This window comes from Lissotriton helveticus, chromosome 4_1 (assembly GCF_964261635.1).
Source record: "Lissotriton helveticus chromosome 4_1, aLisHel1.1, whole genome shotgun sequence".
Classification (NCBI taxonomy): Eukaryota; Metazoa; Chordata; class Amphibia; order Caudata; family Salamandridae; genus Lissotriton; species Lissotriton helveticus.
This window is the reverse complement of record NC_136063.1, coordinates 1766882975-1767459690: the sequence shown is the minus strand read 5'-3', so window position 1 is coordinate 1767459690 and position 576716 is coordinate 1766882975. Positions and strand designations below refer to the sequence as shown.

At 43.0% G+C, this 576716-nt stretch overlaps 1 protein-coding gene across 1 annotated transcript; it reads right to left on the bottom strand.

The window, feature by feature from the left end:
• Positions 1 to 109824: 109824 nt before the first annotated feature.
• Positions 109825 to 529850, bottom strand: LOC144827679 (protocadherin-11 X-linked-like). The gene is made up of 5 exons (XM_078685909.1): positions 528956 to 529850; positions 309286 to 309871; positions 156933 to 159419; positions 121035 to 121124; positions 109825 to 110269 (listed from the first exon to the last, which is right to left on the bottom strand). Exons 2-4 carry the CDS (start codon positions 309823 to 309825, stop codon positions 121053 to 121055), a joined length of 3099 nt encoding a protein of 1032 aa, XP_078542035.1. The 5' UTR covers positions 309826 to 309871; positions 528956 to 529850; the 3' UTR covers positions 109825 to 110269; positions 121035 to 121052.
• Between the last annotated feature and the right edge of the window lie 46866 nt (positions 529851 to 576716).

The window sequence follows — 576716 nt, the reverse complement described above, 5'->3', positions numbered from 1 at the left end:
TTTTTCTTGCCTCCCTAACCTTAGTTTGACAACTAGGTTTAGCATTCAGTGCATTACGTAGGGCACTATTTGCAGCAGAGCAGTTGTTATCGAACCACTTAGGGTCCATATTAGTTTTACCATTAGGGACAGTTAAAAGTGTTTTTATAACTAAGCACAGATTAGTAAAATCTGAGATCACCCTTTGGTGATTCCCATCAGCAGTGGTGCAAGAATCTATTACATTTTGATGTTTGGTAGTAAAATGGTTAATTATATTACCACAATCCACTTTCCTCCATTTCAATCTTAAATTATTTGTAGTGGGCGTTATATCTCTGGCCCCCGCAGTGGTTTTAAATACTGGCGGGGGCCCTAGTCTTATATTCGCAACCAGTGCATTATCATCCCCGAATGCAGTCTCAATGATCTTAGCCATCGTTAGACTGTCAATAATTTCGGGTGACATAAAAATATAATCTATAGTTGAGGAATAATCTCTACCTCTGAATGTGGGGACATAGTTATCATTAGGAGTTGGGCTTGCATCCATGATGTTAACTAACATGTGTTCACGGGTAAGCAAGTCCAATTCTTGCCCCCTTTTGTCTGCTGGATCGTTACGAATATTAGCCCCTAGTCTATCTAGATTAGGGATTTTAGCATTGAAATCCCCAGCTAGAATAATCCTTTTTCTTATAACATTTTCTAAGGGTTCAGTTAAACTTCTCAAGATTTTGGCTAATTCAATAAAATTAGTATTTGGGATTGAATAGAAATCATTATTATAAAAATTAATAATATAAAGGGGGACCTTTCTTTTATATTCGATAATCTGAATATTAGGGCTTTTAGTTGGTATTACCTTAATATTCCCACCTGCAGTAATCCTAATGCCAGTTAACAATCCGCCCATCGGTCTACCAAAATCAGGTTTGCCCGCAGTTACACTATTACAGTGAAAGCCCTCAATGTGCAGGTTAGTAGTGGCCCATGTTTCCTGGAGCATAATTATGTCTATGTTAGACAGAGTCTCTAACCAATTTAGCTCAGACAATCTTGGCTCCAAGCCGGCCACATTCCAACTAAGGATCGCTAGATCAGAATTAGGCTTAGTTGGTATGTTAAGTATATTAGTACTGGCATCTACGGTGCTTTCAGCAGTTACAAATCTTTCTGGCGGGGTTTCCCTTACGGGTGACATGCTATCTATACCCTCACTCTTACTTGGCATTGTTATTTCCTTTTTGTCATTACTAATCCTCGTAGGTGGGGGGCTAGGAGTCTAATCGACATTAAGCAGCTGATTATTTCTGCTATTGTGCTTGTTGTGACCACCCTGTTCTTCATATGGGTTGATGGTTGGTATCAGTCAGTCGACCATCTCTAAGCCGCTATATCTGTTGTAAGTAGGAAGCCCCATGAAATTATCCATTGGGCCGGCATCTCTTCCCGTATTCCCTCCCCAGTTACCCAGGTTCCCTCCCCAACTTCCCCATTCTTCACCCCAGTCTTGGTAGCCTGATCTACTCCAGTTTCTATCATTGCCCGGCCACACACAACTCCTGGGGGGATAGAAAAAAGAGAGTTGCTTTGTTTCTATATGTTTATAGGAGCCCTGTGTATTCCAAGAACATATGTAGTCTACAGTACGAGGATCCTCAAAGTTAATTATAACACAGTCGCCCTGGATAGTTTTACGCTCTTTTCCAATCCAAGGTACTCTACGGACTGTTAGAATCCTAGTAGTGTAGTGTTGGGGTAACGGTCGGTTGGCATTAAGCCAATGTTGTACTTTATTTTTTAAAGACCAATTAGTTTCAGTAATATGATCGGTTACCTCTGGGACCCCAGTCATTACTACTACCAATGAGCTTGCCTCTGGAGGCAGGTGAACCGTACGTCTATGCTCTTTTTCTCCCTTCATGTGGTCCTTATCCAGGGGCAGGGGTGTTGACTTTGTTTGACTCTCTGTTTGTTTAGTGGGTTGGGGAGGTACGGAATCATTTGTCGATTTCACTTGATTTTTATTTACTTGGGCTGTTGGAGTCCTAGTTGTTGCTGCAGTAGTACTCAACAGTTGTGCTATGGTCTTCTTGGGCCCTGGGCCTACGGTATTGTTATTTCCAGTTTTGGTCCCACCTGCTAAAGAGGGCTCAGAGTTAAGTGTGTTTGTTGCAATCTTAGGGGTAATTTTTGATGGGGCGTGCAACCCAGCTAGTTTTTCAATAGTTGAAAGTCTGGTCTCTATTGGGGCAAAATAAGATCTAAAAAGTTCCCCAATTTTTACTAGGAGCGTGCCGGTTGCCTCACAACAATTATGTGTATCCCTCCCTACTACAAGTGTCTCTGTGCTTCCTAATTCCAGAACCTCAGTAGTCTCAACAGTGGTTATTCTGCTATTCCCATTTGGTGTTTGGCAATTTTTTACTTTGCTGCATTTTTTAGATGGTGCATTTATCTCCTTAACCAATGCCGCTTTATCTGGTTTCTTTTGCTTTGGTATTGCACCCTCTCTCTTGCCACGTAACTGTGTATTCCCTACTTCGTCTGGCGTGTGATTAATAAGTAAATTCGGTGATTTTTCTAAAGCCAGACTCAGTTGGGAGTCTGATAAAAGTTGTGATGCAGACAAGTCAACTATATTTGGCAAACTGAATCTTTCTAATCTAACATCATTTGCAGCACCTAAATCCTGGGATTGTACAGGGGTTCTTGCTAGTGCGAGGAGTCCCAAGGATGAGCGCCTAGCTATTTCTAGGTCTTGGGATACTCTATGTTCAAGGAGGACTATGCTCTGATCTATAGTTTCATTCACCCTTGTTATGAAGTTATCCAATGGCCCAATTTTCTGGCCTCCTCCCGCCGCAGTTTTACTACTGCTTCCCCTTGTGGACATGTTATCAACTAGTTCCTTATAAGTACAGTGAGAATGTACAAAACGTCAAGTCTCAAAAGCGGAAACAGTACAAATAACAGGGAACAAAAGAACCAAGAGAGGGGGCCCGGTCCGGTCACAAACGGTCTCTAACGGGCACAAGCGGGCCCGCCATTGGCCCGGGCTTCGCCCGGTGCTCCCGCGCAGCATGGAAATGAGTTTGTGATATAGGTGGGAGAAAGTGACCAGGAGGCGGGGCAGTCAGGGGGCGCAGACCAGATGTCAAAGGTCAAGCAGGGACTCCTGGGAATGCGAGTCCCTGCAGCGCTCTACCCCTGATTCCCTCACACCTCTCTCTCTTCAAGCAGAGCAGCAAATCAACAAGGCGATGGCCCCGGGGGGCGTCACATGCCGCGCATCGGCACCCGCGAAGCGGGTGCGGCAAGATGTGGCGAAGGGGCGCCCGTCCAGGAGACAGAGAACAGCAGCGTCCCAGGTACAGTTCCCCACAGATAGGTGCAGGCGTCCAGGCATCCAAGATTCAAGGTTCCCGCCAGTGCGTGGGAGGCCGATTTGTTTTAAAAGGTCTGCCGTCCAGGAGGCGGGGCAGTCAGGGGGCGCAGACCAGATGTCAAAGGTCAAGCAGGGACTCCTGGGAATGCGAGTCCCTGCAGCGCTCCACCCCTGATTCCCTCACACCTCTCTCTCCTCAAGCAGAGCAGCAAATCAACAAGGCGATGGCCCCGGGCAGCGTCACACGCCGCGCAGCGGCACCCGCGAAGCGGGTGCGGCAAGATGTGGTGAAGGGGCTCCCGTCCAGGAGACAGAGAACAGCAGCGTCCCAGGTACAGTTCCCCACAGATAGGTGCAGGCGTCCAGGCGTCCAAGATTCAAGGTTCCCGCCAGTGCGTGGGAGGCCGATTTGTTTTAAAGGGTCTGCTGTCCAGGAGGTGGGGCAGTCAGGGGGCGCAGACCAGATGTCAAAGGTCAAGCAGGGACTCCTGGGAATACGAGTCCCTGCAGCGCTCCACCCCTGATTCCCTCACACCTCTCTCTCCTCAAGCAGAGCAGCAAATCAACAAGGCGATGGCCCCGGGCGGCGTCACACGCCGCGCAGCGGCACCCGCGAAGCGGGTGCGGCAAGATGTGGCGAAGGGGCTCCTGTCCAGGAGACAGAGAACAGCAGCGTCCCAGGTACAGTTCCCCACAGATAGGTGCAGGCGTCCAGGCATCCAAGATTCCAGGATTCAATGTATGAAGCACATAATATATATATAAAAAAATAACTGCAAACATTTCAGACACATGAGGTTTTACAACTTTACACACACTCTTACTAACAAATACCCCAGCCCAATGCTCTTTAATTAGAATCTCCCAATATATGTTTTTGATTTGAATAATGAGATCTTTTTTTTAAAAAGTCTTGCTATTCCACCTTCTCACAGTCTTTCCAGATTGGTTTTGTCGTGTATTTCTATAGGTTCTGAATCAGTCCCCCTATTCCTGACCCTATTCTGGTTAAACTAACTATCAAGTTAACTAACAGTCAGCCCATGAGGCAAGAAAACCCCCATGATGCAGATACCGTTATCTGACGCAGTCACACTCCGGCACAGGAACGTGTTATCTGATTAGGTCATAACGCTTGAGATCTAATTAGACAAGCGACATTCCTCCAGCCCCTGATAAGGCATACGACGTTCTCATAACAAATCAAACCTATGACAACCTGGAAAATCCGTGCGGCCATTGTTTTGATTTCACAGAGAACTTTAGTAAAGAATGTGCTAACGAGCAAGTCGTATGACATCTTTATTGACGTATCTATGTCCATCCTTACGTCAATCTCGGCACCTTTAAGGTATAAATATTGCCGACCTTGCCCTATGCAAACACACGCGTGGTGACAAGACGGAGCAGCCATACTTGCCGAAGCCGAGAGCAGAAGCAGACCCCGCTGGCAGCAGCCCCGCCTTCCTGACGCGCTGAGAGACGCGCTGCTATCTCAAGCCGAGAGACCCAGCACCGGCGCTTCTGGGCAGCCCTCGCAGGCAGCCTGGAATATCGAGAGCAGAGAAAGAGATACCATTCCTCATTCATCCTAACTTCCAGGTACAGAACTGAATAACCCCTCACAGAGAATTCTTTAGTTATTCACTTGGCAAAAACAAACTTAACTTAAACTGTAACTTTCTATTCCCGCCCACGCATTAGACTTAGGTCAGGTACACGGGTAGGCGTATTTAGAAACACCAGTTGAGTACGTTTAGTCAAATGTATATGTGTATGTAAATATATTTTAATCATTTTAAATATCATATGGCTCAGAAACCATATCAATGTTTTTACAGTATTATTTTATACTATTGCTTTTAATGTATGCACTTTACTTAACTATAAGTATTGCAATAATATCGATCCATTTCTCTTGTACGAGAAAAGAGACTGATCAATAAATAACACCTTTTTATTGAACACGCCCGTCTCTTCCTTTTCTCTACATTCTGATGAGACTAAGAATGCACGTACTGACTGAGTAAAATAATTGCCTTGTGCTCACACGACTCTCGAGATTGACTCTTGATTAGGGGAGAGCAAAGTTGTCATGTTCTATGGTTGTCAGAAACTAAATCCCTTCTTGTCTAATCAGGGAAGTTAATCCTTCCTTGAACATTCGAGAAAGTTTCTAGCGAACTCTGAGCTTAGCTGGCAAACCCAAAAATTAAGTCTAGTATCGACAGTAGTAGACCTAGTTAACGTCTGGCCTAGGCCTTTACTGCTGTAGGTACTATTCCAATGCGCAGAGCCTATTGGGAAAATAGGAGCTACACTACATGGCGCCCAACGCGTTTGGAAAGGGCGATAAAACTAACGTAAGACATTTAGAGTAACTCAGTCGTGCTTTCTCACTCAGACCCCTTTTCCCAAATACTCCAAAGACGTCTGGAGTGGGTGAAAGGTAATATCCTCCAAAACCTCGCAGGAGGGAACTCCTATGTATGGTTCTTGGTATAGTCAACGTTGAAGGATACACCGTTCCAAAATATTGTGCATCTAATCTTTGTTCCATAAGAAACCTGATCTGCAAACAAAAGACATAAGCTTCCTGTCGGTAAAATGGCAGAGAGTGATGATGAAAGAGAGGCAGTTAGATTAGCAACTGAACTCGCAGATGCTGATGCTACCATGCAAGCAGCAGACGCGGATATAATACTCATTCCGGTCATCAAAAGGAGATCTATAACCTTAAAACTTATAGAAAATGGACTGACACCTAGAGGTGGCACAGTCATATTCGTAATCGAGGCACACGAATATCGGCAGACAGAGGTATACTATTCATGGATACATTTTCCAGCAGCAAATGCTGTAACAAAGTACTTCCACTATTACAAAGTAGAGGAACCTCCTGAAACGTACACTCCTTTCGAGGAGGTGGAAGTACCACTCAAATTCCAAAGAGCATTTGCTCTTATTTGATGGCGCCCTAAAACATAATAATCACATTACAAGGCTCGGTCCTTTAGGAAGACCAGGAGCAACGTGGCCGGTCTTAGCCGGATACACACCACATCCAGACATCGAAAGAATGCCTGCAGCAGAGCTATTAATACAGCTAAAACAACTACTAAAAATTCATAGACAATTAGTTCAGTATGTAATGCGGACTTCAACAATTCAGCCTGCGATTAAACTTCCACAGCTGACCCCTCACCAGGGGAACACAAATAAAATCACACCACAGAACATCTAATCCTGCCTAGGTAAAGTTCCAGCTAAACGGGAACAAATACCATTCTGGTTGGCACAGAAAATCACCCAAATAGAGGCGGTGTTTCCTGACACCACCCCGCTGGAAAAACACAGGATTCTGACTATATGTCTCCCAATGGGAATCGCACCACACATTGAGGACTGTGACACTTGGGGTACAGTCTTTGCTTCCATCTACACAAAAACGCACGGTGTTCCATCCATTTCGGTAATACCAGATGTGCTAAAACAAATTCAAGATGAATACGGTCCAGAACCAGCTTTAACTCTTGGTATGAAATTACTGAAAGACTTCAAGCAGGTCTCGGCTATATTATTAGCCAACATAAAAGGTGAAGCAGCAAACGTGGCGATCCGCCAGAGGTTAAAAGAGACAGATATAGCAGACCAACCAGCTGAAATTGCCAGAATCATAGAAAAATCCTATGAAGAACTAGGCAGAGATAGTCTAGGTGGAATACCAGTAAAACCGCAACTGACTACAAGTCCAGAAAAAATATTTTTTAATAATAATTCACCAAAAAAGAACTGGGATGGAAATAAACAATCCAATCCTAAAGAAAAGAAATTCCAGTCCAGAGGAAGGTCTCCGAGGCGAAGAGAGAAATCTCCAAACCAAAGACAGAGGTCACCACAGAGTGACCCCTCTGGGAATAGATATAACCTTAGAAATAGGGATAATATTAAAAAACCTGATAGATATAAAGACATTGATACACGTCCCTCTCAATCTTTTCAGAATTCCTCGCAGAAATCGGAAAGAAGAGGACGATCAGAAGAGCACGCCAAGTCCAAAGACAAGGAACCTGCTCAGCTAAAAAAGAAATTACAATTTCCAAAAAAGAAGGTAGCCAGTATCAAGGTAGTTAACAATGCCGAGAATACTGAGGACACAACTGAAAAACGGAGAGTGGGCTCAGACAATGCTAGACAGCGCAGCAGAGGTGAGCATAGCTCGCAAAGTCCTTATGAATCATCTGGAGACAGTGGACACGAATGAATACCTTCAAGTGGAAACTGCAGACACCAGAGTTAGCAAGCCCCACAAGATATACGAGATAACATTACATATAGAGGGAGATAAGACTAGGAAAATAAGGGGACTATTTTGGGATAACCTCTCCAAAGGCTATGACATCCTTCTAGCTGAAAAAGACTGGCCACCAGAGTTTGTCAGGGAGTGCCCTCATGGCGAAGAAGTAATTATGCCTGCCTTCTCGAATCAAATACCGATTCATAAAAAATACACACTTGCTAGAAAGTGGGCAGTGGCCTTAGCACCTGCTTTATATAAAAATCATGTAGGATGGGATGAGGATTCTCCTCCTCACAAAATCCAGTTAAAATCACAACCAACTGCACAAAGGCAGTACCCAATTAAGCAAAAGCTAAAAAACAAGTAAATGAAATACTAGATCAGCTAGAATACCAGGGGGTGATTGAAACTTGCACCTCACAAATGAACAATCCTTTGTTTCCGGTCTCCAAACCAGACAATTCGTACCGTCTAGTTTTGGATTACCGACACCTTAACACATGTTGCAAAACCTTTGCAGTGCAAAACTCACACAGTGCTGCACTAATGAATAACATAGTGCGCAAAAAATACAAAACTACCTTGGACATTTCCAATGGATTCTTTTGTCAAAACATAGCACCGGAGAGCAGATATTTAACTGCATTCTCAGTAAATGGCACTCAAAAACAATTCTGTCGGTTAGCCCAGGGGTACAAGAACAGCCCGGGGGTATTCTCAGCGAGAGTAACAGAATTACTACAACTATATGATGATGAAGCATTATCTTATGTTGATGACATTTACCTAACAGATGATGACTTGGAGACTCACTTGAAAAGAGTGAACACCATAATACTTGGGTTCGCTGCAGAGGGTTACAAATTCAACTTCAAAAAGTCCAGAATTGCCCATCTGACGGTCCTATTCTTAGGATATGAGTTATCAAGTGAAGGTATAAGCCTGGCAGACAATTTCCTAGAGAAATGTGCCGTAATCCAAGCTCCTAAAACACTAAAAAACCTACAGTCAATTCTAGGCTTCCTAAATTTCGGAAGAACATACATTGCAAATTACGCAGAAAGGGTCAAACCCCTTTATGATCTAATTAAACCACACTTTAAAAGATCCAGTTGGACTCAAACACACACAGAAATTTTGAGATCCTTACAAACAGACATGCTAATTAAAACAAAATTAGAAACACGTGATAACACACGCAATCTTGTGATTCGAGTCATCCCAGGGAGATGCGGATTCACATACCTGACTTCTAATGAAGGAGAAAAGGTACCAATTGCATTCAAATCACACTTGTACACAGAAGCTGAACAGAAATTCAGTAATACAGAAAAAATCATTCGTGCAGTTCAAACCGCAATAGCTAGAGAAAAAGACATAGCTGACGGTAGACATATAACAGTCAGAACAGCAGAATCAGCCTTTGAAGCATTAACAACACCGTGTAATTTACCAACAACAACATTGAATCCGGAATGGATACAATGGGTGAATTCAATCACAACGGACAAAATATACTACTACTTTGATCCAGAACTAGAAGAATTAAAAAATCTAAAATATGAAAAGACGTATCCTCTGCCAATCGACATTCTGCCTCTACGACATTACGCCTGTGTAATCTATACAGACGGACATGCTCAACCCTCCGTTTGGGGAGAACATGCATACAACCCCACATGTGAGATTACAAAAGAAGTGTGGCGCGGAGGTAAACTAAGACCTCTATTAACGAAATCACACTCAGTAGAAACTAATTCAGAACTACAAACTGAAATAATAGCTTTGAAAATGGCGCTAGATAATGCGGATCGCGAATTCCCGACGCTTATAGTGTCAGATTCATATTACTGCGTCAAAGCATATAACAAGGATTTGCAGACATGGATTCAGAACGGTTACAAAGATGACACAGATGCACCAATAAAGCAGAGACTGCTCTGGGAACAAGTAGCTCTTTTGAAAAAAGAACTACCAAAGACTCACGTGACTCACTCACTGAGTCATCAACGTGATGGCGTTCACGTTGTAGGGAATTCATTGGCTGAAACAGCCGCAGCGGCAGCCACTAAATCGGCTCCCGTAGATCGAAAAAAGCGTACATTAAAATACATTGATGGTGAAACAATGCTGGCGGTGAAAATGTCATCAAAAGGCGACTGCTCAGCGTTACCGATCAACTATCCACTCAATTATACATACATAATCGATGCAAACTCCGTCCCTTTTGCTCGAATCCCTGGAGTGGGGGATAGAGTGATTCCAAACATGGACAGGAGAAACTTGTTAATCGCAGACGCACACATGGGCGAGGGTCACAGACACCTTAAATTAAAAGATTCTCTGGAAGAATTACAATCACGGTACTGGTGGCCAGGCATGAGCCTGCACTACACCATGTTTGTAAAAAACTGCCCAAACTGCAACAGAGATCGCAGTGGGGAGAGAAGCAGTTTAATACCTCGTCGTATCAAGGCAGATAATATTACCAGCAAAAAGAATGGCTTGCGATTAACATATACAGGCTAGTTTCCACTTATAATGTAGATCACCAGCACTCGGCTGACGTCCGGACTATTATACAAGATTTGTGAGTCTAAATGGCATATACGCTAAGAGCATGCTACGTTCGACCATTGTTTTCACTCAGGCAATCCAGCCTGGGGGGGAAACATGGCCAAATGAGCACAGCCCAGCGGGAATCTTCTCACTTCCTTCCTGAGGGTACGGGATGGTGTAAAGAAAAAACCAAGGCAGAAAGCAATCTATAATGGAAAGGATATTAGGTTCGGGAGCTGGGGGGGTCAAACATCTAATAAGTGTCCAACGTAGTCTAAATAACTTGCCAAGAAATTCTCTGAAGGGATTCAGTCCGTACGAATTATTATTTGGAACTAGGATGTTGATCTCTGACCTTGATAGTCAGACTTCAGTGGTAATAGAAAAAACCTTTGATGTCAAAGACGTTTGGCTATTTTGCAGGACTTAAACAAAACAAGAAAAGACCTGAGCAACATACAGTTGAAACAACAGCCAACAACCACTGAAGAATCACCACCTGTCCCAGCAAGACCTGTCTGGATTCCAAAAGTCGGGGATCTAGTCAGGGAGAAGATCGCGGTAAAGAAGGAATTTGGGCCTTCTTACAGAAAAGCAGTTCCTGTCTTGTCTGTCAACGGGACAAGATCAGTTGTACTACCGCCACTTGCTGGAAAAAAGGAGAACCGAGTTGTATCCATCGACCTGGTAAAACCACAACATGTGGCCGATAACAAACAGTAGGCCAAGTGGACTCCCAATAAGTAGCAGAACACCAAGGTTTGCTACCAGCACAGAGGTCCTATCAAAAAGGCTCATCACATTCGAAACGCCTGCAGAAGAACAAGAAGGACTATGCAACAATGCAATAGAACTAAGACCTCTGAAAACCCAAATAAAGACATTTAGCAGAGACACACCAATCTATACTGAAGTACCAAGTGAAAATGCAAGGAACAAAAATCCTGAAGCAATTGGAACAATTGACAGAACTGCATCCGGGTACTTCATCAACTTCGATGATTCCTCTGACGGCTTCAGTGAATCAAAGACACAGCCATCATCAAAATCCTTTAAAGACAAAGCTAAGGAACTTTTGAAACATCTGAAAGAAACATATCTGGTTTCTCCATGGATTGAATTTTGGGTGGGTTTTGGTGCATTTATCCTCATACTGTGGCTCATCATGGTATTTACTTTGGGACGCTTCATTGAGGGAAAATATGCTAAAATGGACACAGCAAGTCAGAACATCAACTTGGTCCTCAAACCACACACATCTTCACACGTCGAGAAAAGAGAACTTTCTTCAGAACTTTCTTCAGCCAACTTCACAGCCAATCCGATACCTGGTGGGGTAGCCTGGGACAACACTGACTATGAAATTTATGGTCCGGTCGAGATCCTGAAATATCCACACCAAATCAAGATCTCTTTGAGTGACTTTGCAAAACCAAACTCATTTGCTGATGATTGGGACTTCGAGAGTATTAACAAAATGATGTCTGACTTAGTAATGTCTGCTAAATTTACAAAACATGATTATTTGCAAGGTTCTACAAATTATGATAGTATGTTTTGCTATAACCATTATGGTAACCATTTTTTGCATAAATCTGCACAACCTAGAAATGTTTTAAATTATAATCAATGGGAACATTGCGCTACACCTCCAAAAGGGAGCTCTAGAACCGTGTATGACAAATATTCATATTTTTCAGGTTTTAACATAAGTAATGCTGAAACATTTTATTTTAAATTGTCAAACAAGACAGGGATGAAAACCATGATAACCAACACAAAATTGATATATTCAGATTCATTCTTTGAAAAAATGAATACATTTGGATTTGATTATTGGGACAAAAATGTTGATTTGAAAAGTGTTTGGGGTACAAAAGAATGGCAAGTACAGGGTTTAGAAGCTTTGTTTAGAGCCTGCATGATCCCAGAACAAATGATATTTTTAAATGACACTGTTCAACAAACCACCTGTCTTGGCTTAGCCAAAATCAAAGATTTAAATAATCCGTCTATTCCAAAGCCAACAATGTTTAGCAATAACTCTGATACAGATGAAGAGATAGACGTAAACCATATATTAAACAAAAACAGAACACATCCTGATTGGAAACAATGGTTGATCTGGCCCACAGATACAAATAACTGTCAAGATAGATTCCTGAATAAAACACAGGGTTTTAAAATGACCAGGCCAGACCCTAGATATCCCCAAAGACATCACCCAGGGATAATAACAACCTACAGTGTGGGCAAATTATGCCTTCAATGGCTACAGACTTCCACACTGCCTGAAATTAAGCAACACCTAACTTTACTTACTGATGGTGCTGACTTGCGTGATTTCATGATGGGACCACGCAAACAGCGTCAAAAGCGTTTCATAGCAGCCTCTGTATATGCAGCATACAATGAGGCCTGGAAGGTTACTCAAATTGAAACAGCAGAAAGAATACGGGAAATTGACCGTATCAATTTGGAAAAATCACTTTCTGTAGTGGACAATGGGTTAATGACTCTGTCCTCCAGAATTTTTTCATTGGACAGCATTGTGTCTTCAGCAATCGATATATTATCGCAAGACTTACTGTTATTACAACATGGTCAGTCACAATTGCGTTCCATTGTACAGCTTGGCTGGACGTTACAAAATCTGCGTTCAGGCTATGTGCCTTGGCGTTTAATCAACACAACGTCACTATTCCAAATCTTTAACCTTACTGATAGACAAATCGGTATGGCGCAAAAGGGTGCTGATTATACAATCTTGAGCATTGAAAAACTAGAAAGATTACCAATGACAATGTCAGAACGACCTGTCAGTGAATGGATAATACACGGAATCATAAATATTCCAATCTCAACCTTCAGGTTTCAATACTGCCAAAAATATATACAGGCTGGCATGTACGAGAAATTGGGAAAGGGGTACCTTAAAACAACTTGGAACCTGCCCTATTCACATGCATGTGTCAGTAATAAAGGACAGAAAGTGTTTCTTAGTGGCAACAATTGTGCTATGTCACTAAGCGGCACGCTTCTGTGTAACGGAATTAGTTTGCATGGAGCCTGTGAAGGGAATTCATACAACCTTTCATGTCACCAGCAAGGCGCACCTGCAACTGAAATAGAACCATTCTTTCAAAGACTCTATAATGGGAGTTACATTCTTATTGTAGACCGCAGATGTTGCAGTCTTATGCCCGGGACTCCTTATCTAGTAACTACAACGGCGAAGGTCAAGTGCTGTGGACGCTCTTTATTCCCCAGCTCCTTTCCAGACAGGGAGGCAAGGGCATGGCCCAGTTTGAAAATTACTTCTATTCGAATAGACACTTTAAGCAGAATGAAAACAGTGCTTCTTCAGACGCCTACAAGGCTCACGTCATCAAAAGAAACGTATGATCTACAAGTCGCAAGGACGACTGCAGAGATACATACATTATTATCAACTAATTCCCCCGTACATTTCGCGGAAATCCTAAGCGAAATCTTAAATATTTCTGATACCACTGGGGTCTCAAAGGTATTTAAGACAGTATTTTCGATGGCATTAACACCATTCAAAGCCATACTGGGTATTTTTCCAGATTTCGTCCATTCGATTTTTGGCGGACTTCCCCTGATCCTGGGACTAATTGCAGGAATCCTATTCCTAGTCCTTATTTTTCGTTATGGCAACCCATGTCACAGATCAAACTCTCGCGACAATGGAAGATACGATCCTAGCCATTGGATACCGGGACCGGATATCAAAAATCCTGGGACTCTCCCGGCTTAGAGACCTGAACATGACTTGGTTTCTATCATTTCGACCAATGTGGCAAAGGTGTGTTTTACCTGTACTAAGGTGTCTGCTATGCGGAGAAGAATGCGTGTTAGACACCTGTCTGACGCTACAATCGGATGCGCCGGTGGATGCAGATACACTGTTGGTTCCTACCAACGTTCACGCTTTGTGCTGCCCTCAAAAGCTGCCAATCCTGATGACGGCATTCCTGGAATCTTCACCACTGCGATTGAAGAGTAGTGAAGTTCAAGATGAAAGCAGCATCGAACAGGTACGACCTTCTGTCAGCAATGCGAATCAGAATGTCAATGGAGACAATCATGCGCACGAATGCATGGTTACACCTATTTCCGACTTAGTGGAACTTTCCCATGAAGCTGTTGACAGTTTTTTCGAAAGCCTGAATGATATGATGTTCTCTCCAGAACAGAAATAGAGACTTTTGAGTAAACTCGCACACGGCGTTCCCTGAATTCGGCCTTCAACTTTAAAAATAAAGTCACATGAACAATTTCACTCCAGTTCACGGACAGCAATTTTTTCAGCATGCCCCTTAAAATATTTTTCTACATATTTTTTCCCGGGACACTGATCTTCTGCTTAAAGTAAGAAACTATTCCTAGAGAACTAAAATTTCTATTTTTAGATACTTTATAGACTTTAGCTGCCCACTGGTAGGTTCACAAATATTTTATTATGTGATGAAATGGTCTCGGACTTCCTTTCTGTATAGCCATATTAAGAGCCATTTCATGTGTATTTCTCATATACCGATAAGCAATAATGCATAAAAATGCGTGTTTACTTTTGCATTTAATTCATAGCTTAAGTGCATACAATATATATGACTGCAATTTTTCAGTATATTTGAAAATTTCGAAATGCATTTATGTATTTTGGGGTGGTAAGGTATACACTATACTCTATAGTATGTTGTACTATGTTATACTATGCATAGATTAGTAGATATGACCATAGTTAGCGTGGAGTGGGTGTCGTGTATTTCTATAGGTTCTGAATCAGTCCCCCTATTCCTGACCCTATTCTGGTTAAACTAACTATCAAGTTAACTAACAGTCAGCCCATGAGGCAAGAAAACCCCCATGATGCAGATACCGTTATCTGACGCAGTCACACTCCGGCACAGGAACGTGTTATCTGATTAGGTCATAACGCTTGAGATCTAATTAGACAAGCGACATTCCTCCAGCCCCTGATAAGGCATACGACGTTCTCATAACAAATCAAACCTATGACAACCTGGAAAATCCGTGCGGCCATTGTTTTGATTTCACAGTGAACTTTAGTAAAGAATGTGCTAACGAGCAAGTCGTATGACATCTTTATTGACGTATCTATGTCCATCCTTACGTCAATCTCGGCACCTTTAAGGTATAAATATTGCCGACCTTGCCCTATGCAAACACACGCGTGGTGACAAGACGGAGCAGCCATACTTGCCGAAGCCGAGAGCAGAAGCAGACCCCGCTGGCAGCAGCCCCGCCTTCCTGACGCGCTGAGAGACGCGCTGCTATCTCAAGCCGAGAGACCCAGCACTGGCGCTTCTGGGCAGCCCTCGCAGGCAGCCTGGAATATCGAGATCAGAGAAAGAGATACCATTCCTCATTCATCCTAACTTCCAGGTACAGAACTGAATAACCCCTCACAGAGAATTCTTTAGTTATTCACTTGGCAAAAACAAACTTAACTTAAACTGTAACTTTCTATTCCCGCCCACGCATTAGACTTAGGTCAGGTACACGGGGTAGGCGTATTTAGAAACACCAGTTGAGTACGTTTAGTCAAATGTATATGTATATGTAAATATATTTTAATCATTTTAAACATCATATGGCTCAGAAACCATATCAATGTTTTTACAGTATTATTTTATACTATTGCTTTTAATGTATGCACTTTACTTAACTATAAGTATTGCAATAATATCGATCCATTTCTCTTGTACGAGAAAAGAGACTGATCAATAAATAACACCTTTTTATTGAACACGCCCGTCTCTTCCTTTTCTCTACATTCTGATGAGACTAAGAATGCACGTACTGACTGAGTAAAATAATTGCCTTGTGCTCACACGACTCTCGAGATTGACTCTTGATTAGGGGAGAGCAAAGTTGTCATGTTCTATGGTTGTCAGAAACTAAATCCCTTCTTGTCTAATCAGGGAAGTTAATCCTTCCTTGAACATTCGAGAAAGTTTCTAGCGAACTCTGAGCTTAGCTGGCAAACCCAAAAATTAAGTCTAGTATCGACAGTAGTAGACCTAGTTAACGTCTGGCCTAGGCCTTTACTGCTGTAGGTACTATTCCAATGCGCAGAGCCTATTGGGAAAATAGGAGCTACACTACAGTTTGTTATGCCAATCTCATCTCTGTCCTATCATGGGCTGGAAAAACATATCCTTCATTCTTTGAATTTTGAAAGCCCAAACATCATTTCAAATGAATGAGAATAACTGGCTGTTTTGAGCTGTGTTTAATAATAACATTTTCATTTATACAGTGCCTGGTTATACCCAATGGTGTGTCACTGTGCTAGGATCCAGTTCCTCGAAAAGAGAACAGAGAGCAGCTAAGAAAACCAAAAAAGAAAACATAAATAGAGGCCCCAGGGAAAGACTTAGATTAGGGTTGGAAAAGCCAGGTTTTTAGACCTTTACGGCAGATACGCTCAGGTGGCTCGGCTCTCAGGGTAAATTGTAGGGAGTTCCACTTTTTAGCTGCCAGATATCCAAAGGAAGGTGGCCACCAATCTGGCCCTTTGGACTCTAGGCACTCTGACCAGATGTGCTCCTGTCAGCCTCAAATTGCGAACAGGAATATGTGCCGTTATCACGGGGTGAAGATAACTAGGACCTCTTCTCCACAAAATTCTGTGACAGTAGTACATTGCTTTGTAGGTGATCTTTTTATCCACTGGCAACCAGTGGAGGGTATCCAGGGCCCTGGCAGAAGAGGCTCTTCTGGGAAGGTTTAGGACCAATCGTGCAGCCACATTCTGAATGTGTTGCAGTTTATCCAGGCATTTGTATGCAGCTCCTAAGTATAGCCCTCTGGGCTGTGACTAGAGCATGTATGAGAGTTTTCCTGGCCGATACAGGTAGTACGTCTAGGGTCTTTCATAAGACTTTAAGAGTCCCAAAGCATGTTCCAACAATCTTCTTGATTTGATTGTCAAAGGAGAGTTTAAGGTCAAGCCAGACCCCCAGATTTTAGTTTCATCCATGGGGGACAGGGTTGGGCCCAAGGTCTGGGGCCACCATGCCAAGTACCAGATACCAGATAGGGGGGGGGGGGCTTTCCCCACTATCAGTACCTCTGTCTTTCTGCCGTTCAATTAAAGGCAGTTGTTAGACATCCAGGTGGCAAGCTCTCCTAGACAAGAGGAAAACTGTTTGGCCGCTACCTCTGAGTCTTGGGTTAGGGTGACAATCAGTTGCATTTCGTCTGCATAAGATACTTTGGTCACTTTGTATTTATCTACAATTCCTGCCAAGGGGCCAATTCTCAGATTGAAAAGGGTGGAGCTCAGTAATGAGCCCTGTGAGACCCCTTGTATAAGCGAGATACTTTGGGAAGTATGCAGGTGATGCCAACTTGGAAGTTACGGGCAAGGAGAAAGGAAGTCAGCCAATTCAAAGCCAAACCCCCAATCCCACAGAGCCTTAGTCTCTGATGGAGCATTTTATGAGAGACAGTGTCGAAGGCTGCACTAAGGTCAAGCAGGACCAGTGCAGCAGTATGGCCCTCATCGGCACTCTTCTGCAGGGTTTCCGTAGCGAGAACTAATGCAATTTTTGTGGAATGGGTGGCTCAGTAGCCCGATTGTTGTTGAGATTGATGAAATTCACCAATTGAGTATTCACTACTTTCCCTGCAATTTTGGCGAAGTAGGGCAGGAGAGAAATAGAGAGTAGGTTGTCTAGCAGACCCTGGTCGGCGGAAGGTGTTTTCTTCAATGGGAGGACTATTGCTCGTTTCTACTTAAGTGGAACTTTGCGGCAGCTAAAGGATAGATCTAAGAGTTGTTGTGCACAGGGCAGATTGACATCTAACCCTTGAATCAGGATTTTAGTAACATCGGTGGGTGTAACAAGTGGTTATTAGATATCTTATATTCAGTCTATCACTATTCACCCTCGGTGATGGAGACATCATTAAACACATATTACTGTATAAGTCACTTAGAGGTTCACAAGAGGCAGCCAACGGTTGCCTACTTTAATTACACTATAAACAAATTGGCGTGGGTGTTTTTGACATTTTTTCTTTTTCTCTTTCTTACACTGTGGGTTTTGGATCTTTTCTCCAGTTTTCTGTTTCCTAAGGACTTTGAGTTCATAACACACTCCTTTGGCCATTGTGGGGCCATTTCACAATATGGTCTTATGGATTGCGATTCTCACCAACTTTGTTTTTAAATAAGCTGTGTAAGTGGAAATTCTATTGCAACCAACAAATACAAATATTGGTATTTCATTATCATCTTCAATAACTTTACTTCGGTCACCGTGGTCCATAAAAGTGAAGATAAAATACATACATTGCACGAAGAATGAATAAAACAATAAATAGCATATTTACAGATAGGAGTCAAGCATCTAAAATCGAATTAAACATTTAGTAGTTATCGAGATGTACATTTATTACAATATTGTATTTACAAATAGTCTTTACGTCACTTTACTCCGTCTATGCCACATACCGATTAAGAACCGCGAAACAGAAAAAACAATTGGGGGGTGGGTGTCATATTTTAAGACCCTGCGTGCTTGTGCACATTGACTAAAACCTAAATTTCTGCAAAGTGGTGTCAGCCAGCATTTCTTTATGGCCTGATAGGCAGGGCAAAAAAAAAAGGACATGGAGTTCATCCTCTAGGTTATATTTACATGCCGGGCACACGGAGTACTCTATATTGTCCCATTTGCTGGTAAATGCCCTGAGCGGGAGACTGCCAATCCTAAATTAAATATAAAGTTTACTCGCCAATGGGGGGTAGATTAGATCCAGAAAGTCCTCCTTTTTAGGTTCCATTTTTACTTGGAGGAACTCTGCTGTAAGCCTTCCCACTGTAGTGCACCTATGAAGAAATAATAGGTTATGGTGCCTAAAGTGATGGATCAACTCTGCCCTATATAACCCTGGGCAAGTTACTTCAGGATTATCCCGAAGCTCGAGTAAGCCGATCTTGGTACTAACTGCCTTGATATGTGAGAGCCACGGAATTTTCTTAATTCTCAACGTAGCCCAGACCTCCAGGAATTCTTTTTTGTAGGAGACTAATTCGGGCATTGACCATAGTCTTCTCCAATACATCAGAGGCCGTAGTGCTACTTCCTCCTCTGTAGGGGCACAAGGGGAGTGCTCGCTGGTAGACCCAATAGATTCCTCATAAAGGTATGTTCTACTTTCATGAGGCTGGATGCACTTTAGTGTCCCCATAGTTCCGCCCCATACATAGAAGCCATTCTGGCCTGGAGTTTATAGATTTCTCTGACCGGGGCCGCTGGCTTGATTTCAGATATTCTGTGCACATACCCCTGGGCAAGTTACTTCAGGATTATCCCGAAGCTCGAGTAAGCCGATCTTGGTACTAACTGCCTTGATAAGTGAGAGCCACGGAATTTTCTTAATTCTCAACGTAGCCCGGACCTCCAGGAATTCTTTTTTGTAGGAGACTAATTCGGGCACTGACCATAGTCTTCTCCAATACATCAAAGGCCGTAGTGCTACTTCCTCCTCTGTAGGGGCACAAGGGGAGTGCTCGCTGGTAGACCCAATAGATTCCTCATAAAGGTATGTTCTACTTTCATGAGGCTGGATGCACTTTAGTGTCCCCATAGTTCCGCCCCATACATAGAAGCCATTCTGGCCTGGAGTTTATAGATTTCTCTGACCGGGGCCGCTGGCTTGATTTCAGATATTCTGTGCACTTTTGCACTTTCCCCCGCCACTTGAGATAACCTAAGAGCCGCCTTTGCTGACTGGATGCCCCAGTCAAGATGTTCTGTCAGAGTGATTCCTAGGTACTCAAAAGTCTTAACTCGCTCCAAAGGAGTTCCATTCAAAAGTGGATTTGGACGAGTCTATTAAAAATCATAAATGTAGTCTTGTCTAAGTTTATTTCTAAACCTCTCAATGCACAGAATGCAGCAAAACCATCCAGGGTTCGTTTGATACCGATGATGTTTTGGACAACAACAGAGTGTCGTCCGCAAACATCAACGCGGGCACCGGACTTGAAACTAACCCGGGGGCATCATTATCATTTACTCCAAGCAGGTGGTCTAAAAGCCCATTTATGTAAAGACAGAATAAGGTGGGGGCAGGATGCACCCTTGGCGCACACCCTTTTTCACTGGGAAGCGGGCCGACAGTTCTCCGTGCTTCCTACACCTGACTTGAGTATAATTGTCACTATCGAGTCTAATTAGCATATCCAATAAATAAGTTGGTAGGCCCAGATCAAATAATACACTCCACAGCTTATCCCTCGGCACTAGATCGAATGCAGCCCGCAGGTCGACAAAGATGAGGTAGAGGCTGCCACACTCCACACTCACCGTTTTCCAAAAGAATACCTGGAGTCTAAATATCTGATCAAGGGTCGAAGTACCCAGCCTAAACCCAGCCTGAAAGATACTCAACATCTCATTTTCCTCTATCCACCCCTGGTCTAAGATGATCCTTCCCATCAGTTTTTGTGTGATGTCTATCAAACTGATAGGCCTATAGTTAGACGGCAAAAGGGGACAACCTTTTTTGTGGATGGGGACTATCTCCACTCCATGCCAGGTATCTGGCGGATCCATGCCCTTTAACATTGCGTTAAAAAGAACACCCAAATATGGAGCCCAAATTTTCGGTTCAGAACGAAATAGATCCCCTGGAAGCTTATCCAGGCCGGGGGCCTTGTTGGGTAAGAGTTTGACTATTGCGGCTTCAACCTCTCTTGGCGTAATGTCCCAGGACCCCTCCAGTCGATACTCATGGAGGGGTCCTGGGATAAGGAACAAGGGCCCTCTTCACCGGAATATGCATAGAGAGCTCCAAAGTGGGCTTCCCAGACGGCAGCTGCAATGTTCGGTCCGAAAGCTGTTCTGCCCTCTTTTGCCCCAGAGCTCACAATCGCCTAAAACGATTTAGAGTCCCTGCACGAGAGCGCTATTCTTAGATCTTCTCATCTATTTACTTCCCAATATTTCTTTTCCCTTTTAATAACCTGATTATGCTTAAGCCGGCATTGCTTAATTCTTGGCTTATCCTTTGCTTTTATTGCGGTTAGCAGGTCTTTTTTTGCTCTCCGACAATTAGCATTATACCAGGGGTGAGTTGCGACTGGACTTGCCTTCTTACTTCCTTCGGGATAGAACACATCAAACAGTTTAGCAGCCAACTGTTTATGAATTTCCAGCGGCCTATTCAAAGAATCTTGGTAGGTGTCCTGATCCCCAGTCTCTCCCATATCTATCAACTGTGGCAAAGCCTGTTGATATATACCTGCAAATTTAATTGGGGAGCCCTGTAAGTATGACCATTTAACTCTCCGCCTGTTGTTAGTTAGCAGGAGGGGCTGTTGTACAGCGTTGGGCTCGGGAGCGGGATTTGACAGCCCAAAACTTCCTGGTTTCAATGTCAAAACCAGGGCGTTGTGGTCACTGTCTTTCCTCGGGTAAACACTGAAATCCAGGGCCTTATCCAGTGCCTAAATTCAACCAGTATGTAATCAATAAGGGAATTTTTCCCTTCTCTATTGAAGGTTGATAGACCAGGTCTGTCTGATTTTGTCCTCCTGTTGCAAGCCCTCAGAGATGATGAGAGGGTAAAAGAGTTTATTTGGAGAACTAGCGGCGTCCATGCTCTAACAGGTGCTATCTGTGGTTCTGGGATGCGCCAATACTGATCCTCATCGGCTAATCCATCTAAGCCCGCGCTGCTAAGAGGCTCAAATTGGCAGTTAAAATCACCACCTACTATTAGGACAACTACTGGGTCAAGGGTCGTGCGTCAATAGTTCCAGATTCTTGCCCACTCTGCATAGGCCTCGAGTAGATATTAAGTAGGGCAATTTGTGTGGAATCTGGGAGCGTTAAAAGAACACATTGGATATCAGGTGAGTTAGTTGATATGTGAACTGCTTTAGCACCTAAGTGTGTACCCACCCAGGTGCTTAAACCCCCCGATGGTCTACCCCTGCCCGCTGTTGTAGCCAGTATATTAAAGGTGGCAAAACCGCCCATCACGGTCTCTTCCAGCGCCCACGTCTCCTGCATTAAGCAGAGATTGCACTTTTCCACAAACAGACCCCGGTCAGTGGAAGATAATTTCGTTTTGATCCCTGCCAAGTTCCAGGAGAGGATTTTTAATGTTGCCACACGTTGCCCTAGCCCTTTTTGCACCAGGTACCCTCGGGCAACTGGTTCCCTCAACATGTGGGGCTTCACCAGATTCTTCCCCTCTAACGCAAATTGGCCGCTTACCCCCTTGAATTCTTTCCTGGGCCCTTCCCTTTAGCAACTTAGTTAAAACACAACCGACATCCACCTGTGTCACAGGGGATAAAGCTCGACGGAGTGCGGCCACGTAGTCACTCCCCGTAACCTGCTCCTCATTTGCCCTGGTTGCCACCCTAACACCTACACCCTCTTGTTGAATATTTGTAGGGATGTGCGAATCATTTACATCGACTTTGACATTAAATCCTACTCTAGCTACTCGCGAGCCCTTGCAATCAATCATTGGAAGTGTGGGCAGTCGGCTCCCAAGCCGTCAATCTATTTGATCTAGGATGCTGAATCTATTGCTTTGAGGAAAAATGGCAAGTATAGGGGTAAATGTGTTTACTCCCTTCCAGTATGCCACCCCTGCATGGTCTCTACTGCGAAGCATATCCTGAGCCCCCCAAAACTGTCCACCTCTGTTACTACTGGGATCAGACGGAGGAGCAGGGTAAAAGTAGGATAGGTGTAGGTATTGAATTTGTGTTTCAGACCGTGCTGGAACCCAGTTGCAAATATATTCCACAGCACGGCTGTTCCTGAAATGAATAATTACACAATCTCCCGCAAAGGTTTTTTGCTGTGGCCCCTCCCGTAGATTTATTTAAGTTCTCGTAGATTTATTTAAGTTCCCGTAGATTTATTTAAGTATAACACGGACCTGTGGGCCCCAATATTGACTAGGGTGTTTAGGGCAAGAATGGAGAAGGGCCTGTTGGTCTCCTGGACTAAATCCATCATGGTCCCCATATTTAAAAAAGGAGACCGGCAAGAGGTATCCTGCTATCGCCCGATCTCACTGCTGTATTTGCTAGGCAAGGTGGTGGGGAGAGTAGTGCTTGAGCGTCTACAGCAGTGGGCTGACAATGGTGGGATCCTCTCTGACCTTCAATTCGCGTTCCGGGAGGGTTTTGGGACAACCGAGCAAGCCCTGAATTTATCAATGCTGATGGGTAAATACCTCTGTGCAAAGCAGGGCAGGTTATACATGGTTTATGTTGACCAGTCCGCTGCTTTTGATTGCGTTTCACATGCGAAATTGTGGTCCGTCTTGCTATCAATGGGTGTCGATGTCCCTCTGATTGATTTAATGAGGGAATTATATTCGAATGCCTCTGCGAGGGTACGTTGTGGCGTAAAAGGCGAGCTGTCCGCTTCTTTCAGAGTAGAGCGTGGAGAGCAGGGTTGCGTCTTGGCCCCCTTTCTCTTTTCACTCTACACAAATGGTTTGGAGGTGGCAATGTTGAGAGGGGGCCAAGATCTACCGCAAGTAAGAAATCGCCCGGTCCCCGCTCTGCTCTACGCGGACGATGCTGTGATACTGGCTCGCACCCCACGCAAATTACAGAAGGCCCTGGACAGGTATGCTGATTTCATGGGGAGCCTAGATTTACGCATAAATATAAAAAAGACTTATGTTATGGCAGCAGGTACAGGGAAAAAAGGGATTAAAGATATATTTCTTAGCAAAGAAAAACTCGAAAGTACTGGCCAATACCCCTATCTGGGCATTATAATTGATGATAGAACGAATTGGAAACCCGCAGTTGAGGCCAGGAAGCATCATCTAATGCGAGCAATTGTTGCACTTATAAACTTTTCTCAGAAGCTGGGAAAAAGGCCACCCACAGAATTGCTACATATCTATAGAGCTAAATGCCAGGCAATAGCATTGTATGGGGCTGGAGTGTGGGGGTATGCCAACATTAGTCCCCCTACAAGTGGCAGAGAACACCTTTTTAAGATTTCTATTAGTGGCACCTAAATGTGTTTCCACGTTTGCATGTCATACGGAATTGGGGATCCCGTATTTGGTGGATTTAGCAAAAATTCAACCACTTTTACTTTTGGCGCCGAATCTGGTCATCAAGGGAAAACTCACTTACTAAGCAAATATTGGCAGACTGTATGTCACTAGATCGCTCACTCAAAATCAGTTGGCTTAGGTATGTGAAAAATCTTTTGACTGATCTGGGATTGGGGAACTGTTACACCACTCATAATACGATCTGTGAAATATCTAGGAAGGAACTGAAAGTAAGGGCCCTGGGCCATTTAGAAGAGCTGCGCATGGCCAAGGAAGTAACGAAAGCTTCCGTTCAACACTCACTGGCGGTCCAGACTACCCTTTCAATTCAGCCATATCTATCATATGATCTGACGCAATTTGAGCGTTTCCTTTTGATAAGATTTAGGTTTAACATCTTTCACCGATTGGTGGTTTTTCCAGGGCAAAATAGCTGGGATCGAACTCTCCCATCCTGTCCATGTGATGAAACTTCAGAGCAGACAACCATTCACACTGTTCTCTTTTGTAAGTTTTATGATGGTCATCGTAAGCTTTGGCTGCTACCGTTGCTAAAATTATTGGGTCTTAGAAGATGTCGCCCAGCCATGCTGCGATTGCAGTTTCTAGAGACTGAATGGACTTGTAAATATACTGTCAAATTTCCGAAATGTATTTTTAAACATAGAGTAAACCTTTGACAAGTCCCATCTCTCTGAAAATTAATGAATTTTAAAAAGTAAGAATGTTGATATATTAGCTAGCATGGTGAGGGATCCCCAATGGTACTTATGGATATCGTGCTTAAATGAACTGTAACATTTTTATTTTTAATTATGTGTAATGTTTTTATCTGTGATATTACTTTTATGGTTTTTTATGCATTTTAAAAACCGAATAAAGAATATTTTGAGCTTGTAATTTTGAGCCTTGGCCCCACCCAATCCATTCGTCTCGCGAACAATATTTTGCCAGAAACCTGTGGGAGAAGTGGCCTATTGTGGTTAAGCCACTGCATGCATTTATTTTTGAGCTCAGTATCAACCTCCTTTTTTCCCTGGGTCAAGGCTGGGACCCCTGCAAGCACCACCACATATGGTAATGACTCTAAAGGAAGATCTATACGTGGTAGAACTTTTATTGATTCTTCCTGCGGCGTATTTCTGCTTGGTCGAGGTTGTTGATTCTCAGACCCACTCCCCCCCCCGGTCACCCCCTTCTAATCAATTCATTATTATTAATTACGACAGTATCCCTTGATCGGAATAGGGGGTCAATAGGTGCTGCCCCCTAAAGAGATGGATCAGGTATATTATTACTAACAGACAGGGCATGTTGGTAATCATCTCAATTCTGTGGCAACCTATCATGGTTTCCATTCGCCCCGGTGTCCTGTAAACCAGCCTGTACCTGGGCAGATTCATACAATGATTCTAGGTGAAAAAGTCTGTGTTCTATCATAGTGAGTCTTTAATAGATAAGGAGACAAGTCTCTGTAAAGATAAGTTCCAATTTGGCCCAAAAGACGGCTCCCAGCTCAGTAGGACAGACATCACTGAAACTCATTGTAGGTATAGCCGCTTGTACAGTGAGCAGACTTGCAACTGGACTGTTTGGAGTTCTTGTACTTAGTCCTTCCCCCTCGTTGTTCCGATTTTGGATTTTCGCTTTCCTATTTTTCAAAGGGGCGCCCCCACGCTTCCTTTTAGGGACCAAATCTACTGCAGGATTTGTGGCCCCCAATTTGGAACTATGTTTAGATTGTGTTTTTGCCCTGGGAGTTGACAATCCTGAATGTTCGTGATAGGGGTCAGATGTACTTTGGATGGCTGGGGCAGCGTCCGTAATATCAGAGGATATGTGCGAATCTTGTGTGTCTTGTAGGAAATTACTCCCCTCGCCATTAGCTCTTATCATGGTAGATTCAGGCCCTTGTTGATGATTGGGCGACGCTTTGTGTACCAGCATACCCATAGATGACCGTTTGTCAAAGGCAGACTCCAACAATAGCCTTCTTTCAGTCAATTCGATTTCGCGGGCCCACACGGATGATGCCCTCGTGAGGAATTGGTCCAAAGTGCCCACTATTGACCCACCATTGATGGACTTCCTCCCCTTCCCTGCCTTAGTGGTAGTCATGACAGTAGTGGGAAGGAAGAAAGCTTCTACAGTACTTGCTTGTAGGAGTTATAGCGTATTGATTCTCAATCTATCAAGCTGGCAGTATGGATATTCATGCACTGACCTTAATTTGCAGATGGAAAGGGGGGAGCCCCGTCCCGTCTTCGACCGGTCTCTAACGGGCTCAAACGGGCCCGCCCTTGGCCCGGGCTTCGCCTGGCACGCGTCCGCGAAGCGGGAGCGGTGAGGTTTTTTATTCTGTCCAGATGGGGGAGTGCCGAGTAGCCCCCTGGGACAGCGAGTCCAGAAACACCAGCAATGGAAGGTAGGTCTGCTCCGATATTGCACCAGACGCTGCGGCTATTGGTATTTACTTTTCCAGCCTTAAGAAAGTCTAGGAGTAGACGAAATAAGTGTTGGCAAAGGTAACATTTTATACTGGGAGAAACATAAAGAATAAAACCAACAAGTGTAACATCAAAACGTTGGAGTCTTCTTTTTAACGCTTCTTTCGTTTTCGTGATTTTTTAGAATTTTGGACCAAGATATTATTGCCCCTTGCTGAAACATTGTTTAAATAATGAATGTGTATTACAACAATAACTTATAATGGTTGAACTTATCCGGTACATGTTGGATGAATAGAATTGTCTAAAGGGAGTGCTGAATGAAGCAATATGTTTATATATATAAATTCTGGCCTATGCACTGTAGCAGTATTTCTACGCTAATGGTAGTATCCAAGGTATGCTCCCCATTGCCTAGCTATGGTAAATTGTTGATCATTGAATAGCATTGGTAATTCTTGCCAAGTTGGAGGAATCCATGGGATGATGTCGATACCTACCATTGTAAAATGCTGGTGATGGCACAGTGGTGCTAACTCTTCACAATGTGTTGACATTCTTGGGATGATACAAATAATGGGTAACAGGATAAATTAGCTTAGCACTTGCTACTCATATCACTGGTAACCCAACTAGTATTGTATCCATATGACAATAGAATAAATATGATCTGAGAATAAGAGCTCCTCAGGAAAAATAGTCCATAGTTGTTGATCTGTTTATCAGTTTTTATTAAATTAAGAACATCAATTTACATACACAAAACGTAGTTGATCCCATAAACACAAGTGATTTCCACTATTGTACCACCATAGCTAACACGTGTTTCACAAAACTATTTCTTCTTCAGGGCTGTTAAATAAAAAATACCAGATAATTTTACTTATTATATCATTGAAAAAATAGAAACACACTGGAGTGGTGTAAAGCAAGGCTATCCAGTGCAATCTCTCCAGGTCCAGCCCCATTCTTTTCAACACTTCCATCAAGTAAGGCCAGCCTAGGGTGCCAAATGCCTTCTCAATATTGCTATAGTGGGGCTTAGGGGCTGCAGACTTCAAGAGCCACGCCAATACCCACCCCGCTCTGTCCATTTTTTTGTTCTCTTCCACCCTATCCCTGATTGGCCCACAGAAGATCAATGGCAATCTCCAAAGGTATCCAAATTGGGCTCCAGAGAGTTTTTTTACATCCTTGATGGCACACAGCAATTCATCAAAGTGCTTTCCATGTGCGATCAGCAGGGTGCTGCCCTATAATCTCTCTATTGGGTTGGATGGAGGGCACGTGGGGCTCATCTCCTCCATCAGTGCTGCATTTGGCGTGGTTCTGCTTCACCATGATTATGCCTGAAAGCGATGCACAGTACATACTAGAAGGACCCAACTAGATTCAGCTGCACAGAGCATTTCTCTACCATGTTTAGGTCCAATGTACTAAGAGCCATAGATCCAAGCCACCTCAGTTTTCAAATTCATGTGCTGCCTGTTCAGAAAACCTGATGGGTAAGCAGCCGGTGGAGGGTCCCTGTCACGATTCCCTAACTGTTAGGGCAATTGTAAGAGGAAGTGTTAGGGCCTAACACTTCCTCTTACAATTGCTCAGCCATCCCCCTTATTGTACATCTGTCTTAATTCGTAGGGACCCCAGTACTCCAGATCATACCTAGCACATGCTGGTGCCTAATTGGCACTTACTGCTGGGTGAACCGAGCCTGTCACTCCAGGAAGTCCAGTTTATGGCCTGTTGAGACATGAAAGTTGGATGTGGTCTGGACAACATCCATAGCAAATTGTCAGTGCGTGGAATGTACACCAGGCAGCCATCCTCCTCACTGCCTTATATTATAGCCTCTCCAGAAGGCAGGGCACAGCAGGCACTGCAAAAGAAAGAGTGCACTCTGCCTCAGCGTGTACTATATAGTTTCCAGCATGCGCTCCTCCTGTTGAAGGACTCACAGTTTTCCTGGATGTTGTGCGATTCACAGGGTAAAAGACCGCAGCAAGGTGCTTGCCGCTAATGCTGTCACAGACCTGTAGAATCCAGTAAGCACCACAACACAGATGCAGACACTTGGTGGTGAGACAGGCTGCTGCTTTGAACACTTGTAGGCTGCTGTCCCTTCCTGGCTTGCTTTGCACAGCAAAACAACCCAGTCAGAGGTCAGTGTCTGTGGGGCTGCTCCAAGTGGGTCTGCGTTACACTTGAGTCACCCACAATGCAAGGAGGGAGATTTCAGAATAGTGCTGGGCTGGTTCGAGAAAAGGGAGCTCGTTCACTCTGCCTCCACTCTGGTCGATATCTTGCCCATGTCCCCTTATTGTAATTGAAAACAATACACATTTTCAAATTATCATGTTCAAATAAATTAAGTAAATTTCATTAGTTTCAATATCTATGTTTCCTTATGTTGCAACTAAATATTCTTTATCATTTTCAAATTTTTTGGAAACATAGCTAAGAGATCTGCCTGAAAAAGTTCTCTGAGAATGAGGAGCTCAGTAAAACCTCAATATTATTAGGGAAGAATGGGGTGCCAGGGCCCACAAAATGGTGCTAGATATAAGCAATTACTGCCCTTTAATCATCTGGTTGTAGTTGAACTCCTTAACAGTCACAAGTCAGCCTTCTGGGAATGATTGGCTAAAAAGCATCTACCTCTCCTGCTCTGCCAGTTATAGTTTTCTGCATCTTGGGTGTGCACTTATAATTACTGGAAAGGTAGCATTTCTGCATATCTCTGCACAATCTGAGCTACAGCATTTTAAAACCGACTGACATTACACTGATTCTAATATATTTTTAGCAAAAATGATTAACTGCTTTTTGGTGAGTTTTATTTAACAAAACAGATTTTTCGATTATTATTCTTATTTTTTGTGTGCATGTATGAGCAAGACACCAAGGATTTAAGCAGCTTATGTGTGTGTGTGTGTGGGGGGGGCTAATGGTGTGACTATGTAATATGAGGAATGAAATCAATCAAACAATCAATCAATCATGCCATTTGTATAGTGCACTACTCACCCGGGAGGGTCTCAAGGCGCTTGGAGCTGGAACGTGATCCTCTTGTCGACGGGGAGCCAGTGCAGGTTCCTCAGGTGGCTGGAGAAGTGGCTGCGTCGGGGGACATCCAGGATGAGTCGGGCGGAGGCGTTCTGGATGCGCTGGAGTCTTTTCTGTAGCTTGGCTGTGGTTCCGGCGTAGAGGGCGTTTCCGTAGTCCAGTCGGCTGGTGACGAGTGCCTGGGTGACAGTCTTCCTGGTCTCGGTCGGGATCCAGCGGAAGATCTTGCAAAGCATACGCAGGGTGTTGAAGCACGATGAGGAGACGGCGTTGACTTGTCTGGTCATTGAGAGGGAGGGGTCCAGGATGAAGCCCAGGTTCCGTGTGTGGTCGGTTGGCTTGGGTGCGGGGCCCGGGCCTGGGGGCCACCAGGAGTAGTCCCAGGCAGAGGGCGAAGATCCCAGGATGAGGACTTCCGTCTTGTCCGAGTTCAGTTTCAGGCGGCTGTCCTTCATCCACTCGGCGACGTCTTTCATCCCTTCGTGTAGGCAGGTTCTGGCGGTGTCGGGGTCCCTGGTGAGGGAGAGGATCAGCTGGGTGTCGTCGGCGTAAGAGATGATGTTGAGGTTGTGCTGGCGTGCGATGGCTGCGAGAGGTTTCATGTAGATGTTGAAGAGGGTGGGGCTGAGTGAAGATCCTTGCGGGACGCCGCAGATGACTTCGGTGGCCTCGGAGCGAAACGGGGGGAGGCGGACTCTTTGTGTTCTTCCGGCGAGGAACGAGATGATCCACTCCAGTGCCTTCTCTTGGATACCGATGTTGCTGAGGCGCTGGACTAGGGTGCGGTGGCAGACCGTGTCGAACGCAGCGGAGAGGTCCAGGAGGATGAGGGCCACTGTTTCCCCCTTGTCGAGCAGGGTCCGGATGTCGTCGGTGGCTGCGATGAGGGCGGTCTCGGTGCTGTGGTTGGCTCTGAAGCCGGACTGCGAGGGGTCGAGGGATCCGTTCGTCTCGAGGAAAGCGGTCAGCTGTCTGTTGACGATCTTCTCAATGACTTTAGCAGGAAAAGGGAGGAGCGAGATGGGGCGGAAGTTTTTGAGATCGGTGGGGTCCGCTGTAGGTTTCTTCAGGAGGGCGCTGATCTCGGCGTGCTTCCAGCTCTGCGGGAAGGTGGCGGTGTTGAAGGAGGCGTTGATGATGTTCCGGAGTTGGGGTGCGATGGTGGAGTCGGCCTTGTTGAAGACGTGGTGTGGGCAGGGGTCGGTCGGTGATCCGGAGTGGATGGTGTTCATCGTGCGGGCTGTGTCTTCGGTGGTCACCGTGGTCCAGGTGCGAAGGGTGGCGGTGGGGGGCGTTGGTTCGACGGTTGGGTGCGTGGGTGGGGCACCGAAGCTGTTGTGGATGTCGGCGATCTTGCAGTGGAAGAACGAGGCGAGGGAGTCGCAGAGGTCTTGTGACGGAGTGATGTCGTTGGTGCCGGTGCTGGGGTTGGAGAACTCCTTGACGATAGTGAAGAGCTCTTTGCTGTCGTGGGCGTTGTGGTCCAGTCGTTCCTTCAGGGATTTCTTCTTGGTGGTGCGGATGAGCTGGTGGTGCTTGCGGGTAGCGTGTTTGAGGGCGGTCATGTTGTCGGTGGTCCGGTCGAGGAGCCAGGCTTTCTCGAGGGTGCGGCAGGTCTTCTTGGAGTCCTTGAGGTCGTCGGTGAACCAGGATGCCTTCTTGCTTCTGGGTCTGCTGGGAGGGTTCTTTAGTGGCGCGAGGTCGTCGGCGCAGGCGGTCAGCCACTGTGTGAAGTTGCGGGCTGCTTCGTTGGGGTCCGTTGTGTTGGCGGGTGGGCTCTGGCTGAGGGAGGTGGTGAGCTGGTCTGCGGTGATCTTGCTCCAATTCCTGTGAGGTACCTGTTGCGGGTGGTGGTGGGTCGTGGATCTTTTGAAGCTGAAGTGGACACAGCTGTGGTTGGTCCAGTGGAGTCCGGTGGCGTGGCTGAAGGGATACATTAAAAGAAAATTGCAAGATACCTTTAAGTTCTATGACCTTGTGAAGGTACTCCGCAGTGACTTGCAGCAATATTATCACGTACAGCAGGGGGTACTTTATCTCTTATGTATTCTGTAGTTTACTTTAGATATGTCAACGCATGCTGATACATTTCCAACTATAAACAGCCCATGCTTTTAATGTTCTTGTGAAAGTAATAAGAATGTCTAAGGAGGTGAAATAGCACTGGTCTATCTCTTCGATTATTTGGCACTGGTCACCCCAAGTGTCTTTAAGCGACATAAATTAACCCTTGCACTGCTCAGTTTATGTGCCACCGCCCCTCATTTCTAATTTTTTTTTGTTTTATTACACTATTTATTCTCTCCCCCAATTTTGTGCATGCACCATTATCTTTTTTCTGCCTATTTTCTTTTAGTGTTCACCTTTTATGCATATGCTCTATATCATGGATTTTCAGCCTGAATGTGTATTTAGCTGACTGTAACCCTTCCTGCTTCAAATTTAAATGCATGTGATGCTATTATTTAGACCAAAGGCCTGGAGATTGAATCACAATTCCTTCACTGATCAGAAGACCAAATTAGGTTGAGCAATTGAAACCTCCTGTATATGCTTTAGTATATACTTCCCTTGTGGGTTTAAAGCCATTTCTTTTGTTTGGTTAAGTGTCCTTTAAACATCATTGCTTGCTAGTGGTCACTCCTAACTTTTTGTCCCTCCTTTTTTCCTTTTCATACCTCCCAGAGAACAGGGACTAAGTACTGTATAATTACGTTTGGTTCCTTATGTGTTCTTTGGAAGACTATCTTTATTGCTTGTGATACACTGTGGGTGTGTTTTCAGCTTCTGCACCCCTATTAGCTTCCTTTTTCATTTGCACAGCATTGTTACTTGTAAGCAGGCCTCTAAATCTTAATCTTATCTGGTTACATTTGCAAAGCTTTGAAATCCCGAGTACAAATTCCATAAATCTTTTGAAAGGAAAGCACTCTAGACATGACTCAAGAGTGGACTGAGAGGCCCTAGAGCTTATGTTACAGACTGAGGCGTGCCATTAGAACTTGTTTTTTATTGCAGATCTTTATTGCTCGCTGACTCTGGCCACCAACGTGGCAACTATTTATTTCCTTTTTTGATTGTGCCAACGTTCTAAAAGATGAAATGAAAGAGACGCACAGCTGCCCTCTACTGCACCAGGCATATTGTTATTATGTCAAGGGAGCATCTCCCTCGTCAGACAGATTGTTGCAACTGTCAAGGGAACCCCACTTACACAAGTTGAACTAAATAGTAAAGACTGCTTTAGACAGGTATGTGACTCTGGACACAGCAATGCTGCTATGTAGTGCTGCTGTGCGTAGGAATGGATGTCCTACGCTCAATCTGTTTAATATGGCCACCACCGCTCGTTCTATATCTTCCCTCTCCTCCTGCCCAATTAGAAGACCCTCTTCTAGTGACACTGACGCAGCCGGAGTTTCCCCTTTAAGTGGTCCGATACTTTTGGTGTCTCCTCACAGGCAGGGTGCATGAGAGTAGCTTAAGAGGCAGTGGAAAGGGAGAGGAATACGGATTAATAGGAGTACTAAATGAGAAAACCACAATATTTTGTAAAATAAATTTTTTTAGGGCTTTCAAAAAAGAGATGAGAGTGAGTGTGTGTGTGTTTTGTCAGTGCATGTATTCAAAAATCACAGGTGAAATCCGACAGACACCTCACCATACCTGACTGAAAGCACCTGTACCCAACTATTCCTCTGAAAATACATTTATTAGGGGGACATAACACCCCAAACATCCCCCTGAAGCTATGCACCTGGTCTGCCTAGTCATGGTAGTGCTGTGTATATCTTGCAGCACAATTGACCAACTCAGTGGTACACATTTTCTTTACCTCAGAAATAATAAAATATATTTACTGCATAGTGCCCACAATTTTGCAGCATATGCATTGATCTACTGAGCTATCGAGTCGATTTAGTACCCATGCATTAATCCAGTCCATCAGTTTCATGCTAGACTGAATTTTCTTTTTCTTCCTCTCACAGGTTTTGGTACTTTACACGAAGATGAGTTTGTATTTTTAAAGAAACCGTACAATATATTTTATGACTGACAACATCTAATTCCATTAAAATGTTTCCCGACACCCCGTCATGCATAACACTCTGGCCGCAGTTCTGTGGCACTCCTTCGGTATTTTTTACTTGAAAGAGGCCTCTGGTCAGCTGTCGTTTCAGTGTCCATGATGTCACCAGATGGGAGGCCTAACCCCCTGCACTTCGCACAGAAATCACAAAACAGTAAAAGCTGAGAACTTTTTTTATTTAAAAGAAAAAAACCAATAACATCCCAGGCGTTTCTCCCCAATCAGAGTTTTTCCATAAAACATTTGCAAAAAGTGAAAGAGAGGCCGCGGGTAGGTATCCACGCAAACCAAGTCCATTATTAATGAAACTGTGAAGTTTTGTTAAAATTTTCCTTAGTAAGTAGTTGCACAGAAAAATGCATTAATTCCAGGAAATGTGTCCTGCTTCACCTCGTATTCAGTATATGAAATAAAACAAACCTGCCAGCATTAATATCTGTATGCTGGAAAGGTTTCATTGTGACATATTTCATGGAAATGAAGTGTGCATGAGGAGAAACACGTTCTATTGTCTCTAACACCATCATTACGGTGCAGATGTATATACACCAAGGGCTTATTCACAAGCCCCTTGAGCCACTGGTACATCACTGTTTCCCCATGCTAAAAGTGATGCTGAATTTATTATTGCTGGCTTATATGCTGTGGACACTTTGCCCCTGCTGATAAGTGTCAAAGTGCAAATGCCCCCTGTACAAATTGTTGTTATGATTGGTTATACATGATTGGCATACTTGATTTATTGATAAGTCTTTAGTAACGTGCACTGAGCGTGCTAGGGCCTGTAAATCAAATGCTACTAGTGAGCTTGCAGCACTGATGGTTCCCCCCACATGAGTAGCCCTGTAAAAGTATCTCATATCTGCCACTGCAGTGTCTGTACGCGCAGTTTAAAACAGCAATGTCAACCTGGCAAATGCACCCCCACCTGAGGCACTCCTCAGGTAGGTCAAAGGTATCCCCATGGTCAGGCTGCAGTGTATGTGAGAGGCAGAAAACCTGTACTAGTGTGTGTGATAGTGAAATACTGTGTATTTCATTTTTTCTCTATTGAAAGGCGAACTGTCCCATGAGCTAACACAGGAGTTGCTTTGTAACATCCTACAGGTATAACATTCCATTAGGACAAGACAGAGAAATGGATTTTAGGCTCTCTGAACTCAGAATTGAATAATACATCTTTTAGTGAAAATGGTTTTTTAATTGTGTGCTTAAAAATGTCACTTTTAGAAAGCAGGCGTTTTCTTTTTCAAACATTCTGTCTGCCTCTCCTGTTTTGTGGAATGACTGTCTGGTTTTGGATTGACAGGAGCTGGAGATGTGCATTCACTGTAGACAGTCACAAGGGAGGATGAGGTGTGGGTTTCCTTTCCTTGGTGACGCGTAGCTGGGCTGAATAGACCTTAGCTGCATTTAGATTGGTGATAGGAGTTTTACTGGCTCCTGACTAGGCTGTGTCTCCTTTGCACAATGCTGTCTCCGCCCCCTGTGGGCATTCTGCACCAGAGAGCACAGAACTGGTTTGAACAGGACTCAGACACCCTAGCTAAAAATAGAACAAAGAGAAACTGGAGTATAAGTAGACTGATCGGTTTTAGGTTTAAACCTATAATAATTGATAAAAACCCACCAGGAGGGAAATAGCCCTCACCAGTGTAAACATATACGCTGAATAAAACCTGCACGGCCACAAACTAAATGCCATTCAAAGAAAGAAAAAGGAGCGTGAAAGAGTCATTTTTATTTCTTGCTGAAGGGGCCAATACAATGTAACTTTGTTATATAAGGTAGCAGTAAGAAATACTGGGCTAACTTTATTCTGCTTGAGTTTTGTTGTTTAGGGATGTCACTAAAATATTGTTTCTTCTTCCTTTTTTCAGTTTTGTGGTCTATGTTATAAAGATACAAGGGTTAGAAGCATATTTTAGGTGTTTATTTATTGTATAAACTGTAGATAATCAGGAAATATCAAAATTATATTTGATGTTTTGGCCACATTTGATTTTTTGACTGATAGGAAAAATGTATGTTTCATAAGAACCTTTCCCAATATGTTACATCATATTTACCCACAGAGAATGGATAAAAATCCTTTATACATCAGCCTCCTTTTCTAGTGAGTCAGTAGTGATAGTGGGCGAATTGCCAAACACCCCAGGCGTTAAACATTCAATGCAAGGTATAGTGACAGGTATATGTGAAAAGAGTACAGTCACAAAACATCTGGTATTCTGGTGAAAACATGACACCAGAGTTTGGAAAACATGGAAAGCAGGGTCACTTGGAATGCTGCTGCAAAAAGATCTCACCAAGTTCAACAAAGATTGTAGTCATTATGTTTGCAGTTCCAGAGATTCAGCTATATAAAAAAGTTGTGTGATGACTTGTCAAAATCCTTGCCACTTGTTAGATGGTATGCTGAAAGCATCTTTACAATCTTCAGAGTCAATGAAAAATGCTATTGATGAATGCTCTAAAATCCATGTGGCAACCGTTTACAGAACTTTTGGTCAGTGATTATGCCAAAGGCAAGAAATATGAGGATCTTTGGTCAAATATTTATAGTTATTTGAAAAAAGTACACTCAACTGCATTCTTAGATTGTTACAGGAAAGCATGACTGCTGTAGTAGACATGATAACACTCTTGTCTATCAATGGTTCAGCATAACTGGTGTAGATGTTAAACATCTCCTTGGGAGTAGGCTAGGCGACACTTTTAGTGACTTTGGCACTGCAGCATATTCCATGTTAGTGTGCTTGCCACTTGTTAAGCAAAGAAATGTTGAGGAGCAATTCAGGAACTTTTATTTTACAAAGTATGAGAAATAGCCCTTCACCAACCATGGCATTTGAAGTCAATGAAGCCTAACTGTGGTACTCTGCACAAGTTATAGATCCAATCTGCAAAGGGAAATTTTCTCTGGAGTTTCAAAAGTGATGCTTCGTTTTTGACTGCTTCAATAACTCTGAGGGCAAATGCGCCCAGTTTAACACATATCTTGCAGAACCTGTCGCAGAGAATCACAATCTTTTGGTGCACAAGTATTGGCATGGACAGCTACTTCAGTGGCCAGAGTTAGCAAATTGTATACTGCCTATTTTGGCATTGCCTGTTTCAAGTGCTAATGTTGAGAGGGCCTTTTCACAGATTGAAGTATACATGAGAAGGAAAGAGCGAGCGTGCATGACGAGAGACTCACTGAAGAAGTATTGTATGGTGTACTAAGATAAATTTGATTTGTAAAAATGTATTTGGACCTCATTTACACTGTACGTACACTGTCTATATACCACCCACTCTCAGTGCAGAAAGCAAGAAATAATAAAAGCAAAAAGTTCCATAAACACAGGAAAAACTCTGTTTGTGTTGTTTTTAATGACGCGAAAATGTGAAACCACTGATAACCTCTTTGTTTTTAAGTTATTGAAATCACTTGAAAACACTGTAAAAACCCCACCAGAATTTACCAAATATAGAAACTCAAAACAGGAAAGCCTAAGTGTAAGTATTGGACCTTAACCCCTTCGACGCTCATGACGAGCTGGGCTCGTCATGCAGTAGCCTCCTGCTACGCTCATGACGAGCCCAGCTCGTCATGAATGTGCGAGGATCGCGAAACCCCAGCACAGCAGGGGAATTCCCATAGCATCCAAGAGGTTAAACCCCAGAGAATTAGATCACTTCTGGACTCAAGGGGAACCACTGCCAACGAAAAGAGCTGGGGAGCTGTAAGGAGGAGTACAGCCCTTTTGATGTGTGTGCTTAGCTGGTTTGGCCTGCAGTTAGGGCTTCTGCCAAGGAGAGGGCAAAGACTGGAACTTTACTGTGATCCTACTTGAAGAAGAATCCCCAAGGGCCTGTTTGTGCTGACCTCCTGTTCTGAAGTCTCAGGGACACAAAGAGTTCACCTGCAACCTACAGGCTAGCGCCTGGACTCCTCTGTGGGCTCCTCAATTCAAAGGTTTGCCAATTCTTGTTCCTGGGCCCTGTGAATTGTGTGGTTGGTGTTGCAAAGCAAAACAAGTGACTCAGATGCAGTCTGCACTGTCGCCAATGACACTGCACGCACCACTCATAACGTGCACAACGCACTGCCCCACCTGCACCTCAGTTTCGACTCCCTTTGACAAATGCCGATGCCTGCCAACATCTGCAGCTGTTGGTCTTTCTAACACCAGCGGTCGCACCAACACCATCACTGCCAGCGCCGGCATCCTGTTATCGCTGAGTGGATATCAAAATAGAGTGACTTCTCAAACGCTTCGGCGTCGCATTGCCTCACTAGAACCAAGGTCTCACCACTGACGCTGCTTAATTTCCCCTGTCTAGGATTCAATGCCTTGCTCCTCACTGACTCAATGCCTAACCTCCACCATGGTAGAAAGGAACCAGCTTCACCTCAGCACCGATGCATTACCTCCATGATACAGTCTGTTGACTATGTTTCCAATGTACAGTTGTTTGGGTGTCCCTGTGACTCCTTGCCCAGCTCCACGCACCTCGCAGCTGGTGCCATTCTTTGGTTTATGCCCTTCATGATGTTTTAATAGCCTCAGTTAGAGCTATTTGTTTCTACAAGAGATTTTTTTGCAGTAACTGTTTTTAAATGGATATCTTGATACATGTATGTTGGATTTTTGTTTTTTTGGTCTTGTTTAGTGTAAATAAAAATACTTTATTTCTCTAAACTGATGAGGTGTCCATTTGTGGTGTTTTCACTGCGGTACTGTGTGTTTGGGTACAAATACTTTACACATTGTCTTTGGAATAAGCCTGTCTGCTCGTGCCGAGCTACCAAGGGAATGAGCAGGGGTTCTCAAAAGTGTGTAATCCCCTTATCCTGACTAGAAGCAAGGGTCCATACTGGACAAACTCTGACAACTAGAGGCCCCCATTTCTAACAGTCCTCCTACCATTCTGGTGTGTGCCCATGTGGGAAAGTCTTCACCCCAGATAATCTCGAGTGCACTTGCTGATATTCTTCAAGTACCAATCCCTCCATAGAGCCAATCAATGGTCCATCCATGCTACAGCTCTGCCCAGTGCACCAGCTGCTGGGGATTTCCCATATGGCAATCATTCTGGGGTGCTTGGCTCTCCTGTGTCTCATGTAGCTTGCATGTGAAGGTATGTGTTTGTTCAACCAATCTGTAATGTTTATTGTAGGGTGTTCCTCGCACCCATCCCTTTTACACAGTGCGTGCTTCTATCCCCCAACTCAGCTATAGTGTACCAATGTCATGTCTCAGTACAGCAAATCTGTGGAGATAGCCCTTCACCTGACACTCTTTTGCAGATCACCTACAGGTCTGTGTTTGCCATTCCACTCCACATAATTCATCACCAAACCACATATATTAACACAGCAACACAATTACACAACACACCACATACATTCAACTCCTACCACAGAATTCCTCCTCATGCCACAACACTGATTTTTAAACTTGTGTGGTGTAGGATTTTAACTCGGCGCTACTGGCATTGCGCTTGCATTTAATTTACCTTAACTTACTTTGGATATCGTCGCTCCTTAGGCCGGGGAACAGCTAGGCTCACTGGCATTATAATTGTATTTCACCCGCATTCGGCGGGACATAGGCAGCATTAGCGGGTCCGACCGCCATCTTGGGTGGGTTCTGAGGCGAGAGGCACTTCGGGCGCCATCTTGCGTAGGGAAGGGGCTCAGGAGGCGGACTTCCGCATTTTGGTGAGCTTACATAAGCCACCCTGCTGAGGTCAGTGTAGATTTCATTGCTATCGCGCATACTGCTGCTGCGCTTTTTAAACTTGTGTGGTGTAGGATTTTAACTCGGCGCTACTGGCATTGCGCTTGCATTTCATTTACCTTAACTTACTTTGGACATCGTCGCTCATTAGGCCGGGGAACAGCTAGGCTCACTGGCATTATAATTGTATTTCACCCGCATTCGGCGGGACATAGGCAGCATTAGCGGGTCCGACCGCCATCTTGGGTGGGTTCTGAGGCGAGAGGCACTTCGGGCGCCATCTTGCGTAGGGAAGGGGCTCAGGAGGCGGACTTCCGCTCGGCGCTATACATAAAAGGATGGGCACACAGGCGCGCAGCATCCGCGCGCATCGGGCACGACGTAGGCGCGCCGGAGGTGCGCCAGAGGTAAGCCCGTTTGCGCCCGTTCGCGCAACGGGCGCGCTAAGGGCCGCTACCTCTGGCCCCTCGCATCCTCAACGCATAGTCTACTCTCGATCCGACTTATTAGATTGCAGACCAAGTCAAGCGCCCGTTGGTCGGCAGGTTACTACTTCCAAGCCTAGCCCTATCTCATGTGGATTGCTCTCCTTATTGAGTCCACGGGGCTTGATGTTTTATTACGGAAACTTGGACCCGGGAGGACTGCGAGGTCGAGCTGGGCTTGGCCTGTCCTTCAGGTTATAAAATCAACCATACCCCTCGTGTGAAGAACCAGGGTGGTGGGATTGGCTTTATTTTTAGAGAGACGTTAGTTCTCTCCCAGCTCAGGATTAGAGAGGTACCAGGTTTCGAGCTGATGGGGTTTGCCTTTAAAGGCCATGAGAAGACACGCTGCTCAGGGGTCCTGTGCTACCGTCCGCCGGGCAGTGCACCCTCCCTCCCCGACTTCATTGACCTGATCTATGATCTCTCGAATACCCACTCTAAGCTGATAGTTTTAGGAGACTTTAACCTGTGGCTGGGTGGTCCATTGGACAGTGCCTTCTCTACTCTGTGCCAAGCCTGCAACGACATTCAGCTACAACAGCTTGTTCGTTCTGCCACACATCGGAAGGGTCATGCCTTGGATCTTGTATTTGCAGACGCTCAACTAGTGACGTGAATGACATCTTCTGCCAGTGCTGGACGGATCACTCATTGGTTGTCTTCTCCCTTTATGGGGAGGATTGTATCTCGGCGAAGGCTCAGACCAGACAGGCCAAGCTGAGTAGGCCATGGTCCCGCCTGTTAAAATCTTCGCCTTTGCCAAATCTACTATCGGACAATTTTAGTCTGAGTGACTCGGCTGAGGAGAGCTATACTGCCTTTTGTCGATCCATTTCGAACTCCTTGGATAAGGTGGCACCACTCCGCAGGTCTAGGGGTAGACTGAATTGGGCCTGCCCCTGGTATACGGACGACCTGCGGCAGTTAAAACTGAGTTGTAAACGCGCCGAAAGGGCGTGGAGGAAGCAGTATTCCGACTCGTTGAAGGCCATCTTCAAACAGACATTGCAGGAATACAAGGCACAGATCAAGGTGGCTAAGGCGTCCTATTTGGAAGCCACCTTGAATCAGGCTTCCAACAAGTCGCAAGCATTGTTTAAAATTGTTAGGGATTTGACCCACCCTACATGTGCGGCCAATAATGTACCTACGTCGCAGGTCCTATGCGACTCCTTGGCGAATGCCTTCGAAGAGAAGATTGCTAAAATCTTGGAAGGCTTACAGAGTCCAACATCCACGCCCTTTGATTTGGGAGCTCCAGATGGCTCGCCCAGTCGACCCCAGCTGAGTGGTATTGCTCTCAGTCTGGGTGTTCCGGACGAGGCACCTAGTCGACCCCAGTCGAATGGCCGTGCTCTTAGCTTGGGAGTTCCGGTGGTTTCATCCAGTCGACCCCAGCTGAGCGGTCATGTTTTCAGCCTGGGAGCTCCGGACGGCTCGCCCAGTCGACCCCAGCTGAGTGGCACTGCTCTCAGTTTGGGCGTTCCGGACGGTTCGCCCAGTCGAACCCAGCTGAGTGGCACTGCTCTCAGTTTGGGAGCTCCAGACTGCTCGCCCAGTCGACCCCAGCTGAGTGGCACTGCTATCAGTCTGGGAGCTCCGGACGAGTCATCTAGTCGACCCCGAAGGAATGGGCCTGTCTCTGGTCTGGGAGCTCCGGGCACTTCGCCCAGTCGACCCCAGCTGAGTGGACACCCCCTCAGTTTGGGAGCTCCGGACGCTGTGCCCAGTTGACCCCAGCTGAGTCGTTTTCCTACCCCCTCCTTTGAGGAGTTCTGTAGTGTGGCACAAATGGTAACATCTGGTTCTCCTCTTGATCCACTGCCACCAAAATTTTGGAAAATATTTCAAGGCGAACTCTTCCAGCCTCTGTACTCCATCTCCCTCCAGTCGTTTGATACCGCAACGGTTCCGGAGTGTTGGAAACTGGCAGCTGTGTCCCCTCTCCTGAAGAAATCCACCTTGGACCCCGCCTGCTTGTCTAACTACAGACCGATTTCCTTGCTCCCTTACCCTATTAAGATCATGGAGAAGCTAGTGACCCGCTCTCTGTCTGATTTCCTGGAAGAAAACACCTGGTTCGATGAGGTACAGTTTGGTTTTCGCCCAGCACATGGGACGGAAACGGCGCTGGTGACCGTGCTTGACAACTTACGTTCACGGGTCGACAGTGGACGGGCAGCCTTTCTGGTGCTGCTCGACATGTCGGCCGCGTTCGACACGGTCAGCCATCGTACCCTCGTCAGGAGACTGGAAGAGTGCGGGATCACGGCAGGTGCAAGGGACTGGCTGGTCTCTTATTTGAACAATCGGCAGCAGGTGGTGACGTTGCCTCCTTTCAGCTCGGAGGTGCGGAGAGTGGGGCAGGGGGTACTGCAGGGCTCGGCCATCAGCCCGATACTCTTCAATCTTTACCTCCGTCCTCTGGTCCAACTAATTAAATCATTTGGTATCTCCGCATTTAATTATGCGGATGACACCCAGTTGGTCTTTTCGCTGGAAGGAAAGAATGCAATTCCGCTGGAGGCTTTTCACCGATGTATGTCGGCTACAGCAGAGTGGCTCCGGTCCAATTCCTTGCAGTTCAACAGTACAAAGACTGAGGTGTTGTACTGTTCTACGGACTGGATTCCTCGTGAACTTCCGGACTATTTCTGGCCCCCGACCTTTCCCGAGATTGTGTCTGCAGCTGAGTCGGCACGCAACCTGGGGGTGATTTTTGGCCCCAACCTGCAGCTGGATATGTACGTGAATAAGACCACATCCACATGCATGATGCTACTCCGTATGCTGCGTAAAGTTCTGCCCCTTCTCCCCGAGCAGGCCAGGCCCGAAGTAGTGCGTAGCACCATCTTGAGTCGTCTTGACTATTGTAACGCGCTGCTTCTGGAGGCTCCAAAAACATTGCTGGGGAAGTTGCAGCGGGTACAGAATTTGGCCGCCAAGCTGGCTCTTTCTCGGCCCTCTTACAGCTCTCCAACAGCAGCCCTACGAGACCTACACTGGCTGCCAGTGCACCTACAGGTCTGTTACAAGGCTGCATGTTTAGTATTCAGGGCGGTGCATGGACAAGGCCCGGTTCCATTGCAGAACATGTTCACTTGGTACTCCCGGCGCGGTCCTTACGCTCTTCTTCGGATCACTTGTTGGTGATACCGAGATTCCAGAGAGTGAGGATGGGGGGCCGCTCATTTAGTGTCGCGGCGGCCAAGCTCTGGAACTCGCTACCACCGTCCCTAAGAAGCCAAAGGGACTTCCTCCCGTTTAGAAAAGCCCTGAAAACCCACCTCTTCCCCAGGGTTGTCTGAGCAGCGCATGTGGTGATATCGTGATTTCAAGCGCCAGGATGCCCTTGGGGTGACAGGACCGCGCTATAAAAGTATACATACTACTACTACTACTACTGAACAGCACACCACATAATTAAACACACAGCATACCACTCAACAACACAATCCACATTATTCAGTAAACGCATTATCACATAATTACTATCCATATAATCCCACTGGACAGCATGCCACATAATTCAACTCTAAAAAACCACTCCACACCACACAATTCCACCCCACACAATTGCACAACTAACAATTCCAATCCAACCCACGTAGCTCTGCTCCGCACCACATACATCCCCCCAAATCCATAGCACATGGGTAAAAGATATTGTCATTTACAACAGCAATAGCTCTAACTCTTGCAGAAACAAGACCTCTTTGCATTGACTATTCTTGCTTTTTTATAATGTAATTTCTCAGTTCAAGGGCTCTGCAGTGCTCCTTAAAGAGACCCAGGTCATCATGGCAATTGACACACACGAGGCATTCTCAAAACTACTAGAACAGGTTGTCACACAGTCATTTGGTAAGGTTTAGAAACAAATAAACAACTATCTAGAAATTCAAGATCAGTTCTGCAAGGGACCTTCTGAACAGCATGTTTAAATGCCCCAGTCTGAGGTTCAGGATAGCTGTGATGTATGGCACCTTGCAAGGCATATTAAACCATAATATCAGAGTTGATCTTGTTTGGGATCTTCTTAGGTTGTGATTCTTGCATTTCTATCTTCTTTTCAGTGGAAAACAAAGACTTCTTCACTTTTCCACAAATGGATTCATGGATTATTGTCATGATGGGTGGTTCTGCAGCCAAACTAATCAAGTCATGAATGATCCCATTGGTAATCTCACTACAGGATAGACTGCCCACCTTTGCTTTGCAGTAGTTCCAGTGCATGGATTGGGAAATGGGATTATATTGATTTCTTCAAATTATTAAGTATATGGACACGAGAGTGCAACATTTAAATGTAGAAAACTGCTAGAGATAAAGGGTGCCAACACATTGGAAAATTAGACCACAGGAAAGGGACATAACCTCATGAAATGGCTTTGCCTATCTGAATATAGTTTGTGCCCAATAAAAGTATGCAACCAAACTCTATCTAATGTATGTTGCAATGTTCAAACCACATAACTACAGTATTCTGAAACCATAAATAGGTTCACATTTAAAGAAACAAAATATAAATATAGATGAGTGGTAAGCAAAGTGCTTAATTTTGATCTCAACTGATAGTTTACTCCATCACAACAAAAGATCAATATAGAGGAGTGGTAAGCAAAGTGCTTGATTTTGATCTCAACTGATAGTTTACTTCATCACAACGGAATATCACTCCCATAGGATATAATGGGATTATATTTTCAGCTGACAGAATATTTGTCACCGTTGAGATGGAGTAACCCATCCGCCGGATGTAAACCAGGCCCAAAGTGTTGACCTAATTTACTAATAGCAAAGAAGCATACTGCCAGTGCAATAAAATATACTGTGAAAGGGTGAATCATTTACTTCTATGTACATCTTTCTAGTCTGTGGAATGGTATCTATGCAAAATGATTCTATTTGTTTTAGGAAATAGTAGGAGAAAGACTAATTGTACAGTGTAGGTTGCCAATGTGGTTTGAGAATACTCAACCAATTTGGAAACTTCTTAGTAAAATGCACTAATATGTGCATCCATTTCCTTTGTGTAGGTTATAGTTACACATATTTCCACGATTTAGGTGATAGTCAAAAATGCAAAGGTTGCATGAAGTCTGCCTCATAAGCAGCCTCTTAAATTATTCCTTTGATAGGCGATCTCCTGGGATACATATATTACACACATGTACTTTTAATAATGTAATGATATGATTCTAGTTAAGAGGAGAAAGAATTCACTCTCTAGCTCATTTACCAGCATCACTGATTATTCCCAAGAATAATTGTGGGAGAATTCTAGTACTAAATATTTGCTGAGATTTATAATCGATCTCAACAGACAAGTTTGATAGGAAGTGACAGTTATGGTCCATATTCTCTTGTGTCACTATGAACTGTTAAGCCTATGTTACTAAAAGTTGATATATTTAGGTAGTGGGATCCTCATGGTAAAGGATGATATTTAGTTATGTCCCAGTACATATTAGGGCATATTATCTAGGAAGTGAGAGGTGTTAGCCTCTTTGGCCAAATGCCTCTCTTAGCCCCTTCAGAAGCGCCAGGCTGCACCATATTACCAAGGATATGGTGCTGCCTGGCGTTTCCCCCTGCAATGGCGCAAACTTTTACAACTTAGCGCCAATGCAGGCACCCTTGCACCAGAGTGCAAGGGTGTCTGTGAGCAGGGAGGTTTCTTTATGTACAGGAAGGTGCCCCTTCTTGTACATAAACAAACCTAAAATGCCATTTTGGAACTTACATGTGTGCTGCTTCATTCATGCCATTTAAAAAAAAGGTTTGTTTATGTACAGGAAGGGACACCTTCCTCTACATAAACAAACCTTGGCATTTTGCTTTTTCCAAGTGTGCTGCACAAAGCAGCACACATGGAAAATGCAAAAACGAGAAGAAATGAAGCATTTCTCCTCGTTTTGCCATCTTAAAACCAGGATTTTCCTGGCCTTAAGTACAGCGCTGCCACCTATTATTGCCTCTCTTGATAATAGGTGGCAGAGCCGAAGTGTATGGGTGTTGCGATGGAACGTCCACCGCAACACCCACTGCACGCTCCTTTCACACTAATTTTAGCGTGAAAGGGACCCTATTACCAATGCAACATTCAGCCACCTAACGTGGCTTTTAGCCATGTTATGTGGTTTTATGATGCCTTGGTAATAGGGGACCCTATCGCCACCAAAACGTCACAAAAAGTGACTTTGTGGTGGTGATAAGGGCCTGGTAATATGCCCCATTGTTTTCATAAGTAACTGTACATTATTCAGGAAAGTTCAGGAGACTGTAAGTCATTCAGGAAAGTTCAGATGACAGTGGCACCTCAAATGAGAGTGAGACATATGCACTCAGAAAAATATGTGTAAATGAGGGTCATCTGTATTAATCCTTCTTCTATGTATTGCATGTTTTCAGTTGTCGTGAGTTTATTTTAAAATCATTTCTGCTGTGAAGAGTTTATGATACGCAGTTTACTGATCAGAGTGTTTTGGCCTAACCCCTTAGCTGCGGCGGCTATTCCACCGCAGCGCTAAGGGGGAGGCGGGGCCCCGTGGCGCTCCCGTACTCGTGACGGAACCGCTCCGTCACGAGCCTCGGGTGGGCTGTGCTTGTGACGGAACGGTTCCGTCACGGCCCTGCCCGCTCATCAGAACGCTCAGCGCAGGCGCGCAATTTGCGCCGCGCAGGCACCGCGAGCGGGCCGTGATGGAACCGTTCCGTCACCAGCACAGCCCACCCAAGGCTCGTGACGGAACGGTTCCGTCACGAGCATGCAATGGGTTAATGGAGCAGTTTTCTGTTGGTTTCCAATCTCAACAATGTAGCTAATTTCAAATATGTATTTTCTTACTACTATGGTAGACTCGTGCATGGTTATGGAAATGAAACTCATAAATTTAGGGAATGGTGTCAGTATATTGCTGTCCTAATATATTCTGGCAGAAATATTGTGTCCTAAATATTGTTCTAAAAAATATTGCCCTACTGGATTTATTCTTGCAAATGTGCCTTGCAGGTAAGAATTCCTTGATTAGATTCATGATTGCTCAGTCAGCAAATGGGAATTGGGTACCCTACTCTAAGTGGGATTTGGGTCTACTCAATGGTTGTTTATCAGACCACTGCTCATTACTAATACCCAATAGCTGTAAGGACATATCCATTGAGGATTTCTCATAAAATTATTTGTACAAACAGGTATCTATTTGCTAAACAGAAATGAAGAAAAAAAATTACCAGTGCAACAGCATGGCATTTGTCATTAGCGTATGACTGAAGATCTATGCATTTGTGAGAAGTTCATGCATATATATAATCATAAAAGTACCGACATGATAATACATTAAAACAACATAAAAAACAATTATTAATTACAAGCATTAAAAATGAGAGGCTTGAAGAAGGTAAACGTTAAAAGCATAGCCATTCCATATTTCATCCTCCAATGAAACTGACCCGCTTGCATGCTATAAGCACATTAATAAAAAGGCAAAAAACAACAGAAAATGAAAAAGAGCGTCAAGACAACATCTGTCCCTGATGGAGTAGTGTGCAATCATCCTTTGAAATGATTTAAAAGTAGATAGACTATCATCAGCGCAGATCACTTTGCAGGAAGTCACTGAGTGACATATAATATACTGGTAACATAAGGGGCACGTAAAAGGCTGGCTTATGCTTATAGAAACCCTGATTTAGAAGAATTGGGACAAAGCAGGTTACGTAGGGGAAATGATAACATTTGCAGAAAAAAAAGAGATATTCCAAAGTTTGAGGTGAGGATTAATCGCAGGGACATACTTGGAGTCAAATTGACTAGTAGGGAAGCATAGGTAACATCTGATTGTTCCCAAGCAGAATTTTGTTAGAAGTGTCCTTTACCAAACCTTATTTACATATGAGAGATATGGCTCAACACCTAGGGGCAGTTTGGAGACAAACCAACTCTCTACTATTTGGGTTTACTAGCTCCTTAGCCTCTCTGTTAGCCATGGCTCTACTTAGATAGAGTTTCCTGATCTTCCCCAAATTCCCTTTTCAGATGGCTTAGCCATGATAAACAATTCAGGCCTGTCCAAGCGTCTGATGATCTCTTGATGTTTTAGCGCTATTGGATCCTGAGCTCAAAGTCACATACCAGACAATCTTCAATAACTTCTTGGTTAAAGCTTGCTTCATGATTGCTCCAAATGGAGGCTCAGAGAGGAAGTGGAGCAAGTCCAACCAGGTTGGTAATATAGGCAATGCCCAGTTCTTCAAGCTAAAAAAGCTGGGAGCTACATGGGCCAAAACGTAGCATGTGTTTCTTCTCTATCGAAGCTGATACAGTCTTGAAAACCAAATTTTCCGTCCCATACTTTATTAATGGTGGTACTTCAATTTGTAAATTTCCAGCAGGTGGATTATTGGTCTGCAGCTGAATTTTTCAGGTACGTCAAATGGGCCCCAATAGCATGGTTAAAACAAAGACAATGGTTGGAGAGGCAGGGCAGAAAACTATTATGGCATTGAATATTACTCTTAAGTGAGAGAAATCTTTGACCAGGGTATTATGGTTGCCTTTGATGGCATTGACTGTAACTTTACTGCTATGTGAGCCCACATCAATATATTGAGTCTTAGTGAGTCTTAGTGACACAGGTTGTCAATGAATGATACAAAATTCGGAATCACAGTTTGTAAGCTGTATGGGAGAGAATGGGGGACTCAGGGGGAGCATGGCAGGAGCCGGTCTCCCCCTGGGTGTTTTCGCACAATGGAGCAGGCCACATTTCAGGATAGGTACAGGTACTGGAGGGGGCGGGATTTAATGGGAGGTTATTTATAGGGGTGATATTGGACAGAAAGGCACTTGCGACAACTGTGCCTAGGTGTGTGGGAGTTTTTTCAGTTGACATAATTCTCTTAGTCAGGTACTTATGTGTTCAAGATTGGGGTTGCGGTCTTTGGTGGTCTTTTCTATGGCAGGGAATGAAGAAATTGGCAACATAATACGTGTTTTGTGTAAGTCAGGCAGGGAGGACCTATTGCAGCCGGTTGTGCCAGGGGAGGCTTGGGTTAGTTTAGAATGGTCCAAGAGAAGAGCAGCACATGGGGTAGCAGGAGCTGTTGCAGCATGTTTGCCGGCATCTGGCAAAAAAAATAATATGCCTAGTAAGGAAGAAGAGGGGAACATTGTACCTGGCAAGGAGAATGTGCCCGTGTTTCCTCCGGGGGCATTTTTGAAGTTTTCAGCATTGGGTCATTGTTGCATGCAGATGAATGCGCAGCGCAGACATGGCTCACTATCTCTGGCTCTCGCAGGAGTTGTCCCTGCAGGATGCGCGTCATCATGGAAAGGCAGAGCTGCTGGGGCGGAGCCTGCAATGTTGTTACATCGAGGAAAAGGGAAACGGGCTAGAAGTGTGGCCACCAGGGTGCCTGAATCCAGTGTGTTCTTTGAGGCAGGTCCCTCCCCTGTTCGGAGGAGCCCAGATATCATTGTAGCCAGCAGCAGGGTTCTTTCTGATTCACACAGCTGTTTCTAGCATTGCAACTTGGAACTCTCGGCAAAATGTGTGGGTTTGTCATCTTCGCTCGTGGATTATGCTAGCAGCAGTAAAGATGAAGGTCCTGTATTGAAGGAGGTTATACCTGATTCTCCTTCATTAGAAAGGTTGCTGCTCCCACATAGTGGGGAAACTTTTGTTTATACAGAATCTGAGGGCAATGCTGGTGTATCGGTGGCCACAGAGTTGATGGAATTTTCAAATCTGAGTTAAGCTCCAGTATTAGGTGGCAGTATGTGTTATAAGGCATCAGACAAACAACACTTTTACAAACAGAGCCTGCAACATTGTAATGAGTGTGATTTGTGGGTAAAATATATAAACATGCAAGTGGGTAATCAGGGTGAACAGATGAACAAGGGTCATGGTGAGCAGATTCATTTTTCTTCGAGTTTAACAGTTGGCAAGAACCAGTTTGCTGGTTTTGATAAGGCGGATGGTCATCAGTCAGGGCAGTGGGGATGGGTTGAAAATACAGTCATGGATTCTGCAACAGGAAAGGGTGGCAATTTTGGAAAAAGGGGGGACCTGGGCACAGTGGGTCAATCAGGTCAGTGCGGCCTGCAAAAGAAAAAAAGCACTGGCAACAAAAGTGGTTGAATTGGGAGGTACAAGAAGGTTGCCAACACTGCACGAAGTGGCTCTTTTATGTTGGCCCGAAGAAAAAGGAAGACACCAGAGTGGATTCTCCTTCAACAACCGAACAAGTTAAACACATGTCGGCATCTCAATGAAGGTTGTATGATGGTGGTGTGGGTGATGGGGAGTAGCCGTCTGTGAGCGACGCTTATTTTGGTGTGTATGAAGAGCAGTTGAACTATGAGGATGATAGTGAGGAATTAGAGGAGGGTGAGTTGAGAGATGGGGATTGTGGTGAATATGAAAAAGATCACATACAAAGGAATGGGGCTCAAGGGAGTATGTTGGGGCAAACAAGTGTTCTTTCTATTTTGCAGAAGTCAGGATTGGATCCAGCAATTGAACAAGACGAGCAAAAGATCAGACAACAGAATGACGACCCCAAGGAATTTCGTTTGTATATTCTTTATTTCGACAACCAGTGTCATAAAAGCTATGAAACACATTTGTATGAAGAGGAATAAATACAAAGTAGCATATAATACATCGACATTATCAAAATAGTGTAAACAAATGGTCAATATAGATACACTGTTGCACCCTCAAATGAATAAAACAATTATCAAAGGCTACATAAGAACTATGTACAATTCATTCATAAAAGCATAAAAAGTTTGAGCTAAAAACAATTAAAAGATGACAGCATGACAATCCTTCGCAATATGGGCCTCATAATAAATACAGTGTAAGAGCCCCCAAAGCATGTTTAATAAAAGGGGTTTAACCCTTGTTGGGGTGACAGCGGGACAACTCTAATGAAAAGTGCGAGTGCTTAAGTGTAATCTCAGCGAATGGGTAAACAGCCATCAAACGCTGATGCAAATTTGTCGCGACTTTAGGGGGTGTAGTGTTGGGCTGCTTCAAACAAGGCTTTACACCTGATTATCCAGGCATAGCTGGGCAGGCAAACATGACATGTGCAACACTTTCCATCGGGGCTCTGCAGCAGGGACAATCCTCTGATGTCATTTTAGTTGAGTGCCATTTTGCAGTTTTTGTGCCAACAGGGAGCGTGCCAAACCAAAAATGTACAACATCCTGTCCCTCGGGACCTGGATTATATCTAAGTAGGGCTCTAGGCATCTTGTCTGCTTATGCATAAAAATAATTTCCGTCAATCTGCCCACATTAGGTTTGCAGATTACCTGACTATCCACCCATTCCCCATATGACTGTTTAAGCTCCACTTTGCTTGGTGGTTACTGCCTATCCCAATGCCCATGAAAGCCCAGGACTGAGAGTGTTTTCCTAATATTTGAAATCCAAGCAATCCTACGACCAACCACCAGCCCTCATCGAGCATTAAAGGTGAAAGTTAGATATTACGGGGCAATATCACCAAGTCCCTAAAGAACTTATGTTCAGATCTACAGATATCATCAACATTGTCAAACCCCGATAGCTCAGCTCTGTAAAGAGCTGTGCTGACTACTTTGACATTATAAACCATAAGGGCCGGTGCTACTGGCCTACTATGTGAGGAATGATGTTTTTAGATTCTTGCAGCGCTACCTTGTGCCATTTTAAGAATGTGTTGCAGTTAGAGGGAACAATCTCTCTAGTGAAAGTTGTGGTCACTATCAGTGTTGGTGCCTACACTCATGTCTATCAAATCCTCCCAAAGCCTTACATCTAGTAGAATGTAATGAATGCGTGGTGGGCAGCTAGCTCTGTTAAAAGTGTTGGCACCCTGGCTATCTGACGGAGTTCTTCCGTTAGTTGCCCTCAAACCGAACTCTAAGGTGAGGGCATTAAGTTGGAGTGCTAGTTGTGACCATCTTTTAACTGGAGGTAAGTTTACTTGGGGAATGGCCCATTTGTTGTCAAACTGGTCCTCTGTATCCAAGGGCTCAAAGGTACAGTTAAAATCACCTGCCACCACAACGCTAAAATGGAGCGAGCAGCTGGCCTAACATTCTTCTAGTGTTGAAATAATAGGTGAAGGTATGCCCCCTTTGGCCCCCCTTACATAAACATTAAAGAGATCGAGCGTTCCCTTCCCCCGGGCCTCCTGATGGTAAGTCTCAGAATATCTGGACAAGGAAGTGATTTGAAAGTCCAGGGTGATGTTCACCCAACTAATCGGACCTCCAGATGGGTGCCCTCTCCCCAGAGTAGCTGTTGGGGAGCAAAAACAAGCATAACCTACTTATGTAGGGGGGCTAAATTCCAGGTACCTTGGAAGATGCATATGTCAAAGCCCTCGATTAGTTTGTTCCAGTAATGTATTGACAATTTGTTGCTTAGCCAAGCCACATTCCACAATATTATCTTCAGCTGATGGTGCAAAGCTGGCCCAGGTACAATGTTTCCACCGGAGTTTGTTGGCAGGGCAAGGCTTGGATCTAATAGTGAAAAATGTTATGCGCCCCTCACCATCTAGCTGTTGATAGAAGAGCTACTTTGACCCATGTCCCGCCGGGATCCAACTTCCATTTGATCAGATACAATGCATGGGACCGAGATCCTGTGGGGGCTAGCCTTACGATTTACGAGATTGGTGCATGGTCCTGGGTAAAATTGCCGCTCGGCCTGTAGTCCGTTGATGGCCTTCAAAGGAGAGGATCCAACTAAAAGAGTAGATGGTTGCATGGCTGATTGTCTGCTCTGGTTGACGAGTGGAGAATGCCTAAACAGTATAGAAGAATTTTCAGGGAACAGGTGCGACATTTCAGGGCAAGGAGATTTTCCGCCAAGTCTATCATATTCAGGGTGAGCTCGATGCAATCTAATGGTTGAGCTGGAAGAGTACATCTCCGAGCCATGGTAATTTTGTCTCATATTATTGAACGGCGGCCCCTAACATGGCAAATCCAATGGATAGTTTTGTTGGTCAGGGAGTCTTTGCTCTTATGGCTGCTTTTTGAACCAAGCTTAGGGACATTAACCATGAAAAAAAATTGCATGGGGCAAGTGGGGGGTGTCTAAGCTGTTTGGCTGGTGTTGGGCGTTCAGTAAGGTGCTTTGTTGCAAGAATGGAGTGGAGGGTCTAGTGCAGGTTACTGAGTCCTGGATAGCTACTGTTCTATGATGATCACTATGTGCATTGATTTTTTAGTTATTTGGACATTTAGCCATAGGTTGAGGTGGAGTATACTTATAAGTTAATAAAACAGAAGGGTGTAGGATGGAGTCGTGGCCTATGGTACCTCTATCATGGCCGTCTGCCTCCTGTGTTGTGTTGGGTTGTGGGTGGTGTTCTCTCAGAAGGTTAACACGCTGCAAGAAAGGTGGATCCTTTTGTAATATCAATTTAACCAAAGAGGTGAGGCCTTCGATCATGGATCGCATAGTTCCTATTTCTGATCTTAGCATATTTATAAGCTATTGTGTATCCTGGGGTTCTGGGTTGGGCACTGTGCTGAGCCCTACGGTAGGTACTGGAGGTGGCTGGGGCCTATCTTTCCTATAGTCGTCGGACATGTCCGACAAGGGTAAGAACCTGTTTCCACAGGGGATGGCAGGTCCTAGTTGGTGGGTGTCTAAACCAGGGAGGGGAGGTAGGAGGGTGACAGGCCCTCCCAGAATCTAATGATGCCTCCAAAATGGATGTAGAGCCCCCTTTCGGGGGGTTTATGAAACATTGCTGAGATGGTAGTGGCGTGGGATAAGCTAGTGTGTTTAGGTGGTGATTGGCCAGAAGTGTGGTGCGTAGTTGGTTCAAACTCTAGGATACATTCACACTCACTGATAAGAGTGTCTATTCGATCCAGGACGCAGTTGCTTCCTGCGTGTTTAAGTGACTTTCTAGTCTTTTTCCCCTTGTCAGCCCGGCTATTGCCGCCACCTCCACCTCTATTTCCCTCCATAGTTTTCCTCTTTTCCATACTTCTAACCCTCACAGGATTTTGTCTTTGACAGTAAATGGCAATAAACAACAAAGCAACTGGAGCTCAAATGGTAGGCAATTGTCAAAAGCAGACCCTGAGGACCAGTTGGGCATTGTTGGTATACAATCCCAAGAAAGTGCCAGTCAGAGAGGTTTCAGTTTATTCTCTGCATGGGGCCTGCGTGTGGTAAAAACAAAAAGTAAGCACAATACCTCAAGGAAAGGTTCCAGTCCACGACACAAAGCAGAGGGCCCGATGAAAGAGGGGTGTCCCTGCCCTGCCTCTTCCTGGCAATGACGGGTAAGGACGGGCCCGCACCACGGTGGTGAGGCAGCGCTTTTATGTACGATGGAAATGCCTCCTCCTCACCTGCAGCAGCAGTGACGCCTCGATGAGCACCCTGAGACTTGCAGTCCCACCCGGGTGTGTGGCAGATGTGTGGCAGCCCAGGAGGCAGGGGGAAATGGGTGGTGCACCCTGGGATTAGGATCCCACCAGGGTGTTGATGCGGCGAGTAGATGAGCCCAGCTAAGAGACAGGCAGTGTCCTGCGTCCAGCCATTTCAATTTCAAAGGAGATCATCATAATTGCCAAAAGGTAAGGAATCGTGTTGGGCAGTTTGGGAAAAGACAATGTTCAAGCTGTTAAAACAAGATCTAATGTTGTTGGGGAGGGGAAATTGGGCAATGATGTTCGCAAAAAAGAGAAAGGACAGAAAGATGTGGTTATTCAAGAAAAATTCAAAGGTAGTGAACAAGATGAAGGGAAGAGCAATAACCGGGCAAAGAAGGTTGTTAAGGTCACAACAGACAACCAAGAGGATGAGAAAGAAGATAAGAATATTTACAAAAAGCTTCCTTATATGGGTATTGACATGCCTTTGGGTCCCCACTTATCAGAAAAAAAACCAAAAAATTGAATATGGAGACATGAGTTTTTTGATGTTTTTAAAATATTGCATAGAGATATTCAGGCGAAAGAGGGCTCCAAGGTGGAAGAGTGGGAATTAGCCAAATGACCTAGAGTTCCCACAGCTATTGAAAAGTGGCCATCTGCTTTCCTTATCTATGCAAGCATTTATTGTGAATGACATCAAGACATAGCAGTGGCAATGTTTGTATTTAGACCTAATTCGTAAGGCACAAATGCATTTTGGTGGTTATGCCTGGTTAAATTACGATGAAGAGTTTAGAACTCAGATTAGTATATTTAATGATAAATCATGGGGTGACGTCGACTCTGAGCTTTGGTTACAATGGATGTCCTCCTCTCACCCTCCAGCCGAAACTGATACGGCAAGCAGTTTACCTGTCACTTACCGGCCCTTTCAGTATTGTCCTGTCCAGGCTGGGGCTGGTTGGTATGGGAGAGGACAGACACCAGTTTCAGGAGCATGCTGGAACTTTAACAGAGGTTTTTGTAACAGGCAATTCTGCTGCTATAAGAATGAATGCTCGCAATGTGAGGGTAAACATCCACTCACCCAATGTTTTGCAGGTTCACAGTTTGGAGAACAAGGGAGATTGCAGCGAGACCGAGGTCAAACATTTCAAAATTCATCAAAGGGTGCATGCACCAGTTAGAATTGAGGTTTTAGCAAAATGGTTGAATTGTTATCTAGACTCTGAGGCTGCATCTAAACTGTTATGGTGGTTCAAAGATGGTTTTAAAATTGGTTTTCAAGGGGCCAGGCAGAGACGTTGGTCAGACAACATAAAATCGTCTAAAGAGTATCCACAGTAGCTAAACCCAGAATTAAAAGCAGGCAGAATAGCTGGCTCTTTCTTACAGTGTCCTATTAATAATTTGATTGTTTCTCTGCTAGGTGTAGTGCCAAAAAGGCTGTTGGGGAATATCGCCTACTACATCATTTATTGTGGCGAGAAGGTCAGTCAGTAAATTACTTTATTTCCCAATAAGACTCTAGTGTGTCTTATGCATCGGTGGATGATGCCTTAAAATTGGTTCGATCAGCTGGGAAAGGAGTTGAACTGGCAAAAAGCGATATTCACTCTGCATTTAGACTTTTGCCTATACATCCTACTGATTTTGAATTGCTGGGTATGTTTTTCAATAGCGCTTTTTACGTGGATGAGGTTCTCCCCATGGGTTGTTCAGTATCCTGTGCCCTATCTGAGAAATTTAGCACCTTTTTGCAATGGTGTTTTACACAATTTAGTGGTCACAAGCTGATGTGTCATTATCTAGATGGTTTCATGTTCATAGGTGCAAGGAAAACTGATCAATGCAGGAAAGCACTACAAAAATGTCAGGATATGGCTCAAGAGCTTGGTGTACCATTGGCCCCAGACAAAACTGAATTCCAAGCACAAGGTTGACTTTTTTGAGCATTGAGATAGATACGGTTGCAGTGTTAGCCAGGCCACCGGCTAAGAAAGTTCTCGAGATAAGGTCCTTCTTGTTGTCAGCAATTGACCAATGGAAATTGGAACTCAGAATGGTACAAAGTTTATTGGGTGCCTGAATTTTGCATGTCGGGCAAGCAGAACCTTTTGAAGGCATTTGGGCATGTCCATGTCTGTGATTATCTCCCTCATCACAGAATAAGGATATCCATGGCCATTAGGGCAGACCTGCACATTTGGCTGAAGTTTCTTGTGGATTTTAATGGAGTTTCTTTGTACTTTGTCGAGGAAGACATAGTATGGCAGATACAATTGTTTTCTGACGCTTCAGGTACGAACCATTTTGGTTCGTTCTGGGAGGGTTGTTGCTGCACTGAAAGTTGGCCTGAGCAGTGATTACAGCAGGGGTGCAGCTTAGCCTTCCTAGACTTATTCACTTTGATTGTGGCTTTGTTCGTTTGGGTGGAGGAATTCAGAAACAGATTAGTTCTTTTTGATGTGGACAACATGGCTGTTGTTGATTTAATAAATAAACAGAAAGCAACATTTTTGAGAGTCCTGCATCTCCTAAGGGCCTTTATGTTGAAATGATTGCAACTTAATATTGTATTTAAGGCTAGGCACCTTCCTGGTACAAATAACAACATAGCAGACACTTTGTCTCGATTCCATTGGGAGAAGTTTCAAAATTGGGCACCAGGGCAGACATCAACAAGACTCAGATCCCACAGAGTGTTTGGGCATGGGGGATTGAGGATAGTCGAGCTCGTAGAAAAATCAGTAACCTCATCCACCAGAAGAAGTTATCAGCAAGCCTGGAGAGAATTTGTAAGTTATGGTAACATTGATGTTCAATTTGGGAATGTGGGTTTCGTACTTTACTTGACAAACAAAGGCTTATCACACAACTATTGCAGGAAAAATTTGCAGGAATTTCATTTTATGGGCAGTTATCATGTGGTCAGGACCAAGTGGAGGGAGTACGGGTGAGGAAAGTCCTAAAAGGTCTAGGTAGGGAGCAATGTAGCAAAAAACATTAGAGAGAACCAGTGACTTTTGATTTATTAAAGCAACTGTTATTACAGTTGCCTTGGTGCTGCTATGATGATTTTGAATGTTTTAAGTTTAGATTATGCATGCACTGATAATTTTTTGGGGCATTTAGAGCATCAGAGTTGTTGGGTTCAAGAGCTCAAGCGGGAAATCAAAGTGATGAGGTACTTTTGGAACAGCAAATAATACGAATGCGTGTGAGAGCTTCCAAAACAGATCAATTAGGTAGGGGAAAGTGGATATTTTTACACAAGAGTGGGGTGGAGGGTTGTTGCTCAGTGGAGGAATGAAAAAGTTTTCAAAGTTCTGTAGGTTTCAGAGTGGGGGAAATGTTATGCCATTTAAACGTCAAAAAGATTACTATTGTACACCTATCAAGGGTATTGAGTAAGGCTCTCGTCAGACTAGGGAAAGATCCTAGGTTGTTTGGCACTCATTCCTTTCGTATTGGGGCAGCTACAGAGGCTGCAAGATTGGGTTGATCATGGTCAGAAATACGCAAAATTGGGAGATGAAAATCAAAATGCTGTGAAAGATACGTTAGAAAGTAGAGTGAATCTCTATTTTCCTTGTTGCTAATATTTGTTTTTCTATTTAGGTTGTGTTTAGGGTCCATTATCTGGAAAAATTAACACTTGGATATTGGGATATTCCTTCATAAAAAGGGCAGCTCTCTATGCTGAACAACAAATTTACAGCAGATCCCTTGGACTACCAAGTATTTGGCATGAGGTGATATGGAAAGGGAAGAGTGGAATGCGTTGGGGGGGGGAGCTTATTTCATACCTTAGCGGAAATGTGCCCATATAGGGGATGCCCAGGCATGTTAGTCATCCATTTAGGAGAAAATTATTTGGTAAATTCATCAGGTTTGTCATTAATAAAACAAATGAAATTGCACTTGGCCATTGTAAAGAACAACTGGGGTGGCACCTGCCTAATTTGGACCAAATGTATAACTCAGAAGCGTTGGAGATGGGCGAGGAGTCACACAGCAATTGAAAAGGCAAGACGAAAACTCAACAGGGCAATGAGAGTATTCTGTTACACTGGGGGCATTACAGTGCTGTCGCTTGGCAATATAAAAGAATCTGAAGGGCATTTATTTCATGATGATGGTGTTCAATTATCCAAAATGGGGCAAGCTTATTATTTATTGGAACTAAGAGAATTGTTAGCAAAACTATGGAAAGAAAACGTATGGTGCTCCAACATAATGTTATAATGACATTGTAGTTTCAGCAATTTGTGGGGGGGGGGCAGGAAAATTCTTCGGTTTTCCCGGGTAGGGTTGTTTTCTGAGGTGTGGACAGTCTGGAGTGGGCTTATCCATCCCTGCGGGGGGGAGGACAGGACTCAGTGGAGGGAAGAGAAACGATAGGTTTTTCAACAACTGGAGTGCAGTTTGTTTGATGATGCTTGATGACCATGAGGTTGTTATTGAAACTATGTTAAGCTATTTTGGGGAATTTTGAAGGGGTAGCGGTGAACAGTGAGATAATGCAATGTATTTGTCATTTTTGAGTTGTTTACAATGTTGGTTTACATAAAGTTTAAGAAATACACCTGTATTACTAAAGTGACCTTTTTTGCTAAATCAGAAGTTGTGGGTCTGATTATTGTGCGAGGACTTCATTGTCAGCATAGAGTATCGCTGACACAGGTTTAGAGTTTACCATGGGTAGATATTTACAGTTACCAGTGATAAATGAGTTTGAGACATTAATATACAATAAAAACAAAATTAGGGCCAGGACACATCCTAGGTGAACACCTCAGTGAGGAGAGAGAATTGAAGTACATTCCGCATATATGCCGTACCAAACCATAGCAATGACCCAAAGATGCAGTGTTCTAAAAAATGCACAAAGTCTTGTGCATGCCCATTAAATTGAAGGATGAGCCATCATTTGGATTATATCACAAAGTCAAATGCACTGCTCAAATCCATGAAGTCAAGGCAAAGAGACACTTTTTTAGTTATGACATATTGCCCCAAGAATAGACTGAGATTACGAAACTGTTCCTGGGTCCCCTTGCCCTCTGAATCTGTATTGGACCCTGCTTAGGGTCCCAGTCTTTTTAACCCATGCCTCAGCAAGATGACACAGCCTACCACTTTAATGACAGCATCCAGAAGTGAAACTGGCCTGTAGCAATGGGGTCTTGCCTTTTTTAAAATTAGGACAATGCTTCCTCGTTAAGGTTCAACTTACAGTTTTTAAGGGTCTGTTTTTAATGTTGCCTATCTTTAGCTTCATGGTTTTGGTCTCCAGGACATGAGTTTAATGCATCTCCCAGTATTTGGTTGGCCATCTACAGTCCTTGTCAAACCAATTCGGATGGGTGGTATCAACATGTTTGATGGTGCTAGGAAGAAGTGATTTGAAGTAAAGATTTAGGTTTTCAAAGTTCCTAATTCTGATTGAAATTATTCTGCATTAGTAGGTTATTTGAAATCTGGCTGAGGTTCACCCTGACAATAATGACTATCATTGAAGGAATATCTAACCCTACCATCTGAGTCTAACGCCTTTGTTCTTGGAGACCATATTGGTGACACCATTTTATAAGGATGGCTTTTGATTGCTAGCAGAAGGAGTTTCTTTTCAATAGGATTTTGGTCACTATATCTACTAGTGATAGTACCCCCTGTGACTGGCAGGTCAGTCAGATCCCTGGAGAGAATACATAATCAATAATCCTAACTTGGCCCCAGCCTATGAAATAGGAATCTGGGCTGCCATTGTACCCCCAGTTTTGGCCAGATTACAGAGGTTAAGAGATAGCAAATGTCTTATAAGTGCTTATCCTCTATAAGCAGACGATAGTCTGCCTTGCATCTGGATACTGCAGGGTATATCACGGAGAAGAATTTGCAAAGTTTTAAATAAATCCAACTGGGCATTAAAATCACCCTAAGCAACCACTGAAAATCTGCACAGGGTAGGAGTGACTCTACTTCACAGGATTTCAATAGCGTTAAATAGGACCCTAATTTCACAGACCATCTCCGCCACCCAGTTATAAAAAATAATCAAGAAATAATTAAACTACTGGCATAAACAATCCACAGAGTCTGAATCCAGGGATGGTTACATACAATTGAAAATATGTTTAATAACTTGGACACTCAAACAAAATTAACCAGCCATCCCAGTGGTCTTCCCCCAGCAGGGATAGTGGTTGGCATTATGAAGGTTTCATACCTGTCCTAAGTGATGTACCTCACAAGCCACATTTCCTGCAGCATCAGAATATAATACTTGTGATGAAGCTAAGCCAGTTCGGGTTTGACTGCTTAGAGCTCAGACCAGATTAAGTTAATGTTTTCTAGTTGTAACTCAGGCGGCGGTTTCCAAGAACCAGGCATTTCCCTGTTTCCCTTATGCCTGCCTTCATCCCCAGTGTCAATGGATGCCACATAAGCAGTTGCCAGTCAATCCAAGCCTTCTAAGTCAAATAGGGTCCTGAATCTGTTATTGATAGGAACAGATGGTAGAGCAGCTATGTTGGAATGTTCTCCGGTCCTGACAAACTGTGGGCCAGCAAGTTGACTATGAAAGTACCAAAAAGGCAGAACAATCATGCATTTGTTGTCAAGGTTCCAGTTGGCATGTTGTACATAATTTAACATTATAGGACCAGCTAAGGGAGAATTGTGACAACTGATGAACACACAGTCCCCAGCTGATTAGTTGCTTGATGGTCCGAAATGCTGAAGTCTGAATTTTTAACTAGACATTGGGAGGCCTTGTTTTTAAGATTACCCTGGGTTTCATCACTGGCTGAGGGCATATGGGAAACATTAGCCAGATCTACAACATAAAGACTACATTCATGAGGAAAATTTAGATGAATGGGTTTAGAAAAGCTGGTATGGGAGGGCACATTTTCAGAGTTACTGCCAGGGTTCACGCTGGGCGTGTTAGTCTGATGGTGAGCATGGTTCTGAGCAGGCCGGGGTTCTCAAAGGCTGGGTTTCTCCTGCTGTGATAGGCGGGGGAGCCATTGTATTGGTAGATGATAGGCAAAACCTGTAATTTATTCATACTGGTGATGGATTCTGCCCAGGAGACATTAATTGAATCATCTGCCTCATCGCAATCAGGGATTTTGGGGTTATTAGGTCTGGTGGGCTTTTGAACTGCGAGTTCTAAGCTCTAAATTGTTTGCAAAAAGGAAACCAAGCTACAGTAAATCAGGACCTTAAACTTCTCAAAGATCTAATCTTAGTTGGTAACCCTATTTTCCACTGTACAGAGGCAGGAGACTGGACTTGGATTATTGGTGGTGCGTGCCACACTGCCTATGGACTTTGTTGTGTTATTGGCCTTCCTATCCATTTCCCATGGCCTGGGGCAGCCTGTGCTCTTATTTTGGTGCTTCTTTTTAGTGGATGGGCCACCTTTGCAAGTCGACATGGAGTCATGGTCACCTTTATTGGAAACTGGCATCAGGGACTCTGCACTCCCTTCAGCATTGCCATCAGGAAGCCCAGCTGAAGTTGCAGTTACAAGGCTGATGCCGCCTGAGTTGAGGGAGGGATGGGCTGCAGCCAATGGATAAATAGCCATGTTCCCAAGAGAGTTGCTTCTTGGCCAGATTGATTTCTTTTGCAATAACCATAACTGCTCTAGCTAAAAAGCTGTCCAAAGTGGTGCTGAGTATATAGAGGAAGCATTGAGCTTTTCTCCTTATGTTAGTTTTTGTTTCCCGATCCTTATGATTAGGTAAAGTAAGTGTAGCACCCAGTGGGAATGACATTTAGCTAGCAACAAAGTAGTGAAGTATGATGCCTTCGGAGAATAGGTAGTACCAAAGCTCTTCTTGTACTACAGATTCTAGCTAAACTCACCCGTAAAGAGAATAATCCCGGACCGGCCTCTAAGGGGCAATGATGGGCGTTGCGGATCACACTGAGAGTTTTATAGTGCCAACTTCTTAGCTGCAGGCTCAAAGGTGGCAGAGGTGACAGAGGTGTCTGCTGGGGGATGTGGTCTCACTCCAGCAGAGTGCTTTATAGTGCCAACATCAACAGGAGTGCCACATTTATTGCCACAGGCTCAGAGGTGATAGAGGTGTCTGCTGGGGGATGTAGTCCCCCTCCAGCAGCTCAACAACAAGCACATAGGGTAAGTACACTATATAAAACAACTGAAGCATCACAGCTCTATTTCGCAAAATAAGTTTTGCAGACAAGGTAAGCCCTTCTCATACTGCAAGCCGACAAGCGATGATTGTTGTAATGCTACTATTCTTGCATCCACCAGCCACCATGTCTCATGCAGAAAGACAGAATGAAAACACCCGCATATCCTGGTTGATCGTGCAGAGCAGGCCTAGACTAGCAAAACAATTATTTTTTTTTACTCTTTGCCTCTCTTAGGAAGGAGAAATGATGGTGGATTGATCTGTTTTTTTTTTGTGTCAATCTGACTAGAAGAAACTGCATCAGCTCTGATACTAATATTGGAGATTTTCCCTGCAATTTGAACTCTATTGTAGTTAAAGTCCGCCAGACTCAATCTTTGTATGATATATATGTACAAATATCTTCAATGTCCCTATATCTTCAAAGTAAGATTGCTATTAGGAGCACATATGAAAGTGCTGGCACAAAAATGCTTATTTTAAACAATCAACTTACTGTTAATTGGCTTACTTGACTAAATTACAAAAGTACTTAGTCCTGCACTGCCATTCATATACATAGTTAAGAGATTTTATAGCAGAATACATTGACTAATTAGGCCCTATTTGGGGCCTATAAGCCACAGTAAGCTGATGCGTATTTTAAAACCACTATCATATTTCTTTTAAAACATTGAGTTAAGCTTATTTTCTACATCATATTTAGTTGCGGCATATGTTTACAATTTTTATATCCTAAGTGCTGTCTTGGTTGAAAAGTACAATTGTGCTATGAGATAATAATGTCATGTATTTATCAAAAAGGTTGTAGGAATGAAAGTTCAATATCTTTTCTCAAGCCACAAGTTGCAATCCGTAAAGTATTGACTTTCCTGAGATGGTGCCATGGACAAATAGCTTTTGAAAATGAGCCTCTGGGAAATTTCGAGCTAGTGGCTACTCAAATGTTTAGCTTAACAAGTGACAGGAAATATGGTAGTCATTAACCTCTCTAGTTCTGAGGACCTGACCTCAAAGGTATTTATCACCCTACTTTGACACATGCATTCTCGAAGGAGGCTTGATTTAGACTCACTATCTGTAGGGACCTGAAGGGTCTTAGCTAGTTTCTATCACAAGTATATGTGTAATATATGTGGTCTATTTGAAGTGGAAAGTATTTTTTTCCAGAATTTGTTTTAGTTTGGGCGAGTCTTTTTATGTTTAGGATGTTTTTCAGCTTGCACCATTTTACTCAGAACACTCTGGGGATTTATTTAGCTGGATATTCATTCTGAAAGAAATTACGTTTTGCTGCAAATTTGTGTATATTTATTTACTTTACCATTAACTGGATCGGCTTCAACCAAATTGTGGGGTACATTCACGAGAACGTGTGATAACTACTGCAAGATTAGCGTAATGCAACATTCAACATCGCAGCCCATCACGGGAAAATAATCCTGTGTCAACGTGGAATTCAGAACAAGGCAGAAGCATGCAATAGTCACCAGATAACGCGACAAGTGTTCGCATGAAAATCAACCCCACGCCGCAAAAATGTGAAACAAGAACGCCAAAAAAAATGCGATGAGGCCAATCTTGGTACAAAAATCTGAGAAAACCAGCCACAGGCCTGCAAATCCCACGAGTCAGGTGGGAAAATGCACTATAAAAGAAAGAAAGAAAGAAAGAGAGAAAGAAAAAAAATGTGAACTGTGCTGCAACATGGATGCACTCGGACTGAGTGCAGAGAAAAAGCCGAACTCCACAAACCCCATGGAGGTACTGTCCGGAACCCCATGTTCAGGGAAGGGAAAGGACATGAGGAAGATGAAGACGGGGTTCGGTCAGCAGTAAGATCAGATCACCATCACGGAGGTGATAGAACACCTTCAACAACTGTTCGGCGCCTCCACCATCAACAACTGTTCGGCACTGGCAAACCAAATGGAAATATGTCAGGCCATTGTCACCAACGTCAATGCAGTCAGAGCGTTGAAGAGATCACTGGAGGAGGACAAGAGGCGCTTGCATGAAGTGCACAGCCAAACCAATGAGAATCCCTCCGCCAACAGGAAGGCAGCAAGGGCAACTGGAGGTGGGAATCCTGCAACACAGGAGGAGATTGATGAGCTGGAGGAAATGGTGGCCACAGTCAACAGTGTGGAGACGGTGGCAGGAATTGGGGGCCTGGACACAGCACGATACGACCGGACCCAACAGCAACAGGGTGAGTAACGACCAGTGACGGGGGAACGGGGGAAGATGGGCACCATGGCACATGTGCACAATAATGTGTAGCACACGGCGCACCCACAATGATCATGGAACATGTCATGTAGTGTAGTTCCTATTATCCCAATAGGCTCTGCGCATTGGAATAATATCTTCAATAGTATAGACCTAGGGCAGAGGTTAACTAGGTCTTCTACCGACGATATTAGACTTAAAGTTTTGTGTTTGCCAGCTAGCTCAGAGTTCACTAGAAACTTTCTCGAATAGGCAAGGAGGATTTTAACCTCCCTGGATAGACAAGAAGGGATTTAGTTTCTGACAACCATAGAACATGACAACTTTGCTCTCCCCTAATCAAGAGTGTATCTCTAGAGTCGTGTGAAAACAAAAGACAACTTATTTTACTCAGTCAGTTCAGTGCATTCTTAGTTTCACCAGATTGTAGAGAAAAGGAAGAGACAGGCGTGTTCAATAAAGAATGGTGTTTATTGATCAGTCTCTTTTCTCATACAAGAGAAATGAATTGCTATTATTGCAATATTTATAGTTAAGTAAAGTGCATACAGTAAAGACAGAATTATAAAATAATACTGTAAAAGCATTGATATGGTTTCTGAGCCATGTGATACTTTAAAATGGATAAAATAGATACATACATATATACATTTGACTAATCATACTCAACTGGTGCTTCTAACCACGCCTACCCCAGTGTACCTGACCTAAGCCTAATACGTGGGCGGGAGTAGATAAGTAGCAGTTTAAGTTAAGTTTGTTTTGCCAAGGGACTGACTCGAGAATTCTCTGCAAGGGGTTATTCAGTTCTGTACCTGAGATCTAGAATGATGGAGGGCTGGTATCTCTTATCCCAGGTCTTGATATTCCAGCTGCCTGCGATGGCTGCTTGGAAGCGCCGGAGCTGGATTTCTCAGCAGGAGAAAGGCAGCGTCTCGTTCTCAGCGCGTCAGGAAGGGGGGCAGCGCCTGTGGGCTTCGCTCTCTGCTGGGCTCCTCGGCACGTCTCGCTGCTCCAATCTCGTCACCACCGCATGTGTTTGCTTAAGGCAATGTCGGTAATATTTATACCTGAAAGGTGCCGAGATTGACGTAAGGATGGACATATATACGTCAATAAGGATGTCATATGAACGGGCTCGTTCGCACATTCTTTTGCTGAAGTTCTCGGTGAAATCAAAACAATGGCTATGGGAATTTCCCAGGTCGCTGTAGGTTTGATTTGTTTTGAGAACTCCGTATGCCTTATCAGGGGCTGGAGGAATATCGCTTGTCTAATTAGATGGCATGCGTTATGACCTAATCAGATAACGCGCTTCTGTGCCGTGGTGTGGCTTAATCAGATAACGGTTTTTGCACCGTTGGATGGCTGCTAGTTAATTATTAACCAGACCAGGGTCAGGAATAGGGGAATCGATACAGTACCTATAGGAATACATCACACCCACTCCACGTAGACTATGTCCATATTTACAAATCTAGGCATAGTGAAACCAGTAGCGTTTGTGTATACCGTACCACCCCAAAATACATTCATATGTATCCTGAAAAATTGGAACTACGAAATATACGAAACACAATCACATGTACTATCACATGTACTATATGCACAAGCAGTCTAATAATGCTAAACAAATAATGCATATTTTAAATTTATCATGAAAAAATGCAAAAATACACATGAAATGGCTCTTAATACAGAAAAAAAAGTGCGAGACCATTTCATCACAATCATAAAGTTATGTATAATAGTGCTAGAGGATAGCGAATGTCTTGTGACTACCTAAAATAGAAATTTAGTTCTCTAAGAATAATGTCTACTTTAAGCAGAAGATAAGTGTCCCAAAAAATCGTAAATATTTTTGAATTGGGGAAAAAGCTCTTGCAGTCTGAAAAAATGACGAGAATTTTTTTTTTTTTTCATATCGCTTTTTAGAAGTTGAAGGCCAAATTCAGCATGTAGGGAACTCCGAGTGCTAGTTTGCTCAAAGTTATTCCTGCTGCTCTGGTGAAAACATCATATCATTTAGACTGTTGAAAAAACTGTCAACAGCTTCTTGCGTAAGTTCCACTAATTCTGAAAAAGTTGTTACCATGCATTCATGAGCCTGAGCATGATTGCCTCCATTGATGTTTTGATCAGCATAGCTGACTGAAGGTCGTACCTGATCGATGCCGCTTTCATCTTGCACTTCACTATCCCTCAATCGTAGTGGTGAAGTCTCCACGAATGCCGTCATCAGGATTGGTAGCCGCTGGGGACAGCACAATGCATGAGCCGTTACCGGACCCAACAAGGTATCTGCGTCCATTGGCACATCTGATAGTAGTGCCAGACAGGTGTCCAACACGCATTCTTCGCCGCATAGCAAGCACCTTAATACAGGCATAGCACAACTTTGCCACATTGGTATAAATGAAAGAGACCAAGTCATGTTCAGGTCTCTAAGCCGGGATAGTCCAAGGATTTTAGTTACCCGGTCCCGGTAGCCAATGGCTAGGATCATTTCTTCCCTTGTCGCAGGTGTTTTGTCTGTGACATGGTTTGCCATAGCGAAATAACAGGATCAAAAATAGAATACCCGCTACTAGTCCCAAAAGGAGTGGAAGTCCGCCAAAAATGGAATGGACAAAGTGTGGAAAAATACCCAGGATGGCTTTGAATGGAGTTAAAGCACCCGAAAACACTGCTTTAAATACACTGGAGACACCAGTGGTATCAGAAATATTTAAGATTTCGTTCAGTATTTCTGCGAAATGTATGGGGGAATTAGTTGATAATAATGAATGAATCTCTTCTGTTGTCCTTGCAACTTGGAGATCATACGTTTCTTTTGATGACGTAAGCCTGGTCGGCGTCTGTAGGAGCACAGTCTTCATTCTGCTTAAAGTATCTATTCGAATAGAAGCAATTTTCAAATCGGGCCATAACCTTGCCTCCCTGTCTGGAGAATCGTTCGGGAACAATACTCGTTCACAGCACATGACCTTCCTAGTCACGGTTATGAGATAAGGTTTTCCGGGCAGCAAACTACAACATCTGCGATCTACTCCCGTTCGAGAGTCTCCTAAAGAATGGTTCTATTTGTGTTGCAGGTGTGCCTAGCTGGTAACATGAAAGGTTATTTGAAGTCCCTTCACAGGCTCCATGCAAGCTAATACCCTGACACAGAAGTGTACCGCTTAGTGATTTTGCACAATTATTGGCACTGAGAAACACTTTCTGGCCTTTATTACTGACACATTCGTGTGTATAGGGTAAGTTCCATATTGACTTAATGTACCCTTTACCCAACCTTTCATACTGGCCTGCCTGTATATATTTTTGGCAGAATTGAAACTGGAAAGTAGTTATCGGAATATTTATTATTCCATGTATTATCCATTCAATGACAGGTCGTTCTGACATTGTCAATGGTAATCTCTCAAGTCTTTCAATGCTCAGAATTGTATAGTCAGCACCCTTCTGCGCCAAACTGATTTGTTTATCAGTAAGGTTAAAGATATCAAATAATGACGTTGTGTTGATTAAACGCCAAGGCACATAGCCAGAACGCAGATTTTGTAACGTCCAGCCAAGCTGTACAATAGAACGCAATTGGGACTGACCGTGTTGTAACATCAGTAAGTCTTGCGATATTATATCGATTGCTGAAGACACAATGCTGTCCAGAGAATATATTCTGGAGGACAGAGTCATTAACCCATTGTCCACCACAGAAAGTGATTTTTCCAAATTAATACGGTCAATTTCCCGTATTTTTTCTGCTGTCTCAATTTAAGTTACTTTCCAAACTTCGTTATAAGCTGCATATATAGAGGCCGCTATGAAACGTTTTTTGACGCTGTTTGCGTGGTCCCAATATGAAATCACGCAAGTCAGCACCTTCTGTAAGTAAAGTTAGGTGTTGCTTAATTTCAGCCAGTGTGGACGTTTGTAGCCATTGAAGGCAGAGCTTGCCCACGCTGTAGGTGGTTACTATCCCTGGATGTTGTCTTTGGGAATATCTAGGGTCTGGCCTAGTCAATGTGAACCCCTGTTTTTTGTTCAGGAATCTGTCTTGACAGTTATTTGTATCTGTGGGCCAGATCAACCATTTTTTCCATTCACAATGTGTTCTGTTTTGGTTTAATATATGGTTTACGTCTATCTCATCACCTATAGAGCTATTACTGTTCACTGTTGGCTTTGGAATAGACGGTTTGTTCAAATCTTTGATTTTGGCTAAGCCAAGACAGGTAGTTTGTTGAATAGTGTCATTCAAGAATATAATTTGTTCTGGGATCATGCACGCTCTAAACAATGATTCTATACCTTGTACTTGCCAATCTCTTGTACCCCAAATAGTTTTTGCTTCAATATTATTGTTCCAGAAATCAAACCCAAATGTATTCATTTGTTCAAAGAATGAATCGGAATATATCAATTTTGTGTTTGTAAGCATGGTCTTCATACCTATCTTATTTGACAATTTGAAATAAAATGTTTCTGCATTACTCGTGTTAAACCCTGAAAAGTATGAATATTTATCATAAAATGTTTTCGAGCTAGCTTTTAGAGGAGTAGCACAATGTTCCCATTGGTTATAATTTAAAACATTTCTAGGTTGTGCAGATTTATGTAGATAATAGTTACCATAGTGGTTGTAGCAGAACATCTGATCATAATTAGACGAACCCTGCAAATAATCATGTTCTGTAAATTTAGCAGACATCACAAGATCAGACATCATATCATTAATACTTTCAAAGTCCCAATCATCAGCAAATGAGCTTGGTTTTACAAAGTCACTCAATGAGATCTTGAATTGGTGTGGATACTTCAGGATTTCGACCGGACCATAGATTTCATAATCAGTTTTGTCCCATAATACACCACCTGGTATAGGATTGGCTGTGAAGTTCACTGAGGAAAGTTCTCTTTTCTCGATGTGTGAAGATGTGTGTGGTTTAAGGACCAAGTTGATTTTCTGGCTTGCTGTGTCCATTTTAGCATATTTTCCTTCAATGAAATGTCCCAAGCATAGTACCATGATGAGCCAAAGAATGAGGATAAATGCACCTAAGGCCACCCAAAATTCAATCCATGGAGAAATCAGATAGGTTTCTTTCAGCTGTTGAAAAAGTTCCTTAGCTTTGTCTTTAAAAGTTTTTGTTGATGGCTGTTTCTTTGCTTCACTCAGGTCTTCAGATGAATCATCGAAGTTGATGAAGTAGCCGGATGCTGTTCTGTCAATTGTTCCAATTGCTTTTGGATTTTGCTTTGTTTCATTAGCAAAGTCTGCAGTTACATCATCATAGGTTGTTGTTTCTTGATGAAAAGCTTTGATTTGGGTTTTAAGAGGTTCAAGTTCCATTGCTTTGTTGCATAGTCCTTGTTGATTCACTGTAGATTTTCCAAATGTGATCAGTCTTCCAGTTTGAGCCTCTGTATTCGTAGCAAACATTGGTGTTCTGCTACTTCTTGGGAGTCCACTGGGCCTACTATTTGTTATCGGCCACATGATTGTGGTTTAACCAGGTCGATGGATACAACTCGGTTCTCCTTTTTACCAGCAAGGGGCGGTAGTACTACTGATCTTGTCCCGTTGACAGACAAGACAGGAACTGCTTTTCTGTAAGAAGGCCCAAATTCCTTCTTTACCGCGATCTTCTCTCTGACTAGATCCCCGACTTTTGGAATCCAGACAGGCCTTGCTGGGACAGGTGGTTTCTCTTCAGTGGTTGTTGGCTGTTGTTTCAACTTTATGTTGCTCAGGTCTTTTCTTGTTTCATTTAAGTCCTGTAAAATAGCCAAACGATCTTTGATATCAAAGCTTTTGTCTTTAACCACTGAAGTCTGACTATCAAGATCTTGGATCATCATTCTAGTCCCGAACAAAAGTTCGTACGGACTGAACCCTTTCAGAGAATTCCTTGGCAGGTTATTTAGACTACGTTGGACACTTAATAAATGTTTGACCCACCCAGCTCCTGAACCTAATACCTTTGCTGTTATAGATTGCTTTATGTCACGTTTTTTTCTTTCTACGATTCCGTTTCCCTCAGGATGAAATGGACAAGAATACCGCAATGCAATGCCCATGCTGGTCATGGCCTCCTTATAAGCTCGAGAGCTAAATGCAGGACCCTGATCAGAATGTAGCATGCCAATTGCGTATGTGCCGATAAAGACTCGCAAATCTTTTATAACAGTTCTGGCATCAGCCGATCGCTGGGGCACAACCATATGAATCTCGTACATGAATCCACTGCGACCAAGATATATTTATAGTTACCATCCCTTTGTAAGGGACCACAGTGGTCTAGGTAAACACAGGCTAATGGTTTATCTGAGATTAGAAGGTGCGTCTGTGCTGGTCGTTTCACTGTTGATACTTTCATTCTTTGACATATTTCACATTCTAGAACATAGTTGCTTGTTTGTCTTCTCATTTGTGGCCACCAGTATCTCTGTTTTAATAATGACACTGTGGCTGAAACGCCAGCATGTACAGAAGCGAGTCCTTCGTGTGCCGCTATAATGAGTCCTAACCTATGTTCCATGTTTGGAATTGCCCTATCCCCCACTCCAGGGATTCGAGCAAACGGAACATTATTTGCATCAGTTATGTATGAGTACTTTACTGGAAAGCCTTTCGGGAGTGTTTCTATCGCATCTTTTACTGTAGCGCTGACAGCCTGTAATATTTTGCTGTCTATTTTTGTTTTTGACCGGGTGATAGCAGCTACGGAAGCCGTTTGCACTGCTGCCTTCGCTGCTTCGTCAGCCAATGAATTCCCTGCAACGTGAACGCCATCACGTTGATGACTCAGTGTATGTATCACGTGAGTCTTTTGTAGTTCTTTTTGCAAAAGAACTACTTGTTCCCAAAGCATTTTATGTTTGATTGTGCCACCTTTTGCATCTTTAAAACCATTCTGAAACCAGATCTGCAAGTATTCATTGTAAGATTGGACGCAGTAATACGAATCGCACACAATAAGTGTGGGGAATTCTCGATCGGCATTTTCAAGCGCCATCTTGAATGCCAGTAGTTCTGCTCTTTGAGCTGTACAGTCTCCTAGAGATTGCGTTTTAGTGACCACTGGTTTAAATTTTCCTTCGTGCCAGCGACCTTTAACAATCGCGCACGCAGCACTGTATGCTTGCTTACCCCCCACTGCGGGTTGTGCTGATCCGTCTGTATATATTATACAGCCGTAATGTTCTAGAGGCAGAATTTCGGTCGGCGGAGGACATTCGAATTCATATTGGAGAAATTCTTGTGTTTTTAAATTGGGATCAAATTCGTATAACACGTCTGTTGCAGCAAGAGAGTTAGCCCATTGTATCCACCTCGGATGGAGTGCTTTAGCATTCGGAATGCTTGCCTTTGTTACCGCCTCTAGGGCTGGTATAGGTGTCACGATGATTATTCGTTTACCCTGTGCTAGGGCCCGCTCCTTTGCTACAGCAGTCTGTATCTCGATCAGAATTTTTTCCGTTGGGCTAAATTTCATTTCAGCTTTTGTGTACAAGTGTGATTTGTATGCTATTGGTACCTTCTCTCCCTCATTAGAGGTCAGGTATGTGAATCCGCATCTTCCTGGGATGACTCGAATCACAAGGTTGCGTGTATTGTCACGTGTTTGTAATTTTGTTTTAACTAACATATCTGTTTGTAAAGATCTCAAAATCTCTGTGTGTTTTTGAGTCCAATTGATTCTTTTAAAATCTGGTTTTATAAGATCATAGAGAGGTTTAATTCTCTCTGCATAATTTATAATGTAAGTTCTTCCGAAATTTAGGAAGCCTAGAATTGATTGTAAGTTTTTCTGTGTTCTAGGTGCTTGGATTACAGCACATTTCTCTAGGAAATTGTCAGCCAGGCTTTTGCCTTCACTTGATAGTTCATATCCTAAAAACAGGACTGTTAGATGGGCGATCCTTGACTTTTTAAAGTTGAATTTGTAACCCTCTGCTGTGAACCCAAGTATTATGGTGTTCACTCTTTTCAAGTGAGTATCCAAGTCATCATCTGTTAGATAGATGTCGTCGACATAAGATAATGCCTCGTCATCATCTGTTTGTAGTAATTCTGTTACTCTCGCTGAAAATAATCCTGGGCTGTTCTTGAACCCCTGGGGCAAACGACAGAAATTCTTTTGCGTGCCATTTATTGAGAACGCCGTCAAATATCTGCTCTCTGGTGCTATATTTTGACAAAAGAATCCATTAGAAATGTCTAATGTGGTTTTGTATTTTTTGCGCACTATGTTATTCATTAGTGCAGCACTATGCGAGTTTTGTACTGCAAATGTTTTGCAACATGAGTTAAGGTGTCTGTAGTCCAAAACAAGACGATATGAATTGTCTGGCTTGGAGACAGGAAACAAAGGGTTGTTCATTTGTGAGGTGCAAGTTTCAATCACCCCCTGGTATTCAAGTTGATCTAGGATCTCTTTTACCTGTTTTTTAGCTTCTTGCTTAATCGGGTACTGCCTCTGTGCAGTCGGTTGTGATTTTAGCTGGATTTTGTGAGGAGGAGATTCCTCATCCCATCCCACATGATTTTTATATGAGGCAGGGGCTTGAGCTACTGCCCACTTTCTTGCAAGTGTATATTTTTTTATGAATTGGAATATTGTTTGAGAAGGCAGGCATAATTATTTCTTCGCCATGTGGGCACTCCCTGACAAACTCTGGAGGCCAGTCTCGTTCAGCTAGAGGGATGTCATAGCCCTTGGAGAGATTATCCCAAAATGGACCGCTTATTTTTCTAGTCTTATCCCCCTCTATACGCAATGTTATTTCATATATTTTATGAGGTTTGCTAACTCTGGTATCTGCAGTTTCCACCTGAATGTATTCATTCGTGTCCACTGTCTCCAGATGATTCATAAGGACTTTGCGATCTATGCTCACTTCTGCTGCGCTGTCTAGCATTGTCTGAGCCCATTCTCCGTTTTTCAGCTGTGTCCTCAGTATTCTCGGCATTGTTGATTACTTTAATACTGGCTACCTTCTTTTTCGGAAATTGTAATTTTTTATTCAGATGAGCAGGTTCTTTGTCTTTGGACTTGACGTGCTCTTCCCTGTGTTCTGATCGTCCTCTTCTTTCCGATTTCTGCGAGGAAGTCTGAAAAGATTGAGAGGGACGTGTATCAATATCTTGATATCTATCAGGTTTTTTTATATTATCCCTATTTCTAAGGTTGTATTTTTTCACAGAGGGCTCCCTTTGGGAAGACTTGCATCCATGATCAGGAGATCTTTCTCTCCGCCGAGGAGACCTTCCTCTGGACTGGAATCTTTTTTCTTTAGGATTGGATTGCTTATTTCCATCCCAGCTCTTTTTTTGAGTGTTTAAATTGTTTTTTATAAATACCTTTTTAGGACTTTCAACTAGTTGGGGTTTCACTGGTATTCCACCCAAACTATCTCTTCCTAGTTCTTCATAGGATTTTTCTATGATTCTGGCAATTTCAGATGGTTGATCTGCTATATTTGTCTCTTTTAACCTCTGGCGAATCGCCACATTTGCTGCTTCTCCCTTTATGTTGGCTAATAATATTGCCGAGACCTGCTTGAAATCTTTCAGTAGTTTCATACCGAGAGTTAAAGCGGGTTCTGGACCGTATTCATCTTGAATCTGTTTTAGCACATCTGGTATTACTGACATGGATGGTATACCATGTGTTTTTGTGTAAATGGAAGCAAAGACTGTTCCCCAAGTGTCACAGTCCTCCACATGTGGTGCGATTCCCATTGGAAGACAGATAGTCAGAATCCTAAGTTTCTCAACAGGTGTGGTATCTGGAAACACCGCCTCTATTTGAGTGATTTTTTGTGCTAGCCAGAAAGGAATTTGTTCCCGTTTTGCGGGTACTTTACCTAGACAGGACTGTATGTTCTGTGGTGTAATTTTATTTGTGTTCCCCTGGTGAGGGGTCAGCTGTGGAATTTTAATAGCTGGTTGGACTGTTGAAGTCCGCATTACATATTGGACTAATTGTCTGTGTATTTTAATTAGTTGTTTTAGCTGTGCTAAAAGATCTGGTGCAGACATTTCTTCAATGTCTGGATGTGGTGTGTATCCGGCTAGGACCGGCCACGTTGCTCCTGGTCTACCTAGTGGACCGAGCCTGGTGATGTGATTATTATGTTTTAGGGCGCCATGAAACAAGAGCAGGTGCTCTTGGAATTTGAGTGGTATTTCCACCTCCTCGAAAGGAGTGTACTCATTAGGAGGTTCCTCTATTTTGTAATAGTGGAAGTCCTTTGTTACAGCGTTTGCTGCTGGAAAGTTTATCCATGAACAGAATACCTCTGTCTGCCGATATTCGTGTGCCTCAATTACGAATATGACTGTACCACCTCTTGGTGTCAGTCCATTTTCTATACGTTTTAAGGTTATAGATTTTCTTATGTTGACCGGGATGAGTATTATATCCGGGTCATTTTGCAGCAGAGTATTGTCTGCTACTAGGAGTTCAGCTGCTATTCTAACTGTCTCCCTTTCTTCTTCACTTTCTGTCATTTTACTGACAGGAAGGTTATTCTGTTTGTTTGCAGATCAGGTTTCTATGGAAACAAAGATTAGATGCACAATATTTTGGAACAGTGTATCCTTCAACGTTGAATAAACCAAGAACCATACATAGGAGTCTCTTCCTGCGAGGTTTGGCGGATATGACCTTTCACCCACTCCAGACGTCTTTGGAGTATTATGGGAAAAAAGGGGTTCTGTGTGAAAAAGCACGACTGAGTTACTCTAATGTCTTGCGTTAGTTTTATCGCCTATCCAAACGTTGGGCGCCATGTAGTGTAGTTCCTATTATCCCAATAAGCTCTGCGCATTGGAATAATATCTTCAATAGTATAGACCTAGGGCAGAGGTTAACTAGGTCTTCTACCGACGATATTAGACTTAAAGTTTTGTGTTTGCCAGCTAGCTCAGAGTTCACTAGAAACTTTCTCGAATAGGCAAGGAGCATTTTAACTAAGCATGAGCGCAAAATCCGCTCCGATCGCGGATTTTGCGGATTTTCGGTAAATCCGCGATCCGCGAACTCTCGCGAATTTACCGAGAATCCGCAATCCGCGATCGGAGCGGATTTTGCGGTCAAAAGTTCAAACCTAAATAATTTACGATGGCGCCGGCAAGCTGCCAGCGCCATCCTCAAATGGTTACTTAATTAGCTTCGACAGGAAGCTCTAACAGATAAGATAAAGCAGGGGCTCGAGCGCCTGCTTTATTTTATCAGTTGGAGCTTCCTGTTGAAGCTAATTAAGTAACTTTTGCAGGATGGCGCTGGCAGCTTGCCGGCGCCATCGTAAATTAGTTACATGGTGTGTCTTTCTTCGTGAATAAATATGTGCCCTAGTTGAAGCTTAAATTCAGTGACTCATTCATCAGCCCAAAAATAATCACGTGGCTTTCACGTGCGCAATCCCCGTGCTGTTCCTGTGACCAGGGGCTTCTGTCTCTTAATCTGCTGCTCTGATCGGTCTCTGACCTTTTGTATTCACACAAGGGGCATGTGCGCTCGCATGGAAGCCCCGTCCGTTTGGCCCCGCCCACACACTCGAGGTGTGCACCCGCCCGTCTTCCCGCCATTTACCCACTATGATGGACATTTCACTCAAGGGACCCCCCCTGCGCACTTCGGCGCGATTGCATAGTAACACACACTTGGTCGCTGGAACTAGTTGAAGCGCAAATGCAGTGACCCATTCATCAGCCCAAAAAAAATCGTGAGCGTTGGGAGGCTGGGCAGATGTGCCTTCTTCCCAAATATACCATCGGAAATCCGCTGTGATGCTGTCCAGAGGCATTTGCATCTTTGGCTTTCACGTGCGCAATCCCCGTGCTGTGACCAGGGGCGTCTGTCTCTTAATCTGCTGCTCTGATCGGTCTCTGACCTTTTGTATTCACACAAGGGGCATGTGCGCTCGCATGGAAGCCCCGTCCGTTTGGCCCCGCCCACACACTCGAGGAAGCCCCGCCCCCAAATCCGCCAATCCGCAAAATCCGCGGATTTTGCGGATCCACGATCCGTGAATCCGCAAATTCGTGAATCGTGGATCCGCAAAATCCGCCCATGCTTAATTTTAACCTCCCTGGATAGACAAGAAGGGATTTAGTTTCTGACAACCATAGAACATGACAACTTTGCTCTCCCCTAATCAAGAGTGTATCTCTAGAGTCGTGTGAAAACAAAAGACAACTTATTTTACTCAGTCAGTTCAGTGCATTCTTAGTTTCACCAGATTGTAGAGAAAAGGAAGAGACGGGCGTGTTCAATAAAGAATGGTGTTTATTGATCAGTCTCTTTTCTCATACAAGAGAAATGAATCGCTATTATTGCAATACTTATAGTTAAGTAAAGTGCATACAGTAAAGACAGAATTATAAAATAATACTGTAAAAGCATTGATATGGTTTCTGAGCCATATGATACTTTAAAATGGATAAAATAGATACATACATATATACATTTGACTAATCATACTCAACTGGTGCTTCTAACCACGCCTACCCCAGTGTACCTGACCTAAGCCTAATACGTGGGCGGGAGTAGATAAGTAGCAGTTTAAGTTAAGTTTGTTTTGCCAAGGGACTGACTCGAGAATTCTCTGCAAGGGGTTATTCAGTTCTGTACCTGAGATCTAGAATGATGGAGGGCTGGTATCTCTTATCCCAGGTCTTGATATTCCAGCTGCCTGCGATGGCTGATTGGAAGCGCCGGAGCTGGATTTCTCAGCAGGAGAAAGGCAGCGTCTCGTTCTCAGCGCGTCAGGAAGGCGGGGCAGCGCCTGTGGGCTTCGCTCTCTGCTGGGCTCCTCGGCACGTCTCGCTGCTCCAATCTCGTCACCACCGCATGTGTTTGCTTAAGGCAATGTCGGTAATATTTATACCTGAAAGGTGCCGAGATTGACGTAAGGATGGACATATATACGTCAATAAGGATGTCATATGAACGGGCTCGTTCGCACATTCTTTTGCTGAAGTTCTCGGTGAAATCAAAACAATGGCTATGGGAATTTCCCAGGTCGCTGTAGGTTTGATTTGTTTTGAGAACTCCGTATGCCTTATCAGGGGCTGGAGGAATATCGCTTGTCTAATTAGATGGCATGCGTTATGACCTAATCAGATAACGCGCTTCTGTGCCGTGGTGTGGCTTAATCAGATAACGTTTTTTGCACCGTTGGATGGCTGCTAGTTAATTATTAACCAGACCAGGGTCAGGAATAGGGGAATCGATACAGTACCTATAGGAATACATCACAGTCACTGATAGCCTTGGCACACTGCAGCACACATAGAAATGCCAAGTAGGCCCCATCCACGAAGTGCACAAAGGGGCCCCCTTCCATATCGCCAATATCACAACCGACCCATGCACATGTGCTGAATCCAAAAAAGCAGCAGCTCTGTGACCCACAGTGACTATGCAAGTAACACTACAGACCCAATAGCATGACAGCAGCCCAAAATATGAGCTGACCCAGGAAACGACATGGAGGTAGCCCAGTGTGGATCACATCCGTAAAGGAGCAGGTCACAGTCTGACATGTCCACATGCACACACAACCCATGCCTTACAATACACACAGCAGAGGAACAATGCACCAGGCCACAAAATCTGTGAGAGAGCACATATGACCCAAGACAAAAACTAAGCAGGCCCCAAAAAGCACACTATTTAAAGGCTCTGCGCCTCAAAGGGAGAAGATTACACAAAATCAGAGCTGCAGGGACTACTCCCCCAAAATGCAGCACACACATGGCAATCCCAGAACATCAGCAATGACGGCAATGAGGTACAAAGTGCAACACCAACACCATAGGACAAGGCTCACAACAGGTCCCACACATGCATAGTAACTGTCCACTCACATCTGCCATTGCCTGACACTGAGTGATGATAATGCATGGGTACTACCACACATCCGTCATGTAGTCGAAAAACACACTGACTGCTATAAAATAGCCAGTGACAATGTAAATTGGCATGCGGTCTGAAAGTAAACATCTGAAAATCCTCAACATACATGTGAATCTCTGTTAACATGCATCTCCGCTTTCACATTGCAGAGGGACAAACAACACCTCCTGCAGGGCACACCACACTTCACATCATTGATGAAGATGACAACCTGCACGTATGTCAAGACACCCTCCAATGGTTAATGGACAGCCTCTGCACCCCAGGAGCAGGGCAGTCCATCTGCCCCAAGGTGAGCCCACCACCTGCACAAACCTCACAGCAGGAAACATACACCACCCGACTGTCTCCCAGCACCCTGACAAATACATGGAGTTCCAGTGGGGTTGCCAGGTGGAGTTGGCTAAACAGCTGCGGGTGGATTTCAAACTCGTGGCAGCCAAACTCAATGCCATTCGTGGGTGTCTGAGTCCCATCAGGGACCACGTACAGTCCCTATCGGACACCCCCTGTAAGCACCATAATCCACCACAGACCAATGCTGACCTCACTGGGGCCGTGAATCGAATACAAGAACTGACTGGTCAGACAGGCACCAGCGATTACAGCACAGAGTTGGCACAGATGCAGAGGTCAATAGAGACCATGGAGCAGATGCAGGCTGGAAGTATGTTTGCCACGGCTGAACACCAGTGAGTAGTATCTGGGAACTTCCATGCCCTGCAGTACTTCATCTTGCGATTGCTGCCACTGAGCCAGTCCCAGATGACTGCAGCGGGAACATCGACACACACAGCTCCGACCACTGATGTGTCCATGGCACACAGTGAAGCGGCCCTATTACCTTCGCAGTATGTTGTGTCCGTGGCACTCAGTATGCAGCCATCACCCTACCACACACATCGGACACACCGGACACAGGACCTGTATCAGGGGAGTAAGAAGGGGATGGGACTTACTGTGTGAGGAAGGAGGCAGTAACATGCATCACCGCCATATACCCTGTCCCTGCCTGGTTAGGACCTATACATCATGCCCTGGGAAATACCTCCTACTGACCCCCGGAACACTCTGCGGCATTCACCCGGACACACACTCCCATTTCATCACTAATGGCCTATTACACAGAAATCCTGCTGTGGACTGCGCTCTCCCACTTCCTAATCACTTCACAATCCCCAAAGGCCTCTGGTTGGCCCACCACTGGGCTTCCATGTGATGTGTACTTGGATGGCCGGGTACAGCTCCAGCTTTGTCAATCACCTGAATAAAACATTCTAAATCTCACATATGTGTCATTACTATTTTCACTCATGTATGGTAGTATGGCTAGATGTAGGGGCAATGATTGCATATGAAGGTAAACCATGGTAACTGACATCTATGAGCATGTGTCTCCCTGAGACACATGGCAAATTGGATGACTCTGAAGTTGAGTACTAGCTGTGTCCCCATTTCACATCAACAACAATCTCACGACCCCCAATGTAGGCTCCCGTCCATGTGTTGAATAGGGCTGTGTGTAGGAGTGACCAAATTGGTAGCAGGCCAGTAGTGGTGTCCTCCATCACATGTGACAACAGAACTTCACGAACCATACCTACTTACACACATCTGTGTGGACACATTCTGTCATGATATAAGACATTGCTCCACCTGGTCAGAGGTTGGACACCATACTCACATTGATGAAGTCACGTAAGTGCACATGTCCGCCAGCACCTATCCCATAACCATGTCTGGCTCACAGAGGTTTAACTTGCAAAAGGGACACACCCCCACTGCTCATGCGTCAGTCAGTTCCTCCCTGTGTAGGAATGATGCTCATTGTGGCACACAAGTGGATAATCTAATCAACGCACCTCACAGTTAGACACCAGTGGGGTGGCGTAGACTTTAATGGCATGTGCGTGTCAGTACGGAAAAGGCAACAGCCACAACAGGCAGGGACATGCTTAAGACATTTTGTTAGTGATGGGTTTTCGTGTTGGCTAAGGTTTGCACCAAAGCCAGGCCGGAACCACCACTCTAGTCAGGATAAGGGAGTTACACTCCTAAAATAACCCCTGCTCACCCCCAATGTAGCTTGTCACGAGCAGTCAGGCTTATCTGAGAGGCAGTGTGTAAAGCATTTGCACATAACCAACAGTAACACAGTGTAAGCACTACAAACAGACACCACAAGAGTTTAGAAAAATATCCAATATTTTTATATACTCAAGCAAGACCAATTCCTTCCACAGTTCAGTTGCGTTGCAAGATGTCTTGAAAACACAGCTCCTTTATGTCAATAGCTCCGTCCGGGCTATTACAGCGTCGTGAACAAGCAAGTCCAAACAGTTCTGGCTTGCCGCGGCGTCGCAGGTCAGCTGCGGTGTCGGGAAGACCCGCCAACAGTACTTTTCAGAGATGCAAGTCGTCGACGGCATCTCCTCATGCCCGTTCCAGGTCGATCTCCTCTCTGATGGAATCAGGAGCGCTGGCGTTAGCAGGTGTCGGTGCTGCAGTGCAAAGTTCAGCGGTGCGGCGTGCAGTGCCCTCAGGTTGCTATGCGAGCAGCGGCTCGGTGGCAACGTCATATGGCGTGGTCGGTGAGACTAGGGTCACGGTGTGTGATGAAGGCAGTGCTCATCACGGTGCTGGCAGGTAACGGTGCAGCAGCGGCTTCGCTGAAGCGCTGTAGGCAGACTTCCATTGGATACTCGAATGTGCATGTTTGGCAGTGGAACAAGGGCTGGATGCAGGGATTGTAGGCAATCTGCAGCACTGCCAGTGGCACTGCACACAGTAAATGCAGCATACGTGCACGGTAGTGTTCCACATGACAGGGTTTGTGCATGTGCCCGGTATGGCCTGACGTTGCCTTGGTGCATCTCGTGGAACCGGCACTCTTCTGAACTGCAGCAGTTGTGCGGAGGATATGGCACAGCTTTGAGCAATGATTCAAATGTGTGTGCAACATTGAGCTGAATGGGTTGCTGTTTCTGTGAGTGTCAATGGCATCCGATGCGGGGGTCCCTCAGACAGGGGCTTCTGTGTGTGGGGTGTGGATAAGCCAGATAGTTTATTTTGCGCAATGCGTGGTGTGGGAGTCATCCACATCTGCCATGGCATCTCTCTCAGTGTGTTCCAGGCACGTTCTGGACCAATGTCAGAGGTGCAGTTGTCCTCCCGCCTTCTGCATTGGAACAACGGAGCTTTCATTAGGGGTGGGCGGAAGTCGCGGAGAGGCACAGAGATTCAACCAATCTCTGTGACTCTCCGCGTAAGTCCACGGGTGGGCGGCCAACTTCCGTTCCGCCCCCGAATGTGCGGAGATTTGCCTCGTTTCTCCACCTTGTTTGCAAAAGGCGGAAGGGGCTAATCTCCCCACATTCCGTGGGCAAAACGGAGATGTCCGCACATCCCTAGCTTTCATCCCTGATGCTTGTCTGACTACTACTTGCATTTTCGGAATGTGATGTGGCTTTGGCGCTGATATTGGGACACAGCCTTGGGCTCATGGTGTACAGATGGAGATACACACACACATGTTGGCATGTGAGCCAGGTGCCCTGCAAGACCTTGCGCTGCTTGTGCAATCTCACTCCATCTCTCTCCCTCGCTCTCTCCCTCTCTTTCCTCTGTTTGGCGCATGACACAACTTCTTCTGTTGGATTTAGACTTCCATGCTGTGTCCTACGGATTGTCCAGTGAGGACCCGCTAGGACTAATCCGAATGGATGTTTTGGCTTTTGTTTGTATGGTGTTTTGTGTTGGTGATTGCATTGCTATATGACTGATTCTCCATTTTCTGGGCACGCATGCATGTTGATTTTCCTGCTTGTGCGACATCAGGCAAAACATTTGTTTTAGGATTTGTGGTGTTGGTGTGCAGTTTCTTGTTCAGGGGTTGGGGGTGGGCTCAGGGGGGTGTTGCAGGCCTGGGTGTGGTGTTGGTGGGTGTGGTGGCCCTCTTGGGTGTCCGTGCTGCATGTTCAGTTGCTCTGGGGCATCTGTTGTTCATCATGTGGGGTTCTAGGCTGTGCTCTATTTTGTGGTGCAGACTGAGGTCCGACTTTACACCAGGTCAGAGCAGGTGTAATTTCCTGCTGCTAATGCGCCTTATTGCCTGTTTTGTGTTCTTATCGCAGTTGTGTCTGGTCGTTGTGAATGTTGTGGTGTAGTGTTGTTGCGGCTTTTGGCCCAGGAACGCCTACTCTGCATCTCATTAGCGATAGTTGTGGGAGTCCTCTGTGGCAATGTTTTTTGCGGCTGCTATCGCAGGTAAACTGGTGCTGTGGGCTGTTTGTACCAGCTTGTGAGTGGGGGGTAAATTTATCATGACTTTGGCTATGCTAAAGTGCCGTTAATTTGGCGATAGTTCCTTGTGAATATGCCCCTGTGTTGCTTAAACTTAAACTAGAAATAGCACAATTCCTACTGTTATGTTATGTTAATGAGTTGTATACAGCGTGCAGAGAGTGTTGCAGCGCTAAACAGACATAGCGGCACCCACAGGGTTAGGCCTATGAAGATTATTCAATGAGCCATGTCTTTAAGTTTTTCTGAAAAGTTTGGAGATCAAGGGCAGTACATAGCTCAAAAGAAAGTTTGTTCCATGTAACCAAAACAAGATATGAGAAGATCTACCATCTGCTCTGAGCTGACGGATTGCCATTTGAATAAACATGTCTGATTATCAGACCAAACACTTAAACTTTTCTCAAGGAAATAGCTTGCTTATGGGTTTCAACTGAGCAAAATCTTACTATGGTCTTCTGGTATAATGAGACTTTTACCCAATCCTAACAGTCGACTTGCACACCGGTGATATCTTGCTTTCTGAAGCTGTGGCCAGGGGTGCTGGTGTGAGGAGTCTGGCCACTTTGGTGAATTTTGTGTTAACTGGACAATCAGGCCCTTAGGTGATTGGGTTTCTCTGTAAAAACTTCTGCAAATCTTTCCCCTCAGAGGGCACTTTATTGAGGCCTTGTCATGTTTCTACCTCAGTGAATCCTGCTTTAATTGAATTCAGTGTTACCAGAGATAAACAGGGTGTGCCAAGGTAATTTAAGTTCACCCCACATTTCACAACTATGAAAACATTTGTGTCGAGGTTCCCTGATAAATATGTTTGGTACACTACTGCCCTCTGGTGGCCATCTTTGATACAGCTGTTCTTAGGACTGAATTGTGCTATCCATTGCTTCATCTTCAAAGATAAGTCATAAGAAATTCTATTGAAAAGAAATGTTTTCATCACTGCAGTCAAACAGTTTAGCAAAAGCCCATTTTACGAGTCTAGGGGTCCATGGACCGCCTGACTCACGGGGGCACAGCATTGGCTTTCTAGCCACCACCGCACTGGCAGTCCGACCACTGTATCATGAGTTTGGTGGTCGAACTGCCTTTTTACCAACGCAAATACCAGGGAACCACATTACCTGGTGGTGGAGTGCTAGTCAGGTGCTCAGAATATGCTGGCAGTGCTGCCTCAGTGCCGCCATGAACATTTTGACAGCCTCTCAGTCCAATTGCCGCATTAAGATAATGGAGGTCAGACCTCCAGCTGTCGGATGACACACCGCCTACTCTGCCAGGATCTTAGATTCTGATGGCACCACAGATGGAAGGAGCGTCCAGGTATGGCGGCATGGTGGGAACCTTTTCATGGTGGGAACCCCGCCATGAAAAAGTTGTTAGCAAGGGATTGGTGAGCCCCAAAAAGGGACCACAGCCCCTGGAAAAGTGTCCATGGGGGCAAAGACAGTGCACTCGTTCTGTGACACTGTCCTCCATGCACTGTGTGCTATGCACAACATGTTGCATGGCACAAAATGCAAAGACATGCAGGAGGTGCTGCATGGTTTTGGCAGGTGCTGCAGCCCTTTTCCATGGTCACAGCAATCTCCTGATGAGTTTTCGACTAGCAACCGGGCGCTCGCATTATGATACGGCAGACAGACCACCCAACCGGTATCAGAATCAGCCCCATAGTTAGGGAGGTCAAATCTACATGAATACATTTTGGAATGCACCTTTGTGCCTTTTTGATATTTTGAAACTATGTCCAGAAAGTACACTCACACAGTGCCTGGTGTGGACACAGAAAAATGAAAATCAAATATAGTTAAGTAAGAAAAGTTTGGATTCTTATGTGATTCACCACCATGGGCTCCCTTGGTCTGAAGTTACAAACAGGTATGTACTATGAATTGTGTTTTTGTCTTAATCATGTTTATCAGATTTGAATATGCATTCATATGTATGGAAGGGGCCTACATCTAAAAGAACCAGAAAATTGCACATCGAAAATCGGTACCCAGTCATTCACAATTTGTGATCTCTGTTGATCTATATAATGTATCTGTTTGGCAAAATGTTCTGCAAGTATATTTGTCTAGTGGAACTGAGGGCCACTGGTTTTTCAGGAAATATTTTCACCCTATGATTTAGCGCTGCCCATTGAGAGAGAGAGAGGGAGAGAGAGAGAGAGAGAGAGAGAGAGAGATAGAGGGACAGCCAGAGCGAAAGAAAGTGAGTGACTAAGAGAGAATGAGATCGAGAGTGTTCTTGACTTTTATTGGGAGCTTAGCAGTTGTCCGCAACCATGGCAAAGGTGCAACAAAATCAAAGGTTCTACTGTGTTTTTTTAAATTAATTTGGCCTCAAAATAATACTTTCAAGATGATTGTCTTAAAGTGATTACATATATCAGTGTTTATTTTAAAATCGTTTCTTAATGCAAAATGTAAATTCCTATGGCCATGAAATCATGATCTACACCAATTAGTGGGGTTTGGACCGCCTTAACTACTCTTGCTGCTGTTGCTGCTAACCTAATTCTGTCAGTACAACCAGCTTGTTTGAGCACTTCCTGACCTCCTCATGCCTGTAAAGAAGGGAGTGGGAACAGCAGCATTTGGAATGGTTCATGAATATGGAAATAGGAGATTGTCATCAATTCTATATGCACTCGGTAGAGCTTCTTCTCAACTTCTCTGCCTGTGCCATCTCCTTGTTTCTCAGCCTTTTATCAAGCATGCACATGTTACATATTTTATCCTATTTTCTGATCTTTAATTGATATGAAACATTTAATATTCCCTAGAGTTTTTCTACTTGTGTGTTTTGTGTGAGGCGTAATACCATTAGTCTGGTTAACTAACTTTATTCCAGGTGTGCATGACTGATGGTCTTGTGGTCCGCTCTGAATGCAGTCCTTAGCTTTAACATTCATCACATCTGCAGGTTTTCATGTTGCTTTTCTTTAGGCTTTGTGGTTGATTACATTTTAAATACTTGAATGTATTAATAATTTGTTTTTTATTGTTTTCTAAGTTTTTAATTTTGTGATTGATTACATAAATTGTGTTATTGTTATATTTGGAATTTAAAATTGTATTTTCTTTTTAAATCTAATTATTAAGTAAGTTAGATTCTAATTATCATTTGATATTTGAATATTATTTGATTGTTAATCATGTTAATTTATTCATTATTATATAATTGTGGTATCGTTTTATTTCATTTAATACATATTTTATATGCTTATTGCACATGTATTTTAATGTTGTGTAGTTTTTCTGTACGTTAGAAATATAATTATTATATCATATTTTTAATATTAACTGATAATGATGTTTTATTTTTTATTAATATTTAATTATGTAGACTTATTCTATTTATTTTTGTTATAATTTTAAATGTATTTAATGGTAAGTGTTTGTGAAATTTTCATAGTGGAATAATGTATGTTTTAAAATATTATTTGCTTTCTCTGTATTAATTGAAATTTTAAAAACCACTTACCCTACTGTTATTTGCACTGGAGTGAGAATGGCAACTCTAATCCCCACATTTTCTACTTTTGCTCAGACTGGAGGAAGAATAGTAAATGTAAGACCTCCTAAATCCAGCAATTTCCTTACTGTTGCCTAAACAGAAGTGGGAATAGTAAATCTAATCTTTCTGGAATACAACACTATTCCTACCATTGGTGAAATAATAGGATGCATCTTTGTATTTTTTGTTTATATTTAATATTGTTTGATTTCAATGTTTATAATATTTTAGTAAATTTTTTAGGTTTTATTATTTTACTGCTTTATATATTGTGAAATTAAATAATCTTTTTTGTAATTCCTTTGTTTATATTTCTATGTTTTTTTTTATTTGGGTATGTTTTTGTATTGAATTATATATATGTATATATATATATATATATATGAGAGAAACCAGAGTTCCGGTAAATCACCAGTCGCGTTCACGGGTAGGTCGGAGTAGGGCTCCTGGTCACCCACTGTATCCACCAAAGTACTTCATTCATTCAAATAGACGTCTCCGACACTCAGAAGTTGCTGTGCACGTAATTTTAATCAGCAGGAAAACAACGCGTTTCGCTTTGCAGCTTGATCACGTTTACAAGTGGAGACCAAACAATTGTCCTTTTACTCTTTCCGAATAACATAAACAAAGGACTATCACCCATATGTGTAAGAGTAGGTACTGAGTGTGGCGTACATCTTGAAGGAGCCAACATATAATGTAAACAATTCACATAAATGTATTCAAATTCATTTTGACATTGTTGTTCTGTGCCCCAAAATTGTAAACTGTTATTGTATATAAAGTCAATTGCAGTGTACCAAAATATAGGAACATTTACTACATAATTGAAAACAATCCCAGCTTAAATGTTTCGATAGCAGTATGCCAATGCTTTACTTTGAATCGGGATACGAGAGCTGTAAGGTTGTTGTGCTGCATATATAAGTACAATAAAGTTTTCAAAGTATTGATGAGTCATATCAACTGCCTCTCCAATTTGGTTGTTCCGCCCCAGTGGGCTAGGACAGTTCGGATAAGTTCCGCCCAAGTGGGCTGTTGTTGTGACATGTGCCATAATATTCCATACCACGTATGTTTGGATTTGGAATGGAAGCATTGAATCCGCAGGCGCATTCGTAGGTCTGTTGAATAAGAATACTCTGAATTTGGTCTTTACAGAACATATTCATAAGACCACAATTGAATTTCTTGATATTCAGGTTAAAATTCAAGGAGCCACTATGACCACCAGCCTGCGGGCAATAATAGCCTGTTAAATGCTAGAAGTGCACACCCTCGAAACCTTGTAGACAGTATACCCTATGGGGAACTGCTACGAGCAAAGAGAAATTGTAGCACAGATGCTGCTTACGAATTAGAAAAAACTGCAATGTGCCACCGCTTTAAAGAACGGGGCTACAAAAATAAAACCATTGTACAGGCCGGCAAAAGAGCGGATGCTACCATCAGAAATGAGTTACTGAATCCTAATAAAATCAGGGAAGAGGAAACTAAAGTAAGATTTATCACAACTTACTCAGGGCAGGCACATGAGATTAGGAAGATCTTTAACAAACACTGGCATGTTCTCCTGACTGACCATCACTTGAAACCTTACCTGAATCCTAATCCCCAGATCACCTTCAGAAAATGTAGATCACTCAAAGATGATCTTAGCCAAAATATTGTTGTGAGTACAATTGAACCTAAAGACAATCCTGGTTTCAAATGTTGTAGGTCGTGTAAAGCCTGTCGCAACAGTGTGAACTGTAATGAGCTCATAGTTCCCACATCGAGAAGAGTGTTTACGATCAAAAAATCACTCTCATGTCACACAATGTACTGCATGTACGTACTCATCTGTCCGCGTGATAGATGGTATGTCGGCAGCACAACTTTGAAAGCTAAAGAAAGGGTGCTACAGCATCTTAGAGCGATCAAAAATCACAACGCACAATATCCTGTAGCTCGTCATTTCTTTGATCACCATTTCCAAAATGAGAATCTGTTGAGGATGGTGGTCATAGATAAGGTGAATCTGGGAATACGAGGTGGTAACAGGAAACTTGCCTTACGACAACTGGAGTCAAGGTATATTATTGACTTTGAATGCATGACCCCAAATGGATTAAACATTAATGAAGAACTAGCTGTACACCTTGCTTAAAGATGAAATTAACATGAAATGTAATTATGAATATTATCTGCAGTTGGATCTTTGTAGGTCTTTCTTTTAAATATTTTATGTATTTTATCTTGCACAGGTACTTTGATGAATTGGTGTGACTAGGAATTTGGAGTTAATCACAATTAACTGTTGAAGATCAAGTGGCTGCCCATATCGTATAATCGTTTTTGTCTATAAACTGTGTTGCTCGGGAGCTGTTTGTAAGAACGAGCATGTTGGGAGAGAGATGATTTTGCCCACTGGGGCTTGAACTTTTGGAATAAATCCATACATATGTGGTATGGACTATTATGGCACATGTCACAACAACAGCCCACTTGGGCGGAACTTATCCGAACTGTCCTAGCCCACTGGGGTGGAACAACCAAATTGGAGAGGCAGTTAATATGACTCGTCAATACTTTGAAATCTTTATTGTACTTATATATGCAGCACAACAACCTTACAGCTCTCGTATCCCGCTTCAAAGTAAAGCATTGGCATACTGCTATCGAAACATTTAAGCTGGGATTGTTTTCAATTATGTAGTAAATGTTCCTCTATTTTGGTACACTGTAATTGACTTTATGTACAATAACAGTTTACAATTTTGGGGCACAGAACAACAATGTCAAAATGAATTTGAATACAATTATGTGAATTGTTTACATTATATGTTGGCACCTTCAAGATGTCCGCCACACTCAGTACCTACTCTTACACATACGGGTGATAGTCCTTTGTTTATGTTATTCGGAAAGAGTAAAAGGACAATTGTTTGGTCTCCACTTGTAAATGTGATCAAGCTGCAAAGCGAAACGCGTTGTTTTCCTGCTGATTAAAATTACGTGCACAGCAACTTCTGAGTGTCGGAGACGTCTATTTGAATGAATATATATATATACACATATATGTATATATATAGTATATATACATACATATATACACAGACACATATATAAGTGTGTGTTTCAACATATATGCATTTTAAAATACTACATTTAAAATATTGAAATATTTATAGAATTATTATAATGTAAAATAATTAGTTATCATTAATTATGTCATACTATATGTATACTTAAAAAAGGTATATATTTACTGATTTATATGCATATATGGTTGTTTCCTGGGAAAACTGAAAGAGTGGGTTGAATTAAACGCAATTGTCCCGGTAGAACAGGGAGGATTTAAAGATCATTGTTTTGCCTTGTGGGCTGTGGCTAGGAAGTCTGTAGAACACCAGGGGAAAGTATGCTGCTGTTTTGTCGACTTCCGGGCAGCATTCAATCTGGTAGATAGAGAATGCTTATGGGAGACGCTAAAAAGATATAATATCCCCGAGGCCCTGTTAGAGGTTATTCAAGGACTGCATAGCGAAAACTGGGCACAAGTTATTTAAGATACAGCAGGAGGTTTAATCCAAGAAATCAAAATCAATAACGGGTTAAGACAGGGATGTGTAAGGGCTTCTCTTCTATTTTCTATTTTTCTTGCAGATCTACCGAAACTATTAATAACTGAAAGAGGAGCAAGCCCAAAAATGAATGGAAAGCATTTGTCCTGCCTACTATATGCTGATGACGTAGTCATCTTTGACCAAACGGAATTAGGGTTGCAAAGAAAGTTAAATGTTTTTGAGACATATTGTTTATCCAAACACTTAATAGTAAATATGGAGAAAACAAAAATTCTGTGTTTTGGAAAAAATAATAAATATAAATATAGATGGTTCCTGGGTCAGACACAATTGGAAGTTGTTAATGAATATAAATACTTGGGAGTATGGTTCGACAGAGCATTAAACTGGGGTATTGCTGTACAGGCCCAGTAAACAAAAGGCCTGGCAGGAATCTGTGGGTTGAAAAATGTAATAGTAACTATGGAGATATGTCACATAGACCAGTGCTGAAAGCATTTAAGGCTATGATTCCACCTCAGATGCAGTATGGTGCAGAAATGTTGTGCTTGGGGGGAAAATGTTCATGGGATAAGGAGGAAGGGAAATGTCTAAAAACTCTTCTCTCCTTACCCAGCTCTTCAATGTTACAGGCCACTAGGTTAGAAGTAGATTGGCCAGCAAGGAACATACATGTTCAGGTAAATCTGTGTAGATTTTGGAAACAATTGGAATCAGGAGAGGAGGAGAAAGTGGCATGTTGGTGTAGGAGGGAGATCCAACTGAGTGAATTGAAGTGGGCAAAAGCTACCAGAAGTAAACTGTTCTCCATCTGTGAAACTTTAAAAGTAAAAATTGACCCAGAGTCATCATGTATGGATGAACAGAAGAATGTTTTAAAAATCCTGGGAAATGAAAAATCAAGGCAGATTGACATGGATTACTTGAACCAAAAGGAGTCTGTGCATTTTATGCTAAATACCTGGAGTAATGAAAATTGGTATCCTTATCTAGATACTGTACCGAATTATGCGAAAGTTAGAATAGGGATCAATCCCGCCCGCTCAAATGAAAGAATAAAAAATGTATTAATAGATGACTTTGGTTAATGTACATGCTGGCTAGATTTAAATGTTCCAGTGTCCATTTTGTAATGGATTGCCAAAAATTGCCACTCTTTTTAAAATATGGAACAAGCTCAAGGACACAAGCAATTAAGCTCCTTATGGACATGCAGTTCCTTGACATTGTAATTGCCTTGGCAAAGTTTGTACAAGAAGCAAAAAGACTTCTCATGCAATAAGGAAAAGGTAAGGGGAAGGGGTGATCAAGGAGGGATAATCAGAGGCAAATTATTTCATGTATTGAACTTTTAAGTATGTGGTCTTGTCTTATAGTATGTTAATACAAAAACAACCTTTTATGAGAAGATAATGAAATTTGGTGTTAGGTTCTTTTAAGAAAAGAAAAACATTTTATAGTTGTATTTTTACCTGGGTTATGATGATGTATGGCGTTCGACACTGTCAACCACCGGGTTTTAATCCAGCGACCCAGAGACATTGGGGTTGAGGGCACGGCCTTAGCCTGGTTTTCGTCATTTCCAAATCATCGCTCCTTCCAAGTCTGGGAAAACGATACTTCCTCCCCAGTAGTCCCCCTCCAGTGCGGAGTGCCGCAGGGCTCGTCACTCAGCCCGAAATTATTTAATGTCTACATGGCCCCACTGGAGGAGGTAGTCACCCCATTTGGAGTGAAAATCATCAGCTACGCTGACGACACTCAGCTGGTGGTGTCCCTATCACATCCCAATCAAGAACCATCTAACCTCCACGGTTGTCTCTCCAAAATTCAGGGATGGATGAACAACTCAGCACTAAAACTTAACGGGTCTAAGACTGAAATCCTGCTTCTTGGTCAAAGAGGGCTCTCCCTTCCCCCCAATGTCTGGCCCCCCTGTCTGGGGGAACCCCCTGCCCCCAAGACCGAGATCAAGAGCCTGGAAATCTGGCTGGAGGAAGACCTGTCCTTTAAAACCCAGACAAAAAAAACGCGGGCATTTGTTTCGGGCTACTTAGATCAGTCAGAAAAATCTTTCCTCTGCTCCCCACCCTTTCGCGCAAATTGCTGATCCAAGGCCTTATCCTATCAAGGCTGGATTACAGCAACGCCATCTACCTGGGAGCCCCTGAATCCACCTTTAACAAACTGCAAAGAATTCAGAACTCCGCGGCCCGGCTTCTCACCAACACCCCGGCCAGATCCTCAGCTAAACCAGCTCTGAAGCTCCTTCACTGGCTCCCAGTAAGAGAAAGAGTCAAGTTCAAAGCTCTATGCCTGGCTCACAAACTCCTACAGGACAAAGGCCCCCCCATTCTCAAAAACTTTATCACGCCCTACAAAGCCACAAGATCTCTCCGCTCAGATCACGAACACCTCATCACAGTCCACAGAGTGAAAAAGGCCCGCACAGGCAGCCGCCGATTCTCCGTGAATACGGCCAGCCTTTGGAACTCCCTCCCCCGTAAACTAAGGACGGAACCAGATCACCTCCGCTTTAGGAAAATGCTGAAAACGCACCTTTGCCCGTAATACTTCCCTTCTCCCCTGGGCTCACCTCTGTTTCGAGTGTCGTGGTTTCAGCGCTGGGATACTAACGGGTTACTACGTGCTCTACAAAACCCAATTAATAATAATAATTAATAGTATGTAGTTTAATAAACAATTGGTCATAATAAACTTATTTTTGACTTGACTTGGTTGTTTATATAAAAAACACACATATATAGTATCAAACTATTACTGGAATGTATTTACTTTACAGTATATTAATTTTATATAGTATAATATTTAACATTTACTACTTTAAACTGTACATATAGTAGAAAAACATATTTTGCTTTTTTGACTATATTACTTTTCCACAACTTTCTTTTCTGATATTTTTGCTATTTTCATTACAGGGATAGGAACATGATGTTGTATTAAGGGATATATATATATTTTTTTTTTAAAGATCTTTTTATTTGCATGCAAACCAAAAAGAAGCATGGTGGCATTTTGGAACAAGCATGATGATAATAGAAAATACGCACAGAGTGATAAAGTTCCAATTGATCTCTGGAGACCCAATATTTCCATCCTCTTCCCCAACATCTCAAAACCCAGCAAAGATGTTTAATTTAATTTTTAATTTTTTAGTTTTATATAGCGCTGGCTAGACCCGGAGGTATCAGAGCGCCTTACATGAGGAACATTGAGTTACATAACGCAAATTACATCCGGTACAAGTATATAGTAAAACACAGTGAAAACAGAATGTTACAGTACTTCATCGGAGGGATGGGGAGGAAGGACACACAGCGGGGAGACAAGGAGAACCGTGCCCAATGACCGGCTGGGTAGGTGATGGTCGAGGGGTAAAACCAAGGCCGATCTCCTCAATAGCTGTCTAGGAGCTCCAGCAGGCATCAGCCATGTTGCTCCTGACCCCATGCATTTCGATTGTCATTAACAACATGAGCATAAAGGTCCCCCTATACTCATTCCATTTACCCCAAATATTGGTCTATGTATTCAGACAACCTCTGCTTTCATAGATTGTCCTCACTGATTGCATGCACCAGTACATGTCCCGCTCTCTTCCAGTCACTTAATTGTGGTGTTGTGTCAGCTCCCCAGAGTCATGCTATGTTGTGTTTGGCCACCATCTACCCCAGTGTAAACCAGATGCAGTCCTAGGGATTAGATCAGTTTCTCCCCAAATGTTGAGGAGGCACCATTTCGCTGATGGCTCCATTTCACTTACACAACACTATTAAGACAATATATCACTGCAAACCAAAACCTCTGGAGCACTGGACAAGTCCATTGCATATAATAAAACGTGCCCTCTTGCCCACATTTCTTGGGCAGAGTGCCATGTCAGTTTTACCCATTTTCACTAATATTATTGCTGCATAATAACATCTATGGAGGATCCTGAGGCGTATAAAGCAAAATCAGGAGTGTATGGCCACCTCTTGAGGGGAGTCCAAGGCCTCAGTCAATTGATTTTTCTCTAAACCACCCAGGTCTCACACCTAGCCCTCTCACAGTCGGGGTCATGGTGTTGGGGGGATGGTCGTGGTCCTGCCGAATGTTCCCCCACTTCGAGCAAACCAGAGTGAATCCGCAAGACAGCTAATAGACAAATGCCTTCACTGGTTAATAGACAATCTTAAGGGTTCGCAAATGGGGAGTTACTAACTGACCACCAAAATTATCATAGCCAGGAGAGTGGAATGGGTGGGCAGTACAAGAAAATCTTTCACTGGTGACTGTGTGGTTATAAAATTTAACAATGCTTATATAGGCCCTTCCCTTTTAGATAATCTTTATAGATTTTCCCCAAGGAACTCACAGATCATCCCCTTACCACTGGAGCATTTTTATAACCAGGGGTTACAGGTGTTGAAGAATTCCAGTATTTGCAGGTCTGAAAGATAATGAGGGCTCCAATACCAGTTTTGATTTAAGGCTGCAAAACAGATTTACAGCTCTCTCAGATCTGGAGTCATGTGACTGACTAACCCCCCATTCCCCACATCACCAGGAAGAGAATTACTCTGGTTCTCCCAGTTTCTAAGCTACAGGTGAAACCATCAACCCCACTAGTCTTAGAGAGGCCCTCCTTAGTAGTAATTCCAGACTTGAGCAGTCAGGAGAATGACTTGAGTACCTTACTCCTGATGACTACTACAGAGGAAACCAGGACCACCATGGCATCCTGGAGCAGGAATAGCCGCTAAAAGAAGAAATCCTGCTTGTCAAAACCTGTGGCAATCATTGGAGATTATACTCTTCCAGGGGACTTGGGCCGTAGACCCAGTCTTTTTTTGAGGGTTTCGTAGTTTTCATACCCCAGCAATTCCATCGGCATCTGGGAGGGCGAACGAAGGATCATTAACCCTAATCACGAACACCACACCTTTCCAAGCCAGGCAGGTTGGCTCTATCAATAGCCACTTCAAGCTCCTCCAAATCGTTAATAAGAAAGAGGAAACCTTGTTAATTATTCATTAATATAATAATGAGTTTGGGAGAAACATGAAGATAGTCTTTAAACAGACTGCTATATAAGTGGGATTTGGGCATGATAAATGAAGGAAAAGAAGGAAAGTTAGGGAGAACTTTTAGAAGGGGAAACCAAGAGCCCGCCATAAACTTTGTTTTAGCATCGGCTTCGTCAAAAGGGACAGTGGTTCATTAGGGTAAAGAAGGGGAAACCAAGAGTCCGCCATAAACTTTGTTTTAGCATTGGCTTCGTCAAAAGGGACAGTGGTTCATAAGGGTAAAGTTTTCCTGTTACAGTTATCACGCCATCCTATTTATCTATCTAAGAATCCTGTCTAAGGTGAAAGATCACCAGCAGGTAATGGATGGCGTGTCCCTGACCAGGAAAAATGGCTACCAACTTTAATGGTCACAAGCCCATAAGCTAAATTTGGTCCCTGAAACTTTAGCCCAAGCCAAGAAAGAAATTATACTATGTCTGGAAGAGAAGCCACCACCCACATTCCTGGAAACTCAGTTTATTGCCCCCCTGACAAAATTAAAAGTAGCACTTACTCGCTCAAAGGTAAGAACCGTTACTCCAACCACCCTTTGGTTTGATTCAGCATGCTCTTTAGTAAAAAAAAGCCCTCTTTAATGCCTTAAAGACTCTCCCCAGAGATCCCATAATGATACGAGCACAGCGTACTGATTATAAGCAAGTGAGAAGGAAAAGAGAGAAAGACCTCAGGTAGCAGGCGTGGGAAGATCTTGAGCATGCAGCTATCTCGGGTGGCAGTAGGGATTTTGGGAAAACTGTGAATGCCCCTATTTTAAAGATTGTAAAGACCCCTCCCTATATTCACATGTAGAAGAAGATGCATGGGTGGGACTTTTAGAAAATATTTTTTGTTCCACGACCCATTCAACTTCCCCACACCTTGGTCCAGTTGTTCCATCCAAGGGTGGGCAAATCTTCTCATTAGAGGAGGTTAGGAAGAGGCTGGAATTCTGTGCCTCTGGAAAGGCTCGGGACTGACGGTATCCCAATCGATCTCTTCCAGGAGAACTATGACAAGTGGGTCCCTCTACTAACTAATGTTTTTAACTCCATCCAGATAGAGGGTCCCACCCATCCTGGAAGCAGAGCGTAATAGTGCAAATATACAAGAAGGGTGATAGGGGGTCCCCAAAGAATTACCGTCCAATTTCCCTCCTTGCTACTACTGCCAAGCGTATGGGACGGCCCCTACTAGCTAGATTGGAGGACTGGGACGAAAACCATAGCTTCTTCATGAAGGCTCAATATGGTTTCCAGGGGGCGGTGGATCAATGTCTAAACCTTTCTCTATCCATAGGAAAATACACTATGGCAAGAGGTAGGGAGATCTATATGGCCTTTATGGATCTGACCGCAGCCTTTGACTGTGTTTCCCACCAGAGGCTGTGGTCTATGATGGAGGGGATGGGCATTGATCCACCGATAATTAGGTATATCCGTCAGCTGTACGCCAATGCCTCCGCTTGTGTAAGGTATGGCAGGAATGGGGAGTGCACACTATCTTTTGAGATAGAAAAGGGAGTGAGGCAGGGGTGCGTTCTCGCCCGTTTCTTTTTTCCATCTACACAAGCAGGGAAGAGACCGCCATCTCTGCCTCACCATGGTACATGCCCAAATTCGATCATAGCCCCCTTCCGATATTGGTATACGCCGACAACGCAGTATTAATGGCCAGAACAGTGGTAGCCTTACAATCTCTAATTACAGCTTATTAAACATTTATGGCCTCCCTAGATTTAAAAGTAAACAAATCGAAATCCTATATAATTGTAGCAGAAGCAGCCAGAGGAAAGAAACACTCCAACTTCAATTTGGCATCAAAGAAGATCGAGGTGGTTGACTGTTTTTCATATTTAGGAGTCCTTTTCAATAAAAATCACTCTTGGACTAACTTGTTGGCCGCAAGAGCTCAGAGTATGGAAAGGAGCCTCCAAGGCATCAAAAGTTTTGTGAAGAAACTAGGGGTGAATCCCCTTGACACAGTCAAAAATATATACCCCGCAAAAACCAAGGCCCCTTTAAAATATGGGGTGGGAGTCTGGGGTATGGCCAATGTTGAACGTCTCCAGCAGCTGGAAGATAGCTTTTTTTAAAACCGGGTTTCTTTACCCAAACATGCATGTAATTATATCATACATCTAGAACTAGGGCTACCCTATTTGACCGACTGCATCAGATTGGCAACACTTCTATTGTGGATCTCAATCTGGCGGAGGTCCACTGTAGATCTGACCCAATGTATTATTAAGGATTGCTGCAAGTTGAATTATTATAAGAGTATTGGCTGGCTAAACTATGTGGAGACACAACTGATTGCATTAGGGCAAGGCAAAATATTCCAGGGCCCTCAATCCTGTAGAAGGGTTCTGAAGAAAAGAATAACCAAGCTATTCTTGTAGAGAGCAAATAGTGCCCAAAGGGAAAAGAAATACCGTAAAAAATCCTCTAGTGCCTATGACCTAGTCCCATCCAGACCAGGGAAGGTTTTAATTATCTCTAGCCTATTAGTAACACACAGCACAGATTTGACCTTTTACTTTTTCAAATGAACCTGATCCCACTAATGCTAGGCTTCCCGGAAAAGAGGTATTCAGATTTGCCACCTTGCCAATGCAATAATCATTCCGCCCCGTCACACCTCCATCTAACACTATTCTGTTAGTATTATACTGTAGAAAGAAAAAATGTTATCCTCCCAATTTTGAGGTATCACAAATTTAAACAATGTAGGGTGGCCATGTATTTTTTAAAGAACCTACCGGACCCGTTTGTATGTTTTTCCCTAGCTTTTGTTTTTGGGCTTGCATTAGAAAGAGGAAAAAAGGGGGCCGATGTTCAATTAGTAATAATTAAGATAGAAGTGGTTCATTTTTGTAACATGGGCTTGACCTGTTACCAAGAGATTTATACAATTTTTAACTGAATTTTAAGTGGGTTTTTATTTATGAAATGACCTATTATGAATTTGAAAATGTTGACAGACTGGTCTTTTACTTCCTATCCTTTGTATATATGGCTATACCATATGTTTTGCAATTTTTAGAATGAACTATTACTTTTATGACTTGTGTAATGAAGTTCGAATAAAGTTGTGTGATGAGGACACAATATTTTTTGTCAACATTATTTTTTACCATGATATTGTCATTGAGCTCTACCAAGCTAAATTTCCATATTGTGTGTGATGTGGTCTCTGGGTCAATCTGAGATCGCAAATCAATGACTTTCAGTCCCCACTCCTACACTGTCAATTGGGAGAATCAGCTCTTGCTAGGGTCAGAAATTGTCTGTCACTCAATGCTTTTGTAGAGTTTCAAATGTTAACATCATGCAGACTTCAGAATAGTGTATTAAATGGTAAAAGCCTGTCCACGATTAGTGGCAGCTCTCCATTTTTCATGTATTCTTCTGTGGCAAAGCATAAATCCGCTTTGCGAACTATGGTATAATGGATCTTTTGCCCGTAAGTATTAGTGAGGGTTGGCCTGTATGACTTTCATTGCTACTTTGGCTACTCTTTACTCTTTTCTGGAGCCCACATTGGTGAGCACCTGTATTCAAATGCCTATAAAAAGAGAACAAAAAAAAGGTGTGCATTGCCTTAGAAAGGGAAATCAGAACCTGTTACTCAGTGCTATAAATACAATACATGGTATCTGCTGAACTTAACTTCATGTACAGTTGTCTCAGACCCAGTCCAATATTCCTGTGATTGTACTTTTAATCAATATCCATTTCCATTTGACAGACATACTGTTTATGTTATTAATTAAGAAACTGAATTGCTTTTTGCTGTCACTTTGCATCTTTTATACTTGCATACCATATTCCATTTTTTATGTAATTGCTTTGCTTCACTGTTGCACTTCACATTTTAGTGAGATATTATGGGGGCTTTTTTCAATCTCTGGTCTATATTTATACAATATGCACACTGTTTATGTAAAGGACAATCTTTTGGACAACTATGCCTTAAGACCTTAAACAGAAGAGACTTAAATTAGTACAGAGAAATTATTTGAGATAAAATTGCACATAAGTGGCTGAGTTACAGCCTTTGTGGTTTACTAATTTCATTTTGTGATGTGAGAGGTTTCAAACCCATTAACTGAGTAATTATGTGAAGAATTACTAATATGACTATTATTAAGCATTTCATTTAGTTACAGAGTTCTTAATCAGTTTTTAAATTACATCCCTTAGCTTACGAATATCCAACTGGAGGGAAGAGCACAAAATATGAGGGATGGTGGGGTCATTAAAAGTACATACATTTTGCTTTTGAAAAGTAAAATACATTGGGAAAAAATAAATCTGCAGCACTGATATCCGAATATTCCGCAATGCTGGAAGCAGTTTCAAATTCAATGTGACCTATTCATATAACTAATGACAGCATCAACATCAAATAACATGGGAAGGGGGACTTTAGGCAATCAGTAAAGGGGAATTGCCATAAAAGCCCAGTATTAAAAGAATTTAAATTAGCCCAAGAATGAGTTTTGGGACCTTCTGTGTGCAGCAGCCATTACAAATGACGCGCTTCAAAACAGCAATATTTTATTGGGCTTATTTATGGGAAACTAACGCAGCGCTGTGCCGCAAGTTATTTTGCGGCACCATGCTGCATTAGTTTCCAGGCACAGGGATGCGACATATTTACAGCAACAAGTCACATTTCTGTGCCTTTCCCTGCGCTGGTGCACAAATTGACGCCATGCGCTGGCGCTGGCACCCTTGCACCATGGTGCAAGGATGCCCGTGTTGTAGGGAGATTGTTTTAGTGCAAGAAGGGACACCTTCCTGCACAAAAACAATCACTCGAGATGATTTCCTCTTCCAATGTGTGCTAAAGAATGCAGCATGCATTGAAAGAGGAAAACACGAGGAGAAATGAAAACATTTCCCTTGTTGTATCTCGCTATGCCACCCCTGGGGGTGGCATAGAATCCTGACTTATTTCCAGATTTACGTTTGCTCATAAGTCTGGAAATGCGTCAGTGGAAATGGGTGTTGCGTGGGAACACCCACGCAACAACGGTGTCACACTCCTAACACGCAATGTGGTGCGTAAAATGAGGCAAGATTTACGAGCACGCATAAAGCCACGTGAGCTGACTTTACGCGTGCTTGTAAATTTCATGCAGCAGGTTGCGCCGTCGGTGCGTCACACAACAAGTTGTACCGACGCCGCAAAGAGCTCATACATAAGCCCCTTTGTATTTTCCGATGACCACATTATCTCGTACTGGATTGACTGGATGCAGGGATCCTCTCAAGCAAGTAAATCAAAGAAGTCCCAAGTAGGTAGCTCCACGCTACTACTGTATGAAGGAGTGTGTTTGAAAGATCAGCAGATTGCCTAGAGGACAGCCTGCGCATAGCAATACAAAGCATTAGTCAGATCAAAACAGGTTGTTCAGGCTAAACCTAAGGACTCTTTATCATAAAAGCAAAACATTTGTTGAAATTTACTAGGTATTGTAAGTCACAAGGAAAGTGAAACTTTTATTGCTCCTATGTTGTGAAGAGGCAACATATACTTAAACATAATACAAATAGACCCTTCCAAGCATTGAAAGCGTGCTCAGAGAAGCTCCACATTGAGGAAATTCAATATATTTCGTGTGGTGCAAACTAAGGACTGATTGACAAACTGTAACATAGAAACAACATACACATATAAAAGATAGACACCTTTTACTGTATTGATTCAGTGACATGGTAATCCATTAACATGGTGAAAGTGTCATAAATAAATCATTTATTTAATTATAAAAACATTAGAAGATTAAATAATAAAAACTGTATATGTTCCTAAACAGCTGTAATCATACATTTGCGATACAATATATTACAAGACATATTTAATTATCCATAGAATGTGTTCTATTTTACAGATTAAATAGCCAGTTAAACATTTGTACATAGCCAGAGACATCTGCTGCCTGGTGGGGAACTTTAGGTTATAACAGTTGCCATTGCAAACTAGGCTGAGTAGATAACATTTGAGCATTAAACAAACATATTTGGAGGCAGGTCAGTGTGGCACCCTGTTGTGTCTGTGACTCTCAAAAGTCAAATTCGGGCTAATGAATATTTAATTACACTTGAATGTTAGTTTTGCATTTAGGTACAATTCAAATAGTGCTTAGATTGCTTCATCATAAGAGAGGGGATTCAAGTATTATCCTTCAAAAAAATGTCCATTGAAAGTCCTTCATTATAAGAATACAAACATCCATTATCATATTAGTCCTCAACATTTATCTTAAAGGTGGAACACAGTGACACAGAAAATGTATGTATGTCAATTTATGAATGCACAAATAAAGGTATGCATTTGTGAGGTTGTAAACGGTTAGGTTAGCAGCAAGCAGAGACACTCAAGCTGTGTGGCCATGTTTTTACAAATAAGCGTGGGCAGAAGTGTGTAGGGCAGACGTGTGAAACCTAAGTGTGCCTGTATGCATGCAAGGGCTTATGCATTTGTATGCAGGTGGTCCAGAATTGTTATGGTCTCATAATCCCATCCAGGGCTTCTGGCGACATACCAAACCACGGTAACATATTGCAGTGTTTAATTGTCACACGGGTGTAGTTAAAGGGTAGTAAAGTCTCTCTCCATATGAGGCCGTTGAGACTCGTTCGGATCCACAACTTCCTACAGCAGTTACGTATACCATTAAAGTCACTTCATAAAGATGAGTCCCTAGGGGAGCCAGCGCGCGCTGATTCTCAACCTAAAATGAAAAGCATGCTGCATGCCTCCCTTATTGACCAAAACATGGCTCACTACAGCCGGACCTCTCCGACCCCGGCTCATTATATACCCAGCTCGCTCGTGGCTGCTTCATAAAGGGAATAGCCAGAGGTGGTGGTTGCTCAGTTAATTATAAGCTAACCTAATGGGTGTCCTGTGGCCTGTTCAGCCTGTCACCAAAGACCTATGTGCGTAACATGTTCTGGAAGCAACTTTTAATGTATTTTGTCTTTACGTTGTTTATTTCATGGACTCTCTTAGTTTTATTTTAACATCCTGTTTGACTCCACGTGTTACATTTCTTTCTTAAAGGTGGCCGCATATACTCTGGACAATCCCCTTGGTATATTGTACCAGACAGACTCAAAGTTCATAATGTTTAAAACCAATAATTGACAAAGATAGAAATACATTTATGACATCACAACTATACTGTTGTCTCGATTACATTTACCTCATGTTGGTGTTATTATACATGCGAGTAAATCTATTTATGGTATTGAGAATCAGAAAATAGATTTTTCCGATCTAAAATATGTCATCAGTTCACCACGATTATGCATAGATGAGCAAATTGCTTAGTGAACGAGGTCAATGTGCCTCTTTCATGTCATTGTCCTTGGCTTTCCCAAGGGGATAATAGAAATTTTACATGCCAGGGATTTGGTTTATATGTTGTAGTGGAATGTTTGTGCACAGAAGAAATTGCAGGACTCACCAAGTATTGTAAGCTATGTGGACATAAGCTTCAGATGAATATTTTGGGCAACAACACTTAGGCCCTCATTTTGAGAGGCCTGGTGCATTCTGATGTGTATGGTGACTCCTGTCAGAATCATGTGTAATGCAGAAACAACTTCATGAGGAATTCACATTCAACATTTTCTCCAGGATCAGCTGTTGGAATACATCAGGTGAAAAATGAGTGGCAATTACCAAAAGATACAAATATATCGATGTAGAAAGCACCAACATCTGTATGTGATTCCCAATTATTACATGGAAACTCATAATTTGCCATATTTATCACAAGAAATAAATAATAATCCCCACGGTATGGATATTTTGCAAGTAATATACATAATGCAAGAAACACTGGGCAGCACACAAAACGGGTATTAGAAGCAAGTTAGTAACTCAAATCTGACTATGTTGGTGTGGAATTCAAGATACGGCCTCATTCTGGCTTACAGTTGTTTATGTTCATGCTGAAAATCGCTATTTTTAATTTAACTTATCACTAAATCACCTAGGTCCATATTACAGAGAGTGCCTCAGGGGCGCAATGCGCATGTTCAGTTTTTTGCAATTCAGGGGCAGTGTTGAATTAAAGAAAGGTCTACAGATGTTTGTGCATTCCCTGCACTGTCATAAGAGAGCATTCCCTCAATTTTATAGGACGTGGTCCAATGCAAAAGATGGAAAAACGCTGCCTCTGCGTCCTGCACAGTTTTATGGATGCATTTGCAGAGGGGCAATAACGGTGCACCACAAAATGGTGGTGCACAGTCAGCTCACCACCAGAGGGCATCCTCTGGAGAGTGAAAAGGTGGTCCCGCGTACCCCCACCCAGAGATGCCGTTGCAGGCATGTGACAGTCTCTCACTGCACCTGTCTGCAAGGGGATCTCTATCCTCCTTCTGAAAGGTTGACCAGCTGCTTCTATCAAACAGTCCATGTTTCACTAATTGCTACCCCAGGACAGACACACATTTTAGTTTGCTCTCTGATGAGGGGGTAGCGCCTCTTGAGATTTAGGGTCCCTGTTTTACACAGAGACATTGATCCCTATTTGTAATACTGCTCCCAAAGTTCTAAAGGATGAGTTTCTTTGCTGCTACATTTGTAAAAAGAGTCATATTCCAGCATGGAATTTTAAGACAATGTTAATGTGTAACAGCTTTGTAATTTATAAACTGAAACAGTCAGAATTTTACTTCTAAGTTTTATTTTGCGGTGCAAAGTATGAGAGTACCCTTACATTTTAGTGACCACTTACTATGTAGTGTAGTTATTGCTGCTTTATTTCAGAGTGGAAACATTTGTGCAGAGGATTTAATCATTCTCTAGCTAAATACTTTGTCTCTGTTTACTAGAAGCAGTGCGATGCATACAAAATGCTTTTGTTACGGTGTTTGTGTATTTTTTTGTAGGCAGACGTGCTATGATAGTGATGAAACTACCCTAAGCTCTGAGATATGAAGTTCTACCAAACTGCATATGTGCTTCCTGACATCAAAAAAGCTTTAGCTGCTTTTATTAATGTTAGCCTTCTGTTCAATGCCAAATCTCGAGTAAACAGGTGTCCATCACTGTCCCGGTTACTCATCTGCATATGTTAAGAAATGCTTTCTGCATAAATTGAGACTGCAGTTGTATTTAAGTGAAGCAATGCCTATAAGCATATTGGTAAAACACTGTTTACATTGTTTTAATTAGAATGTTTTAATTAGACTTGCCTTGGAACAATAAATATTTGATTTGCAATTAATTGGTTGTGCAGGAAATGAGTTGTGTCTTTTTTCTTTACACATTTTTGTCGTTTATTCATACAGATGTGTTGTTATTAAGCAATATTTTTAAGTTAAGTGTGGGTTTTCTACCTGTTTGTTGTAATAAAGGGATTAAATACTTGTTTACAGTATTTAAATACGTATTTTTGTGAAATGTGTCTTGACTGTGTATTAAAGTCGGTGCTTTTGAAATATGTATGATATATAATGTTTTGTTTAATGAGGAACTGCATATTTAACTGTTTTAAAAAAAAAAGAGGTTTTTGAAGAATTGGAGACGAAAATTGTTAAGAGAACAGATTAGAGATGGGTGGCAAAAGGCACTCAGTATTTGTATTTTATCTAATCAAGCAACATAAAGACATTTACAAGCAATCTCATTGCCACTATCAGTCCAGTGCTTTGGCAATTTTATTTGGCCTTGGCCTTGAGCGACAACATATACAAAAATGGTAACAAATAAAGTAAAAAATTAAAAATAGTTGTAGTGACTTTTAAAATGTTCTTCTGCTGAATTTCAGTAAATAACAGTATATAAATTCATAAAATGGGCAGCCTCTGGATATTATGAGGCTCCCTCATAGATAAAAACTGAAAATGAAGAAATATGAAACTAATGGATGTGGGATTGATGGTAAAAGGGGCTGTTTCACAGGAAAATACTCAATAGAAAACCCCTCACCAATATCATAAAAGACAGAAAGGTGATGTTTGCATAATTTGTTTCCTCAGTTTTAATATAGCTAATCCTGAACATGGAGTTAAGGGGTGGGTATTTTCTGGACAACTTCCCCAGGTGCATAGGGCACTCACACCTTAGTACCCTGTGTGTTGGTCAGTTTCTAAAACCATGAACTTGTGTTGCATGACAGGCCACGATTTCAAAGCTACAGCAGAATGAACAATTAAATGAATGTAAAGAAATAAAATTAGAATCAACATATAAAAACATTTACAAATTGTTAGATCTCATGATAGGTCACCTGCATGGCTAATCATGAGTGCAGTTTGGTTCATACTTTTGATTTTCATTCATCTAATCACATAAAGAATCTACTTGTTAAAAAAGTCACATATTGTGGTAATGTGAATTCATCAGTAAGTTGAAGAGTAACAATCTCCTAAATTGTGAGGAAGGTTTGTTTGTCCATAGAATAAACAGAATTGTGTAATGTTGGATTAGTTGTCAGAATGTATTAATTATCATATAGCTATAGTGTGTCGTTAAATAATTGCCACTTTTCTTAACTAAAAACATTGTATTTGCCATTAGATATATGGAAACATACAGCATAGAATGAGGTGCAATAAGTAATCTACTGAGTATTATTTTGTTATCTTATTTGTTTTGTTGTTTCAATTGCACACTTGAAAAAATGATCATGTCATGAAAAAGCATTGGCATTTTTATTAGGAATAGTTACTTGATTACAAAGGAAGTATTGTCAATAACTCAAATGAAAAGTGAAAACTTGTTTCCATCTTTCTGTTTTTCACTAGTGAATATGGAGCAGTGTAGGCAATATTAGAATCATAAGTTAGTAAACTTTGAAAATAGGCATATGTTCAATTTTGAATCTGATGATATGCAACATTTGTTAGATGTTGATCTGAAGGTACATTGTTTATTGGTTATTTAGAGTCACTCTGTGAATAAGTCAGACAAATTACCTACAGCCATGACAATAAAATAGTATTAATTGCAATTCATTTCTGTTGTTTTCCTCATTATGGATGTTCATGGTTTGCATGTATTAAAATCAATAGTGCAAACAATAAATACTAAGGACTTAATTATGACACTGGCAGTCTTGGAGTGGGGCCGCCACACCGTTGACCAGCTCCAAGACCACAAAAGGCGTACTGACACCGCCCACCAGATTATGACTTTTTTAGTCTCCAGTGGGGGATTCTTTGGCATTCCCACGGTGGTGCCTATGAAAAGAAATATTGCAATGGGAGCGTCAAAGGCTGTTCCTGCTTGGCTTAAACTGGTCAAGTCCCTGCCGTGCAGGAATTGGGCTGCATGCACCCTCTGCATGAACCCCATGGCCCTGAAAAAACTGTGGTGGAGAGGAAACTCGTAATATTCTTGGTGGTGCCTCAGCTGCACCGCCAAGCATATATCGGCCTCAAGACTGCCGCAACACCACCAAGAATCTCTGATCCCTGGCGGTTGGAGCTGTCGCATGGTGGTCTGATCGCCCAACTAGTAACAAGGCGATCGAACTGCTGGTGTAGCGGTGCCCAAACCACCACCGTGGCTATGACCGCTGTAGTCATAATTAGGCTTGGCGAGAATAGCTTTGTTAAAAAAAAATGATTTAATCAAATCCCAATTAAGCAAATCAACTTAAACATGTTTTATTATGTTGCACTCTGACAAGCACATACTAAAATGGTGGCCTTCTTTTACCAATTTGCTAGATATCAGACTACAAATGTTATCTTATTTAGCTAAACTCATTCAGCTGTTTTTGTTTTCTACAGTGAGTGGTGCAGCACAAGCCTCTATTTAAAGTGCTTAGGCCCTGATTATGTGCCAAACCCACTCGCCTTGTGTTCCTACAATCTGTTTTCCTTGGTGCAGGAACAATGCCTTTAATATTACCAGTTGGAAAATTATGTGAGGCTTCACTGCAACAGCAGCCAGGCCTTAGAAGCCAGTCACACCCAACAGGTTGCTCAGGGAAGAAGAAGCATTGCAGTGCTTAACTCTGCAAGAAATATTTTCCCCTACAATCTACCACACTCCTTAATACCTTTCCTCTACTTCCACCGCATTTAGAAGTCCCCACACATTTAATACCCCCTCAGCGTAGGAAGTAAAGTGGGCAATAAAGCATTTGGAAAGTCGGTGCAGTTATTCCATATTCCAAGGCAGTTTAACTCCTAAATTCACATTACTGGTAGGTGGCATTACCACATGTTAACAATAAACACATGTTAAGATTTTTCACCACTCTAGTACTATACAACTAACAATCGATGCCTAAACATTAACCAGTTTTTATTATTGCTGTTAAACAATTGAAGTTACAGAGAAGGTGTGCCTGTTCCGACTCCTCCTGGTTTCTATAGTGGCAAGGAAATAAACCATGCACTATGATTAGTCTGTCCTGCAAGATTAAAACCTGTCTCCAAAGTGGCCAATGCTGCCAACAAAACTACCGTATTTAATAAAACCAGGAGGAAGGGTCACCAACAGTAGTAGGAGGAGGTTTGCAGCTGTTGGTTTCTTATCACCAAATCATCTACAGTCAATGGGTGTGCAGGAACACTATTTTAGGGGCTTCCATACAACTGTCATTAAAACTCACAACTCACATGATGGTAGTGACTTGGCTGATATTGAGGCAATTGCTATCAATATTTAGCAACCATAAGGTTTCGGATGATGATTCGAAAAATAATGTGTGCCTGTAAGTTTATGATAGAGCAGCCAAAACTGGAATTTAAAGTTGCAGTTCCATTTAACTAATTAAGAGCTGTGGCATATTTTGAGAATACGTTTCACCTCTTACATTTATGAAGATTCAAGCAATTTCCTCAGTAGCAAATATAAAGTTTTTCATTTTGAGACAAAATTACCTATTGACAATTTTAAGAAATCTTGTGAAGTTGGATTACACCTGGAAATCTATGACAAAACAGTGTCTATCTACAAACTCCTTCACGGATCCTACCCTTTTGTCTATATAAAGTGCATGAACATTTATGATGCATAAATTGTCTTTCTTTGTGTGAAATAAGCCTTTAATATAGACAGGTTTTTTTCTATTTCCTATATTAGATTTAGGTTGAAGACTCAAACATGTTCTTTTACAAAGAATATGCATCTAGAAGCATTTGTTTTGTGAGTACTATTATACCTTGCCTTGTGCTAGTCAACTATTTGTTCATTGAAAAATATTTTTTCCTACCGATCGAAGAGCAAACCATATTTGTGATATTTGGAATATTTTGGGTTAATCCCTATCATTAGGACCATGGGGATGTTCTCCTTTTTGAATTATGCAAATGCCCCAGATCATCGACAAATTTGTGAATTCTCTAGTCCAACTATGATACATCACCTAGATATGCTACACTATGCTCTCAGTGTTTGTCTAAAATATGATGTTGTATTGTTTAGTGCCTAGGAGAAGCCAGGGAGAGCAGATACAACCCCTGCCTTCTCTTATAGTTCATCCGGTTTTAGTGGATATGAAGGTAGTGGCAGGAACAGGACGTAATTGATGATCCATAACCATTTATACACAGTTTCTTCAACTTGCTCATCCCCTATTCCCTGTGGAAGAAATAAAGGGATATTCAACAGGTAAGTGTGTGACGTGGTTTACACCCTTTGATGTTGCTAAAAGTTAAATACTGTCAGATGTTAAGTGCTAGGAAACCCGTGCTATTTTAGTGAGTGGGAGGGAACTCCGTGCGGAATGGCCACAATATAATATGTATTTGTGTGCACATAGGTGACGTGTAAAAAACATGTCGAATAACCTTTAATACAGAATTAGCCCATCTAGATCGCCTCTCCATTTGAAATGCCTGAGTGCATGTTCAAGGCAAAGCTGAAGATATAGAGTGCCCCATCGTGGAAGAAAAACTATAAAACAACCATTTAAACGTCAGAAATGCTTGATGAAATGGGAACATTCAAAAAAGTTAATTCATGTATTTATGTCGTGGTACTTTAATATTTTGAATGACATTTTCGTACGTAATTAAAATGTGTCAACAATACTATTCTTCTTTTAAATATTAAGAATGCCTTGCTAAATATGTCTACTCAAGAGGTACTATTGCAATCCATAAACACAATTATGACTTACAAGGAGCAACTTGCAATGCATAGACTGAAACAAATTTTACATGATTCCAAATATGAACGTCATTGTATTTTCTTTCTTCTTTGTGAAGTGAGTGAGTTGCAGATTACTTCATGGAACATCGGACGAACCAAAAAGTGCTTGGGACAGGTGAAGCATCTTCATCCGAAGTGGGGCTCAAAAGTTGCTAAATCCTCTTCTGCAACTATTTTTTTTCAAAACAGCGATGAAAATAGATATACCGTTTCTGTTTTAAAATATCTGGCTATGTATGGAGAATGATTCAATGTTCTCAAAATCTTTGAATACATTTTATTGCCACCATATCAGTGTGAAAGGGGTAAAATAGGAATACAAATTTACATCAATCCAAATAAATTATTAAAAAACATAAAACCAAAAAGAGATGATTACAAGCAGTATAAAATCAATATATTTTATAGGAGTTCCCATTTGGGAAGGTAGGAACTGTTCCTTGTTATGTAACATGTTCTTCAACACAGAAGCACAAGTACCAAACGTTCTCTGTCCTTTATTAAAAGAAGAAAAAGCAATCTTGCCCTGGATACCTTACAGGTGGGCATCTTGGATAGTCCAGAATCACTTGCAGACCTCTGTGGCGATCAGATGATTAAAGTCTTCGGCAGTTAGTGTCAGGCGTATGGGATTTCTCGTGCTGTTTCCGTGTTTCCAAGCTTGCTGGCTTTACATCATTGTGTACACAAACGACTTCAGTACATGACATCTGATGCGGTGACGGTCTCAGAGCTGGCAAACAGAGAAACAGCATGAGAAAAGCCCTTTCCTGCATCATTTCTTCAAAACATATATCTATAAAAATACATTTATAGCTATGGCATTTATTATGCGATTAAATGGGTAACATGCACCGCAGTTACAAAATATGTCAATGTGCTTATTAGGTAACCATCAGAGTCATAATTTGCCTTTAGAAATAAAAGCTCATGCAGGGAAATTGTAAGGTGCGACATGGAGATACCTGGAAGCAGTGAATAGTTGAAGAGGATAAATATAGTAAGGACGCTTTTCTGATATGTTATGACATAAATGAGGGAGGGCTGCTAGTTGATACATTGCCAAATATGTGTTATTCTCCCTGACACTTTTCTCAGAAAGATGCACTTGTCACCAATTGTTTGAATAAAATCAGAAGAGGCTGTTGAATGCCAATTAAGTTCCCTGAGAACAATATTAAACAATGGGAGCAAAAGGAGTACAGGCTAAAAGCTTAATTGTGCCACAACAAAATAAAGTAGTCGTGGAAATAAAAGAAGAATCTGCTAAAAGTTTATTAAGATGTAATAGCTTTCTTACTCGAGCCCCATCCTAAGTGTTTGGGCTGGGGACGTGTAAAAGCACTTTTAGAGTCAAAATGAAATCCAAACAGTATTTTGTCTTTTTGACAGCTGTAGATTTTCCAAATGACAAGAACTTTGTGTATTCCGAAGTTGTATCTATACATCAGGTTGTTTTGATATTTATTTGTTCCTCTTTTAAGCCCCACTCCCTTATTTTATATTTTATGATCTCTTCTTTAGGATTGATAGTATCTGGGTGTAAGTAATCCTTATTGATTGTATCTGCGATAAATGTACTCCCTTCTGGTGAGGACCAAAGACACAAAGACGTTATTACCAGGGGTAGCCTGTCCTGTAGCAGCACGCAGCTTGTCATGTGTTTCACAGCAAACTATTCAATTTGAACTATGTCCCCTCGCTAATGCATATAATTCATAATTATATAAAGCTACGCTCTGGGTACTAATGCAGCAAAACGCTGTATAGTTAATGTGACTGAGATAACATTCCTGGAGCTGTAGTGCATAATATGCACACCATTAATGAGGTGAGGGCCGCACTGCTCTGGCATCAGCTGATCAGAAATCGCACAGAGAGGTCTGTGGTTAGGGACTTCAGACTTGCACGAGAGGCTCTTCATTCCTACACTCAAGTGCACATGAGGGACACTCCCTTCTTGGCTTTCTCAGTGACAAAATCCTCTAGCATTTTTTACAATGCATTATTGTTCCATGTGACCATCCTGGGGTGTTAGTGTGGGTGAGATGTGCTGACCTAGCACCTCATGATTTAGGAACTACGGTGCTTCTGACTGAACATAACACTCAACACAATGAATGAATTATGTTGGCCTGAGGTCCTCCCACGAATCTAGCATTATTGATCATTCTTTGAGGGAATGGTACTTGCGCGTTTTTAGGCTGCCCTGCCAACCCTTCTTTTGCTGAGTAACATTGCCGGTGTGTGACAGTGAACTTGATGCCTCCTGATATTACATCTCAGTTAAAATGACAATTTCTGGCGATTGCATGGTATTTATAGTAACTGTGTCACACTGCACTAATAATTATGTCTGCCTTTCGGCAGTGTGCGCTGCTGCGTCCTTAACATATGGGTTTCTTTTCAACGGTGCATTAACTATCATTAACAGACACCTGCTGCCAAGCCTCTAGGCCTTAGTGTTGTGAGAGAGTGTTGTCCCTGTCATGCGTGCCCAGTGCTGTGCAGGTATGCTGCAGTAACCGTTTATTGCACAATGGGTTGCCCTCAATCACACTAATATTCATTAAAAGGCACGAGGCTGCCCTTATTGGTCCAAGAGAAAAACACGAGAATACATGTTCTGGTGCCTTCTCGTTGGACTGTTCTATGTGTATATCAGTCGGACTGTGGACACACACAACCCTGTCCAAATGCCCATAATAGAAGCTATCAACACCTGCTGTTCTTGTGTATCTGATGGGAAGCCAAGTGTGAACCCCTCTGGATGTAGCGAGTGCAGCAATTATTGAACGGGCCATTACTCTCACGCCCAATCATACCTAAACCTGACTCAGAGTCCTCTGGGATAATGAAGAACACGTCTTCCATCAAAGGTGGAAACTTCTATACCAGAAAATGAAATGAAAAGGTTTTAGAAAGGTGTTGCAGAGGTGTGCAGAACTATGGCTCTGGAAGGCAACACATATTGCCACTCAAAGGGCTCGTACTCACACTTACAGTTCAATAGTACGCTTTTTATGTTACTGTTTTCCTCCACCCTTACCTCATTTCTAATTCCTCATTACCTCATCATAAGCCATATGTGTTTATGCAATGAAGAGGGCAATTTATGTTGTGCAGTGCTCAGTTTGGATAGGGTACCTGAATATATATTTATCAGTAATTCAGTGAATAGTTTTTATGGAATGTGCACATTCTTTCTTCTAAATTAACAAAAGCTTAACCAGTCTAATAATGTTAGGATGACATTTTCTCGTTCACATTTATTTTATTTCCTTATTTTGCTGATCAAAGCTCAAGGAATGCAGTCTATTCGAATTAAGGTTGTCGTATTGACATTCAAACTAATGGTGCTTTTATTTTTAGATTAAACATAATACATTTGGATTTGAAAAGGTAGATTCAAAACTGTGGAGGTAAAAATGTCCTGGCTAACATGTAGGTTTATGGACATTTAATACAATTCGATATAAACAAGTTTAATGTTTTACATAACATGTGTGAATTATACACAACACGTATTACCTCCTCGTTCGTCTTCCTCGCTCAGTAATTAGCACATGAGCTTTAGGCTTCCACAGAAACTCCAAGCAAAAAAAAGTCAGCGTACTTGTCGCCCGTCCCTCCAACATGGCCCCTTCTTCCATCCAAGAATGGGATAAATGGAGGCACCATACATCACATAGACCTGTGTTTTCGTTTCTGCACTGCTCCAAATGCTGTTTCCAGTTTTTTAGGTAAGTGGGATCGAGGTCCTGTTTTAGCGGACTTTGGCATCCCTGGGATCGTGGTGTGCTGGGCATGCTGGGGTGGCCTCTTTTTTGTATATTCATAGTTTTCACACTCCCCATGTACTGCTTTAGCAGACTACTGGGGAGTGTGGATCCGGCATTTTTCTGTGCGGGCTGCATACTGTGGAATGCTTGCTGCACACTCTGCTGGCCTTGTCCTGCCTGAGCGTACTTGCAGGTGAGTCATAAATTTTGTCTTGGGTGTTGAGTCTATGGCCATACCACCCTGGAAGACTGCTGAACCCATCTGATCTCAGAAGTTATGCATGGGCAGGCCTAGTTAGTACTTGGATGGCAGACCGCTTATGAATACCCGGTGATGTAGGTTTACTCACCTTTTTCGGACTTCCCTGTTGCTCCCTTTATGCCATGCGGGGTGGGCGCAGTCTGGCCTTGCCTTTCACTCAACGGCCTACTGTCAGAGGCATGTGAGCTTGGCTTGTTGTGGGAGACGTTTCTAGTTTGTGGGAGGCCTTGGGGATCTATTTCTTGTGTGGCAAGTGGTGTGCACGCTTGGAACGTGCTGGGTGCCGCTGTGGTGCATTATGGGAGTGTTTCCCTGACGACCATGGCATTTTTTACATCGATTGTTTGCCAGTTCTGTAGGTGTTTATTCCAGTGCTTACTGCAGTGGTGTGCTGTGCTACATGATGGAGTGGGTGGCAAGTTACTCGGGACATCCCATAACACAGAGGAGGTAGAGCAATTTGAGCCTCTTCCTTCCTTGGCAGTTATTCAGCAGATGATTCAGGCTGCTGTGGCTGAGGCATTCCAGACAGGGAGGCTGTTCCTCCTTCTAAAAATTCGAGGATGGAGCCTGGTATCTCGCATGATTCTGATGGGGAAGAGGATGTGGAGTTGAAGGTTCATTATGTGCAGGGTTCAGACTTACAAGATGTCCCTCAGCATATTCGCTCCAATTTGCTGTTTCTAGAAGCTGGGATGACTGAGGAGGACACATATTTCTTTTCTCAGTAGCTAACATAATCAGACATCAAACATCCAAGCCTCTGCCCACACCCCTGCAGGCGTCCAAAGAACTATGCGATAACTTCACCAGCTTCTTCAGCGACAAGGTCTTAAAAATCTAATTATCTCTAGACACCAACAACTTACACCTCCAGAAGAGCAACGCGGCTATCCCACAGGCCCTTCCATCCGGCTCCTCTCCCCTCCTTTGGCTAAGCTTTCGCCCTGTGCAGGAAACTGAGATAATCTCGTTGATCTCGACCTCCAAACCATCAGCACACATCTCAGACCCCATTCCGCCCTCACTAATCAAAAAAAAATGAAGCTCACCTTAGCACCTATCTGGGGCAAAATCATAAACAGCTCCCTACAAAGCGGAGTGGTCCCCGACTGTCTAAAAATGGGACAAGTCACCCCTCTGCTGAAAAAACCCGGTCTTGACTCAACTGACTTGAACAATTTCAGACCGATATCTAACCTCCCTCTGCTCGCAAAAACACTGGAATGCTCCGTACTCCTGCAATTGACGCATCATCTGGACAACATCAATCTCCTGGACCCCCTCCAATCCGGCTTCAGACAAGGCCGCAGCACAGAAACCGCGATGCTGAACATCATAGACGACATTCACGGTTCTCTTGACGCAAACAAGTGCTGCCTCCTAATACTCCTTGATCTATCCACAGCTTTTGACACGGTGGACCATAAGCTCCTCATCAAGACTCTGCAAGTAAGAGCTGGCCTTGGCGAAGTAGTTCTCGAGTGGTTTTCCTCCTTTCTACATAACCGCTCGCAAATAATAACAACAAGGGTGTCCCCCAAAGATCAGTACTTTCTCCTCAGCTCTTCAACATCTATATGGAACCGCTCGCCAAACTACTCAGGAATGCCAACATCCACTTCCACCTCTACGCGGATGACACGCAGATCTAACTAGAAACCTCTTCTCTTAATGACATCCACAGACTTAATGCTGTCCTAAATGATGTTCAAGATTGGCTGACGAAGAATCACCTGAAACTCAATCCCGACAAGACCGAAACTCTTCTCATCTCAAACAAAGAAGACAACCCTCAAATCATCGAGTGGCTGAAGTCAATCGATGCTCTTAAAGGTACTCTCACGCTAGCTGACTCCGTAAAATCTCTGGGTTTCACCCTAGACCCCAAACTAACCTTGACAAACCACATTAAGAACTCGGCAAAAAGTGCATTCTTTAACCTCAGACTTCTGAACAAAATCAAACCTTTCATTACCAACAAAGACCTTAAACTAGCCACGCAATCTCTAGTCCTATCTAGACTGGACTACGGGAACTCAATCCTAACAGGCATCCCCAAATCGTACATGGCCCCATTAAAAACAACACTGCATGCGGCAGTGAGAATGATCACAGGATGCAAAAAATCTGACCACATCTCCCCAGCACTCAGAGAACTCGAATGGCTCCCGGTGGAAATGCGTAGTACCTTCAGAACAGCCTGCCTGACCCACAAGGCCCTCCATACCGGAAAACCAGAATACTTGGCAAACAAGCTCAAAAAAGCAGGCCAAGCTAGAAATTTGAGAAGCTCTAACTCCCTGCTGCTCATCCTACTAAAAACCAGAAAGAAGAGAACTGCGGACTGCTCCTTTACAGGAAATGCCCCCAAAATATGGACCTCTATCCCCCCGCACATCAGAACCATACCGTCCTATGCGGAATTCAGGATCCAACTCAAATCCTTGTTCCTTATCCGTTCCCTAGGTCGTGGGTAACTAGGATCAGCAAGCATCCTCAGAACTATGTGGTATCTCTGTATCCTATTACCAAGAAGTCCTACTGTATGAACTTTTCCTCCTCCCAAATTGTCTTTCGTTGATCGCCTTTACTTGTTACGTATCTTGTTGTTCACCTTTTCATTCCTTTTACTGTAAAGCGCTCTGCTACCTTCGAGTCTTGTTAGCGCTATAGAAAACTTCTAAATAAATAAATAAAGAAAGAAAGAAAGAGCATGAGTCCTTACGTATTCACTCTTCGGTTCTTAGAGTTTTGGAGATGGAATGGAAAGATATTATTAAACATGGGTTTTCCCAGTTTCTGGGGAAGTGCTATCTTTTGCAGGACTTTGCAGATAGGTTTCCTGCTTCTGTGTAGGTGGATTCATGGATGGCTTGGATGACGTCATAGGGTGCTATTATTTCAGATGATGCTACTCCGGCAGACTCTGTTGATAAGAACGTGGATGCAGCAGTTAAACATACTTTTGCTGCTTTTAATTTTGCTATTATATTTCCTTGATAAAAGACTTCCAGTCTTTGGCTGAGTTGATGGGCCAGGGTGAGGACATTTCTCCCACACTCGCTCTGATGGAGCAGCAGGTGTGGCTCCTTTCTGACATTACTTTTGATTTCTTGGGAGCTGCAGCTCTGCAGCTGGCTCTTCTGTCGCTGCTCGCTGCCAGTTGTGTGTACGTTCTTGTAAAGCGACAGAGGTTCGGAAAGGTTTATTGATGAAGAATCCTTTCTCAAGGGTGAAGTTCTTTTAGCCTCCTCTGGAGGCTATGGTTAAGAAGTCTGCTGAGGATTGCAAACATTTGGCTCTGGATAGGTTGACAGGTCCACACGTTCTTTGGTGCTTGGAGGGCTTTTGGTCTGGCTCGGCAAGGGAGGGCTCACTAGCCCTCTCATGGAAGACGGTGTGGCCGAAGTGCTCCTTCCACTGACAAGTCCCAGTTCCCTGCTTCTTCTTACACTTCCTCCGCTGCTTTCAAACCCTGAATTTATCGCTGTGAGCGGGGTCCAAGTGTGGGGACACCTGTCTCTCTTTGTGAACAAGTGGAGATGTCCCATTTCTGATCAGTGGGTCCTTCAGGTGGTGACAGAGGGGTTTTGCATTGGTTTTTCAGTGAAACCCCGACCATTTTTGGATCACACCTTGTCCCCACAATGGGTTGAGAAGAGAGGATCTCCTGGCAGGGGTTTTGAGTCTCATGGAAAGGATTCTCTGGCTTCTCTCTCATTGCAGGATGCTTATCTTAATGTCCGAGTCCATCGGGAGTCCCAAAGACTTCCACGCTTCTGTGTGTTGGGATGTCATTTTCAGTTCAAGGTATTGCCTTTTGGTCTTTGTTCCTTTCCCTAGGTTTTTACTAAAGTGTTGGCCCCTCTGATTGGACTGTTGCATGGGAGAGGGATTAGGATTTTTCCTTACCTGGATGATGTTTTGATTTGTGCCTCTTCTTTCCCTAGGGCAGAGTGCCATGCGCAGAAGGTTTGCCAAGTACTAGAGGCCCATGGATTTCTGCTGAATCTGAAGAAATCATGCCTTGTTCTGATTCAGGATCTCACTTACATTGGGGCTCACTCCATGACTCTGTTGGGGGAAGGTTTTTCTGCCACAGGCCCTCAAATTGACACGGATGTCGGAGATTTGTGCCTTGTTGTCCATGAACTGTATTCCTGCGAAACATTGGTTTAAAGTGCAGGGCCTGATGTCTGCTTCCTTGATGGTGGTTTCTTGGGCCCGCCTTCATATGTACCCTGCTGTCAACCATATTTTGTCCCATTGGCTCCTGTGTGGTATGAATTTCTGTCAAAGGGTGCTGGTGAATGCCCAGGTCAAGGTGGATCTGGGGAGGTGGTTGAACGAGGCAAACCTCTACCTCGGTCATCCGCTTCTGGGGGTTCCTTCTTGCATGGTGATGACTGATGCCAGTCTGTTGGGCTGGGTTCTACCTTGGGGGACTCTTTGGTCCAGGGCAGGTGGTCCAGGGCCCTGATGTCCTGTTCTTTGAATTACATGGAACTGATGGCGGTTCTTTTGGCCTTTGCAGCTCTTCTGGTGGGGTCACCATGTGCAGGTGTGGACGGACAACCAGGTTGTCATGTCTTACTTGAATCATCCGTGGTGGGGAGGGGTTGCTGAGTGTGGTCCTTCAGTTGTCGCAGATGGGTCATTTGCTATTGGGCGGAGACGATGTTGGGCTCCCTTTCTGCCATTTACCTGCTGGGCAAGGAGAATGTGGTGGCAGACTGTTTCAGCAGGGTGTTTCCCTTCATGGGTTAACTGTTTCTGACCCCATAGGCATTCCTGATGTTGCAGGAGAGGTTTGTGTCTTGGAAGGTGGACTTGTTTGCCTCTCTGGACAATGTCAAACTTCATTGTTTATGCACAATTATGACTTGTCCGGGGGCATAGGGGTGGATGTGGCCTCCGCGTCTGTTGTATGCGTTTCCCCCCCAGTTCCCTTGATTCTACAGAAAATCTAGAGGGACGGGGCTTTGGTGCTTCTGATGGTCCTGGATTGGCAGTGCCACCAATGGTTTCCATTGTTGTTGGATTTGGCGGTGCGTCCAGGTTGGGTGCTTCCGTTTCATCTGTATCCTTTGTTGGTTTCCCAGGTTCCACTCTCAGTGATCCAATCAATGTGTCTTCAGGCTTCGCTCTTGCACAGCAATCTCTTATCCAGAGTGGTGGCTAGCCTCATTCAGCAGTCATAGTATCCTTCTACTTTGAGATCTTCTGCTAAACATTTGGACAATTTTCTGGTTGGTGTCTGTACCAGGGCTGTCTGTTGATGTGTTGAATCCGGCTCATGTTCTGGAGTTTTTTGACAGAGAGTGTTGATATGGGGTTGGCCAGTTCTACTTTCCAGGCCCAATGGGCTGCTATTCGGGCATTCCAAGTTCCCCTTTTTGTTGATGTTGAGCCTCTAGTGGCTCACCTGTTGAGGTCTCAGGCATTTCAGCACCCTAAACCAATGTTGCCTCCCCTTCTGTGGGATTTTTTGTTGGTGTTGAGAGCCTTGCAGGGGGTTCCCTTTGAGCCCAAGGAGTCTGTGGACTTAAAGTCTTTGACCTTGAAGGTGGTATTTTTGCTGAAATTGCTTCTGCCCTATGTGTTGGAGAATTGAGGTCTTTCTTGAGGTCTGCCCTATTTTTGCGGTTTTTGGACAATAGGGTGGTATTGCCTACTTTTGTGCCTAAGGTAGCTACTTTCTTTCATATGGCTGAGGAGGTGGTCCTTCCTGTTTTCTTTCCTGATCCCCAGTGTGAGGAGGAGTATATGTTGCATCTTCTAGATTTGAAGCATGCTCTGTTGATTTATTTGTCATGCACTACTTCTTTCTGTAAAGTGGACAATCTGTTTGTCACTTTCAGTTTGGCTAGACAGGGCTTGAAACCTTCCATTTCTACTCTTAGTCGTTGGCAAAGGAATCTATTCTATTGGCTTATGGTGCCCACAACGGTGCTCTTGCTCAACCTGTTCTGGGGGTTGTCTACTTGATCTGTGGCGGTTTCTAGGGCTGCTTTCAAGGGAGTGACCATAAAGGATATTTGTAAGGTGCCAAGTGGTCTTCTATAAAATACCTTGATGGTACATTACAGATCTCAGCTAATGGGTGGTGCTTTCATTGCGTTTGCCACATCTGTTCTGGGTTCTGTTGATTCTTGAGATTCTGTTTCTACCCAACATGGTGTCATTAAACCTGATGTTGCTGACTTTTGTGCGTTGGCTGTCTTCTGTTATCCATGAAGCCGATTTTGCTTTGGTGTCTGCTCATGTGTTAATTACTGTGGTGAGGAAGGCAGATGAGGAGGTAATGCCCTGGTTACTTACTGGTAATCTTCATTACTCTGAGTCCTAGTATTCCTCACCACAGTATAGTTTTCCATCTCTCCCATCCCTTCTTTGGCGGCTTCATGTCTCTGTGCCTTTCATTGCAGGTCCTTTTATCCCATTGGTGGATGGAGGTGGGGCCATGTTGGATAGTTGGGAGACTAGTAATCTGACTTTCATTTGCTTGGAGTTTCTGTGGGAGCCTAAAGCTCATGTGTTATTTACTGTGGGAAGGAAGACTAGGACTCAGAGTAATGAAGATTACCGATAAGTAACCAGGGCATTAACACTTATCCAACACCCTGTTACACTCTACATAAAACTACCTTTTAACTTCCTTTTTACCTCTTCTTGTTTCTTTATCAAAATCTATAAACCTAACCTTAAACCATCACAGACATTTTGCGTCAACTCAGCTCTCCACACAACGTTAACCTATGACTTTTTTACCAACATTTTATTTTTGTGGACTATTTTTCAGCTTTTTTCACTCCAGTTTTTTTTTTAAATAGAGCATTTTTAATTCATGAATCCTAATATTTAAAAATGTAAGACATTTCATTGTAATCTAAGCTAAGAAATTGATTCCTTATCATACATTTATTTGTATGCATTGAATGATAAAAAATCAACAGTTTTTTGAACATGCATCAATAAGGTCACAATGTATTTGCGTCATACAGAAAACAATAGTACCCATTTAAATGCTAAGAATAGGTATTTTCTCTGAATTGCGAACATATAACAATTTGATCGAAAGAATGCAAGTTCACATTATTCCATATATCTTAAGTTTTTAATTTTTGAAACATAATAATGTTTGGACTGTAGGTAGTTGAACTTTATTAATGACAGGCATTCCATCTTTGCCATTCCTCTATGGCCCTGCTTAACGTTGCTGGATAGAAACCAGCACAAAACTACTTCTGTTTTTGATGGTGTAGAGCAGCTAAGTTAAAGTGTTACTTAAGCCAGAAGTCTGTGGGGATTCGAAGTCTAAATCTTGAAAATAATTAGCTTTCCTTGCTGCCACTGTAAGTCTAGCAAGCATCCATCCCGGAATCAGATCTAATGTTCAGAACAAGAACCGTACGTGCTTGAAACATCCACAGAACAGGGAGGCAACTCACCAAGACAGCAAACAGTGATCAGGACACTGCTGTGGGCTGCCCAACATTAACTGATGCTGCAGTGTCAAGAATCCAGTGAAAGCGTAGGGGCTGGAACAAAGGGGAGAAAGTAAGGTGAAGCGTAACTGGGATCACTAGGATGTCATGAAGGTTCAAAGGCACTATGCGATATAAAAGACAAAGCAAAATAAATAGACTTGCAGTTTAATAACAAACCTTCCAGGTAGTTCAGAAAGGCAGCATTCAGGAACATTGTAAACACCCTGCATAGTTTACAGTGGCTGTAAAATCGATTTGGCCTGACTACTTGATAAGGATGCAATCATCTAAAACATGAACTGTAGTAGAGGATGTGCAGTCACAGAATTCCATCTGTCATAGTCACTTTGAACAAAAGGAATCCGAAGAAAGCAAAGGAAGCAGAAAGGAAAGAGGATGGAATGAAGGAAGGGGTGGTTGTAAGCAAGCATGCTGCTGCTTCAAAAGAGCAAACAATTTACAAGAATGCATCAGTACATAAATAATCATAATGCAATACACCTGTGCAGAGCAAATAAAGTCAAGAGCAAGCTGCTTTAGCTATTCATAAAACAAATTGCATCCTTATCAGTGACAGCACCAGTAGCAACAAATGGTCATTTATTTGCATTGTGAACAACAGTAAATACGTTTTTTACTGTTACGATGGCTTCACAGTTTACTTTTATGACAAGGTTAACAATTTGGAAAGTGTAGTATGTCTTATGCTTAGGGATGGCCTGAAGCAACCACGTTCTGATGTGATTTCTTTTAAGTAACTTTCATAAGTGGTTGGGAATTAATTTACCTGGGAACCAATCACCGATGTACAAACTGCCATGTTTGTTGATGCATGTGGTTCCCAGTGCTATTTTCACATGTTTTTCGTAGGGAAGTTGAAATACCAGTGTACTAGATACATAACTGCCTTTGGTAGCTGTTTGCCCATACCGCTAGATGCATACCAGTCTTTAGTAGCTGTTTCATTTAGCCTTATCGAAGAAGCCTTCTTTGATGATCATGTCTGTAGCACTGTTAGAGCATGGCTATTAATCAGATAGGAAATTTCACGGGCATAGGAGGTTTTGTAATAGAAGTGATGGAGTTATTGCTACTTGTGAGTCATGGTCATCTACAGAACGGACATCAAGTGGAGTGGTACTACACCATGGGTTACTCTTTGCACAATGTGCATAGGCCAGGTTACACAAATTGTCCTACCATCGCAACATGCAATTGCACCCATTTGAACACGTCTGTGGCACTCTGGCATTACATCAGAGCCTAGAGCAAATTATGTGTCCTTTTAGGTAATCCTTGATGCGTAGGTCCAAAGTTAACGCATGAACACTCGTAAGTTGACATCCCCTTATTTGAGTAAATTTGTCTGCAGAAATTGATGAACCCTATTACAAATCGAAACACATAGTCAAAACAACCCGGTAGAGATGAACTGTAAGGATAGGGTATACATTTGATGTTCTGATGGGAGCCATTTTGTGAGGAGGTCGAGGTAGGTGCTAGACACCTCTTGTGATCCGACAAATGGAAGGTTCTTATCACATGTCCCAAGTGCTTAATTTGTAAAAAAAAATAAGTGCTAGGGCCCTCTTTAGGAGGCAACCACAGTTTGCATCACACATTGCCACAGTACTTAAACAACAACTAACCGTCAAACTGAAGTCTGCCAATTGAGACTGTTTGATGCCACCAAAGCTGTAAGAATGGCTTCCGTGGCAGGTATTAGTTGTTTCAAATATTTATTTGATTAACAAACAACAGTTTTTCTGTTCATCTTGTAATTGCACAAACAGCGCCACCATGTGGCAGCTCTCATAGGTAATGGTTCAGGCAATTAAGTGCTGGTGCCTAGCATCAGAAACTACTGGCATGATTAAGCACTGCATTTCCCAGCCACCCTACAAAGTGCATCAAAGGACGCAACATGCTGACACTGACAGTGAGGCAGGAGCTGGACTCTTAGCTTTTGCACACAAGTATCCAAAACTCTTGCCCGAGAAGGGGTATTTTTGAAGTTGCTTCCACCATTTTGTTTTTTTTTGGCCCTTCCTTCAATAGTCGTGGTGAGTCATTATAAAGTGTAGCAAAGGAAGACAAATAACCATTCTCAACATCATAGTATATAAAGGCGGAAAGTACAACATTAACTCCTTTTTTTTTTTTTTTACAGTAAATAGTTTGGCCAAAGAGGCCTTTGTACAGAGTGCAATAGTGTCACCAAGAATTAAATCCTGGATTCTGATGCCATTTATACTCACAGGATTCATCACAAAATAAGGCAAAAAGTAGTTCCCACATCCCAAAAAAAAGTAATAGCTTTTTAGGAAAAACACTTCTACTATAGACTGAATGTTAAAACCCCTTTTAGCATCAAAAGAAGTGAAAACAGGAAGATCAGACTTTCCGAACGTAGGTAGCAAAGTTCATATTTTAGTCAAACTAGATGCCTAGGTCTTTGAATGCATGAACGTGATCTGGGGCCTTTCTTGATACATCATGCTAAAACATTTTGAGCTAAAAATGAAAGATCTCTCCTAAAGATTAGGGTTTTAGTCTTATTTACATTCAGTTTTCGAAATTTCCTAACTATTCAATGAGGGCTAGCACTGAGGTACTCTTTATAATGTCTGACGTCTCTGACGGATGGTGGGAATCTTCAGCAGAAGCTGAGTGTTATTGGTTTTAAAACAGTTCTGAATGAATGAACGATGAATGAATTGGGAATTTCTAAAGGGCAGATTTAGCCCAGGGGCATCAAGGTGCTGAATACAGACCAATATGCAAGCAAACAGATGCCCTGCTCAAACCCACCTCTCAGGGAACAGCCAGGTCTTTAAAGTCTTTCGAAAGATTGAGTGTGATTGTTGTCCCGAAAGATCATCCAGGAGAGAATTCCAAACACTAGCAGCAGCAAGTGAAAAAGCTCTCCCGCCCCATCTCATCCTTTTGAACCTCGGAACCTCAAGGAGATTCTTTTTTGCTGACTTAAGGTTTCTCGAGGGCACATACAGTTGGAATAAGGTCTTGAAGCCTGATGGCGCAGGCCATAGTAGGCGTTGTGAGTGAGGCAGAGGGCCTTAAACATAATTCTGCGATCCACCGGGAGCCAGTGCAATGAAAGAAGAGTAGACGAGACTGAATGATGGTTGGGGAGATCCATCACCAGCCTTGCAGCAGCATTTTGCACTGTCTGCAGCTGGCCTTTGTTGATACGTAAATAAAGGGCCTTGCAGTAGTCCAATCTGGACAATATTAATGCAACCACCACTTTTTTACGTGCATCAAACGAAAGGAACTGAGAGATTTTCCTTATAATCCGGATGAGCCCAAAACAGGTGACCACTGTCCTAGAGACCTGCAGGTTCCAACAACTCCCAAGTTTTTACCATGGGAAACAGGAGTTGGACAGTTGCCCAAGGAGTCAGGCCACCACTCCCTAGACCAGATGTCTGTCCTGTCCTCAAAAATCAGGACCTCCGTCTTCTCGCCATTCAATTTTAGATAGTTTTGAGCCATTCATGACGAGACTGCTTGCATGCAGTTTTTAAAATTGTGCGCGGAGTCCCTGACATTTTGCGTGATTGACACCATTATTTGGGTGTCGTCCGCATTGGACAACACCTCCAGCCCAAACGATTTTACCACCCTTGCAAGCTGGGCCACATAGATATTAAACAAAGTGGGGCTTAAGGAGTAGCCCTGCGGCACTCAGCAAACAAGGGGGGTAGAATCGGAATAGACATTTCCCAGTTTAACTGTTTGAGACAGCTCACACAAAAAAGAGGCAAGCAGGTCCAAAGCCGAGCCCCCCACGCCTATCTCCCTGAGATGCTCCACCAATCTCAGGGGAGACAGGGTATTGAATGCTGCGGTAAGATCAAGTAAAATCAAAAGGGTGGTATGGCCAGCATCCACTGAACTCGTATGTTATCAAAGACCGCAGTGAGGGCAGTCTCCGTGCTATGAGACCTTCAGAATCCATGTTGAGAGCCATCCAAGATCTGATGTTCCCTCAAGTAAGCACTCAGGTGAAAGTTCAAGTGGGATTCTAAGATCTTTGCTGGGACCGGCAAAAGGGAGATGGGACGGGATTTTTTAAAATTTGACTAATCTAATGAGGGCTTTTTTAAGAGTGGCCTAACCACTGCCGCCTTCCAGATCAGAGGATACTGGCCCAGTGAAATGGAAACATTTAAGACTATGGTAAAATGCGGAATAAAAGCCGCCTTAACCATTTTCAGAACTTTTAAGGGACAGGGATCCAAGGGAGACCCCGACTTAACTCCATCAAGTAGGTGCTCAACTGTTTCAGGAGTAAGCTTTGGAAAAACACATAGACTAGCAGATGCCATATTGCTGGGGCAGTCCCTAGGGTAGATTTCAGGCAGGGCATCAGATATCTGATTAAGATTTAAAGTCTCCAGCTGAGCATATATATCAGATATTATAGAACAGAAAAAGGAAGAAAGACTGTCACAAAGCTCCTGGGACGGCTCCACAGAGTCAGAGGCTGTAAGCGTGACCAGGGAGTTAAAGATGTTCAAAAGCTCCTTAGGCAAAGTAAGTTCCTCTGAAATCTTTGTATAATACCTTCCCTTTTCCTCAATAATAGCTGCTTTATATATCTTCAGGGATTGTTTGTGCAGCTCTCTGCTCAAAGGAGACAGATCTCTGTGCCAGAGTCTTTCCTTCCTTCTACACTCCTGTCTCAACTTGCGCAGTCGATCAGAGAACCAGGGTGCTGAGGGCTTTTTCTAGCCAAATAGTGAGGTTTTTGGGGCAAGAGTGTCCATCACTGCTAATATCTTTTTAGAAAGCTTATCTGCAGCTGAATCAGTCCTAAAACAGAAATAACAGAACAAGTGTTCCAAAAGCTGGTAACAGAATGTATTGTGGCAGTGCCTGCCCAATTTGACATGGATCTTGAAGGCTGCTGAGTAGATGAAAAGAGAGTACACCCAAAATCTAGGTCCACTAAGTCAGAAAAAACCTTATTCAGTTAAGTGTGCATCCCACCAACCCAGACCCCAGCTTGCGATCCATCCCCTACCCCAATGCTGTTGAGCTTGATGGTGAGCCACGTTCGGCACTATGTGTCTCCATGATTTAAGTAAAAGATGGTAACAAGGTAACATGTGTCTATAATTTTAAGGCCTCGGTGTCCAACTCCGGTTTAGTTAAAGACTCCAAAACCTGTTTTAACACACTCCAGGACCACGCCCATACAAAGTGAACACACAGAAACGGTTGGTAAAGTCAGGGACCAGGACTTATGCAATAGTAATCAGCAAGGGTCATTGGGTGAACTAAACTTGAATCTGAGCAGAGTTGTACCCACTTTAGCTGCATTTATCAGTGGACAGGAGGTTCTCACTTCAGAATGTATTCCAAAGGCCATGGAGGGGCTGGGATCCTGTCCAGATGGCTGGGAGTGTTTGCTCTCATCACTAATGTAACACACTTTCTTAGCAAAGAAAGCAGACGTCATCACATAAGGCTTTTAAGTGTCTAATATCGCGAGTGCTGCAGGTGAAAGAATGGAAATACTTAACGACAGAGTAAAGTTCCCATGACCTGTTGGTCAAATATGTTAGATCGGTCACAATAAAGATGACTGGCTGCATGTAGACAGGATTTATAGATTTTGAGAAGTTTCTAGAACAAAAACAGTTTCTCCTAAGAATATCCATACACCACTGGATGCTTCAGCATTATGTTATCAAAGTGAGGTATACTAACAAATAGAATAACTTCTATCAAAGAAGGTGGCAAGGCAAGACATGGAAGATGCCATATAGACTACTAAAGGATTTTAATGCAACAATTAGTTTTCAAGCTGTTGCATGACGTTTACAGCCATCCGCTTAGAGCTGTATTCCTTAACAAAGCAGGAGTATGTGTATGCTTCTACACATTTTATATATCCCTCTTGAGAATGAGCATGCTTTATGTACATGATTATTTTAGGGGCATGACAATTCAGCATAAATAAGGAAAGCCACCCGTACGCATTGGACATTCAGTTTGAGTTCAAAGGCAAGATTCAAAATTATCTACTGTACTCTTTAATTTTTTGGATAAGATTGAAGGCTTCTAGATTCTGCACAACATTACATTAGTTGCTGTCAGTAAAGTTTTCGGCATTGGAATTTACATCTTCTAGAAAAAGCAGCAAGACAAATAAACAGGGCAATATGCCAGTGCAATCTGGTAGTTAAAAGCATGTTGAAAAAGAAGAAACATGCACCAAAATGTTTTGTAATGTTGGAGGTCAGAGAGATGATGACATGAAAGAAGCTGACACTGGTGTAAGAAGAGCAGCAGACGCAGCGGAATACTTTATGTTAAACTATACCTTGTTAATAGCCGTCAAGTGTATCAAATAATGGCTATTGAACAGGTTGGAACAAAGTTTGCCTTGCTGAAGATGAAGTAATCAGAGTGAGACAGATAGGGGAATAAGATTTCAAAGATAGAGTTGCAAGGCAGTGTGGAAGAGCAGACGTTGTATGAACACCTGATGTATTGGGGTGAAGTAGTGTAATATGTCAGTGTCTACCGTTGTCAGTGCCAATGGCAGAAAATCATAGGAGAATGAGGGTGATGCAGAAGTAGACCATTTCAGTAGTCGGTGGCAAATGTAGCATGGCTCATTTAATTATGAGCGGGACAGAAATCCAAAAAGTAGAGAGCTAAACAGAATAATGTCAAATAGAAGTAGCCCAGTTCACAGAAATATAAAGGACAGGGGTGATTCAAATACAAGCGACAAAGGATTTTCACCTATTTTGTAGGAAGTTTGCAAGCTATTTTCCTTTACATATTTTACCACAATATCCCCATGTTGTGTACATGCAGCAATATGGGTTGCGATTTAATCTGGAGTGCATGGGGCCCTCAGAGATCCGCACGAACAATGATGTGGTGAGTCCTCATTGGCCTTACAGGGATATGGGTTTCTTGGCTCACATATCAAAGACATGGATGCTGCTGCTTCTGTATAGCAATTACCATATACAACTGTAGTCTGTTTTAATTTGGGTCAAGGAATGGTTCCCACCCAGGTTTACTCTTTTCCCAAATCATGGCAATCGATATGATTTTATATTTGGTTAGAGCACTGGAGGTAAAAAGACCTCTGCGGATGCCCTGTTCTATCAAGTCTCTCTATAGGAGTCTGGAAGCAGGTGGGCGGTGGATGTGGAAAGTTTTGGAGGTAGAGTACAGTTACCTCAATGGTCCCTGAATTTCTAGGAGTGATTGCTGCATTACGCCCGCAGAACGATAGCACATGAACAGTAGACCATAGAGATAGCTTCCAGATTTCTGCGATGCCTTGGGATGTACCATGAGGGGTTTCCAAAAGTCATCATTACAATTGTAAGTGACACCTTCTGCATAAAATGGGCATTTTTTTAAGTAAAACATTACAAGCTTTTGGCAGAAGCAGGGTGAGCATACTATCATCAGCTTGGTTGTGACCAAGGGTGGAAGAGGTGGGAGCTTAGGAGCTTAGCAGGAGGCTAGTGTGAGGGCCTCATCCTCCTTAATTGTAAATTAGGCCATAGTAGTCAGCTACAAAAGCAATGTTAAACTCGAATATGTTTTTTTATTACCAGTGTATAAAGTGTTTGAACAAATTTCGAAAAAAAGTGTTTTCATTACAAGGATCATTATATAATTTCCCTGTGTAAATAAACATGAGAAAAAGATTCTTCCTGCTCTGAAAATGTTAAAAATTATATATTCTTTTAAAGCCAGAAGCTAAAGGAGCCGATATGGTGTTTAGCGTGGTAACTTGACAAGACAGTACACCTACTTAGCACCGGGGTCAATATACCATTTATTTATTTTTCCAAGAAAAAGTTTCATATAAATAAAATAAACGTTATATCAATTTTAGTAAAAATAATAATTATAACAAATAATAATAATAGGGCATACAAATGATACAGGGTATTGTTAATACAGCAACGTTCATAACACAACAGAAGACAGACTTGATAAAAATCTGTATGGAAAATTGTATCAAAAATAAATCTTGATATCACAATCCTCAGTGCTGAATATGATCAAACTTGTGATACAGGAAATACCTGAATGTTTAAAGACATAGTAACGGCATTTACAATATTGCAAGTAAAATAGAAATGAATAGGACATGAAAAATGCAATTGAATGACAATCTTTGTAGTCCATTAAGTAATGGTCTCTCTAATGTCTTCTTTAAAAATGGTGATGTTTCAGCAGCCATTTCAGCTCTGCATCATCCCCATGAAAGAGAAAAGCTGTGAAGTATTGGGCATCGATTTGTGTTTTCACTCCGGTCAAAGGGTTCTTCACAGGATACATGACAGGGCAGAAGGCAGGAGGAGAGGGAATGAGTTAAATACAGCTATCTGCGTATGCCAAGAGCCTTCAATATGTGTTACCTTGCAACTTGTAAAATCTTATTCTTGAGAGCAGTGGTCATTCGGCAAAACATTGTTAAGAAAGGGAAAGCCGTGCTGAATGACACCTCTGTTTCATATCCTGTCTCATTTATAACAGGGATGAATGCGTCAATTGAGTATGCTTTCCACAATAGTCGGTGGCGTAGCTAGTGCTCTGGCCGCCCGTGGCGGTCCCTGCATTAGCCGCCCCACGCCAGCCAGCCACAGTGGAGAGTGGGGTGCTGGCAAGTTTTCTCCGTTTGCGTCCTGCGGCAGACGCATTAAGGAGTGAGGGGGTGCTTGCTATTGCACCCGAGACGGCAGGTAAAGTAGGGGGGAGGCCGCTGCCCCCAAAACTCGTGCCCCTGGGGTGGACCCCCCCTTAGCTAAACCACTTATTAAAGTACATTTCACCACTAGCTGCTAGGGTGTAAGTTGTCAACTAAGGCAAAATGTGATTGAATGTTGCTTTGATTAATACATGTATCACTCCTCATTTTGAGAATGAAAGTGCCACTATTAGCATAAATATCTTAAGGATCAAGAAAGGGCTGGCTTTAGATGAGTAAAGGAATAATATGATTCAGCTTAGGAGAGAGGGTCATGTTTGTAGGTACACACATAGGCATGAATATGGGATTCTTGAGAAAAGTAGGAATAACAAAGAATTGGTTTAGAAGTGAATCAGCATAAGTGAGAGACAGTGGTCAATAGAAGGAGGGATGTTCCTCCGAGCCAATAAATGTGATGTGAAAAGGAGATTTGTAGATAATGTGATTCAATTCCATTAAAACATTATTTATTTCGGCCTCTATGGCCATAAAAGCACCAAGAAAAGAATACAGCACAGTTTATACATATAAATATTGCAATGGATAAAGTGCGCTTGCATTGCAGTATTTAAATGATTCTGAATATGGGTATAAAAAAAGGTATTAATTCAAAATAGATATTTTCTTTTTAAAACATTTTAAAAAGTAGTTAAAAAGCATTAATTTGTTTTATTTGCATTAAAAAGTTAAAATTATCCGATTGACCCTGATTTTATCATGGATGAACGTACACACCACATACAAAATAAATAACGAGTGACTGAATACACTATGGCCAGACTAGTATCGTATTTTAGGAGCCTATAGACCTCCACATAATGCTTTGTCACAAGATTCCGGCATATATGTTGTAACCATCAGTGTCTATCGGCATACATGTTGTAACCATCGGTGTCTATCCTTCTTGTATGCCAGGCAGACAAATAGTACATGTTGATCCATCTCTGGATTGTCTGCACAGACTGGACAGCCCTGAGTCAGAGTGTTTCCCCATTTATTTGTAAACGCATGCAGTGGTAGTACACCGTGCCTAAATTGTAGATACTGTTTTTTGCACGGGGAGGCTGCATGACATGAATAAAAGGTTCTAGCTTATAATGATCTTTGGCCTCTATAAAGGATAGGGTCAGTGTGCCAGTGTTGGCCTTTATCTGGTTAAGTTTAAATTCTCTAAAAATCTTTGACAAGGCCTTCTTGGGAGTTATCGTGCAAGTTGCTTCAGCATTAACCCATAGGTCTCCCATCCTCATAGCAGCCAAGGTGTTTTTAATATAGGACAGCCATGGGATTTTGCAAACTCTCTGTAAATGTAGGACCTCCTTTAGCTCTTCTCTAAAGAACTCAAGTTCCGGAGTACTCCTTATACGTCTCCAATAGAGAAGAGTTCTAAGGCAACTTCCTCTGTAAATGGGCTAACCCCAAGGTCCATACAGAGTGGCGTCAGCGGTGTACTTCTAGGGAGACCTAATAGCTACCTAAGAAAAGAATTCTCATTCTTTGAGAGGGGAAATTTTGTTTTTTAGTGAGTTGATCTCCAAACCCCTACTTGTACAAAATAGATGAAAAATATCCAAGGCCCTCTGTATTCCCATTGGGGACTTGGATAATAAGAGGGTATCATCGGTGAACATCAGAGCCAGAACCCTGTTGTTCGCCAGCCTAGGGGCATCTATGTCCCTCCCAGCATTCAGAGCCCCCACCAGACCATTGATGAATAAGCAAAACTGGGTCAGGGCCAGGACGCATCCTTGTCTTACCCCTCTGTCTATTGGGATGGGGTCAGTAAGCTCACTGTTGAATGAATAAGGTATGAATGAATAAGGTATTCATTGAGCGCACGGTGGCCAAGCGGCTTCCTGGCGCTGAGAGCTCTACTGAACAGAACAGAACAGGGCCGAGGAGGTTAACAGGAGTATGCCTGGGCAAACAAGAAGGTCTTGAGCACTCTACGGAAGTGTGAGAAAATGGGAATTGAGAGCATAGATAGAGGGAGAGAGTTCCAGAACCGGGGGGCAAGAACAGAGAATCTGGTACCACCAGTGCGGGATTTGCGGAAGCGGGGGACAGTGAGGAGGGCAGAAGTAGAAGAACGGAGTGTACGGGCAGGGGTGTGAGTGGAGATCAGGGTATTGATGAACGCCGGAGCAGAGCGATCAACAGCCCGGAAGACTAGGCACCCTAGTTTAAATAAGGATCTCTGCAAAACAGGTAGCCAGTGAAGTGATTTAAGGACAGGAGTGATATGGTGAGTTTTGGGAAAATGAAAAATAAGACGGGCAGCCTGATTTTGGATTGCTTGGAGACGGCGAGTTTCGTAGGCAGGGATGCCCACGAACAAGCTGTTTCCATAATCAAGGCGGGAGGTGATAAGGGCCGAAATGATAATTTTAAGGGAATCCAGGGAAAGAAACCGGGAAATTTTTCGAATCAGACGGAGGGAGAGAAAGCAAGAGGACACTACAGAGCTGACCTGGCCGTGCATTGACAGGTCCTGGCTAACCTTGATGCCCAGCGTTTTAACAGAGGAGACCTGGGTAGGAGGGGGGACCAAAGATGGGGGGCCAGAAGGCAGAGGACCAAGGACTGGATGAGCCACCAGTCAAGACAAGCTCAGTCTTGTCTGGGTTGAGCTTGAGATGATTGGCGCTCATCCATTCGGAAATAAAAACCAGAGTGGAGCGAAAAAATGATAAGGAGTGAGAAGAAGAGGAAAGATCAAAGACGAGCTGGAGGTCATCTGCGTAATTATACACAGAGACCCCCAGATCAAGAAGAGAAACAATGAGGGGACGAATATAAAAGTTAAAAAGAAGAGGAGAGAGGGAGGAACCCTGAGGAACCCCACAAGACACCGGGAGGGGAGAAGCGGAAAAACCAGAGAGGTGAACAGCTTGTGAGCGACCTGTAAGAAAGGACGTGATCCAGGAGAGAGCAGAGCCCCGAATGCCCGCTGCGCCGACACGGTCAAGTAAGATGGTATGATCAACCGTGTCGAACGCAGCGGACAGGTCGAGGAGAACCAGAGCTTGGGGGGAGTTGGTATCGGCCTTGGCTTTCAGCTCATCAAGAACCGCAAGCACCACTGACTCCGTAGAGTGGCCCGAGCGGAAGCCCGCTTGATGGGAAGCGAGGAGATGGTTCTGCTCAACGTAAGAGGAAAGGCAAGAGGTAACATAACTTTCAAGAATGTTGGCAAGATAGGGTAAGAGAGAGATGGGTCTGAAATTAGAGAGGAGAGAAGAATCCAGACCAGGTTTTTTGAGAATAGGAAAGACGATTGCAGATTTAAATGAGGAGGGGACGAAACCAGTTGAGAGAGAAGCGTTAAGAAGAGAAAGAGGAGTGGTAGGGCAAGAGGTAAAGAGAGTTCTCAGCACGCGAGCAGGAGCACAATCGGCTGGAGAGCTGGACTTGATTTTAATAGGCAAAGCAAGGAAAGAGTCCAAGGAAATAGACGGGAAGGAATCGAGGGAAGAATTGGGAACAGGGGGAGCAGGATAATGGGAGGGGATGGATGTGGTAGGAATGTTAGATTTTATTTTAACGATCTTCTCAATAAAGAAGTCGTTTAAGGAGGAGCAGAGGGCCTGGGAAGGAATGAGCTTAGGGCATACACGATCGGAGGTGGCCAAGTTGTTGACCAGAGAAAAAATCTCTTTAGATTTGTTCGCGGACAAGGCGACCTGCTCAGAGAAATACTTGGTCTTGGACGCAAGGATGGCTTTCTTGTTTTTACCATACCTAACTTGAGCGTTGTTGTTTTCCGTGGAGCCATTTCATCTGGTAACAGAAGTATGGGGAGATCATCAAATCTAACAAAATGGACCACAATTTTTCCCTAGGGACCAGGTCGAAGGCCGATTTTAGGGCCACAAAGATCAGATAGAGGGTGCCTCCCTCCAAAAGCACTGTCTTCCAGTTCAGAAGTTGCAGCCTGAGTATCTGATCTATTGTGGACACCTTAGCTCTAAACCTACTTGTTGGGACTGAGTATAGAATGCTCCTCCATCCAGCTTTCCATAGCACTCGTGAGTATATTTTTTGGATGACATCTATGAGGCTTCTTGGATGATAGTTAGCAGGGAGGAGTGGTGAGCCGTTTTTGTAAATTGGATTAATCTCTGCCCATAGCCATGACGGGGGAATCGACATTCCATGTAGGATGGCATTGAACAGGGTTCATAGGTAGGAGGCCCAAATATTAGGTTTGTTACATAAAAGGTCACCCGGGATCTTATCTAGCCCTGGTGCCTTTGAGAGGGGTACTCTTCTCAATGCACCCATTACTTTTATTAGGGCAATTCCAATGACAGCGGAATTATGGGACTGCAGGGAAATGTTATCTGTAGTGCTCAATTGCAGCACTCACATAAGAAAATAAGCATTTTCGAACATATTGTTGATTTTTTGACCTGAAAGGAAATGGATTATACTATAGTCGGCCCAATAACTCTAGGAATCAAATTTATCAACAGGGCCACATTTATCAACACATTTTACAATGCCCCGTAGATGGCAAATTCTAGTCTGCTGCAGTGCAATGATTTCTCTATGAATTATGTCATGCAAGAACATGAAAATAGCGAACACATTCAGAAATTTTAGTTCCAAAATACCAAAAAGTTATAACTTATCATTTGCATTTGGGACAAACTGAACTACAGGAAATCTCCAGTACCCATGCTGTTTAGCATATGCACAGCACAAACACCAGGGGTGTAACCTCCTCTTGCACATATAAAATGGGACTAGCAGGGGCCTGCCTATTAGGGCTGAGGAGCATCTCCCCCCTGCTGACAGCACCACAAAAAGTGAAAAAGCAAATGGTAATAAAATGAATTTATCACCATTTTATTTTTCCCTTTTCCCAGCTGAGCTGTGTTTGGGGGCAGGGCTGCTGCTGCTGACTGGCAGCAGGGGGGTGGTGCTCACTCGGCCAGTTTACACTGCACATGTCATTTTAGCTGGCTGTTTTGTGACTGCCAGCCTGACATGTGCAGTGTAAACCTCTCCATCCAGCTGCCTAGGACAGCTGGTAGAGAGCAGGCACAGATTCCCAGTGCCTACTGGAGCATCGAGAGAGCCCGTTCCAGCCAATACTGTCGCTGCTCTCCTGCTGCTAACACTAGCAGCAGCATTGGAGCAGTGTTCAAACTGGTGTGGAGAACTGTTGCAGCCTGCAGTTCAGCACCAAGGGACTGAAAGAGGACCGGTGGTGAGACAATGCATACAAGTAGGTGAGTACCTTTTTATTTTTATGTATTATTGCTAAGCGAAATCAAAAATGTAATTGGACTTTGGGGCAAACGAAATTAGAAATTGTTAACCATTATAAATATCATGGGATATGGTTTGTCAAGTCTCTAAAATGGACTATGCACCTGGAGGCCCAGAAAGTTAAAGCCCTAGCTTCAGTTTGCGGGCTGAAAACTTTCAACAGTAGCTATGGTGAGATGTCCCACAGACCACTGTTGAAGGCATTCAATGCAATTATCCCCCCACAAATGCAATATGGTGCAGACATATTATGCTTAGGAGGGAATAGTTCCTGGAACAGAGAAGAGGGGAAATGTTTAAAAGCACTATTGTCATTACCTAGCTCATCAATGTTACAGTCAATCAGATTAGAGCTAGATGTGACTTCGTGGGATGTCCAGGTACAAGTAGGTTTGTTAAGGTTCTGAAAACGGCTGGGAACAGGAGAAGGGATGAAAGTGTCACAATGGTGTATGGAGGAGATCCAGAAGAGTGAACTTAGGTGGGCGAATGAAACAAGAAAGAAACTGTACTCCATCTGAGATAATTTAAAAGTGGAAATGGATTTGCTGTCCCTGCAAAGTCAAAGAGTGAGCTTAAACTCCTAGGGAAGGAACTGTCCAAATCAAACGATATAGAGTATCCGTTAAAAAAAGAGTCCGTGCAACCCCTGATAAATAGCTGGAGGAAAGAAAATTGGTATCCCTATTTAGACACCCTGCTAAATCGGGGGCTTAGGATGGAACTTTTAAGGGTGAGAATTGGGATTAACCCATCTCGGTCAAATGACAAAATGAAAAAGGAATTGTTGGGTCCAGATGGTAGATGCACATGCAGGATTGGTACGAAATGTAATTGCTTCCATATATTATTAGACTGTCAAAAATTAGTAGTCCAGCGAAAACAGTTTTTACGACCGATATTTATAAAATTTAGCATTAGGTCCCGTCTGCAAGCAATTGAGCTCCTCACAGATATGTTTTACCTTGATATTGCCATTGCGGTGGTGAAGTTTATCCAAGCTGTTAAAAAGTTGTTCATGAAATGGAGGATTAGATTAAGTAATGAAGAATGGAGAATTACGTTTTATTTTTTAAATATTTTGAAACAGGTTTTAATGAAGTCGATCTACCCTTAGGATGTTGAAATGTATTTTATTGCTGTATGAAATTGGTTTTATCTATGATGGAGGATATGGAACATCATAAGTACATATGGAAACGATATGTGGTTTTAGTAATTATTTTAAGAATTTTAAAATAAATGTCTATTCCTTGTGGTTTAGAGATCAATGATCTAAATAAACTTAACATTTTGACTTGACTTGACTATTGCTAACTCACTGATGCACTAGTACTGCCTTCAGCTTCCAAAGCCAGAGCTCCCAGTCGAGGTTCATTAGAAACTCTGTTTATAATGAGCCATGACTGACAGCTTTGGCACTGACCAGGCATTGGTCAGTGCCCAACAAGTATTTAGGGGGCCAGTCGCCAATGAATGGGAGCCAGCAGTGGAAAAACATCTTACACATAAAACAGCTGCAGCTCAGGAACCTGAAGTGCAAGCTTCCATTAAATTCAGTACAGCTAATATAAGTGCACATATGACAGATTCAATACAATAGGGTTGCCAAGTGGTAATTAATTCTGTTAACAAGCCCATATTAGGTAAAGGAATTGTTGGATTTATTAGCACACAGATCTGATCACCAAAACTGCAAGCTTCAGTCCCACACAGAACACGCTTAGTGCAGGAATGCAAGCCATCATGGTGGTCCAACAATGACCACTAAACTTGCACATTCTCTTGGTGGCAGTGCTCTACAAACTGTGCCTGAGGAAATATTTCACTGCTCTTTCATGGGATGTACATGTTCAAAGGGTAGATTGGTCTGCCATGTTGGGCCTTTTCTTTGCTAATGTAGGATTGGCTGCTGGTTCCTATGTTATAAATATTCAGGGCCTGATACACAAAGGTAATTTACTCTTTTGAGTAATTTGAGTATATTTACATTTTTGAGTATTTGTCCTACTTTTCTATATTCACAAACTCTGAGTGCACGTTACTGCAATAACAAATCTGTAGTAAATTTAGCAATGCACATGGCCATCCAATCGTACTGCAACATCCTCCTATAGAAAATAATGGTGGCAGGGACTTAAAGCAAAACCTCATAGGGAACAATGTTAAATTAAAGTGAATACTTTAAAATAGTTAAAAATATATATAAATATAAACTATTGTTTTAAAATGTATTAAAAATAGTACATTATTATTTAAGTCTAAAATAGTGAAATGTATTTTTAATCTAAAAATAATGTAACAATAAATGTTATTAAAAAATAAATTATTTTAATGCTTTCTATACATTACTCAACTAATACTGTACATTAATTTTATTGGGGGTGAGAAACTTAAAAAACATAATTATAATTGTATTTAATATAAGTTCATGAATTTAATGTTTAACTCAAAATTAATTCAGTAGTGCTGTATTCTCTGTTAAGTTATGTCTACAATGAAAGTAAATATATTGCATTAATTTACATTAATATTGAACACAAAAATATTTGCAATATTTATCTTGAGATAAATAAACTTTTACAAATGTTTTTGTTTACTTTACAGCTAAGTGATTTCCACCTTGGCTCTGGAGTGGCACTATTGTAATGTATAGGGAACATTTAAAAAAGCATTTTACCCATAAAAACATATCAAACTATTTTTAAGTTAAATATTAATGTAAATGTATTAATGTATTTACTTTAAATGTAGACCAACATGAAAATAATGCTACACCACTATTAATTTATTTTTAATTAAAACTTTAATTAATGGAAATATATTAAGTTACATTAAAAATATTTTTCTGAAGTTTAAATAATACATATATTCTTCTTGTTAAAGAGCAGAATATATTTTGAAAAATAAAAGTAAGTTCTATCTTTAATTAAAATGAATGTAATGAAATAAAATATACAGTTACATTTTTTTTACAATCAAAATAGGTTATTAATTTTTTTTAAATATTGCTGTATTGGGAAAGGCTGTACACATCTGTTTCTGAGGGAAGTTTTCTCTGCTATCTACAGCTTCATAGCTGTCCTGTGCCAGAAGAAGGTATGCACTTCTGCTGCATGTTCTGCATCTCTCATTTGTGTAAGGAAAGATTGCACTGTTGCTGCGCATTCAGTTTATGTTCTAGAATATGGAAAGTTTTGCTCTACCAACGTCTACAGTGGAAATGTCCTGTGCATAACAGAAACTTTGGCTGCTCCGAAACATGCCAGTTATGTTCTCTGAGTTACAGAAACTTCTTTAAAAAGACTTGTCCCTATCGCAACACCATAACTGAGTATATTTATTTCATAAAAAATTTCAAATGGGCATCTGATCATGCCATGAACAGTGAATCTCTCTCACCCTGCTCTGCACACGATTTCTACTATTTACATACAGAAATGACTGTGTGTAGTTTCTTTCGTATATTCATTACTTCTGAGTTTTGGTGTTTGCTGGTGGTGCCTAAAACTGCAATTCCCACACTGATGGAATGGTGAAATGGCTGTCAAAGGCAGTGAATGCCCATAATGTGACTTTGCAGTGGCACACAGTCTCACACTCACTTCCACCCATCCACTTACAAACACAAACACGTACAGCCACTCATCCGCATTCACACTTACTCACACCCACCCATCTATTCACAAATGCATACACAGGCTCTCAACCATGCACCAATCAATTCACAGAACGCACATGCAAATACACATATATTCATACATACACACATACTCAACATTCAACCAACGGTTACCAGACTAAGATATTAACATTGGGTGGAGAAGCAGAAAAGCCTTGTAGTTCCTGGAGGCTTTTGGAGAAGGGACTGCGGGAAGATCTGCCCTCTTCTCTCATTGATTTACCTTGTTCCTGGGGGCACCAATGAGATTGGGACCTTCCCTAACTAGTCACAGAGTGGGATGGAGTAAATGAGAGTTACTGACACACCCCTCTTCTGTGATGAAGCATCACAGATACAGAGTCAAGCCTGGACACTTCACGGCTTAATATTGTGGCACCCAGATCCGAGTCTATCCGTGATGCTCTTCCCCATCATGAGGGGGAGGCTCTCACATGACTTTGCCAGAAGTAGGAGGTCACACCCTCAGGGCTCAGGCAGCCAAGCATATGCAAATTACCACATTTAAATTGCCTGGCTGAACCTAAAACTATGAGTGTATGTCAGACTGACCATAATTGAGACTTACTCATCATGCTTGGAAAATGGAGGATAGTGGAGCCATCTCTCCTTAATGAACAGCTGTGGCTGGTCAGAAGCATGTTACTATAGTTCGCGAAAACAGGAAAATTCTGTAAAACCTCTAAAATACTAACATGCTTATTGTTTTCAGTGATAGCACATGAAAGCCATACTCCTTCTCACACATTTCACCTTTCTTATGCTCCTCTTTCTCACATAGGTGAGACTTAAGGTAAACAACGGTGAGACACATAACATATGCAATTGTTTCAAACTTTTGATAGTAAAAATAGTAAGTTAAACAAAAACAAGGCATGCAAACTGAAGGAATAGGCCTGAAAACAAATAAGCAAGACAGCATCTGTAGAATTGGAACTTCAGCAGTAAAGACAGTTGCAATCCTTAAGATCAATAAAGAGAATCAAACAATTCCAATCATCTACAGATATTGCTTTTCAGCAGTGCCTGACCATGTCTCCTTAAAAGCATGAAACTCTTTTTAGACATTTGATATGTAATATCTCATATGCCTGGGTACTTTTCCTTTGTGGAATTCTTGAGTTATTAGTTTAATGAAGGCTGGATTAAATGTTGGCTACGCTAATCAATATCTTTACATCGAGCATGACACAATGACCTCAAATCACATGTGTATGAGATCATTTTGCAAAAGATATTGTGTGACTTGCAAGTTACCAACCAGAGACAGAATGATCATTTTGATTCAAACTAACACATGTTCAATACCAGGTTAGCTAACCATTGTGTTTACTGGGGGACAACACACTGTAAAGTAGGATGGTGTTGCCAAGCAGCTGCACTTTGTCTTCATTAACAGTAAGGGGTCCATTATGATGTCGGGCGGATTTCCACTGCCAGGTTGGCGGTGGCTACCGCCAGCCTGGCGGAGGAAATCCGCCCGACATCATCAGCACAATTCCCCTCCGCCATATTAGGATGGTGGAGGGGACCGTGGAGGTGCGAAACACCGCCTGCCTGTTTTCCGCCCCGGTCGCCTAGCGGCCGGGGCGGAAAACCTGTAACATGGTGGCGGTGTCTTGTAGACACCGCCCGCCATATTACAATGTGCTTTTCACTATGCATTTCCGTGGCGGCAATGCCGCCACAGAAAGGCATGCGGAAACTCCCTGCGGGGGCCCGTTGCGGGCCCCCTGGGAGTCCGTGGCTTGGGGGGTTGCACATGGGGGGTACCTATGGTACCCTCCCGCATTTCAAAGTGCAACATGACAGGCACGCCTCGGTGCCTGTCATGTTGCACTTTGAAAAGCAAAACGTGCACTTTTCACATGGCAGCGGCCGGAGATTTCTGCTCCGCCCGCCGCAATTGCACCCATACAGGATGCGCCTGCCTCTGTGGCGGGCGCATCCTAATGCCCTGATCGGGACCCCCGCCCTTATGGCGGGCGGCCCCGGGTCCCGATGTGATGGCGGGCGGACTAAGTCCGCACGTCATCATAATGGACCCCTAAGTGTAGCGAAGACAGCATATTCATTCTCATAATTGATATTCTCAATTACTGAGACACAATGATGCAGCAGCATATCTTCCAGACTGGACAAAACCTGCATAATAGCCAAACCATCTCTTGAAAATTCATTATGGAAATTGTCTCTGGAAAATGGGTCTAGGAGAAAAAAACCTCAGTTGTAGTTCATGTTCCCCGAGTATAGCAGACAGACTTTAACTAGCATTCCCATGGCCAAAGTGATTGTCCATGTCTAAACACAATCTATTTGGGGGCCGTCAGGCATCCCATCAATGGCTAGGGAAGTGCATCAGGCACACATCAGACAGCTCAGCTCCAGTCCTTTGTCAGACTCTGTCCCACGGTACTCCACTGAGAGAGTGTCAATGCCCCTCCCACTGCACCCCACACATTGTGTATATATATGGGAGAAATCCCTCCTGGGTAGGGAACCATTTGTGTCTTTGCACAAAGGTCCCTTTTCTACCTCTGCACATTCCTTAATGAGAAACTTGGTCAAATAACTGATAAAGCTTTCTTGAAAATGAGGGATGTTCCTTTTCAGTGTATTTACTGACAGAGGATATTTGCTCTAGCATTCAGAACTACAGACATGTCACATCAGCCTCTTCCATAATACAAAGTTAAGCTGAAGGCATTCAGTCCAGGACAAACAGTGCTCTGTTCGAGAATGTGCTTCCTGTGCTCCATTGATAACACTTCTCCAAGAGATTAAAGGAGAAATGTATTTTCATACCCCATTACAACTGCACTTTAGTGTATAAAATGAATCCCCACAAATATAATTTTCTAGACACACAATAAACAAATAATCCTTCAGGCTGAGGCTGAGGATGAGGCAATACAGAGCAGCAGGGACTATATTACACAAAGTGCCCTTGGGGCACAATGGTCCTTTTCACATGCTTGGTGTTCCCCCAGGGCACTTTGGTAGTACAGAAGGGGACTCTGACGCTTGTGCGGCTCTTTCAGTAAAACTGATAGCTCTGGAACACATGTGCCACCACTTTCAAGAGAGGGCGTTCCTTTATTTACATGGAAGCGTTGTCCATGCAAATGAATTAACCTCTTTACTTCTGCGCCCACACTGTATTATGGAGGCGGTGTAAAGGAAAAGAAGCTGTCTTGTGGCCAACTGATAGTGCACGACAAAAAGATGGAGCAGTGAAAAGGGGTCCCATAGACTCGCCAGACACCCCCTTCAAGTGGGTGCAGTTACTTACTGCCCCCTTACAGGGGATCTCTCTCTCTGCTCTTATAAGTGCATGTGGGTTGACGGCTGCACAGTGAAACAGGGAGTAACATGTAAACAGATGCTCCATATTTCCCTTGAATGTGCTGCACCCAGGGCAGCTCAAGTTCACAGCAACATAAGGGCAGCTCATCCCGCAAACTCAGAAATTACGCCCTGTCAGTAATATGACCCTAGGTTGATTTTCCACATTCAGGGTATACATTTCCACAGTCTTGCACTTGCCATTCACTTGAAATAAGAAGGGAAAAACAAAGTATAAATAGAGGAGGCTAAATAACGAGGGTGCTTTAATCCTGTATTCCATTTGTTTAAGCTCAATATCTGTCCATGCCCCTCAGTCCTTGTTGCAGTACAGCAATGCTCTCAAAAACACTTTCATCAAATATTTGAGGACTGATGTCAGAATAAACAATTAACATTTTCTTGAATATTTGGGGTTAATTCTATGCCTACTCACGGAATTTTAGGGAAAGCATTGATATACTGACACTGGGCCATAGACAGACGGGGGGCCTCAATGGTTACAGTACTGGCACTGCCCAGTGGCCATAACATCATTGCATATTTGTAATTGCAATCTGGAATTAACCATGATACCTTTTCCAAAGCCATGTTAGCTCATAATTTTGCTATTGACCATATTCCAGGTTTATAATTTTTCAAAGTGCCCCAGGTTCATTTTAGCATCAGTATGACCAAGTTTAATGGGTAGTGTCACAAGATACTGAGAAAGAGCAACATTACATATAAACTGTGCACATAATAACAACTATGCATGTATATTTTACACCAGTAAATTTTCAAGGAAGATTTAATAAATGACACTTTTTGCTTTGAGAAAATAGTTCCTTGATAAATTTGACTGTTTAGCCAATTAAAAGTATTGAGGGATGTTTAGGGTCATCAAAAGCAACCTTTTTCACAAAGTACCACTGAGATGCAACATATAATTAATTCATTTTTGGCCACGGTTCTATGAAGAAATTTGAAATGAAATTGAAACAATTTTGGGGCATATTACCAAGGGGGGCGATAGGCACTTTTCGCCGGTTTAGCGGTCGTTTTTGGCCGCTAAGCGGTGAAAATTCTATCGCCCTATTATCAAGCTGTCGCTAACAGCAGTAAGCGACAGCTTGAAGGCGATAGCGAGCGGTTTGGGGCCGGCTTTGCATGTCAGCGATATTTATCGCTAATGACATGCAAAGTGGGCGTACCCAACCCGTTAGCGACTGAAAGCAGTTGATAACGTCGCTATCGCCTATTCACAAGGCTGGCGTAGCGATGGAAATATTCCCGCTATCGCCAAAAACTAACGCCTGCTCTGACCAGTTCTTAGCCATGTTACCCAATGAGAGGTGGATAACGTGGTTAAGAGCATTTCGTCGCTAATGCGAGAATATCGCTGTGTTCTCAGCGATATTCTCGCATTACGCCGCTATCGCTAGAAATTTTAGCGCTATGGAGAAAAACGTTGCTAATAGCATGTTTTCTCCGCTAAAATATCCAGCGATAGGCAGCGATAAAAAAAAGTTGCTAAGCGCATTTAGCGATAAATATCGCTAGTTGTTGGTAATATGCCCCTCAATTCTATATGTGGATTTACACATAATCTGAAAAAAAGTACTCCACCCTCAAATGCTATATTCAGTGGGTGGGTACAACTAGCTTATATTGGGTGTGTGTGTGTACATTCAAATAATTTAAGCGATTTGCAGAATTTTAGGGGAATGCTGGAAATGTCAGCTAATGGTTTTGAGCAATTCTTCTTTGTTTTTTTTAAACAATTTTGAGTGATAAGGCCCTTTATCGCTTTTTCCTAAAAGGAGAAGCACAATTCTTTTTTAATATCAAGCATTATAATGATTACTCTATGTTGTTGTGCTGTAGCACACATACATCTAAATTGTATAAGGTTTGGTTAAAACCTATTTTAATCAAACAAACCGCTTTTGCAGAGTGCAACACTGTCACCCCTAGGGGTATCTGGGTGTTGTTTCTCAATCGAAGAGTCACTTTCTGAAGTCTGCCAGTGAGGAGGCTTTACAGAGCTTGAGGGGAAGGTTGTTCCAGGTCTTGGCAGTGATGTAGCAGCGGCCGCTGCTGCAGCTGCAGCCCCTAGCTCACATCGAGCCGCAGACTACCATCCGAATAGATCCCACACCCTGCCTAAGAAGATCCCGGGAAGTAGATCACTAAGCCTACCAGGAGCTACGACCACTCCTAGGCCCGGATCCGGCCTGAGTACGAGCTACACCTATCAACAGGCCCGATCAACCCCCAACCCCCAACGGGTCATTTTAACACATTCACCCTTCCCATATCCATCTCGATCGACTCACCCCGCCCCCCCCACACAGGCACCCTCTGCTCACATTAACACATTCTCCCTCCCCACATCCATCTCGACCAACTCACCCCGTTCCCCCCCTGCACAGGCACCCTTCTCTCACATGTGACTCGCCATCCCCTCCCATGCAAGCCCTACCAGCTCACCTCAAGCCCCACAGCTGGAACTCATTCACCATCATCTCCCCCCCTCTCTACAAAAATGAGACGCATTTTCAAACAGAAACTTATCCATCAACACAAAGAAACCCTATTCACAGACATCTACCACTCAGCTTCCAAAGGTCTAAGGGCTAAGATGGACCTTATATTCCACACTGAGAGACCGGAAGACTGGATCTCCATGATTAGAACGCAACTTTGTATCGCCAAAACCACATCCACTTCCCACAGTTGCAAACTTACCTCCATACTCCGTACTGCCAGAAGAGGGACCACATCCTTGACCATCTACATGAATGGCCAGTCCTTATTCAGGCAAAAAATGAAAACCTTGAAGCTTTCGACTCCCTATTTCCAGCATTAAGATCTTTCCTCCCATCCTTACCGCACCCCGCCTCAATCCCTATCCCGCCTACAAACACAGCTAACGCCGAAGCCTATGTTTCTCTCTTCCACCCTCCCGGTACTGCTACGGCCCGCTACGCTCCCCTTCACACGCCGGGGCCCACCATTTCCCAATTCACACCTACAGCCAACCAGCCACAACAGGAAACTCCAGTCACACCTTCACTGCCCCCACCCACCCATCACACTTCCCCTACCAAACTTATCCCCCAACTCCTTATGGAAAGCTCTACCTCACCCCCTTACTGGATCCCTCCTCAGCAAACTCACAGTCGTAATTCGCCAATAGAGACCACTCTCCCCACTAGCTGCATCCCAGCTCTCAGACACTCAAAGCCCTCCCCTGTCCCTACCCATCCCTTTCCTCAGACCTCTCCTTCGATCTCGGTAAAGGACCACCCGCCATGCTCCACCAATAAAAGACTTCAATCCCTCAACCTGATCCACACCACGCAAGATGATGCCCCAGATACCCCCAACTCTTCCCATGACTCCTTGGCGCAGCGTCTCGCGGCTCTTGAAAGCCAGATAGATGTAATCTCCCTGGGCTTAACCGAAATCCTCGCTAACCTAGGTAAAGCCCGCAGACCCCTGAAATCCCCTCCTGGGACTCCCCACACCTCCAACGCAACCAGCCCTCCCGGGCCCACAGAAACCCCTGATATCCAGCAGCAAAGTCCCCCCACCAGGGTCTTGAAATCATGCTCACAAGAAGCCTCAAAAACTGGAGTCCCCTCCCCTAGGACCAAGATCAGTACTTTGTCTGATATAAATCACCTGACTTCAAGGCCTATTAGAACAGAAGCACCTATGTCAGACAACGAAGCAGCCATGCTAGCCTCCTCATACCACACTCCCTCCTCGTACTCTCCTAAATCCAAACTCCAAGTGATCACAGGCCTCCGGAAAGACCTTCCCTGCACAAAACCCTTGAGACGGCCTGTCCTCACTGCCATACCTAGGGCGACCAAAGAAAGAACCGCCAGCAATCAAGAGCTTTTCACCAACTTCTTACTGATCAACTGCAGATCGGCTTCACTTCACGCAACGGAACTAGCAGAGGCTATCTTCTCACAAGACATTGACATTGCGTTCCTCACGGAGACCTGGCTGAATAATATATCTCCCCCTTGCCTAGACATGTTGGTACCACCTGGTTTCTCCCTGATCACCAAAGACAGGATAGATCAGCGAGGAGGAGGTGTTGCTATTATCCACAAAGATAGTTTGGTCATCTCGGAAACCACCTCTTTCGATTACGATTCATTTGAATGTCTCTCCTCCATCATCAAGACCAAAGATAGCGGCTCCCTACTGTGTCACCTGCTCTATCACCCCCCAGGTAGAAACGCCACATTTGGAGAACAATTATCCGATCTGATAGCGCAAGGGGCACTCGTGATTATATTAATTTAATTCTCGGTGATCTGAATCTACGGTGGAATGAGACAAACAATCCTCTAATCCAATCGCTATCCAGTCTCCTATGTGATAACAATCTGTACAGAGGAGACACATTACAAGGGAGCCACACTGGATGCCATCATTGAGCAAAAGAACTCAATCACGGTCAACCACATACTTACTGTCGACTGGTCTGATCACCACATGATACTATTTCATATCAATCACCCCACTCTCTCCCAACAACCCCCACAAGACCCTCCCAAATGGATGAGAAACCTTTCTCAAGAGCCCCTGGATATCCTAGAATATCAGATAAGCTCACTTCTTCCGGACAACAAAGTCCACCTCTCCACCAGTGACCTCACTGACCGGTACATTTCCGAGCTAGTGTCCTTACTTGACAAATTAGCTCCACTTAGGCTAAAGAGGAGCAGAACCATTCCATCCAGAACATGGTTCAACTCTGACCTCAACTCAGAAAGGAGAAACTTAAGGGCCAAAGAATGGCGAAACAACCCGACCGCCATCCTTCGCGATCAACTGAAATCAGCCCGTAGGAAGTACAATAACCACATCAAAAACAAGAAATCCAGCTTCTTCCGTGAGGCACTGGACAGTGCCACAAATAGACCGAAGGAGTTCTATAGCATCATCAGACAACAAACCTCCAAGCCAGTGGCCTCATCCGTACAGGCATCCAAAGAACTCTGCGACAACTTCACCCACTTCAACGACAAGATCACAAAAATCGAACTATCATTAGCCTTCAACAATTCACACTCCATAAAGAGTATCACGGCTGTATCTCATGCTCTCTCTCCTGGCTCTTCGCCCACCCCCTGGCTAAGCTTTCGCCCCGTTCAAGAAACTGAGATAATCTCGTTGATCTCCACCTCCAAACCATCAGCGGATATCTCAGATCCCATTCCTCCCCTTCTAATCAAAAAAATTAAACACGCTTTTGCACCGCTTTGGGGCAAAATCATAAACATCTCCTTAAAAAATGTTCCAGATTGCCTTTAAATGGGGCAAGTCACCCCCCTGCTGAAAAAACCCGGTCTAGGTGCTACGGATTTGAACAATTTCAGACCTTTATCAAACCTCCCCTTGCTATCAAAAACACTCGAACGATGTGTACTTCATCAACAAACACGGCACCTGGACAACATCAACCTATTGGACCCCCACCAGTCTGGTTTTAAAAAAAGTTGCAGCACAGAAACTGCGATTCTGAACATCATGGATGATATCCGTGGAACTCTAGACTCTGACAAATGCTGCCTTCTCATTCTCCTTGACCTCTCGGCAGCATTTGATACGGTGGACCACAAACTCCTCATCTGGGCTCTTCAAGAAAGAGCTGGTCTCGGCGAGGTAGTTCTCAAGTGGTTTTCCTCCTTCATACACAATCGCACACAAAAAATCAAAATCAAAAACTTCACCTCCGAAACGTAGCAAGTTAACAAGGGCGTCCCCCAAGGATCGGTGCTCTCTCCACATCTCTTTAACATCTACATGGAACCTCTATCCAAACTACTCAGAAAAGCCAACATCCGCTTTCACCTCTACACGGACAATACGCAGATCTTTCTGGAAACTACCTCTCTCAAAGACATCCAAAGACTAAACGATGTCTTGAAAGAAATCACCTGAAATTAAATCCAGACAAGACCGGGACACTCCTCATCTCGAAAAAGGAGGATAACCCACAAATCTCTGAATGGTTAAAGGCTATTCATGCGGTCAAAGGGAATCTTACTCTAGCAGACTCAGTCAAATCGCTAGGCATCACCTTAGACCCAAAACTGAACATGATGAAACACATTAAAGAACTCGGCCAAAAGTGCATTCCTTAACCTTCAACTTCTGAACAAAATCAAACCCTATATTCCTGCAAAGGATCTCAAACTGGCCACACAATCACTGGTACTGTCAAGATTGGACTATGGGAACGCAGTCCTTACAGGAATTCCTAAATCACATCTGGCACCGATCCAAACAACATTACATGCGGCAGCCAGAATGATCACCGGCATCAAAAAATCTAATCATATCTCCCCTGCACTTAAAGAACTCAAATGGTTTCCAGTAGAAATGAGAAGTAACTTCAGAACGGCCTGCCTAACCCACAAAGCCCTCCATACAGGCAAACCCGAGCACCTGGAAAAAAAACTCAAAAAGGCAGGTCAAGCCAGAAATCTGAGAAGCTCTAACTCCTTCCTACTCATCCCACCAAAAACTAGAAGGAACTAGAAGGAAAAGAACAGCGGACTGCTCTTTCACTGGAAAATCCCCAAAATTTGGAATTCCATCCCTCCGCACATCAGAACCATATCCTCCTTTATGGAATTCAAAAGTCAATTCAAATCCCTATTCCTTACCCGTTCCCTTGGTTGTGGACAACACGGGACAGACAGCAACCATAGAGATATGTGACCCCTAAGAACCTTGAAACCAAAGAAATTCTACATGACAAGTATGCCACTCTCTACTATGACACTCGTTTATTGTATATCGTTCACTTGTCATGTTTCTGTTGATTATATACTATGCTCCTACTGTAAAGCGCTCTGATACCTTTGCATCTTGTCAGCGCTATAGAAAACTTCTAAAATAAAACAAAAAAATAAAATGAAGATCAGCGCAAGTGTCTAGACGGTTGGTGAAAGCTCCGTTGATTGTTGATGTAGGTAGGTCCTAAGTCATGGAGGGCTTTGTAGGCATGCTTCAGGATTTTGAACTGACAGCTCTTCTGAATGGGGAGCCAGTGATGGTCTCTCAGGCTGGGGATGATGTGGGTTTATCTGAGGAGGTCCAACCTCAGTCTGGCTGCAGTGTTCTGTATGGTCTGGAGTCTTTTGAGAGTTAAGTGAAGATACCAGCGTAGAGGGCGTTGCCGTAGTCTAGGCAGTTGGCAGGAAGGGCCTGAGTGACGATCTTTATTGTGTTGGTTTGGATCCATCTGAAGATTCTGCAGGGCAAGCAGAGTGTGTGGAAGCAGCAGTAGGCAACTATGTTGAATTGTTGTTTCATGGTCAGTTGGCTGTTGAGGATGATGCCAAGGTTGTATGGATTGTCGGTTGATGTGAGTGTAGGTCTGAGTTCTGAAGGCCATCAGCTATGCTCTCATGTGGAGGAATTCTTTCCAAAGATCGGTATTTCAGTTTTGTTGGAGTTGAGTTTGAGGCAGCTGTCTCTCATCCATTTGGCTACGTTGGTAATGGCATTGCAGAAGTTGGTTTAGGTGTTGGAGGGGTCCTCATTGAGTGAGAGGATCAGTTTGGAGTCATCTGCGTAGGAGATTATGTTGAGTCCATGGGATTTGATGACGTCTGCGAGAGGGATCATGTAGATGTTGAACAAGGTGATGCTGAGGTATGATCCTTTTGGTACGCTGCATATGATGCCTTTGGGTGCAGTCGTGAATATTATATTATATGATCAAGGATTCTTTATATAGCAGTGGGAGGTAAAAAAATAAAAGCAACTGTATACGCTTGCCTATGCCAGTTACCGCTTCAGTGTGGGATATTTACCAACATATAAGATATAGGGGGCAATGAAATTATTAGAAAGGCACAGCAAAATATGACAATATTATTCCTGGTAGTAGGCAAAACTGTGAATTGCCTATTAATATTCCTCAACCCATTTTTAATTAACTTTGATACACAGTGTACTTGCTGCATTATAGAGGAAATTATTTAAGACAGGCGAGTAGACAACACTTAGCGTTGTGTTTTCACATATTTATTCCATTTGATATTGGTACATTCAGGCTCAAGCATTGACCATCAATCAGTTGACAATTTCAGGGCTATAGGGCATTACTTGACCCTTTAGAGGTAAAAATTACAATACTTTCTATTTTCACGTTATGTTCTTTCAGGTTTGAAAACGCATTAGAATTTTTGGATGTTGAACGCTCCTTTAATGACAATGGAGAAGCAGAGAGCTATAAACACTGGCAAACCTCTCTGTTGTCAACTTCGAGTGGTCAGTACACAATATGTGACTCTTTTCCACAGCTGCCTCTCCATAGGTATGTGAAATGTGCACAGGAATGAGAGAATAGAGCCCTTAGAGGGGAGGACCCAGTAAGCCTCTTCCCTTACATTTTCCTGTTGCTCTTGATGCAACTGAAACCTCAGAGAGAGGGGAACAATACTCTTTAGCTGCTGTCTCCCTCAGCTCTGTCAAATAAATAACATTTGTTTGGCAAATCCCAACAAGAATCAAGGGATAACTGCCACTCCCCTTCCCCACACCTGCTGCGGGCACGTGCTAGCAGTCGCTCTGAAAGGCACTCAGGCTTCTGAGGCACAATGTGTTGTACACCCCCTGAGTCTCTCAGGAAAATACTTGTTGGGCTATGCCAGCTTTTGAAGGTCTTTTCCCTCGTTCTAGCATGGTATAAGTGGGATATAATTTAATACCGCACTTGAAATACCACTAATGAAAAAAGGATTCCTTGCAACACAAAGATTGTCTAATCTCTAAATCCTTTTACATGAAATATGCGTTTACTATATATGTTTTTAGGATTAGCACATTTCCTGAATTTGTTTATAATGTCTTCACTCAATGTTCTGTGATAGGCATCATGATGATGACATTGTGATCAGTTTGTTTTCCAGTCAGACAGTTCATTATTTCCTCTTCACTGCTTATCACTTTGAGACAGGCATAAGAGTTGCCGCACTAGACACAACTATTTATCTGTGTAGGGAGTTGTGAGTTTATATGCTTTCTCTATTTATTTGTGTGAAGTTGTTGACTACTGTATTTGAATTGGATATCTTCATTTGGCCGTATGCTATTGTTTTCTATATCGAAAACACAAATATCTTTTTCAAATTGCCTCATTAAACATAATGAATCTATGGTGGCCACTGGGGACTGGATGAGTTTTACTACCTCCACGCATACTGTTGAAGTTAGATTATGTGTTTGTTGACAGCAAATTGTTTGAAATTTCCATTGTCTCTCTTTTTATAGGCTCCTACTTCCTTTAAAAATATTTGGTAATGAATTTGAACATAAAGGTGGAGCGGCCTGTCCGCCCACCAACAGAACAGGGAAGTCATTAGTTTCGGCTACAGTAAATGTATTACTCTGTAACATACCTGTTTCTGTCCAGTGAGCTTGGTACTATTGTCCACGCTTTATTTATTCTCTTGTCTTATTTACAGTTCCATTTTCATTCTTTGCATCACTAACTACCTCATTAAACTTCTATGTATTATTCACATCACATCTGACTGTTATCTCATACTGCCTAAAGCATGTTTACACTGATAAAAATGCACCTTGTAGACAATGTAAGAACTTTTGCAAAACACAAAGGGCAAACTTTGAAAAGGACACCTCTTTTCTGTTAAATATAAACATTACAGCCCAAGTCTTTCTCTGCTTTTATCGGCCGTAGTCAGATATTGATATCTTCAATAAAGTAAAGAAGTCAGTGTGGTTATGCTGTTTGTGCCTAGAGCAAACCATGTGGAACTCTGTCTTCTGCTCTGCGTTTTTCAGGATATTCATATGGCATTCAAAGGAGCCTGACGACCAGGCTAATCCCAAAATAGATACACTTAAGTGTTGACAATGATTCATTGATGGCTAAAAACCTTTCAGGTATATGTCTTTTTCTGAAGCTAAATTATTATTAGTATTACAAATACCATTTGCCCGATACATGTGCTGGGAGATACTTCTCTTACGTTATGCTGCTTTGAATAGAGGCAGTTGGTTACTGATAGGATTTTTAGTCACATATTCCAACCCACTCTTTCAAAGGCTATGGGTAAGGGATGTTAGCTGGTGCAATATCTAGAGCATACAGTACTGACTTATAGTACCTGAAGTACCAACCTGCATGATCACATTCTGCAGCCTCTTTATAATGGATATTATTTCATACTGTCCTGTATGCTAAATCATATGAGAAGCTTAGTTTGTGTAAAAATTGTATCTTTTCGGTTGACTCATAGTTCTGAACCTTCATTCAACTTGCATCTCTATTTTTAGAAACAATTGTAATAATAAGTATACAAAGTAAGCTGACAATATACCAATGATAAATTAGAAAATATCTAAAGATGTATTAATGATTCAATACAAAAGAAAAAACAGAGAAAGCAGAGCAAGCTGCATTGGCCCACACTAAATTAAATTGTTACTAAACATGAAAGAGTCAAAATAAAAACAAAGGTTTCAAAAATAAATATTTGTATTTAATGTCTGTTTATTGAATACAAGCAAATAGAAGATGCATGCATGTCGCAGTGTAAGTAGCGGGAAGGCATCATAGGCTTGGCTATACATTAAGATATCAGCTCAAGTTCGACCCATCAGGACAGCCCCTTCCCCGCAAACCCGGTAAACAGATGCATTTTAAAGAGCGGGGCCCTCCCAGATAACAAACTGCGGAGCGAAAGGCCCTGGGCCAAGAAAGAGTCCATGGGAGAAGCAAGAGTGCAACAGCCAGACCAGAGTTAAATCTTCAAATAAAAGAGTGACATAGCAGCGCAGCTGGAAAACCAATAGGACCAAGCAAGCTTGGCCCCACCAAGTATGAGGCCCTCACGTTGGGAGAAAAATAAAAAAAAATTAACAAATCCGCTCTTCGTCCATTTTAAAAAGTATTTTCTTTAAAAGAAAAGCAGTAATGCAACCCATCTAACAATTGATTATCTGTAAGTAGACAGCTCTAACAACATTCTAATTGTGGCAAGGTTAGTTTCTGAATGCTGTTGTCTGAAAATCAGCATACACACAGACAACATGGGGAGTCCATGAAATGTAAAATTGTGGTTTTAATGACTTAAAAAACAGAATGAATGTTCTAGTTCCTTCTGAGAATTTATCACCATATCTAATTCACCAAGACGAATCCTTTTGTTGCCATTCGTACATCATTCTTAAGCAAGTACAATACAGGTGAGATACCATTTGTGTCTCCAGAAGCTGTAGAGCAGTCACTTCTAGTGAAAACTGACCACTTTTCAGTGAATTTCTCCTCTAATTCAGCTGTCTTCTTGACACACGATTCATGCTGCTTTGAGAACTATCTCAAAAGTGTGAATTTGTTTTCTAATTGATTTATTATATAAGCATATTTCAAAAAGTGCGCTACAGTGTATGATCTAGGCCATTAAGAGATGTGAATATAAAGACAGGCACACCTGTAAATATTAAAAATTAACAAATGGGAGTTTAAGGTGTCACATTGCATGAGTAAAATGACATTGCTGGCAATATGACTAAAAGCCATTGTGGCTTTTAATTGGTTCTCTCAATCTTTAACAATGCAAAGAATACTAGTGCTGGGAAGGCGAGTATTAATCCATATATATTTGTATAAGCTCTAATGAGTGAATATTTAGAGGAAATGTTCCGAAATTGGGATGGTTTTAATCGTGATTTATATCACCATTCATGGTCTGTGAAATTCTGTACCGACAGCCCTGTGGCACCGTAGGATTTAGGTTGCTCCAAGCCCTCTGACGAAGGAGAAGATTGAATCATGCATTTGCCTCCTTGTCCATTTCCTACCTTTGAGATACGGGGAACATCCTTTACAACGTAACTTTTAAAACGCACTACCATTACGACGCAACTTTAACAATGCAAGTTATTACAGCGCATTGCGCTGGGGGGCGCTCTAGGATAGGGAATAGTTTAATTTACTATCCAACACCTTCCCTACTATCCACGGGGACTGGAGTTGGAATAGTAAATTAAACTATTCACTATCCAGCGCCCCCAGGGCCGGACTGGCTACCGGGCAGTCGTGTGTGCTGCCGAGCAGGGGGATGATTTCTCCGTGGTATGGGTGTATTTCGTTGATGGGGACCTGCGTGCGCTTTGAAAAAAAAAAGCAAAACGAATTTCGTTTTGCACACACAGGTCCCCATCAACGAAAGCATCCCCCTGCTCGGCAGCACACATAACTGCCCGGTAGCCAGTCCGGCCCTGAGCGCCCCCCAACGCAAGTCGTTGTAACGACTTGCGTTGTAAAACCTGCGTTGTAAAGGCATGCTTGGTAAAAACATGCGTTGAAACGTCATACATCCTTGAGATACACATCTTAATCAAGTGTGAATGCTTGTTTTTTTTTTTAAAAGACAAAAGATCCACGGCCTTCACTGTGTTAAAATGATATTTCATAAACAGGCAGAAATTATGCTATGTATTCATTTGGGTAGACTTTCTTCAGTGTGGTAACTAGATATTTTTGGTTTCCTTCAGTAATTAAAGGATTGCGTTTCTCCACCAAACTCCAAATCAGGCTCTTATTCTTGACTATCAGTCATGCCCTGTAATTATTAGTTGGGCGGTATAGTCTAACCAGTGCATAATCTCCTGTTTATGCCGGGCCCGGATTTATGGGCTGATAGGCATTAGCATCCGATAATTGTTGAATGCATTAAATACCTACTCCTTCATTACATTTTGGCAGGTCAAACCTTCTGAAATTTTATTGGGGAAAACCATACAGTATTAACTGTAAAATGTGCATGGTATTCCCCACCAACTCATAATAGATGTTCGGTATCACAGCCAATAAATAACGTACCATGTGGTATTGTGGGATTATCTGATTTGCGTATGCATGCACCAAGGGAAAACAGCAGCTCAGACAAATATTTACACAACTCAGCCAAAGCTTAATGTATCATCATCTACCCCAGGGTAAATGTTTTTATGTTATGCTATTTAATGGTTATGGATTTCACGACAGGTTAATAACACCAACCAATAGGAGCAACAGGAAGTTTTGTCTACGAGGAATTTGAAACTTATTAAGCACTACCAATGTCATTATCAGGATATTTCCAAGGCCGAACAGTGTCAGCTCTGTTGTGTCGATTAAAGTATTTTTTTAAGATTGCACTGGCAATTTTTGATGTAAAAGATTGCAAGCCATAAAAATGTCCACTAAACAGCACATACATGTAAATAGTTCAGTTAATTCGTGTATAATTTTGCATTTCATATTTTACTAGGCATGCTAGGAAATCCATGTACAGAAATAGAGTTGTTTCGTCAAAGTGTGCATTATTGTACGATACAACAACTTAATGTCTGTAAAGCGGACAGTTAATGTAATTATTAGCAGAGAGGGATTTTATTTAATACCGCACAAGTAACTGGTCACCAACGTTTTTGCTGAAACTGGACGAACAATATGAAAGTCAGAATAAGCGGTGAAGTTTTCAGACTGAATCTAATGTTTGCATCTAAAATTAACACTTCATGGAGGGCGAATCTAATATGCGCTTACACTCCTACCTTTCAAAATGGCGTCACTGTGGACGCTGACACAGGACACATGGGCCGGATTGGCTACCGGCAGTTTGGAATGCTGCCGAGCTGCTGGAAGATTTCACTGCAGTGGGGGCTGATTTCGTACATGGAGACCTGCGTGTACTTCGAAATAATGAAAACAAAACGAATTTCGTTTAGTGCACGCAGGTCCCCATCAACGAAATTAACTCCCAACTCAGCAGCATTGCAAACTGCCCGGTAGCCAGTCCGGCCCTCACAACTTCCAGGACATCCCCGCGCCTGTATGCAGCTGTGTGTGTGGATGGCCTATGCTGTGTCTCCAATGTAACAGCATATCATGAAAGTACGTACAGCCCTGGCCCAACAACGATTTAAAAACAACTGAGTTTCACTCATCTTGGCATTCTTCACTATTCTGTACATTTAGCAAAATCAGTGCTTTTATAAAACATTGATTCTTTCCACGTAAGCCTTACTGCTAAGCCTTTCTTCCGTGTGATAGTGTCAAACAATCGCCGAACTGCAGTGCATATGTTCGAAAAACCCGGGAGCTAAGGAGTTTTGGAATAAACAGGTAGCAACGCATGTACGAAAAAGGCTAATACACTATCAAAGACTGCATAAGTAAACAAATCCAACTGGCATGAAAGGCATCGGTTTGCTCCTTGTCTTTCAAACTTTCGTTTCTTTTCATATATCCTGGTCTATAGCGCTGTTCAAAGAGATGTTGCACGCGATGCTACATTGGCTCTGTGGAACACATCAAATTGTGCACAGCTGTAAGGCTTTGCACATGGGCAAGACCACATGTAATTTGCTGAATGTACAATACGGTTAGAAATTATGTTTTCACACATCAGCACAGCAAGATATTGTGCTTGAAGCAGAAGGTGCCATGCTGCCATCTAGAGACACACTCGCCCCTTAATATAGCCATACAGCCAAAAACCACATAGTCGAATTCTCACCGTATTTAGCCTAATGACTGATCAACACTTCGTACCTCAGAACACCAAGCAAGAATAAACATGTAGAATTATAGCAAAATGGCATGCAGAGATCACTAGTGGAATACACATGCATGAGAGAATAGATAAGATAAACAGAAGTACAGCAAGAGTATCTGATACAGAGAGTGAGAGACCCGTCTGTAGGACGGAAAGAGGGTGATCTAGGAACAAAAGCATACATTTGGAATTACCTGTCTGGTGTGGATAGGGCCTGTCGTCTTGAATCCCCCTTGGCAGTTGCATTCGGAAACACTATAAGGGTCCGAGCTGCTTGAGGAGCACTTGGAGAGTGAGTCACACCCCACCACGAATGTATTATCCAAAGGAAGTTCCTGGATGACATGGTGCTTTTTAGGTGGGACTGGTGTCTCAGCTTTTATCTGGAATGAAGGCTGCGGAGATGCAGACTTGTAGTGCTTTGCCAAATCTGGGCTATCAGGTTTAAAGGTGCTTGGGGTGGTACCCCAGTTGTATTTTCCCATAGTCTGTTCTTCAAGCTCCACGGGTATATCCAATGTGCCGTTGATATGCTCATGAGCAGGGTCATCAGGCTTAGATTCTTCAATTGTCACGAAGTTAAGGAGAAGGCTTTTAGGAGAGCGCTTCTTCTTCTTCTTCTTTTTCTTGATCTGCCTATTTTCCTGGTTTTGTGAAACCCATTCCCCACTTTGTTTGCTTTTCTGAACGACTTTATGTCTAGGAGTTTGGCGGCAACGCACAAGAGCAGTGACAAAGATTACCAGGATTACTGTCATTGTTCCGGCAATGATTGCTATAATGAATTTGACATAGTCATTGGTCTGTGGAGTGAATTCTCCATCCCCAACATTCTGGCCAACCGGTGTTTCCATATTTCTCCGAACTAGTTCGAGGACATAGGAACCATTGGTAACAGTCTCATTCACAAATAAATGCACTAAAGCTATTGTGTACAGTGACTCGGGCTGTCCTAAGTCATTGACCTTTATCACTAACCTGTGCAAACCATGATCTGCTGCAAGCACTTTCTCTTTTAAACTGATGTTGCCTGTTAGTTGGTCAATACTAAATAAGCCTCTAGAATTTCCACCTACTATGCTGTAGTGAAGTTCTGCATTCATTCCGGTGTCATTATCCACTGCAAAGACTTTTGTCACCACAGAACCTGGGCTGGTGGATGTTTTTACTAAGTCATAAGAGAAGTTTGTAGATGGTTTCACAAAGACAGGCCTGTTGTCATTTACATCTACTACGTTGATTGTCACTTTAGCAGTTGAGGAGCGTTGTGGGTTTCCTTTATCGACAGCCTTCACCTGGAAAGTGTAAGATCCTTGTTGCTCTCTGTCAAAGGATATATTCGGCCTTATAACACCTGTGAGGGGATCTATTAAGAAATTATCTTTGCTATTCACAATTGAGAGGGTGACCACAGCATTATCTCCAAGATCAGCATCTGTCACTGTGATGAGCCCCACTGTGCCATACATAGGTAGATTTTCTGGAACATAGAAATTGTACTCATTGTGGGTGAAGGCAGGACTGTTGTCGTTCTGGTCAAGCACTGATAATGTTACTGTTGTATTTGTCTGTAAGGAAGGGATGCCATTGTCTTTTGCAATTACTGTGAATGAAAACCTGTCCACCTTTTCTCTATCTAGTTTCCGCACTGCTGTCAAAATCCCTGTTCGTCGATCCAGGTTAAATATTGGTGGAGCATTGGATCCAAGAGTGTAGCTTATCTCAGCGTTGCGACCACTGTCGGCATCTGTGGCACTAATCTTAGTTAACTCAGTACCAGGTGCATTGTTCTCGAAAAAGGAAAGTCCAATCACAGGTAAGGTGAATACTGGCGTATTATCATTCTCGTCCTTGATTTTAATGAGAAGCATTGCAGACTGATTTAGTGGAGGTTTCCCTGAATCAGAAGCAACTATTTTAATGGCGTATTCCCGAGTTATCTCGTAGTCAAGAGGGGCTGCAGTTTCCAACAAAAACTGATTGTGAAATACTGGCTTCAGTCGAAAAGGGACATCATGATCTGTGTAGCAAGTAACCTTCCCATTCATGTCGGCATCCTTATCAATCACTGTGATGAGTGCAATTTTTGTATTGAGTGGGGCCTTTTCTGAAAGTAGCACAGTCCCATTTACAGGGGTGATGATGTACCTAATATCTATTGATGGAACATTATCGTTGATATCAATAATATTGATAATCACCGTTGCTCTTGATGGTGTTGTGCTACCATCACTAGCCAAGACTGTTAGCTTGTGAAAATGAGATTCCTCTCGATCCAGTGGTTCTTTGATAGTAATGAGGCCGGTATTATTGTCAATAGCAAATAGCTTCCTGGTAAGATTAGACATTTGATTGCCGAAGTAGAAGTGAATCTGTGCATTTGATCCCAAATCAGCATCTGTGGCATGAAGCTGGATGACAGAAGTGCCCACAGGAGCATTTTCAGGCACACTAACTTCGACTTCATTTTCCTTAAACACAGGGCGATTATCATTCACATCAGTAACAGATATTTGCAGAATAGCGGTACTGGATTTTGCAGGATTGCCACCATCTTCAACTTTAATCTTCATAACATAAGTGTCCTTTTGCTCCCTGTCCAGAGTTTGCTGGACGATAAGTTGTGGCCACCTGTCTCCCTCTGGTGTTTCAATTATGTCAAGTCCAAAGGCAGTTTGACCCTAGGAGAAGATATAAATAAACATGTTACCACTGACTTATTAAGAAAAAAAAATGTTAATATAGTCAAAAATCAGTAAATCCATGAAACATATGTTATCAAAGGCGTGTTAACAGAACAGGGTTGAAGACATGTACATGTCCACAAAGACATACAATCAGTTTATTCTTTGACAATTATACGTAAACAATCATTTTCATTATAGCAGAGATTCTTTTTTTTAATGATTACATAAAAACATGAATAAATACTGGTTTATCCTTGAATGTTCCCTTTTGTCCTTTTCTGGAAAGATCTAATGTACATTTTGTTTACATTCTTGCTTTTAATTATGGTTGAAACCTTGATATATAGGAACATATTGAATGGCAAATTTAGGGAGTAATACAGTTTAACTCTCCAAGTACATTTTTATTAGATTAAACATAACATCACACGTAGCATCACAAACAAAAACATTGGTGACATCATGTAAAGCATCATATACCACATAAAAGTGTACACCATTAATTACATCACTGAACACGTTACTCAATGTTGATAGCACCTATTCTGGAAGAATCATCAGGAAGGTGTATAAGGAAAAATTTACATTGAAAATAAGGGTGATAGCGGAATGAGGACTAGCACTAGAGGAAAACAATCTTTATAGAATTTACACTATTTAAATTCAACATAGATTCTGACAAAGCCCTTTGATAAAGTTTTGTTTTGGGCCCAGAAATACAACACAAACAGAAATACTGGGTTTATATCCCAATCACACAGTTTCTCTATCCTTATTGAGAAATACGTTGAACATTATATATATATATATATATATATATATATATATAAATATATTTTGCCTACTGACAGTCGCAGGTAGGGAGCTATAGTTAAGACCATGTTTCCATAGGAAAAGCGTTTCCTGACTTCCCTATATTTTTTGTGCCATTTTGCAAATCTTTACAACCCTTTCCAAAAAAAGCATGCCCGTAATCCTTGTTGAGCATGCAAAGTTTTGGGCTGATCTGTCAAGCAGGTGCAGAAAAAAGGGGGGTCAAAAAGTGTGTTTCCCATGTTAATTTCCATAGAGTCTTTAGACATGCCTGCAGCCCAAACCACTGGATGTTATTACACCAAATTTAACAGAAAGGTAGATTTTGTTTCACAGATCACGTTTGTGTTATATAGTGTAGATCTGTTTCATAGTTGTTGAGAAATTCAATGAAATCTTAATTTGTATATCTACAATTGGGACTAATCCGCAACTATTTTGTGATGATTCATGAATAAGTGTGCCAAAAGGAATACTGTGGTTGGCTGGCTGCAACCTGAGCAGAAAGTTGAGGCCTCCATTTTAGTTTATCTGCACAGTCCCATGGGCTACACATATATGGCAGAAACTGGAATAAGGGTTCAGGTTGGATGTACCCTGACACCATGGATAGGTTATAGGATAGTTTCGGGGACACACTGTATGGGCAGAAAATATTGAAGAAAGTGTTTTTCTGCATCACATGCAAGATTCACTAATTTGCCGCAACTCTCAGTGTGGCCCCCATGTGTAATGTTGAACAAATTTGCGAAAATCACAAAAAAAAGTACAAACATATAGATTCACACACCCACCCTCAGTCTCTTTCAGACACTCACACACCCACTCACAATCTCACTCACACACCCACTCACAAACCCACTCAGATACTTATGTACCCACTTAGTGACCTACTCATGGACCCTCTCACACACCCACTCAGACACTCATACACCCACTCATAGACCAACTCAGACACTTACACACCCAATTAGAGACCTACTCAGAAACTCACACACCCATTCACAGACCCACTCAGTGCTCTCTCAGACTCTTACATTCATTCATGGACCCAGTCAGACACTCAAACACCCACTAGCAGACCCACTCGGAAACTAATGCAACCACTCACAGACAAACACAGATGCTCTCACATCCACTAGTAGATCCACTCAGACAGTCATGCACTCATTCACAGATGCACTCATAGACTCACACACTGACTTACAGACTCACTCAGACACTTGTGTACCCACTTGGAGACCTGCTAAGGGACTCACACACACTCACAGACCCACTGGGACATTGATGCACCCACTCACAGACTCACTGGAACACTGATGAACCCAATCACAGACCCACTCAAACACTCATGCACCCACTCACAGACCCACTCAGACATTCATGCACCCACTCACAAACTCACTCTGACTCACTCATGGACCCAGTCGGACACTTACACACCCACTGACAGGCCAACTAAGACACTCATGCACTCACTCATAGATGCAATCAGACACTCTCACACCCACTCACAGACCCAGTAAGACACTTAAACACACCCATTACCCACTCAGACAATCATGCAACCACTCACAGATGCACTCAGACACTTTCACTTCCACTCACAAACCCACTCAGGAGTCATACTCCCACTCACAGATCCATGCAGACTCTCATGCACCCACTCACACACCCAGTGAAACACTCATGTCCTCACTGACATGCTCAGAGACTCATGCATCCACTCAATGATTCCCTCAGACACTCATGCACTGAATCCGAGACCCACTCAGACAGTGAAGCACCCACTAAGAGACCCATTGAGAGACTTATGCAGCCACTCATAGACCCATTCAGACTCTCACACACCCAGTGAGGTACTCACACTCTCACTGCCAAACCCACAGAGACACTCATGTACTCACTGACATACTCAGTAACTCATGCATCCACTCACAGATCCTCTCAGACACACATGCAGATTCAAAGACTCACTCAGCCATCAGAGATCCAGACACTCATGCACCCACTTACAGATCCACTCACAGACTCATGAATCCACTCACAGATCCACCCAGACACTCATGCACCCACTCAGTAATACACTGAGAGACGTATTCATTCACTCACAGACCCATTCAGATACTCATGCACCCATTAACAGACTCATTTAGACACTCGCACACACATTTATAGACCCACTCACACACCCTCTGACAGAGCCACTCAGACACTTATTAATCCACTGACAGACCAACCGAAACACTCATGCACTCACTCACAGATACACTCAGAGTCTCATACACCCACCTATAGAGTAATTTAAATAGTGATGTACCCAATGTGACGCACGGAATCACATATATAGCTACAAATTTTGATTTGCTGGTGTCCATTGAATGTCTGCTTTTGTGTTGGGTTGGCAATCCACAATTCTTTTAACCAAAGGCAGCAATTGATGCTACTTTAACCCTCTCTGGCCAATCAAACTAATGCCCATATTAGCCAAACTCAAGTCCATGTCAATGACACTATTTCTAGCATGCTCTCTAGCTTAAAATACATAGCTATGACCCACAATCTACACTCTAACCATTTCCAAGTCAAGTAGGGGTAGCAGACAAAAGAAGGCTATAGCTAAATGAGACAGTTTAAAAAAAAAAAGGCAGTTAAACTGGAGGTCGGTTCCTGGTTTAAAAACAAAGTTGATTGAATGGTGTAAAACAAGTAGGTTAATAATATTGGGTAGTGTCTTCAAAAGACATGACAGTAATGTTATTGGCTCTGTTCAAGATTTAAAAAATGTAATGCAAACTTGGATATACTGTCAATTCTGTATCGTCAACCACACCTGCCAAAGAACATTATGCAACTAGTATGGGCCTTCTAGAATATGCTGTGAACTTGTGACCTTTTAGTTCTAGTGGGTTGCCATGGAGACACAGCTAATAGAGTGTTGAGGGAAGACTCTTAATGAGACTATCACCTGTTTTGTTTTTTTAATTAGTGGTGTGAAGAGTAATTTTTGTAGAATATGGGTTTCTTTTCCTAGTGAATGCGTTATTATAAAGTATAGTGTAGTATTAAAGAGCTAAAACTACCTGGCTACATATGTTTAAGGACTCCTGTAAATTATTTGTGAATTCATTGCAAATTTACACAGAGAGGAGCCATTCTGATTGAATGCACTAATAGCCCCCAATAGTGCATACAAGTTTCAACACATACTAACCAATCAGAAGTAACAAAACTAAAATATGAAAGGCATGTTTTTGTTTGTTGCCTTCCACAGTGTCTGAGAGTTCAAAGTTGAAAAGGTTTCCAATAATATTTGCTTTGTATGAGAGTGGTGTGCCATTTTTATGCTTAGTTTTCACATTTACTGAGAGTATTGAAATTATGTATTAAGAGCACATAAAAAACTATTTGTCCAACAGACTCAATTTTCAGGTATATGAATTAGATTAAACTTTGAAAAAAATTGATTGAAAAGGTTCATGTGTATGTGATGTTGATAATGTAATGTAATGTTATGTAATGTAATGTAACCAGATTTATAAAGCGCATGGTTACCTGGAGGCATCCCAGCGATAAACATATGATATTTAGAAAAGTATTGTAAGTTTATGAGACAATCTATGAGCAGTAGTGTGAGTTTTTTAATATATTTATTAATGGGTAAAAAAGACCGTTTCTGGGTGTGTGAGTATGTGACTTTTGTCTGAGGTCCAGACGCTGTGTGAGAAGTGGATTCCCAATATTTTGCCCAAGGAACTGTATATAGCACATTGCTGTTTTACTGCATACTCTAGTTGGGAGGAAAAAAGCTTGCTAACCTTTAAAACTATACTTAACAATGTAGTTGAAGCTCTGCAAAGTTTACCAGGTTCATACATGATGTGCTGCTCAAAAAGAATATTTCTCTTTGAACTCTAGGACTTTTTTATACCATTCATAAAGAGGACTACAAGTCACGGAATTGTAAGGAAAAACATGCACTGAGTAGTACATAATACATAAACCTGTGAAACTAGGCAGCCATCAATTAGATACCTTTCAGGGTGAGTGTTAGTAAGTTATAGAGCAGATCTGCATGTGCTTAAATGGTAAGACATGCCCTTTAAGTAATACTGAGTCACATGTCTGGTTTGACAATGCTAGGCACACTTAAATATGGAGTGTTTCCTCGGGCCGTTACCAGTCGCGGCTGCCAGAAACTTCAATTTCCCTTTAGAGTCAACATCACAGTGCACTTGTGAGATGCCGGCTACTCGCCGGGATTGAAAATTCCAATACAGACTCATAGTTACTTGGAAATTTTTATACAGAAAGCTCTACATTTAAGGACTACGATTCCCATAACACCCTGGGTTTGCTACTTGCCTAGTGACTTGGGCTCAAGCACCAGTACAGAATCAATCGGATATCTTCTCTACATTATACAGAATATACTTAAGAAGTCTTCTCCTACCTAAGTAATAGACTCATCGAGCGGGAGTCACCCATTCTCTATTAGAGAATAATGTATCCATTTACTTTACCCTCCGTGGCTTCAAACATCCATTTTGGGCCCATATACAGCTGTGTATGGGTACCTTTTATGGCTGTCCTGAAGAAGGCATGGTGAGCAAAAAAACGATGGATTTAGGCCCAGATCTCTGTACTGGGGTGAGTGTATGACATTGTTCTGCATTCTGTCCATCAACTGTTGTTTCTGCATTTGTCACCCAGAGTGGAACGGGTATGCCCAGGCGTGGGTCTTGTGCTCTCCATGCCACTGGAATCAAGCTATCCTGGCTGAAGAGGGGTGAAACCCCGAAACCGGTCCTAGGATGCTTGTTTCCAGTCCAGGGAGGACCTGGCTTGGCAGTACGGACTGGACTGTTCCCATGAGGCACAGGGTCAAGACTGATTTGCATACAGCTGGGTTCAAACTGGAATGGCATGGTGAGCAAAAAAAGATGGATTTAGTCCCAGATCTCTGTACTGGGGTGATTGTATGAATTGTTCTGCATTCCGTCCATCAACTGTTTTTTTTTGCAAATGAAGAAGTAGCTTTGCACGCTGAAACGTGCGTGGAAAAATAAGAAATTCCCACCATTAAGCCACAATGTCACATTCCTTGGCGGAATTTCGCGGAACCTGAACACTCGGAGGCAGTACCACTGATATAATTAAGTGGCACGATTGATTTGACGGCCCATACTCACGACATTGGGGTGAGAAGACGGGAGGTCCGAAATTCGAATTTAAAGTGCGAAGCCTCCCTCATATGCCTAACCAAGAGTGGTAACACTATTCAGTGTGTGGGACAGAAATACAGAAGTTTAGTTTGTACCAAGCCCATCTCGCAAATACATAAGAGAAATGAAAGTCTATTCCGTGCAGACATATAATAATCCTTAGCGCAACGGTCCATAAGTGCAGAGCACAGATAACAATAAGAAATAAAAGCCAATAAGATTGATCAGGAAAGGAAAAATGTTATTCGTGCGGAGACAGATTTAAATATTGTCTTGATAAAGATGGTGTGAAAAGAGGAAGGCCATTGAAACACATAGGTATGCCTTAAACCACAACCCTTTGTGCTTACAAGGTAAAAGATGTCTTTTTGAGTTGCAGTACGTTTTTTGCGCACTTGTACATCTCTTTGGCAAGTACTACATACAGAATGACATCCGTAATGCAAGTGACATACATGTTTTAAAAACATAGAGCCTGTCTCTCACCCAGTTACACAGCAACAGAGGCAGTTATGCATTCACACACATATATGCAGCACTATTGAAGGCAGTTACAGACGCACTTGCATATTCCTGTATTCAGCAACAAAGACACTGATCTATTTGTTCAGGCACTTACACTGACATTTAGAGAGCCATAGAGTTGCTAAAAAAGACAGTCATTAACTAGTATTCTTACTTAATCATGTGATGGTTTTTCTACAGGTGGAGTCCTACAGTCACACAGAAATGTAGCCAAGTGCTGACAGAACCAAGTCGCCCATGCAGACAAGTATTACTTTAAATATGTGTCAGGCCTATTACTGCAGTCTGTCTGTGCACTTTTAGCTCCAGCTCAACTTGGCATGAAAAAGATATTCATCAAGCATGAAGAACTCCTTTTAGTACATATAACTCAAATCTGAGATAGGCCATAGGTATGCCACAATGTACAGTGCTTTGTGGTTAAAAGGTAAGAGATGTCCTTTTCAGTTTCATTAAGTTCTTCATACACTTGGAGAGCACCGTGCCAAGTACTACATAGTGTGTAGCACCTATAATGCATGTGGCATACATGTTGTCAAAAACATAGACCCTACCTCCCACCCAGTCAGACTGCACAGAGGCACTTATACATTTACTCACATGGTCAGAAACTTGTTATGTATCCAGCATTATCAAGGGCAGTTGCAGACAGACTTATATACCTCTGTATTCACCAAGACAGGCTCTGAGCTTTTTGTTCAGTCACTTACATACACATTTAAAGAGTGATAGATTTAGTAAAACAGACAGTCATATACCAGGACAATTACTTAAACATTTGATGGTACTTCTAAAGTTTGACTCCTAAAGTCTCTCAGATATGTAGCGAATCACTGATAGAACCTAGTCACCCATTCAGACAAATAGTCCATTAAACATGGGGAGGTACAGAAGAACATGGTTAAGGATATGGTGGTATACTCAGTGAGAGACTAATGCCACAGTGACACAGAAAAAGACACAGATACATAATCATGAAATGTAATAGAATAATGTTAGCTAGCTTATAATAAGACAACTGTATATGTTGGTAGTTAAATACTTAAAATATGTAATCTGAAAATATGCAATTAAAAGATAAATATACTAATTTTCTTCTTTTCAACAATCAATTCCTAGTTAAGTAAAGACACTTACAATGTCATCAAAATGTTAGAGAAGAAAGAAACAGAAGCAAGGATAATATCTCCTCATAGATAAGATACAAAATTGGCAAAATGAGGAGAAAATGGTGGAAGAGAAAAGAGATGCTGGTAAAAGAACCAGAACATTTCTTAATGTAGCTTGTGGACAACTGGAAAGTCAGCAAAGTCAAGTAAATGAAAAACAAAGTTTGAGATCAACTGAGAAACAAGAAAAGGTACATGATATGAAAAGTAAAAAATCATAAAAAAGCAGAGAAATTCTCCAGAAGACAGAGGCAGTTTAAGAAAATCGAAGTTAGAAGGTTCTGTAGTAGAGTAAGTAAAAATAAGAAATATGAAGACGTATAAAAGAGGAAGAGAACTCGTCAGATAAGCGTGTTGAGGCTGTAGTTGATAAGGCCTTTGCTCTTAAGAGGAAGCTATTTATTTTGACTCTAACCAGAATGAGGACACTGGATACAATAGGGTTTGCCATGAAGAAAATAAACCAAGAGAAAAGATGTGTCAATAGAAGTAACTTTTGCAAAGTTTTCAGCGATGAATGGAGACATATTTCTAGTACTGAGTCTTTCTTTAAAGAAGAAAGCTGCTTCCAGGAGAACACTTTAGTGCACACAACTGAAGAATCTGGGCGATGCTATGAGATTAAGCATGTTCCCCTATTCCAAAAGAGGTGATGGTAGCTAGAAATGAAGAGGAAGTGATAGCTGAAGAGGTATAGGGAAGGCATAGACAGGCCCCTGTATGGAACTGCAGCAGTATTTGGCAGAAATCTAAAGATATATTGAAAACTTTCCTACATATCTCTCCATGCAAAATTGTGAAACAGAAAATAAGGATTTTGCAAGGATTAGATCCATGCAAAGTAAGGACGTATACTAATTCACAGGGGCATTCACTAGCATGTCTATCAAAGAAAATGTGTTGATGAACCTTTTATTACTTCAGAATGTAAGCTGTTCACCACTCTAAAATGCAGAATCTAGTCAGGAGGTTTTGCTATGTCAAAACTCCTGCTATATGTTTAGAAGAAATGAATAGCGCTTCTTTGCGTAGTACACCAACAGATGCAAAAGACATTTTTGAATATTAGTTTTGTTTCTTTGGACCTGAACAGGAGTGTAGGGAAAATGGGGACTTGATATCTGAAGGTATGGCAGAACAGGACACACATAATACTGTTAATAACTTTTGAGGAGAGATTACAAAGTTTAACCTAGTTTATTCAGCAAAACCAAACTGTCTTTGTTTATATTGACAATGCACTCACTACAAAAGTCAAATCGTTATGTTCTTGTCTCTTCAAAAATTGAAGAAGAGAACAGAGATAAGTGGCAAGAATTTACACCTTATTTATTTGTAGCGCTATCCATTCAAATTTAGAACAAGTTTAAATTCCATAAGAACGTCAGGATTCAAATGTTTATGAATCAATTGTAATGCAATGTATACATCCATTCCAAGCCTTAGTTCGTATGGAGCTAGGGAGAGTGGCTGTGTGAGTCTGTAAGTTGGTGTGAGACTGGCTACATCGGTGTGTATATGTGTGTGTGAGTGTAGTTAGCTTTATGTGTCTGTACATAGCTGCGTGAATGGATGTGTGAGTGCCTGTGTAGGTCTTTGAGTAGGTGTGTGAGTGGTTCCATGGGTCTCTGAGTGGATGTATCAGTGACTGTATGGGTGTGTGAATGTATGTGTAATGAGTTGATATATGGATGTGTGAGTGGATATGTGAGTAGTTGTGTGGGTGTGTGAGTGACTGTATGGGTCTGTGATTGGGTGTGTGAGTGGTTGTATGGGTCTCTGAGTATATGTATTACAGCTGTATGGGTGTGTGAGAGGGCATGTGAGTGACTGCATGGGTGTGTGAATGTGTGCATGGATGTCTGAGTGGGTGGGTGAGTGGTTGTGTTGGTGTGTGAGTGCCTTTATGGGTGTATGAGTGGGTGTATGGATGTGTGAGTGAATGTATGAATAGTTATGTGGGTGTGTGAGAGAGTGTGTGAGTAGGTGTATGACTGTGTTTGTGTTTTAATAGGGCTGAGTTAAATGGGCAAATTTACACCTAACATTGCATGCAGTAGCATGGAGCAAAATAAATGACTGGAGAGAGCGACTGTAGAACGCACGATGGGTCCCTGAAACTGCCTTATTTCAAACTCATAAGCTTTGGAATGAATTTGGGCCCCTGGGAGAGTGCCACTGACTTCATGAGATGCATACGTGTTTATTTGCACTTGCTTTGGTTTTAGATTTAGTTTCCAGGTGAAACTTCAAGCAAGGTAATTTTTTCGTACAAAATTGGGCAGCGTAAACTGCTAATTAACAACAAATGTAGCAGAAAGCTAGATCTTGGTTCAGAAAGCGTTCTTTCTGTGATTTGGTGTAAATCTTCTCAGTAGTTATCAAAAGAATTAAGGTTTAAAATGTATGTATATTTTATGCCATAGAGGACCTGCGGAACTGATAGATCTCAGGATAAATCTAATTTGCTGCCGTCACATCAAGAAAGATGTGGTGGCTGCAATTTTAGGGCTGAGGAACCCAATCTCCCATCCTGTACTATGTGTTGTTGGCAGCCTACTGTCACGCACACATGATTGCAAGGATGTGTGTGATGCCTATCAATAGTTTTGTACTGGAATAGTACCTTCTAGTATGAAATACTACTTTCAGAAACACTTTAAAACGTTTCCAAGTTTGTAAGTGTGCTTTATAGTACAGCACATAGGCTCAGTTGGGAATCCTTTTGGGTAAAAAAATATTTTCTCAGAAGTTACTCCTGCTTCAAGGAGGTGTACATTTTAGCGCAAAGCAAGGTCTACTTTTTTCATAGATAGAGCTTTGCATCACAATCCATGGGTATTTGCATGAGAATGCCCATACACTACCCATGGTATGCCTCCTTGGCGAAGCACTGGACAAAGATAGATTTGCTTTTTTTTCTTTAGGGCTGATTTCCAGAGGAAAATTAAAAGGTAAATTCCATTTCTGCACATTTGCGGAGGTTTACTTCGCTATTGTGACACAAACCCACAGAAAGTGTTAGTAAATCTGGGCCCCATTTTGCGACCTGTTGTGTTTTCCTTGGGTTTGCAGGGGTCACTTGTCCTATATTTAAAATTAGCACAATCCCCCAAAAAGGGGGTGCAATCTAACCCTGCACTGAGGAGAAGACTCCATTTTATTATTATTCCCTGGGTATCAACACCCTTCTCACAAATGACACCATGGAGAACCGCTAGGTGTTCCCCACCTTCAGGTTAGTGCACACTAAGGGCCTTATGTATGGGAAATTAGCATAGGGCAGCGCTGTAAGTCCTCTTGTTATGCTGCCCTGTGCCAATTTGAAAGGGCAGGAATGCACCATATTTATGAAATACAGTGCATTCATGCCCTTTTCCTCTGCGCGTGAGCACAATTTGCTGCCTAGCACCAACTTAAATTAAGCACACTTGCACAATGATGCAAGGGTGTCTCCGTTGCAGGCAGGATTGTTTTTGTGCAGAAAAGGGGACCTTCGGGCACAAAAATAATACTGAGAGGCGTTTTCCTCTTTCCATGTTTTCAGCACACATGGAAATAGGAAAAACAATGAGGAATAAAAATAGTTCTCCTCATTATGCCTTCTCTGTGGAGGTGTAACGCCTCCTTGAGGCAGAGTAAGGGAAGTCTTTGTCTTACTTCATATTGATGTGGCCACGCAGGGTAGAATGGCTTTGCTTCGCCAAATAGATAAGATTGAGATGCTTGGGCCACTGCAGCATCAAAAAAAGTGAGGCTCTAGTGGCGCAATCCTCTCATATATAGGCCCCTAAGTGCATCACACTTGGGGCTTTTGGTCTACACGTTCAATGTGACAATGCATAATGGTAAATGTGTTTCTTCATTCTTCATCATAGGGTCACACAGCACTGGTGCTAAGTTTAGTGCAATTTCCTACTTTGTCAGGACTTACAAACAAGCATTTAACACACTTTTTGCATGTCTTATGTCAGACCGTAGGTCACCATAACTGGTTCTAGAGACGTCTTTGTTCTGTCACACACGCAGATTCCTTGGTGTATTAAAGAAGAACACCTTTTCGCCTCTGAAAGAGAGGTGTATACTTTTAATGCTTCACATGAAATGTAAATTTTTTTTTTTTAAATGATTGCTTTTAAGTAATCAAACAAATTGAGCCCTAAATGAAATAATGATTCATTGCAGGTTTTTTCTTTTATCTTTTTGCGCATCAAAAAAACGAAAATGGTAGCCAGTTTTAATAATCATTTAGATTGTGAGTGAATTTCCAATTAACCGAGTTAATTTTGTAAAATACAGCGAGAAAGATAAGTGCATAAATTCCATTCATTATACATTCCCTAACGTGCACTGTTCTAGGAAGAACATCCTGCATATTCATTTGAGCAAATACATGATCATTTGCGACCACACTTGCAGTATTATTGTCACAATCTAGAGTTTTTAGGATGTTTGATTGTGGGTAAACAAGAGAGCAGATAATTATTTTGATGCATTCAAGCCTGACTTTTAAAAATGTTTATTAACTTGTTTTCTAAGTACGATGTTTTTATTGATATATTTCCCTATTTAAAGATATGATCAAAACTTGCGTTTAAGTGTGCATATTTCCAGCAACAGATTTAAGATATTGTGGACCACATGCATCAAGCAAAATACCATTTGCAAATGGGCAGATTCTGCGAATCGGTTCCTTTGCGACCTGTATTTTGCCATTTAGGATGCATCAACCCAAACGCCATTTGCAAAATAGGTAATCACAAATTTTGCGAATACATATTTTGTGAATGCAGTTAGGGAATCGCAAATTGGAATTCCCTAAATGCGATGCATTATGCATTCGCATATTGCGGTTTCGCAAATTTGGAATCAGAAATTACTTCAAGTTGACGGTAATTTACGATTCCTTTCAAAAGTCCATTGAGGTGCATACCCTTAGGGCATGTGTGCGCACCACATGCTCATACTTACCTTTTTTGGGGGTGCATCAGTGTGGCCTTTTGACCCCCTTGCACCCTTGAAATTGCATGCGCAATTAGCGAGTACCTATTTGGTACTTGCAAATTGCAAATGCAATCCCATTCGTTCCCATGGGCCTCTAGGACAATAGGAATGAATGGAAAGTCATTCCTTAATAGCGAATCGCAATTTGCGATTCACTATTAAGGAATATGTGAGAATCTCAATTATTTTTTGCGAAACCTACATGCATAGGTAATTGGGACGCCTGAATAATCGCTAATAAGGACTCGCAATTCCTACCTTTGATGCTTCTACCCCTATATTCCCAAAACCCAACTCTAAAAAAGATCGTTCCAATTCATGGCGGAGAAACAGGAACATTTGTAGTATTAACATTGGTGGTTTTACCAACTGATTACGCTTCCCCACTTGCTTTGAGGAATAAAACGTTATTTCTCAAATGTTTCCGCTTTTTTGATAGGTTATCCACCGCCATCCCTCTGGATAACATCTAGAGGAATATACACAGCAATCCCCTGGGCTGAAAGGCAACTTGTGCCTGCCTCTGTATGTGAAACATTCTAAAATACTCTTAGCACCCACGGTCATATTTAATGTCGTAGTTGTAGTTTTAGTAGTAGGAATGAGTCTTTAAATAATATTTTTGAAAACATACTTCATCCTATCATTCTTTTTCACTCGGTAACCATAATAAAAACATTTTTTAGCAATTTAGTTACAGACATAAAATAATATCAATTAGTAATGCATACGTGGAAATTAGTCTGTAATTTTTATTTCTAGTCACTAAATCGCAACCTCATTTCTGTGAGGTACAACTGGTGGGAAACAGCTTTTACAATGGCGGCTGTGCCACGCGAGCCATTTCCCCGCAAGCGAAACCAAGCTTGCCAATGCACAGTCTGGATGCGCGGATGTACACGCACAGCAAGCGGAAGAGTCGGGAGGCGCGGTCTGATATGTTTTTTGGGGGGGTTGGTTTTTGGGGGTGGGGTATAGTTTTTAGGAGTAGGGCTCATTTTTAAGGCTCTGGTGGGGTGGTGTTGTTGTAAGGGCTCCATGGGAACAATCTCAGCTTTAACACCCAGGTACAGACCGTAGCTGCCTCTTGCTTTGCTAAAATTAGAATAATCAAACGGCTTATTAACTATCTGCCAGAGGACTGCCGTAAGACTGTGATCCAGGCACTAATCATTTCCCATCTTGATTATGCCAATGCCCTTTATCTTGGTATCACAGCCGGCCTGTGTCACAAACTACAGACGGTCCAAAATGCCGCTGCTCGGCTGGTGGAGAGAATCCCCGCCAGACACCACATCTCTCCACATCTTCGTAAACTTCACTGGCTACCCATTGCGAAAAGGTGTGTCTTCAAGGCAATGACGCTGGCCTTCCGTGCATCTAAAGGCACTGGGTCAGCCCATCTGAAGACCACCCTGCGCCCTTATGCTAAATCCAGGCCACTACGCTCCAATGCCCTTTCACTGCTGGAAACTCCCCGCTTTAAACGTTCCCGAGCAGGTGGCAAAACCTTTGCGGTTTGCGCCTCTCAGCACTGGAACCAACTCCCCCTAGCCCTTCGCTCTTCCCAAACAGAACCCGCATTTCGTAAATCCCTGAAAACCCTTCTCTTTTCTTCTTAGTCTGGTTACCTTACTGATTCCTCCTGATGTCAGAGCCTTTTTGCTAGCGCCGGGATGCCCCGTTGGGGCCGCTGCGCGCTTTATAAAATACACAAATAAATAAATAAATAAATGGGGGGATGGGTTGTTTTTAGTGCCAGGTTTTTATTAGGGCTGGAGGAGTCGGGTAGTGTTTTAGGGCAGTTGTTTTTTAGGTCTCAGGGGTGATTGGGTTGATTTAGGGCTTGGGGTCAGAGTCATTTTTAGGACTTAGGTGGGTAGCGGTTGTTTCATAGGCCTCGGGGTTATCAGGGTTGTTTTTAGTGCCAGGTTTTTATTGGGGCTGGAGAAGTCGGTTGTGTTTTAGGGCTGGGGGATTTGGTTGTTTTTAGCAGTCATGCCTTCACCACAAAATCGGATGAAAAAGGCATACATGGTAAAGGAATGCGTTGTTAAGAAGCAATCATTGTTCGGGCAGCCTTATAGAGGCATGCGTGGTTTAGCCATGCGTGCCTCTTTCATACAACTGCAATTGGTGAGTAGAAAATAGGAGACCCCAATGCATCCAGGGGTAGTGTAGCATGCTTGAACCCCTAACCTAAAACACAATGCTTGAAATGACACAATTTCATTTAAAAGAGAGTAATCCATGGCTTTTTATTATATTAAGCATTTTATCCTTGGCTTTTCATCATATATGTATATATCACTCCACCTTGTTCATGTGCCCAGAATTCAAAACTGCACTTGAAGGCATAATTGAGTACTCTTAGTCAGTGACCTAGGTGCCACTCATTCTCGTGAATTTCCTTGCTATATATTAAATAGAGGGTATCACACAGTCAACATTATTGACTACCTTGAAACACAACATATTTACATAATGAAGTGGAAGGTCATCCACTTAGTCTGGGTGAATGTGTCAAACATGCTTGTCTGCAAATCATCCATTGTGTAACAAAAGAGGGCCACATGTACGACGGTCAGAGTTTGCAACTCACAAATTGCGATTTTTAGTGGCTCCTAATTTGCGAGTCACAAAACCTAATGTCTTTGACACTGTTTGCAATTCCCAAATGGGTCACAAGGGACCTACATCTTTAATATTTATGCGGCAGCTCGCAATTTTCAACCCATTGGGAATGGCCACCAAGTCTGTGACTGCTTTTTGAAAAAGGATTCTTTTTTTTTAATATAGCCCATTTTCCTGAAAGGCAAATGGGATGCATTTCCAAAATGAAAATGAAAAGTTTTCTTTTCATGTTTTTTAGATTAGACAACGGACCCTGGGACCACTGCCAGCTCTGAAATATTTTGGCGTCCCCATTCACAAAAGGGAAAGGGGCACTTTTGGGACCCCTTCCTGTTTGCAAATAGCTTACCACAAATTTGAAGTTGGTGTTAATCTGCGAATGTTTTACAACTGCATTTCCGGTCACTAAACATTTGTACAGTACGGCATGCTATCAGGAAGGGACGCCCTTAAAACACCCCTTCATAATAGCGACTCGCAAACCCTATTTCCAAGTCAGTAATAGGTTACCAGGTCGCAAATTAGGGTTGCTATATATGAAAACATTTTTACGTGTTGCAAACGGCCTGATGGGCCATTTGCGACTGGTAAAATATGTCTTACATCTGGCCCTAAAATGCCACACTCATATCATTGTTGAAGCTAAGGACACAAAATACCAAATCTGACTTCTCTGGGGAATCAGGGGGCATATTGTCAAGAACGGCATTTAAATTATCGCCGGTTTAACGGCAGAAAACTGCAGCTAAAGCGGCGATAATGTGCTTGATAATATGCCCTGGAGATTTGCAATAGAAGCCCATGTTCACACCAGAACATGGACTTCTGTTGGAATTCTCAAGGCCATAATATCAAGCCCATTATCGCCACTTTAGCTGCACTTTTTTGCCACTAAACCGGCGATAATTTTTAACGCTGTTCTTGATAATTTGCCCCCAAGTCTGTTAACCCCGCTGACAACTTCAAAATGGTGGTCCAATATCTCACCATTTTTTATCATCCTGATTATGGCAACTTGTTCCTTTTCATCTCCTGTCCATTTTTAATGGCCTTAGGACTCTGCACACTTTATCGCTGATAACAAGATCCAAATTGATTATGCTCTCTCCTCTAAACATGATAATATTGGCTTATCCCCAATTGCCACATTTAATTTACTTATGAATCCCTGGCTACATGGCAATACAAGTGCCTAGGGCGTGTAAATTGAATGCTACTACTGTGCCTCCTTGAAGGGGTTAGACGGTAGTGCGTCACCAAAGTGGTTTGAAGGTTTGAGTGTTTTAAGATATTAGCAGTGGCATTTTCATCAACGGGTTTGAATGTATTCCACGATGCATTATGAAGAACCCGGTCTTGAGAACCTTACAAATGCTAGATAATCATGAGTCCTTCAGAAGAAGGACAGAAGGGTCCTGCTAAACTCAGCTTTAGGCATACTTTTGCACTTTATTATAAGGAGGAATAATAACACATGCAACAAAATGGCCTGATACTGGCAATGAGTTAGCACAAAGCCTTTTATGCAGCCTGAGTCCACCCTAAACAAGGATATAACGCTAGACGGTAACGTCAGTTCTCTTGTAAGCCACAGATTCTATCTCCTCCGTACTTCACCCACACTGGGAAAGCTTCTTTGCATATCAAGTGTAGGAGGTCACGACCCCCAGTCCTCGTCCCAATATTAGACTGATGATATGCATAATAGCTGGGAAACATCCTTTACAACGCAACTTTTACAACGCACTACCATTACGACGCAACTTTTACAACGCAAGTTTTACAACGAATTGTGCTGGGGGGCGCTCTAGGATAGGGAATAGTTTAATTACTATCCAACACCTTCCCTACTATCCACAGGGACTGGAGTTGGAAAAGTAAATTAAACTATTCACTATCCAGCCCCCCCAACGCAAGTCGTTGTAACGACTTGTGTTGTAAAACCTGCGTCGTAATGGCAGGCGTTGTAAAAGCATGCGTTGTAGTGACATACATCCATAATGGCTGAATGGACCTATATCACTGAGCCCCTCAATATCCAGCACACAGTGAAGAGGTGATGGATTTCTCTTGTGTTATTTTAAAACGACATTTTAGGAGGATTTTTTTCATTTGTCATGTGAGGTGCATGCTTCACATGGCAGCTAAATGCTGGACTGAGCGTCTATGCGTATACAGAACACATGTGAGACATTGACACACTCGGTGTGCTTTTTTCTACATTTCTTACATGATATTTCCATGCCTCAGCTATTTAAATATAGATTCTCCTCATCATGCTTTAGAAAATAATGACTTTAGGTTATGTAGCCGTCGTTCAAATAAATTAAAGGGCCCCTGCCTTTTCAATTTCGGACATATAGGTTGGAGACTTCTCACATTTTAAAAACCATATTGAGAATAAAGAAGACATCAGCAGGGTGTTAATAAGCATTGTTCACACGTCGCCATCCCATCGTTACAAACGTTTTTACCCTTCCCGCTCTGTGTTCAAAATGTCATTAAAATGCGTAGCTGGGGGTAATACAATTCTCCACAGCAAGTGTTACCTTTGTAAATTAGCAACGCGCACATGCTCATTTTCAAGGAACACAACACCTTGAAAAGGTGTTCAGAAAAATTGCCAAATAAACACTTACCGATCATATAGCTTTGTGTATCAATATTGTTTCAGGTGGCATCACTGAAATCACATTGTTTCATACAAATTGGCGGCCACTCTGATATTACCTTCATTTCTCTTAAGATACTTGCACAGTGTTGTCAGTATTGCGCATACATGTATAAAGTCTGAAAAAACGACCCTTCAAGAGTAAGACGTCATCAAGAGAATCGAATGTACAGATAACTTGTCTCTCCAGAATGGAAAACATGCCCTGTGCCCACTAGGAGGCAGGTGGTTAATTGGGATATTGAGCTACTGCTCTCACTTGCCTTTGTTTCTACCTTCAGAATTTTATTATGGCCATGGGAAAAGTACTGTTGCATAGGTAAAAACTTCTGCTATGTACGTTTGCATTTTTTCACGATTTCTATCTACGCTTATTTGCTAGATTTTCGCCCATGTAGACTGGTTAGAGCAGAGACGGTCGTGCTGGAATTGTATACCTACCATCTGCTGTGCCAGAGAGATTTTTTCTGCTCGATCTAGTCTCCCGCTGGTTTCTCTTGTGACTTTTGTATGCAAAATATGCCCTCAATTTAAATGTTTAGACGAGATGCCAACGATGTTTATTTAGCCTCGTATGCGTAAATTGTGAACAATTTCCATCAGATTATGCACATTTTGCAAAATTAATTGGAATTTTCTATTGTGGATTATTTGCCATGCAATTGATTTACTAAACCTAGGGGGGCCTATGTATAAGAAAGTGGTGGTGTGGGTTGACTTCACAATTGCTAACACCATGCTCAGTCACTTTAGAAACGCAGAGATGCACCGTATTTACAATAATACGGCGAACCCCTGCATTTCTCCCTGCGCTGCTGCTAAATTCAGCTGCTTAGTGCCAACGAAGGCACCCTTGCGTCCCTGCATTGAGGGAATGATTGTTTTTGTGCAGGAAGGTGTCTCCCGTCCTACCCATAAACAATCAATGATGGTGTTTAGCAACTCCTATGTGTGCTGCATTGTGTAACACACATAGAAGTTGTAAATCGTCACTTTTTAAATGATTGTTTATGTGCAGAAATGAACACTTTCCTGCACATAAACAATCATTCATGGCAATTTATTGTTTCTATGTGTGCTGCTCAATGCATCACACATACAAACAGCAGAAATGAGGAGAAATAAAGCATTTCTCCTTGTTTCGCCATGTTAAGACAAGGGGCATATTTACAAGCCCTTATCGCCACAGGAACGTCACTTTTTACGACGTTCCTGTGGTGATAGGAGCTTTACCTTATTTACAAGGTGGCTTAGCACCACCTTGTAAATAAGGCACCTTTTCACTCTAGAATGAGCATGAGAGGGGTGGGCAATAGCTGTTGTGGTGGGTGTTCCGCCACAACACCTATTGATTTTGAATCTGCCTCATATTTACAAGGGTGGTGTAAATATGGGGCAGCGCCAAAATTAAGACCAGGAAATACCTGGTCTTAACATGGCAAAACAAGGAGAAATGCTTTAGTTCTCCTCTGTTTTGCTCTTCCTACATGTGCTACATTGTGCAGCACACATAGAAACAGCACAACGCCATGAATGATTCTTTATGTGCAGGAATCTGTCCTTTCCTGCACACAAACAATCATTCCTCCCAAAGCAGCCACCCTTGCACTGTAGTGCAAGGGTGTATGTGTTGGCACTAGGCAGCAAACTTTAGCGCCACCGCTAGCAGAAAGCAGTGGTGCATCGTATCTATGTAAATACAATGCATCCCTGCATTTTCAGAATGGCACAGCATGACATTAGCAATTTTTGCTTAACGCTACGCTCCGTCTTTCTATTTTACATATGTCCCCAGGTTTTCCCTGGTCTTAATTTTGCGCTGCCTCCTATTTACACCAACCTTGTAAATAGGTGGCAACATCAAAATCAATGCGTGTTGCATCAGAACTCCCACTGCAACAGCCTTTGCAAGCCCTTTTCACGCTAAGTGTAGCGTGAAAGGGGTCTTATTTACAAGGTGACGTTAAACCTTGTTAAATGGCTTAACGCCACCTTGTGAATAAGGCGAAGGGTTTATCGCCACAGGTATGTCACTAAAAACGACGTTTCTGTGGCAATAGGGGCTTGTAAATATGCCCCTTAGTGGCATTTGGTGTTCCAATTTTAGCAGGGGAAAATGAAAAGCATAACTTCCTGATAAGAGAGGTGTACTAAAACAAAATAAATATGAACCGAACTCTACACTGAAAGCCATGATTTGAGAAGCAAACAATTGTAGAACAGTTTCAACCAAAAGGCCCGAAAACAAACTAGCCAATAATAATAATTGACTAAAAATCTACAAGGTAACTAACCGATGATATTAAAAGTTGTATGTGGGCTCGTGTTTACTGTGCTTCTTTTTCCTATAGTATTCGATACATGCAGCTTAAAACGAGCTCTACACTTTCGCGAAATGGAGTATCTGTTGAAATAAGAAAGAGATGTAGGAAGGAAGAATGCAGTAGGTAATATTTTGGGTGAGAGAATTATAGAAAAGGGTGTCGATATGAGAATAAAAAGTGACTAGCATTGTCGATATGAGATTGGGAAAAACTGTAAATGGATAGAAAAAGGATAGCAAAGAAAAAACTAGAACTAAGTAAGAAAAGGGAGGTGCGCCGAACAAAATAAGTCCTCAACTCCCTGTTGATTCCATTAGACGTAAAAGTAGGATTCCGGTCAAAAAAGAAAAGGTACATAGATGAACAGGGGATTGAAAGGAGATAGTAGGTAGAAGAGTAAAATAATGCATTAGATGTATACATTTCCAAATGCATAATGTACTTCAGAGGCGCTCTGAGTTGGATGAATTAAAGATAGTGGTAGAAAACGAGAGGCAAGAACAGACGGGAGTTATAAATGTCGGTTCATATGCTTGGATTTAGGACGAGCAGAAGACTTGTGAAAATATTCCACTTGCGTGTGATAACAAAATCAAAGCTATTCAAAAGCATTTTAAATTAACAAACATCTTGTTCTGGTGCCATTTCTAAATATATTTTTTCTTCGTAGCCTGTTATACAACTTGCAAACATTGTTGAAGTTATTTTTACATTCAATGCAAGGGAGCTTTTTTCAATTTTTTAAAATGAGTATTTTACAAAATAGATGACATTTCTAGAAATGTTAAAAAAACATTAAATACCAAAGGAAGACAAAAACATAAAACTGACCTGTTTGTCGAAACCATTAATTCATATTGCTATTCACAATTCTATTCTGCATCGTACTAACCAAGGGTAATAATTGCTCACCTAGGGAGGTTGATGGAGCCGGTGGTGAAACTCTTATAGTAGCAAAGAAAATATCAGATTTGACAGCGTTGCTTCACAATTCTAACACATAGTGCACAGCCATCAGAATACAAAAATATGTTCTCGTCTCTAAATGTGCCCTACAGTGCTGTGCTTACTGACGTCTGAATAAAGTGGGCAGTTCTAAAGTCTAGGGTTCCTGGAATAAGTGATCTTGCTGATCATACCTGAACAGGCTTAACATATACTGATATATAGCAGGCGAAATACAAAATCAAGAACGGGTGGCAGCTCTTTTAATTTTTTGGTAGCTGCTCATTGGATTACCTTCCTCTCAATCTACATTTGACTTTGGATTTGTTAACCTTTTGAAGGATGTTGGAGACTTGTCTGTTTACACTCTAATGACTTCTGTGACGGATGGAGTCTGGTGCATGTGTGGTCTAGCTCTGGGATATCCCTCAAGGGAAGATTGAGTGCATTATATATACCTAAAATAAATAAATAAATAACTGCAGGCACATATGTATGCTGACACTCCAGGCAGTTCATAAGAGTCTGGGCACTTTCCTGCCTGGAAAGAAAGGCTTGTCTGTGCTGAGCCTCAGGCAAATTTATCACCATGGAGAAGAGGCAGAATTCCTTTTCTTCAGCATTTTTAAGGAAGATGGTATATATACAAGCGGGATGGAGTGGCAAAGCCTAACAGCCAGGGCGGAACTGGAGAACCAAAATCAGCCCTGCCAAAAATGCTCACACCATCCCCACTCCTTATGTCTCCTCACACAATCTCTCAATTTCTATCCATCCATCCATTCTCTCTCTCTCTCCGTCTGCTCTCCCTTGCTTCTCCCTCTGGATCACTTTTTCTCTACCTCCCACCCTCCCTAATATCAGGGAGCAAACTAAAAGACATAGTCATCTGGAGTGGGTCTGGGATTTCAAAATGGGCCTTGAAGGGACCCATCCCACCAGAGAAATGACCGGTAGAATAAAAGGCCTGTTCAGCCCTGGTAACAGCTCACAAACACTTACAGGCCCATATGTACTAATGTAATCCATGAACACAATGGACAAACTTATTTCATGCATTAGGCCTGTATGCTTTTTTAGGTATCCCAGTTTCCCCTAATGTGAAGTTGACAACGTTTTAAAGAAAAACACACCATTTCCGAAGAACGGGCCTTGTGCTGAAGACGTTTACCTTCCCTTGGTTGTGTTGCATTCAGTGCAACACTTTAAAATTATTCTTCTCACTTTCAGAGCATACAGAGCAGTATGGCCCAAAAGTACCTAATTTCTAGATTCACCTATTATATCACTGCTCGTACACTGAAAGCCACATCTGCAAATCTGCTCAAACCTCTTATCCTTAGGCTCAAACCCAGAGGTGGCAAATCCTTTGCTACCTTGGGGACAAAGGCGTGGAACTAACTCCCTATCTATATGAGATTAATTGAATCTGAACCCATCTTTAGAAAACATCTAAAGACCTGGATCTTTGCGGCCCCTGGCATACTGTGTCATTCGTTTATTCAGTGAGTTCTTGTTCTGATCAGTTATGATATTATGAACTCTGTCATCTCCGTGCAGCACCAAGATGCTCACTTGTTAGCGATAGTCACACTTTATAAATGCATTCATTCCTCCTCCATTAGCTGTGGAACCTAAACCCAGAGGTGACCTTTAAGATAAGGATGTATTCCAGGGTACATGCAAGTTCTCCAACGTTAACAAATAGGGAACAAAGGTGATGTAGCCTAAAAAATACCTGCATCTGGCTCATGCTGGACAGGAAGTCGGGTTGTATGGACTTAGCTAATTTTAACAACGCTGCATGAAACAATTTACTGGAAATCCATACCTCTGAAAAAAGTGGAAATCCCCAGAATTGGTTCACCTACATGGGCCAAAGTGCAGACAGCAATAGCAGTCTCATCGTGCTCTAATAGGTATTAGTTTATTTTTTCCCTGTTTTTAGTGCATACAGTGTGCGTTATGGGTAAACACAGTTGTCTCTGACAGTTTAAGAACACATATAGCCATCGGTTGTGTACTTCCATGAGTCATGCCACTACTCAGATATTATTACACACAATTGCACAGTTGCCTTAATAAAGAAGCGTTCTGACATCACACACCCAAAAATAAATTAAGGTTGTTTTAAAGAAATAATGTTCCCCATTACATATATTTCCCACTGTAGTGATATGTATATATGGCTCTAGAGTTTATGTTTATATGCACATAGTGGCAGAGATGAGAATATCCCAGCAGAGTTTTGTATTTTAAACAAGGCAGACCAGTCTAAGGGCCTGACTTAGAGTTTGGCAGATAGGTTACTCCTTCATAACAAGACAGATATTCTGGCTGCCTTATTATCAGTTCCATAATATAATTAACATGTAATAAGGCGGACGGGATATCCATCAAGCCTTTGTCCTCCAACAAACTCAAAATAGGCCTCCTATTACTTTATTCACATTGATCAGAGCAAACGCATGGGACAGAATGAGTACATGGGAACATTGTGTTATATTGCTGCATTTACATTTTCAGAAAAGCACACACAAGTGACACTAGTGTGTACATGGGAAGTTAATTATTCAAGCAACCATACAGTTTTTACAGTGAGCCTTGGAAAAATGTGTTAAAATGTCTTTCTATTGCCTCAATGCGTCTCCCTGTATAGACAACCAGTAATGTGAGCACAATGTTACACTAGCAATCAAAGATTCATTTCCTAGGATGTCAGAGAATTCCCCATAGGTAAGTCGTTTCATCATGTTATTGGGCTCATATCATCTTAATTGGTTTCATTTATTGCATGCCGTAACAAAAATGTACCTTTCTCTTCTGCGTAATGGAAAGGTCAGATGGTATGTCTATCTCTCAAAACAAAGAACACAGCAGAAAAAATACATATATACAGGAAAGCTCTGCTATTCGTTGACTTTCATGGTTTTCCCAATAGCACTTGACACCAAGATGTATCATGGGGAAACATATAATAGGAAACGCAGTAGACAGAAATATGCCTGCACGCATTGACCCTTGTTCAGATCAGACAAGCCACAAAACTAGCAACACTATGCTGAAGCGCAAAGGACCCGTTTCAAAATTAAGATATGTGCAAAAATTAAATTGAAAAAAGATGTTTGGCCACACATCTTAAATGAATTCTCATACCCCAACAACTCAATACATAAACATTGACCCTCAGACATCTAATGCAGTGATCACTTTCACATCTGAACCAAATGCCTACCCACACAAGTTATAGCTATAAGCATTTTTAGCATTTCCTGGTGGTCCAGCAACCAGATGACTGGGCCTAGTGTTCCGCCTTAGGCTCCATGTGCTTCTGGGCATTTGGCACGCTGAATATGGTACACGTTCACTGTACCTCCCACATACGTGTACGAAACTGGATTTGTTGTTTGCACTGAAGATACTAGCAACACTGTCTTTCCTCTTGTGTTTATGATTTATTGCATCACTCTGAAATTGCTTACAAACATTTAGGTTTTCATACATTGCTAAGTCACTTAAGAGGTACAAATGTCCTGCTTTGGAATATGTTGGTTAACAGTGTCACTACCCGAAGAGCTTCTCAAACAATAGTAAATTGCCATCTCCTGATCCTGCCTGTACATTGCATTCCAATTTTAGTTTGTGTTTTTGTGCTTGAAGGTGGGTCTACATTTTTGGGAAGTTTGCAATCACAAGAACAATGCAAATATTTAAGCTATGCGAACATGAAACCATTTAGTTCATGGTATTGTGTTTTTAATGAGGGGTACTGGTTACAGTAGTGTTTTGTTTTTCACTTCTTTACTAGATGTTGCCTTCTCCTAGTAGAGCCTCTGTCTCTTTTTACCCTTAATGGATATTGAGCATTGTGTTTTGATTTTGTGCAACACTGTGCTTCATTCACAAGAGGCCTGTGCTGCCGGAGCATCAATTCTTTTTTATGCTTCAGTGGCAACGGCCTCTCAATTATATCTATGAGGCGACGCAAAGCCACCCTGCATGCCTATGCACGGCATCATAGATAAGGAGTAGGTAAAGGCAGGGAAAATGCTGCATTTCCTCACACTGCGTCAAAGAACCATTCCTTGGGTGTTGCGGTGGGTGTTCCCTCACAACACCCATAGATGTTGACGCTGCCCCAGATTCAAATCAAATCAAGTAAATCTGAGTCCACTTCAGAAACCTATGTCTTCCCGGGTGAGGCGTAAGGAGGCGCAACAAGAAATACTTGTTCTCCTAGTTTTTTCCTCCTTCTATTGGTGCTGCAAAATGCAGCACGCTTAGAAAGAGGAAATTGCCTTTAATGATTTTTTTTGTGGAGGAAGATGTCCCTTCCTACACAAAAACAGTCATCCCCTCAGCGCGGGCCCGTTGCAAATTGACTCAAGGCTGTCTGCACTGGCGCAGCTGCTGATTGTGTTAGGAGAGAAGGACAGGAATGTGTTGCATCTTGTAGTGCCCGTGCAACAGCCGTCTTTTTTAGACGTCAGTCCTGCAGCGAACGCTCCACCAACTTTATCGCGACAAGAAGAGCAAAGAGAAAAGGAAACAGAAGAAGAAGTGGCCAAAAGGACACGGAGTCAAGTCCAGAAGACAACTTAGTTATCAACATATCTTCGAAACAGTTGTCACAAATGCAGTTGATGACGTTGAACAAGGGCACCACCTTTGTTCCAACATATAGATCCAATGCTGGAGAAACCGAATTAGCCCTCTTTAAGTTTTTTAGAAACTTGAAATTGAGATACTTCTTCAAAGACAGTAGTCTACAGTCCCAGAGTCCCACATGGGACCATGAATTCAGACCACCAAGCTCCTTCTGTGCTCCTATGACCCACAAATCAATAGAAGCCTTTGAAAGATCGGTAATGGTTGATATTCAAAAAATACCGTTTAGCAAACCTAAACGAAACAACTTGAATCCTAAAGAATGGAACACTTTGAAAAATTTGAACCAAGACAAAAGTTTGACTTTCCAGAGAGCAGACAAGGGCGGCGCCCTTATAGTTATGGACACTGAATTCTACAACTCAAGTGTTAATGAGCATGTTCTAAATCAAGACATATACCTCCCTCTCAGCTCGGATCCCACACAAGAATACCAGAAGGTATTATATCAAATCGTGGATCACGCGCTAACCATGAAATGGATAACTCAGAAAACCCATGCCTATTTTCACATAACACATCCAAGAAGACCGCAACTGTATATGTTGCCTAAGATTCACAAGGACCCCATCAAACCGGATCCGATAAAACAGAGACTTAGAGCGGAATTTTATTGGATAAAGAGACTCAATTCCACCCTGCCCTGGGGTTTAAATGATCGTATTGAGTATACATGGGCATTATAACAGAACTGAAGTTATAGCCAGTGTTTCAGCACATTTCTGTTCCCCCAAAGAAGGTGGTAATGTATAATATAATATGTTCGTCTTAAAATTTGATGCTGTTGTTTATTCTGTTTTTGGCATATATTCATGCGTCTGCATTTAATCATCAGTTCAGTCAATGTTATCGCATGGTTTTAATGATAATCGAGTGAGATAAACATGGGTAATGTAGTTTTAGTTGTCCTCCATGGCGTCTTTAGATCGTGAAGCTATCGTACTCATATCACATGACCACGGTACTCCAACCCCATTGGTTGATGCCGCGATCACGTGTAGCTTAAGCAAACCTATGAGAAGCTTTGTTGCTTTGCAGTCAGCAAACAGTTTTGAATCCACCGGGAAGCGCGACCGCGCTAAGATTAACGTGAGTGTTATTTTGGGTTGTTAACATGGCGCGTTATTGATTTACGATATGCTTAACTTTAAAGCTTTCATAATGAACATGTAGCGCAGATCTATAATTTGCTGTCAATAACTTTGGAGTTCGATGGGAGCACATATGACCCTGATTAGTAGAGAACATGGATAACGAGCATTTTGGCAGACGAATGTTTTATATCTCATTTCGCTTCTTATGTGTCAAATGTATTTCATATTGAGATAGTATGCAGAGTGACTAATCTGGTCCTGTTTTGTTTTCATTTAACAGACCCCTGACGAAGGGTCATGTATTTCCGACCCGAAATGCATTGGGTGTTGTAAAAAATGGCGCATTACTTATAATGATGTCAGTGGCATAAGAATTTGATTATGTTACTAAGCACGAAGAAAATTGTATAAATTTACAAATGAATCACGGCACACTTGAATGTTTCAAATAAAAAGCTGATGAACTTACCATAGAAAACTACGTTTTCATTGTGAATTGGGAACCCGTCTGGAGTCTAGCGAGTCTAAACTCAACTATTGTTACTACGCATCTTGTAGATACAGCACATTCCTGGCCTTTTATTTTGACACATGGCAGCACAGCAGGAAGGCTTGATGTGCTGCTGTGCATTAAAATTGAAGGAGGAAAATGCCTCAGTTGATTATTCTGTGCAGGAATATGTCCCTTCCTGCAAAAACAATCATTCCTACACCGCAGACACCCTTGCACCATGGTACAAGGGTGCCCGCATTGGTACAGGGCAGCCAAAACTGTGTCAGCTCAGTGTGAACGGACAGGAGTGCGCCATATACCATAAATACGATGCGTTCCTGCCCTAAAGCAGCGAATATTATATATAATAACACAAAAGAACAGAAAATTATTGTATACAAGCTGTGCAATGATACTGTATATCCACACAGAAAGTCATCAAAAATGTTACTATTCGTGAATGCTACATAAATGTTTTTATGTACCCCTATAAGAAATATATTTAAAAAACCTACTTGTTTTGCATACAATAGGTTTTCTGTTTTACTGCGATAACTTTACCTACTCCAAAATTCAAATATATTGAGAACCTTGTAAAATCATGCCTTTAGCGAAAATGAGTTAATTGAAGGGATTATATAGCCTCATGAGAAACCGCATTTCTAGGCATAGGTTTGTAAGATAAAAAAGTATTCTTGCATTGCTATACTCCCAGGAGTTGAACAAGAGTATTTTAGAAACATGCATAAAAATGGAATTTTGTGCGCTTGAGGCTTGAATACATACAGTTCAAAGCCACTAGTAGAACACTGCCAGTCAAAAACAAGAACGAAGGCTTTGCCATTTCAGGGCATGTTGGATGAGAGATGGACTTCGAGAGCGCGCACAGACAAACGGCACAAAGAAAGATATACATATGAAAAGCAGCACAGAGGTTGAGAGATGATTTTTTTTTAAATGTAAAAACTGATTTGACTTTGCTGTGTATATTAGAGAATGCGTGGGCTAAACCCACGCAGCATGTCTAAGCTTTCACAGCAATTTAATTCAAATAGCATCAGTCCAAAAATGACCGTGTTGCAGAATTACAAAATACAAAGCAAAGATTCGACAGACAATACATGTCTTTAATAGTGATGACTGGGGTGCAGAAAACAATCATCCTGCTCTGCAGTCAGACATTCAGCTTACAGCTCCAACACTATTAAGGGATATTATTTCACAGCCTATGTTTGCATTGTACTTGCCAGGGACTTTATGGATTACATACCTCCAGCAGATGCAGAGTTGCTTAAGAGGATTCCAGAGCATTCAGACTAAAGCCAGATGCCGCCAAGATTAATCTATCATAGATTCAGGCCCAGAGAAGACACATATATTTGGTCTATGAAGGGGGACAACACAAGTCGTGTTTAAACATACTCAATAAACACATGCAATCGATGGTATCAACCTGCGATCACAAAAGGTGCAATACATTTAGATTAGAGTTTCGTGTTTTGTCAATCACTTTTATATTTAATCCTATACTAATGCCATGTAGTTCCAAGCAGACCTGAACAACTGTTATTTTAACTTGTGGAGTGCCATGTGTACATCTTGTCTAAAACAAGTGGTCACAAAGTTAGACCACCGACATATGTTACACTAATTAAATAAATCATTCGTAGCGGACCATAGAGCTTTACTTCCTGTCAGTGTCTCCAATAAAATGAATGTGAGTTTGAGTCAGCCATGGCAGCTTCTTAACATCGAATACAAATCGACTTATTTGCCGTGGGACGTGTGGCCGCTGCTGTGGGCAGTTTAAATGCTTTGTGGACCAGCACGTTGCTATATGCATTGAGCATTGACCGGAAAAGTGCATCTGCGTTTCAGTGGCACCTAAAATCCTGAATAAACATAACACAGAACAGTGAATGATGATGATAGAAGAATCTGCTTCAAAACGACGTTGAGACTACTGTCTGATTATGCTTAGGGAGGGTGTTACTTTGATTAACCATTCCTCTGGCTGAAAATTAATGTTATCGACAGCCTGACTATTGAAGAATAGTACTGCATGATCTTCTCCCTGAAAAGTGACTCTAACGGCATCTTACATTTAGAAAATGTGCAAGGGCAAAAAACTAACCTTGTTGTGTACCATTCCATTGGCTTACACATGCAATACATAGGTGTTAAACCAATGATAGCATTGGCTACAGACCCTCCCTAGTCTGCAATGCACTTTAAGGATGGTTAGAACAGTTGTAGAAAAAATGGCACTTGACTGTAATGCAATGATCTCAACATTGAGATGACTTTACTTTTGTTTCGATTGGCGGTGATAGAACAGGGTTTCTTGATTTTCAATCTCATAGTAAAATCATCAAAGAGGATCCCCCATTGGGCAGATGGATTTTTGATTGTCAACTTGAAATGCAGGAAAGGAGTTAGCATCGACAATACATACCAAAATAGTGACATCTCAGTGGCTCTACAAGAACGGCAGAGGATGGTGTCCAAATTTTAAGGGCTTTTTTAACAATTTAGCTCAGATTACAAGATTAATCAGTCAGTTTGTAATTGTCATGTTGACCTGGCAAGCCACTTGCCAGGCCCTAACCTCCCCTTTTCTGTAAGTCTTCTGTAAGGTACCACCCAGGTATCCCCCTGGGCAGGGTGCAGAGTATATGAAAGGTAGGACATGTACTGGTGTGTTTTACATGTCCTGGTTGTGAAATACTGTGTGTTTTGCTTTTCACTAATGAAAAGGCACTTTAGCACTACTGTCCAGTATAACGTGTGTGTGCTCTCTCTGTGGTAAACATGATAAGATTGGTCTACACCTGTTTGGCATATTTAATTTACCTGTCAGTCCCTTGTACAGTGGTATCTCATATAACTGGGGCTGGTAAATTAAATGTTACTGGTGGGCTTGCAGTTCTGAATGCGCCACCCACCAAAGTAGCCTTTAAAACCTGTCTCAGGCCTCTGCGTGCAGTGTTACTTCCATTGTGACTTGGCACTTAAAGTGTGTGCCAGGTCTGTGACCCCCTTTTTACTGCATGTCAGTCACCCCAAAGGTAGGCCATAGCTAGCCCTATGGGCAGAGTGCATTGTAGGTAAAAGGTAGGACATGTACCTTAACCACATCGCTGCTAGAGCGATTCCGCTGCTGTGCTAGACAGCAATAAAAACGGGTGTGGTCATGACGAGCTGAGCTCGTCATGAGCACAGGAGCACTGTACTGCATGACGAGCTGAGCTCGTCATGAGCATGGAAGGGGTTAAGTGTGTGACATGTCCTGGTAGTAACAAACAGCCAATTTCGGTTTCTCCCTTCTTTGAGGCTGCCCTCCCATAGGAATGCATTGGGGATTCCCTGATATGTGTTTTAGTGGTAATTCCTGATATGAGAGTAGCAGCGTTGTCCAGTTTGGTATGGTTGGAATAGTAATGATAAATGCTGCGAAATGGTGTGCGCAGATTTATTATCACTATTTTAGAAATGCCACTTCTAGAAGTTGGCATTTCTTCTTGCTATGTGTCTGACTGCCTGATGTGTATTGCATGTCTGGCTTTGGAGTGACTGGGGCTGGTGAGGTGTGTGTGGCTCCAGGGAGGGGAGGGTGAGTCAGCGATAGGCTTAATGGGACATCTGCATTTGGAGTAGGGGGAGGACTAATCCCCTGACCCTGAATAGGTCTGTGCCTGCCTAGGTGAATGCTGTTTCCGCCCCGGAAGAGGAGCCTTGTCAACAAAGTGTTCCAAAACCCCACAGAACCAGCTCAGACTGGTTCCCTCCGAGCCCTGTGCCAAGGGCAAACAAAGGAGGAATGGTGTATACGTACTGGGGCTGTGACCCCATGAAGGGTTGTGCTTTTTGGTGCTTCCTGGTGACTTGTTGCTGCTGGGCCTCAGGAGAAACTGCCACGAGGGACTGCATCCCTGCCGGAGTGTCCTGTGAGCTGGCGTGCCTGGGACCAGCCTTTGCCCTGGATGTTTTTGATTCAAGCAAGCCTTGCTGTAGAAGGCTGAAATGCAAGAAACCAGTCCTAGTAAGCTTGTTTCTGGTCCAGGGAAGGCATGGCTTGGCAGTTCGGGCTGGACTGTTCCCATGAGGCACTGGGTCAGACTGATTTGCATATGGTTATGTCTGAACTGGGGTGGCAGAGTGGGCTAAAGAACGGTGAAGGATTAAACCCAGATCTTTTGACTGGGTGTGAGTGTTTGATTGGTTCAGATGTCCGTCCATCACCACCCCCTTTTGTACTGCTCTGTTCGCCATAAGTTGGCAGGGCATGCTCAGCCGTGAGTCTCTTGCTCACTTAGCCACTAGATTCAAGCACGCCTGGCTGAAGACGGCTGATATGCCAGAAACCGGACCTAGGAAGCTTGTTTCTGGTCCAGGGAAGGCATGGCTTTGGCAGTTCGGGCTGGACTGTTCCCATGAAACACAGGGTCAGACTGATTTGCATATGGCCATGTCTGAACTGGGGTGGCAGAGTGGGCTAAAGAACGGTGATGGATTAAACCCAGATCTTTTGACTGGGTGTGAGTGTTTGATTGGTTCAGATGTCCGTCCATCACCACCCCCTTTTGTACCGCCGGATGTTTTTGGGGCATAGCGCCTTGTGAGCGCTATATCTTTAATTCCAGGAGGGAATCCTGGTACTCAGCAGTGCTGTGCTGCCATCTGAGGGAACCCCGTTATGGGAATTCCTCTGTGTTGCTGGAGGAAGTGGGAGACTACCCCGCATGGTGGGTGCATCTGCAGTGGAGCAGGAGGCCACCCTGCACTGCCACAGGCTGAGGATAGAGGGAGCCCACCCCGCATCTGCCCGGAGAAGGGAGCCGCCGTGACCCGAAAGTCAGGCAAGTTGCCTGGTTGTGGGTGGGGCCGCAAGAGAGAGGGACGCCATCAACCTTCTAGCGGTAGATCTCCCCGCCTTCTGGTGGCCAGCAGAAGCGACCGGTGCAAACAGGACTCAGTAGGCGCTTTCCTACAAATAGGAGGGTCTCTTGTGTACTGGTGAGAGCCCCACGAGTCGTGCCCTTCAAGAGGAGATGCCGCCAAAGTCTCACCAGCGAGGGAGTAGTCCAGAAAGGGACAGGAGCCTCGCAGGCTCCATTTCGAAGTACCAAAGGAGGTCGCCATGAGCAGCGACGGATAGCCCTGGTGAGGGGGACTCCCAGTGAGCAATGTTGGTGATGGGGCCAATTCCTTTCCAGTTGACCCACCCGTTGGCGGGCATCCACAACCAAGGGTGCATCTCTTTGTGGCACCAGGAGGAGCCGTTGATCGGGGCTCCCCAAGGCATGGTTAGTGCAGAAGTCACGTTTTCATTGCTGCCCCGCCGAAGAGTGGGCAGCAGCTAAGCTTGGGGCCATTTCTTTTTGTTGAGAAGTCCCAGAGTGGGACTTGGGGAAATTTGGTGATTAAGGAGTCCCACAGTGGGGCTCTCAGAGCACAGTGAGTGCCTGCTTTGTTTTTCCCAGCTGCACCGCAGGTTGCTGGCAGCTGCATCATTTGGGGGCATTTTGTTGGTGATAAGGAGGAGGTGTGCCCCAGCGCATTGCACAGCACCTTTGCTGCTTTGGCAGCTAGAGGGCCATTTGAGAGGCCTCAGTTCAAGCCCTGACATTTTTGGATAAAGGGCATTTGAGCCCGAAGAAAGGCAAGTCGGCCGGGGTTCAGCTTTATGGGGTGATAGGGTGCAAGGCCCTATTTTGATTTATTCCCATGGCAACTGTGCATAATGTGTTTATGTTGATGGTTGCCAAATGTGATTTATGCACCATGATTATTGCATAATATGTTTATGCTGGTGAGACATATTGCGTAATGTGTTCATGCTAATGAGGTTTGGGACTAATATGTTTTATGCCTAATATGATAATGCTGAGGTCATTATTGTACCAGTAGTTACTGGTTGTGTTTTATGTTTACTGCCTGCATTCTGATGGTTCTGACCATGGCACGATTAGTCTGGTCCTGTATATAATCCCCTCTGAATATTGCCCAGTGCCAGTTGGCATAGTGTACATTGTGTGATTATGATCTAATGTGTTTTGGATTATACAAAGACTATTTTTTTATATAACCTTGTGTGGAGTTTTTTTGTGTTGTGGCTGTGTGTGTGTGTTGTGCAAACGCTTTACACATTGCCTCAGGAATAAGCCTGACTGCTCGTGCCAAGCTACTAAAGGGGTGAACAGGGGTTATCTTCAAGCTGTAACTCCCTTGCCCTGACTAGAGTGGTGGTTTCTGCCTGGCTTAGGCGCATGCCCGAGCCAACCAGAAATCCCATTTCTAACAATGTTATTGCGGAGTCGATAGCGGATGAGGGTTACTTCACAAACTCTTCAACATCACACTACCTCACCAGAACTGTTGCCTCATTGCCGATGCCACCTAACTTCCTCTGTCCTGGATTTGACACCTTGCCTTTTCACAGACTCGATGCCTCACCTCCCCTGTGGCAGAAAGAAACCCGCTTTGCCTCTGCACCGACGCCTCACCTCCACAATGTCATGCATCGTCTACTGACTTCTTTTCCAAGGTACTTTTGTTTGGGGGTCTACGTGACTCTGTGCTGAGCCCATGCACTTTGAGTTCAGCGCAGTACTTTTGATTTGTGCCTGTCATGATGCAGTAATAGCTCCAGGTGGAGCTATTTTTGTTTATACAGTTATACTTTTCAAGCATTGTAAAAGTGATATCTTGATAAATGTATGTTGGATCTTTTTTGTTTTGGTCTTGTTGGCTGTAGATAAGGATACTTTATTTTTCTAAACTGGTGTGGTGTCCATTTGTGGTGCTTTCACTGTGTTACCGTGTGTCTGGGCTATAAATACTTTACACATTGCCTTTGGCCTGTCTACTTGTGCCAAGGGTTACCTGAAGTGTGTAATTCCCTTACCCTGAATAGAGGGAAGGGTCCCTACTTGGACAAAGGTGCATACTTCTGCCAATCGGAGACCCCCATTTTCAACAGTTTGACACTGGTCTATTGTGACCCAAACAAAGCTAAGGCCAGGGAAGGGAGGTAGGAAATTCCCAACACCTCTAGGGATGGAAACCTCTAGAACCTTCTCCTATTTCAAAGTAGGCAGCAAGTATAAATATTGGGCCCTCAGTCCCAGCATTTCAATGCACTGCTGGACCTGTGGAAGACTCAGAAGTACTTCAGTGTCGCAAGAAGGACTGTTACTTACCTACCCTTCTGCCATACATGGGTAACTGGAAGGACTGTACCTGTATAGTGAACCGAGGACTGGTTGGCCGGCCTCCTGATCAGAGCTTCAGGGACAGAAAAAGCCCCAACCACCTTGAAACCAGCACCTGGACAACTGTCTGCTGGGAATCCTACCTTTAAAATTGAGCCACCCCAGTCCTGCACCCTAGGAAATGGGCCTGGAGGTGCTCTGCCAGCCCAGTTATGCTCCTGTGGGCACAACCAATGCAGTGTGACACATCTACTCGCAGCTCTGCTTTCGTACAACTAAAGTGAGATGCGTCCTGACGCAAGACTTCGCTTCGCAGCCCGTAGTCACCTTGGAACTGTCATCGTCAAGGCATCCTCGACGCAGGCCTTAGCATCACAAGCACCTCATCGATGGTATCTTTGACAGTGATGCAAACCTTGCATCACAGCCTTACAGCTCCTCAGAGCTGCCACTACCTGATGCATCCTTGATGCTGGACCTCGCAACTCTATACATCCAGGATTTAAGGTGCTTTGTTCAGCTAGCTTAATTCGGTCTGTTTATCTAGCCCATGCTCCACCGCTGTCAGCTGGAGCTTGTGACTTTGTCCAGCAAGTCCAGATAACCACAGTTGGTGCTTTGTGCACTTACATCTTTAACTTTCATATCTCCAGTTCTACTGATAGAATTCTTTTTGTTTAGATGTCAAATAATTTAGTAAATTTTACTCGATTTTTCTAATTCGGTATCAGATATTTCTTGTCTAAGTGTTTTCACTATGTTACTGTTTCAAGTGCTGCATAAAAACTTTTCAAACACAAAGAGATGGTGGACGGATCACTGAAACTTTTCAGACACTCACCCCCAGTCACAGATCTGGATTGAATCCATCATCATTCTTTAGCTCACTTCTCCACCCCAGTTCAGACCCAGCCATATGCAAATAAGTTTTGACCCTGTTCCTCATGGGAACAGTCCAGCACAAACTGCCAAGCCAGATCTTCTGTGGACCGGAAAGAAGCATCCTGGGACCGGTTTCAGGGAACATCCCTTATCAGCCAGGCTAGTTTCAATCCAGTAGCGAAGTGAGCAAAGGACCCACATCTGGGCATACCCTGCCAATTTAGGGCGAACAAAGCAAACACAAGGAGGTCCTGGCCTGGCAGTTCAGGCTGGACTGTTCCCATTAGAAACAGGGTCAGGACTGATTTGCATATGGTGGGGTCCAAACTGGGATGACATAGTGAGTAAAAGAACAATGGATTAAACCCAGATCTATGACTGGGTGTGAGTGGTTGAAAAGATTCAGCACTCCGTCCATCATCTTGTTGTGTTTGCATAAATACTTTACACATTGCATCTAAGTCAAAACTGACTGCTTGTGCCAAGTTGCCAGAGGGTTAAGCAGAGGTTAATTTGTGGTTTGCTTGTGACTTCAGCCTGACATAAATTGAGGCGGCTGATTGAGAAGGGTTTCATCCCCCTGAACTAGCAATCCAATTTTGAACATACGGTTAAACACACATTGAATACATAAGTTGCATATATAGGGGTGGAGTGCTACATTACGCTGGTCCAGGTCTGCCACAATATCTTTGAGAAAGTGGTTAATTAGTTGGGATGGCTGGGTGTCAACCACAAGTAATAACAACACTATCTTTTTCAGGCCAGTCAAATGTTTCAGTAATTTAAACCTGAGCTCAATAAGGAGACTTTGCTTAGATAAAATATGTATAGCCTTTGAAATACCAAAATAGTTGAAAAGCCAAAAGTACAGCTCAATGAAATATCACAATCCAATTTATAAATAGAAAGAAAAATTTGATAAGCAAAATTACAACAAATGACAAAAATCCAATAAGAGAAATCAGAGATATGAATTTGTAAATATTTAAGTGAAAGTAGCACCAAAAATGAATCATGTCAATGGTAGTCAATGGTCGCAATAGACCAGTCACCAACAATTCTTCACAGGCTTGTCCTTGGATGAGGATCGGCCTTGTGATCTTTGGAGATCTTTCTGTGCTTGGATTTCAAGTGGAAGTGGTCAACCTATTGTGTGCTCCTGGGAATAATTTCATAACTCATTAACACCTTAGCCAAGGCTAAGCCTGGCTGGGAATAGCTGGAGAGCCAATGGAATTAAGCTTGCTGAAAGTTCACACAGGAAAAGAGTAACTTTCTAAAAGTTAACTTTCAACAACCTTTAATAAAAGGTTGACTTCACCATTGAATTGGATTTTTAATAACCGTTATTTCTACATGTTGTAGGGGTCAAAGTACAAACACTGAGTGCTTGATATCAGTGCTGCAGTGTACAGAGTCTAAAATCATAAATAAAATTCAGCAACAAAAAGGAGTGAACACGCAAAAAAGTACTTTTTCTAGCACAAAGTACATTTTCTAACACTGCCTGTCCCTAGTTCCTTTCCAGACACCTTAAGGTTGCCAATGGAACTGTCAAGCAAAGGGGATGAAAAATAATGAAAGCCAGTTTTTGAAAAATAACTTTAGCATTCTGCCCCATTTAATTTAATCCATTTCATTGAGAGTGATGATTGATTCTTACTGGATAGAAAATGTACTAATTTGAAATGCAGCTCTGTATTTGATTGTGTCATGCTTCAAGATTAAAGGTTAGTTTCCTCAACTCTCAGTCCTATCTGCTAAGCAATAACCTCTTTCTATGAGTCTTAATATAAGGAATGAAGACACTTTTTAGAAGAATGTATACTTGCTTCACAAGTACATAACTGTGGCCTTTTGCATTGCAGCAGGCCCTTTGGAAATCACATGACATGTCAATCCATTTAGTTTTTCCAGACTAAGCATGTAGGAAGTGCCTGAAAATAACTTAAGTCCAAATGCCCCCCACCTCCACTTTTGAGTAAGCAAATATTGCATCACCCTGAAACATGGATCATTGTTAGAATACCTTTTCTAAGACACATGAAAGTGGCACAAAGGCAGAGTGAAGGAAATAAGAATGAAAAACACAACATTTAGCAAGGTTTGATGAAGCCCACAGGTACACACATGTACTAGTAGGCCTTCAGAATAGAATATGTAGGTCGCTCAGGCAACAGGCAAATTTGACAAGAACACATTAAAATAGGAAATTAAATATACATGGAAATTATTTAGTTTGGCCAAGCAACCAATAGAAAAGCATTTGAGATAATCCAGCAAATAAAGTTCACTAAATAGAAAAATAAAAAACAAAGCTATGAGACGGATCAGCGCAACAAAGTGTTCGAGGACAAATTGCATTGCGTAACACAATATAGTTCCAGCCGGTACTGCACAGCCACATACTCATTATAATGTACAATTACATGCATTAACACTCCAACATGACAAAACCTTTTTTGAAACATACAAAAGATCTACAAAGGTCAAAACACAATCTGCTGTCTCATGCACAAGACCGCCGTGAACTTAAAGAAATGACCACTATCTCCGCACTCTTGAAAAGTGAATTGTCATTTAGGTCAAACTTCACACATGGTGGACAATAACACATGTCAAAAGTTATCTCTCTAAACAGATTATGAGTTAAGGTGAAGGTAAAATCCAGGTGATATAATAAATATCACAGTTATCCATTTCCAATTAATAATAATATATTAAATGCAACTAGGGAGCCTACATTAACAACAAGAAATGTGCACAAGCAGTATAGAGGTGATGCACAATTGGCACAAAGGTGACATATCAGCCTACATCATTTAGTGACATCATTGTTCAGGTTGCACAAACACCCATACAGCCTGATCGTGGATTCTATTTCAATATTTACATATAGCAATTGTTGCCTGACTGTCCGTCATCATATTTACATCATGCCGGCAATGTGACACACTTATCAATCAATCAATCAAGCATTTGTAAAGTGCACTACATACCCGCGGGGGTCTCAAGGCGCTGGGGGGGGGGGGGGCGCTACTGATCGAAGAGCCAGGTCTTGAGTATCCTCCTGTGGGACAGCAGGTCTTGGGTCTGTCGTAGGCTCAGTGGGAGGGTGTTCCATTTCTTGGCGGTGAGGTGGGAGAAGGATCTCCCACCAGTGGTTGTTCTTCGGATGCGCGGGACGGTTGCGAGTGAGAGGTCGGCGGAGCATAGCTGGTGGTTGGAGATGTAGAAGGAGAGCCGTCTGTTGAGGTAGTCTGGGCAGGTCTTGTGGAGTGCCTTGTGGGCGTGGGTGAGGAGCTTGAAGGATATCCTCTTGTTGACGGGGAGCCAGTGCAGGTTTCTCATGTGGGGGGTGATGTGGCCGTGGCATGGTACGCCGAGGATTAGTCGTGCCAAGGCGTGTTGGATACGTTGTAGTCGTTTGATGAACTTGGTCGGTGCTCCCGCGTAGAGGGCTTTATCGTAGTCGAGTCTGCTGCTGACGAGGGCCTGGGTGACTGTCTTTCTTGTATCTGTCGGGATCTATCTGTAGATCTTGTGGTGCAGGAGGAGGGTGTTGAAGCAGGAAGAAGAGACGTCGCTGACTTGCTTAGTCATTGAGAGCGTTGAGTTGAGGATGATTCCCAGGTAGCATGAGTGGTCAATGGGTTTCGGGGCTGTCCCCAGTGCCCTCGGCCACCAGGAGTCGTCCCAGGCTGAAAGGTTTGAGCCGAGGATGAGGACCTCTGTCTTGTCCGAAAGCAAAAGGGGCACAAAAATGAGGGGGAAACGAGTGGCACAGAAGGCAGACAGGCACAAAAAACAAGTGGAAAAGAAGGCAAAAGGGGCACAAAAACGAGGGGAAAACGCGTGGCACAGAAGGCAAAAGGGCACAGAAATACCGAAAAAACAAGTGGCACAGAGGCAAAATACAGAACACAGAAATACATGGGCAGCTAAGAACAGAAGGCAGAATGGGCAGAGAGGCACGGGGCAGCGAAGGGACCAGAAGGGAAAACCGGGCAGAGACACGGGGGCAGCGCGGGGAACAGAAGGGAAAACCGGGCAGAGACACAGGTGAAGCGAGGGGTACAGAAGGAAAGACCGGGCAGAGACAGCACGGGAACAGCGAGGGCAACAGAGGGAAGAAAAAGGGGCATGGACCACATACAGGCAGCGGGGGAAGACAGACAGCAGCAGTCACAGACACAACAATGAAAATACAGGCAATACAATAAAAGCAATGCTAGGGATGAGGCGCAGGTGGTAGCCTGCGGGTGGTGGAGGGCCTCCAACTTCCTCGGCAGCGGCTGCTGGGGCAGGGAGACACAGGCGGTGCTGTGCGGAGGGGTAGGGACCTACCTGGTGGGGTCAATGGTTGCTCAAACAACAACCCCACACTTTGAGCAGAGCAATCCTTAATATCATGGCCAAGATAAAGCACTATGCTAACTACAATTGTAATCAAATGCAAACTGTCCCAGCACTGGCCTCATCACATCATACAGGTGAAAACACCAAACTGGCTTAGGCACAGCCCTTGATCTGTTTCACAGCCAGTGGGTCACATGTGACCTAATAACATAGACACACTACTAGTTGCATGACATGAACCAGAATGGCATGTAACATGTGTACTTAATCCACCTCCAGCCACTCCGCACTAGCTCTAGGGAAATTAATGTCAGTCTGCATTATACATGGACATCTTAACCATCAATCCAATTTCCTGAAACTCTGCTAGGCCAACAGATGACTACTGCACTATGCACAAAATCGCTCCTAACATCAGTGGAGCAGAAGTGGAAGCCTTTACTGCTTCTGAACATGCCAGTGTTTCTGAGAGGAAATGGAAGCGTACAAAAAGAAAAAGGGTCAAAATCCAGTAGCTGTAAACATCAAATATAGGCATTGATTTCATTAATCAGCAGCAGCTACAGACGTCGCAGAACAATATACATATAATACTTCTAAAATCTCCTTAAAGATTTTTTGTATTTTGAATAGGCTGACCACTCCCTTCCAATTTGGAATAAAGTCTGCCTTAAATAGAACTTTGGATTGGCAAGGCATAAGAAAGGCATCTCCATGAGTGTAGTAGCTGCATCTCACTGACAAGCCCTGGCAGGATGTCCCTACGTCAGTCAAAGGAGAGATCAGTCAGACACCTTGCTCTCTGTACCACCAGGGGTTTCTTTGACGGCCTGACCTGGTTGGATGAAGCTTGGCTCAGTCACAGGAATCTATTACTGTTTTCCTTTATGCTTATGTTTGGAATCTTCCCAGAAGGTTATGCAAATGGTTTGACAGACCGTGGTATGCTCCCTGGTAGTGGTAGTGCAGGGTGGAACGGTGTTTCTGGCATCTCTGGATTGGGTGGGGATCTAGACCTCCTCGATGTTTCCAGCTCCATTTGTAAGACCTTGCAAAGCAACGAACATATGGGAACAGCCGGAGCAACAGAAGGAAAAGTGCACAACCACGCCGTTAATGGACCTTATATGGACCGGTAGGACATGCTGGACTTGTTGTTCCTTTAGCACTTGTGGTTGTCTCCAACGCTAGTGGCACTAGCTCTCTACCTCTACCCAGTGACATTAGAGGGTGGACTTGCTAGCAACTCTGAAGGGAGTACCCTTGGATTTCTGTTTGACTTAGGAGGAGTACCACAAGTTCCTGCTGGCAACACCAGCAATCTACAAGTGGCTAAAAACGTGGGGTGTTTGGAGAGAGTAGGCTGCCTTGAAGACTAAGGAGTATGGCTGCAGGTTAGGAGACTATTAAGAGCTAAACCTTAAAGGTGGCTCAGTGGACTAATGCATCCCCTGCAGGAACCTGTGTTTGACCTCATGGGCACAGGTTCAAATCCTGGCGGGTCCAATCAGCCTTTCATCCATTTGAGGTCGATAACATGAGTACCATTGAGTTGGGTAATAATATACATCTGTTATTCCAGCGCCAAGATGCCCCGTTGCTTGGGTGAACATGCGCTTTACAAATACACCTGTTATATTATGTCATGGTAAGGCAGGTCTATTCTCAACCCCAGCCTGCCTTCATTTGGATTTCAGATACTACGAATGGTACATTGGCTAAGTTGGCCAAGTAAAGGCAAACAAAACCCTAAATTGCTTATAATTTCTCTATAGCATCTACTCAAGTGACAATGGGAAATGGACAAAGCGGAGTTAGTAGATAATGTAGATGGGCTCTGATTTTCTTAAACAATTTCCCATATCCTAACACCACCCACAAAACACACACACAAACAGAGCACACACATGCATACCCAAACACAGCTCTAACCTTAAGGATATATAATTGATATATTGAAAAAACTGTTAAGAGAAACAAGAGAGTAAATTAATATTCATGCTACCATCCCACCTGGCACTACATTGATGCCCATGGTTAAACATTTGCACAAAGGTGAGTGGTCCCTGCACTGTCACATTGTCTGAGTTACATGCAAATAGACTCACAAATGCACAGAAACAAAAATATACAGTGATAATTTGAAGATGTTGGCTGTTAAAATATATGGAATACAAAAACATTTATGCGCAGCTGGGCTCTCTGACGGATACATCTGTGATGTAGTGCAGGCATTTCATTGTGGATATCAAATACGTGTTACAGTGAACCATGAACAGGGCCACTGAAATAATGTAGCAGGGGTGGACCAAACTATGTGGCAGATTGACAAATATTTGCCGCAAGAAAAGGAAAATTGTGCAACATAACGCATCACATTTTAAATACATTGTTTCATTATTGTGTCATTGGTACACTTGTTAACACTAGCTGGGCATATATTTCAGCTCATTAGTAGCAGTTTAACACCCAAACGTAGCAATAAACAACAGAAAGATGACCAGTCATTCATTGTAAATAGACTCCCACTCCATGACAATGTGTCACCGCTTTTTAGTACCTTTTGATCTGTTTGAGCTGGAACGATTCTTTATTTGTTAAAATGGGCAGATCATGCATTAGTGATGGATTATGTGGCAAATGCTGCAAATCTACAATTATGCGGAAATCACAGTGGCCACAAAGTCACATATTTCCAGTAGCCCTGCGTATAAGCAGACGATGCTCTGGTAAAAGTCCTGCTTCTTATACAGAGCTACAGAAAGGTGTTTGAACAAGGCAAAGGCTTTTTAAAGCTTTGCCCTAATTTTAAATTCCCATGAGAGTATCCACACAAGAATAAAATGTAGGCCAGGTATTGATGATGGAAAGACCTGGAAAAAAATACTGTTCATTTTACATTGCTGGATGCTTAATCACAATGTTCCAGCTAAAAATTATAGATATATTTCTTCATCCACAATAAAAATAGCTGCAGAAGTATTGCTGCATGCTACTTCCTAATATGTTTTAATATTGCCAAAAACCGCATGACTAGCAGATCGAAGTGACGAGCGTTGTTTTATCAAACACTGCTCATAGATACACAGAGAGTTATCAAAGGCGAAATATAGTATGTCCTATAATTACCGAGTGCATGAGTTAGAATATGGAGGACAGGCACGTGAAAACGTGACGGAATTTAGAGGGAGAATACCTATTTACGCATCGATTTTGGTGCAGAAAGAACCAGAATCCATATGTTATGCTCAATATTCATGAGAAAAATTCAGAAGAGGCAAGAATTAGTGCGCCTGATAAAATCCAAACTTCTGGGCATTAGCGAGGGCTATAATTATTGCAGCCACTACTGGCCCCCTCATAGTCAGGGCCTTAACTGTGAAATGGCAGAAGACATTTAGGCAAGCACTGAATAAACATTCAAATCAGGAGGAAGCATTGAGGTTAAAATGATAGTTCTATGCACCTCCTTTCTGAGTTAACAAGTCAAATAAGGATGGAACTGGAATGAGGGGATGGGTTTGCAAGGTCTAGGGAATTATTAAGTGAGTCATGTTTGGGGAAATTGGAGGGTGTGAGAAAGATCTATGGTCTAGAAATGGCACGATCATGTAACAGTTTTGTAGTCAATTATTTAAATGTATGTGTAAACTCGTTACGTAATGACATCTGGCGCATTCCTTATTTTAGGTGATGCATGAAAACCACATGAATGGTCTCAGCAGGAGATAAAACACAGTTGCTTCTGTTTTCCCCCTTGGTGTGTCATGTAAGTGGCTTGAATATGTGTGTCTTCTTTAACTTGCTTTTTTCTCATGCTTAGACAATATGCTTATTTATGGTAAAGGTTGATTTTTCACGCAGGCTAATTGTTTCTACAAAACACTGCAGCATTTAATTTAAAAACGAAAAAAAACTAAAACACTTGGGGGCATATTATCAAGGGGGTTTATCTCTGCTTTTTTGGCTTTAAAAGCCAAGAAAGCGGAGATAAAATTATCTCCCTATTACCTAGCTATCGCTTACACCAGTTAGCGACAGCTAGTAGGAGATAGAGACCATCTTGGGCCCCACTTTGCATGTCAGTGATATTTATCACTTATGACATGCAAAGTGGGCGTGCCAAGATGTTAGCGACTGGAAACAGTCGCTAACATCGCTATCTCCTATTATCAACTTTTGCAGATATTCGCGCTAAGCGCGAATATCTCCAAAAGCTAACACCTGCCCAGAGCAGTTCTTAGCCATGTTATCCAATAGGAGGTGGATAACATGGCTAAGAGCATTAGCTCGGTAATGCAGGAATATCGCTGACTTTTCAGCGCTATTCATGCATTGCGGCCGTTTTTTATCGCATTTGCGATAAACCTTGGTAATACCAAGGTTTACCTGCGATAAAAATCGCCGCAGCTCAGCGGTAAAATTTTGTCTCTAACCAAGCAATAGCGATAATTATCGCTATTGCTTGGTAATATGCCCCTCGTCTTATAAGGATATATCAGATGTTTTTCAGTTTTAGAAAAAGGCTACTCGTTACAGTAAAATCATTTTTAAACTACTATTTGGACAGTCATTGTGACTGTCGTTTTTAACAATGACAAGTTAGGAAGGGAAGGCACCTATTCTGCCTATGATCCCATTGACCAGATATGAATGGAATGTGAGTTCACCCAAAAAACGAAATAATAATTAGTTACTGAGTCCTTACATAATTAAAATACAAATGCTACTATAGACATACTGCAAATACCCACCAAAATTTTGCATGTGACAGGTGATCATCATTCAATATGAAAAATTATTTCTGTTAGTAATAGAGGTTCAAAGTGAACTATTCTATTTCTTCTAGATCAGGACTGAAGAAGGTATGGTGCATTCCTCATAAATGAACACCATATCACTGACATAGAAACACAAGATGGCCCAACCAAACAACCTGATGACAATAACTATATTGAAATAGAGCTTTAAATCTCTGCTTTCCTGGAATGGGCGGCAGTTCACCTAAATTGTGATTTGAGCAGCTGAGGACGATAGTATAACGCTTCTGGTTGGTTCAACCTCTATTCACAGAAAGGACAATGCCACTGGTATTTACCTTGATAATGACAGTTTTCTATACAGATGAAGAAAGGAACTGCAAAAAAAAAATCTTTGAATACTTTTTCATTTTTGTTGTGGGTATTTGAGGCAACTTCTGTGAAGACTGGCCTTCAAAGTCTTGGTAAGAGGTCAAATGCAAACCTGGCCCTCTTCAGGAGACATATACAACCTCGTTGGAGCAGTCTAAACTTTAATGTTGCCATCGCTGTCCTGGAAGTTCAGATAGATCAGCGGATGAAAGCCTACCAATCAAAATTCAAGTAAGGTACCAGTAAACTCCGGCATCCGGCCGATCGGAGTTAGGTAAAGAAATAAATAAATAAAACAAATTAAATTTCATGCGTTGCAACGCCAATAATATTGCAGACAAGCAGTATATGTGAATCTTGTTTTTTGCACGTGCACACACAAGCGCTTTTTTGATATTTGCCAAACACAAGAGAGAGAATCGGTTGGCCAAAGAGTACAGACATCTTTCGAGTCCAGGTAAAGTAAGATTACAAAGCTGCTTCCCTGCACCGCAAGATTGCACCTAAATCAAGACACAAAGAGAGCTAATCTTCAACAAAATATAGAGGAATAATGAATACTCCAATTACAATGGATGAGTGAAATCTTGCTGAAATCAACAAATATTAAACACATCAATGTTTAGCTTGAGAACATCAAAAGACACTAAGCAATACCAGATGTTGCATTAGTAGAGAAAACATTTGCAACATCACCTTATTAAAATATATTTTGTTGCTGAAGATAAAGCCGAGAATGTAATTTTCTTCCTTTGAAGTATTCTTGTAAACGCTTCCAGAGGATTTGGTAATACTATTTCTCAGCTACTTTAACTTCAAGCACGTCGCAACTACTGAGCTGTTGAGTCCAATGATTCACAATGGTAGAACACAGCGAAAGATACTGTAATCAAACTTTTATTTTGAAATAACAATAACCATATTGGATTTTGAAGTACTGCTCTCAGTGAGTGATGCACTATTTGAATTTAACTTCTGACAGCATGAGAATTCAAGAAGGGCAGATCGTGTATTTTCTCGTTTAGTTTTTGTTAGGCCTGACACATAAATCTATTCTGATTCATAAACCCAATTTGTTCGTCTTTGCAGCTTGCTCAGAAGTGAAAGACTTTCAAAATGAAATGTTCTTGATTCTTGAAGTTTACTCTTTTATGGCAATTTGAAATCACAGAGTACTTTGTTTCGAAAGCCTACAATAAAATGCATGTTTGAAGTAGGGGAGATGCCTGGCTAAGGTTAAATTGAGATTTTTTGAAATTCGAAATGAACACCGAAAGTTTTCCAAAGAGTGCAGACCCATATCTACGAGGCCACACAAAACCACCTTGCATGGCTTTTCATGGCTGTGTAGATATGGTGTATGGCAGCACAAGTCACTGTGTTGCCTTACACTGTGTCAGGGGGTGTTCCATACGGGTTGCAGTGGGTGTTCTCACGCAACACCCATGGGTTTTGACATATACCCAAATTTACAAAATCACGTAAATCTGGGAATGCAACAAAACAATGCTCCTCCCAGGAGAGGCGTAACGAGTGGAAATATGTTTATTTATCCTTGTTTTTTTATCTTTCTGTGTGTGCTGTAGATAGACACCTCCATTGATTGTTTTTTGTGCAAGAATGTGTCCCTACCGACATAAAAACAATTGTGCCAACAATGCAGACAGCCTTGCACCATTGTGACTAATTTGCATCAAGGGTACATCAACACGGCTACGGCTGCAGCGTATTTGAACAGGAGCATCAGCCCAACGATAATCCGTCTATGCATGCCTTGCCTCACATTGAGGTAAGTGATACTGCCATCCCTCTACATATTGATACAGTATAATCTGAAGTGCGGTAAAGTGATTCATTCCCTTTTTTTCATTGCGTGACAGAACCCAGCCGGGTGCTCATGTGAGTTACTTTTAATTATTTCACTTCCACGGTGGCACACTTTCACCAAGGCTGCGCTATCACGAATTCAGGTACTCCAACTTAAAAATACCTTGTCCAGTCCACTCCAGCATTAGCGCCGGTATATGGGCCTTATGGGCCTTATGCTATCTTCCTTTATCATTGTAGATGTCCCAGTTATACCTCCCAAATAGGGAACTTAGATCAGCCACAGCTAATCTAATGACCATACCCAAGTTTCGACTGTCCACCAAGGGTGGTAAATCCTTGGCAGTCCTAGGCGCCAAAGCCTGGAATACCCTTCCAGCTAAACTTAGAGCATCACCATCAGAAAAAATCTATAAAAAACTCCTAAAAACCTGGATTTATGGACTATCTGATGCAAAATGCAAGACTCTAGTCTAAGGACATCTAAAGCTCAGCTACTACCCCCTAACTCTCCATCTTTGCAGTGAAGTCAGCAGCGCCGAGATGCTCCCTGGAGTGTATGTGCGCTATACAAAAACCACCAAACTTCAAACATCAGTTATCAAAGTCCTGAAGAGACCCCCACCCAAGCAGGGGTCGAAATGCCGTTGACAAGTTTAAAAGAACGAGCCACTACTCAGCATGTATTATCGTATACTGGTGCTGTTAAACATGGATAAATAAATGGTTGTTCTTTGTAATTTTGGAAACCTTGTATATAGTAGACCACGACAATATTCTCATTTAGGTTTCATTTCACATGGGGAAAAAATGCACAATTATTTCTTTTGCTTACAAATGTATATAAAACTGAAAATCTGGTTATAAATCAACCCTTGTGTGTGAGTGGTTCCTTGTCCTCTGACATTACAGTACCTTATATATTGCCATTGAGCCTTTTTTATTGCTATCATTTTCCTTATTAGCCACAGGAACCGTTGGTATCTGGGACAAGGCATTCAACTGGATCTACTCCTTCCTCTCCGGCAGACTCCCTCCTTTCCTCTTGGACCCTACACCAACCACCTGCGGAGTCCCTCAGGGTTCCTTCCTCAGCACAATGCTCTTCAACGTCTACATGGCTCCTCTTGCCCCCATCGTCAGAACTAAACATAGTTTCACACGCAGACAACACCTCATCCTCTCTCTGTCCAACAAAGCCAACGCAGCCAAACACAACTACCAAGAAGGCATGGAAGCTGTCACCAAATGGATGAAAAGCAGTTGCTTATAACTCAACACCGACAAAACAGAAGTACTCATAATGGGCCCACACTCCAATGCCTGGAATGACACCTAGTGGCCCATCGACCTCAGCAGCCCACCTGCCTCCACGGACCACGCACGCAACCTTGGAAGCATCCGAGCTCAAAATGGACCGCCAGATCAACTCCGTCACATCCCCCTGCTTCCACATCCTCCGTCTCCTATGCAAAACCTTCAAATGGATCCCCATTGAGCACAGAAACCGTCACCCATGCCCTCATCAGCAGCAGACTCAACTACGGCAATGCACTCTAAGCAAGAATAAACAAAAGTCTCACCCGCAATACTGGTCCTCAACTTACCACGATACTGATACATCTCCCAACACCTGCGCACACTGCACTGGCTCCCCATCGAGGCAAGAATCGCCTTCAAGATCCTCACCCACGTACACAACGTCCTCCACAATACCGGACCAGCATACCTCAACAGCCAAATCAACTTCCTCGCACCCCAAAGAACCCTATGATCAGCCCAGCTCTCTTATGCTGTAATTCCCCACGCCAGGAAGACCAAATCAGGAGGCCGCTCCTTCTCCTTCCTCTACCCAGTGCATGGAACGCCCTACCACTCCACCTCAGGCAGACAACATTGCTCCGAATCTTCAAGAGAAAACTCAAAACCTGGCTCTTCAACAGAACCCCTCCTTGATGGACTAGAATCCTGCACCCACCCCTACCCTCCCCCAGCACCTTTAGACCCTCACAGGTGAGTAGTCGTGCTTAACAAACTCACGATTGATTGATTGAATGGGAACCTTTAACAAACCTATGCTCATGAATGTGGGAGAGCTTGGAAATCCCTTGCTGGGATGCAGCAGGGGTTATGCCTCTTGAACAAACTACTTAGTCATTTAAATGGAGCAAAGTTCTGCCAAATAGGAACAGGCTGAAGGCACGCTGTACATGATCATGATCAATTTTGTACATGAAACAGAAGTGGGTGAGAGAGGGTGTTGTGGAGTCCATATGATGGTGATGGTTGCTTCTAGTCCATATGATAGAAAGATGAAGAAAATATGTGATATGGGATGTTCTACAATGTGTCTGCTGAAGACAGGATTTCAAACATTGATGGTTCTGCCATGATGTATTTGTAACCTAGACATTTCTGATAGATGCAGAACATCTTCCAAGGTACAATGATTTGCATCTAATGGAGAACATTCAGTATTTCTTCATTGAATCTTTTTTTCACAGCTTCATCAAGACTACTTTTCACCTTGCTGTTTAAACAGTGTTAGTTAAGGAACATTATTCAGACAAACTCTGTTTCCAAATGGCAGTGTCCCGAATAATCATATTGTCAAAGTTGTTTTTGTCAAATGAATCTGTCTCAATTTCATGATTAACACTTAAAGCTTCCAGGCAAAGACTCTTCCAGGTATGACCTGTAGCATTAGTGCTCAAAATATTAACCCTTTTATTAAAAATGGTGGTCTCTAGTTGGCAGTGGTCTGCGCTCTGTCCAAGTAGGGACCCTCACTCTAGTCAGGGTAAGGGGCATACATGGCTAAGATAACCCCTAATCACCCCCTTGATAGCTTGGGAAGAGCAGCCAGGCTTATCTTAGAGGCAATGTGTAAAGCATTTGTAATAACACACACAGTAACACAGTGAAAACACTACAAAAGGAAACCATACCAGTTGAGAAAAATAACCAATATTTATATGAATAAAACAAGACCAAAACAACAAAAATCCAAAATGCACTGTCGAGATATCACTGTTAAAAGGTTCAAAATAGTCCAATCCACAGGAATATATGGGTCAGTCAATTTTAGCCCAAAATACCTGGGATGCTTCAAAATCAGAGCCGAAAACAAGTGCAGTGGAGGCGGGGCATCTGAAAAGTGATGCACCGGTTCCTTACTCCCAGGAGAGGTGATGTGTTGATTCCTTATTGTCTGGAGAGTTGATGTGTTGGTTCCTTACTATGAGGGGAGGTGATGCATTGATCTCCGGACATGCAGCCTTGGTTCCTTACTGCTGGGCCTTGTTGATGAAAAACTTGGCGCACAGGGATGATGAGTCAAAAATCCAGACACAGGATATAGAAAGCAAAGTCCAGTCCTTTCACTCACAGGACTGAAGCAGCAAGCAACAGGCCAGCACAAAAAAGCAACAAGCAGAGTGCCAGTCCCTCCTACAGCGTTCAGCTTTTCATCTTGCCAGAATATCCTCTTAGTCCAGATGTTATGGAGTCACAGCTCCAGTACTTACATCAGTTCCTGCCTTTGAAGTTGGCAAACTTCAAAGGAAAGTATTTGTAGGTCTGTTCTGCTCGATTTTCCCGGCCCTCTTTTGAGGAAGGGTGATTGAAGGTGACTTCAGTCTCTTATCATTCCAGTGCAAGGGTTAGAGTAGTGAATAGAGCCTATTCACAAGGCACTTTGATATAATTCTGTATTCTCCTCCTTAGATTAGGGCTTATACACATAGGCTAGGGGATAGATTCGTTAGTATTAGGGATAATCCGTCCTTCAGTTAGGGTATTATTATACTTTCCATGGAGTTATGCTGAATTCGGGCCTGGTAGGCCTCAAACGGGAGAGACTCCATCTTTCTCTCTGCTCCGGCAGCTTGGGATGCTTCTAGGTCAAGTGTAATGTTTTAGTTATGAGGTGTTGTTCGCTTGGAGAGAACCGGTTCAGGCCGGCCCTTGTCTAAGGATTGTATTTTTCCTCATGCCGAAGACACAACATCAGGCCGGCCGGCTGGGAACGTGTCCTTGGTACGGGGAGGTACAAGAATTTGGTGGGCGGCAGGTTACTGGCCGGAATTTTCCATGAAGAAACACGCTTCTATATTAGTGAAAGCCTGAGATAGTTGTGGAGTTAGTCCGTAGGCGGCATCTAGCCGTTAGCAGCAAAGCTATTACTTATTCCAGGGAAGACAGGCGCCATTCCAAAGGCGGAGAAGAATCGAGAAACAGATACTCTCTTAGCAGAACAGCCAGGGAAAAGAGAGTAGCCGATGAAAGGAAGGTTCCAGTGACTTGGAGAAGGGTGAAGGGAACAGCGCATAGCGGTGCAGCCGTGTACCCGTGATTGCGGAGGTGTGACTTCAAGACGAGCCAAGGCACAGACGAGAAGGGAACCTAGATGACTGCTGAGTGCAGACTTCATATTAATAAGGTGATGTCGACCCTTTCTTATTAGAGTGTACAACCTAATCTTTCACTTCTTTTTGCAGGCTATGTGTTGTAGTGTGGTGTTACATGATTGCTTATTGTAATGAGAAATAAAGTACCCCAGTTCTTAGTGAACCAACATGTGCTGCATGTTCTTGTATGAGAGGGTAACCTGTTCTTCTAGTCAGATGCTGCTATGTGAACAGATGCTAACCCTGATCAGGTAAGTGGTACCTGAATAAGGGAGAGAGGAGCCCCTTGAATTAGGGAATAAGTTGTACATTATCCAAATTGGCAACCGTTGTGTGATCGGTAATACTGTAGTTCTATACCCCTGATGAATAGTGAGACTGATCCCTGTATGTAATGGTAATCATAGGATAAACTGCCACTGGGTAGAGAGGTCTGGGTTCGTATGGGACCGCGAGGATGCCGATTCTGATACTGCCGTCTGGGTAGAGAGGTCTGGGTTCGTATGGGACCGCGAGGCCGCCGATTCTGATACTGCCGTCTGGGTAGAGAAGTCTGGGTTTGTATGGGACCGCGAGGCCGCAGATTCTGATACTGCCGTCTGGGTAGAGAGGTCTGGGTTCGTATGGGACCGCGAGGCCGCCGATTCTGATACTGCCGTCTGGGTAGAGAGGTCTGGGTTCGTATGGGACCGCGAGGCCGCCGATTCTGATACTGCCGTCTGGGTAGAGAGGTCTGGGTTCGTATGGGACCGCGAGGCCGCCGATTCTGATACTGCCGTCTGGGTAGAGAGGTCTGGGTTCGTATGGGACCGCGAGGCCGCCGATTCTGATACTGCCGTCTGGGTAGAGAGGTCTGGGTTCGTATGGGACCGCGAGGCCGCCGATTCTGATACTGCCGTCTGGGTAGAGCGGTCTGGGTTCGTATGGGACCGCGAGGCCGCCGATTCTGATACTGCCGTCTGGGTAGAGAGGTCTGGGTTCGTATGGGACCGCGAGGCCGCCGATTCTGATACTGCCGTCTGGGTAGAGAGGTCTGGGTTCGTATGGGACCGCGAGGCCGCCGATTCTGATACTGCCGTCTGGGTAGAGAGGTCTGGGTTCGTATGGGACCGCGAGGCCGCCGATTCTGATACTGCCGTCTGGGTAGAGAGGTCTGGGTTCGTATGGGACCGCGAGGCCGCCGATTGCGGATATTATAGGAGGTACATGGTATGCATCTTAGGAATTCCCTGTCCTTGGGTGGTAGATGTATGTTGTTACCTGTTGTAAATAGGTCCTAGGGAGGGGGAGATGGTAACGTTCTGGCTGAGTTAGTAATGCTCTGATGAGCTGGTCCTATCTAATCTGAGAAACCAGGCAGAACAAGGTCACAAGACCCTGCCTTTCCCTGACCTGGCTCCAGATGCACTACAGAGGGGTGAAGATAGCTTAGTGTGAAGACAGGCCTGTGCCAGTGTCAGGTGTCCGTGACAACTCCTCCAACCAGTCTAGCCCAGAAGACCAATCAGCCTGGTGGTAGGCCATCAGGATATGCATGGCACACCTTAGCTCCTTTTGGGTGACTATCTAAAGTGAATGCACAAGCAGTCCAGCTGTCACCCTCCCTCTTACATAGATTCCAAAGGAGGCAGAGGCACAGAATGTTCAAACAAGAAAAAGCCCACTTTCTAAAAGTGGCATTTTCAAACACACAATTTAATAACCAACTTTACCAACATATGTATTTTTAAATTGTGAGTTTAGGGACCCCAAACTCCAACTCTCTATCGCTTCCCAATTTGAAGTTACACTTGTAAGCGGTTTACAAGGCCGCTCCAATGATAACCTATGAAGGAGATCGTCCTTGCAATAGTGAAAAACGAAATTAGCCGTATTTCAATGTCAGGACATGTAAAACACACTAGTGCATGTCCTACCTTTTAAATACCCTGCACCTCTACATGGGGCTACCTTGGCCCTACCTAAGGGTGCCCTACATGTAGGAAAAGGGAAGGTTAGGGCCTGGCAAGTGGTTGTACTTGCCAGGTTGACATGGCAGTAAAACTGCACCCCAAACACTGCAAGTGGCAGGTCTGATGCATTTGATTTACAGGCCGTGGGCACACCTGATGCACCTTACTATAGACTTACAAGTAAATAAAATATACCAATCATGGATAAATCAATTACCAATACAATTTAGATAGACAGCATATGCACTTTAGCACTGATCAGAAGTTGTAAAGTGCACAGAGTACACATAAAAAGGTCGGAAACATTAGGAGGAAGGCGGCAAAAGGTTTGGGGATAACACTGCAAAAAGGGCCTGGTCCAACTCCTTACTTGTTAGAGGAACTAGTGCCACACAGATGCCAAACACTTCTTCCTAAGGTGGACACATTATTTGCAATGATTAGAGTGATGCCTGGGCTGTAAAAGAGGCTGCCAGGTTTATTAAAACATGTATGTGGAGAAGTTAAGGCAGCAGCGCATCTTGTTCCTAATATAATTTACCTCTTTAAGATGTGTTCGAGAGGTTTTCTGGAAAATGGATTGAAGTGCCCTAAAAGGATTCAATGTTTGGAAACCTCGGAGAGCACCTGTTGTGAAAGTCATGTTTCTGTGTTTGGTTTGAATTTTTAGATGCCGAATGGCCAGTTAGATATATGTCTAAAATTGAAGAGCCCAACTCGATGCAGTGTATGTAATGAAGTGCATAATAAAATCATTGAAACTGGTGGTTTCATCTTTCGAGTAAACCGGGACCTGGACTTTGAAATTATTGGATACATATACTCGGAGCTATAATTAGTATCCTATCAGATCAATCATTTAGACTAAGGACAAACAAATGAATGTTTTGGAACCTGGGATGTCAGCAGGGAGCTGCAGTCTGTCATAATTCCATAGCAAAGTAATTTATTAATACATTTGTTCTAAACTGGTTTAAGAATTGTGGGGCATATTACTTAGAAGTGCGTTAATGAATGCACATCGCACATCTACATATCGCCGGCTATCGCCGGAATTTTTCGCCGTGATAGCGCGCAATTATCCATGCGCATCACGTAGGCGAAATGAAATCCGGTGATAGTCGGCGATATGGCACATTAGCGCATGAAAACAAACGTTGTTTTCATGCGCTAATGTGTGCATTGATAATATGGGGGGGGGTGGATTCAGCTTTATGATCCACACACCCATGTTATCAATGCCTAACACCTGGTCAGAGCAGGCGTTGGGAGACCTGCGATGAACGAGTTTATCGCAGGTCTGCCTCTCCCAACGCCTGCCTTGGTAATAGCGTGTTCCCACCTCCAACCACATTTTACATGTGGTTGGACGTGGGAACGCCCACTTTACATGTTATTAGCGATGTTTGTCGCCGACATGCAAAGTGGGCTTGAGCCAGGCGTTAGAATGTCCTTGTGGATAGGGCTCTAGAAGTATCGCCGCTTTCTCGGCACAATTCGCTGAAAAAGTGGCGATACTTCCCCTTGCTAATATGCCCCTGTATTCTTTGGTATTATGGCGTTTAAATTGTTTTGTTATTGCTTTGATATTTAACACGTTTTTTGGGGTAGCCAATATTACCAGGAGTTAAGACTGATTTCTCGCCACTTAACATTGTTTAGACCTAACACAATCGTTATGAATTAACTTTTTGAGATCTCTCTTGCCAAATTAATATTCCAGAGGCAATCAGTGGTAGTAATTGCTTCAATTTGAGGAAGACACAGTGGTCATATGGTGATAATCCATGCACAACCTCTTAGTAGTATTGTTTGAATTGGGGGAAAGCCAGAAGTGACTGGATAATAATCCACCCAAAATCGCTCAGTAGTAATATTTACTTTTATTTGGGGAGGGGGCTGTGGTGGAGTGTATGATTTATTGCATATATAAGATACTGACGTCTACACTCCATGCAGGAGCATTGCGCATTTAAAGAATAATGAACTGATAGGATAGAGGGACGCAATTTGTTGTGTTCCTATTTCCTTCACTGACAGCAAATTCCTAGCTGCCCCCAGATCGGGGCACACTTTCCCTACCGATTTGCAAGATTGGCATGGAACTGGTAACGTCCTAGTTCCAGGTGAAATTTACTTATTGAATGGTATGGGCTTGCACCTCCCTTTTGCTTCCTCCAAGACATAAAGACATTGAAAAATATCTGCCTTAAAGATATCTCTTCCAGTTACTGATGTGTTTAAGCTTCCAACATTATGCCATTTAGAAACCAATACTGGGTCTTTTTGTCAATTATATGTATTCCCAATTCTTCTCTTAGGCATTTGTTCTGCTGTGCTGTAATCCAATGCGACATTTAAAACCATCACTGCATCTGAAATGACAATTCTGAAATTCAATTTGTTATAAATAATTTGTATCTATGCTACTGAATCAATTGACCAGCAAAGGAACTGCATCTAATTTGTATTATAAACCTCTGGTAGCCTGGGGGAATAACATGTTAATAAGTAAACAAGCTATTGTGCATTTTTCCAAAGACATGGTAATTACGAAAAAATTCTTGCAGCCTTCAAAACATAACACTAATTTTATGAACAAGGAAAGAGCTGCTGGACTGTTAGCAAGGACATAGTTTCTGCTATTTGTATGCTTCTGCGCTGCAGAAATTAATTAATTGGTATGGGTGACCAGTATTAGACTAATTAAACATCTCTGGGATTCTCACAATGACTTGGCTTACAGGCGATGCAACATATCAGTAGGGTAATTTCTCTTTCAGCCTTGAATTGAGACAAAACGCTGTGAAATAGTGGAGCAAAATTCACACAAATCGAGGAAAAAATTTGGCCATGTAAAGTAACAAACTAATTTCAGCCAATGTTTGAAAATAATATGTGTCAAATGATGTTTATAATCCTGCTAACCTAAGCAGTTCTGATTTAGAGCAAAAAGGATGCTCATAAAACGACTAGGAAAGCTGTACGCCCAGAAGAAAGGCGTTTTTGTGTCCCACAATGTGACTGGCATGCTTGCCGCAATAATGAATAACTCTTGTAGCAGAAGAAGCCTCGAATGTATTCCTTCGTGTTATTCTACCCACCACATGCAGACATCAGTCCTGACGATGTACCTGAATGAGGTGAAGATGAATGTTCATTGCAAGAAGATGGACCCTTGAAAACTGCCACCGTTCGGCTTTGTGGTGATAGTAGCACAAATGCTCCTGTCATTCAAATATTCGTTAAGTGGACACCTCGCCCAAAACAGCCAACACACGTTTAGGCATAGAAACCACACTGAAAGGTTTGAAATATATCCTTCCACAGGGAACCAAGAGTAGACAATGTAGGGGCCCTCAAGATTATTTGTATAGAAAATTGGGTTACTGGTGCAATACTCATCAGGGTGAAACACAGGCCAAGCAGTCAGGCTTAACTTAGAGGTAATGCGTTAAGTATTTACGTGGCACTTCAAACAGTAAATCACAACACAAGAAAAATCCCACACAAATTAGAAAAAAAGAGTAAAATGTAATAAATTATTGGAGACCAAAATGAAAAAAAATCAAATTTGTAAAACCCGAAGTTTGCAATTTTAAAGATTTAAGTGAAAATAGTGCCTAGAAGCAAAAATCGCCAATTGTGGTTATCTGCCCGCACCAGACTGGGACAAAGTCACAAGTTCAGTCCAACCACAATGGCATGTAGGCTTTGTACAAGCACCAAGTTAGGACCAATAAACAAGATATCTTAAATCCTGATTATGGAACATGGCAACATCCTGTGTCGAGAAAGCGCTAAGAAACAGGGGGTCTGAGGAAGCTACGGGGCTGTGATACAAAGTCCTGCAATGTAGTTGAGGCCATTGATGAGGGGCTTCAGATGGGAACTCCTAAGTTGAGGATGAGTCACGCAGTGGCAGTTCCGAGGAAGCTGTGGGGCTGCGGGGCAAAGTCCTTCATTGTCGTCAAGCGTGCTGTAGACGAGGGGCTTGTGATGCAAGGTCCTGCATCAGGGATGCATTGTGCAGTGGCAATTCTGATGTGGCTGCTAGGAAATGCATCATACTGCACCTGTTCTGGCCACAAGACCACAGCTGGGCTTGACTGGGATGGCACCACTTGGGAGGGCAAAACTCACAGCTAGTAGTGTCCAGGTGCTGGGTTCAAGAATGTTAGAGTCTGTTCTATCCCTGAGGCTCTGATCAGGAGGTAAGTCAACTAGCCCTTGGAGCTATTCTCATGGTCTTGGGTTCCAGATGCAGGTCCTGTCCTTCTCACTCAGCGAGCCGGGCACCAGGGCAAAAGATTAGCATTCCTTCTTTCAGAGCTGCCCAGCAATCCTTCAGAACCTTCCACTGGTCCAGAGGTGCACTGAAGAGTTGGGTCAGAGAGTCCATTATTTATACCTGGTGCCCACTTCGAAGTAGCAAATGGTTCTGGAGGTTTCCACCCCAGAGGTGCTTGGAATTTCCTGCCTCAATGCCCTATACCCTGCATCTCAAGGGACATAAAAGAGAACATCAAAACCTTTTGTGACTGTAGTAGGCAGAGCTTTTGTGATGTGCAAGTGAGGTAGGCGACAGGTCCTTCTCCCCTTCATCAAGTCAGAGATGGCCCACCCTGCCAACACCTATGCTCCTTGTTTCTCACTGTCTAGGGGCAATACGCAAACAGCAGTCACACCAAGTCATTTGACACAGCATTCAGGCTACAAGCATCTAATAGTAGGGACAAGAAAATGCTTACTTTCTAAAAGTGGTATTTTAAGAATTGTGACTTAAAATTCAACTTTACTCTGAAAGAGAGTTTTAAATTACAAACTTGTCTTTCCCACTTGCTCCCAATTGAAAGTTAACATATTATAAAAGTAATATGGTAGCCCAATGCTATCATATGGGAGAGGTAGTCCTTGCAGTAGTGAAACATGTATTTAGGAGATGTTCAATACCAGGACATGTAACGGTTAAAAGTACATGCCCATCCTTTTAAATATATTGCACCCGGCCCTATCGGCCGTTTAGGGCCTACTGTAGGAGTGACTTATATGTTTTAAAAAGGAAGGTTTAGGATGGCAAATGTTTATTTTAAAATGTTAAATAGGCAGTTTAAAACAGGTAGCAAAGGCAGGTCGGAGACATGTTTTAAAAGCTACTTAGGTGGGTGGCACAATTTGTGCTGCAGGCCCACTAATATATTTTAATTTACAGACCCTGGTTACACGTAGTACCACTTTTCTAGGCCTTACAAGTAATTTCAGTGTGCCAAGTGGGTGTAAGCTAGTGTTATCATGTTTTAAAGATACAGCAAAAGCAGGTTAGCACTGGTTAGCAGTGGTAAAGTGTGCAGAGTTCTAAAAGCCAATAAAAAAGGTTCATAAAACAGGAGTGTAGGAAATATGTTTATTAGTTGTAAGGCCTGCACAAGTAATGGGTCAACAATTTCCCCCTACTGGGAACCACACACCCTTTTGTAGTGCTATACTCTCTCATGGTCGCGTAGCAGAGAATCCAAGGCCTACTCAGGGGAGGTGGTGTTGACTAGTAATCACCATTCACTGGCACGCAATAATAAAACTCAATAAATGATTGTTCAGCCCGTGCTTTTTCTTTATGTCACACATACTACTCAGTAATTTACAAATATGTACATAGGCAGATAGAAAATAGCATAGATGATAACCCATAATCAATTCTGAAGGGAGGCATACCCTACATCCATATAAGGTAAGAGTGCTGGCTCAATTACATGTTCACGGTCAACAAACCTCATGTTAAAGACACTATTTTATATGTAAATGTATTCATCAATAATAATCATCAGATAGAATTGCATTTATTAATTTTAATAATGCACATTCACTTTGATCAATACTCACTGTCAACATTATTATATCATTAAAACATTGAAAGATGAACATAACATATGTGTGTGCTTGTTCTTACTTTCAAACCATGAAAATGCAATTATAAAAACAACCCCTTGAGGGCATCACATTTTGATGACATAAAATGTAACCATAGACTTAGCCCCTAAAGAACACTGTCCAACATGCACCTTCTTTAAACCTTTTCCATCCAGAAATAAGTGCAGCAATTTAACTAGTCCCTACAGTGTGTTGCACTCCCAGGTGTAGATCCATAGTTTCAGCCAGGGGAGTGCTTTGAAACAATTAGTAAAATTCCAGAGGTGTCCTGGTTTTATGACCATTGTAGACACAGGGTCAGTTTTCAAAACATTTCCTCGGAGCTGCTGCAAGACCCCTACACACTTTCTGAAACTGTTGCTGGTGCCCCTATCCTCCTGGGGCAATCACAATGAGGAATCCCTATGCAAAAAATCCCTGTATGGCATTATGGGGTGCTCCTGCTGGGAAAGTAGTGAATGCTTTATGAGTGGCTCTCCTTCTGTGTCAGGGAGAGAGGCTTTAATTTTCATGCGCGTCTATTTGCTGCATGCCTCCTTGGTTTGTTAAATATGTTTCCCTGGGGTGTACAATCCCACCTCAACACTGTAGAGAATTGTTTAAAATTGTGAAAGATTTTGCATCCCTCGACGTCACTCAGAGCCTTTTCACTCCCACCCTTGAATGGTTGAATCAGGTTGCATCATTTTTCTTTGACAAAATTATGTCCATTCAAGAGGCATTTGACAAACCTACCTGTATGAGTCAGGATGTTCTGTCAGACCCTAAAGGACATTCTAGGGAAGAAATACTTCTGGACTTCCCCACCCCTGTTTCTTTGGTAACTTCACTTGCCATCATGAAGGCGCTTAAGTCTGGGTCGCAATCGGATCCATGTCCTGAGAAAATAGTGGCATCTGTCACCGAGGTTTTGAATCCAGCTGTGAATCAAGTCCTGAACCTGTCTTTGTCAGAAGGAAAGGTCCCAGCGAGGTGGAAACAGGGTAAAAGTCTTCCTCTTTTGAAGAAACCTTCAGCGGACCCTGCAGTGGTAAGCAACTATAGGCCTATAACACTGCTTCATTTTTTCGTCAAGGCTTTGGAGAAATATGTGAATGTGGTTATCACTGACTTTAATGAGGCCACTAATGCTCTTCATCTCAGTCAATCGGGTTTTAGAGCTAATTATAGTACTGAAACGGCCTTATTGGAAGTCACTGAAACTATCAAAGCCACCCTTGATATTGATACTGCTGGACCTCTCAGCGGCTTTTGATACCGTGCCCCATGGACAACTCCTACAGAGACTCAGTGAATGTGGCATTGGGGGCTCGGTTTTCAGGTAGTTGTCTTCTTTTTTGGAAGGTCGTCAGCAATCTGTGTGGTCCCCCCCTTTTTCAGCGGATATTCCGTCAATGAATGTTGGAGTGCTTCAAGGCTCAGTTCTGAGACCAACCTTATTTAATATATATATGGCACAGCTGGCACCCCTTGCGAACAACATGGGGCAAAAGTTATAACTTATGCCGATGACTCCCAACTGTTGTTCACGTGTGAGAAGGATGAGCCGTTTAATGATAATTCAATCGATCTATGCCTGACTAAAGTGTTTGACTGGTTCCGACAAAACCAATTGTCATGCAATTCCGCTAAAACTGAATTAATCTTCTTCGGACATATCCCAGGGGATGAATGGTGGATTTGGTGGCCCCACGATCAGCCGCCACCTGCTAGTCCAGTCACCACCGTTAAAAACCTGGGAGTCATGCTTGACTCGGATCTCTCCATGAAGTCGCAGGTGCAATCTGTGGCTGGCATATGTCTTATACTTCTAAAAATGCTGAGAATTTTTTTACCTTTACTCCCCTTGACCCATAGGAATACTGTGGTCTAAGCCCTGATTATGTCCAGGCTGTATTATGCAAATGCATTATACATGGGCATCCCTAATTATTTATTGGGCCGCCTCCAGGTTGTTCAAAATGCTGCCTCCAGAGCTATCTCTCTGGTAGGGCCTAGTACCCATATGACGATGCCTTTAAAAACTTTACACTGGCTTTCAGTGAAAAATAAGATTAATTTTAAGTCTCTTGTGCTGGCCTTTAAGGCTCTCCATAACAGTGGGGCTCAGTACATCAGAAAGAGAATTATACCCTATACCCCAGCCAAGACTCTGAGGTCATTGGCCCAACATTTGTTATCGTTGCCTAAATTCTTGCGGACTAGGAAGGGGGGACGGTCCTTCCAGGTGGTAGTTGGAAGATTATGGAACACTTTGCCTCTCTCCCACAAGAACAAGCGCTTCTTAGTTTCAGGCGCCAACTTAAAACCTGGTTGTTCCATCAGTAACAGTGGACTTCTTAGGATTAGAGTGCATAGTATCTCTCTTCCAAGGGGGACCTTTTAGTGTCGGGACACTCCTTGGAGTAGCCGTGCGCTTCATAAATTCCCCATAACATTAACATGAACATTTCTGTTCCCAGAGACCAAGACCACGAGGAAGGCGGGTGCAAGGAGCTAGGAGAATCAGCTCGCTGCGAACGATAACACTTTGGAGGAGAGGAGGTCTAATGAAACTGCTCCTGTTAGTTGGAGTTCACCACCACGAGTACATTGAACCCAGGATCATCAAAAATGACCTTTCACCTGTTTATTTACAGAGCGCATGCGTTTCCACTTCGTTTCCTAAAAATACCCCTGGAGTGGGCCAGGCCCTGGGGTTCAGAGCAGGATTTGCTTTTAATTATTCCTGGGAGCAGGCGTATTTAGAGCCCCCTCACTGTTTTCACCTCTTCTTCTGGGGGGCCCCATCTACTCGGAACCAGACACAAGAGGACAGGGAGTGCTGTTTGTTAAAAATGGGATTCCTGGTTGGCTGAGGTATATAGCCAGGCTAGGCAGGAACCCCCGTCTAGTCAGGGCAAGCTAGATACACACTAAAAGATAACCTGTGTTTACCCTCTGGTAGCTTGGCACAGAGCAGTCAGGCTTATCCACAGAGGCAATGTGTAAAATATTTGTGCTATACGTAGACACACACAGAGTAACCCAACAAATATACAACAAAAAGACTACACACAGGTTTAGAAAAATAGAGAATATTTATTTGAGAAAAATGAGACCAGAAAACAAAAACTTTTTCAGGTCAAAATGCCAGTTTGAACTTTACACATGGGCTCTTCAATGGTAGGCCTGAGACATGTTTAAAGGGATACATTTGGATGGCACAATCAGTTCTGTTGACCCATTAGTAGCCTTCAATTTACAGGCCCTGGGCACATGTAGTGCACTTTACTAGGGATATATAAGTAAATTAAATATGCCAATTGGGTATAAGCCAACGTTATCATGTTTTGAGCAGAGAGCCCTAGCACTTTAGCACAAGTTGGCAGGGGTAAAGTGCGTGGAGTCCTAAGGCCAGAAAAACCGAAGTCAGCAAAAACAGGAAGTCTGAAGACAAAATGTTAGGTGGAAACCACGCCAAGAATGTCAGGTCTAACAGCCACCATCTTCCTTTCCTACTCCCTCAACTCTGTTTTACTACTAAAGCCTTGGTTCTCAGACTGATGAGTGCCCAATGAATCCAACATGATCTAATTTAAAATGTCTAATGACATATGGGGATTCTGAGTTACTTGATATCATGTTTCTTGTTTTGCTTCTTGCATAAGCCGAAGTACATTGTACAAGATAAAACATTTGCATCTACATAACAAATGTAATGCAAGTTGTCATGGGTATTCATGTTGTTAAACAATACCAAAATATCTGACCAATATTGTGTGTGTGTGCAATGTCTTTAGGCTATTTTCTTTGTAAATCTGCCACCTCTGACAAGTTTGTAGATTGCATACTGTAGTCAGGGTAAATTTTAGATCAAGTCATATGCCCTACATGTGATGCATGACTAAGAGCCTAATAACAAGATTGGCGGTTCATATGACCACCAAACTCATGTGGAGGTGTGGTGGCAGTCAGGGACTGCCGCACCAGTAGTGCAACTACCATAATACAACTACAGCGGTTGGACCACCATAAGACCACAGCAGCTGCAAGGGATCCGCAATCCCTGGTGGTGAAGCAGCGGGCTTAGTGCCACACTATGCTAGTGGTGCTGCTATGGCACCGCCAAGCCTATTACACGTTTCTTCACTGCCACAGATTTCATTGCAGTCAGCCCACCATGAAACCTGTGGTGGTGAGGGAACTAAGGGGGCCCTGCTGGGCCCCCCTGTTTCCTCATGGCCTGAGGATGCATGCAGTGGGGTTCCCCCCTGTATGCATGCACCCTCTTTCCTGCATGGCATAGACTGCCCAGTCCATGGCTTTGGCGTTCCAATTGTGGTGCCTTTTTAATAGGCACTGCCATTGGAAGATCAAAAGGACTGCCCGCCAAATCATGAGAAAACCTGTAATCTGGTGGGCAGCTGCTGTTGAGGTTTGATGGTGTAAGTAAGTATGATTATAGAGCGCACGTATGCCAAGGCGTCTTGGCGCTGTACCAGGACACTGGATTAGCACAGGTGGAGTGGCTTTGTTCTGCCTGGTAAATAGCCATGTCTTCAACAATTTCCTGAACTGAGGTCTCGAGAGTTGGAGTCTGATATCGTCTGGTAATTCATTCCATAACCTAGACGTACAATATGTCAGGCTTCTACCTCCCTATATGGCTCTTTGTATACTGGATTCCTGGACTAGACCTTTGTTAGCTGATCTAAGATGAGGCCGAAGAGTATACTGCTGAAATAACTTCTGTATGTCAGCTGGTCCTCCACCAAACTGGGCATTGTGTACCTGGCATAGAGCCTTAAATTCAATTCGCTGTGCACCTGCAGTCAGTGGAGCATTGTAATGCTGCCAGAGATGTGATGGAACTTTGGGATGTTAACCAACATTCTAGCTGCAGCATTTTTCAAAGATTGTAATTTGGACAGTTGGCGCTTGTAAATGCCCATAAAGAGGGCATTGCAGTAATCGATCCGTAAAAGGATCAGAGTGATGACAACCGAAATCCGTAGTTCCGGCGGGATAAATGGAAACATTTTCTATAGGAATTTTAGTTAGAAGAAGCAGGCTGATGTAAGCTGATTAGTTTGGCCTGAGAAACTTAGTAGATCGTCAAACAGGATTCCCAGGTTCCTGGCTTTTCCTGCCAGTACTGAGCATTTACCTGCCTCTGCTGGCCACCATTTCTGATTCCAGAGCAGTGCTCCAGTCCCAAACTCGATCACTTCTGTTTTTCCCATATTTAGTTTAAGGTAATTCTGGTGCATCCAATCCATAATGTGTTTTAGACAGCCACAGAATTTCCCAGCGAGGGTGTCTGCATTTGAAGATATGAAAATGACAAGTTGAGTGTTGTCATCGTATAACACCAAGGAGAACCCTTGTCCTTTGGTTAGCTCAGCCAGCGGTGACACATAAATGTTCAAAAGGGTTGGGGACAGAGCTGACCCCTGGGAACTCCACAGGGAGGGAAAATCTCTCTGATTGATAGTTGTCCCAGCACACCCTTTGTTCCCTAGCCCCGAGAAATGAGGTCAGAAGGTTATTAGCCACCTCAGTGATTCCTATTGCCTTCAGCTGTTTAATTAATACCTGATGGTTCACTGTATCAAATGCGGCTGAAAGGTCCAGTAAGATTAGAATAGCTTTTCGTCCAATGTCCAGTTGCCTATGTATTTCCTCTGTGGCCATAATTAGGGCTGATTCAGTGGAGTGGTGTTGTCTTAAGCCATGTTGAGAATGGTCTAAGAAGTTATTAGCCTCCTGGTAGCCCATTAGGTCTTGATTCATAGATGTTTCCAATATTTTGGCTGCTGTCTAAATGCCATGATGAGCTGAGCTCATCATGAGTACCGGGGTGCTGTGCGTGCCCCCATCCCTCAGCACAGCAGGGGGAAACACCCCCGCAGTGAAGGGGATAATTGCTATGCCACCCCCTTTTTTCCCTGATCTTGCTACACTGGCTTGGGAGTAGCCTGCTGGTATAACAGTAGCCCGGTGAGGCTCGGCAGTGTCAGTAGCTCTGGTTTCTGTAAGGAAAACAAGATCAGGATCTGGGTCTGTAGTAAGTGTTCTAGTTTGTATTTGTGCTTAATGACCAATCTCGTATTTAACAGTATGGCATTTAGACAGCCAGCCTCTGCTTTCTAATTATTATTATTATTTTTTTCCAACTTGAGTGGGGGTATCGAGCGAGGTTGCCTTGGTACTGTGGTGTGGGAGAGGGGCGGTGACATGCCAGCCCGCTTACACACCAGAAAACTCATAATCAGGCCCTAATTCAGGCAGTCATTTGTATACAAATTGTAAGACATATGGAACTGATCAATAAGCACGCACTCAACACCGGTCACTCACGCACCTGCTGCCTGGCCATTCCCAAACGCACCCAAGGGCCCTTCTCCTGCCGGAACTGCAACTTCACCAGCATCTGGCCCGCCAACCCACCCACAGAAGAACCCAACTTCCTCAGATGCATCCTGCCCAACACCCGCTCCGCCCGCAAACACGCCGTCGAACTCTGGGGCCCACTCGACACCAACGCCCCGGACGTCGCCTTCCTGACGGAGACCTGGCTGACCCCCTCCTCGGCACCCGACATCGTCATAGCCATCCCGGAAGGCTACAAGATCACCCACAAGGACCGCACCAACGGGACAGGAGGAGAAATTGCTATTGTCCACAGGAACACTCTCAGAGTCTTGAACAACACAGACGACACCCTCAACAACGCCAAACACCTACACTTCAAGATCCACACCGACCCCAACACCATCCTCAGAGGAACCCTCATCTACACACCCCCGTATCCCACCGGCAGTTCAGCGACTCCATCACCGACCTCGTCAGCACACACGCCCTCGCCTCTACAGACTACATCCTCCTCGGGGACCTGAACTTCCACCTGGAGAACAACAACAACACCAACTCCTCCACCCTGATCGACAACCTCGGCAACCTCGGACTCAGACAACTCGTCACAGCACCAAAACACTCCGCAGGCCACACGCTTGACCCCATCTTCTCTGCGAGCACCCACGTCTTCTTCGACCGCACCACAGAACTCCACTGGACCAACGACTGCTGCATCCACTTCACATTCTGGTAGCCCACCATACACAACTGCACCCAGCAGATGACTCGCTGCAGCTGGGGCAAGATCACTGAGGACCAGCTAACCGCCGCCCTCGCCCAGAACCCACTCGCAGACCCAAACGACCCCGACACCACAGCCCACAGCCTCAGACAATGGAGCAATGACTGCGCCAACACCCTCGCCCCACTCAGGAAGCCCGCCAACACCCACACCAGCAAGAGAGCCAGCTGGTTCACCGAAGACCTCCAGGCCTCCAAGCGAGCCCGCCATAAACTACAGAAAAACTGGACCCGCAAAAAAACATCGGAAAGCTACACAGCCCACAGGAATGCCACCCGCCAACACCACCAAATCATCAGATCCGCCAAAAGGACTGCCTTCACAGACCGCTTAGATACCAATGCACACAACAGCAAAGAGCTCTTCAGCATCATGAAGGAACTCTCCAACCCCAGCTCCAACACCAACGACATCCCACCTTCAAAAAGACCTCTGCGACTCGCTGGCCACCTTCTTCCATCGCAAGATTGCAGACATCCAGGACAGCTTCGACACCGTCATCACCTCGGCAACATCCAACACCCCCACTCCCACGACCACCACCCGCACCAACAGCCTGCTCTCCTGGACCAACATCAACGACGATGACACAATCAAGATCATGAACACAGTCCACTCCGGATCCCCGGAAGACCCCTGCCCACACCACATCTTCAGCAAAGCCAGCAGCACCATCGCATCCCACCTCCGGAAAACCATAAACATCTCCTTCGAGAGAGTGACCTTCCCAGGGATCTGGAAGCACGTAGAGATCAAGGCCCTACTAAAGAAACCCAAGGCGGACCCCAAGGACCTCAAGAACTTCCGACCCATCTCCCGGCTCCCGTTCCCGTTGAAGGTCATCGAAAAGGCCGTCAACAAACAACTAACCAGCTTCCTCGAAGAGAACACCAACCTGGACCCATCCCAGTCCGGATTCTGCAGCAACCACAGCACTGACACTGCCCTCATTGCCGCCACCGATGACATCAGGATCATGCCCGACAATGGCAAAACCGCTGCCCTCATCCTCCTGGACACGTCAGCCGCTTTCGACACAGTCTGCCACCGCACACTAAGAGCACGCCTCCACGACTCCGGAATCCAAGGAAAGGCCCTGGACTGGACCACCTCTTTCCTTTCTGGGAGAACCCAGAGCATCAGCCTCCCCCTTCCACTCCAAAACCACCAAGATCATCTGCGGCGTACCCGAAGGCTCATCTCTCAGCCCAACGCTGTTCAACGTCTACATGGCACCACTTGCCCACGTCGCCCGACAACACGACCTAAACATCATCTCCTACGCCGACGACACCTCTCGATCACCAAGGACTCCCACATCGCCAAAACGAACCTCCACGAAGGAATGAAAACTGTCGCCGACTGGATGAGGGACACCCGACTGAAGCTGAACTCAGGCAAGACAGAGGTCCTCATCTTCGGCTCCACCCCCTTGGCCTGGGACAACTCCTGGTGGCTACGGCATTAGGAACACCCCCCACACCCGCCAACCATGTACAAAACCTAGGGGACATCCTCGACCCCACACTTTCCAGGACAAAGCAGGTGAACACCGTCTCCTCCTCCTGCTTCAACACCCTCCGCATGCTTTGCAGGATCTTCAAGTGGATCCCCACCGAAACTAAGAGGACGGTCACCCAAGCCCTTGTCAGCAGTAGACTGGACTGCGGCAATGCACTCTGCGCCGGAGCCCCGGCCAAACTTCTGACAAGACTCCAACGCATCCAGAACGCCTCCGCCCGCCTGATCCTCGACATCCACCGCTGCAGCCACATAACACCCCACCTGGAAGACTTGCACTGGCTCCTCATCAACAAGTGGATAACCTTCAAGCTCCTCACCCACGCACACTAAGCACTCCACAACACTGGACCAGCATACCTCAACAGACGACTCGGCCTCTACACCCCCGCCCCGCAGCTCCGCTCCGCAGACCACGCCCTCGCCATCGTCCCCAGCATACGAAGAGTGACCACCGGCGGCAGATCATTCTTCCACCTCGCCGCCAAGACATGGAACACTCTCCCCATTCGCCTCCGACAAACCGAAGATCTTCTAACCTTCAGGAGACTCCTCAAGACCTGGCTCTTCGAACAGTAGCAGCTTTCCCCACCCTAGTGCCTTGAGACCCTCACGGGTATGTAGTGCGATTTACAAATGCCATGATTGATTGATTGATTGAATAAGGATGTTGGATTTCATGTGTCTTATTAAATCTAAATGTAACAAAGAATTCAGAAACATATAATGACTGTAAGTTCTACTTCTTTGTTTAGACCACTAAACTTTCTAATAATAATGTTGTGCTGAAATCATTTGGACATATTTTTTAAAACATCTCCTACCCAGCTCCTTAATCATCTTTTTGAAATTCACATGTTTTTCTGGGACATTTCAAATATGTAATGTTGCAGTAACACTTCTACAACTTTAGACGGTTATTATGTTGAGTTATCCGCTTTACATTAAGGTAGTATATGTAAATCATTTTCCAGAAAAATGTGAGGTGGATTTTGAACAGATGTTCACAATTCAGTGCATATCAGCATTTGCCATTAACAATCAGTCCAAAAACTTTGAAAGGGCACACAATTATAATGCTTACTTGCCACTGGTAATCAGCAACTGGGAAGCCACAAGGATTCTCCAGAAGCCCTCATGGAAAAGGTGCTAGGGTATTTGCATGACAGTGTCAAATTAAAATTGTTCCAATTTTTAATTGCTATGAATCAGTAGATTAGGTCTGAGAAAATGGTTGCATGAAGCTAAATAGCCAGACCAAGATGTTAATTCAAAGTAGGATAAACAATTTTAAGAGATGTCAGATTGGTAGTCAGACAGTTTTGAAAAAGGGTACTACAGCCACTTACAAATAATCTTCAATTTTTCTGAGAGAAAAATCTTACATTGAAACCAGTAGCAGCTGGCTTTGGCTGAAATTAATCAAACATCACATTCTATTCGGCATATTTTATAATGGCAGGATTGGTCGCAAATTGCTAGTTATATTGTGTATGCTTTGGTTGTCTCACGATGATAATAGGGCAGGGTCTTGGATGGCCATTTGTGAATAATGGGGTCTTTAGAAAGACAGAATGCTGCATATCTTGTGTAAGACTCAGCCACGTTTTAAGCTTTGCTATTTCCATTATGGCTGTGTGAATTAAGAAGGTCGAGATCGATCTGTCTGCTTGTTTGTATTTCTTCCCGGGGCTTTTTCGCTAAGGTCATGTCCTCAGAATATAACTTTATTGCCACAACATTTTAGTGGATGACACCATAGACATATTTATAACAGATAGGGCAACTACTGTAAAGTAGGTTAAACATCCAATAAGAGAAGTAAAGAGTAAATAAAGTCAGCAAAGTCCACCACCAATGAAGGGAGGCGTGTGCTCAGAAGAGAGAAGTTGATGTTAGAGAAATAGGAACAAAAGATGAGAGTTTTAGATGTTTCGATAAAATGTGCCATGTCTGTGGCAAGCAAGTATAATAACTACACGTCGTTGGATTGTTACAATGGCGGTAGAATTAACACAAAAAATCTACAAAAAGATTAAGAAGATTTTTTTGAAGAAATCAAAGGCCTGAGAGGAATCATACAAGATACGTTTTGGGCAGAACAATAAACACTGCCTTTGCGAATCAAAAACAACTATGAAGGTGTGTACTTGATCAAGATTATTTCTGCCATAACATTGAACTCTCAACAAATTGGTCATTAGAATTCTGGTGCGTTATTAGTTGACTGTATGACCTCTTGAAAGCCACTGCATATTTGTCTCATGACTGACTAAAGAGAGCCTGAAAATAAATTTCCTAATTTTTTTACGCATGCAGAAAATAAAGTATTGTGCACCAGCAAATCTATTGGTTTTGTTTTTTTATTTAAACTGTGTGAATTTGTGGGCATATTTGCAAGCTCCTAACACCACCATAACGTCCCTTTTTGTGACCTTGTGGTGGGGATAGGGGTTTTGCCTTATTTCCAAAGCAGCATTAAGCCACGTTAAATGAGGCCCCCTTTATACTCATACTCATACTTAGAATGAAAGAGTGGGCAAATGGGGTTGCGGTGGTGGTCAGCGGCAGCACCCATTGTTTTTAACACTGCCCCAAGGGTAGTGTGAATATGAAGCAGTGCCAAAATTAAGACCAGGGAAATCCTGGTCTTAACAGGGCCCAACAAGGAGAAATGCATTATTTCTCCTTGTTTTTGCTATTTTTATGTGGGCTGCAATGTGCAGCCCACATTAAAACAGCCAAAGGCCGTGCTTGATTGTTTATGTGCAGGACGGTGTCCCTTCCAGCACATAAACAATCATTTTAAAAATGACGAGCTGCAACTTCTATGTGCGCTGCACAAAGCAGCACACATAGGCGACACAAATTGCCATTTAAGATTGTTTATATGCAGGAAAGGACACTTTCCTGCACATAAACAATCATTCCCCACAATGCGGGCCCCCTTGCATTATTGTGCAAGGGTATTTTATTGGCGCTAGGCAGCTACATTTTGCGTCATCACAGGGAGAAAAGAAGGGCTGCACCTCATTGTTGTAAATACGGTGCAGCCCTGGGTTACCAAAGTGGTTGAGCGCGAAGTTAAGGCAAGAACACTAATGCCGCACTCCATCACTTGCTTGTACATTTGCCCCTTGTTGTCTTGTAGTGAGTTGCTCTGCTGCATAAGGGGTGTAGCAAGCAGCAGGTTTGAAGAGCTTTGCGGCCAGCTTGACAGGAATGTGCTATAGACATAAAAGTATTAAGAATGAGAAGATGTGATACACAAGTACAGCAGTAAAAGGTTTGCACACAGGGGTAGGTAGACTTATTAAGCAGTGGCTGTAACGGTGCAAACTCTAAAACAAACAACAAGGTGATGCATGGGATACAAATCAGTACCAACCCTTCATCTTTTGGGAACAGTCCATCCATAACTGCAGGTAACGTCTCTGGCAGCACTAACATTCAAACTGGAAGGTGGGTGTAGTTCAAACTGGAAGGTGGGAGTAGATGATTAGCAGCTTCACCAGAGTATGAAGCCCACCAGTCTCAACATGCAGCCTGGTTGGTGTGGTGGGGACAGAGGTTTTATGCTCCCATGTCCAGGGCAGTTTACATCTCTAGATGTATGACTGCAGCCTGTGAATGGAACAGGATCCCATGCATGTCCCGCCCCTGCTACCTCTTGGTTATATATCATCATGGCTGGGTTGAATGGAGTCAGCCAGTCAGGTGGATGTGCGATGCTATTCAATTATTCCACTATTTCCATTCTAGGGGTGACAGTAAGGTAGACCAATGGGACGTGTGAGCAGATAATGATAGCCGCACACAGCTGCAGTCCAGAGGATTAGAGGATAGTAAGGGGCTGCAATGGAGAAAGCATCCTCAGTCACACCTCCCTGCTTGCCTGCCTGATTGAAAAATTCTGTACACTTGATATTACACATTTCTACACAGGTATTTGAGTTCTATATGAGAGGGTACCTTGATTGTCAGGTTAAGAAAAAAATACCTTAGTGGTGCCTACATTAGAAAAGAGACCTAGGGGCATATGTATGAACAAGCCCATTTAAGGAATTAAATGCAATCGCAAAATAGAGAATCGCAAATTTTGCGATTCTCTAATTTGCGATGCCCATTTGGGATCATACATCCCAAAAGGCCTCTTCCTGTTCGCAAACAGGCTGATTCTGAGAATCGGCCCGTTTGCGAACGGCAAAAGGGCTTGATACATATGCCCCCTACTCATTAAAGTAAGAGATGCAGGTTTCCGTAAGACTGTAGGGTTAGCACCATTGTGTCAGTGTACACTGTAAAACCTGTAGGGATTTTTAATTTTATGTATCTCCTAAGTGGATATGCAATAATGAACGCACGTTCAGGCACCAGATGAAGTCTGGTCACACAAATGCTTCATTCAAGGAAACCGTGAATTCCAATCCCAGATCCAAGTATTTTCTTATTGCATTTTCTTGCATTGATTCCCTCTGTCACTGTAAACGTACTTGACTGCAGACTGATGTTAAATATTGTTCTTTACTTTTATAAGATAATCTCTATCATTTTTTACAAAGACCACTTTGTTTTACAGCACATTATGGACTAATACGGCAATATCCTGACTGAACTGCAGTCTCCAACTAGTGTCAGATCTGCTGATCAGTCTGCAAGAGTGTTCTTGTGAGTTAATTTCTTTTTCAAAGTTAGAACAAGTTACCCAGCTTACATTACTAAAAACAAGGCATATTTCACAGATGTTTCCTATCAGTGAAAATCGGTAGAGGCAGCTCCTATGTAGCTAATGTCTGTGACTGGCATAATGAATGCATCTCTGAAGTGAGTATGATAGATTAGTCCATGTTAAGAAACGTTGAGCTCAGCAGTGGCCATGATACTTCATTAACACCTCTAAGCAGAATGTGCACTCTTAAATCGTTTTTTATATCTAAAGTAACTGCAGGTGGCATTACTCCTTCAAACAGATCCTTAACTTCTGATTTTCTAGCCAATGCTGCAACATTTTCTCTGAACTAACATCAAATGGTATGCTGTTGAATCGTGTTCAATAATGATGGCACATTTGCAAACAGAATCGCAATGTTGGTCTAGTACATACAATTTTTTTTTTTTTCCTTTTCGTAAGAAACCGACATAGTTTTAACATCACATCCTATTTATCTGCAAACATGAGTTCTGACGTTTCTCCTTGAATTAACTCAAGCTAATATGAAACATGCTAAAGGGGAAACAACAAACGTGTGAGATTTCTTTATAAATGTTTTCATGTATTCCTATCGGAATAAAGTTATTATCCAATAAGCGGAAATCCACACACGTAATTTATTAAAAATGTTTTTGGATGTATACATTTATGAAACTGTAATATACATATGAACTATAAAAGGTTATGGAATGCTGAAAATGTCAGCAAATGACAGTCCCCATCTCTCGACATTTCTATAAATTGAGCTACATCGAGATCATTTACACTGTTTATTGCGTGTAGGAGTCCAAAGACACCCATAAGAAGTCTATGGACTCCTGTGGCATGAGTAATAAATGTTTCAATTGTTCAAAGCGTTATAACGTATGAAACAGGGACAGATTTAGGATCTCCTTATGAGTGTCCTGAAAAGTCCTGTTATTCCTCTGCCTCTGAATTACAACTACCAGTGGTCAAGGCAATTCAGGTTGGATGGAGAGGGAGTATGGGGAGGGAGGGGGGAGTAACACGAATTCCGAGTTCGTGGAAAATAATTTTCAAAATCATACTTAATGTGTCTGGAAAATTTGCATGCTTGAAGCAGTTGCCACATTTTTGTGAAACACCGTGAAGATGTGATGTTCCGCACCACGTATACTTACAGTAGGGCTGGTAACTCTTGATACTGGGCCACTTTGAATGATTACACTACGCATTACCTGGGCCTTAAAGCAGTAAGCGTTCAGCTTAGCTCAGCATGGTTTGGCAGCCACAATCTGTGTGCGCAGAGCTATTTTCAGTAGTCACTATTTCACACTGGGGATTTGCACATTATGGAGGTACTGATCTGGTCATATTTAACAACAGAAAAGGAGTGTGTATAGGCTTGTGCATGTATGTGTGTGTGGCTATTTGTGTGTCTGTGTTTGTGATTATGCCTCAACCCACTAATAAAAAGTAAGGATCAAGTTGTGCTATTTCCAGCATAATTCTAAGAATTGTTGGGCCCTTAGGCAAGATATAGATCAACTGTTTTTTATGATTCAGTTTCTGAAAGGTCGACATAGTTTAATATTTTGGAGTACTCTGCTAGATTAAATTAGCACATAATGGGTATTACAATTAAAAATTGTTCTAAATAGGGCCCTCAAAATGATTTTTGCCAGGTGTCCCATTAGCCGTATTCTGCCCTCTCCTGTCCTGTCCTCTCCCCAACCCTGGTATAATGGATGGGCATTTCCTGAAGCCTGTAAAAACGTTTATCCCGTGGACCATCTGAAAGGGCCCATCTTTCGGATTTCAAGGAATTTTACACAACTTCACAAACGCTAACTATAAAAACGTGCATTTCACCTCATACTCTTCTTTAATATAGCAGCATAACCCAGTGTTTAGTCAACTTAGGGCAACTTTGAGATGGTGGAAATTAAAGGCACAGTGCCTTTTTGCCTGATTTGCCCATCGTCTTTGTCCCTTTATACAAACGCTGGCTAGTTGAATGCACTTTGGTATGTGCCTAAGATGTGAATTGCTAGTAGTTTTCCATCATGGTTCCAGTTTTGTCCTCATAAAATGTAAGCATATGCTATTGGAATTTAAATGTTTATGCAAGTTTACCGTGTAGTGTTTTTATTAGTTGATAAAATACCGCACAACAAATGTTCTTGTAATAAATTCTCACGTTCGAATCCTGTTTTTATAATACAGTGGTAAAAGAAGTGTGTGATAGGCACCAAATATTTTGAGATCCAGCCCGTGTAGATTATCCCATCATCTAATATATAATATTTATCCCCCATAATATTAAGATTACAAGACGTCCACATATGTTCCATACTTTGAGAAGATTATCACCTATGCATCTTGTGCCAATGCACTTTGAATGTGAGATACGAAACACCACCTAAGATAAATGTACTTAATCCAACTATCACGTGAAAAAAATCCTTGTAGATATTCGAGTATTTAAAAGCTATTTTGATAACGTGCATCACCTGTCTTCTCTAGTCATTGAAGTGTTTTACTGGCTGCCAAAACAGCATCCGCGATCAGGGCTTCGGGACCCACCAGCAGAAAACATCAGTGGTAGCAGTGAAACATAATAACAGCAATCTATACAGCAAATACAGTCAGCTGATTTAAACATTGGCACATAACAGCACTGTACTTGGGTCAAATGGCAGATTCACACCCAGAAATGGATGGCAGAGTTTGTTCGGAGACACTGATGTATTTTGTGGTTACTTCTTCATTATTCAAACCAGAATACGTAGCGCGAGTCTTCTCCATGATAACCTGCTATGGTAATGAAAAGTATTCAAGCACCATTAAATCACAAACATTATATGTGCGTATAATGAGATTGTGTTTACTGCATGCATTTTCCTTTCAGTTTTACATTCCCACCACATTTTCTGCCTAGTCTAAAAATGTAATGTTAGAATTGGCAGTTTCTAATTGGCATTGGCTTGCACCCTGTCCAAATAGAGACCCTTCCTTCTAGTCAGAGTAAGGAAGTTACACACCCAAGATAACCCCTGCTCAACCCCTTGGTAGCTTGGCACGATCAGTCAGGATTATCTCTGAGGAAATATGTAAAGTATGTGTACATAAACACACAGTAACACAGTAAAAACACCACAAGAGGACTCCACACCAGTTTAGAAAAATCGCCAATATTTAGCTAATCAAAACAAGACCAAAACAACAAAAATCCAACATACATAAATCAAGATATCACTTTAAAACGGTTTAAACAGTTCAGTCCAAATAAAACCATAGATGTGTCACTTTTAGCACAAAGTACCTGGGATGCATCAAAATCAAAGACGAAAATACACACCAAAGGTAATGCGTCAGTTCATTTCATGCAGGGAAGGTGATGCATATGTACCTTGCTCCCAGGGAAAGTGACACGTTTGTACCAAACTGCCATGCAGGGGAGGTAATACATTGGTTCCTTACTGGGAGAGGAGATGATGAGTTGGTTTATTACTGCGCAGGGAGGTGATGCGTCGATTTCGTACTGCATGGACTCGGTTCCTTACTGACACCTAGCGTCAATGTTGACTTGTCGCACAGATGTGATGAGTCAAAAATCCAGATGTGCCAGGTTCGATTTGGTTGTGCTGAAACAGGCGATGTGCCGATTTTTCCAACCACAAACAGGAGCTGCATCGATCCTTCAGCACAGTGATGCAAGGGATTTTCAGCCGCACAGCCGGGCCTGCGTCTGAGTCAGAGCAAGTGTCTTGGACATCGGAGACACAGTGCTCGGGCCTCAGGCTGCGGCGACTTGCTGTGGTTTCCCCTGACTTTTTGCCTCTACCTTCTGTATTTTTTATGGCATCCTGGATTTTGTTTTGCTGGCTTAGATGCTGTGGGCACTTTGCCACTACTGATCAGTGTCAAAGTGCAAGTGCTCCCTGTGTAAATTGTTATTCTGATTGGTTAGCCATGATTGGCATATCTGATTTACTGGTAATTCCCTCGTAAAGTGCACTGAGTGTGCCAGGGCCTGTATCAAATTCTACTCATGGGACTACAGCACTGGTTTACCATCCACAGAAGTAGCCCTAGAAATGTATCTCAAATCTGCCACTGCAGTGTATGCATTTGCACTTTTAAACTGCTATGTCAGCCTGGCAAGTGCACCCACTTGCCAGGCACCTGCCTTCCTCTTTCTTACACGGAAAGCACCCCTCAGGTAGGCCCAAGGTACCCCCATGGACAGGGTGCAGTGTATGAAAAAGGTAGGACATGTGTTGATGTGTTTTACATGTCCTGATAGTGAAATACTGCCAATTTAAATGTTTCACTATTGAAAGGCTATCTGTCCCATAGGCTAACATGGGAGTTGCTTTGTAACATCTTCCACGTACAACTTTCCATTGGGACAAGATAGAGAAATTGAGTTTAAGCTCTCTAAAGTCAGAATTTAATAACACATCTTTTTAGGAAAAGATTTTTAAATTGTGTGCTTGAAAATGCCACTTTTAGAAAGTTCGAAGGTAACGGTGCCTACAAGGCATTCATTAAAAAAAACTGTGATTCAAGATAACTTTGTCATAGATATGGTGACATCTAATGACACCATCAAATCTGGGGCGTCATCATGCCCCTGTCGAACGCACAGCTGAGGTAGTCTGCTAGGCAATCATCAAATAACTCGAATTGTATCCATATATTCCCATTTTTGATCCATATTGTCAACACTTTAATTCAACTTGATTTCAACGTTTGTTTGTCCACACGTGGATTGGAATTGCCAATTTTCACTTTTTCTCATGTTCAAGCTGGGCCATCAGAACCTCTAGCGAAAACATGTCAGATGCAAATTCGTTTTTAGGCAGTGTTGTTTATTCAAAAAACCCAATGCATTTCGGTCCTCTGGCGCCCTTCATCAGGGGGTCACTGTAAAGGTCGCAGTTTCTGCGTGAGCCTCTAGGGACGGTCTGTGCGTTCGGCAGGGGCATGATAACGCCCCAGATTTGATGATGTTATGTACCCAGGTGCCATTTGGGCATGGCACCTCCATCGAACTGCACGCATTCATTTTAAAAATTGGCCTAAATATTAACAAAACTGTGATGAGATGGTGTGCATGCCTACCTTGTGACAATTGACATCTAATGACACCCATTACAATAACAGAGAATTTGCGAAAGAATCGATAAGAAAATCAATTTCAACAGCCGGGTGTATCAAAAAATATTAGATTTTATATTCCAAAAGCAAACAAATAGAGATACAGAAATAAAATCAATAAAACCATAACATACATTGACAACAGAAAACACATATATTAATCATTCATAAATACCCTGGTTCTCAATGTATAAAGTCCATCTTCAATCAATTAGGCAATGAGTCTGTCCTGTACATAGGATTCAGAACTCAAATCAAGTCAATTTACAAAAACTAAAAAATACAGAATGGGTTAGACGTTAACGTTTCGCTCACTTTTGACTCAAATCAGTGAGACCATCTTCAGGACAAAAAGAGGATCATATGAAATTTCTTGACCCCTTGATAAAATAATTTTAGAGACTAACTCACATTTTCAGAGAAGAGATCATCAGTTTGTTGATTTGAGTAAATTATGTAAACCAAATGCCTTTTTTTCAAAGGAAGAATACATTTCTTAATTTAAGAACGCCACAACATCCATAGTATGGTCATGGTTGGCTATCCAAACAAATTGGAGAAACACCTAGAAAGTAGGCATTTTCTTATTTAACCAATCTCTGTGCCTCTGCTTTTTTGTGTACTGCCAGGCTGGTTTTAGAGAGACAGGACCTGGGCATGTGCATTCACTGTAGTCAACCACAAGGGGAGTTGAGGTGTGCCCTGCCTTTTTTGGGCGACTCGTAGCTGAGCTGAATAGACCTTGGTTGCATTTAGAATGGTGGGAGGAGTTTCACTAGCACCTGAATAGGCAGTGTCTCCTCTGCACAATGCTGTCTCCATCTCCTGTAGTGATGCTGCACCAGAGAGGACAGAACTGGTTTGGACTGGGCTCAGACACCCTTTCCACAAAGAGAAGAAAGAGAAAATGGGATGTAAGTATTGGACCTTAAACACCAGAGAAACAGAACACACCTGGACTCAAGAGGAACCTCTGCCAAGGAGGAGAGCTGGAGAACTGTAAGGAGGAGTACTGCCCCTTTTAGGTGTGTGCTTTACTGGGTTGGCCTGCTGCTTATGCCAAGGAGAGGACAAAGATTGGAACTTTGTTGTGAACCTGCTTGGAGAAGAATCTCCAGGGGCTTGTGTGTGCTGGCCTACTGTATTCAAAAGGGCTCCTATTCCAGTTCCTTTGTCTTGAGAATTATGTGGTTGGTGCTGCAAAGCAAAAAAAACAACTCTTACAGCATCAGTGATGCCGCCAGTGATGCTGTGACCTGCACCGAGGCCGGGGGCACCGCTCTTGAAGGTGCACGATGCACCGCCCTGCATGTACCGCAACTCCGACGCCCTTCGATGCCTGTAGTTATCGGCCTTCCCAATACCAGCGCTCACACCTATGCCATCGCTGCCAGTGTCAGCATCCAATTATCACCTCACCAAAACCAATGCCTTACCGCCAACGTCTCCAACTTCCCTATCCTGGATTCTACGCTTTGCCTCCTAAAGGACACAATGCCTCGTTTTCCCTGTGGCAACCAGGGAACTGGCTTTGACCTCGGCACTGACGCCTGACCACCACAACGCTGTGCATCATGCATAGACTTTGTTTTCAAGGTACTATTGTTTAGTTGTCCTTGTGATTCTGTGCGCGACGCCATGCACCTAGCGGTTGGTGGGTACTATAGTGATATTTTGTAACATGTATTTTGGATTTTTGTCATTTTGGTGTTGTTTGGTTTAGATAAAGAGACCTTATTTGTCTAAACTGCTGTGGTGTCCGTTTGTGGTGTCTTCATTGTGTTACTGTGTGTTTTGAATACACATACTTTACACATTGCCTTTGGGATAAGCCTGTCTGCTAGTGCCAAGTGGGTGAGCAGGGGTTATCTAAAGTCTGTAACTCCGTTATCCTAACAGGAAGCAAGGGTCCCTACTTGGAGAAAGGTGCACACATCTGCCAATCAGAGACCCCATTTTTAACAGGCGTTGTTTTCCCCAGCCGCAAACAGGTGCTGTGTTGATTATTCCGCCACAGCCCGGAGATGCATTGATTTTTCAACCGCACTGCAAACTTCCAGTGGGAAAAACAGGCTTGGAAGGTTTTCACATGGAGTTTCTTCTTCTTTCTGCAGCAAAGCCACCCCCAAGGGCCAAAAACTGGAATTTGCACCACTTGGCAGGTCAGCAGAGAAGTTCAGGGGGATTCAGGTAAAGTCCTTGATGGCACTGAGACTTCGTAACAGGAGACAAGCACACACAAGCCCTTGGAGAATCCTCTCAAGCAGGATACAAAGAAAAGTCTGGTCCTTTTCCTCTCCAAGCAGCATACAGGCCAACCCTACAAAGCAACACAGCAAAGGGGCAGTACTCCTCCTGACAGCTCTCCAGCTCTCCCTTGCTATCCCTTGCAGCAGAGTATACTCTTGATCCATTGTTCCAAAAATGTGTGGTTATATATTAAATACTCACAACCATTTTGGCCTTTGAAGTAGGCATACTTCAAAGGATAGTCTTTGTAGTGCACAGATCCTGCCTTGCCTCCAGACAAACTACAGGGGGTGGGGACAGCATTGTGAGAGGACAGACACAGCCCTATGCAGGTGTCAGTAACAACTCCTTTCACCACATTAGCACAGGAAGGCCCATCAGCCTGGTGCTGGAGAATCAGCATATGCAGGGTACACCTCAGCTCCCTTTATGTGACTGTCTAGGGTGAATGCACAAACAGCCCAACTGTCAATCTAACCCAGGCCTAGCTTCCATATGCAGGCAGAGGCACAGGATGATAAGCCAAGAAAATGCCCAATATCTAAAGTGCCATTTTGAAATGCACAATTTATAAACCAACTTCACTAAAAAATGTATTTTCTAATTCTGAGTTCAGGGAGCCTAATTTCCAAATCTCTTTCTCTTCCCAATTGAAAGTTACACTTGTAAGATGTTACAAGGCAGCTCCAATGATAATTTATTGGAGAGATTGTCCATACAATGGTGAAAAACAAAATGAGCAGTATTTAACTATCAGGACATGTAGGACACGCCATCACATGTCCTACCTTTCACATACACTGCACTCTTCCAATGGGGCTACCTTGGGCCTACCTTAGGGTTGTCTTATATGTAATAAAAGGGAAGGTTCGGGGCTTGGCAAGTGGGTGCACTTGCCAGGTTGACATGACAGTTAAAAACTGCCCTTGCAGACATTGCAGTGACAGGCATGAGACATATTTGCAGAGCAACTCATGTGGGTGGCACAATCAGTGCTACAGGCCCACTTGCAACATTTGATATACAGGCCCTGGATACACACATAGCACTTTACTAGGGACTTACCAGTAAATCAAATATGCCAATCATGGATAAACCAATGACCATTACAATTTACGCAGAGACAATATGCACTTTAGCACTTCAATGGCATTGCAAGGGGGCATGGGTTTTGAGGTGGAAGCCCCCCTGCTATTAACTGTGGCCATCGCAGCAAATGCAGTAAACACCAGCAACCTCTGATCCTACCTGCAGTCATTGCGAGAGCTCGCCAACACCCACCCCCACTCTTCCCTGTGGCCGTTGCTGGGCAGCAAACGCAGGGGCCGCTATGGGCGGCCAAAGCTCTAGCTACGCCACTTTAGCACTGATTAGCAATGGTGCCCAAAATCCTAAAGCCAACAGAACCACGTTTGAAAAAGTAGGAGGAAGAGGTCATAAAGTTTGGGGATAGACTCTATGACATTACAACGCAAACAATTACAACACATGCTTTTACAAGACAGTTTTTACATCACAACTACCATTACATCGCATGATTTTACATTGCAAGCCATTACAACGCATTTTTTAAAACTACCATTACAGCGCCTTTTATTACAACGCATACCATTACAATGCATACCATTAAAACGCATAATACTTTTAGGGCAACAGTAGGGTAAGTGTTGGATAGTGTAGGGGTAAACATTACTATTCCCACTCCAGTGAGTACAACAGTAGAGAAAGTGTTGGATAGTGAAGGGGTAAAAAATTGTATTCCCATCTACCTCAAAACCCATGCCCACCCTAAAACTAAAAAATCTCCATTACTTACCTTATAATGTATTGTAATGGAATGTGTTGTAATGGCATGCGTTGTAATGGCATGGGTTGTAGTGAAATGCGTTGTACTGGCATGCGTTGTAATGGCATGCAATGTAAGGGGAGTTGCATTGTAAAAGCAGTGCGTTGTAATGACTGTGTTGTAATGGATGTTTCCCTTGGGGATAACCCTTCAAAAAGGGCTAGGTTAAACAAGTAATACAAATTTAGACAATGATCCAAAGATAATCGGTGGTTAGGGATGATAACAATATAACACATTCTTATTAGAGTCCATTCGTGATTAAACTACTCACTTTTAATACAAACATAATGCCACTGCTCTGCTGTCGCAGTACGTGACAGTTAGGTCATGGTGACTCAGTGCATGTTGTCATAGCCACCAGAATGTTCTAAGTACAAAGACTGTAACCTGAGTACGTAATTAAATGGATGGCTGTTTTAAGAATCTTTTTATGCTAAAGTATTTTTTCTTACAGATCCTAATGTACATAGGTATAATCTACTGCATTTCAAAACAGGAGTTCCGAAAATGTATTAGCAACAAATATTAAGAGGGTTCATGGGCCAAATATATTGGGTGAAAAATGCCGCCCCCCCTTCCCTGATATGCAGAGCTCTCACTGTCCCAAGGTCCATGTGTGAGTGGACGATGTAGTCGAAGGATCTTGTTGACATTCTAAGATATGCAGCAAAAATACATAAATAAATAAATCCCTAATTGGAAAAGAAAAAAATGTAATGGAAGCAGATTGCCCTATCAGCCCTGGCACTGAATTGGAATCCTTTCTAGGCGAATGTGCACAATGCAAAATGTTGTCACGCACTGTGATGAGAGCAAGTATCTGACATGGTCATACCAACTGTACCATGCTGTATGCTATGAGTGGCATGATCAAAATGTAAATGTCACTTGAAGAGCACCAAAAGCCACTGTAGTTTATATATGTATGCATGTTTCTAATGATTTTTATTTTAAAACAAGAGGCTAGAATACGAGTTAACATCTCTCTAGGCTTGATCTAAAAACGCATATTGCAAGTCACCCAGGAGTTTTGTAACCTTGTTAATAACTCGCACTGTAGCCTTGTTGGTCTCCCTGCTCCGTGAACTCCTGTGACGTGCACAGAACGAATAGGAGGGGGCAGTTAACATCAACAAGTAGTGTCCCTTATTAGTGTAGCAGCAAAACGCTATTACACTTGGAAGAAAAATAATGACGTTTCGTTGATTATTTTTTCGTCCCAGAGTGACACTGATCTTCACTGATCAGTCGTACATTTAGCAACAATGTAAGTACCAGTGTCTCCCCTTATCACCAGGCCTATGCAAAGTGGCATATCACCTCCAGGGCTTGGCATGCTCTGGATAAGCGTGCAGCAGCAGAGCCGGGGAGGCAAAGGACAGCATTGGCGCAAGTTTAGGGATGGAAATGAAAAAGCGATTGATGGCTGCCAGGGGGTAAGCAGCGCTTGACAATTATAGCTATCAATGGTATTGATATTTGCCTGGTGGACCAACGAGAGCGCTCAGTGGTCAGTTAATGGACTATCAGTTCAAACCCTAGTTTGTTAGTGCAGAGGGAAAGCAATCAATAATTGTATTACAGGCGTGTTCTCCCTAACCCAAACAAAGTGCCTACAACATTTTGTCAATAGGACAATGGGGAAGGTCATGTTCAGAAAAACACACTCTTCAACTATTGTGATGAACACTGAGTCAAACCAGTGAAGCAAAAGCGTGGGTTAAGCTTCAATTACTGGCTATAGTGTGATTAAAGGCACGCAGAAGGTTACAGCCAGCTATTATGAAAATCTTTAGCGAAGTTTCAATATATAACTTGTGAAGGTTATATTTGATAACTTGTTATTTCCATTTCTTTGACTGGTAAGACAGGCTCTGAGGAGTTCAGCTAACAACACGTCTCAATTCAAGCGTAAGGGAATTGTAAAGGCATATACACAATGAGCTGACACAAATAATATATGCAGACAGGTTAGTCACATTCTCAATTGTTGATGTAAAATAGAATAAAATTATTTTTAAAAATTCTATTACATCGGCTTTGACGATTAGAGTAATAAATCATGAGTTTATTACATACCCTTATGTCACTTTATTTCACTTGGATTGATAGATCCGTGTTAGAAAAGTTTTATAGAAGTTGCTTTGCTATAGTAAATAGTGAGAACCTTTGAAGGGGCTGTTGGCGGAGGATATGTAACTTAATGTGATAATAAATGAGGACCGCTTTAATAAGCTTTTCTCCTCTTCCTGCCGTGCCTGGGACCTCAATTAGGATGGCAAATTCGCATTCATAATATTCTACCAAAACAGTTCAACTAGGTAAACTGTGCTTGTTAGCACAAGTCATATCAGATGGACACTGCTCAAATTACTCTGGAAAGTTATGCAGAAGCACACATAAATAATCTTTCTGCAATAAAAATATGAATATATGGTATTAATACACCTGGAAAATACTGCAACTATGGGGCATTTGTATCAAAGAATGGTTTTGTGATTCTCAAATAGCGATTTTTTGAGAATCGCTATTTGAGAATCGCAAAACGAGATGCAATTAGAAATTAGCAAATATTTAGCAATTCCTTAGCATTCCTTAATTGCAACTCGCAAATTGCGAGTCACAATTAAGGAATGGCCAAGAGGCCCATATGAATGAATGGGAATTGCATGCGCAATTTGCGAGTACCCAATAGGTACTCGCATATTGCGCCCCTGAAATGTGCATGTGTGCACATGTGGCGCACATACATGCCCCAAGGGCATGTATGTGTGCTGCATGGCAGTTTGAAAAATGCAAAAAAGTGCAATTTTCCAGGAAATCGCAAATTACCACCAACTTGAAGTTGGTGGTAATTTGCGATTTCTTAAAGCAATATCGCAATTTGAGTGGACTACAAGAATAGCATTTAGGGAATCACAAATTGCTATTCCTTAAATGCATTCACAATTTAAGTAATTGCACATATTTGAGATTACCCATATTGTGAATTCTTAAATCTTGATACATTGGAAAACGCATTTTTCCGTTCGCAAACGTTGCGAATGCAAAAAGCATCGACACATCTGGCCCCTAATTGCTAAACAAAAACTTGAGAGAAAGGACTTTGGGATGCTTTTGAATGCCTTATACAATTTGATGAGGCATGGTTTGTCAGTTTCAGTAATATAACATATTGAAATGTATGATTTATTGCTGACAATCGATCAGAACAAATGTGTTTGGCCGAGGTATTAGCAGCCTGAAAATAGTCAATGTTTTGTGATCAGAAACAAAATCACCCCTTTCCTTTAGTTCGAGTGCTGATCAAATGTTTTAGGTATTTCCAACCTACATAGGAACCACCCAGGGAGCATGGGGTGCAAACAAAGCTGCCTGCATATCACAAATTCTGATTTTAGGAACTAAGTAAGCCAATCTTAAACATTTCATAATGATACCGTAGACGAAAGTTGCTTACTGACAGCGGTGTTTTTAGCTCATTGAGACGTTTTTCCCATTTTAGTGATTTAAAATGTAATGCAGGTAACAAATTCCATAGTGCATGGAAAAACTGTCCACTTATCTACCAATAGATGAGCTCTTCAAACCAGATCGGCTTAACTATTTCTTCCAACTTCATTGTTTCAGGCACTAGAAATGATATGCAGCACGAGCCAAAACAGGAAGCCCCCAATAGCAATCTAACATCCCTGCCTTTGATTTGGAATGCTTGACGATGAGCTTCAACATTCAGTTTTATTTGATCAAACGTCTCTACCCTCAGTTTGCACTGGTAAGATTTCCCACTCAAAATAAGGAAATAAGTTCATGTTAGGGTTTCTTGTAGAAACAGAACAGCATGGAGCTGGCCACGCTTGAGGATTTTCTTTAGGTCTCAAGGTGAATCAGATCAGATCACTAGCTATACAGCCCCTAGGGGTCTCAATACTAACTGATAGAAGTCCATCTAGTTACTAGCGTTCAGATTCTGCAGCTAAAATATCAAAGTTTGGAAAAAGTTGTCCTTGAACAAATTATGGTTGGCACATGAATCACGGGTCTTTGTTTCCGGCTGGGTTCTTAAAGATTCGGCCTTAAAGAATCTGCACAAAATTACATTCAACAAAGACCAAAACATAGCCTTGTGACATACTGCCAGTCTGTGGACTCAGAGCACCGGTGACTCGAGGTAATGTGCTGTGACTCCTACCTAAGTCTTTGAGTCTCTCAGAGCTAGTCTGTATTCAGGACTAAGATAGGGATGATTTTAGCATGAGATTTGTACTAATTTTGGAGGCGTATTTATTTAATTGTCTTGTGCAATTCTGGCCTGTCTCTTTCCAGTTGATTGTCAACACTGGGTAAAGATACTAATTAGTGTATTTCTATGAAGTACTGGTATTGCCTGGAGTCACTTTGCCCCTTTAAGGTAAAAAAAATCTAATTTATTGATGGCCAAATGAAGTTGAAACTGCCAAAGTGCGTGAAATCATGGTAGTTGTCTTAAAACCCACTTCTTCCTTTGTTCTAATCATTTTCAAATTAAGACGTCAATACGTATAATGTGTATTTGTCATCTACACATTTTTTGGCACCTGCTATGACTGCATTCGGAATATCAGCTAGCTAGGTTATTGTGTGCGTTTAATTGCGTCTTCCAAAATGGTGTGCTGGGAGCCAGAGCAGAGGACATGATGTCACAGAAGGGAGTTTGGAACAACAAGGTTGTACACGATGCATAACTGATTTGGAAATGTAGGGTGGTAGTAGTTCTCCCCGCAATCATCAGCTACCTGACGATTCAAGTTGTGCAGAACAATTTACAGGCTGGAAGCAGTGACTGAAGGTGAAGAGTCAGGCTCCGCATTACTGATGCACTCTGAGGTAAAGTAGGCTTAGCTGTACTCCTGATAACAGCTCATGTGCATGCACCAACCTAAGAAATCAAATGACCCGTTCAGTGATGGCAGTGCGTGATGACTCTCAGCCTGATTCATCATTCTCCCGTTTTGCGAGCCCCTAATAGCGATTCATAAGGAATCGCTATTAAGGACTTGCAAAACGGGATTCATGTAGGAATTGCTAAATAAATTGCGATTCCTACAAATTGCTAATCGCAAATAAGGAATAACTCCCCATTCATTCCTATGGGCCTTACTCCCCATTCATTCCTATGGGCCTGAAGGCCCATAGGAATGAATGGGGAGTTATTCCTTATTTGCGATTAGCAATTTGCTAATCGCAAATAAGGATGCGATTTCAAGGGTGCCAGGGGTGTCCAAAGGACACCCTGTAGCACCCCTGAAATGCAACATTACACAGGTGTTGCACACACACATGTCCAAAGGACATGTGTGTGTGTAACATGCAAAAGAAAAAAATGCACTAAAGTGCTTTAATCTATTTTTTCGCTATTTACCACGAAGTCAGACTTCGTGGTAAATAGCGGCCAAATATAGCGAATTCGCAATTTAAAATTGGTTGATGAATTGCATTTAAGGAATCTCTACTAGAGATTCCTTAAATGCAATTCCTCGCACAATAGCGAATTCTATAATAGCGATTATTGCATTTGGGATGATGAATCCCAAATGCAATAATTGCGCTCGCAAAGGGCCAGATTCTCAGAATCTGGCCCTTTGCGAGCCGATTTTCGGTTCATGAATCTGGCCGTTAATTACACTGATCCCGATGGACAGACAGAAATGCGCTCTTTTTCTGAAGTACTGAGAAAGTGGCAACGTGTACATGATAGGTTTCCCCTCAAAGCATATGCCATTCCTCTTTGCCTCACAAGGACATGGCCGATCACGCGGAACATTGATGCTTGGTGACAGCTGGTGTCATAATGTAAGCCTTGAAAACGGAAGCATGCACTGCTTTGTCCTTGACCCTGACTCACTGTGAACTTTCCTGCCTGAAAGACCTGTTTCACTTCAGCTTCCGGCCCTGCTCCTCAAGGACTCACTGGGTAATGGGACCCGACAGTACTGCGGCCGTCATGCCATAAACCGCCCCCCAGGACCTTGCATAAACTAAAACCTGATTTGCAATTACCATTCCCCTTGACTGAATTAGTTGGAACTTCTACCAGTTAACAGGATTTTATTTACTTTGAGAGGCAACCCCCTGGCAGTTAGGGTACAACACGTAATGTGCGTTTTCCCCTGAAGAAAGCCTGGTAACTGTTTCGTACAGCAGCTATTTAGCTGGTCCCCCAGGAAGAGCTGCCATCTGTCAAAATCTTATCTGCAACGCTGTCAGCCGAGATTCGTTCTGTCCCAGTGAAAGGCTTGTTTACAACACGTACCGCTTGGAGTGGGATGATAAACATATCATCATGGATTACCATGGACTCCCAGCGATTAATGATATGTTGAATCTGTCCACCCAAGCAGATGGCAAAGGGCCGGCGAAATAAATGACGGCCTACAAGGTAGATTAATGGCATGTAACGCATGAGGGAATTCTGATTTATAGAAGGACGAAATCAATGGTACTGGATATGAATATCGCAATCTACATCGTCTTAAACACGTTTCCTTCCTAGGCCTAGAATTATATAAATAAGGTGGTTACGAATAACTTCAGAGGGAACAACATGTTTCTTCCAAGTTATTTTAATGCGAGTTGTGCATTCCTAGCATTTATTAAAAAAGAACAGAGCATGTAAACAATGTGAAAAATGTGCAACGAAACATTCCTTAAGCATTTTCTTGGATTCACCCACTCGTTTCTCTAGAGTTACACACCTTGAGCAATTTTAACTTGGAAAGGATCGAAAAATCTTTAGCTGTGAGGTGTGGAGACCTATATATGTTTCTCCATCCGGACAAGGAATCTTTAATATATTAGTCTAAAAGTAAAATCAAAACCAAAACATTCAAGTGGAGACACATACGTCGTGAAAGGTACAAAAAGGAGAAAGAAGGCTCAGGCATTTACATGGGCCAGGATATATATGCGCAGTATTCCAAGCAAGAACAGAAAGCAACACCATAGCAAATTACAATGAATAATTATGACAGTGCCAAGGTGTACAAAGAGGACAACTCTCGATTCCATAGCACTTGGTACCTTTCACAACGTATGCACCCCAACTTGAAAGTTTTTGTTTTGATTTAACCTTAAGACATACATGTATTAAAGATTCATTGTGCAGATGGACAACCATATTTAGATCTCTTAGTACTCCTATATTAATCCCTACTTCCATTTCTGTTGCTAGAGACCACTGTTTACACAAATTGTCTATACCCAAAGGTCCCTGGCCAATCCGATTTGGGTCCCCTTGTTTGCATATAACGTGAGGTGTGGAGAGTCCACTAGAAAGAGTACAGCAACGAGCAAAGTATACAAGGGAATATTCCCTGAATTTGCCATCAGATATCCACACATTTTCCTGAAGTGGAGGATTCAACAGCAACAGACAAGCGCACGTTCTTCAGAAACAGGCCATCCTTTCCACATGGAAAGGAGCAGTAAGTATTCTGTTTGAAGTCCTCGAGAATGCACAAGAAAGTATGCATCAAGCAGGATATGCACATTACTGCAACCAAAAAGCAGAAATCAAACATGTATCTGCATGAAGTAATGGCACCGCTTTTATCTTCACCGCAGAAGGCATCTCAGTCAGTCTCCAATGTAAAAAAAAATTGAACACAAAAAAGATGCTAATGAATCTTGGGCTGGAGTCTTCAGTACATTGGAAGAAATGGGGAAAAATCAGATGCATCAAATGTATAGCACTAAAGACACACCCAGAGTCTTACGATAAAGCCCTTTCTATAAGCAGTAAAGAGAATGCTACATATTGGACTAGTGACCTGTTTGAGATGTACCAGTCGAGAGAACAGATTTACCCACTAGCTCAGTTGAAGTTTGGTCTGCAAAGCAGGAAAATTCTTAAGTATGGTTCCAAGTCTCGTCTAGAAGGGGTTCTAAGTTTAGTCTAATAGGTGTTTATGGGTTGTAAATGAATCAATCTTCATAATATGGATGATACTGTGCTAAAACACATTATAATTGTACATCCTAGTTTTGAAATCAAAAGTTCCAGATGTGTAACAGGAGAATAGTAATTTGTTCCTTTTATCTGGGGTGCCGGAACAAGGGGTCCAGCAGGAAAAATGGTACTGTCGGGCGATGCATGGATTTTCAGCTCCTGAAGCAGCAACACCACCCCAATGGTCCTGATTGATTAACTTACAGTGACAGCTTCTGCCACCACTCAGGAAGGCCCATCAGCCTGGTGATGAAAAATCCGGATGTGCAGCGCAAACCTCAGCACCTTTTGTGTGACTGTCTAGAGTGAATGCACAAACAGACCAACTGTCACTCTAAACCAGATGTGGATTCCAGGGGCATGCAGAGGCACAGGATGGTGAAGCAATAAAATGGCCACTTTCTACTTACTTCACAGAAAGATGTTTTTTTTTTATATTCTGAGTTCAGTCAACTGCAACCCCAAATCTGTCTCTTCCCAATTGAAAGTTACACATGTAAGATGTTACAAGGCAGCTCCTATGATTACCCATGGGAGAGATAGTCCTTGCAATAGTCAAAATAGTGAAAAACAATTGAAGCAGTATTTCACTATCAGGACATGTAAAACACACCCAAACATTTCCTACCTTTCACATAAACTGCACTCTGCCCATATGGCTATATTGACCCTACCTTAAGGATGTTTTATATGTAATAAAAGGGAAGGTTTGGCCTGGCAAGGGGGTGCACTTGCCAGGTAGACACGGAAGTTGTAAAAGTGCTCTTATAGACACTTCAGTGGCAGGCCTGAGACATGTTTGCAGGGCAAATCATATTGGTGGCACAATCATTGCTGAGGCCCACTAGTAGCATTTGATTTACAGGCCCTGGGCACACAGAGTGCACTTTACTAAGGACTATCCAGTAAATCAAATGTGCCAATCATGGATAACGAAACAATTTGCACAGAGAGCACTTGCGCTTTAACACTGAACAGCAGTGGTAAAGTGCCCAGATTTAAAAAAAACAGCAAAAAAGAAGTCCAGCAGACAGTCAAAAATAGAGGCGGTAGAGGCACAAATGGGGAAACCATGCCATAGATGCCAGGTCTAACATGCATAATTTGTTTCTGCAAAATGTTAAAGTAGATTTCACTTGCCACACAACTTTGGAACCTAACTCACATCATGCTTAGCTGTCCATAACTATAAAAAAAAAGTACATCTTGTGTAAAATGAAGGATAGGCATTTAAGCACAGGGTTACATTTAAGCACCAATTATTGAAGTACACATTTAGAGGAGGCCTAAGCAGACTGAAAAATTCAAGCTGAAACTGCTAGGCAAAATTATTTGCTAAACAGCAGGATCTGTGTAACAGGTCATGAGTCTCCACCCAGGTGTCACCATGAGAGATTTTTAAAAGGTGCGACAAAATTCCACTTTAGCACTAAGAAGGTGACTAATAAGCTAACAGTATTCACGCATAGCTTTGGGTCAACAGACTTCACACTCACACATGACATTAGCAATCAGCATTAACAAAACAATTTACAAGACAGTAATAATGGTTACCTTAGCCATGGAATTCTTTGTAGTGTGGTCACACTCATAAAGTGGACAGACTGTTCTAGAAAAGGTAAATTCTGAAATAGTGGTGCCCATGAAATTGCTTACAAAAAACTCCTCACAAATTCACTTCCATGACTGACCAAAGTTATACTGCAATACTATGTGTAGAAAAGTCATCCTTTTGCCCTGATCACCTCCATTGTTTGACTGATGATGGTGGTAACTGTCTCTGAAAGTGCCCTGATCTCTGCTAAACAGGCCCAGGGTTAGTGCACTGTCCTCTAAAGGCATATGGTAAACTGGTAGAGCAATTGGGAAGCCAGTATCCCATTCAGTGGGCTAGCGAGCAGATCCTGTATCTGGGAATCAATATTGACATGACCTTGGAAGCAATGGCAATTCATAATTATAAAACCTTACAAAAGGAGATCTGCAATGACCTTGCTAAATGGAGGAGTCTTCAGATTTCCTGTTTGGGTAGGATAGCCGCAACCAAGATGATCATCCTTCTCAAGATACTCTATCTCTTTCAAGGGCTCCCTTTGGCTCCACCCCCAGGCATGATAGCCAAACTCCAGACAGAACTCTCACAGTTCATTTGGCAGGGCGTGAAACTGAGCATGAAGAAGACCTTGAGCTACATGTCCCCCGAATTGGGGGGTTTGGGCATCAACGATCTCCATCTCTATTATCAGGCAGCGCAATAACATTATCTTATCGAGTGGAGCCGAATCGAGTCCATGAAACACTGGCAATTTCAGGACAGGGCAGTGACTTTGGAAGGTCCCCTTCTTGAGGAAGGTTCACAGACCAAAGAATCTCTACCTATCGCCGGTCACTTGGGTAACTATGCTGGCCTGGGATCGGACCTCCATGAGGCATGAGCTGACCACCTTTCCATCCCTGTTGGCCCCAATATTTTACACCCAGACTTCACACTGGGAACTGTTGATGGAAAGTGTGTAGAGTAGATACAGTCGGCATGCTGCTCGAGAGGCCACTTTTTTGACACCAAGGGAGTGCTTCCCTTCCCCCAAATGCGCATGAAATATGGGCTACAGGAGTCTGAAAGACTTCACTGTCTACAAATACGGCACCGGATTGTTCATCCTCAAAACAATTCCAATGCAAAACTGCGACTCACCCCTTACCAAAGATGGTCCCTCGCCAAAGACTCAGACACAGGGTTAATATCTGAATTATATGCTTTTTTAATTCAACATAACAAGCGCATACACTGTGCTGGACAGGCTGGTTGGGTGAAGGAACAGGAGAGGCCATTGATCACCAAAGAATGGGGAGAGATATCCTATAGGGCCAGACACACAGCTTGCAGTAATGCCCTTACCGAAACCCTCACAAAAGTAGCCACGTATTGGTACTACACCCTGGTTAGATTACATAGGGTCAAGCCCACTCAAAGCGCGATCTGCTGTTAGGGATGCGGGCAGCGTGGGACCCTGACGCATATCTTGTGGGAGTGCCCCCAGGTCCAACAGTATTGGGTGCAGGTACTCAACGACATTGACAAACATCTAGACACCGAAACGCCATGCTTCCCTTCATACATATTCCTAGGCCTTCCAAACCCATTGACCTACCCCTGAAATTCAGATGCAGGCAGCAGATAGGCATGGCGCTAGGAGCTGCTACTCAACCCAATTTCAGCCACTGGGGGTCACCACAGACTCCTACACACACTAGGTGGTTTCAGAGGCTCTGGCATTTTTTGGGGATGGAAAAGATCACAATGACCCAGGCTGGGAGAGGGGATCTCTGGCTCCCGTACATGTCCCTGCTTTCACAAGAGTTCAGGTAGCTGACATGCCCTAGATATCTCTGACTATTATGCCTGCAGGAGACCAATCAACGACCACCAACCTCATATCACTGAGCAAACTCATGACTGCACATTTCAAGATTCCCAATGTGGGGGTACGGGAGGGAGGTGAGGGAGATGAAGGGGTAGTTCAGAGAGGAGGGGGAGGGGTTTCACTGCCAGCATGACATAAGTAATAACTTGCCAGGTCCATGGGGCTGTATGTTTTTGGGAAACCGTGAACCTTGCTGTTGGCATTGCTTTACTTGTTGAAATGCTAATAAAAAAGAATTGAACCATAAAGGTATATGGTACTTGGTACAGTTCTAATTATTGTCCAATGCATCCTACCTGTAAGTCCAAGTACATGATAGGGCATGAAGGTTAACCCTCTTAAATGTGCACTGCTGTAGTGTCTGGAATCATTTTAAACCAGGTCTGTCTAGCAGGCTGGTTTCAAATTAAAACTATGTCCAAATCTGACTTTGTAATTAAAAGAATTTCCAAAGTCCATAATTATCTTTATATTACCTATGTAATCTCTAAGGTCTACCCTAGGTGCACCAGGGGCAGGAAGCATTGCTATAAAAGCAGGGACAAGATGACATTTGTTTTATATTCCCTGGTAGGAAAAAACAACCAAGGTTGTTTTTTTCCGTTGTATGATGCTAGCCCCAAGGGCTAACATGAGAAGGCGTTATTAAACTTAATAAAGTTTAACATTTGATTGGAGCTAGCTAGCAATATCATTCAAAAGTATCAAATCATTGGTTACAATAAATCCAACAACTTGCTAAGGTCAAGTTTTTTATAACTATTACAGGAAAGATGTTTTTGAACGTACATTCTGGGAGTTTCTTAAAGCACCGCTGTTGCATTTTACAGCCTGTACCAAACTGCTACCTGAGTAGGTGTGAAGAGGCCTGAGGCTGCTAAAATACTGCCGTTTGGTGGGAGGGAATGTGCTTTCTGGAGAAGCCAGGGAGAGGAAGGGGGTTAGGGAGATAAGCTGGACTTCAAAGGCAGGAGAACTTATGTCATAGGACCCAGTCCAGCCCCCACATCCTTCAATCCCTAGCCAGATGGAGGCCAACCAAATAGGATTAGGAGAGGGCAGGAAGGGGAGTGTAGTGAGTTGTTAACCACACCTCTGGATTGGGTTACACAGACACAGACTCCAAGGAGACAATTTCTCCCGTTTGATTTCTGGGAGAACAGTGCATTCTGGGTCAAAGATATGTTACACATCACAGGGAGTGGTCATAGCAGAGAGAGGTAAATTTTCCACTATTGTTTGGGGTGTCTCTTTCTCTCTTGCCAGTCCAGAATGGAGAATAAATATAGGAGAGCAGCAGAAGTTCCTCAGATCACTGTCTAGAACTTCAGAAGAAGAAGGACTGCCCTGTTGAACCCTTGAACTGCACCACAGAAGGCTTGCACTCTGAAGGACTGTACCTACTGGACTCCCAAGGATCCACAAAGGAAGGACTGTAACTGACTCAAAGGAAAAAGAGAGGACTGCTTGAGCAGCAACAGGTACAAAAGTGCTGAAAGAAGTCACCTGCGGCAGATAAAGAGAGGACTACCCCAGTTGACCAACTACAACTGGATTCTGCTGGACTGCAAAGGTCCCCAAGAGGCAATCCAGAGTCTTTGAACCCTTGCCTGGTGCTATTGGACACTTCTCTCCCAAAGGATACAAGGAGCAAGACCTGAAAGTTTGGAAACCTTTGGCAAAGTTTTGCTGAAAACTCCATCAGAAGACTAGCTTGACATTGACAGTCAAGCCGCCACTGTTGACTCGAGGAGTGGCCTGACTACGTTGGTTTGTCCAGTTGAAATGTCTGGAGCTCCTCACTCTCAATGCCGAGGGCAAAGCCCTCTAGAGGCTTACGGAGGAATTGTGCTGCAGGAGGCCACTGTTCTTGAACCAAACTTCAGATCCGAGGAACCCGAGGGCTCAACTTTGAGAGAAAAGCTCCAAGAAAAAGACCAAGTCTGATGATAAACCTGTGTCCGGAACCAAATACTCAACCCATCCGACCTGCGCTCCATCGCTGTCAGCCTAAAGTAGAGACTTTGCCCCAGTCCATCATGATAGCTGCAAATGGCACTTTAAGCTATTTGGTGGCAAAATGCACAATTTTTTATTTAATCTTTGAAAATTCATATTGCCAGGGCCTACATTTCATTTTTGTCATTGTGGTGTCATTTTAAAGATCAAATATTCTCAATTTTTATATTTTGGCATTGGACTTTTATTGTGTTGTGTCTTTTATGTCTTTACAGTTTTGGTGAGATTAAATTCTTTACATACCTGTCTCTTAAATTAAGCCTAACTGCTTGTTTGTCAAGCTACCAAGGGTTGAGCAAGGATTCATTTATGGAAACTTGACTTGACCTATTAACAATTGTGGTATTACTACTAGCTTAAGGTGAATACCCCCACCAACTAATAATCCACGTTTCTACAATATGTCTTGTGACCACCTGAAGTAGTCAGATGTATAGGGTGAAGAAGGTTTACCACTCGGCACAAAAATTTCTCTGGCAATTATCTTGTGAGTACTGTGATTGTTATCCCAACATGAAAGGGGTTGTTTTGACAGAGATGCTTGTTCTGTCTGTATTTAAGCTGTATACATTTGATTGAGATAATAATTAATTCCATATGTCTAGATTTCTGTCTATATTGGGGATCCAGAATCACATTTTTCATAGAATACAGGGATTATAAATGCTCTCTCTGAGAAACAATTAGGGCAAATAGTTTTGACTAGACATGGTTTTATTTTATTTGCCAGAATGATGCTCTTGCAAGTGAGTTTATCTCAGAACTACACAAATATCCAATGATTGTTTATCCTGTGCTTCTGTCTAATGGTGACAATTGTATTCTTTAATACATTTCATTTATACTTAGGAGCTGTCAGAGCCCTGTATGACACCGTTATGGCATGGCTTGGAGGAGAACTTCTGATATTAATAGCTCTGCTGATGGCCTAAGAATACTGGTGTCATACATTTCTCCTAGGATGTGATAATATCATTTCCAAAAGGTAAACACTGATTTAAAAAATATTTATTGCCATATGTAAATTGTTGTAGATTCCCTCATTGTAAGCATTTAATAAAATTGCTTAGAACACAATAGGGGTCTGGTCCACAAAAGTAATCTTACACTATGTGTAAGTGTATGTTTGTTTTGGAATTCACAAAACAGCATTTTAATAATGTAATCGTGCGGTGACTCTGCAGTGAGGGCAACAAATTCAGCACATAAAGAGAAATGCATGTCGTATCTTTTTATGTGTAGAGTTCTACTCCCCATATAAGGAGTCTCTGTGCTTGTAGGCTTATTAATGAAAAGTTACACAGAAGTGCAAGTTTAACTTTGTGAATCAGGCCATTGTATTAAAAATAATAATAATAATAATTATATTGAAGGATATACGCTTATTTCGTCTACTGCCCCACTTTCTACAGACTTCCCAGAACATGCATGATTCGATTTAAGGATCAAGAATTTGCACACAAATCTTTCCTTTTTTGTTGCAGCACAAAATTGTTTCCCTGTGGAGAAACCCTTTCCATTAAACCCATTATTACATTTGATTGGTATGGGTAACTTCACATGCCAAACTTGCATCTCCTCTCGTTACTATATTTGCACATCTTCATTGTAAAATTGTGAATACTTGTGAAGAGATTCTGACTGTTTGAGCTTTACCAACAGTGACAAATGTGGCAAATATCACTAACTTCAGAACATCTACTTTCCCATATATTTCCCCTCATTTGAGATAGTTGGATCCGTGCGAAGGTTTCACTGTCATAACTGTATTTTACGCTCAGGGAATGTAATAAATTGTGACTCCGGATACGCATTTGACGACTGTGATCTGCATTTTCCGCCTTATACTTAGAGGTGGCCACTTGGAACACTAAAGTTCTGAGAATCAAAATATTTTTTACCAATTTGTTCAGTTTCTTGCTCAAAAAATTATTTACATTAAATTGTTCCAGGACTTCTATTAGGAGGCTTTCAATAGATGCCGTTGCTTGGGGATTTACTCCCAAAGTGACAATAACTTCTTCTGTAAGCATTTTTAATTGACAATCAATTTTAAACAAGGGTTTCAGAAAGGGAAAGCAAGCTGTTTTTAGCTTCAGCACAGAATTGATCTTTCACCATTCCAGGAGTACATGAATACAAAAACTATGTCGCAATGAACAATATGATAATATGATTGAAGCGTGCAATCTATTTTGATTGCAAAAAAATGCAAGTATTTTGTGTGATGTGTCTTTTTAGTTTAAGTGTCACCTTACATTTGTAAATGAACTTGTACTGTGCCACCAAGAAGTGCATGACGCGATTGATCTCGCACTGCTCACTCGTGCCAAATTAAAGAGATGGGTCAGATTTGTCTTTTCAAAATATCCTCATCTATTTTGTTGCCATTTGCTTAAGTGGCTATTTACATCCAATATGATATAGAGCTTCACAAAAAGAAACAAATTACGTAATGACAATTTTTACAAACTAATATTTAAAAGTAAGAGCGTTTGAGATAAAGAAACAGATTGTTATCCAAGGAGAGACGAGGAGGACACAATAGCAGTGGTCCCCCTGCAAAGTACAAGGAGGAGGCCCCCGACCCTGGCCCACCATCTAGCACTTTTGCTGAGCTCTACCCACACAACTCCCGGGCTGTGGGGGCTTATGTTACACCACTGAGCATGTCCAATGAGTACTTTTCAAACCCTGAGAAAAATGCCCATTAACGACCTTACAGATTAATGCAGAATCGTTTGTGTGAGAAGCTTTTTCCAAGTCCCCCCATGCATCTGCTCCTAACTACTCTGACATCCTAGCCTCCAGGGTAGATTTATAGCTTCTCCTAGAGCATATCACATCACCTTTAGTGTGTGGATTGGAGGAGAGGGCTAGTTTCAGTCTCATATGTTCCGAAGTGCAAACGTGATTAAATCAGCCAATATGTGACCATCTTTTAGGAGCTGTATTCTGCCATAACCCCTTATCTATGGAGATACATAAGGTCCTAAAAGCATAAGAGATAATCTCAGTGGGGGGGCTCCTCCTCCAAGGTGAGTGCTGATATAGCTTCCCTATTCTCCATCACTTGTTTTTGCAAAGAAAGCATCCCTATCCACCCTTTCCCATTTTATCCTCACACCCTTTTTGCGTGAGTGAAAGGGGGCCAAACTCTCCTGCTTCCCTAATACCCCCAACAAATGAGGGTCCAGTAATACAAATAGGGGGTTGTGATAGGTGATACAGAAGGCAGTTACATTGTAGTCAAATATCTAATTAGTTAGATCACGGGGTACCATTATAAAATGCATCTCACCTTTCGAGCACCTTTACCCCCTTATATGTAGCGGGTAAAGAGTCTTCCAGTGCCTTATAGTCTTTAGCAAATACTAGAGAGCTGGTGGTCATCGCTCTATTCAGAGCCTCTCCAAAGAGGGTGTGCTGGAAGTCCTCCCCATCTGTTGTCTCCATACCGCAGGCAGAGTGACCCCTGTTCCCACTCAACCTCGGGTTGAAATCTCCCGGCCAAACTATCAATGTCTCCTTAATAGAACTGTCATAAAGGCTTGCTAAATCCCTCCCAAGATCTTCAATGAATGTGATCAGGTGAGAGTCAACAATAGTTGTTATGCATATGAAACAAGAACACAAGAAAGAGTCAATTGGTGGACAAAACGAGTGAATGAGTGTATGGACTGACAGTGACGGTGGGGAACATTTCTTGTCACCCTCAGCTTGACAAAATGGCAAAAATATGTGTTTAAAACACATGATTTTCAGATTTTATCAATTCCCCTCAGTGATGACAACCTGGGTGGCCCTCACCCACCGCACCCCCCTTCTTACGCCACTGTGGACAGATGGATTATGGACTGCATTGACTGAAGTATCCATTCACTTTCAATTATAACCCGATCTATCGGCTTTGCCAATGTATTTGAAGTTGAATTAATTAATTCATGTTGTTTAAAAAATATGGTTTTCCGAGTACTCATTGTACTCATTTCTCAAAGTGTTATAATTTGAGGGGTGTGAGCATGTAAGTGTGCATGTGTGTGAGTGTGTATGTGTTCCTTTGCGTGAGGATGTGCGTGTGAGCACGTGTGTGTACGTGTACACCAGGTGTATATGTGTGAGTGTGCATGTGTCTATGTGAGTGGATATGTATGGGCATCAGTGTGGGTTTCCTTGTACTTGCTTTTATGTGTACATCTGTGTGAGTGTGCACATGCATGCGTGAGAGCGTGTGTGAGTGTGTTCATGAGAGGGTACATAGCCTGCGCCATGGAAACCATTGTGATTTCTCTGACACAGCCTGATATTGTATTGTATTGTATTGTATTGTAATTGCATTTATATAGCGCTTACTACCCCTGACGAGGCGTCGAAGCGCTTTTTCGGCGGGTAGCACGCTACTCCGGGACCCACAGAGGATTAGTGTTGAATTAGTATAGTGAAACATGCAAGTACATTTTAAGTGGTGGATAGGTTAGTCAGTTATTTGGATTTGGAATTATAGCAGAAGGATAGATGAAATATGAGGTAATTTCAGTGGTGTATATTAGTCTGTTACTTGGAGTGAGAAGGATAGCGGATGGATAAAAGGAAAAGAAAGATTAGCATTCATATAGCACTTGTTACCCCTGATGGGTGTTGAAGCGCTTTTTGGCGAGTAGCACGCCACTCCGGAACCCATAAAGGATTAGTGTTGAAAATTAGTATAGTATAAATATGATGTAATTTGAGTAGTAGATATGTTATTCAGTTATTTGGGCAGTATATTAGTATAGTTGAATATGGAACATGGAATTTGAGAAGTGAACATGTTAGTCTGTTAATTTTTATAGAAAAAAAGGATAGTGGAGGGATAAAAGAGTGAAGGTTTTTTTTTTATGAGAAAAAGGGCAGCATTTCTGTCCCTAGTCCCGATCAGTCTCGAACAGGCCCAAACAGGCAACTACCCTTGTCCTCTCCACCCTTAGCCTCGACGCCCGGGCAGAGACGCCCTAAGCCTGGCCTTTTTTGTAGCCCTAGTAATCAGGTGACCCCTTCAGCCAATGGGAACCCTAGCCCTAACATTATCCAATCACAACATTAGCCCTAACTTCTAGAACCAATAGGAGACCAGGACCTTGCAGCCAATCTTAACCCTAGTCCAAGCACCCAATCAGTTCAAAAACCCTGATCTCTACGTCCAGTAAAGGCCCTAGCCCTACCACTAGTCCCAATCCAAGTCTAAGCAGCCAATGGTACAGGTAGCCCTAGTCCCTACTTCCAATAGCAAGCCTAACCCTACTCTTAGTCCCACACCTGGTCCAACAACCAATCACACCAGAAGCACTAAATAGCTACTTCCAATTGAAGGTCTAACCCTAGCCCTAGTCCCACCCTACTCCCAACAACCAATAACATAGGAAGCCCTAGTCCCTACTTCCTATAGAAATCCGAACCCTAGCCCTAGTCCCAAACCTGCAATGATTGAATCACAGACCGAGAAACCAGTCAGAACACTCAAATACCCAACCAATGAGGACATTAACCCTAACCCAATTGATACACCAGATACAACCACCAATCAGTGTACACATGTGCCAACCACCAGCACACCATATAAGGTCCCAGCAACCTCAGACAAGCTTTGCTGGCCAGGGAGTTGGAAGCTGCTTGCTCCTGTTCAGGATCTCCTAGGAGACAGACAGGCTCAATCCACAACTTTGGACTTCAGCAGGTAAAGGCTTCACTAACTCGAAATCTAACAATACTGTTTGAATAAAGCTTTACTCCCCCTGCTGGCCAAAAAATGAAGTGCACAGGCCCCAGTTAATACAGCTCACAGAAGCACCCTCTGATGTAGAAAATCCATGTAGCTAGGGGGGGGGGCAGGGGGGCTGGCCTCACTGGCTTGTGAACACAAAATGGTGGCGGGGGTGCACTGTTTGAGCACACAGGCCTAAGCACAGAGCAAAGGAGAAATTTGGAGGGAAAACAGATTTGTCACCAAGGAATTAGAGGGACAAAGTACAGAGGTTGGACTGCAAATCCCACAATTCAACACACTAAATGAAGGCAATCATGGGCATGGAAAACCACACATTTAAAACACAACACAGGTGATAAAATATGCAATTACAGGCAGGATAAAACTACAATTTGTAACTGTAACAACCACAGGCATAGACAGTAAACACAGAAAGTGAAAATCGTTTTTTAAACAACTTTTTGTCTTGGGAAGAGACAGCACTAGTCTGTCTCCTTACCACTTCCTGGACTCTGCTCAAAGCAATCTGGGGCACATGTGGGCTGCAACTCACAAGATGGAGGAGAATGATTTGGGGTGCACCCAGCAAGGCATTCAGGGGCCAGGGCAGGTGTGAGAGGAGGGCTCAGACTTGCCTGGTAGCTGAATAGCCAACGGTCTGCTGGCCTGGGGGTGGGGTTTGGGCAGCTGCTTGCTCCTGTTCAGAATCTCCTAGGAGACAGACAGGCTCAATCCACAACTTTGGACTTCAGCAGGTAAAGGCTTCACTAACTCGAAATCTAACAATACTGTTTGAATAAAGCTTTACTCCCCCTGCTGGCCAAAAAACGAAGTGCACAGGCCCCAGTAAATACAGCTCACACAAGCACCCTCTGATGTAGAAAATCCCTGTAGCTAGGGGGGGGGGGCAGGGGGGCTGGCCTCACTGGCTTGTGAACACAAAATGGTGGCGGGGGTGCACTGTTTGAGCACACAGGCCTAAGCACAGAGCAAAGGAGAAATTTGGAGGGAAAACAGATTTGTCACCAAGGAATTAGAGGGACAAACTACAGAGGTTGGACTGCAAATCCCACAATTCAACACACTAAATGAAGGCAATCATGGGCATGGAAAACAACACATTTAAAACACAACACAGGTGATCAAATATGCAATTACAGGCAGGATAAAACTACAATTTTTAACTGTAACAACCACAGGCATAGACAGTAAACACAGAAAGTGAAAATCGTTTTTTAAACAACTTTTTGTCTTGGGAAGAGACAGCACTAGTCTGTCTCCTTACCACTTCCTGGACTCTGCTCAAAGCAATCTGGGGCACACATATACACAACTGGTGTGAGTATCGGTGCACTGTGGGGCTGGTCTTCATTAGAGAGGTGTCCAGCAAGGGCCAGAATACGTATCACAGATTTTTATGAAATTCATATACCATAAAATACTATAGACTGGACATTATTACTGTGGTTTGTAGCTATCCTGCAACTATGACATGGTATGGTCTGTCTTAGGCATCCGTGGTGCACACCTTCCTTAAACCACGGCTGCAAAGTGGACCCATTCTGTGTGGAATTTTTCAGACAGTCCTTGCAGTTTAACCAACAACACTTTGCCTAATTAGATTTTTATTAAAAACCGATAAATACAGTTAAAAAAACAATCTTATGCTGGGCAGCCACAGTTTCAACACATTAGGTATTTACACATTTAAAAAAAATAATAATGTTACTCTAAAAAGTAACCCCAAGGTACAGCCAAATAACAGACAGAAAGGTGAGCAAAATAAGACACACTTTGTTTTGCTTTTATTGCCGGCCAGCCGTATTTGACATCACAAGCTGGCAACTCGTCTTTGGCCCCTGATAGCTGGTTTACTGCTGGCCTTCCGTGGGGTATGCACACGTAGATTATAAATCATACTCTGGAACTGCCTTCCAAGGCAGTGTACATGAGCACACACCGGGCTTCCGGCACTGGTTCTGCGGTCCTTAGCCGAGTGTGCATGCGCACACCACATAACCCTGGGTGTAGAGTGCAGGCCAAAAAGAGATAAAAAAACTTGAGGCAACGTGAAAGTATTTTCCACATTCCACTTGTGAGCCAGGAAAGGGTTAGCTTTGAGAAAGAAAAAAAAATATGTAAGCTGGATTTGGGATGGTAAACGGGAGCATTCCACCAGCGCGAGCTGAGTGCCCATAACTAGACCTGCTGTGGTGGAAGTGGCAGTGCTCCCCCCCCCCGTTAACGCTCTACCTCTTGTTGTAGTCACTAACACCATTTTCACACTGCAGATGAATGCAGTGTTTATCCCACATTTTATCAGCTCCCGGCAAGTACATGAATCCTATACAACCTGCGTAGGGACTCTCACTACACTCTCACAATGCACTCACCTACCGGGCACCACCATTAATGCCCTCCCTGAATTTCAATTCAAATTATCTAATTACCGCCCGCCACCCTTTGAGACTCCGTCTCTTTCGGTCCTCGCCACCACCCATGGACACTCCTGATGCTAGGCTTAGCCTCGGACGCAGACTCTCCTGACCTAAGGATTGGGCCAGTGGGCCTGGTCTGCAGCTTCAGTGTTAGGAGCGAGTGGGACGGGCAGACGACAGGGCCCAGGGCCAGGCTAGCCAGGCAGGCGGCAGAGGCCATGGGGGGCTAGTAATAACTTAATTTAAATTATGGCCGGTGACGGACTTGGAACAGTCCTTGTAGGAGCATCGCTGGGTGATCTTCTTGGGATTCCACACCTCAGTCAGTCTCATGCACACTTTTAATTGCGTGCATTCAATGCGCATGTGAGGACAAATTCAAATCAGGCCAGGCATTGGTCACCAGCCCTACCCCACCCTGAAGAACACGCAGACGCGTCGCAGAAGCAACTGCGCGCACCCACCCACCATTTAATCTAAAGAGCCTCAGAGACCCCGCGGTGGGGCGGGGCCACACACCATTAAGAGCCTCAGGGGCGTCGACTGGGGCCGGGCACCATTTATGAAGAACCTCAGGGGCCCCGGACGGGGTCGCGGCGCGTACCAATCTATTAATCCGCTTCTGGGGGCCTCGCCCGGGCCGGGCACCATTTATGAAGAGCCTCAGGGGCCCCGGCCGGGGCCAGGGCACGCACCATTTATTAACAGCCTCAGGCCAATTTACTTTTTATTTTTGTTTATCCCATATCAGCAAACAAAATTAAAATATTAAGGCGCTGCCATCATTTGTAGGCCAGCTCATGCTTTTTGCCTCTGTGCGCCTACAAACTGATGGTGGATCAAGAAATAGATTTTCTTTTCTTTTAAATTTTTTAAGGACGTGCTGCACATTGTAAATGCTGTGCAGCAAGACTACAGGGGGGCCAAGGCCGGGACCGGGCACCATTTATTAAGAGCCTCAGAGGCCCCGGCCGGGGCCCGCGCTTGTGCAGCAGCAGTTGTTTAATTCATGCAGACCAGGGCAAACCTCTGCCCTATGCTCGCACCATGAGCAAATAGCTTCTGAGGCCCGGCGGGGGACCAGGCATGCATGCCCCTTGCACACCGCACCATTTAATTTATAACAGTACCATGCGCAAGATTTAATTCATCATCATGATGAAGGAAGTAAGCTAGGGGGCCCCTGGAGCATGCCCCCCCCCCTCAACGTGGGGGCTGCGGAGGCCTGTGTTATGCTCCTGGACAATGGCACACAGGAATTTGGCATCAAAGAATCTTCAAAAGATGGAATTTGCGCCTGAATATTTCACCTTTTTTCTTTATTTTCATGACAGTATCTCGAATAACACCTCCTGAATAGATTTTAAAAGACTCTTCTTGACTGCACTAAACTTGATGTGGAATATGTGTATTCTTTATATTGGACTGAATGCATTCTTCTGCACTCTAAATGCCCAGAAGGTATCCTTCATTATTCATCAAAGCCAGCTTGGAACAGCTATATCACAACGTCAAAGGATATTAAAGAAAGTAAACACTTTGTGTACTCAACTGTAAACTGTCACCCTACCTTAGCTGATCCAGAAGAGTGATATTTAACTTAGCTTATCTTTTTTTGCACATTTTTGGTAAAATAATGCTCAATTCCTCTTTACTCCCATATCCTCCACAGTTCCACCTACTAAATCATTAACATTCAGCCAAATCCAAATGATCACCGCTTTTAAAGTAACAACTCCCCAAATACTCACTCGCTCCAGGACCAGCCTCATTCTTACTAAATGTAACTACAAAAATCGATAAGTTATTCATTTTAAATATTCTCTTATTTTGGTACAGTTGTCACAATTTCTTTCACTGTTCTATTTTTTTGACAGATGTGATAATTAATACAAATGTCCGGTTTTCATAAGTATGTTAGCTCAGTTTTAGAGTTATATGTGTTTCAGCACGCCCATCCTCAATGTACATCATTAGACTATTATAGCCTGCAAACCTACATTTCTATGACAGAAGAGCCATGTGTTGGTTGGAATTGTATGGAGGCATGGATGTGAGCATTGCAAGTCTGTTGGTCAAAGATGTCATGTCATCATGTCTCATTTGATAATATTTTGCATGGCAGTTAATATTAAAACAGTGCTGGTGCTGACATTTGTGCTTGTTAACTCTTCCTGACTCTACACTGCATCGTCAATGGTACATGTTTCTTGTATACAGTGTAGGCCAGGTTGTTCTTTGGTGTCCAATCCACTTCTGCAACACTTTGGAACCTTGGTTTCACAATCATGTGCTCCTTTCTTGAGTTCTGAGCGCTCACTGTCCCAACAGTCTCTCCTTTGTGCAAGGTTCCTGGAACTTCTCCCATGAGGTTCTCACCAAACTATTTCTGCACTTTGCTTGGATCCATGACTCCTGGAAGTTTCCACACATGATACTGGTCTTCCAATTTCTCTTCTGCACATGGCAGGCAAGTGCTAATACCTTATTCTGGACAGAGGTATTACATAAATATGGTTGAAAGGTGAACGTGCGAAAAAAGAGACTGCTTTAAGGTCTCCAAAAGGCAACTTTTTAGTATTATCTTTGTGCATCTGTATATGGAATTTGTAAAAACAAGAATCAGGTCTTCAGTGATGAAGAATGGTGTTCAAATTTGCATTGAATATATTGCAAGATAGTTCAAAATCTCCCAGGTACACCTCAGGACCTTGAACCAGCTGTTTCCAAATAAGAATCCTCTGATACTTCTTGAAAGAAAAAGCAGTACGGAGCATCCCCGTCACAGGGACACCATGATTCACAAGAGCATTGTGACCTCAGAATCAATCTGTCTTCTGTGATGTTGCAGATGATTGTAGAAATATTACTGCTTCTTTCGGCCTTCTTCAATGTTCTTATCCTTCGATAACTCACTCAGCCAAGGATGAATATTTCTCATAAGAACACCCCCCATGGCTTCCATTTTATTTTTTCATTTGATAATCAGTAGGGAGGACCTGTTTCAGAAGGTGATTGACTGATGTTAGATGGTCTTGTGGTACTACTTCGTCTCCAATAGTCAGCTAGGTTAAGCTTTTTTCTTTGGCAGATAATAACACATCAACTTTGAAGCTAGCAGTAAACTTGTTCAGAGGTGAACCAGTGCATGGATGGATTTCTTGCAAGTAAAGTTAGAAATATCTATACCCATACATCACAGGAGATTCAAGCACATGGGTTGAACATAAATGCATCAGTAACTTGAAAAATGGAACACTGGAAGGAGAAATAACTCATATTCCATTGGAGAATTAACTTGAAACAGAGGTACTAAAATTGACAGGAGAATAAGTTGAGAAAAAATTGGTTTAAATCTCCTTTATTTCCCAGTCAGATGTGGGCCATACACATACCACTACATACATACATGAGACTTATTGAATGGTAAGTAAAAGATTAATGCTTATAAAGGAAAATAAACCATAGGGCTGCATACTTAGAAAGCAGTAATCATGGATGTATATACCTCATATCATCAGATCAGTGCTACTTGTTTTAGGGCAAGATAAGGACCACTTTCTATTGCGTTTTTATTTCAACCTGCTCACTGCACTGCAAGCTTTGGGTATTACCACTCTCCAAGTCTCCAATGCTTACATATAAAGGTAAGCCCTGCTGTTCTAGAAGATGTACCCACTAATCATTAAACCCAGTCTGCAAATTTCGGAAATGTCTTCTCCTCTATGATCCTAGTTCAGTGTTAGCTGGCTTTCATTTTTCTTTTTGAGATTGAAAGGTGCAGTTCCTTTGTTTAGTACTGTATTTACAGTAATTTCATTAATGTCCTCTTATTAACAATTCTACATATGCCATACCTTAGCATAACTGTATATGTGTGAGTGCTATTTATTTATTTGTTTTGAATGAATGTATTTTAATTTGTAATCAAAGTAAACTTTCCTATGACAATTTTCTAACAAATTAGTTTTCTTTATGGGTTACAGATATATCCTTCTCTATTACAAATCACTATTTCATTTCAGAAGCCATTTACGTAATGCATGAGTCAAGTTAAGATGTCCAAGTCGAAGTAGTTCACGGCTCATGTTCATTATAAGATATTTTACCCCAATGTGTCACCATTCAATTTTATTTAGTGTAACTTTCTAACATAGGCTATCGTCTTGGTTTTAGGATCAAATGATTTTGGACTTTTTACTGTGGGTGAGTCTCATGGCAAATGGATTGCATGTGTGTACCACCAGTGCCTGCCTTTTCAGATAAGGTTGCTGCAACGCAGCGAGAGTAAGGGGTGCTTGTCTGGTTACAAATGAACTAATGTGTGCTCAGTTGTGGGGGTTACACGTGTGAGACTACTGTCATGTGCTACCTGGTAACTGAGCACAGGTAGCCTGGTACAGAGAGGACTCAGAAGGATTAGGTATTGACCTGGGTTAGGCCTTGTTAATTGTAGTGTACACTCATGGGGAAAGTCCAGGGTCACTGAACAAAGAAGGAAGCCTAGACTTCTGGAGCCAACACTGAAGGGGGCTCCTCTTTGAACTTTTGGTAGGAAAGGCCCTGGCTGGGAAGTCAGTGAGAAGGGGAGCTGAGATCTTAGGAGTGGATGTATTCAGTTCTTAAAATTCAGAATCATTTTGGGTTTGAATCTGAACCACCTCATGAATAATAAAGAGGTAGTTTGTATATTTAAACGCACTATTATTGGAGACCATCACAGGTATGGTGACTTACTTGAGTTATTAGAACACCATGTCTGTGTTTTCTTTTTGATAAAACAAACTTTTTTTTAAATGCAGCCCATTTATCTAAGAGGTGGCATTGTTTACCTGGATCACTGCCTACTCTTCAACAATTTATTAGACCTGGCATCTTTGCATGATTTCCCCCGTCTTTTTGCCTCTAAGCCCCGGTATTTTTGACTGGATGCTGGACTTCATTTTGGCTGGATTTTTAACTTTGGGCACTTTACCATTGCTGATCAGGGCTAAAGTGTAAGTGCTACCTATGTAAATTGTGATTGTGATTGATTAATCATGATTGGAATACTTGATTTACTGGTACGTTCCCAAGTCAGGTGCACTGTGTGTGGCCAGTTCCTGTAAATCAAATGCTTTAAGTGGGCCTGCAGCACTGATTGTGCCACCCACATGATTAGCCCTGCAAACCTGTCTCGGGCCTGCCACTGCAGTGTCTGCAAGTGAAGTTTTAAACTGCCATGTCGACCTGGGAAGTGCACCCACTTGCCAGACCCAACCCTTCTGTTTTAGTTCATGTAAGGTACGCCTAAGGAAGTCTCAGGGGAGCCCAATTGGCAGTGTACAGTGTATGTGAAAGGTCGGACATGTATTGGTATGTCTTACATGTTCTGATAGTGAAAAACTGCCAATTTCGGTTTTTACTATTGTAGGGCCTATTTCTCCCATAGGTTGTAATTGGAGATATCATGTAACCCCTTACAAGTATAACTTTCAATTGGGAAGAAATGGAGATTTGGAGTTTTGGTTCCCTGAACTCACGATCTAAAAACACAGTTTTCTGTGAAGGTATTTTTTTTAATTGTGTGTTTAAAAATGCCACTTTTAGAAAGTGTGTATTTTCTTGCTTTACTATCCTTTGCCTCTGCCTACCTGTGGAATTCGTGTCTTATTTCAACTGACAGTTGGGCTGTGTAGGACTTGGCCTTTTTGGTTAAAGTTCCCTAAACTTTTTGCTTTCCCCTAGACCATTTTCCTGACATAGAACTGCCAATTTAGATGCTTTGGGTTCTTTGCCACTGCTGATCAGTGTTAAATTACAAGTGTTCCCTATGTAAAGTGTAATGGTATTTGGTTGGCCATGATTGGTATGTTTTCCTTACTAGTAAAGTCCCTAGTGATGTGCACTGTGTGTGCCTGGAATAGTAATGCAAAGGCACGCGGAGAAGGGAACTCAGGCCAGCAGTGTAGGGCCTGCGCACAGTTTGCCAAGTTAGCATGTTGTCCTGATAAGTGCAACCACTTATCAGGCCTTACTTTCCCTTTTGCATACACAGTAGGCACCCCTGTGGTAGGTCCGGGGTAACCCCTGGGCAGGGTGCAGTGTAAGTAAAAGGCAGGACATATACTGAGGTGTGTGCTATGTCCTGACAGTGAAAAACACTCCATTTCATTTTTCACTGGTGAAAGGCTATCCTGCCATAGGACAGAAAGGGGGAGCCTGGGTATTGTGTTCCGCCTAATTTCCTATAAGTTTAAAATGGAGAGGTGAAGTTTAGTATGTATGAACTCACAGTGTCATAACGCATCTTTCTATGAAAGTGGTTTTGTCACTGTGTGTTCAGAAAACACTCTTTTAGAAAGTGGCTGAGTTTTGTGCTTTAGCATTTCTGTCTGTCTCTGCTGAATGTGGATTGACCGTCTGGATCTGAGAGGTGAGAGGAGTTGGGGGAAGTCTTGACCCAAGGGAGGGGTTGAGATGGCACCAGGCTGAACTGCATCTGGAAAGTAGGCGACGAGAAGCCCTGGGAGGTGAAGAGGCCGGGGCTGCTGTTATAAAACAATTGACCCGTCTCCTGCTGTGTGATTAAGGATCCAGACCCCCAGGATCAAAGCAGTTTGCTGTTTTAACGAAGACTGTGCTTTGTGCTGTGTCTTGTTACCCCAAGGGCCCGAGGTGAGCTGGCTCCATCTTTGAAAACACAGGAAAACAAAAATTTCCGGAGGTTTCAAGAGACGCGGTGGGCATGTGTTGTGGCAGCTTGAGACCCTCAGAAGGTATGCCCTGGGATCTTGGACACAAAGAGGACTGAGACTTGGATGAGCTGGGTACGTGTTGTAGTGCACAGGAGGTGCGGGTGAAGAATGTCTGGCCAATGTGTGCATTGAAGGTGAAGTGAGTCTCGGGCGCGCTGGGTGCGTGACGTGGTGCACCCCAGGCATTAATGAAGAGTGCCTGGTCAGCGTGTGCACCTAAGCTGAAGTGAGACTTGGATGTGCAGGTGCCTGTCGTTGACTACCACAGGTCCTGGAGAAGAGTGCCTGGTGGGAATGTGCATCAGAGGTGGAGTGAGTCTCGGATGCGCAGGGTGCATGTTGTGGTGTACAGGAGGTGTGGGTGAGGAGCGCCTGATCAATGTGTTCATCGGAAGTGGAGTGAGTCTCGGATGCACAGGGTGCATGTCGGGGTGCACCGGAGGTGCTAGTGAAGAAGCGCCTGGTCATCGAGTACACCGGAGGAGAAGCGAGGCTTGGACAGGGTGAGCGTGTCATGGTGCGGTCAAAGGCGTTGGTGAAGAGTGCCTGGATATCAGGGCACTGGAGTTGGAGTAAGTTTCAGTGAAACAGTGTGCATGCTTTGGTGCAACCTGGGACTGTGGAGGTGATCGGTTGATCATCGTGTGCACCAGAAGAAAGTGAGTCTCTGCAGTGTGGTGTATGTGTCTTGGTGCTACTGAGACCATGGGAAGGAGTGCCTGATGAGGGTCCACTCGGAGTTGATGTGGAGTCCCATCAGCATTGTGTGTGTGGCTTCGTGCCAGAGGAGACCCGGGGGGTGCTGTGGTGAACGTGCACCTGGAGTAAAATAATTTCAGGGGCATGGGGAACGTGTGCCCTGCGGCTGCCTGAGACCTTCCTGCCCAGACTGGCAGCCCAGGAGGAGCTGCGCTGCCAGGCCGAGCCTCTGAGGCCCATTGAGAAATTTCTACACAGAAGGCCCAGTTCGCTGAAGACAGTGAGGAGAGTGGGGTCGCTCTCCCAGGTAACGTGGATCAATACCTGGGCGGGGTGCTGGCTCAGAGGGACACTCTTTCGGCCTCTCAGTCCTTCTGACGACGTGAGCATTTGCTTCAGCTCAGATTGGGGCCCGTACTGCTCAAAGGAGTGGCAGTACTGGGGCCAGAGTAAGAAGCTGTACTTTATGTCATTGTTGATACGTGTGGGGGCAACTGTTATCGAAGAGGCAGATTGTCATAATACACATTGCCAATATTGCTGCTATCAAACTGTCGGACTGGACTGTCTTATGACGCCTGACATTAATTCTGCATAACGAAGTACACGATTGTAGTACTACGCATTGCTTTGTTTCTCCATTGCAAAGTACAGGATTGTAGCGGCCCGGATTGCATTATTTCTTCATTGCATAGTACATGATTGTAGTTACGCATTGCATTATTCCTTAACTACAAAGTACATGATTGTAGCGGCCCGCATTGCATTATTTCTTCATTGCAAAACACGTGATTGGGGTGTGACGCATTGCATTATTACTTCATTGCGCAGTACATGATTGTAGCGGTATGCATTGCCTTATTTCTCCCATTGCAAGGTACCGGCGTGTATTGTTACGCATTGTATTCTTTCTCTTTTGCCCTGCACATGATTGTATCATTACGCAGTGCAATATTGTTTGTCCATTCCAATATGTGTGATTCTAGCATTGCGACCAGCATAGCGTTTTGAAATCAGTGGTTGGGATTTGAATCTACCAGCCAGCTGGAACGAATATTACCCTTTAATATATGTTGGCTTCTTTATCGTGTGGTCTGACTGTATATCTTTTTACATAAAGTTTATACTCGTTTTTATCAAACTCATGTGGAGTCCATTTGTGGTGTCACCAGAGGGTTTCTGTGGGTGTGGTTGCACATACTGTACACTTGTGCCTTGGAAAACGGCCTGGCTGCTCATGCCAAGCTACTAAGGGGGTGAGCAGGGCTATCTCAAATGGTGGCCTTACTTGGCCTAACGTTGAGTGAGGAGTCTGGCATCTAACTTTTGGTGACAGTGATGCGGGACGGGGACTCCGGCTTCCAACAGGCTATATGTGCATTCACTCTAGACAGTCACACAAAAGATTGCACTGATTGCACTCACCGGGCTGAAGGGCCTTCCTGAGCTAGAGTGGAGGGAGGGGTTGCCACTGACATCTGAATAGGGCTGTGCTTATCCTCTCACAATGCTTTCTCCACCGTGTGTCTGGAGTCAGGTCAGGGCAAGGGACAGTCTGCACTTCAAATACTATCCTTTGAGTATATCCACTTCAAGGTGAAATGGAGTATAAGTATTGGACCTGTAACCCCATATTTTTAGAATACTTCTGGACTGAGGACTCTGCCAAGAAAAAAAGCTGAAGAGCTGTCAGGAGGAGTACTGCCCCTATGCCCCTTTGCTGAATTGCTTTGCTCGGTTGGCCTGCAGTTGCTGCTTCTCTCTGTGAGCAGTGAAAGAACTGGACTTTGCTTTCTGGAATCCTACTTTCCACAATCTCCAAGGGCTTGTGTGTGATTGCCTCCTGTTGTAAGTCTCAGGGCCATCAAAGACTTCATCTGCAGCTCCCCTACACTCCTCTTCTGGCAGTTCTGACCTGCCAAATGGTGCCAACTCCAGTTCTGGGCTATTGGGGGTGGTTATGGTGCTTCAAGAGCTGAAAATCCATGCATCGCCATTCAGCATAATTTTTCCAGCTGCAAGCTTGATATGGGGTTGAAAAACCAACACATCAATGTGGTACGTCCAAAAAGCAGCATGGCACCTGTTAGCGGCTGGAAGAACCACCACAGCCCGATTCCAGAGCAAAGATGCGAGGTATGGAATATTGAAGCGTGCAGTTCAGGCACTGCATCGATTATGCCAGCAGTGACCAGCTGATGCATCAATTCCTTAAGATGGAACTTCAACACAGGCCCTGCTGTGCGGATGAAGGAATTGATGCCTCACCTGCCCATGGCTGGAATAATTGATGCAGTGTCTGTTTCGCCACAGTATCTATGCAGCGTGCACCAGGTTTCCATTGCATTCCCCCACAGTAAGGAGCTGATTTCTCTTTTCCTCACAGTAAGGAATTGACTCAACCCTTCCTCTGTGTGCAGCAGGACTGACGCCTCCATTCCCCTGGAGCTCAAGAATCTATAAATCGCAGTGTTTCCTGATGCTTCACTCCTTTGTGTCTGTTTTTCATCTTGGATTTTGCTGCATCAAAGGTACTTTGTGCTAAAATCAATGCAGCCATTGAGTTCAAAGGACTGAATTGCTTAAAACTTTAAAAAGTGATATCTTGAGTTGTGTATGTTGGATTGTTGTCATTTTGGTCTCATTTTATTTAGTTCAAGATTGTCCATTTGTAGTGTTTTCACTGTGTTACTCTGTGTTTTATTGTCAAAGTGCTCTACACATTGCCTCTGAAATAACTGTGTCTGCTCATGACAAGCTATGGGGGGGGGCAGGGGTTCTTGGGTGTGTAACTCTCCTACCCTGACTAGAAGGAAGGGTCCCTAAATGGACCAGGTGCAAATCACTGTGAACTATAGACACCCATTCCTAACTCAAAGTTTTTAAAAGTAGGTAAAATATCAATATTTTGCAACCAGATTTCAGGTGAAACCATTGATACATTAGATACTGATTTGTTATGTGCAAGGGACACTTGCAATACACTACTTTCCAACACCAAATCGGTATCCATTTGGAATCCCATTTTAAGAGCCAGAAAAACATTTCAAACTCTTAAAATGTGATGGTTACATAAGAACAAGCATTGCAAATGCAATAGGTCTCGCCTTTGATTAAGTTAAAGCCATTTGCTTTGCTAATGATATTGTATAGCAAAGCTTACATTTTGCAGGTTGCCAAATGTCTCTAATCTAATGTACGAATGACCTTCAGGCAATACAATCATCACACCCTACAGACACGCAGTCCAGCTAAAGGCTGGTACCACCACACTTGAACTGCATAGCTCCAGCCAGCAATCAAAATACTGAAACTGTTATTAAAAAATTGCACAGTGCTAGAGGTCCCATGTCTCTTGTGTAGAAACCTTGGAAATACTACGTCTTTATATTGCACGTGCAGTTCACCTCCCCAGGGGAGGAGGAGGTAAACTCCAAAAACCAGTGTGTGGTAAATACTTGTCACATTGCAAAGGAGCAAGCCTGTAGCCACCATAAACTCACAGGTTCTTTTGAGTGTGAAATTCTCTGTCACAAAAACATACCCAGGAGTGGCTCACGGAAAGTCCAAACTGCTGTGTCCAGCTAAGAGTGTACGCTTGTAGCCTGTTTACACCATGCGGACTGTCTCTTGTTTTACTTACTACAAGAGTATATCGATTTTCGCACTGGCTATTTGCTTTACCTTATGTTTACAATACAGAATTCAGCTGGTGTGTTTTGTCTCCTGCTAAGGTATCAGTTACAAGAAACATGGGGTAGTTGATAGACTGTATACCTACACATACGGACAACGACAAGACTTGCATCTCTAGTTATGATAAAGTTAAAGGAGCGCGGGCTTGTGGCGATAGCAGGTCACGGAGCATGGCATACGTTAACCAGTGAACAGACTAGTAATAATCACTTTTCACCCGTACTGGTGGTGGTGTTAAGAATTTATTTTGACTATAAACCAAAACAGCTAGAAAGCCAGGTCCTGGTCACAAATTACGACTGGGAGACAGCTAAAAGTTGAATGGTAAAGCAGGCGCACCCGGCGTTTAAGTCTGAGACAGGCCCGACACACGCCAAATAAGGTAATCTCAAGCCCTGACAGACACAACAAAAGTAACAGAGGAAAATTTGACCATAAAGACTGAAAGATGGACACAGGAGCAAACAAGTTAAGTTACATACAGTTAGAGAGGGGCGCGTTCAAGGTGAGACCGACCACAAGCAGTACAAAAGAGACAATCGATTGAGAGGAGGGCACACGGCTGTGTCTGTAATGCAAACACGCACAGACAGATGAATATGGTCACGTGCACCGCTACACTTCTGAGTCTCGCCACAACGTATTCCGCAGAGAGGCTGCTACCACGGAATACGTATACTACCTTTCTTTCTCACTCCTGCCCGCAGTGGACTCACTGTGTGTCCATCAGTCCCCTGTCACTTCTCCCACGTACAGCCTGCAGAGCATACACCACCTGGCCCAACACATTTAACACCACAAGCCGCAGCACACGGCCCTGCGTCACTGCACTCAGCATCGCAAGACCATTGAGACTCCTGCACTCTGCCCAGTGCGAGAATATAAAAACAAGCTCTGTTTAAGCATGACGCCATTCCATTTCGGAATGGTGCTGGATCTAATGAGGTGGCGAGTCCAAAACCAAAAACACGCATTAATACAACCGGTATAACATGCAAACACCCATCAAGCTGATTTAATCATGTCTGCTATAAAACATTGAAACAACACTACAATGTACAGCATGTTGATGTTAGTTTATTGTTTCAGATGCTTGCAATATAATACTATCAAATGTGTGTTATCAATTTATTAAATGTAATTCTGTGAATATCTGTGGAATGCTTGTGGCGATAACACGTCACCTTAAAATAAATAAATAAGCTTGGTTGCTATCTTTGAAGCGGACACGCTCTAAAGTGAATAAATACAAGAGGGTGCGCTTACCTGGGGGCAGGGCGCAAATAGGAGGCTGCGGACTGCTGCTGGAGCTGACAGGGAAAGCAAGAAACACTTGCCTGAATGAGCACAATCAAAGCAAACACTCGCTCCAATGAGCACAATAAAAGATTGCCGACTCTTGTTGTGCACGTGTGGACTGGATGCTTTAGTGGCGGCGAAAAAAAAAGTCACCAGAGTGTCACACCACCAGTAAAGCATCCAGTCCCTGCGTGCACATCTTCTGTCCGTCCGCGGGCACATCTGGAATCCGTATTGATTCCAAAAGGCCCTCGCATGGCAAAAGCAACGCATGCGTGCTGCTAATGCCAGGCGAGACCTAAAAAGCATTTTATCAGTTGCAAACATGGACTTAGAGCTTTTGAGACAGTTAAAATGCTGATTACATCTATCCCTAAATGCAGAGCCAGGTTATATAACCTGCAGCTCTTGCAAGCCACAAACTTACAATCTAAGGATGATGCTCAAATACTTAAGAATATGTCTGACCCAGAGACAAAGAAAGTAGCCCAAAGGGCTAATTTCAATGTTGTGCATTTGGCTATGCCAGCAGATCTAGTCAAGTTTGGGATGTACAGGAGTGCAAGATTAAGAAGCACAGTAACTCAGCACAGCAGCTGTTAGGAGATTTGTTCAAGCAGTGCCACAATACTTAAATACTTCTCTTTCATAAATGCAAAAAATAAAGGATTCTGCAGTTACTAACACTCATGGCAATTAAATGGCATATGCTTGTTTGAGGCGCCACCGCAATTTCCTTTATTAGGGAAAATGCCACAAAAGACCAAAGTCTGTTAACAATTTCTTTGCTTGACAAAAAAAGCTCAAAGGAGCCAAGCAGTATTTCCAAAAATGTCAAAAAATACTTCAGAATTCTTGTTCGAAATGTGATTTAATTACATCAAATGGGTTTTATTGACACTTATATTACCATCAACACGGGATAAATATCCTCTTGTCGAGCTCTGCAGTCAGCTTCTCTAAAAGACCAATAGACTTTGCTGAGGCAAATAGAGCATTTTTTATAAACACAGTTATCTGTCCCCTGCACCGTAAGCATATTTTACAAAAGCTATATTTAATGTATTCAGACAGCCCATAACGCCAAGTATATTAGTGGTTTACTCTATGCTTCCCAATGGCCTTTGATAACATTGGAATAATGAAGTCAGGAGTTACTTAATCCGATTTGTGTCAAACTATTTAGTTTTCAATCAGACCTGACAACCTTAATAAATGTCTGTTACAAATGTGAAAAAGCTCACTGTTGACAGTTTTTCGCAGAAGGTGGACATTGATAATAATAATGTCTGGCTCTCAGTGACCTATAAAAAGAACAATCCTACCTCTCTGTCCTTCTCCTACACTGATGAAACACTTTTTGTAAATGAGCTTGTCAATAAGACTTTCATTCTCTCTTAACAACTGGATTCATCCTTCCTTCAAACAAGTTTTGAGAGCAGGCATTAGTGGATGTGCAACATCTGGAATGTAGATAAGGAGGCACGTATAACTTCAAAGCAGGAAAAGGTATTCTGAGCTTACCAGCAGTTTCATTATGCTCAAGGCTCACATTTGGAAGTAAAATCCCGGATAGCAAAAGTACTGTATACTCGTTCCTGTTGAGGTGTTAAAATATTTTAAAGTTAAAGGACATGCTTTTTTAAGTATTACTTCATAGGCAAGTGGATGACTTCATTATTTACCACGGGAAGGATCTCGGGAGAAGACAGAGTAATTATTGGTGATATTCGAAGTTTTGCACTTTCGAAAAAGATGAGATCAACATAACAAAATGATTTTCAATATATGGGAATACTCTCCTTGCTAGTCAGGGCACTGCACGTCAAATGGATTCCGTTGTTAAAAGTCCACATTGCAGCAGAATTTGCTGGATGATATGGGCCGAAATTAAAAAACTTTGTTAAAAGTAGCAAAAAGAAAAAGAGTCCCACATTGATAGGGCCAAGAGGAGATCTATGTGGTGAGGTAGCGGGTTTTTAGGAACCCGCTGGTGTCAGGGGATAACACCCGAAGACCTCTGAGTTCCCTTGTTCCGGACCACAGAAACACGTAGTCTTCTAGTCGCAGTCAAAGATCAAGTTTTATTGGTAGCTACCAAGTAACACGTGGCCCAGAAGTACACCACACGGAGAGTAGGTTCTTGGGAGACTGTTCGTTTTTACAGAACCAGCCGTCTCCTTATATATCAAATATATGGCTTCAAGCAAGAATTCTTGAGTTTATGGTATGGCAACACACATATTTCTACAACAATACAAAGAGCGAAGTCATGTAAGCAAGCCCATATTTTAGATGTCCAGTTTGCTGATAGATTACCCAGTTGGATCGGGAACTCCCATCAGATATAGATGAACCACCAATAAAGGAAGGTACAACCCAGCCATAAAAAAGGGCCATAAACAAGATACGGGGACAGGTGCGTGTTTGAAGGAAACATGGGCTGTATGTAGTGAATGGTTCGTGGAATGTTATGCGTAGATGCTATCGTATTCGGCCACTGGGCGAGGAGCTGCCTAAACAGGTTTGGCCGAAGACTGTGGAGTCAGTTGGGACAGGTCAGGGGAAAGTCACGAAAGGTGGACGTGTCTATTTGGATCAAGCTCGACCTTTAATTGACTTATCATGAGGGCAAGATGCAAGATGGATGCCGTTCACAAAATGGAGTTTAAGGGATGGGACGGAAACTGTGATTTAAGGGTGTTGGCAACCCTCGATTGTAACGCAAATACATAGGAATGATGTCCTAATCATTATCGGTTCGTAGACACCAAAATCGTCTCGGTACGTGGAGGTTTCGTGACACGGGTATTGGACCTCGATATCGGGAAAGCCACAGGGTCCGGATTTTGGGAACCACAGACCCTCCTTTTGCCCTCATATAAGGCAATAACTCATGCTAATCTGAGTCCAAATCGGTATGAAGAAATTCGTGGAGATGTTGCTGGAGCATCATTCTGCTACTCAGCTCGTCCTGTGACACAGGCTTCCGTACACACGAGGTAGCACAGAGGCCACACAGTGCAGGAGCACACTGTATACACAAGCAAAACATGAACAGAAGTGCCAAGATCATCCCGATGAAAATCAAAGTTTTCCATCCCCAGGCAGTGATCAGTTCCCAGAACCACCCCAGCAGGGACCAATCCCCTTTCTCAATGTGAAGGGAACCAGATATTTCGTGTAGTTTGGAGATGGCCTGGTATACTGTTGGTGCGTTATCAGGGATGAAAATGCAGCAACTGGATTGGATGACTCTACACACACCACCACGATAGGCGAGTATAATGTCTAAGGCAATTCGGTTCTGAAGGGTCATAAGTCGATCCGACTGAAGCTCTGTTGTCAAATTGCCAAGTGCTCCGGCCGTTGTGGTCACGGCGGATTCAACTATCCTCGCTAACTGGCGAATATTCCTGCTGTTCACCATAGGCCCCCAAAACGGCAGAAAACCCTTTGCGAAGTCAGCGAATTCCTGACCCGCGGTGTCGTCTTTACTCACGACACCTCTAGCTGTCCTTGTCCGGTGGTAATCTGCTCGGGCCGTGTAGGTAGGAGGCAGCAGAAATGAAATAAAACATATACCTGAGAAATCAGGGGGCAACCACGTGTAGGCTTGGTCGTGGCAAACGAAATACGTGCCTTTAGCTGCCAAGAGTATCGGGGAAGTTCGGGAAGCAAATACATATGTTTCCGTGCAAATGCTCTTTCCTAACTGTGCTGTGGGGTTCCTACCAATACCCTGTAAGCATAAGTGACCTCGGTGGGGAACTATCCAAACTGGGCGGGATTTCTGTGCTGCCTGGCTCTTGACCAGGTAAACCCCATGTTTGGTCACGTTCCAACGGGTGTAGGGACTCAGTTCATCTTTGGGGATTGTCAAATAGGTGTCGATATCCCTACTCATGTTCCTTATCCCTGCAATTAGTGCCTTGTTACTGGAGTCGCTTGCAGCGGAACGGGTCGGGTATGGTTCTAGGGCAAATAGGAACATGGTCTGGAAAGCCCACAGAGAACCATAGTAGCTAAATGGCAAAATGAAGTATGGGATACCCTTATCGGTTGTGTGTGGCATAAGTCCGCATATCCAACAGTTTGACGTGTTCATTATGGACTGGTGTTGGTGTAGAAGCTGGATGAAAGAGTTGTTTACAAATTCGAGTCTTCGGGCAGACTCGTGTTCAGGTAAAGGGTGAAAGTAGTGTGGAGAAATAGTGGGAGGAGGTGGTGTCTGGGTGTCATTCGAAAAGGTAACTTTAAATACGAACAAGGTATAACCAATAAAAAACACAAGTATGCTACATAACATTAAAACACATAATATCAGGAATCTTCTTCTGGACAGTATCGTGCATAACTGTTTTTCGAAGTTTGTGAGTCTGACAGGTCTCTCTACCCTTGGAAACTCCATCCTCTAGTTGCTGCCCGCGGTGGTTGATTGATTCTCCCAGGGAGCGCGCTCTGCTCAGTCCGGGGTAACTCCCGTGGACCAATCAGAACCGTGGACCTAGAACTTCCCAGTTGCACTCCCCAGACTTCAACCGCGACCCTAGCAGCAGAACCGGATGGCGGTTCGAAAAATCAAAAATGAGCTAGTTCCCTTGGGACGAGAGAGCTGAAAATTCAAAGATAGTTCTTAGGGGAGAAAAGGAAATTACATTAGATCAAGCTTTTATTAGTTCTTTTGTCTAGACCGCAGGTTGTATCGTCGTTTCCCAGGTACGGTGTGATCTTCAAACAGCGTTTCAGGGTCAGTAGTGTCCAATTGCATAGATGGTGACACAAGTCCTTGCAAAATATGATCACTCTTCTTTTCGGTCCTAGTTTCTTTCAAACGGGCATCGCTGAAAGGGATGAAGCGAGGTACGGATTCTGTCTCAGAGTCAGCAAGTCCTTTGTTGACCCACCGGTCGTATGGAAGGGGTAGAGGGACCCGTTTGCAGTGGGTCCCATGTACCCAGTTCTTCTTGCCTTCAACCCGAACAGCAGATCTTGTAGAAAGTAGTACCAGGTGCGGTCCGGTCCACCTCGGTTGTCCGTTGTTGGTGCGCTGAAAATTCCGCAACAAAACCCACGAACCGGGTTCGATGAGGTGACCTGGATCGTCAGAGGCTGGTGGAGAAGAACTGTGAACCTGTTGGTGTAAAACACGCAATTTAGTTGTCAATTCGCACAAATAGTCAAGCAGTACGGGGTGCTCTATCTCGCTCAGTTTCTTGGGTCTTGGCACGCCCCAGACGTTGGCTGGGCGGCCAAACACGATTTCATGGGGGCTAAGTCCTAACCTGGAGTGGACAGTCGTCCTGGTTGACAAAAGTGCTAGAGGCAAGGCATCAGGCCATTTAAGACCTGTACTGGCTTGGATTTTGGCTAGTTTGAGTTTCAGAGTGCCATTGTAGCATTCTACTAATCCAGCCGATTGGGGGTGATTCGCAGAGTGGAATTTTTGGTGTATGCCTAGACACTCACACACTCTCTTCATCACGCATCCTACGAATTCACTTCCGTTATCACTCCAGACAATTCTAGGCATACCGAATCTAGGGAAGAACTCTTTGACAAGGGCTTTGGCAGTTGATAAGGCGGTGTTGTCCTTAAGGGGGTACGCTTCCACCCACCTTGAAAAGGTGCAAACAAAAACGAGAACGTATTTCAGGTTGTTGCACCTCTCCATGTGGATGAAATCTAGCTGCAAAACCTCGAACGGGTACGTTGGAGGCGCAAAATGACCAGCTGGAGTTGGCGTTCCCCTACCGGGATTGTACTTCAAACATACCATACACTTTCTGACCACGTTTTCTGCGTACTTTGGGATATTGCTATTCTGCCATACTGGGGCCAATAGTTTACATATTCCTCTCGAATTGATGTGTGCCATTCCGTGAGCCATCGTTACCACTGCAAGTACGTATGCGTTAGGTAGTAACCATCGCTGGTGTTCCGATAGTTCGACCCAACAACCATTCGCATCCAATCTACCTATGCTTTCTCTCCATTCATTCATCTCGTTCTCAGTGGCCTCGGCTTGTATTGATTTTACGCTTTCAATGGTGTCCTCACACATTCCTACATCAGCAATCCATCTAGCGGGACCCATGACATACATCCGATTCATTGTGTTCCTTGCACTTCCTTTCGCAACCTCATCTGCAAATGCATTTCCGCGGCCAGCATCATCCTGAATCTTTCTGTGTGCACTACATTTTATAATGGCGACTTGTAGTGGCAAGGTGAGTGACTCAAGGAGCTCATTAACTAGCTGGCCATGTTGTATCTTTGCACCATGGGACGTAAGGAACCCACGTTCACGCCATAATCTCCCAAAACTGTGAGCCACACCAAAGGCATATTGGCTGTCAGTGTACACATTCACTCGCTTTCCTTTCGCCAGCACACATGCTCTAGTAAGCGCTATCAACTCTGCAGCTTGTGCAGAACTGTGCGGAATGCGTGCAGTCTCTACAATGGTGTGTAACGTCGTTACGGCATATGCTGTAGTCGTATCACCATTCGGCAACTTGAAACATGAACCATCAACCCATAGAGTATCATTGCATTCGGGAAGGGGAGTGTCCTGTAAGTCTACTCTCCCTTTTGTCTCTTCCTCTGTCCTGAAACAGCAGTCATGCTTGTCAATCTTGTCTGTCTCTGTCGGGATGGGTAATAACGTAGCGGGATTGAGTGTATCACACCTCTTTATATGGATGTGACTTGCTAGCAGGGTAAGTTCGTAACTGGATAGTCGAGCGCTAGTAAGGTGTTGTGTCTTTGTCCTATTTAGTAAAATGTCTACTGCATGCGGAACCATAACGATCAGAGTGTTATTCATGACTAATCCAGCAGACTGTCGAATGCAGACAGCTGCTGCGGCTGTTGCTCTTAGACAACTTGGCAGTGCCTTAGCCACTGGATCCAGAGTTGCCGAAAAATACGCGCATGGGCGCTGTTTGTCCCCAAAGAGTTGCATTAAGACTGATAATGCACAACCTTCTTTTTCGTGGACATACAATGTAAAAGGCTTACTGTAGTTGGGGTTTCCCAACACAGGAGCCGAACACAATGCATCGCGCAACTCGCGGAAACTCGTCTGACAATCTTCAGACCAAGGCATAGGTTTAGGCGTGTCTTTGCGGAGTAGTGACAGTAAGGGTTTGGCTAGTAGTGAGAAATTCGGTATCCATTGTCTACAGTACGATGTAATGCCCAAAAAAGCTCGGACACCTCTCAGTGTCCTTGGGGCACTTAGTTCTGTGATTGCCTGTATTCTTTCTGGTGTCAGTCTCCTTCCCTCCTTCGATAAGATGTGACCTAGGTAGGTTACTTCTTGTCGACAAAATTGCAGTTTTGAAAGGGAGACTTTGTGCTTCATGTCACATAGGTGACGTAATAGCGACAACGTAGCTTCCTTGCAAATCTCTTCAGTGTCTGCGGCGATCAGTAGATCGTCTACGTACTGAATCAATGTTGACCCATCTGGCAGTACAATTGTGTCTAGTTGTGTTTTCAGAGCCTGACTGAATATTGATGGACTTTCGCAGTAGCCTTGAGGAGCGCATTTGAAGCGGAAGCTTCGTCCTCCTAAATTGAAGCCGAAAAGGTAATACTCTCTTCGGCGATCGGGATGCTGAAGAAAGCGTTCTTCAGGTCAATCACCGAGAACCAAGCTGCTGAAGCTGGAACCATTGTCAATAAAGCAGTGATGTCGGGGACGACTGGAAACTGCGGTATAACTACCTTGTTTACTTCTCGGAGGTCAATCACAAACCTATACACAGGGGGCTGTGAAGGATCAGTACGTTTCAAGACCGGTAAAACTGGACTGTTACAAATGTTTCCTGTTGTTTCCTCGATAACATCTTTATCGACCAAATCATAAACGATCGTTAACAATGCCTGTTTGCAGTCGTTAGAAATTTTGTATTGGGGAATACGTGGCAATCTGACGTTTGCTTTCAAAGTTATGACATACGGCGCTATCTCTAAACGACCTACATCGTTGGAACCATTAGCCCATAGTATATCTGGAAGTGATGACAATTCTGTTGGGATACCTTCTTTTGACAAGTACATTGGAGAAATGACTTTTCTCCCTAAAGTAAGCTGTACTCCCGAGGGAGAACAGTACAAAGTCGCGTACAACCTCTTTAGCAAATCCAATCCTAACAAATTTTCACCGCAACCTGTTGTAAGAATGAGGGGTGCTTCTAATTCACAGGGGCCAACAGAAACGGAAACAGGACTAGAGATCGGGTTTCTAACAGGGGCGCCAGAGAAGCCTACTGAGACATTCATTTCACCAGACAAAGGTGCGCCAGGAAGTTTTGAGTGCATAATAGAACTTTTTGTAGCACCAGTATCCAGCAGAAATGGCTCTGACACTCCTGAGGTAATTACCTCGACATAAGGTCCATCCTGATCTACTGGAACTGAAACAACTCCCTCTCTTTGTCCATGGCTGTCCTAGCGATCGTTACTCTCATTGTCGTGTTCGGTGTATTAGTCGTCAGAATAGTACTGAGCTGACTTGGACGATGAATTACCCTGTTGATCAAAGCTATTCATTGATTTCTGAGGTGGAAAAGAAGTTATATTCTGAGTGAAATTTCCACGGCCTCTACCTCTAGAGGCATGCTGAACACCTCTTTCCCTTACACCTTGTGCACCGTTTAAACGTCGGGCAAGTGCCGGACAATTATTCCTAAAATGGCCCTCTTCTTTGCAATACGCACATTGATTCGGGCCATACGTAGGACGCTGATGGGAAAGCTCGTTTCCTTGCGCGTCTCTAGAGTACTGCTGATTCTGTTGATAATTAGGCTGGCTAGCCATACGAGGCTGATAGGCCTGTTGGAGAAGAACTTTAGTTTTCAAATCTTTCGTCTTTTTGTCTGCCTTGTCTAACTCGTCTTTACGCCTATTTTCATAGTACTGGGCTGTTGCTAGAATCTGTGCTGACGTAGAGACAGCCCAAGCACTTTCTGAGTCTTTTAGTTTAGCACACAATTCAGGAAGCAAATTGTGTACAAACTTGTCTACAAACAGTCTTTGGCCACCCTCGGTAGCCATATCCTGACCACTATGGTCAGTGAAGGTTTCTTCAAATCTCGTGAAGAAGTCAGACACATTCTCGTCTTTCTTCTGCTTGCACGCGGATAGCTTGTCCCAGTTTACACGTACTTCAGGCATAATTGTCTTCATGTATGCGATAATTCTACCAGGAAGTTCAGCTATTAATGGCTCGGGCTTGAAACCACCGATTTGTCTAGCATCTGTAGTCGCAATGTTTGCCCATGAGTCACCTAATTCTTGGTCATGATCCGTATGACGTATCTTACTCCATGAAGGATGTGGAACAATGTTCCCAAACAACATGTCTATATCCGCTAAATTCATTATACATGAGCTTGCAGTTTGGGACAACTCCTTATAATACCCAGTCGGGTTTTTACGGGGATCGGGTAGTGTCTGCTTGAGTGCTAGAACTTCGGATCTTTTCCAGGGGACATGTACCCATACACGCTGGAAATGAGGCAGAACCGGTGGAACTGCGTTTGCATCACCTTCCCTTCAAACCGGAGGAACCTCTCTCATAGGGTACTGTCTCGCTCTTTTCCTACTATACGTACCACTGTCAGAGGATGACCCAGAAGTACCACCTGTACTTCGATGTGATAATAATATCTCTACTGCTCTTTCAACGTCGGGACCAACTATCATACCCTCCCCAAATTGAAATCGTAACCTACACAACTCCTGCAGGTTGCTCTTCTGACCATTATCTTCCAAATCCTCACACAGGAAAACACACATCTGCTCAAAGACGTATCTTTGCGTTGGTTCATCCCATTGACGGAAAACGTTCATGACAGACTCTACGTCATATCTCGCTGTATCCATAGCCCAATTTCGTGCTAACTTATTCAATGTTTCCCTTTCTTGATAATCAGGCATTTGGCTTCGTAATTGTCTTCGTTCCGTGTTAGGGGTCGTTTTAGGCGACCGAAAAAGTGGTGAAGGAAAGTTAGTAACAATGCTGGCCATTTTATGCCAGACGAAAGGTGAAAGTGGAGGAATAGCTGGTAGTAGAACAGAGTCACGCAAAGCAGAAACAGAAATGTTCATAGAACGAGTATCAGAGAGACTAGAAGGTGCGCTAGGCGAAATTTTAGAAGGAATGGTAGGAGAAATAGATGTGATCGGTGAGCCTTGAGGAGGCTGTGCCAAAGAAACAGGAGCCAGCTGAAGAGTAGCTGGTGAGTGCGGTAAAGGAGCCTGTATTACAGCTACCAAAGGTGCAACGAAAGGTTGCGGAGGTGCTGTGGCATTTTGTGCATAGGGTGGCGGAGAATTTAATAGGTGGGACATCAATGGATCTTTCTCGGATCCTTCCTGTTGACCTTTTCCTCTATTTGGCAGCATTGGGTAACATTTATCTATCGCTAGTTTCTTGCTCCTGAGCATCTGTTCGCTCTCCTGCTCTTCCTCGTTATCTCTGTATGCAACGGCAGCTTGCACCATTGACATACCTCTTTTATTCTTTTTTGCTAGTCTTATTTCTTTCTGTTTGGCTTCCTTGCGCCATAAGCAGAAAGAGTCAAACATTGCCGGACGGGCTTTCTTCTTGAACAATTTGACCTCTAAGTTATCTAATATTTCTTGGTCGAAACTACCATATTGGGGCCATTTTAAAACACCATCCTTGCGGGTGTATTTTATCCATACCTCGTTATATGTGATAGGACCTACGCCGTGCTTCACATAGAGTTCATACATTGGAGTTCCAATTGGAGGAACCGGACAAGAATCTTCCAATTGGGAGTCCTTACTACAACCAAGACAAAACAAGTTTCCAAGTTTGCTAAAACCAGGCATCTTCGCTCACTGGTCTAGCTTCAAAGGATTATCTGTTACGATATTTCTCGTGAATACACGAGTCCTTCGGCTTTGGGGCTTGCAAGTTCCAAATCAAGTCGTATCTCAAGGATACCAAAAACTAAGAACAAACTAAGGACTAGGAGACGCTCCACTTATACTTAACTGAAGTATTTGAAGATCGATGACGTCGCTAGAAGACTCGTCTATCGTTTCGCTCTACCAAGGATCACTGGGTCCAAAACAAGGCGATAGTCAGGGCAGCAGTCCTTCGTAGCTGTCGGGACGCGGGGAACCTCGCAGCAAAGACCTTCGGAACCACGTCGACATACAGGGGTCGCTGAAGTGGCTGGCCGTCCTCCGGAATTTTCACACGAAGCTCCTCACGAACATCTGGCTTGGACCGTCACCGCTTGATATCGCCCCACGTTGGGCGCCAACTGAGGTAGCGGGTTTTTAGGAACCCGCTGGTGTCAGGGGATAACACCCGAAGACCTCTGAGTTCCCTTGTTCCGGACCACAGAAACACGTAGTCTTCTAGTCGCAGTCAAAGATCAAGTTTTATTGGTAGCTACCAAGTAACACGTGTCCCAGAAGTACACCACACGGAGAGTAGGTTCTTGGGAGACTGTTCATTTTTACAGAACCAGCCGTCTCCTTATATATCAAATATATGGCTTCAAGCAAGAATTCTTGAGTTTATGGTATGGCAACACACATATTTCTACAACAATACAAAGAGCGAAGTCATGTAAGCAAGCCCATATTTTAGATGTCCAGTTTGCTGATAGATTACCCAGTTGGATCGGGAACTCCCATCAGATATAGATGAACCACCAATAAAGGAAGGTACAACCCAGCCATAAAAAAGGGCCATAAACAAGATACGGGGACAGGTGCGTGTTTGAAGGAAACATGGGCTGTATGTAGTGAATGGTTCGTGGAATGTTATGCGTAGATGCTATTGTATTCGGCCACTGGGCGAGGAGCTGCCTAAACAGGTTTGGCCGAAGACAGTGGAGTCAGTTGGGACAGGTCAGGGGAAAGTCACGAAAGGTGGACGTGTCTATTTGGATCAAGCTCGACCTTTAATTGACTTATCATGAGGGCAAGATGCAAGATGGATGCCGTTCACAAAATGGAGTTTAAGGGATGGGACGGAAACTGTGATTTAAGGGTGTTGGCAACCCTCGATTGTAACGCAAATACATAGGAATGATGTCCTAATCATTATCGGTTCGTAGACACCAAAATCGTCTCGGTACGTGGAGGTTTCGTGACACGGGTATTGGACCTCGATATCGGGAAAGCCACAGGGTCCGGATTTTGGGAACCACAGAGGTGACCACAAGGCACAAAATGGAAAACATTATCATGTACAGAAAGAAGAGAAGAGCTGGAGGCAATCCGAGGAGAGCTGAGGGGAGCAAGCGTACATTTTGAATCAGAATGTTCACATTTAGGCAAACAGAGGAAAAAGTATTCCACAGATAACTTTTTAACAGTCAGGAAATGTAGGCCTACTTACAGAGATAACACAAAACTTGCAGCATGACCATCAAAGGAACCGTTCAGTCTCAACCCATGAGAAGGGCACGGCTTCTCTGCACTGCATTAAGGCACTCTCCACAAATATTCTCATATTCTACCTTCTTCAATCCAGACTTGTGTTATAGAGCTTCTGTCCATGTTCTGTTCTTTCTTACTCTGTTGTTAGGTTTGCACTGGACAATTACCCCTTCAATCACACATGGGCTTATTATAACTGTAAGAATACGACTTACTTCCACCCACCATAAGCATAGCGGGGGAACCAACTAGGGTACATTATTCTATCATTTAAAATTATTTCTAAATGCAACGTTAAGCAACATCGCAAAATATATAGGATTTTCTTGTATAAAAGCAGAACTACTAAAAATGAAACACAACTTCTGTGGCTCTGGAAATTGCCCAAATAGGATTTACGTTTGATTGTGGACACTGTGACTTGGCCCGACAATCTGACAAGTGTCCCATATACAGAAAGTTTGAAAAATAATGTCATAGTACACAATGAGTGCCTGTTTCCTGAATCGCAAGTTTCATGCACACAGCACACTGAACATATTTAGGTGGATGCCTAATTGGTAAGTGTAACGACATTCCACAATCACTTGATCCAATATACGTTATAACACTGTATACGTACAGCATGGAATGCACCTTTGGTGATAAAAGGGATGAGATTCAGAAATCTGTGTCATTTAGGTGGGACATTTCTATACGATTCTTCAACCTGTTGCAGAATCACTGTGGGGTACACTGTCGTACACTGTGTTGAACAGCCTTGTTATAAGAGGAGAACTCAACATTGATGTTGATATCAATTTAGAAACAGGTAATAATGTTATGGACACCACTGTAAGTGGTGATGATAAAGTATATTTCCATCTAGAATCTGACCAGAGAGGCAACGTTGTTGATACATATTTAGTTTTGTTGAGACGCATTTATTGTATTTGGTGAAATGTGTAAGCAAAATATTAAGATATATCGAAATATGCTTAGCATTTATTGCAAATTATAAGACTTCATACTATCGGCACTGTAGTAGAAAACTGCAGCGATGTTCAAAGCTTTGATCTATATCATTGACATGGGAAGCTTTTTTAAATAACGTTTACCGCAAAAGACTCTCAATAGTATGGTACACAAGGTATTAGGGTTTAACAGGAGGATCTTGCACTGGGAAGTGTTGTCAATGTGCCATGCGCAGTTTCTTGCATTTACTGTTACTGGGTATGTTAGAAGATCAAATGTTCTGTGAGGATGAACTGATCTCTGTTTGCCCTGGGAATGATGGGCTAGATGTACAACCCTCAGAGTTTGCAAATCACAATTTCCAAGTTTTTTGTGACTTGCAAAATGCGAGTTGCAAACACTGATCTACAACAGTGTCTGAGACACTGTTTGTGTTTCCCTAATGGGTCAAAAAGGATCTGCCTTATTATTATTCATGAGGTAGATCACATTTTGTGACCCATTGGGAATGGCCGGCACTCACAGGGATGGTGGCCTGTTTGGATCAGCAAACCAACATGTCCGTAACTGTTTTAGCAATAAAGCACTTTAAAAAAAATGTAGCCCGTTTTCCTAAAGGTAAAATGAGAAGCATTTAAAAAATACAAATGAAACGTTTCAGTTTCATTTTTGAATAGCAGGCAGTGGTCAGTGGGATCCCTGCCTGCACTTAAAAAACGTTTTTGTTGCCAATCACAAAGGGTAAGGGGTTCCCTAGGCACCACTTCCCCTTTGCGACTAGCTTACCACCAATTTGAAATTGGTGTTAAATACGATTGTTTTTGTAGCTGCATTTGGGGTTGCAAAACAATCTTACATTCCCCTGCAGCTCACTACTACGAAGGAAAGCATTTGGCATGCCCCTTCCTAATTGCGACTCGCTAAACCTATTTGGCAAGTCGGTACCAGGGGCTGACTCACAAAATAGGTTTGATACACACAACAACCCTTTTTAGTGGTCACATATGTGTCGATTTCCCATTTGCAACTGCTAAAAGCGAGCGTACATCTGGCCCAGAGTTCCACCAGCTGGTTACTGGGATATTGAAGCATAGCCTTATTTTGTCATGAATTACAACACCTAGGGCCCGATGTAGGTAAATCTGATTTACCGACTCTAGAATACCGAATTTTACCGATTCGGTATTCTAGATTCGGTAAATACAATGTAGGTAAAAATTCGGTAATTTTTACAGAATCTGTGTGATTCGGTAATTACCGAATCGGTATTTACCGATTCGGTAATTGCCATTGATTTCTATGGGCATTGAGGCCCATAGGAATCAATGTCAATTACCAAATTGGTAAATACAAATTCGGTAAAATTACCGATTTTGCAAGGGGGACAGGGTGTCACTTTGACACCCTGTTGCACCCCTGAATCTGGCTTGTGTGCTATGTGGCACACATACATGCCCTAAGGGCCTGGACTTTGTTAACAGATTAGTTTCTTCCTATTCAAAAGTCTTGTGAAGAACATTTAAAATAACTGACAGCCAGGAATAAAGAAATACATAATTGAGACAACAGGACAAACTACAGAAGACCCCAAAGGAAGTTGATTGACAAAAAGCCTAATTAATATGATGTAGAAAAACAAACTATGAGTGTGCAAACCTAGGTCTGATATTTGAAGTGCACACATAATATTACTCATTTGTTCCATAGGACCTTAAGTTCCACTTTGGTTAGTTGGTGGCATCTGCTAATATCCGAGCAACTGCTGCCCTTGTCCTAGACTTTGGGAATTAGGGGCCAGATGTAGGTCGCCAAATACCGGTCGGTAACGGCCGATTTTGGCCATTACCGACCGGTATTTGGTGATTGAGATGTAGGGGGCCTATATTTTACAGAATCGGTAAATTTACTGACCGGTATTTGGCGACCTACATCTGTTTTTCTACATCATAATAATTAGGCTTTTTGTCAATCAACTTCCTTTGGGGTCTTCTGTAGTTTGTCCTGTTGTCTCAATTATGTATTTCTTTATTCCTGGCTGTCAGATATTTTAAATGTTCTTCACAATACATGCCCTTAGGCATGTATGTGTGCCACATGGCACAGGTGTACATGCACAGATGTGCATGTGCACAGGAATTCGTTATTTACCATGACATAGTATGTCATGGTAAATAACGAATTCTTAAGGGCCTGTGGCACTGTTTCCAGTGCCACCTACATATAGATTTAGCGATTCGGTAAATCTACCGAATCGGTATTTTACAGAATTGGTAAATTTACCGAATCGGTAAATTTACCGATTCTGTAAAATATAGGCCCCCTACATCTCAATCACCAAATACCGGTCGGTAACGGCCGAAATCGGCCATTACCGACCGGTATTTGGCGACCTACATCTGGCCCCTAATTCCCAAAGTCTAGGACAAGGGCAGCAGTTCCTCGGATATTAGCAGATGCCACCAACTAACCAAAGTGGAACTTAAGGTCCTATGGAACAAATGAGTAATATTATGTGTGCACTTCAAATATCAGACCTAGGTTTGCACACTCATAGTTTGTTTTTCTACATCATATTAATTAGGCTTTTTGTCAATCAACTTCCTTTGGGGTCTTCTGTAGTTTGTCCTGTTGTCTTAATTATGTATTTCTTTATTCCTGGCTGTCAGTTATTTTAAATGTTCTTCACAAGACTTTTGAGTAGGAAGAAACTAATCTGTTAACAAGGTCCATGTCAGGTGAGATAAGGTGTGCACAGATATTTCTCATTCTCATGGAGCATCAACATTTTGTGGAGGAACAATATAATGTTCAGCATTGCATAGCCTGATACGGTTTTAGCACTTGCAGTCGTCAGACCCAACATGTACATTGACTCTAAAGATTCTGGCATTATGCTTTATATTACATACAGTGAAGTTGTAAAGGGTACATGACTTCTCATGTAGATTTAGTGTCAGTTGTTGTACATTCTCTATTTGTGGCACCTTCAAGAATCAGGTTGTTGCCTTCTTGCTTAATACCACATAAGTTGCTTGTGAGTTGTTCGTAGAGAGTAGCAACCACCCTTTCATCTTAGGATGTCAACTCCTAAATCTGTGATGATCCAATTCTGTGAAAGATGCAGCTCTTTCCATTTCTTTACAGCTCGCATTTTCTTTTGATGCCTCTTCCTACTGTTTTGAAACTTCTTAAATACTTTACCATTACCCTAAGTTTAGGCTGCTTTATCTATGCCATACCTACCAAGGGATTGTGCTCAGGTCAATTTAGTAACTTGGTGGTTTGACTCTGACAATGGTTGTGATTATCCCTTGAAGACCGCAATTGCGCACCCCAAGTAAAAATCCCATTTCCCACAATGTTTCAATTTACATCATTGGTGAACTTTAATTAGTAAGTGAATATTCAGAACAGAGTTTACCTAGTTATAGGCCACGTTTGTGACGTTTTGCAACACAAGCATTCTAGATGCTCCGGTATAGAAAAAGGAGTAAGCACATGACTCAAGTGTTTGCTTCAGATTCATTTTATCCTGGATTGTAGTGGAGAGAAATCACAAAACCATCCTTTTGTCAATGGCACTCCATTCCTAGGAAATACAACGTATAACATATGGGTTAGCACTGCTTAGCTAACAGGGCTAGAAGGACGTTAGGGTTAATACCAGTGAAAGGATAATGCTACTATTAGCATTATCTATGAACCATTATTTAACAGGAAGTATATCAAAATTCTAACATTTTTGGAGTATCTCTGAATGTGAGCAATCTGAATCTTTTTTCCAGCAGTAACGCTCGTTAGTTGGATTGGCTTGACAGGTTTTTTCCAGTGTACTGGAGGTCTTTGGACTTAAAAAGTTTCATAGTCCCAGGATCCTCAGGATGTTTGAAGGAGTACATTTTGACACAGCCAATGGTCCCAGGACCTAAGAAACAGCACTGAGGGTCAAGGTTCCCTCCAGCAGAAGCCACTAGTTTGTTCAAGGACAGATCTTACTGGAACTAGTCAGCTGAGTTCATCAGGAGCAAGACTTTTAGCAGCTTCTGTGTGCCTGTAGCTTAACAGGAGGTCAGCCAACTTACCCTTGATGTTGATGATGTCCTTGGTGCAAGTGGTAGCTGGCCCAGCCTTTCACGTCTCCTCACAGAACTCAAAAGCAGGTGCAGTCCTTCTTTTCTCTTCTGCAGGTCCTGTAGTGCTCTGAAGAGGGTGCCCATGGATGCCATGTTTATTCCGGGCAAAATACTGTGGTTAGGGGGGACTCATGGCCCCTACCTAACCAATAAGGAAAACATTCAGAGGGGTAGCCCTACCCACTTTTGCAGTTGGCCTTGTGTTCCCTACTTCAAACATCCCAACAGAGCCTGCATCCACCTAAAACCAAGTTGAAAGAACATTTCTTCCTCTGTGCTGAACTCTGATGCCCACCTTAGAGGTGTGGCAAGTAAAATAAGCAACCCCTGCTCACTTAAGCCTGTTCTGGAGGCAGCTCCTCTTCTACTGGGATTGCAGCCTGGCTGACCGCTTTGCAGGTGTTTCTTAGGCAGAGACAACACTAATATGTTTTATCTTGTATTCCAATACAATCCAATAGAACACTGATCCACGTACAGTGCAAATAGGTTGTGAGGTCTTTTCACATTAACTACATGTTTAACATTAAACTTTTCCATGTCTTACTTTTAAATACCATGCACACTGGCTTATGGGCTTTAAGCCCTACTTAGAGGTGACTTATTAATAATTCAAGAAGGGTTTATGCCTGTCAAAAGGGAACATTTTGGCAGATTGATTTTGCTTTAAAACTGCACAAACAGGCACAAAGGAGGGGGCAGGCACATGTTTTAGCTGTGTATGCCTGTGACAGGTAGGCCTCTTTCAAGGTAAATCGGTTCTTAGACAGAGCCCCGATGGTCATCCTGCCAGTGGAACAGAACCAATTCTCATACCCAAGGCCTTTATTTCAGTACTGGAGTTCAGGAAGCAAGTTCACACTTCTTCAAGTGCTTTTCAGCTCCTGGGTGACAGCTGGGAAATCATGCAAATGGGCTTTTAGAGGCGTTAGAGAGAGAAAAGGTGACTTTCTAAAAGTTCCTTTTCTAAAATATTTATTACAAATGTGGCATGTCTTACTTTTAAATACCATGTACACTGCTTTATTAGCTTTAAGGCCTAGTTAGGGGTGACTTAATAATAATTAAAAGGAGGGGTTATGCCTGTCGAAAGGGGTTATTTTGACAGGCCAAATTTGTTTTTAAACTGCCCAAACAGGCTACAGTTGTAGGCCTGAAGTCATATTTGCACTGTCACTGTAGTGGGTGGCCCAAAGGATGCTGCAGCCCACCAGTGACATTTAAATTACAGGCCTTGGGTGCACTTAGTACATGTATGGGGGGGGGGGCTTATGAGCAAGTTAAATAAGCCAAATAGGAACTTATTCAATTTCACCATATGTTGGGTGTCAAGTAACCCTGCGTGGTGAACTTTGCTCTGCTCGCGGAGTTTGCAGAGTTTCCCACACTCCGCATTACGCGGAGCTCCAAAAATCTCCTCTTTGCGCAGAGGAACAGAGTTTATTTCCTTGCTCGCATTCAGCAACGTTAAGTCGGCGAGCGTGAGAGAGGAAAATCCAACTCCCAGTGAGATTTTACCTTGTTCCTGTTCGCCAACATGAAGTTGGCGAGCGCGAGTGTGGAAAATAAACCTCCTGGCGAGATTTCTCAATGCTGGCGTCAGGTTTCTCATTGCGAGGGGTTGAGTAAAAATCTACTCGAGCGGCAGAAAATGTAAGCTTGCGCTGTGCATGGTGCTGTTCGCAATGATTGCACAGTGTGCACAAGCGTGTGGCACTGTGCAAACACTGCGAAAGGCATTTTTCTACGGTACTCCGTCGCCCGCGGAGCTCGGAGTAGTGCGACAGAGTTTTTTGCACTTCAAGAAGCTTTGCATAGTGAAACTCTGCGAACTCCGCCCAGGGTTAGTGTCAGGGAACATGGACTGTGGCCTGGTTAGCAGAGTCTCAGTGCACATAAGAAAAAAAAACAGCAGCATAGCATAGGTCCAAAAAACAGGGGGTGATCATGCAAAAAGAGGCATTTTCCTAGAACCACTATTTTAAACTTAGAAAAGAAGAGATGACACAATTATTCAAGTGAAGTCTACTGAATCATCAGCCTTGGAATAATTAAAGGATGTTCAGAACCTGTAGGGATTCAAACGTTAGACGGAACAGGTCACACTAATAGCTCACTGATCCGCCTTTACATCTACACAATTGTAGAAACATTCAAATCTGGTTGCTTCACTTTTCTTGTGTAACATTACAATATGTACTACTTTTGTCCCTTAGTAGAAATGGAAACCATTGTAAAGTGACAACTCTTTTCAACTGGGAAGTTGTCTTTGTTATGATTTGTACAAATCGTAAGTAACTGTGCCAAACAATCTTCTTGCATGATATAAACTCAACTCGGTCTTCAGTGGTACTTGAGCAATACTATCATAGCTTATTGATCACAAAGCTTAAAAATCAGACACAAAACAGCACAAACGGAGAAAAAAACATGATTGGGCTATGTTGTCAGTTATTAAACAAGAATACTATGTCTATGTTTAAAAAGTCCTCTCAAGTGACATTGTAGCTCAGAAGCCACTAGGTTTTGTGCTTCAAGTTCAATATGAGCCTTTAAGCACAAGGAGCTTTATTGTCTGTGAATGTTTTATTGTATATCTCTTAAAGTTAATAGAGCGGCTCTTCTTTGATTATCTTTTTGGGGGTCTCTATAAATCTGTGAGAATGGATTCCCAGACATCTAGACACACAAAATAGCTTTCATTTTTTCTCTATTGTATTTCACGGCTTATTCCCTGGGATGTAACTGATACATTAAGCCCTGTGGTCAGCTTGTTAGAGCCAGAAACACTTCAAAAACCGTAAAAGTTCAGCAACTTATGAAGCTTGTGTGACTGACCCCAGCTGCTCACATGGATTCCTGCCCTATTTCAGAGGTTTGACATTTTTTTCTAGATGTGTGCTACTTGAATGAATCGTATAAAATGTCTAATACGGTTAGCTCTGTGGCATCACGCAAGTTATGGACTATAAATTTAAAAAAGTGATGCAAATGTGGCTTTCGGTTCCGGTTGCAAAGTTTCACACTGTCATTTCCACTATTCTCCTGGAATGTTTACTTTTCTTATTATGATGTAACAAAGATTAGTATTGTGCAAAAACTCAATATTTCTTCTTTCTCGCATGTTTGCTGGAAACCAGATGTTTATTGTGTTTGCTACCTTTTACCCTTGCAACTTTGAAACTGAATTACTGAATGATTATCGCAAGGGGAAGGTATACCAAGATAGCAATTTACTTAAAAAACACGCAAACGGCAGAACAAAATAGATTTGGGGGCATATTATCAAGAACGGCGTTAAAATTATCGCCGCTTTAGCGTCAGGAAACTAAAAACGAAAGCAGCGATAATGGGCTTGATAATATGCCCTTGAGAATTCCAATGGAAGCCCATGTTCACACCAGAACTTGGGCTTCTATGGGAATTCACAAGGGCATATTATCAAGCCCATTTCCTGTCACAAAAGAGGTGAGAATTTTAACGCCGCTTCTTGATAATATGCCCCTTAGTGTGTTGTTTTGAGCCTACAGGAATTGATTAACTCTGAGGGTGTTTTGCAGTTGCAGTCCATAATCTAAAATCTAGGGATTGATTTTTTTTAGTTTCTTTTGAAAAGGGGCCTGTTTATGAGGAGGTTTGCATCGCATGGTGGTACATGTGCTACGCAAACCTCAAGTAAGATTTAAGAAGCCATGCAAAGCCACTTTGCGTGGCCCTGAGTGGCTTCATAAATCTGCAGTGATGCAATGCAGAGCAAATTGCTATGTTGCGTTACTCTGCCCCGGGAAGGCATTCTTTTGCATTTGCCTAGGTGTTCCCATACAACTCCCATGGTTTTTGATGCATTCCCAGATTGACCAGAACTGGTAAACCTGGGAATGCACGAAAAAGTTCCTCCTTCCCAGAGAAGAAATATCTCTCTTTCTCCTCATTTCTTCCTCTTTCTAGTTCCTGGTTTCTTTCTCTTTCTATGAGTGCTGCATTGTGCAGCACACATAGAAAGAGGAATATGCCTCACAGAAGGTGCCCCGTCCTACACAAAAACAATCCTGAATGCAACATAGGCATCCATGGTGGAAGGGTGCCTGCATTGGCGCAAGTCTGCTAAAAGGACACCAGTGCACGGGAAAGGAAAGGAATTTGCTGAATTGCCCTAAATATGGTGCATTCCTGCCCTTTCCCTGTCGCAAAGTACGGCGCAGCAAGGTGACTTGCATTTGCTGCACTGCACTGCATGACTTTTTCATGCTGAATATCCACTCTTTTGAGAGATTGGTGTGTGGTACTAACCTACATCAGGAATCAATTGATGAATATGCTTCTTTCTTTATTTCAATGGAAATAGAAGTCACCCCCTAAATGTTACTAAGTCTTAATTTGGTTTAGTGCAAATATATGCAAAATTGTAAGTAGCAGTGTCAGACAAAAGTGCTTTGTGATCTTGCCATAGTTGCTGTTTAATTTTCTACGAATACCTAATTAAAATTGCATCTTTTGTCCAGTGTTCTGAGCTCTAATCTAGCATTTTGCCATTGAATGCGACCAATAAGGACCTTTCGCTGCTAGGAGGGAAATCAAGAGTGCTCTTACAGTATATGTCAGTTTGAATATGGGAGTCAAGTCCACTATTATGCTGCAGACAATATGAGATACACTCTCCTCCAAACACTTTTGGAGAGACTTACAAACATTTAGCGCTGGGTTAGCGTCACTAAAGTGACGTTAGCCAGAACAAAATGTTTTTTGTTTTTTTGCTATTTATTTTCCAGCACAAAACTTGTTTTGTGCTGGAAAGCACCCTTACAGTAGTGTAAAGTATCACAGCGAGGGGGCATTAAATGGGTGGAACATGGGTGTTCCCATGCAACGACCCATGCCTTTTGATATAAACCATATTTACAAAGATTTGTAGACATGGTTTAGTGCCAAAAGTTAACACCCCTTCAAGGGTGGCGCTAAGAGGAGAAATGCTTTCATTTCTCCGTGCGTTTCTGACTTCGCATGCATGCTGCACAAGCATGCAAAGTGGGAAAAGCTTTCCATCATGTTTAGGCATAGTATTTTGCACAAGAAGGGTATCCTTCCTATAAAAAACCTATGCTAGACTCATGAACACCCCCTAGTGCTATGGCGCAAAGGTGTGTGCATGAGGCACAAATGCTGAAATCAGCCCTGGTGCAAGGGAAAGGGGATATGGTGCTCTCCTGCTCCGTCTCTGTCACACAACGCAGCACAAACTCACAGGGGGCTGCGCTGTGTTGCGTCACTTTTTTATAAGTCTCCCCCTTTGCCTATTGCGACACTGTGAGTGCCTCGGTGCAGAACAGTCTGATTCCGAATAGTTAGGGGGCATTTACTAAGATTTCGTGCCGTGTTTGCATAACAAATGGGACGCAAAATCTTTTTTGCCTATTTAATTTCCAGTGCTAAACTTGTTCAGTGCTGGAAATAATGGAAAAGAATTTGCATAGTGCTGCTTCGCATTACTTTATGCCATGGGGGCATGCCAAGGGTGGAGCATGGGCATTCCTATGCAACCACCCAAGGTTTCTCAAGCTGTTGGACTTGGCCCTTTTGCCAGGTTCACCCCGAAACTTTTTGCATTTTGCCTAGCCTATTTCGGTAACCTGGTGTTGGTGATTTTAGGCATCTGCGCACTTTTTCACTGTGGTCCAGTGTAAAGTGCGTGCGGTCTCTGTGTATGTATGGTGAGAGTGGCCTGCCCTCCCATAGGAATGCATGGGGAATATGTGTGATCATGGTAGTTCCTGATGTGTGGGGAGTGCAGGGTCAAGTTTGGTATGTGCAAACTCGTGAGATTGAATGCTGCGCGATGATGTGCGCAGATTTATTGTGTCTAGTGCGGAATTGCCACTTCTAGAAGTTGGCATGTCTGTGCAGTGAATGTGAATTGACTGTCTGGCTTGTGATTGGCTGGAGCTGGCTGGTGTGCCTGGCTCCAGGAGTCAGGATGGGTCTGCCCAGGTGGTGAATGGAGAGATCTGTATGTTGATGGGAGGGAGGAGTGCACCTGGGACCTGAATAGGGCTGGGCCTTCCCTCCACAATGCTGGCTCCACCCCTGTGGTGTGTCTGATGTCCCTGACTCATCCTGTGAATAGGCAGAGGGGCTGAGCAAAACAAAGTGCTTAAGAACCAGTTGCATCTGGTTCGCCCCTTGCCTGCTCCTTTGGAAACAAAGGAAATGGTGTATAAAACAGGGGCTGTGACCCCATGAAAATGTTTTTGTTTCCTGACTTGAATCTACCAGGGGCGTGCTGCTGCTGGGGCCCAGGGGAAGGCTTGCCTCCCTGGGCCCTGCCCAGCCCCTGGACTGCTGGAGGACTTCTTTCTGGGGCCACTTCTGCCTGGGCTGAGGATGGCTGGGAGACTTTCTCCTTGCCCTGGAGACCTTTTCCTGGGTTTCCCTGCTTGTTACTGGGGCCCTTTGCTCTGGGGGTCCTTCCTTGCGGGCTGAATGGTTGCTGTGCCCCAGCGCCTCATGAGCGCTTTGTTTTTCATTTATGGGCAGAGCGCTGTTGTTTTCACTCAGGGGAAGCGCTCCTGCCTTTTTGTGTTCACCTCGCGGGGCCCACCACGCTAGTTGCAATGTTTTGTAGCAGGTGCCCACCCAGCGTCTTCATTTTTATTTAATGGTTAGTAGCGGGAGCCTACTCCGCTTTATGGGGCTTTTATTTAAATTATACAGGTGCCCACCCCGCTTGCCAAGTATATGATGCAGTTAGAAGGAGCCTACCCCTCGCTTTAGTCATCGAGAAAAAGATCGCCGCCGCAACCCGCGGCGAAAACGGAAGTCAGGAAGCATTGCGCCTGGCGACAGGCGGGACTTCAGGTTTGCCGGAGGAAGTCCCCTGCACGCCGCCGCCGCCTCAGGAAAGCAGGGTGGGGAGAAGCGCTGCCCCAAAGATGGAGGCTGGCGCCTGCCCGAGCGGGGCTCCCATTGCGGAGGGAGAGCCCCGCGGGCGCCAGCCAGCATCGGTACACAGCAGAGGGGGTGCGAGGCACATTGCCGGTGCCTGCCCCCACCGCAAGCACAGCAGATGTCCTGTCACCTGCCTGGAGGAGCCCCGCCGGAGGAGAGCAGCCCGGTAAGTGGAAACGGGCTAGGGGCTCCGGGCATGTGTTGGTGCCAGTGCAAGGCACAGAGTCAGAGCGGCCCTTTTTGCTCAGTGGGCTGCTCCAGCGATTGGGCATTTCTTTTTCTTAGAGGGCCCCCGTCGGGGTCCCAAGGCCCCGTGGGTCCGTGCTGCCCCTGATGGGCCTGTTGTCACCCACATTATTTCTAGGAGCCCGTGTGCTGCACCGAGGGGGCAAGTCCCTCGTCATTTGGGTTCATGATTATTGGCAAAGCGCTATGGCGCTCCCTGAGTGCTTCTAGAGCCCAGAGTGGCTCCACCAGTGGGCATGTCCAGTTTTGAAGAGCCGGATGGCTCCAGGGGGCACAGTCAGTTGTTCTAAGGGCCAGTGAGAGCCCATGTCCCATTTTCCATTGCTTATTCCCAGTTGCCCAGCAAGTAGTGGGCAGCTGCACCGTTTAGGTTTTCCTTTCAGGGGACATGAGCTTTTTGAACTCAGGAGTGAGGCGCACTCTGTTGCCCTACCTTGGCCTTCCACATCTGCGCAGCGTTTAGGCCATGTTCATTGTCCTCAGCTGCCCAGCAAGTAGTGGGCAGCTACAACGTGTAGGCTTGCGCACATGTCGCACCCCTGACTGGCGCGGCAATGGCAGTGCGCCCTGACATTCGTGACACAGGGCACTTGAGCCCCTTCTTGTGATGGCCAGTTGGCCAGGGGGGCTGGTACGTGTATAGGGCGCAAGGCCCTAATGTGATTTATGTGCTCTAAATGTGGCGCAAGGTGATTGCCTACTGTATTTATATTGGTTAGGCCTAATGTGATTTATGCGTAATGTGCAATGCCGTTATGCCTGTGATACCTCTAGATGTGTTTTCATGCTTAGGAGGTTGTTTTGCCTAGTATAGTTTATACTATTGAGTTCATGTGTCCCTGCGTGATCTATGCCTATGGTGATTAGTATTGCGTAGTGTGTACCTACCTTTTACCAGTGGTTACTGGTTGTGTTCTACCATTGTTATTTTGTGATACAAATTTTCTATGTTCTAGAAGTGCTATTTCTGCTAAGTGTTGATCCTGACAGTGGCCCACGTGGCCCTGCCCTGGTGTAAACAATCCCCTGTAAATGCTGCCCAGTGCCAGTTGACACAGTGTAATTGTGTGATTATGATCTAATGTGTTTATGGTAATACAAAGGCTATTTTTATATAACCTTGTGTGGAGTTCCATTTGTAGTGTGTCTGGGGTGTTGTTGCTGTGTGCGTGTGCAAATGCTTTACACATTGCCTCCTGGATAAGCCTGTCTGCTCATGTCAAGCTAACAAGGGGGTGAGCAGGGGTTATCTGTGGCGTGTAACTCCCTTGCCCTGACTAGAGTGGTGGTTTCCGCCTGGCTTTGGCGCAAGCCTTAGCCAACCAGAAATCGCAGTTCTAACACAAGCTAAAACCAATTTACTATGTAAAGTAGATTAGGTTTAGCATGAGAAAACGATGCCCTTTTCAAGTAGGCGCACGGAAGGAGACTTGCTTTCTTTTCACCTTCCTTTTCAACTTTGCAAGTGTGCTGCACTGTGCAACAAGCATATAAAGTTGCAAACATGTTGCATTGTGTCTGGGCATCGTATTTTGTACAGGAAGGGTACCCTTTCTGTACGAAATCTATGCTAGACTAATGCGCACACCCTAGCGCTATGGTGCTAACGTGTGTGCTTGCTGCACGGCAGCTGTAATCAGAGCCGGCAGAAGGGAAAGGAGAGGAGGTAGCCATATCTCTGAAGATATGGTGCTCTCCTGCTCCCTCCCTATCGCGCAATGCAGCGCAGCCTCATGGGGGCTGTGCTGCATTCATTTTTCGTAAATCTCCACCCTAGTTTCCATGAGTACTTTCAACTCTGTACTGGTGGCGGCCACATTTTTCTCTAAGGTACACAGAAAGGATATGTATGTATGGTACAAGACAACGCAAGACAACTAGGTAAAGTCAAATAGAAGGTACCATACATACATATCCTTTCTGTGTACACGAAAAAAATATTTAAAGGATTAACGTACTGCTGCTGCTTCGTGAATTGCTGATATGATGCATTAGTCCATTCAAAAACAAGAAAACGTCCTTGTTTGTCCTCAGATTGAATTGCCATATTTTGTTATGTATAATGTCTGGAGCATTTATGGCTTTTTTAGATTTCAAGGTTAAAGTCCTCTCTTTTACATAGCTTTTGCAAATTTGCAACATTTAAACATATAGTGGGTTTTAAATTCTAATGCATGAGATTTGCAAAGCATAATAAATGCTATTTAATTTAAACCATGTGCTGTGAAATTATGTAATGTCGCGTTCACTCTAGACTTTAGCATTAGGGAGAAAGTGTAGAGCAGGCAACCATATTAATGCAGAACCGGGTTGAAAGTATAATCTGAGTGACGTTTACAATGCATTTACTGTGCAAACTAGTGTTTCAAGAACGATCTGTCAGGATTTTCTGTCGATGTGAGAGGATAGATGGTCTCAAATTAGCATTAAACAGTACTTCTAACATATGTCATTTTGATGCATGGCAGATGTTTTCTGGGTCTGTATAATATTTAAATCTGCCATTATCCTAGCTGAGTAATATGCATTTTTGATCACAGCTCCACCCACTTGCAAATTCTGTGCGGTTTCCTTGTCATCTGATGTACGTGTACTCGACTGCAGCAACAACACCTCTATATGCAAAGCACTGAGCAACTGAGACAGTCTGCAAGGGCCCAGCGGCTGGGCTGGGTCAGGGACAGAAGATGGGTTCAGTGCCAGGAAGGACGAAAGGCTCTTCAGGGGATACCAGCTCAAACATGTGGTGCATTTGTCTCGTTTGTGATATTGAAGGAAATACTGACAATCCTCTAAGGGCCTGATGTGTCAAAGGTTTATTCCCATTCTGTGTCAATGGGAAAATGTGTTAGGCCACAAGGGCGTTAATGCAGAGGCATTCATTCTTTTCTCCTCGGCAACACTTGACGCTGTTGCTCCACTGACCACAAGAAGACTGGACGGTAGCCAACCATGGATTTGGAGCCTGATGTACACTAGACGTATTTCTTTTTCCTTGTCATTAGGTTGATTATATTGCACGCCTAGGCACAGTAAGTATCCCTCTGTGTAGTAGCAGAGTACAGTTTCAAGAATAGGACTCCTCAATAGTGATGGCATTGTCACATGCACATCAGTTACTCAGTCTTACTTCCTACTGTTTCCAGTGTTTTTTTATTTACTTGATACATGTTTACAAACTTCTATACATACCATTATCTGGACCAATGTTGTTTGTCACTTAACATGCGTTATGAATTATGTTGGCACATGTCAACACATATTGCAAGGTGGGCTCAGCCGGGGTACCCAACAAGGATTTCGAGGCCCATTAGAGTGTTTCTGATCACCTTGCTTTCAGATTGACCGAAGTGAAAACGTTGCCCTAATATTCAGGGGAAGGCAGAAAACGTTTGAAGAAAAGAAACAAATCCTGACATATTAACGATATAAAGTTTTTGTTTACCTACCCAGTGTGTGCAGAAAAATGTCCATAGCAGTAAAATGTATTTCCATGATGTCACACAGTGCTGCCCTGGCCCTCAGTGGCAGGAAGAGAGGTACAAAAAGCACTTCTCAGAAAGCACCTCCTCCCCTTCTCCACTGTCAGAAGGCCAGCTCAGGGTAGTCAGGCCGTGAGGTGGGGTTTGAAGTCGAGCCAGTAGGCGCCAAGAAATTATAAAGAGTAATTCTCTGTAGCCGGAATAGCAGCAGAAATGTTTCTGGGGTTATAAAGTCTCCTTTGGTCCTTTTGTAAAAAAAGAAATGTGCAAACCTATCTAAGGTTATTACATTTGGAAACTTTTGAGTTTCTTCATGTAACAGCCTCATATACTTTTACTCTACTTATGAGTAGATGGGTAAGGCTGTTGTGGAAATCTGGGTATATTAAGCAAAGTTGTTATCCTTTCTTCAATTTCTCTCGTGCCAATGGATTCTTGGTATCCGTCAAAGAATATGGACCTGCTATATATTTACTGAACTGGACAAACGAGACTATGCTCCATCCGTCGTGGAATTTAAACAATGGCATAATAAAATGTTCATTTAAAATTAAAACTAAAGGTTGCATCTGGTGGTTTTACACTGGAAATTGTTTTGAATGGTACAATATTACTTGATCAGTAGAGTTTAAGAATGTTAAATATCATGATCCCGAACAGAATTTAGACACAGCTGTCATAATGATGAATGTTAAATGATATAATTCTCAATTTTCATAAATATATCTTGAAACATAGGTACCTTCAATAGCATCTTATTAAATGAGCCTCACGCTTGTATGATTTTATTGATGAAGTCTTGATTGACCAAGGACTTTTTGAGGCGTAGCTTTTATGTAGGCGAGCGTTAGCTCTGAACCCTTGCATTGTTCGAAAACTTTGCACCTTGATAAGAAAATTCGCATCGAATAAACAATTTTACTAGCGCTGCAGACAACTTTCGAGTTCACCTATAGCATTAGCCGAATTCCGCTGCTGGAACTCCAGGAAAATGCTTAAACACACGTCTTTTCTGCCTCAATCATAAGTATTTACATATGCTGGTGTACTCCAGCTTCCAAGTCTGTCATAACGCACTGTGTACGAAATAGTTTAGGAAATGGTAAGTGTATTTCCGTTTTTATTTGGCATATGGTTTATGTAAATATATTATATGTTTTGCATACTTGTTAGTCGCAAATATCTCATGTAAATTGTGCTGATGTCACCTCGGTGCAACTGCAAATATGGTAAAAATAAAGGAGGCAGTCGCATTTTTCTTTATTTCTTGCTAATCGTGACTTTTAGCAGGTTTTTGTCAGAAGAGTGGCCAGGGAAGTCCCATTCAAAACGTGTGCACACCTTCTCAGTCACAACTGTCCACAGGCAGTGTGTAGTAATGCCGAAACAACATTTCACCCGAATAATTTAAATCGGAAAGATAGGCTAAGGCTACCTACGTGTTAATTTGAAAACAGTTCAAATGTCCTTACCATAACCTTGCTATTGAATTCAGTACCTAAACTATGCACACACAGGATCAGGAGTGCATGTGTAAAGTAGCTTTTTTTCATGAATACCATTAAATTCTGTTTCTTTACCCTTGTTAGGACGCTCTTTACTCCGGTGAAATGTGTATTTTGGGACCAGATATATAACATTGCCTTAAATATTTAGGATACACGCGTATGTCAGCATTGTACAGTTTGTGATGTGCAGCTTCATAATTCCATGCGCATATGCTGAATATCAATTGGAAAGGTTTCTTAGCGAGGATAATTAACAATGCCATATAACACAGAAGGTGTTACATTTTAATTAAAGCCAGAACTAAGCTAATATAATTGAAAAGATAGTGCTAGTAGACTAGAACTGCGCACATTTGATAGGACGTTGGACATATTTCCTACCCTGTCTTCTCATGCCGTATTGTTCCACGTCAATTTATGTAATTTACCAGAATTCGCGTGGGAGTCAGAAATGTTTACCTGTATTTACTCCCAATCAAGGAACTATGGCTTTGCGTAGCTGTTCACGAAAAGCATTTTATCAAACCAGTCAAAAAAGGGTACATAGTAACATACTACTGCTGATACCAGCCAGAATATATGTACGATTCGAATCTAACCAGTGCTTAATTTGTAAATAATATGTGCCAGGGATCTCGTCAGGAGGTCACTGCAGCTTGCACAATCCATTGCCCCTAAAGGCACTGCCACTGACAGTGCCTATACAACTACTAACCCTCAGCCGCGGTCGGTAGTGGGAGTACCTGCCGGGCGGTGTCGTTGGGAGGGGGAGGGGCAGGGGGTAGTAAACTATGGATTACAGAGGTTTACAGGTAAGTAAACATATAAATAAATAAAACGTATTTCGTTGCATGCACTGCATCCCCAAATGCGATGCAGTGCACGCATTGAAATTAATTTTATTTATTTATATGTTAACTTACCTGTAAACCTCCGTAATCCATAGTTTACTACCCCCCACCCTGCCCCTCCCCACGTCACCGCCTAGCAGGTACTCCCACTACCGACCGCGGCTGCTAACCCTCACACTGATACACGAGTGACAATTCGAACTATTTCAGGCCCTCAAAGCTATAAGAACACTTGAGCATTAGGTAATAGTAATTTTTAATTTATATCTATTAATCTGTTGTGGTAGTCATCTCTAAATTATCCAGACAGTGTCACCTTGTGGCAGAGTGTCACAAGCACTTGTGTTGGCAATTAGGTGCGGGTGCCGAGCACAGGAAACCACTGGCTCAAATTAAGCACTGAATCTAACAGCAAAAGGATGATTAATAGCATCTGTGAGGTCATACAAAGGAGCGGGTTTGGTAATTTTTAGAGCAAAACTGAGTATCAACCAACGATGTTGTGTTGTACTAGAGAGAGACAGCAGTACAGGGTCATACTTATTAAATACTGCTTGCTGCTGCTGACTACCCCAATGCTGGTGCACAAACAGCCTGCCTAGCTCTACACACAACCTTTTCACCACAGTGCAAAGATGAGTGTGTGCTGTCCAGCTTAGGATTTGTACATGAAGCATAGCCTTCCATAATAACATCCCATGCGTAGACAAGTTCCTAATCATTCCACACACTGGATGCAACACATATGCAATGTTTAGAGTTTTGGGAAAAATGAAAACATTTCTACTTGTTAGCCCCTGCTTTCGAAAGGCATTATTGTTTGACTCAAATCCCTGTCTGACTATTTTAGAAAATGGGCTTTGCATCATGACTACTGGTGATTTTGCGAATCTGCTTAAGTTACATCCAAGTAACTCACTCTTCACACAAATATTTGCAAAGCAGAGCAAAGCACTACTTGAACTCAGATTTCCTGTGCAAATTACTTTGCACTGCAAAGTATATAACTGTACCCGTTTGTGCTGCCTTGTGTCATATTGCGTGTCGTTGAAAAGGCAAAAACCCTTAATAAATCTAGCCCAAAATGCCTCTCATAATTCACTTTACTTATCTGCGAACAACAATTTGATGTTCACAAATTTAATTGGCCATTAACTGAGGTTAAAATTATTAGAAGAGGAAAAGCAACATAAATCATATTGACAGTGAAATATCCTAGTAGAAGGAAATAGTTTAATAATGTAGCATAACGGTAACATGATGTGATGCTTCATTAGAATAGTAGCAAATAATATTGTTTTGTATGGTACAATTAGATCTACAATGAGCCTTTTTCAGCTTTCCGAGACTTTGCTATAATAATCATTCTCTGGGGTTCCTTGACCGGTATCTTCTGCGAGAAGACAAAGAAAGAAGTTTCATTTTTCAGAAATCTCTAATTACTCAAGCGGCTGTCTTCCTAACAATGTCTGACTCCACTAATGATTTGGGCATACGCAATGAAATAAATCTATTTACTAGTCATGTGACCAATGTCTATTTAATTTTCTCTGTGGCCTTCAGCGATCTATCAACCATCCTTCTCTAAGGCGTATTAATCACACTACGTGTCTCTTTCCTGCGTGAGATATTAAATCAGACACTCCCCACAATTACAGATCTTCACACTCCTGCCACAAGAAATGAGCAACGAAATGTACGTCCAAATATAAGAATGACAAAGAAATTGACTACCTGAAGATGGTCTGCCATATTTTCCCAGCTTAAACAATTCAGCTCATAACAGAATAGACATAACTAATGCTGCCTCAAACCTCTGCCCAAAACTATCACTAAAAAGAATAATCAAATCCTGGCCTTCTTCAACCTTTGCACCAATGCTTACATTCCGCTTTTACCTACGAATGTTCCATGCCGCCCTCAAAAATCAACATCTGTTAGCAAATATTTTATAAAGAAATCTCAAATGGTTATATAAATCATTCAATAAGATGATCAGTGAAACTTACCTTCCAAATTCTAAAATGGCCAAACTTTACCACCACTGAAATCCAACCTGAATCCAGTAAAACCAACTAGCAATTTATCACTCACTTCTGATTCCATGGCAAAATGTCACAATGGAATGTCTCAACATATAGGTACAATTACACAATCTATTCCATAATACCACTTAGACTTCAAGAATTTTTTTTTTTTATTTCAAATACTTTTATTGAGGCCTTAGAATACTGGGAGACCCTTCCCCACATACGTCTTACAGAGAGGAAAAAGTCCAACCTATGGACGTCAATATCAGACTTCAAGAATTTGTGAAACACCAAGTCAGGGTGTTTTCACTTAGTTCATGATGCCTCCAAAACTTGGATCGTGTCTATTCCTAACTGTTTCTCCACTTCCATTTCCAACTGCATTAAGCTACCCAAGTAGATTCCACAGACTCATTTCTGATGTCAACAGTGGAGTTCCCAATTAGTTATTGTGTGGTGACTAGAAATGTGCATAGGTTCAGTTTGAAATTTTGCCCTTCTCAATGAAGATTTTGCTGATAGTATGTGTGATTTACGCTGGTACTACTCCTGGGTTACTCCTGAATTCCCGGAGTAAACCAAGAATAAACTAAGTTTGCTTAATATTTGTTCCTTTAATAAAGTGGTAAATCAGAGTCCTACAGGTGTAAGGCATAACAAAATCTTAGTGAATCATAGCCTATGTTAGTATACTAATAAAGTAGTAACAAGCTCAAAGATGAAACATGATTGTTTCTCTCATGCAATGTTGTATGCCCTTGACAAACTTCAGGTTTTAAATTTGAACCTGGCTCATGTGTCAATGGTGTGTTATTGGTGTGGATTCTCCTTGACATATGACTGTCAGGTGGCTGCAGGAATCATGTCCAAAACGTTGCATCAAGTTTTAAATTCTACAGATGCAAAATGAAAGGAAACACACTACAGAAGGTTGCCTGTGGAAATGCGCACTCATAGTGAACAGTTAAATCTAGGGCATATTTTGGGAAAAGAATGAATAACGAAAACATGAAATTCTTGTCTTACGCAAATATTTTGTAGCTGAAGACATGTCCACCCATAACTAATCACTGGTGTGGAGAAGGCGACAGTATATCAGGTTATTGTTATTTGATGTTGCCCCCTCAATCAAGGGAGAACATCCAGTTTAAGACCAAATGGCAGCACAAATGGCCAGTAGCAGCCCATGGTGGGAGTACTGCCGGGCGCTGACGTGGGGCGGGAAGAGGCAGGGTGGGGGGTAGTAAACTATGGATTACGGCAGATCAGAGGTAAGTAAACCTATAAATAAATAAAGCAAATTTTGTTGCGCGCAGTCACAGTTACATCACAATAATAAAGCAATGCTTTAAAAACTCACCTTCTCGAGCTCATAATGTTGAATGCTGTTGGTCCCAACATCAGGGTCGTTAGCAGAAGGGACTGAATAGCGGGAATTGATGGCTGTGTTCTCAGGGATAGAGATGTTGATGACAGTCGAGGGGAAAAGAGGAGCATTGTCATTAATGTCTTCAATCAGGAAGCGGATCTTGACGAGTCGGAATACTTCATCAGGCAAAACTGCCACCTCCACCTCATAAAAGCACTGGTTTTCTGTGAAGATGCCAGAGCACAGCTTCTCTCTGTCTATTCGGTTTGCTGTGGTAAATATCTCACCAGTGTTCTCCTCTACTCGTATTAGAGGAACATCCCCAGTTTTATAAACCAGTTTAAACTCAAGTGGTGCTGAGAGGGGCACATCTGGATCTAGCGTCAGGTCGAGGTCCTTCAGCAAGTTTCCAATCAAGACATTTATTGGTAGTTCTTCCCGCACAATATAATTCTTCTCCTGGGCAGCAGACTGAAATACTAAGCAGGCCAACAATAGGGCCAAAATGTATGTTCCAGACAGCAAGTCCATCTCCAGAATGACTAATGAGTCCTTGTGAAGAGCGGCAGATTGAGGGCTGCGAAATAAAGAAAATACATACATTTACTAAGGGGTGTTATAAGATATAATAAAGTAAAAGTGCCCATTTCTGTGAATATCAAACAAAACTCTTAGAACTTTCATTTGACCACCTCAACATGTTTCAAAATGGTACTTTTGTAACTCTATTGCCTCAGATTATACATTTTAGATACAATTCAGGACCACATCCGACTCAACAAGGCCACCAAGGATGCCTCATACAAACGTTTGTCGTGGAATCATCCAGCCTACGTGTTCAAATAATAGATTTAAATTGAGGAGCATTTGAATACAATAATAAGTTGAACTGAGTGTATATGAGATTTCAGACAAACAGTGTATGAAAAGTAGGTCATTAAATAACTCTGACAAGCCATCAATTCAAGGTCATTTGTAATGCTGCAGGATATCATAATGTATTTTCGGAAGCTAAGAAATATGTTAATTTGATGTAGATCTGCGACTACGCATATATATCAAACGTCGTGTACACATTAAGCACTCTACAGAGTATGGAAATTTGAAAGAAAGACTATTTGCATGGTGTAACATATTACACGCATTCTGTGACATATGGACATGCAAAAACAATTGACGTATCCCAAACTACACGTATGGAGCAGCGCTTTGGAACGGCCACGATGCGGCAGGTGCAAAGGGGTACGAGCTCATTTATTGCATACATTTTTATCCTGGAGAAGCCTGTCCGAGAAGATTTGTGCATACACCATCTACCTGTTCACATATAAGACAATTAGATACTTGACTCATTTTGATCGAGATCTGACCCATAGTGTTGCAAAGTTTTATTATATGTATATCAAGGCGCATTGCCAATTTACCAAGAAAAATTGTTTAGATTTCTGTGAATTATTCAATCCAAAAGTTCATTATCCTTTTTTAATCAAAGGAAGGAAAGCTTTCTGATACCATCACACACGCATACACTGCGATTTGTTTCATTTTTCCACAGACGTTCTGAGACAGAACACTAACTTAGTTCACGGGAAAATATTTTTGAGCAAATATAAAAATTCAAAACAAAACTGTTTCCAAACTAACACAATTGTAAGACATTGAAAACAGATTCTTCAGAAATAGTTGGAAATGATAATTCAATATTAATATAAAAGTACCCTCAGTATTCCCCTATCAACTTCGACATATTCTAATGAATGAGCAGTTGACATAATTCTCACTGTAGAAAAGTTTTCGGATATCTTCTGTACGTGTTTGCATATAGTTGAAAATAATTTTTTGTTAAGCATCTGGGATACAAACTTAAGCTGGATTTTAAGTACAACATACCGCGCGATGCTTCCATCAAGAAAGAGGCAGTGTGTTGTCCTCATGTCATGGCTTGAATTTCACTGAACAGGCTTTTCAACATCCAGACTTTAAAAGTAATCAAAGCTCATGTTGCAGAATAATAATGGAAACTACCTCGCAAAATACAGGGTTCATTTTGTTTCTTATTACACGATTTCATTTCTTCAAAACATTCGTTTTATCATTATATCAGCATCACAGTTGGTCACAATTAGTCATTCAGCTTGGAATTAAAACAAGCTGCAAATTCCCTGCCAAATCCACGCTGACTACATTTTTAACGGATGCCAGACCCCCCACAGTTAATTCACTGGAGTACAACGTGACCATGATACCTGAAGTCAGCATTTCGGAAATAAATAGGATTGATAGATTGATTCCGATACATCAGAAGAGAATTCTGAAAGGGAATGCTGAATGATTTATTTTGTGTTATTCTTTTTTCTTTCACCCGGACCAGGTGCAATTTCCCTTGAGAGCATTTGTCTGTTTCAAATATGGGTAATTAGAATAGAAGTACGGCTACAAAAGACTCAATGAAGTTCTTACTAATCACTGACTAGCCCTTTGGTCATAGCAATGATAGGCTAGAAAAACTCACAAACTGTTGTAGACTATTGACTATTATGGTAAAGACAAACAACCCCCCCCCCCCTTCGCTAAGGCGGAGGAGCGTTGCCCCAATACTTTCAGAGCAGAGCAGCAAAAACAAAATGATAACTTAATTATTATCATTAACATTTTTGTAGCTCTGGGGCTCTGTTAGGGCGGGTGGGGCTGATGACACAGAGGGAAGAGTGGTTTGCACACTCCCTAAGTGCACAAGACTGTTTGGCCGTCCCTCTTGGGTCGACCAAACAGTCATGCACACTTTGCATGTTCCGCACTAGGCTGCTTTACGCAGCCTGGTGCGGAACATGCAAAGCCTCACTGTCCCTATCTGAGCACCGACTGCGGCGCTCAAACCAATCACAACTCTGCATTGCAGCATTGTGATTTGATCAGGGGAGACCGGGAGCCGGGTGCTTCCTGCTGCTGGGACTGCAGGAAGAAAGAAGCTGAACAAGACGGAGAAGAGACGGCGGCCAGCAAAAAGGTAAGTGGTATTTTCTTCTTATTCTTTTTTTTCTATCCCCACCACTCCGCCGCCATTCCCTGCCAGCTGCATGCTACATTTTACCCATCTGCTATCATTCTCCTTTACAGTGTTTTAACTCAACTGAGAAGGGAGGCTTACAATGTGAACCAACAAAATTAGCTAACTTATACTTTCTAAGCATATGAACTGGCTGAGAGAAATTCATCATTCCGTAAAAGATGGTAAGAGTTTAAAATTCAAAATTCAAAAAACCAGTTAAGAGCTCATTGCTTATTTCTTTCTATTAATGCCCAAGAATAGATTTAATGCTGTTACTTGTTGGCTTTAGGACTCTGGGCACTTTACCACTGCTAATCAGTGCTTAAGTGCATGTGCACTCTACATTAAAAATTGTATGATTGGTCTACACCTGTTTGGCATATTTAATTTACATGTAACTCCCTTGTACAGTGGTAACCCATATACCCAGGGCCTGTAAATTGAATGCTACTAGTGGGCCTGCAGCGCTGCTTGCGTCACCCACAGAAGTAGCCTTTTAAACCTGTCTCTGGCCACTGCAGGGCCTACGTGCCCAGTTTACTGCCAACATGACTTGGATTTAAAACCGCTTGTGGGGCCTTAAATTCCCTTTTTACTACATATAGGTCACCCCTAAGCAGCCGCGGGCCGTGGAGGGAGTTACGGTGGGGCAGGGAGGCGGGGAGGGGGCGGGGCAGGGTGGAGAGGGCTAAAAACCGGCACCTGGATAATTACAGGTAAGTAAACAATTTAAATAATAAAACGAATTTCGTAGCGCGCACTGCATCGCAAAATGCGATGCAGTGCGCACTACGAAATTCGTTTTATTAATCAAATTGTTTACTTACCTGTAATTATCCAGGTGCCGGTTTTAGCCCTCTCCACCCTGCCCCGCCCCCTCCCCGCCTCCCTGCCCCACCGTAACTCCCTCCACGGCCCGCGGCTGCCCCTAAGGTAGGCCCTACGTAGCCCTATGGGCAGGGTGCTGTGTAAGTAAAACATAGGACATCTGCCTTTATTTTGTGTCATGTCCAGGTAGTGACAAACAGCCTTTTTGGTTTCTCTCTACTGTGAGGCCTGTTCCTTCCATGGGCTAATATTGGGCATACCCTTACATGTGTTTGAGAGGAAATTCTTGATCTGAAAGGAGTAGCGCTGACATTTTTGGTATGTTTAGAATGGTAGTGAGAAATAATGTTCACTGGTGTAGGTGGATCTTTTATTACAAATTTAGGAATGGCACTTTTAGAAAGTGGGAATTTTTTCTGCTTAGAACTCTATGCTTTGTACCCTGACTCTAAGCCACGTTTTGTGTAGAGTGACAGCTGGGCTTGTGCATACTTTCCAGACAGCCATCACACACACAGGAAGGGTTTGGTGTAACAGGGTTGCATCTGTATTCATCTGCATACTGAATGGTCTTCCTGGGCAGGGGAAGATGGAGGTGGGGAACACTTACATTTGAAAAGGCTGGGCCCTGCCCTCACACAATGACCTCTTTTACCCCCTACTGATGTCTGGAGCCTAAGCTGGGATTGAATGTGGATGTTGTGCACTTCTAAAAAATGTTTTAAGACACCTCTTCATCAAATCATTTTGCCTATAAGTACAGGGGTTCCGATCCCACATTTGTAGAGCACTTTTGGAAATGGGACTGAACCTCTGTCAGAAGGATTTCATGTGCATTTCCTCAAGACAACCACAAACACGGGAAGGGTGGGTTTGACAGAGAACTCATCTGCATTTATCTACATTCTGATAGCTCTTTGTGGGTAGAAAGAGAGAGGGATAGCTGACACTTACAACTTACAACTGAATAGGCAGTGTCCTGTTCCCCACAAAGGGCTGATTTCCCCCTACTGATATTTTAGAGCCGGGCTGGGTTTAAAGGGGACTTGTTTACTTTAGGTGCTTGCTTTGAAGTCACCCCCACTTCAAAGGCACCACTGGGTATAAGTACTGGGGCTCTGACCCTACCAACACAATATAATACTGAACATGTGAAGAATACTGCCAGGAGTAAGGACTGCTATGTTACAAGGATTACCACTTTGTTTGACTGACTGTTCTGATGGAACAGATTAGCTGATTTGCTGAGCTGCCCTGCTGCCTGATGATGTCTGCCCTGCTGATTACAAAGACTGGACCTATCTCACTTGAACCCAGAGTGGCACCAAGGGCTTGCTGTCTTTTCCCCTGTTTTGAATTCACAGGGCAATCGAAGACTTCTGTAGCCCAGCTGCTGCTGGACTATGCCATCTGTGAGTCCTCCCTTGTATGAGGTTCCAATCCAGTCCAGGGCTTCAGAAATGAGTTCTGTAGCTGCGTTTGCTTCTAAATCAACACATTGATGATTTTACGCAGATTGGAAGCGAAACATTGCCCTTCGACACCGACGCAGATGCTGATCAATAACATCAACTCGACGGCCAGCACGGACAGACGCTGACTGACAGTGTGGCTAGACATCGACACAGAGCCTGCGTCGTAAAGGGTTTTAACACTGAAGCTTTCATCGACTGCGCTGGTCAACGCTGATGCTTTGCCTTCATCCAAGAGACCGACGATGTGCATCAGGTCTTTGACGTCAGTGCTTGCTCCATCCAAGATACTTTATCAGCAGGACCTGTCTGAGTCCTGCAGCCTCCCTGAACTATGGATTCACCCCGGTATGGTGTGATCTCTTGACTTCTAAGCACTACTTTTTGATTCATTCTTTACCAGTTCATAGCTCCACTTCTACTCATTGGACGTTTGTTGTTTTGGTCTTGTTTTATTCATGAACTTATACTCTATTATTCTAAACCTGTGTGAAGTATGTTTGCGGTAGTTTCATTGTGTTACCGTGTGCTTATTGCACAAATACTTTACACATTGCCTCTTTAGATGTCTGACTCCTCTATGTTAAGCTACCATTGGGTTTGCATGGGATATATTTTAGTGTGTATCTAGCTTACCTTGACTAGGATTGTGGTCCCTACTTGGACAGGGTGCATACCGCTGTCATCAAGCGACCCAATTTATAATAAGATTGTACGACATGTTTAAGTCACTAATATCTATTTTCTACCCAAACATAATTAATTTCCTCTAGATGCCTATCTATTCAAGTGATGAAAACCACATTCACACATATTGTTTTTGCTCTTTGGAAAAGAAGTGTTCCACAAAAGCTAAAGAGTGTTGTTGTTCACTCCTATTTTAAGAATAGTACTCCACACAAATAAAAACTGAGCCATCACCAGGCTTATTTATAATGTGCCTCTTTCTGTGAAAGTTATGCAACGATTAGTTTTAGATTAGCTGCAAGAATACATAGATCAAGCCAGGGTTTTCAATTTTTATAATTGTTCCTATTAGGATAGGTTCCAGATCTTTTTCGAGACTTCTGAAACTGCAGACACCATGTTGCAGTATCAAATGTGAAAGCACATGTTTCATACTGACTTAGGTGCTAGACTGTCTTTTTGTCTTGAAAACCTTGCCTCGTCAACTCTTCAGGGTAGAACGGACAGTCTTTCAAACTCTGGGGAGCTGGTGTGAAGGTTGAGAGTAACTACTAATAGATTGTGCACTGTGTAAGTCTTAAATAATATTAATGTATAATAACGTCACAATGAAAATATAAAGCTCACCCAGAGTAAAAAACAACACTTACAATTAGAAAACATTATTAATAAACAAGTATGCAGTCAAAATATCTAAGTACATCATATAGGTGAACAAAAATATCGAAAATTTAATAATATCGAATTTTTTATAGTGTATTTTATGTGTTAAAATTGTTTATTTATGTTATAATGTAATTTAATTAATGAATTTAATGATATTTAAATGTTGCGTTATTTAATTCTGTAGCGGGTTGTGGGTTTATAGGGGAATAGGGTGGGAAGTAATTTAATTATAATTAATTAAATATGTAAATGTATTTATTGGTATTTATTTATAACTAATTTTAAATTAATTTTTTTTTTGTAATTAATTAAATGTTAATTGCCAATTAATTTTATTTAATTGATTAATTGATAATTATGTTAATTTAAATAATTTATTTTCTGTAGCGGGTTGTGGGTTTATAGCGGAATAGGGTGGGAAGTAATTTAATTATAATTAATTAAATATGTTTATTTATGTATTGTTATTTAGTAATAATTAACTGTTAAATAATTGTTATTTGGTAATTAATTACATTTTAATTGACAATTCATTTTATTAAATTTATTAATTGATAATTATGTTAATTTTACTACTTTATTTTCTGTAGTGGGTTGTGGGTTTATAAGGGAAAAGGGTGGGAAGTAATTAAATTATAACTAATTACATATGTTAATTTTTTGGGTATTTATTAGATTTTAATTGTTAAGTAACTTTTTAATTACTAATTAATTAATTTTTAATTTGTAAATAATTAGTATTAATAGATAACTAATTGTAATGATTAATTTAAATTAGTATTTCTAATTAATTAATTATTATATTATATAACATTGGTAATTACTTTTAATTAATTTTTTTAGAGATATTAATATATATATATTTTTAAATGATATATGAAGTATATACTTTCCCTACTGTTGCACTCTCTAGAGTGGGAATAGTAATTTTTACCCCTACGCTATCCAACGCTTTCCCTACTGTTGCACTCTCTGGAGTGGGAATAGTAATTTTTACCCCTACGCTATCCAACGCTTTCCCTACTGTTGCACTCTCTGGAGTGGGAATAGTAATTTTTACCCCTACGCTATCCAACGCTTTCCCTACTGTTGCACTCTCTGGAGTGGGAATAGTAATTTTTACCCCTACGCTATCCAACCCTTTCCCTACTGTTGCACTCTCTGGAGTGGGAATAGTAATTTTTACCCCTACGCTATCCAACCCTTTCCCTACTGTTGCACTTACTGGAGTGGGAATGGTAATTTTTACCCCTACGCTATCCAACGCTTTCCCTACTGTTGCACTCTCTGGAGTGGGAATAGTAATTTTTACCCCTACGCTATCCAACGCTTTCCCTACTGCTGCACTCTCTGGAGTGGGAATAGTAATTTTTACCCCTACACTATCCAACCCTTTCCCTACTGGTGCACTCTCTGGAGTGGGAATAGTAATTTTTACCCCTACGCTATCCAACGCTTTCCCTACTGTTGCACTTTCTGGAGTGGGAATAGTAATTTTTATCCCTACGCTATCCATCGCTTTCCCTAATGTTGCACTCTCTGTAGTGGGAATAGTAATTTTTACCCCTACGCTATCCAACCCTTTCCCTACTGTTGCACTCTCTGGAGTGGGAATAGTAATTTTTACCTCTACGCTATCCAACGCCTTACCTACTGTTGCACTCTCTGGAGTGGGAATAGTAATTTTTACCCATACGCTATCCAACCCTTTCTCTACTGTTGCACTCTCTGGAGTGGGAATCAAAATTTTTACCCCTACGCTATCCAACGCTTTCCCTACTGTTGCACTCCCTGGAGTGGGAATAGTAATTTTTACCTCTACGCTATCCAACGCCTTACCTACTGTTGCACTGTCTGGAGTGGGAATAGTAATTTTTACACTTCCGCTATCCTACGGTAATAATATTGGATATTTTTTAATTATATTATGTTACTATATATATATGTTTTAACAAATATGATTATACATTTTTTTTAACTTTAAATAATGATTTAATTATTATAAGGTAATTTAAGTATTTTAAAGTATATTTTAGTAATTAATTTTTAATATTAATTTAATTTAACATTGTTTTTAATAAAGTCGATATTTTTTTTAACTATATTTTTGTAAACGATATTTTTTACTCGATATTTTTATACTTACCTGTTTGTAGATACAAAGTTGATATTCTGTCTGTCGATATTTTTTCGCCGATATTTTTGATAGTCGATATTATGTCCCTCGATATTATGTCAGTGATCCCCATTTCTCAATGGGAGCTTGTGCTGCGAGCGGTTTCCAACCGCACACAGCGCAAGCTCCCATAGATAAATGGGAGTTTGTGTAAATCCCTGCCACCCGGTGCAGGGATTTCTGGTGCCCCCTCTGCCCCCAACCAGAGGTGCTAGGGGCCCCCAAAGTTGCATTCTGTCAGGCTTTTCATGTCAGAAAGCCAGTCATAACTGACATCAAAATCTCGATGGCAGAAATGCCATCCATAGGCATTATGCTACGGTTCCGGTAGGCCGACGGGCTCCTTGAGCCCGTTAGAAGCCAGCTGTAATAACCGGCCGTTTTGACTTCCAACTGCCTACATTATTATTAGGCGGTCAGTAGTCAAACCAGAGATGTCGGTTAGAAAGCCTCCAGACAGTGGTCTGAGGCTTCCGACCGACATCCAAATAAGTCCCCTAGTGTTTTTACTATTTATTGTACTGAAACATTTCTTACAGTTTGTTATCAATTAGGATAATATTAAAGTATTGTTATTTTAACTACATAACAGTTCAAAATACCAATTGTGGATATGCAATAGTGTCATTTTAATCTTAATTTATATCCAACAAAAATATGACAATAGATAACATTTCACTGACATTTTACAAATGTTTGTATTGTATATGAATACTAAAAGTACATGTTGGTTATTGGTTCTTGAAGGCTTTTGGACATATCCTTGTTCATTGATTACTCAATGGGAACGTACCCATCTGTTCTCACAACTCCTCCACATACCTTGAGCTTTCATTCAGCTGGTCCACCATTTCTCAGAATTTATAATTAAAGCTAAAAACAGTAACAAACTGTCTGCTTTCTATGACTTAATACTGGCTAGGGCAATCGCAACATTTTAAAAGGGTACTAATGGAAAGTATGTGATGTGGGGTGCAGGATACATCATTAGAGAACAGGTTGTTATTCAAGTCATGGTATCCTAAGTCAAAGCAGAGAGAGTACAACAAGTGTGAAATTCAAATCATCTCACAACTGTGCCCACTCCACTCTAAGGGCCTGATTTCGACGTTGGTGGACAGGGTTACTATGTCACAAAGGTGACGGATATTTTGTTCGCCAAATTACACTTCCAGTATATAGTTTGGAATTTGCAATACGGCGGATGAAAAATTGGTGACGTTTGTGACAGAGTATCCCATCCACCAAGATCCAAATCAGGCCCTAAGTTATCAGAGCATGCTCTTTGTGGTCTTGTTGGATCCTGATAGAAATGGGGGTCTCATTTTGGCAGAGGTAGGTAACTTTGTCCAAATAGGCACCCTTGCTTCGAGTCAGGTTAAGGGGGATACACTTCCAAAATAACCTCTACGCACCCCCTTGGTAGCTTGGTATGAGCAGACAGGCTTATCTTAGAAGCAGTGTGTAAGGCATTTGTGAACACATACAATAATACAGTGAAAACACTACAAATGTACATCACATCAGCTTAGAAAAATAAATAATCTTTGATTTATCAAATAGTAGAAATAGTTCAGTTTAAAGCAAATTGCAGATGCAACACTTTCCACACAATGTTCCTTGATTGCGTCGTGCACACAAACAAAAAGGGCCGCAGGGAAGGTGATGCATCGGTTCCTTACACTCAGGGAAGGTGATGCATTGGTTCCTTGCTACAGGGGAGGTGATACGTTGGTTCCTTATTGCTGCGCAGGGGAGGTGATGCGTTGGTTTCTTACTTGAGAGGAATTGATGTGTCAGTACTTACTGCATGGAGAGGTGATGAGTCAATTTCTCACCGCGTCTCCTAACGATGCAACAGACCTGGTGCCTCGATGTGATGCGACAATCTGGGATGATGCGTGGGTTCTCGCAGCCGCACAGCAGGGCTTCCCTCGAAATTGGTGCACTGATCTCAGACTTCGGAGATCAGTGCACTCGATGCGGTGTGCGCTGATTTCTTGAGCCACGGGCAGGCACTGCAACGATTTCCTTGCTGATGCTTCGGAAACTTGTGCGGATGTGTCACGCTTCTCAAAGTTGCATTACTTTTACACCTTCCAGCGGCAAACAGTCTCCAGAGGTCCAAAACAACAGCAGGCACCACTTAGCAGATCAGAACCCCTAGCAAGAATGTTCAAGGGAACAGGTGGGGAAGTCATTGCGTCCTTGAAACTTCAGAACAGGAGGCAAGCTCAGTTTCAAGACCTTGAACATCTTCCTCAAGCAGGAGACAAAGCAAACAGCGAAGTCCTTTTCCCTTTCCTTGGCAGAAAGTAGCCACTGCATGCCAACCCCAGACAGCAACCAGTACAGGGGCAGGATTCCTCCTCAGTTTCTCCAGCTCTTCTCCTTAGCAAAGGGTACCCTTGATACCCAGAAGTGATCTAAAGTTCTGGGGCCGGGGCCCCAATATTTATACAGCAAAATCCTTTATTCTCTGGTGGCAGAGAAGCCCTGTGCTCAGTCAAAACCAGTTCTGTCATCTCTGGTGCAACTTCTTGGCAGGAGGTGGAGACTGCATTGTGGAAGTCAGGCCAGGTCAATTCAGGTGAAAGGAAATCTCTTCCCCTCTACTCTAAATGAAGCCCTGGTCTATTCAGCCCTGCCCTAACTCATCCAGACTCTCTGGAGCTACTGCACATCCTCAGCCCGTCACTCCAAAGCAAGAAAGTCAATACACATCCTAGCAGAGGCACACTGGATAGCCAAGCAAGAAAATACCTACTTTCCAAAAGGGGAATTTTCAAAAAAAGAATGTAAAAATCACCCTCACTACAAGATGCATTTTAACATTATGAGTTATGGCATACTACACTTTATTTATTTTCCTATCTCTTTCCCAGGGGTAGTTATGTTTATAAGATGTTATAAGCAAACTCCCCATTCTATCTTATGGGAAAAGGTAGCCTTGCAATAGTAAAAAACAAAATTGGCAGTATTTTACTATCAGGACATGCCACACACACCAGGTCATGCCCTACCTTTCACATACACTGCACCCTGACCGCAGGGGTACCTTGGGCCTGCCTTAGGAGTGACAAACATGTAAGAAAAGGGAAGGTTAGGGCATTGCAAGTAGGTGCTCTTGCCAAGTCGACATGGCAGTACCAGACTGCACACAGGATCTGCAATGGCAGGTCTGTGTTACATTTACAGGCTGTGTATGTGGGTGGCACAATCAGTGCTGCAGACCCTCTAGCAGCATTTGACTTACAGGCCCTGGGCACACATAGTGCACTGTACTAGGAAATTAACAATAAACCAAATAAGTCAATTATGGAAACATCAATCCATAGCAACAGTTTACAGGGAGAGCATATGCGCTTTAACACTGATCAGCAGTGGTAAAGTGCCCAGAGTCATAAAACCACCAAAAACAGCTCAGAAACCCAAGGCCAAAAAGCAAAAAGTCTGGGGATAAACTCGCTGGACAAGCCAAGCTGACAGATCCCTACTAGATAGTTGTGAATTTCTCCTTCTTGCAGTGTCTTACACTGTTACAAAATGACGGTTTATGCAGGAGCTATACATATTGGTGCAAACAGCTAACCTCCAAACTGTTACAAGAGCAGCCAGGGATGCAGGGGATTTTCCATATCGTTATAGACAATAGAAAGGGATCCAAAGCAACCTACAGAACTAGATCCATCATCCACCAAATCTCAGAAGTAGCGGCCTCTAAATGACAGCCGCAGCAGGTGCCGTGCATGCCAATTTGTCCAGTTCTTGATGTATTTGACCTTTAGTGATTGGGGGTAGACATGGACGTGACTGTTCAGCCAGCAGGATTCACCATTTCTTTCTAATGAAGACAGGTTTAATCACTAAATAATTCTCTGCTATGTATGAACGTTATTCATGATGAAAGACAGAAAATGTATAATTTTCATCATTTTGCAGCTTCCTCAATGGATTATGATGCAAAAAAGAATTGTCTTCAATTTGCATGCTACTGTAATTTATGAAAGTCATACGTTGGCTTATTTTCATAACCACAATTAATGTGCTACATTTAGGCAAAATGCTTACAAAATACGAATCAATATTTCTTCTCGTTGACCTTCTAGCTAATTAATCAGTGTTACAGTTCTTAGAAAATATTGAACTTATTTCTATCTAGAGTGTATGATTAAAGCCTTTGGTCTGAAAACAGAATGGAGACAATAATTGCTAGAATATTGAATTTCTAAGACAGCAACTCCACATAAAAATGTTTGAATGCTCTTGATTATCAGCAATTTATGTGTGGTTCAATGTTCTAAAAATGATCAGCAATTTTGTAACCAAACAAAAAAGAATTCAATTATTGACATTTTGAAGAAAAACGTGAGGAGAGAACAATTGAACATATTTACTACATATGAAGTTGAGTTTGGTTTAAACTTCAATTGTAACTTTAATCATGAAACCAACAAAGACTTAAGCCTTTAACTTCCTTATCGAAAAAGAAACAATTGTTATCGTTCAATTAATTACAAATTAGCCTAGTGTAAAAAGGGGAATAATCATAAGAATTAGAATATGATAATTGTCCTGACATAAAAGGAAAATGCAAAGGTCTGTGTCAATGCATCTTTTGTCTGCAGGTGCTACAACTGGAATATTCTGAAAGATAGGGGAAGGAAATGGGAATTGCCACAGCGTGTGTTATATGTATTTTCGCAGCAACCCATCCATATCTACTTAGGACACAATAATCCGAGGAGATGGTGCTAAAACGGTGATTGTTAAAAAATGTTTTATTGAATTTTATTTTCTCATCTGTAATGTAAGGTAAACACCTTAAGGACCCAGGTGCCCATTTGATGGAGTGTATTCACGACCATAATTGATTTAGAGTTCACGGTTCTACCTCTTTGAAGCTGGAGATTAGACCGAAAGGAAAATACTCCTATGAAGCCTAGAGTGGTGCCAAAGCATTAGGGAGAATGAATGTTTAGCCGCGTACAAACGTGTAGCGATAGACTTCACTGAATAGAGTGAGGTACATACCAGGGGTTGTACTGAAGCAAAGGTTTTGGAAAGGGTTTCCACATGGACAGCAGTTAGGATCATAATGCATTGGCCATGAGAGTTCAGTCTATTGCAACCTGCAACTGTGATGTACCAGTTGAACTCTGAAACATACCCTTGCATATTTCAAAGTATAATAGGAGACCACAAAAGAGGAATGCCGATTACGTCAACACATATCGCTGACTTACAATGGTGGTAACCAAAGCACCCGTTTTTGGATTCAGCACTCCAATGTGCATGGATTAACCATTCTACAAGTAAAGTGGTGCAGTTGTGACTGTATAGCAAAAGGCTGCTCCCTGGCTCCGAATATTCCTGTGGATAGGACTCATGATATTAAAGAAAAAGTCCATCCAACAGGTTCTGGGCATTTGAAGAGTCCATCATTCAAAATCCCATAAACGCCCTGTCATTTAATAATTTCACAGGAACATCTCTCACACAAAGTTAGCACCTGGGAGCTGGAACATTTCTCCCTCTTTGCTTTCCTCAGTGAAAGAGAAGCACAATATACTTTGTTACTTTCTGTATGTTTGTACATGTTTGTATGTGTGTTTGTCTGAGTGTGTATGAGCTAAGTTGGAATGAGTTCTACGCATAAAGGAACAAAGTAACTTTAACCTCTTTTTCACTATATAGCTGAAAAATACACTGGGGGAAAAAGGACAAGTTGATTTGGGAATTTTTAATGTGAGCCCTTAAATTCCCCAAAAAACAGTTGGAAGGAAGCTTGTAGCTATCTATTCATTTGTGAATATTCCGATTGTCATTTCAAATAAAAAGATAGTTGTAGAATGGAAAAACAAATGTCAACGTTTGTTTGTAAGTGTCACTTTTTTACTTCATGGATAAAGAATGACTTAGTCTCCAAAGTTGGTTGCTTAGCAACACCTTTTGAGGGTAATTAGATAAGCAGAATGGAGAAACAGCAAATCTGTCTATTTAACACTATATGAGGTCTAGAAACTGAAACTGATGCTGTGAGCCTGAATTTGATATGTTCAGCTTGTAGCCTAATCATAATGTACTATGTGTGCTCCAGACAAGTATATATTTATTTCATGATGAACACAAAAGTTACTAAAATCATTTTTGCATCAGTAATGCTCTGTTTTTTTGTTCATGAAAATGTTCTTGCTTCTGTTATTATACTACAATGCCTATAGTCCAACAATAGTGAAGAAAATATATTGGTGTGCATGTTATTTAGCGAAGGCTAAAGCAATTGTTTAGAAGTTCTCCAGATTATAGCTTGTTTTGTTTCACTGCAAAGAAGGGCCAGGTTCATTTTTATCTCGCACTTTAAAAACAATACTCTTGTAAAAACGTACAGGTGTATAATTTGGCCCTTATGTTGAATATGCCATCATTGCTGATGTGGCCAGTTACATGAGTTACGAACAACATCTGAAATCTCTTGTTCTATGGTATACCTATAGCTCCTAAGTTGTTCACCTGCTGTAGCGGCTCCTGGGGGGAGTGCTCTGAGGCGAGGAAGGGGCAGGGTAGGGGGTATTAAACTCTGGGCTAAGGCTGAACGGAGTACAGTAACGAAATAAATAAATAAAATGAATTACATTGCACGCGCTGCAACGCCAAACCGGCGATGCAATGTGCAATGTCATTCATTTTATTAATTTGATTAGTTACTGAACTCCGTGCAGCCTTAATCCAGAGTTTACTACCCCCGCCCACCGCCCCACCACCCCACAGCACTCCCTCCAGGAGCAGCTACCGTTCACCTGCATATTTCAACAGGTCAAAACAAAAAAATAATTTAGGAAAATAAAGGGTGACATTTGAGGAAAAACAGGAATCTGTGAAGAAAGACAGATTCATGCATGGTATTGTCGAACTCCCAGGGGCAATCCTGTAATGCTCTAATATTTCTGCAACCCAAAAGTATGGATAACCAAGGTATCTGTATTTTTCGGTGTGGTAATACCCAGAGCCGGACTGGCTACCGGGAGTTTTGGTGTGCTGCCAAGATGGGGGCTGATTTCGTTGAGAGGGACCTGCGTGTACTGAACAAATTTCGTTGTGGTTTGTTTATTTAGAAACACATGCAGGTCCCCATCAATGAAAGCAGCCCCCACCACAGTGAAATTAGCTCCCAGCTCAGCAGCACACCAAAATGCCCGGTAGCCAGCCCAGCCTTGGTAATACCAGTCTAGTATTCCCATACCTTGCAATGTAGCTTTTATAATTAGACCAATGTGCTTAGCAATAATAGGTCTGCCATCATAATCTTCACATCTAAAGTTTTATTCTGCTAACAAAATTCTGGTTTAGATAAAAATAGAAATCACATATGGGTTCCCTACCTGGACAATGAGGGCAGAGTCTCTTTGAAATGTATTACTTTTTTCTTTTCAGTCTTTGCTTTCTCCTAATAAGATAACGGTTGAATGCCATCTCTTCGAATAACAAGGACACTAAATTGCCGGTAACATCCTATTGATATTTTGATATTTCTCCCTCCCAGGGTAAGTCTGGGACAGAAAATAGGCCCAGTCTTCAAAATAAAAGTGTCTCTCATTAGTGAATCAGATAGCTATAAAGTGGCCCACATTTGTAAATATGCAGTTATGAACTTATGAAGACATGCTGTATATGTGTTTTGTAAAGCTTTGGGAGGCTGTGTGTGTTGGACCAGGCCTTCTCTATGGGGTTACTGACCAAAACATTTGCCTTTCCCCATCAGTTTTTGCTGAAATCATTTTTGTTGCACTTTAACACTGTAACCACTGCTAAAGGGATTGCGCTCACTCCCCTTAACATGGTTTGATTAGCTTACACCTGATTAGCATATTTAATTTACTTCTAAGTCCTTTGTAGAGTGATATACAATATACCCAAGGCCTGTAAATGTAATGCTACCAGTGGACCTTTAGCACTTATTTTGCCACCCGCATAATTATCACCTTAAAATATGTCCAAGACCAGCCACTGCAGCCTGAATGCAGTTTCAAACTGTAATGTCTACTTGGCATGAAAACCCCTTTGCCAAGCCTCAAACTCCCATTTTACTTTGAATATGCTACTCCTAAAGTAGACGTTAAGTATTACTTAGGACAGGGTACATTGTCATTAAAAGGTTGGACATGTACTTTTAAGTTTTAAATGTCCTGGTGGTGAAAACTACTAATCCTACTGGGTCACATGACTGGGTGTAACTGACAGTTAGACTTTGTGAATTTCTCCCAGACAATCACACAATAGAGGTATCAAGTGTGCCTGAATGGGCCAACTACTGGCAGGATAGGGAGGTAGGGCTGAGCTCAGCCCATCTTGTCTGTGAATAAAGAGTGCTCTGCCTTCACATAAAGGACCTATCCCCTCCACATTATCACTGCAGCCAGCTTTGAGCCAAAGCAGGGTAGTCAGGAAATGACAAGCTAAATTTCTGACCTTGTCGAAGAAACTATCTGCAGACACAAGGATAACATCTAATTGTATTTCCCTGCTACCAGCACTTTAAAAAATACTGTCTAGAAGCTTCTCTCACCTTCCAGAAGGAGGGCATCAGTTTTTAAGGATCTATCTTATGGGACTATGCCGGGGTGTGGTACATCCTGCGGAGAAACTTGAAATTTAGCAGCTTATGCCTACTATTCATGGACACCTCCCTCGTGACCCTGCAACATTGCTCCCATTGATCATAAGTAATAGGGCGACTCAAATCCTGTTCCCATGCTGTGCAAATTTTAACGTAGGAGAAGGGGAGATCCATCACACATCATTTATACAATTTGGAAATTAAATGTGCGCCAGTGGGATATTCTATAATTAATGACAGCGGAAAGGGCGGGTTCAGGAGCAACCGGAAAAGAAGGGAAGGCAGCCCGTAACATGGAATGCATACGTCGCAGCACACAGACATCCATAAAGGAGCAATCTTGGAACTGCGCCTCCTCCGAGACTGAGAAAATATGGTTGTCGGGGAAAAGGTCACTTATCGTTTGAATTTGAAATTTTGCCAATGTACGCTGCACTAAAGTTTCACCTGTTATGGGGAGCAATGGGGGATTAGGAAGTGGCAATGCCGGGGAATAAATAGGTCTAAACCCAACAGTCTACGCAACTTCTCCCAAGCAGAGCAAGTGGTAGATACAGTCTGAATGTCCCGTGGGTCTCTCGGGATCCCTTTAGGTAAAACGGCGGACAATTTCTGCGGAAGTACCAAATCCGCCTCTGGCTTTAAATAGGGGATACGTGCGTCTGGGTGGTACCAGGCATGGGAATAGAAACATTGCGTGGTCAAATAGTATAGATACATATCAGGAACCCCAAACTCGCCCCGCTCATACGCCAGTGTCAGAGTCTGCTAGCTCACCCGTGGTCTCTTGTCACCTCATACTAGAAGCCTGGGTGAGAGGGATAGGAATGTTGTTAAAGAAATATAAAAATCTTGGAAGGATCACCATTTTGATAATTGCCACTCTGCCCACCATTGACAAAGACAGGCGCAACCACCTCTCTACTTGTGATTCCAGCGTGCTAATTGCACGGCCATAGTTTAATCTAATGATAGTAGTTGTAGCTAAGTGTACATAAACCCCGAGATATTTAACAGCATCATGGCACCACTCCAGCTGAAATTCACATTCCTATGCAGTCGTACTGTTTGTTAACAGAAAAATCACAGATTTTTGCCAACTAACATTACGACTGGGGAACCTGCCTAATCGAATAATTTCCCTAATAAGGGGTTCGAAGTTAAGTTGGGGCTGCCGAACGTACAGAATAGTATCATCGGCATACAGGGACACCAAAAGAGGGCCGGTACGAAACTGCAAACCACGGTGTAAGTGTTTCTTTTGAAAATGCTGAACCAATGGCTCCATTGCTAAAATGAAAAGTAATGGGGACAGCCCTGACGGGTGCTGCAGGACAGGCAAAAAGACGTGGAGAAAGTACCACTCAGGCGCAGTCTAGCTGTGGGTTCCGTGTATAGCAGAGCGGTCGTAGAGACGAAACACTCAGACATTCTCATACAGTGCATCACGGAAAGAAAAAAGGGTCACTCAAGGGAGTCAAATGCCTTCTCGGCGTCAAGGAGCACCGCATCAGCCGGTGTATTGGGGTCTATCCTATGTAACACTGTAAATAAGGTCTGCAAAATGAGCGAGGTGGACCTATGGGGGACGAACCCAGACTGTGCCAGTGAAATAATGTATTCCATCAATAAAGACTACCGGATAGCGATCACTTTGGCCAATATTTTATAATCAAGATTTAGCAGGGACAATGGCTGGTAGGAGCCGCAGAGTGTAGGCTCCTTGCCTGGCTTGGGGAGAAGGATAATGAAAGCCTCTCTGAAAGCTGGCGGAAGGATACATACTACAAGTGCCTCCGCATACACCACTATTAACCTTGGAACCAGTAAATTTTTATATGCTTGGTAAAAATCTGCAGAAAACCCGTCAAGGCTGGGCGCTGAGTAACCTTTAAGCGCATCAATTGCCTCCACTACACTCTCCCGGGTTATGGGAATGGCAAAGTCCTGCATATGCCTTTCAAGATAAACCAGAGCAATTTCCGCGAGGTACTCTCCTTGTTCACGGAGGTCCCCGGTGAGTCTAGAGATGTACAAAGTTTTAAAGTGGGAGAGAAAAGTGTCACATATTTCCAGAGTGGAGTGTAACACCTGGTCATTCGGGCCCTTGGTTTCAGTGATATAGGCTTTGTCGTGTGGAGGACGGAGCGTGTGTGCCAAAATCTTACCGGGCCGTTCGCTCTCCTCATATCTTCTGGAAATGTACTGTTTGCTGAGGTATACATTTTCTCGCTCAGCAGCCTCCCTAAACTCCATCATCAAAGCTAATTGTCGAGCTTCACCGTCCTCTGACCCATGCTCTAGCAGTTCCAAATCTAGGACTGTGATTTCTTTCTCAATGCGGCTTAAAGTGGATTGTAGAGATCTCACGACCCCTGCATTCTTAGCTATACAAACCCTCATGATATAGGCCTTAAAACCCTCCCAAAACACCGCCCAGGTATCCACTGACCCCGTGTTAATCTCAAAATAGTCCTCAATGGCCTCCCTCACTTCCTCAAGAAATACTTGATCTTGAAGTGCCTTCCCAGGGAAACATAATTGCCTCTCATATCCCCCAGGCCTCGGAATGTTGAGTTGAAGCAGGACCAGCAAATGGTCCGAGAACGTCTGTGGTAGTGTATCTAACCCGCTGACCAACCAGCGACTCCGGGTGAGACCAACCAGTAGTCTATTCTAGTACAGGTGTCGTGGAACCCAGAATAATGTGTATGTGATGCGTGGAGTGGGTGATGCGTGCGTTCAATATCGACCAGTGAGAAGTGCCTACATTTGTCTTGCAGCGCGAGGCATGAGGGGTGCTTAGAGTCTGGTGAGGAGGAGGTACTATCCATAGCAGGATCTAACAACAAATTAAAATCCCCTACCATTATCAATAGGCAAGGATCCAAAGCCAGGAGGTGCACCTGTAACGCATGGTAGAATGCAGGACCATATATGCCCACCAGAGCAACATTATGTCCCATCAAAGAGCCGGCAACTATCAACAAGCGGCCCTCCCCATCAGCTCCCACCTTATACAGAGAGAAAGGGACAATTTTATTGATAAATATGGCCACCCCTCTCGCATAACTGCTTTAGTTAGAAAAATATCTATGGGATCCCTAGCTCGCCGCCATAGGTGGTGCATCGGACTTGGATAAGTGCGTCTCCTGCATGTATACTATATTGATGTTATGTCTAGCAATATAATTGAGGACTTGCCGTCTTTTTCGTGTGTTATTCAACCCCCTGACATTCCAGGACATCAGAGAGAGCCCAGCAGGACCGGGCTGCCAGCCTAACTGTGCCATTTAGTAAATATTACAACAATCATGTGACTTTTCAATCCAACCCAGCGCCATGTACCAGTAACCTGTGCAGCAATATCTGAAAAACTATAGAAAAATAGCAAATGTCCCCCCCTCCCACCACCCAGCCTCACCCTGTCCCTGGCGAGGCAGAGCCCATCCCCATAAACCAAATGACGGTGAAATTTGAACAGTTTGTAATACAGTCATCACATATACACACCGTAAACTTGGCATATTTAGCAAACAAAACTCGGTGTTCACCATGAGGCGCAGCAACGCCACGCCGGCCGGGCAATACTGAATACTATAGTGACAAATGGAAAAAAATTACAACTATGGTAATTACATAACAGAGCCTAAAAACACAAAAATGGATCAACCAGTCCCAGGATTAGAGAAGAGATCCATACTGGCCTCCGAACCGCTATGAGGGGGGATGTCACACGTGCTGCGGCCGTCGCTCCATTTTTGTTATTCTTAAACTCTTGGCAAAACTCCTGTGCCTTGGTCGGGGTTTCAAAGACGCGGGATCTGCCGTCCACATTCACCTTCAGTCTGGCCGGATAGGCCCAGATTCTTTAAAGTGACCTTCACTCCATTAAACTTGTGTCGCACATCTTGTACCATGACAGTGAAGTCTGGGAATAATGATAGTCTACTCCCCTGCCCCAGGACCTCCCCCCGCTCATGGGCAGAATGAAGGACTGTGTCCCTGTCCCTGAAGTTCATAAGTCTGGCAATGATGGGTCTCGGGGCTGCCCGGGTTAGAGGCGAGGTCCCAACGATCTGTGTGCACGTTCCACCACAAAGCCCTGTGTGAATCCCTCACTGCCAAACAAATCGGATAGTAGTTGCTCCATGAAGGTATCCATGCGGCCAGTGGTGGCTGTTTTAGGCACGCCAATAATGCGTACGTTGTTCCGTCGACTACGGGCTGCTAAATTTTCATTCTTTATTGCCACTTCTTTCAGAATTATTTCCACTCTCTTTAGTCATTTCTGCGATTGCGCCGCTCTGTCCTCCACATCTTAGATCCTAGCCTCCACGACATCTAGCTGACGGTCATGTACCTGGACCTTCGCACCCATATCAGCCAGTCTCTTATCCAGCGCATCAAATCTGCCGTCCAGGGCCTTGAAGCCAGCCCTCATCTCTTTGAGCATTGCCACAGTGAGGGAGGCAGGGTCGTCAACATCATCATTGCCCTGTGCTCCATCTGCCATGTCTGTAGGGTCATCAGAAGTGGCGTTAGGGACCGTGTCAAACTGCAGCGTCCGCTGTTTAGGATTCTTCCAACACATAGCTCAACAAGTGTCTGTGCCTACAAGTACAGGTGGAGAGAGGCAGAGTCATGCCCCCAAGATCAAGCGTGTAAGCAGGACCACGAAAGTGAGGATATCCGGAAAGCAGCGATCCTCAGAGCCTAACCATGCAACTCAGCCCCAGAATGAAGGGGGGCTGCATTCCAAGTCAATTGATGGCACCGAGCAGTACTGGCCTTGCAGCAGGTCTAAGTCAAGGCCTCAAGGGACGGAGAACTGTAGGTGGAAGGAGGTGTGACGCAGTTATAACACAGCGCCGGTCAGCCAGCAAAAAGAGGTGTCGGGCAGTGGGAGTGCGCTGCTCTCCTAACTAGCGCAACGGGTAGTGTAGAGGGTGTGACTGTTGTGTCCAAATGTTAACGCCAGTGTGTCAGTGCAGGAGCGCCAGGAACCTCCCCACCGATCTAGTCAAGCATCAGCAGGATTCAGCCCAACCGGAAAACAGAGGGCCTCCTCCCTGTGGTACTGCAGCGGCAGCGCAGAGGCTAAGGATGATACCTATCACTATCAAAGGAGAGAGAGAGGACTAGGTAGGTAGTCCGTATCCCCGGGGTTTTATATGTGAGATCAAAAAGGACTCGTCTGTTTGTGAATTTACATTGACTCAAGACTGTAAGACAGGGTACAAACCATTTTGTTTGTTCATGAAGCCCTCATCCACCAACCTGGTTGGTGGCATGCTTCATCATCGGGCCCACCCAGTGACACGGAGTGTGTCCCGGGTGTACTTCGACGCCTGAATACAGCGGAGCAGGTATGTTTCTGAGTATGTAGTGTAGTGACGTGAAGGTAAAAATGTAAAAGCTTTACTGGGGTCCCAGTACCCACGGGTAACTTATATTTTAATAACTGGGTCACTGTTAGCATTAAAAAGGCTGTTGGATGTTATAGGAGTGTTAATTAGGGTCTCCTACATCCAGGTGTGGTCCACAAGTTTCAGCCAGGCCTTTATGATTAAAACTGGCTTTCATCAGGACCAAAGTGTGTAGGTGCAAATTACTTAATTTTAAGTGATTGTGTAATTTTGAAAAAAGTGTAGCACTCGCTAGGGTGCTTTACATGTGTGAGGGGGGTTCCCTCTTAGAGCATTAGTTGTCTTTACATAGACTCAAGACTGTAAGACAGGGTAGGAAGAGTGACCTGGGTTTTGGAGGTATTTTCTTTCCCTTGCAGGAAGACCAGCTAGGGTGCACCCATGAACTTCATTAACTTGTAAAGTGACTGCGTGTCACTAATCAGTGGAAGACTCAGAAGAACTGCTGAGCTGCTCTGCAAGAAGGACTACTACTCTGTTGCCCTGCTATACTAATGCCCTGCTGCCTGAGTGAAAGGACTGGACCAGCATTTTGAACCAAGGACCATCAGAGTGACTCCAAGGGCTAGTTGGATGACCTATTGATCAGAGCTTCAGGGACACATATAAACTAACCATCTTGAACCCAGCACATGGACTCTACTTGCTGTGTGTATTGCCCACAAAGTGATGCCACCCCAGTCCTGGACTCTTGAAAGTGGGCCTGCATGTGCTTTGATAGCCCAGCTGTGGTCCTGTGTACAGAACAAACACAGCACGATGCATCTCCTCATAGCCTCTTTGGAACAGCTGTTGGGTGACAAATCCCTGGTACCGGACTCCTCATGGCATCCCTCAGTTTCATAAGAACTACACGAAGCATCCTCGATGCAGGCCTTTGCTTCGCAGCTCCCTTGTTGATGACAATGCAGTACTTCGCATCGCAGCTCCACAGCTTGTCTGGGAACGCTGGTGCACAAGACATCTTCAACACTGGACTTTGCATCTCAAGCACCTCTTTGACAGCATCCTCAACGATGACACAGGTCTCCGCATCACATCCTTGCAGCTCCTCCGAACAGCAGCTTCAAGACTCAGCTTCAACACAGAATCTCGCAATGATCTGCAACCAGGATTGAAGGTTCTTAACATGGTCCCCGTACCTGTGACGCACTCCATCATGGGTGGCCTCAACTTGTGGGTTTGTCCTGGCCTGGCATGATTAGATAACCAAAGTTGGTGCTTTGTGCTTCTATGCACTATTTTGACTTAAATATTTAAAAATGCATGTCTCCATTTTTGTCATTTTGGAGTCAAATAATTTATTAAATTATAATCTATTTTTTTCTAAATTGGTGTGGGATTTTCTTGTGTTGTGTTTCTACTTTATTACTGTTTGAAGTGCTGCATAATGACTTTATGCAGGACAGAGGTTTATGCACAGCTGGATTCTAGTAATTGTCTTTAACTCTTACTTTTCAATTCGTAAAGTTGTGCATGCAGATCGGGTATGGCTCACTGATCCATGAGCCTGGGTGAATAACTAAAAATAGCACCCCCTTGGGGGAGTGACACTTCAACGCACAGCATAATGTCTGTTGATTTAAATTAAATCAACTTTAAGGCAGATTAGTCTGTTTTCATAAATTGTATTTCCTTCATTGTTTATATTCCACATTCATTGGAACTGAAAATAGTGGAGCTGAAAACTCCAAGTTATATTCCAAATTAGTAGTCCCAGTGCATTGTGGGCTCCTGGGAGCCCTTAATCAAGGGAATATTGAACTCCTTAAAAAGGACTGGACCAGCATTTTTAACCCAGGGCCATCAGAGTGACTCCAAGGGATAGTTGACTGGAATATTGATCAGAGCCTCAGGGACAGATGAGGCTCCAACCATCTTGAACCCAGCACATGGACTCTACTTGCTGTGTGTCTTGCCCACCAAGTGATGCCATTCCAGTCCTGGACTCTTGGAAGTGGGCCTGCATGTGCTTTGATTGCCCAGCGGTGGTTCTGTGTACAGAACAGATGCAGCACGATGTATCTCCTCATAGCCTCTTTCGAACAGCTACAGGGTGACATTTCCCTGAAACCTGACTCCTCATCACATCCTGCAGTTTCATCAGAACTGTGCGATTCTTCCCCGATGTAGACCTTCGCATCAAAGTCCCTTGTTCATGACAATGCAGGACTTCACTTTGCAGCTCCAAAGCTTCTCTGGAAATGCTGGTGCACAATGCATCTTCAAACACAGGGCTTTGCATCGCAAGCCCCTCATTGAAGGCATCCTTAACGATGACAAAGGTCTCCGCATCACATCCTTGCAGCTCCTCGGAACAGCAGCTTCAAGACTCAGCTTCAACACAGAATCTCGCAATGATCTGGAACCAGGATTGTAGGTTCTTTTATTAGCTAACTTGACTTGGTCATCATGTCTGTGTTGCACTACATTGTGGGTGGCCTCAACTTGTGAGTTTGTCCTGACCTGGCACGACTAGATAACCAAAGTTGGTGATTTGTGCTTCTAGGCACTATTTTGGCTTAAATCTTTAAAATTGCATGTCTCCATTTTTGTCATTTTCAAGCCATATAATTTATTAAATTATAATTTATTTTTCTAAATTGTTGTGGGATTTTCTTGTGTTGTGTTTCTACTTTATTACTGTTTGACGTGCTGCATAAAGTCTTTACACATTACCTTTAAGTTAAGCCTAACTGCTTTGTGGCAAACTACCAGAAGGGTAAGCACAGGTTAATTTGGGGTGGTTTGCTTGTGACTTCACTCTGACATACATTCTGGCTCCTGCTGGAGTAAGGGTTCACCCCCCCTCAACTAGGCACCTAATTTCCAACATATATAGCATGTTTTTTTTTCATTTTTAACTTTCTCTATTTAGCAAAAAGGATATTGGCATCTTTATGACAATAATAAGAAATATGGAAATGTCTATCTCAAATCAGAACTATATATTCTCTTATAGGTCATTTCTCCACTCTAAAGGCCTTATTATGATGGTGGTCAGAAGAGCATCAGACTACTATTGTTTTGGGTGCAGGACCAACAGACAAGGAGTCATGGTCCCAAAAGCCCAATTACAGTTGTAAAATGCTGTTTACCTTTGCGGCTTGAGCACTGGCCCAAGAAAAGGGTCGCTGAACAAGCTGCAATGGTAAAGAGCATTTTTCAAACATCCATGCAAACTGTGCCAGACATAATGTGGCATCTGGCACACGGTGCATAGATGTTTGAGGGGGCACCACAGGTTGCCCATGGCCACATAGCGGAGAGCCACAGGGGACGTGGGCCCTGCTAGGGGCCCCAAAAGTTCCTTTCTGACAGCCTTGCCATGGCTGTCAGAATGCCCAGGCAGTCGGAAAGGGACACCGTAATCCCTATGGCAGGTTCCACCTTCATTGTAGAGATTACAATCAAACCAATGCCGGACGGGCTCATTGACCCTGTCAGAAATCTCGGTTGGTACCTCCGATCGCTGCAGTCCAACCAACCACATAATAGTGCGGTGGTTGGACTGCTATACTGGATGACGGTGAGCCTGCCAACTTCATAATCAGACTCTAACTGTTTCAATAATGAAGCTAATTATTGTCACAGTGTTCATTTAATCAAATAAACAAAAATATAGCAAACACGAGCTCTTCGTCACAAACATTTTTTAGGCTAGATGTGCAAGTTGTAACCCTGCTTTCAAAACAAAAATAAGCTATGGTGCACCACTCCGTAGGCTTGATGAATATTTGGGTCAAATCTTGAGATGACAGCAGTGGCCAATGTCGAAATACTTTATGGGAGGCGGTCATTCCATTAAGATCAAACATTTGTAATGTGTTATAATTTTCTAGTTGACTACCTATCGTTTGTCAGAAGAATATGATACTCTTTTGGTCTGTAATTTCATTTTTTCCTTCCATTTGTGTTGCTATTTTACATGATGCACTGAGCAGCTGCATTAAATATTTGGTATAACGTGAAATCAGACCCTACATTATGATACATTGCGATCTTATATTGACTCTACATACTGGTAGACATACGTTTTAAGATTTATAGAAAATGCATATCTTGAAATGTATTGTGATGGACAAGCCAATGGATCAGTCTGCAAATGTGTGAAGGTGGCTGAAATCTTGTTCCAGACACAATGAATGCAGTTAAATGTGCATGGTTAACCCATGACATTTTGCTTGTCACTTCTGATTGCATATTTAAAGTAGCATTCCATAAGTGGTAATCTGATGCTATTCTCAACGTTTTGTAATTGCTAGCAATAGTGGAAAATAAATGGAGGGAGACGTGTACCTTTGTCAGGCCTCACTTCTGGAAGTGTCTTTGGATGTTTCCAGCTTTGAAAGGTTTTTGAACTTCTGACAGATCAGAATGTCCAATGTAAGTGTAACTTACATCTTGGAGTTTGCCAATGACCAACCGTGATTGCTCCAGGAAGCAAGGATGTATCGTTACCTAGTCCCTTTAAAATGTGGGATTCATGACCAATTACTATGAGCCTGAACAAAAAAAATCTGTCTTTGGGAATTGGCATAATAAATCATTATCTGGGTACAGATAATATGATTATTCGTTTGCATTGAACCAAATACACATTAATTTCCCAATTTAGCTTTTACCTATGGTATTTCCTCTTAAAGACCGAGCAAGACAAATTAGTGTGCTTTCAGTACACCTACAGTGAACATCAGTTTCATTAGTTTAATAGGGTGTTTCTTACTCAATATTTAAATGCTTTTGAGAATTATGGATTTATACGTAACATAATCTTACATAAAAATACCAAAGATGAAGTCAGGATGTAAGGCGATTTTTCTTTTCTATCATCCAACTGTAAAATATATTTTTTTGTATCCTTGTCATCCTCACATTATGAACATTTTTTTGATGAAGGCTGCTACAGAGCTGACATTGTTTATGCGTTGGATATCCAGCCTACAAATTCCAACAAGTACACTCCGGATGTCAAGCGTTTTCTAACAGAAAAGGGACTTCAGCAATTGCGATTTTAGAATGTAATTCAATTATCTAGGTTTTACTCAGATTTATATGAATATGTTTCTTCTATTTGTGTGAAAATGCTTTCATTTGTGACTGGAGCAGCTAATTATGTCTTGCAGCGTTTCTATTCTTCACATAGATGCAAAAATTCTTCCACAAAGCTATTTTTCAAACTTAAAGTATGGTTAATTCCAGAGGAACCTCGTCCAGTATCCTTAATTGAAAATATGAGGCCAGTGTGTCTGAGAACATTTCCTAGAGCAGAATGGTACAAGCACATTCAAGACACAGTGTGACGATGTTAGCAACAGCGAAACCATTTGAGGATAGTAGGGTTCAGGCTACAGTAGTAGAGCTCGAATTTGGAGCATGTATATAAAATAGTAGAGTCTGAAGCAGGTTTTTACAAATACACTGAGGACCAGATTTACTATGAAGACTGATTCCTCCCCACAAATTGTTTTTGCAATGGCAAAATTCTTAAATGCAATGTGGCATGCACGTTCTTGCATTATTAAGCTGAACCCAGACTTTTAAATATGCATTATCAAATTTTACTTAACAAATTATAACTTGATTATTCACCTAAGACCAACTTTGAACTCTTATTGTGTACTGTAAATACTTTGTTGTTTATAATGAGTGTTTATCTTTTATGATCTAATTGGTCGAAATAAAGATTCAAAAGTAAAGTAAGTAAAGTAAGATTTACTAAGCCTTTGTGTTAACTTTGCATCATGCAAGATGAAGGAAGTCAATGCAAAGACGTAAGTAGGGATTACAAAGTCACGCAAGAAGTGATTTGAACAGCTTGCATGACTTTGTCAAGAAAATATTGTAATGCAACTGCTTGTGCTGCTCAGCATTACATTTCCTAGTGGCGGATGTTCCATGAGTGGGGCACTGGATTTCCATGTATCCACACAATGAATTTGACACAATACCATATTTACTGAAACCAGTAAGCCTTGGTTTGTGCCAAAATGGTATGCTACCCTGACCACGACGTAATGAGGTAATGGTAGTTATGGCACAGAGCTGACAGACTTAACTCAGGAAAATCTGTTAAGTATTTAGTAGCAACAAAGCAGGTAAAAACTTAAAGCATAACACAATAGCAATACCACAACCGATTTAGAAAAAAACAAAAAGAATGAAATGCATAAAATGTGTAATACAGCAACAAAAACAATTAGAGGAACCAGAGACTTGCATTTTTAAACATTGAAGGCAAAGCTTCAAGAAAAAGTGAAGTCCCTATCTGTAGCCCCTGTTCGTAGTTTGCAAGATTCGAGGCTTTCCCCAATGGACCATGGGACATTTTGATTGTCATGCTTCTATGATGTTTATTAAATAAAAAATGTATTATAGTGAGAAAAAACTTTTATAACTGCTTCTTTGTCGAACTAAACCCAATTAAAGACCTGTTGCTCAAGCCATGTTGCCCATGAAGCTATTGTGGTTTTATAAACACAATTAAGAAAGAGACAGTATTGGGGGTTCCTTCTCCAGCCAATCTTATGCCATTGGATGGTTACATGGTTGGCGGAAAATACTCAAGTTTGTTAGTATTGTATAGAAAACATACTTTAGACAAAAATCAGCGCAATATCTCTTTCAGAGGCACTGTTGTCCAAATCGTCAACCAGTTGTAGAAATTTATATTTATAAGGTTATATATTTATTTGGCTAATCCTTCAGACAGAGCTGTGCTTCTAAAAAAGTATCCATTTTCTTTTCTTATTGGAGGGTTTTTGAAAAGCACTGTGTGGAAACTAGAAACGATTCCATTTACTTCAAATTACTGAAAATAGTATTATCCCATTGCATTAGAATAAATAAATGGTGGAAGAGAAGAGGCACCTCATGGATGCCACCTTTGGTAAATAGGAATGCTAGAGCTCTTGGTGAAGGAGTAACTGAAGTCCTACAAAAAGCATGCTGGAGCATCAGTGAGTCATGGCACATACTGACATGGCCCATTAATACATACCAAAAGAAGAGGCATATTGGAAGTGTAAGAAAGTGGGGTGTTAATTGGGGAGGATGTGATTCCACCACACGTAGTAAGCCCACAAATGTGTAAGGGTAAAACACAGTTTCAATAATTTAAACCTAGGTTCAGTGGCCTCTCAGCTATGGCACAGAGCTGACAGACTTAACTCAGGAACATGAATAAAGTATTTAGTAGTAACAACACAGGGACAAACTCAAAACACAACACAATAGCAATACCAAAACCACTTTAGAAAAAACAAGAACAATGAAATGGGTAAAATGATGCCATACTGCAAAAGTCTAATCAGGGGAACCAAAGACGTGCATTTTTAAACATTTAAGGCAAAGCTTCAAGAAAAAGTAAAGCCACTATCTGTAGCCACCTTTCACGGTTTGTAAGATTAGAGTATTTCCCCAATGGACTATGGGTTTGATAAACCAATGGAATTTCTTCCAGTCAAAGATTTTACCTTTGGACTAATAGACTGATTCTGAGTCCTTGGACTGACTCTTGGACTGCTGTTGCAGCTGTCGGAAGAACACCATGAAGCTGGCGGCATCCCGACCGCCACATTACCAGTTAACCACTGGGTCAGTGGTGTGCCTGCAACGATCTTGGGGCAGTGCTATGCTTCAGCTCACAGAGTGAGCCTGGAGGAAATACCGCTGGGTTCTTGGCGGAGGAGGCTTTGTGCGGTGCGGATATATGGCCCCAATTATGGTTTCTACGAGGGGACTGACTGTGGAGCTATTTTTTCATATATAAAGGACTCCCCTCGTACACTGAAATTATGGTGTAAAACAGGACAGCTGATCATTGAAGCCCTAAGCCTCCCCTTGACTACAATTTTCTGTGAATGAACGGCGAATTTGTGCTCTTCACAAATATTTAATAAGTCTCTTAAACGTTAAAAAAAAGTTATTTATTGGCGGCATAGGACGCTTTGTCCCCTGATATGCACTGAAGACGTTTTTGGTGATACCTCTGCTGTTTGATGCAACTGATCCCTTGGTATCTGCACAGTCATGATGAAAAAGGTCCTGATGAAGGCGGCTTAAAGCTGCCGAAACGCGCGTAGACCTGCTGCGGGAGCCTTAAATTACATCTTGGCCCATGTTTTTAGCATTGTCATCTTGCTAAATATTAATTCAGTTCCTTTCACCATCCTAGTTTGTAGTTTGAGTGTGGTATGAGTGTTAGCACGTGAGTGTGTTGAGAGATATGGTTGTTACCAAGGGCTATTACTAAATTGTTTTGCACATTGTATGTTTTCTATTTATATTTATATATTTTTTGTTGCAGATGTTTATGACTCAATTATACTTGTTTCAAAAAAAAAAATTTGATATGAATTGAAAAATGTTTGTCTTGTGATTTCTGATTAATAACAGAATTTATATGAACTAAAAGATAAAAAGAGAAAAAATAAACTTTTATATTTTTTGAATAATTTCAGTATAGTATCTATCTTTTGTCACCTGGTTTGGATATTCATTAACTTAATTGTGTAATTGAATTAGAAGGCCACTGCAGGAACGTCTTTACATTAGAATTGGAAATACCGCTGCACTGCATTTAATGCACTGTCATGCAGGCACTGTTGCAAGGCACCATGTTGTACATTACATACAGTGCGCCTTGTTTGATGCCCCTTTCCTAGCTTTCTGCCGACCATTACATGGCGAGTCCCTGCCATATAAAGTTTATGAATATCCAACTTTTAATTGGCATGTTGGTGCTGGCATTGGGCACTTCCTCCAATACCCCCCACCTTCCACACTCCCCATGATTCTGGATCCTGGCAGTGATGGCAGACTTGAGGTGGTCCAACCACCATATTTGTAATTGGGTTGTTGGACTGCCTACTCGGTGGTGGTGTTCCTACTGCCAATGCCACGGTGGTCCCCGGACCCCCAGACTCAGAAGTGTTCTTGCTGGACTCCTAATTTTGACAAGGCCAGAAAATCCGAAGAGGGCACTCAAAATGATACCCTCGCAGACAGGCATTTTCATTAATTTCTCACTCTGTGAATTATGCTCAATGTAAACAAGTGCCAGTTACAACCCTTTGGATGAGTACATCTAAGTTACACATAAAAAAGCCATGTACATTTTCAATTTGTTATTCAAGGCATTAAATGTCAGATAAAACAATGGTTTAGACACTAAGTCCTAAAAGGGCTGTGTTTCGAACAGGTTGAAATTTTTGTTTAATTTCATGTTGTGGTTTATGTTTTGTTCGGTTTAGTTTTGTTATGTTTACTTTGTCACATACATTTGCATTCCACATTGCTACTATTTGGATGGCCTGTTGCACAGTATTTGTGCATAGTAATGAGCTTTCAAACATGTTACTCTGCAATTTTCAAGTGCAGACCTGCTTCACTCTTTGTATTCTTCCATTAGCAAAACTTTAATTTAAATATCAAGCCTTGATTTAGGATGGGTTCCAAAACGAAATTTATTTATGCCAAATTATGTTTTATGTATCAGTCAATAAGAACATTCTGAATCAGGCATAACATTGTTCCCCTGTCCTTACCAAAACAGGCCCCAAAAGCATGTACTGTGTAAAAATGACAGAGTGAACTTGATCTCCAGTGCTTAATTAGTAAAATAATAAGTTCCAGTGCCCAAAGGACTGTTAAGAAGATCATGGTAGCCGCTATTAAATGTCGGCTGGACTAACAGCAAGGATGCATAGTCTCAAATCCACCTCAGACCTCATTAATCACTGCCAGACACTCCCTGAACCTTTGTTCCACTTTTGCATCTTCCTGCATTCTACCCTGGTGGAGGTTTTTCCCTCTTACTCTTCCTGCCTTTTGTACGCTTGTGTTTTTTTCTCTCACTCTTTCCCTCGGGAATTGTCTGGAGTGAGGAAAAAAATAAGTTTGGGTTCTGAAAAATGAGTGCTGGTGGCCCCCACCGGCTCAAATTAATCACTGTTTATCTCCTCAGGAAGCTCCCATTTCTGTTCAGCTATCGTGAGTCGTTCAGGGCACCGAGCTGCCAGAGAGTCATGCAACAATAATTAATACCTGACAAATGTAGGATGTTTTCGGCCTGAGAAAGTCATTTTTTAGCAGCAGTTATAAATTCTGTGGTGTAGATTAATTTTACCTAACGTCACACGTAGCTCAGTGCAGAGCTGTTTTGCATTCGGAAAGGCCCCTAAATGAAACCCCACGACTCTCGCAAAATATGCACTTTCGTTGTTCATGTGAAACTCTAGTTTGGAACCTTTTTCTCTAGAAATGCTTCGCCCTAACAGGCAAAAATCTGTCACCAGATTTGAGCTGCCTTTTTACAAGCATCTTTGACTTGACAAATTAACTGAAAACTTCAAATTAGAAACCTGGTTCTAACTCCCGAAGGCGTGTTTTTGCCACGACGTTCACATTTACAGCGCCGAGAACGCCGATCGTTAAAGAAAATACAAAACCTAACATTGTGATGGAAAGAGCGTTCGCTTCATAAACGCTCATTTCTTTGTTGTGAGAAATGCGATAGGTGCCGGGTGTTCATATGTCCATCTCACGCTGGTATGGAGCCTGCAATTATATTTCTCAAAGTACACGATGATTGGGGTTGTTTTTGAAGTACCAGACATATTTGTCCTTCGTGTGCTTGGCCGAAGGTTGAAAAAAACGCATTTACGTACTTGAAAGAAAATTCAGTGCCATTTTATCTCCTTTGCCATAGCTCGAATCATGTGAATGGATACAATTTGTGCCACGTTCTGCTGCTTTTGCAATCTTTTTCACGCAGAGGAGTGCAAGAAAAAAATCATGGATAACATCTTCGCCACTGAGATTGTAATTGGAACTGAAAATGGCGTACGAGTAATCCATTCTCATAGCCTAAGCTGCAGAATTCACACAAATTGTAGAAAATAAACCCATTCTCCTGACAGTGTGATTGTCGTGCCTTTTCGGGATCCTGTGGTTCACACAGTCTTAGATGCTCTCTGAGTGTGAAGATTGAAAGGGCAAATCTGCACATTGTATTGCCTGTGCTGCGAACCTGGAGCTTAAAGTATGCATTTACTAATAAAAAGGAAAGTGTAATAAACAATTCTAGGCATCGTCAGCAACATAAGAATGCATTACAAACTTCGAAGCCTATTTCGAAACCTGCAAGCGATACCCTTTTCTATGTATGTTCTTTTACAATTTTGCTATTACAGCCTCGAGAGAAGGTAGAAAGCTAAGGGACAGGAATGTAATGGGCTGCTATGCACTAACATAAATGGCTAAAACAATTATTTATTGATAAAGCATACACTCATAAAAGACCTTGTCAGCCATCAAAAGAGCCTTTTTTATGGAAGCGCATAACGAAGGCCACGGAGCGCTGATTGTTTTAGAGTACGTGCCAGACTGACTGGAAGCATTTGTTACATCTCTGTATATGAGTAAATATACACTGTGATGTCATATACACTCCCAATGTACGTATGAGCTAAACGGTATTTAGTTGCACTCAGAAAATGAAAGTTCATGAACACACGTGCAGTGGGGACCATGTGGTGCGCGACGCCAGCGTCCTCTTTACACGTGTTTCGAAATTCTCGCCATGTAAAGGCAGACAGAAAGGGACCTAGAGGGCCGCAAGCTGGGCCCGTCTCCCGTGGGCCTATGGAATGTGGCCTGGGGGGCACATGTGGCATCCCCCTCAAACATCCATGCAATGTGTACCAGGCACACAATACAACGGATGTTTAAAATCATACCTTTTTCAAATGTGTCTTGTGCTGTGTCCCTTTTCTGGGCTGCAGCACAAGCTGCAATTGGAAAAGGCATTTTTCTGTACGCCTTCACGGTGGTCGGATCGTAGTATGGTGGGTGGAGCCGCCGGCTACATGTCGGGAAGTCTCTATCCAGCAACACTGGTGGTTGGGCGCTCATCTGACTGCCATCGCAATTGGTGCCTTAAAATGCTGCCACATGTGTTTCCATGCAGTGACACTCCCTTTACAAAGATTAACTGGTCAGTTTTCAGTAACTGATTACTTGAGTTAGGCATCATGCTGATATTAATGTAGTGAATCCTTTGTCCACACAGTATCGCCATGTGTAAAAAGTAGATGATAGTGGCCTAATATGGCACAAAAATGTGGCTCATTATGTGACAAAAGATTTCCTTTTCTTGATGCATAATTTAGTCAAATGTGCTATACAATTATGTCTGGCTACGTGGGTAAGGTTGTCTTTATACATGTGTGTATGTTTATGTTTTTTTTAGACTGGGCATTTCTTGGTGTAATTACCCCTAACTTTTGCCTCTACCTCCTCTATTTTTGATGTTTTGATGGATTGCGTTTTACTGGCTTAGATGCTTTGGGCACTTTGCCACTGCTGATCAGTGTCTAGGCGCAAGTGCTCCCTGTGTAAAGTGTAATGGTCATTGGTTGTCCATGATTGGTATGTTTGCCTTACTAGTAAAATCCCTAGTAAAGTGCATATGTTTGCCAGAGCTGGTAATGCAAATTGTACTAGTGGACCTGCAGCACTAATTGTGCCACCCAGACAAGTAGCCCTAAAGGGAGAACTCAAGCCTGCCACTGCAGTGCCTGCCTGCAGATTGTTAAACTGCCTTGTTGTCTTGACATGTGCACCCACTTGCCAGGCCTTACCCTTCCCTTTTTATGCACATCAGACACCCCTATTGTAGGCCCAAGGTGCCCTCTGGGCAGGGTGCAGTGTATGTGGAAGGTAGGATATGTACCATGTCCTGACAGTAAAAAACTGCCAAATTCGTTTATCACTGTTGCAAGGCCATCTTGCCCATAGGACAGAATGGGGAAGGCTGTGTAATATGTTTGCAGCCTATCTTCTCATAGGAGTAAGATGGAGAGGTGAAGTTTAGTGTGCCTGAGCTCACAATTTAATAACACATCTTTTTGTGAAGGTGGTTTTTGAATTGTGTGTTTAGAAACCACGCTTTTAGAAGTGGCTGGTTTATTTGTTCTAAAAATTCTGTGTGTCTCTGCCTGGTTGTGGATTGACTGTGTGGATTTGAATGTGATAGGCTGTGGGGAATGTCTTGACCCAGAGGAGGAGGTGAGACAGCAACAGGCTGACCTGCATCTGGAGTCTAGGTGGGAGGAGTAGCCCCTGGAGGTAAGGAGGCCTGGGCTGCTGCCATAAAACAATGGTTCCATCTCCTGCTAAGTGATTAAGGACCCAGACCCCCACTAATCAAATTACGATGGGCCTGGGCAGGTGCCTACCGTGGTGGCGATGCTGCCACGGAAAGGCATGCGGTCTTCACTTTGGGGTCCCCCTGCGGGCCCCCAAAGTGAAGGAGGGGTGGGGGGTGCACACAGGGGGTCCATTTGCATATACAATGCGGTAGGCACAGCGCGGTGCCTGCCGCATTGTGTATGCAAATGCATACATGCATTTATGGCATTGTGGCGGGCGGTGCAGAGAGCTTCGCCCGCCACAATGTTATAAATGCAGGATGGTATTAGGAGGCGGCCGCATCCTAATACCATCCACGGGACCCCGCCCTTGGAATGGAATGGAATTGGAATGGACTGTTAAAGACTGAACAGGATTGAAACAACTTCATGGTCAAAGGAACCTCTGCCAAGGAAGAAACAGCTGAATAGACTGAAGGAAAGGACTGACCCTTGCTGTGTGTTCTGGGGCTGGCCTGCAGTTTGTTGTTTTAACCAAGGTAGAGGTTAAAGGGACTTTGCTGTGTGCTGTGTCCCCCTGCTTGAAAGGACTTTGCTGTGCTATGTTCTGAGGTAACTTAACCCCAAGGGCCCGAGGTGAGCTGGCTCCCTTTTGTGGAAACTCAGGAACACAAACGTTTCCAGAAGTGTCTCAGCGACGATGTGTGCGTGTGGTTTTTGCAGCCTGAGACCTTCGTAAGAACTGTCCTGTGATTGTGTGCACCCAGAGTCCAAGTGAGTCTAAGCTGTGTGCATGTACTTTTTGCAGCCTGAGGCCTAAGTAAGAACTGTCCTGTGATCGTGTGCACCCGGAGTCCAAGTAAGTCTCAGCAACACTGTGTGCATGTGCTTTTTGCAGCCTGAGACCTTTGTAAGAACTGTCCTGTGAACAAGTGCACCCAGAGTCCAAGTGAGTCTCGGGGACGCTTTGTGCGGGTGCCCTGTTGCAGCCTGAGAACTTCGTGAGAAATTGTCCCACGAATGTGTGTCCCGAGCAGTCTTGTTCTCTGATTCAACTGACAGTGTGACCATAAGTGCTGCAATCGTGATTGCCATTGGCCCGGACCGGCATTCCCAGAGGAACTGTGAGAATTCACTGCCGCCGGCCCGAGCCTGCCTTTGCCAAGGAGAGACCTTGAACAATTATCTTTGGGGGTCCGGGTTTGACTGCCCAAGATCAAAGTGGTGGCATCGGAGGCCCAAGCCACGAGGAGAGGAGAGTGAGATTGTACCCCAAGGTAACTCTCAGCGAGCGTGCGTGTGTCGCCGCTTGGGGTGGGTGCGGGCTACAAGAGAAACACTTTCTGCCTTTCTCATTTTTGCAGCACGAGCCTCCGCTCAAGTCTGTATCACGGCCCATACTTGCCGAGGAGTGGCATTACCGGGGCCGGAGTGTGGAGCGGCACTTTGTCTTCCATCAGAACAGTGTTTTGGGCATATTTTGGCAGTAGCTGACCGCGAGTCAGTAAGAGTGGCATAGAGACTGTCCAGAGCACCGCAATCGGTGCCAGAGTACATTATTTTGACATTACTAACTGCCTGATTGTTGCATTAGGATTTGCATTATTTTTGTATTAAGTACTGCCTGATTGTTGTATTACAAATTGCATTATTTTTGCATTATGAACTGCCTGATTGTTGCATTATGAATTGCATTATTTTTGCATTACGAACTGCCTGATTGTTGCATTACGATTTGCATTATTTTTGCATTACGTACTGCCTGATTCTTGCATTACGTTTGCATTATTTTTGCATTATGAACTGCCTAATTGTTGCATTGCGAACTGCATTATTATTGCATTACGAACTGCCTGATTGTTGTATTAAAGATCGCATTATTTTTGCATTACGAACTGCCTGATTGTTGCATTACTCATTGCATTATTATGGCATTATGAACTGCTTGATTGTTGCATTACGAACTGCATTATTTTCACATTACGAAGTGTCTGATTCTTGCATTATGAACTGCATAGCATTGTATTAGGACTGCATTGGACCAGCAAGAATTGCTCATTAATTTTGCAAGAACCTGCAAGGGCTTGCTGGCCTAATAGCCGGCCTGGTGAAATATTACAAATATGCATATGTTGGATTTTTATCGTGTGGTCTCATCGTATATCTTTTTTATAAACATAATTGTTTGTTTCATGAAACTCGTGTAGAGTCCATTTGTGGTGTATCATTGGGCTACTGAGAGTGTGGTTGCAAATACTTTACACATTTGCCTTGGAGATAAGCCTGGCTGCTCATGCCAAGCAACCGATGGGGTGAGCAGGGGCTATCTGAGAAGGTGTCCCTCCTTTCCCTGACTTAGAAGCAAGGGTCTCAATTTATACTAAGCTTACCTACCTCAGGTTTATTGTTCCATTTATGATAAATATATGACTCGCCCTTCATTGCAGCAGTCGAAAAAATTGACTTCCGTGACTATTTGCTGGGCTGAAGTGAAAGGGAGGAAGGAGGTCTTTTCCTCTATCCAGCAGTCTTCGTGTCTCTCTGTCAGGCAATTTTTCGCTACGTGGCAGCTAAGTGCACTGTGCTTTTTAAATATTTCTACCGGAATGCAGCATGGAAAGAAATACATGAGATAAAAGATTGGACTTTGACAAAATATGAGGCTACTAATGCCAAATAGTATAGGATGCCGATCCAAGGTTGAAATTTGCACATTAGTGCATTCTGGGATTAGTGGTCCAAAGGAAAGGCCACGTGACCACTGGGATCTGAAATACCTGAAAATCAACTCACCTGCAACTCACCTGTGATCAAGGAGCGAGGCGCTGAAACGCATAAGGACTTAAGGAGTTGTTTTAGCTGCCACGTAATTTACACACAATTAAACATGTCAGCCTGAGAGGACGCCGAAGCTGTGGGCTCTTTCTTTTGCTCGTATTGAATGTAACAGGATTCTCTATTCCTGCTTTGAGCCCACCCTGCAGAGTTGGAGGCCCCGGTAAAGTGGAGATTTGTGAATATATATATATATATATATCTATATATATATATATAGATAGATATAGATAGATATATATATATATCTCTCTCTATATATATATATATGTGTATATATATATTTATATATATATATATATATATATATATATATATATATATATATATATATATATATATATATATGAAGGAAAATTTCTGGGTAGAAATAAGAGGCCAGAGGGGGTTTCAGGGGAACAACAAGTTTTAATGGGTTGCTGGCAGTGGCGGTAAATGCATTTCAGCATAAAAAGCCTTCCTCAGTACCCTTCACCAGTTCTCTCCAAATGTCACTCCTTCCTGCTTGAAATGTTCGTCTGCAGCTTGATGCTCCTCCCCCTTAAGTGCTTGACACACCTTGGTAGTTCAATTATAGTCCAGCGAACTACCTTTCCCAGCATGCACAATGTTGGCAATGTTAGGTCAGTGGCGTGGGCGAGCAGGTCAGAGACTGTGGGTCTGTGCGGACAGCAGGTGAGTGGAGACAACTACAAACAGCTTTCCATAGTCCACAAGCGTGCCCCTGGGCCCCCTCAGAACTGCCCATCCATCTCTCACCGGAATATACGTAGGTAGGAGCTGCCAAATGCGAGGCGTCGTGCTCACTGGAGATAAAATACCTCCGTCTTCCATGCTTCATTCCGAGAGTTCGGGCAGTCACCGGCTTCATTGATCACTCAATTTCGTTTGTCGCTGGAACAGCGGAATTGCCAGAATTTAAGTCGGGACTTCTTATCAGTCAGGGCCATCTTTACTGCGTCTTCAGGCGGGCACAGAATACATGAAGGAAAATTTTTGGGTAGAAATAAGAGGCCAGAGTGGGTTTCAGGGGAACAACAAGTTTTAATGGGTTGCTGGCAGTGGCGGTAAATGCATTTCAGCATAAAAAGCCTTCCTCAGTACCCTTCACCAGTTCTCTCCAAATGTCACTCCTTCCTGCTTGAAATGTTCGTCTGCAGCTTGATGCTCCTCCCCCTTAAGTGCTTGACACATTACATTATAGCACTACTAGGATGAAATCCATACATGTTAGTGTTGCCATTATTTAGCCCTGAATGGGCATCAGAAATAGTTTTTTGCAGCCGCAACACTAACATGTATGGATTTCATCCTAGTAGTGCTATAATGTAAAAACATATTTATGATTGTAACATTCATTCGATCTCGTTTAGAATGTCTAGTAGAATTGCATGTTCTAAGATGGCGGGACTACAATTTTAATTATCCCTTTTCTATGTTTATGAAATTCTGATGACGTAGACAACTTGTACAATATTTAAAAAATGGCCGCGATGCCTTATGTAGTGCAATAGAGAAAGGCGAAGTGCCGAAACGCGTCTTGCTGGTGCTTGAAGGTTTCATTAAAAATCATTGGAAACCTCCCCCTCGTGAGTGCTTTCTTCTTTCTTAGCGGCTGGATGTACCGCTTTTTGAAATGATTTGGGAGCTCATACTTCGATTTTCAGCAGAAATGCAAACACTAATTACAGTGCACTATGGGACCTGTAGGAATATAACAGTCATGTGATGTATTCATTCCTTAAAAGCGCGCCAGTGCACACCTGCTTTCAATAAGATTCCTTACCGTGATCAAGGCAGAGCGCCGACACGTTGGTGAAAGGGATCGGTGCTGCTTTTAACCTGAATAAAAGCCTGTCAGCAGATCGAATGAATGTTACAATCATAAATATATTTTTACATCATCGCACTACTAGAATGAAATCCATACATGTTAGTGTTGCCATTATTTAGCCCTGAATGGGCATCAGAAATAGTTTTTTGCAGCCACAACACTAACATGTATGGATTTCATCCTAGTAGTGCTATAATGTAAAAACATATTTATGATTGTAACATTCATTCGATCTCGTTTAGAATGTCTAGTAGAATTGCATGTTCTAAGATGGCGGGACTACAATTTTAATAATCCCTTTTCTATGTTTATGAAACTCTGATGACGTAGACAACTTGTACAATATTTTAAAAATGGCCGCGATGCCTTATGTGGTGCAATAGAGAAAGGCGAAGTGCCGAAACGCGTCTTGCTGGTGCTTGAAGGTTTCATTAAAAATCATTGGAAACCTCCCCCTCGTGAGTGCTTTCTTCTTTCTTGGCGACTGGATTTACCGCTTTTTGAAAGGATTTGGGAGCTCATACTTCGAAGCGGGTACACCCCCGCATTGACAGCACCCGCTCGTGAGTGCAACTGGCTGGTGGATTCTGGGAGCAGTTGATATATATATATCAAAGCTCCTGAATGCCCACAGGCAAAAGCGCACTTTCCAGCATCTCGCGCAATGGCGTTTTTCAGGTAAGGTGGGGATTCTTCTCCCGATGAGACTTCAGTTCTCTTGTCGACCATTAAAAAGCCTGACGCGTTTCTGAGCTTCTAGCTCGTCTTCAGAGGCTTTGACAAAAGGATTGTGTACATAACACGCCCATAAGTACTCATGTTTGCCCTCCGATGGGCTACACAGCCGTGCTTATATGCAATGTTCTTTGGGCCTTGTAGTCCGTGTCACGTCAATTAATCCTAGATGGATACACAATAATTCAAAACTGTCTTTAAAAGCCCTGGATGGGCCTCAGAAGCATGTCCCCACGCATGATCCCACAAGGCGCAGGTTCCTTTGCGTGGCTCAGAAAGATCTCGGGCCCCAGGACCCCCGTTCCTCTCTGGGTAGTGCGCTTTTTACGGCTGGGCTGCCGCATAAAATCTCAAAGCTCCTGAATGTCTGTGGAGTAGGGGTAAAAATTACTATTCCGACTCCAGAGAGTGCAACAGTAGGGAAAGCGTTGGATAGTGTAGGGGTAAAAATGACTATTCCAACTCCAGAGAGTGCAACAGTAGGGAAAGCATTGGATAGCGTAGGTGTAAAAATGACTATTCCCACTCCAGAGAGCGCAACAGCAGGGAAAGCATTGGATAGTGTAGAAGTTAAATATAACATACTTATAAATAATTGTTGTAAATAAAATATTTAAAAATTTAATTTTTAAATAACTCTAATTCATTTGCAAATACCCATTTATAATTACTAAAAACATATTAAAAATGTAATTAATAAATATAAATTACCAAACAATAAATATTGAACACTAAAATATTTTTCAAAACAATAAACATATTGATAATTAAAAATGGATGAACAATTAAAAAAAGGTAAACAATACATTTATTTTTAAATAAAAAACATTTTTTTAATGAAAAATGAATTACCAATTAATAAAATAAATTTCCAATTAATAAAAAGTAATTAACAATTAAAAATATCAATTACCAATTGTAAAAAATTAATTACCAATTAAAAAAAATAATTGCCAAATAAAAAATGTAATTTCCAATTAAAAACCTTAATTACCAATTAAAAAAAATTGCAAATTAAAAAATGTCATCTCCAATTAAAAACCTTATTTGCCAATTAAAAAAAATAATGACCAATTACAAAATGTAATTACCAATCAGAAATCTTAACTACGATTAAAAAAAATAATTAGCAATTAAAATAATTATTTAACAATTAATAATTTATTAGAAGTAAAAAAATTATCAATACCAATAACAAATAAATAATTACTTAATTACAATTAATTTACTTCCCACCCAATTTCCTCTATAAATCCACAACCCGCTACAAAACTGAAACGCAAAAATTAATTAAAATTAAATTACAATTACTAAAAATTAATAATTAATTTACTATAATTAAATTACTTCCCACCCTATTCCCCTATAAATCCACATACCGCTCCAATACTAAAACTTAAAATTAAATTAAAAATAAAATTTTTAATATACAAAAAATAGTACACATATCATTTAAAACAAATAAAATACTTAAAAAAACATATAACTCATACATATAAAATACATAATAAAATACATAACAACATACATAACAACAAACAAATATCGATATTAGTAACATTGATATAATTGATATCGATATTACTATCTTCGATATTACTTACATCGATATAAAAAAAATCGATATTACCTACCTTAGGGTCGATATTCTGTCCAACGATATTCTTGACCTCGATATTCTTCAACTTCGATATTTTAAACTCGATTTTAATGAAAGTCGATAATTTGGAATCGACTTTTGACTGTGCACCATATAGGTGTATATGTATGTGCGGATGTATGACGTTACAACGCATACTTTTACAATGCATACCTTTACAACGCATTTTTTACAACGCAACATCCATTACGACACATTCCATTACAACGCATGCCATTTCAAAGAATTTTTAAAAACTACCTTTACAACGCATTCCATTACAAAGCATACTACATTTACAATGCATACCATTACAAGGCATAACATTACATTGCATGTATGGTAAGTATTGAATAGTGTAGGGGTAAAAATTACTATTCTAACTCCAGGGGGAGCAACAGTAGGATAAGTGTTGGATAGTGTAGGGGTAAAAATTACTATTCTAACTCCAGGGGGGTGCAACAGTAGGGTAAGTGTTGAATAGTGTAGGGGTAAAAATTACTATTCTAACTCCAGGGGGTGCAACAGTAGGGTAAGTGTTGGAAAGTGTAAGGGTACTATGCGTTGTAATGTTATGCGTTGTAATGACATGCTTTGTAGTGGTATGCGTTGTAGTGTCATGCGTTGTAATAGTTGCGTTGTAATGGCATGCGATGTAATGGATGTTGTATTGTAAAAGTTTAGTTGTAATGGTAGTGCGTTGTAAAAGTTGCGTTGTAAAGGTTGTTTCCCATGTGTGCATGTGTGTGTGTGTGTGTGTGCATGTGTGTGTGTCCTTGGCTATGGCTTGAATAAAGATATATCTTTTTATAATATTAGTAAGAGTGTGTATATACATTTAGATGCTTGTTTGCAACTGCATAAATATTTGTTTTCATTGTTTATTAAATATATAAAAAAACATTCCACCCATACCTTTCCCTTCAATCTCTGAACCATCTCAACTCTTTCTGACTACAATGGACATGCTGTTAAAACGCTTATCTATTTCTATGAAATGAATCCATCTAACAGGAGCATATGTCCACAACTCCAGATAACATCTTACATCTTTCCTTTACTAATCAACTTCAATCAATCTATCACTGTTCGAAATTCTAGAGCTACTTGGCACAATGCTCTTCAGCACCTCTTCTGGGTTAGTGGTATATAATTTAAGCTTGGGTGGAGTTCCTGGAGTTCCGCTATGTGGAACTCTGGGAAGTGACAATAAAATTCCACCAAGCTACGCAGAGTTCCACGAGTGGTGGAGTGGGTTACCTAGCGCTGTTAGCACTGATTTTTAGTGCTGGGTGTTTGTTCCCGTGCTGTAAAATCAGCGCAGAAGGAATCTTAACCAGTGCAAGAGGGTGCTGCTTCTTTCTGATGCTCGAGATGAAGTTTCTACTCGAGCAGCAGCTTTCGCAACATGAACGGAAGGCTTCTCAACATGAGCAGTAGCGACCATCCGCAACGGCCTGAGTTGAGAAATCTAGTTGGGAAGTGGTCTAGCATTGGATTTTCCTTGCTCGCACTCGCCAATATACTGTTGGCAAGCGCGAATGAGGAAAAATCTTCACTATGCAAAGTGGAGTTTTTCGGAACTCCGCGAGCTACGCAGAGCGCAGAGTGCTGCAACCTCCGCGAATAGAGCAAAGTTCACTGCCCAGGCTTGATATAATTACAATTTACAATTACAATAATTTGGTCCTCCTTTGCCCTATACTTCTAGTGGCCCTGATTATATGTACAGCAGGCATGTAAAAGGCAGCAAACTTTAGACTCGCATGATCACAGCAGCATAATGTACTACACACTTTGAAAAGTCCTGTGAACCTAATTTTATATTTTCACACAGTAGTAGTAAAGAGGAATCTTGAGTGAGTGCCAGAGGGCCCCAACTGCTACACCTCGCTCAAACCAAGCACTGCACAGGAGCATCAAATATACCTAGGTGTTCTTTCTTTGGATCCTACGTTATATTGTAATGAGTGATGGCGAGTGGTCCATTTCTTAAACCACTACAGACACCAACCATAAACAGGACCTCCAATATTTGCCCATAAACTCTGGTTATAGCAGAACATCATATCCATAACCGAAAACATACAAAACATGCTTGGCACCCTAACATAGAAATAGGGAATTTCATTTTTAGAAAAGTGTAGAATAGGAAAGTAAAGTAAAATTAACCGTACTGGACTGTACCCGGAAGTGTAGATAATCTGACCTGATCTTGCCGAAAAGGGGTCGGTCATCCAATAAACGGAAAAAGGCACATTTTGCATCATCTACAATCACCAGCAATAAAGGGTGTACCATATTCATTAGTATAACCTGATTTTGTAGGGAAACCTATCTTGACATCATTCACCGTGCTAGATCCTTTAAGAGTACTGGGATATCTACTACAAATTGATAGAAAAAGTGTGTACCTTTGATAGAAGAGGAAATATTAACATGTGTTCAAAATCTCTGGAAAAAAGAAGTATTACTCAGGTAGGTGATGAACCTTTCAGTATACTACTTTCTGTGTTTCTGTTTTCAAATACTGCTCAGTGTAATATTTGCTACAAAGTATATAATTTTCTAAAATGTTCTGATGTGCTATTAATCATAGGAAATAATTCAACTTTAAAAGTTGTCTTAAACTACGGCAGGTACTTCCTAATTTGAGCATATTTGGTATGGCACAACAATGTCCCTTTTTTCTGAAAATAAATATGATTCTGATGCAAACTGTGAGAATACGTACACATCATATTTCATTAGTTTAAATTGTCACATTGTGGCATCTACTGTAGCCAGGAGGTGGAAACTAATATTGTATCAGACTTGGCTCAGAGTTGTGGCTTTTAGGAAACAAGGCAATTTTAATTAGAGCCGCATTATGAAACAGCTATATTGCAGTTGTCAAGTGTAAAATCTTTTAATTATCTTTGCTGTTTGAAAAACAAAAAAGGAATATGCTTTTTCTAGGATGAATAAATAATATATTATGTCTTTAATTCTTAAAATTGGCTGATGTTTCATGTCTTGTTTTGGTACACAGAAAAAAGAAAACAACTTTCTCCATTTTATAAAATGATTCATTCTTAAGTGCTGCATATCTCAAATGATATCTCAGCAATGTGAATCATGCCATTCTGAATGTGCCACTTTATAATAAGGTATCAGGCTGTGGCTCCCTCAGCATAACAGATATATTGGAACAGCCAATGCAAATTAGGTATTACAAGTCCAATTTTAAGATACGATTTCCCATGGTTCGTAAGCGTGATTTAAGCTATTGCTAGGTAAACACAAACATTTCCACCATTCACCTCTTATGGTACGTGTTTTTTTCGATACCCTTCTTCTGACAAATTTAGGGGCATATTATCAAGACAGGCGATAAAATTATCTCCGCTAAAACGGCGATAATGGGCTTGATAATATGCTCTATGTAATTCCAATTGAAGCCCATGTTAGATGTCCTTCACATCCAAAAACTGGAGTTAATCTAGGTTAGACTTATGCTTCTGCTTATTTCTAAATCGTTATATTTAAACTTTGCTTTTTAAGCATCATGGGAATATAATTGTTAGCCTATTGCTGATGACCTTCAACATATTTTTCCATGTTTAAATTAAGGACAATGCCATATTTAACAGCAATAACAATTACTTCATTATAATCCCTCATAAGTTAACAACCACTTTCGTTTTGTATAAGCAATGAGATAAAATAGATGTGTGTGTGTGTGTGTGTGGGTGTGTGTGTGTGTGTGTGTGTGTGTGTGTGAACTTTAATGTCAAAAATTGGGTTATTCATCTGGAAGGTTGGATCGTGACAACCTCAACAACAATAACAATTCGCAGTTGACCTGGCCTAGGGGCCTTTTCAAGACAACCGTGATGGAGCGGAGGTTGGATAAACCATGTAATTCATTCCAAAGATTTTACTCTTGGACTTACCCTCTGAAATTAGTGGAAGCAAACCTTTCAGTCCGACCAAGGTTTAAGGCTGTGGCCGGCGAGGGTCCCACAACATTGTATATCTAATTGTCGAGCTCCCATTGACCCACTGGATTTTGTGCCAAAAGCTCTAAGCAGGACAAAGCTGGATTTTGTGACTGCCAAGTATGCTCCACCTGTTAAATAGATCTGATGTCTTGCCCATTTCAAGTTTTTACATTCAGATTGAATCTCTTTTTCTGTTCTCAAGATGCTCGAGTGGGGCAAAATTGGAAGCTGTAGCTAGACAAGAGGCCAGATACATTTGCTGCAAGGTCCTATTTAACCTGTTTTAAGCAGGGTAAAGGGAATGAGTGGGACAAAGTGGATTTTGTTTTGGGTCTGACCTCCATGGGCAAGCCCCAGAACTTCTCCCAGCCTTCTGGATGAGGAAAAGAATATTTCCCCCCACTTTTCTCCAACTGGTGGGAATGTTCCTTATGATCAGTCCTGTAGACCCTAGCTCCTCAGGTCAGGCTTCTAGGCACCACATTTCTCGCCAGCCAGGTGTCCTGCAGAGTTCAGACATTTGTAGTTGAATGGGCGATTTGAAGTCAAGGGACCTTCTGCTTTTAGAGTACATAAAGCGCCAGGACGCCCCTTTGCTGGGGCAGCTGTGCGCGATAGAAATATAAATAACATAACATAACATAACATAACATAACATAACATAAAGCATGTAAACAGGAGGCCAACTACTTGACCTTTGGAGTACAGGTTTAGCCCCTGCTGGCCAATGGCAGTGAATAGACCTTGGGTCCTTGAAAGACTCTTTCCCAGGCCTGGGAACACTTACTAAAAGTATGCCATTACACCACTTTGCACCATTCACTAGAAAAAATGCATTTAACCGTGCATTTTTCTGCAAACATTTACCACAATCATACTGGAACAACATAAGGTAATCATCTTTTGTTCACAATGCTTATTTTTAAATGCATCTTAGTGCCAAACTTTGACACAAGAAAGAAAGAATGAACAGAAATATAGCACAAAATGATGGATTTGCATTTAATGTAAGCATACCTAATGTTTATGTAATTGTGCAAAAGCCAATTACATGATTTTCACACACCCCTACTCTTCCCATGTAAAGCAGTATTCTTAGGATGCAGAGGATGAGATGCGAGATATATTCTTGGCAATAGCCAGTGCTTGGAGACATACTGTCACCTAGTCCATCCAAGTCCCCCATCTCCTTTTCCAGAAGTTTATTTTTGACTTAACGTAAAATTACTCAGATGCCCTCTGTTTCAATGTAGCATATCCCATCCGGTAACAGGCTGGCTTATCTTCTTCTTCTTAGCCATTTCTCTATTTAGATAATCTTTCCTTGTGCATGACATTACCTTAATATATTCTTTCTCTACTCTGACTGGAGCTTGGCTGTTTAGCAGGATCTTGAAGTTGAATAGGGATATCCCTCCCTGACCTCTCCTGTTCTCTCCTAATAACTAAATTCTGCTAAGTGGTCAGCAGTTTACACCACCCTGTCCTTCTGGAACTCCAAGGCAAACCATTGTCTTCTGACCATGGGCTGTTAACTCTCAAAGTCAAGAATATGCATTCCAGCTCTGGAGGCATGGTGAGTGGCAGAACTGGTTTCAAGCCAGTACGGGCTCAGACATCCTAAAGCACATTTTTAAAATGACTTTTTCATTCAGGTAATCAAAACACAGAATTCCCCATTAAATCAGATTTTGAAAATTTGGTAAATATAGCAGAACTTTATACTGTGTGCCTCTTTTTTTACATATCAGGCATTGCACCTTGTGAGCTTATGAGGTACAACACATGGATTACTTACTAATATTTAAAAATAGGCCTTCGTAGGTGAAGGCACATTTTTGCCATATGTTACTTCTGTGATTTTAAATGCAACCAGTAGGGAGCACAAGGGTGTTGGTGGCAAACAAATGCTTTTGTCATTTTTGTGGGTCATGCAAACACACACTGCAGCCCATATATAAAAAGTATTCTTCTATGTTATTGGTGCATTTTATGCACTCCAACTAGTGGACTCATAGGGAAGTTACATATGTCAAATGTTGAGTATTAATGTACGTTGCATACTTTTTGAGTGGGGTATAGGCACTTTATCAGTATTTAATAGTGATTAAGGGCACAAAGTCTAAAGCCAGCAAAATCAGACAGAAAAAAAATTAAGGAACCTCAACAAACACCATAATAAAAAGAAACATTATCTGAGATGACATGTGAGTCTCATTATAATTCTGTGCATATCAAACTGAGGACTAAAGCAAATGTTTAATCTCATTCTCTTTAGGGACTTTACATATTTGTAAGAAGTGTTAACAGAAACAAAACACTTGGATTCCTATGGAGTTAACTGGTTTTGTGAGGAATATCTGTCTAATCATTCATAGCAGCAAAACGTTTATTTAAAGCAATACTTACAGCACAACAAATACATTGTAGCCAGATATATCGAACCTAAAATATGCAAACCAGTAAAAAAATGTGAACAGCGTAATAAGTAAAAGAAGCAATAAGAAGAAAATTGGATGTACAGTTCTGGGGTTATTCCAGAAGCAAAGTCTGGTTATTAATAAATGAAAGAGCCTTAAAAATCAGCAGGAAGGATCTGGCATATCTCTATGGGTGACCACAATGGAGCGCTGTTGAATAATAGTTGGTAGTTTACCTCAATCAGATAATATGGATGCCTGTGACTTAGGCTCCCTTTATGGCTTACAGATTAAGCTGCAATGCTGTGTAAAAGAATCATGATGTGAAATACATGTGAAGGCTCGAAATGTTGCGGTAAAAAAACTGGAAACTGCAGCCAAATTAAGATTCACAAACCTCAAAAGCTCACAGTAGGACAAATAGCTAATATATTTCCAAAATGGTTCTGTTATTTTGGGTACGCAAGTTACCTCTCCCAATCCTGGTGAAAATAATTTAATTTCAAATATTTGTAAATTGTTCTATACCTTCTTTTATGGGCAGCCAAAAGTATTCAAACTTTCAGGGAAGTCTTCGGTCACCAGGCCTTAGGCTCAAATTGTAAGGCGCCTAATAACCAATCCAGATCCGAACCACAGCAAAATGTCTACCTCCAACAGGTGCATTGGATTCTTCTAACGAAGCCCCACAGAACAGCACCTGTATTCCACTGACACAATGGACGAGTTTGACATGAGCAGGAATACTACATTTCCAGTTCAAACTCTTTTACTGGTTCTCATTCTCACTCTCACTTTTGTAAGATAGGATATGAACCACTTTAAACAATTGAATCAGCAGTAGGCTATCTTCCTTGTCCTTTGTTAAAGATTTCAAGCCCCAGAGAATTTTTTGCTTTGCCTCTTATTGCACAGCTACAAATCCTTCCAGAAAGCAAGTCTTATTTTTCCCTTTTGTATGAAGAAGCACTCTCACTGAAAGGGATCAACTAGGAAGTTTCAAAAGTTTAAGCAATAGTCTGTTTGATAACAGATCCTGGGAAAATTAGATTGCAATTTTTAAAGTTAACCTTTTACTATTTGTAAAAAGTGGCACTGTTTCTGTTTGAAGGATGTCCTTTGATGCAGTAGCTATCTCAGAGCTGTCTCTATAAAAGAATTGCAAGATTTCAAACGTTTGGTTCAAATCTGTCAATCTCACTTGCTCTATAAATCTCTCCCAAGTTTGGTTGAGTTTTACCTATTAAGGATTAAATCCAATGTACCATCATGATGGATCCTATGCCTTCCATTCTCCCATTGTTTATTGTTTCAACAAGGCTATGAATCCAGGAAGGTGGCCAATGAAGAATATGTGTGAAATTGTAAATGTGTTTCGAGCTAAAGTAGGTTCAGAAGTAAACCTGAATTAGCCCTTAGTTAACACTTTTGCTAACCTTCAGGCACTTAATATGTTACCATATAAAACATAGACAAAATATATATAATCAAGATTTAAAGCTCCAATTATTATGTGATTGTGTTTTCACCTACTAACTGCAAATGTAAAGGTCCTACCAATTCTTCAACAGGAAACACACAATTATGTGTTTGTCTGTTGCTCATTTAAACACATAACCCTGCAGCTTTTTGCACAAATATGTGCTTTTAAACTCAAGTTATCTTCTCTAGGTGGAAGTGAGGGAACTATCTTGTACTACCTTGCATCCCATATCTGAACGTTATTCAGCTCTCAAAACATTAGTAAACAGTTACAGCTCATTTACAATAGTACCATTTGCACTGTGGCAATTTATAACTTTTTCTTAATTTAAGGTCACAGCAAGTGTAGCTGGTGTCTGAACAGTATGCCATATATACTGCAGAGCTCAAATATAAGGTATCTATGTTGTACATTGTTACACTTGGCACCATTGGCGTGGGTCTCCCTTCCATTTTGTTCTGTTGCCTCCTGTGTTTTTGCTGGTCTAGGTGATTTGGGCACTTTTTCACTGCTGTTCAGTGCCAAAGTGCAAGTGCTCCCTTAGCAATTGTTGTTATGGATTAGAGACTCCATGATTCGTTATTTGATTTACTTGTCAGACTCTAGTACCGTGCACCATGTGAGCCCAGGGCCTGTAAATCAAATGCTGCTGGTGGGCTAGCAGCACTGATTGTGCCACCCACAGAAGCAGCCTTTAAAATGTGTCTCAGGCCTGCCATTGCAGAGCCTGTGTGCAGTCTGGGACTGCCACGTCAACTTGGCAAGTGCACACACTTGCCGGTTTCCAGAAATTCGTTTTTCTGCATGTTAGTTACCCCTGAAGTAGGCGCAAGGTACCCCTGTGGACAGGGTGGATTGTATGTGAACAGTAGGACATGCCTTGATGTGTGTGTAAAAGTGAAATACTGCCAATTTCGTTTTTCACTATTGCAAGGCTATCTGTTCCCATAGGTCAGAATGGGCAACCTCTTATAACATCTTATAAACATAACTGACCCTGAGAACAAGATAGGAAAGTTTAGTGTGCCTGAACTCAGAATGTTAAAGTGCATCTTTTAGTGTGGGTGAATTTTACATTCTGTGTTTGAAAGTACCACTTTTACAAAGTGGGTATTTTCTTGCCTAACCATCCAGTGTGCCTCTGCTAGGTCTGTGTATGGCATGTCTTGCTATTGAATGACAGGGGCTGGAGGAGGGCAGTGGCTCCGGCAGTCTGATGAGTCAGGGCTGGGCTGAATGGACCTGGGTTGAATTTAGAGTAGGGGGAGGAGATTTCCTTTCACCTGCCTGGGCTAGGTCTGCTTTCAACATTGCTGAGCCCACCTCCTGCCAGGAAGCTGCACCAGGGAGGACAGACACTCTCTGCCTTCAGAGAAGAAAGAATTTTTGTGTAAAAAAAGTGGGACCCAGACCCCATATTTTTAGATCACTTCTGGAAAAACAAGTGGGACCTTTGTCAAGGAGAAGAGCTGGAGAAGCTGAGGAAGAATACTGCCCCTGTGCTGTTTGCTGTCTGGGGTTAGCCTGCAGTGGCTGCTTGCTGCCAGGGAAAGGAGAAAAAGGACTTTGCTGTTTGCCTTGTCACCTGCTTGAAGACAAGACCTCTAAGGGCTTGAAACTGAGCTTGCCTCCAGTTCTGGAGTCTCAGGGATACAAAGACTTCACCACCAGCTCCCCTGAATTTCCTTGCTGGGAATTCCAACTTGCAAAGAGGTGCCAGCTGCTGTTTAGGACCACTAGAGACTGTTTGTCGCTGGGAGCTGGAAGATCGACGCCACGAGGTAGAAGCGTGTCGCATCCGCACCGATTTCTGACGCATCGCCAAGCCACGGGAAGAAGCGTGCTGCATCCGCACTTGGTCCGACACCTCACCGAGCAATCAGGAAGAGATTCTCAAGACTAATACGCCACTCACTTCAGCTGCTGTGTTGAAAGTTTCTGGTGGATCTGTCAAGTGGGGGCCAAGAAAAAGAGGGGGTCCCAAAGCATTTTTTCACCATGTTAATTTCCATAGGAAACTTTAGACACGCTACAGTCTGAACTTCTGAAAGAAAATACACAATTTTGGCAAAAAGGCAGCTCTTGGTCCACAAAGCACTCTTTTTGTTAAATGGTATAAATCCTTTCAGTAGTTCCCTATAAATATAAAGATTTCTCGGATATACAACTGTAGCCGCAGTGGATCCGAAAACTCTACTGATCTTGTGTCTGAGATCTGATTGGCTGTCAACACTTCAAACCAGGAAGTGCTGGCAGCCATCTTGTGACTCGGTTGAACCGAGTCACAGGATCAAACGGAGAAAAAAAAGAAAAAGCTTCAGGCTAGAAACACCCCAACTCTCTGGGCCTTTGGAGGGGGCCCCACAGGGACCCCCAGTTCCAAAAATAACTTTTTTTAAAAACATTTCAAGTTGGAGTCTTGTTGGCTCAGCGAATCCCACTCCTGTGCATTAATTAATTTGGCCCCGGCGGCAATTTGGATTAATAATGCGGGGGCTGAGTGGGCCCCTGCATCCCCAGGGGTTGCCACCTCCCCAGGGCTCTATGCATATTAAAATGCGTGGGGGGCTATAGTCCCCCATGCAGCCCCGGGTACTGCCACCTCCCTTGGGCAAATATATTAAAATACGGGAAGCCATGTGCCCCAGTTGCCCCGGGGACTGCCACCTCCCTGGGGCTACATTAGAACATAATGCATGGAGGCCTCCAGCTGCCCCCCACAGCCCAGGGGACCGCCACCTCCCGGGGCATAAATTAAGTTAAGATGGGGGTCCATTGCAGGCCCCCAGCCCCAGGAACAACCACTTCCCTGGGGCTATACAGTAGTTGGGGGGGGGCATGCAGCCCCCCTTTGGAGCCCTCCATGGCCAAGGGGACTCCCACCACCCAGGGTTGACTCCATAAATGTCCTGGGGTGCCCAACCCCGGGTAATTGCAGTTTGCTATGGCTTTGCCAGAGTCCTTGGCCCCCAAGCACCCTTACGAGCCAAGGAAACTTCATCCCCCAAATAGTAGTGCACCAGGAGGTGCGTTTGCAAAGTGGAGGAGAAAGAGGGTATGGCCACTGAGAACCTCTCAGCAAACCCACTGCTTGGGACTTGCTGGGGGTAACAGGAGGGGTAGGTGGCACGCTAGGACCCTCAATAGCCAAGGGACTTCATCCCCCCACTAGTAGTGCATCAGTGGGTGTGTTTGCAGAATGGTGGGGAAAGGGGGTGTGGCCTGCTATCAGATTTCAGCTATCCTGGTGTTTGGGACTTCCTGGAGGTAATAGGAGAGGTAGTTGCTCCCCAAAGACATCACTGGGGGCCAGCTACCCCTCCTGTTACCTCCAGTAAGTCCCACACAACAGGAATGCTATGAAACAGTCAGAGGTCACAGCCCCTTTCTCCGCCACTCTGCATATGTGCCTCCCATCACACTAGTAGATAGGGATAAAGTCCCCTTGGGTCCAGAGGGACCTTAGGAGGCAAGAATATCCTGCAAGCTGGTTGTAGGCTTAGCCCTGTTTATCCACCACTCGGCAACTGTGACTGCTAGGCAAGAAACTATAGAAATTCACACAAAAAACAAAGGTTGCAAGGACTTTATAGTAAGCAAATAGAATGTAAAAAAATGTAGAAATTCACTGAAGAAATGGTTACAAACATGTTATAGTTAGCAAATACAATTAAAAAACCTTAGAAATTCACTAAAAAAAGAACTTTACAGGGGAGTTATGGTTAGGGTCAGATTTCTCTAGTACAAGGCCAGAGAAATTCAGCCATTAAAGTTACCTGGGTTAACTATAATTTGTGCCCCGCAATGTACTGCTCATGACCTCACATATTACATCACTAATGACATGTAACCTTTGGGTTTTTTGTGAATATATACATATGTATACATATATATTTGTTTTAAGTACAAAAACAAAATGTTGCAGTGACATCATAGTTAGTTTCAGATTTTGCATGCACAAAACTGTAGAAATTCAGCTTTTATCGTTAGAGTTATTTCAAGTAACTACAACTCGTGCCCTAAAGTAACTATAACTCACGTCCTAGCCATGCACAGTTTTCTCATCAATATTTGTACTGCAAATGTTACAGTGATATCAATGATGTCATAGACAATGTCATGGGTGATATAATGTATGGGGTAATAAGCAGTGCATGGTGAGGGCATGAGTCATAGTTACTTGAAATACCAGGTGAATTTGTATGTTTTTTTCTGTGTAAAATTTGAACCTAACTGTAACTTCCCTGTAACCTTTGTTTTTTTTTGAATTTCTGAGGTTTTAAACAAAATCTACTTACTAACTATAACGTCGCTGTAACCTTTGTTTTTTTCAGTGAATTCCTATTTTTTTTAAGTTAAGTAAACTGCCCATCGCAATGCATGGTGGGGAGAGATTTGGATGCAGGGCCTGGCATGGCATTGTGCTGCCCCTGCTCAAGCTTGTGGCTCCTGCCCCTTCTTACTTGTCATCCATTGTCCAAGTTCCATGCCCCTGCTCCTATATCACAGCTCTGTGTGGTCTTAATTCTACTCTGCACAGTTTCTGCCATGAACAGTGGTTTTTTGCCCCATCCACCACCTTCTTACCCTCTTTTGTCTGGGTCCATGTACCAGCCCCATACCACCTGCCCTGCATGGTCCAATGTGCAGCCACTACCCACAATTTAGCTTAATGTCCATGCCCAATCCTCCTGCCCTCTGTTTTCCCAATACTGTCTCATCATTGCCCTCATGCTTAGCCTCTGTGCTTAGCTTGCTGCCCTTACCCTCCTTCTCCCACCTTCCAATGTCTGTGTGCTTGTCTCGGCTCCCTCCTTTTTGCTCACCATATTCAATGGACCTTCCACTGGCCCTCCTATCTACTCTGAGTGTTCTGTTGAGCTGCCACTGCATCTTCCACCTGCCTAGCAGATTCATATGACTACCACCTGTCCCTGCTACCTCCACACTGACTTTCTGAGTTCCCTGCCCCTATCCACTCCATCCTGTCCTTCATGGTTTATTTTTCTGGAATTTTCTTCTGCCCTCCATTTTCTATTGTGCTACAACTTCTGCTCCTGCCCACCCCACGTAGTTTGTCCTGGAGCCCCTTCCTCTGCCTTCTCTTGCTTGTGCCCAGCCCCTGTCCATCCCTTCTGTTCTGCATGGTCCTTTGTGCATGCCCTGTCCCCTTCCTCTTGCCCACCATGGCCTACTGTGCTGTCACTAACTCTTGCTGCCCCCGATCCCTGTCCACCCTCCCACCCGCCCTCGATGGTCAGCTTGCTGGTCTAGCCATGCCCCCTTGCCCTTTGCCCTCCATTTTATATATGCAGGCTCCTACCCCCTCTGTCCCTCCATGTCTTGTCCATTGTTGTGCCCCTGCCCCCTCCCTCTTGTCCTTTATAATCTATTATGCTGCAACTGTCCCTCCTGTCTGTCCAGTGTGGCCAGCTTGCTGCCCTTGCCACATCCCCTCCCTACTGCTTTCCATGGTCTGTTGTGCAGCACTGCCGCCCCGCTTGTTCTGTGTGGTGTATTTTCCTGCTGCAACCTCTGACGCCTTCCCTGTAAGGTAAATGTAGTGCCTCTGCCAATCTCCCTCCTGCCCTCTGTTATCCAAGCCGATGTCCCTACCACATTCATCCTGACATCAGTGATCTAATAATGTACCATACTTGTCAACATTTTGAACTTGGTAAGAGGGAGATTTTTGGCGAAAAAACCTTGAGAATTTATTTTCTCTATTGACTTACACTTTAAAAAGAGGAGATGGTTGGGGCTTCATAACATCAGGAGTCTCCTGCTGAATTGGAACTGTTGGCATTTACTGCCTCTTCCTTCTGCCCTCAATGGTCTGTTATATTCCCGCAGCTTCTCTTGCCTGTTCTACATGGTTGGTTTGCTGCCCCTGTCTCGCTTTCCTTTGCCCTGTCTCGCTTTCCTTTGCCCTCCATGTTCTGTTGCCACGGCCTCTCCCACCTGCCCAGTGTGGTCAACGTGTTGCCTCTGCACACTTCTCCGAGTCAGTGGCAGTTTCCACCAAGTAGCATGGGTGAGACAGGGTGGGGATTGAAAAATAAATTAAAATGTGACTAACTTTGCTGCCGGACCGCGGCATCCTGTCATTCTCTAAAGCAGGAAGCACCTGGGCACACAGGCTCCCCAGAGCCAATCACAACACTGCATGCAACATTGTATTTGGTTTGAGCACCATGGATCGCGCTCATTTGGGAACAGGGAGCTTGTGCATTTTCCTAACCAGGCTGCATAATGAAGTGCCCAGCATTCCTCTTCTTGGTTTGGTGGCTGTGATGACAGCCAAGCCCCTACCCACCCCGCAAAGCTCCATAACAAAGGGAAAATAAGATGATAATAATGTGTTGCTGTTATCCTTTTATTTTTCCCTATTCCACTGCAATAAATGCAGTGGGGCAGTGCTCCTCTGCCTTAGTGAAAGAGCCACCACTGCTCCCTGCCCTCAATTATCTGAGTCCATGCCCCTGACCATTGCCTCCCACAGAATTGTAATGAAACAGTAGATTGCTATTTCCATTTACAACATTCCATATTTATTACAAAAGTGTGGCAAACCTTACGCCATCTTGATGTAATCAAACTGAAATACCTAAGCATATCCTTTAGACATTCCCATAGAAATCATGGTTCGTCTTCTAAAAAACTAAAATGAGTACATAGTTTCTGAGTTCTCAATAAACGACAAATCACTTTTAAATTATTTTCTATCTGTATGTCTTTTTATCCGGTTGATCATTTAGTTATATGTTGCTCTTCGGGGAGAAAAAGTGGGGTGACTGCCTGAGCTGCAGACTTTGTAACGGGGGAACCAGTGCCAAGTTTCGGTATCAGCTCGGCATCCTGTGATTCTGGGCAAATCACTCAATCTCCATATTCCTAAATAATGCTCATGTAAAGCTCTTCAATACCCTTTGGTCAAGTCTGTACCATATAAAACTGCCAAAATAATGAAATTCTTTGCACTGCACACTTCTGTTATTGGGCTAGATTTGGGTTACATTTGGTTGATATTTGTGCTAGATGTGGGCTTTTTTTCTCTCTGATGGCCATCTTGGGAGACTTATTTGTTTCTAGTTTTCCAATGTGATTCCTTCAAGATGGCAGCCAGATGTGCCACACTTTTGGCATGAATTCAGAATGTAAGCAGTTTAGTTGCTCAACAGAACACTGTAATAAACTGCTGATCACCAGGGAGTTAACTGTCAGTCTGCTGCTGGTGTTTACAGCGTATGCTTCAGACTACATGTCAGAATGTTTTAATGAAATAGAAGAGGAAGATATTTAAGAATTCACTTAAAAAGTGTCTTAATTTTTCTTTCCACACAACTAACCATAATTTATTTAACACAATGAAACCCATCATTGTGTTCCTTTCTAACTTAAACGTGTTATAAATGGGGATAAGGGAGTTACATACTTTAGATAACCCCTGCTCACCCCCTTAGTAGCTTGGCTCAAGCAAACAGGCTTATCCCAAAGGCAATGTGTAAAGTATTTGTACCCAAACACACATTAACACAGTGAAAACACTACAAATGGACACCATACCAGGTTAGAAATATAAATTATATTTATCTGCACCGCACAAGACCAAAACAACATAAATTGAACATACAAATATCAAAATGTCACTCATAGGAATGTTTCAAGCAGTTCTGTTCATAGAAATCTATGGATGCGTGGTTTTTACGCAAAGTGCCTTAACTGCGTAAAAGTCCAAAAGTCAAAAAAGCTGAAGAGAGGGGAAGCACTGGAAAACACAGAGAGCTGTCAGTTCCTGAATCCTTGGAGAGGTGAGGTGACAGTTCTGCTGCATGCAGGAGAAGTGGAGCTTCAAATTGGACTATAGGGGAAAGTGAGGCATTGATTTCCAAAGTGTTTGGTCTGTGGGTGTTGCGTTGAAAAATGAGTCCCACAGGTGCAATGTGTGTGAGAATTAAGGCACTATGGGTTGATGCAGCGGTGATCCAGGCACTGTGTCGATTTTTGTAACCATACATGGGTGATGCGTCAATTCTTGTAGCCGCGCAAAGCACGGCTTGCATCCGATTTGGTGCAGAGGTCTCAGACTTCGGGGACCGGTGACTTGAGTTAGGCCTGCTGCAATTCTTTGTGCCACTGGCAGGCACTGTGTCAATTTCTTCGGCCACACTGCAGTGCTGTGTCAGAAATGTCAGCCACAAGAAGAGGGAAGTGTTGATTTTGCAGAGCTCTTCAGGTCTGTGTAGATCTTTACGGCAGGGACAACGTCTGAGGGTCCAGAAATGGAGTAGCACCACAAGGCAGGTCAGAACTCCCAGCAGTGGAGTTCAAGGATGCGTCAGGTGAAGTCTTTGTGTCCCTGAGACTACAGAACAGGACGCAAACTCTACATCAAGCCCCTGGAGATCTTCTTTAAGCAGGATACCACAGAAGGGCACAGGTTTCAGTCATATCCTCTGACCACAGACAGAAGTAGCGACTGCAGGTCAGCCCAACAATGCAACAAACAACAAAGAGGCAGTACTCCTCCTGGCAGTTCTTTATCTCTTCTTCTTGGCAAGGTTCTCTTACTTCCAGAAGTGATCTAAACATCTGGGTATTAAGTCCAATACTTATACCCCATTTTCTCTTTGTGGTCTTTGTTTCAAGAGTCTCTGAGTTCAGAAACAAACAGTCCTGCCATCCCTGCTCCAGCTTAACTACAGGGGGTGGAGACAGCATTGTGCAGAGTAGAGACAGCCTATTTAGGTGCTAGTGAAAACTATTCCAAACACTCTAAATGCAGAACGGTCTATTCAGCCTGGCTATGATTCAACCATGAAAGGCAGGACACACCTCAACCGCTCTTGTGACTGTCAAGAGTAAATGCGCATTCCCAGATCCTGTCACTCCAAAACCAGACAGTGAATAAACAAATAGGCAGAAAAACACAGGATGGTTAAACAAGAAAATACATACATTCTAAAAGTGGCATTTTGAAACACACAAATTAAAAAACACCGTTACTAAAAGATGGTGTTGTAATGTGACAAGATCGTCAAATGTAACAATGTTTTGTTAGATAACTAACGGAGGTGTGTTGTAGTCTTCCTTTTGTTCCTACCCGACCTCACCTGGTACATTCCTTCCATCCCTATCCCTCTTTCCCCTTAGACTCTCCCCTTTAGAGTTGACAGTAGAATGTTGAGAAGGCTCTGTATTGAGGAGAGTGAATAACCAATAAATGAGTGCTGAACCTTACCTGGTTTCCTTAGTGGTTTATTATTTCAACAGATGGGTTATTAAATTCTGAGTTCAGAGAGCCTAAACTAATAACTAGCTGTTCCCAATTGAAAGTTACACGTGTAACATGTTACAAGACAGCTTTAATGTTAGCCTATGGTGGAGCTAGTCCTTGCAATAGTTAAAAACAAATTCCACAGTATTTCGCCATCAGGACATGTAAAACACACCAGTACATGTCCTATCATTCACATACACTGCTCCCTGCCCATGGGGGAACCTTGGGCCTTCACTGGGAGTGACTAATATCTAGTAAAAGGGAAAGGTGAGGCCTGGCCAATGAGTGCATTTGCCAAGTCGACATGGCAGTTCAAACTGCATGCAGACACTGCAGTGGGAGGTGCTAAGTTACATTTGAAAAGGCTACTAGTGTTGGTGGAACAACCAGTGCTGCAGGCCAACTAGCAGCATTTGAGTTACGGGCCCTGGCACCCTTAATGTTCTTTACCAGGGACTTACCAGTAAATCAGATATGCCAATCACTGATAACCAATCATAAAATTACAATTTACACAGAGGGCACGTGCACTTCGACAAACATCACCAGTGGCAAAGGGCCCAAAGCATCTAATCCAGAAAAACAGAATCCAGTACACAGTCAAAAAATACAGGAGGTAGAGGCAGAAAATCAGGGGAAACCACGCCAAGGATGTCATGTCTAACAAAATATTTTATGCTTTACAAGTTTGATTCATTCAAGATGGCTTTAGGTGTACCATACTTTTGACATAAGTTAGCGCTCTAGTTGTTCGTTAGAACACTCTGGGAGGCTGCAGTAGAACACAAGTGCATCAACTGGCAGGCAGCTCCGGTTGGAAGTATATGTGTTAATGAGAATCTTAGTCTTCATTCTCATTTGGGTGAGAAAAATAGTGTGAAATTACAGAAAATATGCTCTCATTTTAGCTTCCGGAGCACATTCTATAACAGGCTTCTCCAACGAGAAGCTCATGAGCTACTGATAGCTCTCCTGCTATATCTAAGTAGCTCTCCTCTGTGCTACCAGCCTAGTAAAGTAGAAGCTTTTTCTTGGTTGAATTAATATTTGTATACCAAAATTGAAAAGTGTCTACATTATGAAGTGTTAACAAGACTTCTTTCTCATATTATTACCTTTGTGCCATGGACATTACAGCTATGGCTGTTCTGTATTACCCTGTTAAAGTGATTCCAAATAGATAAAAGCATGTTTTTTTTCACATTACTGCTGGCAACCTTTCTGGATCAATGCAGGTAATTTTGCATATTGTGGCTACATATGTAATCTTGTCTGAAATAGTCACTAATACAACACGAATATTATTAATAGCTCTGAATAATTTTCAATGAACATAAGTAGCTCTTATTACAGAAAAGGTTGGAGACCCCAGTTCTATAACCTCTAAGGAAAATCATGAGAAAACTGTTTACTCTGAATGTGATTCTTGAAATCCAAGCTGAAGGCTTTTTCACAGGGTAAAATCACCCTAACAACAAATGATTTATATTGTAACTAAAATCTGTTATCACCCTTTATATGTTCTTTTTGTGACTCTCAAAACCTGCAATTCACTGCAATGCATTTCAATGGGGTGCTATCGTGTATATTGGTCCCAAGATGGCTGCCATCACTTTCTGGTTGAAGGGCTGGCAGACAATCAGATCTCACCATGAGATCGGTGCTTAGGCTCCACCGAGATATACAAATTAAAATATCCTTTGACTTCTCAAAAGCTACTGAACAGATTTAAACCAAATAATGAAAAGAGTGATCTACGGAACAAAAACTACCTTTCTGCCAAATTTGGTGTATTTCCGTCCAGTGGTTCGGGCTGCAGTAGTGTTTAAAGACTCTATAGGAATTAACATGGAAGCGCACTTTTATTTACCCAATTTTTTCTTGGCCCAGGCTTAACGGATCAAATTATAGTTACTTGTCCTTTAAGGCTTTTTTTATCCTATTTCCTTACTATAACGTCCCTGTAACCTTTGTTTTTTTTCAGTGTGAAATTCACCAGTCATAAATATCGCAAGTAACCATAACTTGTGCCCTAAGGAAACTATTGCACGCACCCTTGCCATGCACTGCTAATTACCCACATATTGCATCACTTGTGACATAAAATGATATTATCACTGCAACATTTTCAATGACGTCCATAAAAACAAAGCTGGTCGTGGTGTGAGGTGCAAGTTATAGTTACCTTAAGGCATAAGCTATATTTATTGAGTATGCATATACATATATATATATGTGTAATCATTAGTGATTTATTCAAAGCATTTGTGTAGTCCTTCTACAGAGACCCTAAGATAGCACATCTACATGATAGATAACAAATGGAGGGCAACCACCTTCTTCTGTGTTCTGCCTGCCTCCTTAAAAAGGCCAAGAAAAAAATGAAATGGTTGTTCTGTTATCATTGTCCTCACTCACATCCTTGCCCACTGAGATGTAGCGACCTGTTTCTCATAGATGGTGCTGAAGACAGATGGCAATGCCCGGTGCCTTTGCGAATCGCCATTCTCTGTGGGCGTCATTATCAGGATTCAATCACGAAATTAAAAAAGCAATGCTCACAGCAGTCAGAAATGCACAGTTCGTTACCAATGGAACAAGGAAGAATTATGCTCGAGTTAAACAAACCATTATATTCAACAGAAAATGACTCAGACATTACATCCTTTGTATTGCCCAATTCTTCACACCAACCGAAAAACTAGCAGTTTATTCAATAAATGTCCGTTCTGGAGGAAACTCTCAGCAAACTAAAGCACATTTATCCTCCGAATAGAGGATCGCACACAGGACCCAATATTTCGCTAGTAATATTTTCTTTCTAGTTATTCATCACTTGCCAAAGTTTCATCTTTTTATTAATGCCCTCGGTGTACCTCGCTGAATTAACCAGACACATTGCAAAAGTTTCAGATGGCACTGCAGACAGTCACAAATGCTAAGAGATCTTCGAAGCCATATTTCTAGACTCGCTGACAGTGCTTAGAACCTGCAAGTATGTGCTGCATACAAATGACAAGGCAGGGTGCAGATCTGCTCCAGAGCGTTTTGCAGGCAAGCAGTTCTGCTGAGACATTCAATAGACACATTTGTGTCTGTGCCAAGAGGAGCAGTTAACCAATAACATGTCACAGAGGATTAACAAGAAAATATGAAAGCTCACTCAAAATGTAAATTACCCCGTGTTCACTGCAGGTCTGCTGCAGATACGAAGGGAATATGGTAAATCTGGTGCAAGGGTGTACATCTTCTCCTGGGTCATTTAGCCTTGACTTGTGTTACACGTACCGACCGTTAAAGAAACAGTATCATATCACCATGATGGCCAACGAGATACATATTAACTCATATTTTTTTCCATTTAACGTTTTCTGAATTAAGTAAATACCCTGTGTTGTACTTTCATGAGCACACATGATTAGCAGATGTATGAACAGGATAGGGCAAACCTACCAAAGAGTTAATTGTTTTTAGTTTATTATTAAGAATTTTGCATAGGCTATACATAGTAGATATGCTAATCTGAAGTGGTTATTGATTGACTAAGCCGTTGTATCCTTAAAGTGAAGAGAAACATGAATTGCTTTTACATTGTGTATATTAAGAAATACATAATCTCTGTAGGTTGTTGATAGTGTACTTAAGAAATGCACAGTAGATGTACAGAAAAAAAACGTACAGAAAGTGTTATCCCAATAAAGGAGCTAAAGAGGATGTACAGATGTCAGCGTCCTTTACGAGAAAAAGAGACTTTGGTCAATATCAATGTTTGCCCTTTTTGTGAGGGTAGGGAAGTGAAAATTCACTATCCATTTCTTTGGATTATTTTGCTGTGCACATATTAAGTAGATACTGTGCCTAATAAAATGAAGGGCCTCATTTAGTATTTGGCGGACAGGGCACAGTGCCACAACTGTTGCCTGTTACCCTGTCCGCCAAACTACCTATCTGTCTGATCTATTTAGACTTGGAAGCACAGTCGGTTTTCACCCTGACTCCGCTAGTGGAACCCGTATACTGAGGGCAGATAGACTTCGGGTAATTTGGCAAGTATTCACACTACTTGCCCTATTAAGGGTGGATATTCTGATGTATTTATTTTTCTATTGAAGACCACCAGGAAAAAAACGGTAATCATGAACAGATAAAAGAGAAAAATGGCCCTTAACCATGACAGAAAACTGGCACTGAACTGGGTCATTGGTATTTTGACCTGCGTTGGGATATAGATTTTCAAAAACAATCAGGTTGCTGAGTGATTGCGTGAACCATGGCAGCTGTTCGAGCAAACTTTCAATATCTTCAGAGGAGACGCTGCCAGACAATTGGAGACATCTGGTGGTCATCTGTGAGGTTTGTGAAGGTTATGACTACCCTGATCCCTGATGCCCAATGGCCACCAACCACACATTTAAATGAGGGCTCAATTTCCCCTAAACTCTTTCCTAACCTTAGTGCAATGTTTTTTTACAACATGTTTAGGTATGACGGTTCCTCGGTGGTCTCAGTAGAAAGAATGGTTGTTAGTGGATAAACAGATATGACTGTCTGAGTAGACATTTGACATCTATGATTGGATGATATCCAGACAATGTCTTAGTCAATGAAGGTCAGCAGCAGATGACATTTTGTGACCTGACTTGTTGGCTTAGTGTTGATTGACAATATTTCTTCAGCCAGTGAGACCGCAAGATGTTCCAATTGAAACTTGGGAATCATTGGTGCAAACAATTAACCCAGAAATAGTCTTTAATTGACCAGGAGTATGTACAATGTCTATCTCAAAGCATTACTATTGTTTGAAAATGAATTCAACCATATGTGCACTACTTCTTAAATGCCAATGTAAGAAGAGAGTTTAAAATTTAGAATTTGATGATCAATTGCGATGAAATCAGTGAGGGACTGGGGATGACCAAGGAGGCTAAATGTGCACTTGTTGTAGACTTTCAGTCTATTACTTAAATGTACCCTGTTAAATGAATAGGTGAAAATATTTCTACATTGCAAGTCATTCACTTTTTGAGAAAGTGAAATATAGACTGTGACATAACCCTGTGGCATGCCATGTCAAACAGAGCGCCAACAGCCCCCCTTTAATTTATCACAGTTAAATTTCTGCTACCACGAAAGGTTTCATAGGTAGGTTGTGTTGCTGCAGATACAAATACCATAAGCAAGGCTCTTAACGTTACATCTGCATTCATATCACACAGAGACTACTAATAACAGTTGTCCAAAGTCCTTACACGATGCATGCAGACTGCAACAACATGATAGTAGGGAGAAAGCCAATGGTCGATAGACACCTTCTTGCCCTTTTCCAAATTCTTCCTCTTGTTCTGAAAACTTTAAAATCCCCTGTACATTTCACGGTATCCAAATTTCCTCTTTGCTTGAAGAATATCCCCTTGCCAATGAGTATACTTCGTTTGATAATGCTCCTGCAGGGGAACTCGACCCCACCACACTCTGTGACCTGAGACACAAAGGACTAGGTTTACTAAAGCTTTGGGCTGACTCTAGTGCAACACACTGTGACACATAGTAGTGACCTTGAACAATACCAAATCTACATTGCACCACTTTGCATCAAGGGGGTGTAACTATTTGCAGATTAATGCCATCACCCATAGGTTTGATGCAAGCACAGATCAACCAACTAAGACAGCTTGATCCCTCTATGAGTCAAAAACAAATGTCTAGTCATAGCAAGCATAGTTACGTTGGTATATATTGGTTTAACAAATAAATCGAAGGTTTGCATATGTGAAGCTTGCAAAAGAAAATTCAATTGTGTCTGACCCTTATGCCATTGTCTACACAAAGGAAGTTGTACTGGAAAGGTATGCCTCTAGTACAAATCTGAGGCAGAAGGGCGCATTCTCTCCTCTCGGTCATGGCACGAAGCTGTGCATTGCACAAGGCATACTGTGCTGGCTGCGCCTTTGTGCAAAGCAGCTGTGTTGCGTTCTGTGAAACCGTAGCAAATTTCAAACAACAAAAAACAAATATTATAGTGTGTAATATTGTCAGCATCCACAGACTTTATAATTCTAAGAGTAGGCTCAACAGCAGTGACAAAGGCTAGGCAGGATGGAGTCAGTTATTTTTTTCTGTACTATAGGGACAGCACACATGTGTTGTTTGATATGTTTTCACAGCTGTTTGCAAGCAGTAAGTAGTCCCAAATGAAATAATGCTCATCTGAAGAGAGGCAAATCCATGCAACAACAACATGTATCGGCCCTTGTCCAGCAAGTAATTGATTTTTAAAGTAATGGAAATGAGAGTAAAACAAAGTGTTTGAATGCCAGCTGCCATAATGCAGTGTGGGAAGACTCGTGCGACATGTCCAAAGTGCCTTGGGGTGCAATATGTCCAAAGTGCATTCTATAACACTTGCACAATGTTAAACTGCTTCTTCTGAGCAGGAGTTAGTTTGGTATCTGTGCCAGTGGGACTGGCCCTGCACTTTGTTTGCTATTTCACTCGAACTATTTATAAGGAGCATGTTAGCACCCCAAAATGAAGTAATACTCTTTTCTGATTAGTGGCAAGACTCATAAAACACGATTTACCGTACTGACTTAGCAAGATCTTAATTGCTAATCAGCTAAAATGGGAATGTGATTAACTGATTAAACTGTATCTACTGCGTATGTACTCAAAGAGAGGCAGGCCAAAGAACAGCTGGGGGCAAACTGTGGGATCAGAAAAGAAGGCCCTGAACTACAGCTAGGGCACCGTACAGAATATTAAAAAAAGACAGAAGTGGTTGTCCTTCGTTGCTAGTCAGGCAGTATGTAAGTAAGTAGGACCTTGTGAAATTGCACAAATGTGGTGAACATGGGCAGTGTGTATTTGATGCATGAAAAACATTGTTATGCATGGCTCTCAAAGAGAGCCATTGGTGTGTTTGCCTGGATTCTAACTCCAGTACTGATCTGGTGTGCAAGCCGTGAGTAAAATAACTTGCCAATCACTATTGCTACATCATAAAGAATTCCAGGCTGCTTTAGCTAGGATCTCTGAGAGCGAGTCGGACATTTCTTTAAAGAAACCTTCCAAAGCAGAGGGAAGGGGAGGCACAGAGATTTGTGGGGTGTTTGCCAGGAAGCTATGTGTTTTTTAAAATTTAAGAGAGAGAGGAGAGGCCATGTCATGTATGATTTCCTCATTACTTCTCAGCATAGCTGTTGAGAGTGTATTACGAGGGTGTTATCACTTTAGAGTTCTCCGTGACATCACAGACTACTTAAGTTTTGCTCTCATTGTCTACTTCATTCCAGTCAGAACCCTTAGGGGAAAATGATCCTTTTAATTTACACTCAGGAATCTAGAATTCTATATGTTTAACATTGCCTCGCACATGTATAACATAGCATGGAAATCAACTACTTCCTAGGGACCAGGATTTCCAACAGGTTTAGTCATAATTTTTTTTTATAAATTAAATTCGAAAGTAGCATAGCTTAAAAGCCAAGACTCTGATGGTCGTTGGGTGCTTATTAAGTTACTAATTGACAATGTACCTTTGGTTATTTTTAATGTTTATGCCCCGGTAACTGTGGATAATGCTTTTTGGCCCCTTATCTCTGATAAGTTAGTTTCCCTTGATGATGATTATATCATTTTTGGTGGAGATTGTAATCAAATCCATGATCCCATTCTTGATAGGAGATCCCCTGTTAAGTTTGTTCATTCTAAAATGCATACTCAATTTACCTCTGCCACCCGTCGTAAACCCTTAGTTGATATATGGAGACTTTGCCATCCCGACCTCCAAGAATTTAGCTACTTCTCTCCTCCCCACAAGTCACAATCCCGCATTGATTATCTTTTTCTTAGTAAATCTTTAGTCCAATGCACTCTTGCTTCAGAAATAGGCTCTATCCTTATCTCTGACCATGCCACAGTTTTTGTTGATTTTGATCTAATCCCTTTTCCCCCCCCCTCTGGCAGATGGCGTTTTAATAATTCCCTCCTTGCAGACCCGAAATTCTCTGACCAATTCAGCTCTTTTGTTGCTGACTTTTTTGCCGTAAACTCCACTCCGGATTCTTCTCCGACCATGATATGGGACTCTTTTAAAGCAACCGCTAGAGGTTTTATCATTAATTACGTCTCCCAGAAAAAGAAAAGATTTGAGAAGCAATCTTCCCAACTTTTGGCCCAAATTAAACAGTTAGAACAATTGGAAAGATTCTACCAAAGTCAGTTATTCAGCTTGGTGGAATGCTATTTGTTTTCACCATAGGCTTGATACCAATTATGTTACCCCCGTTTCTTTAGCTGTTAAACGAGACCTATTATGGATTCCTCTTACTACCTACCTCTCCAAAACCTCTCCCTCTCCTCACAATACTATTGTTACCCACCAAAATCCATCTGATGATGTTCATAAGCCGCCATGATTTTGCTTATTTATCTTTTTCCTTCGATTTATAAAGTTTTATGCTTATTTATTACTCGCTGTCAATTATATACATTTTATTTAAGTTTTAATATCTGCATACAATGTTATATTTTATGAAATGTTTATACTTCACTTCCCTTTTTGTTTTGTTTCCTTTTCCCCCCTTGTTTTCCTTTTCCATGACTTAGATATAGGTGTTTATTGATTCCGTTTTATTATGCCTTCTCAATTTTATTTTTGTATCTCATATACCTTTGATTGATTGAGTGTATTACATTCTGTATTCTATGCTATGTTTTGGTTTCAATAAACTTGAACTTAAAAAAAAAAAGCCAATACAGTGATTTATTTGGTGGATTTTATATATGCATTTGATACTGTAGAATGTAGTATAATATGGGCAAAATTAGGGAAATGGGGTATTGATTTTTGCCTTGTAGTATGATCCCACTGAATGAAGCTGGGTTTACAGTGCAATTTAAGTTATTGTCAACAGAATTGAGTCACTGGTGTATCAAAAAGTAGTGAAATACATCTGTTGCTGGAATTTCTTGTAAGGTGTCCAACAACATGTCATATATGTTGTTGACATAAAGGGGAAAAGTAATGGTAATTGCAGGTAGCCAGGTTTGACACTTCCTGTAGTATTAAATGATTTGCTCGATTTTCCATCCTGTGCTACCCTCCACTCTGAGGTGGTTACCGTGCAACAATTAATTACAGCTTGCAGGAATTTATTGATGCTCTTTCAATGCTGCAACATTTTCTACATATCTTCCTTCGACAACAAATCAAAGGTGGAAGTAAAGTATAGGAAGACTACAAAGAATGACTACTGCTTTATCTTACTGTTTTGCAGACAATATGCTGAAGGGCAAACACCTGATCTATTGTAGACAGCCCTGGGGGAAGCCTCATTAAATTGTATTGAGGATTTTCGTCTCTTCTATCTGCTCCTATTGTGATGCCAAGGGCAATTATGTGTATTTCTTACAGCCAATGTCTACAAGGCCATTTCTCTGAGAGGATTTGTCAACATTTGTGGGGCCTTTTTGATTATCGGCCCACAGTTGTGTTCAGAAAGATTTCTGGAAGGATATAATTATGGACATGCAGTAGAAAGAGTAGCAAGGTGAGGGAACCCCTGGCAGGTGAGATTGTTTAAGATTTCTGGGAGACTATGCTGGAGCCATGGCCTTTCATACTTGTCATTGTATGACATATTATTGTATCCTCTTTAGAGTGAAGCTTGTTCATGGTACCTAAACCCATCTTATTTTCTTACCTTTTATGTTCTCAGATGGAAAGAGTTGGCCAGCCATGAAAGTCGTATTAATTGTTGCCCACCATCATTGTGACCAAAGCTGTTTCTGCTATGTGGTTCTCTAACTGCCACTCGGAAGATCCCAAGCCCATGGAAATCTAGACTGGCTGTAGTCCTGAAAACCGACTACAAATATATCAACATATAATAATTTCCAGGTCAAGAAGTGAACATCCATAATATTGTGAACCACATATTTAAAATTAGAATACCAAAAATATTGATTCCAAAATATCGTCAAACAAAAATGTTTAAATGTATAAAATATCTCATGCAAAGTTTAGCTTACAATAATATTGAGGTTTAAAATTAACATTACAATTAATGAAGATATTGAAAACTAAAATCTATTGTAAAACATTGCTAGAATATGATTAAAAAAATTATCAAGGTATTGAACTAAAATCAATTTAACATTTTAAAAAATTGCATGCATTTTGTTTAATTAAAATACATTTGTTTTGTAATTATTCTTTTAAATATGTGTTTTTCAGTCACAATTATTTAAAAATAATATACACAAAAGATAGATCGATTGAAAAAAATAAAACACAATAAAAAAATACCATTTATATTAAATACCTTCACAAATAAATGTATTTTAAAAATTGTAATCTACAAGAAAATAAAACATTTATAATACATTCACATTCCTAAAAATATTACTATTCCTACCTCAAACTAAGGGGATTTTAATGATTGCCCCTACAAACTCAGCAACATTGGGGAAAGCTTTGGACTCTTGGTCTCGGGTGTCTCTCTTCAAACAATCTTCAGAAATACATGAAGTTTTTTATTTAAAAAAATTCAAAATAGTGCCATATAAATCTACAAAAAATTGTGAATGTCCATGCATTTAAATGTGTAATAAATTTACTTTTCCTACTACAAACTAAGCAACACTGTAGAAAGAGTTGTATTCTGAGACTAATGTGGTTAGATGAATTATTCTCTCTTTCCTACTGCAAATGTAAAAGTAACTTGTTGTCTTGATCCCACGCTGCAAGACGCTCAAGTAAAATTCTCATCATAACTTTTGCGGTTGAATTTATAAGAGCCATGGACCCATAGCACATTGGGTCTCATTTGCTTCCTTTTTGAAAAACAGGAACAATCATTGCATGAGACCATGATTTCGGCTAAACTATCTTGACACAGGTATTTAACAAATGTGTCATAAGTGGTGCCCAAAGAGTTACTTTGTTCTTGAATAGGTTTACTGGGACCCCATCAGGCCCCAGATCATTATTTGCTGGCTATTGGTTTAGTGCAGCTGCTACCACACACATTTCCACTCTTAGCCTCTCAGTATCTTTGTTTTCTAGAGTCTTACTCTCTTCATCAACCTGTATAGGGACACTGCAAACATTGGTAAGGTGATCCAGCCAAATATCAGGCTGAATTTCAATGGCCAGGCCTGAATCAGGGTGCTGACTGAAATATGGTTGGTTCACCACCTTACAAAATACTTGTGAATCTTTCATTGTGCTGGCGGCTAATAATGATTCATATGCCACATTTCTAATTTCCCTTCTCATGGTATCTGTGGCTCTCTTATAGGTTATTTGTCAATCATGGACTATATTCTTGGGTGTCTTTTTTAGGGACCTTATAAGATTTGTGTGACATTTGGAGCAGTTAGAATAAAACCATCAATGCACTCTGGCCTTACTGCTTCGTAGGGGGGCATGCTGCAGTTATTTTTAGCAGAATTGCTCACCTTGGTATAAGACCTGATAATATCAGTGGCTGAGGCATCCTCATCTAGGAAGGTACAAAAGTTCGACATTAACAAAATGATGTTGTGCAGTACTCTAGGCCTATCAATGCTGTCCCATCTCTGCAAGACTACCTTGTTCTTTATCACGAGTATTGGGAAAGTAACTTCATTCACCTCTGTGGTAGAAGAAGTGTTACCATAAGAGATAAAAACCAAATTATGATCATTAAATGTATTTTCTACTACGTTATATTCATGGAGAAAATTACAAGTCACGTAAAAAAAGTATAAAACCAATGAGGTTTTTATGATTTCTCTACACACATTAGCAGAGGTCAAAACCGATGCCACTGAGAATGAGTCCAGAGCAAAATCAAATTAATATTTAAGGAGTTGTTGATTAAGTACCTCCCCATATGGGGTATGAGCAAAGTGCAAGGGCACCTCATCATTGTGATTCATTACACCACACTCAGTATTGCCTGACTTGCTGCAAAGTCGGATGTTAAAATCACCCATCCATAGCATGGAGCAATGATTAATACATTTAAAATATCTAGTTCACTATACAATGCATTAACAAATTCCAAAATATTAAGATTGCAATTTCTATTGCAAAAGTTGATCCATGTCATCTTATAATTTTGCAAGCTCCCACCATCTTGCATAAATATTCAAATACTTGATTGTGCAAGTCATTCATGGATCCTTACATTACCTTTTTGGGAACTTGTGATAGAAAAGTTCCTTTCACCCCTTACTAAGTATCCTTTCAAGGCCAACCACCAATCAGGGTGTTGGTGAAGCACCTTTGTAGCCTACCACCACAAATGTAGAAAATACTTTTTTTTGCAATTCAGCTTCCCATTTTTAGAAACTAACGAGCTGCTTTCACAAAAATTGTAATCACAGTTCATGATTGTTTTCAGTATGTGACAGTTTCAATACTTATTCGACATTTTAAGGACATTTGGGTAATGTTTGATTTATGTTCTGTAAGGCTTAGCCATCAACTAAATTATACAGTAAAATGGTCTGTTTAGGTTTTCAGTTCATTTTATCATCCAATAAATATGTAACAATATATTAAACACCATATTATAACAATTCGATTGAAATTACGAGTGAAAATGATAAATCCAATTGCAAAATAAAACATTCTGATTGTATTTTTCTGTTCACCGAAACTATTACTACATAATTAGGAAATGTAATGTGCGCTAATCTTTTCACAGTTAAAAAAAAAAGAATACAAATATTGCTATGGTTTTGCACTTCTAATGGATCACCAGCTAGATATTTAACGCACCATAGCTAAAAATAGTCAATGAAACTAAAAAGTGTATGCTGTGGTAACCGATTCAACTGAGCACCAAGCACTCAGACCGGTCACCTTTAGCTTCGTTAGCCAAGATGTAGTGGAACCCTCAGCAGCTCTAGACCATCTTCCATCAATGACTGCGATTTTACAGCTGGAGCGAGCAAAAATAGTCAAAAAGCTGACTATATACTTTACTCAATTTAGTGAGAGGGTTGGAAGTTGGTTAGTTTGTTGAATGTCATATGTTGTCTCCCAATATTTCTACTTTTCATGAAAGCCTGCTTGTAGTCATAGAGGTCACTTAAGAGTACCCCGGGGTAGCAGTTTCAGCCCATGCTTAACTGTTGGTACCTCTTCAGCTACCTTTGCTATCCGCGATGTCAGGGGTCATGAAAGCTAGGGTGAGAATAGAAAGTGAACGATCTTTGATGGCACAGTTGACTTTCTGCAGTTTTTAAGTCTTGCCCTTGCGCTATCTCATGGTGAAAAAAGGAAGTTCTTCAGATGCTACTTATTGTATCATGATGGTAGTTAGGGAGCATCCACTTGACATCTACTACCCCAGGGATCTTTGTGAATTGGTCATGCCTATAGTAAAATGGGCATATACTTTTTTATCCCAAACAAACGCTCTATTTCTCATACATTCTGTTCACTTTACACATGTGAAAACATTGTATTAGATGTAAAATTGTACATTCTCAAATTATTTCTTCTATATTATCAGTAACAGATTAAACCAAACATTTGCTGCCATTGTTTTCCTATTATGAGCTTGCCTGTCATTAGCTTTGTACATTTAGAATGTACATTTAGAGGAAGCTTCATAATAGGACACTTCCAAGAGGAGACTGCTACTGGCCTCAAAATAAAAGGGATAAAGTACCCCCTGCAGTACATTATAAGGATATAGCAAGCAACCAAGGAGTTCCTTTATAAGGTTATGAAAGTCTGAAGTGAATTGCAATATTGTTATAATGTACAGCAGGGGGTACTTTATCCCATAAAATAAATGGTCACACCATCACCTTTCCCACAAACCACTTAAAATCTAGGTGCACAGCTCTTTTATATGAAAGAGAGAGCAAACATGAAGAATGAAAATAGATCTTCAAGTTCAAAATTAAATACATTGAAAACCTGTTAGATATTTTTTGCAAATAGATATTAGAAATAGTATATTACAAGTCCGTTGGTTTTGTTTTTGTTTTTTTATAGCTGCAGTAGGTTGGAATGTAAAGAAACATGTACAAAAATCTATGTTTTCTATATGTATCTAAGGAGGGCAAAAAATACGCATATTCTTTCTGCTTGACACTGTAAGCTAGAAAACCAGAGCAGCAGCAAGAAAAGCAATGTGTTGTTGCTTTAAACAGCTGCTTTAATTATGCTCCATGACCTAACCTGCCTTTCACCTTGGCTGGTAGCCTGGAAGCAGGGATTTTGGCACAGAACTTTACTGTAAGAACTTAAAACATTTGTGTTATGATGTCATTTCTTTATAATCTGCAACTGAGTGTGCCTGAGGTTACTGATTATAAAGACATTATAAACATATTAGAGATGGGTGTTTATACAGGGGTTGCTGAATCTGATGAATTTTAAATATATCATAAAAGAATTAAACAAACACCACTTAAAGAATTGCTGTCCAGTCAGTGCATTTTCTCATAAAAAGGAAAAGTACTTTATTACACATACTTCTAAATACTGCTCACAAATATTGGCAAATGGAAACTCCTCTGTTGACACCCTAAAAAGAACCTTGCACTTAACAGGGGGAGCACAACAGCAAAAGGTTATGCAAATCAAGTAACCTCCTAAATGTAACCATTACCCCCTGTGCAGGAAGTACCTCAAAAAGTATATACAACAACAAGACCTGAACCCAAAACATGGTATCCCCCCATGAATCTAACAGAAAAGTGGGATACGTAATAAAAGTCAGGCTTTGTCTTAGAGTCTTCACATTATTTAAGGTATGTAAGAAATTGGGTTAGTCAGTCCTTGTCAGTCAGTCCTTGCCAGGGTAAACCACAAAATGTCACTAAATTAACCTGATCTTAATCCTCTTGATGCAAAGCAGACAGAGTTAAAATAGAGGCAACGTGCAAAGTATGTATGCAGAGCACAAACAGTAATAATGTAAAAACACAACACAAGAAAAATCCCAAATGAATTTAGAAAAATACAGTACATTTTAATAAATGAAATGATACCAGTACGAAAAAAATCCAATTAGTAGACCCAGACATCTGCAATTTCAAATGTTTTAGTGAAAATAGAGCCTAAAAGCATAAAGCGCACGTGTGGTTATGTAGTCGCACGAGACCAGGGGAAACTCATATATTCAGGCAAACAGCAAAGGAGCATGGGTCAGATATATTAGGGACCAGGTTAGTCCTACTGAAAGGTTACCTTCTTAGTCCAGCACAAAGAGTTTCGATCATGGTGGGGGAGCCTGTGAGGAGCTGAGCGGTGCAGACGGTTGTTGTTGTACCACAAAGAGCAGGTCAGTCATCGTGGACTGTTGACGCTGTAATGTGAAGAGCTGGTCGAGCATTGTGGACATTCATTGCTGTTGCTTCATATTGGCAGTCACTGCGGGTTGTTATTGCTGTTGTGTGAAGTGTGGGTCCCTTGTTGCCAGTTGTTTCTGGTGGTGGTTATTTTACATGAAGAGTAGGTCTTACCAGAGCTCAGTTTTGGCAGTCGAAGCAGACGGCAGAGTCTTGGCATGAACGGGCATGTTCATGGTCATAAGAAGCCCAAACTTCAGAATTTTCATGCTTACTTCAGGAGGAATACACTTTGATGTGAGCTTAGGGTAAAGGAATTAACACCCAGAATATTTCAGCAGGGCACATGTAGGTCCAGTTGCAGGTTCAATTGCAGCAGGTGAACTGGGCGGTTGAAGGGAGGCCTCTGAAGCGTGTTGTGTCCAGTATCTGACATAGAAGCTCAGCACACTGATGGTCTTTGCATTTTTTGAGCCAGTCTTTAGTGGGTCTGCGGTACGTACTTGCATTATATCATGACTGGATTACAGCAAACCCCTTTATTCGGTTCATGATTTCTAAGCCATCAAAAGTCCCCAGTAGATTCAATCCCTTGCTCTTTGCTTATTTTGCCATCTCAGATTATATGATCATGTCTTAACTGCTCTTTACACAGTCCCTGTACTAAGTGGAAACTCTTTAAGTTGCACTGTTTTGCCCCTGCTGCTCAAGGAGTTCCTTTTTGCTCAGAAATGCTGGCTCCAAAATTTCCCACTTAGTCACTATGCTCCACTTTTATGATCTATTTCCAAGTCCTGCAATTCCTACAATTCAACAGGTCTTGTAGGAGAATCATAACTTCATCTCCTGGATCCGTTAATTTCCGAATGTTTTCCCACTTATACTTCACAAAACGTCCACCCTTTTTTTAAGTAAAAAAAGGTGAAAATTAATCTATTCATTCAACCATCCCACCTCTATTCTGAAGCTCTATGACATTGCCTGATCTTTCATTATTGTAGTATCCTGCCGCCATGACGTTTCCAGCGATTGGGTACTCATATGCTTCCTTGCCAGAAGAACATGCCGTAATTATCCAACACGATAAAGGAGGACTCTGATTTAATCAAGTGAATAAATGCACCCATTTCACATAGGCTTAGAAACGGGATATTCTAACCACAGAACTATTAACAAGGTTAAAATCACTCGACAGAAGACAGTGTAGAATTAGATTTTCATCAATGAAACACAGACTCATTTTCAATGTAACCTGCATACAATTAGTCTGTTCCTTCTCAAATTGTAAAGCAACTGTTTCTTCTGAATTTAAAGATTAACATAACCATTTGTCGTTCATGGAACCATAAAATAACTAGTCTGTCAATTTAAATTATGCGACTCGCAGCAGCATGGTATATGATGCATGAATAACCTAATATTAAATGAGCACATAACTGTCACTTTAATGTCTCTGATGGCAAGGCTATTTTAAGAAGGATAACCTCAACAATGGGGCTGCTAATTACATTCTCCTAGATCACAGCCACATGTAAGATGGCACTTTTTCTCTCTCTATGAACAGAATAATGTGTCAGTGTGCACTGACAGATCACCACGGGTAAACCTTCCATTTGTCCTGAAAAGGTCGAGGAATCTAGGTTCAGCCCTCTTCGTGCTCAGAGATACCTTGCATTTCACCATCTGATGGGCAAACCAGACGATGAATAAGATGAACTATTCAAAGACAATAAGAAAGCACTCAGAGAAGCCCACATTCATGTTAATATGTTCAATAAAGCAGTGAAGCGAGGTTGTGATTGAGTTCCGTGTGATTTATCTTTCCACAGTGTTGCACATACTTTGTATCAATTCGTAATATCCAAACACAGACAGGCAGCCGACATGGGTTTCATCACAGGGACTTTTTCAATGTTGGAAATAGTCAAATAGAATCAGTGAGGAACAAGCTCACTGCAGTTTGGTGCCTGTCTGTATGGATTGGAAAAGAATGGCACGTGAGGTGTGTAGATGATCACTTGAAATGCATCATGGCTCTAGTAAGCCTGTACGGATCAGAAAAGAGCAGCCCACAAGGTGTGTAGGCAATCAATTAAAATTCTGGCAACACTATTGGAAGGATGTGTTGTACTTGATAAGGCTTATTAATGCCCGACCGTGTACTTTCCTAGTTTACACCCGAGTTATGCCGTTTACCTACTGCTTACTGGAGCCTCACCATAATATTCTAATTGGGTATTACCAGAACGTGTCAAAGGACATGAGAGCAATTAAGAGTATAAACAAGAAATAAGCAGCCGCGGCCTGTGGAGGGAGTTACGGTGGGGCAGGAAGGCGAGGAGGGGGAGGGGCAGGGTGGAGGGTGCTAAAAACATGCATATGGATAATTGCAGGTAAGTACACAATTTAATTAATAAAGCGAATGCGATGCAGTGCGCGCTACGAAATTCGTTTTATTAATTAAATTGTGTACTTACCTGCAATTATCCATATGCCTGTTTTTTAGCACCCTCCACCCTGCCCATCCCCCTCCCCGCCTCCCTGCCCCACCGTAACTCCCTTCACGGGCCGCGGCTGGAAATAAGTGTTGTACTGAACGAACAGATGGGCTCAAGAACCCGACTATGCATTGTAAAGTGATGTAAACGTTTCCTCAACCACAAGGTGGTCTATCCAGATATCTCCTGGCGAGAAGTCCATGTGGCCGCATGAAATTATACTCGCATGAATATTGCCTCACAAGAAGAACAACAAAATAGATTTTCTGCAGCTGTCGAGTGAGCCACACCACCTCAGCACGGTGGCAGCCTTCAAGTTCTGTGCATGGATTTAGTCCATCGGGATAATACTGACTAGACATTTATTGGATTGTCCTAGCCATTCAGGCAGCATCCATGGTTGTCTTTTTTAATGTCCTAACGAAGACCCGAATGCAGAGGTTATAATCAGCCCTCACCCCTCAAGACAGGTCGAAACGTTGACACTCCCTGTTTGTGGCCTGGAATACACTATGCCGGTTCTGTTGAATATTGGATGATGCATTGTAAAATAAGTTGCATCATTCTTTAATATGTCTATATAATATCATATTATAATGGTATTGTAAACAGGCCAAACACTGGTTAAACCATTCCAAAAACGACCTCAACCAGTGCTGTTAATGTGTAAATTAAAACATTCGCATTCTCGAATTTCTGATTTTCCTTTTTCTTTCTTTACACACATTCACACATGAGCACTTTTTTGCACCTTCTTTTTAGACAACCTCTTAATATATAAATGCTTTATTGATTATGCCTATTTATAAGGAATATATTTAAAAAGATTTGCTCACAAACGCAGCTGTCTTTCTCTCTGATTCATTCCAAAAGAATGTTTCGCCCATTTTAAAATGTTTATATGACTTCTCTGATGGATTCTTTGAGTCTTTTGCCTCTTCAGGCTCCAGATTGGACCACCTCCTCCCTCTTCGGCAGAACCCAGAGCCTCCACCTCCCCATTCCGTTCAAAAACCTCCGAGATCAACTGCGGCGTACCCCAGGGATCCTCCCTCAGCCTGACGGTGTTCAACATTTACATGGCCCCGCTCGCACATGTAGCCCGACAGCACGACCTCAACATAATCTACGCTGACAACACTCAGCTGATCCTCTCCCTCACCAAGAACCCCATCACAGCCAAAGCCAACCTCTACAAAGGAATGAAGGCCGTTGCCGACTGGATGAAGACCAGCCCTCTGAAGCTGAACTCAGACAAGACGGAGATCCTCATCCTCGGCTCCTACCCTTCAGCCTGGGATGACTCCTCGTGGCCGATGGCACTGGGGGCAGCCCGACACCCACCAACCACGCACGCAACCTGGGAATCATCCTCGACTCAACGCTCTCAATGACCAAGCAAGTCAACGTCATTTCCTCCTCCTGCTTCAACACCCTCTGCATGTTGCGCAAGATCTACTGATGGATCCCAACAGATACAAGAAAGACAGTCACACAGGCCCTCGTCAGCAGCAGACTCGACTACAGAAACGCCTTCTACACGGGAGCCCCGACCAAGTTCATCAAACGACTACAACGCATCCAAAACACCTTGGGATGACTGATCCTCGAAGTACCACGCCCACGACCACATCACCCCCACCTGAGAAACCTGCACTGGCTCCCCGTCAACAAGAACAACCACCGGTGGGAGATCCTTCTCCCACCTCGCCGCCAAGACATGGAACACCCTCCCACTGAGCCTACAACAGATCCAAGACCTGCTGACCTTCAAGAGGATACTTAAGACCTGGCTGTTCTATCAGTAGCGCCCCCCCCACCCCCCCCAAGCGCCTTGAGACCATTGCGGGTGTGTAGTGCGCTTTACAAATGATTGATTGATTGATTCAGGGGTAATGAGTGAGATACGTCAGGATCAATTGTTTTTAATACTGTACTGGAGCCTCAGAGCATTTTAATTGATTGCCTACACACCCTTCCCAAAAATCAACTGACCCCAGGGGATGGGTCTCTAGGTGTGACAGCATTATGTACTCTGCAGCCAGTTACCATTCAGAAATGAGGTAGAATTGCTTTGGGTAAACTTTCAGAACTCCAGATATGTGCCCACTGCAACAATGCTCAATCCCATGGCACACATCTACTGCATGGATGTACACTATCTAGCTATTTAAAACAGAAAATGAATGTATATGGAGTTTTATGATGAAACGCTGTTTTGAATTCTCCCCAAAAACTAAACTCCTTCTGCAGCGAAAGTTGAGCACATATGGTGTACTTGAAAACATAAAGAAACAAAATACAGTCGGGAACAGCAGCGGCTGCCCTTAGGGGGCACTACGACATCGGCCCTCAACCACTACTGGTCGGCATAGTACAGCTTTTATATAAAAATAAACAATCATATGGATTGTTTGTTGGCATTTAAATGATGTGACATTACCTTGACAGCAGAGGGCTCCACTACCTGTTTTGTACAAGAGGAAGATGGGAGCTGTTTTGGCCCAGCCTCACACAGACACAAATTATATCTGACATGCTGCTCTAGCATCACATAGGATGGAGCTTCAGGGCTTGTCAATCACACACCCACTTGCCCTATCAGAAGCTGGAATTGAGAAAAAGGTCTACCTTGGCACCTTGAATCCTTTTCCATCTTCTAAATTGGTGGAAGCTAGTGGGTCTGTCTAACACTGCTGACGACAGATGGAGGAGTCAGAAAATGTGGGTCAGCTTCAGGTAAGATTTAGAGAATAAAAGTATAAATGTGTGTTTGCATGCTGGGAACTGCATGTGCATGTATGTGTGAATGACTTTGCGTGTTTGCCTGCAACTGTGTGTCAATGTATGCATGTCTGCTTGTGTGTAATGTGAAAACCTGGCCCAGGGATTGGCAAGGCCCAAGGCAGAGTGCTTTATAGTGCTTTTGGGTTCCACAACTTCCATAATGCACCAGCTGCCACTGATCAGGAAGCTCCTTCATGAAGGGGACTGCAGATCTACCCGGAATGGTTCTGGCAGGGAGAGCAGGATGAGGATTTGGGGCTCCCCCTGCCCGCCTAAGACCATGAAAATATTGTGGGTGTCTCAGGTGGACACCGCCGCACCCACTTAAAAGACATTTAAAAAAAATCTGCCAAGCTGTCTCCCACCACTTAAATGGCTGGGGAGCGGGTAGGGGTTGCAGGGACCCTGAGGCTCACACTGCAACCCTGAATTATTTTCACTCTGTTTGGATGCCCCAGGTTGGCAACCTTGCACCCTCTTTAACAAGTGTTGGGAACTGGCAGGGGCTGTGAAGGCCTTGGGGCTCCCGAGTCGCATCCAACATTAAAAAGGTATTGCTGCCCCAGATGATCAGCCCAAAATTGTTTTAAAAACGTGATATTAAATGAGTGCCAGGGACCTCTCGTTCACTATTGACTGCTGCAGAAAAGGAGGGCCCCAAAATGCACTGCAAGGGCTTTGTACTTATAGTTGTTTGGAGGCTGGGGGTGCCCCAGAAGGGGCAAGGGCACCCCCAACATTTTTTTCATGTAGTAGGGGACTGCAGAGAATGCAGTAGCTCCCAGCAGTATTTTAAAAAGTCTGTCAGTTTTCCTTGAATCTATGACCCCAGGACAGCTTATCATATTTTTTTAAGCACTCTGAGCTGTATGCTCTTGAGTTGGAATGCATAGACGCCCATGTGGTTGGTTCTTCGGCTGCACTTTGTGACTTGAAAAGTTTTATAAGAAACATTTTATTTTTTTATATAAAGCTTTATTTTTAAAAAAATACAAATTTATGAAATATACATTTGATAAAAATGTTTGGTGATTTTTGTACATAAACAATAGGTCAGCTTTATATATGTTGATTTGCTGACCACTTGATAAAGCCTATAGGCCCACTTTTTATATTTTGGTTTTCTGACCCTTTGACAGAGTCAATAGGTTTATCTTACTTAAAATTATGCCCTTTAAACTGTTACATCACATAGTCATCCCTGCATGCCTGCAGAGGTTGGGTAAATTGTGTGCACTGTAGGGGATAGGGTGCTCAAACGCACACCACACAGTGCCAACTATAGTGGGCAGCAGGTGAATTGGCATCAGCAAGGGTTGGGCACTAGATAATAACATCAGAATTATATATAATATATATTTCTGACCACAACTTGGCAGCATACTCAGAATAGTTGAAAACAGCCACAATAAAGCTAGAGTCAACAAAAGTGTAAGAAGCAAGCTGATTCTATGTATCAATCCCATTTATAAATATGTTGCCGGTGTGCAGTCAGGTAAACACACAGGAAAATTGATTAAACAAAATAGGATTAATTTGTCAGGTCTTAATGTTCAGAATGAAAAATGCATCTTGACTCGTGTTATACAGCATCAGATCGCAGCATATTCCAATCTCTTAAAGCAAAATTAATAATAAATGTATAGGGACAAAAACTTTAAAAATATAACATTAACAGTAGTTGCATTCATGCAATATGTTTACATATATCTAAATATAAACAAACAAACTATTAACTTATTAACAGACAGCACATTTTTATTTTCAACAGCAAAAAACAAATCTATATTTTTAAATGTGGAAACTAACAGGGCGTTCCATTAGCTTGTGATAATGGTGTCATAGGTAGGCAGATGGCTCGTGACTACAGATTCAGCCATTTCCTGCCTTCTAGCTATCAAATCCAAGTCAGAACCTGCTTCACTCCTACGGACGGGCTGTGCTCAGGATATCAGCTTGTTCTTTCACAGAGCATCACTGGAATACTGCCAATCTTTTCACATGAAAAGTGAATAGTATTGTCAGGAGGAAAATTAAAAAAAACACATCGGATAGAACAACATGACTAAGCTTTTCACCACAACCTTAGAATTAAATATGTATTCTTCAAAGAAACTCTGTACGCTTTCAAAAGTATAGTTGAGATTTGTACGATGTGCTGACTTTGTAAATACAATGCATAGTGGTCATAGTCTCTACTTTGTATGAGCCTTAGCTGTATGATATACATAACACCATACAGTAGCGGCTCCTTGAGGGAGTGCTGCGGGGCGGGGGTAGTAAACTCCGGAGTTGGGCAGAACGGAGTTCAGTTAAGAAATAAATAAATAAAACAAATTACATTGCGTGCTCCATCGCCGATTTAGGAATGGTTTCTGAACGACTCAGATCGGGAGATTCCGACCGACCGATTATGATGCACCCGGAGCCTTCCAGATACGTTTCAGTCAGACTCCCATTGACTATGTTCCGACCGAATGCATAGGTTCCCATTGAAAAAAGGATTGGCTGGGGAAAATCAGGCACCCTGTGGCAGTCACCCCTTGGTGCCTACCACACTGTGCATGGCTTGTAAGGGGGAACCCATGGCTACCCCTGTGGGCCTGATTGGAAAGGCTTCGGGTGCAGGGGGCCCACTACGGGCTCCTTAAGTCTAATTCCAACTGCTGATTCAAGCAGGACGGCACGATTCAGAAAGGCTGTCTGAATCCATCATCGTACTCGGTCCTTAGGAAATGCGTGAGACGTACAATTGTGCTCCATATGGCTAGGTCATTCCGAATGCCATCGGGTTCAGATTGGGATATTCCTAATGCCTATCTTGCATCGTACTTAGTTGGTAGGAAACTTTTCCGAGTCGGTCGGGAAGGCACGTTCCTGATCCGATTCGGACGGAGGCCTTACTAACCGCATCGTATGCGGGCCCTTAGGATGAAAATACACGTCAGAATGATAACCTCCAAAAGATTTAAATACATGTAAGGCCATCTATAGTTCATTCTGGCTCCTACGAGAAGCGCATGGAGCGCTCTGGTGCTGTGCAAACATGGGTTAGTGAGAACATTTATGAGTATATGAGGGAGTATTATTGTGGTACTGCTTCAAGTACTATTGAACATCTTTGCAAATTGGACCCAATGTAGCTTCTTGTTAGGTCTGTTTCCAACCAGACTCCTGTGTTTCCTGCTTTTTGAAGAAACACCAGTTTATATTTAGAAATCTTCAGAAGGTTTATTTTAAGCAGCCTGGCATTCTCTATAGCCTCTTTTAACAAACCACAAAATTTACATTGAAAAAGCTCAAGGTTTTTTTTTCCAAACACTTAAAATTGAACATATTTTATTCTGTGAGAGGACATTTCCACAAAACACATGAACACATGAAATGTTTCACATTCTTTTTAGCTGGAAAGCTTTGCACAATTAACTGTAGGATTTGAAGGCATGCATCAATATTCTATAAATAGGTCTGACTACCAGCTAGTAGGAGTCATGTGCTCCCTCCGGTTCATTGCACATGCTTCTTTTGCATCCACAGCACAATTTCACTTAGCTAATGATGAAGGAGGTAAGTTTGTATGCCTCTTTTCCTAATCTGATACTGCAGTTTATTTATTTATTTTGGTAGAGTACATGATTGCCAAGAAGGCATCCCGGAATTTAAATGGAACTGAGACGACTATCAGAACATACCAAATCCTATATAGAGATGTCTAATTAGTAAAAAAAAAGACATGTTTTGAGCAGTTTCCTAAAATTGATATGTTTACTCTGTGTGAATGTATAACTGGACTCATACTAGGTTTTTGGCATTCGATATGCAACAAATCTAGTTGCATAGAATGAAAAGGTAACGAATAAAGGAATGCCTGGGTTGTGCATGGCCTTGAAGCAAATACATACGCTTTTAAATAAATTATATTTTATAATCAGTAACCATTTCAAAATCTGCAGAAAACAATAGATGGTGCATATCAAGCTAGGTTCAGGAGTAAATGTGCAGCACTAATTTGAATTAGTTGAAGCCAAAAAGGTTTGCCCCAAATACTTATACTCTCTCACCTGCTCTAATATTATATTACCTAGGAACCACACAAATTTCCTTTTCCTCCTAGCGACAAACATTGTTTTTGTCTTATCAACATTTATATTTATTTGGTTTACTAGGGAGTTAGCATTTAGGGCATTTAATTTCCACTGCAGCCCCATAGTTGTAAGATCAATCACAACAAGATTGTTTGCGTACATTGGGCAACTAATGTGTCTACCTCCAACCTTTGGAGAAAACAACCTTTGGAGAAAAACTGTGTGTAGCACCCAACGTCTGGGGAAGGTCTGCAATAAACAGACTGAACAACAGGGATGCTAAATCGTACTCCTACTGCAGGCCATTATCAACTGGAATTTTCCTAGTCAGGTTCCAAAGTACATCAAGATCAATCTGCACCCAGTTACCACCATGAATTTTCATAACCAAGCCGAACAGTGCCCCAGATATCTTCCACGGCTATAATTTGAACCACAGCGTATCTCTATCCACCTTGTCGAAAGTTGCTGGGAAGTCAACGAAGCAGCAGCAAAGGCCTCCTACCGTCTCCGTTACTTCTTTGCTACTCGCTACTCAATGTGAAACTGTGGTTCCTTGTAAAATACTTCCACCTAAAACCTCATTGGAATCAATCTGGTATCAAACGCCCAAGCTGCCAGACGATTTAACCAAATTCAGGCATAGAGTTTAGACATGATGTCTAATAGCGAGATCAGTGGGTAGTTACCTGGCTGATCCATTTTTCCCTTTCTATAAATAGGCTTCACTATAGCTCCCTTCAAAGACTCTGAGAGGGAGCCAGGCATTTTTATTCATTAAAACCCTGCTCAGGATGAATCCCGATTTCCTTGGATTTTTGGACCTTTTGGGCCCTCCTGCCCTAGCAGCTTTCATAATATAAATTATCTCTGACAAGAATACTGTCATCTGGGCACTAGCTATCACTTCAGTACCCACTTCAGCGCTGGTATATACCACTAACCTATTTTCCGTGTTCCCCCCCCCTATATAAAGAGTTAAAAGCAAAACCAATCTTCTTCAATCATTTGAGCCTCAAGGTAAGATGGTGAAGAAAGGGTTGGGGAGTTCCCTAGTTGCCAGAACCGTTTACTATCCTTGCCATTGTCGCTACTCGCTAACATAACCTCCCAGTTTATCATATAGAACTCTATCTTTTTATGAGCACATAAGTTCTGATAGGCAACTTTTGAGACAATCATTGCTGTTCGTAGACTTTCATCATTTGGATTTAACATCTAGTAGTGGCGATTCCTATTTACTACCCTACAGACGTTCATCATTGTACCAAGAATTTCCCTTAGACTACTACCTTGGTGTGGACCCCACTTTAGTAGCCTAAATTGAGCTAGTAATTCCCGTGTTAGTCTACAATACCAATTCAGTGCATCTTGGCCTACTTCTAGGGAGAAGGGTTCAAAATCGACAAATAAAAGGGCTTAAAGTTCATCTTCTGTAATCTGGACTCTAATTCTCTTGTGGTAAACAACCTCTAATCAGGTTATAGCCAATGGACTTTGTGAAAGTAGCTCTTTGAACTTCGGGCTAAGGGCAAGATGATCACTGGGCCCCATATCTAACACTCTAAAATGTTCTACTTGATGGAACTGGTGAACTGGGACCATCACATAGTCAATAGGCAGTATACTATTGCCAAATGTAAATATTTTCCAAGCTGGAATATCATTTTTGCACCTAACAATTACATTGATCAAATTCAAATCCACTAAACAATGCAAAACGTTTGCTTCTCCTTCACTAGGGTTTTCAGAGAAAATAAATTCTGGTATATTAAACGCTAAACACAATTCGTTCTTAGTCTCATCAAGAAATAGATGTTTTGTTGAAATCCCCCCCACCATCATGAAGGCATCAGGAAATTCTCAAAATAATGTTTTTACATCGTTCATCAGATTCTGCAGCTCACACTCAGAGGGCGAGTTGATGGTACATACACATTTAAACTTATCATTTACTTTGACCCCCCCTATATTGACATCAGATCAAATAAACAAGCAAGACGGCATAAGCTAGTGGTTTAGAGCTTTGTTACTTTTCTCCCACAGCAAACTGAAACTAGTGTGAGTAATCCACCCATTGATCTTCCTACTGACGAGGCCCTAGCATTTTGAACTATGATAACAAACTCCTCCACTGTGGGCACTCCAACAGCCAGGTTTCCTGGAGGAACAAAACTGAATACTTTTTCAAAATCTCTCTATGATTTTCCATATCTATAAATGTTTTAAATGCATGAATGGTCCATACTAGGACCCAAACCATCTGTGGATGCCCTGTTTCCTACCAATCAATCTTGTCTATTACTCCACTTGTCCATGGAGGGAAGTAACTGTCCTGAGCATTTTTGAAAGAACAGCTCTCTGTCCACAATGGGACCTACCCCCAAGTACTATGTTCACTTTCCCTCTGTTGCTCATCTAGTCGCCAATGGTGGAATCTATTCCGGTTACTCAAATCCTGTGCTCTATCATTAGTGAAGGTTATGATAACTATTCTTTATGCAAATCATCATGATCCCACTAACTCCTCCCAACACCTGGTCTCTGCTTCCAGTCAGCGGGCCCTGCTAGGTAAACCTGGTTATGTTTTAGCCCACCATTTCGTATAGAAAAGACACTAACTGCATTTCCTCATTTTCTTTAAAGAGACAGATGCCATTTGACACCAGGGCTGAGCTAGCTGCTTCCACTAAATTCATTGTTTCATTTGAGGTAAATATAACTTTGGTTATCTCTTCCCAGCGGCCTCCCTGAATCCAAGTACTGCCAAATCCTTTGTGGAGACATTTCTTAATCTTTTAATGTTAGCAAATACCGTTAGCAGTCCTGACCTATTAAGGGAGTGTTTAACTGCCTGCCTCCTTTTCATTCTGGGTTGCACCTAAAGGAATAACATTGAGGATCTCATCTGCTTAAGATTTTTTTTCCAACCTGAACTACGGCAACACTACTAGGACCTGCTAAAGATTTTCTTTTAGTAGATCCTGTTTTCCGACCTATCATGTGAAGAGAAAATCCCCCCATAGGTCCTTCAATGTGTGTAGCATTCCTAATGGACCTAATATTGCTACAGTTTTTCCCCAACAGCCTCATTTCTCACTGTGTGTTCCTTGCTTTTCCTTCTCCCATTTTCCATATATTTTCCATTGGGCTCTAGATCTTTCTTACTCGATTGCCCCTCTGTAACACACTTTCTTCTGATTTTTGTGTTTTTTCCATATTGGGGGGACCCTTGGGTTTGGGAACTTACAAGGTTAGCTAGGAGGGGCCCTACCACATATCTTCAACCAATTCTTAGGATTTCTACCACCCCTCCTTTCCTGGTATCTCTTACTTCCCAATGGCCACATAGCAGGAACACTACACCTAGATAGAACTCTTTTTCCCCAAAAAAACACTTCCTCTTCTCAAAATCAGATAGGGACATCTTGAAAGTTAAATCCCACTGCTTGTGACTTCATTATGGAGGCATACCTCATCTTTGGGGGTGGACAAAAGACCGGCTTTCAAAATACACCCTTTACCCCTTCTCCCGCTGGAGCCTCTTTACCTTCATTCTTTAGAATTTGCTAATCATTTCAAGCAGATATATGGACCCAACATTTTGAGTGTTGTACAGGACTATAGCTTTTACCATTTCCTAGAAAGTTACTTGCATTAGAGAAAGAAGATTCAACATTCATAAATCTTGGGCAAAGTTAGAAACATTTCCCATGGAGTTAATCTCAGGGAAACTAAGGGGCTCATTTAGAGTTTGGCAAATAGAGTACACCACCACAAAATTTGTAAATCACTCTCTCTTCCAAACTTATCACCAGCCCACACCATTTAGAGTCAGTCAAAGCATCATGTTTCTGCCAGTGATTCCCCCACCTGCTCTGCTGGTGGAAACCTTAGACCAATTGCTTGATGGACTTCAAGTGAACATTTTAAGTACCTTAGACCAACGGCCCAATTTACAGTGGGTATTCTGACACATTTCTTTCCTGTTCATGACCACCAGAAGAAGCCTGGTGATTATGATTTAAAAAAAGTGACAGCCCCTACCCCAAGCCCCCACATCCTGGGAGAAAACTCCCCGGGAGTTAGGAGCATTCGGTTTGTGTTCTTCAAAAACAAAGTCCTACTGTGAGAATTTGTATTTGAAGAACACAAGCAGCCACCTAAAATCTTATGGTAGTTCAGGAAACCTTTTAAAACATTCAGTATTTTACTAAATATGTGGCACTCAAATCTTCAATTGTAGAAACAATTAAAAAAAATGAATTTAACAGCATGACATTAGAAAGGGTTACGAAATATACAATGTTTGGTGTTCCTTCAGACAGCTACTATGTCACCATTGTATTTTCAAGTGAGCCCGAAGTGAAGATAAAATTCACTGCATAGTTAATTTACTGAATAGAATTTGCCAGTGCTTAATTTGAGCTGGTTGTTTCCGGTGCTCGGCACCAGCATTTAATTGCCAACACCCAATCTCATGACAACTGCCACGTGGTGGCACTCTTTGTGTAAACTAATAATGAGCACCACAACGGTTGTTTAGTAACCAAGTAGACAATAAAACAGCTAATGCTTTCCTTCCAACCCATTCTTAAAGCTTTGGGGGACCGCAAACAGTCTGCATTGTCACACTTGAAGCAGTGTGAGAGCTAGGAATAGCATATGTACTGTCGTTTGCAGCACTGGCAGTGGCAATGGGTGGTGCAAGATGGGTTGGCCTCCTGATGAGGACCCCAGTACTTATTTTTTTACACATTAAGCATTGGAATTTGCCAAAAAAACAGGTACAAAAAATACTTTTTATTGACTGCATATAACCATTGTTGAACAATTTCACTTGCTAGGCTTGCACAGGTAGTTTCAAGTGACTCTAAGCATTTCCTAACATTCAGGGCAAAACCACCACTTATTGAACCAAGTTTAACTTGTTTCTTTCATAACAGGAAAGAATGTTACGGCCCATTCCAAGTAAGGTGCTTTTCACACTGGTATTGATTCCCCCACTTAAGAAGGGGGCTGGGATCAAGAAGGTAGAAAAGGGCCATCAGCAGCATCACATAAGGGGAAAAGCAATGAAGCTCAAGGCTAGGGTAACAGTAGATGTCAGTGTTGGTCTGGTCTAGAAGCCATTTAGGCAGTGCACAGAGGGCTGGTCTGAAAGGTCGCAGCAAGCACAATTGCATACAGTCTCTCCTACCTTGGAAAACACCTAATTGATTTGTGTGTGTGTGCTTCTGTGTGTGTGTTCGCGCCCGTGCGTTTGTGTGTGTGTGTGTGTGTAAGTATATCTATATTTTTTTTTATTTAGGTGCCTGGGCCAATCTTCAGTCAGGTCAGTCTCTGGGATGCCATCCAGTACTCTGTGTTAAGTGCACTGCCATTGTAATGGTAAACTTATTTTGCGAACTCAGAATTAGAAAGACAGCAGGAATACTTACGCTCTCTAATATCACTCTGCTTCTCCCTGTTGGTGAGACATGTAGTTGCCCTTAGTAAATCCAATTTATAATTACAGTAGTCGTGATACTGGGATCGTTACTACAAGAATGCAAATCGAAACAGTGAGGAATGAATCACTGTGTCAACAATTGTAAACCTAGCAATGAGTTGACGTTGCATAGACAGGTGGGGATGACGCAAAAATTGCAAAAGATCCTGGGGAAGATTTGCAAACCCCTTGCGCCACTTTTGCGTCACTTTTAACATGGGAAAAGTGACGCAAAATTGGCGCAAGGGGCTTGTAAATCTGCCCCCCTGTATCTTCTGATTTTTTATTGTTTATCTCCCAGGGATTAGAGTTTAGGCAGCAAAAATGTTTCTTTAATGCATTTTCGGACCACGCAATGCTGACTTTAGAAATTCATCTGGGGAAAGGGTTGAGAATCCCCAAACTGTGGGCCTTTAATAAGCAATATTTTAATGTTAAAGATTGGGTAAAGTCCATGGACTTGGAGCTTAGGCAATTTTTATCTCAGAATACCACCTCTGCTGCTCCACATATAGTTTGGGACTCACTGAAAGCATTTGTACGGGGGCTATTAATAGGGAAAGATGCAGCCATGTCCAAGAAGGCTAGGTTGGAAAAGTTACAGCTCGAAGATAAGATCCATGCCCTTAATGAGATATTCCTGGAAGCCCCTACAATTTCTAATAGAAAACTTCTTGATCAGGCTAAACGTGAGCTCTGCACTGCTTATAACACCCAAAGCAAGATCTTTTTTCAACGCTTTCAGCAGAAGGTCTATGAAGAAAGTAATTTCACTGGCAGGCTATTGGCGTGGCAGGCCGAAGAGCAGGCCGCAGCAAATCAAATTAAAGCATTAAAATGCCCCATGACAGCAGTTCCCACAGAAGATCCAGGGAAAATAGGGGACATTATGAAGGCCCACTATGAAGCTATCTATGGTAAATCACAAAGGGTCGATGACCAACTGCTTGCCAAATTCCTTCAAGAAAATCCATCTTCAACCCTCTCTAAAATAGATAACCAATCTATGGCGAGCCCTTTTTCTTTGACTGAACTGGAGGAAGTTGTAAGGAATTTGGCGAATGGCAAGGCCTGCGGCCCAGACGGATTCCCTGCAGAATTTTTTAAAGTTTTTTTTGGAGCACAGTCAGATTTTCTTTTAGTCTTGATTAATTCTTTATTGGAAGGAGGGCCTGTCCCGGAATCTTTTAGGCAAGGGAATATTGTAAGTTTCCCGAAGAAAGGCAAGGATACGATGGATCCTAGCTCCTATCGTCCAATTACGCTGCTGAACTCGGACTATAAAATCGTAACAAAACTTTTATCTTGTCGGTTCAATACATTCGCAGCACATTTAATCCACCCCGACCAGAACGGGTTTTTAGCCGGAAGACAAATGGCCACTAACACCCACTTTCTTGCAGAAGCCCTAGATTGTTTTGAGGGTCGGAAGATTCCGGCTCTCTTCTTATTATTAGATGCCGAAAAAGGCCTTTGACCTTGTGGTCTGGGAGACGTTATTCTTAATTTTACATTCTTTTAATATCCCAAGGTCATTGATATTTTTAATTCGGAGCCTATATGAGAATGCGACGGCCAATATAATTATTAATTCGGAAGTGGCAGGATCTATTAAAATTAAGCGAGGTACGAGGCAAGGTTGCCCTTTGTCTCCGGTGCTATTCGCGTTTTTTATGGAACCCTTAGCAACAGCTATTCGTAATTGTGTTGATATCTGCCCTCCAATTACAGCAATGCCCAAAATAAAGCTGTATGCCGATGACATCATGCTTCTAAATAAGCCCACAGTCGAGGTGCAATCCAAGGTCTTTGAGTTGTTTGCAGACTTTGAAGCTCTAGGGGGTACCGTATTAATAAGGGCAAGACGGAAATTATTCAGTGTGGGAGCGTTGCCCTAAATTTACACCCTGATCTTCGAGGCTCTGCTAACTCTAATCCAAAGAGATATTTAGGAATATTTTTCTCAAACCTAATTGATGATCTTTATAAATTAAATTTTGTTCCCCTGATAAAGAAAGTAAAAGGGCTGTTCTCCCGATGGAATTTACTTCCCTTATCTATCATGGGACGAGTGGCTCTGATAAAGATGTCTGTTTTACCGTTATTTAACTTTTTGTTTGCCTCAATTCCGTGCACTTTATCAAATTCCTTCTTTTCTCAGGAGGAGTCAATGTTTACAACTTTTATATGGGCAAAGAAAGTCCCACGCCTTGCACTTAGCACTTTATATGAAGACTTCGATCAGGGCGGATTAGCACTTCCCAATCTTAAAGCCTATTACGATGCGTATTTTGCACAATATCTATCGAGGTTTAAGCCCGCACCACAAGTTCATTTTTTTATCAACTTTTTTATTATTCTTATGTGTCAGGATAGCCAAATTCATTCTCCTCTGTTAATGTATAGATCGCCAAAGTTGGTCCGCTATAAGAGCTTGCAATGGCTTTTTAAAAGGAGGCAGGCTTTTTAAAAAAAATATTCTATACCTGCAATCAACTCTGCTTCCTTGTTAGAAGAGATTTTCCCCCTTATAGGTGTTAGACAACCCAGATATCTGGCCGTAAAATGGGCGGAAGCAGGATTTGTTAAAATGTCTGACTTTATACGGGATGGTAACCGGGTGTCTATAGCAGATATGCGTCAATTATTAACCAGTGATTTTATTTTAATGGATTCCTATAGTACTCTATTTAAATATCTAGCTGAAATCAGTACTATTTCTTTTTTGCCTCAGAATCAGCTGGTGGAGGATCTGTTAGTCAAGGTTTCAGACAGGAAACCTGGTGCCTGGAAAAAAATTGACTTTGGTAAAGGGGGTGGATGTTGAATCTAAAGCTTTAAGGAAATGGTCAGAGCAGGAAAACTGTGAAATGTTTACCCATAACTGGACCTCTATTAACAGGTTGAATTTTAGCTCCTTAAGAGGGGCAAACTGGGGCAGGATGCTATTTTTTAGTAAATGGTTGCTGTATCGAACCCCAGCTGCCCTGGCCAAAATGTACCCCAATCAGTCTTCCCAATGTTTTGGATGCCTGAATTTTCCTGCTGCAAATTGGTCACATATCATGCTCCGCTGTCCAAAGATTAATGTATTCTGGGCAGAGGTTTTTGTGTATATCGAAAAAGAATGTCACTTACAGTTGGAAATAAATGACAGGTTAATTCTATTTGGCTTTGATCCGGACCTCCAGTTTGTTGATTCAGTGGTTAGATTTCTTTACATAGCTATGGCGATTGCGAGATCACTGATTCTCCAAAATTGGAGCTCCGACTCAACTCCGTCAGTTTTGGAATGGGGGCGCAAGATGAGAAGGGGTAAGAAAAGTGAATACACCTTCGCTGCAAGAAATGGGGGACTTATTACATTTAATAAAATATGGGATACGAGATTTGATTAAAACAGAAGGAAACGACGCAGTGGTTAGTTTGTTTGGTGGTGGGCGGAAATGTGAATTAAGACTTCGTCAATTGGTTACTTATTCATCTATGTATCTATTTATTGGGTAAATGTTTACAGGGGGCTTTTTCTATGGGAATATGATGCTTTTATACTTGAACTGCTATTTTTATGAAGTGTAGAGGATGTAAACAGAGACTGTGACTTTTGGTGACTTTAGTACTCTAAATAGATTAATTGTGTTGTTTTAATAGTGTTTTATGTATATGTTTATGTTGACAAACCTTGGCTTCAATAAAAAAAAAATATATTGTTTATTTTAGTACATTTGCAAGAACCATGTTGTTTAGAAACAGTCGTTCATCCAGTAATGATAGAGCGAGACAGCGAATGCTCTCTGTTCAATATGTCGCCTAACTATAACAAAACCTTATATGACAGTAAAAGGCCTGAAAGTATGGGAAAGGAAGGCTAAGGTCATATAAGTACACATTAATTAAACATGGCCAAAATCAATAGGCAGAAACTTGTTTGGGGCGCATCTTCCATAGGTATAGCTTTGTTTGATGATGCCACAGGAGGAGGTAATTGAAACATCTACATGCTCTAAGACCAGGGCCACTTAACTTATGTGTTAGGAAGGACCAAAATATGAGACAGGGTCGAATAAATAATAAGGCAAAAGAAATATAATTATGAGGTATATTGTGGCACATTTTATTTTAGTGTTACCTTATTATTTTGTCATATTTACACGTTACCACTATATGGACAAAGGTTTCACCTGATTGGTAGCAGTTTGATACCCAGATACAGGAATAAGCAGTAGAAAGGTGATCGGTCAGTATTCGAGAAAGGGCATTCCACTGCACTGCAACACGTTTTGCCCTGGTTTTTCTAACTTTTGATTCGTTTGAGATACAAAATAGCAGATGAATATGTGTCAGATGTATCAAATCCATAATTGTGCAGAAAATGCCGCAGCCACAAATTCGCATAGTTCCAGTGGCCTTGTCTAAGGCAACCACAGAAATATTATGAAGCTCGAAATTTTCCATTCTGCGTTCTGCAGGTGCAAATTGAATATAGCAATTAAATATCTGTTCATGAATTAATAGAATAATTTCAAAAAACGGGATTTCCTTTTACATACACACAGAAATATTACACACCCAACACTCTTTAATACGTGCAGTTCGAGGGCAACCGTGTATTCTGTCCATCTTTTTCATGGGTTAATGAATTCATAGTGCCAAGAGGACACTACTTGACAGATAGAAAAGGAATCCCTCAGTCAAGTTCGACAGGAGATCATTATGTAAAGTCTTTACAATAGTGGCGCGTGGAAACAACGACATTGGCACGCGGCAGGAAGAGCTAGTCACGAGAGTCTATTTAATTTGTGAAGTAAATAAGGAGGCGTGGCCGCCTCCCTGGCGTGCAGTGGGATTCACAAGGGAGATTTGGAACTGCTCCCAGATAATTATGAAAAGACTTCCAATATTGGAAATCTGTGAAGGGGCTGACAGGAAAAAGGACAGTTTATTAGCTGTAATTCCGAGCTTCTTGGAATTAAGTCTCCTGAGAATATGAACCGAAGGGGCATCCAAACAAAACCGAGCCGCAGGAAGCTGATCGTCATTAAACGGATACAGAACTTAACAAGGCGAAATCAGGTGTGCCACCTACCAATTTTGGCTTCCAAATGAAACGCCGAGACCTACATTCTCAGCATTACTGTTGCACTCCCAGTTTCATAAATAATGGAAGCAATCTTTCTTATGGTAATTGCTTTGCCCTTACTTGCGAAGGCTTCCACAAAGTGACGCTAACTTTAGAACTTATGCAAATGACGGCCGTGTCCTTGGAGTAATGTGGCATTTCACTGTCCTTATTAAAGGACTAATAGGAATGGAGGAGTCTGTGATGTGGGTCGGGCCGAGGAGAGCAAAGTGGGCTACAAGGTCGAGCGAGGACATCAGATTTACAAAGCATGCACGATGTTTGAGTCCTACATTTTCCATAAAAAGTTAAATGTTTTCAAAACGTTCAATTTGTATTAGCCAATGTGTTAATTAAACCTGCAACAAACGCTATTAATAAAAAATCTGATTATTTTGGATAAATTAGGTGGATCGCTTTTAATAAGAAATGCGACTAATACTTATCTGTCTGTAACATTTTGATGCGTTTTTGTTGCTTTCCTATCATGCTTGATTTAAATTGTTAATTTCTCAAGGGAATCCGTAAGGGGGTGAATGAATCTGCCCTCAGACTGAATGTCATTTTTGCAAGGTGCCGTTGGGCCACTTTTAACCGAGAAAAAGCAAATGCCTTAATTGAATTCAAATCCACAATAACAAGGGCACCGGCTTTTCTGATGAGATAAACAATAAACGATTGAACGCTGCACATTTTCAGACATTTGTAAATCAGAATTTCCTACTGAAGCCCGAAAGTAACATGAGAAAGCAGAATGGTGCAGAATAATAATAATAATAATAATAACTGAGTTTGTAAAGCGCCTGGTTACACTGTGCTAGTGTGTCCCCGCACTGTAGGAATAACACCTCTTTCTACATTCTTTAGTATTAGGCTAGGATCTCTGTCTGTGCAATGTAGTACTGCATTTGCAAATACATTGCTAAAACACGCCTGTAGTGTTACAAGTGTTCCTATTATGATCTCAGTTTAAGCTGTACATGTCCCACCCCAATGATTAATTAGAGCCGGTGGTTGCCGGTGAGTAAAAGGGGCAATGAGTGCCTGGTAGTGGATTAAAGAGGAACGAGGCGGACTGTAGACTACACAGCCTTGGTAATCGGCATGCTGTGGGTTTCTGGGCAGAGAGGTGGGCTACCTGAAACCTTTTATTTAAAAAATCAAGCACTGCCCCACTCTCCCATGTAAAGGGGCAGGCTGGCCTTTAGAGTAATCAGGCAGTCCCCGGTGAGATGGTCTGAAGGGTCACTGTGTTGACCGTTTGTTGGTTGTCGTGGGCCTATTTCATTGTGTGGGTCTGTTTTAACTGTTAGATCCTGGATATTACCACAAACATTGCCCGGAGCAAGCTTAAATCCATGCAGTCTTCCATACTTAAACACTTGGAGAGGTTGTCTTTATAAGTTAAAAGCAATTGCAATTTGGAAACATGGTACACTTTTTAAGCTTTTTAATTCATGAATGGGGCCCAGGCCAATTGTCTGTCCTAGTCCGACCCTGTGTGGCCCGTTCTCCATATACTAGGAATAAACCTCATCCAGGAGTATAAACTAAGGCATAGGTACAAAGTGCAGAAGTCTCCATCTGTAGACTTACTGTGTCAATTGGGCCCAATTGTTCTTGAGAAAATTGACTGCCTATTTGAAACCTAGACTATATATATCAGGAGTTCGAATCTAAAATCTAAGTCTATTTTTATGCCAATATGTCATTCCTACAAGACTAAAAATGTTTGAAACGCAAACACTAAATGCAGTGAATAGGTAATATGTGACAACCCAACAAATGCTGATTTGTTTACCCTATCTAGCAAAAGAATCATCAGTTTAGAATTCTCATAAACAATAAAAGTGTTTAGGCACTTTTATAGACACATTTGCGTAGTAAACCATACGTAGGCATTGCTCATCAAAGCTATTGACCCTTACACCATTGTGCTCACTGCATTTCTGTGATATTCCGTCATTAATGGCTAAAGTCCTTCTTCGCGATGTTGACATTCAAAGAACTACAGATCCCAAAGTTGATTTGTCTGCAATATTGTTCCAAACAGAATTCACTCCCTACAGTCTGTAGCTTAACTAAAACCTCTTTGTGGTTGGGATTCAGTTCCCTGTGTAATGGACGTTCATGTAGCCATATCTGCCATTTAACTCAGTTACTGTTTCATATAAATACATTAGGCCCATAAGGGTTTGCATTCAATGCTTAAGGTATCAGATTCTGCCACATTCACCAATGACAGTTTTACCTTGATAAACAGTGGTGACATGCACTCCATCAGCATGATTGTGATGTCAAATGGAAAGCCAGCAAGATGATTATGAACATTCAAACTCTAAAGTTCTCGACGTCTTTCTGAAAAGAGAATCCATTACTGGAAAACAGTAAGATTGCTCCTGGGCATGTCTGCTTGAAAAGAGCACCAGAGGAAATGCCTTTATTTGAATTGAGGGGATTAAATTGCAACCATGGCTTTTATTTCTAAATGCCTGAAACACAATTAGTAGTTTGGGTGAACTGAACTAAAATGCTGGTGACATGCAGATACATCTATGCATGACCCCAATAAAAATATCATTGGAAACCACAGAAATGAAAGTGACCATGTAGAGTACGACTGTGGGCAGTTAAAGAAGGTAATTTTGATGGTCTCTTTAAATTTGTTGCCCCAATCCAAATTTGACATCGCCAGATAGGGTTTTCAGATTGAAACTGAACCCACTTAAGTAATGTCCTGCAAAATAGACTATCTTTTACGAAGGAAAGTAGGTAATTGCGACTAAAAGTATTGACAACGAGCAAGAGGACAAACTTAACACAAGTTGTCAGGACACATTTGTCTATATTTCAAAATAGGCATTTATTTCTAAATGATCATTGTAGGCTCGTCATGTCAGTGGTCTAAACCTTAATGAAAATAGAAAGAAAATGTACTACAGCATGATTAGGCACGATTAAGTCTAGCATTCTTTACAGATCCTGTCTAAAGCACTCTCTGTTGGGCTGTCTGTTGGCTAAGACTGAACCCTGTAGGGAAGAGAGACTGTGGAGGACATAAGCCGAACTACCACCACGTTTTCACCATGTGTTGGCTTGGCTGCAGACATTCACGGTTATAGGTGTTTCCAAACAGCATTTCATCACATAAGGCACTCCTGCATTCACACAGACCCACCCGCCAACTAAAAGTAAAGAAAAAACGACCTCCCTCATCTTTCACTGTGAATCATTGTTTCTTACATCGTCAAGTTGTTCTCTGCACCACTCACATTGACGACTGAGCTGCCAATTGAGGATATGTCACGGGACAGAGGGTTGAAGGAGGTGGGAAGATATTTTTCACAAAATGAGAACGGAGGAGGGAATCTATCACAGGGAAGATGAACTAATTTCTGGTGCTGAATTAATTGGCATAGCAGAATACAGCGGAGAGTGGGAGAAATTGAGACTGGTTCAAATGTTTGTGCTGCAATAAATAACAAAAGCTGAAAAGTTAAAAGAATAATCGGCAAGCAATTCCACTTTAATCTATTACTTCTGTACAGGAATTGTGTTTCTAATTATTACCATCAAATAAGGAGGTACCCATGCGTTTGTAAATAAAAAGCAATGACGGCATAAATAATAAAAGCATGTTTATCAAGTGTGCTTCCAAAGACAAGGACTTAGTTCAATTGAATTAAATTGATTGACTTAATTCAACCAATGTAATTAATACTCTTTTTTCATCTAAATAAAAGCAGCTTTCAGAATGTGGACGACTAAATAAACGTAATGGACTGTAAGGAAAGGTGAGTTGGAAACCGTGGAGGGAAGTTTGAAAAAAAATTATATTATTGAATGGTGGGAAATGGATTGAGTTTAGAAAAATAGAAATTTAGGTGCATTTAAATAATAAATTGTCCAAGAACTGTGCATAGTAAGGGCTAAAAAGCACACCCAGAGAATGTCTGACATCTGCGTTCTCATTCCCAGCGTGATAAAGAGTAATTCATTATGAAGCAGTCTAGATATCAAACCTAAAATATATGCATGCGCTTGAAAATTTGAAAATGTGATGGCAGTTAATGGTATAATCATGCACTTCCGATTCCCCTTTACCTGACAACATACTCTGATTGCTTCAAATGCTGGCTCAGTGTATTTTTGTTAAGGACACACAGAAGCTAGTATTAAAGTTCAGGTGAAATGTTTCGTTGTCTACTGTAGACATCCACTGGGCTCTAAATTACTCATGGTGTGATTCAATTACGAGCACAGTGGCACTTCCTAACAGTATCCATTGTGGCCATTAGCAGCAGGCCCACCAACATAGATAAGTGAAGGAAAACAACTGGCAGTCGATTGGGAAGAGAGGTCCCCTTCCTCTTGTGAACTATGACTGATCAACTAGGGGTACTACCTGGGTAAATCGCTTTCCCTTACTCTTACTTCTGGCTTTTCTTTGCTATCGGACCTGAGCGGAAAGGCCAACGATCAACAGTCATATATATGGTATATGTATAACACTGCAATTCAACACAAATGTAGTTAAAGAACTAATGCACCTAATGGTCTAATTCAAGTCATACTAAAATGAGAATATTGTAATAAGTGAAATGACAGAAGATGAAGTAAATCTGTTAAGGAGTTCAGGTAAAATACAAGTTAAGTAGGTAATAACAATAATGATAGTCAGAAGTGGAAGAGGTGTGGCGCAGCTGCCATGGTGCCTTACTCCGGACTATGGGGTTCATGGTTTGATCCCTGGTGCCGGTGGCAGGTTAGCCCAGCACCATGTGACTCTGGGCAATAGCTTGCTTAATCTTCCCGAGGGTCCCTAGTGCCGGGACACCACTTCGGAGGTAGCTGTGTGCTTTACAAATACTGGTATTTCATTTAATTTCTTATCCATAGCTCATGGCTACGCCAAAGGATGTGTCCCCGCGCTCGACAAAGACAGCCAGAAAAAACCTACCACCAACAGTCCTATATACTAACGGCAGACATTCTGCTCACTTCCTACCCAACGTGACCGTGTTCCAGAGCAGATTGGTAGAGCCTGGTTTTTAGCTGCTTACTGAAGACTATTTCCAAAGATTCCATCCCCAGCTGAAGAGGCAGAGAAATCCAGAGCTTTGCAGCAGGAAAACCAAAGGAGTAGCCATCCATCCTGCCTTCCTCACTGTAGAGACCACTGTCATGTTTGCCACTGATGACCTCAGGCTGCGGCTTGAATGGTGGCCCTTCACCAATGAGGCCAAGTATTGTGGGCCCCTTCCATTAAACATTATATGGCAGACACCCATAGCTTTAAACAGAATTCTCTCACTGAGTGGCAACCAGTGCAAGGTAGCAAAGGTTGGGTCTGCAGGCACGCGTCTAGGTATCAGCACTAGGCATGCAGCTGCATTTTGGACCCTCTGCAGTTTCTGAAGTCTCCCTTTAGTTGCCCCTAGGTAGAGGACATTGCAGTAGTCTAAGAGCTCAGTCACCAGTGCCTTCACAATGTTTTTCCTAGCACTAACGTCAGATAAGGGACAACTAAGTTAAATGTGCAGATTGTGAAATCTAAAACTGGCTCAGGTATACCTACCTCTACACTTTATTCCTGGACTACACAGCCAGGATCGAAAAAGAAAAATAGGATGGTAGTGTCATTGATTATTAGTAGCCTCCCCAGGGCTACTAAAAATATCCTATTTTTCTTTTTCAATCCTGGCTGGGTAGTCCAGGAATAAAGCGTAGAGGGGAACATACCTTAGCAGTTTTGGAATTCGCAAACAGCATATTACATTTTTTATCCTTCTTATTTTCATGTTTGTACTGTCTTCCCCTTACCTTTGCTCCACCCCAGGCATTGGTCTTTGCAGGGGTGTTAGTTAGCAACCCCTATGATGAAGCATGCCACAACTTGTGGGTGAGGGCAGGTTTTTTCACATCTAGAACCACTCTAACAAAATAAGTGTGGAATATAACATTTCAACCTTTCTTGTGTGTTTGTGAAGTCGTTTGGGGAGGTTGGGATAGGAATTTGTCCTCTTCCCCCTTCTTTGTGTGTGTTTGATAGTAAGAATTTCCCTCAGATCATAGTGTATCAAAGCAAGTTGCATGCAAAAAGTAAATAATCTGGAGAAAATGAATCAACAGGATGTTTGACACACAAGCTCTCAGCCACCATCCTTTATTGGTATTCCTGAGGACATTTGGACTTTGAGGATGGGGAATCCTACTGGATCACGTAATGCTCATTCCTTTAATTTCCTTTAAACCAATGTTTTTGTGTCCTGCATTTCATAGGTATTTAGGTCCCTATGCTGCAAGAGGAATATAATCAGCAGTAGAAGATCCTGTGCGTCTGTAGGTGATGCAATATTTAATCCATCGATTCAATTAAATAAATATTGACCCCCCTCCAAAAAGTGCACATCACCTGCCCACATTCATCAAAATGACAACGATTTGAACTAGCTAGGGATGCACTTGTCCAGATTTGGGAATACAGAATGAAAGTTCCCTCAGTGAGTTTCTCAGAGAAAAGTCACTGCTAGCGTTTTGCTATTATAAATAAGTCAACAAAGGGCACTTTGTAAGACCAAATGGCATAGTCAACAAATAAGCTGCACAAATAAACTGTGTAGCTCTATTGATTTGGCCAATATCATTGTCAATGTGGAAACATCTAATAAATGCATGTTTATTTTGCAATTGGAACAAAGAAATATTCTATGAAAACGTAGGTGAGCTCAGGTGTGTAAATTGGGATGTGCAGGAGAGAGAGCTCATGTGTGTAAGTTGGAATGTGCAGAAGAGAAAGCTCAGGTGTATAAAGTTGAACGTGCAGAAGTGATTCAAGATGCGAGCAAGGAAGGAAAACTTCAACCAATACAAAGTGTGAGTTTATGGGAAATGCCATCACAGAACAACCTAGCACCATGTTGAGCTCAATCATTTAGTTTTCCAAGTCACGGATGTGCATATCCAGGCCTCACTACAAGATATACTCAAGGACACACAGCAAAGGAACCACATTGTTTTTCATGAGGTGAGTTAAAAGACTGTGACTTCCCATCCATGTCTGCATTTCCAATACATTCTACATAGGACATCAAATTTCTGTTTGACAAATGCATAACTTTTCAACAGACTCTATGAGTCATGCTCCATAAAAGTGACAACAAGAGTGATATAGTAGATGTTAGTGGCAAGCTCATGTGGAAAAGGAAGCAGCAGTCACAATAATTAATTCTGGCTGCCCTCTTGTGTCTGGCAGTAATAAGCACATAGACCCTGATTACAAGTTACATGGTACTGACAGGGTGTAACCTCTACAGACACAATTAGCATTATAACACAGTAACAGCTCGCCAGTATCATGCAACTATGAGTTAAACGCCACAGAAGGGGAAATAACTGTACAGCCATGTAATAAAAGACTTGATATTCCACATAGTATTCCCATTACCAAGAGGCTTAAAACACACTTTTTACACCTCACCTGAGCAGGTAGTATATTAATAATAATAATAGTAATACTCAAAATCATAATAATAATAATGGTGATAATTACAAAATACAATCAAACTGTTGCAGTTAAGCTTTTACATAATAATATTTCTGGCCCTACAAAATCATTAGCCCACTAAACTCAACCAATTTGTGGACTCTGAAAATCCCATTACCTTAAAAAACTGTGTACTAAAACACTTCCCAAATCTGGAAAACTCTGCTTTAACTCTAATCCTATTCCCAAACCTGAACTCTTAAAAACCGAAATCCAAAAACTCAACTATCCTTGAACCCTAAAACTCTCGTTAGCCTGCAGATCAAAAAAATCAGGCTGTAAGAAATTGTGTTATTAGTTGAAGGGGAGTCAAACCTTCCTCAGGAAGAAACCACAATCCTTTTCAGAGGGAAATCACAAGCAAACCCGAAATTAACCTGTGCTCAACTGTTGGGCAGCTTGCCACAGATCAGTCAGGATTAACTCAAAGGCATGTGTAAAATATTTGTGCAACACTTCAAACGATAACACAAAAGAAAACACAGATCACTGGCACAATATTGAAACCATAAATATTGTGATGCCAAAATATTGTGTCTAAAATATCAATTATAGAAATATCATTTTTCTAAACATGTAATGGTAAGTGCAAAAATATAGAAAAAAATATTGTTTCACACGGACATACTTTTTTTATATAAAAATAGCGTTTTTAACTCTATATGTCATTTAAATGGGTAAAACATATATTTTAACATGCAACATTAATAAAATGCAAATTAAATGTTTAAATAATACTTATGAATATATTTAAATATTCACTAAATTAACCAAACACACACATATAAAAAAAGTTTGCTTGTTTATACATACATATATAATATGAAATAGTTTAATAAAATATTAATTTTAATCTATATTATATTTTTATAACATTTACCAATATAAAAAATAAATATATATATATGTATATATATATATATATATATATATTTATATATATATATATATATATATATATATATGGTACAGAACGTCTTCTTAGCCACTTGAAACAAGACGAGGCAAATCGACAATTGGTGCAATTTTCTTGTTTATTGATGCCCGACACCAAACACCGCCATTATTTATATATATATATATTTATATATAAATATGTGTTTGTGTGTATACATATATATATATGTATCGAAGTGAAACTCCTGACCGCCGATTGCAAGGCGGAATCAAACAGGTGCGGACGTCTTCCCCAATGTTCTCGTACAATGACGGGCCACTACACACAGGATTGTGCGAGCAGTTTTAAAGATTTATTAGAGTGTTCATATGACAAATGTCCTCCATGACGCGTTTCACTCCGTGAAAGGAGCTTGATCACATGTATACATGTATATTTACCTACACATAAAAAATAAAAAAGTACAAGAAAACTGCTGATTTATTTTAAAAACTCCAATTTAATTGTGCATAAAAAGTAAACAATAAGTAACAATACCTTTTACTAGAAATATCCGAAAATTTAAATAGATCTATATATAAAAATATAAAAATTACATTCACAAGCACATAATAATAATATGATAATATGTAGTTAACCAATATTATTTTTTTTAAAAAACCTCGATAAATAATAATAAACTATCACCACACTAATGTATATAACAATAGAAAAAGTGTTAAACTCAGGAGGGGTAAGATTTACTCTTCCCACTCCAGTCTGTGCAACAGAAGAGAAGGTGTTAGACTGAAGAGGGGCAACATTTACTAGTCACACTCCAGTCTGTGCAACTGTAGGAAAACGTTGGATTGTGGATGGGCCAAATTTACTATTCCCACTCCAGTCAGTGAAACAGTAGGAAAAGGGTTGGACACAGGAGGGGAAAACATTACTATACCCACTGCAGTCCGTGCAACAGTAGGGAAATTGTTGGAGTGTGGAGGGGTAAAACGTACTATTCCCACTAGAGTCAGTGCAACAGTAGGGAAAGGGTTGGACTCAGTAGTGGTAAAAATTACTATTCACACTCCAGTCAGTGCAACAGTATGGAAAGCGGTGGACTCAGAAAGGGTAAACATTACTATTTCCACTCCAGTCTCAGTAATAGTAGGGAAAGTGTTGAACTCATGAGTGGTAAAATGTACTAGTCTCACTCCATTTTGTGCAGCAGGCAGAGCGTAATGGGAGCTTGTCAGCGAAGAACGAAGAGCCAGCTGGCATTACAGGCAGGTGTTGCCAGAGCACTGCATTGATGGTACATGTGAGCGATCTACGATGTCGTGCGAAGAGTCAGGCTGATGGAGCTTCACGCTTATTTTTTAAGTGAGTGGCCAGGGCTTGGTGTCAATGGGCCCATTCCCAATCATGAAGACCCAAAAGCTTAAGTTTAGTGCCCTTGAGCAACACCAAGGTTCGAGGACCTGAGAGGCACCACTTGCGGGTCAGGAACTTGGTGCAGCTGAGTCCAGGGGCTCTGTAGGATGTTGGGGAGACTTTTATTTATTTATTTAAGGGTTTATGTAGCGCAAAAGTCGACTCTGTGGTATCTCTCGCTTGGTGGAAACATGTCAACTATGTGGCAGCAGCTGTAGAGCTTTTCTTTTCCTTTTAAAAGCAGAACAAAGTGGTTTTAAGTAATTTCCTAAAAGCTAGATGATTTGAGCATTCTCTTAGGGAAAGCGGAAGTTCGTTCCAGTGTTTCGGTCCAGGGTATGAAAGAGATTTCCCTTCTAATCTCGCTCTCCTAATTCTGGGGACCTTCAGTACATGTTTAGAGCTGGAGCGCAAGGATCTCGGGTAGTAATAGGGAATACATTTTTCCGAACAGATAACTGGGACCAAGATTGAGTAATGCTTTGTGGATAGTACAACAAATCTTACATTTTACCCGTTGGCGTATTGGCAGCCTATAGAGTTTTAAGAGAAGAGGACGTGAGGCAGATCTGGACGGCATGTTCAACACCAATCACGCTGCTGCATTCTGAATCACTTGCAGTTTATTGATTGACACTTCATTAGCAGAGAGCAATAAACCGTTACAATAATCTAGGCTACTTAGTATGAGAGCCTGAGTCAGAGCCTTTCTTGCAGAATCCGGAAGCAAAGGGAATACTTGCAGAAGTAGGCCCAGAGTATGAAAGCATGTACCAACTGTCTGGCCAACTGGCATTGTCTAACTGGACTCCCAAGTTTTTGACAGAAACTTTGGGAATAGGAGGATAGCCTTAATTTATGGGCCACCAATTGGGGGATCACAATATGGGGGCTTCCCCAAATAGTAGGAGCTTGGTCTTCCAAACATTACACTGAAGAGAGTTATTCCTCATCCATTGTGAAATGGTGTTCATGCCCATAGAAAAGGTCTCCTGGATGGTGGGAGTTAGTTCATCGAAAGGAAAGAGTAGCTGTGTATTGTCGGCATATGATATTGGAATAAACCCATATTTCCTTAGAACATTAGCCAGGGGAGCCACATAGATGTTAAATAATGTGGGTCTCAAACAAGTGCCCTGTGGAACTCCCTTGGTAAGTTCCATGGCTGCCGAACGATACGGGCCCAAATTGACCGTCTGAGACCGACCAAATAGAAAACTTGCCACCCAATGGAAGGCAGAGTCTCTTAGTCCTATTTCCTTCAGCCTTCTGAGTAGTATTTGATGAGAGACAGTGTTGAATGCAGAGGATAGGTCCAATAGCACCAGAATCATAGAGTGGCCTTTGTCTAGGGTCATTCTGATGTCATCTGTGGCCACTAGCAAGGCTGATTCAGTGCTATATTTGGGCCTAAAACCTGACTGGGAAGGATCTAGGTTGCCTGACAATTCGACATAACTAGAAAGGTGTTTTTGACATATCTCTCTAGTACTTTACTCAGAAACGGCAAGAGTGAGATAGGACGAAGATTGGTCAGATCAGTCAGAGTAGCCTTCGAGTTCTTTCGAATAGGCATTTTCTGAGCTGCTTTCCATTCCGATGTCTCCAAACCTCTTGCATGGATTTACACCAATTAACAAAAAGGTTGCTTTCTGAACCAAGACCTTCCTCTCTGCCAAATTTGGTGTAATTCCATTCAGCAGTTTGGGCTGTAGTTGTGTAGTTGTGTTCAAAATCCCTATGGGAATTAAAATGGGAAATGCACTTGTATTGACACCCCCCCCTTCTTTTTCTCAGCCCTCGCTTGATGGATCACCCTAAAACTTTCTGGCCGTTTTTAGGACAAGTTTTGTGAAGCTCTGTCTAATGGCACTAAAGTCAAAGGCAGTCAAAAAATGCTTCTCCTATGAAAAAAAGGTCCTAACTATAACTACTTACAGGCAACAGGCAGTAGGTAATTTAAAAAAGTTAGATGCATTCAAAGATGAAACTTAGCTGTCAAGTAAAATGCTGTAAAGTAAAAGAACTAATACCTTCCATGTGATGACATATGATTGCGATGTACTGATTTCCGATGTATGGCCTATGAAGTAATGGTAGCATGCCCTATATGTCTAGACCACAGATTTTCAATTGGACTATCTACTCCTAGCTGAGTGAAGTATGGAGTATTACATACAAGGCTGCTTCAACCTTAGTTATTTTCCACTGAAAAGGAGAACATGGTGAAAAAAATATCGCTCTCTAAATGTGTTCCTGCAATCAGTTCATAGTGGCACTTTCGCAAAGATAAATGCATTTGCTGAATGGGAACTACATTTTGGAAATTAGAAACATGCACCTGCTTTTGATTTAACAGTGTTTCTTGAATTTACCTATTTCAATCTACTTTGAAATTCATAACAAATAAAACTTGCATCTGGTATTTTAATTATACAGTATACGGAAATGTAATTCAATTAGGCAAACAACTAAAATCTGAGTTGCATAGAAAATAATTCTGCGCCTGTATTATCTGTACTTTGTGTTCTGTCTATTGAGGGAATCTGAACTGGCAGCGCGGGTTTTGGAACAGCACAATTGATTCACAATATGTTTATTTCATAAACCCAAGCAATGACAGAGTTTGAATGGTGGGCGCACTCCTAAAGGTACAGCATGGTGCAAATTGACTGCAGGATTACACACAATAGCTATCCTTTGCCTCACACTGTGTGAAATCCATATTGTGGCTATTGTAAAATCCAAACAGCTCATGCAAGCCAACTAGTACGTGTGACTCAGTTCTTTCATTCTATTTTTAATTCAAGCATATTTAAGAGAAGAAGGAAGTGGTGGTGACCAATTGTTTAGGGAGTATGCTGAATTCGTGCATCAACGGTTCTGCTCAGCTGGTATGGTGAATAATATGAAAAAGACGACAATTAGGTATATTTAGAAAGGAGCCCACTTGTGAACGATAACACAGTAGACATGGAAAAGTAAGGACACATCAAACAAATGATCATTCTGGAATGCCTGCGGCTGTATTCCTCTACACTGGATGGCCCCTACTAGTGCCAGGTGCTCACAAAACAGTATTATGAATCTTGTCAACTTGATGTACAAGACAAAAGCCTAATACCTCTGTGCTAGGAGTATTTGGTGGTGTTGACTATTCACAAACACAGTTCTAGACCAGCCTATTGGGCCGCAGCAAAAGTGATAGGGATGACGGTGACAGCAATTACAGGGCTGTGTAATGTATGTAGCAGTACACGTATTAAAGAACCACAAACAGCTTACAACTCTGAAACAGTCAACCACATCAGTCAAAAATGAGTTCACATTTTTCAACACCTGATATCTTCAGGTCATTAGAGAGGACCACTCATTCTTGATTACCTACTGCATATAAGATCACATGTCCAGGGAAGTTAGGTATTCCAATTGACTGCTCCACCCTTAATGTGCACTCCGTACAATGTGCAATCTTCTAATTCTAATTTTTATCATAGAAAATAAAATAGTAATCAAACTCAAAGGGGCAGATTTTCAGGAAACTAATGCAGTGCGGTGCCGTGATTAATTTTGCTGCGCCTCACTGTGTTAGTTTAGAAGCAAAGGGATGTGACATATTCATAACAATATGTCGCATCTCTGAGCTTCACCCTGCGCTATCATGCGCCGGCGTAGGCACCCTTGCACCATGGTGCAAGGATGCCTGCTTCGTGGGGAGATTGTTTTTGAGCAGGAAGGGGCACTTTCCTGCACAAAAGCAACCAATTGAGGGGATTCCCTCTTCCAATGTGTGCTGTAGAATGCAGCACTCATTGAAAGAGAAAAAAACGAGGAGAAATTAAAACATTTCTCCTCTTTGCACCTCGCTGCGCCACCTATAGGGTGGCATATCATTCGGACGCATTTCCAGATTTACGATTGCTCATAAATCTGGAAGTGCATCAGTGGACATGGGTGTCGATACATGAAGTCGATTCCTTCATGACTTTAATGAGAGAGAAGCCGTAGTAGAACCAATGGGCTGGTACTTCCTAGTGGAAGTTAAAGAGAGATCGAAGAGTAGGAGTAGGAGAGGAGACGTTCGTCTGAAAGTAACTACTGAAAGTATTTAGGGGGGAAGTTTAGGAAAAAGAATAATGGTAACAGGAAAAGGAAGGTGAGGAAAGGAAAGGAAAAAAGGGGAAAAGAAGGAAAAAGGGGAATAGAATAGATAATAACGAATATGTTCATATACACACATTTCAAGGGAAAAGGAGGGAAAAAAGAAAGAGAAAAAAAGGTTTTTTTTAATGTTTTTTTTCTTTTTTTTGATCGTTAGTTTATTAGTTATGATAAATCACGATAAGCTATGCATCCTGTATATAGGTGCATACGGTGCCTTTCTCTCTTTCACAGTAACCAGTGGGAGTGACCCATGTCGGATCACAGGAGCCCCAATTGGCGACAGGATTGCCAGAGTAGGTATGGGAGGGGTTCCTCGGGGGGGGGGGGGAGGGTGGCACTTAGAGTGGTGGGGGAAAAAAGGGGGATTTTTTTTCCTCATATACTTATTGAAGAACACATTGGTTATGGAAGGGAGCAGGTTTTGGGGATACAGTCAGTATGGCCAACATAAATAATAAAATTAAGTTCATCAGTTGGCACGTGAATGGCCTAAGAGATAGAAGGAAACTTTCAAGGGTTAAGGAATATTTATTTAACACAGGGGCTCAGGTTTGCTTGTTAGAAGAGACTCACTTAGAGAGACGGGAGTGTGAGGTCGGGTTGGGAAAGTGTAGGTGGGTTCAGGACATCCTATGCTCCAACCAGAATGGAAATACGAGAGGGGTGGCAATTTTGATTAGAGCCAATGCTGGTATCAGGGTTGTTAAATACGAAACTGATCAGTCGGGAAGGTGGTTGGTGGCATCGCTACAGTGTCAGAGTATTCCCTTTGTATGTGCTGTATATTATGGCCCCAATCAAGACCTGCCGGGGGCACTCCTGAAACTTAGAGCAACTCTTTTAGACTATTCAGGGCCTGTTATTCTAGGTGGCGATTTTAACTTGATTTTTGATGATAGGCTAGATCGTACTTCCCGGGTTAAATTTACGCCCCCAGCAAAATCCCGCAGGGAGCTTAGGAATATAGTTAAAGATTATAACCTGACAGATGTCTGGAGAGTTAGAAACAGCATAAAGAGGGACTTCCCCTTTTATAGTCGTAGACATGGCCACCATACTAAAATCGATTTCTTCCTTATCGATCAGTCGTTACTTGCTTCCGTGGATTCAACCGCATATACCCCTGCAATTCTGTCGGACCATTCGACGGTATAATTAGTGATTAATTTTAAAGTGAAAGAACAGCAAAGGAGATGGACTCTGGATAGAGCTTTGTTACAAGAGGAGGAAACGAGAATGGAATTGATAACTCTGACTGAAGACTTTTTTAAGAACAACAGCGGCTCAGCCTCCCAGCAAGTGGTCTGGGACACATATAAAGCCTTCTTACTAGGTATGTTGACCACTTTGTCAATTGGGAAGAAGAAGATGAGTAAAAAGAAGAAGGAAGAAAAGCTCAGTAAAATTAAACTAAAGGAGTCAGAACTTCAGGCCGCCTCAGTTAATCAATCCAGTACTAAATCCCGCCTACAAAAAGAACTAGATGGGCTGCGGTCAGACTATCAGGCTGGCTTGGACAAAGTTCTTAAGAGCAGATGGGACGCCAGCAAGCTCCAAAATTTCTCCTATGGGGAGAAATGTGGTCGGCTCCTCGCATGGGAGACTCGAATGGATAGGAACAAGAATCAGATCAGTAGTTTACACCTGGGATCTTCTGGTATAATCTCAAGCGATGATGGGCAAATTAGGGAGGAGGCTGAATCTTTTTTCCAAACGTTATATACCGCCAAAGTAAATCAATCTCCCCAGCTGTTAGAAGACTGGCTGAGCAAAATACGGCTTCCATGTCTGTCTGAGGAGAACAAGATCTTCTTCTCTTCAGAAATAAAAGAAGGTGAGGTTAGAACCCAGCTGATGAGAATGGTGAAAAGGAAGGCAGCTGGTCCGGACGGACTTCCTGTAGAGATCTATAGGATAACAATAGATCAAATAGTCCCTGTCCTCACAATTTTATGCAATAAAATCTTTATAGCAGGGGAGAGTGCCCCAGATTCCTGGGCAGAGGCTACTGTAACCTTAATCCCAAAACCAAATAAGGACCCCTCAAGAATTTAATCTTACAGGCCAATCTCGCTGTTATATACTGATTATAAGGTCTTTGCTGGGGTGCTGGCAGCGAGATTGGCCAAAACAGCTAAAACAATTATCCATCAAGATCAATGGGGTTTCATACCAGATAGACAGCTAAATGAACTGACATTTCAGGTAATCGCAGCAATTGACGTTGCCTTCAGCAAGAAGCTCCCTTTAACCTTGGTGGCAGTAGATGCCGCCAAGGCGTTTGATCAGGTGGACTGGCTATATTTATGGAGGGTTTTGTCTGCTTTTGGTTTTCCAAGCAACTTCATAACTACTATGAGGTCTCTATATTGCTCCCCTTGCGCAAAAGTATTAATTAATGGCCTCTTAACTAAGTGGGTACCAATTGCTTGTGGGACTAGGCAGGGCTGTCCATTGTCCCCTTTGTTGTTTGATTTGTATATGGAGCCTTTTGTTTGTTTACTTAGATCTGATTTGGCATTTAAACCCTTTAAGATTTTTAATTTAGAATTGAAATTCGCATTATACGCGGATGATCTTCTTATGTATACCTCAGACTCGGGGGTTGCCCTGCCTAGAATGGTATCTTTAGCTGAAGAATTTGGTGAGGTTTCCGGTTACTCCATAAACAAAGATAAAACCGAGATTATGGAGTGGAACCAAGAGGTGAGCACAGCGGGAGCAAAGTTAAAAATGAGGTACTTAGGGGTCCTGTTGGCCCATAAAATTGAGGATATTACTAAAATTAACCTGGATAAAGTATCCAAGGATGTTTGTGCCCTTCTGCTAAGATGGTCATCCCTCCCTTTAAACATCTTTGGGAGGGTCAATCTGATTAAGATGATTATCCTTCCTAAACTCACCTTCTTATTTAACTCTATCCCCTTATCTTTTCATGCTTTATCGATTAAAAAACTGCAAGGGAAACTAGGTTCCTTTATTTGGAATTCAAAAGTGCCAAGGATATCCTGGAAAAAGCTCAGGAGGACTTTAGGAACAGGAGGTCTGGCTTTCCCCGATTTACTCGTGTACTGTCACGCGTTTCATTTTAAGAACTTTAGATTTCTGGCAGGAAAGATAGAGGCAACGTCTTTAGGTTTGTTATTTTGAGCGCTATTGGAGGAGGTACCACAGGGCCAATCACATTTCCTTTTTAAGTATGGGGATCCCAAATAAAAAAAAAAATAAGACTTAAGATTCTGGGGACAGCCATAAGAAATTGGGTCTTTGTGAGGCAGAAACTTGATATTCCTTACTTTGCAGAGCAGGCTCCGATTTGGGAATCACCTGGAACTCCCGCCTGCCTCCAAGACCAGCTATCTCGTCCTCTTAGGGCGGCTGGGCTGGAGTGTTGGGGGGATCTCCAGGAAGATTCACAGCTTCTCAGCTGGGATGCATTATATAGTCTGACTGGAGGAACCCTCACGCGGTTTAAATATCATCAGCTGTCCAGATGGTGGTTAACTAAACCCTGGAATCTTAATAAACCCAATCCTAAATTTGACTTAATATTCAGAAGAGATAGGTGGAAAAATCAAATTTCATACTGGTATAAAGCTATGTTAGAAGCTGAGAACATCTCCGAACCTGAGTTACAAAAACTGTGGAATAATACACCAACACTAGATAATGAAATCTCTGTGGGTTTATGGACTGACACATTTACCATCTTGCAGGCTGTGGTTAAGCCGGCCACTCTAAAATGGAACCATATATATACCATGAATAGGGCATGCATATCTCCCAAAAAACTTATGAAGTTCTCGAATCTAGAATATTATTGCCCGAGATGCAGATTTTTGGCCGCCGACGATGTGCATATGCTGGCTGCTTGCCCAGAAATAAGGAACTATTGGAATCTGGTTCAGGGTTTCCTGGAAGATGTCCTCCAAATATCGATAGGTATAACTACAAGTACTATTCTTTTTGGTTTGGGAGCTGCCTATAACATAAATGATCTTAATACAAGGTTAATTTTCTATGTTATACTTCTTGCCAGACGCGAAATATGCAGAGCTTGGAAGGATCCAATACCTCCTTCCTTTTCTAATTGCCTTCAACACGTTATTCTCACCAGCAAATCAGATATGGCATGTGATCCCACAAGCATTGATAAGATCTGAAAGCCCCTGGTGGCAATGCAAGACAGATAAACAGTAAACCCGGTTTCCTATGATTTATCCTGTGCCCTGCCGGTCCCTTTATCTCCTAGGTCACGATGGGTGCCAGTTACGGCGTGAACAGGAGTGGATTGGGGAAGCAGTGGCAACTTGAGGGACCGGGCTTTGTTTCTCCCGAATTTGGTCATTTCACATCAGGGCCGGACAGGTTTGACCTCTTTCTGTTTGATCTGTCTAAGTTCCCTTCAAGAATTCCATAATGGTATATGAGGAAACAAAAAAAAACCAACAAAAAAAAAACCTCAAAGGGGCAGATTTACAGGAAACTAATGCAGTGCGGTGCCGTGATTAATTTTGCTGCGCCTCACTGTGTTAGTTTAGAAGCAAAGGGATGTGACATATTCATAAAAATATGTCGCATCTCTGAGCTTCACCCTGCGCTGGCGCACAAACTGCTGTCATGCGCCGGCGTAGGCACCCTTGCACAATGGTGCAAGGATGCCTGCTTCGTGGGGAGATTGTTTTTGAGCAGGAAGGGGCACTTTCCTGCACAAAAGCAACCAATTGAGGGGATTCCCTCTTCCAATGTGTGCTGTAGAATGCAGCACTCATTGAAAGAGAAAAAAACGAGGAGAAATGAAAACATTTCTCCTCGTTGCACCTCGCTGCGCCACCTATAGGGTGGCATATCATTCGGACGCATTTCCAGATTTACGATTGCTCATAAATCTGGAAGTGCATCAGTGGACATGGGTGTGGTGTGGGAACACCCAGAGCAATACCCATGTTACGCCCCTAACATGCAAAGTGTTGCATAAAAAGGGGCGATATTTACAAGCACAGGTAATATCACTCAGCAGGTTGTGCTGCCAGTGCAGTTTATCAACAAGGTCCACCTCACGTAGAGTCAGTGTGTATCCTGATGTTCATGGAATACACAATGTGTGTTAAAATACCCATCACACACCAAAAGGGCCCTTGGTCTCATGCTTCATCATTGGGGTCTTCCCGCCCCGCTGCGGGACGGGGCAGTGCTGCCAGTGCGTCATGCAACGTGATGCACACCAGTGGTGCAAGGGGCTTGCAAATCTGCCCCAAAGCATTTATTCCTTAGGAATAAACATCGCAACAGTACATGCCCTCAATTGTGTTGGCTATAACAGTGGTTACACAATACAGTGGATTTGCATGCATTTTACAACACCTTTCATTACGTAGAATCACACTTTTCCTTGCTGGTCCTGGAGTGTAGAGGTCACTGTCATGAAGAGTACGAATATAAATAGAATGCAAAGTTACCCAGTTTCCTCTGACCTATTCACTGACTTTACAGAGATTAACATGATGAGGTCTGAGGCATTATCACCAGTGGTGTAACAGAAGTTGAGGGGGCCCCTCTACAAGGTACATGAGGGGCCTCCACTCAAGATTTAATCCAGAGCTCTCAGGCCGGAGCACTGTGAGGAGGGGGCACCCTGAGCCCAGGACCCCGCACCGTGGGGGCTGTGGGGGCCTCTGTTATGCCAATGATTATCACACTATGCTGCATGATTTGTGGAAGGGGGAATGATGGCAGGTGTCGGGCACGCATCTCCCAGTGGGCTAAAAATGTTTTGGCCTTCCCAACCCCTATTGTGAATTGTAGTTCAGCTTCCAGGACACACACAGTTCTTTAGGTGTTGTGTAAAAGGCTGTACTGCAGATGTGCTCTCAATGTTAAAATTGTACATATTAGTTTGCTGTTCATTTAGAGGTTCAAATGTGTAAGAAATGCACAAGAAATGTGATTCTGAATGCAATGGGGAAGGGAGTCTGAGGCCAGGCCAGAGAATTGGCTAAAAAGAACAAAATATTCTGCAATTATTGTGTTGACTTTTCAACTTCAGGTAAATACGTTTAAAATCAAAGGAGCAGACATTAAATGATAAATAAATACAACTTTAACCCTTTGGGTGCTCGTGACCGAATGGGACAGGGGCACTAAATCCCTCTGCTGCAGACAGCAGAGGGATATGCTTTTCCTTTTATTGGCCTTGGGAGGTTGGGGAAGAGCCTTCCAACTTGCGGATCATGCCCCAGGAGTGCGATCCTCAAGCAGGGATCCACCCACTAGCCACCAGGGAGGGGGGAGTGGTCCCTTGGGCAAGGACCTTTGCTCCCCCATATAATTCAGGGACAGGCAGTCTTTCTGCCCACCCAGGGTGGATGGGGCAGTAGCCCCCAATCTGCCCCCAAGGGGGCAGAAAGCACCCTAGATGCCAGGGATTTGTTTTTACAGGCGAATGCCCCTACCCTACCCCTCCAAAGAAGCCAAAAGATGTTCTGTCCCCCCCAGGAGGCAGATGAGGGCAATAGCCCCTGATCTGCCTCTGAAATCCCACTAAGCACCAGAGTTTCTTTTTATAGACGTAGGGGTGGGGGCTGCCCAGACTGCATATGCAAATGCCCCTACCCTACCCCCGAAAGATAACAACAGACTTTCTACCCCCACCAGGAGGTAGATGGGGCAACAGCCGCTAATCTACCTCCCGGAGGGGCAGAAATCCCACTAAGCGCCAAGGATTTTTTTGTTTTTATCATCGTAGGGGTGGGGCTGCCCAAAATGGGCATATCAACGCTCCCACCCTCCCAAAAAATGCTACAGTCTTTCTGCTCCCCTGGGAGGCAGATGGGGCAGTAGCATCCAATCTGCCCCCTGGGGGGCAGAAAGCACCCTCCATGCCAGAGATTTTTGTTTATAGGCCACGGGTGGGGGTTGTCCAGAATGGGCATGTAAATGCCCCTACCCTACCCCCCAAAGAAGCCAAAAGACTTTCTGTCTCCCAGGAGGCAGATGAGGGCAATAGCCCCTGATGTGCCTTATGGGGGGCAGAAAGCCCACTAAGCACCAGTTTTTTTTATATACAAAGGGGTGGTGGCTGGCCAGGATGGGCATGCAAATGATCCCTCCCAAAAAGATCCCAGTCTTTCTGCCCCCCAGGGGACAGATGGGGGCAGAAGCCCCTGATCTGCCCCACAGGAGGTGGCAGAGAGCCCACTAAGCACCAGTGATTATGTTGGATTATTTTATCTGTGGGGTTTTGGGCTGCCCAGAATGGGCATACCAATGCCCCCACCCCCAAAGACATAGCCACAGTCTTTCTGCCCCCCTTGGGAGCCTATCGGGGCAAATCCCCCTCCCCCCTGTTTCCCCACCAGGGCGGGAGAAAGCCCACTAGGCACAGACTTGTTTTTAGCAATGTGCATACCTGTGGATTTTGGGCTCTAGCGCAGCCAGCACATAGGGAATCTTAGACACCAGGGGAATCCAGGATGGGGTGACTTGTGTGCCTCTCACCAGGTTCTGTTACCCAGAATCCCTTGCAAACCTCAAACTTAGTTTTAAAAAAACACATTTCCCTCACATTTCAGTGATGGAAAGTTCTGGAATCAGCGTGGATCCAGAACATTTCTCACACCACGCATTACCCAAAGTCTTCTGATAAAAATGGTACCTCACTTGTGTGGGTAGGCCTAAGGCCCGCGACAGGAAATGTCCTAAAACGCAACGTGGGCCCCACATTTTTCAGTGAAAATTGTTTTTTTGCAAAGTGCCTTGCTGTAGATTTTGAACCCTAGCTCTGCCGGCACCTAGTGAAACCTAGAAAACCTATACATTTTTTAAAACGAGACTCCCAGGGAAATCCAGGATGGGGTGACCTGTCTGGCTCTCACCAGGTTCTGTTACCCAGAATCCCTTGCAAACCTCCAACTTTGTAAAAATAAAACACATTGTCCTTACATTTCTTTGATGGAAAGTTCTGGAATCTGCGTGGATCCACCAAATTCTCCCCACCCTGCATTCCCCAAAGTCTTCATAGAAAAATGGTACCTCACTTGTATGGGTAGGCCAAGTACCCGTGACAGGTAAGGGCCCTAAACATATTGTGGGGACAAAGCAACCTGTTGTGGGGACAAAGGGGGCACCTCGGTTTTTGGCTCCAATCTCATCAGCCATCTAGGGAAACCTACCAAACCCACACATTTCTGAAATGTATGGAACGGGTGATTTTTTTCAGCTAAATTTGAGGTTTGCAGGGGATTCTGGGTAGAAAACATTAGGGGATCCACGCAAGCCATACCTCTCTGGACTCCTAAGGGTGTCTAGTTTTCAGAAATGTGTGGGTTTAGTAGGTTTACCTAGATGGCTGCGAGCATGAGGACAAAAATCCAGATGCCCCACCTGCAAAATCAGGTCGTTTTATAATAGGTAAGTTTCAAGTCTCCACAATACGTCTTGGGCCCTTGCCTGTCACGGGTACTTGACCCAACCACACGAGTGAGGTACCATTTTTTATTGGGAGATCTGGGGGAACGCTGAGTGATATGAAATTTGAGTCAGCCCGGTAATACCACAACTTTCCCCACACAAAAATTTTAGACAAATTAGATTTTTTCAGCATTATTTGAGGTTTGCAGGGAATTCTGGGTTGGGAAACATTGAGGGATCTACGCAAGCCATACCTCCCTGGCTCCCTCGGGTCTCTCGGGAAATCTACCAAACCCACACATTTCTGACATTTAGAGACACAGGGGAGTCAAGGGAAGTATGGCTTGCATGGATCCCCCAATGTTTCCCTACCCAGAATCACCAGCAAACCTTAAATATTGGTGAAAACAATCACATTTTTTCAAACTTCTGTGTGGGAAAGTGGTAGGATCACTGGGCTGACACAAATGTCCTTCCACCCAGCATTCTGGGTGGGTCAAGTACCCGCAACAGGCAAGGGCCCAAACCATATTGTGGAGACATCAAAATTACCTATAACAAAATGATCTGGTTTTGCAAGGGGGGGTCACATGAGTTTTTGGTCTCGGGCTTGGCGGCCATCTAAGAAACCTACCAAACCCACACATTTCTTAACACTAGAGACCAGGGAGAGTCCAGGGAGGTATGGCCTGGAACCACCAATGTTTCCCTACCCAGAATCCAACTGCAGACCTCAAATGTTGATGAAAAAATACAACAATTCTCATATTTCTGTGTGGAAATGTTGTAGGATTAGTGAGCTGACACAAATTTCCTAACTTCCAGTGTTCCCCCAGGGAGTTGTTTTTTGTATGTTAGTTTCTGTAAGAAAACCTTGAAGGATCTATACTAATGACCCCTTGCTGACTTCAGAATTTCTTCTACTTTTCAGACATGCATAGCTTTCCAGGATCCTTCATTGCTTTTATACCTATTTTTACCATTAACTGGAAGAAGGTTGAAAGCACAAAAAATAGCAAAAATAGGCTCCCTCCCAGTAAAATTCCAAAACTGTGTAAAACATTTTGGCTTTTTGACAAAACTCTGTCAGTCCCTGAAAGCTGGGAAGATGGTGAGTTCAGCACCATTTCCTGGGGAAAAAACAGATGCTTTAATCTGCAGCCCTTTTCCCCATTTTTCCAAAAACAAACTAAGGGGTCCATTAGGATGACGGGCGGACTTAGTCCACCCACCATCCCATCCTGTGAAGGGACCGCCCACCATATGGGCAGGGGTCCCGTGGGGGGTATTAGGATGCGCCCGCCACAGTGGCGGGCGCATTCCGTATTCTGAGCATTGTGGAGGGCGGTGCTAAAAGAATTTCAAAGCACAACGTGACAGGCATGGCGTGGTGCCTGCCACGTTGTTCCTTGAAATGCAGGGGGGTACCATAGGTACACCCCATGTGCACCCGCCACCCCTCGGAGTCCCTGGGAGACTCCGCATACCTTTCCGTGGTAGCATTGCCGCCACGGAAAGGCATTGTTGAATGTCATTGTAATATGGCTGGCGGTGTCTGATAGACACAGCCACCATATACAACCCTTTTCCGCCCCGGTCGCCTTGCGGCGGATGGTCTTCCCATCCGCCGCGGACCCCCCTGCCATGTTAATATGGTGGGGGGTCTTTGCAGGAAGGATGGCGGGCGGATCGCCCCCGCCAGGCCGGCAGTGGCTACCGCCAGCCAGGCGGGGGCAATCTGCCCGCCATCCTAATAGGCCCCTAAATGTAGCTGTATTCTGGCTAACAGACCCTGAGTACCTTTAAAATCTGCATGATGTTGGAAGAAAAGGACGCAAATTTGGTGTGGATACCTTAAGTGGTCAAAAAGTTACAGGGGCCTAGAGCGAACTATCCCAAATAGCGAAAAAAGGCTTAGCACATGGGGAAAGGCCAGAGAAGGGGTTTAGTAGCAAGTGGTAAATGCATTTATTTGTCTTATGAAACCTTAGTTGGTTAATGCGATCACTGCAGATGTTTGTCTGCCATATCTTCTCTTTGGGCTTCACAAGGGCTAGGAAATTGCTATTCAATTGACAATAATATCCAATATCACTGCCTCCATCGAATACATTTCTATGGATTCTTACATCCTTTATCTGTTGCTGAAGTTAAGTGTGACATAATACAGCTATTGTGTATTTGCAGATGTGCAGACCTCCTGGCACAATTACAATACAACTACAATTGCACAATGCTGGTGGGGTACAAACTATGAAGCAGAAAGTACTGGGAGAAATGACCACAAATTTAGAAAACCTGCTTACTCACCTTTATAGAATTGCATTTAAATGATTTACATGATGTAGGAATATGTATGTAGGAAATGATTCATAAAAATATAAATGCATAATGTTTGAACACTGGAAAATTAAACTGTGAAAATACATTAAATAAATATACGTATATTAGTGCGGGTTTCAGAGAAAGTTTTCTTGCACTAAGCAACAATGTGTAGATTAACAAGGTCCAAAAGTCTTCTCACTCGACTCTTGCTCACAGTTACATGAATAAGAGATTTAGAAAACTGCTTAGCATTAGTAACATCTTTCAGAAATGGGCTGACTGTAACATCGTGTTTGTTTAGCTTTTCAACCAATGTTAGATCATGTGTTAGAATACAATTAGCCCTTTAAACCGTTTATGTAAAATTATGACTTAGAGACTTTAGGAATGATGTTTCTGAATAACATTGCTAGATGCTTTCATATTACTGACTATCCATTGTTCATGCATAGAGCTCATAGAGCATCCTTTTGCTTAGGTAAGAAGATTCTCACTTCCTTCATATAACAAGTATGATATAAATTGTGTTGACTAATGGCTATGAGGGTATGGACTTTGGGAATTGGAATAAGAAGGAGCATAATTTGATTGGCGTCATCACCTCGTGGACTATTCCTCTTGGATATCGATAGAGGACACCTACTGAAATGTTACTAAATTATGAATCTATAATAATGAGTTTGCCTAGGTAGTTAGACGGTGATTCTCGGATTTCTCAGACTTAGAGACACACCCCTATTCCAGCGCTATCACTGATGGATCTATTCTTATTCTGAACTCTTCTTTGTGGAGAGTTGGTTTCTCCAGCTATTCCCCTAAGGTGACTACATATAGATTTTTGGTGATCAATCGTACTGCAAAGATCACATTCTTATTTACAGTTATTACTGCAGCTGTAGGGAACTCGGCTGAGTTTAAAAAACTACTCATTATGAAGATTTCCTTTCTGATTTCCTTTTCTCCAGGGGAACTCTTCATGGCTTCTATTTAGAACAGATCCTTTAGCTAGTTTATGGGGTTGCTTTATGGAACACTGTGTATACATTTTTAATGCAGACTGTTAAATTCTATTTTATATTTTTTTAAACTTACTAATCTAAATAAAGAAAACTAGATACTCTAACTTTAAGATATATAAACGTTTTGAAACTTTCACAGCTCTCTACTAATTAACTGATTGCAAATTATAAATGTCATTAATGGCTGAATTGATTTGGATGAGCATTAATTTCTCTATGGTGGAAAAGGTCCGTCGACCTCTACGGTGCCACAATGATTCTTTACAGCGGGATTTGTAAGTTGGTGTATATTAAGAAAGAAACCATCCTGGTGAGTCCTTGGGCTCCCGCAGTACCAGTACTATGTGGCAACAACTGACTAAGTACCTTGCAATTACAAGATAACCCCCATGAAATGAGTAATTACTATATGAAACTAAATATACTAGGTGTGATTCCACGTGGTACGCCTGTCCATGGGGTTTAATGCATACATTTACCATTTGCTCTTATAAAGTGGTAAAAATGTGAAGGCAATGGAGTAAAAGTGGGCCAGAGACTTGAAGGTAATCAGGTTATTAGTTGAGAGGGATGGACGCCCCACTCATGTAATAAACAGAATCATTTTCAAGATGAACCACAAAAAGCAGACCGCGATGGAGTGCGGGTCAGAAACAGGGAGAAGGTTCATCATGCTGAAGAGTTACCTTCTCCAGTCCATGCAAGGAGCTGGCGTTCATATTGGTGGGGGACCATGAAGAGGTTAATATTGATGCAAAGAGTAGGTCAAGAATAATGAAAGGTCATTGTTGTGGTGTGATGAACCAGTTATTGGTGGAGCTTTGCATTGTAGGCCTAGTTAGAACTAGGTATTGCTCGTTATCATGGGTTGTCACTGTTGGTGCGAAGAGCAGGTTCCTCCTGGAGCTTCACATTGGCAGTTGCTCCAGCCGGTCATTTCTCAGTGCAAAGAGGCCACTTCACAGTGGAAAGGAACCCAAAACATCTGTATCTTAACCTTGAGCTCAGGAGAAGTACACTTTGATGCCAGTCAAGAGTCAGGAGCCTGAGTGATACCGCTTGGGGATCAGAACTCACTTTAGCAGGGCTCAGGCAGGTCAAGGCAAATCCAGTGGTGCTGGTCATCTGGCCAGTTGCAGGGAGGACTCACAAACCTGCTTGTTGTGTCCCTGTAGCTCAAAGAGGAAGTCAGCCAACTGACACTCTGTGTCACTTCTGCGAAGCTTGGGTTCAAGACAAGCAGGTCCAATCATCCTTCTTCAGACAGCAGAACAGTCCTTCTTTTGAATCTTTCACAGGTACAGGAGTATTATGATGAGAGGTTCTCTAGGTGCAACGTTTATTTCCAGTGGTACCCTGTTGGTGGGGGATGCCTCCTTTGTCTAACTTTCACGCTTTTCTGGGTTTGGCTCCAAGCCTTCTAGGATAACAAAGGAAAGGCTGGCCTAGGTGTGAGCTGCATTTATCAGTGGCAGGGCGGGAAGCCCTTAGAAGTAAGATAGTGGTGGGCAAGACCTAAGTCTATCATTTAAAAATCAGGAAGGTTAATAACAACCCCAAGGACCTCCTGCTCAGGAAGTGTACACCCTGTCCTACACCCAAGGACTTTTTGTCTCCATGTCTGGAAGGAATACATAAAACACCACACGCAAGGTTTTCATGGTCAAGTGACCCCGGACACTGGACCCTGGTAGACGGCCACATTTGGTGCACAAATGTTTAGGAACATTTGGTGCCTAAAGATTTGATTTAGTCAGAAAACTGCCAATTTTCAGAATAGTAATTTAAAATCTGACTTAATTATTAAAGAGAATTTTAAATTACAATGTCTTTGAGTTGACAGAATATTTCTCTATAGGTTGCCAGACTGAAATTATAACTTATTGAATGTAATGAGGTAACCCAGTGTTAGTCTATGGCAGAGATAGCCTTACAGCAGTGAAAAATGACTTTAGATGTTTTTCCCTGCCAGGAAATCTAAAACATATGTGCATATGTTCTACTTTTTAAATGCAATGCACTCTGCCATATGCACCTTTAGAACATTCTTTAGGGGAAACTTTTATGTTTTTCAAAAGGAAGTGTTAGGCCTGGCAAAACATTTATTTTGCCAGGTTGAAATGGCAGTTCAAAACTGCACTACAGGTTGCAGTGGCACACCTAAGGAATGTTTTACGATCTATTTTAGAGGGTAGCATGGTGAGTGCTGCAGCCCACTAGTAGCATTTGAGTTGCAGGTCCTGGGTACAAGTAGCATCAATTACCTAGGGGCTTATTGGTATTTTAAATCTACCAATCACGTGCAGACCAACTTTATCATGTTTTTAAGGGAAAGCACAAGCACTTTACCACTGATTAGCAGGAGCAAAGTGCACATAGCACAGCAACGACCACAGGTTTAGAAAAAGAAAGGCAAAATAAGGCCAAAAACTGGGTGACCCTGAAGAAAGTGCCACGTCAAACATAGCTATAAGTGGGAGGTTGTGGACAGATGAGGAGGGTGAAGGAAGAAGTGCAGAATATTGGCTTCTAATGGGGAGTATTTACTGCTCCACCTTGCCTTATCTGAAGTTCTGACAGGTGCTATGGAAGGAGTCGGACTACAATGTTACCTTTTTCCACAGTGATTTTACCTGCCGGAGTATTGGCCGATAAAATCATGTTTGTAATTTCTGCACCCTGTGGGTCTGAGAACAAGAACACCAGACCTCTTATGCTTTTGTGGAACAGATTTCCACTCTGGTATTCCACTCTGCACAGTTCCAAATTGGGGATAGTTTCTTTCATACGGACCTTAGAAATCGGCTTTGTAGAAAGAGAGAGAGCAACATGATGAGGCATGAGAAGCAATGAAAATACAAACTTTGCTTCTTTCATCTACAAATTTCTTTTGGACTATGTCAGCGGTTGAAGTGGTTGAGGTCTTTTGGAAACAATGTTCCCAGTCTTTTTTAATTTTACAGTAACTGTTCCCACACCTTTTGTTATAAAAACAACAGTTCCTAATGGATAATGCTCATCTTCTGGTGCCTCTCACTGAAAGGGAAGAGAGGTCGTCTCCTGTTCCTAGAGGTGGGTGAGCCACTGAAATCTCATGAAATGCTCAAGCCAGATGTCTGGCTTGATATCTTCTTGTACCCTCAAGCCCAAGGCCCATCACGCTTCCATGTAGCTTCTACCTGCTATGCTACCCATGCTCCAACCCAGGGCCAGACTGACTACCGGGCGTTTGGGAATGCTGCCGAGCTGGGGGATGATTTCACTGCGAGGGGGGGCTGATTTTGTTGATGGACACCTGCGTGTGCTTTGAAATAAACAAAGCAAACCGAATTTCGTTCACCACAGGCAGGTCCCCATCAACTAAATCACCCCCCAGCTCAGCAGCATTCCAAAACGCCCAGTAGCCACTCCGGCCCTGCTCCAACCTCATGCACAAAGAAATACTAAAAGCAGAGCAGTGACCTTGGATGTGAAAACAGAGAAAGAAAGAGATAGCCATCTAGTAGCTGAATTGAAAATTATATGAAACTAGAAAACCTGAAATGAATCACTTCTTCTCCGCTTCACCAAACTGTGTGATCCTCGGCAAAAATAATATTTTGCAGAGTATCCTATTCTTTCATTATCACTTCTGACAGCAACTTCAAATATGTGAGTTCAGAATAAGTGCTTTGCAAAAATTACTTGTGTTAGAGTTTATAGACTACAACATTGCTCCATACATATTAAGAATCGAGGCTACATATACAGTACAGATGCCAACTGACTTGCGTCTTAGTTCACTAGTAGCATTGTCATATTGCAGTAATGTAGGGGACAGTTTGTGTTTAAAAAATATCTCTGTCACTTCCAATAAATGCCTCTCAATGCAATGGTATAATTTGATGTACTAAGGTGATACAATTCTGTGTGTTAAACAAATACACTTTTTTATATTTACAGGATATCTGTTACTTGATTTAAATGCCAAATATTTTCAAGGCTCTTCTCAGGCACAGGCTCTAAAAGACCAAGGCAGAACTGTGGCTCGGCTCAGGCTTGGTTCTCCCTGTGAAATTGTTGCTTGCACACTTCCTTTTACATGAAACCAATGGAGAGGGAAGCAGTCATAGCACAGTCATTCTTGCCTCAGAGCCTGCTACCTAAATAAAAATGTAAATGTGTGCAGCAGGTTAATCAATAAAGCGAAAGGCTTCTTGGGAGCCAGTATTTGGTGTTAATTGATTGAGACATTTGAGGTTTCATAGTGACAAAGATTATTGTTTTTAAGAGGTAACATAAGTGTGTTATTGGCTTAGTTCTGGAGTATGTCCTTTTTATGGAAACATAAAACATAAAAAGGTTTGCACTTGCATTACAAAGTATGTATATGTATTAACATACTTGTTTTATATTAAACACTAAATATCTCTGCACATTTTGCTACAGCCTATCTTATACTGTGTGTAATACAATTTTAAAATAATGACTTGGAAATTCACAGTGCTTTCAGTTTCAGGCTGGGACTACATATTACTATAAATACACATGTCACTATTCCCCAGTGCACCAACGAGGATTCAGTTCTGAGATGGTCTGGTTACTATTCCCCAGTGCACCAAACAGGATTTACTTCTGAGATTGTCCCTACCCTTGTGATGCCCAAAGAACACACATGGCAGAAACATTTTGTTCTTTTATTGTCTTCTTCCTTTCTACCCATTAATAACATCAGACACTGCTTAAACAGAAAATGAATGAAAATATGACATATTATGTCATAAGAATTTATCAGTGATTCTAAATAATGCCTCAGGCCTCCAAAGCCTGCCCGCTTTACAGATCCCAGATAGTTGTTGCCTTATAAAAAGTGCATTAAGGATGCCGTAGGCCTTTTTGTACTGGGATGCTCATATGGCTCTTTTCTTCCACAGAGGCTGTTTCTGGTCGTGTAACTACCTCACTCCGTGAGTTTGCACCTCCTAAGGGTAGCTCCTTCGTCTCTGTGCACTTTATTAGGCCCATATTCTAGGTGGATCTAAATGTATATATGCAGACCATGCATCTGTTGTCAAATGTTTGTGCTGCACACATGAATAGGTACTGCTACACCTTTGTTTCTGACACTATCAGCTATACGTACACCCGAAAAAAGTCAATAATTAGTACAGACTGCACACACACGTTCTTCTGTTCATCAATTAAAATCTAATACTTAGGTAACCTATCCTTCCCTCATTTTCTATGCAAATTCCTACATAACTCTGGACCTGACATATCAAAAGTAGCATGATACCCCTTCACAAATACGCTTTGGTGCCTTACTAGGAATATGAAGCATTGCATAAATACTACAATAATACAAGAAATTCAAACCCCATAGCTATGGAAGGCCATAATAATGGCAATACACGTTACTTATACCTTGATTCAAAGTTGTGTTTCTTATCTATGTGCATATTGATGTTTGTACACAGATGGAAATTCTGAGTTGTGAATCAATTACCACACTCATCAATTTTAACCTGACAGGTTTCACAAGAAAAAGCATGAGAAATTCTATGAGGATAAAATGCCAAAACATAAATGTGAAACATGCATTAATTGGTGTGGTAAACACTGATTCCACATCATGCTTCATTTTGAGGTGTGGAACTCAGAAAAAGCTAGCTACCCTACCCATTACATATTTCACACCAAAGTAGTGGTAATTACTGTGTGCCCTTATTATCTCATGAATATTACATGAATGGAGACCATGGGCTTATTTCACAAATCTGTCTTTGTGTTTCTAGTATGATATTCACACAGGTACGGAGCTTACAATAATCTCAACTTGGGGTCACCAAGCCCACCTAGTTTGCCCATTTTCTTCTACATGATGTAGCTTCATAATCTGTAATAGATCTCCACCTCTGCCTTTGTCCAGACAATAGAAATATGTGTTATTATTAGAGGTGTAGGTGTAGAGTCTGGATGTGTGTGTGAGTATTAGAGAGGAGAGTGATGGAACCCGTCTATTCATTTCATTTTCTTTGAGTCACCAATTCTTTCTTTGCTCTCACACTATGATAACATCATAGAGGACATCTAAATAGATAATCAAGATCATGTATAGATATTAATGATAAACAAATACAACAAGACTTGCTTGGATATGTCCAATGCCCTGCCTACTATAACCATGCAGACCATGCTTGCAGGACATTCAGAACATCCTGGAGAGTCACAGATCTACCAGGGGGATACACCCATGCCTCCAACTCTGAGGCAGAGGAACCTCTTCCCTATTTAGAGAGTCCCACATTCCTGGTCAGGATTTCTGGACCGTTAGGGAAGATGCCATAGTGGCTCCCTCACTAGAGATATGCAGGTTTACTAAGTGGGCAACATTTTTAAGCACCCTCTAGGCAACCTTCTTCATATTGAGATAATTCATTCTCAAATGTAAAGCTTTTTTCTCAATACAAAACAGCCTAATGCACAAGGGGCATTATCCCTATGTGTAGGGGACAATTAAACATGCCCCTTCCTGTATAGACTATGCCAATTCTCTGTTATGTTTCTTCTCTTTTGTTGCTTCCTCTATTTGGAATTCACACTGTCTAGGCATGTGCAAAATAGAGGATCATTCCGTGTTTCGGCAGATTATCAAAATGTATCTGTTTAATTGAGTATCTTCATATCTTTTCTGATGTTGTTTGTCAGTTCAGCCCCAAGATGACTTAAGGTATTCATTGCACCTTATAGGTAACAAATCAACTCACCACATATCTTGCATGTAGAGGTTTATAAGATAGGTAACAGTTGCCTTCATGCACTTAACGAGGGACGGGTGGCAATTTGGGAAGATCTTCAGCAGAAATGGTGTGTAGTGGCTCTTGTCCTTTGGTGATGGGGTATTGTCATATGAGAGTTGGCTTAGCTGTGGCACCTGTCCTGTAAGTAAACTTAGAGATAGCTCAGCTATATGAAGCCACAGCATATCATTTATAACTTACCAGATGCATACCTCTGCAACTGAAAACAAATGCCTACATGATCAGAATCTTATAGTGCATTCTAAGACAGATGTAGAATTTGATATAATGTATTGATTTTGAGTATCATAGACTATCAAAGCAAAAGCATTGCAGAATGAAATAAATACGTTGCACACTACTTCTTTCAGTGTCACAATGACAACACTAGTAACCATGTTGTCTACTTAGTGTATCTCTTTTGCTCCATTCAAGGTTGAAAATGTATCCACCCAAGCCAGGCTAACTGATAAGATTAGTATACATATTTAGGAACAACCAAAATAGGGAATATGGTCATTCTTCTAAAAATAACTTTGGAGAAATTCATACCAACCCTTGCATTTTATAATGCAGGTTGCCCCTGTAAAATTTAAAACAACATTAACATTTTAGTGAATATGTGCTTTGGGCGGCAAAACAGAACTAAAAGCATGGTTGTGATTATTAAAACATTTGCTGTGATGATTCGCAGATTCTGTTTCTGTTGAAGTGACCTATTTGCAGGACATTAATCATCACCCACACATCCTCTATGTTGTGGAGCTTGAAAGAATATCTTTTGCATGCTAGAAAACAGTAAATTGTAAGGTTATTTCAAGGCAATTACCTTTTTGCCAGTTCTCTAGGCAGTGTGGCTTCCTGTGTGGATACAGTTCAGTCATCGCATACGAGAACTACTCAATGTGATCTAATAACAACTACTTTCTTTTGATTTAGGATAGCACAGATTCCTGGCAGAGTAATTAACCAGTGGTAATATTGCCAATTCCTTGCCGCTCATTCAATCTCAGATTGAATGGAAGATGCATTAGGAATCAAATCCATAACGTGCCAGTTACACATCCCAAAATCAGGTGTGTTTACTCACCATGCTCAATATTATGAGATATATGCATGTGTGCTACCTCATATAAACCTGTGTAGCACTGTCCCAGTGAGGAAACTGAAAAAAAATGTACCTTTGGGTAGTAGTCAGGCATGTGTGTCTTTCTAAAGATGGAATTTAAAATATTGTATGAGCTGTCTATCATTTCACAGAAGGAGTTGTATTTATATAGCTATATAGCTTAGTGAATACTTGTTCTAAAGTGATTTTGTTATAAAAATGGATTGTTGTTTGACTGGGGTGTGAGTCCTGGTCAAGCAATAGCCACAATTCCTTGCAGGATGAACCACAAAAATTCACTAAGTTAACCTGTGCTTAACCCTGGGTAGCATGGCGCAAAATGCAGGCTTAGCTTGGAGGCAATATATAAAGTATTTATGCAACACACAAACAGTAATAAAGTGGTACCTCATACCAAGTAAACTTTCAAACCAATTTAGAAAAATCGAGTACATGTTTATTAAATATTTCATTCCAAAATGAAACAAAATCCAATCAGTAGAACCAGAATTATGATTTTTGTAAAGTTTGAGGTTTAAAGTTTCATGTTTCAAGTGACTACGGAGGTCAGGATGTCACTTGACCAGGGAGGCAGAGGTGTCCTGATGCTGCTTAATATGTCAGCTGTCTTTGGCACCATAAATCGCGATTTGTTGATAGATTGCTCAGGCAGAATCGGGGTGACTGGAACAGCTTGGAAGTTGTTGAACTCTTCCGTCACCAGTCACGAACGATCGGTATGACTTGGTGACTTCATCTCTCCTCCTCTCTCTCTTCCATGTGCAGTCCCCCAGGGGTTCTCACTTAGCCCCACTCTCTTTAATGTATACGTCACCCCCTGCACAGAACTGACTTGATCCTATGGCTTTGCATTGACTTCCTATGCAGACGACATAAAAATTGTCATTTCGTTGGCAACGGAGGAAAAGGAGGTCGCCGCCAGAATCTGTGACTGCAGGAAGGCAGTCAGTCTGTAGATGGCTAGGAACTTCCTAAAACTCAACTCTAGAAAAATTGAGGTATTGTTGTTTGGGGCACAGCCTTCCTTCTGGTCTCCTCAATGGTGGCAGTCAGAACTAGGCTCAATCCCTTCCCCAGTGAGAACCTGGGAGTTCTTCTAAGCAACGAATTGTCCTACAATAATCAGGATAGTGCAGTTACCTGTGTTGCCTTTTTCACCCATAAAATGATCACCAAAATTCTTCCTTTAATCCCTGCACACTTGCAAAAAACACAGGTCATTTCACTCGTGCTGCAGTTTTTTAAGTAGAAAAAGCTTTTCCTAGTGCACACTAGGAAGGACACAATGCTCAGCCTCTGCCAAACTGGTGGCAATTCCTAGATGTAAGTGTCTGAATCGTGGAGGCAGAGGCTTTGTGTTTGATGTGTCAAAGGCCTGGAATCCCCTTCCCTTGCATTTTAGAACCACGCCTAGTCTTCTGCCCTTCTGAAAATACCTGAAGACATGGCTTTTCTCTTCTTGGTAAATTACCCCATACAGGTTCCACTGCTTTAACAACTTCAACTAGAGCCAAGACATCTTTTTTGGTACTCAAGCACTTTAAAGAACACCCAACAGAACATGACAAAGTTCAAAAAAGCTCTTAAAAGATCAAGGCACCAACCGCAGATGACTAGTCCCTTGAGACCAGGTCAAAGCTGAAAGTTAACGCCTACCTGGATAGTGCACGGTTCAGATACAAGAAGTGGTTTGCTCCCAGTCAGTGCTTACCTGTGGACTTGGACAAATTCTTGAAGAAAAATGCCTTATAAGGTGATGTTAAGTGGGCAAGGCTGCAGGGGGTTCCAATATGGCCTTGAGTCGATGCCACACTGACTATTTCTACATTTGGACTTAGACACCAAAATAGAAGTTGAAAAACTTAAGCAGGACTAAGTAGAAGTTGGTAGCTGAAGACAGTTTCACGAGGTCAGATACCCTTTTGGCAAAGGATCACAAAAACAGATTTCCTTTTTAGGAAGAATGTATAAAGATAAGCAACAATGTTAATCCAACCTGTTTTGCATCTTCAGTGGATAGGCAAGCAGGTTGGTCCAGCTCTCAGTGTTTGAAACTGCCCATCTGGGCACCTTTAGCACCACAACGAAGGATCCAGGTCTGGTGGGACACCTCTGGTGGGTTCAGGGCACACACAGGCTGGGTCCAGGTGCAGATTCAAGGTGGTGGGAGCCTTTTATGTCACTGTGGCTCTGAACAGGAGGCCAGCAAACTAGCCCTTGGAGTCACTTGTGGCAGTCCTGGATGCAGGTGAAGATGCACGGCTCAAGAGCAGGGATGGCCTCTCAGGGTTCAAGTCAGACTCCAGGCAGCAAAGCAGTCCTTCCAGGTACAACAGCTGTCTGGCAGAATGAACAGAAGGTCACAGCAGCAGAAAGTCCTCCAGGAGTCCTTCCACAGGTCCAGTAGTAAACCGAAGAGTGGATCTGAACGTCCTATATCTATATAGTTAGACCTAGAATCTTTTGGCATGGTTTCCCATCACTTTTTGCATTCTAACCTCTGTTTTTGACTGTGTGCTGAACTTCGTTTTTGCTGGTTTTTGGACTCTGTGCACTTTTTCATTGCTGGCCAGTGGTAATGTGCATGTAATCTGTGTCTAGAAAGTAATCCATTTGGTTTCTCCACGATGGGCATATTTGATTTACTGATAAGTCCTTAGTGCAGTGCACTAAATGGCCCAGGGCCAGTAAATCAAATGGCACGAGTGGGCCTGCAGCACTGATTGTGCAACCCACATGAGTAGCCATTCAAACATCTCTTAGGCTTGCCACTGCAGAGCCCATGTGGGCAGTTTTAAAATGCCATTTCAACCTGGCAAGTTCACCTACACGCCAGGTCCAAATCTTCCCTTCTATTACGTATATTAATCCCGAAGATAGTCCCTAGATGGCCCCATGGGCAGGGTGCAGTGTATTTAAAAGGTACTTCATGTACTTTTGATTTTTACATGTCCTGGTAGTGAAAAACTGATAAATTATTTTTTACTACAGCAAAATTGGAGCTGCCATACAAGTGTAATTTCCAATTGGGAAAAGATAGCAAAAGTAAGTCTGGTGACTTTGGACAATTTAAAAGCACATCTTTTAGTAAGTTGTTAGAGGGCTGAAAATGCCACTTTTAGAAAGTTGGCATTTTCTTACTTTATCCATTCTGTGTCGAGTGAGACGGAGGACCTGACGCTTGTACCTGAATAGGGCTTTGCCTGTCCCAACACAAAGAGTAGCATAGCCCCTTGTTTTGCGTCTAGAGCCAGGGGAGGAATTTGTAGGGTATTGTGCACTACTAAAACTTTCTTTAAAGTTTCCTTTCTTCAAAGGCTGAAATGGGTATAAGTACTGGACCTCAGACACTGTATACTCGGTACTGAGATCATTTTATCAGGAAAAAGATTGCCACTTTGCTATTTGCTTTGCTGTGTTGGCCTGCCTGCTGCTTCCTGCCTGGCAGTGAGAGGGCTGGACTTGACTCTGAACATCCTGCATCTCCAATGCTTCTCCAATTCTGTATTGGACTTGCCTCATTTTCTGAAGTTTCAGTGATATTATAGACTTCACCTACATCTTGAATATCTCTGGCCCATTGTTTGAGCTGTTAACACTGCTGCCAATGGTTGACCTCTGAATGAATCCTAACACTTATTTTGAAAGTCCCTATTTGAGCAATCACAGGCACATGCATGCATATGATGCTGATTTAGGTTTATATTTCATTTAGTTTTGTTTCACTACAACCAGAGGGCATTCAAGAACAGGAAATATGAGCACTGTCAGCATTAAGGGCATACCCTGCCATTACACTAGATTTATACAGAACCATGTTATGTAATATCTGCTTTCAGATCATATAGGTGGCTATTAGTCAATGTAAGATCAACTTGTAGTCCATCATTATGAGTTCCTGCTTAAATTCTGATCCCTTTGCAAACTCATGTTTGGACAGAGATATGAAATACTAGCTGCGTGTTATAGTTACCACTCTTTCACAGTTTTCCCATGATAAATTCTGTAGGTCATACCTGCTGAAATTTATTATGGAAAAAGGCCCAGAAAAATACAAGCAATGCAGAATTTGGTGTGTTAAAAGACGATTCTGCATGTTAAGGTACTGTATAATGTAATGTAGCTTATTATGAGGGCCAGAGTAGGATCTATCCCTATTGAGGACTTTCTAAAGAGTTATCACCCATGAAGTTGTGTATTTCATGCGCTCATAATTCAAATGGGTGATTAGCAACCTATTACTTTTGAGAGCGGATAAACTTTGTTGAGGGAAAAAGAAATGTATGAGCTAACATCCCTCTGGTCACTGAATGTTGGCGTCGAATTGAAGAAAATATAATTTTCTGATAATTGTTAAAAGAGACAAATATTGGAGTTGCTGTTTAAACACTATGGGACATATTACAAAGGCAGGTGAAATGAAATGATCGCCGCTTTTGCGGCCGTTTTTGGCCGCAAAGCGGCGATAATTTCATAGCCCTATTAGCAAGCTGTCGCTAACATCAGTTAGCGACAGCTTCTAGGTGATAGCGAGCGGTTTGGGACCCGCTTTGCATGTCAGCGATATTTATCGCTAATGACATGCAAAGTTGGCGTACCCAACCTGTTAGCGACTGAAAGCAGTATCCTTAATCCTTACCCTTCATCAAGTTTAACGAGGTTGAAATCAGAATTTCCACAACCGTGCAAATCTTCAAAGCAATATTGGACACGAGAAGGCTTGCAGCATCGCAACACAATCTGCTTATTTCTCAAGAAACTAATATCTAAACACTCGCAATTTTTCATTGCGTACATTACGATGTTGCTCACTATGCAGTTCGGTACATGTAATAATACCTAGAAACCGAGCTCTGCTAAGTTAGTCAGCATTCAACCTTTCGAATAACCAGAGACAATATCATTTATATATAAGACTCATAACTAACGTATAGAATGTGTCACTTTGGGCCTGTGTCGATATTACCGTAAATCAACATAAATATGTTTACATGTGTCCCAAGTGCATATCATAAGGTCTCCTATCATTTGTTTCATAGATGCTGTATAATCCAAAATACCGTAGAAAGCGTAAGTCTTTGTCTTCCTTTCAGAGATATTTAAAATGGTGCCTGCAAAAGATCTCTTTGGACAACACCAATGCATCGATATCTTACCCTAGCCCAGTTTTTATATGTAGACAGGTGTTTTATTTTAATGTTATATAAGTGAAAGAATTACTTTCATGTAAGTGGAACATTCTCACCCAAAACAAATGAGCAAATTGTCAATGATTGTATACGTGCTTGTCATTTTACATGGTTTAATTGGTGTACTGCTGGAACTGTGATCAAGTGTTTTTGACATATTTCACAATTGTGAAAGCACTGGGCAAATAGAATATGATAAGGCGTACTTATGAGCAGCTGTGTCATTCATTAACCATTTACTTTATGTTTTGTATATAGAAAACCCGGGGAGAAGAGAATACAATGTAATATTCATAAAGATTGGTGGGTAGAGAAAAAGACAGAAATCAGTGAAAATGTAGGCGAACAGAATATATCAGCCTATGTTGAGGAAGAACAATTTGCCCATATTGTGTCATCAAAGTTAGAAATACATTTGTAATACAAATAAATATGTTGTTTAACAATTTTATGTTGTAGTTGTTCAGGAATACAAAAGCAGCGCAAAAAATATTTACAACCTCAATTTTGAGAATGAAGCAAAGCTCACATTACACTAAATCACCACGTGTAAAAGAGGAAACACAGTTTCAAAGATGATTAAAAAGAAAAGGATGTGCATCTGTATGCAAGTGAATCATACAAATCATTCAAGAAGTGGGGAAGAGAGTTACATTTCAGGCGAATAACACATACTCATCGAAAGGAATAAAAGAGGCTGTTGGGTTAAATATGGTGATGTTCACAACTCTAAGGGGGATATTCACAAGGACTCATCTCCGATTTATCCCCACTTTAACGCATCAAAAGTGGAGATAGATTAAACACCCCATTCACAAGCTGGTGCAAACTGCAGACATCGCCTGTATTCCCACGATAACTGCTCCAAAATGTATCTCCTCTGTGGACACCACCAACTAACCCTAATGAGATGCAGAGTAGGCGTTCCCGTGCAAAAACACACGAAAAAACCACAACACCACTTTAACAACGAACTTCCAGATCTGCAATGCAAACCAAAAAAGCGATAGGCCGCGGTAGCAGCAGGGAATTAAAACCTGACTTTTGCTGGTGTTAAGCAGGACAACTACCTGCAGCATAAAAGGGAGCCCAGCCAAGAGCCACACCTGAAGACCCACAGATGCCATGGAGACAATGATCATGCAACACCGATACCCCTACGTTAAAGCTGGATTCCCTCACGTGTCAGGGACAAACAACTGCAAACATGTACCCCCTTGCCTCCTGCACACACTGTACACAACTACCACAACAGAAAGCACACGCATACCATGAATGTGCAGGCAATAGTGGACTGCCCTGGACTCCTCAACAATGTTGTGGCCAACTCCCCAGGCAAGGTGCATGATACTCACATCTCCCGACAGTCCATCATCACCCAGCGCTCCCAGGATGGCACACATGGAAATGCAGTGCCCGTTGGTAAGTCCAAAATAAACACACCACACACCTCCAGCCCACAGTCATGCAACTTACGACACTGTCAGTGGGCACGCAGCAGATGCCAACCGACCAGACACAACAACACGACTTGTTGGGAATCCAGCCTTGCCATGCCCACAACCCAGCCACGGCATGGCACCACAAATACTCAATAGCAGGATGTGAGGAGGGACATGGAGCCGGCATGTGCGAGAGCTGCAAGTGACTAATGATTGTGAACCTACCCAATGCCAGGTGTGGCGTGGAGGTGCCGGACAGACCACAGAGTGCAAACCACGGAAATGGCCATGTGGAGATCAACTACTGGTGCATGGAGTGTAGTGGCCAGTGGAAATGTTGCATGTTACGTCCCCCCCTGCATGCAGGTGCATAGTGGGTTGGACCTGCGAACGCGAGGCCTGCATACGGGTGTGAACAAAAAGCCCTCGCACTGGTCATGGTTCTCATTTGGAATGGACAACTCGTCTGCCAGGGCGGCGCCTCTCAGCCCGCCACGAGTCATGCACCAAGCACGGCGGGGCCTGCCTCCCTGTGCACCTGCTGCACCCTGGGCGGCTGGTCCCCAGACCAGCCATACCTGCTCCAGCGCACCAACTAGACTCTGCTCACATGCCTACACCAGCATGTGTCAAAGAGGACCCACCACGTGCCGGTGTAAGCTCCAAGCACCAGTCCTGTGACCTCGGCAGACTCTGAAGCCCATCGCTGGCCCCCCACACTGGCCCAAATTACTCCTTTCTCATTTACATACTTCACCGGCGTCCTCTTCGGCCCAGTAGGTCTCACATGTGGAACTGTGTCCTGAGCCCTGAATGGCAGTGACCCCAAGTCTTTGGCAGCGCCCACAGCATCAGACTCCCTTTGTTCAGTGAGGCATAATTCCATATGGCAGGCCTGCAGAACGTGGTGCCACTAACCCTGTTCAATGCCAGCTGGCCACACGTGATACCACTAACCCTGTTCAACGCAAGCCGGCGACACGTGGTGCCACAAACCCTGTTCAACGCAAGCCGGCGACACTTGGATGAGGGCTCAGGCCTACCCTGCAGAACAGTAGGTCACAAATGTAGAACTGTGTCTTGGGTAAGATGTGGAGGAGTCCACACCATTGCACACGCCTCATAGTAGGCGGCATCCCCTAACAGCACTGGTGCCACTAACTCTGTGTGCAATGAGTCATGGGCTTTATCTGGTTGGACCTTGGTGGTGTCGAGTCCATGGCCTGGTGGTTACCTGCATCTTCATCTGGATGGGCCCGACTTGGTGTCCAACATGTGTCTGTTCCATTCATCTCCACCATAGTGAAAGTTTCAGCGTGGTCCTGCCCTCTGCAGCATGCCCTGGGGGTACACCTTCCACTGTCCACCGAGGCACTCCGCGACAAGCTCCTTTTACTTCTAGGGAAACCTGCTCTGCACTCGTGATCCTGCCCCAGTCAACTCCCGAATATGTTGTTCTAGTTTAAGTTTACACCTATCAATGTGACAACACCAGTCCAACTGCTCAGTGAGGATCAATCCTAGATACTCAAAAGTGTGTACAAGCTCCGGTAGAAAATCTTTAAGCTGTGGATTGGGTCTAGTGGTGTTGCAGGGATTGAGAACAATGTAGTTTGTTTTTGTGATATTGATTTTAAGTCTGCTCTTAGAGCAAAAAGTGTAAAAACTATCTAGAATCCTCTGCAGCCCCATGGGTGATATGGACATTAATAATGTGTTGTCCACAAACATCAGGGCGGGAACATTAATGCCTGAGAGACTTGGGGGAATTCCTTCATAACCACTCTAATGGTCAATCAAATCATTATTATAAATCGTAAAAAAAGGTAAGGGCTAAAAAGCAACCTTGCCTGACCCCTCTTGTGACAGTGAAGCGGTCTGTGTCTCCTGGGCATAATTGTGATCATAGAGTACACATGAAGTCTTATAATATTGGCCAGTAAACATTTAGAGACACCCATGTCAGGCAACACCTGCCAAAGCATGATCCTTTGGACCAGGTAATTGCACACCGGAGATCTTCAAACACTAAATACAACACCTCACCTCCCAGAGCAACCATCTTCCAAAGAAATATTTGGAGGCAAACGTTCTGATCTAGTGTACTGGTGCTATTCCCAAAGCCAGTCTGTAAGGGGGTGAGCCTGTCATCAGCAGATAGCCATTCTTGTAATCTTTCTAGGAGGATTTTGCTGAATAGCTTCTGAGAAGAGTCGATGAGGCTTATGGGCCAGTAATTAGATGGAAGTGATGGACAGCCTTTTTTGTATAATGGGGCCAATTTCTACTCTCAACCGAGTTGGACAAAGATGCCCCATTCAATATAGCATTAAAATACCTGTAAAACAAGGACCCCAAACATCCATCTCACTACAATAAAAGTCACCCAGGATTTTATCAGCACCTAGAGCCTTGTTTGGGATAATCTTAAGGATCACAGGTCTGACTTCTTGTAGCGCGATACTGGAAAAAGCCTCTCTATCATACACGTGCCTCAGGTCCACTAAGGTATGCCAACGTGGGGCTGGCAAACAGGAGCTAGCTGCTCCAATTACGGAGTATAGACTAGACGAGTGTGTAGCAGGGACATTAGTCTCCACAGTACAGAATTCCTCTACTGAGTCTGTTGATACTAAGTTACAAAAAGACCGCTGGTCTCCCTTTGGCACAGCATCTTAAAGTCCTTCCCACATCACGGCCTCCCACTCCCTTTTGGCATTGCAAATGACACTTTTAAATGCAACCCTCCGAGTTTTACTCTCCTTCTGTCGTGTTACTTAATGGATCGCATCAAGGCAGCTCTGGCCCGCCTGCAGGATAGATTAAACTTCGTTGGAGGAGACTGCCTCCCTACAGCTTTGTTGGTTTCCACTAGGAAAAGTTTACGCAGCTCTTCAAACATTCTATTCTGACCTATGCTGATCATCTCCTTATTATCACTAGAGTCTACGGACCCTGTCAGGAATAGGAGGCCTTCCAAGTGTTCTGCGACAATTTTGTAGACTTCCCCCACCAGCTCCTCAGGCTGCATTAATAATTATAATTATTGTTGCAGTACTAGAGTTAGCATTGTTTGCATTTTTGTTATTATTGTTCTTACTAATGTATGTTTTATTCATTTTAAGCTCAGTACTGCCAATCTGCGTTTGCACATTCCTCTGCAGGATATTGTTTACACATACAGTGCACATACACCCTACAAACAGTGCAGGGCATCTCCTTTGAAAATTTCAGGTCACGGTCATGGTATACAAAAGTATCAGAAAGGAATAATTGGTACGCTATTGTATGATGCATATGCACACGAAGGGTTTTAACGGATGTTGAATCAGCATAGTATCAAAACAGTGGTGTAGTCACATAATGTACTTTCATTTCTTGCATTGATTATCGAGCAGCACAAATGTCAGCCTCACATCAAGCAATACATAGGTGAAAGCTTGTTACAGAGAGTTTTGAACTGAGGACATTTATGAAAGACTGATATCTTGGTGATCATTACACCACAGGGTTGAATATGAGAGAACTGCCCTCAGTCTAATGTGTCACTTATGAGAGAATGGCTGATCAGTGTTGATAGAGTTGATTACGTTCTTTAATGACATGGCAGCAATATATTTGATTTTGTGTGCATCCGTGTCATGTGCTATAAATGTTATTGGGTCTTTTAGAATATTTCCTTCCAGGATTGCTGATTACTGGGCAACTCCACTAAACGAGAAGCACTGATCCACTTCCTTGACCTTTCCTTTACCAGAGAGGGCAAGCAACCAGGAATATATGGTATAATGTATCCTGGATAAAATTGCATTGCTCACATACCTTATATGCATTCTTCTTTACTTGGTTGCATTACATTGAATTTACCATCCTTCACCTTCTGCAGCTCCATGATTTTTCAGAATTCTCCTACGTATTCTCCAAGGTCTCCATAATAAATAATGTCCGTATTTAACCTCCAAAACTATTTGTGCAGCAAACCATTGTGCTTTTAGACCTCACTTAATTTTGAATGTTTCAGTTAAGTTATTTCATTTCAAATGGGAACAGACATCACACAGTGTAAAACACTGGGCATATGACTCAAGAGAATAAAATAGCACAAACACCTACATGTCCTGATTATGATTATCCATTAACACTGTTTATCATATGTGTTAGACAAGCTACTATTTGCGGAGGATGCTGAATTTTTTCTTGAATCTAGACAATGACTCACACTTGAGTAGATCATTCTTACTGTTCCACTCTCCCATGGAAATTTCAGAACCTAATGGCAGGTGAAATCTGCTAGGAGGAAAGGGTTGAAAAGTGAAAATAACTGTGGTAATTGGATGCTGTGACCCCCATACTGACAGCAATCCTAATTTGTTTGTGGACAATCAGTGTTGCACTTTTAATTGGGAAGCACCCCCATATCCCTAAATTACCAGTACCTGCAGAACTACAACACTATTTATAATGGAGCCATGAATGTTTTCACAAGGGTGTAAGTCCCTAAAGTTAGAGCGGAGTGCTTCAAACATGTTTGTTTTGAGTCCCACTGAGGAACATAATTACAATTAGAGCCCCCTCTAAACATGTAAGGTCCTGAAGAGGGGTTGTTTGAGTAGTAGAAGTGGGTGAAATTTGTTAAAACAGCAGTATTTACATTCTGGGACTTGTATTCCTGATTTGATAATGGAATAAACAGAACTGCACATTCCAAATACAAAGAACAAAAATGGACTTTCACAAGGACTTAGGAAATTTGAAAGTTCTGCCCTGCAGTCTTTCCACACTGAGACTTACAGTCAAAAGAAATGAGTACTGTACCTCAGTTTCCTCCACTGGGCTGGAACACCTCCTAGGCCACCAAAAGACCTTTCAAGTTTCTTAGATATATGCATTCGGTTTCTTAGGTACATGCATATAGTACCGATGTGTGTTTTTTGCATTCTAGCACTTGTAGCTCTGATTTCATAATGTAATAAACAGGAATTCAAGATCCAGAATGCAAAGAAAAAATCTGCAATGGATAAGCACTAAAAGCATGGTCCTAGAAACAGGAGAGTGCTGCCCAGGCACTCATTCTCTTCCAGGGCTTTAAGAAGAAAAAAATAGCCATGCACACTACATCTCCTCCCCTGGGCCGTAGCTCAATTGGTCAGAGAAGCATGCCCCCTCTGGGACTTAGAGCAAAAATAAAGTGAGCCACGCAGCTCTAATCGCTCCCCTAGGCATTGGCACCAAAGCCCCCGAGAGCTCTCATGTGTCCCATGCCTGTACTTGAGTAGCTCATCCAGAAAGAGTTCTTTCTCTTTACATTCTGGTACTGGAAGTCCTAGATTAATAATGTAATAAACAGTATTAAACATGCTTAAATACAGCAAATAATCATGAACTGAATGAATCTCAGAGGAGACCTGGGAAAATATGAGTGCTGTTCCAAGAGAAGGCTTCCTCTGGGCTTCAAGTGAAAAAAGAGCCCTGAATCAAACCTCCCTCCGATGAACCATAGAAAGGTCCTAGTGCTTTTCCTCCAGTCCTCTCCTGTGTCTTTTTAAACAAAAACAACATGGAAATGTGCAATAAATGTGTGTGCTACCAAGCTTTTTGAATGTCCTGCCCTTCACCCTATTTTTACAGTACAATGTTCCACAAATGTGCTTGAGAAATGGGGAACAACCTTTAAAACGAAACCCCAACAACGCGGTACCATTACAACGCAGGTTTTAGAACGAAAGTCGTTACAACGACTTTCGCTGGAGGGCGCTCTAGGATAGGGAATAGTTTAATTTACTATCCAACACCTTCCCTACTATCCACGGGGACTGGAGTTGGAATAGTAAATTAAACTATTCATTATCCAGCGCCCCCCAAAGCAAGTCGTTGTAACAACTTGCGTTGAAAAACCTGCGTTGTAACAGTACGCGTGGTAATACCATGCGTTGTACCGTCATACATCCTTGAGTAATAGTGTACCCATGGATGGGGGGAGGAGGGAATGCCCACACTTTGTAGACCTCTGCTTCAGAGGCTGGCCGGCTGGCTACCTGGAATTCTCTTTCACTGTACAATCTCATCTGACGGCCATTAGACCTCATTTCCAGGTCCAGGCAGCAAACCAAGGGAAGTGGAGGAAGTTATTTCTGAGCCACAGCACCAGGGCTTTTCCTATTTCAGAAATGCCTGACATTGTCAGAAAATGCCCTGCCTTAATTATGTAATACACTGCAATTTAAAAAAAAGACTGCTGCCACATCATTTACGTAAATAGTCTAACAGCACAACCATGACAAGACTGATTTTGGAAAAATATGGATGAAAAAGGACACTAGTTACATTGCAATATAACCATTTCTTTTAAAATAATGCTTGTTCATGACCTCTTTGACTACATAAACACTTCAATTACTGAGCAAAGAGTGAGGAGAATATTTTCTCTTTTGTCTAACCGCTAATCTTATTTCTCATTTCGAATGTAGAGAAATTTATTGGAATAACCCTAGTAAATTACATACAATGCATATAGTCTAGTGAACAATAATTTGTTAATAAAAATTAGAGAATATTTATCTGAGTAACATAAGACCAAAATGAAGAATCCAATTAGTAGAACTGGAATTAGGATGTTTTATAAAATAAATCAAAAATACTGCTTAGAAGTCAATGGCACTAAAAGGTTACTTGAGGTCAAGTTAGACCAGGATAAATCTAAAGTTCATGCTAATGGCAATGGGGGGCTAGCTGGCTACAGGTTCTGCTGACAAAGTGTGTTAAGAGTACGATGCGTTGGTTCCAATTCATGCAGTCGTCTTAATGCATCAAAGTCGAGCCTCGCAGTTGGGACCTCAGATCGGTGCTATATCATCGTTGAACCTAGCAGTGGGGTCCCATGTCATCATTGAGCCATGCAGAAATGTCTTTAGATTGGTCCTTCGTCTAAGGGAACTGTGCACGTTCCGATCAGAAGATTGTGACGTTGCATCAATGTTTTTGGAAAACAGGAGGCAAGCCAGCAAGCCCTTGCTGTCACTCTGGGTTAAAGTGAGATGGGCCCTGTCCTTATCCTCAGCAGGGCAGAGATCAGCAGGCAGCAGGGTACCTTTGTATAGCAGTTAAGCAGTTCCTTAGACAGTCAGTCAAGCAGAGTCACAATCCTTGAAGCACAGTAATCCTTACGCCTTGCAGAATTCTTCACAGGTCCAGTTGTGTACTGATTTGGTAGGGTCAGAGCCCCAGTACTTATACCCAAATGTGCCTTTGAAGTGAGGGTGACTTCAAAGGATCCTTGAAGTGCACAGGTCCCTTTTCATCCCAACCCTGCCTGCCAGGCTATCTGTGGGGTTTATGAGTCCTTTGTGTGGGGACAGCCCACTCAGATGTAAATGTCAGCTCCCTCTCCCCCTTCACCTCTGCCACACCCACCATTCCTGTGTTTGTGGCTGACTAGAGGGAAAGCACACAGTGTAGTTGTCACCCAACTCAGTCATATATTAAAGAGAGGCTGCAGGCTCACAGAGCTAGGTTAAAAGCAGAGAAATTTCCTATTGCTAAAAGTGCCATTTCTAAAATAGGAATGTCCAATACAACTTTACCACTTAAAGAGGATTTAGTATTGCCATTCCAAAGATATGAAACAAGATTGAGCTATTCCTTCCTAATCCACTGTTAATGTGTTTAAAGAAATTCCCAATGCCAGCCTATGAGAGGAGTATGCCTCACAGCAGTGAATAATGAATGTAGCTATTTTTCACTACCAGGGCATGTAAAAATTAAACATACCTGTCCTACCTTTTAATTTCACAGCATCCGGCCCTTAGGGCTACCTAGGGCCTACCTTAGGGGTGACTTATGTGTAATAAAAGGGGAGTTTAAGGCATGACAAGTCATTTTAAAAGCCAAGGTGAAGTGGCAGTTAACTGCATGCACAGACCTTGCAATGGCAGGCTGGAGACAGGTTTGAAAGGCTACTTATAAAGGTGGCACACCCAGTACTGCAGGCCCACTAGTAGCATTTAGATTACAGGCCATGGGTATATGGTATGCTACTTTACAAAGGACTTATAAGTAAACAAAACATGCCAATATTGTATGCAACAATGTCACCATGTTTTAGGAGAGAAGCATTCACTTTATCACTGGTTAACAGTGGCAAAGGGGTCTGAGTCCTAAGGCCAACAAAAAGATACAGCACAAAAGTGGAGGTAAGGAGGCAAAAAGTTGCAGGAAGACCACCCTAAGAATGGTAGTTCTAACACCTGCTATGAGCGTACTCTCTATACTTAGTTCCTCACTGGCATAGGGATCGATTCACCAAAATGCCAGGGGTAGATGAGTTGACATCACATACCCTTTGACCATTATGACATCATAGGATGTGACATCATATAACCTGAGATGCTGATGATATCCTTGGAAGAGGGGCCAAGTGACCTTACGCCCCACTAACATGTAAGGTTATCAAAATAGCAAAATATTTCTAAACCAACTCAAAAAGAAGCATTATTAACCGAGGTGGCTAAAATATGACAATGGTGCAGCCATGAAATGCTATGGTCACATTGCCAAATAAAATGTACCATAAAATACTCTAATGTGCAATTGTTTTCAAAGACGTGCTGGTTTGTATCCGGTGTTCTGCATACTGTTTTACCAACCATAAATTCATACCGTTTTGACAAGTTTGACACTCTATATTTTTCAGTGTGGGGCATTATAATGCATTTACTTACTCTGATAATTTGCATATGTTTCACTGCACTGTAGTCCTTTCAATTTGTACCGGAGTCCTATGTTAGCCTGCAACTTTATTTGGTTGGATTTTTAGATCGTAAATGGGACAGTCAACATTTCTTGAATATGGATTATTACAAGCACCTTTGAGCTCTATTTGTAGAATTAAACGTTTTTCCTTTGCAATTCTTAATGTTTCAACACAATTTAAACAAATACAATGTATTAGTGAAGTGCGTGTTGCAGGGAGGCCACTGTTTCCAAAGCAATGTGCCCGGAAAGCTTTCTCATTTTGGCTTCTTGGCCCCTCTGATAACAGGGGTCGCACGAACAGTGCCAGGGAGCGCACAGCCATATCAGGGTCACTGCTGCGACCCATAAATGACGCCCATGCCCACTGAGAATTTGCTAGCTAATTCTGTGAGACTGCTAAACCGCGAATATTTTAAAAACGTCCCAAATATTTTGAAATCTACACGGTAAGATTGTCTGCACAATAACTTAACATTTCACCTCTTGCTTTCTAATATATTGACTTTATGAACAATTTGGATCGCCAGTTAAGTGCCATCGATCATTTTAGAAAGAAATTATCCGGATTTCTTTATCTTTTTTTTTTTTAACAGAAAATTTATTGTTGGTTCTTTATTGGACAAAGTGTACCTCTTTATTCCACACGCTGAGTACAAAACTGCTTCAATTATAATGTAAGTTATTCCACAGAAAAACAAGCTGAGATGTATGCATTGTTTTTATCTGCATACATCTGTGCGAAAGCCCTGCCTTCAATTTTTTTTATTTTTTTCTCCACGTTAAGTCCCCTGAGAAACCAGCTATTATCTCATGCCACAATTGGCATTGTTTATTTTAAAGTTAAACCTAAATTAACAAAGTGTTCGAAATATCTTTCTCCCTATATTTATACAAAGATCATGACACTTCTCCGCACTGAATATGACCTACCAGTTTGTAAATTAGGAGCTGAAATGTCCTCCAACAGCTCCACCTAATGAGAAAAGCCAAAATAATGCCTTTTAACAAAAAAACACAAATATGTTTGTTGTTTAGGTTTGTTGGATTCTGTCTTTGCTGAGCACTGAACCCTGGACTCAGTGTCTCAGCCAAGAAAAAACAGGAGAAACAGGCACTGGAAATGTCAACAGTTTGGGCAATATTTTTTGTATATCATATATTTTGCATATTATATACATACATATTTTGGTTTTGCAAACATATGCAATAAGCAGAAAAAAGTCAAAATATAAAAAAATAATAAAAATAAAGGCGTAACCAAGGCACACCAGCTCCGGCTCTGAGGTGCACTACTTTTGAGGTGGCTCTGCTGAGGAGACCAGGCAAACCGTTGTCACTCGCAGTATAATCCAGACACTGGATAACGTGGGCTGACCCAGTGCCCATGCTGCCTTCTGTGATGGGCAGAATCAAAATATGAGTGACACTTGAACAGACAAGTGGATGAAGATAACCGATCAAAAGTTCATATGTATAGATTTGTATTCTATTTTTCTTAACAGAAGGGTGGAGAGAAGTGCTAACTTGTCTTTAGAACATCTGCAGGAATTGGGACATGATTTTGTAGCCATGTACCTTAAAATGTGGACATTGTGGACATTCAAGCTCACATGTGACTCTAAGGCACACAGAGGGGTGTCTCTAAATTATTACCGCCCCTCATTCCTTAAGATTTACATATCGGGTAATCTGCCTTTTATGTTTTTTAATAGTAATATGTTGACTTTATAAACCACCGATGTCATCCTACTCTTCTTCTCTAACCAATAGTGCAATGTCTCTTAACCGTCAAGTGAGACAGCCTCATGGCAACTGGCGATGGGAGCAACAAAAACCTTTACAGATGATATACTCATAGGGCTTCTGCAAGACAATACCCATCGAAGTATTATCCCTCAGAGGTATACATGTTTGTTTGAATGCAAAAGCAAGAAACTGAACAGGCAAACATTGAAGAGGAAACTGGATATCTAAGCGAACTGACTATAGTCAGAGCAAAAACATATAGAATAGCTTAGAATAGAAAAAAAGGTAAGTTCGGGGAATGCAGGGCGATTAATGTAGTTTATTCGTGCGAAGTGATTCAGCACACCATACACAATGAAGGTGCTGCAGGACAGCGGCATTAAAAACAGGCCTCTCAAGTAATGAGTACTTTAAAGGATACAGTCAGCAATGGAAAGGGCGTCATGCGCCTTATAAAAAGAGGGAAAAAAGGACGATTGCACGGATGTATGTGGGAGGAAAAATGCACAGGAAAACGGTGCACTTACGTCAGTCATTAGGGCATACTCTCGAAGGGATCTTTTTTCTCTGGAGGAACATTAAAGGGAGACAAAATTCCCAATTTTATTGGAAAGAAAGCATCATGCAGAAAATCTAGTAATCACTGCGTTTGCAGGAATACAAGAAAAAACTTTGCTCATCCAAGCGCGCGGTTCAGTTTTTTTCACAAAGCATTTCAAATTTCAAATCCATAGTAATGATTCCTTGAACTTTTTTTACAAGTTTTATGCAACAAATCAAAACGAATGCTTACCTGCTAAATGCTGAATCAATCATCCCCATCATTTTTTTGGTCAGCGTGATCTGAGATTAGTCACCGTGCCATTTTACCAGTTTGAACACACTGATCTAAATGAATGGCTGGAATAATGAACTAATGAGTTAACTAATTACTAGACGTGTGTTTATGACTGACAACTACTGTTTGGGGTTTAATGCACACATTTTTATATGTTCATTATTATTCTCTTTTCACAAACTGCGCGGCTGCACAGTAAAATAAAAAAAAACCGTGTGCAATTGCAAACACCTGACAGGGAACGTCCGCATGGGCAGCGGCGTTCCCTCCGTGAAGATTAGGATGTGACCGCCAGGGTGGCGGTCACATCCTCTATCTTTAAAATTGCGGCGGGTGCAGCTTCAAGCTGCACCCGCCGCAATGTTAAAAATGCATACATTGCATTTGTATGCAGAAAGCGGCAGGCACCGCACGGTGCCTGCCGATTTCTGCATACAAATGCAGGGGGGTACCCATGTGCACCCCCCACCCCCCTTCACCCAGGGGGCCCGCAACGGGCCCCCGAAGTCAAAGTCCGTATGCTTTTCCACGGCGGAAAAGCCGCAGTGGAAAAGCATCTCTTTTACACTATCCTAATATGGCTGGCGGTGTCTGATAGACACCGCCAGCCATGTTACAGCTTAAGCGGCGGACTGAAACCAGGACCCACCAGCCATCCTAATGTGGCGGTCGGTCTTTGGTGGGTCCGCAGAGGATTTTCCGCATCCTCCGGGCCGGCGGTGGCTTCCGCCGGCCCGGAGGATGCGGAAAATCCTCCATCCTAATGAGCCCCATTATACGGTTTACAACAGAGACAGCTGATTAGTATTGCATTTAGAGAGTAAAATATAAATATATGTATGTATGTATGTATTGGTGTATTTTTATAGCGCAATGACTGTCACCCATCGGGTATCCTGGCGCTTCGACTTGGATGATACAAACACAGTGTTTGGGCAGTTGCGCAGCTTACAGAGAGAATTTACAACGTTTTTGGAAACAGATACGTTTTCAGGACCTTCTTAAAGGGAATAAAATCATCCGTGCTGCACAGGCATATTGGTAAGGAATTCCACAGTCTCGCCGCGGTAAACCTAAATGATCGGCCTCCCATCCGGGTCCTCAAAATCTTGGGAACTACCACCAGACGGGCTGAGGCAGAGCGGAGAGATCTAGACAGTACATACCAGGAAAACAAGTCCTGCAAAGAGGAAGGGCCCTGGCCGTGAAGGGCCTTCTGTACCAGGCAAAGGGCTTTAAAATCAATCCTCTGGGGGATTGGCAGCCAGTGGAGATCCCTGAGTGCTTTTGTGGATGAATCAGAGCGGCGAAGTTTTGAACACGTTGCAATTTTCCCACCAGGGTCATAGGTGCCCCCAGAAGTAGTGAGTTACAGTAGTCAAGCCTACTTAAGATGATACTCCGCACTACCTCTGGCCTGGTATGTGCGGGAAGCATGGGTAGTATCTTCCGCAACATCCGCAGCAGTGTCATACAGGTGGCCACTGTTTTGTTTATCGACACGTCTAACTGCAGGCTGGAGTCAAACATCACCCCCAAGTTACGAACTGATTCGGCCGGCAGGCTGGTACCCTGAAAAGACGGAGGCCAAAAGTTCAATGGAAGAGGCCTAGGGGTACGATCCATTGAACAGTGTAGTACCTCAGTTTTGGAGCCGTTGAATTGTAAAGAATTAAGGCTCAGCCATTCCGCCGTGGTGGACATACACTGATGGAAAGTCTCCTGTGACACGGCCTCCTTGCCCTCAAACGAGAAGACAAGTTGGGTGTCATCAGCGTTGTTGGTGACTGCTATGCCAAATGATTTTATCAGCTGGATCAGGGGACGGAGAGGGCCCCAGACAGTCCTGTGAATTGCAGCTGTGGTAAGAAGCTTGGAGGACAACTGGAAAATCTCTCGGATAATACTCAAAAGCTGTTCACATCAGGCCCACACAGGTTAGCCCATAAACAATATGGTGAATTTTCGAATTTATTGTTTGTTTCAGTAATCTACCCTAATTATACAAATCAAACAAAAGAACAACAAATATTTTTTTTCTTTTTATGGATCATATGTATATTGATGATATTTGAGAGCTACGGAGCACATGTTCCACAGCAGCATCTCAAATGTATCATGATGTACAGAGAAGGGAAATCCAGTATCGGTTTTGAAAATTGTAGTAAAGTCCCTAGTCCTTCCTAGACCACACAATGGCAACACAACATTAACACGTCTTCCTAGAGCATAGCTAGCCTCTTTAAAGGCAGTTGTATGTGTGCAGTAGCAAGGGTATTAGGAGAAGGGAAAGTTTAGCTGCATTACTCCTATCTTCATTACTCTTCAACGGCTACTGATTGAAGCAAAGGCTGTCTTCTAAATCATGGGTACTCATAAACATTTTCCCAGGGGCCACAAAGTTTGGTCTGTAGTGTGCCCGAGGGATGCATTGATGCTAGCATGGTGGGAGTAGGATGTTGTGGAGGTGGACCCTGGTTTAGGTGGTCGGAGGGGAAGCAAATCATGTTGCGGTCAGTGAGTCATTGGGTCACTTTGGCTGTTGCATTCCTTATTGTCTTCTAAATGGAGTCCCTAGTCAATGGGAAATCATAGATTTGACAATATTGTGTTGTTCTGTGTCCTAATCGCTATACCTTTAGTGCATCTTGGGCTAAGCCTTGAGATAGTCTAAGGTAAATAAAAAAGATGCAACTTGAATATTGAATTGGAATGAAATGGAATTGCACAATGTGAAACCAAAAACCGAGTATCAATCCCAGCTTCCCCACTTGACTAAATTGTGTGATCCTTTGTCTAATTTCATTTTGCCTCCTTTTACTTCATTATGATAATTAAGAGCACTTTGAAATGTACGAGTTCTGGATATATGCTGTACAAACCTTTCGTGTTTGATTTAATAAAATATGATGATTGCATGTGGAATAACAACCCAGGCCACCCAGAGGGTTCTCTGTGACAACTGACTTGCCTCTTAGTTCACTATTGGCATTGTTGCCTGGGTGGGAGGAGTCATAAGTGTTTCTACATTAATTTTTGAAAACTATCAGTTTTAAAAAACAAAATTATTCTGAATGTACTGATATATTCTGATGTACTGAAGTGAAACATGTCTGCATGTTAATAAAATGCACCTTTTTTTAAATCTGAAGACGTTTTATCATATTTTTGCATATTTGTTTCAAGATTTCCCTAAAAAATAATGTGTTTTTACAGTTAAGTGGTGCAGGGCACCTTATTTGCTTCTGCACTTTTACTTCGGTTATAAACAATTGCTTGTTTATTTCACATCTGTTGGACTTGGCCCTTTTTGGCAGGTTCACCCCTGAACTTTTTGCCTTAAGCTCTGACATGGCGGTAGGGATTTTAGGCCTCTGTTCACTTTAGTACTGTGGCCCAGTGTAAAGTGTGTGCGCTCTCTGTGGTACATTTGGAAGGTTGGCCTGCCCTCCCATTGGAATGCATGGGGATTCCCTGATTAGTGTGTGTCAGTGGTAATTCCTGTGATGAGAGGAGCTGAGTGGTCAACTCTGGTATGTCTGAAATTGTGTGAATAAATGCTGTGCAATAGTGTGCACAGATTTATTGTGGTTATTTTAGAAATGCCACTTTTAGAAGTTGGCATTTCTGTGTGCTGTGTGTCTGGCTGCATGATGGGAATCGCTTGTCTGGCTTGTGAGTGACAGGTGTTGGATGATGTGGGTGGCTCCAGAAGCCAGGATGTCTGCCCAGTGGTGAATAGGGAGATCTGCATGTAGATGGGAGGGAGGAGTTGCACCTGGGACATGAATAGGACTGTACCTTCCCTCCACAATGCTGGCTCCACCTACTGTAGTGTGTCTGATGTCCCTGGCCTGTCTTGTGAAAAGAAGGATGGAGTCATATACACAAAGTGCTCCTGAACCAGTTGTATCTGGTTCCCCCAAACCCTGTACCTTTGCACAAAGAAAATGTGTGAATAAAAGAAGGGTCTGTGCCCCATAAAGTTGTTCAGTCCTGATCCAGAATCCTGCGGGGGCGTGCTGCTGCTGGGGCCCAAGGGTGGCTGCCTTGAGGGCTTGCCTCCCTGGGCTCTGCACTGCCCCTTCATTCCTGAAGACCTCTTTGCTTTTAGCTTTTTTCTCCATTTCTTTATCCCTCCAGGACTTCTTGGAACCCCTTTTGCTTTTTATTATGGATCTCCAGGACCTTCAGGACGTCTTGTGCTTCCAGGGTCCTTTGAGCGCTTTATCTTGAACTTTCCTCAGGAGAGATGGGGAGCCTGGGGGCTGCGCAGTGCTGAGCTGCAGTCCCCCCTTTTGGGAGGGTACCCCCCACCTTGGTGATTCCCCCGTGATGCCTGCTGCGGCAGGTGTCCAACCCACATTTATCGTTGTTTTGTGGGTGCACACCCCGCTTCTTGTATTGCTGATGCTCCTTATTATTTAGCGGGTGCCCACCCCGGGTCATGGCCGCATTTGATTTACTTTATTAGTTCTAGCGGGTGCCCAAACCACATCATTGCCGCATTTCTGATTTATTTTCTTAGCGGGTGCCCACCCCGCTTTAAAGGTAGATCACCTCCACAGCCTGGAAGTGATGCACCGTGCCGCCTGACTGGGGACAGGACCTTGAGATGGAAGAGGAAGTCCGGGAGCCTCGCAGTCTCCCATTGCCAAGTCCCTGGTCCCAGGAGGGGGCCCAGGGGAAGTGAGGAGAGGCCGGCACAAAGGCTCATTGGCGGGGCTCCGGTGTGATTAGGAGAGCCCTGTGTGCAGTTCCTCAGCTGCCGCTACACGAGTGGTAGTGCCGCCTCATGAGATGAGAAGGAGGACGCCGCAGAGACGCCTCCGAGAGAGAACCGGTGGTGGGGGCTGCGCTGGGAGCACTTGTAGTGCTCCTCCCTAACCTTTTCTTTGCTTCACAGCTGCGCCGCAGTTGTGGGCAGCTGCATCAGGGGGGGGGGGGGCAAGGGGTTGTTAAATGGCACCGAGGGGCACGTGTCACCCTACCTGTCCAGACACAATAGCGGTGCCATTTTTCAAAGCGCCCCAGGTGGCAGCGGGCCGCTCCAATGTTGGGGCAAAGTTATTTTAAAGGTCCCTTGAGGGCCAGAGGGCACAGTAACACCGGGCCCTTAATTTGATTTCCAGCTGCCCCTCTTGCTAGAGGGCAGCTGCCACGTTGTGGGTCCATGTTGGTTGAGAGCCCCAGTGAGGCGCAGAGGGCACAGTGGTGCCAGGGCCCTTTTCATGACTCACAGCTGCGCCGCACCGGCGCAGGCAGCTACAATATTTGGCAAATTGTTTAAATGGCACATTGAGAGACCAAGGGGCATGTTGAAGTTAGAAGTGAGACGCACTCCTTCGCCCCATCCATTCCCAGCTGTGCAGCACTTAGTGCCAGATGCTACGCTTAGGCCTGCACAAATTGCGCACCCCTGTGTTCTGCTGCATTGGCAGCGTGCTCCAACGTTTGGAACTAAGGCATTTGAGCCCCTTAGAGATGGCCAGTTGGTCAGGGGGACTAATAGGTTTGTAGGGTGCCAGGCCCTAGTGTGATTGGTATAAGTGATGGGAAATGTAATTCACATAGTATGTTTTATGCACCCTGATTTATGCCTCTAGATGTGCTTTTATGATTATGAGGCTTTACTTACTGTGTTATGTTTTATTTTATCCTCTACTGTGGTTTAGGTATGAGGTATTCCCTACTGCGGTGTATGTTAGTAAGTTTATTTCCTAATACGAGTTATGTCTAGGAGGTTATGGTCTACTATGTTTAGGCTTATGAGGTTGGCGCAGGATATATTTCTCGCCTGATGTGATAGTGTGTGTAATATGATTTATGTTACAGGATTATGCTGAGTATAGTGTCTGCCAGTAATTACTGGTTGTGGTCTACATTTATGATATGTTCCTACTTTTAGTATTTTTACCAAGTGAGCATTCTGACAGTGGTCCAGGTGTCCCTGTCATGTGTAAATAATCCCCTGTAAATGTGGCCCAGTGCCAGCTGGCACAGTGCATATTGTGTGATTACCATCTAATGTGTTTTATGATAATACAAAGGCTATTGTTATTTATAACCTTGTGTAGTGTTCCTTTTGTTGTGTGCCTAGTATGTTGTTGCTTTGTGTGTTGCGCAAATGCTTTACACATCGCCACTGGGATAAGCCTGACTGCTAATGCCAAGCTACCAAGGGGGTGAGCAGGGGTTATCTTTGATGTGTAACTCCCTTGCCCTGACTAGAGTGGTGGTCTTTGCCTGGCTTTGGTGCAAGCCTTTGCAAACCAGAGATCCCATTTCTAACAACATCTTTCTGAATGCTGGTGCTGTCTCAAGAAACAGCAGTCCAGTGCATTTGTTGAGCTGGGGGGCCTCAAGTGAAGGTCATCAGGGCCACTTGCACCCTCTGGGCCATACTTTGAGTATCACTGTTCTTTTTTTTCTTCTTTTTTTTAACTCATAGATACATGTAATGACATTAACTTTATACATAATAAAAAAAGACCATCACAAGTATATGAACAGAACATAGATAACATATCAACATTCCTTCATGACTATGCAAATAAAAACATCTAAACAGCAGCTCAAATTATTCTATGAGTTGCATTTTACTATAGAACAAAGATAAAGTGCCTGTGCAATAAATAAATAGAAAATTACAGACTTATTACTTCATCAAATTACTAATTGGGGCCCATAGTTCCTGCCCAAACTCCCTTTTCCTTTTAACTTTTAACATTTATAGGGAAGATTCTATATTGTGAATAGTCGGTATCCTAGATCTCCAGTTCGAAAAGGTGGGAGAATCTGGGCTTATCCATTAAGAGGTTATGCAGGAGCGGGCCATGGCCATAGCAATACACAGGAACACTATATCTGATTTATTTCTTTTAATTACTTCAATGCTATCTAATAGCCCCAAAATAAATAAAGTTGGGGTGATAAAAACTGGGAAGCCTAGGACCCTAGTTAAAAAAGCCTCTAATTCCTGCAGAATAATATACAATTATGGGCACATAAAGAACATAGGTAGAGTGACAGCAGCAACTAGATCACATCTGTTACATTTTCCTCCTCTCCCTCCTTCACCCCACTTAGCTACTTTTGCTGAAGAATAATTTAAGCCAAAGATTGACATATAATGTTGACTTCTAAGGCACCCTGTTAATAAAAGCTGATTTGCCAGCTCCAGTGAATCCTCTATATATACTGCATCATAACCTAGCCTGCTTTCCCATTTCCAATTTTTAACTTCCAAATCATCCGGGAGAGATTGGATTACATTTTTATAGATCTTCCCACTCTTGGACTTACTCCTGATTAGCTCCAACAAAGGAATCCTTTCTAAAATCCCCTTTATCCTGTTCTCATTGCTACCAAGAAAACTTCGTATCTGCAGATATTTAAAAAAATCCCTTTTATCTAACCCAATTTTTTCTTGCATATTCACAAATGACATAAGCTGACCTTCCCTACATAAAACACCAAGGTCACTAACCCCTTTTTCCTTCTATCTAAAAGTAATTTGATCATGAAATATTGATGGGAGAAGGCTCGGCGCAAAAAAATATATATGCACTTAAATTTGGAACCTCTAATTTTCATCGCACTTGTCTCCAAACCCCATAGGCTGTTTTTAAAACCTTTAATTTGTTTTTTTTTTACAATAGCTAGGTTCAATCGTCTTAACCAAGCACCCCTTGACTTCTGATCCCAATCCTATTTCATATATTGTTGGTTTGGCTTCCTCTGGGATATCTGCTTTATCCCCAACTAAAAGAATACCGATGTGTTGTAACATTGCAGCTCTATAATAAAAAAAAAAGCTGGGGATTGCCCAGCCTCCTCATTGTTTTGGGAGGGTCAACCATTTGGCCGCTCTTCTTTGTTTCCGGTACCCCCATAAGAATCTCTGACAAATCCTATCAATCTTTGCTAAGGTAGGCAAGGACAATATTAAAGGAACCGTTCTAAAAAAATGTTCAGAGACTTTGGGAGGACCGACATTTTAATAACGTTACTTTGACCAACCAAAGAGAGGTGGAGATGATCTAATCTTTCCAATTTTTTATTCACAGTATCAATTATTGGAATGATGTTCATATCTGGTGTTTTTTCTAATGCAGCTGAGAGCTTTACCCCCAGATATAATGCCTCCTGGACAGTCGGTAAATCTAGTGTTTGAGTAGGACCCGAACATAAAATTTGAGTCTTCTCAATATTAAATGTATAACCTGAAAAGAAACCAAACTGTTCTACTAAAAGCTTTACCTCTGGAACTGCCAACATAACATCTACCTTAAGAACTGCAATGTCATCAGCATACGCTAATGCTCTATAATTAATATTGCCAACCTTCACCGCCTTAATATTGACGTCCAACTCCAATTTTTGTTAAATCGAGGGTAAAAATCAGATGTGAACACAGGCAGCCCTGCCTTGTAAATCTACTGATGTTAAGCTCCCTTGTATTCTGCCCTGATATGCGGATTACAGCTTTTGGGGAAAAGTATAATGTCTTGATTGCCAGGATAAACTCCCCACCGAATCCCTTCCATTGTAGGGCATACCACAGATACCACCAGGAAACCCTGTTGAACACTTTCTTGGCGTCCAACAGGGGCTACCCCCAGTGGTGATTCGGTGGTCAGAGCCCAATCTAGTAAAGCTATAACCCGATGTACATGGATAAATCCATGCTGGTGAGGTGAGACTAGAGGGGCGATGGCCTCCCCTAATCTAGTTGCAAGTATCTTGGAATAAATGTTGCTATCACAATTTATAAGTGAGATAGGACGATACGATGTAGATATCAGCTCAGATTACCGCTTTTTTAAATACTACTATAGTCATCTTCTGCCAGGAGCATGGGGCACACCCCCCATGAGCCTTTTGCAATAGTTGCAGAATCTCCTGCTGAAAGGATTTTTTAAAGTCCTATAAAACTCCAGGGAATGCCATCAGGGCCCGTGGCCTTACCAAGGGCTAAGGAGTTTAGAGCTGTTTCTAATTCTTGCAAGGTAATCAGTGATACAAGAGTTTTCATTTTGTGCATTTGTGACCACCTTCATTTCTAAATCCTTTAAAAATACTCACTCTGGCCCCCTATCTAATAGAGTTCCTTTCACATTATATAATTGCTCATAGTAGTTTTTAAAGACATTCAATATTTCTGTCGGTGATTCTTGAATTTGGTCTTAATGATCTTTAATTTTAATAATTCTATTCGCTATCTCTTGTTGTCATAAGCGTTTCACCAGGATCTGCCCGGAATTCTCCCCTAATTCATACTGCTCTGCCCTATATTATATATATTGTATATATTGTATATTTATTGTATATATTTAGTAGCCACCTCTGATCCAAAATGTTGATGTATTTTAGCCTTTATAACTGAGATTTCCTGCTGACACTCCTCATTATTAAGCCCTTTGCTAACTCTTCACATATGCGCAGGGGGGAGGCCAAGGGAATAGTCCTCACTCTTCATTTGGCCAATGATATATCCTCAAATGGACTGCCCTTAAGACTGCTCTTACGGGTGGGTACAGGTATGCTTTCAATACCCCATCAAGGGTGGCAATTCAGGATGGACACCGTGGGAACTTGAGACCTGCTGATGTCAAAGGGGCTTGACTGACTGAGGGGCATCGCAGACTCTCCCAAGCACCCATTTTTTCCGAACTACACATGTTCTCACTGTTAATGGTATTTGACATTGCTTGCTCGATTCCCAGTGGATGTCGAGCCTTGTGGAGGGAGTTGAGACAGCTGTTTTACATGTTGTCTCTATGTTTGATTCTGCACCACATGGCACACGTATTACGTGCTTTTGTAGATTATGCCATGGGAAATCAAGGGGCTACCAAAGGGGACATGGGCTGAAGAACACACCCACACAACATAGAATAGATGGTGGATAGCACTAGAGTAAGGGCCCCAGCACACAGCCTCCTGACGTGGAATGCAGGAAGTATGGCAATAGCTAGGAAGTGCCACGCATCGCAAATATTTCTTAAGTGCCACCACATTCATACAGACATACTGCAGGAATCACACTTGGTGGCAACGAAATTGGAGAAAGCATTGAGAAGATGGAGGGTGTAATTATACAGCGCAACCTTTTCAGCCTTCGCATGAGGGGTATTGATTTGGATCTTGCCTAGGATCCTATATGTGGAGTCATCACACAGAAGACCAGGAGGGAAGGTATGTGGTTATTGGATGGGAACTCACTAACCCTCATAGCGATTTATTTGCTGCTATCCCCCACTGCCGGCAGTCACTGAACATCTGTGTAGGTGACTACAATTGCTTATTAGATGTAGAAGTGGATAGGTCCACCCTCTCCCTTGATGAAGCGGTGAGCCGTAAGTTGAAATAAAACATACGGTAGTGAACAGAACATATGAGAATGCATGATATGTGGAGGCTGATGCCACAAAAACATGGGAATACACATTATACTCCCTGGTGCATGATGTACATATGTGATCTGGGCTGTTCTTTTGCAGTGACGAGGGGTGTCAATCCCCATCATGAATGGACTAACTTATATGTACAATCTCTGACTACTCTCTGCTGCTACTGACTCTAAACTGGGGGAAAATACTGGCAGAAATGCCAACTTGGCGGTTGAGCACAGAGGGTTCACAGGATGCACCCTACTGGGGCACAATAGCATCACACATTGTGCAACATTTTAACATTAACTCCAAACCTGCCTGGTACACAGAATGGGAGGCTCATAACGTGGTTATAAATGTCCCCTAAAGGCAGAGCGAGAGCAACAGGGTACGGAAAATGAACGCCAACCCAGCACGAGTGTTTGGGGCACCTTCAGGCTCCTAGAAGTAAACTGGCCTCCTGATTATCACATCTCGCGTGTAGGGGACACTTGGTACACCAATATGGGTAGGTAAAGGGCTTGCATGATTGCTTCGAGGTGAATCACAACACTCCCCAATAGGGGATCTTTGTACTACCGATGGGAGGTGTGCAGTACCCAAACAGCTATTTACTTTGCCATTGTAGAATGCTCCCACACCCTATACCCAGCACAGGATGATGCAACAATGGCTCAGATAAAGGGGACTTCCTACAGGAGAACCCCTCATCCATCTAAGTTTGCTTCAGCGAGCTGATCTGGTTGAACGTACACAGGTGAAAGAAATATTTCAGCCATGAACACAGATAGCACAGAACAAGACGCTGGGTATGGATTTCTTCTATATAGAAGATAATGCAGCCTATAGTAGACTCCTCACAGAGCACCTGCTAAAGGTATAGAGGAGGTGTAAGACAGAGGAGAGCTCCCAGAAACCCTTAGAGAAGCCCTGATCGCTGGGCTTCCAAATAAGGGTGTGACCCAATGGACAAACGTTAATATTGTCCACTTTCTCTATTAAACCTGGACTATAAAATATTGGTGAAAATCCTGGCAAATAGATGATTGTCAGTGATAGAACAGCTGGTTCCTTCAGATGAGAATGGCTTTATCCATGAGAGCAGCACATTCCTGAATATTCATCGGTTGCCGAACCTGATGAGGGAAGAGGTGTGGCGCCGCGGCCAGGGCGACTGACTCCGGAATCTGGGGATCACGGTTCGATCCCCGGCACCGGCGGCAGATTAGCCCAGCACCATGTGACTCTGGGAAATAGCTTGCTTAATCTTCCCGACGGCCCCCAGCGCCTAGAGACCCTAATAGGTGATTGTGCGCTTTACAAATGTGGATATTATTATTATTATTATATTATTATTATGAGAGCCAATCCTGGAGCGCCGGAGTCTTGCAAGGCGGTGTAGCTAGACATGGAAAAATAATACGATACCCTAGGTTGGACATACCTTTTGCTGTCCTGGAGGGATTGGGAGAGGGCCCATACTACATGCAAGGGGTAAGAACACTGTAGAACGAGCCAATTACATAAGTTAAGACCCGCCAGACGATTTTGCACAGGTTATAAATTCACAGAGGCACTAGGTAAGGATGCTCTTTCTCTCCGCTCATTTTCACTCTAGCGATGGGGCCTCTGGCAAGGTGGCTATGCAGCAAAGGCTGGCTGGGAGGCATGAGAGGGTTTGATTCATAGAACATAGTGTTGCTGTTAGAAACTGGGTTATTGGTTGACTGGGGTGTGAGGCTTGGTCAAGTAGCAACCACAATCCTTGTCAGGTTAAGCAACAAGCAAATCCCTAATTTACCTGTGCCAAACCCTCAGGTAGCTTGGCACAGAGCAGTTAGACTTAACTTAGGGCAATGTGTCATTTTTTCAACACTTCAAACAGTGAAACAGTGACAACACAACAGAAAAAGATCCCACAACAAGCTAGAAAAATAGGGCTTAATTTAACAGAACAAGACCAAAATGACAAAAATTCAATCAATACAAACAGTGTTATTATTTTTTACAGAATAAACTGCAGTATAGCACCTAAAAGCAGAAAGCACCAACAACTGCAATCTGGTCGCACTGGACTGGGTCAAAGTAAAAAAAAAATCAGTCCGACTGCAATGGAGCGCGAGTTGAAGACAGTCACAGATTAGTACTGTTGAAGTTTTACCTTCTCAAGTTTTGTGCTAAGATTCATGTTTACTTTGGAGAGGGTCACAATGAGCAAGGAGAGCACCATGAGGAGCAGTCAGCGCAGTGTGAAAAGTAGGCAGGGCATCGTTGATGGGCAGGCTAGGGCAATGCTGCTGTCCTAAGAGATGCACTTCCGGTGCCTTGCCCTCATTTTATGTGTGAGCAGCATGGTTCAGGTTCTGATTGGCCTGCTCCCAGTCACAAATAGTCCAAAATGTTGATTGTAAGAGCTCAAGAGCCACACCAAGGGACCAAGACCTGAGGGGAACCTCTTGGGGGTCATGAAGTCACTAAAGGCAGGTCCAGGAGCTGTTGGTCAGCCTGTTATGTTCTGGAGATTCAGAACAGAAGGCCAGCAGACTAGCCCTTTGAGTCACTCCAGGATCCTGGGTTCAATGTGGAATTCCAGGTCCAGTTCTTTCCCAGGCAAGAGGGCAGCAGGGGGCAGGTCAGCACAACAGGCAGCAGATCCTTGTAGACAGCAGTCCAGCAAAGTGGCCGTCCCTGGAGCAGCACAGCAGTCATTCTTCCTTTCACAGTATCCACAGGTCCAGACGTGTACTGAAGTGGTGGTGTCTGAGGTCCTTCTTTAATACACTGGTGCCCCAGTTCTGGATGTTGGAGAACCTTTTACACAGTAGCTTTGATGTGCATGCACATCCATTCCCCCCCTGCCCTGGCTAAAAGCTGGCTTAAGTGATAATGCCAGCTTTTAGGCCCTTTGGGTGGAAACGGAAGACACCCTATTCGGGAGTAAGTGTTATTGACAGTTCCTCCCTATCATCCTGCTAGTGATAGCCCATCCAGTCACACCTAAGCTCATATTGTTTGTAGATGTCTTGGAGGAACATGCAAAGCCCAGCTGCCATCTTAATCTAGTCAAGTGACCAGAGACAGGCTGCAGGCACTAAAATGCCAACTTTCTAAAAGTAGTATTTTCTGAATTAAAATTTAGATTCCGACCTCACAATGAGTTAGGGATTTAAATTAGGATTCTAAGCTACTAAGCATGAACCCAATATCTCTACATATTTGGAAATTGCACATAATGTTGAATTGGCAGTTTAAAATTGCAGACACAGGCTCTGCAACAGCAGTCCTGAGACATGTTTATAGGGCTACTTAAGTGGGTGGCACAACCAGTGCTTCAGGGCCACTAGTAGCATGCAATTTACAGGCCCTGAGCACATGTAGTGCCATTTTACAAGGGACTTATAAGTAAATTAAATATGCTAATTGAGTAGAATATAGAGCACAAGTATTTTAGCACTGGTTAGCAGTCGTCCAAACCGTTGAAGGAAATCAGCAAAAAGTAGGAGGAGCAAGGCAAAAGCTTTAAGGGGTGACCCTGCATAGATGTCCAGGTCCAACAGTAGTTATATGCAGATGACGTCCTAATTTGTTTACAAAATGCTGAGGCTTTCCTCTACCCATTGATGCTAGATTTGGGGACATGTTGGCTGCAACATTAACTGGCCCAAGTCCTGCCTGTTCCTACTACAGTGAGTACCGGACTATTGGAGGGAATCTGAGATGACCACAAGGCTTGTGTGGCAATTTGACTTCTTTAAATATTTGGGGGTGAAACACTATCAAGCTGATGCTGACTTGATGGGGGAAACCTGGTCAGAGCAGTAGCTTTGGTGCATTGCTATCTTTCTTTCTGGCTCTCGTTGCCTTTCTCCCCCCTGAACAAAGTTCTAGCACACCTATTGAGCCATTTAGAGATGCTACCCAGGCATTTTTTCAATGGCCTTCAGGGACTGTTGTTGGGCCTGATCTGGGAGACAGGTAGAAAAAGGGTCATGCTGCAGGTGCCACAATGCTATTTACTTGGTGGGGGGTCTGAGGCACCTAATTATGGGCTTTAATATACAGTGACACAGCTCCAGGGGCTGATGCAACGTTGTTGGGGATCACCCAAAATGTAGGGAGGGATGTGGTTAAGCATATCTTACATGGCAAAAACATTCTTATCTGGCTGTTGTGTAAAATGCCTGCAAATACCAGAGACTAGACAAATGCCAGTTGCACGTAGATGTGGCATAAATCTGTGTGAGGTGTGGGAGCAGTCCACCTTACCCCCCTAAACTACCAATTTGGAGTTTGCCAATAATCAGTGACATCATAGGGTGCAGCAACACAAGCTCCTGGAGGGAAGCGGGTGCTACTCATCTCTATAAAACGGGAATATTAAGGTACTTCCAAGACCTGAGGGGACTGAATGGAATATTGGTGGATCGATTCCTGGAGTACAACACAATACAACATACCGTTGTTACCCACTGGAGGTGGGACAGACAGAACCTTCAACATTCCCTCCCCTGCAAATTATACTAGTACACAGGAAAGTAGTTACTCTAATACAGAACATCCTACGCACAGAACACTATACATCAGAGTTGCCAACCAGAGGTAGGTGGTCGCTCAACCTCAGAATCTTAATGACTGACAAACATTGGGCCGGCGTTAAAATACAGGTGAAAGAGTTCTCAAGGAACCCACGGCTCTGTCATACGCAATTTAACTTTCTATACCAGACTTACCTGACACCAAAGCGTATTCATTGTATGTTCTCGGGGATCCCATAGCAACGTCCTCGGTGTCAGCACCAGGATGCCTTCTTCTGTCACATGGTGTGGGACTGCCAGGTGCTACAACACACATGGAGAGTGGTGCTAGGAATCCTATCTGACTTATTTGACTGCACAATACCACTCACCCCCAAAGAGTGCCTCCAGGTTTGAGACCTAAAACCAAAGTTGACGAATATGAACATAAATTCATTGACCTGACCTTGGTACTCTTCATGAGACAGATAGCAATATCTTGGAAGGCCAGGGCAGCACCTGACATGAATCGCTGGTTATGGGAGCTTTTGACGTGGGACACGGCTTAGAAGGATGCCATCACTAAGGTGTGTATCTCTAGTGGCAGGGGTCCATTAGGCATGATTTGAAGTATATATCTAAATCTTACAAAGGTGGATGCAAAGAACGATGAGAGACCACTCTGAACAGGAAATAATCATCAGTTATGAAAGGTATATATTATATAAAAGTTAACCCCACCCCGTGAACAATATAACTGTCCTTTCTCACTGTAGATGTGACTCCATGCCGCCAGAAGTGCATTTCAACATGTGAACCCTTTGAATGTTTGAAAATATTGTTTTTACATGCTCCCTGGCTAAATGGTAATAAACGTTAATGTCTAGCCCTCTCTCAGTACGGAAGATGGCCATCCACATGTGACTCCATCATTGATTGCAATGTGTGGGCCTTTGCCCACTTTGTTGTTTTATGTTTCCGTTTGGCTAATGCCCAATAAAGAAATATGTTTAAAAAATAGGGTACAGGTATCAAAAAAGGACGGTAAGAAGTAGGATGCGGGTCCCACCTGCAACTGAAGTAAGTACCTCTGGGTCAAGGGTTACCTCCTCTTACAGGGGAGGACACGAAGACTGGCACTTGTGATGCTACTTCTGTCCAGGAGTTTTTTTACTGTGCTGTCATAGAGGTTGATATCTGGAGTCCTGGAACAGATAGACTCCTACATAACAAGAATGTGCCCACATTGGAAGACCTTTGAAATTGTTGGTAGTGTTTGAACGTAAGAAGTATGCATCTAGGATTGCCTACAGCTAGTGCAATAGTTACCAGAGGTAAGAAAAACACTTTGTACCCGAAAGTTGATGAATGCTGTCTTTTGCACCACTTAACATTGCACAAGACCCCCCCAAAAAAGACTAGCAAATCAGGACATCGGTGTTATAATGTATAGCAGTCGAAAAGTAATGGCTGGCGGGCATGATAGCTTTGGCAAGGTGCATTTGTTAAGTGTAGGTGTCTACATGTTAACATTTAATTTGTTCTACCTGTTTAAAATGATGTCATTTGAAGAAGACGAAGTGGTAAACCTTCCGATAATGTCTGTGTTCTCGGCCATAATTGGGAGATCAGACTCATTCTCAATTTCCAATAAATTTAGCATGGTGTGAAGGTAAACACTGGTGATGTAGTGCCATCGCGTCATAGGGTATATTAAACTTTGTCATGATATCCTACTTTATATTTTGATAAGTGATAGCCTATCTATTAACTGATACTCTTAACAATCTTTCAGATGATTAATAAAAGACAGCAATGTTCAGTAATATGCAATGTGTGTTACATGAAAGATACTAGAATTGAATTTCAAAAATGTTAGCTGTCCTATTCAAGCCTTGTATGATATATTGCTGAGCACAAGAGTTGGGAGGACATGATAAATCATTTGGCTGTGTGGCAAAGTTTTCAGATAAGTACAGTTGAAACTATTTATGTTGTTACAACTTCTCAGTTGCCAGAGAATTGTCATTGACGTGATAAATGTAATGGGTTTTTACAGTCATGATTCTCGTCTCAGCAGGTATCACTTTGACTTTTTTTATGTGTAAATTCATTTCATATTTAAAGTGGTTGTCCAGCAACATTTAAGAAAACAAGGTATTTTCATTGAAATAACCAAGGCCAAGACCAATAACTTCTTTGTTAGATATAAAAGCAGCCCAAATGCATCAGGACAACTAGAAACCTTGTTAAGGATCGAGGTTAAGAAAAGAAAAACTCTACAGCATTAACAAAAATATTGTTTTATCTCTGGAATAATGCACAGATCTTGGATATTGAAGTACTCAGATGCACTGGAATGAAACTTCAGAGTCATCTTTCACCAAATGCTGAATACTAAAATCACTAGTCGAGATGCATTTGTTTTGTTATTCTTTGCATAGAAATATGAATCATGTCAACAGTGATTTGTTACATTGACCAGATTCATCTGATCAGCGTTGTCGGGGAATATACCATGTAAACAGTGGCAGCTCCTCTGCAATGGTGAAGGAAAGTTGCCCCACAGCTTTCTCACAGTGCGAGAAGCAAAAACATAAAACAGTAATACATTTGAAATGTTACTATTTTATGTTGGCCATTGGGTGGCTGGGCGGGCTACTCTGCTTGCAGGGCAGGGCAGGGTAGAAGTGGTTTGCCCACTCATGAGTGCACAATGACTATTAGGTCGGCCCTCTCAGGCCGTCAAAACCAGTCATGCGCACTTTCGACCTATTCTCCAGGCAGCCTGCATGGAGAATATGCCCACCCCTCTAGCCCCTGGCTGAGCACTGTGTCACGGCCCTCAGCCCAATCACAATGCTCCATTGGAGTGTTGTGATTGGCTTAGGGGTGGGAGCCTGGCTGACTGCTTCCTGTTCTGGCCTGGAGTCAGACATAGGAGAGAAGACGCGGGACTTGACGGTAAGGCAGGTTTTATTTTTATTTTTTGGTGCAGCCAGCGGCTGAACCCCCCACCGTATGCCCACCCTCCCACCCGCGAGCTGTGCCAGACACTTTTGCTTGTGATGCTGCTTTACACCATTACATGGGATTGGAGAGTACCAGTACAGCCATCAAGCCACATGATCGCCTTTACTAGGAAGGCTTTGAACATTCAACCAGTTTGTTTCCTCTCTAGCTCATACTAAAAGTCAGTGCACCAATGAGGGTGCGTTAAAATAAAGCAGCAGTATCTACAGTTGTATGCAACTTAGTTACAGATGTCTGCCTCTGGATAATGCAATGATAAAAGTAAGAAGTGGAAACACATTGTAAGGATGGTGGAGGAAAGCAGGAGAGATGAGATGTTCTGTTATTCTGAGAATAAACCATGTAACAAGAAGCAGAAGAATTACCCCAGTTCTCTCCTGTACTCGTCCCAACCGGCCAGACCTTCGGAAGATGGGCCCTCTAACCCAGACCGACCGGGAGGCCGACACACCAGCCGCAAAGGACCGGCTGGCTCGAACTGTGGAGACCCGGCTGGAAACATTCAAGCCTCCCGGCAAGCCAGGCAGGCCGGGAGGTGGAACTGAACACACCCCATCCAGAACAGCCAGGCAGCCAGACGGGGACCAAAGAAAAATGCCACTCCTGCCCAGCAAGATCAGCACCAGCACCTTGTCCCATTCGAGTCGACAGACAGAAAAAAAGAACAGGCGGAATGCTGGGTAAGTACTGCTTAACCACTCCCAGTGGGAGGGGTTGGGGTTAGTGTCCCAGCATTCCTATGTTCTTTTTTTCTGTCTGGAGATGATTATCTCAACTTGTCATGAATGGGGCTAGGACAACAGGACCAGGAGTAATGAAGATTACCGGTAAGTAATAGGGCATTACTAGGATTCAAGTATCTACTTTCTGACTTTGGCGCAAACCTATCCTAATGCTGAGTACATTCATAATTGATTTACAGACAAGCTGAGATGTATGAGACACAATCGCCTTGACAAAAATCTCCTTGAAGTGCTTACTGTAGAAAACGTAGATGATATGCGGATGTTGTGACTGCAATTCCAATATTCAGTTAAAAATTCTACAACTATACGTCTATACAAGAGACTCATTTTCACTGTCAGTAAAAAAAAAAATTATACACATATATTTATGATGCTGCTCGTTATCCATAATCCTTCAAAAATTGGGCACTCTCGGGATTTTCTTATTCCTTCAGCTTTTTATTTATTGCATTAGCAAAACATGATGCGTTTCGGCAAGCGCCCTCATCATATGTTGAAGGCGCTTGCCGAAACGCGTCATGTTTTTCTAACCCTGAGAGTGCCTAATTTTCCAAGGATTACGGAGTACGAGCAGCAAATGATTTTGCGGTTGCACGGCCGCGAGAAAGGCACCAGTCCGAGAGAACACCAAGCCGGTGCAAGTGAGAAGGATATATATTTATATATATAAATACTTACATATATATGTTAGAGTCTATTAAAAGCATGGGATAGAACACCAGAATATATTTAATAAAACTGTAAATCAGATGGCTGCAGTAAATCCAAAGGCTGTGTTTTGTCTCTTGCCCAGTCCATATTTAAAAGAAAGGTTCATAGCCAGAAACTGTGCTAAGTCCTTTTACAGTCACAACCTACATATCACCTTGCCTTGGTTCTATAACACCTGTCAGTGTAGTTCCCACGGTTTCATTGGAGAGTGTGAGTGCTAGCCTAAATTTGAGAGTCTGCCAGAATGGGAGACATGCCTGAAAACAGCTTTTGAATCCTACATGTTTCTGTGCAGCAGGCTGAATTTAGAGCTTGGGGACAACACCAAAAATATCAAAAATATTATGTATTCTTTCCATTGGTACGCATTTCTTTAAAGGGTTTTCACTCTGGGAAATTTGGTTAATTCACATGAGTTCCTAACCTGTTTTACAACAGTCTGTCTTGTTAGTCAGATAAGCTAATTTGTTATTTGTTATTGCTATAATTCCCTTAGTTGGCATAACCTTTTTCAATTTTAGCAATAGGGTAACAGAAAAATAATAGAAAAATATTTTGGACATTTTTTAAAACATCCTTAGCATTTACATACATATCAAGCACATACAGAGAGCCATGGCATGAGACTAAATAATATTTCTATTGTTAAACATGGCACTGTAATATGTAGAGTAAAATGTGGAAGAATATACTGCAAGAGAAAGGGTGGATAAAAGCTGCAAATCATAGATAGATTGATGAATGGATGGATAGATAGATAGATAGATAGATAGATAGATAGATAGATAGATAGATAGATAGATAGATAGATAGATAGATAGATAGATAGATAGATAGATAGATAGATAGGTGAATAGATAGATAGAGAGATAGATAGATAGATAGATAGATAGATAGATAGATAGATAGATAGATAGATAGATAGATAGATAGATAGATAGATAGATAGATAGATAGATAGATAGATAGATAGATAGATAGATAGATAGATAGATAGATAGATAGATAGATAGATAGATAGATAGATAGATAGATAGATAGATTGTTGTCATAGGAAGACAGGTTTTTGTTGTGCTTTTAACGTTTGTGCTGTTTGACAAAACTTCCCAAGCCTTTGCAGTATAGTTCATCAAGCAGCGGCAGAGAAAAAGAGGGGGCCCCAAAACACTTTTTTCTCATGAAATTTCCAGAGGGAAAACTAGGACACAATTTAGAAGAAAAGGCTGAACAAAAGTTTTAGAAAACAAGACTGATACCCCAAGACCTGAAGGGCTGCTATCTAGTCTTTATTAATGGCATCAGTGATATCATGTGAGATGTCATCAGGGATATCATCAGTGTTCTCACAGAACATGTTATGAATGATGTGATATATGAAGTAATAAGCAGTGCATTGCACTGATGTAATTTATAGTTGGGGTTATCGATTGGTTACTTGAGTATTTGTATGGGTGCCTGAGTCTGTGTGTGGGTGGGTGGGAGGTGTAAGACTGTGCATAGATGTTTGAGTGGTTGATTCACTGTGTGTTTAGGTTCGAGAGTGCATGTGGAAACAGCTGTATAGGTGGGTTAGTATGTGTTTGAGTGTGTCGGTGAGTGAATGGATGTCTCAATTTTACATGTCCAAGTAACTACAAATGTATAAGGCAGTGCATGTGAAAGTTGAAGTATATAAATGACTTTACACGAGAGTCAGTTATTGTGAGAGTGGCTGTATGGATGAGTGTGTACCAGTATCAGTGATTGTATAAGAGAGTAAGTATGCATTTGTTTCTGTTTGAAAAAGTGATGTGGTGTGTATTTAACTCTATAGGTTAGTAAATAGCAGTGTGATTGATTCTTTGCATAACTGGCAAGGTGTGTGAGTAACTCCGGATGAGTGGAGGTGTATGAGTGTCTTTAAAGGTGTATGAGTGCTTATGATATTGTTGTATTGATGAGTGACTGCATGTATGAGTGATTGTATGGGTGAATGAGTGAATGTGTGTGTAGAACTAGGAATCAGTGAGTGTGTATGTAGTAACTGGTATTGGTGTGTTGATGGTTTCAAAAATGGTAGTCTGTATTTTATAGTGGGTGTATCAAAGGTTATATTAGAGTGTGAGTAGGTGGATCAGATGTTCATGTGGATGTTGTTATCAGTGATGTCATCAGTGATGTCTCTGACCATGTCATGAATGATGTAATATGTGACGTTATCAGCAGTGCATTTCGATGGGCGCGAGTTATAGTTAGCTGAACTATAACGGGGGAATTTCTATGGTTTTGTGATAGTGAAATGTCCAACTAACTATAACGTCCCTCAAACCTATGGTTTTTTCTTTGAATTTCTAAGGTTTTTTAAAAGCTAATTTCTAACTATAAAGTGCCTGAAACCTATGGTTTTTTCAGTGAATTTCTAAGGTTTTTTAAATGCTAATTTTGAATTATAATGTTTATTAAACCTGTGTTTTTTTCTGTAATTTTGAAGGGTTTTCTTTGTAACATTTTGTAACTTTAATATCCTAAAAATAGTTTTGGTCATTTTTTGGTTTGCTATTAGAATAATATAATATCTTCAGTTTTTTTAGATATTAATATATATAATTTTTTTTAGCAACAAGTGGAGTCGTGCACCCATCATGTGCCTATCTCGGTGAGTGTGCAGATTCAAGCCGCCATATTGGTAAAGTTGTGAAGGATGTGCGTTTCAGCCAGGCCACTTCCCTTACGCTTACAGGGAGGGAACTACAACGCTACATGTCCCAGGTCATCCCTGTAGTGATCTGCTGATCACAGGTCTAGTTGTCAGCATGCCACAGCCACTCCCTTACGGGTGGTTTACACCCACACCAGACCCATGCAGCACAGGTGTCACAGGACATGTCACCATGCCAATAAAAAGGGCCAGGCGCAAATGCTCAACACCATTTCCACTCTCTATCTGGTATATCCCTGTGGGTAATATGTTGCTGGCAGCCGAGGCACTTTGGCTGACACATGCCTCCCGCAATGTCGCAATGACTTGAGGTGCACAGAGTTGGTGGCAGCCGAAGCACTTTGACCGACACTGGCCTCCTTCTACGTGGCAATGACTTGAGGTGCACAGAGTTTGTGGCAGCTGAGGCATTTTGGCTGACAATGGACTCCCGCCATGTGGCGATGACTTGAGCTGCACTGAGTTAGTGCCACCAGAGCTGAGCGGGTGAGCAGCCTGTAATGATGCGTAGGACTTGATACACCATCCTGGCAATCAAGACCCGATTTGAATTGTGAGCTCGGATGGACCGCGTGTATGCCATAGGCAGTTGGCTGTACAGACATGACTCCTCGGTGCAGTGCAGCAGGATGCTCTGGGGGCCTGTGCCAAGTACTTCAGCGACAGCTGAGGAGGTTGTTCCGGCACATGGTGGGTCCTCTTGGAGACACGCCAGTGGCGGCAGGTGAGCTTTGAGGTCTGGGTGCCCAGGGTCAGGCAGTCATTGGGGGCGGCCTGGGCTGGAATGCTTGCGAAAGATGTAGGAATCATGCACACTGCTTGAGAAGTTTGTGATGACATTAGTGTACAGGCCCCGGTCGTCCAGTTTTGCCTGCACATTGTTGGAATGCGTGTGGTTTCTGTTGCAGTGATTGCGTGCAGTGTCGGCAGGGGTCACAAGTAGTACGTGTGTGCAGTCAATTTCCCCCAACACATGCAGGAAGCCTGCTATGACATGGATCCCTTGCTTGGTCTCCAGCTGTTCCTGCGCCGTGTGGGTGAAGTGAACATGCAGGTATATCAAGCTGAAACGAACCGTGATGCTTACAGTTATGATAAATCCTGCATAATGAGACCGTATCAGAAGTATGTGTGGTTGTAACGTTCCTTTTCTTTCCTAGGAAGGTTACGACCACACAAACATCTGTTACAGTCATTTTGTGCAGGATTGATCATACCTGTAAGCATTCCGGTATGTCCAAGTGCAATACATTGTACCATGTTACGTTTGTGACCATACTAACGCTTGATGATTGTCCTCATTTATCCAACAGGTTTCTGAATAAAGAGTTTTGGGATTTCCAGGATGATCTATAGTTATTTTGATCCACAAGTTGATGTTCCCCATTGGGAATTTCACTCGTTGTTTGATGTTTTTGTGTTGATAATTTATGTTTTTTTAATAAAGTACTATTTTTCCACTACTGTTGACTACAATATTTCATGACCTGGCACCCCCCATTTCAGTGACTACAATCTTGGATCTGGAGCATAGAGGCCTCATGCAACAGCTGGAGTTGGGGTTGGTTGTGCAGGAATACTACGAATTGGGAAGAGCAGGTGGTGTGGATACAGGGGCCCTACGTTGCTTTTGTGGACATGCATCCAAGACATGTGAGGAAGTTTAATAGGGCTGGCTGTGAGACTCCTCTGACTCTCGCAGTTGTTAATTGGAAGGTACCAGAAACCAACAGGTGCAGCATGTATGTATGTATGTTTGGATTTATATAGCGCTTATAACCCAGGGGTCTCTAAGCGCTTTGCCTTGGGAACCCGTCCTGGCTTTTCCCTGTGAGATAGCCCCTACAGGGCATCCCCAAGGTGAAAGCCAGGCATCCCGCCGCGGGGGGCCGTTGTGGAGATTAAGCAAGCTTAATGCCCAGAGTTGCAGAGTGTGAACCCATGATTAGGTCAGGCACCGAAGCGAGAATTATCGAGTCCGTGGACATTTGAGCTCGAGACCCTGCCGCGTCGGGAATTGAACCCTGGTCCTGGGTCTGACCTCTGCTTCAGGGTCTGCCTGCTCTAACCAGTGAGCCACACTTCTCCAGCACCTTTCTCTGCGGAAGGATGTTGATTGTCTACTGTGTTTCAATGTGGCAGTGTTCACCAACTTGAGAATGGGGAGGTAATTCTTTCGCCACTTTTGCTGCGCTAAAGTGCCGGTAACTCTGCGATAAGTCCCCACTGTTGGGGTATAGGGTGACTCTAAAACAAGCCCTTGTATTTATTAGGACTTTGTTGTAGCTACATGCGAATCACAAGAAAAAAGATGAAAAAACAAGAAAAATTGGCAGGGTACAAACACCATGACTCCTAGCCCTGCTCAGGGGATCCCACAAGAACCCCCAGGGCCAAAGAATGATTTCTATATTTTTTTTAAAGCGGCTGGGTGCACGAATCTGGACAAAAAAGTTTTTTTTAAATGATGGGGCATATTCTCAAGGACTTATCACTCAGTTATCAGCAATTTAGTGCAGCAAAAGCGGCAAAAGAATTATCATCCCATTCTCAACCTTGTGAAAACTGCCGATATCGCCAGTTTTTCAGCTATAGCTTCCACAAAAAACATCGCCACGAATGAGAGTGACAAATAACGCTAATTATATGCATAGGAGGCATTGCAGTGCACAAAAAACACGAAAGCACCACTTTCCGATATTTCCAATGACCAGCCAAAACTGCGATGCGATCCAAAAACAGGCGATAAGCCGTTAGCAGTAATAATTTAATATCTGCCTTTTATTAGTGTAAAGCCGGATGACTACCTACAGTATGAAAGTGAGGCCAGCCCAGAGCCACATCTGAGCCCAACAAATGTCATAGAATTACTGATCATGCAGTTCCGACACCCAAAAAGGCCACAAGGCCCACAGCCACCACCCCTTGGACCTCTGCACGGACCACCACCCCCTACTACCACGGAGGCAGTGCAGAACAGGACAGCAGATCTTCGCAAAATGGCATGGCCCCTCAGCCACAATATAGCTAAATGTTGGGACAGGTGGGAACCAAATATGTGTGAAGGAGGCAAGTCACCCATCAATAACAATGCACACAATGCCAAGTGTAGCGGTGATGTGCTGGACAGATCTCACTATGCAGAGCACAGACATCTCCATGTGTACATATACTGCTGGTGCTTGTAGTGTTGTGGACAGTGGACACAACCATGTTACCTCAGGCAGAGGGAATATCTCGGTCAGGTAGCTGTGTTGTCCCTCCTGTAAGCGGAAGTGGAGTAGGCTGGTACAACGTACGCCACTCCAGCGTAGGAGTGTGATTAAATAGCCTGGGGCTCTGGCCATGGTTCACTTCTGGGAAGGCCAACGCGTCTGCCACAGCATCAGCCCTCACCCTGCCACAAGGCTGCCGCCATGACTGCCGGCCTCCTCGACATAGGCCTCCTGCCAACCCAGCGGCACATCACCGCAGAGTTATGTCTGTACGGACTTCTGCTTTCGATGTACACTGCAGACAGCAGGGTTCACAATTCAGATTGAGTCACGTCTGCAGACATTGCTACCAGTGCGGCCCACCCGGAGCACGCATCATCGCAAGCTGGCCACACGCTGAATGCTTTTGGTGCCACTAACTGTGCAGCTCAGCTCAACACCACATGGTTGTGGGCCCTTGCTGACCGCTGCCTCCGGCCTATACTGCGGACAGCAGGGCTCACAATTCAGATTGAGTAGCGATTGCAAATGACGCTGTCCAGTGGGCAACAGACATTGCTAACAGTGAGGCCATCCCAGACCATGCATCATCGCTGGCTGTGCACAGCTGAGTGCTTCAGGTGCCACTAACTCAGGGCACCACACGTCACTGCCACGTAGCCTTATAGAGGCAGAATTAATTAGGCAAAAGACATTGCTCCCAGTGCGGTCCACCCGGACCACACATCCTAGCTGACTACACATACACTGAGTGCTTCAGGTGCCACTAACTCTGTGCAGCTCAAGTGAACGCCACATGGCTGTTGGCCCTTGCTAACCACTGCCTCCGGCCAACACTGTGGTCAGCAGGGCTGTCAATTCAGATAGCATCGTGATTGCAGATGACGCAATCCAGTAGGCAACAGACATTGCTGCCAGTGCGGCCTGCCCGGACCACGCATCATTGCTGACTGCGCACATGCTGAGTGCTTCAGGCTCCACTAACTCTGTGCAGCTCAATTCAACGCACGTGGCGGTTGGCCCTTGCTGACCGCTGCCTCTGCACAAAATCAAAGGAGTACCTGCCAGAAACATTTAATTAACGCCTAACTGAGAGGTCATTTAATATTAGCAACAAAGCCCCATGGAACAGGCATGAAACGAGGCATTACAAAAATATGAACATTTTATTGCATAATGAATATTCTTTTAGATTATACAAATATCAAACAAATTTGATCTGTTTTTTATAAATACACAAATCAAACACATTATATTCCTCAAAAGTCCCACATATACATCTCATACATAACCTTCAAACCAACTAACATACCACACGTACATGCATTCCTTACCACATACAAGCAACAATGCCAAAGTACAGGACAGCCACAGGCTGATCAAGATGTTATAGATAAATATAAATCATCGGGGAGATGGAAAAAGGATCAGCCAATATATCACCGAATGAAATATTCATTATGCAATAACATTTTCATATTTTTATAATGCTTTGTTTCATAACATGCCTTGGCTAAAGTTACCTATGGAAAATCGATTTTCTTCACATGAGCACGCTCATCTCTGGTGCCCCTACTCAGTGTACCACAAGTCATGGACTCTTTATGATACAATCTTTTGTGTGCGATTTGAGATCTTGTGCCCCTACCTTAGTGCACCACCTCAGAAGCTACTGAATGGATTTACACCATTTAAAAAAAAGGTTGCTTTCTCAACCAAGCAATGCCTTTTTGCCATATTTGGGGTAATTATGTTCCGCAGTTCAGGCTGTAGCCTGCAATAAAATTTCCTATGGAAATTAACATGGAGAAAACACTTTTTGGGACCCCCCTTTTTTCTCCGCCCGCGCTTGACGAATCACCCCCAAACTTTTAGGATAGGAGCTCACCTGGATAGACCACTTTTTGGGAGAACTTCGTGAAGATTCATCAAAAAACACTTTTCTGATGGAAACTAGGTTCTAACTATAACTACCTACTATTTTTTTTTCAAGAATCACCAAATGTGCCACTTTCTTGCACAATGCCACCCACATAGCGCACTAAGGAGTTTACTTTCAAAAACATTTTATTGCACCACCATAGTACTAACTAACACATTTCAGCTTCACGGCCTTTGTCAATGTCAGTCTTACCTAACTTTCTTTCAAATTTATTTAACACTTCACCACCTACGTGACTATCATTGTCAGAGATTTTCAAGAAAGAACATGATAGGCATGTTACTGATCGGCCATTTTAAGTTAGTCAAGATTGCCTTAGCTAAGTCATATTTTAAACAGCTACGCTGTCATTTACAGATAATTTCAAAGACCTTCAGCAAAATATTCTTCACAATATTGTGCATGATGTTATTTCTCACCACCATAGATTGCCCGGACATATTGTTATCTTATTCACAGTTCAGCGCTCCACTAAGTAATTTTTTCAATAATATCACCTTACTTTTGTTGGTCACCGCTTTCACCTGCAAAACCAGTTGTTGTCTGGCTTTATCCCGCCACAATTGTGACCTATATTGAATTTATAAAACCTTAAAAATTCTCGGACAAAAACAAAGGTAACAGGGATGTTATAGTTAGGAAATAGAATTTAAAAAATCTTGGAAATTCCCTGAATAAAACAAAGTTTACAGGGATGTTATATTTAGGCTCACATTTCACTCGTACAATATCAGTGAAACTTAGAGGTTATAGTTACCTAAGCTAACTTTAACTAATGCCCCCGCAATGCACTGCTTGTGACCTCACATATTACCTCACTCATGACATGGTCAGCGACATCACTGACATGTAGCCAGAAAAATGCACTTGCAACACGAAGAGCTGACTGCAAGTTAATTTCCTGGAGATCAGCACTTCACTACAGTGTTCTGATTAGCAAATAGAGTGCTAATATTCTCAATTCATGCCAAAACTGTGTGGCACATCTGACTGTCATTTTCTTGGAATTGAAGAGAAAAACTAAAAGCATTTTGTACTGAGGATACTACAGTAAGTGATGATCTTAGGCCGCTTTATGGCAAAGATTTCTCAAAAGATGGCCCCCAGACCAAAAAGAACTCTAAACAATAACTCTAACTCACAAATATCACCCAAATGTAGCCCAAGTATAACCCAATGACAAAGTGCGCAAAACTCTTAATTGTTTTTTTTTTGCAGTTTTATATAGCACCGACTTGACCCGAAGGTACAGGAGAGCTTTAAATTAACAATTTACATTACACTGGAACAGATTCATTCTGGTTTTAGGCAATGGGAGATTAAGAGATTTGTTCAGAATCATAGGATTTTGAGCTGACGACGAAATTCAAACCTGGTTTCCTATATGCCAAGTCTGCAGCTCTGGCTGTAAAGCCACATCCTCTCCCTTAAGTGTGTGTAATATATTATCAAGTAATCAACTAGATAAAAAGTAAAGATAGCAAATTATTTAAAAGTGCTTGTTGCTATTTAAGATCTCAGAACATATGTCATCATTTCAGTTCTTTAGAGTGCTAACCCTAATAGCACTTGGAATAATATCATCTGATTGAGGAGGGTGCAGGGGCAATAAGTTGGTTATGCTGAGCAGACGGGAGGGACAGTGGCAACACAACAGACCATGTAGGGCAGGGGAAAGGGTGGTGGGTCAAAAAACCAACCAAGCAGTACAAGCAAGAGAGGCTGTGGTAATATAAAAGACAATTGAGGGCAGAAGGAAGAGGCAGTGGCAGTACAACCATGCATACTGTTACATCTTTATCTGTTCCACTGTTATGTTCCTTTAAGTTCTCTTAGAATACTGGTAATGCTGACTTGTTAGAATGTGGGGTTCAGCTGTGATCAGTCTGGAAGGACAGTTACCGGAGCAGCATCTTGGGGGGTTTTACCACAAATAAACTTATGATAAATCATCATAATTGTGTGATTCCACTTTGTAAAAGTGGCGACGAGGATGGGATCCGAACCCACGCGTGCATAGCAAAAAAAAATTGGGAGGTAAGAGGGAATTGTGTGTTGTTGGATGATGGTCGCAATGGAACTTTAATAGTGTTACTTTGTGCAATGATTTAAAACGTAACATCTGGTTGAACAAGAGTAGTGATGTATCTGTCCAAGCAAATTCTGGTATTTCTGGAAAGGTTCAACCTGGAAAGGTTCAATCTAATTCTGACATCTTTCATCCCAAATCGCTTGAATCTGTTGAAAAAACTGTTCCAAATATTAGAAGGTTATCAGGGCGAATTGTGGAGAAACCAGTTAAGTTTAATGATTATATTTTATATTCTTGAATGTATATTGCATGTATGTTATTTACCAATCTTGTATTATATTAAATCTAAAGTTCATTTTTTATTTTTTTTATTTTTTTTATTTTTTTGTTTTATTGGAAAGGGAGATGTGTTACATCTTTATCTGTTCCACTGTTATGTTCCTTTAAGTTCTCTTAGAATACTGGTAATGCTGACTTGTTAGAATGTGGGGTTCAGCTGTGATCAGTCTGGAAGGACAGTTACCGGAGCAGCATCTCGGGGGTTTTTACCACAAATAAACTTATGATAAATCATCATAATTGTGTGATTCCACTTTGTAAAACATACCAAAAGACAGGATTCAGGCAACCGACTCCCGACATTTTTAAGCCCAAAAGGACCTTATTTTACCTGTCTCCTACCTAAATTCTCATCTCATTCAATGTAAGTCAATGGGCAAAATCAATTCCCCAATTTCTATTTTCATAATCTACCTCTTAACCAGTTTAAAATGTTGGTAAGTAAGGTACATTGGATCATGGAGGGCAGAAGGAATGGGGTAAGGATATGGACTCAGATAAGAGAGGGTAGGAGGGACAAGGGCAGGGACATCAAATTGACCTTACAGGGCAGGTGTCAGGTGTTGCAGCAGCACAATACACCACACAGGGCAAATTGGACAGCAGTGTAGCACAACAGACCATGGAAAGAAATGGGAAGGGGACAGTGCCATGCACATGGATAACAGAGAGCAGAGGGGAAAGAGGCATGGGCAGCAAGTTGACCATAACAGACAGACAGGAGGGACAGTTGCTGCACAACAGACTATGAAGGGCAGGAGGAAGGGGTCAGGGGCAACACAGTGGACCAGACAAGGCAGGTGGAAGGGGATAGGAGTCTGCAAATAGAGAACGGAGGGCAGGGTGGCAGGGCAGGAGCAGCAAGCTGAACAAGGAGAGCAGGTGGGATGGGCACTGGAACCACAACACACCATGTAGGGCAACAGTAAGACTTTAATGCGTACTTGCAGACAGTCACAAGAAGATAGGAGGGGGTCAGGGGCAGCAAGCTGACCACACAAGGCAGGTGAGAGGGCATGTGGCAGCACGGAAGACAATGCATGGCAAGTCAGAGGGTTAGTGGCAGCACAACAGCCTTGGTGGGCAAGAGGGAGGGACAGGGGCATGCACAACTGACCATGGAGGACAGAAGGGAGGGGTAGGGGCTTGCCACAGACAAAAGAGTTATGCGGAAGGGGCTTCACAACAGACCATGCAGGGCAGACAAGAGGAGACTTTGCAGCACAACAGAGCATGGAAGGCAGAAGGGAGTGGCAGCAAAATGGATCATGGAGGACAGGAGGGAGGAGATAGGGGCATGGAACTTGGATAGGCTGGGTGGAGGTGGCATGGACAGGTGGCAAACATCTGACCGTGCTAGGCAGGTGAGAAGAGCAGTGGCAGCTAAACAAAGATAACAGAGAAAATAGAAGGGTGGCAGTTCCATGGAATATGGTGCACAGAAAGGAGGGAGCAGGCTCATGCACATGGATATTGGAGGGCAGGTGGAAGGAGAGTAGGGGCAGCAAGCTAAGCACAGAAGCTAAGCCAGAGGAGTGTGATGGGAAATAGAATTGGGGAACGGAGGGCAGGAGGAGTGGGTATGGACAACATGCTAAATGGAGGGCAGTGGCAGCACCTTAGTCTATGCAGAGCAGGAGGGAGGGGGCTGATGCATGGACTCGGCCAACAGATGGTAGGTAGGAGGTAGATGGGCGAGCAAGCTACCTGTTTATGGCAGGTAGGAAGGTCAGTAGCAGATCAAAGGCCAAACACAGCACTAAGGGCCATGGGCTTGGACAATGAATGATAAGCAGGAGGGGAAGGAGCAGCAAGCTTGGGTATGATACCACAATGCAAGGCCTTGCATTCAACCCTCCCACCATGCATTACAATGGGCATCTTACTTAGCATTAAAAAACCGGTTTTGATTCCCAGTTAGGCCCTGATACCCATTCACAGGCTCTAACAAGTACTCACACAACCACCCAATCTTCCATAGAGGCATTCACACATCCACTCACTCATTCATACAGCCCTCACACAGCCTTTCACTCACCCATACAGCCTCTCATACAACCAGTCACTCATAAATGCAGCCACTCACACAGCCACACAGCCACATACTTACTCATACAGCTACTCACACACAGATGTATTCACCTATTTAGTCACTCAGATACCCACTCATGCACTCATGCAGTTTCTTAACACAAACACTCACTCAACCATTTAAGCAATCAAATACTCTCTCACACACCCATTTGTATAACCATTCAAAGATCCATACAAGCACTCCCGTATCTGCTCACTCAGTCATTCACACAGACACTGACTCTCCAATACAGCCATTCATACACCAACTCCTTTAACCAAACACTCACTGTTTTGACTGTATGGGTGTGTGAGTGGGCGTGTGATTAGCTGTGTGGGTGAATGAGTGGATGTGTGATTGTCTGTATTGGTGAGCGAATGGGCATGCCAGAGGCTGTTTGGGTGTGTGAGTGGCTGTGTGAGTGGCTCTATGGGTGGGTCAGAGGGTATGTAAGTCACTATATGAGTGAGTGAGTGGGTGTCTGAATGGCTGTTTGAGTGGATCACAAGGTGTATAAGTGGTTGTATGGGTAAGTGAGTGGCTGTTTGAGTGTGTTTGGTTAAGTAAGTTGGTGTGTGAGTGGCAGTGTGTAGAGTAAGTGTCGGTGTGAAAGGTTTTATCGGTGTGGGAGTGCTTGTTTGTAAGTGGTTGTGTGGATAAGTGAGTGATTGTGTGAGTACTTGTATGGGTGAGTGAGTGGCAGTATAGATTAGTAAGTGGGTATGTGAGTAGCGGTATCAGTAAGTGTGTGCCTGTGTAAGTGGCTGTTTGGGTGATTGACTAGTTGTATGAGTAGCTGTATGGGTCAGTGTTTGTATGATTGACTTATGTGCCTCCTCTGCTTGTTTTTTTATATCTATTTTGCCTTTTCTGTTCCTTTTTTTCTGCCCTCTGTTTTGCCCTGTTTTGCTATTTTTTCTGCCCTTTGTTTTCTCTCTCCTGCTCATTTTCCTGCCCTCTGCTTTGCCTTTCCTGCTCATTTTTCTGCCCTCCATTTTGCCTATTCTACTCAAGTCTTTTACCCTTTGTTTTGCCATCTTCTGCTCTGCTTTGCCATTTCTGCTTATTTTCCTGCCATCTGTTTTGCCCCTTCTGCCCTCTGTTTTACCTTAATTGTTTGTTTTTCTGCCCTCTGTTTTGCCTTTTCTGCTCCTTTACCAGCTCTATTTGTTTCCTTTCTGCTCGTTTTCTGCTCTCTGTTTTTCCCTCTTCTGCTCTGTTTTGCCTGTTCTGCTAATTTTTCTGCCTTCTGTTTTGTTCTGTTTTGCCTTTTTCTGCTCATTTTTATGTCCTGTGTTTTGCCTTTCCTGCTTGTTTTTCTGCCCTCTGTTTTGCCCTCTTTTATGCTCTGTTTTGCCTGTTCTGCTCATTTTTCTGCCTTCTGTTTTGTTCTGTTTTGCCTTTTTCTGCTAATTTTTATGTCCTGTGTTTTGCCTTTCCTGCTTGTTTTTCTGCCCTCTGATTTGCCCTCTTTTATGCTCTGTTTGTCCTTTTCTGCTTATTTTCAGCCCTCCGTTTTGCCTTTTCTGCTTGTTATTCTGCCCTCTGTTTTGCACTCTTCTGCTCTGTTTGCCTCTCTGCTCAATTTTCTGCCCCCTGTTATCCCTTTTCTGCTTTTAGCCCTCTGTTTTACCTTTTCTGTTAATTTTTCTACTGTCTGTTTTGCCTTTATTGCTCATTTTGTTTTTTCTGCCCTCTGTTTTCCCTTTTCTACTCATTTTTCTGCCCACTAATCTGCCTTTCTTCTCATTTCTCTGCCCTTTGTTTTGAACTCTTCTGCTCTGTTTTGAACACTAGCGAAGCCATCCCCGGCAAAAATTCAATGGGATATGAGATACCGTGAGGCACCCCTCCTGGGTTGATTGTGGCCCCGGAGATATCATCCAGGACCAGGCTACTTCAACATGGGTACCCTGCCCCCCAGGTCACCCAGTGTATTATTGGGGGTCACAGAGGGAGCTGCAAGGACCCTGCCATCCTAGCCAGCATCCTGCCTTCTGCAGGAGCCTGCATTGCTCAATCAGGGAGCTGCTACAAATGCAGCTCCCTGTGTATGAGAGCAATAATTTCAGCTGTTTCCCTTCTGGCATGACAGCAGGTTTGACAGTTTTACAGCTCCCGCTTGCTGGGAGAAGAGTTAGGGTTTGCTCTCCCTTGGCAGGCGCTGTCAAAGTTCCCGCCAAGCAAAAGTAAACAGCTAACTCCTGAGGGTGGACACCTCGGGAGATAGCAGGTGCCAGCTGCTGACTCTGAATTATACTCTCTGGGAGTAAAGATGGTTCTTAATTCACTATTAATACCAGAAAGTAGGGAAATAAAACTACTCCGACAAGGATCAACGTGTTTTGAGCTCGATTTTTTTCATAGTCCGTTTGCCCTTTTTCGCGTTCTGCCATTTACGTCACTTTCCCTGTTTTTTACCGTTTTCTTAAGGACAAAAATCTTCCATTACACTCTGGGACTCATTGTTACTTATATTTATCCTTCGACTTATCAAGCCACTGATATGAGCACGTTTTTACCCACAGCAAATGGCATACACCAAGCTTTTGAGAATCTACTATTCCATCTTAGTATACTAAATAACATTTTCAGGTCAGAAGGATCCTGCCGACTGTTGAAACATGCCATCATTAGTTCCCATTGTAACTGCTATGGAAGCAAATGCATTCACATCCACAGCAAATTCTTCTATTAAACTTATAATCACATTGATCGTGGAAAATACATAGAAGAAACAAGATTGAACCATAAACCTTAGAGAATGTACCTATATGGGCTACCAGCATTAACTGGAGTGATACATGCTAAAGTGAACAAATTACTTGTTGAACTTCAACTAAACTTTCAGATATCTGCAGAAGGTAGTCTAAGACTTGATATCACTCCAGGACAACTCTTGTACAAACCTTAATATTTAGAGTGAAATTCAGATTTGTTTAATACGCTTTTTCCATGCAGGTACTCATGTTGATAATATCTTTTTCTACAGACTTCAGTATTTCGTAAGTAATAACATGTTCACCAGATCTGCTGGAGCCCAATTTCTTTCTGATAATTCGTAATTCGGGAAAATCAGTGCACAATTAAACAATAACAGTAAACAACGAATCAAAGTGCATTCCAATGAAGTAAGCACTATTACAAAAAATATTCAGACTAATACATTTGATAAGCAGCTCTACAAAAATGAAATAAAAGTGGGTACATTAATCCTAAAATAATTTGAAAATGCATCGATAAAGTGGAAAGCAACACTGGGCGACAGGAAACAGAAAAAGGAGCTGACAAAACATTAAATATACAAAAGTGAACAATTCTTTAATAAGTATTGTGAATCCTCACTTCAGAAGCATTTGCAAATATACGAAGCATAACTTGCCAGTCTTTATAACGTGCCTTTCTAGTAAAACTACTCCAAAAGTGTCAAAATATTAATTCAAACATATATTAATGACATTTTGGACCTCAATCGGTCTTCAAATTATGTATACAATTCTGTGAGTGAGTTTATGTTTCTATATGTAATTCAGATTTCTAGCTAGGAAGTTATATGAAATATAGCTGGTATCTCTACTTGAAACCAGGGGTAGTTGGGAGCTTAAATAGGAAGCTGAGCACGCAGTTGCTCCTACTCTCAGTGGGCCGTCTACCTTACTAAAGAAGAAACAACACTTGCTTTATAAATGATGAGAGCAGGGTTATGAAATACAAAACCAGATTATTTCTCAAGAGAATCTTTTTGCGTTTTTATAGAGCACGCACTTGGCCAAAGAAGATTGGAAAACTCTTCATATGAGCACATGACAACATTAAACAAAGTCAGTTTCATTTCTATTTGAAGGCAGGAGTAGGAAATTAAGCGATGTACTCGGACCCAGGCTGTTGAGTGGACGCTGGGTTTCACACCTTAGACCCCAGCTTCAAAGGTGGCAGCTCTGGCCATATGTCACAAGTCCCTCTTTTCGAGGTATCTCCTCCCTTCCAATCAATGCTTGCAGGGTCTGCAGCAAACTTGGAGCTGGGAGCCATACAGCAAGAGTTGCCCAGTGATGGGGGAAAAGAGCCTGCCACAGAGAGCAATATCTAACCTGCAGTTTTCAACCAGCATCCACCAGGCATTAACCCCTTCGGGTCTGATGACGAGCGCAGCTCGTCATGGGCGTAACCTGCCCTACGCTGATGACTAGCTGAGCTCATCACATAACGAGGGTTTTTTTAAAACGCAGCGTGCAGCGGGAAAACCGCTAGCGCGCATGCGGTTAAACCAGTTAGCAACCTAAAGATATGAACGTCTTCAGCCAGGCAGTAATTAAAGGAAAGTATGTGCTGTTAGCAGTATCGAGGTGGATATATTTATAAACAATAAACGCTAACTAACAATTGGTTAAGCTAACGTTCTGAAAATGACGAATCTGTGTGAGGTGTATCGAGAAGCATCATATTGAACAACCAGTTGATGACTGCTTTGTAGGGCAGTAATGAATATTAAATAAAAGCCCTACTGTTATAAGAGTAAGATATGGATTGTGAAACGCAATGCTTTGGTGAAAGGTGTTGGGCAATAGGGGACTAGTGTTGGAGACAGCTGTTGGCCAACCGATGTAGGTTGCAAAATGTATACTTGGGGTGCGGCGGGGTGCTGTAAAGGGCTCCTCAACTTTGCTTAAGTGCCTGCCTTTAATCCTTTCATTTGAGGTGTTTGTTGTCATGGGTAAGACCGTATTGGCAACTTCTGAATTTCAGAATAAATATTTTAATAGGAGTCCAAAAATGTACAGAAAACAAAGTCAAAGGTATTTGAAAATGTATATCAAAAGAAACCCCAAGACATTCGCAGACATTTATTTAAAAAAAACATTTTAAGTTATATTGCAAACACCAAAAACCCTCTGAAATGTGCCAATTATGATAATAGCAATCATGAGACCTATAACACACTCATTAGTAAATTCTGATGGAAAGAAGCATAACATTGAAGTGTTAGAGTGGGGTTGATGAGAAGAACCCAACAGTTTTCATACCCAGGCTTTTTCTAACGATTCAATTGATTAACTTTGGACAATTCATATTCCTTTGGTTTGTGTGTGAAATTTGTAATCGTGTATAACCCCTTTTCACTATCTGTGTTCCTGCATGTTTGTCCTATTTATTTATTTTTGAGGAGGGCCTTGTCAGATATTAATTTCCTAACAGTCTTGTTTCCGCTGATACACTTAACTCTGCCCGCATTGGATAATGTGGCGGGGCGTGGCCAGCAGCATGACGAGCTAGGTCGTGCTTCTCCGGGGCTCCTGCTGGATGCCTAGTAATCCGACTTAATAAACTACCCAAACAACGAAAAAAACGGAATTGGAGGTGCCTCTGACTGCCCTGACTTTGGCGGACTCGCCGGAAAGCGAGCCTGGCCGCAGTGGACGGAGCAGCGACTGCCGGACGGCGACCCCCCTGGTGACTCGGCGGTCCGCAAGATGGCGGCGTGACTGCGGAGCCGCGAGGGGAGCTGATCGGGACTCCTTCCCTGGACAGGCGGACGTCCTGCAGGTCAGTGGCATGCCTTCCCAGACCGCCCGAGGGGGTGCACGAACAGACCTGACCCCGCCGAGAGCCGCAGGGAGAGACAGGGAGCCCCGGTGACTGACCCGCTCCTTTACCAACATGGCGGAGGCGCCGAAGACGTGAGACTGCACTCGCCCCTGAGCTTGCCGAGGGAGCTTAATCCGCGACACCTCGGAGGCGCGGACGAGGAGGAACGGGGCGGCTCCTGGAGCCCGCAAACGCTGAAGAGGTGGTCCCCCCAGCCTATCCTGGTGATTCGCCGACTTTACCAACATGGCGGCCATCCACGTCAGTTAGTGTGGGCCCTCCGGTAGCTACTGCCCAGACGAAGCCCCCGACTACTACGGAGGGGCGCCTACAGGCACCAACGGAGGAGGGACCGGCGCAGCGGGGAGCAGGCTACTAGCGAGTGGAGGCGCTGGGTGAGTCACAGAACCGGGCAGAGTACACCTTGGGGGCTGCGGAGGGTCAGCATCCGGGGACGCGGGACAGGCCACCTGGCTGGACCACTGCCCCGCATGAGTGGGGACCCCTGGATCCTGAAGTGATTCTCTGGGCAGTGGCACGCTTATCCGTCCCTGTGCTAGGCCCGGCTCCTGTACCCTGAAGTTGGGCTACCAACCGAAGACGCTGAAGGCGGCCAGTCCTCCAGGCCGCGGCTTGCCAGAGACGGTCGGCCCGGTGGTCCAGTGGCACGAGCTGGGACTCCCCTCACCTCCACCCCCCCCTGCCCCGGCCTGACTTCTTTGGGGGGGTGCAACACTGAATACATATTCCCCGGTGACCACGTGAGACCAGCAGCTGGTGGGACTTCGAGAGCCTCTCAGGCTATTCCGCCTGTATCGGCGAGACATGGGGAAAGGGGACAGGCTACCTAAGGTGCCCAAGCAGGGAACAATGGACAGCTTCACTGCTCCGCGCTCGGCCACAGTGGGACCCAGCGAGACGTCTGGTGCGCGCTCCGACACTGCGCTACTAATGGAGGCCATCCAAGCGTCCCGAACGGATATTCAGGAATCGAGGGCTGCACTGGAAGTGAAAATAGGTGAGGTGTGCTCGGAGGTGACACTTCTGCGACAGGACTTTCGGAACCTCTCCGACAGGGTCGGCTCCGCTGAGACGCGAACAGGTGAGGCGGAGGACTCCATCACTACCCTACGCAAGGACATGGCGGAACTGAAAGCGCCTCACCGCCAACTACTATGGAAGGTGAATGATGCTGAAAATAGAGCGCGACGGAACAACCTCCGCTTCGTCGGCTTTAGGGAAGGGATCGAGAAAATGGACATGGTATCCTTCCTGCGCACGTGGCTCCTGGAGACATTCCCTACGGTGCAATTCTCCCCCTGCTTCATCATTGAGAGAGCACATAGGGCACTACTGGCGAAACCTCCGGAGGGAGCTCGACCACGACCAGTCATTGCGCGATTTCTCAACTTCGCGGATAGGGACCTCATCCTCAGGGAGTCAAGGAAGATGGGGGAGATGCGATTGGAAAACGCTCATATTATGGTCTTCCCGAACTACAGCCAGGAGGTGCAAAAACAACGCCGCGCCTTCGACTCCGTCAAAGCGAAACTCAGAGATCTACGGATCACATATATGCTCCTCTTCCCAGCCAAGCTCAAGGTGATCTATAAAGACCAGTCGCTTTTCTTCACTCACCCGGAAGACGCATGGCAATGGCTGGAGGAACGCCCAATCCTGAACAGCAGGGACAGAGTCAGCAGAGACGTAGCGGAGAGAGCCCAACATGGTGTAGCCCAATGGGACCTTCCTAAGACGCAAAGACAGAGAACTGCGAGGAAGTCGAGGAGACAATTCCAGGCGACACCCCACCATGGCCGGGATATGAGACCCACGCGCAATGGACGCTCGGCCTCGCCGACTGGGACGGCCAGGACGGACTCCCTGTCCGCGAGGTTGCGATGGCGCGCTCGATCGGAGAACGACGAGGAGGGAGACCTGACAGGACACACTTCTGAAGAAGAAGGTCTGGGGGGAGGAAGCCAATCCGCACACCCGCTTGTGGAAGAGATTCGTGTGATGGAACAGGACATCTCTGGCCAATTGAGCGCACCGGAATCGGAGACACAGGACTCTAAATCGTGAATCACAGGGCTACGGATCATTGATTGCCAATCAGGGAGGAACAGACGTCCCCTATCGGCCACGTCCTTTGAACAAAGATGGATACGGGTCATGAGAGTGGCATCCGGCCAGAAGACTGGAGAGCACACAAGTTGACACGCTTCTTTGTTACACAAGTTCAATAGTTATTTGACTCTTTGTTCCCTGGGTTTCTAACAGGGAGGGTGTTTTTGGGTGGGCGACAGGCCTACTCCTGCCGAAAGTCATGTCCCGTATAGGGACACTACTGGAAGGGGAGGGAGGTGGGGAGGGGGGAAGAAAGGGAGTTATCTTGTTTGTTCGGAAGAAGGTCCAGGGGGGGAAAGTTGGGGGAAACACGTTTTCATTGAGCACAGACAGCAGCACGCGCTAACCACACGCTTCACCTATACAGGCCGGGGTCCGGGAGATGCATACCAATGGCGAGCACCGTAATCACTCCACAAGGGGGAGATAGGAGATTGAGCATCCGGACGTGGAATGTCAATGGGCTGGGAGCCAAAATCAAAAGAGGTCTAGTGAATGCCTACATTAAAATGGTGGACCCAGACTTCACTTTTTTGCAGGAAACGCACCTCAAGGGCAATCAGTGCGCCTTCATCGCTCGGGGGAGGCACATGGTGTTAGCGCATGCGGGATACACTTCAGACTCTAGAGGGGTGGCAGTCATTGTTAAAAAAACTTCCCCATTCTGCGTCACACGCACCTGGCTGGATCCCCAGGGAACCTACGCGGGAGTGCAGGGTACCTGGAATAGACGTACCTTTACGCTTGTCTCGGTATATGCCCCGCCCAAACTACAACCCCGTACACTCACGGCGCTTACACACATACTCCTAGAAACCTCGGATACGATACAAATAGTGGGAGGGGACTTTAACGATGTCATGCATACAGACAGGGACAGATCTGGTGATGTGGCTAGGAGTGGACACCAAACTACACTCTACAGTAAGATGTCAGCCATGGGTCTCACAGACGTCTGGCGGTGGCTCCATCCAACACAACAAGCGTACTCATACTATTCAGGGGCACATGGGGTGTTTTCGAGACTTGACTAAGTCTTTATGTCCCGCCAATACCTGAAGGCGGACGACACTGCAGAATACAGAGCCAGGGGTATATCGGACCACTCTCCGTTATATGTTGGGGTGGGACAGGCCCAGGGGAGGCATCCTGGATCGTGGCGCCTGGCGGCATGGGATTAACAGAACACTAACATACTCAGGGGCATACGGGCCGACATTAAGGTATACCTGGCCGAAAACATGGGCACGGTGGACTCTAGTGTTACCCTATGGGAAGCCATGAAGCCGGTACTTAGGGATAGGATAAACTCTAGGTTGGGTGAGGAAAGACAGAAACTTCAGGCTGACGTGGCCGCATTGGAACAGGACATCCTAGAGAGGGAAAGGGACCACTTGGTGCGGGCTAACACCGAGACCCTCAGGAGGCTTCTGGACGTACAGAAACAATACAGGGAACTAGTGACCGACGAGGCGAAGACCCAATCCCTCCCCACGCTACACAGGTTATACGACGTGGGGGACAAGTCAGGGAAGCTACTGGCTTGGCTCTGCAGGAAAGAAAGGGCGGAGAGATGGATAGATAGTGTTAGAACCATTTGTGGCGAAAAGGTCAATAATTAGTGTATATGTAACAAGGACCCCCTGTATACAGTAAGAATCAGATTCCTAGACCAGGGATAAACAAAGGTTGATATGTAACAATCTAGGCAATCATAAAAAACAAATCCACTCTCAGTAATAATAGAATCAAGGAAATTAAGCTACAACAAATTTATAAAGTTACAGTATTTTATTAATGATTAGACATTAGATCATATTTCAAGACCTTTAAAATTCATATTAAAAAAATCAACAATTAGAAAGGTGACATAATAATGAAAACATTTCACATATTAAAACATTCTTATTGTTGAACAAAAAGTAAAAGGGAAATAAGTGGCAGGTTGGTACTCTACGCGCGTTTCGGCGACCAGCGCCTTCTTCTGGAGCAGCCACAGATAATTATGATCAAGATATATTTTGGTGTGTAGATCAATTGGTTGGGTTAAAATAGAAGCAGCGTCGATGTCTTGTATTTATACTAGGATGTCCAAGTGACTTTGCACTTTCTGTCTTTGTAGATGGATATTATCTGTTCACCGATGTGAATTTTTTTTCTGATAAAGTATACAGATTTTGAAGTTACTCCCGCCGTCCGGAACCTTTAGATTATTTAGGTCAGTTAAAGATGTCTTGACCAAGCTTGAAAAACGATAAAAATCCACCTGATATGGGGATCTTACTTAAAAGAGACTTTCCTTTGCACTTATACTTTGGTTTTGGCACAGATATAGTTGTGGCAAAGATGTAGTTAAAATAACTCCCTGTCCAAAAAGGTATAACAGGGCTCCAGACTTCCGGCGGCGGGACCGCGGGTTCTCACGTTCTACGCGGTGATGTAGAAAAGGTCAATAATGACACGGAGAGTGCCGAAACTTTCGCCACACATTTTGAGGCATTCTACGCGGCCCGCGACCTGGCAACACCAGAAGAGGCGCGCCGGTATCTCGACGGAACGCCCCTACCGACCCTGCCACCCGAATCCAGAGACGCCCTGGAGGCGGACATTTCGGTGGATGACATTACTGAGGCTCTCGCTAGAGTGAGGCCAGGAAAAACCCCGGGCCCCAACGGTTTCCCGGCAGAATTTTTTAAGCGCACGGCGGACCTACTAACGTGGCACCTTAAGGGCCTCTTTGTTGGCGCCCTTGGAGAAGGAGCACTACCCCCAGACTTGACCAGGGCCACCATTGTCCCAATATACAAGGAAGGCAGACCGCGGGATGAATGCGCCTCATACCGACCCACTTCCCTCCTGAACACGGAGGTGAAGATCCTAGCCACCATCTTGGCAGCCCGCCTGAGGACTGTCATCACGGGTCTGATACATATGGACCAGTCGGGTTTCCTACATGACAGAGCCACTAAATTGAATCTCAGGCGAACCCATAATTGGCTCCAGGAAGTCAGAGGCCGTAGCGACCCTCACTGGTTCCTGTCCCTAGACGCTGAAAAGGCGTTCGACGCAGTACACTGGCCCTTCCTCTTTGCAGTTCTAAGTAGGTTTGGTTTGGGGCCGAATTTCATCGAATGGGTGCGACTCCTCTACACTGCCCCGAAAGCCAGGGTACGAGTAAACGGGACGATATCACGTGAGTTCCGGATTCAGAGAGGCACTCGACAATGATGCCCCCTGTCCACCCTTTTGTTCACCCTTACGATAGAGGTGCTTGCCGCCAGGGTGCGGCACAACGTGGCAATAAACGGCTTTAGGAGCAGTGCCACGGACCCGCAGTCTGAAAAAATCTCACTATACGCAGACGATGTTCTGCTTTATGTCACCAAGCCGGAAACCTCGATCCCGGAGCTATTCCGAGAAATAGAATGGTATGGTAGCATGGCGGGACACAAAATAAACTGGCATAAATCGGTACTCTACGACCCGAGGGGCCAGAACCAATGGGGCCCGATACCTGCCAACCTCCAGACAACCTCGGAGGGCTTCCAGTATCTCGGAATCTATATAACCACGGATGAGCCTCTTTCCTTCAGTAAGAATTTAGAACGGATCATACTTGCTGCGGTGGCAGATATGAACCGGTGGAGGCAGCTCCCGTTGACACTCCTAGGCAGGGCGGCCATGTTTAAAATGGTCACACTGCCGAAATACCTATATGCTCTGCAAAATGAGTACTACCCGTTTCCAGCAGCGGTCTTTCGTAGGATACATGCGGACATGCGCTCCTTCCTCTGGCTGGGCAAGCATGCCAGAGTGGCCCTGTCGACGCTCCAGAGGCATCAGTACAGTGGGGGGATCTCACTTCCTAATCTGGAGGCGTACTATTGGGCTGAACATCTCACACCAATAAATGATTGGCTCCATGCACCGGCCGACCACCCAACATACGCTCTGGAAAGAGCGAAAATGGCATCCAAACACCTACTAACATATCTATATGGACCCTCTCGTAGTACCTCACTCCTCCCGGCGACAGCCTTAACGATAGCTGCCTGGACGAAGGCCACCGTCGCATAGGATGGGATAAAAGGCCTACACGACAGACTCCACTGTGGCACTGCCAGTGGCTAGTGGAACTCAACAAATTACGGGGCTTTCGGAGATGGGACGACATAGGCATCTCCACGATAGGGGACGTAATTGCCAAGGGTGAGCTCAAATCATTCCAGGTACTTCAATCTGACCTTGGGCTCCATAAGACGCAACACTTTAAATATATACAACTACGCCACGCATGGAATGCCCAATGCATTACACTCACAGACATTCCCGAGTATGCCCCTCTGGAAGGGCGGCTCCTTCAGGAACAGATTACAGAAAAGGCGGTCTCGCTGACATATAAAACACTAACTAACCACATGGTGGGTGACTTAGTAAAGTTGAGGGCTACTTGGGAGGCAGATGTGGGAATGATGGAGGATCTGGACTGGGACACGGTGCTGATGCATCCACGGGAGGTTGCGGTCAAGTCCCGGTTACGTTTGATTCAGTTCAATGTACTCCATAGAACTTACTATGACAGACAACGGCTTTGTAGAATGGGGAAAATAGAGGACCCAGGGTGTCTTAGGTGTCATAGCGAGGTGGGTGACTTCTTCCATACGATATGGTCCTATCGTGTAGTGTCATACAAACATATTGGTCCCAGATATTCAAAGAACTGGAGGAGGTCCTAGAGGTCCCTATCCTACAAGACCCCAAGATAGCGTTATTGGGCATGACTAATGACGTAGAGCTGACGCGCCCCCTCCTTATTTTCCTGGTCTAGCATTGGTGGTGGCGAAAAGGGACATCGCGAAACATTGGGGGGCGCCGGACTCACCGTCCCTTGAGGAATGGAGGAGAGGGCTTGACCTCTATATGGCAGCGGAAAGGGTGACTTACAAGGCCAGGGGCTGTCCCAAAAAATTCCGCAGAGTTTGGTCTAAATGGAGACAATACCACGGGCTGGATGGGGGGTTGTGAGGGTGGGCTTCTTTGTTGGGGGCAGGACGGGTCAGCGGGGTACACAGGACGTCGACATTGACAAAGCTGTAAATAGTTATTGTGTTGATGGGCCGATATGGGGCAAGGGAGACTTGTCACGTGGAAAATGTAGTGTGCTGGTGGCGCAGGCGAGAGGGGGAGCGGGTGGGAAGGGGCAGCTGCTACAAGGTTCTAGGTTCACAATCTGAAAGGAATGTTAAAACGTGTTTCTTGGTGTTTAAGGAGGGTGGGGGGGAGTTTAGTTAAAGGAAAAGCAGAGCCTTGGAACGCTCTTTGATTGCTCAGAACTGTAAGTGGGACAAGTCAAAGTCACCCTATCAAATTCGCTGCCCAACCTCCGGCATGTGGGCTGAATGGCCGTGTGTCCACTTGATAATGGGGTGAGGCCCTTGGCCTGGTCGCCCCCACACCCCCCACCTGCTCCTCCTTAGCTGCTGCCTGAGCCTCGCACTGCACGTCGCCCCAGCCGCCGCAGGGCCGCCGCAGAGCCGCCACAGCCACCGCAGGGCCGCCGCCGAGCCCCCAGGCTTTTCCCGCCGGTTTCCCACGAGACCCCGCCCCCCCGCCCGCCGATTGGTTCCCGCGCTCCCCGCCTCCCCGCAGACCCTCCCTCCCGGCTCCCCTCTTAAGGGGACCCACAGCGCTGCCCAGGAGCGACCACTGCGCCCTTGGCCTGGTCGACCCACACCCCCCGCCTGCTCCTCCTTAGCTGCTGCCTGAGCCTCGCACTGCACGTCGCCCCAGCCGCCGCAGGGCCGCCGCAGAGCCGCCCCAGCCACCACAGGGCCGCCGCCGAGCCCCCAGGCTTTTCCCGCCGGTTTCCCACGAGACCCCGCCCACCCGCCCGCCGATTGGTTCCCGCGCTCCCTGCCTCCCCGCAGACCCTCCCTCCCGGCTCCCCTCTTAAGGGGACCCACAGCGCTGCCCAGGAGCGACCACTGCGCCCTTGGCCTGGTCGCCCCCACACCCCCCGCCTGCTCCTCCTTAGCTGCTGCCTGAGCCTCGCACTGCACGTCGCCCCAGCCGCCGCAGGGCCGCCGCAGAGCCGCCCCAGCCACCGCAGGGCCGCCGCCGAGCCCCCAGGCTTTTCCCGCCGGTTTCCCACGAGACCCCGCCCCCCCCGCCCGCCGATTGCTTCCCGCGCTCCCTGCCTCCCCGCAGACCCTCCCTCCCGGCTCCCCTCTTATGACGCCCCCAGAGCGACCGCGCAGCGGACGCGCGCAGCGGGAGCACCGATTGAGCGCCGAAGGTGCGCCAAAGGTAAGCCGGTCTACGCCCGTCCGCGCCTGGACCGCGCCCAGTGCCAGGACCCCTGGCCCCCGCAGACCCCAGCCCACCCACCGGACGTACGACGACGCCACCCTCAACGCAATCAACACTGGCCGAACCCCTGGATGCTACCGAGCCACCCCGAGACGCACCCACGGACCCTTCACCTGCCAGTCCTGCAAGTTCACCTGCAGCCGGACCTGCACTGCACCAGCGCCCACCAAGCCAAACACCAGCAGCAACCACCTCAAGTGCATCCTGCTCAACACCCGCTCCGTCCACAGACACGCCGTCCAACTCTGGAACCTCCTCGACACCACAGCTCCTGACATCGCCTTCCTCACGGAAACCTGGATGAACGAATCATCAGCGCCCGACATCGCCATCGCCATCCCAGAGGGCTACAAGATCATCCGGAGAGACCGCGACAAACAGACTGGAGGAGGTATCGCCATCATCCACAGGAACAGCATCCGCATCTCGACCAACACCGACGACACCCTGACAACCGCCAAACACCTGCATTTCCAGATCCACACCGACCCCAAGACCACCCTCAGGGGCACCCTGATCTACCGACCCCCGGGACCACGCACTCAATTCAGCGAAGACATCGCCGACTTCATCAGCCCGCACGCCCTCCCCTCCGCCGACTACATCCTCCTCGGGGACATCAACTTCCACCTGGAGAACAACAACAACCGCAACACCACCACCCTGCTTGACAACCTCGCCACCCTCGGACTCAAGCAGCTGGTGACCACCCCCACCCACCTCGCCGGACACACACTCGACGCCGTCTTCTCGTCCAGCAAAGACATCACCTTCAGCCACGCCACTGGACTCCACTGGACGGACCACAGCTGCATCCACTTCACCTTCAAAAGAACCACGGTCCACCACCACCAGCAACAGGCTGCACGAAGAAGCTGGAACAAGATCACAGCCGACCAACTCGCCGCATCCCTGAGCCAGCTCCCTCCCGCCAGCTCAGCGAACCCTAGCCAAGCCGCCGACAACCTCACGAAATGGATCTGCACCTGCGCGGACGAACTCGCCCCTTTGAGGACTCCGCCCAGCAGACCCGGAAGCAAGAAGGCCCCGTGGTTCACCGACGAACTCAAGAGCTCCAAGAAGAACTGCCGTGCCCTCGAGAAAGCCTGGAGAAGAGACCCAACACCGGACAACATGACCACCCTCAAGCTCGCCACCCGAAAGCACCATCAATTGATCCACGCCACCAAGAAAACAGCATTCAAGGACCGGCTGGACAACAACGCACACAACAGCAAGGAACTCTTCAACATCGTGAGAGAGCTCTCCAACCCCAACGCCGGAATCAACGACATCACCCCGTCGCAAGACCTCTGCAACTCCCTCGCCTCTTACTTCCACAACAAGATCACTGACATACACAACAGCTTCAGCACACAAACAACGCTCCCCACGACCGCACCAACGCCCCCCACCACCACCCTCAACGCCTGGACACCGATCAACCTTGAAGACACCATCCGCACGATGAACTCCATCCACTCCGGATCTCCAACCGACCCCTGCCCTCACCACGTCTTCAACAAGGCCGACGCTGTCATCGCACCCCACCTGCGGGACATCATCAACACCTCCTTCGACACCGCCACCTTCCAAGAGAGCTGGAAGCACGCCAAACTCAGCGCTCTACTAAAGAAACCAACGGCGGACCCCACCGAACTCAAGAACTACCGCCCCATCTCGCTCCTCCCATTTCCAGCCAAAGTCATCGAGAAGACCGTCAACAAGCAACTGGCAGCCTTCCTCGAGACGACTGGATCCCTCGACCCATCTCAGTCAGGCTTCCGGGCCAACCACAGCACCGAGACCGCCCTCATCGCTGCCACCGACGACATCCGAACCCTGCTGGACAACGGAGAAACAGCGGCCCTCATCCTCCTGGACCTCTCCGCGGCATTCGACACTGTCTGCCACCGCACCCTAGTGCAGCACCTCAGCAACGTCGGAATCGAGGAGAAAGCACTGGAATGGATCACCTCCTTCCTCGCCGGAAGGACACAGAGAGTCCGCCTGCCCCCATTCAGATCAGAAGCCACGGAAGTCATCTGCGGCGTTCCCCAAGGCTCCTCGCTCAGCCCCACCCTCTTCAACGTCTACATGAGCCCCCTTGCAGCCATCGCACGCCAACACAACCTGAACATCATCTCCTACGCCGATGACACCCAGCTGATCCTCTCCCTGACCAACGACCCCGCCACCGCCAGAGCCAACCTACACGAAGGGATGAAAGACGTGGCCGAGTGGATGACGACCAGCCGCCTGAAACTGAACACAGACAAGACGGAAGTCCTCATCCTGGGCTCCTCACCCTCCACCTGGGACGACTCCTGGTGGCCCCCCGCCCTGGGCAACGCACCCAAACCGACAGACCACGCACGCAACCTGGGCTTCATCCTGGACTCCTCCCTCTCCATGACCAGACAAGTCAACGCCGTCTCCTCGTCCTGTTTCAACATCCTGCGCATGCTACGTAAGATCTTCCGGTGGATCCCCACCGAGACCAGGAAGACGGTCGCCCAGGCCCTCGTCACCAGCCGACTGGACTACGGCAATGCCCTCTACGCCGGAACCACCGCCAAGCTCCAGAAGAGACTCCAGCGGATCCAGAACGCCTCGGCGAGACTCATCCTCGACGTCCCCAGACGAAGCCACATCTCCAGACACCTGAGAGACCTGCACTGGCTCCCGATCAACAAAAGAATCACCTTCCGGCTCCTCACCCACGCACACAAAGCCCTACACAGCCAAGGCCCGACCTACCTCAACAGCCGCCTCAACTTCTACGCTCCCAAACGCCATCTCCGCTCGACCAATCATGCCCTCGCAGCCGTCCCCCGCATCCGCAGAGCGACAACAGGAGGAAGGTCCTTCTCCCACCTGGCCGCCAAGACTTGGAACTCCCTCCCGACCGACCTACGCCTGACCCAAGACCACCTCTCCTTCAGGAAGAAGCTCAAGACCTGGCTGTTCGAGCAGTAGCGGATCCCCCCCCAATGCGCCTTGAGACCCTCCGGGTGAGTAGTGCGCGGTATAAATGCCTATGATTGATTGATTGATTGATTGAGGTACTATTTGTGTCTTATGTCAGAAATGTTCTGAGTGTTAGTCACCGATTCACAGAGATTCTGCAATAAAAACAAATTTAAAAAAAAAAACTCTGCCCGCATTGTTTTCTGAGGGTTACTTTGCTGCTCTGGCTTAGCTACCAAACGTGAGTCAAGCAATCGCCAGTGGAGCCAGTTCACCTCTATGCACTTGAGTGCTGGCAGCTCCTAGCAAGTTTGGGTTATCAGACATTACTGTGAATAGTGGGTAGCTTTTCTGAATGAAGGTCCGAGTTATGTGATGTAAATCTGGCTAATGCTACAGACTATCGGTATAATAAGAAAAGAGAACTAAAGATTAGTTTCCCTTTGTCTTGTATCAAAAAAATACCACCAACTATCCATCCACAAATTCGAGGATCACAGGTGAGTTCCCACACCCATCAAAAGTGGAAAAACCTAAAGTTAAAGTAGAATATTCGTATATGAATAATAATAATAATATGTTGTTCATATGGTGCTTTATAAGGCATGTATGCCACTTCTAGACAGTATATGGCACGGGTTAGTATTCCCCAATTTATAGCACTCAGTTTATTGGGCGTAGAAGGATGGAAGGCTGAGTCAGTCTTCCTGGGATTCGAAGTTGTGACCTTTAGGTCACTTAGCCATCCACCTGCTGACATCCTAATATGTACCTCGAATTCTGCAACTGCTGTAGCCTGGGTACTTGAATAAATATTTTGAAAGCAACATTTCCATTGTTTTGTCGTTTATTCGTGGTGTAACTAACTTGCTATGCGACAAGTCACTGCACGAAACCTGCATGCCATAATGCTGACGAAACGATAACAAGGGCTGCCCTTATTATCGATCCTGCGGTTTAATTCCAAAGCAACTAAACAATTCTCGGTCTGAAAGCATATTTTGCACAACAGAGCAGATTATTCCACCTTTCCGTTCTTTTTTAATCATTTTCTAAAGATTCATTATGTTTTAATTTGTTTGTAATACACTCGTTTTATCCTCGACTTTATTACGTCAACTGTCCAGATTTTTAGGATTTGTGGAAATGAAGAACCCTTCTTTTGGTAGAATGTACCTGCAAGCGTTCAAACGTAGAGCAACAATTAAACCACGAAGACGTAATTCACCAGGCTTTCTGCACCACTTGTTTACCTCCCTTTGAATAGTCTACAACTTGCAGTATATTTAGCTTCCTTCTTAACAGCCTGCTAATTATCTCAAGGGATTCATTACAGAATCTAAACAGGGCTGCGATGGAGACAACAAAGGATATTCTCGTAGAAGGCCAATTATAATAAGGTAGTCTCAGAAGAGATATGGATGGGGTGTTGATTTCCCTGTGGTAAAAACTATTCACCCAATTTGCCAGTTATATTTGTAGGTTCAAAACACAGCACACCGTTCACAGATCGCTCCTTCCAGCGCATCAGAGGAAACTGTTTCAACCTGGCTTGGACTGGATTGTAGTGTACCCTAGTGGTTGAGAAAAAAACCTTAAAGCTACACAATTTTAGAGCCTAAATGTGCATCCTTTTAAGCAGAACTTCACTTGGTTGTATTAAGCCCTCCCTTCATTACTTATTTTATTGTGTTTTCCCAATTTCCCTTTAATATTCCATTGTTTTCTCTCTAAGACGGTGGGGCACTTTAGCACATAAATAACCCTGGTGTCAATTTTACTCTGCTTAATTTTTTCGTGATAAGTCATTCTGTGTTCTTAACATTGTTTGGGAATATGCTAGTGTTACAGATGTTTCTAACAGGGACTCTTTTACTTCTGATTGACACATTCATACTCCGCGTTCAGGTGTACAGCAGAAAAAGCACATGGCATGGTAAATCAAAGCCAAAAGTTTCTCTCAATATGCGACAAGTATATTCAGTTTGTGCTTCACTTGCTCTTTTAGTCCATTCCCCAAAGGTACTGTGAATGACAACCCCTGCAGTTCCCTTCCCAGGGTTTTAATGAAAGAGAATATTGCTTAGATAACCTCTCAAGCGGTCACAGTGCATGCCCACCTCTCACTGACAGAAATTAAGAACCTCACTTTTTCTTTGGCTAATATCAGGCTTCTGGCAAAGATATTTTTTTAATACATTACTAATTTACTTCTGCTTTATTATTGAGGGAACTAGGAAAGCATCACTGTCAAAAGGAGGATCGAGATATGAGAAAATAAATGGCCATATCACAACTTCAATTCAAGTGAATGGTAGTGAAATTATTATACCTCGTCCAGTCTCAATGTGGTTATTAACACGAGGATAAGGTGCACTGAACATGCCTGCTACATAATAATTACTGAGTTGGTTGTATGTGATTTCATAGAAAAACGATTTCATGGAATACCATTACAGAGAAATCATTTCATCTAACATGCTTAATCGACATTTTCCGAATGAATGGCATTTACATTTTTGTTCATAAAATGCCTTTTTGTTGGAAATTGGCTTTAGAATGTGTATATTTTAAGTTTAAATGTTATGGGTGCAGGTCTTACTCACATAAACGGTTTGGTCAGAGATATTTATTCCATTGCTTTACTTCAGCGGATATTTATTTATTTATTCATTTATATCTTATACATTATCAAACAACTACTTCAAATGCTTTTAATTCACTGACCCATTACCAGCCATAAAAAACATCCTCACTGATGCCTCACAACCCCTGAACACCATCAATCCCTGCCCACTAAAACCCATCACCACATCTAAACAATACTCATCACTGAAGCCTAAAAGCCCTTTCTACCCCAGAACTCTACCATCCCTAATCCATAAGATAACTCACTAATCCTACCCCCACCCATTTTGTAACCCTAAAACCCCCTTTCTATGCCTAACTCCACCATCCCATGCCCATTAAAACACATCAGCACCCCCAAAGTCCACCCATCCCTGAACCCTAAAAATCCCTCACCCACCTTTAACACCAGCAGTCCATGACCCATAAGAACTCTTCATAAGCTACTTGTCCCTGAACCCCTTTCTATATCTAAACTCCATCCACTAGTCCTTAAAATCCCTCACCGCCCTAAACTCCACTTCAACCTGAACCCTAAACATCCATCAAATCTCTTGCCACTACTCATAATTGAACCTTAAAAATCAAATCCTCAGCAGCCCTATACTCACCCCATCCATGAAACATAAAACCCTCAACGCCCTTACACTCCACCCATCCCAGAAACCTAAATATACCTCACACATTGAAACATCACTCATCTATGAAACCAAAAAAAGCCCTCATCACCCCTACACCCCACCCATCTCTGAAACCTAAAAAACAAATGTCTGAACTCCAATTATTCCTGACCCCTAAAATACACTCATCAGTCTAAACATTACCCATCCCTGAACCCAAGAAAATCCACAGTAGTCCTCAACTCCACCCAAGTTTAAAGTCGTTTTGGACTTTTCCTTAAAATTATCTTTCTTTTTAAAATGCTTCCCTTATTTATTTATTTTTTTTGTATTTCCTTAACATTTTCTTTCTTTAGGTTCGGTTTTCCATGATTTTGTGTCCTCCAATGTGGTTTCTCAATTTTCATTTTCCATTAATTCTCCCATCATAAGGAATTACCTCAATAGTAGGTCTCATCATAGCTGTTGATGTATAATGCACCGGGAGATATTCAATAAGGAATTACATATTGTAGAAAATGTCATATGAAGTATGATGTGAGCGTGTTAATACTGTACCTTGGCCCTGGCTGCTGGATTCCATTTTATTTAAGTCATTTAATTGGTTTCTATCAAGCCTAATTACTGAAATGATGTTGTGACAGAGCACTATATTGATTGTCAAAATAGATACAGAACCCTGTTACTTTCAAATTTAAACATTTATGATAACAATTACATATGCTGTGCATGGTCTGTGTGTATAGCTGTCCTGGAGGCTCTATGTGAGATTATCTGCCTAATGAATATTTCGGATTTGTGGTTTGCTCGACAAATCATACCAAAATTATGCCTTGCTCAGACATTTGTTACCAGCCAGTGTTTATCTCTTTGTTACTCCATTGTTCTTCCAAATCAATTATAGATCACCCAACATACACATTCTTTCAAAATACATCAAATTTGACATACACTAGGTACTCTCCGGCAGCCCATTTTATCCAAGTTTCTGACACTCTTGACATGCAGATTCCACAAGAGCTCTGGCTTTAGACTTTCTCAGAACAGTCCTGCGTTTTTCCTGTTTTGGGGCAAACGAATTCAGATTTCATCATTACTTTTTGTTTCCTCCATATCACTAGGATACTTGTCCAAGCATTTCCTTTCTCTAGCAAGAAAGAATATGCATAACATTACTTCAAACCTTCCCAGTCCCGAGATATATGCCCATCACTCGCACTAAGAGTAGTCTTACTACGAAGAATTATTGCTTCTTATTTATGGTGGGTGGTTTTTCTTTAGTAGTATGGCTCTCACTATCACATCCTCCTTCTTTGCCATTCATTCAGTGCAGTTATACTCAATCCCTTCGACAACTACTTGTAGGTCTGCTGCTTGTGAATTACTGGATTCCAAGACAAAAGAATCAATGTATACATCACAAGATAAACATTGTTTGGTTGCTCATCTAGACACTTTACTTCAAAATAAATGTAAATAAGTGAAAAGTAATGATTTATTTTGGAAAAAAGCAAAGCAATATTTTATATGAAAAGGGGCTAATTACCACAATTTACTACATCCGTAGCAGTTGATTATATGCGTGGTTGCTATGGTGGAACAATTTGGAACTGTGCTCCAGCTGGAATTTGCCATCTCTTTCATAACCGATTTGTTTACAAATGACTAATAAACAACAAGGTCACATGGTGACTTTCATGTTCAAATCTATACAAAAAGAGACAGTGTTCATCTGATCTGATAACATAAAAAGCCACTACATAGAAGTGCCCGAATTGGTAGATGTCACAGTTAAATGCTCCACACTTCCTTGTCTTTGCCATGAAGGCAAGTTCATTAGTTTCTTGACACTTTTAAAATGTGACTTAGGCATGTGAATCTGAGGAAAGCTCTGGCAATTATTACTTGGAAACTTTATCATTTACGAGCCCTGCCAATTTAACACAACACAAAAGGTAATGGGAGGATCCTTGCAATTAATTAACTTCTTGCAATCCCTTTGGTTGCATTCCAACCCATTGTACTTTTGCCCATAATGCCACGTTAAATTAGATACAGTCATATGAAAATTAGTCTTGACCTGCTCAAATAGCAACAGCCCAGCCCGAACTGCTATATCTGGTCCCCTCTGCAGAACACAAACACCCTAAGACCAATTTCGCTCTGACTGGGGCTCTTCAGTTCAGTTGGATGTAGCTTGGTTCCAGAGGCATGGTGAGTAAGGGACCCACATCTGGGCAGATTCTTGGCTGATCGATTGCCAGTGGTTAGACATAATGCAAACATCTTCCCATCACCTTTTGTGTGTTTAATTTAACAACCCTGTTATAGTGCTGAAGGTATATCAAAATAATGTTAACGACCGAGAACATTTGGGATGACATTTGGGATGATGGTGCTGGATTCTGTATTTTTCAACATAACTGAACAGTTTGACACTGATGATTCACACATTTGAAGCAGACAGTTTGTTTGCTTGCTCTATTTCTTGGTTTGCCAGACTCTTGAGTAATTGCACAGAGCATTTTAAAATAGGACAATTCTCCCAATTAATAACAAACTCTTGAAACTGCCTGGTGCAAAATTCAAAGGCTACATAAAAATAAATCAAATTGGAATCAAAAATCTGCCACTTGGGAGGAAACTGTGTTAGTTAAAATACCTACCCAGGAAATATAATTATTTTTCACTCATCAATAACACTTAATTCTAAGATGAGAATAGTTCAACCAATGTCTGTTAGACCTGTCAGCCTTAGGGCTGTCATCCCCCAAACATTTTGCCTTCCTCCACCATTTTTCTCTGATCTCGCTTTTCCTGGCCATAGGACTCTCTGCACTTTACCACTAGTAACCAGTGCTAAAGTATTTGTGCTCTTGAATCTAAACATGGTAATATTGGCTTATCTCCAACTGGCATATTTAATATACTTATAAGCCCCTAGTATAATGGTACTACGTATGCCCAGGGTGTGTAAATTAAATCCTACTAGTGGGCCTGCAGCACTAATTGTGCCACACACTTTAGTATTCTCCTACAGCCTGCCTTTGCAGAGCCTGTGGGTGCAGTTGTAAACTGCCATTTCAACTTGGCCAAATCAACTTTTTGCCCAAATCTTAATTTTTAATAGATATGTCACTCCTAGGATAGGCCATTGTGCAATGTATTTAAAAAGTAGGACATGTACTTTTATGTTTTACATGTTCTGATAGTGAAAACCTCTCACCTTCATTGTTCCCTACTGCAAGGCATATCTGTTCCATAGAATAATTTATACGTGGGAGTTTCAACTCGGAAGAGATAATCAGTTCACTTTTGGTGTTTCTGGAATCACAATTTAAAATCCTAACTTACAGTGAAGTTGTATTTTAAATTGCAATTCTGAAAATGCCACTTTTAGAAAATTGGCACTTTCTTGCCTTATCCTTTAAGTGCTTGTAGCCTTTTTCTGGTCACTTCATTGGGTGTAGCGGACAGTTGGGCTTTGTGTATTCCTCCTAGACAGACACACACAATAGGGAATTTAGGTGTGCCTGTATGGGCCACCACTGGCAGTATGGTAGCTAGAAACTTGGGAGAGCCCCAGTGAATAGGCTGCGTCCTGCATCCACACAAAGGACTGCATATCCCTTGCAGTTAGTCTGGAGAACGGGTTAAGGAATGCAGAACCTAGAAGCTTTTCCCCCACTTCAGGGACACCACTGGAAATAAATACTGGACCTCAGACAACAGCTCTTCAGTACACTTCTGGATCTGTGGATACTTTGTGAGGAAGAAGGACTACTGTACTGTCCTGCTGAAGGACTGCCACCTTGCTAGACAGCACTCTGCTGGACTCCTGCTTTGATGTAGTGACCAGCCACCTTCTGCCTTCTTGCTTGGGTGAGAAGGACTGGACCTGCATCTTTTGATCCCAAAACCCAGATTGACTCCAAAAGCTAGTCTCAAGGACATCACAGGCTTCCAACTACTTGCATCTACATCAGGATTCTTCCATCTGTGAGACTACCCTGCCAAGTGTTATCACCCAAGTCCTGGACCCTTGGAAGTGGGCTTAAGGTGCTTTGCCAGCCTTTGTGGGTCCAGTGTGACTGACGCATCTCATTTGCTGTGCAGCATCACCCCAAGCAGAACCAATGCATCTCTACTACTGCATAGATTGGAGCTGTAGCAAACACTTGCATCACCATCATACCCCGCACTGCCTTTGGAACCACTGCTGTGCAGCATAATCTCAGCTCAGGCCCTCACATCTCTCGTCGTCTGCACCCTCAACAATTATGTCGGACTCTGCAACGCAGCCTTGCAGGTCATCGGAGCCCACTTATATCCCTGACTATGTGGCACATCCCCGACTACGGCTTCACATCGTAAGCCCTCAGTGATGGGATCCTTGACTTTATCGCAACAGGACCTGGCACCACAGCCTCTACGACTCTAGGAACCAAAGCATCCCTTTGGCTACATGATGCATCTTTGGCGCGGATCCACGCAACGCTCTGCAAACCAGGATTTAAGATACTCTCTCCAGCTGGACTAACTGACTCCCTTTAACTGGCCATTGCTCCATCGTAGTTGACATCAACTTGTGACTTTGTCCCAGTCTGGCAAAATTAGATATCCACAATTGGCTCATTATGCCTTTGGCACTATTGTCCCTGAAACCATTCAAATTCAATATTTCTGTTTCTACAAATTGGATTTTTGGTGTTTTATTTATCAAAAAGTACTCTATTTTTCTTACTCTGTTGTGAACTCCTTTTGTATGGTGTTTTCATTGTGTTACTGTTTGAAGTGTTGCACAAATACTTAACACATTGCCTCAAAGTTAAGGCTGACAGCTCTGTGCCAAACTACTAGAGTGTTGAGCACAGCTTCAATTGAGGTTTGCTTCTGCCTTACCCTGACAAGGATTGTGATTGCTGCTTGATCAGGGCCCCCACTCCAGTCAACTAGTAATCCAATTTCTTACAATGGCCATCACAGTTACTTTAATAACTGATTTCATTTACCCAAAGACAAAACGGTAGAAGAAACTTGTTTACAATAACTCTGTCAGCTAAAATACCAACACTTTCTTTATTAAATAAGCCACAATTGCAATTACGTCACAGAATATGAAGAAAAAGGTGGACAATATATCCGCCCCCTTATTGAGTGACACCCTTGAATTAGAGTAAAAGATTAAAAGCTCCGAATCATTAGCTTCAAAAATACAAATGCTCCTGTGTGCTTCCTAAAATGTGCCTATCAAATTATTCAGCAATTGCAAAGAGCAGGCTAAACATTCTAATGCTGATGCTCCTATGCAGGGCAGTGGGCAAGACTAAAGAGCAGGTCTCTCCCAACACTCTGGTTAAGCAAAATCAATTGGTAGTTTCAAAGAAACTAAAATATAACTTCCTTGTCGCTCTTGGCACCACAAAATCAGAGAGGAATCAAGATAGGGAAGTTAGTCTCATTCAGCTCCTCAATAGGCTGGTCTCCTGCTCCTTCATTCAGCTTCAAGTGATAGCCACAGTTCCATTGACCAGCACAGCTGTGGAGGGTTCCAAATAGATATATGACTTGAATCACATGAATATTCTCGCAAAGGAGAATTTTCAGACCTAACTCATTGTTTTCTAAACACGTCTTGTCCTGACTCACAACCCCTTTTTGATGTTCAAGTGAGACTTACACATTTTAGAGGTCATTTCTCATGCAGACATTACTCATTTGCCCTTCAAAAGAAATGGAATGATTGTTACACGTGCTTATGCGTCATTTACATCCAAGTTTGGAGCACACAGAAATCGTGTGTAACATCTGCATTCATCAAACCTATCCCAGCAGAAGCTTCAGAATAAGGGACTCATTGAGGGTAATAGTAATTGGGTCATTAGATGTAGATATTTACAGCCATTGCTATGCATTCTTCTCACTTACCTACCCATCTAAACTTGCACAGCAATAAACAGTGTGTAAAAATGGAAAAGTGCATCACTAGTTCTCCATTTCGAAGGATAAATATAAAAAGGGAATACATTTAAAGGAAAACAATTTTTCACAAAAAAATAAAAAACATTACATTTCTGAAATGTTTATATTTTTCAATACTTAGACTCTGTAGAGAGGTGACTCCATATAAGCTTAAGATAAAAACATACATCATGGCTGTATTTAAAAGCCATACACTTCTAGGCATATGGTCAAAATAGTGAGGGTCACCTGCAAGTACATCTTCGAATTTTTTGACTGAGGGAAGCACTTAAGCAGTGCACAACGCCCGATTAGGTTGCTTGGAGTGACCCAATAAACAGTTGTAAACCTCTGCAATGCACAGGCTTATACCATACATTCCGGGACTTGTTATTGTTTTTTGTGAATCAGCCCTACGCTGTATTAAGTGTAAAACAGATATCTAATAAACAAAAAAGATAAGAGATGGCTCTTACATTTTGAAATAATGTGTTACTTTTTATAACAAAACATAGTTTGTCTAAGCAAAAATGTTTTTTTCTACACTGAATAAGTTGAATCTAATCGCAAGTCGCTAATATGAATTCCAAACATATGTTTTCTGTATGATCTATTTAATAAGTGTCGTCTTTTTTTGTGTATTGTGTAACAAAATGTATCCACAAGTGGAAAAGAAGGATAAACAGATGTGTAAGCAAACAACCCCAAAGAATCATATTTAAATCATGATAGAGATCTGATAATCAGTTATAATATAGTAAACAGTGGGCAAATAATCAGTAAACTTATTTTTATTATTTAAAGAAAATGCCCTTGTATCAAAAGTGGGTTGCCAATTCGAAACCTCAAAACTGACATCTTGATGTTCTCGCTAATTTAGATAAAAATTAAAAAATATAAAAGATATTTCGACCCTTGAGGCTCTTCGGGACAAGAATGCCGTCAACAGGGGAGGCTAAAGCCTCTGGAATCAAACATTGATTTTCAGTCATCACACATCAAGATATACCCCTTTGGCCTACTTGTCTTTTGGAGAAGGCACCTCTTCTAATGCAGGCACCCATCAACAGCAATGCAGTGCTCAGTTTAACAGCAATGTTGCTGCCATGGCCCTAAATAAAACTGGCCATTGAAAAATCTGGAGGAAATGTAGTTATGATTTACTTTATCCTTTGGAGAGTCTGTGATGTAATAAATCTTTAATCTTTCGCTGATAGTATGAACAATAATTGCACAGCTTTAAACACTGTGATATATGTGGAATTGAATGATACACTATCTAGCTTCAAAAGGATCGAAAATGTGTCTCGGTATCAGTATTTTCAAGGATATCAACTGTGAGGCATTAATATGTCTGAAATAAATTAATTGCTTTTGTGATTAGTAATCTTGCTTTGAGGCTGCTCTCCGTTTAACTAACAGGCTAAATTTAATGAGCCCTTATCCTAGAACTCGACAGTGATCTTAAAGGAAAGATGGATGCAGCCCCTGCGTTTCTTTAAGATGTGACGATGAAGTCCCCTGGTAGGGGGTTCGAGGCAGCAGTGCTGTGTTACCGATTTGTGTGTTGTTTTCACCAATTTTTGCCTGAGTAAATATATGTATTTCTTTGTTTACTTAATACATTATAATGTGATAATTCATGGCGCTAGTTTTCATTCAGGCATAAGACACTTTTCTAAAGATGCCTATTTAATCGTATTCAACAGTAAATTGAAAGATCATGATTTACAATGCTCATTAGAATCCTAGAGCAGGTGAGATTCATGTATGCGGCTCTTGAGGTTCCAGAACAGTGTCCACTGACAAGTCTGTTCACATGTATTACGCTTAATTCACACAAATAAACAAATGTTGAAAGATAATGGCCTAATTATGTTGACCACTGTGGTCATTTGACTGCCGTTTCCTGTATTTCTACCACACTTGCATTCATTTTAAAATCGAATCAAAATGTTCTGACTTAAAGCATTAGAAGCCACTAAACTTGTAAATTGGAAACTAATGTGCTTCTAAATTACCTGAAGTTCTGAAAATATTGGCAAACAAAATTGTTCCAGAGGCACATGATTGTAGCCATTCAAATGAGTTTTGGGTGACTGCAAATTTTCATAGTGCAACACAGCTGTGCTATTATTAAAATAGCAAGACAAAAGGTTCTTTAAATCATTTTGCAGGGTTGTAGGCCTGTGTTCTTTAGCTTAATGTTAGTGGGGGGAGATATGAAACACATAACAGAGGATTTCTTGACTGAGATATGTGTTGCTTCCCTTGAGAAAGGCAGTAGAATCCCAAACGATCTTAAGCAATAATTGCAAACAGTAATTATGACCCAAAAATCAAACCAATAGTATGGATGTACACCTGTGAGACAGAATTTCAGGCAAAGTGCCCCAGGGGTACATCCATGTGTGCACTCGTTTTCTGAGCCCCCAGGGCACTTCGTATTAAGGAAGCCACCTCTGGTCCCAGCTCACATCTAGCACCAGCTTGAGCCAGAGGGGGTGTTTCCTCATTTGCAGGGCTGCACATTCACATTAATAGCATGAGCTGACCTGGTCTTTGGGCCAGCACACCCTGTGAGATGTAGACATCAATTGGTGCTGGTTGTTCTAATTCGAAGTGTGTGTTTCTTTTCACACACTGAGCTTTACAACTGTGAGTGGAAGTGGAACAATAAAAGGAACACCTCATTGTGTCTAAAATGCTGTTGTTATTGCTCCAGCATTAAAAGTTACAGTACAGTACGCGGAAAGATAGCCAATAAGGACATGAGAATGGAAAATAATTCGAGTCACCCAGTAAGCCGTGTTTGTACGAACTGACAGACGCTCAATAACACAAAGGATGGTGTGGGTACTCCAAGGCAAACATGGACACGTATTTTGTTGCACAATGAAGCATCGTTGTGTACTGGCCCTGATCCGCAACTGCTCCGCTTTCAAACGTGCCAGCTCAGATTTTTGGATGCCACTTAAAAGTCACTGTCAAAGCTCCAAAAGCCACACAGTAAACACGTTTTTTAACTACCGCATTGCGATCCTACTCGTGGCGGAGATCTTTAGACAAAAGTGATTTCTGCTATGAAGAATAAACAGTATTTATTTTCTGGTCGGTCGCATCTCTGGACTTCTAGCAGGAGTCGAAGCTGTCTGCATGGGGAATTGAGATGTGCTTCGAAAGGCAAATCTCTATAATGCATTTATAAACCAGCATGGCCAAACCAGTGGCTCTGACTTCAATAAGCATCTACAAATGCTGCTTCTATGTGCTGCAATGCCAAGTGCTGTTTATCACATTAAAGTCTGCCCTTTTCCATGTCAATGCTATGAAAAGTAGAAAACAAAATCTGTATAAGATGCCTATAGGAAACAAAGACTTGAATGTGACAAAAATGGTGATGGTTAGATGTACTTTTCATGTACAAAATGGTCCCTGTTGCATTCCATGGAAGCACTTCCTGGAAGGCAGAATGCTACATTAAATGTCCAATAATACCAGCTGAGAGAATACTTCTCCTCTGGGCGAAGCCAATGCCCACAGTGTGTATATAATAAAGAATATGTAACAATAAGATTTGAAGACAAGCAAGCTGTGAAGCCAAACCTAAGACAAATACGAAGAACCTAAACTATGGAGGGTAAAAGCAGTGATATGTCAGTTCCAGAAGTAAAATGTAGCTGTTTGGATTAAAGAAAACGCATACACATGCACACACATGCACACACACACACACACACAGACAACGTTCACCTTATATAGGTAGTTTTGAAATCCGAACAACTGGACTTTATAAACTTCTGTATGCGATTTCAAGATATATTTTACTTGCAGAACTCACTTGAAGTGCATTGTTATGTACAATGTACAATGGATACATGCACGGTACATCTGGACAATATTGTATAAGACCCACCAGCACTGGCGTCATGTGCTCAACAAGACACAGGTTCAATTAATGTCAAGGTGTTATGTAAAACACAATTCTTGCAAGCAAGGACATTTGAACATTCCACCACTGGCGACTTCTTTATGAGGTCCTTCGTATATCCAATGGGACCAAGAAGAAATGTTGCCATTCTCTTCAGAATTGCAAGGTCCACAGTAACACCACATATCCACTTTTTTCACCCAGTGATTCTGGGTGAAACTGTTAATAAAGGCAGCATTGCCATTAGAATTGAACCAGGAATTGCCTATTCTTTCTGTATGTCCTCTATTCTTTGGGGACACTATGCAACGATCATTAATCTCCCCTCCTCTACCGGGTAACAGGTATCTCTGGAATGAGTAACTCCAGGGGGTGGAGTTACCGGGCTTCACACAAATGACCTCAAAATGAAGCCCCCAATGTGTAGTGTGGACTTGTCTGCTTCAAGGGAACAAGGGACCTTGAATCTCCTGCCATGGATAAAAATGGGTTAGAGACAAAATAAAGTTTTAAACCTCTTCTGATGTTAATTGGTCTGTTTACCTATGCTAGATCCACAACTGCTGGTGGCATCCCATCAGTGCAATATGAATAACAAAACTCTGGCTAGAGTGTGCAACTAGGACCTTACAAGGGACCAGATACATTTGTATTTTGGTTGCACTTAAATACCGCTTTACACTCCTGGAATGGCGCTGAGGCCTATTTGTGGACAGGTGGCATGCTCCTTGATGGGAGTGATTTGGAAGTACAGTGTGTGTCTGTCATATGGCCTAGATGAGAGTATAAAATGTGTAATGCCTTATTTACCATTAGACCAAAGATGAGTCGAGAGTGCAGCGGTAATAACGAAACAACTGTTTAAGGCAGGAACTCACATCCAGATGAGAATATGAGTAGGCTGTAAAAGTCGGTCTCTCAAGATATAGTTAGGGAAAGTATGAACAGACTTTGTAGAGCAGACGACTTGTGGCCATTATAATGAGTCTACAGTTTGACTATAACATTTTCTGTTTTCCATTGAATTCCACAGGGTACATGCCATGTTATGCACACAAGATTCTCCTGCGTTAAGATTTTATACTCGGTGTTGGATGGTTCATTTAAATCCCAGGGTTATTACTGAATCTGAAGTAGTGCCAATAAACAGCAAATTTTCCCTGGTCATTGAGTCTGTTTCTGGACTTAATTTTGTTTGATGGCGAAGACATAGAGTGGGAAAAAACGTGCCTGTAGAACTTTTATACTTGTTAATGGTACATTTGCTCAGTTTTTGTGTGGGCAGTTTCCACCAGCTGGCAGAGGATGATAAATGGATGAAGTGCTAGAACAGTCCGGCTTTGCCCCCATTAATGGCACCATAATGTCACAATGAAATGAGGTATTTAGATACGAATAGCGCTGTACCATTCTAATATCCGGCCATCAGCTGATGTTAGAAATCAGTGGCGTTTTAAGCGCACATTAAATAAATAAGTTTAGGGTGAATACATTTCAGTTTATGTATCTTACTCAGGGCATTTTTTCTGCATACACCATTGGGTGGCTTTGGATTTTTCGCACAATTGGGCTTTTCCACATTGGGTTGAAATTTGTTCCGCTTTTTGGAGCAGTTGTTTTCTTTTCAGGGACAACTCTGCGTTCTCATCTTGAAACGTATAGGCCTCCCCTTCAGACGGTGTTGTTTATTCCTTCATCTCACGAAGACCACTGATTGATATAGGGAAGATCCAAAGGTGACTGTGCCTTTTTTGTACAAGTGACAAAAAACAGGGCTGTAATTCCTTGAGACAAACATGTCTCATATGCCGGCTTTGGCGACTAAGGGGCTGGTAATAGTCTCACATTAAAATAATACAGGTGTACCTTTAATCGGATTGTACCTGAAAATACTAATGTGTCGATAAAGTAGGCACTTGACTTTGCTAAGAAGGAAATAAATATTCAAAAACTATAAAATCAATGTAAAGCCTAAAACAACATGTGATGTATCTGAATAACTTCAAAGCACCTTCTGCAAAGAATGAATGCTGATGGGCCGGTTATAGGATGTGAAAACAGCACATACAAGTTTGCCCTGTCACTAGTTGACATCGATCTAAACAGGATACCAGAGCTAACTTTTTTATTTGTATGAGCGCCTTTTTTTAATTAAGACTCACCCACAATGTGTATGCTAGTATTACAAGCTTATCTTCTAAAGAGAAGATGTAAAACAGCCATCTAGGCAGCCATTTGACCCAATAGGTGTACAAGTGGGAAATACATTAGCAGTGAGCGCCCCATCACCTAATCATCTCGGAATTTTTTTTTAAATACATTTAAAATACATTTTTTGATTAAGTTATTGCTATTGTTCTGTAGCACAGGCATGATCCAAGAGGATATTATAGTGCTTCACATAAAATAGACAGGAAAAGTACACACTGCATACATTTACAATGTCAATGCTTTTGTAATGTGGAAACAAAAAAGGTGCCTCTATCTGGAATTTTATCAACTTATGGGTGGGGGCAATGTGGCAAGTTTTAGAGGGAGGTCAGTAAAGATAAACAGGTGATATATTATTAGTGGATGGTTTCATTGGAGTGCTGGTGATATGTAGATCGTGTAGATGGTAAGCACAGCGCAGTAAAAGTACACAGGAATAAATTAGTATCGTGAATTTAAAAAAAGAAAAATACTGTATATTTCAGAGCAAGGCACCAGCATGAATGTGCAATCTAGTCACTTTAGGGAAATAATGCCTTAGTGTTTAGTGTCTGACTCCCACGCGTGTAGATTTTTCAAATGCTACCTCCCATGTTCGATACAGGCGATTCAGAACACAGTCTTCTGTGCCTAAATGTAGTTTCTCTTTTTCATTCAATGTCGGCTTTTTCCCTCAAGGCCCCTTTCTAACAAATTGGCCAAATCCAGATTAGTGTAAAGTTAAGTGGGCATTAGAGCATCTCAAATGAGAAACACAGTTCTTCGTGTGGATCAAAACTTTCTTGGCTGACCAATTTCAAATCCTTGCGTTCACTGAGCTGCCCATGGCTTTACCTGGAAAGCCTCCAATTGACACGGTCTTGGGGACTCAAATGCAGTCATTGTCAGGCCGGCTTGGATAATGCACATTCGGCTAATCCTGCTCTTAGCGCCACAAGAACACATTAGAGACAATTACAAGACCGAGCAAATCCGCCAGCAGTGCAGCTTCTTCAAAGAGCATAAGGGAGAGGATGTGCTCTGCAAAGTGGACTGCAAAATCACAGGAGGGAATCAAAATAAGAAGATGTTATTTTTAGCAACACTCTACACACCCCAACACACACACACTACCACTGACATTCAAATTATAATCAAAAGTGAACATCTGACAGCTTTGGAATCTGATTAACTCTCTTTGAGAGGAGATGTTTATTGATGCATCTCCACCCCCCTTTACCATGTTACCATGACTATTTATTTCATGCGCATCCACACACAATTTAGTGGCACACTCAACTTTAGGGGGTGGTCGCTGACAACTAGATAATCAGCTGGGATGAGTTATAGGTAAAATAAAGGCACTTGCCTATGGAAGACTTGTGTCAACCTTAACTAGGGCTTTACATACTTCCAACTCCCCCCTTCTCACCGCCTTCAGGTTATGTACAGAGGACGTGAATTCATAGACACAGCCTGTTACACTGGGCCCATGAACTCCCTTCTCTATTACTCAGCTCTGTGTACAATACTAATGCACTGCGCGGCCGCCGCTTCGGTCCCTGGTCCTGCAGTCTGCAAAGATAGTGGTGTATAAAAGCAATTCCACTCAGCAAACAGTAATATGCTGCATATAAATGACACCTTAACTATGGAGTACAGCGTCCCCGCCGCCATACCAATAAACCCGGCGCTGTATGGGGCGAGTTTAGAGGGGAATCACAGACATGTGGATGCACAACCAAGGCGTTTGAGAACCTGCCATTTTATACACAAGATCGAGTGAGCTGTTCTCTAAAAGAAAGGCGTTCACTGATTGAAAGTTGATTTAATTACATTCTGGTGGGACAGCTTAGCCTAGTTAGCGAGGTAGCGTGATGTCACGTGAAGCAGTGAGAGATATTCGTGGCACCTCCGGGTCAAAGGTTTCTGTCAGGGACAGACTCAACTCGTCACCTTTCCAAGGTCGTTAAAACGAGAATGACTGATTGGAGGCTAGCATCCTTCAAGCACCTTGAGGCAGTTCGAGTGGCTGCGTGCGCTGCATACCCGGTGCTGGTAATTTTTTTGTCGCTACCTTGACGGTTTCATTTTATTATTGTTTTGTTGTTTTGGTTGCTGGTGCTAGTGGTACTAGGAGCAATGTTGCCCTAAACACACGCCGACGTTAAATGCTGCGCGCATGATACGTGTCCTCGTGCGTGCTGGGCGCGAGAACAGGCATGCACTACGGAAAGCGAAGGGTTTCCGTCAGGGTAATTGCGAAGTGGAAAGCTGTGGCAGGATTGTCACAGTATAAAATGTAATCTTGCTGTCAGAATGTGGGCAACGCCGCTCGAGCAGCGTGCGCTCTGCATCTCAATGGCAGGTTAACTGGAGAGCGCGCCTGGGCACCCAGGTCACTTGTACACTTGAATAATATGCTAAGCACGTCATTAACAATTCAGTTAAACTGAGGATCCAGTTTGGACCGGGCGTAAAGAGAGGTTGTTGTGCTCGGGGCATTATCCCTCGGGTTCCCAAATGAGCATCAATTCACCTTTGTTTGTCGTATGCAAAGCTGCCATTTCGCAGTCACTGGGGTGTGCTGCTCCCAGCCAGCCCTGTGTATACATCTCGGGCGGAGAAGCAAATGACTTGTGACAGTCTTTGATTGGGGCTGCTTTGCCTTGGAAGTCGTGCGGGCAGTGCCTGCACTTCTCAGACAATTGCACAGAAAGGCGCAGTATATCTCCCTGGAGGTGCCCCCTCCCCCAGCACCGAGAGGCTGAAAAAAAAACACTCTGCACTGGAACACGCGGCCATGGTCTCTCTCGCTCTCTCTTCCTTTTAAGAATTTCTAGTGCGAAGCAAGCACTCGTTTTTTAATGCATGGCTTGAATTCATGTAATGTATGGTGGCAGTGTTGTCACAGTGCAAGGGTAGAGTGCTAGAAATGCACAGAGACACTGCAATCCAAGTGCACAGCATGCAAGTTCACAGCAAGGCTGCAGCTAAAGAGTGAAGGCTTGGGCAGTGTGCTTCTAATGCCTGGTGGCATACCTACAGGGTTGGACTGGCCTATAAGGCAATCAGGGAGGGCCCAATTGGTTGGTCTCAAATGTCAGTGTGGTGAACTTTTTTGACTGTGTGTGGGCCTGTTTTATGGTCTGCTGGTAAGGTTTTTACCGTTGACTTTCCTGATATTAAAACATACATTGTTTACTGAAAGCTCAAATCCGTGCAGTTTTCCATATCTTGCAAAACACTTAAACAGCCTGTCTTTAGAGGTTCAAAACTGCCCCAATTTGTAAACACGGGCCAGTTTTATTTCAGTAATTGAGGGTCAGTTTTATTTTGATGCTCTGGCCTATTTTTTGCCCCAATCTGACCCTGCATCAGCCGCGGTCGGTAGGGGAGTACCTGCTGGGGCGGTGACGTGGGGAGGGGGAGGGGCAGGGTGGGGGGGTCGTAATCTATGGATAATGGACGTTTACAGGTAAGTAAGCATATAAATAAATCAAACTAATTTCGTTGCGTGCACTGCAGTGCATTTAGGGATGCAGTGCACACAACGAAATTCGTTTGTTTTATTTATATGTTTACTTACCTGTAAACGTCCATTATCCATAGATTGCTACCCCCCACCCTGCCCCTCTTCCTCCCCACTTCACCGCCCCGGCAGGTACTCCCCTACCGACCACGGCTGCCCTGCATACGTAGCTTGTGCATGGGCAGCACCCTGATAATGTATGGACAAAATCTTACATCAGGGTAAGACTAGGTATAGATAATGTGCAGGCTCACTCAACATAACACGGGCATTTGTAAAGCACACATTCACCCGTGTGCATCTTGTCACTGAAATAATAGAGGTTTATAGGTGCCCAACTCAATGGTAATCATTATATCAACCTCAGAAGAATGAAAGGTTGAGTGGACCCCCTGGATTTGAACCTGTGAACATGAGGTCAAACACCGGCCGCCACGGTGAACGTATTATCCACTAATCCACCGGACCCTAAGTTCAATATGTGGCCTGGACGCTGATAATCTATCAAAGTCCTCCTTTTACATTGAATCAGTGGTATCCTGATAATTTATGGACTCACTCCTATTTCAAGTTAAGACCAGGGTACACCGAATGTGTGGAAACACTCATGTTGCAGCATATGACCAGCAAGGTGATCACGCATGAAGGAACTCATATTCCAGTATAAATTCAGGTTTCTGATAATGTATATTCTCACTCCTATTGCAGTGTATGGCCTGGATGTTGATAGTGTATTGAAGTCCCGCTGTTAAAGTGCATGTGTGACATCCTGATAATGTATGGACACACTCTTATATCAGGCTAATACCAGGGTTCACCTAACATATAGGATCACTTTTTTGCAATATATGGCCTAGAAGCTGATAATGTATCCAAGTTCTCATAGTTCAGTACATGGGTGGCATCTTAATAATGTAAGGACAAATCCTATATCAGGGTAGACTCAGGGTACACCTAATGTAAATGTGTAGGCTAACACTTATTTCAGCATATTACCATCAAGGTGATAATGCGCAGTGGCACTTATATTCCAGTTTAAATTCAGGTGCTGATAATGTTTGGACTAGGGATCTACAACCTTTTCTGGAATATGAGCTACTTATGTTCAATGAAAACCGCCCGAGCCACTAATATTATTAGTGTTGTTTTGGTGACCACATCAGTCAGCATTACATTAGCAGCCACCATATGCAAGATTGCAGCTGTGATTATCTCAGTTCATTAGGCAGGGTTGCCACCATTATTGCAAACAAGGCTTTGTCAATGTGGAGCGCCTCTAGTTGGGTAATACATAACAGCCATAGATGTAATGCCCCTGGCACCAAGGTAATATATCAGTAATAGGTCCCCACAAAGCGGCATGATTTGTCTCTCAAATATCAGCTTTAGAAATTCAGCAATTTTTCTATGTGAATCAGTTTATGATTTCTGAAAATGCACACCTTTCTGTCTTCTATACATGCTTTCAAGTTTCGTATACATGTATTAATTCTGCCAAGCAAAAGCTGGTCTGCACACCGGAGAGCTACTTATAGGTAGCTAGAGAGCTACCAGTCGGTCCTGAGTTACTCGTTGGAGAAGCCTGGTGTAGACTCACTTGTTTTGCGGTATATGGCCTGGATGCTGATAATGTTTCTGAGTACCCATATTCTAGTACACGGGCAGCATTCTGATAATGCAAGATGGAAAGTGTAAGACCAGCATGCTTATAGCGTAGTATGATATTCTTACTTTAAAATAAGGCAGCACGCTTATAATGGATGAGTCACTTATATATTTTAATGGATGGTAGCATGCATAGAATCTATGGAGTCCATTTATTCCAGTGCATTGGGAGCATGCTTAATGTGTACGATGGTACTCTGACTTCAAGGCGCGCTTCTAATGGATGAGGTCACAAACATATTTCAGTGTATGGTAGCCTCTATGTAATGTATGGGTTCCATACATTCCTGTGCATGAGAACATGCTTATAGTATATGGAAGGTCAATTATTACATGATACCTGGAAGCATTCTTATTTAATTCTTGGGGTAGCATGCTTATGGAGGTACTCTGATTCCTGCGCATGGAAACAATGTCTCTACATATTAAAGTACCATTAATCCAGTGAAAGGCCATGAGTGTGATAATTTATAGAAACACTAACCCAGCAGTGCATAGCTTGATAATCTGTGCAGGCACCCATCTCCCAGTATATTAGGGGGTGCTGTCAATGTACAAACTCACTCTTACTGCAAAGTGTAACCTGAAAGATGAGCGCGTCTGGAAGCCCTCGCAGTGCAGTCCAGGAGCACCATGTTGATAATGTGTGGAAGCACACTTACTCAAGTGCAAGAGCTGATTGCTTGTAGTGTATAATGGTAAGCTTTTTCACTGTAGGGTAGCACACTTACAATATATGTGCTCACTTATATTACAATGTATGGTGGCATGCATGGTCATGGAAGGTATATTGATACTCTAATTTCAGCGTATGGGTAGCAAATGTATAATGTACGGAGGCACTCTTACTCCTGCTCACTGGAATCATGCGAATATTATACAAAAGCACTATTATTTCAGTGCAAGGCCACCATTGTTTGTGATAACATTTAGAAACACTCACGTTTCAGTGCATGGTCAATGTGTTGCTAATCTATACAGGCTCCTTCTCCTAGTGTAATGTGAGGGTGCTGATGACGTACAGACTCACTCTTACTTCAGTGTAGGGTAGCATGCTTGCAATACATGTAGTCACGTGTTTTTCAATGCATGGTTGTCTGCATAGAATGTAAGCTGATACTCGAATCCCGGTGTATGGGTAGCAAGTTTATAATGCATGGATTTACTCTTATTCCGGTGCCAAGGAACCATGCCGATAAGGTATGAAAGCTCTCTCATTCCCGTGCAAGGCCATGAGTGTGATAATGTATAGAAACACTCATGTTTCGGTGTTTGCCCAGGACATTGAGAATCTATACAGGCTCCCTTCTCCCATGTGTAAGATGAGGAAGCGGATAATGTACAGCCAGTGTATGGCCTGAAGGCAGATAGCGTATAGAGAGCATGCTGATAATGTGAGGAACCTCTGGATGAGGATTGAAGACAGGCATGGTCATAGTGTATGGTGGCAGTCTTCTTTTAATGTATGAGAGCATGCTTCGAATGTATGGAGGAGCGAATTCCAGTGAATGGGAAGCACACATATAGAGACTAAAGCCCTCCATATGTCAATGTATAGCTAGCATGTGTGTGATATACGGATGCATTCCTGTTCAAGTGTCTGGGTAGCATGCCCAGTTTCAGGGCATGGCAACCATGCCTGTGATATATGAAATCACTTATTCCAAGGCCATGGTGGTGAAAATGTCAGGACGCGCACTGGTCGCAGTTTATGGCCGCGGCGCTGATAATGTGCACAGGTGCTCTTCTCCCTTTTATAGGAGTAGGGTGCTGAGGGGACCCCACATAACAGGGCGTGGTTGCAGGGTGATAGCTGACGTTCTTTACACCCAATTTAAACATACACATATGATAGATTACAGCGGTGCTTCAAAAATAAATCAGTTAGGTCTGCTAAACGCGGAACGATATGTTTTGTACCTAGCCGGTGCTCCGGCTCCCATCTCCCTGTTAAGCGAATTCATTGCTGCTCGGTAAAAGAGCTGCTTCTCTGGCTGCGCTCGTGCACTGAATGATGACATAACCTGGGCACATCACCAGCTCTCTCTCTGCAGCCCACGGCTCTGCTTTGTCAAAGTAGGCGCACTCCCAAAAGACATGCCAACCCCCATCGCCTCCTTCCGCTTCAGCCCAATACTTCCGAAGGGATGGTGATGATGAACTGCCTGCCACAAGCTAAGTGGGCCCTGCACTGGGGTCGGCTGGGACTAAATGCCATCCACGTGAGCCACCAGAGCCCTGCCGGCGACATACGTCGCGTCATTGGTAGTTACCACGTTTAGCACCCTAAGGCCGCCGCATCTCCCTGAAATCTGGAGGAGGTTGTCGGAGAGAAGCTAGGAAAGGAAGCAAAAGGGCTTTCACTGCGCAGCCTTCCCTCAAAGCTATCACCGGGAGGAAGTCAGAGGGGGCCCTGTTTCCCTCGGCGGCAAGAAAGAGGATAAAGTCTCCTTACAACAAGCAGTTGTGTTCCCTGGTCAGCGCTCGTGGGCAGAGCCTGCTTCCTGACTATGACACAGACAGGCATTTCAATCGCATCTCCAGTGCAGCGCTCTTGCTGTAACTAGCCGGCTCACCCCCCTCCAACAAGTTGCAAATAAAATAAATGCAAATACAGAGCCTCGGCTGATGCACGCATAGCCTCCCTGGCACCGTTCGTGCTTCACACGCTCACTTAAGGGCAGCTATCAATCAGTGCTCTAAGTAGATAGCTCTTCAGCAAAGCGCACAGAATGAAATGCATCAAGGGGCTGCAGAAGACGCCTACCATCCTCACAACATGTGTATAGATGGTGCGTCCTCGATGCCCGTCCGTGGCAGGGGAGCCCTGATGGTAAGACTGGACTAGTTAGCCAATAGAGTTGACCCTTTAATTGCAGCCCGCCTCTCGACCCCCTCCTCCCCCCACCCCACACCCAACAACCTGGGAGGTGGAGGTTCAAGGGGTGCATAGTTGCCCTACAGGGCATCACTGGCACGTCGTCGCCGTCTGTAGCCCTTGACGGCAGCTCCCAGCATTGGCATGTAAAGGCGCTCGTGGACAAAGCGCACATTCAAGTTGCTTGGCTGACTCCCCGGGGCTTCGGGGGCTGTGAGCTGCGCTGCCCAGCTGGTGCCAGTGCCACCCGCCCTGCAGAGCGCACTGCCACTCGGTGCTTACCTCCAGATTCAATCCTCCTGGGGCAGCAGCCAACCTGCAGTCCACTCTCAGCACACCAGGGGCAGCGAGGGTAACCAGGGCTGGGAAGAAGCCAGGCGGACCATTTGCTCGGTATCCCTGGGCCGGCGCTGCCACCCTCCTCATGCCATGCGCCTTCGTCCAAGAAGTTCAGGCCTCAGGAGCAGACGGCGGAGCGCTCCGGGGATAACTTTGCACAAGTGCCCGGGCAGGAACGGAGACCTCCAGAGAGTACAATCAAACACTGCACAGGGCAGAGGAAACCAAGCCCACGAGCAAGGAAAGCCCAAGAGGGTCACAGACAGTTGCAAACCACCGAGAAGTGAAGGCTGTGGCCCCAGGGAGTGAGGCACAGACAACTGCGTGTGTGCATGGACAGTCCTCAAACAGCGAGGCGGAGTCTACCCGGCCTGTGGTCCGAGCCCGAAGAGTCCACTCCGAGTCCTGTCAGAATCACCAGAGGGAGAGAGTACACGCCGAGCCTTGCTTCCGTCCTCCCAGTGCAGCAGAGTCTGCTCAGAGTGCTGTCGGGATCCTCAGAGTGCAGCAGACTTCACCCAGAGTGCTGTCAGTGCCTTCCGGGTGCTGCGTGATGTGCTGTGGAATGCTTCAACTAAGAAAATTAGGGCGAACCTGGGAGCTGTCCATGGGTTCAGGAGCCTCGCTCAAAAAGAAGACATTGGACAAAACTGCTTCTTTAAACGCCAAGCGGAGCCTTTCAGGCGCTGAGATGTTCAGCTCTATTCCAGCGGCACCGGGCAGCTGCGCGCCGCTGGGTCAGTGTGTGCGCTGTGATCCTGTGTGCTAGATCGGGGCTGCTCACATAGGTCACTGACTGGGTCTGCTTCTTCGCGCGCTTGCCGCAGCCGGAGGGACGGCGTCTCAGAGCCAGAGTGTTACCAGCACTCAATGAACCGCCTCGACTGTCTCAACTCCGCTCCTGTGCCGGAAGACACGCCTCCTCTGGCAACGTCACCGAGAGGCGGGAACCTGCATGCAACTATTCCTTTGCAACCCCGCCCACGTCAAGTGGACCGACTGCAGTGCCTCTCTGCGCGTCTCTATCACTCCCGTAGCCAGGCGGCAGTAGGAGGCGCGCACACAGTCAGGGCGCTCTAAACGTCCGGTGCGCTGACACATTCACACTGCTTTCTTTTTGATGCATCATTTTATTTTTACCAAGAAGGATGCAGTGTGCCGCTCTATGAAGGGCAGCAGTGTTCCGCAGCTTACACACGTGTAATCTCACAAATGTGCGATTTATTTGTCGTGAATGTTGCTTATTGCCGGCGCCGTGGTCGTTGCTGGTTGCGGTGTACTGAGCACTGGACCGGGCTTTGGGGGGGTGGCCGCCCATAGCGGACGATGAGACCAGACTGCCAATGGCCTTCGAGCGGAGAGCTGCATGCCAGCCACATCTGCTAGTGCTGGTCCGAGTCTGCCCCTTGAGGCTGCGCGGCATCCTGCCCTGTGCACCACCGCTGGCACCCCTGGCGCCATACCAACGGGTATGTGTGCACTCAGGGAAGGGGGGTGTACCTGGAAATTGAAGATAAAAGAGCCGATGATGCATAGACGTTTAAGAAGGGTATCCAGTGCTACACCACTAGACGAGAGGCGCTGGGAGGAAGGGGGTGGGGGGCAGGTGTCCTGTGCTCCATGATCAAAGAAGAGAAAGACAGAGGGGTGTTTACTGGAGCCGGGGATGAGAGTGGCATGGAGCTCCATGCTCAAAGGAGAGACTATGAGGGGGGCACGCTTGAGCAAGAGGAGTGAGGGTGCCGGGAGCTCTATCGTCAGTGAGGAGAGAAAAAAGATGCGCGTAGGAGCCCAGGTGTTCCCGGCTCCATCACTGAAAGAGGCTTCTGTCAGGAGCCTGTGGAGTTAGTGTATAATACCCACCCGCCACCCCACAAGCGAAGAAGGGCGGTTATCGGGAGCCGTGGCCACCCCGTCCTTCACGGGCACAGAGAAGACACCGAGATAAACTCGGACAGAGGCGGAATAAGGAGGTAGCTCTGTCGACTCGCGGGAAAAAATGGGTCGCGAGAGGAAAGGGTATTGAAACGTTTCACAACGCGAGGGATAAAGATACTTCAATCAATAAAATAAAATGAAAGAGAGGGGAGCAACTTTAGGAGAGACTGGGATGCCGTTCAGCAAAGAGAGAGAGGCAGCATGTGGTGCAACACCAGAAAAGAAACACCTGAAGCACACGGGTCGTGTTGGTGAGAGACAGCGTGTGCTTTCCTCAGCTCAGAGTAGAGTGAGGAGCAGCAGGGGGCGGGGGCTTTCGGAGCTGCGACAGTGCAGAACTGGTGAGCGAGTGGCTGCGCTTCAGAGGCAGTGACGCTCAGACAGTGCAGACTAGAGAGGCGGGCGACGTTAGAGCGGGACAGGCTTTCCCACAAAGAGGCAGCACGTGAGAGAGAACGGGGCAGGCGACTACCAGGGTAGGAGGGCAGGAGGAGTCTGCGCTGGAGGCCCCTTCCGCTTGCAAGGCAACCACGGAAAGCTTCAGACCTCGAGTATCAGCAAAGAGAAGATAGTGAGCGGGAAGGAAACGGATGCGTGTGAAGGAAAATAGCGAGAAAGAATTGTGCGTGAAGTTGTAGGAGAGCTGCTAGGAGAAAAGAAGCAGCTCGCGGCCAATCCCACGTAAGGGAATGCGCCCAAACACCGTTAACCCCTAAAGCCGAGGAGTTGGAGAATCCTAATGCGCAGGTGGTTTCTAGCACGAGCTGCGTGTATGTCTGCGCGTGTCGTGAGGGGGTGGGGGAGGGTGGTGGTCATACATGCCAACATTTCAGAAGAGCAAAGTGGGAGATTTGGAAAAAAAAAATCGGGAGAATGGGCCCTTGAATCGGGTTACTGCATGTATGGGCTTTGGAAGTGTACTGCTGCAGGATCGGACATTTGAAACGCAAATGCACGTTTTTTTCTTACCTTTCAGAAGCAAGGAGCGCAATGGCAGGCAGAGAGAGGGTGATGGAAGGGTTGTGCACTGGCTTGGCAGGTTGCTGGCATTGCATGCACCCCCGTTCCTCCCCCCCCCCCCCTGGGAGCCCAGGCTGAAACAAATTCCCAGGCCCACACACAGCCCCCCCCCCCCCAGTACTTCACATGTCTTTAAAAGACAATTCCCTTGTTAATGACGCTTTGTTGGTTTTTCACCCCTTCAATAGCCCCTGCACGTTACACAATAAATACCAAGCCCTGTCAGCTGAAACCAATCGGGGTTTTGCTTGCAGGAATCGGGAGGCGGGAGACTAGCCTTGAAATCGGTAGTCTCACGCCTGAATCGGGAGGGTTGGCATGTCTGGTGGTGGTGAGGGCGACAGGTGTCCATTTCCAGACAGAAAACATTTAGGCGACATCCTGAGTCCGTCTCTTCCTTAGCATAGTGAGGAGCGCAGCGTGTCATACAGCAGAAGCATTAGCCATCCATCCAATGCGTCAACGGGCGCAGAACATGATCGGAAATCTGCTGCCAATAAATAGTGAGGCAACAGGACAGCGCCTTTTAACACTAAGGTGGACGGGTACTTGTCAATAGCAGTAACACGAACAGAACACGCGTAGCAGTGAAAACGCAGCATTTAAGTCTACAAATTAAATGTCTTATTTGCAAAGACTTGGCTAGGGCAGCATCCAAGTCATTTTTCAGCAATGTCCCCCACCAATTCGAGAGGGCAGGAATCCACCGATTTACAGGATATGGTGTATTCCTGTCTTTCAGCCAGCAGTGGCAGGCGCATAGTATGGAGCCGATAGCCACTGTAGGCACCATTGTGCAAGGGAGATTGTGCAAGGATGTCTGTGTTGTTGAAATGATTGCTTTTGTGTAGGAAGGGGCACCTATCCTACACAAAAGCAATCACCAGAGGCATCATCCTAGTTCTATGTGTGAGTGCAGCACACATGGACAGCTTCTCCTTGTGATGCTTGATCTGGGGAAGCATAAGCTTTTGGCGCTGCCCCAGGTTTACCTGATGTAAATTTGGGACAGTGTCAACATCCATGGGTGTTGAGTGGGAACCACAGCAACACCCCTGAAACGCCTCCTTGACCCAGAGTATGGCCCTGCCTTGTCTTACTCCATATCTAGGAGGCCATGCAAAGCCACACAGGGTGGCTTTGCTTCCACTCATAGATATGATTGAGAGGCCTGTGCCACGGGACGCCCTAGCAGCACAGGCCTCTCCTAAACGAGGGCCCCACTCTCTAAAAGCACGCATACAACGCAGAGAGAAATGTTAAGAGATTCATGAGTAGGCATAAGAATAGTCGAACTGTGGCCATAGAACAGATAAATGTCAGATGGATGGGTGGAAGGAAGGATGGACAGGCAAGGTAAATGGCTGGTTGGGTGGAGGAATGGATAAGAAAGGTGAATGATAGAGAGCGAGAAGAGAGAGATACATATTTGATTGAAAGCATCGCAGCAACTTCAAACGCGAAATTAGGCGTGGATGGAACTAAAAAGCATTTATTTCAGCTGCATATTGCAGCCACTAGTCTTCAGACCTATGTCTTTTTGCGCAGCGAAAACCTATCTATCCCGCAAACAAGTGCTCTCCTGTTACACTTTGGAGCGTCTCATGGAAGCTGCGCGCACTAAAGATGTGCTTATTTAATTCCGGTTTGCAGTTGTGTGAAAACCCCATACCCCTGCAAGATGCAGCTGATCTTCAGACGTCGTTCTCAGTCCGGCCCGTGATTGGACCATCACCTACTTCATGAGAACGTTTGTAAACTCTAACGTCCGTGGGTTCTATTTCTCTCATACTGCATGTGGGTCTTGAAGAACCATAGCGCAAGCCTAACATATCTGCACAGGGACACAACCGGCGCCTCACTGACAGGGCGCCCACCGCAGAGACACTCTTCACTGCTGAGGCGTTGAATGCACGAGCGCCCAGCTCGGCGGGACTCCCTGCATCTAAACTGTGATGCACCGAGGTCCGCGTGGAAGGGAGTCTACCCTGCACCCCGTTTTGATTGACAGGTTAAATCAGGCGCGACTCCCATCTTCAGCCGCTAGAATTACAATTGTTGGGAAACTAAAGAAGCCAGCAGGGTTCAATTGCATAGTCTATTTCTTCCTTAATATATTCTAGATACGATGTTGAACTCCTGTGAGTTTACATTCAAATAGCGCGCTTGAAAAGAAAATATATTGTGGTCGCTTAAGAGAAAGCTTCCAATCAGACTGCACGAGCATGGCCATCGGCTTTGTTTAACTTTGCTTGATTTGGAGTGCCCACAGAGGGAAAAGGCAAGACATGAGAACATAATTAGTGTGAATTGATTCTATTCAGACCTCCCCCCAAAATATTGCATCACATGTAAGAACATTTAGCTAGACAAAGAGAGGCTTTGTGGCAAACACTTAACTTTCAGTGCTGAATTTTTGCAGCAAATCTAATGATTATAATATATTTAATTTGCATCTTTTTTAATCTTTTTGAGATAGCTCAGTGGGTTAATCCCCTCAAAATGTTCATTCTTACCATCCCGTAGCACCAAACATCCCCAAAGGTACATACATCTGACCATTCTGATTGTCCTCACTCCCAAACTATAGTGCACTTTATTTAGACTCTGGGCATCTAAGGTGTCACAGGTCATGACCTCCATCATCCTCATGGAGGACCATTTGCCTTATTTAGAAATCCCTGCTTTCACGGCAGGGATCTTTCAGCCTGGAAGGGAATGGTACAGTCACATGGCGTCTCCTTTCACAGCAGTGAAGTTTGCTGAGTGGGCACCAAGTTTAAAATGTCATCTTGCCACACTATACACTAATCCTTTATGGGTTCCGGAGTAGTGTGCTACTCGCCGAAAAAGCACTGCGACGCCTCATCAGAGGTAGTAAGCGCTATATAAATGCAATTATCGTACAATAGAATACAGTATTTTGTACAGAGAAAATAAACTTCCACGGTGGATATAGTTACTTTTGAACATAAAATAAGGGGCCCTGGTGTGCAGGAAACTGTTCACATGTGTGTGGAGAACATTTACCATTATTCCATTAATTTGGTTCCACCGTGACTTGCATGGTAAGTATGTGCATGGAAAATGAGTAACTGTTGTCTCGTTCTCAGTACAGTAGGATAACCATCACTGTGACTCAGCGGCACATGTCAGGCCTTATTGCTGACCGAGCCAGCATATGCTCTGCTAACAGTATCAAGGGGGTAGGTATCCCCATCTCAATATAGAGAAAGTTAATCATGGATTTTAATGGCGTGGAAGGCTTGCCAGATTACAACGTTTCAATTTTAGATATTGACATGTGGGAAGAAAAGTCTGCAGCATAGCTTGGAAAAGCTACACCAACACACATTGTCTGTTATTTTCTAGGTAGCCTGATTTTTTTTGTTAAACCTGTCAGCCATAGGATGATCTTCCCCCAAACATTTTGCTTTCGCCCCTCCTATTTTTGATGATCTTGGTTTTTGATGGCCTTAGGGCTAAGTGCACTTTACCACTGCTAACCAGTGCTCTCGCCCCTAAACATGGTAGAATTGGCTTTATACATAACTGACACTTTTAATTTACTTGTAAGTCTCTTGTAAATGATATTACATGTAATGGGGCTTGTAAATTAAATGCTACTAGTGGGCCTGCAGCACTGATTGTGCAACCCAATTAAGTAGCATTGCAAATCTTGCATCAATCCTGCCATTGCAGCCTGTGTGTGTAGTTTTAAACAGCGATTTCAACTTGACAAAGAAAAACTTTTGCTAGGCCGAATAATGGAAATATAGTAGGATTTTAAGTCACAATTCTGAAAATGCCACTTTTTAGAAAGTTAACCATTAATATAAATGGGGTAGCCCAACTGGTCTAGGACCTGGGTATTTAACAGTATTAGAAAACAATGGTCCAAAGACTAATATTTTATGAAGTCACAATTTTGTCAACGGATTCATAATTTACAGAGTGAAGAAATCTCACAACGCAACAGCCATCAAACAATAAACAGTGGCGATTTATTCATTTTCTACCACTCTCATATGATATAAATCAACAATTGTAATACATGAAAGTGATTGATAGGAGCATAGGTTATCTTTTCTGTAACATTTGCATAATCTGGTTTCCATGACTTTAAAAAAAGTATTTGGCCCTGGTATAAGAAAATGGGTTGTTGGTTGACTTGGGTGTGAACCCTGGTCAAGCAGCAACCACAATCCTTGTCAGGGTGAGGCACAAGCCAACCCTAAATTAACCTGTGCTCACCTCTCTGGTGGCTTAGCACAAAGCAGTCAGGCTTCATTTAGAGGCAGTGTGTAAAGTGTTTGTGCAACACTTAAAAACTGTAATAATTAAAAAACACAATAGATAGTGATTTTTTTTTATAAATAAACAAGGTCCAAATGACAAAAGTCAGTAGCACCGGATATGCAATTTTAAAGATTTTATGGAAAATAGTGCCAAAAAGCACATGCCCCAACTGTGGATAACTGGTCGTGCTGAACTGGGACAATGTCACAAGTGTAGGCCAACCGCAATGTTGCACTAACCTGCTACAGGGACCCAGATAGGCTCACTGATCAAAGTACCATAAGTCATGGTTTGCAGAGCCTTGTGAGGATTCACGTGTAAAAGGGCTTGCACTGCCGAAGCAATATGTTAGTTCCGTCAGTGAGGTTGTGATTCAAGATTCTGTGTCATCATCGAGTATCCTGTCAACGAGGTCTTGCAATATGAAGTCCGGCGTCTAGGGTATGTTTCATAGTCTGGTCGATGCATTGGTTCAGAGGAGCTTTAAGGCTGTGATGGAGAGTAGGATGTGATGCAGAGTCTGGTGTTGTCATTGAGGTTGCCTTTAACGAGTGATGCGAGCGCCTCTGCACAGGATGCATTGCACAGTGGCGGTTCTAAAAAGGTTGCGGGATGCAGAGGCCAATTGGGAGATGCTTCAGTACTGCTCGGGGTTGCTCCACACAGTAAAGGGGATGCGTCGGTTCATTTGGATCCACAGAGGCTGGCAGAGCACCATAGGTCCTCTTCCAAGGGTCCTGAGTTGGAGTGGCACCACTTGGCAGGGCAGACTCACAGATGGCAGGGTCTAGGTGCTGGGTTCAAGGATGTTGGCGCTTTCTGCCCTTGAGGCTCAAGTCAGGAGTTCAGCCAAGTAGCCCATGGTGTCACTGTGGGGTCTTGTGTTCAATAGGTGCAGGTCCAGTCCTTCTCACACAGGCAAGAAAGCAGAAGGAAGCAGGTCAGCACAGCAGGGTGGCAGTTTATTCAGAGCAGATGTTCAGCAGAGTGGCTTTTCTTCTAACAGCATATCAGTCCTTCTTCCTGGCAGAGTATCCACAGGCCCACTAGTGTACTAAAGATTTGGGGTCTGAGGGTTCAATATTTATATCCAGTTCCTGGAGAAGCTTCTAGAGGTTTTCACTATTCCGCCCCAGGTGTCAGGCACCCCCTTCCTCCCTGCCCTGGCCTCAGCTTCTTTAGGGCCACAATAGCCTAGTGGAAAGCCGTTTGTGAGACTGCTCTTGCAGAGCCTTTGTGATATGGAAATTTGGTAGGAGACAGCTCCTTGCCTTCGCGATCTCAGAGTGGCCCACCCCTCCAACACCGTTGACTCACTGTCTAGGAGCAATACACAAAGACCAACTGCCAGCTAAACCTAGTTATGTTTCCCATGATCAGGCTGCAGGCACCAAATGGTTAGGACAAGAAAATGATAACTTTCTAAAAGTAGCATTTTCCGGATTGTGATTAAAAATCTGACATGACCATTAAAAATGGTTTTTTATTACAATTCATTAGACACCAAACTCAAGCTGTCTATGAGGCCCAAATTGGAAGTTACAGCTTATTAAATGTAATAAGGTAACTCTAATGTTATTCTAGTAGAAGTAGACCTTGCTGTAGTGAAAAACAAATGTAAGACTTTTTTCAGTACCAGGACATTTAAAATGTGCACCCTGCCCTGTGGGCTGTTTAGGGCAAGGGAGGTTTGGGCCTGGCAAAATGTTTATTTTTCCAGGTTGAAATGACAGTTTAGAACTGCTCACACATGCTGTAATGGCAGACCTGAGACATGTTTAAAAGGGTTACATAAGTGGGTAGTGCAACAAGTGCTGCAGTAGCACTTAATTTACAGGCATCGGGCGCAGGTATTGACGCTTTACTAAGGACATACAAATAAATTAACGAAGCCAATTGGGTATGCCCCAAAGTGACCATGTTTTTAGGAGAGATCATCACATTTTAGCACTGGTTAGCAGTGGTAAAGTGCACATAGTTTTATGGCCAAGAAAAAATGAATTCAGTAAAAATATGAGTAGTGTAGGCAAACATTTTGGTGATGACTGTGCAGAAATGTCCAAGAACAACACCTGGCAGTTCCTGGAATCACACAGGTAAGTGTCTTGGCAGACGTTGCAAATTATCTGAAATAGGTCATATATATTTTTTTCAATAATCTCTGCCTGGTTCAGTTCTTAATGTATTCTATGGTGTGGAGTAGAATAACAGTGATTGAGGGCCATATTTATACTTTTTTCACTCAATGCAATTTAGCAAGACAACTTGCTGCGCTGCACTGCTTGAAAGGGAGAGGGTAGAAATTTGCCATATCTATTAAGATATGGTGCATTTCTGCTCTCTCTTGATGCTGGTGCATGTTTGGCAGCACACTGCCAACACAGTCACTCTTGCACCGTGGTGCCAAGGTGCCCGCGTTGCAGGCAGGATTGTGTTTGTGCAGAAAGGGACACCTTCCTTTTAAAAAACAATCCTTGGAGGCTCTTTTCTCTTTCTAAATGTACTGTATAATGCAGCACATGTAGAAAGGGGAAAACCTAAGGAGAAATAAAGATATTTCTCCTTGTTATGCCTCCCCTGGGAAGGCACAGCATTTTAATGCATTCCCAGGTCTGCCACTCTTGGTAAATCCAGAAATGTGCCAAAATTCATGGGTGTATGCATGTTAACCCCCACACTCCACCCATGCAATGCCTTCCTGAGGCAGAGAAACACAAGGGAGTGACTTGCGCTGCCTTACGTTACTCCAGATGTACCAAGCCATGCAGGGCCAGTCAAGGTTGACTTGCATGCCTCGGTAAATCTCATTCTAGTTTTTGTGTCACCCAGCATCCCCTTATGTGTTGCAATGGCATGCAAACCTTTTATACATGCCTATTAATGTTTGTGTATGTATTTCATGTGGAGTTTGTCTACACTTAAATTTATCTGTCTAGAAAATAATGGCTTTTCCTGCCTTTTTTGGTGCTGAAGGAAACAAAAGCCTGAAAAATGGCTTGACTGCTGTGTATTATAGGAAACTTATTTCAATCATACACCCCCTCTTCGGCATTTGGATGTCAGAGTTTTCATATAGAATAAGCAATCTACTCTATGATCAATAACCATGCTTAGATAGATTTACTTTTTTCCGTCTGTAATCTTTAATGTTGTTGATGCCCCATTGTTTTGTTGGAAAGCACTCTCAATGACAACGTTTTGTTATGTGATTCACAGTCATGCTCGATCGACCCGATCCAATGCTGCACTACAATGAACAAAGCATGCAAACATTGTCTTTGTGGATTTAGGGAGGCATTGTTTGGCTAGTGCAGTTAAAATTAATATGTTGCCACATGTGGAGCATATATGATTGGAATCCTGTTTGTGTGAACTTCAAAATAGTCTTCTCTTTGCTCCATGCTCCTGCCTTGACTAAGAAAAGTTTTGTGAAAAATGTTACTTCCGATTCTAGCAAGTCAAGTAGCTTGTATTTACTTGGGTCCTGTTTATTTCCATGTTTTTTATGTCAGTTGGATAATTGAGCCCTTCCAGGAGGGGTTGTAGTAAGCTAACATTAGCAAGAATATTTCTATATAACAGTGGTATCACTTTAACACACTCGATTGGGTTTATCTTTAAAATATCTACTGGTATCCCATTTGGACTTAATGCGTTTAAGGATTTGCATGTGCAAGGGCGTCACTAGGGTAGGTGTCACCTAGTGCGGGTAACTCATGGTGTCACCCCATCACGACTTACCGCATGGACCTCCTCCGCTCCGAGTCCGCCAATTTCCATTTGTATTTACACTATCAATTCTTTCCGAGAATTTTAACCTTGGTGTAAATCAAATCAATCAATTTCACTATCACACCTGAAAATTGTGAGGAAAAGTCCAGAACTGGAAAAGTTATGTTCTTGTGGTATTGAATCATATAGCACTGCACTCTGTGTGCCTGGTCTTATTTATTTCCTTTCATAGTGTAAATTCCACTAAAGCATAGTGTTATAAAGTAGTGTAACTTCGCCTGTGCCTTTTTAAAATGTTGCCAACATGTCTAATTAATGTGCGCAATGAACCTTGGGATTACTAATGATATCTGAACTACATTTCCCAGAATCCTCTGCTGCGAGTTACAAGTTACACGCTTGTTTGCCCACAAACAGCAAAAGCCACAGCAGCTCCTACATCTGTTACAGCCGGTACATGCCAGGCACTTTAAGAAAAGGGTGCGCCCTTGGTCGAAATTGCATAGAATTTGAATCTGGCCCCTAGTCCAAGTGAACCAAGCTAAAAACTCCCTCTGTGCACAATGCTGCAACATGAAAGTCCAGAACACGGTGATCTAATTAGCCAGGGCTTTAAGTGTGTTGAAAAAACTGGAGGGTCTCTCAAAGGGGAGGGAGTGGTCGAAATAATGAAGGGTGTGGCTTAAAAACACCTGAGCTAAAAATCTTTGCTGAGCATAGTGTGCCACCGCACTTGTATTTTGATTTTTCTGTTACTGCAGTGCATCCAGATATATGAAACAACAAGTAACATTACACAACAAGCCAGGACTATTGGCTTTGTCAATGGTTGTTAGTTGCTTAAGAAAAATAAGCAAAAACGATGGCTTTGTCCTTTGTTGTAAATAACTTTGACAATGCTTCAGTTCTGAAATGATGAGACTGTGCATAACAAGTCTCTTTGAAGTTACATCAAAGGCTGTGTAGGATAGCACTGCTGCAGAATGTAGTTTTATTTTTCATCCTAAGTGTGAGGGTAAAAAAGGAGAGCCCGATAGGGACCCGTTTTTTGGCACCTGCTATTTAGAATCCACGGTGCTGAGCACTAGCAGGAACCGGCCCACTTAAAGCCATGCGATTAGCACATGTGTTATATTAGGATCATCTTTCTCGTCAGACCGTATATCACATTTAGAAATACCAAGCCAAGCAGATGAATGATTCACTGTAGGTGTGATGACATTTTACAGCGTGCTTTCTTTTTTTAAAAACATTTTTTTTGAGTAAGCTAAGAACGTGAAACATACATTGTAGCAGTCGTGACAGCAAGGACACAACATTAATCTGGTCAAACAGGTATCGCGTTGCCGTTACAGTTGAGCAACAAATCACAAATCATCAGATTAGGCCTAAAAAGTACAGGTAAGCAATTATAACATTTAGAGTGTATCAGTGGTTCAAGCAATTAGGCCTTGCCTTGCACACACAGTTCGGCCAAACATTTCTAGTTCTGGTACGGAGAGTTAGGCACAGTTACCCTATCCCTCCCCGACTCATTCCTCGACTTCATCCTCTTCCGAGTCCGTTTGATCGTCCTCCTGTAATGGTTCACAAATCTCCCCCCTGAACACATTCCACTGGGTCCAGATCTTGTTCCACCTATGTGGGCTCGCCCTTGCCGCATAGACCACCCTCTCCATGATCATCACTATATCCATATTCTTGCACCACTGACCTAACGTGGGAAGGTCAGCTGTGCCCCACTTTTGAGCTATGTCCCTCTTCGCTACGAGCATGCCCACTGTAGACCAGATTTGACCGTATCTAGTGAGGTCGTTTGGCTCCCATATGTTTAATAGGCATTTGCGTGGCTCAGGTACTACGGATATTTCCAGTGTCTGGGAGATAGTGCACATTACTTGCCGCGATTACTCGGCTATACGGGGACATTCCCACATGGTGTGTAGAAATGTTTCTTCCTCCCCACACCCACGGAGGCAATAGGGGTGTTGAGCCTCGTGTATTTTGTGTAGGGTGGTTCTCGTGTAGTACACCTGGTGCAAAATTTTGAGATGCACTAGACGGAACTTAGCCGAAATGCTCACTGCCTTCGGGGAAGCCAGTGCCTCATTCCATTCTGAATCATCCATGTCCCCTATTTCAGCACCCCATTTCTCCCTCAATTGAAAGGTAGGGTCAGGTAGGTTGTTCATCAGCTTGCGATATGTGAGGGATGTGGTGCGCTGTGTCATGCAGTCTGTGAGAAGGCGATCCTCAAGAGGAGATGCCTCCAGGACCTCCGAGTCCTCTGGTATAGCCGCAAGCAGGACATGTCTAATCTGCACATATCTGTATGTTTCAGTTGCCCCTAATTGATATTGTTGCTGTAGCTGGGCAAAAGGAACCACCGTTCCCTTGTCCCATAGGTCTCCTACTGTTGATATACTGATGTTGTCCCATTGTGTGAAGCCCTTACTATGTCTTAATCGCACCAAGGCTCTAGTGTCCCAAAGTGGGGTGAGTTTGGTGATTTTGCCTTTCCATCCTAATTTAGCCTGTGCCGCATGCCACAATGTGGTCGTGAGTTTAGTGGGTCCCACCATCTTCGTTGCTAGTCTTTTGTCGTATAGGGCTGCGAGCATACTGTTGGTACCCAACTGTGCCCTGTACGCTGGATCCTCCTGGGGTGCATGAATCCTTTGGTTGATGGTCTTCAGCTGCGCTGCCCAATAATACAATTGTAAATTCGGCAGTGCAATCCCCCCTCATACCAACTCCTGTTCATTTTTGCGTGTGCAATGCGTGCTGGGCGATTATTCCATAGCAGGTTGGACACCTGCGCAGCCACCCGCCTGGAATATCTCTGAGGTATCGGGTAGGGTGCATTGTCGAGAGCGTAAAGAAATCTCGGCAACGCCATCATTTTATAAAGTGCCGTTCTGCCCAGCAGCGTCAAGGGTAACATCGCCCAATGTTGTACATCGTGTCTCAAACGGTCTAGTGGTGGTTTCAAATGTTTGTCGAAGAAGTCAGTAGGATCCCCTGTGACGTGTATGCCAAGGTATTTAAAAGAGGTCCCGGCAAGTCTTAGAGGGCATTCAGTACCAAGAACGGGAGCCGGTCCCCGTAGGACGTATAGTTCCGATTTTGCCCAGTTAATGGTATAGCCTGAGGTCTCTCCCTGTCTATCACACAGTGCTAGGAGTTCCGGTATGCTGTGTTCTGGGTCCGTCAAGTATACAAGCATATCGTCTGCATAGAGGGAAAGACGATCCTCCCACACCTCCGTCCATATGATACCTTTCAGCAAAGGGGTTGCACGTATCAGTGTGGCTAGGGGTTCTAGCACTATCGCAAAGAGTAGCGGCGACAAGGGACAACCCTGATGCGTTCCCCATGCCAATGGGAACGTACGGGATATGTAGCCGTTCGCCACGACCTGAGCAATTGGGTTGGTGCATAACAAGCGAACCCATTCTATAAAGTTCGGACCAAACCCCATGTGGGCCAGGACTTCGAAGAGATACTGCCATTCCACCATATTGAAGGCCATTTTCGCATCAAGTGCCAAAATGACCGCTGGAGTCGAGTATGACGGTGCTCTGGCAAGCACACCACGTACTCGCCGTATGTTGAGGGCAGTGTTTCTATGGGGCATTACGCCGATTGGTCTGGATGCATCAGTTGCGGGAGGTGGGAGATCAGCCTGTTGGCTAGGAGTTTTGCCAAAATTTTGGCTTCCGCGTTGAGAAGAGAGATTGGGCGATAAGATGTACAGTCCGTCGGCGGTTTCCCGGGTTTTGGGATAGCCACAATCGTAGCGGTCTGTTGGTCTAGTGGGATCTCGGCCTTCGCCAGACTTTCAGCATACATCGCCAGTAGGAGTCCACTGAGTTTCTCGGACATAATTTTATACCATTCTATTGGGCTGCCGTTGGGTCCCAGTGCTTTCCCCGACCGCACCACATTTATAGCGTGGTGTATCTCCTCCTCAATGATATCTGCCTCCAGCTCCGTGGCCGCCTCTGGTGTTAACGCTCGCGTCACGATGTGGCTAATCGAGGCTCGCGCTGTGCCTGCCGTCACTTCCCTATCCGGGGTGTAGACCGCGTCATAGTGTTCTGCAAGGGTTTGCACTATCTCTTCCGGGCGTGTGTGGGCAGTCCCTTCCTTAGTGTATAACTGTTGCATTCCCTTGGCGCTACCCCCTTTTTTGTCCAACCAGGCCAACATCTTTCCTGCTTTGTCCCCTACGTCATATATCTTATGTGTGGTTGCTGCAATATTATCAATTGTCTGCTGTTTTAGATGCTCCCTGTATTGCTGCTGACGTGTATGTAGGGTGTGGGATGTGTCTGGTGTAGGATCTGCCGTATGGGCCGCGGTTGCTGTTTGTAACACCAATTCTAACTCGGACAGCTCATGTTGTCGCTCGCGCTTGTGTCCCGTAATGGACGTTATAGCTTGTCCCCGGAGAACAGTCTTGAATGCCTCCCAGAGAATAGTGGGGGAGTCTACCGACGTCGTGTTCTCAGCGAAGTAATGTTTGGTCATGTTTCTGAGTTCCTTTTTAATTTTAGGGACCTTAAGGTAAGTTGCGTGGATGGGATAAATTCTTCTACGTGATTTGTCCTCGGTGGAAAGTGTTAGTAGTATTGGGGAGTGATCAGATATCCCCGGGGGTGGATTTCTACGTTGTCAACCTGCTGTAGGCAGTTTCCTAACACCAGGAAGTAGTCTATCCGCGATAGACTATTGTGGACCGTGGAGTGGTAGGTGTATTGTTGCGGGGTGGGGTGGGGTGTGTGTGTCTCCATATGTCTATTAACCCCAAAGCCTCCCTGAAGCTCTGGAAGTGGAGGGTCCAGGCGTCTGGGCCCGAGCCGGGAATCTGTCTACCGAAGCGTCCACCGTTGCGTTGAAGTCACCTCCGATAATGACATCCACCGCCGGCAGAGTCAGAAGAAATTCACCCAGTGCTGGCAGCGTTACCGAGTGGAGTGCCGGCGGGATATATACAGATACCACGGATAGAGGCCTCCCTTCCCGCTACCCCTGAATCGCTGCGAAACAACCCTGCTCATCGATTTTAGTATGTAGGATGAGGAACGGGGAGGATTTCTTAACCAGGATACCCGTCCACCTGGAGCCCGAGGTGAATTCCGAGTGTATCGCCATTTTGTAACCCCTCCTATCTGATGCCTTGGATGCCCCTCCTGTGAGGTGCGTTTCTTGTAGAAGGATTAATGCGGGTCCCTGCCTCTTCACAGCCTGTAGTACCAAACCCCTCTTGATCTTGTCCTCTAATGCTCTCATGTTCCAAGTCACCATTCGGAGGGGTGTAACCGGTGCTCTCAGCGGCACACCATCTTGTGCAATAGATTGGGAGTCGGACATCACTGCGTTCGTGACCATTGCTGTGCCAGGATGTTCCCCACTGCAGTGCATGCTGTTCGCCCCAAAAGCCCGAACAGTGTGTGTGCCCAGTGCCATGTCCTGCTACTACATGTAAAACCTGAAAAACAAAAACTACCCCCCACCCCCTCCTTCCCTGCTTCCCTGTTTAACGGACATCAAACCGCCCACCCCCCCAACTTAGCAGAGTGCTTTACCCAGCACCAAACCAGTGTACTTGCTTGCTTGGGTGAAAGGCCCCCCGGAGTCGGCGGCACCTCTAGCCCTCTTCAGAGACCCTCAGTCCAGTGTGCAAGTGCGATCCGACCTTCAGAGTTCATAGCCGCTGACAGTCCAGTGAGTGCCGGGTGTTCATGATGCCGCTCCGAGGTCATCACCAAGGTCCTCCTGTGCTGGTGACCGTTCTGCATTATCCCGTCTTGAAGCCTGCGACCCCGCATGGTTGTCGTCTCGCTGGCCCCGGTTATTTCTGTTTGTGTGGCGAGGCTGTCCGACCTGCCCCCATCCCTCCAGCCAGTCCCGGGCAGCCTCCGGCGTATCAATAAACCTTGTTTTGTTATCTGCAACGACCCTCAGTCTGGCCGGAAACAGCATGGAGTAAGGTAATTCCTTCTCTCTTAGTGCCTTCTTTATGTCTAGAAAAGTTCGACGATGGCGGGAGACTTCGGCAGTGTAGTCCGGGAAAAAGGCAACTGTGGAGTTCTGAATCTGGATCGAAGGCGACACCCTTGCCGCCTGCAAGATGGTGTCCCGGTCGCGGAAGTTGAAGAGCCTCGCCAGTATTGGCCTCGGTGGCACACCCGGTTTTGGCTTCCCACCGGGGACTCTGTGTGCCCTTTCCACTGAAAAGAAGTGTGAGAGCCCCTTGGGTTGGAGTCTTGTTTTAATCAGTTCCTCAACATAGAGGTCTGTTGCTCGGGTACCTTCAGATTCCGGAACCCCAAGAATTCTGACGTTGTTCTTTCTCGAGCGTCCCTCCTGATCGTCCAGCTTCTCCTTGAGCGATTTGTTTTCAGCCTCCATACATTCCACGGCTATTTGCAGCTCCGAAACATCCTCAACTAGGGATTTGGTGACCACCTCGACCTCTTTCATACGTTCGCTCATTTTGTGGAAGTCCGCACGCAAGAGGGTGACATCTGTGGAGATCGACCCCACTGTGGCTTGTACCTGCGTTAATGCCTTCATTACATCTTCCATTGTTACTTTTTTGGACCCTTCTCCTTCCGGCGTTTTCCCAGTGGATATCCGTGACTCTGCGTGAGGGGGGTTGTGTTTATCGTAGGCAAACTTGCCTAGCCGTGCTTGCGCCAAGTTACTCTTTGTGGCACTGCCCGCCATGGTTCCTGCCGTCAAGGCCTCACTGCAGTCAGATTATTCCCCTGTCTCCTGATATTGAGCAGTCTATTGTGGGAGTACCACGGCCCCTGGAAGTCGCAGCGTGCTTGCAGCCGGCAGCCCCTCAGCTTGTAATTTCCGCCGTATCACAGCCGCAGGCAGACTCTGGCGGAGCAATGCAAAGCCCGCGTAAAGTCTTCTCCCACGCTTGTACAACGCCGGCTGCAGGGCTTTCAGATGCAGAGCGATGCGGAACCACTCCCGCTACTTCCTTCGGGCTGGGCGCGCGCCTCCCACCGTCTCCATTGTGTCTCAGGGAGTTCGCAAACCTCTTCACCCGTTGTGCAGGCCGCCAGATCAGGCGACGCGTAAAAGTCTCCTGTCACCCTTCCGTTCTGGCTGTTGGGGACGAATCCAGCCTCTGCGGTACGCCTGGCCAATCACAACCCCCACTGATGGTCCATATGCCGCTACTGTGTACTTGCGGTAACGCTGACTGGCGCAGTTAGTGCTCTCCTCTGGGGCGGATGCCTATCAGTGGGCAGAAGACGTCTCCGCTCCGGTGCGATGTATAGCGCGCTATACAGTCCCACGGACCGCTGGAGGCACGTGATTCTCGCCACCCCCAGCGCTCCCACTGTTATCTCCTGTGGTGCGCAGGGAGCTCACTGGGTCATTTGAGGCAAGGGCGTCTCAAGTGCCTCACCACTACCGCCATTTGTGGTGGCCGTGTGAAGGTGCAGGGCGGACTTCCGGCGTTTCTCTCCTGGCCTGCCCCCACTTCCGCCCGGCCTGCAGGGATCACCGCAGACCGGTGTTGCCAGTCGTCGCCAAGGCCGCAGCTGGATGTTACGCGGCTTGGTTGTGTCCCGGTCTCAGTTGCGCTCCGGTGTAGTGTCGGTTGGTGCCGCACGGCCTCGGGCCTCGGGCCTCTCCTTCTGAGGGTTCTGTTTAGCGGATAATGGTGCGGATGTGTGAAGGAGGCTGCCTTACTCACGGAGCTTCCCGCTTAAGCTGCCTCCATGTTCGGCTGCTAGCCACTCCCCATCAGTGTGCTTTCTTTTAATGCTGCTTTAAGAGATTTCTTCTGAAGGGTTGCGGGGACGTCCGGGTTGGGCAGCAATTTACGGCACAGGCGTACTTGTGCTTCCTGACGTGTCAGGTAAGAGCTGCGAGATGAGCATTAGAGGAGCGATGGTGTATCCTACGGCGGCAGTGAGTGGACAAGGACGAACCCCCTAATGCAAGGATGGATCACCAATAAAGTCGTAGAGGGTAGGTTTACACAGCCTTACTGCAACCACCAGAAGCGGTGCTGCGGTGCTCCCCCTCCCGCCTTCCAGGGACAAGAAAGTGCCCCCGGTCATAGTGCTCTCTCAGGCACTGTTGATGGAACAATCCCGTACATGCCAGCTCTCCCCTTGCAGGGACTGTTCGACTGCCAACTGGTTTATCCCGTAGCCTTCTCCTTCTTGAAACTTCTTCCACTGACAAATTAACGGGCAGTTCCAGTCCTCTGGGGTTTCTCTCGGAAACATCAAAAAGCCTAACCTCTTGCCCCTTTCCTGTAAAGTTTTTTTGCCTTTGGCCCAAGCCCTGCAAAATTTGGAAATCACACCAACCGGGTGGGCTTGCACCATGCACTAATAACTGCATGCAATGTGTGCACTGTGCCACCGCCGCCCCCAAAATAGTGCTGCCTGGCAGAGCAGAGGCAAGGCTGCAGAGCTGTGTTACACAGCGTAAACAGATTGGTATCACCCCATGTGATGGTGTCACCCAGTGCGGTCCGCACCCCCGCACCCCCCTCGTGACGCCGCTGTGCATGTGGATGTTGTAATGTAATGTAAGGTAAGGTGCACTTATATAGCTCAACTGTCACCCCAAGGGCAACCTGGTGCTTAGATTACTGAGCAGCGAGTGTCAGAGCTGAGAAAGGCACAGTCTACTCTCTAGGAAACAATCTGATTTTCAATTCCTTCCTAAAGCATGACAAGGTGTTCAGTTGTATAAGCTCCAGAGGAAGTGCATTCCAAAGTCTAGCTGCTGTATAGCTAAAAGATCTACCTCCCATTCGAACTTTCTTAACATGGGGAACACAGACCAGATTTGTGGAAGAGGAATGCAAAGATCTGACTGGCGAGTACCATACAAATTTCCTTTGTAGCACTTTAGATCCGATTCTATGCACTGCCCTATAAACAATACAAAGTGCCTTAAATTGTACTCTTTGCACAATAGACAGCTAATGTTGGTCCCTGAGGGCCAGAGAGGCTGAGGCTCCACGTGGCTGGTTTAGTGTCACCTTAGCCACCAGAGTCTGTACTCTTTGTAGTTTCTTGGTCAAGGAGACTGGGGCACCTAGAAGAAGAGCATTACAGTAGTCCATTCTGCTTAATCCAATGCTCCGAAGTTCTTGAGGTCTAGTAATAGTGGGCAGGAACGGAAGTATCTTTCACAAAGCTCGAAGCAGAGATAAACAGGTGCTCACCGTTTTATTCACCTGGGAGTCCAATTGCAGCTTACTGTCCATCAGTACTTCTAAGTTGCGCACTGTGTTAGCGGTCACTGAGGAGTTATTAGCTGAGCCAGGCCAGAAGTCTGTTGGGAAAGGACGTTGAATTCGACCTGCTGTGCAGCACAAGACTTCAGTTTTTTCCTCATTAAATTGTAAAGAGTTCTCTTTCAGCCAGTCTAACGTTTGATGCAATGCAAACAGTTGTGGAACTTCTCCAGAGACACTGCATTGTTGCCCTCAGTAGTGAAGACAAGCTTAGTGTCATCCGCTTTATTGATAACATTAATGCCAAATGATTTTATTAGAACAATAAGGGGGCAAAGATATAGATTACACAGGATTGGGCTGATAGCCAAGCCCTAGGCACCCGCTGTTTAACATCTCTGTGCTGGGAGAAAAAAGGCGACAGAGTCGCTGCCTGTTAGAGAGATAAGAGTGTAACCAATCACGCGCCCTACACACAACACCCAGTTCCTCCAGTCTCCTACTCAGGGTCCGATGGTTAACCGCGTCGAACGCGGCCGACATGCCGAGCAGCACTAAAAAGGCTGTCTGACCACTGTTGGCCCGCATTCTCAGGTCATCCAAGACTGCCACCAGGGCAGTCTCGGTCCCATGAGCAGGGTGGAAACCGAATTGGACTTCGTCCTGAAACTCATTGTCCTCTACAAATTTAGAGAGAGATTTGGTCACTATCTTCTCCAAGATCTTAATTGGATAGGATAGCAAGGAAATGGATCTGTAGTTTGAAGGACACTGAGGATCCTAGTGTGGCCTTTTTTAACAATGGAGAAACAACTGCCTTGTTCCAGCAGTCTGGAACTACTGCTGTGGTTAACGATTTTTGTGCATATGTTATGTAGAAGCGGTAAGGGCTCACCTCCAAATAATTTCCAAAACTTGTGTGGAAGTGGGTCCATAGGGGAACCCGAGGAAACCCCAGCCGTAATTGCTTAGAAGTCCTCTTGTGAAGGCATCTGAAAATGGTCTAGAACCGTCATGTGTTCCTTGTCAGTTATACCATAATGTAACATGGTATCATCACCTTTATGTTGGAGCCCATCCCCATCCACCGGGGATTTGAGCCCTGTTAAAAGTTTACAAATTATTTCCTCAAAAAAAGTAGACAGATTATCACAAAGTTCTGGTGAAGCCGGCATATTAGACTTAGCACAGTCTGGGTTGGACAGGCCTCTTACTAGGCTAAATAGAGTTTGTGATTTGTTAGCATAGAGAAGAATAGTTTCCTCAAGATATTTAGACTTAGCTTTGCCTATTGACTATAAGTATAAAGCTGATTTTGTTAGCTCTGCCTTGTCTATCTCTAAGTACTTCTTCCTCCACTTCCTTTCAGCTTGTTTACAGCTAGTCTTCATCAATCTCAGCTCTTCATTATACCATGGGGCAGAAGGCTTTTTGCGGTTTTAAAGCTTTTCTCAGCGGTGCTAGTCGATCTAGTGAATTAGAAATCTGATGACATAAATTCAAATAGTTGATTTCCGCAGTCATGCATAGCATAGCTGTCATTGACAAGCCGAGGAAGGGCCACTAGTTTGAGTTTTTTAGACCACTCTCTACTAACTCGAGTAGCTGACATATAGCCATCTTGCTGATGGCAGATGGCTGCTTTCAAAGAAAAGAGGACCAGAAAATGGTCAGTCCAACACTGAGGAAGTATTTTTTGTACAACTGTATCATTTTCATTTGCAAAAACCAGATCAAGAACATGGCCCTTCTGGTGAGACGGAATTAATACAAGCTGTTGGAGATTGACATTCTTACAAACCTGGCAACGCTCTTTAAATGCAGTATCAAGAGTGCCATTCTCCCTCGAAAGTCTTTGAGGATCAGTAGCTTGGAATGAGAGTACGCTAATCTGTATATCTCATCAATGAGTCTTTGATAGGCATGAGCATCTCACCTTGGCGGCCTACAGCAGAGTAAGCCTGTGCAAAGAACACCACTGGTGTCCTTAAGTGAGAACCTGAGAGACTCAATCCCCCGGATATCCTCAACGCAAAGAGGGGTGAAGTTCCAGATTTCTTTGTGGATAGACCCTACTCCTCCTTGTCTTCCATCCCGTCTAGGCTTCTGACATATTTTGTAACCTGGAGGGCAGGCAAAGCCAAGCTCCACTTCACTATCCCCTCACGTCCAAGTTTCTGTGAGAAAAAGAAAATCACGGTTGTAATCCTCCAATAACATGAAAACCTCAGTATGATGTTTAACCAAAGATCTGGCAATGATCAGCCCACAATTAAGAATCCCTGATGTAGTGTGCGTAAGGGGATTCATACCTGACCCAATGACTGATTCACTAATCAAGGCCCTACCCCTATGATTGTTAAGCCAAGCAAGCTGGAGTAGACCAAACGAAGGGTATTTTTGGCAGCATGGCTAGCGCTATGTGCGTCCGGGGAGCGGACGGGCGCAGACGGGCTTGCCTTTGGCGCACCTTCAGCATGCCACCTCCATTAAATAGGGAGAGTGCAACAACTAGAACGCTACCCAAGATGGCCGTGCTCTGGTGACTCGCTCTTACAGACGAGTACACCAGCACATCAAGGGAGCGTGAGCAGCAGTAACACCAAAGCGGTACGTAGTGCAATAATTAAAAGTATCCACTAGAAAATGATTTTCAAAAAACACACAATGCCCCCAAGAAAATTATCAGCTTTTAGTGTCTAGTTCACACCGAAAGACAGTTACAATAACACGCGCTGTGGAGTAATCTCAGACTGAAGACGAAATAATCTTAACTGGTTTAATGTCATGTGTATGTTCCCAAGGCAGAATTGTGAATTGCTTATCATCATATATCTTGCAGACTGAGGTTATGAGGGTTGTGCTAAGGACTGTACCACCACCGTTTTTAATAGCCAGAACTTCATGCTAATTCTACGTTTTATATTGCAATATGAAGCTTTAGTCATCTTTCTTCAAGGTATTCTTATTTTATTTATTATATCAAGGAAACAGTGGATAAAGAGCTTATGTCCAATGCTAGGTGCTCTATATTTGTTAGCCTACTATCATTGCAGCTGTAACAACTATAAAACAAATCAGCAAGAAGCAACTAAGAAAATCAAGAATGCAATTCCATATTCTCAAAATTAATTTTATTATTTAAATATATAGGTTCCATTATTAGCACACCCATATTGGTGTAATCATTAACATCTAATAAATATTTGAATCACATTTATCATTATTCTTTGAGTACCATTGCGGAAGCAATGATTTTCTTATCATCAGCATATAATAAACATTAGAAGCACATTAATCATTATTCTTTGGGTACATAACATGTATTAATTTAAGAAACAAACAATAGTTTGCATGAATCATGAAATATGCGAACAAAAGACACCCTCAACACATGTTTCACAACACCCATTGCTTTTTCAAGGCAACTACTCAGAAAAACAGCACTATCTAATTACAAAATGGTCCGACATGTGATCTACATAAATGTTCAAAAAGTTTCTAGGCAACAGATTAACTCTACTATCCTTAGCAATTATTGAGTACCTGTGTTCAAATCCGATGAACACAATATTTCTGTTAGAAACCTTTGCTCTGTATACCAACATGGCTAGGCCTATATATTTTAAGGAGTAGACAGCTCGTCATCCTCAGAATAAATATATAGTTTCAACCAAAGTGATCAATTAACCCAAAATACATTCTAAAAAACGATAGTTGCACCAGACTTTATAAGCATTCCAATTTCAGATTCAATATATTTGCAACAGGCAATAAGTTGTAAAGCAACAATAGTTGTACAGGATATTAAATGCATCCCATTTAAAGCTTTAATATATTTGCAAACCCATGATAAGGTAAGTAGAATGACCGGCTGGGCATCACATGAAAAACAGCAACCTTTATATTTTAAGAGAATGCCCTCCAATATTTCATAGTTTTTGCTTGTTCCCTCCTCAAGTTTTAAATCTGCAATCTCTGCTTTGATTTTATCAGTCTCTATTTGCAACTCATTCATCTTATGCTCCGCTTGTTCTGTAAGTTGTTTTATGAGGGTTCAAGAAGCTTCTCTTAGGCTATGTTTCCCTATTTCAGCCTGCTCCTGATTGATTTCCTCTACAGCAGGAAAAATATTGATCCAAGGGCCCCTCTGTATGCTATCTACCTCTATATATTGCCTCAGGATAGTCACATCCCAATATTATATAGATTCTTTATTTATCAGATTCTCCAATTTGAGAAATTAATCTGTACGGGGCATTTGTGAGAAATAGTAGAATTGTGATTACCTATTTGCGAGTTTTTGAGTTTCGCAAATAGGTAATCACAAAATTGAATGTAAAAAATTGATTGGTGTTGTGATAGTGAGTCGTTATTTATTTATTCGGATAGCTATTTAGGGAATCACAAATAACGATTACCTAAATAGTGAATTGGCTTGCAAATAGCAAATGGTACATAGGCCCCACTTTGATGGCATCATGTTGAGAAAGCAGTTTACCAGTGAACGTTGGTAAGGATTGCTGTTGGAAGATTGGCTGAGATTTCACCCTCAACTCCCTGAGGGCTTGCCATCCACCCCTAAAGAAGATGAACATGTCTCAGAAGGAAACCGACAAGGAGGCTCGGGCCAGAAAATGGAAATTAAAGTTTTCTGAAATGGAATTGTTGATCCCGGCAGAGGAGTGTGTGGGATACCATGATGAACTGTTTGGGGAAACCTTCATTGTTGTGCCTCATTTCCCAAAAAGAAAAATCTGGAATGCAATGCAGGAAAAAATAAATACGATAGGAGTCACACAGAGGTCCATTGAAGAGATTAAAAAAAGATGGTATGACCTACGGTCCAGGACAAAGAAGAAGGTTGCAGCTCGGCAAACTGCGGCCAGATGAACTCGAGGAGACCTCCTCTACCTCCCCCCGCTGCACTTGAGGAACATATTGAAATAAAATCGGAGCCAGAGGCAGATTAAGGCTTTTGAACTTTTGATATTTCAGAGATGCCAGGTGCCTTTCAAGGGGGAAACATCCATAACAACGCGGGCATTACCCCGCACTGCTATTACAACGCTGCTATTACAACGCAAGTCGTTACAATGACTTGCGCTGGAGGGTGCTGTAGGATAGGGAATAGTTTAATTTTCTATTCAACACCTTCCCTACTGTCAATGTGGGCTGGAGTTGGAATAGAAAATTAAACTATTCCACTATCCAGCGCCCCCCAACGCAAGTCGTTGTAACGACTTGCGTTGTAGAAACTGCATTGTAATGGCATGTGGGGTAAAAGCCCACGTTGTAATGCCGTACAACCCTTACCAGGTAAGTGTACTACACGATTCTAATCACCAAATGCATATTAGGCACTGACCTTTAGCACATGTTAGTGAAAATGTGTGTTTATAAAACACCAAATTCATATTATATGTGTCCCACATAAAATACCAGTGTGATTAAAATATCCTTGAACATAAGCAGTGCATCATGGGAGATGAAGTGCATTCACAAAAGGCTGCTTGGGGTTCCAACATTTTAATATACCAGCTCAGTAACATTAAACTCATATAACACAGTCATAATACTGATTCCATTTTTAAACAGATAACCATGCCCCTGTGACTGATGTGTCTGAAGGTGATTCCCTTGAGGATATTCCAATGGATAAGGAAGAGCCCCATGTCAAAAATAGTGATGACACAGTTCTGCAATTGACACCAATGAGCACCACAGTGCAAGTACAGTCACAGTCATCCAATGTATTGAGTGCAGGAAGTACGCTGAGACTGAGCCAGGAACATGTAGTCAGGCCAAGAGAACACTGGGAAAACCCCGGCAAACCTTGAAAGTGGTGACATTGTACAAAATGTTATGGTGTTCGTGGTTTGGGGGCATTAATGCTGAAAGTTCAGCTCCTACAACACAGGGAAATACAGCAGATCAATAGCAAACATATTGATATTGAGAGTAGCATGGCAACAGTATTGTAGAACATTGCAGCAACCCTAGCTGATAATCAACAGCACATGAATGGCAAAATTGATAATCTGAGCCTAAACAAATGTAGACATGTAACATCTGTGTCATCAAGTTATACTGTCAACCGCCAGGTTGGGACACTACAGTAGGAATGTGTCCCATGGTCTGGTACAGGTTACAAATGCTGCTAAGACCTTGAAAACCACAGAGATAGCAGGCATCAGTTAGGACGTACATCCTGAGAGTAAGGGTCACTCTAGTGTAAGTAGTTTGCCTGTCAGTGACACCGTGAGTGTGCGTGAAACCAGGCATCACAGTTCTAGCGGTTAAAATCTGGGTGTCAGCACTTCTGGTCACACTCTAATATCATTGTGCTTATGTTGATTGTGGCGTTTTTCATAACCCTCATCTAAAATTATGTTTCAATACTGCTGGTGGCATGAAGCATGCCATTTTCTATGCTTACAGATCTAGAATAAAGTTGGATTAAAGTTGAATTTTTTTGTCAGCTGCACAAAATGGCTTTGAGTTTTATGTAGTAATAGTTTGTCAATATTTTACTCACCAAGGAAAATGTTTCTCAGTAATGTTGCATGGCACCTTCAACCCTCTGCTGCTCGCAATTCATAATTTGCAGACGTTGTGGCAACTGTTCTTCATCCTTATCAGTGTCAGAGTCAGATACAGTAACAGTTAAACCACTGCGAGTTGCTACATTGTGAAGGATTGCACATTTTGCAACAATCTTACAGCAGATGTCAGGAGAGTACTGGAGGGCACCACCACTCTTGCGCAGGCATCTGAATCTAGTTTTCAGGATTACAAATGTGCTCTCAATCACACTTGTAGCGACGCTAACTTCATGTGGATGGATGCATATAGGGAGTAATTATCAAGAAGCATATGGCATATGCACTGTCACATGAATAGTAATGTATAATATTAACCATCACATTTAGAAAAGATGTTCTATTATGTCAAAATGTATGCATCATCAAACTCTCCACTGAGTAGCTTTGCATGGAAGCCACTGTGTCGGAAAATCAATGAATCATGGGCTTTCCCAGGAAAACATGCTACTATGTCAGGGGCGAGGAGTTGGCCTAACAGCTAGGGCGCTCGACCTCGGACCTGGGGATCTGGGTTTGGGGATCTGGGTTTGAGTCTCGGTAACGACGCCAAAACCTCCTGTGATTCTGGGCAAATCACTTAATCTCCCCGTGCCTAAAATGAATGTAACGTAACTGGTGCTATGTAAAGCGCTCTGATACCTGATTCGGTTTGGGTCTAGTTCGCTCTATATAAAACTCTGCAAAAAACAAAAAAGTCTGTAATCACATGTTTTGTATCACACAGTACTTGGATATTCATAGAATGAGTATTTCTCCTGTTGCAGAATGAATACTCTGTATAGTATGGTGGGTATATTGACACTAGTGTACTATTTCCACATCTAATGACTTTTGGGAATTTTGCTAACCTGTAAAAATAAAGCTTTTTTGTATGCAGGTCAGGGTTATTTCTAGGCAAATATATGTGCGTATTGATTCACATTAACAATGAATAAAGCAATGTTCAGAAAAATTGTGAAAGTGAATTCTAGGACACACCATCTGCTGCTGCAATCACACTTTGTTAGCTACCACATGCTAATAGATAATAGATAACTACATAACACCTGCACATGGGTGGAGATGGCCTTACCAGATAATATCTGTCTCTCAAGCTGAGGCTTTAATTCAGCAATTAGATTTAAGATTGCTTCACTATTTTGCCTATACTTGGTGTATATCTCCTCCTCTGTCTCTTCAAACAGTGTGACCCTCAGTCTGAATGTCATCTCCTATCTTCTCCGCCTTCCCTTAATACAGTCAAAATCCTCATTCTCTGTGCCATGACATACAGAGCACCAATTTTGGAAAACCTCTCATACATTCTACGCCATTTTATATAAGTTGCATATGATTACCACCTGGGTCAAAGAGGTGGTAAATTGCATGTGCAACTTGCTGTTTTTACAACTATTTGCTTCTGTGATGAACAGTAGGAATAGCGAATCACAAATAACGATTTCTTATTTATGATTTGCTATTTGGAGTTGATATATTACCACATCGGACACCATTCACAACACTAACTTTAGAACGGCAAACGTATTTCATACATTCCATTTCTACCATTTAGCGACCGGTATTCAGTTTGCAACTGAATACTGATTTGCTAACATTCTGTACATATGGCCCTAAGATCTTCTGGTTGATTCTCAGCTTTTTCTTTACCTGCATTTGAAGACTCCAAGTTAGTGTTAAAAATATTCCTGGCAAGTTTCTCTTGTTTACTCACAAACATAGTCATTTTTATATGCTTTTTAGTGATAGAGAGAAGTTAGCAAGAAAAGAGCACTGTGTTAACTCTAACTTGAATTTCAGTTAAAATATCAAGGTAATGGGATAGAGATCTTATGTCAGCGCTAGGTGCTCTCTAATTGATAGTTAAGCCACTATAATTACACATATACCTGTTATAAAAATCCTGCAATTGGCACCTAAGAAAATCAAGAACCCAGTACCATATTCTCAAAATTATTTCATGTTATTAGTCACAATATATCAATACTATTAATAACACAACAATGTTTGTGTAATGATCAACACGTATTAAATATGTAAATCACATTTATTTTTATTCTTTGAGTACCAGTATCAAACCAGTGTTGTCTCATTGTCAGTACATGATAGATATTTTAATCAAATATATCATTATTCTTTTAGAAATATGATATGTATTAGTTGGATTATGAAACAATATTGTACAATAACTATGAAATAAGTAAAAAGAAAACACAACTGGCAAAGGTTTTGCAACATAGGTAGCTTTTTCAAGGCAACTAATTGGAAAAACAGCACCATTTAAAATGTAAATACAAAATCATCAGTCGCATGATCCACATGAGTCTTCAAAAGGTTTCCAGACAACAAATTATCTACACTGTCTTTAGTACTTATTGAGTTCCATCTGGTTCTGGATGCATCATTATTGTTATAAATGTGCCCTCTAGTGATCTCCTCAATGGATTGTCCTTTCATGTAGGAAGAGAATCACTGCTAAATGGTGATGAAGGTTGCTCTCCAATTTTGGAGCATATTTCTAAGCTCCTTGTGCCACAGGATCATCACATTTTGGTCTCTGCATATAAAAGTGGAGGTCCGCACAACAGTGAAGTAAAGAATATCCTATGAAGAGTATCAACTTTGCTGAGCTGCTACTTCGTTCCAGACTGGGCCCAAGTTCATCAATTGTGAGTGAAGCCTTGCTGCTGAAACCTGAAGAAGGGAAGATAATTAACTTACCAGTATGAGGAGCTACTTTACACCCACATAGGTATCCAAACTGATGCCAGAGACATATATTCAAGACTCAGCTGAGTGGAGCATGTGCATTGATATTTCCCAGTGTTCTGAGGGGTTTTGGAGTAAAGAGAGAGAGAGTGTTCACGCCCTTTCAGATGTCACTTCACTTTATCAGTTCACCTTGGTTTTTCTTTTGTCACCCAAAAAACTACTCTTTTGTACACCAGCTTGAGGCTTTTATCTCTTACACAATAGCAACAACAAATAGCATGAGTGAACAGTTGTTAACACATGCTACTTAGATGCCCTTACATTTATTCCAAAAGTCATTTGATCACCATACCAAAATTATCATCATCAGGGCAACTTGTGGATACAAATAACTGCAGATCGTCCCGGAAATCCCAATACAATTCAATATTCTGAAAGTCCGGATTCAGAAACCTGTTGGATAAATGATGACAATGTTCAAGAGTTAGTATGGTCACAAACGTAATCTGGTACAATGTATTGCACTTGGACAAACCAGAATGCTTACAGGTATGATCAATCCTGCACAAAAAGAGCGTAACAGAAGTTCATGTGGTCATAACCTTCATAGGAAAGGAAAGAAAGGTTACGACCACACAAACTTCTGTTACGGTCTCATTATGCAGGATTTATCATACCTGTTAGCATCACGGTTCTTTCAGCTTGATATACCTGCAGCTTCACTTCACCCACACTGCACAGGAACAGCTGGAGACCAAGCAAGGTATAAAACACAAAAGTGTCAGAGGGTCTAAAAAGGTCTATGTGTGGTTCATTAGACTAACAAAGGTGAGTGTCAATTCATCTATTGAATGTGAAGACACATTGATGGATACCTGTGATCACTAACAGAATACCCATCAGTCACCACTCGGAACCGCCCTTCATCATTTGGGATTCCTATTCACAGCTAGGTCCATCACTGGTTTAGAGGTGGCCTGCGTGGTTCTGAGTGTCACAAACTACCCAGCAAGATGGAATGAGGGTGACTGATTTGCAGTGCTCGTGTACAAAAACGTGATGAGAGAGTGAAATTTAAAAATGGGTGAGGGAGCATGAAATGAGACTAGCTTTATTCTGTTCTATGCTCACTCCACCATTGCTAAAAAGAGCAACATAAGTAGATTAGCAAATATCTACCTAGATGTAAACAAGGTCAACATGTTTCAGCAATTCACAAGAGACCAAAGAGTCTGTTGCTTTCATCAGGACCAAAAATAAAGAAATGCTACTGCAAAAAGGTGTAGTGAAATTAAAGTTAGTAAAAAATCACCGTGACTACATACTAATGTGCTGCGACATGAAAAAAGATCACCTGATTCGCTAGGTGTGTTCTTTACTTGCAGACGTAATGTATGTCACTGTAAAGAGAAGAAACACAGACAAACGCGAGTGAAATGACCACATACATATAGACTTGGCAATGTGTGATTCATCCACATTTGACAATAAACCAGATTTGACTAACAACCAATGGTTTTAGTGCAATACCTTATTGGATATGTATTTTAAAAACATGAAATGCTTAGTTGGACAATTTTCATGTAGAAGTTAGTGCTCCATCTTACCCTGATAATAGAAGCACATGGCCTCACCCCGCCTGGCAACGGCTCAGGACTCAAGGGAAGCCCCGCTCTGGTGAAAAGAAGCAAAAAGACCGAGACATGTCATTGCTTCATGGTCACACAACAAAAAGCACACTAGCAAGTATCGTGAGAGAAAAAATTTGGCAAGAGAATAACGTTATGAACGAACATCACATAGTGTTGTCATGGAACTATGGAAATGTAATACAACACCCAGTTTGTTTTGAGGGTTTTAATTCCTGTTTAGCGGTTTAGTTGGTTAAAGCCAATTAGCGTTGGCCCAATCATGGTTGTTTAAAATAGATTGCCACAAACACCAAAAGGCAGATACAGGGACTGTATCGTCTATCAAGTACAGAGGGGGAGGGTATGTTAGCACTCGATAGTCTTTAGTGCCGCTGTCATGAATATCTGTGCGCCAAAAGCTCCAGATGTTTAAGTTTGAAGAGCCAAAAGTAAAAGGAAAACATTAAATATCCTGAGCTTAGCGCTTTGAGAAAAAGTAACTCACAGACTAATCTTGGTTAAATGTGCGGCTCACCTCTCCGTCGGTGCTCCTTCGCTGCCATCTGAGCCAGTTGGGGAGGTACCGACCCGGAGGAGAGGCTGCCGTTAACAGCTGTCTGTTAGTTGGCTCTCAGCCGGCCACGTGACCGGAGCCACCTATCGGAGTGCCTGTTTGTCAAAAGATTATCAACGATGTACACTATTAGTGGTTACATGATCACGTGAGCATTCCTGCCTATGTTACCAGGTCATCTATTGGCCGGCAGGTGCTGTGTCTACAGTTGCTAGGAAACCAACCCACACTGTAACCGAAGTCGTATCTTACTCGGTATTATCACTAGTTCTGAAGCAGAATGATTGTAAATATGCAAAAATATCTGCTATTCTGCAACTCAATCAAAAGGGCAGATATTCGATTTGTCTATATCATACACTCGTAAAAGGGATCGATTCTCTCATCTACATTACCTCTATAGACAGTGATCATGCAATAACATAAGGAAAACTATAACATCTTTAAAGGGCAGACCACGGAATATTATCATTCAGCCCGCCTCTATTGGTTCCCAATTTAAACACCCATTTCTGTTCCTGACGTAACAGAAAATTGGTATAATCTGTAATGTGTGGAGGAATAAATGGCTGTTCGAGTACAGTCCAATTAAACTCAGTAGGAGCATGTTGTTTCTCTAGAAAGTGATTAGTTAATCTAGTTGCCTGTCTCTTACAACGAATAGTGCTTATGTGCTCGGAAATGCGGATCTTAATTTTCTGAGTCGTCATTCCCACATATCTCAGGCCACAAGGGCAAGTAATGAGATATATCAGTTTTTCACTGTTGCAGTTGGTAAATTTGTCCAATTTCCAGGGTCTGTTAGTGCCAATATCAATTTCAGTTGTCTTGGATGTTTGAGGGCAAGCTTGGCAAGAACCACACGGGTGGTGGCCTACCACGGGTGGAAGGTCCCATATCGTGCCAAGAGCCCTTGGCAGTCTGTTGTAAGGTCTGGTATGGACAATCCGATCCCGCAAATTAGGACCTCTCTTGAAGGAAAACAGTGGTAAATCAATGGTCTCATGTCCAGTGTTCAAAATTGACCAGTGTCTTTTTATTATTTTCTGGATTTGGTTAGACAGTGTCCCAAAAGTACTAACACAAGTCAGTCTGTTGGTGGTCTCTTTTACTCCTGATGGTTCTAAGAGAGCCAATCTATTGTTGTTCTTTGCCCGCTTCATTGATTTTTTCACTAGTTTTGGAGGATATTTCCTACAGTGAAGCTGCTGTTGTAAGGCTTTGGCGTGTACGTTATAGCTTTCATTTGTGGAGCAATTCCTATGTACCCTTAAGAATTGCACGTAGGGCAGATTCTCTCTCAGAGACTTCGGATGGTGACTGTCAAAACTGAGCAAAGAGTTCCTCGCCATCGGTTTTTTGTAGAGCTCAGATTGAAGGCCTGATGGAGTGGAAAAGATTCTCAAATCTAGAAAGGCAAGCTCAGTTCTACTGAACTCCACAGTAAAACGGAGGAAAGCATTCCTACTGTTTAGCCAGTTATGGAAGGCCACTAGATCTTCCTGTGTCCCACACCATATCACAAGTATATCGTCGATATACCTTTTCCAAACTTTTATCAACGTGATAAAAGGATTGGTGTTGCTGAGGAAAAACTCCTGCTCAAAGTAATGTACATATAAATTTGCCAGACTGGGCGCATAAATGCTCCCCATGCTGGTCCCAGATGTTTGCAAATATACTGTCTCTTCAAACTTAAAAAGTTTTTCTTCATGGCTAAGGTGGCACAAGCCATGATGAAGCTGACCGGTGTTATACTGTCCAAATCGCGAGCCATCAAGAGAGAAGATATAACTTCCAACGTCTCATCTTGTGGTATTGATGTATAAAGTGACTCTACATCAAAAGACACGAGATGATCTTCCTCGGTGTCAAAATCAATATCAGGTAGGAGACGAAGCACATCTGTAGTGTCTTTGAGGTAAGTAGGCATTTCTAGCACCATGGGACGTAGAAAGTGATCCACGAAGGTGGAAAGGGGTTCTAAAATAGAACCAATACCCGAAATTATCGGGAGGCCTGGAGGAGGTCTCTGGGTCTGATGCACCTTCGGGAGGCAGTAGAAATAGGGCATTACTGGATGTTCTGTGACCAAAAAGGTTGCTTCTTGTCGAGTAACCCAGCCCTCAGACAGAGCTTCTTCTACCATCTCCTTGATTGCCTTATGCATATCGGCCGTGGGATCTTCAGTTAGAATACGGTATGCTTGTCTATTGTTCAGTTGTCTTAGACATTCATTTCTGTAATCACTAGTATCCAGGAGGACAATCGCACCCCCTTTGTCCGCCGGTTTGATAGTAAGTTCTACATTGGCAGACAGGGATTTTAATGCATCTTGCTCGGCCCTCGAGAAGTTACAGAAATTCTCTTGTTCAGCTGAGAGCAAGGTTTCAATATCCTTCTCAATAGCCTGTTCAAATGCAAGAACTTGCACAGGAACCATGTTGGGTCCTGGATTGAATGTGGACTTATTTTTAAGGCCAGTGTTCACATCTTCGTGATCTTGCTGTCTTTGGTTGGATTTTGCAAAGAAGAATTGCAGACGAATCTTGCGAAAGAATTTGGCCATCTCTATGTTCGTTTCAAAATGGTCATTGCTGACAGTAGGCACAAAGCCTAGACCTCTATTTAGGACCTTATCTTCAATGTTGGTAACTACGTGTGAGCTCAAGTTGATGACGAGCCCGCTTCCGTGTTCGCTTGTGCTGCTGCCATTGTTTTGTTCTTCGTCGTTGTTGTTCTCCTCAAGTTCCTCGTTGAGGTGGATGGAGGGCTGAAATGAACCTGAGGCTGCGGGCCTCTTCTTCATCCTCGGGATCTCCCCCGGCCATGCCCTAAAAAAGGTGGTTGACCCCCGAAATTTCCTGTGAATTGGGGTGGAGGAAAGGGTCCCATTTGTTGAGGAAAAAGTGCCATCGGTTGTGGAAACATAGGGTTTCTAAATTGCCAAGCAAGGTAACCACGCCATAGCAGGCTTACCGCACGTGTTAGAGACAATTGATTGCACACATGTACTACTTGTGTTCCTTGTCAACACTGCACACAATCACCGCAACAGTAGCCACATGAATTCTAACAATGTACAGGCAAAACTGGACCACCGGGGCCTGTACACTAATTCCGCCACAAACTTTCCAGTCAGTGTGCATGATTACTACATTTTCCGCAAGCACCCCAGCCCTAGTCCCCAGACCGGTCTGCCGCCCAGCAATGACTGCCTGACCCTGCGCACCTAGACCTCAATGCTCACCAGCTCCCACCAGCGTGTCTCCAAGAGGGCGCACCACGTGCCGGAGCAACCTCCTCAGCCGTCTCTGAATTCTGTGCCATAGGCCCCCAGTGCATCCTGCTGCACCACGCCGAGGAGTCTTATTTGGACAGCCTGCTGCCTTTGGTGTACATGTGGTCCAGCTGAGCTCACAATCCATATCCGGTTTTGATTGCCAGGATAGCAAATCAAGGCCTACGGATCATCGCAGGCTGCACATCCGCTCAGATATGGTTGCACTAACTCAGTGCAGGTCAAGTCCTCACCATGTGACGTGATGCCTGTGTCGGCCAAAGTGCCTCAGCTGCCACCAACTCTGTGTACCTCCAGTTATCACCACATGTCAGGAGGCCCGTGTCAGCCAAAATGCATCAGCTGTCATCAATTCTGTGTACCTCAAGTCATCGTCACGTTGCGGTAGGCCTGTGTCGGCCAAAGTTCCTTGGCTTCCACCAACTCTGTGCACCTCAAGTCATGGGCCCTTTATGATTGAATATCGTGGTGCGGACGACATCATGTCACCGCCGGCAGTGGGTAATGTAATGTGGTAGGTCCCTATGCCCTCCTGCATAAATAATAACTAACCCTGGGCGTAGTTCGCGTAGTAGCGCTACGCGAAGCTACGCGAAGTGCACTTCGCACTACGCGAACTTCACGTAGCACTACGCGAGCTGCGTAGTAGCATGTTCGCACTGTGCAAGATGCGTTTTCAATGATTGCACAGTGCGGACAAGCATCCGGCACTGTGCAAGCATTGAAAACGGCATCTTGCACAGTGCGAGCTGTAGTTTTCTGCAGCTTGAGTAGATTATTACTCGAGCGGCAGCTTTCTCAACGCGAACAGGTAGTTTGTCATTGAGAGCGGTCGCGAGCATGCGCAACCACTCACAATGAGAAACCTGACCTCCTCGCGTTGAGAATCTCGCCGGGATGTCATTTTGCTTGCTCGCGGTCGCGAACATGACGTTCAGGACCGCGAACAAGCAAAAAATTACCGCTGCACTACGCTACGCTGCACTACGCATGTTCGCACTGTGCTACGTGCAGCTCACGTAGTGCGAAGTTGCAAAAACTTCGCAAACTCCGCGAGTGTAGCGTAGTGCTTCGCCCAGGGTTAATAATAACCACACGGATACACCCAGATAGAGAGTGTAAATGGCATCGAGGACATGCGTACTGCCCTTTGTGTTGGCAGGGTCACATGTCCTGTGACACCTGTTTTGGATGGGTGTGATGTGGGTATAAACCAGCCCTGAGGGAGTGACTGTGGCATGCTGACGACTAGATCTGCGATCAGGAGAGCACTACAGGGAAGCCCTGGGACATGTAACATTGTTCCCCCCTGCAAGTGTAAGCAGAGTGGGCTGGCGAGGCATTTGCCAGTTCAACCTAGGGGTGTGAACAATGACCCCAGGGCTCTGTGCATGGTTCTGTCCTGAGTTAGACAAGGAAGTAACTAATGGGTGTGTCTCTGTTGTAGTGTCGGCATCACCCAGAGCGCAATCGGTAAAGTTGCACCCTGTGACTCAAGTCCCACAACATGAGCAACATGGACATAAGAGGGAATCACTGACCCTACATTCATCCATACTTCTACACTCGAAGGGTCATAGGCATCTGGGTGAATGTGAATGTTTAATGCACATTCAGTGGAGTGTTGTTTTATGGTATTTTCTTCTCTTGCTTTTGTTATATCCAATTCTATGTACTCATCCAATCACTCTGCCAATTCCCAAGCACTCATAAATTCACCATGCACTCTGCGTGCAGTACTCTAATCATTCAATCAGTACACATGTACTCATGCAATGACCCGGACACTAACACATGCACTGCTACAACCCCCTGTTCACTACCCTTGCAGCTCTCTACCCACCTACACACTACTCATTCACTCCTTCAATTACCCAGGTAGTACCAATGCAGTCCAGCAATCATCCTCTCACTCCCCATGCACTCCTCCAATCACCCAGCCAGTACTATTTACTTATCTAATCACTCTGCCAATACCCAAGCACTTGCACATTCACCACACACTCTCCTTGCAGTACTCTAATCATTCAGTCAGTACCCAAGTACTCATGCAATGACCCAGGCACTAACACATGCACTGCTACAATGCCATGTGCACTACCCTTGCAGTCCTCTAACCACCTGCACACTACTCATTCGCTCCTTCAATTACCCAGGTAGTACCCATGCACTCCAGCAATCACCCTATCACTACCCATGTACTCCTCCAATCTCCCAGGCAGTTCCATGTACTTATCCAATCACTCCGCTAATGCCCAATCACTTATAAATTCACCATGCACTATCCTTACAGTACTCTAATCATTCAGTCAGTACCCATGTACCCATGCAATGACCCAGGCACTAACCATGCACTGTCTCAGTCACCAAAGTACTACCCATGTACTCATGGAATAACACAAGCATTTCCCACGCAGTGATGCAATAACACATGCAGTGCCTTTGCAGTTCTACAATCACCCACAGAGTGCCTTGCTCTCATGCAATCATTCAGGAAATTTTCTTTTTTTAACCAATAGATGTGGTTCTGCAAGAACCATGTTTTTTTTTAACAATTGTATTGTTTTTGTTTAACCTTTTTTTCTTTTTTGTGTGTGTTTTTGATTCTTTTAAAGGAAAGAAGATTAAAAACAGCAAAGGAGCTGTTAAACAAAAGGAAAAGAAAATGACATTTTGGAGCACATTATAAGAAAAAATTAACTTTTATGTGCTCTGATGGCACTCGTAATAACGTCAATGCACTGCTCTCAGATGCAGTTTCGCATCACACTTTTTGCTCACTATGGCCACTTCAAACAGTTCAGGAACAATATGGGGCCTTGGTGCAGTAGGACCTTGTTGAGCAGAGGTAGAAAGGGCATTTAGGCCTTGCTGTGCCACTTCATTCAATTGTTTTCTTCTCTTTTCTCTGGCCAAGTGTACTGGATGGAGAGTTTCAAGATGTTTCTTCATGCTAGATGTCCCACATGAATATTTCTTGTCTGAGCATTGTGACAAAATCCGCTCAAAAATGGTGCAAGTCACTTTGCAAGCAGTCACCTTCTCTTTGCCCTCTGGCACCATGAAAAAGGCCTACACAACACTCTCCTTCCTTTTTTTAGCTGGTTCCATGATCTCGTCCTCCTCCAGATTCAATGCATGGATGTCTTTATGAGCAGAAGCCATAATGTTTTTAAAGGAATCAAACACACAAAAACTGGAAAAAAGTAGTGAGCAACAAACAACAGGTGTTGCCAGTAGGACAGCCAAATAATAATAAGAATATCACAAGGAAGGATTCTCCCTCTTACAGAATGAAAATGTTTTAAACCAGATTCTTTCTTTTCCTGCTGACACGAAGTCGCGTAGGGTGCACACACCAATCGCTTACGTATCGTGCACCCGTGAAATATTGTATACATAATTATATACTATAAAATAAATGTTTATACAATATTTTACAAAGGATATTAGTGAAAGTGTTTATACAAATCGGTTATTTGAACTTTATATAGTGAGATTTCACACTCTGAATATACGCCAAAGTCACAACGCCGGCGCGACCACAGCGTGACCTGGAAATATGTACGGGAACGGGCTGCTTACGGTACACGCATTCGTCGCGCACACCTCAAATTTGATATCATTAATATTATACTGAAAAAAACTGTTTCTAAAAAGTATTCTAAATTAAATTAGTCAAACACTATAACTAAACTATGTATTGATAATTTCTTTAATACTATTTATTACTTTTGGAATTATGCCAAAGTCACGACCGCGGTGTGATGCCGGCGCGACCCTGGCTCGACTTCTGGAATGTATGGTAGCGAGGTGCGCACAGCCATTGTGTAGGGTGCGCATACGCTGTGCGAGTCCTGTGAATTAATTAAAAAAACAATATAATACGTTTTCCCAACTTTAAATTATTTTCAATATATAAATATATATGTAGTAAATAAAAAAACCATAGGATTGAGGCACATTCTACCTAGAAATTCTCCTATAAAAACATTGAAATTCACTGAAAAAACTGTAGGTTTCAGGCCTGTTACAGTTAGCAATTAGCATTTAAAAAAACCTTTGAATTTCACTGAAAAAAACATAGGTTTCAGGGACGTTATAGTTAGAAATTAGCATTAAAAAAACCTTAGAAATTCACTGAAAAAACCTTAGGTTTCAGGAACATTATAGTTAGTTGAACATTTCACTCGTACAAAACCAGAGAAATTCAGCCGTTATAATTAGTTCAGCTAACTATAACTCGCGCCCCCGCAATGCACTGCTGATGACGTCACATATTACATCACTCATGACATGGTCAGTGACATCACTGATAACATCCACATGATAATCTGATGCACCTCCTAACACACAAATATAACCTTTGATACACCTACTCTAAACTACAGACAGCCATCATCAAAATCATACATATATCAAACAGAAAAATAATGCCTCGGGATAAATTACAACAAACATAGGTCGGAAAGATACTTAAATTACGTCTCCCGAAATTTTAATCCTGTGAACTAATCTAATGATTTCATTGAAATCCCTAACCACAGGTTGGCTCAAAACAAATTTCAAGTGTTTTTAGATTTATAATGCAAATATTTTATTATCAGTTTTTTCTTTTTTCCCTTCTAAATATTCTTTAGAATGATATTCGCCCTTCTCATTCAATAATGGATGCTCTACCTAAAATTTCCCTGAGCATTCCTTATATGTAAGATCACCCTATCGAGCATGAAAGATTATCGACTGTAATCCACATTTTCTCATAAATGCTCATGGATATATTTCCTAAATTTCTAATTGTTATTAGGTGTCTTCCTCTGTATGTGTCGACACATTTCAGCCCAACAACGTGCGGGCCTCATCAGGACTAGGGCTCTAGAGTAACACTTTTTCAAAAGAATCTCTGATGGTAAATGAGTCTTCCCATCACTAGCTCACTCCTAAGGCGTAGCAGCTCTCAAATCCACTGTACGTATCAATAAATAATAGATAACGGGAGCACACCGACCCGTTTGAAATACGCTGTATTTAAAGGCACACTCTCCCTCATAATAGTGTATCTTGCCGTATGACTGAACTCTTTGGAGCCATCAAACTTTCACCATCTTCGAAACCGTCCCGTGTACCCGGTCACATGACCGTGTACCCGGTCACATGACCGGGTACATGGGACGGTTTAGAAGATAGGGTGATCTTACATATAAGGAATGCTCAGGGAAATTTCAGGTAGAGCATCCTTTATTGAATGAGAAGGGCAAAGAGAAACAACAAGTCAAGTGTATAAACGTGTGTACATATATGTCTATTGTGATAAATGTGTATATGTGTATGTGAATATCATTCTAAAGAATATTCAGAAGAGAAAAAAGAAAAAAACTGATGATAAAATATTTGCATTATAAATCTAAAGCACTTGAAATTTGTTTTGAGCCAACCTGTGGTAAGGGATTTCAATCAAATCATTAGATTAGATTTTAAGATTAAAATTTAGGGAGAGGTAATTTAAGTATCTTTCCGACCTTTGTTTGTTGTATCTATCCCAAGGCATTATTTTCTGTTTGATATATGCATGTTTTGACCCACATGCCACAGGTTTATATAGGGTATCCCCTGACTATGAATATATATCATCAAAATCATAGACACACCATTACCCGTTACTACATACCCACTCACTGATTCCTAGGTCTACACACACATCCAGTCATTCACCCATATAGTCACTTATGTGGTCACTCATCAGTGCAGCACTATCATATGCACTCATACACCTATACAGACACTCACACACCACCACTCATCCATAGCATTACTCACACACCTAGTCAGTCATGGAAAAATTGAATCACAATTCCATTTACACACCTATACAGTTGTACAAAAACAAGCTCACTTATTTATACAGACACTAACACATACTTATACACTCACTGATACAACCACACACTCATCTATACAGCCCCTCTCAAATCACTCATTCTCTCATATAGTTCATTCATATACTCCGACACACATATACTGCTTTTCACATATGTAGTTACTCACACATGTTCCACTGAGATATCCATTCACTCATCAACACACCCATGCACACACTCACCCACTCATACAGCCCTTCACAGATGCACTTTTGAACTGTTGATTCTGGCATAGAGGGCATTGCCGAAGTCCAGCCTGCTGGTATTGAGCATTTGGGTGACAGTCCTCCTGCATTCATGGGGAATCTATGTGAAGGTCTTGCGGAGTGTGTGAAATCAGTTGAAACTCGTGGAGGTGACGGAGTTGATCTGGCGGGTCATGGTGAGGGATGAGTTGAGGATGATGCTGAGGTTCTGTGCGTGGTCTGTAGGGGTGGTGGGGTCCCGAGGGCGGAGGGCCACCAGGTATTGTCTCAGGCAGAGTTGCAAGAACAAAGGTGAAAAAATAAGAAAAGGGGCAGGGTAGGAACATTCTGACCCCCTAGGACTGCTCAGGGGGTGCCACAGGGACCCCAAAGATCCAAAAAAGCATTTTAAAAAATAGTTTCAGCAGGGGTGCATAGGGTCCGCAAATCACAGCAATTTTATTTTTGAAAATGAAGTGCTGTGTTGATCACTTTGTTTAATTAAGCCCCTGGGTGGGTCAGGTCCCCGGAGCAATGTTTTGTTATAATGCCGGAGCTACTTCAGTCACAGGGACTGCCACGCCCCCAGGGCAAATATAATGATATGGGGGGCATGCGGTCCACCTCAGCCCTGAAGAGCACCACTTCTGCTGAGCTATGCATAAAATATAAGTGTGGTGGGCTAAAGCCTCCCCAAACTGTCCCGGGGACCACTACTTCTCTGTGGCATTCATCAATTAAAATGTGAAGGTCAGTTGCTGGCTGCCGGCCCCGGGGAGTGCTTTAAATTTGATGGAGATGGATACCGCGGTATCCCCTGAGGAGCTTTCCATGGCCAGAACATGTAGCCAGGTCCCGGGGGATGAGATAGCGGTGCCTAAAATGGCCGTGGAGGGGGTCATGTGGCCTCCCTTCATTGTTTAAAAAAAGTGAAATGGTCGGGCCCGGGGGATGGGGTCCCGGGTCAGATATTGGCCAATGTAACTAGGGGGTATTAATTAATATTTTTTTCTTTCATGATGGGAGTGGTGACGCCATCGAGGCTCATAGCACATCCTTGTGTAATATTGTGACAGGTTCATAAATCCCCCCAAAATTTTAACAGAGTATGTATGTTAAAAAATAAATAAGATTGTGTTCTGGGTTATACGGTGGCTCTATAAAGAGCCCTTATTTTTATTATGAGTTTGTTGGAGCAACATGTAAGTGCGGATGCACAGCTTGAGGTTGTTGGGAAAAACTCTGTTTCCTTCATCTGTGAAATGAACTCCATCACTTCCGTAAATGTCATCGATATCGAAACATACTTTGTTGTTATAGATGGACCCCATTCTATGATCTCTGAGGTAAGCAAAAACAGCTTTACTGACATTCTTCCTAGCTTTCTCAATCTGAGGACAGAATTGATTTGACCACTTCCATTTCTGTCTTTGGCATAAATTAGAGTATACAAAGACAGTTTGAGGCAAAAGCAACACCAACTGTGCAAAGGTATCCTTCATTAGCATTTCTAGCCCAAACCCGGCCAATGTGCCTAGGTCATTGCCACCACAGTGCACAATCATGAGGTCAGGGGGTTGGAGATGCAAAAGGTTTTCAACCAAAGGCTTCAACTGGTGCCACTTTAATCCTCTCTGTGCAAACCATTTAAAGACACATTTTGCAAACCTAGGTGTTTGTCAATATGTCTGTGTTCAACATACCTTTTGCACCAGAAAACATAGCTGTGCCCTACGATCCATACTGTAAGTAATTTGAAGGAGTGTCTGGAAGGAATCAAAAGATGTCTGTAGCTGATGTAGTATGCTGGTAGAATGAGAGATATATAGAAAGCTAGAGAACAAGCTTTTTTTGAGAAAACAGATAACTGAATGGCTCATGATCAACATTGTGCACTGAAAAATAGCACGCATTTTACTTTTGTGAAATAGCATGTTTCTGATTGGTTAATAAATTTTTTTTGAAAGATACAGTACATAGGATACGATAACATGTTGCAAACGTCAACCACATCTGCTATTTGTATTTGGAAGCTACTGTTCTGAACTTAAAAATGGGAAACATCCTTTACAACACAACTTTTACCACGCAGTGCCTTTACGACGCAACTTTTACAACGCAAACCATTACAACGCATTGCACTGGGGGGCGCTCTAGGGTAGGGAATACTTTTAATTTACTGTCCAACACCTTCCCTAGTGTCCACGGGGACTGGAGTTGGAATAGTAAATTAAACTATTCACTATCCAGCACTCCAAAGCGCTATGCGTTGTAAAGGTTTGCGTTGTAAAAACCACGTTGTAAAGGCATGCGATGTAAAAGCATGCGTTGTAATGTCATACATCCCTTAAAAATATGGTGAACTTGTGACCTGCCACTGACATTGAATGTTGCAGAAAATTTTGCTATGGAAACCGTTATTAAGGAGAGTAGGGAAAGGGTTGAAACAACTGTGGTATTAAAATATAAAATGCAGATTTAAGTAAAAGTGATAAGCTATTAAAGTTTGTTTTTCTAAATCAGTAGCATGTTTAGAAGAACTGTGTTGTTCAAAATTAGCAGTATTATTATTGGAAATAGTTTTTTGAACTCTTGTAAGGGTTTGGGGCTCCAATGGCGATGCAGCAGCATGCTGGAGTCACCACTCCGCAAAATTACAGAACCAGTTTGGGCACTTTTAGAAAAGAGTTAGAAAGAGTTAATATGAATAACCAATATAAATGTGTTTTACAATTTAATATAATGAAAGAATACATTTGATTTGTTACTTACATGTACTTGTGTGCAGAAACAGAGAGAAAGTTTGCCATCACTAGTTTTACCTTGTTGAGAGTGCTGCATTACATTTATTGTGTGAGAAAGAAAGGTTTTCATGCATGTCTGATATTTGATATCCTGCAATACTATTACAGAGGTGAGTTACAAATTTGTAAGGTGTGTTATGTATTGTGTAGTAGTGGTTCAGTCTTTGAAGTGATATTTTTAAGTTTGAAAACATTTTTTTTTAAAGATTACAAATTATTAAAAAATTGTGCTGTGTCACATATGTTACAAAATATAAAAAGACTCTGAGTAGTTGCTGAATAGTCAAGCTCCAAGAGAAAAGTGAGGTTTAAGACATGCTGGCAGAGGAATTAGTGATTAGGCCACTTTGTATGACTCTGTCGAATGGTACACTTGAAGTACCCGTATACATTTAGGTGTCTTCAAGATTTGAGGAGTGCAGTCCGTCATGTTGAAAGGACTGCATGGTCTTGTGAGTGAGGTACAGGGTTGAATTGGGATCCAAAATCGGTCTGGGCAACATAAAATAAATGGCCCACATTTGCAGATTGCGCCTTGTGCAAGATACTAATGGGCTTTAAAACAGCCATGCTTGTTTAACTTCAGGGAGATAAAAAAGAAATGCAAATGTTGCACGCACACTTTGTGCACAGATTTGTTCACACTGGTGAACCACACCTGAATACAAATGAAGTTAATTATCAGGCTCCCTGCCTCTGCTCAATCTGCATACATTTGAAGGCTGGCACATCGAGAGAGTGGGAATGACACCTCCTTTGACTCCCCACTCCTCCCCACCCAACACTTCCTCCCAGCCTGTTTATATTAGGAAGATAACAGAGGCCCATCTGCATTGAACAATACCACTTAGGCCCTCACTGGGCTGCTGGGGGCATCAGAACAGCACAGATAAAGTCCCAATCAGCTTTTATGCTACATACAAAAGTGGCACACAGTTGCAACTGCAAGACAAAAGTGCAGTTAAAGACATGCTGGCAGAGGGATTAGTGATTATGGTTCTTGGTATGAGTCTCTGGAAAGGTATAGTTGAAGTACGTCGTATATATTTAGGTGTCTTCGTGAAATGAGGAGTGCAGTCTGTCATGTTAAAAGGACTGCATGGTCTGGCGACTGAGGTACAGGGTGTTTGGCGCCAGACACCTGGCATTCCTATTTTGTTTCTGGGGGTTAGGCATGCCCAGGCCAGGTGCAGTGTAAAGACTTAACTTGCATATTCAGATTTCTTCCCCAGCCCTTTGGTTTCCTAGGTATTGGGCCAAGCTCTGTGAAATGGCTCTATTGTGTGGGGAGGCCTTTGCTGATTCTGCTGGCCATCAGAATAATGAACTTGATCAAGTAGGGTTGACAAAAGCCTGGGATCAGATAATGGCTGAGCCAGGAAAAAGCGCCATAAGGAGAACAGTTACCACAGAAGTGAAAGTGAATCTGCATTTTATGTGCCTGTTTACCCTAAAATGTATTCCTTAGCAGTATCTCTAGGACTGAGTATGGCAACACTGTTATGTTATCCTATTTGGAATTTTAACGTGCACGGCTACTTACGAGTGTCCCGGTGCTATGTGTTAAGGAGAGCATGGAGTTTAGCATGCGAAAAGGTACGTTTTCAGTTTTTTCTTGAATGCCGTCGGGTCTACGATATTGCATAAAGCCATGGAAAGTGCCTTCCAGACAACTGCAGCCCCCCAAGTTAAAGAACTACCACCAAGCCTCTGGTACCTAAATCGAGGAACTGATGTGAGTCGGTTGGATGCCGAACGTAACTGTCTCGATGGCACATAGAAGGTGAATCGCTTCTGTAGATAGGAAGGTCCCAAGCCATGAAAAGCGCGATGGGCTAGGACCAGCGAGGTAAACTTCACACGTTCAGTGACGGGAAGCCAATGAAGGGAAAACAGGTGATGAGACATGCTATGTCTGGCGGAGATGCCCAGAAGAAGTCTAGCTGCCGTATTCTGGACCACCTGCAACTTTCTTATTAGGTAGCCAGGAATGCCAATGTAGAGCGCATTGTCATAATTTTGCTCGGACAGGATGAGAGCATATGTGACCATTTCTCTTGCTGCTTGGGGCAGGAGAGGAAAAAACTTTCTTAAAGTCTTGAGGAGACCAAATCAATTGCCGGCCAACTTCTTTATGTGAAATGAGAATGAGATACTCTCATCAAACCATACCCCCAAGTTCTTGGCCTGCTTCCCAAAAGAGGTAGGCAGGGGGAACTCAGGTGGCCAGAGAACTTCCCGGAAATTGGGAGTTAATTTTCCAAACAGGAGAATCTCTGACTTCTCCTCGTTACATTTTAATTGTGCAGCTGATAACCATTTAAAGATGGAAGAGAGACAGTGATGAGCCAAGGAGACAAGATTGTTGTCATTGTCCCAAGTAAAGAGCAACTGGGTGTCATCGACGTAGGCCATCACCTTAGCTCCCAGGCTCTCTGCAAGGTAGGCCAAGGGTGCCACATATATGTTAAATAGGAGGGGGCTTAGCGAGGACCCCTTTGGAACTACCGTATTCACAGACTGTAGAGTAGAGGAGGACAGAGGCATCCAAATCTGCTGGGCCCGACCCTCTAAAAAGGACCTAAGCCTGTTCCAGGCAGTGCCCGGCACACCTATCCTGGCAAAATGTGAGTGGAGAAAAGAGTGTGGGACCATGTCAAACAATGCTGAGAGGTCAAGCAGAATCAATGCTGCCCTCTAGCTGGTATCCAAACACTCCCGAATGGCCTCCACAACCTCCAACACATTGGCACAGATTTTGACTAAAAAGTATAATGAAGTGAGTCCACAGCCTTTTCCATAAACCCTACAGACGTACACTATGTATGACCACTAACATTATAAGGACTACACCAAGTCAGCACCAATCCCTGAAGGGTCCCTCCTGAAACAGCCTACTACTGCACATACACTGGGCTGAGATAGACGGAAGTGTCACATACTCAGAGAGCATGTCTGCACCCTTGTGTTCTCACAGGTTTACGCGTAAGCAGCCCAAAGTCTTTTACCATAGGTACGAAGCAGCAGTCATATGTGAAAAAGCTAATTAGCACTCCCATTTCCATATAATTTACAGTGAATGAGACTCAGTTGGTCAAGCTGTAGTAAAAATAGTGACTTTCCCAGCATCAAGACCAACTTGGATCTTAGTATTTATTTAACTTCCGGAGGACCGGGAAATGGCGCTGGTTGCGCTTCATCAACAGACATGATTTCCAGCATCATCTATTTTGGAGATTTTTGCCATTGTTAGACATGGCATTTTTTGGTGTGTTTCCCCTGAATTTTTGCTTTCTGCCCTCCCGGTTTTGACAGTTTTTGCTGGTGTAGTGTTTCTGTGCACTTTTCGCACTGCTGATCAGTGGTAAAGTGCAAGTGTTTCTATAGTAAAGTATGTTATGAATTGGTGTTTTTATGTTTGGCTGTTTGGTTTTCTTGTCAGCCCTTAGTGAAGTGCACTGAGTGTGCCAGGGCCTGGGAACCAAATGCTATGCGTGGGCCTGCAGCACGGATTGTGCCACCCACGTGAGTAGCCCGGAAAAGGTACCTCGGACCTGCCATTGCAGAGTCTGCACGCAGTTTGTAACTGTCATGTCGACTTTGCCTCTGCACACACTGGCCAGTCCCTAACCTTCCCTTTTCTTACATGTCAGGCACCTCTAGGGTAGTCCCAAAGTACCCCTGTAGGCAGGGTACAGTGTATGTGAAAGGTAGGATATGTCCTGGTGTGTGGCATGTCCTAATAGTAAATTA

What these genes read in the sequence shown, in the direction of transcription:
- LOC144827679 (XM_078685909.1), bottom strand. Translation starts at nt 309,825, where the DNA reads ATGGACTTGCTGTCTGGAACATACATTTTGGCCCTATTGTTGGCCTGC. An exon ending in AACATTATGAGCTCGAGAAG is followed by an intron (nt 159,420 to 309,285) that starts GTGAGTTTTTAA and finishes ATCTTCTCCTAG; the next exon opens with GGTCAAACTGCCTTTGGACT. An exon ending in GCCCTATCCACACCAGACAG is followed by an intron (nt 121,125 to 156,932) that starts GTAATTCCAAAT and finishes CCTTTGTTCCAG; the next exon opens with CCCCTACGCTTTCACTGGAT.